Source organism: Barbus barbus (assembly GCF_936440315.1).
Source record: "Barbus barbus genome assembly, chromosome: 12".
In the NCBI taxonomy this organism is placed as follows: Eukaryota; Metazoa; Chordata; class Actinopteri; order Cypriniformes; family Cyprinidae; genus Barbus; species Barbus barbus.
The window spans coordinates 8,444,976-9,021,691 of record NC_136740.1 but is presented as its reverse complement, the minus strand read 5'-3'; the positions used below and the strand labels follow the sequence as shown (position 1 = coordinate 9,021,691).

Below are 576,716 nucleotides of genomic sequence, written 5' to 3'. Positions count from 1 at the left end.
AAAAAAGGATTTGTGAATTTGTTTTTAGTTTTTTTCCATTTCACTCTATATTAGGTGTCTTTAGAATTTAGAGTGTAAAAATGTATGTACACAATAAATTAAACTAAATTAATTAGTTATTATACTTAGAATTAGTTATAGTAGCTGAAGACACTTAACACACACTAACTATATATATATATATATATATATATATTTTTTTTTTTTTATTTTTATTTTTTTTTTTTATTATTATTATTATTTTTTTTCAAATGTGCATAGATTAGATTAAAACCTGTCATACAGATAACTAGGGCTGTGCAATTAATCGAATTATCTAGTCAGCTAAGCCGGGTTTCGTGATTAGTAAATCACCATCACCTGCTTTCAGATGGAGCGGCATTTACTACACAGTTCACTGACAAGCTACGGAATATCGCATTCATAATCACAGATGAATCGCCTTCGATTATGAATGCGATATTGCGTAGATTGTCAGTGAACTACGGCTCTGTGTAGTAAATGCCGCTCCATCTGAAAGCAGGTGATGGCAATTTACTACTAATCACAAAACCAGCTTTACTGACTAAATGGGCATGATAATCAAATTCGATTAATTGCACAGCCCTACCGATAACATTAAATTCTGTGATTCCAGAATGATTATTTTCCATTGGACTGACAGTTTCTTATTATTCTTATGCACTCGGTAGACGGTTTGTCACCAGCAATACATAAAGAATTGGGAAATAAAGTTGGTTCATCTTACTTGACATGTCACCGGTAAGGATGAGTTAGTACTCAGAAGTGACAGCAATAATCAATCATGAAACCACTTTACTGAGAACAAATTTTTATTGGTTGCACTGCAGTGTCATTTTTGATGGTACCTGCTGGTTTTAATCAGGATGCAATGTGTGCCAGCACTTTTAGATCAGTACTCAACAATTTGTTTGGAAACGATGAAGGGTGTTAACTAAGCATGCAGAGCAAATAAACTGTATATGCAATAGAATAGCAAGATGCTTGTGGCACAAGATACTAAAAAAAAGTCTGAAGTGTGTACATCAACAAAATTAAAAATCAGTGCAGAAATTAGCACAAAATGACCCAAGGCCTTGGTCACAAGGTAATTAAAAAATTTAGCAGGAGACGTTATTGAGAAGCAGGCATCAAAGGCGCAGAATTGAAGAGGCATAATGATTGTGTCTCTTTAGCCCGAGAGTTTTCTGTTGTGGGCTGGCAGCTGAGTAGGGAATCTCCTTGGTTATCCTGAAGGGACTCATCGGAGAAGAAAGCCACTGAAAGACTGAGAGCCGTGTCTTTCCAGGAGCCTTATTAAAATGCATTAGAAGCACTAGGCTGCCTTCCCCCATCATTGTGGTGCTTATCATCCACATAGCAAACAGCCCAGCTATACACAAAGGAGCTGGGCAAGCCCTGTCAGCCAGGCCCATATTCCCATTCTCTTATACAGTCGTAAACACATGCACCCGGCTCCTCCAAAAACCCTCTCTTGCATGATGCGACCCCCTGCTCTCTTTCTTCATATGCACATTAAGGACGTGCTTTCAAGGGTATGAGATCTGCTTGCTCTTGCAGAGCAATTTAGATCTGGGCAGACTGAGGCTCCTTAGTACCATGCACTCCCAGAGTCTTTATGCGGTTTAGCATATTACTCGCCTCTATGTCTCTTTAATGCGTTTGCATATCGCTTCACCAAACAAATCAGTTTTAAACCCTTTCCCCCCACATTAAGAGGTCTGAAAAGTTAATATGCATCAATGGTCTGGATTTATCTGGGATTTTTCTGTTGTAGCAGTGAATGAACCTCCCATAATCTGATCCATATCACAGTGCATTACATGCAAGCAGTTTAATATTTTCCACACTCTAGGTTTTACCATCAGTTTCGCTCATAGCATGATAGCAGAGCAGTCAAGCACATGAGTTTACATGTAATCTTAAAATCTGATCCACAACCTTATGCTTAATATCAGATGCTGAGACAAGAATCAACCACTTGCCTCTTTGGGTATGATATTTATTATTGGAAACCAGAATATCCACTAAAGGAGTGTTGATATCAAATTCCCAAATTGCCATAGTATTTATAGTAAGTTTTAATTAGTATGTTTATGGAATGGATATGGAAGTAATATTTTATTTATTGAATACTGCATAGTCCATGCTGTATATTGAATACACTATGAAAAAAAAATCTGTAGAATAACTGAAAAAGTAGTGTCATGCATGTACATTATCCATTAAGTTTATGAACATTTCCTTAAATTATAAAACAACACAAAGCAATGCATAATTAAAAAAAATAACAGAAAATTCCTTCATATTAGCACAGGACACTGGGGTCAATATTTACAGAATTTACTATTTAAAAAAGTGAAACAGTAGGCAACATACTATTATGCATATAATTATTCTGCATTGTTGCCACATGACTTCACGTCTCATCCAGTTACCATTCTAATGATTAAATATGGTTATTTTTATATAAATAAATATTGTGTAAAATGTTTGTCAGTCTGTTAAAATGAGTCAAAAGAGTTATACAAATCACTGCTGATTTTAATTCGAATTCATTAATCTCATTGGAAATTGGAGGCCAAGTGAAGCATATTGCATTACAGTATTTCATGCATTATGTGTTGTATGCTGTACATGTGGTAGGTCACCTGGGTATTCCATACATTCAGAATATGCACATGCTGCACACAGCATACTTCATTACATACTTCATCAACTCTAAGAGTAGCATGCTAGTATGTTAATCTGAAAACAGCCTTTATTATGAGAGCACTGCATTTTCTTGCCTCTGAACATCATTTTGTTGGTTTATGTTTAATAAAGCCTATACTGTCTTTGAGTGATTATTGTGCAGAGTCATTGAGCTGAGTGAAGTTATTTGAAATAATCACTGGCAGAATGGTGTAGGCGAAACCGCTCTGAAGCGATGTGGGTGTTAAGTCCCACGAGAGAGACAGACTGAACATTAAAACAGATGTAAATGATACCTGAAACCAAAATAGGCTCAATTTAGAAATGGACTTGCTTGGAATTCGTGACAGTTCTTTATTAAAAAACTAATCTTTTTTTTACCCCCCTCCTTGCTGATTTAATTTTTTTTTTACAGTTTTTTTTTTCAGATAAATGATGTGTGAGATGGAGTGCAATATTGATTTAATTATCACATACAGTATAAGCCAAATGTTGGCAGGTCTTGGTCTTTTACTGTTTTCTTGATAATATATTATTTAATAATATATAAGGAATAGCTGATTGTTAATAATTAGTATTATGAAAATTATTAATTAGCAGAAGCTGTTTTAGAAGGTCATGTGAAATTTTGCCAACATATGAGGCAATGCACCCAGGGGAGCCCAAGCAATGTGGGGTTTATAACCATTAATTCTTCAATTTATGCCTAATTTCCAAGCAGACATCATAGACATTTCAGTCTTAAACGGTTATGTTAGCTGAGATGGTGCCACTGAGGGTTTGCTCAGTAATTTGCAAATACGTAGCTGACATTTTGCAGGCATTTGTTAGTTGGCAAAGCCTTTTTATGTTTCCCTCTGGGTTGTCTATGCAGTGAAGGGAATTAAATGCACAACTGGCGACACTGCCGTTGCTGCTGTTTGTATCCTTGTGGATTGGACGATAATGCCGCTTAAGTCCCTAAATATGAAATGCTATGGATGAAAACAAACAAGGAAGGTTGTCCTTCACATCTTGAAAATTAGCATTTTTCATCCATGAGATGTGACCGCAAGAAGCTCTGCCAGCCTCATCTTTAATTTTTAGTACTGATTTAGCCTTTAACATAGCTAGAATGTTGTCTCGTTCAATTTGATTCAGTCATTGTGAACAATAGAAAGAGCTATTGCTATTTTAGATTACTGAAGCAGGTTTTTTGTCTTTTTGCAAAAATTATCTTATCTCCTTCTAAAAACAGTCTGTTTGTTGTCCCAAACCAGTAGGCACAGTTAAAGAATTAGCCTATAGGCTGTTGCAAGCGTGCACTGAGAACACACACACAGAATTTTAGTGCTAAATGCTGTGAATGTTTGGATGCAGGTGGGCATCTTTAGCCACGCTCTGGTCTCCATGGCTCTGTTGGCTACTGTAGCATGCCAGCAGCTCAAAGGATGAGATTATTTCAGGGGTTTTACTTTTAAAAAAGCCCAGTACTGAGAGGAAGTACATGCCTGTACTGCAGGGAGGTAATGAATTCAATTTAGCTTTAACTAAAAATTGATGATTAAAGTAATAAAAATTCCTGCAGTTGAAATGTGATTTATTTTTGCCGGTCAGATTTGGAGGTGTGAGATAAATAAACACATTCACAATTCACAATGTAAAACATATAAGGTGGGCTAAGGAAACATAACTAAAACATGTAGAGAGTAATGTATAGTCAGTCATCATCACAAAATAAGTTCTAACAACTTGTATCACCCTAAATGAGTTCACAATATTTGGTACCTTTCTTTCTCTCAATACCCTACTCCAGGGGTGCTCTTGGAAGGCCACTGAGGCAAGTTGGAGCTAAACTCTGCAGGACAGTGGCCCTCCAGGACCGATTTTGGAGACCCCTGCCCTACTCTTTGCCCTCTGTTTTTATTCAACTGTATATTTTATTATTGTATATTTATGATGTATTAAGGGGTTAGCAACTCACGAACCTACTTGTTCATACTGATATTCTGATTCTGATCGTTGCAGGTGGAGCATGACTGTGTGGTCGGAGTCCTGCTGCGATGCGTGCTATTGGCTGTAGGATGAACCTGCCGGCAGTGCTAAATGGCCTGCTGGTGTCAGTGGTGGCAGCCTTGCTTTGGAAATACGTTCGGCTGATTGAACACACATCACAGTTGGAAGAGGAGCTACAGCTTACACGCCAATCACAGGAGTTCTCACAAGTGCGTATCGACTACCACGGTGCCCTGTTAGCACTCCAAGAGCATGGCACTAGAATGGTCTGCACTGGCAAGATGCACACCGATCGCATCTGCCGCTTTGACTACCTCTGCTACTGCACAGAGGCTGAGGAGTTTGTATTCTTCCACAGTAATGCCTCTGTGATGCTGCCCAACCTTGGCCCTCGGCGTTTCCAGCCTGCCCTGCTGGACCTCTCGTCTGTAGAAGACCATAACACTCAATACTTTAACTTTCTCGAGCTCCCGGCAGCGGCTCTGAAGTTCATGCCGAAACCTGTGTTTGTGCCAGATGTCACTCTAATTCTGAACCGTTTTAACCCAGACAACCTCATGCACATTTTCCATGATGATCTTTTGCCCATATACTACACCATGCAGCAGTATTCAGACTTGGATGATGAGGCCAGGCTCGTCTTCATGGAGGGTTGGGGTGAAGGTGCTCACTTCGATCTATACCGCTTGCTCAGCAGTAAGCAACCACTTCTCAAGGAGCAGTTGAAAACCTTTGGAAAACTCATGTGTTTCACCAAATCCTACGTTGGATTGTCAAAGATGACAACATGGTACCAATATGGCTTTGTGCAACCACAAGGACCCAAAGCCAACATTCTGATTTCAGGTAACGAGATCCGCCAGTTTGCATCATTTTTGATGGAGAGGCTTAACATCACACAAGAGGATGGCGATGACTACATTGTAGTTTTTAAGCGTACCACTAACAGGCTCATCCTCAATGAGGCGGAAGTACTTCTGGCTTTAGCCCAGGAGTTTCAGATGAGGACTGTCACTGTGTCTTTGGAGGAGCAGTCGTTTGATAGCATTATCCAAATTATTAGTGGGGCAACTATGTTGGTCAGCATGCACGGAGCCCAGATGATCACCTCCATGTTCTTGCCCCGTGGTGCCGCTGTGGTGGAACTCTTCCCTTATGCTATAAACCCAGAGCAGTACACTCCCTACAAAACCTTGGCCTCCTTACCTGGCATGGACCTTCAGTATGTTGCATGGAGAAATACCATGGAAGAGAACACTGCTACTTTTCCTGATCGCCCCTGGGATCAGGGTGGCATCGTCCACCTTGAGAAGGAGGAACAAGAACGTATCCTTGCCAGCAAGGAGGTGCCAAGGCATCTTTGTTGTCGTAATCCAGAGTGGCTTTTCCGCATTTACCAGGACACTACTGTGGACATTGCCTCTTTTCTGGACGTACTCAGAGAAACTCTAAAAAAGCCTAATCTGAAAAAGGCCAAGGTGGCTAGCTCTGTACATCCTGGTCGAGTCAGAGAGCCCAAGTGCCAGACGTCAGTACAGGCCACCAATGAAGCAAAGCTCTCAGTGTCATGGCAGATCCCTTGGAACCTGAAGTACCTGAAGGTTAAAGAGGTGAAATATGAGGTGTGGATCCAGGAGCAGGGAGAGAACACATATATGCCTTACATTCTGCCCCATCAGAACTACACCTTCTCGGAAAACATCAAACCCTTTACCACATATTTAGTATGGGTACGCTGTATATTCAACAAGAACCTCTTGGGCCCATTTGCAGATGTTCTTATATGTAAAACGTAATTCTTTAATCAGGTTAGAAGCAACACTGTCACTGTCAGCTAGCAAAGAATTAATTTGAAGAGTAATTCTCCGGAGCTATCCTGAAAATTAAAAGGTGTGACATGGCTGAATTGTTTTTGGACTCTGATGTCACTCTTGTGACTTGATTGTTCTTCATGGTCCTTATGGAGTGTCACGAACTGACAGAGAACGAACGGCCTGACTGCAATGAAGGTTAGAAGAGAATGCAGTTTACAGAACTGCCAGTTCTTTTAGTTCCTACCATCATCCAAGCAAAGTTCTCAATAACTTTATATATCAGAAATGTAATGCATAATTTAAATTTATATTTATAAGTCTAAGGCACTGGTTTTGTCTGACACCTGCATTGGTTAACTAAAATAATGCACAAATTTCTGTGGCTTAAGCAGCGTGATATGAATTTTATGTGACTGTGAGTGTGCCCTTATCTTGCACAAGGTTTTGCATTGTGTTTTTCATTTACTTTAGTTATGAAGAAGCATTTGATGTGGGTGTAGAAATTAGTATGAAGTACTCGCAAGAAAATAGAAGAAACATCGAAAGTGAACTTTAAGATGAACATTATACTATTTTAAAAATAGACTGCTTTTTTGTGTATTAACTGTAGTTTTGCTGCTGCAGTGTTGATGTTGTTCTCTTTTAACCAGCCTCAAAACCACTGATTATTATCTACCTGTTCAATGGGAAATGTTTGAATTTGTTTGCCAGTGAGATCTATCAAATCGCATCACAGACAGAAGACTTATATTCAAGTCAGTAGTACTGTTGATGACTAGGGTGAAATAGTTTAAGATAGTGTCCTGAAATTTGAAAGTCTTTTTGGTGGCATGTCAGTAATTATTCCTATGTTAAGTAAGTTGGAACCACTGTGTTAAGCAAGCTAGTGTGTTTGATGATAGCAGCATAGTGGGGTAGTAGCACAAAGAAAATTGGTTCAAACATGGGAAAGGCCAGTTCATGAACTGTAGGGTTTTTGAGTAACTGGCTAAAAAATGTCTAGTAGAGGAGTAACAGTACGAACCTTTTATGACTGCACAAGCCTTACAGAATGCAATATAAAAGATTTGAAGATAACTATGTGTAAAAGCAAAAAACAAAAACAAAAAACACTGTTTAGATGTCCTTCCTATCACGCCATTCAACAAATTAACTTAAAACAGTATATCTGCTTTAGAGAAGGACAGTGCCAGTTTCTTTTTCTTTTTTGCTCATATCTTTTATATGTCTCATCTGCATTTCTGCAAAGACAAGCTGTGTTGTGCTGGCTTATGGTTTATTAAGAAGATGGAAACATTAGCCAATTATTTATTGAAGACGACTCTGGAATGCTATACATACTGTAGCCCAGATTTGTTAAAAGTTGTACTGTGTTTAAATTTTCTTTCACTGCTATGATCAATGAATGGAACATGGGAAATTCAACAACTAACCACAAGCTTTGTTTCTGTTTTGCTCAAGTCAACTGTATTGTTTAGGGGGTTTTTTTTTCCCCTCAATGAGATTTTATTCTGTCCTTCGCTTTGTGGACATGCTGCATCACATGGAAGTGGATTTAAATTATGCTAAAAACAGATTAAACCAAGAACATTTCTAATTGAAATTTGCAAATGGCAAACCTCAGCCATGCAGTTTCATTAGCATAACTCGGTGTTTCAATGGTAATTTTATTCAAGTATGAGGATAATAAATGAATTCTGTTTGTAATACAAAATAGCAGAAATGTCCTCTGCATATAATCAGAGAGAAAACCTTGCATGGAAATCTTTGAGAAGCAAAAGTTCATGGTTGGAAACTTTTCTCATTTCTCATTCTCCCATTTTAATAATTAGATAATAGTTTTCAACATAGAAACAGATGTGTCCTGTAAACCACTCTGCTCCCATGTGCCAGTTCATGAGATTTACCATTATGTGCCACTGGAATGTCATACATCATTTTTGTCACTTTTAATAAATGTACAATTTCTCAGATGTTTTTGTCATGTGTTGTTTTCATCAGTCATCAGTATTATTTATAATGACGAATTAATGTTTTATTGTTGTAGTTTGTCAATATCTTGAGTTTTGTAAATATTTTCTAAACCTTGAAGAAGTAGTATTATTAGACAGAAATCCATAACAGATGGACTGGTAAATAACATCACTCCAGTAGACATCATTTTATTTTTTTTTGACAGAATGTGCAGTCTTGGTGTCTTCAGACTTTAAACTTAAAGATTATATTACTTTAACTGGCCATTTTAGCTCCAAACAACTATATGCCCAATTTACTGCACTCAATTATAGATATGTTTGATAGTAAGCATGCTAGACTGTTCTATTGGAGGACAGCTGAATAATACTCTTCTCTTTGTAATAACCCATTTTCTCTTCTGCTTGCTATTATATTGCCATTTAATTTTTGAGATCAGAATCACTGTGACCCTCCAGAGACAGATTTGTTTATGGATGATGTTTCTGCCTACAGACTGGAACATGAAAGCATAGTGAATCTGATAATATGCTGAGTGTCTCCATGTAGCACAGTGTCAGTTCAAGGTGTTATGTATAGCCGAAGGGGATACTGTTGAACTGCGACGAGCCCATGAAAAGGATGGATAAGCCTAACTGTTGTAGACGCACACAGTCAATGCGCTCAAAGATTTGCAGACCGTTCCAAAAATGGCGGATGGCTTCTGTATCGCGGCCCATAGAAACAGTTGATAATGAGGCATCTAGGTATATATCTCTATCGAGCATACTAAACTACAACAGCGAAACTGGCTAACTAGCACATTAGGAAAGGCAATTTGCAAAGATTCATTAAAAACTCTTATACTCACTTCTTCTGTAGATAAAGTTGGATCACGAATGATTCGCGCTAACACAGACACATTTAGGCAGATCTGGGATCGGCGCATTCCCTTCAAAACAAAAGTAACGTTAATCCTCTGCCTCTTCAGCGGCTCAGATGTCGGGAGTAAAGGACGACTGCTATGTTCATTATTGCATCCAACAACAAAACGCCTCAATCGCTTAATTGGAGACATCTTGTCTTCCCCTGCACCGGAGGTGGACAGCTCTCAGCTCACTCAGGGCGGGTCTATGGTAAGACAGTCTTGTCAATCTTGTCAATATTGTGGGGGTGTGGTACAGTACAGTGGACGTTTTGAACAGTTTTCTTCATCTGGCTGTCCATTTTGCTTCTATTTACATTAAAAATTATTCAAGAGTCAAAGTGCATGTGACTATAGAATTTACGAGAAGGTCTCTTCATGTGAAGTTAATGAGAGACCTTATTTTACTCATAAATCAAAATCCGCCATTCTAAAAACCTGTAGGAGCTCCTCAGGGAACCCATGGCTGAAGATGCTAATTGTTTTTTCAGGTTTTAGGGCTACAAACTGAACTGCTGTATTTGAGAAGGTCAAAATAAATGAGGAGAAGTGTTGTTATAAATAATACAGTACCGCAATAACAGGGATTCCTATTCAGACTGGATTAGAGTTCTCATAGGACCTCTGAGTTACCCAAACAACAGCAGGTAATTTGCTACATCATTTTACATTTTAGGTTATATGAGTCATAACCAGAGACAGCCATTTCATTTTTAGATGGTATTGAAATTGCAAAGTGTGTCTTTGAAGCAAAAAAATTTACTTAAACTCCACAGGGAAAACGAGCCTTGTCCGAATAATGTTCAAGACCAGAAATTGGCATTCATTAGTGAAATTTCTCAGATGTATAATACATTGTGTTCTTCCAAAGGAAGATGATACAAAGTTCATTTGACTTTATTTTCAAAAATTACCCATTTCAGTAAAGATGTGGAGAAGGTGAAGCTAACAGCATTTGAGTTTTCAGTTATTTTCCCTTTAATTTCCTGAGCTTATTTTGTAAAATAATATCACAAACAAGAATGTGATATTAACTTACCTGTTCATGAGAACTTTTTAATTCTGTTCCCCCATTTAGAAAATTCTGTCATCAAAAATGATTTGTTCACAAACTGAAGGCCTATCGCCTGAGTACTTCTGTCTTGAAATTTTTTTTGTAATGTGTGTAAGGGAGTTAGGGCAGATGTAAATATTTTCAGTAAATAATCATTTACATTTCTGCCTGTTCCTCACCAAAAGCCATTACATGACAGACGTGGACTAGAACTACAGTGTTATGAATGATTTTTATGGTAATAGTGATGGTGTTTCCACAGTTATTAACAATGTAAATCTAGTTTTTTATGTCGATAGTTTTTTACTTTTTTTTTTTTTTTTTTATTGATGTACATAATATAACATATATAAATAATATATAATCCATTCAAAAGGAAGTTTACATAACTATGAGGATTTCCACTTCTGAAAACCATGGGAAATGTGGAGAACCCCCCCCACACACACACACAATAATAATCATCATTTTGATTTCCATAAAGAAAGTAATATGGATTTGGAACAGAATTATAAAACTGATAATTGAGTGATAATTATCAGAACTTTACACAGTTACCTTAGGCAAAATAATCAATATAATATAATATACTGCATAATATAATATTTATTTATTTATTGGAAAGAAGAAAAGTGTCAATATCTGCAAATCAATGAAAATATTAAAATGACTTCATAAATGACATCATTATTTAGCATATGTGTGTTTGCGGTATGCTGACTATAACACCTATAGGCTACACCACTACATAACACCACAATATCAGTAACACTAACAATTTCTTAGTTCCATCAATTAGTAACTACAGTTGAATGTAATGAATGTGACAGATTTCCTCTCATATTCTCTACATTATCTCAGTCTGAGGTCCAGGTGTAAAGTGAGCCTTTGCTAGCCAAATAAATTCTCATTAAAGCTGTAGAACGAAAGAGAGAGGGCAGCCAAATGACACTCTCTCCTGTTACCGTCACAGCTTTACACCTGAGACAACAGCCTCGAGAGGGATCTGCCAATCACTTCGTCACAATGAGCCTGAGAGGGTGCCCGGAGCTGACTGCCCATTGTCATGGCAACACTCTAAGGTGAGGACCTTAAGGACTTTTGCGTCAGAGAGACTCAGCAGAGGGCAGAGCTCTTGCACAACACACAATAGTTTCTGAACAGGCAAGTAATAGGAACATCTCTGTAAAGTTAGAATTTAAGAACGCATCCTCTAGTGACATGGATGTACTGTATCATTATGCAAAATTAACTACCTGACTAAGTGACTAAATAAATGAACACATTAATAAATAAATAAAATTGAAGAATGAACAAAAGAAAGGAAGTCATATTTGGGTTTGAAATGGCATTAAGGTGAATAAATTATGAATTTTCATGTTTGGGTGTGCTAATAATGAGCTTTAGATAACTTGACAGTCAGGACACGTTGTGTAGATATCAGTATGTAATTCTGGCAAAAACCAGTCAAAACATGAGCCACATAGACTGTTGATGTTAAAGGTCTCCATAATAAAGCTTGTCAGACAGAGACAGACCATTGAAAAATATATATAGTCACCTCAAACCAATTAAAACCCAATGTTTTTCCAAGGACATGGTTATATCCTGCTATTTTCCTTAAATAAACGTTTCTACGCTGTCTTCTGAAACATTTTGAGGGTAGCATGACCCTGATCATGACAGTCTTTCTGCTGCTGTCTGTGGTAGATGTCTCTCCAGACGAGGGTTAATAGGATAACTGTGTCTTAAATAAATCACCAGCAACAGGGAAAGAAGAGACAGCAGAGATAATGGCCTACTCACTGAACACTCAGGGTTCTGAAACCAACTCTTGATCATATACTGTTAGTCAGTTATATACAATGTGTAAACAGTATATATATATATATTCATAGATTATCAAATCAGACTCATTTACTGTACACTATCGTTCAAAAGTTTGTAGGATTTTTAATGTTTTGAAAGAAATATTTTATGCTCAGTAAAGCTGCATTTATATGATAAAAAAAGTACCAACAGTGACATTGTGAAATATTATTACAATTAAAAATAACCTTTTTATATATATTTTAAAGGGATAGTTCACCCAAAAATGAAAATTCTGTCATTAATTACTCACCCTCATGTTGTTTCAAACCCGTAAGACCTTCGTTCATCTTCAAAACACAAATTAAGATATTTTTGAAATCCGAGAGCTCTCTGACCCTCCCACAGACAGCAAGGATCCTAACACGATCAAGGTCCAGAAACGTAAAATAACGTGAGGAGATCGGTAAAATAATGTGATATCAGTGGTTGAACCGTAATTTTACGAAGCTACGAGAATATTTTTGTGTGTAAAGGAAACAAAAATAATGACTTTGTTCAACAATTCATCTCCTCGACGTCACCCTGGCGCCATTTTGGAGAGTATCACATACGCAAACAAGGTATGCAATGTATGTACGTGGATACGTTGTTTACTGTAAACAACGAATTGTTGAATAAAGTCGTTATTTTTGTTTTCTTTGCGCACAAAAAGTATTCTCGTAGGTTGAACCACTGAAGTCACATGGATATCTGAACGATGTCCTTACTATGTTTCTGGAGCTTGAATGTGTTAGGATCCTTGCTGTCTGTGGGAGGGTCAGAAAGCTCTCGGATTTCATCAAAAATATCTCAATTTGTGTTCTGAAGATGAACGAAGGTCTTACAGGTTTGGAACAACATGAGGGTGAGTAATTAATGACAGAATTTTCATTTTTGTGTGAGCTATCCCTTTGATATATTTTTAAATGTATTTTATTCCTGTGATGGCAAAACTGAATTTTCGGCATCATTACTCCAGTCTTAAGTGTCACACGATCCTTCAGAAATCATTCTAATATGCTGATTGTTGCTCAAGGAACAGTTCTTATTATTGTCAATGCTGAAAATAGTTGTGTTGCTTTATGTTACTGTGAAAACCATGAATTATATTGCGAACTGCATTATTTACAAACATAATAATATGTGGTATCTACGCAAATGCTACACTGTCTTGAATAATAGGAAAATAACTGCTTTGCCAGTGCAGCGGTTGATTTTGAAGTTGGCAAATGAAAGAGAGTTAGTTAATTCTTTCCAGAGAGCAATGAGTCTAAGACTTAATGAGCTGTACTGCTTGTGAAAATAACATTGTGTTCCCCAGTACTTTCCAAAGGAATACACACTCTCAAAGCTGATGTAGTCGAAACCATAGATTATTTATTTGAATTTTTCCAAATGCATGTATTTATCTATGGCAGAAATCCAAGTTCCAATGGCAGGGACAAGAAACAGAAAGGCAAATATTCCACATGCACTGCTGAGAGTCTTTTTACTTTTGTAAGGCTCTGTAGACATTTGCACATTTACAATTAAAACAAAGTAAGTCGTCATTATAGATTTTCAGAGAATTTTCTAGTTTCAACTAACTAGAATTTTACATTCTTTAAAAAAGTGAGACGTGCATTCCCTTGCAAAGCTTGATGGCAACAATGCTAGGGTTGTTGTTGGTGGATATCAGGGCATTGCTATGCAGTTACTAGAGTAGGTGATTAAGCTGAGTCAAAAGGCTGTTTCTGTAATGTTCTGGTAAATATATAGTATGACTTGTGTCCCTCTTCAGTCCGAGTCTCTGAGATTAGTTTGATCTTCCATCAAGCAACAAAAAATAAATAAATAAATTTGAGGTATTATTTATGTCTGTAGCACTTAAAGAATGGCAGTTGTGTGCCAAAATGTAATACTTACAGGGATAGTTCACCCAAAAATGAAAATTCTGTAATCATTTACCCTCCCTCATGTCATTTTCTTTCTTATGTAGGAAAAAAAGGAATCGAAAGAAAAAGGAAAAAGAATGTTGGTAGCCAAACAGTTTCAGTGACTATTGATTTATGAACAAACAGACAAAACAAAATCCACAGACATTTAATTAGTTTTTATGCTCCAGAGAAGAAAGAAAAACAGGTTTGGAATGACATGAGGGTAGTTATGATGTTTTTAGTTTTTAGAGTGAACTATCCCATTAATGGTTCCTTAGTGTCCTCAATATGACTAATAGTAGCTTTAGTAACCACCACAAAAAACAAGTGATGGTTATTGAGGACTGGAGAGTTAATAAACTGTGACAATAAAAGAGTAGAAAGGTACCATGCCCTGGGTAATACTGTCACATGGTTTTTGAGGTAAGTTGACAAAAATTGGTCCAAATAAAATATCACTTTTTTCACTCAGATAAAATATGTCACACAGCTATAGTTTTACTGTCAGGCATGGATGATGCTTTTATCTATGCTCAAGGGGAAGAATGCATTATGTGCTCACTTAACATTTATAAAACAGAGGATAGAAATCATCTGGAGAACTGCATACAGTCTTTCTCTTTTGTGTTTCTGTCCCATTCTCTCTCTTTCGCTTTATTTCTAATTACACTTAGTTTAATCACTCCCATGGTTATGATTAATTAAAATTATGTTTCTATTAAAATGGAATGGATGCAGGCCAGAGGTAACACATGGCAGAGGCTTTTGCTTCTCTCAGTTTTCTGAGAAACCCTTACATGCAGCAATAATGACTCGATCCACTCATCTATTGCCTAATGATGAGAGAGCTTGTAGTTTTATATTTCAGCCTTTTTTATCCTGACCTTGTAAGACAACTGCGATCAAGTTGCACTTATTTATAAATTGCAAAACCATGGACTTGAAAGGAGCTGAAAATGTTTATGGTCTTTGGAAAATCCAGTTGATTAAAAAAAAAAAGGAAAAAAAAAAGAACAGCAATTATTTTATGAAATATTTAACAGACAGGCTTTAATTATTATGGTAGGGATTTATTATTTGAAGTAACACAGCACTGTGCAGTCATTCTGATGAAGCAAATGTTTAAGGAAATTAATTGTTCATTTATTTGTTAATTGCAGATATGAAATGCTATACTTTCATCCTTTGCACAAAAATGTGAATTTATGAGGATTTTAGGGTGATGTTTTGTTAGTACATAGTTAAAAGCTAGTAATGGTCTCCCTTATGAGACTACAAGTATGTTTTACCCATCTTTCCTTACAATGTACTAGTGCTGGGCAACAATTAATTGCGATTAATCACATCCAAAATAAAAGTTTTAATGTACATAATGTATGTGTATATTTATTTTGTATATATAAAGTCACACACATACAGTATATACTTAGAAAATATTTACATGTATATACATGTATATATTTATATTAATATATAAATATAATTTTTTTTTGGATGCGATGAATCATGATTAATCGTTGTCCAGAACAACAACATACTAAAATTTACTGCAGTTTTTAAATATTATACAGTTCATCAAGGATATAAAGTATCTGTGCATTGAGCATTTATGCAAAACAAGTCTTATGTTCAAGGGGGTTACAAATCTGTTTGGTGAACTCTCTTCCTAAGTTTATAAAGAAGCAGTCAAAGTACTTTGAAGTGAAATTGGAAGCAGAACACAGGCAGGAGTCTCTGGCCCACATTAGGGAAATGTAAATGAGACATGTGGGAATTTAAACGGGATGAAAGGGAGATTTAATGTTTCGCTTATATCATTTATTTGTCTCCCTCGGCATGCTCCTAATCTCCAAATGTGTGATCAGTATGAGGCTTATAGGAAGTGACAAGATCAACTCATGAACAGATGGGCTCGATATAGCCACTCTAAACTCTTCTTCTCTTTACTCATTTGATTTCAGGAAACGATATCTGCATTTTGCAGTTTGCAAAATGTGATTTGAGCATTGATTTATGAAAAATAAATAAGCTGTCAGATTCTTGTAATTCTTCATTTGATTGAGGTTTTCAACTGGTCTTGAAATAAATTTCTCATAAATCTTAGATGAGCAGATTTATTGAAGAGAAAATTCCAAATTCAGCAAGTAATAAGTAGAACAATCAAAGTTGCAGTCACACATTTCCAAAAATAATGACTTTTTAATTATGCATAAACTAGTGGGAGTGGGTGATGAAAACTCTGTCAAAACACCAAAATTCAGTTTATTTAATAAAAAGGCCACGTACACACTACAAAGTTTTGGCAGTATAATGACCGCATACAGGCCTAAATATGGTTGAATTATCTAAATCAGCAGTTTGCAACCAGAGGGTATCAGCAAACTTCCAAAGACCTCAAGATTACTTAAATTGCAACTTTTTTCCCCCGTTATTTTAACCCCTTCCATTTAAAAAAAAAAATAATTTTTCATTTATTTAGATTTTTTAAAAAGAAGAAGCAGGGTTCCCACTATCTAGATAAACCTGGATATATAAGGTAGCTTGATATAAGTTGTGTAAATTATTAAAATTAATAATTGCATGCATGGGTTTTTTTATATGAATATATTCTAGGTATGCAGAGCTTTGAGAAAAAAAAATATCAGGTAAAAATTTGATTGTAAATCTGATAGAAGATTTAATAGGAACTGAGTAGAAATCAGGAATCAAAACATATTTAAAAAAAAAAATCTAAAAACTGACAATAGGGCCCTTGGAGCCAAAAAGGTTTAGAACCACAATTCTAAAATATAGCTGCGAGCAGCGATGACGGGCCCAAGCCGTCAGCATACGCCACCCCGGTGGCATCGATAAAACGGTGCCCAGCGAGCACAAGCATCACAGTAACCCTCTGGCAGTTTGGTTTTAAGGGATACGGCAATTAAAGGGTTAATCCAAACCATCAACTCTGTGAAACACACACACACAGAACAACATATAAAACTTTAAATTCTGTGAAAATATATTTTTCATTGGTAGTTGATGTTAGTTAATGCATTTACTAATGCTAACAAATGAGAAATTATTATAGTTACCAAAGGTTTTAATGATTTATTTTTCCATTAACTAACATGAATAATTTTTTCTAACACAAATGAATAAAGTAAAAAATATATTGTTAATATTTAATGTTATTTGTGAATTAACCAATGTTAAAAAACAACATTATTTAACTGTTGTTAGTTAACATCATTAATAAATATATACCATTTAATGTTGATCAAAATCAATTCCAAAATGTGTTAATATATTATTACATTTTAAAGTTTTATCTTTTGAACATGACTATTTTTCTAATATTAAAAATATTTTGTTCATTGTTAGTTCATTGTAAGTTCATACTATCAATGAAGAATTAACATGCTGTAAAAAATATATTTTTCATTGTTAGTTCATGTTAATTAATGCATTCCCTACTGTTAACAAATGAGACTTAATTATAAAGTGTTATCAAAACCTTTAATGCTTTATAAGCATTTTTTAAGGATTTTATTGAGAAGTTTAAACAGACCCTCTCTCTCTCTCTCCCCCTCCACACTCACTGAACTCACACAGTCAGTCACCCACCGCACACATTAGGAGCGCAGTGACAGGAGATCTCTGATAGTTTTAATTTTCTGCTCTCCATAGTGTATTGTAAATTCATGAAATTAATCACATATCCTCAGACGGTCTTGTTCTGTGTATGTAATTTTTTATGAAGTGTTTGGAAGCTGCTCTTTAAAGATAAAAAAAAAAAAAAGTGTTCTTTTTTACTGTAACTTTAATAAATTGCCATTAAATCACCGTTCAAGATATCCTAAATCGGTCCGCAATGAAGCATCTTCAGTATCTTGGAAGCATGTGAAAAAATGTTTGGTGTGAATTTTTGGTTTCTGCTTGAAGGAGTATGAATTTGTTTACAGCCCGTTTTAAAAAAAAAAAAACACATAAAAAAAAAAATAGCCGATTTCCTGTTGGTCGTAGCTAATGACTGTAAATTAGAAAGTTGTCCGGATTAATAAGAACAATTTATGTACCGAGTTTGGTGTCTGTAGCTATCATTATATATATATAATCATTAATAATTATATACCATTTAATGTTGATCAATATTAATCCAAAATGTGTTTATATATTATTAAATTTTAAAGTTTATCTTTTGAACATGACTATTTTTCTAACATTAAAAAGATTAATAAATGCTTTAAAAAAATTGTTCTTTGTTAGTTCATACTATCATGGAAGAATTAACATGCTGTAAAAATATATTTTTCATTGTTAGTTCACGTTAATTAATGCATTTCCTAATGTTAAGAATTGAGACCTTATTATAAAGTGTTATCAAAATCTTTAATGATTTATAAGCATTTTTTAAAGATTTTAAAAAACAGACCCTCTCTCTCTTTCTCTCTCTCACCCACTGCCTCAATCCACACAGTCACTCACACAGTCACTCACACCCCACCCCCACCCCTCACTCAGAGGCAGGCTGGCAGGGAGCTCTAACTCAAAAGCAGCTCTGATAGTTTTTTAATTTTCTCCTCTGCATAGTGTATTGTAAATTCATGAAATTAATCACATATCCTCAGACTGTATTGTTCTGTGTATGTAATTTTTTATGAAGTGTTTGGAAGCTGCTCTTAAAAGATAAAAAAAAAAAAAAATTATCTTTTTTACTGTAACTTTAATAAATTGCCATTAAATCATCGTTCAAGATATCCTAAATCCGTCCGCAATTTAGCATCTTCAGTATTTTGGCATCATGATAAAAAATGTTTGGTGTGATTTCCGTGTTTCTGCTTGGAGGAGTATTAATTTGTTTACAGCCCGTTTTTAAAAAAAACCCACATTAAAATAAATATAGCCGACTTCCTGTTGGTCGTAGCTAATGACTGTAAATTAGAAAGTTGTCCGGATTAATTAGAACAATTTATGTACCGAGTTTGGGGTCTGTAGCTAAAACTAACCCCCTCATTTTTGACAAAAGGTGGCGCTATAGAGTGCCTCTTCCACGCCCGTTTATGAGCTTTTTCCAGTGTCTAACTATCATTAATACTCATATGTGTGTTGAGTTTCATGACATTCTAAACATGTTATCTGCCTCAAAATCACCAGAAACGAATTTTCAACTTTGACACGTTGCCATGGCAACATAATTTTAGATATCAATATTCCCTTCACAGTTTTACATCGGCCGTGTTTTGACATTATTCTGGTGAAGTTTGAAGCAAATCGAGTAAAAATAAGATGCTGAATTCAAAGCATTTTGAAAACGACACACTTCCTGCAGCCAGTTGGTGGCGCTATAACTTTCAGTCATAATAGTCACATCTATCCGATCGGCATCATACAATGTATGTGGACGTTATTAGGCATTTCCTGGGTCTCATTTTTCGCCATAACTTCATCGCCTCGCCACGGGCAAACCGTTCGACATATCAAAAATATCTTCGCAATTTAGCGTCCCCAATGTCTTGAGATCATGTTCACCTAGTTTGGTGGCAATCGTATGGAAATCCTCAGAGGAGTATATCAAATTCCAGAGCATGCGCTTTTTAAACAGCCCTGAATAGCCGACTTCCTGTTGGGCGGAGCCTAAGACATGCAGCGTGAAAGTTGTTCAGCTCAATGAGTTCTATATGTGTACCGAGTTTCATATGAATACGTGCAAGTATGTGTGAGCTATACATCAAGTTTTCTGACAATTTTCCAGGGGGCGCCGTAGAGCCCCTGTGCCACGCCCGGGTCCCAGCCTCAGCGGCGTCCTAATGGCCGCAGGTTCCAATGTGCGTGCCGATTTTCGAGAGTTTTCGGGCACGTTAAGGCCCCCAAAAGTGCCCGGATGATTGAAAAAAAAAAAAATAAAATATAGCTGCGAGCAGCGATGACGGGCCCAAGCCGTCAGCATACGCCACCCCGGTGGCATCGATAAAACGGTGCCCAGCGAGCACAAGCATCACAGTAACCCTCTGGCAGTTTGGTTTTAAGGGATACGGCAATTAAAGGGTTAATCCAAACCATCAACTCTGTGAAACACACACACACAGAACAACATATAAAACTTTAAATTCTATGAAAATATATTTTTCATTGGTAGTTGATGTTAGTTAATGCATTTACTAATGCTAACAAATGAGAAATTATTATAGTTACCAAAGGTTTTAATGATTTATAAGCATTTTTTAATGATTTATTTTTCCATTAACTAAAATGAATAATTTTTTCTAACACAAATGAATAAAGTAAAAAATATATTGTTAATATTTAATGTTATTTGTGAATTAACCAATGTTAAAAAACAACATTATTTAACTGTTGTTAATTTACATCATTAATAAATATATACCATTTAATGTTGAAATCAATGTTTTAATGTTTAAAATCAATTCCAAAATGTGTTAATATATTAAATTTTAAAGTTTTATCTTTTGAACATGACTATTTTTCTAATATTAAAAATATTATGTTCATTGTTAGCTCATTGTAAGTTCATACTATCAATGAAGAATTAACATGCTTTAAAAAATATATTTTTCATTGTTAGTTCATGTTAATTAATGCATTCCCTACTGTTAACAAATGAGACTCAATTATAAAGTGTTATCAAAACCTTTAATGCTTTAAGCATTTTTTAAGGATTTTATTGAGAAGTTTAAACAGACTCTCTCTCTCTCTCTCTCTCTCTCTCTCTCTCTCCCCCTCCACACTCACTGAACTCACACAGTCAGTCACTCACCCAGTCACCTACCGCACACATTAGAAGCACAGTGACAGGATATCTCTGATAAGTTTTAAAATTTTCTTCTCGCCATAGTGTACTGTAAATTCATGGAATTAATCACATATCCTCAGACTGTCTTGTTCTGTGTTTGGTGTGAATTTGTGGTTTCTGCTTGGAGGTGTATGAATTTGTTTACAGCCCGTTTTGAAAAAAAAAAACACATAAAAAAAAAAAAGCCGACTTCCTGTTGGTCGTAGCTAATGTCTGTAAATTAGAAAGTTGTCCGGCTTAATGTGGACAATTTATGTACCAAGTTTGGTGTCTGTAGCTATCATTATATATATATAATCATTAATAATTATATTCCATTTAATGTTGATCAATATTAATTCCAAAATGTGTTAATATATTATTAAATTTTAAAGTTTCTCTTTTGAACATGACTATTTTTCTAACATTAAAAATATTTTGTTCATTGTTAGTTCATTGTAAGTTCATACTATCAATGAAGAATTAACATGCTGTAAAAAATTATATTTTTCATTGTTAGTTCATGTTAATTAATGCATTCCCTACTGTTAACAATTGAGACTTAATTATAAAGTGTTATGAAAACCTTTAATGCTTTATAAGCATTTTTTAAAGATTTAAAAAAAACAGACCCTCTCTCTCTTTCTCTCTCTCACCCAGCTCCTCAATCCACACAGTCACTCACACAGTCACTCACACCCCACCCCCACCCCCTCACTCAGCTGCAGGCTGACAGGGAACTCTCACTCATAGAAGCATTGTAACAACTGTCTGATAGTTTTTAAATTTTCTCCTCTGCATAGTGTATTGTAAATTCATGAAATTAATCACATATCCTCAGACTGTATTGTTCTGTGTATGTAATTTTTTATGAAGTGTTTGGAAGCTGCTCTTAAAAGATAAAAAAAAAAAAAAAATCTCTTTTTTACTGTAACTTTAATAAATTGCCATTAAATCATCGTTCAAGATATCCTAAATCCGTCCGCAATTTAGCATCTTCAGTATTTTGGCATCATGAGAAAAAATGTTTGGTGTGATTTACGTGTTTCTGCTTTGAGGAGTATGAATTTGTTTACAGCCCGTTTTAAAAAAAAACCTACATTAAAATAAATATAGCCGACGTCCTGTTGGTCGTAGCTAATGACTGTAAATTAGAAAGTTGTCCGGATTAATAAGAACAATTTATGTACCGAGTTTGGTGTCTGTAGCTAAAACTAACCCCCCCATTTTTGACAAAAGGTGGCGCTATAGAGTGCCTCTTCCACGCCCGTTTATGAGGTTTTTCCAGTGTCTAACTATCATTAAAATGGATATGTGTGTTGAGTTTCATGACATTCTAAACATGTTATCTGCCTCAAAATCACCAGAAACGAATTTTCAACTTTGACACGTTGCCATGGCAACATAATTTTAGATATCAATATTCCCTTCACAGTTTTACATCGGCCGTGTTTTGACATTATTCTGGTGAAGTTTGAAGCAAATCGAGTAAAAATAAGATGCTGAATTCAAATAATTTTGAAAACGACACACTTCCTGCAGCCAGTTGGTGGCGCTATAACTTTCAGTCATAATAGTCACATCTATCCGATCGGCATCATACAACGAACAAACCACTGGAGTTTGATCAACATCATACAATGTATGTGGACGTTATTAGGCATTTCCTGGGTCTCATTTTTCGCCATAACTTCATCGCCTCGCCACGGGCAAACCGTTCGACATATCAAAAATATCTTCGCAATTTAGCGTCCCCAATGTCTTGAGATCATGTTCACCGAGTTTGGTGGCAATCGTATGGAAATCCTCAGAGGAGTATATCAAATTCCAGAGCATGCGCTTTTTAAACAGCCCTGAATAGCCGACTTCCTGTTGGGCGGAGCCTATGACATGCTGCGCGGAAGTTGTTCGGCTCAATGAGTTCTATATGTGTACCGAGTTTCATATGAATACGTGCAAGTATGTGTGAGCTATACATCAAGCTTTCTGACAATTTTCCAGGGGGCGCCGTAGAGCCCCTGTGCCACGCCCGGGTCCCAGCCTCAGCGGCGTCCTAATGGCCGCAGGTTCCAACGTGCGTGCCAATTTTCGAGAGTTTTCGGGCACGTTAAGGCCCCCAAAAGTGCCCGGATGATTGAAATAAAAAAAAAAAAAAAAAAAAAAAAAAAAAAAAAAAAAAAAAAAAAAAAAATAATAATCCTTAGAAGAACAATAGGGCCCTGCGCCTTACTGGCTTGGGCCCTAATAAAAAAAAAAAAATAAATATAGCTGCGAGCAGCGATGACGGGCCCAAGCCGTCAGCATACGCCACCCCGGTGGCATCGATAAAACGGTGCCCAGCGAGCACAAGCATTACAGTAACCCTCTGGCAGTTTGGTTTTAAGGGATACGGCAATTAAAGGGTTAATCCAAACCATCAACTCTGTGAAACACACACACACACAGAACAACATATAAAACTTTAAATTCTGTGAAAATATATTTTTCATTGGTAGTTGATGTTAGTTAATGCATTTACTAATGCTAACAAATGAGAAATTATTATAGTTACCAAAGGTTTTAATGATTTATTTTTCCATTAACTAACATGAATATTTTTTTCTAACACAAATGAATAAAGTAAAAAATATATTGTTAATATTTAATGTTATTTGTGAATTAACCAATGTTAAAAAACAACATTATTTAACTGTTGTTAATTTACATCATTAATAAATATATACCATTTAATGTTGATCAAAATCAATTCCAAAATGTGTTAATATATTATTACATTTTAAAGTTTTATCTTTTGAACATGACTATTTTTCTAATATTAAAAATATTTTGTTCATTGTTAGTTCGTTGTAAGTTCATACTATCAATGAAGAATTAACATGCTGTAAAATATATATTTTTCATTGTTAGTTCATGTTAATTAATGCATTCCCTACTGTTAACAAATGAGACTTAATTATAAAGTTTATCAAAACCTTTAATGCTTTATAAGCATTTTTTAAGGATTTTATTGAGAAGTTTAAACAGACCCTCTCTCTCTCTCTCTCTCCCCCTCCACACTCACTGAACTCACACAGTCAGTCACTCACCCAGTCACCCACCGCACACATTAGAAGCAGTGACAGGAGAACTCTGATAAGTTTTAAATTTTCTCCTCTCCATAGTGTATTGTAAATTCATGAAATTAATCACATATCCTCAGACTGTATTGTTCTGTGTATGTAATTTTTTATGAAGTGTTTGGAAGCTGCTCTTAAAAGATAAAAAAAAAAAAGTTCTCTTTTTTCTGTAACTTTAATAAATTGCCATTAAATCATCGTTCAAGATATCCTAAATCCGTCCACAATTTAGCATCTTCAGTATTTTGGCATCATGAGAAAAAATGTTTGGTGTGATTTCTGTGTTTCTGCTTGAAGGAGTATGAATTTGTTTACAGCCTGTTTAAAAAAAACCCACATTAAAATAAATATAGCCGACTTCCTGTTGGTCGTAGCTAATGACTGTAAATTAGAAAGTTGTCCGGATTAATAAGAACAATTTATGTACCGAGTTTGGTGTCTGTAGCTATCATTATATATATATATATATAAACATTAATAATTATATACCATTTAATGTTGTTCAATATTAATTCCAAAATGTGTTAATATATTATTAAATTTTAAAGTTTATCTTTTGAACATGACTATTTTTCTAACATTAAAAAGATTAATAAATGCTTTAAAAAAAAATTGTTCTTTGTTAGTTCATACTATCCTGGAAGAATTAACATGCTGTAAAAATATATTTTTCATTGTTAGTTCACGTTAATTAATGCATTTCCTAATGTTAAGAAATGAGACCTTATTATAAAGTGTTATCAAAACCTTTAATGCTTTATAAGCATTTTTTAAGGATTTTATTGAGAAGTTTAAACAGACCCTCTCTCTCTCTCTCTTTCTCTCCCCCTCCCCCTCCACACTCACTAAACTCACACAGTCAGTCACCCACCCAGTCACCCACCGCACACATTAGAAGCACAGAGACAGGAGAACTCTGATAAGTTTGAAAATTTTCTTTTCGCCATAGTGTATTGTAAATTCATGAAATAATCACATATCCTCAGACTGTCTTGTTCTGTGTATGTAATTTTTTATGAAGTGTTTGGAAGCTGCTCTTAAAAGATAAAAAAAAAAAGTGTTCTTTTTTACTGTAACTTTAATAAATTGCCATTAAATCATCGTTCAAGATATCCTAAATCCGTCCGCAATTTAGCATCATCAGTATTTTGGCATCATGACAAAAAATGTTTGGTGTGATTTCCGTGTTTCTGATTGGAGGAGTATGAATTTGTTTACAGCCCGTTTAAAAAAAAAAAACACACATTAAAATAAATATAGCCGACTTCCTGTTGGTCGTAGCTAATGACTGTAAATTAGAAAGTTGTCCGGATTAATAAGAACAATTTATATACCGAGTTTGGTGTCTGTAGCTATCATATATATATATATATATATATACAAATTAATAATTATATACCATTTAATGTTGATCAATATTAATTCCAAAATGTGTTAATATATTATTAAATTTTAAAGTTTATCTTTTGAACATGACTATTTTTCTAACATTAAAAAGATTAATAAATGCTTTAAAAAAAATTGCTCTTTGTTATTTCATACTATCATGGAAGAATTAACATGCTGTAAAAATATATTTTTCATTGTTAGTTCACGTTAATTAATGCATTTCCTAATGTTAAGAAATGAGACCTTATTATAAAGTGTTATCAAAATCTTTAATGATTTATAAGCATTTTTTTAAGATTTTAAAAAACAGACCCTCTCTCTCTTTCTCTCTCTCACCCACTGCCTCAATCCACACTCAATCCACACAGTCACTCACACAGTCACTCACACCCCACCCCCACCCCTCACTCAGCAGCAGTGACAGGGAGCTCTCACTCAGAGGCAGGCTGGCAGGGAGCTCTCACTCAAAAGCAGCTCTGATAGTTTTTAAATTTTCTCCTCCGCATAGTGTATTGTAAATTCATGAAATTAATCCCATAACCTCAGACTGTATTGTTCTGTGTATGTAATTTTTTATGAAGTGTTTGGAAGCTGCTCTTAAAAGATAAAAAAAAAATGTTTTTTCTTGTTTACTGTAACTTTAATAAATTTCCATTAAATCATCGTTCAAGATATCCTAAATCCGTCCGCAATTTAGCATCATCAGTATTTTGGCATCATGAGAAAAAATGTTTGGTGTGATTTCCGTGTTTCTGTTTGGAGGAGTATGAATTTGTTTACAGCCCGTTTAAAAAAAAAACCCACATTAAAATAAATATAGCCGACTTCCTGTTGGTCGTAGCTAATGACTGTAAATTAGAAAGTTGTCCGGATTAATAAGAACAATTTATGTACCGAGTTTGGTGTCTGTAGCTATCATTATATATATATAAACATTAATAATTATATACCATTTAATGTTGATCAATATTAATTCCAAAATGTGTTAATATATTATTACATTTGAAAGTTTATCTTTTGAACATGACTATTTTTCTAACATTAAAAAGATTAATAAATGCTTTAAAAAAATTGTTCTTTGTTAGTTCATACTATCATGGAAGAATTAACATGATGTAAAAATATATTTTTCATTGTTAGTTCACGTTAATTAATGCATTTCCTAATGTTAAGAATTGAGACCTTATTTAATGATTTATAAGCATTTTTTAAAGATTTTAAAAAACAGACCCTCTCTCTCTTTCTCTCTCTCACCCAGCTCCTCAATCCACACAGTCACTCACACAGTCACTCACACCCCACCCCACCCCACCCCTCACTCAGCTGCAGGCTGACAGGGATCTCTCACTCAGAAGCAGTCTAAGAGCTCTCTGATAGTTTTTAAATTTTCTCCTAAGCATAGTGTATTGTAAATTCATGAAATTAATCACATATCCTCAGACTGTATTGTTCTGTGTATGTAATTTTTTATGAAGTGTTTGGAAGCTGCTCTTAAAAGATAAAAAAAAAAAAAAATTATCTTTTTTACTGTAACTTTAATAAATTGCCATTAAATCATCGTTCAAGATATCCTAAATCCGTCCGCAATTTAGCATCTTCAGTATTTTGGCATCATGATAAAAAATGTTTGGTGTGATTTCCGTGTTTCTGCTTGGAGGAGTATTAATTTGTTTACAGCCCGTTTTTAAAAAAAACCCACATTAAAATAAATATAGCCGACTTCCTGTTGGTCGTAGCTAATGACTGTAAATTAGAAAATTGTCCGGATTAATAAGAACAATTTATGTACCGAGTTTGGTGTCTGTAGCTAAAACTAACCCCCTCATTTTTGACAAAAGGTGGCGCTATAGAGTGTCTCTTCCACGCCCGTTTATGAGCTTTTTCCAGTGTCTAACTATCATTAATACTGATATGTGTGTTGAGTTTCATGACATTCTAAACATGTTATCTGCCTCAAAATCACCAGAAACGAATTTTCAACTTTGACACGTTGCCATGGCAACATAATTTTAGATATCAATATTCCCTTCACAGTTTTACATCGGCCGTGTTTTGACATTATTCTGGTGAAGTTTGAAGCAAATCGAGGTAAAAGAAGATGCTGAATTCAAAGCATTTTGAAAACGACACACTTCCTGCAGCCAGTTGGTGGCGCTATAACTTTCAGTCATAATAGTCACATCTATCCGATCGGCATCATACAACGAACAAATCACTGAAGTTTGATATACATCATACAATGTATGTGGACGTTATTAGGCATTTCCTGGGTCTCATTTTTCGCCATAACTTCATCGCCTCGCCACGGGCAAACCGTTCGACATATCAAAAATATCTTCGCAATTTAGCGTCCCCAATGTCTTGAGATCATGTTCACCTAGTTTGGTGGCAATCGTATGGAAATCCTCAGAGGAGTATATCAAATTCCAGAGCATGCGCTTTTTAAACAGCCCTGAATAGCCGACTTCCTGTTGGGCGGAGCCTATGACATGCTGCGCGGAAGTTGTTCGGCTCAATGAGTTCTATATGTGTACCGAGTTTCATATGAATACGTGCAAGTATGTGTGAGCTATACATCAAGCTTTCTGACAATTTTCCAGGGGGCGCCGTAGAGCCCCTGTGCCACGCCCGGGTCCCAGCCTCAGCGGCGTCCTAATGGCCGCAGGTTCCAACGTGCGTGCCAATTTTCGAGAGTTTTCGGGCACGTTAAGGCCCCCAAAAGTGCCCGGATGATTGAAAAAAAAAAAAAAAAAAATAAAAAAAAAAAAAAAAATATAGCTGCGAGCAGCGATGACGGGCCCAAGCCGTCAGCATACGCCACCCCGGTGGCATCGATAAAACGGTGCCCAGCGAGCACAAGCATCACAGTAACCCTCTGGCAGTTTGGTTTTAAGGGATACGGCAATTAAAGGGTTAATCCAAACCATCAACTCTGTGAAACACACACACACAGAACAACATATAAAACTTTAAATTCTATGAAAATATATTTTTCATTGGTAGTTGATGTTAGTTAATGCATTTACTAATGCTAACAAATGAGAAATTATTATAGTTACCAAAGGTTTTAATGATTTATAAGCATTTTTTAATGATTTATTTTTCCATTAACTAACATGAATAATTTTTTCTAACACAAATGAATAAAGTAAAAAATATATTGTTAATATTTAATGTTATTTGTGAATTAACCAATGTTAAAAAACAACATTATTTAACTGTTGTTAATTTACATCATTAATAAATATATACCATTTAATGTTGAAATCAATGTTTTAATGTTTAAAATCAATTCCAAAATGTGTTAATATATTAAATTTTAAAGTTTTATCTTTTGAACATGACTATTTTTCTAATATTAAAAATATTATGTTCATTGTTAGCTCATTGTAAGTTCATACTATCAATGAAGAATTAACATGCTTTAAAAAATATATTTTTCATTGTTAGTTCATGTTAATTAATGCATTCCCTACTGTTAACAAATGAGACTCAATTATAAAGTGTTATCAAAACCTTTAATGCTTTAAGCATTTTTTAAGGATTTTATTGAGAAGTTTAAACAGACTCTCTCTCTCTCTCTCTCTCTCTCTCTCTCTCTCTCTCTCTCTCTCTCCCCCTCCACACTCACTGAACTCACACAGTCAGTCACTCACCCAGTCACCTACCGCACACATTAGAAGCACAGTGACAGGATATCTCTGATAAGTTTTAAAATTTTCTTCTCGCCATAGTGTACTGTAAATTCATGGAATTAATCACATATCCTCAGACTGTCTTGTTCTGTGTTTGGTGTGAATTTGTGGTTTCTGCTTGGAGGTGTATGAATTTGTTTACAGCCCGTTTTGAAAAAAAAAAACACATAAAAAAAAAAAAGCCGACTTCCTGTTGGTCGTAGCTAATGTCTGTAAATTAGAAAGTTGTCCGGCTTAATGTGAACAATTTATGTACCAAGTTTGGTGTCTGTAGCTATCATTATATATATATAATCATTAATAATTATATTCCATTTAATGTTGATCAATATTAATTCCAAAATGTGTTAATATATTATTAAATTTTAAAGTTTCTCTTTTGAACATGACTATTTTTCTAACATTAAAAATATTTTGTTCATTGTTAGTTCATTGTAAGTTCATACTATCAATGAAGAATTAACATGCTGTAAAAAATTATATTTTTCATTGTTAGTTCATGTTAATTAATGCATTCCCTACTGTTAACAATTGAGACTTAATTATAAAGTGTTATGAAAACCTTTAATGCTTTATAAGCATTTTTTAAAGATTTAAAAAAAACAGACCCTCTCTCTCTTTCTCTCTCTCACCCAGCTCCTCAATCCACACAGTCACTCACACCCCACCCCACCCCCACCCCTCACTCAGCTGCAGGCTGACAGGGAACTCTCACTCATAGAAGCATTGTAACAACTGTCTGATAGTTTTTAAATTTTCTCCTCTGCATAGTGTATTGTAAATTCATGAAATTAATCACATATCCTCAGACTGTATTGTTCTGTGTATGTAATTTTTTATGAAGTGTTTGGAAGCTGCTCTTAAAAGATAAAAAAAAAAAAAAAATCTCTTTTTTACTGTAACTTTAATAAATTGCCATTAAATCATCGTTCAAGATATCCTAAATCCGTCCGCAATTTAGCATCTTCAGTATTTTGGCATCATGAGAAAAAATGTTTGGTGTGATTTACGTGTTTCTGCTTTGAGGAGTATGAATTTGTTTACAGCCCGTTTTAAAAAAAAACCCACATTAAAATAAATATAGCCGACGTCCTGTTGGTCGTAGCTAATGACTGTAAATTAGAAAGTTGTCCGGATTAATAAGAACAATTTATGTACCGAGTTTGGTGTCTGTAGCTAAAACTAACCCCCCCATTTTTGACAAAAGGTGGCGCTATAGAGTGCCTCTTCCACGCCCGTTTATGAGGTTTTTCCAGTGTCTAACTATCATTAAAATGAATATGTGTGTTGAGTTTCATGACATTCTAAACATGTTATCTGCCTCAAAATCACCAGAAACGAATTTTCAACTTTGACACGTTGCCATGGCAACATAATTTTAGATATCAATATTCCCTTCACAGTTTTACATCGGCCGTGTTTTGACATTATTCTGGTGAAGTTTGAAGCAAATCGAGTAAAAATAAGATGCTGAATTCAAATAATTTTGAAAACGACACACTTCCTGCAGCCAGTTGGTGGCGCTATAACTTTCAGTCATAATAGTCACATCTATCCGATCGGCATCATACAACGAACAAACCACTGGAGTTTGATCAACATCATACAATGTATGTGGACGTTATTAGGCATTTCCTGGGTCTCATTTTTCGCCATAACTTCATCGCCTCGCCACGGGCAAACCGTTCGACATATCAAAAATATCTTCGCAATTTAGCGTCCCCAATGTCTTGAGATCATGTTCACCGAGTTTGGTGGCAATCGTATGGAAATCCTCAGAGGAGTATATCAAATTCCAGAGCATGCGCTTTTTAAACAGCCCTGAATAGCCGACTTCCTGTTGGGCGGAGCCTATGACATGCTGCGCGGAAGTTGTTCGGCTCAATGAGTTCTATATGTGTACCGAGTTTCATATGAATACGTGCAAGTATGTGTGAGCTATACATCAAGCTTTCTGACAATTTTCCAGGGGGCGCCGTAGAGCCCCTGTGCCACGCCCGGGTCCCAGCCTCAGCGGCGTCCTAATGGCCGCAGGTTCCAACGTGCGTGCCAATTTTCGAGAGTTTTCGGGCACGTTAAGGCCCCCAAAAGTGCCCGGATGATTGAAAAAAAAAAAAAAAAAAAAAAAAAAAAAAAAAAAAAAATAAATAAATAAATATAGCTGCGAGCAGCGATGACGGGCCCAAGCCGTCAGCATACGCCACCCCGGTGGCATCGATAAAACGGTGCCCAGCGAGCACAAGCATTACAGTAACCCTCTGGCAGTTTGGTTTTAAGGGATACGGCAATTAAAGGGTTAATCCAAACCATCAACTCTGTGAAACACACACACACACAGAACAACATATAAAACTTTAAATTCTGTGAAAATATATTTTTCATTGGTAGTTGATGTTAGTTAATGCATTTACTAATGCTAACAAATGAGAAATTATTATAGTTACCAAAGGTTTTAATGATTTATTTTTCCATTAACTAACATGAATATTTTTTTCTAACACAAATGAATAAAGTAAAAAATATATTGTTAATATTTAATGTTATTTGTGAATTAACCAATGTTAAAAAACAACATTATTTAACTGTTGTTAATTTACATCATTAATAAATATATACCATTTAATGTTGATCAAAATCAATTCCAAAATGTGTTAATATATTATTACATTTTAAAGTTTTATCTTTTGAACATGACTATTTTTCTAATATTAAAAATATTTTGTTCATTGTTAGTTCGTTGTAAGTTCATACTATCAATGAAGAATTAACATGCTGTAAAATATATATTTTTCATTGTTAGTTCATGTTAATTAATGCATTCCCTACTGTTAACAAATGAGACTTAATTATAAAGTGTTATCAAAACCTTTAATGCTTTATAAGCATTTTTTAAGGATTTTATTGAGAAGTTTAAACAGACCCTCTCTCTCTCTCTCTCTCCCCCTCCACACTCACTGAACTCACACAGTCAGTCACTCACCCAGTCACCCACCGCACACATTAGAAGCAGTGACAGGAGAACTCTGATAAGTTTTAAATTTTCTCCTCTCCATAGTGTATTGTAAATTCATGAAATTAATCACATATCCTCAGACTGTATTGTTCTGTGTATGTAATTTTTTATGAAGTGTTTGGAAGCTGCTCTTAAAAGATAAAAAAAAAAAAGTTCTCTTTTTTCTGTAACTTTAATAAATTGCCATTAAATCATCGTTCAAGATATCCTAAATCCGTCCACAATTTAGCATCTTCAGTATTTTGGCATCATGAGAAAAAATGTTTGGTGTGATTTCTGTGTTTCTGCTTGAAGGAGTATGAATTTGTTTACAGCCTGTTTAAAAAAAACCCACATTAAAATAAATATAGCCGACTTCCTGTTGGTCGTAGCTAATGACTGTAAATTAGAAAGTTGTCCGGATTAATAAGAACAATTTATGTACCGAGTTTGGTGTCTGTAGCTATCATTATATATATATATATATAAACATTAATAATTATATACCATTTAATGTTGTTCAATATTAATTCCAAAATGTGTTAATATATTATTAAATTTTAAAGTTTATCTTTTGAACATGACTATTTTTCTAACATTAAAAAGATTAATAAATGCTTTAAAAAAAAATTGTTCTTTGTTAGTTCATACTATCCTGGAAGAATTAACATGCTGTAAAAATATATTTTTCATTGTTAGTTCACGTTAATTAATGCATTTCCTAATGTTAAGAAATGAGACCTTATTATAAAGTGTTATCAAAACCTTTAATGCTTTATAAGCATTTTTTAAGGATTTTATTGAGAAGTTTAAACAGACCCTCTCTCTCTCTCTCTTTCTCTCCCCCTCCCCCTCCACACTCACTAAACTCACACAGTCAGTCACCCACCCAGTCACCCACCGCACACATTAGAAGCACAGAGACAGGAGATCTCTGATAAGTTTGAAAATTTTCTTTTCGCCATAGTGTATTGTAAATTCATGAAATAATCACATATCCTCAGACTGTCTTGTTCTGTGTATGTAATTTTTTATGAAGTGTTTGGAAGCTGCTCTTAAAAGATAAAAAAAAAAAGTGTTCTTTTTTACTGTAACTTTAATAAATTGCCATTAAATCATCGTTCAAGATATCCTAAATCCGTCCGCAATTTAGCATCATCAGTATTTTGGCATCATGACAAAAAATGTTTGGTGTGATTTCCGTGTTTCTGATTGGAGGAGTATGAATTTGTTTACAGCCCGTTTAAAAAAAAAAAACACACATTAAAATAAATATAGCCGACTTCCTGTTGGTCGTAGCTAATGACTGTAAATTAGAAAGTTGTCCGGATTAATAAGAACAATTTATATACCGAGTTTGGTGTCTGTAGCTATCATATATATATATATATATATACAAATTAATAATTATATACCATTTAATGTTGATCAATATTAATTCCAAAATGTGTTAATATATTATTAAATTTTAAAGTTTATCTTTTGAACATGACTATTTTTCTAACATTAAAAAGATTAATAAATGCTTTAAAAAAAATTGCTCTGTTATTTCATACTATCATGGAAGAATTAACATGCTGTAAAAATATATTTTTCATTGTTAGTTCACGTTAATTAATGCATTTCCTAATGTTAAGAAATGAGACCTTATTATAAAGTGTTATCAAAATCTTTAATGATTTATAAGCATTTTTTTAAGATTTTAAAAAACAGACCCTCTCTCTCTTTCTCTCTCTCACCCACTGCCTCAATCCACACTCAATCCACACAGTCACTCACACAGTCACTCACAGCCCACCCCCACCCCTCACTCAGCAGCAGTGACAGGGAGCTCTCACTCAGAGGCAGGCTGGCAGGGAGCTCTCACTCAAAAGCAGCTCTGATAGTTTTTAAATTTTCTCCTCCGCATAGTGTATTGTAAATTCATGAAATTAATCCCATAACCTCAGACTGTATTGTTCTGTGTATGTAATTTTTTATGAAGTGTTTGGAAGCTGCTCTTAAAAGATAAAAAAAAAATGTTTTTTCTTGTTTACTGTAACTTTAATAAATTTCCATTAAATCATCGTTCAAGATATCCTAAATCCGTCCGCAATTTAGCATCATCAGTATTTTGGCATCATGAGAAAAAATGTTTGGTGTGATTTCCGTGTTTCTGTTTGGAGGAGTATTAATTTGTTTACAGCCCGTTTAAAAAAAAAACCCACATTAAAATAAATATAGCCGACTTCCTGTTGGTCGTAGCTAATGACTGTAAATTAGAAAGTTGTCCGGATTAATAAGAACAATTTATGTACCGAGTTTGGTGTCTGTAGCTATCATTATATATATATAAACATTAATAATTATATACCATTTAATGTTGATCAATATTAATTCCAAAATGTGTTAATATATTATTACATTTGAAAGTTTATCTTTTGAACATGACTATTTTTCTAACATTAAAAAGATTAATAAATGCTTTAAAAAAATTGTTCTTTGTTAGTTCATACTATCATGGAAGAATTAACATGATGTAAAAATATATTTTTCATTGTTAGTTCACGTTAATTAATGCATTTCCTAATGTTAAGAATTGAGACCTTATTTAATGATTTATAAGCATTTTTTAAAGATTTTAAAAAACAGACCCTCTCTCTCTTTCTCTCTCTCACCCAGCTCCTCAATCCACACAGTCACTCACACAGTCACTCACACCCCACCCCACCCCACCCCTCACTCAGCTGCAGGCTGACAGGGATCTCTCACTCAGAAGCAGTCTAAGAGCTCTCTGATAGTTTTTAAATTTTCTCCTAAGCATAGTGTATTGTAAATTCATGAAATTAATCACATATCCTCAGACTGTATTGTTCTGTGTATGTAATTTTTTATGAAGTGTTTGGAAGCTGCTCTTAAAAGATAAAAAAAAAAAATAATTATCTTTTTTACTGTAACTTTAATAAATTGCCATTAAATCATCGTTCAAGATATCCTAAATCCGTCCGCAATTTAGCATCTTCAGTATTTTGGCATCATGATAAAAAATGTTTGGTGTGATTTCCGTGTTTCTGCTTGGAGGAGTATTAATTTGTTTACAGCCCGTTTTTAAAAAAAACCCACATTAAAATAAATATAGCCGACTTCCTGTTGGTCGTAGCTAATGACTGTAAATTAGAAAATTGTCCGGATTAATAAGAACAATTTATGTACCGAGTTTGGTGTCTGTAGCTAAAACTAACCCCCTCATTTTTGACAAAAGGTGGCGCTATAGAGTGTCTCTTCCACGCCCGTTTATGAGCTTTTTCCAGTGTCTAACTATCATTAATACTGATATGTGTGTTGAGTTTCATGACATTCTAAACATGTTATCTGCCTCAAAATCACCAGAAACGAATTTTCAACTTTGACACGTTGCCATGGCAACATAATTTTAGATATCAATATTCCCTTCACAGTTTTACATCGGCCGTGTTTTGACATTATTCTGGTGAAGTTTGAAGCAAATCGAGGTAAAAGAAGATGCTGAATTCAAAGCATTTTGAAAACGACACACTTCCTGCAGCCAGTTGGTGGCGCTATAACTTTCAGTCATAATAGTCACATCTATCCGATCGGCATCATACAACGAACAAATCACTGAAGTTTGATATACATCATACAATGTATGTGGACGTTATTAGGCATTTCCTGGGTCTCATTTTTCGCCATAACTTCATCGCCTCGCCACGGGCAAACCGTTCGACATATCAAAAATATCTTCGCAATTTAGCGTCCCCAATGTCTTGAGATCATGTTCACCTAGTTTGGTGGCAATCGTATGGAAATCCTCAGAGGAGTATATCAAATTCCAGAGCATGCGCTTTTTAAACAGCCCTGAATAGCCGACTTCCTGTTGGGCGGAGCCTATGACATGCTGCGCGGAAGTTGTTCGGCTCAATGAGTTCTATATGTGTACCGAGTTTCATATGAATACGTGCAAGTATGTGTGAGCTATACATCAAGCTTTCTGACAATTTTCCAGGGGGCGCCGTAGAGCCCCTGTGCCACGCCCGGGTCCCAGCCTCAGCGGCGTCCTAATGGCCGCAGGTTCCAACGTGCGTGCCAATTTTCGAGAGTTTTCGGGCACGTTAAGGCCCCCAAAAGTGCCCGGATGATTGAAATAAAAAAAAAAAAAAAAAAAAAAAAAAAAAAAAAAAAAAAAAAATAATAATCCTTAGAAGAACAATAGGGCCCTGCGCCTTACTGGCTTGGGCCCTAATAATCCTTAGAAGAACAATAGGGCCCTGCGCCTTACTGGCTTGGGCCCTAATAATCCTTAGAAGAACAATAGGGCCCTGCGCCTTACTGGCTTGGGCCCTAATTATTGTTTCTCAGAAGAAGAGAGTGACAACCATATTTAATTGCAGTGTGTGTACAGTATGTGGCCTATAAGAAACAGTCAAATGTCTAGAATCATGTATGACAACTCTACATAAGACACCGCAAATACAGACTCAGCAATTTCATGCATAACTGTGCTTTTGGGCACCGAGTGCCCTGTAGGAGCCTAGGTGTTACATGGAGAGGGCTCAGTTTCACTCCACACCACAGTTTCATAGTCCTCAGCATCTATTCTAGAATAGCAGACTTCATTAAAGATTTAGCTTGTATACCACAATTCTCTTGTCATTTCAAGGACACTGTACAAGAAAAATAGTTTAGAAGCTTTATTAGCTTAGCTTCATATCTAATTCACAGCTGCAGTTACCCTTCCTGAATGCACCACAGAAAGACTTGACATACAAAGCTTAAGTTCTTCCATGTAAATGCTTCTTTTGTACAATGCAGTTGTGACCACAAAACAAATAAGTGACAGATTTTGTTGATTATTTAGTATCTAATTGTGTAACAATTCACCCATATGACATATCATTAGACCAAGATCCCACTCCTGTATATTAAATATCTTCTAATTGACTGTAACTGTGTGCCGTCGGCAGCACTTTAACATTCAGCATAGATAGACAAATTACTTGTTGTTGGAATCTTATTGTATCACGTCTGGTAAGGACATAGAGTAAGTCTCGTCACAGTGATGGGCCTCTGCTTGAGTCCTGCTTTGCAAATGACCATCTGGAATGTCTTCTCTCAGACACTGTGAGCATCACTTAATCACAGTTCAAGGATCGTCAACCCTGATTATGGAAATCGACTCAAAAATCCATGCAAATACGCCTCCTCTCATTTTAGCTGTCTTGTATATTATGCATGACTTTCTAAACAGCACAACAAAACAGACTTTCAGACACCGACATAAATGAGTCTGGACGATTCAAAGCAAAGGATTTCCATAAATCTGTTGTCTTCTGAGAATTTACATACATATATATATATATATATATATATACAGTATATATATATATTTTTTTTTTTTCTTTCAATATAAGGGAATCTCTTCATTGGAGAGTTATAGATCTCTGTTAAGGTGCACTTTCTTTTCTTGTATATGCTTGAGGAGGGCCTTGGCTCTTTGTTGTACATGCCGGATGATAGATTTGAGTTCAGGTGCCTCTCCTCTGCTCACCCAGAATTCCTGATCTACAGACAGGGAGCGAAGGAGCATCTTCTCCAGACATCCTGATTGCAGCACTGAAACGGCCTGCTCTGGAAACCTGCCAATCAACCAATACACTGTTACACTAACTGTTTTGTACATACCAATCAGTCTTCTAATTTAGTTGGCAATTTTACCCAAATGGACTTGGGTCAACAAGTGTTTTATTGCACAAATGCACAGTGTTAATAAGTCACGGTTCAAATTTACAACAGTTGACAGTCCACATTTTTAACCATTAGGCCAGCATAAGATAGTATAGATTGTATAAGTCTAGATACATTTTCACAAATATTAATACTTACTCATTGATACCTTCAACCAGTCTGAAGTTGAGGTTGTCTTGTGGTTGATGAGGTCTTCCTGCATTGTCAATAAAAACCAATCTGGATGGTTCTGTCTTCCGAACCTATAAATAGAAGTTATAATATAAAGCTTATTTTGAGTAGATTCATGCTTATTTATATTATGTACAGTGGTTCTAAAGTATTTGGAAACTTTGGGACATTTAAATGGTTAGTTCACCCAAAAATAAAAAGTAGTAAAAAATATAAAGAATTATATCTGGTGTCTGGTGTGAATAAATTTTGGTTTGACAGTGGATTAATTCTTGTTAAAACTACAAAGTAATTCAGTCAAGAGCTGTAAGTTATTTTCTTTCTTTCATTTTCTTAATTTTTAACATTAACATTAAGGACACCGACAGCAGCTAGTAAATTAAACACGGTCACTTTAAGAGACAATGCATCCATTATAATGATACACAAATCCGATTTCTTTTTCCACTGTTTACTTTCATTTCTCAAGAGAAATCCGACAGTTTTTTTTTGAAGATACTCTCCAAGACGGGTATTTTGACAAAGTTGTATTTGTCGGTACAAGAGCAAGAAGAGGCAAATTCGGTGTTCAAGCGCTTTCAGACGCGTCTTTCTGTGTGCGCCTTGTGCGCACAGAACACCTAAACCTAAACACTTTAAACTCTTTTGAATGTTTCAATTGGCAAGGCTTAAAAACACGTGCAAATGAGAAGTTTTTGTGACGATGCACAGCAGTGGCCCGTCAACTGTCCTGAGCTTCTTTTTAGCCACCCCACTAGCGACGGCCCTGCTTGTGTGACACACGAAAACAAACCTCATTTGGTTCTTTGGGTCAAGCAAACACATTTGAGCTTCTGCTTACCAAATGTCATGAGCATTAATCAATGTTTATGAGATTAAAAGCCTAAATTAAATCTGTCCATCATATAAAGTGTCCGAGTCTCTTTAGACAATTTTTAGACAACATTTACAAAGTCCTTATGAACTTCTTCAATCATCAAAGTTTTGGTTGGATGGATACTCAATACAGGGACAATAATTTCTCATGTTTAAATTTAAAATATATTAATTTGTGTTCTGAAGATGAACAAAAGCCTAATGGATTTGAAACAAAAATGACTGAATATGACTGAATTTTAATTTCTGGGTAAACTAACCCTTTAAGTTACACTTAAAATATTTTGGAATTGCATTTCATTAGATACAAAATGGCACAATGCTAGACCTCTTTTCAGATTTTGTTGAATATATTTCCAATCACATAATTGTGTACAAAAATCAAAAGACATGGCTAGTAAGAAAAAACGGTACTGAATTACCGTATTGAAAAACCGGGCTGGCATATAATAACTTTTGTTTTCCAGTTCACATGCATGTTTAAAGGGGCAATTTCAAGTTTTCCTCTCTCTTTGGAGTGTTACAAGCTGTTTGTGCATAGATAAGATCCCTGAAGTTGCAAAGACTTAAGTCTCAAAACCAAAGAGATATTCTTTATTAAAGTTAAGACTCTGACACGCCCTCCTAAAACGGCTCATTCAAACACGCCCCCACATGTTTACATCACGGTGTGGTAAGATTTTCAAAAAACCGCCCAAACGTATACGGAATGAAAGAAGGCTGAACTATTATTGTTGCAGCCGCTGGCGCCATGTCCTGCAGACACTTTCATTGTGAAAGTGAAAGTACATTGTTTGGGCTTCCAAAAGAGGACACAACTAGAAATAAGTGGTTAAGTTGTATTTACAACACTGTTCCAGAACAGTTTAGAGTGTGTGCAGAACATTTTACAGAGGACTATTTCCTGAACCTGGGAGTAGCTTGCCAGCTATGCTCAAAGGCTGTTTCTAAAGTGGGGCAATTCCAACTTTGCAAGGACAGTTTGGCGCTTCTGATTCACAGAGTGTAAGTACGTTTTCTTATTTAAAAATTTGCCACTGACGATTCAAACGCGAGTTTTGAGCGGTGTAGAGTAGTGCTTGTTGTTTGCCGTTTCCTGTGTTGGGGATAACGTATTACAAGTAACGCGAGTTACATAATAATATTACTTTTTTCTAGTAACTAGTAAAGTAACACATTACTTTTTAATTTACAAGAAAATTTCTGAGTTACTTTTAAAAAAAAGTAATGCCAATTACTTTTTTCCCATTTATTGACTGACAGTACACTGTGTGAGCATGCTGTTACTGTAGTTCTAGACTAAATGTGAATGTGCATTAATTCATCCCACTCGCAAAAATACAGATTTAGTATTCATCAAAATGAATTAAAACAGTGAAATGCAAACTCAGAATATTATGCAAACCTGCAATAATTAAATATGTTAAACAACACAAATTAATCTAATCCCATTTTATTAACCAATGTCTTTGCTGACCTTTGATGATCCAGTTCAACCATACTAATAAGCAAAAATGACTTTAGATAAACTAACAATTATGCTTCATTGTTTTGTATTGCTGAAGAGTGTTGAACCCTCTTTTCCTGCGTTCTACTTTACAGACGTGAATTTACTTTTCCTTCAGCCTGAGGTTTATTCATTACACTTTTTGGTGTGTTAAAAACAATCAAGCCCTACTCATATTTAAAAAGTAACGCAAAAGTAACGTAACGCATTACTTTCCATAAAAAGTAATGTAATTAGTTACTTTTTTAGGGAGTAATGCAAGATTGTAATGCATTACTTTTAAAAGTAACTTTCCCTAACACTGGTCGTTTGTCCGATCACAAATGCAGACATGGTAATTTTTAGACGGCGTGATGCGAAAAAACACAGTATAAGTTATTATAACCAGTAATTATGTCCCCACTGGATGCAACAAATGCCTCGTTTATAATTGATAATTGATTTTATTGTTTTAGTCTCATCGCGCCGGGACACGGCATTCACGTTTCCGTCTCACGCTTGTGGTATTCAGCCAATCACAATGCACTGGATAGCTTGCCAATCAGAGCACGCCTCGCTTCTCAGAACCATGAGCTTTGTAAAAATCGACGCGTTTCAGAAAGGTGGAGCATAGAGGAGCAACAATAATGTACAGTATGTGGAAAATGATGTGTTTTTTTAACCTTAAAACGCATAATCACATTGCATTACACCAAATACACAAAATAATGTTCTTTTTAGCAACGTCATATGACTCCTTTAATATCAGGGTTAGGGTTAAAAGAGAGAGCTACAGTAATATGAATTAAACTGGAAGCAGTGTGCTCTGTAGGTTTTTCTAAGTGACAGGGAGAGATTTCTAAAACTGTGGAACGATTTTGCAAGCGATGTTAAAACAGATGACTTTTGCAGACTGGCTCCAAAAACCTAAACCACAACCATATTGGGGCTCCATTTCTCCAGCTCTCTGAACACTGTCAGATAATGGCAACAGAACCAATCTAAAGGCTCCCATGGAAACCGATTGCCTTGACTCATTTTAGCTGCCTCGCTTAATTAAGTTGGGTTTCTAACTCACAGTTTGAGTGTGAGCTCACTTCAGGTAGATCTTGAGAGCTGTTGGAAAGTTATTACTTTTGATATTGGAAAGCAGAATGAAGGGGAAAAAATGTTCTACACTCTCCTGGTAGAAAACGAATACTTGCCAGCTATGTGTGACTTTGTCATGAGGTCAGTCAATACAACTTGATGAAAAAAGGCAACTGCTTCAAGTTTCACTGAAGCCGTAGTGTCATAATTTATGCATGTTTACTCTCTTCAAAGTCAAATGTAGTACTGATCTTGCTAAAGCTCAAGCACTATATATATATATATATATATATATATATATATATATATATATATATATAGGGGAATATATATATATATTATGGTTCGAGTCTTGGGCCAGCAGGAATTGTAGGTGGAGGGAGTGAATGTACAGCGCTCTCCACACACACTATATATGTGTGTGTGTGTGTGGATAATGTGAGATGGAATCTGAGGGTTGGACTAATTAGAATGTGGATGTTGGATGTATTGATGTTATTATTGGATAATCTGAAAAATCACCAATATTTTCTTTACCAGGATGTGCACCAGATTTAAGTCCTTTGGGTTTCCACATTTGACATGAAGCAAGTTTTCTACACAGAGTTCTGATGGGTCTGGTCTGAAACCACAGCAAGACCGGTCTAGTCTGTCATTCACCTGGAGAAAACAACATATTAATCACATGTTTGAAAAATGAAAACCTGAATTCATTTATGTCAGACATTCACAAATAGGCTTTTAAACCACATCTTTTAAAACCACTTAAATTATAAACCTGTGTAAACAAATGTTTTACATTATTTTGAAAGGGGGTCGGTTTGAACAGCTTCTCTTTTGTATATGTTTCATGATTTCAGTTCTTGTTTTACTTTGTCATGTATTGAAATATATTTAGCTGCTTCACGTCATTGGTAATTATCTAGTCAAGCCCATAGTTCATGCTGTTGTCTAGAATTAATCACCATTGTAAATAAACTGCAATTGGGTTCTCTCTGGCATTGTCCTCATATGTTTCATGCCAGCAATGTTACGTAGTGGTTATATATTTAGATCTCATACTATACTTGTCTAGCATTGTTATTAACCTCACAAATATGCACATAAAAATAAGAATGCAGTGTACAGTGTAAAATTGTGAAACCTGAGTACTCAGGATTATTTACTAACCATACTGTATAAACAGTTTTCAAACTCAATTTTCCTTTATCAAGGCAGGCAACTAAATTGGCAACGCAGAGAATCTTAAGAGATAACAATACTGTGGTTTATCTTTTCTCATAACATTTAACAACATTACTCCTCTTTGGTTCATATTGTATGTGTGCTGGGACCACACTGTGGGTGAGAAGTTAAGGTGAGATGTAACCCTGTGGTGCAGTAAGTATAGGTTAGAACACCATCCCTCCCTCTCAAACCCCATAGGCCATACTGACACACCACTGCTATATTTCACACTGTAAAGTGAACCGGGTCTGATCTCAGAACAACTGAGATCCCCTTAACATGGAGCTGGGTAATAATCTTGGAAAGGCATTTAAATACATTTTGCCCTTGACCTTTAAATGTTTTAAAGAATTTAAAGGTTTAAAGTTCAAACCCCCATGAAATTATGAATATTTTGTCGTCATTTATTTTTTTTTAAAATTTGATGGTGCTTGTCTCATTTTTTGTTGAACCTGACAAGACGCAAGTACAAAAGAGATCTGAGGGTAGAGAGGAAGATTCAAATAAAAAACAGCTTACATTTTGGTCTGTTCATACATTTTTTTTATAAACTACATACTCTACAGTAACACTTTATTTTTAAATACCACATACTTAAATTATTTATTTATTTATTTATGAACTTTAAAGTGTAAATCAGCATTAGTTATTGTATGGAAAAGAGCACATGGAACATTCTGCAAAATATCTGTTGTGTTTCATGGGATATACTGTATATACAATTTTCATTTAAAATAATTAGAAAAAAAAAAATAGTTTTAAACTCTTGCAGCTGTATAAAACTCTTTGTCAATTATGTAAAAAAGCCTTAAAAATAGCTATAAAAGATGTTTATGTCACTTGTCTGCATGCTGATATTATACTACTAATAATAATATTTTTAAAATGAGCTCAGTGTCTGTGACAGCAGATGTCAGTTGGCAGTATCAGAAGCAGACAGTCGTCAACATACATTGTGTTCTTGCCGCACATCATACTCAAATCTGTGCTCTCTTTTCTCATAGAGCCAGCACTGTGATAACCTTAGGGCTCGCTTACGTAAGGCTCTAGCCCAATGCTGCTAGTGAACCATGGTGAATGCCACAGAGCATTTCTGTTGAAGACATTTCCTTGTCACACACCATGAATATTCTGAATCATGTGACCTTTTGTTCAGAAACCAGTGCAATCATCTTTGCCAGTGGTGTATAGTATGTTGGGTGTATATAAGTCTTTATGCATACTGGTATACAAGCATTTTTTTAGCACATTTTAAACAAATACTGTAGTTACAAATTATATTTGCATATTTAGAATAACAATTTGAGTTAAAAAATAAATAAAAAAAAATTGCATGAATTTCAGAATTTGCTTTAATGACAGCAGTGCTTGAGCTACCATTGTAAAACTTGGCAATATAATTACAGTTAAACTCCCTAGAGAGACCAGTATGCTCAGTAAAGCTCAGTGATTCTCAATGCTCAATGAAGACCAGGAGTTAAATTTGAAGTTCAATCAGTTGACAGAGACTTTACTGAAGACAGAGTTCTCCACGCGTCTAGGGCCATAGAAAATGAGTAAGAGTAGCCTCAAACTTAGAATACAGAAACACTATACACTCACAGTATAGAAAGTGTAGATATAGATAGTATAGTATAGATTTTCAGTGTGCGCTCAAGATCATACTGTTTGGTATAATCTTAATGAGTTCGGTTTCAAAAATATATATTTTTTTAAATACATTTTTTTAATTAAGTTACAGTGTTGCAGAATCTCTAAGTTCACATGAAGACAAAAGTACCTCATAATTGTGTAAGGATATAGATAGATAGATAGATAGATAGATAGATAGATAGATAGATAGATAGATAGATAGATATGGAGTGAAATAGTTATCACAGCATATGCGGCAGGAGTGACGGCTGCCTCTTCTTTGCCAACGTACTATACAGGCATCCTGGAGCCCAACCCGGCTACCAATGTGGCCATTGCGCACACCCTCAGTGAGGTTCATAATGGCCTGACGGTAGTGCAAGTTCTGAATACCACAGAAGAAGACATCAAACTCCATGCCATCCAGCATCTGGGTGAGTTCCACTTTCTTCTCTTGACACAACAATTTTGGAGGGAGAATGTTGTAATATTCTGTCGGACCCTTGTGCCACTGCCCCACCTGTATCCACTGATACTTCTAACCTGTCTGCATCTGAAGTTCAATCCCTAACAGAGCTGCTTATTAAGTACTCTGACATTTTTAGTAAGGACTCTCATGACAGAGGTAGAACTGGGATAATTAAGCATAGGATTTGGACACGTGAGGCCATGCCAATCCCAAAAGCCCTATCGTGTGACCCCTGAACAAAAAAAAAGAAACAAAGAAACAGGTGACAAAGCTCTTAAAAGCAGATGTCATTGAAGAGAGCTATAGCCCCTGGGCAGCGCCCGTAGTTTTGGTGCGTAAGCGGGATGGCACATGGCGATTCTGCTTAAATTACAAAAACTAAATTCTGTAACCATAAAAGACTCTCATCCTCTACCTAGAGTTGATGATGCACTGGATGCTTTGTCAGGATCTGCTTGGTTCTCCACAATAGACCTGCAGCATGGTTATTGGCAAGTGGAATTGGCAAAAGATGATCGTGAAAAAAAACGCTTTAACCACAGGTGAACGCTGTACCACTTTAAAGTTATGCTGATGGGTCTGACCAATGCTCCAGCAACTTTTCAAAGGTTGATGGCGATGGGGGTTTGCTTTGTGTATTTAGATGTCCTAATTTTCAGTCAGACATTTAAGGATCACCTTCAGCATTTGGAGGGAATTTTCTCCAGATTCAAGTCCTGCTCAATCCCTCCAAATGCTCGCTTGCCAAGAGTGAGGTTCAGTTTTTGGGTCACATTGCATCTAAAGACAGGGTCCGACCTGATCCAAGGAATGTTCAGAGTGTTCAAGACTGGCCTGTCCCATGCTCACCTACTGAAGTGAGGGCATTTTTTAGGATCGTGCTCCTACTATAGGAAATTAATTACGAACTTTGCTCACCATGCAGTCCCTCTTCATAGATTGACAGAAAAGAATGCTGGATTTAGTTGGACTGCTGAATGTCATGAGGCATTTTCTTATTTAAAGCACACCCTGTCTCATCCACCTATTGTCTCTTTCCCAGATTTTCAGCTGCCTTTCCTTCTATATACAGATACCTCTGCATCAGCTATTGGAGCTGTTCTTGCCCAGGAGAAAGGGACTGAAGAAACGGTGGTAGCCTATGCCAGCCATGTCCTCACAAATGCTGAAAGGAAGTGGTCTAAGTATGATAGGGAACTCTGGGCCATTGTGTGGGCTGTGAGACATTTCCACCACTATTTGTATAAACACCACTTCTTCATCATTACAGACCACAAACCTCTCCTGGGCCTGAGGAGAATACCTATTGACAGTGATTGCACTGGCCGATGAGCTCGCTGGGCCCTTGAATTGGACCCATTTGAATGGACAGTCATACACCGAAAAGGACAAAGTCATGCCAATGCTGACGCCCTGTCACGTCGTCAAGAATCAGAATCAGCATGTGAAACCACAGCCTCTTCATTAGGTCAGTCTAATTTTGGGGCCCCATTGTCAAACACTGGCAGCTGTCAATTATCCACTGTGCAGGGACTGAAAGGCCTGGTTCAGTCAGTCGGCACGACCCATGTTTCACCAACATCATCTGCTTGGAGAGAACACCCTCTCTTACTCTACAGCTGGCTACTTCTGAATTAAGTTTCAAAGAGCAGCAAAGACAGGATCGAGTTTTAAAGGAAGTTATCAGTTGGAAACTAATATCAATTATCAGTTGGAATCTCCCCATTTGTCGACTGGCTTTACTCCCTCTTTCCTTACACATGGCAGAGAAGCCAGATTGCCAACTAACTTGCTGTTGCCAAATTGTGTACCGCATTCTCCATCCAATTCGCCAGCAGATTATGCTGCGGACCTGATTTTTAAACTTCAAGATGTATTCACGACTGCAGCCCAAAACAGGGAACATGCATATCATCAGCAAAAGCGACACTATAATAAGAATTTGAAGTTCACCCCTTAAGGGGAGATTTTCTGTTGCTGCACGACCCAACCACAGTCAGACAGAAACTTCCACCTCACTGGAAAGGGCCATTTGAAATCTGGACTTGAATGTGGACTGTTTGGAGTCAGAGAGTGATGTTGGTGTCTGTTATAGAATACACTGTCTTCTGGACGAATCAGACAAATGTCGAATTGTCCATTACAACTGACTGAGACCATATTGTGCACCAGTACCTCAAAAAGAGAAACAAAATACAGGGGGTATTTTTCTACTTCACACCTTTCCACATGCTTGATGGCTCTGTCTGGTGCCTTACCTTTCAAACCCCCACAAATTACCCTGTATCTAATGGGAAGTCTATAGACCAAATTCTACCACTTTCTCTGTAATCTCGACTGTTACTCCCACACTTAATGAAGAGTTCAAGTTCGGGTCCGGCTGCATGTCTGGGCCGTTATTCAGTTAAACTACCTAGGTATTTAAAAGACTATGTTTTGACATAAAGGACTCTAAACATCTACGGCCTTGGTATGGCTTGCTGTTTTTTTTCTTTCATTCCTTTGGTTCTATATCCTAAACAGATAGTTGCACGTTTTCAAGGCATGTAATTGTAAATGTGATGGGATGGATGTTTTTACTATAACCCCCTCTGCTAGAGAATAGGAAGAGCACACTACAGGTTTAGCTGTGGCCGTTTAATGATTAACTTGATTGCTTCACGTTGAAAATAGAGCATGCAGTGGCGTAGTGAACACTTAGCTAATCTTCCACACTTCCCATTTTCGTTCGTATTGCCCTTGCCTGGTGGAGTCGTGTGGTCCGGGTTTTCTATTCCTTTCTCTGTTTAAACCCAGGTATGTGCATGAATGGAATGCCATATGCGAGAGGTGTAATGTTGCTGTGTAACTTAAGTCTGTATACTGCAGTTCGGGTGCAGCGAGATATGTCATAGCGGGAGCTTTTTCATATCAGTCGGATTGACCCAGTGAGTATGTTCTTGTTAAGGGGGGTTGGTTTTATATTTTAAATGTTTATGTTTCACGGATGCTAGTGTGTCTGTGTGCAGGTTGAGGGGAGTGCCTACCGGCTTATGTCCAGCGTAGAGCTGTGGAGTGGGTCAATATTTGGCAGGATGTACGGACCCAGACTGCTGTTTTGTCTCCACCGTTCCTGCTGTTTCTATTGTCTTTGATTTGTGTTTTTGTTCTGTTTCTCTGTGACAGTTGTTTGCCCGTCGGTTTTGAATATTGAAGGGTTTATTTTTTTTTACGTGTTTGGGTAGTAGTAAACAAAACGGCTGAAGCAAAGGAAGAGATTAAATATCGGTCACGAGAGGAAAGGGAAGACCCTGTAAAGATTCTTGCCATTTTACAAGAACTTTATGGATGTTTTCAGTCCTTTTTCACTTTACAGGAAGCATTCTTTACCCAAAAACAACAGGAAGGTGAGTCCTTGCAGGAGTTCTCACATGCATTATTGTGTTTAATGGAAAGTGTTAAAAAATATGCCCCCCCCCCATGATATGCCTAACGCAGAGATTCTACAGCGTGACCAATTTGTGGAGTACGTTTAGGACTGTGCTCTCCGTAGAGAACTCAAGCGTTTTATTCATGAAAAACCAGACTCTAAGCTGTTGGATGTTCGTAGGAAGGCTATTAGGTGGGAGCGTGAGGGAGCGTCAGTGGGTAATCAGGACCGTAGCCAGTCAGTATCCTTAGCTTCTGGGTTTCAGTGTGGGGTACAGGGGAATGTATCCACTGCTAGTGTTGCGCCTAGCTCAGATCTTGCTGAGTTAAAGGAGCTTTTGAAACAGCAGCAACGAAAATGAGATCAGCTTACCCAGAATTTTGCAATGTTACAGCACCAGCATGGCCAGGGCCCCTCCCACCGTGGGGGTTCAGTTATTTGTAGGCGATGTCAGAAATATGGCCATTATGCCTGAGAGTATGCCTCGGTCCCAGTCATCCTCGGGTGTGCCTCCTAGGGAAGGTGCTCCTAGCCCTTTGGCCTGGCAGTCGGAAAACTAATACCTGCCAAGATGTTGAGCCACAGTTCGGATGGGGGTATGCTGGGCTCAGTGGGTAGTTTAGAGGCAGAATCTATGTCCCAGTTGATGTCATCTTGTCCCCACATTGATGTAATTTTAGGGGGTGTTCGGGTGTCATGCTTGGTGTGGACACCGGATCAATGGTGTCCATCATAACAGAAAGTTTTTTCTCCGAACACTTTGCAGCTTTGGGTCCGACCCGGTTACAGTCCTGCCACTGGTTAAAGCTTCAGGCTGCCGATGGCCTAGCTATACCATATGTGAGGTATACAGAAATGGATGTGGAGCTTTGTGGGAAGGTAATACCTGGATGGGGAGTGTTAGTAGACCCTCCTGGGGGTAGTTCCAGAGTTCCAGGGGTGATAGGAATGAATGTTCTCAAATAATGTTATGCAGAGTTATTTGGGGAGTATGGTTCTGCATTATTTGATGTTCCTTCTATGATACAGGCCCCAAGCCCTGTTCGTCAGGCCATGCAGCAGTGTCATCGGGCCAAGGTAGAGCCTGCAGCAGATTTTCTAGGTCAGGTGAGAGGGCAGGGACGAAGATTTTGCCAAGTTTCGGGTGGCACCATGAAGTTGGTGCCCGCTACTTGTTCCGTCCAGTATGCCGGACGTCCTGTCTTGTTTGAGCCTCCAAGTACTGGGCTACCAGCAGGGTTGTTGGCCTCTCCATCACTGATTGCAGTAACCCACGGTACAGTATACATACCAGTAGTTAATGAAGGATCGGAAGACGTGGTATTATATCCTCGCACTATAATCGGTACCCTTTCCAAGAGAAGTGTGGTTAGTTTACCAGCGGAGGTTAGGACTGCTACTGCAACTGTTTTCTCAGGAAGCCCCTGTAGTCCAGGATAAAATTAGAGCCTTAGATCTGTCTCCCCTTGCCGAACAAGATCAGAGAGATGTGCAATTGCTTTTGAATAAATATAGCTCTGTTTTTTCTTCCAGCGACACAGACTTGGGTTGTACTACATTGATTTCTCACGATATTCCATTAGTAGACGAGGCTCCAGTTAGGCAGAGGTATCGCCATATTCCCCCTTCAGAATATGAGACCGTTAAAGCCCACATTAATCATCTGTTAGAAGCACAAATCATCTCAGAAAGTAGTAGCCCCTATGCCTCTCCCATTGTGTTAGTGAAGAAGAAAGATGGCAGTCTTAGATTGTGCGTGGACTACCGGCAATTGAATGGGAAGACGAGGAAAGATGCTTTCCCCCTACCCAATATTGAAGAGTCTCTTGATGCCCTCTCTGATGCTCAGCAGTTTACAACAATGGACTTGGCTAGTGGGTACAATCAGGTTCCAATCACTGAAAAAGGATAAACCAAAAACTGCATTTTGTACCCCGTTTGGGGCCCAAACCAGAGATACGGTACTTGGGGCATCTGATCAACTGATCGTGAAAAAATCAAGGCTGTGGCAGAATGGAGAAGACCCACAAAGGTCTCGGAGTTAAGGTCTTTCCTTGGCTTCACAAGTTACTATCGATGATTTGTGGAGGGTTTCGTGGCACTGAGATTTTGCTTTAACTTACTTTTTTACTTACTTTTACTTTCTCTTTTTGCACATTCCACGTCGGCACTGATCACCTACAACATAGAAACACTTTTGGACATTGGAAACCGCTACACCAACCTGTTTCAGGACACTTTATCCAGGAATCCACGCGGAGCGCGGAGATGAACAACAACCCCCCAAGGCGAAGGATCAAGAAACACCGCGGGAAACATGCTGGGATTCGAGATAGACTCCGGAAAAGGGCTCACAGTCCTCCTCTTCCGAGCATTCTGCTCGCAAATGTCCAATCCTTGGAGAATAAGATGGACGATCTTAGAGCCAGGATTAGTTTCCAACTGGACATAAGGGACTGCAACTTGCCACCCATTTTATGCCATCTCTCACGTCCTCCACTCTTTCCTCACACACTTGGACAGCAACAATGGGAATTATGTAAGGCTGCTATTCATTGACTATAGCTCAGCTTTCAACACTATAGTCCCCATCAAGCTGGCTTCTAAACTCACAGACCTCGGCCTAAACTCCTCACTCTGTGACTGGATTCAAGACTTCCTCACCGGCAGACCTCAAGTGGTGAAAGTTGGACAGTTCACCTCAAACTCCATCACCCTGAACGTAGGAACCCCACAGGGCTGTGTCCTGAGTCCCCTGCTCTACTCTCTCTACACGCATGACTGCGTGTCCTCTCACAGCTCCACATCTATTATCAAATTCGCTGATGATACTGTGGTTCTGGGCCTCATCTCCAACAACGATGAGGCCGCATACTTGGACGAGGTAGAGAGACTCACATCATGGTGCCAGGACAACTGTCTCTCTCTGAACGTGAGCAAAACTAAAGAGCTGATCATGGACTTTAGGAAGAGACAACAGCAGCCCTACACTCCTCTTATGATCAGTGGGACCCCTGTGGAGAGGGTGAGTAGCTTCAAGTACCTCGGTGTAAACATCTCAGAGAACCTGACTTGGACTACACACATCCAAACACAGGTTAAGAAAGCCAGGCAAAGACTGTACCATCTGCGACAGCTGAGGAAATTCAGGGTCTCACCAGCAATCCTGAAAACTTTCTATTCAGGGACCATAGAAAGTGTATTGACTCAGTGCATCTCAGTGTGGTATGGAAACAGCTCCAATCGGGACTGCAAAGCACTACAGAGGGTTGTGCGCTTAGCTGAGCGCATCTCAGGGTCTGCTCTCCCCTCTATGCAGGACATCTACCTCAAACGCTGCAAAAGTAGAGCTGTTAAAATGATCAAGGACTCAAATCACCCTGGTAACCATCTATTCACTTTGCGTCCATCTGGTAAGCGCTTCCGTAGCCTGATGGCAAAGACTGAGAGACTTAGGGGGAGCTTATTCCCCCAGGCCATCAGGCTCCTCTAACTCTGTGTCATAATATTACATGACTCCATGTAAATATCACCATATCAATAAGCTATTCATACTTTTTTCTACCTCATATTGCTGCTATTTAAATACTCTGTACAACTTTTTGCACATTCCTCTTTATTACTAAGTCAACAACATACTGACCTGCACATTTATATTTATATTTATATTTTTTATCTTTTATTTTATTTTATTATTACATTTTTTCTACTTTTCTTTTTCTTAATATTTGTATATTTTATAATTGCACTGTCCTTGGAGCGGACCTGACCTACATTTCACTGCTGGTTATACTCTGTATAATTGTGTATGTGACAAATAAAAATCTTGAATCTTCAAGAGTTTTATTTGTCACATACACAATTATACAGAGTATAACCAGCAGTGAAATGTAGGTGAATCTTTATGTGTACTGCATCTTTGCAGAACTGAGAAATGACTGCCTAGAGATATAACTAGTCTTGTGTCAGGAAACGAGGAAACTGCTATAGTACTGTATACTGTTATGAAATTTGACCAAATGGATGCTGAATTTACTTTTATTTTATTTAAATTTTTACTGTACAGCAGGGGTGCCCAACCCTGTTCCTGGCGATTGACTGTCCTGCGAAGTTTAGCTCCAACTCTAATCAAACACACCTGCCTTTAGTTTTCACGCAATCCTGAAGACCTTAATTAGTTGCTTCAGGTGTGTTTGATTAAAGTTGGAGCAGGACAGTCGATCGCCAGGAACAGGGTTGGGCACCCCTGCTGTACAGTACTGTGGTGCATACCAAGTTCATATACAATTCTTTGGTATTTGAACTGTTCTAGTGTTTTTCATCTACTGCAAGATTACTTTACAGTAGTACAATGAAAATAATTTGTTCCCAAAAGTTAATTGCTGAAATATTATTATCTGTAATTTAATTTATGTTGTATACTGTAATAGACATTGAGCTGCAAAAATAATTCCTGAATCCTAATAAGAGTTTTTTGTTGTGTTATTGATCTCATGAGTGTTCACTGGGTAGGAAAGTCATCTGTGTATTTTAATTGTGTGTAAGCATTTAAGAATACCTGTAATAACTAGGTTGAAAAGTGTGAAAGACAAATTTATGCTGGCTTGTCTTAAAGTCTTGTTTAAGAAACATAAATAGTTTGGTCAGTTAGATGCTCTAGATGTTTGATAAAGGAATGTTTGGTTGCTAGGATATTCTGGGTGGTTGCTAGGCTCTTGCTATGCAGTTGCTGGGGTGTTTGCTAGACTGTTGAAAGTGTGTTCTGGGTGATATTCAGACATTCCCACCTCTGGTAATAACAGAACATTCAGTTTTAATGCTTTTATATTATTGTATTTCTTTCTAATGTATGGAAATTCTAAAGTGTTACTCTTAAACTTGCACTAAAATGTGATTTATACCATCTAAGTAGCATATGTATTATTAATAGAACCACATGTTTTCTTTAATGACATAAGCTCAGAAACATTTATAACCTGTTGAAGTTTTTTTTATATTGTGTATTGACTTGACGGATGGATATTGAAATATTGAAATGCCATGACGGATATTGAATTTTCATTTTAAACAGTATATATGATTACTTAATGGTAATGCAATATTTGTGAACACAACTGTGCATGTCAGACAATAAATCCCCAAAAACTATGCATGGGGGCTTGCTTTGGTGTTGCCACCCCTCATAGACCCCATGCCACCCTAAAATTTATTTTCTAGATCCGCCCCTGGACATATCCGGACGGGATTAGATTTGTCAGTGGACTTATAATAAACCGAGAAGCAGTATCTGATTCACAAACAAATGTAAAAACAATTTGTTAGTGAATGGGCTGCGCTTTGTGTTTTTGACTCAAAAAGAACCGGTTCAGAAGAATAATTTGTTAATGAAGCCAACTACACTGGGCTCACTGTGTGCACGTTCAACTATTGTGCACAGTTTAGTGAAAGACTTGTTTTTTGCCATTATTTTTTATAATGTTACGTTACGCTGTCATCGCTGCGGCTGAAAAGTAGCTCATGAAACACTGCTTACATTTATAATTTATTCTGTGATAATTCTGAAGTGGCAGATGGGGTGGCACAGCTTTTTCTTAGGGTGGCAGCTGCCACCCCGGTAGATCTGCCCCTGGTCACAGACTACTGAAAAAAATATCTGATATATTTAATAAAAAATGAACTGACTGATCCATAATTAACCTTATTTGTCCACACAAGTATAATCCATTTTATGAGCTCATAAAAAGTGCATAAAATCATGAAGAAGTGCAGAAGTCATGACACATAGTTATCCATATCAGTGCTTAATTTAAATCAAATTATGATTCCTATGCCTGAAAGACTCATGGAAAATTAAGAAGTTCTTAAAAGCTTAAGAGAAAATATTGGAACACTAAACGATTAAAATGAAAGGGAAAATTTTATTGATTTATAAATGTAATTAACAACAGATGAAGGGATTTACCAGTCTAAAAGTGCGGTCATTTGAATATTTTTTGTGGGCAAAATCTAGTCATTTGGTCATGTTAATTAGCCACACTTAAAAACAGAAATCTGAACTATTGCTAAACTTGAAAATGGAAAATTGACTTTTTTGCATATCAAATTTTATTAATATCATGGTACCTTAAAGGCACAGTCACATTAGGGAAACTTCAAAAAGATTTCACTGGCAAAGTAGGTCACATTGCATGAAGGATCACTTACTCAGGTCACTTCCAAACCAAGTGGCTTCATACTGGTAAATGCAAAAGTGAATCCAATATGAAATCGGTTGGTTTGGATATCACAAAACGAAATGTATAAAAAGTGTTGCTGTTCTTCCCCAACACAACAAATGATGATTAGCATATTTAATTTGCTGTCCTATAACTTTGTATGATTATATGGTTAGATGCATTGTAATATATGCATTATTTTACTTCCTGCCATTTGAGATCCTATCAGGCCAGACCTGTGGCCCACCAGTTGAGAACCACTGATTTACATTTCAGAGCGGCACACAGAAGAACTTGTGTTTCCTATGGTGACAGTGAGCATGTCCTTCACACTGTTCTGCACTTAAGGGTGTGAGGTTTCACATCAGTGCCATCAGAGGTGCTAAATGAATAGAGAGGAACAAGTGTTCAAGGGTCCCAGTCAGCAATTTCACCAAATCAATACAAAGCTATTAGCTGTTGGCCATGTTACAGCTATCGATTTTTCTTCTAAAATCTAATGTATTATTCATGGGCCGTCCATACTCCCACTTTTTCACAGTACAGAGTTTTCACACACACATACACACACACACACACACACACACACACACACACACACACACAGATTATTCTAACAAATTCATGAAGCACATTCATAAGCACTTGCAATTACACATTCTTGGGCACGCAACATTAGTCTACAGTATGTCTGCCATCAAGTCATTTTTCCACATATGATTTGGCCTGATTTTTAATCAAGCAGGAAGATAATTTTTACAGTGCTGTGAATTATATGTAAAATGCATAGAATGAAGTGATAATTTGCCAAAGATGTACCAAGGTTATGGTTCCAAGGAGTGAAAGCACATTAAAGAAGTAGATTAAAAATAAAAAATAAAATGTGCTAAAACATGCCATAATGATTTGTTTCTTATAAACATGCAGCTTTTCAATTCACAGGACTTTAAATGATAGGAGTTGTGTTGATTACTTGTGGATCATTGTGATGTTTTTATCAGCTGTTTGAACTCTCATTCTGATGGCACCCATTCACTGCACTGGTGAGAAAGTGATGTATTACAGTGAAAAAAATGAAAAAACTGACTCATCTGCATCTTGGATGGCCTGAAGTTGAGTATGTTTTCATTTTTGATGAACTGTTCTTTTAATGTCTTCAGGCAAGTGTAAAAAGTTTATTATTATTTTTTTTTTTTTGGTTTTACTGCTCTGTATTTTATTGTTTGCATGTTTGAACTCTCATTCACTGCACTAGCGAGAACATGTAATGTACTGTAATGCTACATTTCTCAAATCTGTTCCAATGAAAAATCTAGCTCATCTGCATCTTGGACGGCCTGAAGGTGAGTATGTTTTCATTTTTTGGTGAACTGTTTTTTTAATATCTTCAGACAAGTGTAAAAAGTTTTTTTTTGTTTGTTTGTTTTCTTTTGGTTTTACTGCTCTATATATTATTATTGTGTTATTGGTGTTTTTTGTCATTTAGTTGCAAAGCACATTGGTTAAAACTCTGGTTGTTGTAGATAGTGCTATATAAATAAAATTACCATTGCCATTATAACTACAAATCATGGTACATTTCAAGAGCACCAGCTAATGCAACTGCCAAGATTCAATGTCAGTGTGTTATTTGATTTGTGCATTTGTAAAGATAATCCTAAAATCATAAAATTACAAAGGAAGTTTAACCCTATCAGTTTCAACCTGTTTACTTGAAAGGATGCATGCATTTTCCTCCATTACCTGTTCACAATTTTAATCGTCACCATGACAGCTGTGGTTCTTGAAAAAATAAAAACAGTGCAACTATGGGGAGTAAAAAGTGAAGAAGAGGAAGCAAAGAAGAAAATGTAAAATACATCTTCTAAACCTGCTAATTAGGTGATACTGAATCACAATCCTCATGTGCTCTTCAAAATTAGAGATATAATCATTCACAGTGAATGAAAGTCTCAGTGGGCACTCTTGTTACTGTTCTAACATTGTGACTGCATCATATTTCAACCAAAAGAGTGTTTGTCTAATGAAATATATATATATATACTATAAAATTAAACTATTGAGCTTGACTATGTATGTCTGCACTATCATGTATGTTAGTACTATGTCCATAATTTCCTCTGCACTAGAAGCTCCTGTCATCAAGTCAAATTCCTTGTGTGTGTAAACATACTTAAAGCTCTTTCTGATTCTGATTCTGAAAAAGATGATTATCTTAAAATAGGATTTATTTTAAAAAGTAGGAAAAAAAAACTATTCAGCATATATCATTTAATAATATTTTCAATAAAACCTCAATCTCTGTAAATTGTTATCCTTTTTATACCCTGCCAAATCTGTGATGGATTGATGGCAGCTTACAAAGCCCTAGAATCTGAGGGAGAGGGGGGGAGGGAGGGGGGGGGGGGGGGGAGCTAGATAACATGCTTGCTAATCAAAGGCTGTGAGGAGATAATTAAACTAAGCTAAGTCACAGTTTCATTAATTACATATCAAACCCACACATTCAATTAGATGCAACCCTTCTTTATTTTGAACCTGTCTGTGATTCAGCTGGGTATTAACTGCCTGGTTATCAATTACAATCATTGTTTTAAACAACTAGGTTGACTAGATCATGAACTCACACAGGTGATTGCATTTTTTAATTAAAAGTCATTTGAAGAGCTATCAGGAGAAAGAAGACAAGGAAGAACATAAAAAAAAACGTTTTAAGCAGGAAAAAATGCCAATGCTAAAATGGAAAACATGAATTACTTTAAATACCAGGCTTGGCAGGTAAGCCATTATGTACTTGGCAGCACCCTAAATTTTGTGACTCATAGAAGAGTTTCTAACCACAGTAGTCACATACATTGTTTAAATATATATAAACTAGTGTCATATAGTAACCTTTTAAACTTAAATTAGTAAACATTTTGATGTCACGGTCTACATATCCCAATCTTTTAAGAGATCTAGGACTTCAACCCTGCTTCTGTTCCTGTGATTCTTCGAGTGATCCTGAAAGCCTTGATTAGCTGTTTCAGGGGTGTTTGATTAGGGTTTAGCTAAACTCTGTAGGGCAGTGGCTCCCCAGGAAAAGAGTTAAGCCCGGAACACACCAAGCTGACGGTCGGCCGTTAGACAGTTTTTGTTCGTCGGCCGACAAGGTTTTCTCATTGTGTTCCACACCGTTTGCTGAAGTTGGTCCTCGTCGGCTTTTTTTCAGCCGATTCGACATGTTGAATTGGCATCGGAGCTCGTCGGTCAGTCGGGCCATCTGATCATTCTGATTGACTGTTCAGCTGGGGAACCAGTGCACGAGAAAGGTGCAGAACGGACGTGCTACTTGGCCATCGGGTGGTGAGCATCGTGCTTTTGGCGCCACTAGTTCGTCGACGTTGGTTTGGTGTGTTCCGGGCTTTAGGGTTAGTGTTAGGACCTAAGAACCTAGGTTATAAGGTAATCATATATTTTTGTGTGTTATTTGCAATATAAATATGCAATTTACTCTCAATAAATATATTTACATTATACACATTACAAACAAAATGTATATATTTTAATAGTGCTTCTTACCTGCAGCAGGAAGTCAAACAAGGCAAGCCTCCCCCACTCTGAATGATGAACTCCCACACAGGTTGTAAAGTTCAGTGGCACCCCAGTACCACACCTGCTCTGAAGTAGAGTCTGATATTGTGGCCAAGTGAGTGAGAAAGAGTTTTGGTCATTCTCAGCATCAGACAGATGTTGGATGCTGGGATCCCACCATATCACTGGTCTGGGAGAACCATTGGTGTACTTGTACGGTAGAATCTCACTGTGGAATGTTCTCAACACTGCGGGCAAGCTCCGGTTCAGACCCAGAACTCTGTCCAGGTGAAAGGCGAACACCTCAAACCAGTCATCGGGACGTTTTATGAGAGCACAGCTTCCTGTCTCACAGCGTGTGATATGATTGTCCCCTGCAGGAGCAAAGATGTCTTTTTTCTCACTAAATTCAACCTGAAGCACTTGTCCATGGCCCGGAAGCCTGGCTTTACTCAATACAGTGCCTCTGGAGAGAAGTGCCATCTTTTTTATATCATCCTCACTGAGCCAGGGTAGAGACTGTGCTTTGGTTTGGTTCCAGTTATCACTGAAAGTCTCATCAAAGACCATCATACACCAGTCCTTGGCTGAATCCTTGATGCCAGCCTCTTCTGGAATCCTGTCTTTGGTTTTTGCTCTGAATTTGGGCCTCTTCCTCTCAGAGGGCCCTGCTTGTCTTTCATGTGTTCCTGCCTCTCCAGGGGCCTGTTTCAGTTTTACCACCTGCTGTGAATCAGAGAACTGCCCCACAAGCCTCTTTGCTTTGGCTTCATCTGGAGTGGATTTGTGCCTGCATGTCTTGTTGTTTGGGTGGAGGCTTTGGATGCTGGCAGACTGAGGGTATGCTGGGTCATGTCTGGAGCGAAGAAGATGGATGGTTGGGTTGGTGTTGCTGCTATTTCCTAGTTTAACGGCTCGCCCTCTTTTGGCACCTGCTGCAAAATCTGTGACTGGACGTTTGTTTATGTTCTGCAGATATCGTTCCTTTTTGTTTGCTTTACTTTTTGCAGGCTTTTCAGTTGACGCTGTTTTTCCAGAGTAAAATGATAGTTGGTGATGGTTGACCATCAGGAGATGTTTAGCAGAATCTTTCATTTCAGGATTCTTCCAGGTTTTGCTGTGTTCATGTGAAGACGTTGGAAGATAATGTCTCAGAGACAACTTCTCAACCAGCCTGCTGAGTTTGTTATTGCGGGGGCCCCTTACATTCAGCCTGCTCTGCTCAGATGGGAAGCGAGGAAGGCTGTATATCAGCACCACCAATAGACTGAAGAGAAACAGGAAGACCACCACAAACCGACATTTTAGTCTGAACTTCAACCACACTCTTAAAGCCTGCAAGACACAGCAGAGAAGGCAGTGGTAAAGACAAACGGTACAATAAAGTGAGCAAGCCAATCGTAAAGGTCAAAGAGAAAAGGCTTTGTAAACAAGAAATGCAGTTTGGATTTCGTGGAAGTTAGGGTAATCTAAATGACTGAATATCTGGATTTTGAATACACATGCTTGCGATTCATTTCATCCATTTCCATATGTGGTTAAGATTGACTTTGTGGCTTTAGGCTAGAGATTTTCCATATGTGTCCAATTCCATAATGCACTTCAGGTTCTACAATGCCAGACTGGAATGTAGACTGGATCTTTCACAGCTGTTTGTTTTCTGGAGATATGTTGAAGTAATCAGCCTGAATATGGAAAGTTTGATTCAAGATTATTCTTATATTCTTAACATGATTGTATTTTGGTATTGTCACTGTATTTTGCCTTGTTTTTAGCCGCATTCTCTCATTTTCCTGCCCCAGACTTGACCCATTCTAAATTGGGCGAAGCCTGTCATTTAAGGTTAAGAGAAGGTACCAATCATCCCCAAACTGTACACACAACTGTGAAAAGTAAAATATAACTTGAAAAGGCTGCTGAAAATTAAAACGTTTGTTGACTGTGACAAACAGTGTTAGGTGAACTTAGCTTAAAAAGCTACAATCTGAAGTAGGCAAACAAGAGTGAAGATCTTTTGAAAAAGTACAAGTTACTATTAAAAAATTAGCTACAGTTGAGGAAAAAAGTATTTAGTCAGCCACCAATTGTGCAAGTTCTCCCACTTAAAAAGATGAGAGAGGCCTGTAATTTTCATCATAGGTACACTTCAACTATGAGAGACAGAATGGGGGGAAAGAATCCAGGAAATCACATTGTCTGATTTTTAAAGAATTTATTTGCAAATTATGGTGGAGTATTTGGTCAATAACAAAAGTTCATCTCAATACTTTGTTATATGCCCTTTGTTGGCAATGACAGAGGTCAAACGTTTTCTGTAAGTCTTCACAAGATTTTCACACACTGTTGCTGGTATTTTGGCCCATTCCTCCATGCAGATCTCCTCTAGAGCAGTGATGTTTTGGGGCTGCCGCTGGGCAACACGGCCTTTCAACTCCCTCCAAAGATTTTCTATGGGGTTGAGATCTGGAGAATGAATGAATGAATGATGCATTTATATAGCGCTTTATTGTGTATTGCTGTACACCCAAAGCGCTTTACAATCATGTGGGGGGGTCTCTCCTCAACCACCACCAGTGTGCAGCATCCACTTGGCTAGGCCACTCCAGGACCTTGAAATGCTTCTTACGAAGCCACTCCTTCGTTGCCCGGGTGGTGTGTTTGGGATCATTGTCATGCTGAAAGACCCAGCCACGTTTCATCTTCAATGCCCTTGCTGATGGAAGGAGGTTTTCACTCAAAATCTCATGATACATGGCCCCATTTGTTCTTTCCTTTACACGGATCAGTCGTCCTGGTCCCTTTGCAGAAAAACAACCCCAAAGTAGGTATTCACAGTAGGTATGGTGTTCTTTGGATGCAACTCAGCATTCTTTCTCCTCCAAACACGACGAGTTGAGTTTTTACCAAAAAGTTCTATTTTGGTTTCATTTGACCATATGACATTCTCCCAATCCTCTTCTGGATCATCCAAATGCTCTCTAGCAAACTTCAGACGGGCCCGGACATGTACTGGCTTAAGCAGGGGGACACGTCTGGCACTGCAGGATTTGAGTCCCTGGCGGCGTAGTGTGTTACTGATGGTAGCCTTTGTTTCTTTGGTCCCAGCTCTCTGCAGGTCATTCACTAGGTCCCCCCGTGTGGTTCTGGGATTTTTGCTCACCGTTCTTGTGATCATTTTGACCCCACGGGGTGAGATCTTGCGTGGAGCCCCGGATCGAGGGAGATTATCAGTGGTCTTGTATGTCTTCCATTTTCTAATAATTGCTCCCACAGTTGATTTATTCACACCAAGCTGCTTGCCTATTGCAGATTCAGTCTTCCCAGCCTGGTGCAGGTCTACAATTTTGTTTCTGGTGTCCTTCGACAGCTCTTTGGTCTTGGCCATAGTGGAGTTTGGAGTGTGACTGTTTGAGGTTGTGGACAGGTGTCTTTTATACTGATAATGAGTTCAAACAGGTGCCATTAATACAGGTAACGAGTGGAGGACAGAGGAGCCTCTTAAAGAAGTTGTTACAGGTCTGTGAGAGCCAGAAATCTTGCTTGTTTGTAGGTGACCAAATACTTATTTTACAGAGGAATTGACCAATTAATTAATTAAAAATCCTACAATGTGTTTTCCTGGATCCCCCCCCCCCCCATTCTGTCTCTCATAGTTGAAGTGTACCTATGATGAAAATTACAGGCCTCTCTCATCTTTTTAAGTGGGAGAACTTGCACAATTGGTGGCTGACTAAATACTTTTTTGCCCAACTGTAACTAAAGATATTTAAAGGGACAGTTTCTTTTAAACATAACCATACTTTCATATTATGTATCATTTAATCAGTTTTGTCACGTTAGTCATTAGAAAAATTGTTGCTACTGGAAAAGATACTCACTAGTTTGTAATGCTACTGGCAAATATATAGTTATTCCACAACATTAGAGTGAAAATGCAGTTTTAGAAAAGTGTATATATTTAGGAAGCCTTAGAAAATATGCATACATATAGCCTATAAAATATTACTTAACAATATAACATATGTTTGATATTAATCCTGTTTGCAGACATTAAAATCTCAATATAAAGGCATAAATATGTGCATGTCCGTTAATACTATAAACCATGATACATAAATGCAATGTATTTCCACATATATCTGAATGCTTAACAGAAAAGACATTTCTCAATACTGTGAGATCTCTCCTTCCTGGCTGACATTTTTATGACTTTAGCAGATAGCACCTGTGAAAGACTTCTATTGTGCTTTAGTTTAAAGAATGCCTTGTGTGCAGTTTCACAAGGCTAAGAAGTAGCACACAGCCTGCGACAGGTTAGGACCTGTTTGATCGCTAACTTACACAAAAAAGTAAATATTTCTTTGAAAGCAAGTGGATATCTAGGTCATAATTATGCATGAGGAGATCATGCAGATTTCTAGCTGATACCAGGTTCGGTATATAGGATTTCATCTGCATCTGATAATCATCTGCATCTTGCCTACTGGCTATTTATCATTTAAAAAAAATAAATTATAAAAATATTTTCATTTGGCATTTGTGTTATCTTGCATTGGTAACAAGCGTCATTGAGCTTTAATGGTTTTGTTTGCCAGATGTCAAGAGTTCAAGCCCCTCAATCAGAGCTTAAGAGCTTGAATAAAAAAACTAAATACTAACATAAATTAGTAATTTTGAATGCTACAAGTAAATTTAGTCATCAAAACATTCCAATGTTTAGTAAGACACATGGATATTCATTTTGAGATTTGCAAAAGATTACATTAGATTTAGATGTTAGATTAGATGACAGCAAAGGTAACATAAATTTAATGAACATGCACAATTAAATATCCACTATCATTTTATATATATATATATATATATATATATATATATATATATATATATATATATATATATATATATATATATATATATATATATAACCAATTGTAAATAAATAATACAAGATATGTGTTTTCCCATTGAATTAAGCTTTGCCAGATATTTCGGGTTTTTTTTCTTTCTTTTTTTAACCTTAAAATGTCTTAATTTTTATACATTTTACTGAAAACATTACAAATAATCTAATGGAATTTCTCTTTTCAATATCTTGATATAAAAATGTTTAGATATTGTTTTACTGTAAATCAAAAATACAGCATTAAAAAACTACAACACTTTTTTTCAGCAAATTTGAAGTTTATGCCTTTTTATTTGAGCTTACAGGCTTTAGATTTCTAAAAGAAATTTGTCTCTTTCCCACACATTTACAAAACATATTTACAACAACAACAATTCAGTTCCACAAAGGAAATCTTTAAATCCAGGTCAGCGTATTAACGGTGAGTCAGAGATGAAACCCCTCAGCAATTCACATTATCTAAACAAACCGTTAGGAAAACAACCCACTGAAGCAACAGTCTCTCGCTCATCCAGAGACACAGAACATCTGCCAAAACCAATAAAACAAAATCTTCACAATCATTAACAAATCTTACACCTCCTAAAGTATCAAAGGTGTTCAATTACCCAATGGTGAGTGTATGGAAAGTTGACTAGATGTTCAGATGGTGAAAGTAAAGGGTTGAATTTATAGTATAGAAACTCAAAATAGACTGAACTTCACGCTAAACGTTGTTGTGTCTGTGGTTTAGACGAACCTTGCAAATGAAGTACCTTGCATTAAGCTCTCAGTACTTCTGTTAACACTTAAGCATATTGACTCTATGGTGTGTTAAACTGGAAAACGCCAACAACACAAACAAGTATGGCAAAAACATCACACTGTTCAACAAGGCAGCGATCCAAGCACAACAAACACAGGGAGACGGACTGAGACCATGAAGAGTTACTCAGACAAGTACAATGTTTTGGGGAAAACATGTTCACATCTCAAAGCTATTGTTTTTCAATAGATGTTTTCTTTCTTTCTTTCTTTTCTTTTTTTCTGGGTCTTACTTTCACAGACTACGCCTTCATGACTTAAAGCAAAGTGTGTAAGTCAGTTTCTGGTGAAATAATGGAAATAAAGTAATAAAAGCCAAACAGAATTAAATAAAAAAAAAACACCAAATTAATCCAACAAACATGTTGTCTACAATCTAAAAATATAGCATGTGAAGAGATGATAGTTTATTTTCTCACTGCAAATTTTTAAAAGCAGGGTGTTTGAGGTGTTATTGTAGGTGTTATCTGTCATTGTGTTTGTTCTTTCCACCTCTTTCTCTTATCTGGTCATTTCGTTTAGCAAATCCGGGCCCATTTTACCAACGGTAATGAAGTCCTGCACACAGAATGTTAATGCAAATGCTGCCTTTAGTAAAATATATAGAAGCATATGGGTAAAACAGGGGTAACCTGTTATCATGAGAAATGTAACAATTTTGAGGTGGTGTTCTGTATGAATTTTGACAATATAATTCATACAGAACTTACGATTTTTAGAAAAAAAGTTGCCTATTCATAAAGGTCCACCTCTACCCCAGACCTAAACCAAACTGTTAGTGGCAAATCAAATGAAAATGTACAAATAAGACTGTACAAACTCAGTTAGCCACCAATAGTAACAGTAAACTGAAATGACCCCCAGTTTAATATAAATAGGTCACTAATTGTTCTATATAAAACAAAAACACACACACACACACAATGCTGAAATGGCAGCTATTCTTGGACAGTTGGGCACAGCAAAAGAAAACTGGCTTAACTGTCACACTCTCACTTTTAAGGGCTAATCCAGGAGGAAGAAAATAGAACAAAATGTGTATTCTATGGAAGTTCTCGCTCCAACACTGTCAGAAAAAGTTTTTGCAAAAATTTTACCTTTAGAGCTACAACAGCTTGTCACTGGGGCAGTACCCTCAAAGGGAAACCTTTGTACCTTTTTTAATTTACCACTAAAGGGTGCATATTAGTACCTTAGAGTAGTAATATCAAGGTAGCAATATGTACTCTTGGTTTCACTTTATTTTGATGGTCCCTTTAACACATTCTGTTGACTATAAGTAACATTGCACCTACATTTCTACTAACTCTCATTAATGTGTCAGTATTGTATTAGTAGACTGGTAGGGTTAGGGTTAGAAAAAGTTGATATGTGCTTGCAAAGTTACTTACAGTCAGTAGAAGGTCTGTTGGGAGACCATCACAATAAAGAGTTAGCAGATATGAAGCAGACCGTCTACTAATACTCTAATGAGAGTTAGTTGACATGTAGTTGCAACATTACTTAGTATCAACAGAATGTTCAAAAGGGACCATCAAAATAAAGTGTTACCGTACTCTTATGGTGCTAATATGAACCGTTTGGGGTAAAGAAGGTACAAAGCTGTTCCTTTTGAAGGTACTGCCCCAGTGACAAACACTTTTTTTTGTTTTCGGAGAGTGCACTCTCTCTCACTGGCCCCTCTCGCTGAAAATAAACTGATCCTTGGGGTAACTCCTTCCCAGCAGCTCCCAGCTGTCCTCTCTCACTTCAGCTGCTGCGGATCTACAGTACATCATAGAAATAGGATAAACGGTTTGTCCATGAAAATGTCTTTATGTGCTAGAAGCCAAAAATGTCGATGGATGAGGCAAAAGTACTGTCTGTGAAAATCGACATGTCACAAGTGCTGTCAGTAGAGCTTAAAGGTGAAGTGTGTCCTTTTTTATGTTAAAATCCCTTTTCCTATCCCAGATTAATATGTAGAGACAACTATAAGCCCTTTACTCTGTTTGCAACATTGTCATGTTTGTTCGAACAACACAGGAACATTTTCTAAATCAATGGCGTGACTTTGAAAAAGGTTTAAATCAAGTAAATATTTAGGTAGCTTGGAGGTTTTTTATTTTTTATTTAAGAAACAATGAATCTTAAACATCTTGTTTAGTTTTAAGTTTGAATAACTAAACCTGGCTCTCACCATGAACATAACCCCATAAGCTGACATGGCCGAAAAGAAAAGAAGATTTTGTACATCCATTTGCAATTACTACAGAAATGAAACACTTCAGCTTTAACTTGTATTGACCCAGAACATTCATTTAAATAATACAGTGTGTATATTAAAATGGCCATCAGTCTAGTGCATACACATATGCCCTCGCAGCTAACATGGTCCAAAAGGGAGAAGTTGCAACTTTCTGATTGAATTAAAAGAGTATATAGAATGTCAAACTACTTCACAACATCTTTCTCTGTCATGAACAAGACAAAGGAAACAAACAAACTGCCAGCAGCTGAAAGCTTGTTTATGACAGCTGCATTAGAAATCTGAATGAACACCTTCTCATGACAGCAGAGAACAAAGACTCACTCAATGCTGAGATGTAATTGGGAAAGATGGTGCTTTGAACCCCTTCAGCTGCAGAACATATCGCTCTTCCTCATTCACTCATTTAAGTCCATATTCGTTAATGAGCGGAGATTATTTACTGCTGGTGTATAGCATAAGAAAAACAATATTTTAGAATAGGTCAAAAGAATAATTTCAACACAACTGAAAGCTAGAGTTGTTAACTGATTAAAAATGGTATGGCATTTTACATATGAAAAACTTTTGAAACATACAAATGTTTTTAAGTCCTATATTACGTTCATAGAATATTGACTTCATGGTATTAATTGTTTTTAATTAATGAAAGTAATTAAAATTGTTCAGTGTCATCACATTTAGTTAATGCATTTACATAATTTGCGATCCTGGATCCTTTCTTTTATGCCAAAAATCATTAGGATATTAAGTAAAGATCATGTTCCATGAAGATCTTTTGTAAATTTCCTACCGTAAATACATCAAATTAATTTTTGATAAATAATAATATGCATTACTTAGAACTTCATTTGGACAACTTTAAATCTGTTTTTTTTTGCACCCTCAGATTCCAGATATTCAAATATTTGTATCTCAGCCAAATATTGTCCTATCATAACAAACCAGAATGGAAAGCTTTCTTATTCAGCTTTCAGATGATGTATAAATCTCAATTTAAAATAAAAATAAAGTATTCTTATGGTTTTATGGTCCAGGGTCACATTTTAGGTGAGTTATCTTTCTGTTTAACTGTGGGACCACAATCGGTTAAACAGACGTTTTTTCTTGCTATATATTTATTTATAATATTACATTTTTATATTGTCAATACATTTTAGGGTTAGGTTAAAGACTGAGAGTAGGTTTGGTGTTGGGGCCTTAAAATGCAATATAACAAATTATAAGTAAAATTATTGTAATTATACATATCTATTATATTTATGCTTAACAATATACACATATACATATATTCATAATATATCAATTTAAATATACAAATATATAAACACAGTACACAAATATATTCAGATGGACATCTTACAATATGCCTTAAAGGTTTTATAGTGTCTTATTCAATTATAATATGTTATGTCAATTTTAGGATGCCATTGTCTTCCATTGTATTGCATTTCATCTCATTGTGAATGGTAAAAATATTGTTTTGCATTTATTTTGTATTCCCAGATGAACTGCTCTAATTATAGGAACATTATTTGTGAGAGACAGCAAAACAAAACAATAAACAATATATATATATATATATATATGTATATATCATGCAGCATGCTTGCATTGAAAAAACTCCATAGCCCCCTAAGACTAAACAAAAAGTGTGATATCAGCATAGCAGCATCTTCCATAGCATGACCGGCTGTGGGAAAACTCTGCTTGATGTATGATATTTCATGCATTGTGCAAAGGTCAGCATTACCCCTCTACCCATATAGGAGGATCTGTGATACCATTGCATGCAGAAGCCAAATGGTTTGGGGGAGGAAGGTACGGAGAGGGAAAGATTGAGAGAGGAAGAAAAGAGATCAGCCATCTGCTGCCGTGTCTGTCCTACCTCAGAGTGTTATCAGCAGAGTGTCTTTCTTATTATGGAGCAGATGCTTTTGACACTAGTCTCATCTTGAAATATATAATGTGCAGCTCTGTGTGTAGGATGAAAATGTGTCACTGACAGTCTGCTGGAGTCATTTATATGCAGCAGATGTCACACAAAAAAAGCAACAGAGAAAAACAGCATAAACCAACATAAAAAAAGCAACAGGCTCTTGTGGCCCAAGCTTGGGTGTATGAATAAATACATAAACATACCACAAACTATTAATTGGATAAACAAAATAAAACACTACCAGCAGCGCAAATTGAGAGCAGACCATAATTTGTTAATTAATTGTACTTCACTTGGATGTTTCAAAGTGATTCAAGGACTCCCCAATACATCTACTACATGCTGCCTGTCATATGATTGGTATATATTTTTTTAGCAAGTAAAAGACCTTTTAGTATAATTTTAATTGGATCATAATACATGTTTTATTGCATTGCATTATATATTTTGATTTTTGCATAAGCATTATTTCGTTTTGATCATGAAGGTAAGCATTTAAATACAATATTACCAAGATATATTATTAGGAGACACAGAGAGACAACTAATATTTATATGCATTTTATGTAAGTAGTCTGTTTTTATACTTTTATAGATAGCTTGTAATAGCATCTGTTTGTCAGTAGCTGTACGTATGTCAGTAATGGTGGCAGATTTGGTTGAATTTCAGTGTTTGCAATTTCACTGTTTTTTGGATGAAAAATGAATAAGTGGAGTGTAAATGTGTGTGAGAGAGCTTTGTGCGGGGGTTCTGCTGCCCTATATGTGACCTGTGACTAGAGGGAAGGATAATACTTAATGTAACTTTAACCTTAAGTTTTTGTTGTTGTTGTTGTTGTTTGTTTTGTTTTTTTCGTAATAACTGTGAGGATTTTGATTGAAATAATTGCAAACAGCTGCAGCTGCCTTGAAAGGAGATCTCATAATAACAGTAGGGTGCTGACAATAATCACAGATTTTTAGCAGGGCTTGCTTCATTCACATTATTCTGGTTATATTTGAAAGCAGCGTTTTCTTTTCCAAACATTCCCCTTCTTAGCGTTTTTTTTTTCAAAAGTTCCTCGTCCTCCCTAAAATTTCATAAAATGCCTCAATTACCTTACTGTGCATTCATAAAATGTGATAAAAGCTCAGTAAGATACAGAGAGACTACACATAACAATGTTCTCGTGTCATTTTTTTGGCACAAATATTTAGCAAAATATTTCACCACTCACTGGTGCATCCAGGTCACACTCACAAGCATCATTCCATGTATGGTCTAATAAGCAATTGTCATGTTTTGCCGAAGTAAATATTCTGTCATATTTTTAGGAATGTCATATAAACACAATATAGCAATATGAATGTGAATACCAGGCACAACAATACTGGTACATATCTGTGGGTACAATATGTGTCACATGACTAAATAGTTTTTGAATACCTCCATTTTCACAGTCCACAGTTTCACACGAGAAAATTATGTTTTCAAATGTATCCTCTTGGGAGAACAGAAATGCTGTGTCAGTTTGAATGGAAGGCCAAAATATTGAGAAAAAGATGCACTTTCAAATTTATCCAGAATAATGTTGACTTAGATGAAAGACCGGGAAGCTGAAGCCCCCTTAAATAGGGTCTGCAACAATTGAGTACCACAAAGGAAGTGGGGGGAGTGAATAACCAGCGCTCTCTCCACCCTCAATACTATGACTGAAGTGAGACCCTTGAGCAAGGCACCGAACCTCAACTGCTCCCCGGGCGCCACAGCAATGGCTGCCCACTGTTCCTGGTGTATGTTCACTACTGTGTGTACACTTGGATGGGTTAAATGCAGAGCACAAATTCCGAGTATGGGTCATCATACTTGGCCACACACCACTTCCCTATATTTCTTGATTTTTTACATTTAGTCTCTGTCTGACGGTGACTTGCCTCAGAAACTCAACAAAATTGTGTGCAGGTGCTGTTGCTCCATGGCAATTTGAGAAGCCATTATTACAATGTCACAACTTCTTCAGGTAATCAATTCTAATTCCCTTGGTGGCTATCTCACTCTGCCATGCTCATTCACTGCTCACTGCTCATTGGCTGCCTCTGATTAACAGGCAGACCAATAACATTGCAGAAATTACTTCTAGATAATGTTGTGTGAGTCAGAGTCAAATCTCAATTTATGATGAATTTAACACACACACACACACACACACACACACACACACACACACACACACAAACACACAAATCAATTTTAAAAGAGAAAAATAATCTTAAATAGAAAAAAAAAAATCTTACTAACTTAAAATGTTTGTAGTATTCTGTATCTAGTATATGATGGTAGTTAATGAATACTGAGTAGTACTTAGCATTTTTTTTATTAGTACAGCGTCTTTTCCAGCAGGAAATTTGTACAGCTACTGATTTTATAAAGGAAAGAAATTAAGTCTGATGTTCTTAACTATTGCTTGGGAATCTGGGACAGCAATACTTAAAGTTATCAGTAGGAAATACTGCTCTCTCAGGAGTGACTAAGTCAGCCAGGCAGTAACTGGCAAACTGCTTCTCCATACCAGATGGCACAGATATTTTCAAATATAGTTCCCTTCTTACAGGTGAATTCAAGCTGTTCAGCAATGAGTCACATTTAGCAGATGTTACAGCATAAGTTCTGAATAAAACGCTAAACGTTTCAACCTCACCTGCAAATGCTTCAGCTATGAAAAAGACTTCAGTAAACTGACAGTGATGTATTGGTTGTGTGGTGCATTTTCCTATGTTTTCACGTTAATGTTGAAGCTTTAAGAGACAGCTTTAGGGATGGCAATATTCTATGGGTTTTCAGAATCCGCAATTCTATGGCAAATCTGGTGAAAACAGTTTTGTTTTTGTAATCTTGCAGAAAGCTCTCATAAGCCGACACAAACAAAACAACAACATATAAATACATACAAACAGGACCTTCAGAATTACTGGAACTTTTGATGTGCGTTAAAATATAAAAGCGGCTTTGTCATTGTTCAATGTCCTTTGATCTGAAAACATAAGAGAAATCTGCCCATTCAAAAACTGGCAAGAAATCAGAGATATACACATAGACAAGATTAGAGAACACAAATGAATGAGACAGAAGGTTGTAGGCATTGATAAACCAGACAATGCACTACAAATAGTGTATTGTCCACACAGCAAGGACCACAGTTGGACAATTGCAGGAGCTTTTAGCATCCTGGTGTCAACAATACTGCAACCTGCAATTAAACACTATCTCCATTTGGAAGGTTTGCCAGAATAAAAACCATTTGCTCTTGCCAACTTGTAAGTGCCCAGGGTTTCTTGTTGTTCAAAAAAGGAAATCGGCTAGTACGGTAAAAAAAAACACACAGCTTTCTGGCATAGGTTTAGTGCAAAAGGGTTTGGTGCAAAAAGCGTTGTGTTATGCAGACAATAACCGAATCTCCCTGCAAGGTATGATTATTTGGTTTTACTTTCAAAACACCTGGTAATCTTATTAAAATAGGCCTACCTCCAGATGGACCCCAGATTCAATTGCAGTCTTTACATCAACATCTGGATGATATCTGCTCTCTAAAAAGCTTGATTCTGACTGGTCAGTTGTGACATTCTGAGTTTGTTATACAACAATAATGACCGTTGTCATTAGCAATACTGATAACTCTCTGAATAATAATACCATCAAAAAGACATGTTTGTACTTTTTTTTACCCATAAAGGGTGCATATTAGTACCATAAGAGGATGCATCGCGGTACTAATCTGCGGTACTAATATCCACCCTTTAGGGGTAAAGCAGGTACAAAGGTGTCTCTTGAGGGTATTGCTAGTTATAAGCTGTTGTACCCCTAAAGGTAAAATTTCTGGACATTTCTTTCTGACAGTGTGTATTGAAAATGAAATGGGAGGACTTATTAATAGTATTGTAATATTGTTGTAATGTTCGCCTTGTTGCCAGTCAGGACGACTGGCAACAATTGTAAGTTTTGCATTGGGGTCCTGATCATTGTTTATTCTGCGATAACAACCGGCTGAATTTTTCGCTCTTAAAAATAAAGGTGCTTGAAGGTTCGTCACAGCAATGCCATAGAATAACCATTTTTGGTTCCACAAAAATACATTCAGCCAAAGGTTCTTTAAAGAACTGTCTCTTCCTTACCTTTTTATAATCTGAAGAACCTTCTTTCACCACAAATAACCTTTTGTTAAACAGATGGTTCTAAATGGTTCTTTATGGAACAATTTAGACAAAAATGTTCTTCTATGGCATCGTGAAGCACCTTTATTTTTAAGAGTGTTCCACTATTTAAGAGTGTTCATTAAGTCCTGAATGCATGAGTGCCGTAACATTGATGGCGCAGTGGATAAGACATATGCCTTTGGTGTGAGAGACCCGGGTTCGAATCCACTGTGAGACACCAATGTGTCCCTGAGCAAGACACTTAACCCCCTAGTTGCTCCAGAGGCGTGCGACCTCTGACATATATAGCAATTGTAAGTCGCTTTGGATAAAATTAATAAATGTAAATGCCTAAAGTAGTGACCCATATCAAAGATAACTTTAAATAAATTTACTTCATAAAACATTAGATTTATCTCAGTGCTTCAGTGACCAGTGGATTAAAACCACATGCATTTTTCATTGCCTTCTCTGCAAATAATTGCAATGCAATGCTTGGTATAAACTGCAACCAAACCCTCACAGGCAGAACGCAATGATCTTTGGGTCTGCTGAGTCAGGGAGTTTAACGGGGTCTGCTGGGGAGGGCTGGAGCTGGGATGAATGATTCAAAGAATTCTCAATGCTGAAAAACATTAGGCACTGTGGTTATACAACTCTTGCATTACTGACAAAGACTTTCCTGCTGAGTGTAAATACATACACCAGAAGTCTGATCGTTATACACACAATGTGCTTTAGCACCATGTCCTGCAAAGAGCACTGAAAAAAATTATTTTGATCTATTTGATTTTTTACTGAATTCAGATAAATTTTAATAGCATACTTTTATCCAGCTTTGTGAAGGATTGCATTGTGAGTTAAACAATAAAAGCTCATCTTAAACAATATTCATTCATGCTTTCAGTATTTCAGTGCAATATAAACTCAGACTGAAAGCAGTCAATGTGCAAAAGTAATTACAGATAAATCATTCTGAGCTAGTATAATAATGAAAAGTTCTCACTTACCATTATAAATGGGTTTTGGCTGTTCAATCACAGCATCAGTGCCACATCATCTTCATTCCTGCGCTCCTCATCCATGCAAACACAGTATTATTCCTGCATGTAAACTTTCTTGAAGTTACTCTCATCTTAAGTGGACCGGTGTATACATGAGATGCATCCATAGTCACATTGTTTAGTGACTTTCCCTGGGTTTATTCTTGAGTTTCCATTGCAAAGTTTCCAAAGTCTGAGAACAAAGCTCTGATCTTTAGCAACACGTTGCAGGAGGATCGTGGACTTGAGAAGGTAAGGCAGAGTGGAGGTTTGGAGAGGAATGTGCTGTGTAACATGAGAAGAGACTTAAAAAAAAAGAGAGATTTATTGTCCTGGGCTGGGCGCTTCTAGAGTTTACGGCGTATTTCTGATGCACAAATGCTGTATGTGATCTTCATAAATTTTTTGTGTAAACAAAATCCTCATTCAGAAGACAATTCACTTTAATGTGGTAACTAAATGCAATCAAAGATGTTACAGCTACAGTTAATGTTGTGAAAACATTTTTGTGGGAACTTGGTGTTAACCTCTACTGTCATCGAAAAAAGGAACAAAATGATGAAATAATCTGAAACATTGTTTGAAGAAGATCCCATACAAATAAATAATGATTTCAGAGTACTAACAATAACAGTTACTTTGGTGAATTAGAGGAAGAAATGTAGGGCTTTGTAAAACTTCACTTAAATTTTTACAACGAAAATGATTTATATCAGTTGTATTATTCAGAAAATATTTCACATTTTGTTTCACTATCCATAAAGAGTAGAAATGTCTATGTCTAGAAATGATTTAATGCACCTTGAGAATGTATTTTATGACTATACTGTCCTCTTCTGGTAGAATGGTGAGCTACATTAGTAGGAGATGATTGGAAACCAGGCAAGTTCATTGTTACAAGTGTGCATTATTACTCTCTCTCTCTCTCTATCTCTCTCTCTCACACACACACATGAATCTTGTTTGGAAGAGAAAGAGGAAGAAAACGTAGTGGATCCTCAATGAAAAACAAAGATCAAAGCCAACAATACTTCCATATTGGCAGAGGAGGGTTAGGTTTAGGGGTAGGTTCAGGGTTAGTACCTAGTTATTGTAATTACTATAATAAGTACATAGTATGCACATGAGGAACAGGACTGTAAAATAAAGTGGTACCGAAATTATGATTTTGTTTAAAATGAACAGAATTCAGATATAGAATATAGCCTGGTTTCTCCCAAGGTTTTTTCCTTCTTCGTCATTTCTGTCACCAATGGAGTTTGGGTTCCTTTCCACTGTTGACGTTTTCTCTTTGCACAAACACAGCTGCAAGTGAACTGAACTGAACTGGACAATGGCATCAATGAATCAATGCTGAACTGACTTTAACTGGAAATATTTTTAAATGAAACTCAAATGCAAATATTCTAATATTTTGAGATACTTTGATTTTTGACTTTCATAAGCTGTAAGTGTCAGGATCCTACCCTGACAGTCTTGTCTGTCTTGTCCCTGTTCAATATTTATTTGTTTGTTTTGTGTCTGAGCACATGGCTCTGGCTGTGTTCGAAATGGCATACTTGCTTACTGCATACTGCTTACTGCCCAGTGCACAGTGTATACTGCCTACTGTTTTTTAAAGAATAGTGTGTGAAACAGTATACAGTAAGCAACAAATATTTCAGAGTAGTATGCTTAATTGTCACATGACAAACACAAACATTAATTCAGCACAGCTGTGAAGGTTGTTACCTTACAAACAAATGTGCTAACTATTCCTTTTTTCAAAGGCTTGTTATTAAGGCTTCATACTAGTAAACAATATTGGCCAATTGAACTCATTTCATAATTGAATAACTTTACATAGGCTATAGACTGAACTGAATGAGCTGTCTTTAACTGAACAATATTTTTGGCAGTTACACTAAGTGGAAAAAGTGATATAATCTAATTACACTAAGTGCAAATAATGATAAATTATGTTTACAATAAAATAGCAGCATTTTCTTTAGCAACAGGTGTGTAAATAGTAGTTAGGTGGCAGATATTTATACTGTAGTACATTATAAAACAGGATGCAATAACATATTAGACAACAACATTTTAGTGTAAATTATCATAAATTTTATTTGATGAACGCCACTTTATTGGGACAAAAACCTACTAACAGCTAAGCACACTGTATTATTAATGAGGTGTTTAATCTCCACTTTTCAAATATTTACTTAATTTTTTATTGAAAATAAATGCCTTTCTGATCTGGTATGTGATGGGAAAAGGAGTTGCACGAGTTTGACAAAAGCCGAAATCAAACTCGGATCGCTCGTATCAACAGCAGCTCGTATCTGTTACTCTCTCCGCCACTGATTCTACAGAAATACACGCGTCTTCTGCAGAGCTGTTTATCACAGCCAGGCATTGGTGGGCGGAGTTAATGGAAATAGCCTCTGACAACAAATTGGTCTATTTGTCCTTAGAGTAAATACACTCTTTTTAGAGCTGTTTGCATCGGAATTTAATTCTGTTTGCTTAATTGAAATATTAATTCTAGTTATATATATAATTTATTTATATATTATATTACTGCAATATTAATATTATTATGTAATATCTTTGAAACAATGTATAAAGCGCTATAGAGATAAAGGTGACGTCATTTGACTTGATCGGAAAAGTGCCGTAGAGATTAAAGTACAATTTATGTCCTACCAATGATATTGTTTTTAAATGCACAGCCATAGTTTGTAGATTACATGTATATGTATAAACATGCATATACAAGTGTAACATTTATAATTATTATTCCCCGCCTCCAGTTCACTCACGCGTTTGAAGATGAAAGGTCACATGGAGGGCATTGCATTCTGGGAAACAGTATCCCACGCAGCGTCTTCAGATGCATACATCAAATTTCAGCAAATGTAGCAGGTAATCCCGGCATTCCATGCATACAGAAAATTCACATACTATTCACACAGCATACTGCAGTATAGTAGGAGTTGTATGATAGTATGCCATTCAGAACACAGCTTCTGTACTGATTTCAGTATACTTGAGTTATATTTAGCAGATTCTGGCAAATATAGTAGGTCATCCGGGTATTTCATGCATACAGCAAATGTGCATACTATGAGCAGCATACATACTGGATGCTGCAGAAATAGTAAGAGTAGTATGATAGTATGGCATTTCGAACACAGCCTCTGTCTCTGTTTGTGTTTGCCACGTGCTCCTCTTGTCCAACCTCCCCATTTCCCATGGTCACGCCCCCTTGTTTAGTCCTTGTCTAGTCCTCGTTTGCTTGATTGTGTTCACCTGATCCTTGTGTGCTCTGCTGCTTTATATTGTGTTCCTTTCCCTTGTGTCTTGGCTGGTTCGTTTTGGTGTTTACCTGTTTCTTGGTCCTAAAGATATCCTTTGATCTTGCTCAAGTGATTTTTTTGATCTCTTATCTTGTTATTTTATATCCTCGGTTCCTTTTTGTTTTCTCTAGTTCGGTCTAGTTCTTTTTTTTTTTTTTGATTGTGCATTCTTATCTAGTTTTGTTTTCTCTTTTGATTCAGATTTCTTTTGTCTGTCTTGTGTCGTTGAGTTGTCTTGAGTCTTGTCTTGTTTGTTATCGCGTTTTGCCCTGTCCTGCCCTTTACCCAGATTCCCTGGTCTCTGACCCCTACTACCTGCTAGCAGCTCTCCACTCTCACGAGTCAGGCCTTTGGTTCTGTGAGTCACTACCTGGCGGCTAGACTGGTGTGACTTCTGAGATTCACTTCAAGCTACGGGGTCCCTGTCTTCCTGCCTTCCTCTGGAGCTGCTGCCTCCGTGCTTGAGTCCGCTGCCACCTTGGACGGGCTCAGTGGTCATCCCTCCTGCCTGTATTGTGTTGTCTGCCCTACCCCTCTGTTTGGACTGATTCTCTTCTCACTCTCCCTGCTGTTTCTAGTCAACGTCTTGTCAATAAATTACCATTGTCCGCTCATTTGAATCTGGGTCCCATTTCTTGCAGATCCCTGACAGTACGCTCTAATCATCAGAATTAAAACAAAAAACTTGTGAAATGTTTTACTTTACATGTAATGAATCTAGAAAATATGAAAGTTTCACTTTTTGAAATAAGTTACAAAAAATAATTAACTTTTTCACGATATTCAAATTTTTTTGAGATGCACCTGTATATAAATAAAGATGACTTGTCTATATAAAAAGTGTCCTTAGAATTCATTTTAATTACTTTAATAGCATTAAATGCCAATTGCCTAGATCATCATTTGAAATACATAATCACCAGTCCTCACTGCACTGTCGTTAACAATCATAACATTTATTTAGAGTACTATAACTTATTTCATCTGAAGACAACGTGTGCTGAAGAGCACATGCAGAAATACATGTATGCGATACATAAGGGATGATGCAGTTGAATGAGACAAACATTAGATACAATACACAATCAAAACATTGTCATGACCTAGTAGATACTTTTTACTGTATATATGCTAAAATCTTTTCTTTGTCTTCAGTATTTTCATTCAAATCCACAGTACAAGACTTTGCTACTGCATTCCTTTACTAGAAAGACCGGTACACTGCCTTTTTGCATAGAATGACATTGAATACAGGTTTTAAACACATTTGGTGTTCACATCAGGTGTCTTCTTTTTAACCTTAGCACCTCTGGACCTTCAAGACCTTCAGGATCTAAAATTAAAATCTTTCTTTAGCAGGTACATCTGCAATGACACATCAGCATCTCTCCTGGTTTACAAAACCTCCCTAAGTGGGACACTAGTCCTACAGACGAGAACTCAGTGTAGTACAGACAAGAACTCAGCACAAAAACCTCAATAACAAAAGCGCACCAGCGCAATGACGAGGTATGTGAGGGTGATGATCGTCAGAACAGAGAACAGCAGGAGGAGCCCAGTAAAGAGGACGTTGTTTATGGGTAGCTTGATGATTTTCCCTTCGGCTGGGATCATATTGGAAAGTGTAAGCATGTAGCCCAAGGACCAGGCTATACTGGTCTTATTTACCTGTGAAACACAAAGAGACATATGGAGAGGTCCAGTTCATGCCAGGGTTTTGATAGAAAGAACTGATTTGCTGGAGGGGGAGAGAATATCATTGGCAGATATTTGACATTACAGTCATGCACTGATACAGCACAGGCTACTAGATTTGATGTGTGTTCCTTAAAAATCAGGTGCCAAGAAATGCATTTACTGTGAAAGGGCATTTAAAAGAATACGGTATTTCTGGTTCATTATACACTGTAAAAAATATCATGTTTAATTCATCGTGTTACTTGGCATTTCTTTGTACTTGTTTGTAAAGTTTATTATCCATTTCTGAGTTTTAGCGTTTTATGTGCAATGTTATCAATATATTATGTATACAGTGGTGGCCAAAATTATTGAAACACTTGGAATATTTTTGAATTGGCCATTGCAATACCCATAAAACTAACCATTGCCGGAACTACCTGCGATGGAAGGAATCTGCTGGAACATTGAAAATGATGAAAAAAAAAAAAAAAGTTGTGACGTATTGTCAAGTGTGGTGACCCATACTCGAAATTGGTGCTCTGCGTTTAACCCATCCAAGTGCACACACACAGCAGTGAGTAGTGAACAAATGCACACACACACACACACACACACACACCGTGAACACACACCCGGAGCAGTGGGCAGCCATGCTGCGGCGCCCGGGGAGCAATTGGGGGTTCGGTGCCTTGCTCAAGGGCACCTCAGTCGTGGTATTGAGGATGGAGAGAGCGCTGTACATTCACTCCCCCCACCTACAATTCCTGCCGGCCGGGGACTGGGAACTGCCCCCTTCAAAGTCCAGACCTCAACCCTATCAAGCAAATTTGGGACAAGTTGGAAAATAAACTGGACAGATCCATTGTAAATTCAAATGAAAGTTCTCAGGAAATATATTGACACAATGCCAGAGAGAAATGCTGCTGTACTTGCTGCAAAACCTGGACATACAAAATATTAAAGTTCAAAGTGGATAAAAACAGTATCACTCTCTTCATCTGATATTTGTTGTGCTCAGAGCAACCATCTGCATGTTTCATGAACATGCATGAAATTAAATCATGTTTTGGAAGCAAAAAAAGGTCAGTATTTTCAGATCTGTCAGGTGTTCTAATAATTTTTTGGCCACCACTGTATATGTATATGTAATTTGTAATGTATACATTGCATATTACACAGAAAAGGTTAGTAAGCAGTTATTTCACTTTGTGGCTATAAGAAATTTTAACTGGTCCATGCACTTCCATTGTAAATGCTTTACTGTAAACCAGATTTTTGACATTCATTTTTGTTGTAATCAATGTGAAAATGCTGTTGATAGAGCTTAACTTGTGTTGAACATGGAATATTCATTTAATAGCTTCTATTGCATAATCTGATGGTACAAAAGTTTACTCTTCTCCTTTGTTCACAAAGACATATTAATGTGTCAGAACTAAAAAGAAAGAAAACAACTGGATGTGTGTCGCCATATGAAAAAGCTTTGAATGCAGCTTGATAATATCAATGACATGACATATTTTCCTCTTTTGACATATATCTGGATAAAAGCAGTACTGACTTTCTTTGTAATGAGATTAGTTATTTTGCAAAACAATAAACAGTAAAATACATTTTGCCTCTGGAATTGTGAATGTGTAATCTTTTTAATCTCATGCTAAACATGAAATGTACCTCTTTCTGAAAAATGAGATTTTTCCAGTTGTCTGTGTTGAACTTGTAACCATCTGCAAGAATGCTGTGCACATAATTTACAGAGTAGCAGAAGGACTTCAGATGGATGTCTTTGCTGTCTTTGATGAATGTCTTGAGCTAAAGGGGGTCAGGGGACATTACAAGGTAGGATTATTGATTTTACACATCAATCAAATCTGCACAAAGTATCATTTCTCTCAGTCTATATTTTCATTTTCATGATTATGCCGTTGGTCAAGACTCACAGTTGTCCAGTCCTTTGAGCATAACAGTTGCATGTTTGTGTTGAATGTCTCCATACTTTTGGAGCCCTCCACTTTAAGAGCTCTAGCAGTCCAGTAGAAGCCTGCATAAGCCTAAGCAAAAATGCCATAAGGTTTGGTCACAATAACATGCAATAAATGAATGACATTTGACATGATTGAGGTTTAACTAAAGGCACCCATTTGATTTTCAAAATTGTCATTTGCATTCTACAGGCAAAATCAAAGCATATAAATTTGGAATGACATGAGGTTGAGTAAATAATTACATAATTTTCAATTTTGGGTGAACTATTTCAGTAACACTTTCAATTCTCACTATTGATTAGTTGCTTAGCATGCATATTACTAGTATATTGGCTGTTTATTAGCACATATTAATGCCTTTTTCTGTATGACCATATTTTAGATCCCTTAATCCAACCCCAAACCTAAACCATAACAACTACCTTACTAACTATTAATAAGCAGCTAGGAGTTTATTGAGTGAAAACTTTTGTGTTTAGTTTGTGAATATGTACTCCCTAATCTAAAGCATTACCACTATTTCTGCTACAGTATGTAGCTTAACTATAAGAGATATGCCTACCATGAAGTCTCCACTGAGTGGTGGCTGATAAACTCCATCAAAGGAACAGTTTTCAGTTCCCTGGCAGGATTCTAGGCCAAAGATACTCCTGACCAAGGATTTGCACTGTCCAGGGTTACTCTGTCCAACGAAAGTAATATATCGCTTTGGGCTATACTTTGTTGGAAGATCATTCTTTGTACATTCACTGCCAAAAACGTCCTCCGCAAGCATGGAGATATTGTAGCCAGAAGGATAACAGGGGTGCTTCAGATTAGCCCAGCTGGTGGATTCCTGGGAAAGATTGAAAGAGAGAGACAGAGAGAGAGAGAAATCATGACAATGCATGTTGCAGAGTTTTAGACAACTACTGTTAAGCTTGTTTAACACTTTACTTAAACGTCTTTATGTATAATGCAGTATAAAGGGTTAATAAAGGGAATAATGCATTATAATTATTCATAATGTGCATTGTAATACATTATATCTTGTCGTAAATAATTACAATTTAAAATGCATAGTGTAACAATGAATTGATAAGTGTTATAATGTATAACTGTGGTTACAATGTTTCATGAGATTGTACAATGCATTATAAGGTGCATTACAAGTCTTAAAAATGCATTAAAAAGCTAATTTTATAATGCATCATTCATGAAGGCTTTAAGTAAAGTATTACCTTTTTGTAATGATAAAAGGTAATGATAGTAATAGTATTGAATAATGAATAGTAATGATAATCATTAAAAATATTGGCGTGAAAATTGCCAATCTGGTTGGCAAAGATTATTTACACTAGCTCTGCCCACCATTATTTGGTTGAGCTGGACAAAATTACAAAAGAATCCTGTTAATCGACCATGACACGTAAAGCTCATATTGTGCACAATCAGAACTGTGGCTCATGCTCAAATCCTCTTCCTGGTCCTTTGATGACACCGAACAGCAGGTTCAATATGGTTAGGGAAAGATACGGTACCATTAAGGCAGCATACATTGATGTACGTATCACATACACAGGATATGTTGAACACTATTTAACAATGTACTACAACTACAATAAGGTTCAAATAATATCTGCCGCTATTTGCACTACATATACTGTAAATAGAATTTAACACTATTTAATGAATTGGAAAACATCACAACTTTGATGTGTTTAAAACTAGTCAGCTTTAATGTTAGGGTAGTTTTATGTTAGGAAATACTTAATATAATGCATGTAAAGAAAATATTAATATAAACATTTCTAGTAGAAATCAGGAAAATATAATGAAATTCCTTTCTGTTTTTCAACCCTACATTAAATGGCTAATGGCAGTGCAGTCTGTACAAGTATTGACATGGAATTGTTTGGGGAAATGTTAAGCATAAGCCATGGGCTTATTGCATCTCTCAGCAATAATGGATTTTATGAGAAAGGTTTTAGGCAAATTTAGTGTCTTTGTGTACTGATGGCAGTGAAACAAAAAGAAGCTGTCTAACAGGTACAATTCATATGCAATCTAAAAGAAAAATCCAATGTGGGTCTTAAATATTTTACCTACTGTATCCTAAATAAAACATATTTATAATTTATGGAACTACTAATATAAAGTACAAATTCAACTTAATTCATTTGACAATGACATGTGTGTACTCTACCTTTGCAAGTTTGGCCAAAACTCTCTTCTCAGCTTCATTTTTCCCATAGCAGAGGAAACTGTGAGTATAGATGTTGTATTCATAGCCATAGAGTGAAACCTTAATGATATCTTCACCTTTGGCATCATCAGAAGTGGCAAAGGCTATCTGGGTGGAGGCTCCACCCAAGTCCAATGAGCCAACTGTCTCAGCCCCATGAGGATGTACCCAGGCATTCCAGAGATTTTTCTATAAAACAGACTAAAGTTTAAAAATGTAAAAGTCCAGTAAAGCTCTGTTTTCTATACTTTTTAATTAGATTCAATATTGTGTCATAAAATGACAGTACCTTGAATGTATCTCGTACCTTTAAGATAATAAGATGCTCTTCTAAATGTGAGACTAGAATTGTGTATTATAAGGTTTAAACATATTTAAGATGAAACTGTAACTAAACAAATCTTGAGATTTTGGTTAGATCCAATAAAAAAAATTATCAAAATAATCAAAATATCCCCCCTGCACAGTAAAGCTGCCCATGAACTGACCTCTAGGAAGTTCCCCTTCAAGTAGTTGACGGTGATCCAGCCATAAAGGCCTTCTTCCTGTCCAGAGATAATGGAAGCGTTTTGAAAATTGAAAGGAAGGGAGCTAAGGTAGTTCTTGATGTTTTTCAGAATAGTGTTGGAAGACTCTTCATCCTTCATACTGTGTAAAAAAAGATATTGCAAAGATATGTCACGCATTGTGTCAGTGTCAAATTAACTTTGTGGCAAATATATATTTATACATTTATTTGTTGATTAATTTTAAAATTGCTTGTTATTCGAGAAATAACACCATCATTTTAACACTGGGCATAATTTGAACACTCTCAACAAGTGCATAAGGCCATTTTTCTTTTATCTAATATTATGATATGTATATTCTATTCTATTGTCTACCATTGTAAGATCCCCTGAGCTCTCAGAATCAAAGTAAATAGTTCAAATGATACATAAATATATTGAGATACAGAGGTAGAAACATAAATAGGATATATTACCAAAAATTCTGAATGGAATTTGTTTAAACCATTCTTACTGTAGAAGCCTCATCCCTGCTGTTGCCCCAAGGAAGACTGGGGTCGAGGAATGCCGATGGGAAGGAATGGCCTCGGTTATATTTGCTATGCAATCTTTTAAACTTTTCCATGTCTTTTTGTCCTGATCCTCAATTTTACCAAGATCTGAAATTCCAGGGCCTTGAAAAGACATATTTTATTATTACATTACTTTCTGTAATATATTGTTTAAAGGGATAGTTCACCCAAAAATGAAAACTCTGTCATCATTTATTCACCCTCAAGTAGTTCCAAACCTGTATGAATTTCTTTGTTCTGCCGAACACAAAGGAAGAGTTTTTGAAGAAAGTTTGTAACCAGGCTGTTTTGGGGCACCATTGACTTCCATAGTAGGAAGAAAAAAAAATACTATGGAAGTCAATGGTGCCCCAGAACTGCTCTGTTTCCCACATTCTTCAGAATATCTTCATTTGTGTTCAGCATAACAAAAACATTCATACAGGTTTGGAACTACTTGAGGGTGAGTAAATGATGACAGAATTTGAATTTTTGTCTGAACTATCCCTTTAAAATACTTTATTATTGTATCACTGCCTATGTTAAAAGAGTAGTAAAGAACAATAGTAAAAAGAGTATTAAAGAACTATACTTATTAAAATACCCACAAAAATTGTACGTTTCCTCTTAGAAAAAGTAAAAGAGGTGTTTTTCCTCTAAGAAAGGGGTGCTAAAATGTTGACCATCAACCTGCAATCTGTGAGACCTTTTGTATTATGTTGTATTATTTCTTAAATATTGATGAGAAGGTCAGGATCTCAGCATATACACATCTGATGTATAAAACATGCTTTTAACGATTTGTCCCATTTTTTTTTTCTTTGTACATTACGGGACACACAACTTGTGCAGAATTCATGCAAAATTCCACTATATCTCTGAGCTTTCACTGTAAAAAAAATAAATAAGCCATGTCTTTACATGAACCTTCCAACATTTTAGGTCAGTTGATTTGTACCTTCAACCTGACACTTTGTGGTCTCACTCACAACCCCAGTGTTGTTTTCTTTCTCAGCAGGCCACTCATAGAGATACACAGTGGTCCTGGAGGAGCCTGCATCCAAAACAATACCATACTGGAGAGAGAGAGAGAGAGAGCAACAGAAGTGAAGAAAGACATTGTTACAGTAATCATGTTACCACCAAATTCTCAAGATCTTGCAAAGCCATAAAGAGCTTATTCATTTGCACTCTTTGCAAAATGCATTGGTGAATAGCAATTTGCCATGGTCTAAATCATGATTGAGTGAAGCATTCAAGAACAGACATGTCTAATAACTGCCTGAAGCCCTTTTGGAAGAAACTAACAAAAGCACATTCTTCCGTTGGGAAAATGTTCAAGGATTGACTTTGTGAGTCATCAAAAGGATCATCTTTTTTAAGATTAAGCATGCAGCATTGTATGGAATTAAATAACTCCATCAATCCATTGAAAGTTGTTTTTGTGTGTAGAAAAATAGGTTTCCGGTGAGTGTGGTTAAAAAAAAGTATTTGTTTTCTCTAAAAGTAATAGGAAACTGAAAGAAGTATTATGAAAAAGCAGAATCCGTAAATCATATCTATAATAATCTCTCACCACATTTTATCCACCATTCATCTGTAAATGAATAGTGTTCCATATGTGTGATGTTTGTTTTTCAACACAGAATAGAAATGTTACTTAAGATGAAAATACAAATGTTCTTTTTTCATGTGTCATTAGAAGGAAACCCCATATATTATATATTATTAAGCAAATAACATTATATATTATTAAATAATAATATATGAATGAGTTAAGGAAAAGCAATTCTTGAACATCTGACAAGTAAGCATCAATTATAGTTTTATGCCTCATATACACTCTGAAGGGAACCCAGTTTATTAGTCAGTTTAATAGGTTCCCACTTGTATCATGCATGCTCAAATGATATAATTTTACCTTTAATCCACGGGATATATAAGTCTTCTTATGAGTTTGTACAACTGCTATAGATATGATGACTGCAATGCTGGCCAACATAAAGGCGGCGGTCAAAACTATTGCCACTTTTGCCATCCTCACCTACAGACAAAAAGATGAATATATCAAATTTCCAGCTTGATTTTCATGCAACTAATAGCTGAACACTCTTTATAACAGAAGATCAAGTAGAAATAATAAAAAAAAAAAAATTCTACAGGTAAAAACTTTAACGTTTTATTCTTAATTACTTTAGAAAACCAATTAGTCACGCTTTGAATCTAGAGCAATCATTGAATCAAGCAATCATTTATCCAACATGTGCATAAAAGGTTAAAATGTGCATCTTTGTTAGGTGAGCTTTAAATTTTAAGGTAACTTGATGTAACCTTGTAGCCACGGTGCTTCAGTTTAGATGTTGTGTAATAAAGTGTTTTTTTGAATAATTTTACAGTGAGTGATTGAGGAAGAGGGTTATTTGTTGAGCCCGGGAACTGTTGATAAAAATGTTACTTTCTAAATGAATTCCCCAACTAATGACTTTCAGCATTTGCTTGAAAAAAATAAAAAATTAAATGTGCAAGTACGGACATATCTACTTTTGCCATGTTGTGAGATTTGGGAAACTCTTCCACACACTGTCAAGCCCACAGGCACTCTGTCAATCATCGGTTTGTCATGTTCTGTAAAAATGGTCTGGGGCACGCTAAGTTTTGTACCCTACTCAACCAGATATAAGTACGTACTCATATCATCCTGGAGCCTCTTACCCTAACTCATATTATGGTTTCAGTTTCTAATTTAATCAAAGAAAGTGCTTAGCGTTTTGAACTCAAAGACATGCAGTATTAACATCATTCTAATACTGCTTCTGTGCTGTCATCCAAAACATCTTACCATGCAATTGTTTATTTAAATTATATATTATATGCACATATATTTATTTTGAGATTCAAGCCCACAGATTGCTCTTTTGTAGAGATATAACAAATGATATGGCAGATTTCAGAGCCATCATACCAATCAATATAAGAGTACAACAAAATCAATGAAATTCTTCATTAATCTTAACACACATTTGTTCTATGATCTGATCTTACATGATCTGATAAGAAAATTAATATCAAATGCAAAATACATACATTTCTATAACAGTCATGCCATTATTAATACAGTAATAAAAGGTTTATTTGCTTACCCCTCTGCGTGAGGCTGTTGTAAGGTGGTCTGAAGACTCTTTTTTGATCATTCTGTCCAGATGTGCAATACTGTGAATGTGTAACTGTGTTTGGACGTGTGTGTGAGAGTGTGTGCATATGTTTGTGTGTGAAAAAGTGTGTTGAGAAGACAGAATGGGAGGGGTTTGGCTGTCACTCCCAGTAAGCAGGACCTTGCTATAAATGTTCATTAGAAACTCCCCCATTCAGATCGATGTTAATAAGGAAAAGACCATAAGCCCCTGTTAACGTTTATGAATAATACTTAAATACTTAAATAATATTACTAACTGAAAAAAAATATTTTATATTATGTCTGGGAATGATTTTTTGTAGCATTAATTTTTCATTCATCAATTCATTAAATTACTGTTTTGAAAAATAAAGAAATAATTATTTTATGGAACTATTTAAATTCTTACTATGTGGAGACACAGAACAACATTAGATTCCTTTCTGGATATATACAGCTACATGTATTCTTAGTAATGAATATGGCAGTTACTACTGCAAAGAAAAAGAGACTTCAGTTTATTTTTAAAACATATTTCATTCAATAATGTTAAACTACAAAATAATGACTTTATATTGGTGGGGAATACAACATATAAAGACCGTTTGCAAGAGTATTGACATTTGAGAGGTAAAATCTTTTCATAATTCTCTTTCCGCTGGCTGAGTATAATGGTGTTTTTAAAAGCTAGTAATATTATTTGAAAATGCCCCTTTTAATGGGTCATTTTGTTTGCTTGGTCAGCTAGATATGTTTATGCCTGATCGTAATGGGGCACTTTACAGCAACCTGAGAATGAACGAAAGAGCTGTGTGGTGATCAGAGCTCATAAAAGATCACTTTATTGGAAAGTCACAGACCGCATGAGAGACATACTGACACTGACATTTACATTAACTCTCTGATAGAACAGGGTCGATTTACACAACAGAGCCACACTTTGCAGTGTGGTTTTAGGCGAGGTATTAATCCTTCAGGGAAGATCTTCTCAAAGTGGAATCCTCATTGACTAACAGAATTTGTAATGCAAACTGAAGGAAAAAACATATTGGGAACTGCTGGAGAAAAAAGTTCTGAAAGCAACTCAGTCAACTGACCCTGTTGAATGACTGGTCACCAGTATGCGTTGTGTTTTTCCACATTATGAGATGATGGTGTGCTGGTGCCCAACTAGAGACTCAGAAATATCTTGCTTGGTGAACCGCTGAAGAGGGGTTGTGCAAAACAGGGGCATCTATCTATCTATCAATCTATCAATCTATCATTCTATCTATCTATCTATCTATCTATCTATCTATCTATCTATCTATCTATCTATCTATCTATCTATCTATCTATCTATCTATCTATCTATCTATCTATCTATCATTTCACAAGTTTGCCAGGCCTGATGGTTAATGCTAAACAAACTTGGCTTGCTGTCCTCAATGGAGCCTCGAACCCGAGGCTTGGCTTGAGCTCAGAGTTAAACCTCCCCATTGAGGTACTGCCTAGAGGAAGAATAACAGAAACAAACGAGGAGATGGGGAGGTGCAGGGATGCCGGAAGAATTGACGCAGAAGATGAAGAATTGTTTTTTCATATTACTTTAATTCCAGCTCCTTATATTCAAATTTGGACTTGCAATTCAGCATCCCTTTAGCTCATTTTAAACTTATTTTAAATTCTGAAACTGACCACTACTACTCAAACACTTTATGCAAAATCATAGCAGTTCCAAAATGGTTACGTCTTAATTCACTGTAATGGTTACAGTAATTAATTAATTCTACTTTTTCATTCCATTTGAATATTCCCACTGATAAAGAAATCCATGTGAGAAGTTATATGGCTGACTGTTAAAGCATGAAATATCCTGAATCAGCATGGACATTTGTTCATTCTGGAAACTGGCTGACATTGTTGGCTTGACTTGTTGCCATTGTTAACGTATTTTACTTGAAATAAAATTCCAGTATATGAGCTGGATGATTTCTTTAAACTCATGATAATTGTATTGCACCATTTACACTGTGCTGGATGCTTACTGTAGAGTCTGCTGTAAAATTACCTCTGTAAATCTGTTTTAAGATTACTATTATGACTTGAACAAGCTCAGCAAAAGTAAAATGATCACACCCAGATCATCCTGGATTATTATTATTATTTATTCTAAAGAAAAATTTTTAATTCTTCAGCTGTCCTTTATTCACTCCAGTTCTATACAAAGCGCTGGACATCCTCGCCACCCTGACGCCTCACACATCTAGCCAAAGCTGCTATAGCCTGGGAAGATGAATCATACCTTAACACTGACTGGAGATGAAGACAGCTAAACTGAATTAGATTGTTCTCTTCGTCATAGGGTGTGCTGAATACATGTATTTTTAGCTGTTGGAAGTGTGATTTGACACTCCATTAACCACAAGAAGCCGGAAAGTCAGTTCTTCACAATTGGATTAGGATGGAGAAGGGTGGGAAAACAGGCATATTAAAGCCTTTCTCACTATGCTATAACATAGTTTGCAGTCCTTGGGTTCACTGCCACGCACACAGGCCTTGAGCCTATAAATACTCTTGCTTGTCAATGGTGTTTAATATCAAAAACGTGATCCACTGTGTTGATGACATGGATGACTGCAGTTTATTGTGTTGCTGTTTGTGAACTAATGACAAGAGCCACTTCACACATTTTCCAAATCATATGTGTCATCTGTTTCGTTTCAATAAAAAAGGATAGGCCTATACTTTACAATACAGTTTGTACAATTTGTTAATATTATTTAAAGTGCCCCTATTATGGATTTTTGAAAATTAACTTTCATGCAGTGTGTAACACAGCTCTAAGTAAATGAAAACATCCTGCAAAGTTTTAAATCTGAAAGTGCACCATCTATAAAGTTATTGTCTCTCAAGAAAGAGTCGACTGAATCATTGAAACGAGTCGTTTTTAAAACGAATCCCAAGCCATTTCATGTTGACGTCAACATGAAGCATATTGCCTGCCCACTTGTTGTGCGCAGACCTGGGAAAACTTGATTTTTGCGTTGGTCTGAATGAAAATGCAAATTCATTCTTTGCCACTAGGTGGCACTTTTGGAGTGGAAAAAGCTAACAAACACTGCTTTAAATGAAATCGACCAATCACTGCAGATTAGTGTCACGCTAAGGAGGGGTTTGTAAAAATGAATCGTTGAATGAATCATTTGGGGGTCGTTGGACAAAATAAGGTAAAACTAAATGTATATTATAAGAAAATTAAAGTGTTTTTTGACCTTGCATGCAAGTCAACCTATTATTGGGGACTCCCAAAACCAAAATATGAACTTTCATAACACATAATAGGGTCACTTTAATGCATTATGTCATGAACTAGAAATTAACAACTATATTGTTTTCCAATATATTATGAGAATGAGAATGAGCTTTATTGGCCAAGTATGTTTACACATACAAGGAATTTGTTGTAGTGACAGAAGCTCCACAGTGCAACAGAAAGACAGCAACAGGACAGGACACAACAAATAAGAATAACAACAAATAACCAAATAGTCAATGTACAAAGCAGCAAAAACACAATATATAATATAGTCAACTAGTATGTACAGGTCAAGTATGTGCAAATTAGAAATGAGAAAATAAAAATAAAATAAGTGAGTGTGGTGAATGTATAGTGTATTATAGTTGTGTGTTCCACGTTTATTGTTGAGTGTTCATGAGATTGCCTGAGGGAAGAAACTGTTCCTGTGTCTGGTCTTTCTGATGCACAGAGCTCTGTAGCGTCGACCAGACGGTAACAGTTCAAAGAGGGAGTGTGCTGGGTGTGAGGGGTCCAGAGTGATTTTACCAGCCCTTTTGCTCACTCTGGATAAGTACAGTTCTTGGAGAGTGGGGAGGGTTGTACCAATGATTCGCTCAGCAGTCCAGACTACCCTCCGTAGTCTTCTGAGGTCAGATTTGGTAGCTGAGCTGAACCAGACAGTTATAGAAGTGCAGAGGATGGATTCAATTATGGCGGAGTAGAACTGTTTCAGCAGCTCCTGTGGCAGGTTGAACTTCCTCAGCTGGCGAAGAAAGTACAACCTCTGCTGGGCCTTTCTGACAATGGAGTCTATGTGAGTATCCCACTTCAGGTCCTGGGAGATGGTGGTGCCCAGGAATCTGAATGACTCCACTGCAGTCACCGTGCTGTTCATGATGGTGAGTGGGGGGAGAGCAGGGGGGTTTCTCCTGAAGTCCACTATCATCTCCACTGGCAGATGGAGGTGGGGACGGAGAGCTGGTTTTAGTTTATTTAGAATGATTTCCGTGATGATGGTGTTAAAAGCGTAGCTGAAGTCCACAAACAGGATCCTCACATAAGTCCCTGGTCTGTCCAGATGCTGCAGGATGAAGTGCAGTCTCATGTTGACAGCATCATCCACAGACCTGCTTGCTCTGTAGGCAAACTGCAGGGGGTCCAGTAAGGGTCCAGTGATGTCCTTCAGATAAGCCAAAACCAGTCTTTAAAATGATTTAACGGCTACAGCCTTTAGGGCCACATCTCTGTAGTCATTGAGTCCAGAAACTTTGGGTTTCTTTGGGACGGGGATGATGGTGGAGCTTTTGAAGCATGAGGGGACTTCACACAGCTCCAGTGATCTGTTGAAGATCTGTGTGAAGATGGGGGCCAGCTGGTCAGCACAGATTTTTAGGCAGGCTGGTGAGACACAGTCAGGGCCTGATGCTTTCCTTCTTTTGTTCTTCCTGAAGACCTGGCACACATCTTCTTCGCTGATTTGAATTGTAGGTGTGGGGGAGAGAGGGGTTGCTGGAGGTGTTAATGGTTGTGTGGAGAGGTGTTCAGGGCGGGTGTGGGGTGATCTTTCAAAACAACAATAGAACTCGTTCAAGTCGTCTGCAAGGTGTTGATTCTCCAGAATGCTGGGGGATGGTGTCTTGTAACAGGTGATATCCTTCATTCCTATCCACACTGAAGCAGGATCACTGGAAGATCATTTTTTCCTTAGCTTGTCAGAATAATTCCTCTTTGCCACTCGGATCTCCTTTTCCAGTGTGTATTTGGCCTGTTTGTACAAGACTTTATCTCCCTTTCTGTAAGCATCTTCTTTGGCCTGACGGAGCTGTCTGAGTTTCGCAGTGAACCATGGTTTGTCATTGTTGTAGATTAGATGAGTGCTGTTAGGAATGCACATATCCTCACAGAAACTGATATAAGATATCACAGTCTCTGTGAGCTCGTCCAGATCATTTGCAGCAGCTTCAAAAACAGTCCAATCAGTGAGGTCGAAACAGGCTTGTAGATCCCGCTCTGTTTCGTTAGTCCATCTTTTAACAGATCTTAATACAGGCTTTGCAGATTTAAGTTTCTGCCTGTAGGATGGTATAAGATGAACCAAACAGTGATCAGAGAGTCCTAAAGCTGCTCGTGGAACCGAGTGATATGCGTCCTTTACTGTTGTGTAACAGTGATCCAATATATTACTGTCTCTGGTAAGACATGTGATGTGCTGTCTGTATTTTGGCAGTTCATGGGAGAGATTTGCTTTATTAAAGTCCCCGAGAATGATTGAAACAGAGTCCGGGTGTTGTTGCTCATTCGCTGTGATCATATCAGCGAGTTTCTGTAAAGCTGTGCTCACGTGCGCTTGCGGTGGAATGTAAACACTCATGAGAATGAACGAGCAGAACTCCCGCGGTGAGTAGAACGGCTTGCAGTTAATGAAGAGCGTTTCTAGATCTGAACAGCACATCTTCTTTAACAGTTACATCTGTACACCACCTCTCATTGATGTAAAAGCACGTCCCGCCGCCGCGCGGTTTCCCTGTTGAATCTGCGTCCCGATCTGCTCTGATCAGCTGGTAATTAGGCAGATGTAGCACGCTGTCCGGTATGTCGCCATTCAGCCAGGTTTCCGTGAAACACAGAGCAGCAGAGTTAGAAAAATCCTTGTTTGTCCGGGAGAGCAGAAGGAGTTCATCCGTTTTGTTGGGTAGAGAGCGGAGATTCGCTAGATGGATGCTAGGCAACGCCGTTCGAAATCCACACTGACGAAGCTTCACGAGCGCTCCGGCTCGCTTCCCCCTTCTGCGCCTCCTGTAGCGTTAGACCAGAGCTACGGCTCCGCCAACTACAATGCCCAGCAAAACGTCCGACAAATCAAAATCCGGTAAAAGATTTTGTTGTGTGTTCTGCCTAATGTTCAGCAGGTCATCCCTGGTAAAACTGATCGTATTTGAAAAACAAAAAACAGGAAAAACATAAAAAACAGTACAAACACTGAAGAGCAACGCACAATAGCTGCCATCATCGGCGCCATCTTGGTCAAACACAATTATTAACTATATTTCCAATATATTAACTATATTATTTTTATAGGCTATATTAGTTTATAACTGACCATTGTTATTTCATCATGACCGTTTAGAAAACAATAACCAATATTAATTTATACAATTTTGATGGTTACAAATGTACCATACATGTAGCAAAAACATTAACCAAGAATAATAAATGTGTAAAAGTGTTGTATTTATTTCCTATATGATTGGATTTTATGATGCAGTTTTTCATGCTTTTAATATGTTCACCTTAAAAATGAATGCTCAAGATGCTCAGTGTAAAACAGTCTCATTTACAATATGTATAATAAGCACGATAGTAGACAGAAGAAAGGTGTTCCCCTAACTCTAGTAATATGTCATACAACCACTGAATAATCTAATAGCATGTAATTCAATTCAATTCTCAGTGAAACTTAAAACCATCTTATCACATTTGCGTCCATATTTAGATAGGGAGTTAATGCAAAGTTTAAGTGTGCATTGATATGAACGATTAACTCATTCATCATAACATATCAGACTGTACGTAAACTTTTATTACTTTGGTCATTTGAATCACTTAAGTGGTGAATATCAATAATAATCAGGAATAATTGACCACAACTAGGATCTATACAACGATTATTCTTCTGTTTATTATTATCAAAGGCATTAATGCCAGCTATATCACTCATAAAATGTACTATTTCGTTGATATATCGATATCAGTTATTCTGTTTGTACACCAGATACTTTCAGAATACATTAATGCTTCCATTAGACATCATAAGTGGAGGAGGCTGAGATGTCAAGTCAAGTCAAGTAAAGTCAATATTATTTTTATAGCGCTTTTAACAATGCAAATTGTGTCAAAGCAGCTTTACATCAGCTTGATATAAAGCTGGGTGGCTTTATATCAGCTTTACAGTATTTTGACGGGGAAATAGTTTGTCGAAATAGTGTCATTCTCCTCTGGCCAGAAAAAATCAGCATCTTAAATCTAGGCTAAAGCATAATCAGATTGTGCAAAGGACTCATCTGGTTCCTGTGGTCTTGTCCCGATGGGTCTTTAATCTAGATTTAAACTGACAGAGTGTGTCTGTTTCCTGAACAGTGTTAGGTAGATTGTTCTAGAGTTTGGGTGCTAAATAGGAAAACGATCTCCCACGCGCAGTTGATTTTGATATTCTAGGTATTATCAAATGGCCAGAGTTTTCAGATCGCAGCGGATGTGAAGGACTATAATGCGTTAAGAGCTCACTCAAATACTGAGGTGCCAAACCATTCAGGGTTTTATAGGTAATTAGCAAGATCTTAAAATGTACAGTATACGATGTTTAAGAAGGAGCCAGTGCAGTGTTGACAGAACCGGGCTAATGTGGTCATACTTCCTGGTTCTAGTAAGAACTCTAGCTGCTGCATTTTGAACCAGCTGGAGTTTGTTTATTTAACGTGCAGAGCAACCACCCAATAAAGCATTACAATAATCTAGCCTCGAGGTCATGAATTCATGAATGAATGTTTCTGCATTTGACGTTGAGAGCATAGGTCGTAATTTAGATATATTTTTAAGATGGAAAAATGCAGTTTTACAAATGCTAGAAACATGTTTTTCGAAGAAAAGATTGCTATCAAAAGTACGCCTAGGTTCCTAACTGATGACGAAGAATTTACAGAGCAGCCATCAAGTATTAGACAGTGATCTAGGTTATTACATGCAAAAGTTTTTGGTCCAATAATTAACACCTCTGTTTTTTCAGAATTTAGCAGTAAGAAATTGCTAGTCATCCAGTTTTCGATATCAACTATACATTCCGTTAGTTTTGCAAATTGGTAGTTTCATCAGGTCGCGAAGAAATATAGAGCTGGGTATCATCAGCATAACAGTAAAAGCTAACACCATGTTTCCTAATGATATCTCCCAAGGGTAACATGTAAAGCGTGAAAAGTAAGTGGCCAAGTACTGAGCTTTGAGGTACTCCATACTGCACTTGTGATTGGTATGATTCCTCTTCATTTACTGCCACAAATTGATGGCGGTCAGATAAGTACGATTTGATCCATGCCAGTGCACTTCCTCTAATGCCAACATCATTTTATAGTCTATTTAAAAGAATGTTGTGGTTGATAGTGTCAAACGCGGTGCTAAGATCCAGTAGCACTAATAGAGAGATACAACCACGATCAGATGATAAAAGCAGGTCGTTTGTAACTCTAATGAGAGCAGTCTCAGTACTATGATATGGTCTAAAACCGGAAACTGGAAATCCTCACATATATAATTTTTCTCTAAGAAGGAACATGTGATGATACTACCTTTTCTAATATCTATGACAGAAAAGGGAGATTCGAGATCGGTCTGTAATTAACAAATTCTTTGGGGTCAAGTTGTGTTTTTTTTAATGAGAGGCTTAATAACAGCCAGTTTGAAGGTTTTTGGGACATATCCTAATGACAGTGATGAGTTAATAATATTCAGAAGAGGATCTATTACTTCTGGAAGCACCTCTTTTAGGAGCTTAGATGGAACAGGGTCTAAAATACAGGTTGTTGGTTTAGATGATTTAACAAGTTTATACAATTCTTCATTTCCAATAGACGAGAATGAGTGCAATTGTTCCTCAGGGGATCTGTAGTGCACTATCTGATGCGATACTGTGGCTGACAGCTGCATGGTTACAATTGTATCTCTAATAGTTTCGATCTTGGAAGTAAAGTAGTTCATAAAGTCATTACTACTGTGCTGCTGGGTAATGTCTGCACCTGCTGATGTTATATTTTTTGTTAATTTAGCCACTGTATTAAATAAATACTTGGGGTTGTGTTTGTTTTCTTCTAAAAGAGACTTAAAGTAAGCAGATCTAGGAGTTTTTAATGCTTTTCTGTAGGATAGGGTACTTTCCCGCCAAGCAATAAGAAATACCTCTAATGTAGTTTTTCTCCAGCTGCGCTCCATTTTCCGGGCTGCTCTCTTTAGGGCCCGAGTGTGCTCATTATACCACGGTGTTGGACTCTTTTCCTTAATCTTCCTTAAGCATAAATGAGCAAGCGTATCTAAAGTGCTAGAAAAGTGAGAGTCAATAGTTTCTGTTACATCATACAGTTGTTCTGAGCTATTGGATATGCTGAGGAATTGAGATAAATCAGGAAGATTATTTATAAAGTAGTCTTTTGTGGTAGAAGTGATGGTTCTACCATATTTGTGACAAGGAGTTGGCTTTACAGCTTTAGCTATATGGAATATACACAAAACGCTGACATCAATTCCATATGATAGTATTAAATCTAGAGTATGATTTCGACAATGAGTAGGTCCTGAAAGTGTTGTTTAACACCAATGGAGTTTAGAATGTCTATAAATGCTGATCCCAACGAATCTCTTTCATTATCAACATGGATATTAAAATAACCAGCAATTAGGACTTTATCTGCAGCCAGCACTACCTCAGATAGAAAATCAGCAAATTCTTTAATAAAGTCTGTATGGTGCCCTGGTGGCCTGTATACAGTAGTCAGTACAAACTTTGGATAACGTTATATGAAGAACCATTACTTCGAACTAATTATACTTGAAACCCGACCTCTGAGAAATACTGAAAATATTGCTATAAATTGTGGCAACACCTCCCCCTTTACCTTTTGGACGCGGTTCATGTTTGTAACTGTAATCTTGGGGGGTAGACTCGTTTAAATAATGAAGTCATCTGGTTTTAGCCAGGTTTCTGTCAAACAAAGCACATCTAGTATATGGTCAGTGATCATATCATTTACAAAAAGTGCTTTTGTAGAAAGGGATCTAATATTCAATAAGCCAAGCTTTATCATCTGTTTATCTGTATTATATCTGTTTTTTTTATTTGTTGAACATCAATTAAATTGTTACTCTTACTTTGGTTTGAATGTTTTCTGTATTTTCTAGTTCAGGGAACAGACACAGTCTCTATAGTGTGATATCTAGGTGAAAGAGTCTCTATGTGCTGAGAAATAACTGACTTCTGTGACGTGAAGCGGCTAGCAGACGGTCGGTTTAGCCAGTCTGTCTGCTTCCTGACCTGGGCCCCAGTTAGTCAAGTATGAGGGATGAAGGCCATCTCTTTTCAACCGGTCAGGTCATGCGCACTGCACTCGTTGTTTTAAAAAGCGAACAATCAAATTAGTTTGATAGATAATACCAGAAATATGGTGGGAATTAAGTTATATATTATTACTTTAAACAACAGAGAGTGAAAGTAAGATAGAGATTCAACAGAAAAGCGAAGCTACACGGAGCTACAATCACAAACCTCTCAGCAGCACGACAGACAGGGACAGACAGAAGCAATCCTGTCAAAAAGCAAGATGTGTGATTCCTCTAGAAGCAATTAGACGAGCAAGTGCTCCTTGGGTTTACAGCTGACAGACACTGACCCCAGAGAGAAATAATGTCCTTTTTACAGCAGTTAATCAAATAGTACAAATTCAGGAACGGGGAATAATGTTGACTAAACTGTACACAAATCATTCATCCCTTAGGAATTATTATGTCATATCTGTGGTATGCATCTTTATTACCCAGAATGCATTTCCTCAAACTCTTTTAAGGCCTGAAGGAGTCCAAGTCTGCTGGGACGGTTGTAGATTTGCTTAAGGCATTTAGTTGTGTGCCAAACAATATCCTGTCACATTCAGCAGATATAATGTGAGAGGACCAGACACTTAAACAAACATTCCAATGGAACTTATTAAGACTGTTGTGATTTTACACATTTATGCTAAATTTTCAGACACTATATCTATGAAGGAGTGCTCAAAACAATGAATGTCTGACTTTGGGTACCCTTTAAACAGACATCCCATCTGCTAATGGCGCTTTAGTGTCCTTGCTTCAAATGTGACATCACAATTGGACAATTGTCCTTTTTTGACTGGAATATGAATAGTTTCTTACTTGAGATCCTCAAAGTCATAAAGTAGGTTTTTATATGTCATTTGCACAATTGAACTTTTGTGTGTAATGTGTGTGATTCCCTATAATCATCTGCCAGGCAGTCTGTCTGGCCACCCAGCTTTGGAAAGTGTTGCATGCAACTATCATTATGCTTATTTGGTGTGTTCCATGGAAGATAATAATAATCCTATTCAGTTACCAGTTCATCATATCTGTAACATGTAAATTATATCCTGCATTGTCCTCCAACCCGTTAAAATTGAAGGATAGTTTAATCAAAAATTAGAATTCTGACATCACTTACTCACAATCATGTTGTTCTAAACCTGCAGAACACTGAAATATTTTTAAAATGATATTCATTTGTGCTGCACAGAAGAAAGTCATACAGGTTTAAAAATGAAGACAGAATTTTCATTTTTAGGTGAAATATCATAGTGATGCAGATCATCAGAAATTTTCTCTCATTAAGCACTAAAGAGTTTTAGCGCTTAATGAGAGAAAACCAGCAAATATCAGTATGAATAAATAATTAAATATCATACACAGTATATATAAAGAGATAAGTGTGAATCAATCAAGGCCAGTCTGACATTCAAAGCCACTAGAATAAACTCATTAGTATTGTATCACGTCTATACATCCTCTAATATAACTGTAGCTTGAATTGGCCCATTAATCAAAGTGTAGCAGTTATGTGCGTAATGAGATAGGCTTATGGCAAAGTGCATTAGCACATAATATTACAAGTGTTGTGATCTCTTCCCATCAGAACATTTATCTGTATCCTTACATTGTTAATCAGTTGTTAGACAGCTCAAACTTGAATGAATACAGAAATGTTGATGTATATTACAGCACAATACTTGCACAATATTGTTTTGACTTCAAAACACTTTTACCATATGTCATGATTTGTAACTAAGACATTTTGATGTTTGCATCACATAACTAGCTTCAAATGTATGGCTTTTCTAATGTATTAAACTTTTTTTATAGCTCACCTGGTACAGCATTCCACTTGTGTAGAACACTTAGGGTATGAGTTGTGTAGGGTATGAGTCCTGTAATAAAGACTTGTATATGCAAATTAAATGAGTATGGTTACTTTATGGTTTTTATGTAACAATTGCTTTTGTTAACAGTATTGGTTAGGTTTAAGGTAGGGTTTAGTGTAGGTGATATGCTATTTTAAAACACAACAAAGCATTAACATTTTAGCACCACTCACTAGACATTTCAGTTCTGAACATCCACAATGCATATAACAACCAATGTAATAAACCATTGGCGCATTCATGCTCATCTGTTTTAGGTGAACTCAGTGGACATTTCACTTTAAAAGTATCACAAAACATGCAAGAACCAAAGTAATCATTTTGGAGAAATGTCACTGCAGACCCTTGTAAAAATTAGCTAAATTTGACAGATGCCAACTAAGACAGGTTATTTGACTGATGGTCAAAAATCCACCAAAAAAACACCTGCTGTTGTTCACGCATTTGCAAAATTGCAAATTCCTGTTCAGTAGCATGTAGCCAGTAGCATGATGATAACTGAACATATTGGATATGTTGGGCATACACTATGCAAGGTTTCATTTTAAAAATATGAACATTCCCTTTCATAGGTTCACTCAATGCTGCGTCAGGGCTGATGCTATGTGGAAAATACTCTAGGTGTGTAGATTGACTGAAGCCTGTATTGTCAGGGTTCTGTCACTTCAATGTAGTTTGTTCATGGTTTTGTGACAGAGCCCTGACACTCCCTTCTTGTCTTGTTTTCTGGTGTGCTCGAGCTGCGCGCTCTCTCGTCTGTGTGCTCTGTTTCATGTTGGGGTGTGGTGTTCGGATCCCGGCCCTCCTGTCTTGTTCAGACTCGGTTCTGGTTTCGTGTCGGGGTACGGACACTCACGCTCCAGGTTTGTTCTTGCTGTAGGAGTGTGCGGTCTCAAGTTCGCTTGGGCCATGCGCTCTTCTGTGAGTGTATGTGTTTTGTTCGGCACGCGTTTCAGTTTCGGCTGCGAAACTTGTTCTGTGTTGCACGCAGCTTGTGTTTTTTTTCACTAGCTGCGTGCTTCCATGTTTGTCATGTTTTGTGAATAGTCTCCTCAATAGCTGTGTGTTTGTGTCCTTTTTTGCACATTGCTGGTGATTTTGTTTTGCTGGCCATGTGCTTGTGTTTTTGTTTTGTGTGAGCACATGGCTGGTCTTGTTTAGTTATATGTGCCCTGTGCTCTCATGCCAATTGTCTTGACCCCACCCACCTTATTTCCTGATTAATGGTTAATTTGCCCCACCTGTGTTTTCTCATTACCCTCCTCATTTGCTCCCTTTATAATCTCCTTGTGTTTGCAGTCCTATGCTGGTTCGTTGTCGATATCACCCTGTCAGTCTGTTTTTCCCTACGGGGTAGTTTTTGTTTATTTTTATTTTATTATTAATAAAGCCCTTTTATTTCCTCCAGCAAGTGAGTCATCACTCTTGTCCCTTCACCCACACCTGACATGTATAGAAACAAGTCAGTTTAACTGCATCACCAGCAACTCGTAAGAAAGCACCAATGCCATCACACTTTAGATTTCTTATTTTTCAAGAAGAAATTAATCTAGCCTGTGATATAGAGTTTTTCTTGTGGATTATTATTATGTTCAGCAACCTTAACACAAATTTTCACCTTGTGGTGAACACAATGCCATTTTGGAAGTGTATGCCACCATGTTCTCGTTTTATAACTGAGTGAGGATACACACAGTGTGTTAAGTGTTTGGGCACTGAGCACACTTGAGTTGCACTTGATAGCACTGCCGGTTGCATGCCGTGATGGAATTTAAACTGAAAGTGCATTGTTCTCGACTCGATTTCTTTTTGAGTTATCGAATTCCTGGAAGCAGCCATGACTAACCCAGCTATGTCTTTTTGCAAAACAGTAGTCATCTACTTTTAAGCAGCTTATGCCCTGTTGAGAAAGCCGTCCTTGCTCCAGCTTTTTCCGACATCCTTGAAAGGACCACAGGTGATACAAAAGGTGGGATGGGTCTCAGGAAAGCCATCCCTGACAATGCACTATGTAGTGAACAGCGGTCAAGATGGGAAGACTTCTTTCCACACAACATGTGAAAAGTTATGTTCTGATAAGATTAGGTGTGTTGACAATAAAGGATGCCTTTTGTTTTAACATAACAACACTACCTCTTGTGGAGGGTTAACATTAACATACAGCAACCCCCCAGGCAACTTTTCCACTGCATGGTACGGCACGGTACGGTTCAGTACGGCTCACTTTTGGGGAGTTTTCCACTGGGTACAGTACCTGGTACTTTTTTTAGTACCACCTCGGCCGAGGTTCCAAGCGAACCGTACCATTACCAAAATGTGGTAAATCAACACAGCCAGCTAAGAATCGAACGCAACTGTTTTGAATTAGCGCACAAGTGGTTGTTCTTTTAACAACCAAAAAATGGCTGTTTCGTTGTCTGTTGAGGAAGTACAAACTGTCTTCTCGTTGACGGCTGAGGAGAGGATCCAGCGAGAGCTTGATGGAGCGACGCAGAATTAAAATGTTTTTCAGGAGTCAATGCAGTAGAGGCTGCGCAACTATAACGACACGTTTATAATCCCATCCACTCCAAAGTACTAAAGGTACTAAACTGCAGTGGAAACGCAAACCGAGCCGAACTGAGCAAGTGCTGTGTCGTTCTGAACCCTATCGAGCCGAGTCATACCACGCAGTGGAAAAGTGCCATAAGTGTGAACAATCAATCGCTACCTCAGACTGACCAAAGTGGTTTTACCTTATGTTCAAGTTTCTTTGCACTTTATCTATTCATTATTGTTAGTTACTCTTGTCTATCCCTTTGTTAATAAACCCCCTTTATTACACTTGTGTTTTCCTTGTGTTGATAATACAGTGAAAAGGCTCTACAAGTAAATGATTTCTCACAAATCTTTCAGATTAGTCAGACTACAACTTTCTATAATTTAATTGTAATTCGTATTTATTCAACAATCTTCCATGATTGTTCTTTATTGTCAAGGTGCAATTCCTTGGCTGTTGCTTCATAAAAATAGTATCAAAATAGTATCGCCAAAAGTAAATATTAATATTAATATTTAAGCCCAAAGCCATTACAATGGTGGTGCTACTTAAATCTAAAATTACTGCATTTATTGGTGCCCCGTATTAGGCTATCTAACATCTGATATCACTAAAACTACACCGATGCAACATTGCTGAGACAAAATGCTTGTTCTGTAGTGCAGATTCCCCCTGTTGTTTAGTCACTTCAGCACTCCATCCAGGGCAGTCTGCTTCACACATAGGCACAAAACCTTTTTTTTAATGTCAGGTTGCGGTTAAAGACACAAAAATACTCTCTTCCCACAACACAATCTCCATTGACCAACTCACCTCAGGTGGACCCAAGAGATCATTTGACCAATCAGAGTGTTATGCAGGCTTCAACCACAGAGCATCCCAGAGTGGACCGACAGGGTATCAAAATCTTGAAGACAGGCTATTGAGGAGAAAGTTCATAAAATACTCAAGCTTGTAATCATCAAAGAGTCTGACAGGCCTTGGTTCATCTTGGTTCATTCATAGTTCATCCTAATGGTTCATCCTAATCCTGATGGCCCCTATTGGTTCTATAATGAGGTCTCCACCTTAGATGGGTATCTCATGTTCTGTGTGGATGAGCTTACTGAACGGCCCGGTTCATCTCCACTTTGAATCTTACCAAGGGATACTGGCAGGTCAACCTGACTCTGTCAGCACAAGAGAGTACAGCCTTCAGTACCCATAGTGGGCACCAGCAATACACAGCCATTTCCTTCAGCCTGCATGGGACATCCACCACCTTTCAGCAGATGATGGATATGCACGAATGGGGGCAGAGGAAATGCAAGTGAGGAACCACTTGACCACATTCACAACAGCCTGATAAAAAGGCCACACAATACAAACTCTGGAAGAAGGCCACAAAGAGAATGCAAGACTAATTTTCTCTCTCTCTCCTTTTCAAAGGCATTGACTGAAACCACTATGCTTGCAACCCAAACTCACCGCAGGCGCTGGAAACAATGGGGCTTTCTCACACCACCTATGCACATTGAACATTACACTGTTCAGCCTACAATAAGTGAAGTGACATACTGCCAAGTATGGTGACCCATACTCGGAATTCATGCTCTGCATTTAACCCATCCAACGTGCATACACACAGAAGTGAACACACACACACACACACCATGAACACACACCCGGAGCAGTGGGCAGCCATTTATGCTGCGGCGCCCGGGGAGCAGTTGGGGGTTCGGTGCCTTGCTCAAGGGCACCTCAGTCGTGGTATTGAGGGTGGAGAGAGAGCTGGACATTCACTCCCCCCACCTACAATCCCTGTCGGCCCGAGACTCGAACCCGCAACCTTTGGATTACGAGTCCGACTCTCTAACCATTAGGCCACGACTTCCCCCTGTAATAAAAATAAAAGCCCCTCTAGGGAATTGAAGCTATAGCTGATGTTTATGCCTCATTTTTGATGAGGCACAAACCCCCTCAGCCCCCTCCTCTACCAAACTTTACAGTTGGCACAATGCAGTCAGGTCGGTAAGGTTCTCCTGGCATCTGCCAAACCCAGACTCACCCATCACCAGAGTCCAGTGGCAATGTGCTTCACACCACTCTATCCGCCGCTTGGCATTGTACTTACTATGAAGCTTGCATGCAGCTTGCATGAAGCTCCCGCGGTCTTGAGCTGGTATTAATGTTTGTGTGAGTTTGGAACTTTTCACTTTGTAATCAGAAGAGTGTTGGTCACTTTTATACACCATGCTCCTCAGAATTTGGTGGCTGAGATTCTGCTGTTCCTAAAACCTTCCACTTTACAGTAATACCACTCACATTTGACTGTGAAATATCTCGCAGGGTTGACATTTCACAAATTGACTTATTGCAATGGTAGCATCCTATCACAGTACTTGAATTCACTGAGCTCTTCAGAACTCTTTTTTCACAATTATTTATAAATGCAGACTGCATTGCTAGGTGATTGATTTTATACACCTGTGACAAAGGGTCTGATTGGCACAGTGCCTCAAGGGGTGGCGTCAGTCCCATCAGCAAATAAATAGGCATGTTCATCTACAGAACGCAGTCAATTGACACACCCAGTAGATTGATTGATTGATTTTCATTTAACATTAACACTTTACATCCAGTGATATCTTGTTTTGATCTGTCTGCCTGTATGCTTATTCTTCTATTTTCTTGTTTTTTTTCCTAGTTCCTCCCACTTTCCACCATGTACTTACCCCATTATGCAGTAAGTTTGGAAATGCTAATAGATAATGTATTATCCTCTATGCCTCCTTGTGAAAATTTGATTTGATTGAATTTTCAGAGCAAAAAAATAAAACATAAAAATTTTCTTTCACAAAGCTGTTGAATGGCTTTAAAACATGTCATGCATATATAAAATATGTCATGCATATATGGAGGGGGGGGGGTAATTTTTGAATTTTGGCTATTTTTGGAATGTGCCAACTCTTGTTCATTGTATGCATTGTGAACAATTATTAACATTCTTAATTTTTGGGTAACACTATGACACTTTCTGCACACTATGAATCATTAGTTAAGTATTAGTAAATAGTCAATCCATCCTTTATAAAGCATTGTTCCAGCATTAATAGGCATTAGTAAGCATTTTATAAATACAGCTATACATGTTTTGTTCTTGAGCATATATATAATGTTTAATAATTGTATTTTCATACTTTATTAATGATCAATTTAACATTTCTGAATTATTACGTTATTTACAAACCAGTAATTAAGGAGTTGTTAGTGGTTCATAAGATAATTTAGAAAGTGTAAATAAATGATTAATAAACTATTTAAATGTACATTTATACATCTTATTATTTAGACACTTTATTCAATTAAATGCTTTATTAACACATATTCCTGCTGTAATTCATGATTAAGTCAGGTAGTTATAAAACATTTAGCAGTTGCCAGCCATCTATTTTTGGGAGCTCATCTAAAGTGAGGACTATTTATACCTTATAAAGCATTTACAAAGCAGATTTAAAGGCTCATTTATCTCCCAAACAGAAAAGCTAAACAAACACAACACAGAGGGATACAGAACACAGAAACATTTTTTCAAGATGCAAAAAAAATGAAAATGTACAACTGTACACTTGATAAAAAATGAAAAATAAACCTCTGCAATTACATTGAAAAAAATAAATAAATACAAATTCAAGTGTACAGTTAAATTTTTTGCATCTTGAAAAAATATTTTTGTTTTGTATCCCTGTGTGTTGTGTTTGTTTATTTTTTCTGTTAGGAAGATAACTGAGCCTTTAAATCTTCTTTGTAATAGATATGCCTAATAAATAAAGAACAAGGCATTTATAGCTGTATTTATAAACGGCTTACTAATGACTATTAATGTTGGGTCAATGCTTTATAAAGGATGAACTAACTATTTACTAATGCTTACCTTGCTTAGTTGGGGACACTTCATTTCCAGCGATATCATAGACCTGATTGCACAGATACTATTTAAACTGAGCTGCGCTGGATGGTGCAATCACTGAATTCAATAATGAAATGCCTTTAACTGAAAATTGAGTGTTTAATCTTGTCATTTTACATTATTGACACACTATTTTCCTATTCTGATATTGTGCAGTTGCTTTGATACAATTTGTATTGTTAAAAGAGCTATATAAATAAAGGTGACTTGACTTGACCTAATGATTCATAGTGTGCAGTTATTATGAAGTGTTACCTTTTTTTTATTATGGGGACACTAATACTTGAATGCACAAGATACAATTGTACATCTATTGAGAACATTTCCCAACAAATTTCTCTGTCAAAGGAAAAGTATGCAATCTACAACACCACTGTTTTTCACATTATGTAGCCCCTTTATAAAATGGAATGCATTTAGAGTAAATCAACTGAATGACATCAAATTAAACAAGAATTATGATGATGATGACAGAAGTATTTCATGTGTCAACATGTTTTCACAGCATCCCTGTTTAATAACAAAAGACCAGACACAGCAGTGATCACCAGTACTGTGTGACAGCTCTCCATACAGCCCTTTTACTAGTCAATCAACACTTGAGATAAACACACATGTGCACCTAATAAAACAACTGTATGAGTGGCAGATACGCTAACACACCCAACAGCACGCATACACAGAAACAAAGCAACCGAGCAACCAGTAAATGGATGGATGGATAGTTTTAGTTCTGTTTGTTTTCGTCATGCGTCCTAATTCAGTTTTTCTTATTAGTCATCTGTAATGATCTCCAGAGGATTTCAAGGTTAAAAAATATCAAAATTAACAAGTCGACATCCTAATGTAAGCTGTCTGTCATTGAACTTAATTCCATTCTGTCAGATTTCATTGTGTTACACATCCTTTTACTTCTTAATTTCCTTGCAGTTAGTTTTCATTCTGTTATTTTTTTCCTGTTAATAAGGCCACACAAGTCTCATGAATAATCATGTGACCGAGCTTTTCATTTTAAAACAAACAAACAAACAAAGAAAAGAATAAAGCAAACTATCGGACATTTGATTGTGTATCTGCTAAATAAGAACCACCTCCTATTTCCTTCTCTATCTGAATGCACTAAAATGTCTGTATATAGAGATATTTGTAGAATAGATCATTATAATCCAGATGCAGCAGGGGATATTATTGTAATGCTGTTCTGTGTGCATCTGTTATGTTTCCAACCAAAAGACAAAGTATGTAATCACATTGCATCATTTAAATCCATCTGTCTTGAGCTATGCTCAGGATTCATGTAGATAACATTAACATTTTTTAAATCTTATCTTGCCAAAGCTATATTATTTCATATACATTAAGTATCAACCCTTTGTGCCTCAACAAGATAACATGCAGTAGTCATGTTTAATGCGTGTGTGAGTTTTGGGCTTTTTTTTCAGCACCTTGAGCCTGACAGCTTCCAGTGATGTTGCTCTGTTTTAAAATAGCATACTGTACAAAATTCTAAATGTGCGCTTTGCAATTTCATTGTAGGAAACCCATTAGTAGTTGTTTCCCATGTGTCAGATTGGTGATTTATGACCCCTGTCAGCATTGATTGACAGGTTATCATATGTCAAATGTGTACATGGTTAGATTTATGACCTGATTTATGGCTCTATGACCCCCCTCTGTCACCCTGACTGTCACGTCACTGAGGTCCTGTCACCCCTGACTGACATGACAGTAGGGTGTGTAAATCAAAGATCAAAACAGATGTTAGATTTGACTTTTGATGGATTTATGACTGGATTTATAATGTTTTTACCTGTGCCATGGGGCTTTTATGGAGTTTCTTCCTGACCTGTAGCTAGCTTCCAGTCTGGAGGTGTTGGGTTCTTCCTGATTGTGGAAAAATAGCTGAGCAAAGGGGTGCGTATTGACACCTTAAGAGGATCAATGTTTGTTTGATCTGTATGGTATATGTTAATGCCTAGTCACCAATTTGTCCCTACCGGCCCGTCTACATCCACTTCTGAATAAGGAGGTTGTCTGGACGTCTGGCTTCCATGTTTGTGTTTTAGGTCAACACCTTTGGTGGATTGGTGTCTAGACACCAGAGCCCAAAGCTTCTCCCCAAACTGATTCCTACCGTGATGTAGTCGGTGTCCGATATAATGATTTAATATGTTTGTTAACGGGGATGGTTCTTTGTTTTTGGGGGGGTGAAAGACATCCAGACACGTGTCCATGTCAAACCCCTAAACGATTCAGTTCTGCTTGATCTATAGGTTAAATGTCGATAGCTAAGACGTCGCTGTTTTGATTGTTTGCAACAAAACTGAAATGCTCTGGCAATATGAATGTATATAAAAAATATTCATATTGTGCCAATAAAGTATAAAATATACAAATATTACTTGTGCCAATAAAGCACCTAAAAACTGAAACAAAGAATTAAAGAATTCACCAAGATCATATTTCTATATGCGTCTGAGAAAGGTTCTATGTCCGGGCATGTTTTTCTTTATCATCTCTACGTGTGTATGATAACACCTCTGTAGGTGTTAAAAAAAATGTCCCCACAAGGACAAGGATTTTGGATATTGCCATCTTTGTCCCCATAACGTAGGGTGTACCTGAACCACACACACACAAAATCTGAGTATACAAAATTTTAAGTATGAGCAAAATCGTATATGTTGTGTTCCCTATTGATACTTCACTCGTACTGCGCCGCTAGACGCTATGGGAAAAACTCCTTTTTCTCCGAGGACTGAAGACTTTTTCAATCACGCAGTGTGACTGCACGGCCATTGGTTCGTGCAGTAAATAAAAACGAACCAATGGCTCGAATCAGGAAACACAAGCACAAAGTGCTTCTAGTGGCCCCACTCTGGAAGAACCATCATTGGATCTCAGAGTTATCTCAGCTGCTAATAGCGGCTCCGTGGCCCATTCCCCTGAGACGAGACCTCCTCTCTCAGGTGAACAGAACGATCTGGCACCCCCAGCCCGAGCTGTGGGACCTGCATCTATGGGCACTCGATGGGACTCAATAGATCTCCCCGAGAATGTCCTAAATACCATTGAACAGGCTAGAGCCCCGTCCACGAGACGCCTCTACGCCCCTTAAGTGGTCGGTTTTCTCCGCCTGGTGTCAAGCCCACGGCGAGGACCTGACAACATATGACATATCAGTGATATTGTCCTATTTACAAAAGCTGTTGGATAAGGGCCGTGCCCTTACATGCTCAGAGTCTATGTGGCAGCTATAGTAGCTTCTCACCGGACAGTCGGTGGGCCGGAACAACCTGGTTGTCCATTTCCTGAGGGGTTCTAGGAGGCTCCATCCGCCCTGACCCCTCACAGTCCCTGCACAGGACTTGTCCACGGTCCTGAGAGCCCTTAAAGGCACTCCCTTTGAGCCACTACAATCTGCAAGCTTAAAAACACTGTCGCTCAAGACCGCTCTGCTGCTGGCACTAGTAGCGGTGAAGCGAGTAGGTGACTTGCAGGCTCTCTCTCTGTAAACCCTGCCTGTCTTGAGTTTGGGCCAAACGACTAAAGCCAAGACATGGCTATGTCCCGAAGGCGCTCTACACTCCGTTTAGGGCCCAGGTTATTACACTCTCTGCACTCCCCCTTTCTGAGGAGGACCGAGAGTCCAACCTTCTCTGCCCGGTCAGGGCATTGAGAACTTACATCGAGCGTTCCACGCCCTTTAGGCAATCAGAACAACTCTTTGTCTGCTTTGGCGGCCGCACCAAGGGGTCTCCGGTCACAAAGCACAGGATATCTGATATACCTACATTTCACTGCTGGTTATACCCTGTATAATTGTGTATGTGACAAATAAAAAAAATCTTGAATATCTCGATGGTTAGTTGACGCTATTGCACTAGCATACTCCTCCCTGGGCCTCCAGAGCCCCATTGGAGTGAAAGCCCATTCCACTAGAGGCGTGGCCTCTTCCTGGGCGTGGTCTAGTGGTGTGTCCATGGCTCCTTACAGGCTCGGGTTCTCTCTGCTTAAAGGGCACACACCTTTCTTAAAGCGGTCCCTTCAGCCATTGTCTGATTCTTCAAGAACGCTCTTGGCCCCATTCCTGGTGCTGAGGCTGTACTTATGACCGTTGAAACGATATCTAGGCTGGACTGACCTCTAGGAGCTTGGTCCTCATACCTCCTGCAGGATTCTTCCTGCTCTTAATTGGTCCCTCTGAGCCTTATTGCTCAAGGCCAATTTAGGTTGGTCGTTTCTCTTCATGGCAAGGCGGGATTATTTTTGTTCCTCATAGCATCTAGCGACGCAGTACAAGTGAAGTATCGATAGGGAATGTACTCGGTTACTAACGTAACCTCGGTTCCCTGAGATATGGGAACAAGTACTGTGTACCATGCCATGTCATTCAGCTGCACTACTCATGTCGTCACTTCAGTCGAATTGGCCTGATTTCCTATAGCGAAGCGCCCGCTTATATAGCCAGGTGGCCCCGCCCTTTCTGGCGGGCTTTGCCTTGTGCAGCGCCGCTGACAAGCCATTGGTTCGTTTTTATTTACTGCACGAACCAATGGCCGTGCAGTCACACTGCGTGATCTTCAGACTTCGGGGAAAAAGGAGTTTTACCCATAGCATCTAGTGACGCAGTACTCTTTCCCGTATCTCAAGGAACCGAGGTTACATTAGTAACCGAGTACGTTTACTTTTTTGTTGTTATTTAAGAAATGTTTTAATTTTAATATAGCCTGTAGATAGTATGTGTATGTGTATTATAGTATATGTACAGTTTTAATCATGTTTAAAAAGTTTTAAACACATTGTGTGTCACTAAAGCAAGTCATGCTGTCTATTGTCTTTAAATTAAACTTTAGTTTTATTCTTTAATTTCTTTAAAATCGCCTGATGATAATGCACCCAACTGCTTTTCTCAGATGAGTAGAAAACTCTTTGGATGTGTTTGTGACAAACACATCATTTTTTACTTCATAAAAGTTTTTGAAATATATGACTGAACCTTTCTCATTTGACAGACCTACGTTTTCAAATTATTCATCATTTCAAATTATGTTTAATAGCCACTGGGAATACATGTTGTTTTCTAATGTTCATGAAACCTTTATTGGTGTAAATTTCTCACCTAGAACACAAAATTTGTACATTTTGACTATTTGACTATTTTGTAGGTATCATGTCTTTTGAAATTATTTACTAAAACATTAATGCACCAGCATCTGTGTTGTCAACATGAAAGAGATGTATAACGATGTTTCAACTATTATCGTCATTTCTTTTTGACCCTAATAAACTGGTAATGAATTTTCTATGGCAAGTGATACAATGTACAGTTCTCATACGTGTGTAAATAGCTGTGCTAAAACATTTATGAGTATTTTTCCATGCCAAAAGATTTTGTTAGGGATGTGTCGCATCTAAGAATCACAATCTTTTGTAAATTACATTTTTCTTACACCACTAGTTTTAGTCATATTATCAAGATTTCAGATGGCCGTTCACAATTTATTTGTTGGACTGTGTATGTTTTTAGGTGAAGACACCTGTTTGTGAGCTGTCATCATAATAGGAATAAATGAAAATTAAGAAATAAAGTATTTTCTCTTTGAGATATTTCTTTTAGTGCAAGTTTGTGTATGTCCACGATGTGCGAACACATGAAGCATCAACATGAAAATTAAGTCTTGCTGTTTTACCCTTAAAACTATTACAACTGAAACAAATCAAACTATTGCACTGAAAGCTGCACATTCATTTAAATTTGAGCATGTTAAAATTCACACACTCTTGTAAAAAGTATTGATAAATTTCATCCATAACCTTTCGTACATTCAAGAGACCAAATCACTAAGAAAGAGAGTATAGCAAGACAAGAAATGTTTATAATGCATATAGAATTCAGAAAAACAGTTTCATAAACAATTGTGAAAGTTTATTAAATGCGGCTTTGTAAATTATATTTTTATTACTCCACTGGATTAAGTCAACTTGCTCAGATAGCAGATGACAATTCACATTTCGTTTGTTTGGCTGTATTTGTTTTAAGATGCTAATCCTTGCATGGGAAAGAGAGCGTGACAAGCACATACTTATTCATTTAAGAAAATTAATGAACGTTTGACTGAACTTATTATTTTGACAAACCTCCATTTCAAAGTTTGTCCACAGAATCTTTTTCAACACCGACATTAAACATTAAAGAAAGTTATCAGTCACTATAGCCATCTTCTTTGTCTCAAATAAAGCAACATCTCTGGTGTACGTAAGCATCTACAATGTGTGCATGTGCTAAACATCTTTGTTTCTCCACTTCTGTCATATTTATGTAATGCAAACATATTTGAGAACTATGATGTTCCACGCTTTTGTAAAGGTTACAGAAAGAATTCAAACATAATCTTTACATAGGAATTATCTTTGCGCAAAGCGAATTGACTAAAAATCGTTGAATTACGAAATGCAAAATTGTATACATTTAAGAAAAATTGCTATAATGCATACAGAATACAGAAATCCTCCTCTTGATCTATTGTGACTGACATTTTACTAAGTTAGACGATCAGGATTATGGATGATGCAGCTCACATTTTGTTTGTTGGACTGTATATGTCTTTACTATGACTGTACTGTAGGTGAGGTCTTCTCTCTGAGAGCCATCAGCATTCAGTCTTTAAAATTATTACAACTGAAATACAGAAACTGCATCACAGTGTGGTATGGCAACTGCACTGTTTCGGACCAGAAAGCCCTCCAGCGGGTGGTGAAAACTGCCCAATACACCACTGGTGTCGTGCTGCCCTCCGTCAAAGACATTTAACACAAACGCTGCCTAAGGAGAGTGAGAAGTATCATCAAAGACTCCTCTCACCCCAGTCACAGACTGTTCACTCCTCTCCCATCTGGGAGACGTTATAGGAGTCTTCGGTGTCGCACCAGTAGATTCAGGAACAGTTTCTTTCTCTCAGCTGTCAGCCTAATGAACTGCAATCTCAGGCGCTAAACACTACACCCAAGATGGACCACCTAATGGAAAAAAAAACAAAAAAAAAAAAAACTGCACTGTTCAATAACCTGTCTGCACTCCTCACTCACAACGTTCGTATTGTTTCCTCTGTTATGTTGCACATTCCCTTGCACATTTCTACCTCCGGATGCCGTTAAGGTCATTGGCCATATATAAACATATGCTACTTACATAACTCACTTTATAATGCACCTTCTGTTTATACTTCCTTGCAACCTAAGTTGTATGTACAGTCATTTGCACTGAGCTAGTCTCTCCCCCTCCACCTCATAACTTGCATTCCCTTTCGAGGGAACTTCGAACTGCGTCCTCTAGAGGTCGCTATGGGGAACTCCGTCTAAGTGACCCGTGTCTGAAGCATATATACAAAAACACCATATGTTGGCCGGCGACAGCCTATGACGTCACTCCCGGCGCGACCACAGTATAAAAGGGCGCCGGGAAAAAGCGTCATCCTCTTCTTCGTCTTTATTGACTGGTTTGTTTGAAGCGTGCAATTACGAGGTAAGAACGTTTACTCTTGTCATGGCGAGCACAAGAGATGTGTGCATCCGTGTCCACGTTATTTGACACCTGATGACTCACATGATCTTTGCGTTTTTTGTTTGGGCGAGGAGCACGCACGCGATGTTCTCGAGGGGGCAATCTGCGTGCACTGCGAGCGTTTTTCTATGAAAAAGCTTCGCTCTCGTCTGTCTCTCTTTTCGAGGAAAGAGTGGCAGCTATCTGCTTCCTGGGGTTCAGGACCCTCCGCTGCCGAGGCACGGAGGAAAATTAGCTCATGGGGCTCGCAGGTGAGTCTCGCCAATGAGTTAGAGAAGGGGCTTTCCTTCTCGCGCTCGTCAGTCGCGAGCGAGGGCGAGTGGCTGGATGACGATGACGCGATTTCGCTGACGTCATCTGATCCAGCGGCTAGTACTCTGCTGGGCTCTGCCCAGGAAGAGCAGGAGATGTCTGAGGGTGAAGAAGTTGAGACTGAGCCCTCTCAATCCTCCTGCCCTGCGTATGATGAGCTGTTGGAGGTTATGGAACGCGCCTCGGCAAGGCTTGACTTGCCGTGGAAGCGGGCCACGGTGATGGCGCCGCCGGGTCGTCTCGATGAGCGTTATCTTTCTGGCCATAACCCCCCAGCTCGAGTGAGCCTTCCTTTCCTTCCTGATCTTCATACAGAGGTTGAGAAGGAATGGAAAAAGCCGTTCTCCTCTCGTATTCGTAGATTTCAGCATACTAGAGGATGCGCGAGAGTGGCTACGAGCGGATGCCCCCCGTAGAAGAGACGCTAGCTAGCTATCTCTCTGAGGGCAAGACATCCTCTCTTGAGGCTCCTTCCTTGCCATCTAAGCCCCTTCAGGATACATCTCGCTTGAATGGCAAGTCATACGCAGCAGCAGGTCAGGCTGTCGCCTCGTTGCACACCATGGCAGTGCTTCAGACATACCAGGCTGATCTGCTGAAAGACCTGACGAGGTTGCTGAGCTGCGCCACACCACCGATTTAGCTCTTCGAGCCACTAAGCAGGCCGCCTCTGCGATGGACAGGTCTATGGCGGCCATGGTGGTAACGGAGAGACATATGTGGATGAACCTGGCAGATATTGGGAAGAAAGAGAAGGGCTTTCTTCTCGATGCTCCGGTTTCGCCTTCTGAACTTTTTGGTACCTCCGTCGAGTCGGTGGTTGAAAAGTTTAAGGAGGTGAAGGCACGTTCAGCGGCTTTTAAAACCTTCATTCCGAGAAGGTCCAGGTCTGAGCCCGAACAACACAGGGGTCCTGGCCCATCCCGATCGGGGGATCAGAGATGGGCACAGAAGGCTAGTGTCGCGACTCGTGCCCCTCCCTCGCCTGCAGGTAGGGCTTCAGGGAGGCGCGGGTCAAAGAGAGGTAGGCAAGACCTGAGGGAGGTGGTCCGGATGAGGCATTCGCAACGCTCTTGCCCATCTTGCCCAGAGTTGAACATCTCTCCTTCCCTCAGGGGGCCTTTACATCTGCCCTCATCTTCCCCTCTCTAATTCCCCTGCAACCTCTGTTTACTCCACCTGACCAAGGTTAGGTGAGCACCTCCTGCACTCACATTCAGTCCCTAAAAAGACACCGGATCTATGATGTTTTGGTTAGGTTCTAGGTTAAGTTCTAGGTTTCTTACTGATGGTCCGGACCTGAGGCCACTTTCTTCGCCTCTGGGTCTGTTCTTATGTGCAGGATCCATGGCAATACTGCAATCTGGGATCAGGTGAGGTGCTGAGCGACTTTATTCTCCTTTCTACAATGCTTTGGCTCTGAAGAGCAGCATTTTTATTCCCAGGCCCCTTTGTTTCTACAAGCGAGGCCCTGGTAGGTGCTCTATGTAATCTAGCTATAGAACTGCTCCCCTTCCTAGGGTTTTAAGTAGCAGTCTCCCTGAGGCCTTGATGCCTTCTGTTCAGCTACCGACTACCCTGAGACTAATATCCAGCAGCTTCAGGTTGTTAGGTATCTCTCTGCCTGTAGGTCGAGCTAGCTTTGCTCCCCTCACCTGGAGGGTTATCTATGAGCATGCCGCTCCCTCCTGAGTGTCTGAGCTCTCATGCTGAGAGTGGATTCTCCACTCTCCAGAGCTTTGCCATGGTAAGAGCTAGTGTTTGCTCCCCTCACCGTTGAGGGTCACCTTGAGCATGATGCTCCCTTCTGAGCGTGTGAGTTCCCTCTCTTGCTGAAAGTAGAGTTCCGCTCCCAGACCTTTGTCAATTAACAACCTGCTCCTCTCCCTGTTGGTCGAGCTGGCATTGCTCCCCTCACTGTAGAGGGTCACCTGTGAGCATGCCGCTCCCTGCTGAGCGTCCGAGTTCCTTCTCATGCTGAGAGTTGAATCTCCGCTCTCAGAGCTCCGTTATTCAGAGACCTCAGGATGTCAGGCCTTTTTTGCCTCCCTGTTAGGTTGCTCTCCTCGTTGGTCTAGCTAGCATTGCTCCCCTCACTGTAGAGGGTCACCTGTGAGCATGCTGCTCCCTTCCGAGCTCTCTTTGCTGGTCGAGCTGGCATCGCTCCCCTTAATTTAGAGGGTCACCTATGAGCATGCCGCTCCCTCACGAGCTCTACTGGTTGGTCGAGCTGGCATTGCTCCCCTCACTATAGAGGGTCACCCATGAGCATGCTGCTCCCTCCAGAGCATTTGGAGAGACAGTGTTTACAAATCCATGTTATGGTAAGTGCGCACGCTAGTCTCTGTGCACTTTCTGAAAGCCACCCTGTGGTAAGATCGCACACCAAGTGTTTTGCGGTCTTTCTAAAATCCTGTATGGTATGGGTTACGCGCTGCGGCTCCCTACCCATTCTTTGAGTCGGTTAGGCCCCGGTTTCACCTTGGGCCTCACTCTACTTATGTATGTGCTGAGTGCCCTCTCATGCTGAGAGTTAAGGTCTCCGCTCTCCAGAGCTCTGCCTTGGTAGAGCTAGCCTTGCTCCCCTCACTATTGAGGGTCACCTATGAGCACGCTGCTCCCTCACGAGCTCTCCTTGTTGGTCGAGCTGGCATCGCTCCCCTTTACTTAGAGGGTCACCTATGAGCATGCCGCTCCCTTCTGAGCGTATGAGTTCCCTCTCATGCTGAGAGTTAAGTTCTCTGCTCTCAAGAGCTCCGCCTTGGTAGAGCTAGCATTGCTCCCCTCATTTTAGAGGGTCACCTATGAGCATGCTGCTCCCTCCAGAGCATCTGAACGGTGTTTACAAATCCATGTTATGGTAAGTGCGCACGCTAGTCTCTGTGCACTTTCTGAAAGCCACGTTGTGGTAGGATCGCACACCAAGTGTTTTGCGGTCTTTCTAAAATCCTGTATGGTATGGGTTACGCGCTGCGGTTTCGTACCCATTCTTTGAGTCGGTCAGGCCCCGGTTTCACCTGGACCCCACTCTACCTATGTATCCCAAGTGATACTACTTGAACAGGGTTTGCTACTTTGCTACTTTGGGCCATGCTTCGGATGCAGCTTCAGACGAAGAAGTGGATGACGCTTTTTCCCGGCGCCCTTTTATACTGTGGTCGCGCCGGGAGTGACGTCATAGGCTGTCGCCGGCCAACATATGGTGTTTTTGTATATATGCTTCAGACACGGGTCACGTAGACGGAGTTCCCCATAGCGACCTCTAGAAGACGCAGTGTCTCGTTCCCTACTCAGGGAACCATGGTTACATACGTAACCTGAGACGTTATATGTCATAAAACATTTTTTATATTTATTTATATACTTTGTTATTTGCACTTCTGGTTAGATGCTAACTGCATTTCATTCGCTCTGTACTTGTACTCTGCACAGTGACAATAAAGTTGAATCTAATCTATCTAATCTAATTCAGTGTTTATAGAAATAAATTAAAATTACGAAAAATTTCTTGAGAGTATTTGACTAAGTCGGTATTTCTTTTTAGGACAATTATCCATCTATTTGATGTGAGACCCCATTAAGTATCGACACGAAAATTAAGGTGTGCTGTTTTACACTTACAGTTGAAACATATCTAACCATTGTGCTCAAAGCTACACATTCAGTAAAGTTTGAGGTTGTACACAGTCTTGAAAAGGCTACAGACACAAAATATCAAGGATTTTTTTTTTTGTGCTCCCTATGTAACTCGAGTCCAATTCACTGAGAAAATTATCAAATGAATACAGAAAACCCACTCATGATCATCTGGGTATATTTTTGTAAATATTATATTAAATTAATTTTTCTTACACCACTACATCTAGAGCTCTTGTTCAGATAGCTGATGATGATTTGCACATTTTATTTGTCGTACTCGTTTCTTTCCACATTTCCTCTTGAGATTAAAGTGTAAGTTATGTGACCACAATTAAGAACCATAACATTATACTACATTCCCTTTGAAAAGGTTATAGTCATAGTCGTTTATACAGGAAATATGTTTTCACAACAGAAATGTGTATCAGTATAACAAATGCCTAATACTGAAATCCTCTCTTCTAAATATATTGTTAAAGTTTTAATGCCCCACTAGCTGATACCACTCTATACTTTTTCATTGTTGTTTTAGATAAAGACTATTCTCAGAATCTGGTCAATCATGTCGGGAGTGTTTGCTGGAAAACATGAACAAATACATTATAAGATAATAAAAGAGATTGTTTAAACTGAGATTGTGATGTACTGTAGAGCTTTTTCTGGTCTGTCTATAAAGCGTCCACGAGACACAAGCCCCCCGATCTTACTGTTTCTCTGTTACACGTACATCTATTTCATTTAGAACACAAAGTTGCACATTACAAGTTGAAGATAGTGTGGAAACACTATTTTCTTTGCACGTGTCTCTAAACATGTCTTTAATAAATAAATCACTGATGTCACGTAGTTAATTCATTGAAAGGTGCACGTTTTTGACTGTTTTAGATGGTCTGCTCCAGCACACAGACACATATTTTAGGTATTCATCTGACCAAAAGGTTTGAACCTGGGGAAACACGCACAACAGCAGCTGTATTTTTGTCATGATTGTCTTCAGAATTGATCCACTTTTATTAAAAACAATGCGGCATGAAGTTACTGTATTCAACAGCACAGTCCCTTGAAATATTGTAGTATTTATTTTTCCTTCTAAATAGCTAAACATGTATTTAGCTTAAATATTAGTTGTTACGTGTTTACAAAGTTGTCATGCCTGTTATTGAATTTTATAACATATATTTCACCAAACCTAAAGGATTGAAAAAAAGGTTTAGCATAAGTCCGCATTTCAGCTGTTAGCCTTAAAATGCAAGTGAACTGAGATTTCATTACTGAGATAATCTACAGAATGTGAAACAAGTTCACAGTTACATTAGAGTTTTGGATTCAAGTTTATGTTGAATATTGTTTGTTACTCTTCCACAGGTTTAACACCTCATTACTTGAAGACACGTACTGTATAAATCACAAAGTTTTCCACTGCAGTAGGCCGACTCTGAAACCAGACCAAAAAAATTAGTTCTGAAAACCACGAAACTAAATTGTTCTGAACCACGATTTAATTTTTAACATCACAATTCGGATTGTATTGTCATGTGTGATTTTAAAAAGTTTTGTGTGTGAGTGTCTTGTTTTTTGGGGTTTTTTTTGCAAACAGTACTGCTGTAATGTTAGCGAGCTCTTTGTGTTCTTGGCTTCTCTTTGTTCATATTCGTCAATATTTATGTGAATTATAAACAATGTTTAATAAAATGTTTGGGTAATGTGTGTAAATATAGAATGCAGCACAAGGATCTTTGAAAATATTTTATTCATTTAAGATTGAGAATAATAATACAATTAACACATTAACATTTTACAGGAGATGTGAGTTCTTGGCTGATTTGTACATTATAAAATTAAAATAATTCTATTAGAAATAGTCATGAACTGAAGGTGTAAACAAAAACACTGTGCATTTAAAAAGCAAGATACTTTTAATGCCTTGTTTGCAAGAAAAACAAGATTGTTTAAGAGATAATCTCACTGAATGTATCAAAGCATCCGATGTTTATGACTACTGAAGGCGCTACATCCTTGGTTGTTTCACACCTACAGGCCCTACCTACATTCAGAATTTGGTATTTAAATAAGGTTTAGCGGCCACATAGTTAACCGGAGAAGACATTGCAGTCTTCTGTTAGTAGTTAGTTGCTAGTAGATAACGAGAAGGAGAAAAGATATGGCGGCACGTGATTATGCAGCGGCTTGGGGTTCTCAGTTTGTTGTTCTGTTTTGTGTTTTGTTTGTTAGTTCAGACACTGTACGCTGTTATTCAATTTGGAAGAGCTGAACTCTTAGATATTGGGAGACGTTGCCAACCTTATGCACCCACAAATCTGGACTTTATCCCACTGGAGATTCAGCGGATCTGCGAAGCTACTAGCGTCCCGCATAAGTGGCACCGGAGGCGGAGATGGGAGCAGAGGCAAAAGCGGGGCAGGAGAGGCGGCCTACGTGCTAAGCTACATGCTAACTCACATAGAACAGCCCTTCCGAGTCTCTTTCTCACAAATTCCCGGTCAATCGTCAACAAGATGGATGAGTTACGGCTGAGGATTATGTCACGCGGTATGGATAGCTGCGTAATGATTGTCACAGAGACTTGGCTTAACACTAGAAGTCCCAGAAATTTGCAACCCTCCTTTAGCCAAGTGGATGCTAACTGGCTAGTCTTTTGGCTATCATTAGCATCAATTCATGTGTAAATGTGGTCATTACCTGAGCAATCTGCAGGGGGGTTGGGGGTGTGTGTGTGTGAATGGTTGCTGGTGGCTTGTTTGTATGTGTGGGGGAGGGAGGGCTGCTAAAAGCAGAGAACTTCATTGACCATGTCTCACATTGGCATTGCCAAGTCAGCAGTCTTCTCCATTATTGTTGTTTCAGAGAAGAGATACCCAGAATTTATACTGTAGGGATGGTCATTATTTGAAACTCAAATGTAAATATTCTAATATTTTGAGATACTGATTTTTGACTTTCATCAGCTGTAAGCTATAATCAAACAAAAAACAAAAAAAAAAACTTTTGAAATGTTTTACTTTACATGCAATGAATCTAAAACATATGAAAGTTTAACTTTTTGAAATAACTTACAAGAAAAAATTAACTTTTTCACAACATTCTAATTTATTGAGATGCACCTGTATATTTAACCGTGGTAATATTTTAATCCCGGTTTGTACTAAACTCATCTGGTGGGTTTGCTGCCAAAAAGCTCTTTTTTCAGTTTCTTCTGACCATAGAAGCCAGTGCCATTTGAAGTTCCAATCGTGTCTGACAACTGAATTTGTTGGAGTTTGTTTTTGGATGAGTGAGGAGAATTTTCCTTGAAACCCTCCCGAACATGTAGGTGATGTAGGGGATGTTTAAATGTTGTTTTTAGGTTTCTGACCCAAAGACTCAACTAATCTTTACAATTTTACAGCTGTGTCCTCTTCCAGGCAGATTTTTAACATCTTTAGTTGATTGGAAATAATTTTTCAATGCTTTAACTAATTTCTTATTCTGCACATCAGAATTATATTCTTAGGTTTTACTCCTTGTGATGGATGATTAAGGGAATTTGGCCTTTGTGTTCCTCATATTTATAATCCTGTGGAACAGGAAGTCATGGCTGGACAATATCATACTCTTAGTCACCCTGGTGTGCTAAAAAATATAAATATGAATGGGAATATATGCACATACACGTACATATATAGCTACATATACGCGTGTGTGTGTTATATTACACAATTCAAGATAAGGGGGCAGGGAGGGCTGCTAAAAGCAGAGAACTTGATTGACCATGTCTCACATCGCTGTCACTTGCGCATAAACTCCTTAGCCGGAAAACCACCATCCTCGGCACAGTCAACAAGATTCGCCGGGAAATCCCTCAATCCGCTAGACACACAGATCGCAATGAATTCACCACTCAGGTATGTTGCAGGTCTTTTGTGGTTCTATGTTTATGTGTTTCTAATTTTTAGAATCAACACCGCCAAGTGTGTCATTGTGTGTAAAAGTGCTATGAAAATAACAATTTATCTTATTTATTAGGTGTTTTCAACCACTGCTGCTACGCTGACGGCGTATGCGCCCAAACGGAAGAAGACCGTCTACATTCTTAGCAGCATGCACAGCGTGATTCAGACTGATAATACCACCAAAAGGAAGCCAAACACTGTCACCCTTTACAACACCACAAAGTGCGGCGTGTACTCACTCACTTTTTAATATTATTTGTAAATGTGTACAAATGGTTGGTTTCTTTTTTATTTTATTTTGTACTGTTTTTATCAATAAATCTCAGCAACAAAGGAAAAAAAAAACATGTGTGTTGATTTCTCCCTAAGATGGCAAAGTGAAACACCAGTTTCCTTGAAGTGGCTCAGCATGGCCCCACATTGTTTACATAACAAAAGCAACTGTTCACAGCCAATTAAGGATATTAGCCTAAAGCCTTCCAGCCCATCGGCTGTCCTGCGGGTTTTATAGGTAGAAAAGCCAAATGGCTGCTCTCTGGGACTTAACAACATACCCGACGAGGCTATTGAACTGGAGGGCCGCTCTGTCTATCGAGCTGACAGGACGGCAGCTACTGGTAAGAGTAAAGGTGGTAAAGTGTGCATCTATGTTCATAATAATTGGTGTACTGCAACGAATGTTGTTGGAACGTACTGCTCCCCGGATTTGGAATATCTGGCAGTGAAATGCAGGCCGTTCTACATGCCAAGGGAGTTTTCTGTTTTTCTGATTACAGCTGTTTACATACCACCACTTGCTAATGTCAGGTCAGCACTGGAGAAGTTGCACAGAACTATAAATGGCCAGCTAAATGCACATCCAGAGGGAGTTGTGATTGTAGCGGGAGACTTTAATCATGTAGAACTGAAAGTCATGTTTCCCAAATTTTTTAAGTGCATCAACTTCCCGACTAGGGACAATAATATTCTGGATCAGGTCTATACGAACATCCCAGGGGCATATAAACCTACAGCATCTCCACATCTTGGCATGTCAGAGCACATCTCGCTGGAAATGATACCGGCCTACAGACCTCTTATCTGCCAATCAAGACCAACTGTTAAAACTGTACAAGTCTGGAGTGTGGAGGCCATTTCAGCACTTCAGGACTGCTTTGAATGCACTGACTGGGGAGTGTTTAAAGAGAATGCGGTTGAGGAGATTCCCCCCACATATTTAAAATATCTATATTTTAAAATATAGATTTTCCTCCTCAATGTGGTTGAGGAGATTCCCCCCTTCTATGTAAAGTGCTTTGAGTACCCAGAAAAGTGCTATATAACTGTAACAAATTATTAATGCAGATATAGAGGAGTACACATCGTCTGTTCTGGCCTATTTATATTTCTGCATGCACTCAGTGCTGCCCACTAAATCCATCAGAGTATTTCCTAACCAGAAACCATGGCTGGACAGTTGTGCAGTACGGTGCTGTCTTTGCTTAAAGCCTGAGATGTTGCCTGTATAGGTCAGGTGACCTGCTGGCCTACAGGAGAGCCCGGAGAGATCTGAAGAAAGGCATACGGGAGGCTAAACACAGGTACAAGTTACGTATTGACACTTTGAAAACAACACCCCCGGCACCTGTGGAGAGGTATTAAAGCCATAACAGACTACAGGGGCATCAAGCAGATGATCAGTCAGGATCAGGCACTCCCTGACACCCCGAATCAGTTCTTTGCCTGCTTCGATTCACAAGGGGGTGAAGTGACAGCCCAGCTGTCCCAGTTTGAAGAACAGCGGCAGCAGACCCTTGTACTTCAGTGTCATCAGGTGAAGGCTGCACTGAGGAAAATCAATGTCATCAAGGCTGTGGGGCCAGACCGGGTGTCAGGTCGGGCATTGAAATTATGTGCTGACCAACTTGCAGGAGTGTTTCAGGACATCTTCAACCTTTCACTGCAGCTTAGCGTTGTCCCTGTTTGCCTTAAATCCTCCATTATTGTACCTGTGCCAAAAAAGTCATCTGTTACTGACGAAGAGTTGTATTAATCAAAATATAAATTAATCAAGCGCAATCAATGTGAATATAGCCATTTGTGTATCAAGTTATTCTACTATTATAAAAAGTGTATCTGCCTGCATGTGTATCTGCCTGCAGAAGAATGGAATGTGCTGACGTATGGTTTAAGATAAATCTGGACATCTGGTTTTGACATGATAGGGTCTCCTCCTTTTACGTAACGTAAATTGAGGCCTATAATCTGCTCCAGGAAGCAGATGGAGGCACAGCTAAAAGAAGATAAACAATGACGTAGGAAATGTATGGAACACACCTTAAAGGAAAAAAAATTGGATAAAAAGAGTATGCAGACGCGAACTCGGGAGATTCACTGCAGGGTCTCTCGGTTTTATTGTCTCTGATAATAACATCTAAATTCAGGCATCAAAACCCCAAGACTCTGAGAATGATTCCTCACAGCATCGGTGGAAGCCACCACAAATTGGCGTCACGAACAGGATGGAAAGGAGCAGAGGGTGAAAGACCACGTTGGGGTTACTTGACGAGCAACACAAATTAAGTGGCCACTAAAAAGGTAGGCGGTTTTTGATTATATAAATGATTTGTGTTGTTGGCCATGGTGTGCCCAGGGTGGTAGGAACACTGGAAAATGCTCCTCCAAATTTTAAAGAACTAATATACATATATATATATATATATATATATGTGTGTGTGTATATAATATATATATATATATATATATATATATATACAAAAAGACAAAGGGTTTTGATTCCAGAAGAAATAATTGCATGCACAGATCTGTTTTATTGTTAAGAGGGCCTTTGATGGATAGCAGTAAATGAAGACAGATAGTATATGCAATAGTCTGTGTTTATTGTTAAGTGGACCTGGGAGACAGTGTGAAAGTGAATCCATTACAGAGTTTCAAAGATTTGGGTTTGAGTTAACTAAATGTTGAATGAGAGCAAGATTGGGTGACCAAGTTCATAGAAATTTAGATTCAAAAGCTATAGGACAATTTACAGTAATAATGGAACTTGTTGATTGTCACGGTGCACACAGCAGGGAGGACACAGGAACACGCAGACGAGGACGTAACCTCAAATAATAGTCTTTAATGATATAAATACTTTCAAAATCAATCGCGTTCAGGAGGGGGGGGAGGATGGAAAGTGGGGGGGGGGGGGAGCACAGTAACTCGTTTGGCGCCGGCCCTGGAGGCAGCCAAATGCATATGAAGGAATGAAAACAACTTAATCTTTATATGGAGTGAGTGAGTCTCTTCTCATTAATAGCCTAATGCGAACTGGGCTTCTTAATAGTGAACCATCGCTCTGAGACCCCCGCTGTCTCCTCCTTTTACGTAACGTAAATTGAGGCCTATAACAATGACGTAGGAAATGTATGGAACACACCTTAAAGGAAAAAAATTGATAAAAAGAGTATGCAGACGCGAACTCGGGACATTCTCTGCAGGGTCTCTCGGTTTTATTGTCTCTGATAATAAAATCTAAATCCTGGCATCAAAACCCCAAGACTCTGAGAATGATTCCTCACAGCATCGGTGGAAGCCACCACATTACCTGCCTCAATGACTATCGCTCAGTGGCTTTGACCCCTGTCATTATGAAATGTTTCGAGAGGCTTATTCTGCAGCACATTACGAACATTGTATCTCCAGAATTAGACAGCTACTAGTTTGCTTACAGGGAAAATCGATCTACGGAAGACGCAGTCATCATAGCACTCCAACACAGCCCTTTCCCATCTGGAGATGTCAAATACATATGTCAGGATGCTATTAGTTGATTTTAGCACCACTTTTAATACGATAAACCCCACAAACTGGTACGGAAGCTCTATAAATTGGGCCTGTCCACCTCATTGTGCTTATGGATCAGAGACTTTCTAACCAACAGGCCACAAGTAGTAATAATAGGGGACCACACATCATCTGCCCACGTTCTGAACACAGGAGTTCCACAAGGATGCGTGCTCAGTCCAGCACTCTTTACTCTCTTCACACACAACTGCACCTCTATTCATGCCTCCAACACCATTGTGAAATTCGCAGATGATACCACCGTAGTGGGTCTCATATCGAACAATGATGAGACTTTCTACAGGGAGGAAATTCATCATCTGGACCTGTGGTGTTCAGCAAACAATCTGGTTTTGAACACCAAGAAGACCAAAGAGGTTATTGTGGACTTCAGGAGGTTCGGAAGCACAACACATGCACCTCTGCTCATACAGGGGGTAGAAGTGGAGCGTGTGGAAAACATCAAGTTCCTGGGTATCCACATTTCAGCGCACCTCACTTGGGCCCTGAACACCTCCTACCTCAACAAAGACTTTTCTTCGTCAAGAAGTTGAAGCAGGCTGGACTTTCCTCTCGGTTGCTGATAAATTTCTATAGGAGTGCCATAGAAAGCATTCTATGCTACTGTGTAACTGTGTGGTATGCCAGCTGCACTGCGCAGGACAGGAAGGACTTGGCCCGGGTGGTTAAGACTGCACAGAGGATTGTTCAGGATCCACTTCCAGTTCTGGACTTGGTTTATGCAGAACGCCTCTGGAATAAGGCCAAGAGCATCGCTGCAGATCCCACTCACCCGGGTCATGGACTGTTTGACCCCTTGCACTCAGGGCGGAGGTACAGGACCATAAAAGCACACAAGTAAAAGCACTTTCCAAGAGCTGTGACTTCTATTACACCCTTTGCAAACACACCCTCAAGCTAATGATATAATCTGCACTTTATTTTTGTTGTAATTGTTGTTTGTTATTTAGTTTGTTACTGAGACTCATCAGACAGAATTTCGTTGCAATGACAATAAAGTAAGTAAGTTACAATGACTGCTGCTGTTCCAAACAGTCCTGAAACATCTAGAAGAATGATGTGTGTAACACATCCAAGAAGTTCTGTTGAAATGAGAGAGGCGCTGACTTTAGAACCAAGGAAAAATCAAGGGAAGAATCTAAGAAAGGTTGTCATTGAAGATGAACATATTGTGAAACAAGATTTCACTGTGTCTTATGATCGTGTGGGGAGATTTGTGTTTGACCAAACGTTTTGGAATCTTACGATGAATATACACCCGAATGCTCCTACCTGCTTTTCACCGCCATAGACTCTACAATCAAATTTGGAGAAACTTTATTATGGATGTAAAAATTTGGTACAATTTCCAGTGGGATGGTATGATGCCTGGCATGAGGTATAATACGAGCAAGCCGCCAGACTACATATCCATATCATCCTGTTGGAACAAACCGCTTCATGACCAAAATGATCTCATGCTGGTAAATAAACGTCGGGAGGACTCTGAAACAAACTTATGTTTTTCTTGCGAACAAGGCAATAAAAGTATCTTGCTGGTAAATGCACAGTGTTTTTGTTTACACCTTCAGTTCATGACAATTTCTAATAGAATTATTTTAATTTAATAATGTACAAATCAGCCAAGAACTCACATCTCCTGTAAAATGTTAATGTGTTAATTGTATTATTATTCTCAATCTTAAATGATTCCGAGTGTTACATGGATATTTCAGGATAAAATATTTTCAAAGATCCTTGTGCTGCATTCTATATTTACACACATTACCCAAACATTTTGTTAAATATTTTTTATAATTCACATAAATATTGACGAATATGAACAAAGAGAAGCCAAGAACACAAAGAGCTCGCTAACATTACAGCAGTACTGTAATGACACTCAGACACTCACACACAAAACTTTTTACAATCACACAACAATACAATGCGAATTGTGATGTTAAAAATGAAATCGTGGTTCAGAACAACACAAACAAATTATACAAAGATAAAAACACAATTTTCATACTGCTACAACTAAGTCTCAAGCTAAGTTTTTTGGTCTGGTTTCAGAGTCGGCCTACTGCAGTGGAAAACTTTGTGATATATACAGTACGTGTCTTCAAGTAATGAGGTGTTAAACCTCTGGAACAGTAATAAACAATATTCAATATAAACTAGAATACTCTAATGCTCCAAAACTCTAATGTAACTGTGAGCTTGTTTCACATTCTGTAGATTATCTCAGTAATGAAATCTCAGTTCACTTGCATTTTAAGGCTAACAGCTGAAATGCAGACTTATGCTAAACCTTTTTTTCAGTCCTTTAAGTTTGGTGAAATATATGTTATAAAATTCAACAACAGGTCTGACAACTTTGTAAACACTTAACAACTAATATTTAAGCTAAATACATGTTTAGTTATTTAGAAGGAAAAAAATTATATACTACAATATTTCAAGGGACTGTGCTGTTGAATACAGTAACTTCATGCCGCGTTGTTTTAATAAAAGTGGATCAATTCTGAAGACAATCATGACAAAAATACAGCTTCTGTTGCGTGTTTCCCCAGGTTCAAACCTTTTGGTCAGATGAATACCTAAAATATGTGTCTGTGTGCTGGAGCAGACCATCTAAAACAGTCAAAAACGTGCACCTTTCAATGAATTAACTATACGTGACATCAGTGATTTATTTATTAAAGACATGTTTAGAGACACGTGCAAAGAAAATAGTGTTTCCACACTATCTTCAACTTGTAATGTGCAACTTTGTGTTCTAAATGAAATAGATGTACGTGTAACAGAGAAACAGTAAGATCGGGGGGCTTGTGTCTCGTGGCCTTTATAGACAGACCAGAAAAAGCTCTACAGTACATCACAATCTCAGTTTAAACAATCTCTTGTTGAAGGACTATCCTTTTATTATCTTATAATGTATTTGTTCATGTTTTCCAGCAAACACTCGCGACATAATTGACCAGATTATGAGAATAGTCTTTATCTAAAACAACAATGAAAAAGTATAGAGTGGTATCAGCTAGTGGGGCATTACAACTTTAACAATATATTTAGAACAGAGGATTTCAGTATTAGGCATTTGTTATACTGATACGTATTTCTGTTGTGAAAACATATTTCCTGTATAAACGACTATGACTATAACCTTTTCAAAGGGAATGTAGTATAATGTTATGGTTCTTCATTGTGGTCACATTACCTACACTTTAATCTCAAGTGGAAATGTTGAAAGAAAAGAGTACGACAAATAAAATGTGCACATCGTCATCAGCTATCTGAACAAGAGCTCTAGATGTAGTGGTGTAAGAAAAAAGTCATTTAATATAATATTTACAAAAATATACCCAGATGATCATGAGTTTTCTGTATTCATTTGATAATTTTCTCAGTGAATTGGACTCGAGTTACATAGGGAGCACAAAATATTCCTTGATATTTTGTGTCTGTAGCCTTTTCAAGACTGTGTACAACCTCAAACTTTACTGAATGTGTAGCTTTGCGTCATCCATAATCCTGATCGTCTAACTTAGTAAAATGTCAGTCACAATAGATCAAGAGGAGGTTTTCTGTATTCTGTATGCATTATAGCAATTTTTCTTAAATGTATACAATTTCGTAGTTCAACGATTTTTAGTCAATTCGCTTTGCGCAAAGATAATTCCTATGTAAAGATTATGTTTGAATTCTTTCTATAACCTTTACAAAAGCGTGGAACATCATAGTTCTCAAAATATGTTTGCATTACATAAATATGACAGAAGTGGAGAAACAAAGATGTTTAGCACATGCACACATTGTAGATGCTTACGTACACCAGAGATGTTGCTTTATTTGAGTCAAAGAAGATGGCTATAGTGACTGATAACTTTCTTTAATGTTTAATGTCGTTGTGTTGAAAAAGATTCTGTGGACAAACTTTGAAATGGCGGTTTGTCAAAATAATAAATTCAGTCAAACGTTCATTAATTTTATTAAATGAATAAGTATGTGCTCGTCATGCTCTCTTTCTTGCGGAGTCTTAAAACAAATACAGCCGAACAAACGAAATGTGAATTGTCATCTGCTATCTGAGCAAGTTGACTTAATTCAGTGGAGTAATAAAAATATAATTTACAAAGCCGCGTTTAATAAACTTTCAAAATTGTTTATGAAACTGTTTTTCTGAATTCTAATGATGTTTTATTAACAAAGTTCGGGAGGAGCACGTTCAGATAATTAACACAAGTGGAGAGCACTCAGCAATCAATGGTAAGAGGTATATATACACTCAGCAGTCTCACCTCATTCCATTGACAGTTTGCAGCATCCCTCCACCACCCCTTCTCCACGCTTCTAGTCCTAAGCACTTACATAGGGGGGGAGTACTCTGGGTTCGGGCCGAACTCCGAGCTCGGAGCCCTCCCCCCGGACAGCACGCCAAATACGCATTAAACTTACCCCCTCAAATTATATGTAAGTGTGAACTCGTGAATATGCATTATAAACATTTTCTTGTCTTGCTATACACCCTTTCTTAGTGATTTGGTCTCTTGAATGTACGAAAGGTTATGGATGAAATTTATCAATATTTTTACAAGAGTGTGTGAATTTTAACATGCTCAAACTTAAATGAATGTGCAGCTTTCAGTGCAATAGTTTGATTTGTTTCAGTTGTAATAGTTTTAAGGGTAAAACAGCAAGACTTAATTTTCATGTTGATGCTTCATGTGTTCGCACATCGTGGACATACATAAAGTTGCACTAAAAGAAATATCTCAAAGAGAAAAGACTGTTACTTAATTTCTTAATTTTCATTTATTCCTATTATGATGACAGCTCACAAAGAGGTGTCTTCACCTAAAAACATACACAGTCCAACAAACAAATTGTGAACGGCCATCTGAAATTTTGATAATATGACTAAAACTAGTGGTGTAAGAAAAATGTCATTTACAAAAGATTGTGATTCTTAGATGCGACACATCATCTGTTAGGGTCATTGATCCTAATAAACATTGATCCTCTTAAGGTGTCAATACGCACCCCTTTGCTCAGCTATTTTTCCACAGTCAGGAAGAACCCCTGTCTAGGCATTAACATATACCATATAGATCAAACAAAGATAAGGTGTCAATACGCACCCCTTTGCTCAGCTATTTTTCCACAATCAGGAAGAACCCAACACCTCCAGACTGGAAGCTAGCTTCAGGTCAGGAAGGAACTCCATAAAAACCCCATGTCACAGGTGAGAGGTAAAAACATCATAAATCCATCAAAAGTCAAATCTAACATCTGTTTTGATCTTTGATTTACACACCCTACTGTCACGTCAGTCAGGGTGACAGAGGGGGTCATAGAGCCATAAATCAGCTCATAAATCTAATCATGTACACATTTGACATGTGATAACCTGTAAATCAACGCCGACGGGGTCATAAATCACCAATCTGAAACATGGTATTGGATACAACTACTCCCATTCACCGTGTATTATATTTGGGACAGTCAACTGCAGCAAAAAAGTCACAATGATATTGAAGCCATATTGCCATCTGCTGGGTTTTAAAGCCACTGCAACAAAACAAACTCATCACTTCCACACTACTTTAAGTATTTTACAGTGAAACAGTGCTTTAATAACTGGTTGAACCACCTTTGGCAGTAATAACCTCAAGCAAGCACTTACTGTAGCTGTGTATTAGACCTGCACAACGTCCATGAGTAATTTTGGACCATTCTTCCTTACAGAACTGCTTCGGCTCCCCCATATTCTTAGGACATCTGGTGTGAATGGCTCCCTATTGGGCTGATATCTGGGCCTGACTGGGTCACTCCAAAAGCTGAATTTTATGTCTCCGAAGCCATTCTGTAGTAGATTTACTTCTATGTTTAGGGTTATTATCCTGCTGCATCACCCAGCTTCTTCTGAGCTTCAGTTTGCAGACAGCCACCTTGAAATTATTCTGTAGGATATCCTGATCAACTTGGGAATTAATTTTCCCCACCACAATGGTAAACGGTCCAGGTCCAGTGGCAGCAAAGCAGCCCCAAATCATGATGCTCCCTCCACCATACTTCACTGTTGGGATGATGTTTTCATGGTGGTACGCTGTTTTCTTTTATACACCATAAATAACACTGCATGTTCTTCCCAAACAATTCTATTTGGCCACAAGACATTTTCCCAGTAGTGCTGTGAGTGTCAAGGTGGTCTTTGGCAAACTTTAGGCATGCTGCAGTGTTTTGTTTGGAGAGCAGTGGCTTCCTTTGTGGTGTTCTTCCATGGATACCATGCCTGTTCAATGTTTTATGTATGGTTGACTCATGAACGAAGATATTAACCAGTTTCTCTGAATCCTGAATCAAGTCTTTAGCTGTTACTCTAGGGTTCTTTTTCACTTCATTGAGCATTCTTCATTGTGATTTTGGAGAGATCTTGGCAGAGTATCTACTTCTATGGAAAGTAGCCACAGTGCCATATCGTCTTTATAGTTAGACAATTTGTCTAACTGTGGACTGATGAATATCAAATGTCTTTGAAATTACTCTGTAACCCTTTCCTGCAACATGCATATAACAAACTCTTGATCGTAGGTCTTCTTAGACCTCTTTTTTGCGAGGCATGGCTCACATCAGCTAATGCTGCTTGTGAATAGCACACTGACACTGTTTGGGTGTTTATATTTACATTTACATTTAGTTATTTAGCAGACGCTTTTATCCAAAGCGATTCACAAATGAGGATAATAAGAAGCAATCAAAACCAACAAAAGAGCAACAATATGCAAGTGCTATGACAAGTCTCGGTTAGCCTAACGCAGTACATGTAGCAAGTGTTTTTTTTGTTTTATAAAGAAAACAAGTGGATATAATAATAATAAAAAAAGAAAGCTAGTGTTAAGAGGGTCAGATAGATACAAAGATTACAGTTAAAACAGAATTAGAATAGAGAGTGCTAGAATTAGAGGGTCAAATAAAGATTGAAGAGATGTGTTTTTAGCCAATTCTTGAAGATGGCTAAGGACTCTGTTAAGGATTGGGTTGGGCAGATCATTCCACCAGGAGGGAACAGTTAATGAAAAAGTCTGTGAAAGTGATTTTGTGCCTCTTTGGGATGGTACAATAATGTGTCGTTCACTTGCAGAATGAGTGTGGCACATAAGTCTGAAGTAATGAATTTAGGTAAAGGGGTGCAGAGCCAGTGGTGGTTTGGTATTCAATTATTAATGCCTTGAATTATATGCGAGCAGCTATTGGTAGCCAGTGCAAATTGATGAACAGAGGTATGACGTGTGTTCTTTCCAGCTAATTAAAGATTAAGCTTGCAGCGGCATTTTGGATTAATTGTAAAGGTTTGATAGAACTGGCCTGAAGACCTGCCAAGAGAGCATTGCAATAGTCCAGTCTAGACTGTGTTGCATGTTCTGAAAGAAAGGGCCTGATCTTCCTAATGTTGTATAAAGCAAATCGGCAGGGCCGGGCAGTTTTAGCAATGTGGTCTGAGAAATTCAGCTTATCATCTAGTACAACTCCAAGGTTTCTGGCAATTTTTGAAGGATTTATGGTTGATGAGCCTAACTGGAAGGTGAAATTGAGTAAAAATTACTTAATTTAACTTTAATTATATGTCAATTTAAATCTGTAAACCACACCTTTATTCTTGTTTCATTGATTGGACTCCTGGTTTGCTAACATCTGACTCCAGTTGTCATTTAGTGACACCAGAAATGCTTCCTTTACTTTTTCCACCATCACTTTGTATGTTTAATCATTGTGCTCAATAAAGTTACTTGTATTTTCTGTATAAAGTGAATTGATATACACATAACTTTATACTATTAATTAATCATTGTTAGTGTTTTTAAGAATATAAATATCTTTAACACTAGTTTAAAAAAAGGACTGCTCTCATTATTTATGCATATACTGTATATTCAGACATTACATTAACAGGTACACAAAACTAGAAAAGTAAAATATGGATAAACGTCTCAGGTTACGTATGTAACCATGGTTCCCTGAGAGGGAACGAGACACTGCGTCCTCTAGAGGTCGCTATGGGGAACTCCATCTACGTGACCCGTGTCTGAAGCATATATACAAAAACACCAAATTTTGGCCGGCGACAGCCTATGACGTCACTCCCAGTGCGACCACAGTATAAGAGGGCGCCGGGAGAAAGCATCATCCACTTCTTCGTCTGAAGCGGCATCCGAAGCATGGCCTTAAGTCTAGAGGACGCAGTGTCTCGTTCCCTCTCAGGGAACCATGGTTACATACGTAACCTGAGACGTTCCCTTTCAAGGGAAATTCGAACTGCGTCCTCTAGAGGTCGCTATGGGGAACGATATACCCACGCCGCCATGCTGAGGGGAGTGCATGCCATTCCACAAAGGCGAGCACTAAGCATCAACTCTACCAAAAAGAATAAGGGAGTTGTCCCTGGGATGAATTGACGGCTGTCAGTGACATTACCCCCTTCGGCCAAAGGCCTGAGTTGCATACCCCGGAACTCACATGATAGAGCTCCTGGACCCAGGGTAGAGCTCAAGGCTTGGAATCAGAAAAGGGATTCCTTTAAGGGGATACGACCAAGCGCTTAGGATAGTAACTAAGCCTGGCCTGTCACCCAGGGGCTACTGCTTGCTCCTACAAGAGCTAGCTCAAGGAACTGTATCAACAGATCCTTGGTAGTAGCCCCTGTTCAAGTAGTATCACTGGGGATACATAGGTAGAGTGGGGCCCAAGGTGAAAATGGGCCTAACCGACTCAAAGAATGGGTACGAAGCCGCAGCGCTTAACCCATACCATACAGGATTTTAGAAAAGACCGCAAAACACTCGGTGTGCGATCTTACCACAGCGTGGCTTTCAGAAAGTGCACAAAGACTAGCGTGCACACTTACCATAACATGGATTTGTAAACATCGTTCTTTTCAAATGCTCTGGAGAGAGCAGCATGCTCAAAAGGTGACCCTCTATAGTGAGGGGAGCAAAGCTAGCTCTACCAAGGCAGAGCTCTGGAGAGCGGAGAACTCAACTCTCAGCATGAGAGGAAACTCAGACGCTCAAAAAAGGGAGCGGCATGCTCACAGGTGACCCTCTATAACGAGGGGAGCAATGCTAGCTCTACCAAGACAGAGCTCTGGAGAGCAGAGAACTCAACTCTCAGCATGAGAGGAAACTCAGACACTCAAAAAAGGGAGCGGCATGCTCATAGGTGACCCTCTATAGAGAGGGGAGCAATGCCAGCTCGACCAACAAGGAGAGCTCGTGAGGGAGCAGCATGCTCATAGGTGACCCTCTATAGTGAGGGGAGCAATGCTATCTCTACCAAGGCAGAGCTCTGGAGAGCGGAGCACTCGACTCTCAGCATGAGAGGATACTCAGCACATACATAAGTAGAGTGGGACCCAAGGTGAGAACCGGGGCCTGACCGACTCAAAGAATGGGTACGAAGCCTCAGCGCGTAACCCATACCATACAGGATTTTAGAAAAGACCGCAAAACACTTGGTGTGCGATCTTACCACAGCGTGGCTTTCAGAAAGTGCACAGAGATTAGCGTGCGCACTTACCATAACATGGATTTGCAAATTTTATTCTCCAAATGCTCTGGAGGGAGCAGCATGCTCCTAGGTGACCCTCAATATTGAGGGGAGCGATGCTAGCTCTACCAAGGCAGGGCTCTGAAGAGCGGAGAACTCAACTCTCAGCATGAGAGGAAACTCAGACGCTCAAAAAAGGGAGCGGCATGCTCATAGGTGACCCTCTATAACGAGGGGAGCAATGCTAGTTCTACCAAGACAGAGCTCTGGAGAGCAGAGAACTTAACTCTCAGCATGAGAGGAAACTCAGACGCTCATAAAGGAGCGGCATGCTCATATGTGACCCTCTACAGCGAGGAGAGAAATGCCAGCTCGACCCACAAGGAGAGCAGCATGCTCATAGGTGACCCTCTACAATGAGGGGGAGCAATGCTAGTTCCACCAAGGCAGAGCTCTGGAGAGCGGAGAACTTAACTCTCAGCATGAGAGGGAACTCAGACGCTCATAAGGGAGCGGCATGCTCAAAAGTGACCCTCTAAAAGAGGGGAGCAATGCTATCTCGACCAGCAAAGAGAGCTCCTGAGGGAGCAGCATGCTCACAGGCGACCCTCTAAAATGAGGGGAGCAATGCTAGCTCTACCAAGACAGAGAGGATACTCAGCACATACATATATAAGTAGAGTGGGGCCCAAGGTGAAAACGGGCCTAACCGACTCAAAAAATGGGCACGAAGCCGCAGCGCGTAACCCATACCATACAGGATTTTAGAGAAAGACCGCAAAACACTCGGTGTGCGCTCTTACCACAGCGTGGTTTTTAGAAAAGTGCACAGAGACTAGCGTGAGCACTTATCAAAAATGGATTTTAGAAACCATATTGTCAGATGCTCTCTGGAGGGAGCAGCATGTTCATAGATGACCCTCTAAAATGAGGGGAGCAATGCTAACTCTACCAAGAAAAAGCTCTGGAGAGCGGAGAACTTAACTCTCAACATGAGAGGGAACTCAGACGCTCAGAAGGGAGCGACACGCTCATAAGTGACCCTCTAAATAAGGGGAACGATGCCAGCTCAGCCAACAAAGAGAGCTCAAAAAGGGAGCAACATGCTCATAAATAACCCTCTAAAGTGAGGAGAGCAATGCTAGCTCGACCAACTATGAGAGCAACCTGACAAGGAGGCCTAAAGAAAGGCCTGACGTGCTGAGGTTTCTGAATAACAGAGCTCTGGGAGCGGAGACTCGACTCTCATATGAGAGGAAACTCAGACGCTCAGCAGGGAGCGGCATGCTCATAGGCAACCCTCTATAGCGAGGGGAGCAATGCCAGCTCAACTAACAGGGTAGAGCTCGGAGGGGTACAGCAGCAACGAGGAGCAGGTTGTTAAATAACAAAGCTCTGGGAGCGGAACTCTACTTACAGTAAAAGAGGGAACTCACACGCTCATACGAGAGCAGTATACTCAAGGTGACCCTCAACAGTGAGGGGAGCAAAAACTAGCTCTATCATGATAAAGCTCTAGAGAGCGGAGAATCTACTCTCAGCATGAGAGCTCAGACACTCAGGAGGGAGCGGCATGCTCATAAATAACCCTCCACATTCTAGGCGAGGGGAGCAAAGCCAGCTCGACCTACAAACAGAGGGATACCTAACAACCCGAACAAGCTGCTGGAAAAAGTATCAGGGTAATAGGTAGCTGAACAGAAGGCAACAAGGGCTCAGGGGAACTGCTGCTTAAAACCCTAATAAGGGTGGGCAGTTCTAAGCTAAACCTCATGCACCTATTATGGCCTCGTTTGAAGAACAAAAGGGCCAGACTTAGAAAATGCTGCTCCTCAGAGCCAAAGCATTGTACTCACCCATCCATGGATCCCGCGCAGAAGAACAGTCCAGTGTAGGGGCTGAAATAAGGGCGCAGGAGGTGCTCACCTAACCTCAGTCAGGTGGTAGAAAACTGAGGTTGAAGGTGAATTAGAGAGGGGAAGATGAGGGCTTTAGATGTACAGGCCCCCTGAGGGAAGGAGAGATGTTCAACTCTTACCCTGGCCGAGAGCGTTGCAACGCCCCGTCCGGACCACCTCCCTCAGGTCTTGCTACCTCTCTCTGACCCGCGCCACCCTTGAAACCCTACCCGCAGGCGGGGAAGGGCGCGAGTTGTGATACTAGCCTTCTGTGCCCATCTCTGATCCTCAGATCGGGATGGGCCAGGACCCCTGCGCTGTTTGGGCTCAAACCTGGACCTTCTCATTTAAATGAAGGTTTTAAAAGCCGCTGAACACGCCTTTGCCTCCCTAAACTTTTAAACCACCGACTCGACGGAGGTACTAAAAAGTACAGAAGAAAGCCCTTCTCTCTCTTCCCAATATCTGCCAGGTTCACCCACAGATGTCTCTCCGTTACCACCCTGGCCGCCATAGAACTGCCCATAGCAGAGGCGGCCTGCTTAGTGGCTCAAAGAGCCAAATCGGCGGTGCGGCACAGCTCAGCAACCTCATCAGGTATATATATTATATATATATATATTTTTTTTACAAACCTTTTATCCAGGTCTTTCAACAGATCAGCCTGGTATGCCTGAAACACTGCCATAGTGTGTAATGAGGCGGCAGCCTGACCTGCTGCTGCGTATGCATTGTTCCATTCCAGCGTTTTTTTTTTTTCTCAGATGACGTCAGCGAAATCGCGTCATTGTCATCCAACAGCTCGCCCTCGCTCGCGACTGACGAGCGCGAGAAGGAAAACCCCCTCTATAACTCATTGGCGAGAACCACCTGCAAACCCCATGAGCTCATTTTCCTCCGTGCTTCAGCAGCGGAGGGTCCTGAACCGCGGGAAGCAGACGGCTGCCCCTCTTTCCTCAAAAAGAGAGACAGACGAGAGCAGAGCTTTTAGAAAAACGCTTGCAGTACGCGCAGCGCGCAAACAAAAGACGCAAAGATCATGTGAGTCATCAAGCATCAGATAACGTGGATACGGATGCACACATCTCTTAACGCCTTGCTAGTGCTCGCATTACAAAGTAAACCATACTTATCTTGTAAGGTGCACGCTTCAAACAAACAGTCATTGAAGACGAAGAAGAGGATGATGCTTTCTCCCGGCGCCCTCTTATACTGTGGTCGCACTGGGAGTGACGTCATAGGCTGTCGCCGGCCAAAATTTGGTGTTTTTGTATATATGCTTCAGACACGGGTCACGTAGATGGAGTTCCCCATAGCGACCTCTAGAGGACGCAGTTCGAAGTTCCCTTGAAAGGGAACTAAAATGTACATTATTATACATTTACAGCTATTCTTTGTTGTATAAATATATTAAATATATAATTAGAATGTAGGGACTACAACTATTACTTAACTACTAATTAACTGTTCATTTTTAATTTATTATTTTATTAAGAAGTATTAATTAACAATCCATTTAAACTATAAAATAATATTTTACAAATGAATTATAAGTACTTGTTTACTGTATAAAATATATTTTTAACAATTATAAAGCATAATGCATTTTAGGCTACTGTGGGAGAAATACAGCAGACTGGTAGGTGGCAGTGCTCTCAGCACAGATACTGCAGCAGAAAAATCCTATACCTGGATTGTAGAAGATTATGGATACACATAGTGAATTAACAAACTGTAGTCTTCAACACACTCTAATATCTAATTCACATGCAACAATTTGGGAGAAATGCACTTTATTGTCAATGTTAATACATACACACACTACTGTTTAATCTTTTTAACTACTTGAGCACAACAGCTGAATGCTGGCGAGGTATCTCATCACAGCAGCTGCACTGAGTCAAGAACAAAGCTTTTAGAAAGCTAGAAAGAAAATAGGAATTTGGCTCAATATTTGATTTTCCTTTATGATAATGCAGCACGAGTGAGCAAAGCTACAGTGAAAAAAGTAAGGACAATGCTCCGGTAAAGCATTTTGACTTCCTCTATACACTTACTCAGAGAAAACATTCTCTGAATATCTTACAAAACATATTTCATTTTCAATATAGACACATTTTCAAGTGCACAAGTATACAACAGTACAATTTTTTGTGAAAAAACAAAAAAAAAAACACTGCTCACAGCAGAGGACACGTATGATCAAGCTCACAAAGACTCTTGGTGGACACCTTTGTGACAAACATGCACTCACATACACACATTTTGACAATAAATAGTAGAAAGAATCGCAGCAGTAGCGTGAAAGTAAGACAGTGTGGATAGCAGACGTGGTACAGATCACCCATTTGACTTAACATGTGATGCCCACCACAGTGGTCAGTGGGGCAGTTCCTGAAGCAGCTCTGATGCCAGGTGGCTGATGTGTCTCCAGGCCTCCTGAACATGCTGTGACTCAGTAGTACGGGCGCACACAGCAAACCGCAGAACAAACTTGTCTGCCAGTTGACACGGTACCAGATGGATCTTACGTGCGCTGTTGATCCTCTTCAACAGAGTTTCATTTAATTCATTGGAGCCCTGCAGGATTTAACACACAGCTCAGTAAGGATATTTTGTAACTGCTCACTGATCTAAAGAAATGTGTTAACAAAGACACTTGACTCAAGCAAGTCCAATATATTAAGCACTGCGTTATAATTGACTATGTAACATCTGCTTATGATCCTTGATGGTCGTTGGGACTTTATGTCTTAAGAGACCCCTTTTAGCCTTTTGACATTTGCATATAATTCACAGACCTGTCCCCACATTCTATCTTTATATGGGATGTCAAAATCCCCCCACTGTCAAAAAGATGCTAAACAGATTGACTATCTGTTCTGACACATTCCAAAGAAAACTAAATGACCCTCGGTACCAGGCCTGGCTGACCAGTGGACTACCCCCACGATTACAAGACACATAACACACACACATTGAGACATTTTATTTATTTAGACCATAATTAATCAGTTACAAATGTATCTGGTATATGCATGTGTTGTTTGTATGTTTCCTTATTATATTAGCCTGGTTACCACTCGTTATTCATATTAGTAAGCTCTAAACACTCATATGCAGGTGTATGAATGTATCTCTGGTTTAATATCTTTTAGATGTCTCTTTCTTGATATCAAAATTATTTGCTCTTTATTCCTCAAACAATGATGTACACTATGTGATCGTGAAATGCATCATACTATTTTTACTGTACTGTGGGAAAAATTGCACTGATTCTCCAGACCAGTCACAAAACATGCAAATGAGGTGTCAAGTGGGACAAAGAAACACTTTCCCGCTGAAACCAAAATGGGTGTTACAGGGAAACCAGACAAAACTTCTCCCACACCCAAAAGGCGAGGTCTTCCCTTTACCCTGGAGACACACATATCACCTTGGAAATCTCACGACTTCCCTTCTGGCAGTTTTAAGTCCAGTAACTTTGTCGATTCACTTCTGACCAATCAACCCATGGCTGGAATGACGAAGCTTTCACTCCCAAAGGAATTCATCAAGAATCTACGCATTATACATGCACCAGGACACTTTACTCAGCATCAACAAAACCAATGCATGTAACCGCTTGTTACCTGTTTAGATGCGCTTCTAGGCTTCGACCCCTTTTAATTAAGGTGATGTGAATCTCTGATGGTTCATAACAGGTTGTGGTTAGCTGATGTATAAATCCTGCCATTACACTCTACTCTCTTGCGCACAAGCTATCTCTCTCTCTATCTCTCTCTCTCTCTCTCCATGTCTTCCTTGTGTTGGCATCTATGTTTAATGTGTGTATGTTTGTGTATAGTTCGATGTTGCATGTTCCTCTGTAGTGTAGTTTAATAAACATCCATATGTATTCATGCTTGGTTGTCTGTGTCAGCTGCTCACAGAACGAGGTCACTTTAACGTTCTGGCTTTGTTACATGCTCTATAAGCAATGTATCAGTAAGGAAATTAATTTTCGTGGCCAGAGAAATAATTTTCCTTAGAGTCAATAGACGATTAAAACTGTATTGTTAACTAAAATTAACTAAAAAAAAACATTAATTGAAATAATAAAATACCAAAAAAAAAATTTTCGTTTATTTTCAGTTTCAGTTGAGTTACTGAAATAAATCAAATTGAATATATTTATTTAAATATATTGTTTATACTTAAAAAAAAAATGTATGTTTGCCTAAATGCAATGCAAATAATTGGTAAATTTATTCTCAAAAAAAGAAAAGAAATCAAATGAGTTTTATGAAATGTCTAATTTAAATTATTAATCTAATCTAATCCAAGTTATTTTTTCCTCCATGTTGCTGTTGTAAATACTAACAACATCATTTTGTGTAATTTGTGCTGCTCTCTTCGTATGTCAGTGGAAATGTAAATAAATCATACTGCAATTTAGTCCATAGTTAACCACCTCACAGAGTCAATTATAATCACAGGAAGAGATGTTTTTGTTTCTGTACAGTTTTTTTCTGACCTTGAGTCTAAAGCAGACGAGGCCCAGCAAAACATCAGCTGAGATCTCAAAGCGTTGATCAGCTCTCACCAAAGACTCAAACTCTTTGGCCAGTGTTACGTGCTGAAACAAGATGAACAATACATTTCAGACAGGAAATTAAGCAGATAATTTGTGTGAAACTGTCACAGCAACAATGATTTATGAAAAGAGTAATAAAAAAAAATGTTTCTCGTATGTCTTCATGGAATTCACCCCTATTGTGTTCAACAGAATGCAGACACACAAACGTGAAATTAAATTAAATTAACAGCTTACAGGTTTGGAACAACTTGAGTTGTAAATAATAAATAATAGGTGAGTAAATAATAACTGTTTTCATCTTTGGGTGAAATACTTCTTCAAGTAGACCAGCAGAGGGCATCCTGATCACACAATATCCTCAATCTCAGGCAGTTACTCCTTATGGCTACTGTCTGGTCAGCAATTTAGTCATTCAGAATTACTCAAGTACTGATTGAAGAAAAAAGAAGCAAAAATGGGAGAATTTTTTTTATGGACCTTTATGATCTTTTACTGAGTCTAAAAAGAACATACAAAGACTTTAAAATAGGTTGTGTATGCTCAACATAGAATCTTCACCAGTACATGTCCGGAACATATACTGAAGATGAAGAAAAAAAAAAACACTCATTTGCGTCATTTCAAATAGACTGTGGAGCAAAATAAGATGCGATTGGCAAGGCTAACTTGATTGACAGCATGGATTAAACGCAGTTACCTTGCGGATGTATGCTTGGAGGCCTTTGAGTCCATACATGCGGAACACAAACCACATCTTGAGAGAGCGGAACCTACGACCCAATGGGATCTGCCAGTGCTGAAGTGAGATGGGATGAAATATGACATATGAACTGTGCTCACATAAATACACAACCCAGTGCACATACACTTCTGATTATACATAAGTTTGTATTTCCTGTACCAAAGCTTGCAATCTCCTTTTCTCAACACCTATACAGACTTAAATACACATTAAAATACGTATTTATTCCTATATAACGAACAATTGAGACTAATAACTGTTAACTATGGATGAAGTTATACAGTTCATTGGTAACTAAAGTACAATATTTGTGTTTATCAGACATGCAAATAAACGCCATTAAGATCAAACACAAAATTTATTAATATAATAATTCGCAAAACATTGCAACAATGCTGCATAATGAATAAATAACAACAACAGGAATTAGCAGCCCAACACACTGAACAAACACCGGAATATATATTATAATAATTAGCCAGATTATGTACTGTTTTGATTGCATTTATGAGTTTTCTCCAATAAGTTATCTCTATCAGAGAAGACCTGCAATCTATTGTTGTTGTTTTTTCTTTTTTCCAGTCACTGAAACACTGTACTAGATAATCACCAAGATACCTAGGTAATAATATTATCAGAACTTCTTTACAAGTTATTCATTCTGGATATTAACCTAATATAGGTTAACAAAAGTCATCAGCAGGCTAAACAAATATTATCTTAGACACGCACACCTGCACACACACATATTGCATGCAGTATACTCACTCTATAATCAGTGACAAGTCCTATGAATACAGAAGAAAATGTCAATATTTCACTAAAATCATCATATATCACACTAAAAAGCAAGCTCAGATGTAAATAATACCATGAGACAAATGCACAGCACACAAATGATTCCTTACATAACAAGCAATAAAAAGAACATAGCTCTTTTGATAATTTAATCAGGAAGTTGCTCATGATGGAAATGGCTTTAAGGTGTGTATGCATATATGCACGTGTGTGTGTGTGTGTGTGTTTGTGTGTTGTGTTGTGGGTTTAGAGATGGGGCTGCTCTTTTGTTTTGCTGTCAGCACAATTACAATCGCCTGCACAGCTGCACACTGCCCACAGACACATTACCACAGGAACTGTTTTTGTTTAGCCATGTTTAAATACCCAAAAAGCAACAGGCAGCTCATTGGTGGACATGTTTGAGGAAATAACAGACATGGGAGATCAGATCACTGCTACTGAATTAGATATCAAATAATCAAAAGTGGCATCTGCAAATAAATGATGATAGACTGTTTCTAGACATTTTACAATTACTTGTACCCATAGTGTTTTAGTGAATGTATAAAGCCAGTTTGCATCAGGTTCACATTGGTGTTCTAGCTTAGTAACCACAGGTGTAGTTTATAACATTAACCATTAATTATGGACATGTTTTATTAACATTTGACAACTACAATCCCTGATGCCACTACTTAAAGCTGCAGTCCATAAATTTTGCCTCTTTGTCGCCATCTCCCTTTGAAAACCTGGAATTGCAGCTGCTTGAGGAATTATCTTGCTTGCGTCGGCTGTGCTCTGGCACGGCTTCAGCGCGGATGAATCTAATGTTTTGAGGTGTGGATATTTACTGTACTTCGCAATCACAGATTCTATGTCTTGGAATATATGGCCCAAATAAGAATTTTCACCGTATATTGTCATCTGAACAAGTAACAAGTCTGCCACGTTTGTTCTGACCAACTGAGGAAAAAAGCATTACCATAAATCGCGCTACCAATAGTGATTTAATCAAAAGATCGGTTAGCTCATATCACATCAAACCGTGCAAAACTATTATTATTGTTATACTTTATTCTCAAATTATTAATGTTAACAACATCAGCATTGCATGACTATGAGTATAGTATGTATTAGCATGTAGATTTCAATTTATTTAGTCTAATCTAATTGCCACATTCGAATTTCATATTAAGAAATTCTTTTAACCCAAAAAGCAAACAATGCTGCCTTCGAGCTGTTTTATTTTTTTAAACAAATCTTGTGTAATCCCAGGCTATCTGTAATCAGAAGCACATTTAAAACTGGAATATAATTTAATTTCATTCACATGTGTTTCATAAACACATAATCCTTTCTGGATTACAATCAGCCATCAAAATGATACATTTAATTATTCTATCTGCTGTGAGAAAAGGCTATAAACGATCCGCTACCTGCAGGATCCTCACATGCAATAGCCTACTAGCCGGGACAACTTCTTTATGTTTACAGACGTGACGTAATGATGCAGTGTCATGCTCGAATTTCCCACAAAACCCTACCCGTACCACTCAAATGAGAAAACATTATTATAAGCTAACCGTTGTGAATCGGGCTAAAGTAAAGCAATAGTTTTGAACACTGGCTGGTTATGTTCTTGCTCAAATAATGATTTTGGATAATTTTTAGCCAAAAAAAGTTACGGACTGCAGCTTTAAAGTATACAACTACTAAAAGACAGTTGGTAATCCCTGCTCGAAAAGTCACTATGTGTCACTATAGATAATGAATTAGCTACATAATGTACTAATTAACATATTCATGACATCATTGGTTTTACATTCTGTTTGCTTCTCTACACTTCCTGCTCAAATGCTGTATTTTAATACAGCTGAATTCACAATAAAGCGGCATTCTTTTACATATCTATCTATCTATCTATCTATCTATCTATCTATCTATCTATCTATCTATCTATCTATCTATCTATCTATCTATCTATCTATCTATCTATCTATCTATCTATCTATCTATCTATCCTAAAATAAATGTCACTTGGTTAATAATGGAATCATGCTTATACATTTTTAAGTGTGTCCTTGGTGTCCAAATAATTTTTTAGGGACCGTTTATTTGATATATATAACTTACAGTATGTATGTGAAATACTGTATTGTTGCCAAATAGGCACACAAATGGACAATACATGCAAAAATACTCTTAAATCAACTTGAGGTCATTGTAGCAGGCTAGAAAGCTGTTGCTTACACGCAGAAGCTTACAGAGGACAGCAGAGCACTAAGGTGAATAATCTGATCGAGTCTTCAATGTGACGTAAAGTGGATGTCAGCACAAATCGTCATGTCTCATTAATGAGGATCATGGTCATCCTCTTTATACCTCATGCTAATGCACTTTAGTCTTTTATTAAGTTTATTATTGCTTATTCTTTGCAATAATGACTGACAGTTTCCAGTGCTAAACTAACAGAAATATGTGAGAGCAAAATAAAAATGAAATAAAGTATGCAATGCTAAGTGCTGATTTGTTACCTGACTCTTGGTGATCATGCTTCAGATAAAGCGGCTCCATTTTAAATGCTCCAATGATGTCTGATCTTTTCTTCACCCTGTACAGAGACATTCACCTTCATCACAGTGTAGGAGACAACCATCATATGACATTACTGTGCATACAGCATATATCATTATTATTTGAATGTTCAGTAATAGCTAACTAATATCCTATTGATATTAAACTGTGTATCCTGAGGTGACAAAAAGTAATATATAACTCAAATGTATGCAAATGCTTTATCTGGATTTTTAAACAAAGTAAACAACATACCATTCAATAAGAGACAATGAAAAAAGCTATTATTCACATTCATTATTTTACAGTTTTTGTGTGTCTGTTTTTCTGTTTTGATTGCGATTTATTTATTTATCTATCTATCTTCTAGCATCATTTAAAAGTATCAGTTTGCCTCACAAACCAAATGTAACATTAGACCCACAAAGAGGAAGTGAGGTAATAAAAGAGTTGAATCAAGACTACTGATTTGCAGATTTTGCCGTTTATACAATCACATTTTGCTACACAAATTAACCTTTTTATAAGTGCAGCACATTTATATGAATGTACTTTATGTATTTACAGTACAATACCTAATACACCAATATGGTCATTGGCTAAGTTAGTTCTTAGAAAAGGATTTGCATAATTTGTTTTAAGGTTCAAGGTTTAAGGTTCACTTTAGTGCCATTTAATCAAGGCAGGGTCAAGGTGGGGATTCAAGATTTGCAGACACCACTCAGTTTAATTATTTTATTTCTAATGTGATGAAGTGACATATTCACATCATACAGTATATCTTTAAAATAGGGATTAAGTGTTGAAATAAATATGGGGCCACTGTATAGACTAATGTTGAAAAGTTGGTTTTGTTATATATTATTACAATTCAAATAACTTTTTTCTACTTTCATACATTCAAAAATATAATTAATTCCTTTGATAGCAAAGCTGAATTTTAAGCATTATCACTCCAGTCTTCAGTGTCACATGATCCTTCAGAAATCATTCTAATATGCTGATTTGGTGCTCAAGAAAAAACAGCTGTGCTGAAAACAGATGTGCTGCTTAATATTTTTGGGAACCATTATTCATTCTATGATGAAGGAAAATTTAAAAAGAACAGCATTTATTTAAAATAGAATATTTTTGTAACATTATATATTACCTTTGATTTAGCTAAATGCATCTTTGCTGCATAAAAGTATTAATTTAAAAAAAAGAAAATACAAGACAAGAGCATATCCAAATTTACACTCTTGTCTTGTATTTTCTCTGTATATAACCATGAACATTTTTGTTTGCCTGGTGCTGACATAAAGGGCAGCTGGGGCCGTTTCCTCTGTTGACTGACAAAGCCAACCAATAGCATGTTGAGATACAGTAGATCGGGTCAGAGGATAAATTAAATATGCTTTTTAGAGCCACTAAACACTTACCACATTGCTGAGCAGTCAAAGTTGACCAGGAGCCATTTATGAGGATTGAAATTAAAAGAGTCTGCAAACTAAAAGAAAAGCAAATTTTTATGTGATTTGTTGTGAATTGATGCATCTAACTTACTCTTGAGAAAAGGGACAAAACGTCACAAACTTACCTGCTATTGGATAAATTAGTAACATTTCTATTCCGTTATCATCAGAGAGGCTAGATAGATATTTAGTTTTAGATATTTATCTAAATGCAATTCAAATTGTTTGGGATTTTAAAATAATTTAGATCATTTTAAATAGTACCTAGCAACACCAACAACCTAGAGGTGCCAATGCAGTTGATAAAGCTGTAGTCTCAATTCTATATATATATATATATATATATATATATATATATATATATATATATATATATACAGAATTGAGACTACAGCTTTATATATATATATATATATATATATATATATATATATATATATATATATATATATAGCTTTATATATATATATATATATATATTTATATATATATTTATTTATTTATTAAGTGATTGCTAGATTTGTCAATATTTAATATAACTAGGTTTTACTATGAACTAATTATTAATAATAATTAACTAACTTATTATTAACTAATAATAAACTAGTATTTACATATTCATTCATTCAGTTTTGCAGGCTCTTTATACCAGAAATCGGTGCTAAAATAAAGATTGTGATTTTGGAATATGAAAATAAATTTGGCTTGCTGAAAATAAAGATGAGTCATCTTTCAGCTACCTCTTAGCATAGCCTGATATCAACTACTTTTGACTCTGACGTATGGCATGTTATGCATCAAACTCATAATCAACTGCAGCATCTGTCCAATGACCATTCAAAAAGAGCCTCTATCACAAAGTCTAATCTTTTGCTCACTCTCCTCATTCCAATATCCTTTCCATATGCCGCAATAAAGGCAGACACTGCCATGACGGTTTGATTGTGGCCATGCTGAATCCTGCATGTCTTTCACTTCCTGGCAACCAACACCACACAGGAAACAGCAGCTGGCTGTCATTCCGGTCAATAATAAAAACCATCGTCTGTGCAGGGGAGCACAGTCTTCACTATTGTTTGAACTCGTGCTGCTAATAAACAGTGATATTTCTTTAGCGAGGGAAAAAAGGAACTTATCTAAAGGTCTTCCTATGCCTCAGGAAATTACTTTACCCTTATCATTGTGACACCCAGCTGGGCTCCACGACAACTCAAAGGACGATCAAGGATCTCTAATATCCTGCCCATTCCACAAGACATCGCTCATGCCAGCTTGCATCATTTGTGACATTTAAATATTCTCAATCGCACACACACGACTCCGCTCCTAAAGTAACAGCATCAATAGTTTGAGCCCGGCACAGATTGCTCTTGTGTTATCACTCGAGCCTCTCTGGGCTTTAAGAGCACCCTGTGAAGTGTGCTTAAGAACACACTGTGTGATTTGAATGTTATCTCACCTCTACACCATTCAGCAGGGGTCTGAACTCTGGACAGATAAATGCACTTCCAGCATATGCAGCATCAATGTGCATCCAGATTTTCTCTGCATTACCTGACATAGAAACAATGACAATGTGTCTATTAAAATATTCATCAAAATACTGATTTGCAACACAAGTAAGATACAAAGGAAAATAACAATAAATGGAATTAAGCCTTACATATAGGACCGAGCTCAGTGATGCAGTCGAATGCACAGGATGGAGTTGTTCCCAATGTCGCACAAAACTAAGAGACACATTCAGAATATCAAATAGATGGATTATTATGTGTTCATTTTAATATTTAATGCACTACAAATAAGACATTTCTTTATCCGAATCTAGATTGTTCAATGAAAAATTCATTTGAGCTATATATTTTGGTCACAAAAAAAATTGTTCCTGCTTGGTTTGTCATTACGCTGTGATTCTTCTGACACGGGTTTGCTGGCTGAGCCTGGGGCTAATTTGACTAATGTGATTCAGAAAACAGGCTCTCCAAACAGCATTAACCATCATGCAGACCGCGGGGGGACAGGTTCAGAGAAAGAGCAGAGACAAATGTCCAATTTGTTCTCTCTAACAGTATTTCTACCATGATGTTGTTTTTATATATAGGGTCTGGAAGTTCTAACGGTAAGGGTTAATCAGTAAGATTTGAAAGCAAATTCTGCAGCATTACCTGGCATGATATCAGGGTTAAAAAAATAATGATAATAAATAAAACTACATATTTTCCAGCTGACTAGAGCTTTTTGTGTCAAAAATACTTACAAAATATGAATTACTGTACTTGCATATAAATCCCATGTCTGACCACCAGAAGTCCCCCATATTTTGTGTTACTAATGTAAAAACTTATAAACAAAAAATCAGTAGTTGGCTGGATGAATGTATTGGCTATATTATGCATTTTTATGATGGCCAGAAGAGTTCAACACACTACAAATGAAAAAACAAACAAACAAGTGTAACACATGTAAATAGAAAAAAAAATGCCAGAAAATTGAGAAAACTTCAGTTTGACAACAAAAATTTTGAATAGACAAAGCAAAGAAGTGTTTCTTAGTGCAATTCTTAAGGTGGTCAGACTTTAGTTTGAGGACCAATTCTTGCCATTAACTATGACTTTTGCTTCAATAAACTCCCAATTTGCTGCTTTTTGATAATTAGTAAGGTAGTTGGTAGGTTTAGGTATGGGGTAAGAAAAAAGGATCTAATATATGGTCATGCAGAATATGTGCTATATGTACTAATAAGCAGACAATATGCATGCAGATAATCAACTAGTTAATAGCGAAAATAAAGTGTTACCCTTAAGACAATAGTTGTGCTGTTTAAAAGAAGGTTGTAGTTATTAGAGATAGACATACAAAAAATGGTATGAGTCCCGCGGCTCTGTCCTCCTTTAGAACTTTCTGCAGAGCAGCTCCTCGCACAGAAAACTTATTGTCGGTGGGAATTTGCTTCATCCTTACTCCACCTATCAAACCTGCCCTCTCCACCGATGAGTGTGCCTGAAATATCAACAAAACACTGCCATATTATTTCTCAATTAATGATCTTATTTTAAAAAACATAACCAAATATTCATGTTTTCCAGTTAGACACACATATACTGTAAGCACATTCATAAGCAAGTGGTTCTTCACCATTCTCCTGCTGCATGACCCTTTCACTTTGTTTGACTTTTCCATTCAATAAGAATTATTGCTAATCATCCCCACTAACAGATACTCATCCCTACTTACAGATGGACATGACGCCATTGTACCTCTGCAGCGGTCTTTCATCCAAGCTTGTTGTTTTACCTGATCAGATGAGTAGGCGACTAGTTTGGATATAATGTCTGTCTCAGATCGGTCAGGATGGTTAGCCTGGATCAGTTTGATGATTTTGGAACGAGCAGCAAGAAGAGCTATGAGAGTGGCTTCACTGGCAGTGCCCTGTACAAACAAACAACACATTATATTTATCAATACTTATTGCCGTTTATGGAAATTCAAAAGCAGTCTATATTGAGCAGGTTTCACAATTGGTAGACGTTCAATATTACTTGAGACATAATTTCCCTCATTTCAAATATAGCATTGAGTGAAACAACCTCAATCAATATGCCCTGATGCTGCTCAGACATTGTAAATGCAGTGGTGATGAATTTTCATCAGCTCTCCAGCTCTGTGTTGTATGTCCACAATGAGCGAATGAGAAGACTTCCACTCGAAACCCCTCAATACAGATCACCTTAGCTCGTTGTGAGGCATGAGCTGTCTTTGATTTCCCTTCATAAGCCTGACAGCGCACACCCACGTCCTGATTACTAATGATTCAGCTTACTTTACGGGATAATCTGGAAAACTGTAGCCACACTTGTGTTTTCAATTCCAAAGTCTTTGATTAAATGCCATATTCACCATATTTAACCATATGAATATGAGTGAAATGTAACCTGTATCATATTTGATATGCAAAAAAAAAAATGTAATTCTAAAAATCCTCACTCAGATCACGGTACATGGCTGGGAAATCTTTACAGATATGTATGAAGTAAATATAAGTTTTATATTTATATTGTTTATATCGTTAGTAGTATTTCAAGATGAGTGGACTGAAATTTATAATTTAAGTAGTCTGCTATACTGCTATAAAGATCTCATTGATTTACATTAAAACCTATCAGAATAGTATCTTTTTTTTTTTTTTTTGCCATATAAATATCAGCATCTGCACCAAATTGCATGTTTTTCAGTTTGGTCCTCGGAATAAGATTGAAATATTTTTTCCCTCCTCTTTCCTCCTTGAGCGTGAACTCCACATTTCCCTATATGAGCCATAAAAGCCTGATGTATCAAATATGATTATCAACAAAAACATGAAAACCTCTAGATGCTTAGTTGTATCTTCTGCTTCCACCTGTTCTCCTCCCCTCTCTACTATGCCCACCTTTGCAGACAGGCATTGCTTACAAAACCCACAAACTCCCTCATTAGTGCGAGCTATCAGTGAAAATAATGCCTGTTGCCATAGTGAGATCTCTGAAAAGCCTAGAGACAAAACCATTCAGTAGGAGGACACACACACTCCAAAGCGGTCTTAATGACAGAGCATCAAACTGACTGTCATCAGTGGGCTTTCCATACGCTGTGCTTCCTATTTCTCTCTCTAAATGGTCACAGCTGCTCAACTGCTACATCCATAGTGACGAAATGATCACGGACCGCTCTCAACGCACGCCCGCCTGACTGGCTCCTCTCATGTGTAGTTGATGTCTTAAAAGGCAATTTCTACAGGACATGACAATTTGCAGGGCTTAGAGAAGAAATCAATGACAAACAAAGTGTTGTGTGGGACATGTCTTTGATATTTGTTATTGTTCAAAAGAAATTGCCCGTAAACATGGATTACGGTTGCCTAGGTGGCATTAAAGTGGTTTAAAATGTCCACATTTTGACTCCTGGCACAAGATTCTGATGGGAATACAGATAAGTAATTATTTAAAAAAAAAATTCTAAGTTGTGTGTTCATAATATGAATCAACCTTTGCAGAACAACAGATGCTTTCACATAGTTAGACATGTCTTGAATTTAAAAATATGTATTGTATATATATAATATCTTCTCCAAAGATCCCCTGCAGGACATGGACCCCCTCAGTGGTGGAAAGAGTACTGCAAATGTGTACTTAAGTACTAGTACTGTTACATTGCTGAAATAATACTCAATTACAAGTAAAAGTACTGGTGTCAAAACGGTACTTAAGTAAAAGTACAAATTACTCGTCTCAAAAACTACTCAGAGTACTGGTTACTAGTTACTTTTTAGCAGCAATATTTAATGAATTACCAAAAAATATGAATTCATATCTTCGCTTCTGGGTCCTAACATTCTGCCAGATGCCCCGAGAAAACAACAAACTGTGCTAATATACACCCACGATGTCATGTAATACTGAAAAATTATAACCCTAACCTTTATCTCCATACTGAAAACCCAGAAGGCCTGACAGTGATTCAGCTAAAATATTAGTGTCTGAGACACTCTGAGCAGGGAGATTGTAGTGTGCCCAGCAAATTTTTAAATGCTTAGCTTAAATATGTAATATTAATTAAATAGTGCTCATAAATGGCTGTTGAGATAGTATTCTCAAATGTAATGAGTAGAGACACGGACCTGGAAATAGCAGTCCTTACATCAGACTTAACAAGAGGATTCTCCCCAAGCCTTCAAACTGATGTCATCAGAGCGAGAACGCCATTCCAGAGCAGAAGCAAATTTTCAGTTTTGATTAAATATTGTGAGGGCAGACTATATTTTTCCCAATGTATTGACTTGCACGGTTTAATTATTCACCACAAGACTAATCATGTGCACTAAAAAAGTAAGTAGAGTCATTTTTGATTTCATGACGACTACATAACTTCAATCATTTTCAATACCATTGGCAAAACTACCCCATACTGTATACTGCCATATAGATATTTTAATATTTCAAATTGTCTTGTCCATCCATTTTTTTCAAGGCAAACATTATTTCAAGCTTTGAGTGGTTTAATCCAAGTCTTCTAAAAAAGACACGTTCACTTTATGATGAACAGATTTTAATATAGGCTTTTATTTACATGTAAACAGGCCTACATATAAATATTATCAATTACCATTACAAAAATCTCAATCTTAAACATTTGCTCATTCTGTGTATTTGTGTCTTTAAAATAGAGTAACTTTGTTGCAAAAGCTTACAGCAAAGAAGCTTGATTTCAAACTGAATTTACAAAAAAACAAGTACACAGTCAGTAATAAAATTCTAAAGCAAATGACCTCAATTCAGTTGAGGTATTCGAAATATGACAACACTGAATTTTCATAATCAGTGATTTAAGAGTCATACATGTTTATTTAGATAAATGGAACATCAGATGGCTTTGACCTATAATGTCTGTACAATGTAGTGATGCAGTTAGAGGATATTTATATGTAAAAATCATACAAATATCCCATTCCAAAACATTTCTAGCATAAACTTACATTGTAAAGAAATTAAAGTTATTTCATATTGAAAGACTTTCTGGTGCATTTCACTTAGTCAATCAAATTTCCAGTATGATTTTCATCGGTCAGGCGTGGATCTATTCTGAATGATAACGTTTAACAAAGTTTAATCTAGGAGCAAAGATTAATAATTTCTACTATAAAAGCAAGGAGAGATCGGGATTGCACACAGTCTGAGTGCGCACAAGCAATATCGGAGAGAAAGGACAGGCAGTTCATTTTTATAAAAGTGAGGCCTATTTGTGAGCTCGCATCCAGTTTTCTGCGATTACATGACTGCTCCCTCACTGTCTGATCAGCTCTTCAAAAGCTGCTCCTGCAGCGGCGGCTTTTCCCAGTTCAGATATCAGGGCTTACGAACGGATATCTTTGTTGGCTACTGAAATGCCGTCAAAGGTTTGAATATCAATTCAAATTGGGCATACTCAGTAACTAACTATGATTTAAATGTAACGAAGTAGATTATTGTGCTTAATTTGTACTTAAGTACAAGTAAAAGTACAGCTTTAAAAATATACTCAAAAAAAGTACAAGTACCCAAAAAACTACTTAATTACAGTAACGTGAGTACTTGTAATTCGTTAACTCCACCACTGGACCCCTTTCATAGACCCTTGGTTGTGATACCACGTTAATTTTTAAACTTGCATTACTAGCAAATAAAATATTTTCTTAATTATCTTACCTGAATGACGCCTCCCCCTTTGCCCTCTGTACCAGCCAAGAAATCCTCTGGTAGCTTCAGCATCTTTCCTAGCCAGTCCAGCATCACTGTCTCCAGCTCTGTACAGGCAGGACTCGCTGCCTACAAAAATTAATAAATGAAAAAATTAATTAATTGATAAATAAAATCTTGCATCAGTCTGCAAGATAAGAGCTTCAGATGTCATGGATGAATGTACGGATGGATGGATGGAGGGATGGACAGACAGACTGGCAGGTGGCTGAATAGATGGATAGATGGTTCAATGGAGGGACAGGCAGATGGCTAACTAAAGGGAGAGACAAATATGTACATGGACAGAAAAAAAAACATTAAATGGATGGATGGATTGAAAATCGGAAGGATGCTAGATGGATGGATGGATAGAAAATTGGAAGGATGGTGGATGGATGGATGGATGGAAAAGCAGATGAATGATGGATGGATGGATGGATGGATGGATGGATGAATGAATAGATGGTTCAATGGAGGGACAAACAGATGGCTAAATAGATGGATAGACAGATAGGTGGATGTACAGGGAGATAGAAAAAAAAAACATACCCAAGAGAATCCAATGCAGCCAATGGCCCCACACAGCATATCAGCCAGCATCGCAGGAAAAGAGTGGGCAGTAGGAAAGTATGCATAGAAGTATGGGCTGTGCCAGTGTGTCACCTGAAACAGTGCAGCAAACATGTAGAAACATTCATTTCAAATTTGTCTTCAGTATTCATAAAAAAATAAAAAAAAAGATAATTTTTAAAAACTGTTTGCTACAGTATAATATGACATGTTTTCAAGCTGAAGTGTAGCCTAAGACCAGAGACTATGATCTGTCAGATTTAGCTCGGTTGTTCTATTGTTGTTCACCTTTGCTCTTTTGAACAAGGATTATGACTTCAGTAATAGTGACATCAGGGTTTTTCACTCAGATCTTTAAAGGTTAGATGAAATTATTCCATGTGTGTAGCGAATAAGAAAGCTGTGTGTCTGTCTCTCTTGCAGGATTTTCCATTTGTGACTCATTCATTAGCCCAAGCACACACTTTTAAACGACTATTAAAACAAGATTTCTGAAAGGGAAAATTGTTCTAATTGGACACAGTGGGAAGGTTAACACCTTCAACTGAATTAAAGTGTTTGTTTTTTCCTCTGAGCTATGAAATGAAGGAGTGGGGAGGCTTTTCTCTGACCCCAGGTCAGAGTTTAATGATTCATTTCCTAACTATCAGCATACAGACACACTAAAGGTGGACACTGAATACGTCTAATGAGAGAAAACCTTGAGGGTCTCTTGATGTGGTCACCGGCTAGTAAAACAAAATATCTTTATCTGCACAAGATAAATCACACAGATTTATGAATATTTTCATTGCTGTTACTTCATCCTTGATATAGTGCATAACCACATCATTATATCTGTTAACTGCTTGGTAGAATATTTGTTTAAATTATGGACATAATGCCATAACATAAACTTGTTTAGATTCTTTAAAAAGACAGATTCAACTAGATTTCACAAAAGCTCTACTGTATGTCTATAACCAGAAGGTTTTTAGTTAAAGTCACCAAATACTTGGTCACTCTTTCAAATGTTTGGACCGATTCTCACTATTAACTAAAATTGTTGCCTCAATATACTCTTAATTTGCTATTTATTAATAGTTAGTAAGGTAGTTGTTAAGTTTAGGCATGGCGTAGGGATCTAAAATATAGTCATGCAGAATAAAGCATTAATATGTGCTTTGTAAGTAATAAACAGCCAGTATGCTAAAGTATTATATTCCTGATGAATGTTTTTTTAAATTGTTGAAATACATTTATAATATTTATTATTTTTGTAGGTTATTCATACTTTTTTTTTTACTGTAAAAAATGGTTAAATAGATAAAAACAGATACATTTTAAAAATACAGATACATTTTAAATAGAGACATGTTGAATATTTCATATTATAAAAAATAAATTAAAAAAAAGGTATTCTTCTCTAATCACTGTCAATAAACAGTGGTTGCTATTGGGACACTGTCATCACAAATATTAACATGCATAAATTAGGGCCGGGACTCGATTAAAAAAATTAATCTAATTAATTAGAGGCTTTGTAATTAATTAATCGAAATTAATCGCATTTTAATCGCATATAAATATTTGACCTGAGAACAGTGAGAAGTAAGTTTTTTTATATGGATTTTTAAATTTCCCATCCACAGGGCCAACCAAAGCGGTCTCATCAGCTTCTTTGTCCATGTTCACTGTGGTTTGTTTTTGGCTGTTTCTCAATATGCGTTCTTCAGCGATCTTGCGTCCTTGTGTTCTCGTTCTACGTCATCATTAACCGTCGAAGTTCAGTTCCAATTCTCAAGAACGCAAGTACAGAGGATGCATGAAAGCAGTTTCAAGAATATGTTCTTGAAACTGAGGATGCATCGAGTGCAGACTTGAGAGAATCGAGCCGTTAGAAATCCCAGAAAATGCTGTGGGTTGCCGGTGTATGGAAGCCTGTAAGCTTTAAAGTCGCTCTCACAAATACTTAACGGCTCTTCAAGTTGAAAGTAAATATTTATTGTTTTGTTTTGGTTAATTTTAATAAAGTTATAAGACCCGGAGAAAGTCTGCATTTTTATTGGCATATTAAAATGAATCTTAACAGTAAAACATATAACGCTCTAAAATAAAACAATACAATTATATGAAAGTAATATCTATAATAGTATGAAATGTTTCAATAAGTTATGACATTTTGTAATATTTATTGTTCATTGGTCGCTGCTTATGCTGAGACTATGGATTGGATTGGATTGGATTGGATTCAATTTATTGTCATTGCACATGTAGGTACAAGGCAACGAAATGCAATAGAGAAGAAGAGATACAGCATAACATGAGGAAAGAGAGGAGAAAAAAAGTGTCTTCCCACTACGTCCTTGGAAGAGGGTGCAGTGAGAGAACAGACAAAAAACCTCAGCATAAAGCACAGTCAACACAGAAACATAACTTGCATAGTAATCCTAGTTCAGACGAAACAGCCATCCGGCCAGCAGCCATTGCAGCGCAAACCCACGGACCCGTTAACACCTGACAGGATGAAGCGACGAAGGCGTGGGATGGGGGTAGGGAGGTGTATGAGTGTGTGTATGTGTAAGTTCGTGTGAGTTCGTATGCCTTGAAATATGCGTCAGTTAAGCAAGAACGCAGTACATCTCAGTTCTCATAAGTGTGCGTTCTGTGTTCTCGCGTCCTTCCGAGTTCGTTCTTCCAAGGAAGCTTGGCAAGACCGGTCTCCATGAGAACGCAAGTCCGTTCTTTGCGTTCTTGGAATTCTGAACGCTAGTTGGTGCTCCAGTATAATCGGTCCGCCGAAACTCATCCAGTGAGAAACGTTCCGCGGTGCAAAAATAAGTGCGATTAAAATGCGTTAAAAAAATTTTACGCGTTATTTTTGTGTAATTAATTAATCTAAATTAACGCGTTAAAGTCCCGGCCCTAGCATAAATATAAAAATGTTTCCACTGTAGAAATGGTGGAAATGCTCAGTAACTTATTAGCAATCAATCAACATGTTAAAATATGTACCATACATAAATTGACAAAGAAAATGTCTATTAAAATTTGAAGGGTAAAGAAATATTGCCATAGCTATTGAGTTCATAGCTTAAGTCATTAAAAATCTTTTCACACAAGATATGAGATCTGAGAACCATAGTATGTAATGACTGTAAAGGAACTGTGTCAAAGCTGGTCAGCACTGACTCACCCCTGGCATGATCACTCTCTCTATGTCTTTGACCACATCCTCATAGCTCTCCGCCTCCTCCGGGGCCTCCTCAGGAATCAGTGACCTGAGATATCCAGGTTCCACATCAGGGTAAACCTGCCTCTTCTCAATGTTCTCTAAATAATCGGCCACATAGTCCACCATCTCCTTCCCACGTCTCCGGAACTCTGCTGCATCCATGTTTTTGACTGAAATAGGAGTAGAATCTCTCAGTGTGGAGAATAAAAGACAAACTGATGTGCCTTTTTTCAATAAGGAGAGGTGTAATTATAGGTTATTAGTGTTATTGAGAGTGTTTGCATGGTCAACCTTACTCTCAGATACTTAACAGGAAATAAACAGGCAGAGGCCACATGAACAGGACATGAAATGTAGTTATAGAAAATACTCAACCATATACATTACTTTCAGTGATTATTTCCATTTTTATTGTAAGAATTCTCATAGTATAATAAATAAATAATACTGCAGCATATCATTGTTAATTTGGTACTATATAAATACAGTTACAGTTTACAGTTTTTTTTTTCAGTTTCATTTATAATAATTATTATTTTATTGTATAATTTAGGCTTTTGTCACTTTTATTGTTTTTTAATATTATTTTTCTTTCCAGTTAGAAATTTAATGTTTTCCTTTCCCTTTTCCCTTTAATTCATTTAACAAAAGCATTTTTAATAACCCTGCAGCATATTTTGAAACATGAAATGCACCTAATGCAGAGTGCACAAATTCATTCAATTTGTGTGAATTTGAAAATGAATCAAAGCATAATCAGCCATCGTCCATGTCATCACCTCACCTCAGTAGCAATATTCTGCTGAGAAGAACATCAGAGGTTGCCAAATACAAAAAAAAAAAATTATCAATGATAATTTATCATTGACATGAACTTTGCATTCAATAGGGTTAAAAGTGCAGCTAATTCACACTAATTCTCTAAATTTGACCTTAAATTAGAAACAAATGTAATAGAAAAAGACTATACAATCATTGTTCTAAACCAGCTTTGTCTAAACCTGTTATCTCTTCACACTAATCCACATAATACAAATGGATTGAGATGTGTCAGTGTGTGTAAGAGAGAGAGCGTGTGTGTGTGTGTGTGTGTGTGTATGCATGTGATGACTCATCCAGAAGGTGACTGGTCTTTTTGATCATGTACCAGTAAGTACTATTAAAGTTGTTAATCATTACACATGCACACAAACAAGCAAAAACACATCTGAGGACAAACCATAAACATATCAACAAACCCTATCCCCAAAATAAAAGTCTGTGCAAAAATGTATTTTTGTACTTTGTAAGCACTTTTAATATAGGAATAGGATAGTAATATTAGGTATACTTTTCAATATAAACAAACCAGCAAATGCAAAGAAGCATTTAATGAATCAACTATTGTCCCAATGCGCCTAAAGAGAATTTTCAGAAAAAAAATGCATGAAAAATCCTAAATCAGATCAAATCACTGATCTCTTATCAGTGTGATTTTGATTTGTAAAGCTTCTGAAGACACATGGATTGTCAAGTTAAAATATCTTTATGACATGTCACGCTGTACTGAAGCAGGTGCTGTAAAAATTGACTAAACGCTAAAGTCTGCTGACATTTGACTTGTCACGGTGACTTTTTTAAAAAATTTTATTTGAACTCAATATTTTAGAACACGAAACCAAATGTAGAAAAGAAAGTAAATACAACCCACCTCAGCAGTTTTACATGTCATCAACCTAACAAAATCCCCAGTCCTGTATTTGGACCTTGTACCTGGACTGTGTTCTAAAAGCTCAACAAGTGTTACGCTCATGATATCTCTCTTTCATTGTACTTACAGTGTCAGGCAAACAGAAGAGTCCTCCCTCTCGTTGGTCCTTACACGCTTTCTGTTTGTTTCAAACACACATATAAGAACAAGTATACACACACACAGAGAGAGAGCAAAGCAGAGTGATGTGGAACAGAAGGAAAGCCTGGGGGTTTATCAGCCCTGCCACTGTTCAGACGACCAATCAGAACGAGCCTTTCATTCAGAGCAACGCACACAGGCAGGGCAAGAGGGGATGATTCAGAAAGAGTTAATAAGAACCACAAACATTAATACAACTACAGATCAATACATCCACACACACAAATTCTTTCAACCCGAATACTAATTGTATAACAATAATGACTACGCATGCGCTGATTTGAGTTTGAGCTCCAAGTTGATTCTTTATCGTCTATTTTCTACTATCATTTTTGTTTCTATAACGTGTGAATATATCCCCTATAGCATTCTAAAATAAAACCAATCAGAGCGCCTTGTTATCACTAGTTTTATTTTGATTTCTCCAGTCTGCTATTAGCTTATATCCCGTTAGCATCGGCTGCCGCTAATCTCGCTTAGATTGCTAATAAATTACTCTATTCACACACATTACCATTGTTTCACTGTTACTTGCTTAAATGGCGGATGCATTCGGTGCAGCTGGAGCTGGAGGCCGTGGAGAAGCAGGCCCAGCTGAGAGAGCGGAGAGCCGGGCTGGAAACATCCCGGGCTGACGCTCACAATCCGGGGTAAGTATACAGCAAGCCGCTAAAACTCCCACCACCTCTACTCCGTGTGTTTCTCTGCACAGATCCTGTGCACCCAGGACGCGATCTTCCCAGTAGTCTTTCACTCCGGCGCCGGGACGCAACGGACCCTGGGTGCACCATCAGCGGAAGACGCGAGCCAGGCCCCGGGCGATGACCTCTCCCCCTCCGCTGTCTCCGGTCTTCGAGATCTCCACCCGGAACCGCTTCGCTCCCCTCCGCGAGACGGAACGCGACGCTGTGATCGTCGGAGACTCAATCATCTGGCACGTCCTGATATGTTAGCTGAAGGTAAAGTGCACACTCACTGTTTCCCCGGTGCTCGTGTTCTCGATGTTTCTGCGCAGATACCCGCGATCCTGAAGGGCGATGAGAGCATCGGCACTGTCCTGCTGCACGCGGGGGTTAACGACACCAAGCCGCGGCAGACGGAGACACTGAAGTAACTGCTATGATGACTTTTGTTCTACCCACTTAAATGATAGAAGTACTTGCGTTGTCCAGTCTATACAGACTATGTCTGTTCCCCGAATAGCGAGGTCAAAATATAAATTTAATGCAGGATCTAGAAAAAATCTGATCGTGATTAAACCAGAAAAACGCAAAATAAATGAACAAAAACTATTTTTAAAGCTTGGGCTCCTAAATATTAGATCACTCACACCCAAAGCAGTTATTGTAAATGAAATGATCACAGATAATAATTTTGATGTAAGTTACTCTGCCTGACTGAAACCTGGCTGAAACCAAATGAATATTTTGGTCTAAATGAGTCTACTCCACCAAGCTACTGTTATAAACATGAGCCCCGTCAGACAAGCTATAGTGATATTCTCAATGTTACTCAGAAAACAGGATACAGGAGGTTTAACTCATTCGAAATACTTCTACTTAATGTTACACTGTCAGATATGCAAAAGAAATCTCTCCTATCTCTTGCTCTGGCTACTGTGTATAGACCGCCAGGGCCATATACAGATTTCCTAAAATAATTAGCAGATTTCCTCTCAGATCTATTAGTTAATGTTGATAAAGTGCTAATTGTCGGAGATTTTAACATTCACATTGATAATACAAATGATGCATTAGGACTTGCGTTTACTGACCTAATAAACTCTTTTGGAGTCAAGCAAAATGTCATCGGGCCCACTCATCGTTTTAATCATACGCTAGATTTAATTATATCGCATGGAATTGATCTTACCGATATAGATATCGTACCTCAAAGTGATGATGTTACTAATCATTTCCTTGTATCGTGCATGCTGCGTATTACTGATATTAATTATATGGCTCCGCGTTATCGTCCGGGCAGAACTATTGTTCCAGCCACCAAAGACAAATTCACAAATAACCTGCCTGATTTATCTCAACTGCTCTGTGTACCCATAAATACACATGAACTAGACGAAATGACTAGCAACATGGGCACTATCTTCTCTAATACATTAGAAGCTGTTGCCCCCCTCAAATTGAAAAAGGTTAGAGAAAAACGTACTGCGCCATGGTACAACAGTTATACCCATTCTCTCAAGAAAGAAACTCGTAATCCTGAGCGCAAATGGAGAAAAACTAACTTGGAAGTTTTTAGAATTGCGTGGAAAAACAGTATGTCCAGCTATAGACCGGCTCTAAAAGCTGCCAGGGCAGAGCATATCCACAAACTCATTGATAATAACCAAAACAATCCAAGGTTCTTATTTAGCACAGTGGCTAGATTAACAAATAAACAGACGCCACCTGATCTAAATATTCCCTCAAAGTTTAATAGTAATGACTTTATCAATTTCTTTACTGATAAAATAGATAACATCAGAAATACAATATCAAATGTATATTCTACTGCATCTAGTATTTCGGCTTCATTCATCGCACCCAAAGAAAAACTGCAGTGCTTTACAACTATAGGACAGGAAGAGCTAACTAAACTTATCAGTGCATGAAAAAAAAAAAAGATCTCTGAAGAATTTCAGTCAGGTTTCAGGCATCACCATAGTACAGAAACTGCACTTGTTAAAATTACAAATGACTGGCTTCTTGCTTCAGGCCAAGGCTGCATCTCATTGCTAGTATTACTTGATCTTAGTGCTACGTTCGACACTATAGACCATGACATACTCATAGATCGATTACAAAACTATACTGGTATTCAAGGGCAGGCTTTAAGATGGTTTAGATCCTACCTGTCCGATTGCTACCACTTTGTTCATTTAAATGGGGAGTCATCTCAATTATCACCAGTAAAGTATGGAGTACAACAAGGATCTGTCCTAGGTCCTCTGCTATTTTCAATATATTTGTTGCCTCTTGGTAATATTATTAGAAAATACGGGATTCATTTTCATTGTTATGCTGATGATACTCAACTATATATCTCAACAAGACCAGATGAAACTTCTCAACTATCTAAGCTAATAGATTGTGTAAAAGATTGGATGACCAATAATTTCCTCCTATTAAATTCAGATAAGAGATATTACTTATTGGACCAAAAAACAGTACACAGAATCTCTTGGATTAGAATTTGCAACTAGACGGATGCACTGTCACATCCTCTAAAGTCACAAATCTGGGGGTTATATTAGACAGCAACTTGTCCTTTGAAAATCATATTTCCCATGTTACAAAAACAGCATTCTTCCATCTTAGAAACATTGCCAAGCTTCGAAACATGCTACCTGTTTCTGATGCAGAAAAGCTAGTTCATGCATTCATGACCTCTAGACTGGACTATTGTAATGCACTGCTAGGTGGTTGTCCTGCATCTTCAATAAACAAGATACAGATAGTCCAAAATGCAGCGGCTAGAGTTCTTACCAGGTCAAGAAAATATGATCATATTACCGTATTATTTCAGTCTCTGCACTGGCTACCTATTCAGTTCCGTATCATTTACAAAATATTATTACTTGCCTATAAGGCCCTAAATGGTTTAGCTCCTGCGTACCTAACTCGTCTTCTACCACGCTACAATCCAACCCGCTCCCTAAAGTCGCAAAACTCTGGACTTTTGGTAGTACCTAGGATAGCAAAGTCCACTAAAGGAGGTAGAGCTTTTTCACATTTGGCTCCCAAACTCTGGAATAGCCTTCCTGATAACGTTCGGGGTTCAGACACACTCTATCTGTTTAAATCTAGATTAAAGACACATCTCTTTAGCCAAGCATTCACATAATGCATTTTATAATCTTGTACTGCAGTTATATCTGATCAAGTGTACATTATTATTCTTTAGCTTGCGTTGAACAAATCATTTTAATGGAACAGCACCTACGCTAATTATGTCTCTATTTGTTTCTGTTTCTGCCACAGGATCTAACTAGGAATTACAGAGGCTTCAGTCTGGATCCAACCCTTAAATGATCTGAGATGACCGAACAACTGAGAAAAGATAATGCCAACCCCTCAGAGGACCTCAGAGGATGCCAACGCTCAGACAACATACAGAATTACCAAATTTTGCCATAAGTTAAATATATTAAGGTTCTGCAATATATAAATATATTGTGGAAACTTAATTTCCTGTAGAGCTGTTTGGCAACGATTTATATCGTAAAAAGCGCTATACAAATAAACTTGAATTGAATAATGGCATATAGCACCTGAAAAATAGTTTAAACTTGAAATGTATGAACTCCTTAGTCATCTCCTATGTAATGTCAATATTTTTATTAAACTGTTATTTTTGCAGTTATTAAGAACATCTGAAGTGCCTTTGTACAGTTAACAGCTATTTCACATTTAAATGACTCAACAATATACCAATAATATATTGTATTATGGAATAAATGTGTTTTCTTGTAAACTTAGTCATTAGATCACAGGTTTCCCTCTCACATCTTGAGTGAATTAGCTCTGGAAGTATACAGAACAGAAACGGGCTATTTGGGTGAAAACCTATCCACAAAAGCCATATTCTTAATACATCCAGCCTTGCATTAATCAATGTATGTTGTCAATAAGTCCATTTTATAAAAATAAAACCGTTATTAACGACACATAGATACTGTAATTGTATGCCTGCCAAATTATTTAAAATTTTCAAATCTCAAAATGAGAAATTTACTTCAAATAATAAAAGTAATTCTCAGTAACACTTTATTTTAAGGTGACATAACACAGAGTAATTACCTAATTAAGTACTTAGTAGTAACCTTTTTACTTACATGAAACAAAATGTTTCTATATTACATCTATATAATTACAAACTAAGTACAGGCTGTTCCATAACTTAGTTACATGGTAAGTGCATTTTGTTTCATGCAAGTACAAAGGCTACTACTAAGTACTTAACTAGGTAATTACTCTGTATTATGGACACCTTAAATAGTGAAGCAGAAACAGGCCAATTCATATCAGTCATGAATAAGTTGAAGCCACTTTCTTTAAAAAAAGTGTCTGGTTGTTAGTTACAAAGTGGTAATAAAACTGTAATGTAAATGTAGGCCAAAATCTGTATTCCAGTTCAGAGCAAAACACATTATTCTTAAAATGAGTCTTATGCTTATACTGTATATCGACACAGCTTGCATTTACAACTTAAATTGCTGGGGACTGACTGACTGTAATTACTGTGCATCTGTATAAAACTCAGTATAACACAGTCTAAGTCAATCACAATGGCTATCACTTTGATGAGTAAAATTGTTATTTAAAATGAGCTATCCTTAAATAGCAGAACCAATTTCGATTCACCACTACTTTAAAGCACATTTTTGGTTACCTGACGCAACAGTTTACAGTGCACAGTTGCTCTTGTCACAGTGACAACCTGGTAATTAATATAAAATGCATGAATTCTGCACAGGATGCACAGGACCTAGTCCCTAACAGAGGGAAAATAAACTTTTTACCAACAGGTGGGGATGATTGGATTGATTTAGGCTACTATTTATGAGTTTGTCTGCTCTCTAGTGGACATGAACATGACTCACATCCAAATGTAATGGGCGATTCTTCAAAATAATACAGCATGTAGTTTGATTGTATAATGTTGTGTAATATCTGCTGATCATGACTCAGCAGAACATTTAGAAACTTTATTAGAAGTGATCCTTGTTGTGTATCTGTGTAGCTAGCTGACTGCAGTACACTTTTGAAATGTAGCACAACAGTTTCTAAAGTTACGTTTGCACCAGTTTTAGAAAAAAACGTACAATTCATTTTGTTGTTAAATTCTACATGGCCATATAAATTATTTGTGCTGTTGATGAGAATAAATAGGAATATTTTGAAGAACAAACTTTTTAGTAATGAATAAATGTACCAACATATACTGAGCATTGTTCAGGAGCTTTTTCACATTTTTAATTATCATTTTTTTTTTATTCAAATTAAAATAAATATGTATCTTGAGCTATTTCCAGTTTTGTTAATTATATTAATATTTCTGGCATTCGTTAAAATTATGTAATTTATTTTGAATCAAAAGTTTTTAATTAAAATTAAGAAAACAAATAATATTAATTCTTAATAGTCTTCAATTAGTAAGTTTTATCTATATTATGTAACACTATGAATTATTGTGTATGAAATAAATTATGCAAATAAACCTGCCTTATCTAAAGCAATACATTTTTGAAGGGGGTTGGCAAAAATAATACTAATAATGAGATATTACATCTGAGTCACATGTTCCCTTAACAGTGAGCATCTTAAAGTCCTACAACACAAGTATAAAGTGCTAGTCACTTAATCATATGAACACTGTAAGTGTGTAATGTTTGCTTGTTAGGATCATATCAACACACCTTGAGATATAGCAATCAATTAATGTTTTATTCTAAACAGAATATATCAGTCCCTTATTTGTACAAAAATACCTGAAAAGGTTACAATTAGAATTTGTAAGCCATTCAGCTATTTACAGAACCAAGCAAAACACATCATCAATACAGAATCTGAAAAGAAGAAACCTTTTTTTTTTTCTATCCATGTTTTTGTTTGTTTGTTTGTTTCATTCCCTGAAAGATATAGATTCATATTTACTTCTATATTACTTGCATTTATGGTCATGATATTTTTTTTTTTGCATTGAGAAAACACACAAAGCTCAGGAAATATCACTGACAGTTGGGAGCACATTCTGATTATGGCATGAAAAAAGTCACAGAAGTATTGCTTTACATTACAGCGTTCATGTTACACACGCTAGATGTTGTTATGATTCATGACGATAGCAATAATTAAAAGCAGATCCACAGAATTACACATTAAGTTCATTACAAATTGCTATTTATGTGTAATGCAATTACTCTGTAACATGAACAGTGTAATCAAAAGCATGACCTCCTCTTTCATCAGAACTGATACTAGTGACAAATGGTCACAAATTCGAGATCAGTAACCATAACCTGAGTAGGAACACCCTCTCAGCTCGACATTAGTGAAGAGAGAGGATGGACAGAAGGGTTTCGAGGCACCTGATATACAACATTTTTAAAGGAATAGTAAAAAAAAAAAAAAAGTTTCTATATGGAGTACAAAAGGAGTGATATAGCAGAATGTCCAAGCTGCTCTGTTCCACTATATGGGCTGCTTGAAAAGACTTGAGGATAAATAAATGATGATAATGTTTAATTTTTAGGTGAACTATCCCTTTAAGAAAGAGTGGAAGCTATATGATACAACTCATTCTACAGATGTTGCAGACGAAACTACAATATCTTAAAGGCCAGAGATTCATCAAGAGAAAAAAAGGGATAATAATAGAGGTCTGGTGTGGTCAAAAACTCAATAAAAAGAAGTACACTGTTAGTTTAATAGAAAGAAAAATACAGAGAAGAAGTCTTGCTGGTCCACAGGACCAGTTTTAAACAGCCTCCACTTCAACCCTGAGCAGTTACATTCATTTCTTTTAAATATAAAAATGACATTAATTTCTTTCACCAATAAACTCTCAACAGATCACACATTTCGCAAATGCTGCTACCAGCTTCTTTCAAACAACAATGGGGAAAATGCAAATAGAGAAAGAAAAAAACATCTGTCTTTGATTCGTATTAAAGAAACATTTCTACAATATCTACAAGGCATACATTTGTTAGCGTTTTCATAATAAGTGTATTTGTAAGAATAGGTGAGCTTTTAAAACAGCAATTTAGCTTAATAATGACCTTCAATGACTAAAGGAGTTCAAAGTCCAGTTTTTCGTCAGCTCAATGCAAACAAAACATATTCTTTAAGGTCAATTAGCATGACAAAGCAATAGAATAGATTCAATATTTACACACTAAACCAAATAATAAAAATGCACTAAAATAAGTCAAGTTTCTTCATTTTATATGCCATTGTGGAAAAAAAAAAAAAAAACCTGTATCCAAAAATTCAGTGTGGTATCTACAAACTTGAACAGATGTACATGAATGGAGTGTAACTAGAGTGTACTGTTGAGCTGCATGTTAAATGTAAAAACGAAACAATGTTGCAAATGAAATAAATGCGTAAAGACAAAGTGACTGTAATGTGTTAACTCCCAGAGTGTCTGGATTGTGAACAAACATCCTGCTCACACTCACTTTTAGACTGAACGGCCAACTAGTTAACAAGTAGGTTAAGCGCTAATGGAACTCAGACTATCCTACAGATCAATTTGACTCACACAGGTGATTCACCAGTAACATATAATAAACTAGCCTTTAAGTAACCTACAACTTCCTCACTGGCAAAATCCAAAAATTGTTTTTTTTTTTCTTTTCTGTCTTTTTTTATGGTTAAATGATCTCAGGAAAAAAATCATATAACCTCTAAACTCAATACATCCATATGAACCAGGTGGAGAAATTCCTGAAATACTGTTACACTAGAATTATAGTATATCAAAACTGGTTGCAGACTATCCTAACTAATAGCATCATAACTGAAATGTTGTTAGTGTAGTCCTTGGCTGGCTGATTGTATAGCTTCACTTATCAAACCCTGAAAAATAAAGACAATAATGTCAAGTTCAGAAAGCTTGCGTGTGTATGCTTGTGTCTTTTGGTGAACGTACGACCCACCCAAACTGCAGCTAAATCAACACTGACATACACTCATCCTCAAGGCTTGAATGAACTTAACTGACACTGAGAAAGATATTCAAGTGAATAATTATAGCGCTGACTTAAGCCCTGCAGTCTATTTCTGTGGTTAAATCATCCAATGAGGTCTAAGTACTACCTGACAGACTGAGATCATATGCTTATTACACGGCTCTCTGAAATACTTGATTCCTTGTCACAAAATCAATATTTTGTTTTTTATTTAAGTAAGTAGCCGTGTAATAAGAAACATAATGTAAAAATATAAGGATCGCCCTTTTGAGAATTATTATTATTATTTTTTTTTTGCGAAAACCGGCTAATTGTACATTATCCCTTACTTAACCAAGATGACATGAATTACATGTGTCTTAAAATACATCTATGAATGAACAGCTTAATGTTACTTTGTGACTACAATTTATTTTAGACAACAATATGAAATTTGCAAAATAGGCCTTAATTGTCTAGACACCATAGTTCAGCTAACATGAATGGAAACAAAGCTGTCTGGAATACATGTCTGTTCAATGGGCTGCACCATATCATGCTAACTTGTGTTTTTGTCCACTGGAATATTTTTCCAAAAGATGTGTTTTCAATATAGTGTCAGATTAACAATTGAAAGCAATGTACACAACAGTACAGCCCAGGCTTTACTGACTCTACCATTAATAAAGACCATGAAGATGGTGTTCTACAGTAGGATGTTGATGAAGAATTAGTGTTAAAAAGATTCAAGAAATAACTGCGGTCCAAAAAAAATTCACAAAATTGTGGAAGAATATTACAGAACAGCGCTGAGAAAAAACGAAACGAAATTTTAAGTAATCACATCCAGATAAATAAATAAATTTGTTGAATCAACACTTAAAAATGATTGCGTCATTTGCATTTAGCTATGCACTGATATCTTGGGTGAACTTGTAGACATGGTGGCTATGCCCTCTCTATCTAGTTTAATACAATATAGGTACAAACTAAAAACATGGCTCTTTCTTTACATTGTGTCACAAGTACAAAAAAAAAATCTTTACGAATCCGTTGTACCTACTGCTACTATGGACAAGGCAGATTATAAATCCGAACCCCATCTTTCTGTGGGTGTTCTTAGCCCAAGCTTCACAGTGTGCTGTCCTCGAAACAATCTTTCGAAACATGGAGAGAAAACTAGAAATTCAACGACAAAAATAGACTGCAGCTGGGACTGAAGATGATCCTAAAGATTCCAGTTTGTTGATCTAGCTCCTGATAGACTGCGACCCACAGCGGAGTTCCCAGCAGAGGGTTTAGTGGTTATAACTCAACACACCTCACTTTAAAATCAAGGCACCGTTCCTAAAGTGTTGTCAGGCCATGTTCTTGTATTCATGTTTAAAGGAATAGTTCACTCAAAAATTTAATTTGGCCATCATTTTTCACCTTCATGCCTTTCCAAAATATTTTCTCTTTTATTTTAGCGGATATGAGTTAGACGTAAGCTTGGCTTGACGTCAAAATTTCAGATGGTTCCTCATACAAAGCTATCATATGGCAGTGTTTTAGTACTCAAGACTGGACTCTTGAGAAGTCACGCACACGGGAACATTTCAAATCGGACTCAAGCTTCGGATACAATACTCAATACTAGTCGTATGGCTTGAAATATAGCACATGATACTGTCATGGTGTGTTTTTGTCCTGGAAACTAAAAGCCATGGTTTCTATGAACTATAAAATACAGTTGTATGGCAATTTATCTTTATCTGTTTTCAACAACAACAACAACAAACAAAGAAGTAGAATAAAGTCATATGGTTTTTGGACAACAATAGTGTGAGTAAATAAACCAATTTCATTTTTGAGATCAACTATTCCTTGAAGGAGTGAAGGGACACGTTAATTCTTGGTATGGACAGTAGAGAGTGCTGCAGGTTATGTTTTGTGAAGGGGAAAAAATACACAAGTGTTTAAGACGATAGAAGAGGCCAAATGCACTATGCATGAGAGTTCTTTGCTCAACACCATGAGCACATAAAAAGAAAACAAGTGTCTAAATATTCTAGTGATTACCGGTGAAAACCATAGAAAGCACGAATTTAACGGCAATGTATTTTCACAGTACTGAAAACACCAATCAGGTGTCCGCATCTCACAGGACATTCTAGAATCAAATCTGCTCGATTTATGAAAGCAACAAGTGCCATAGCTTGGTTGTTCCTGGTTCATGAGTGCAAAATGAAATCAAACATGATTTACGAGTGTTCTGCTGGTCTTCCCAAACCATTATCTGCACGATTAAGACCGCGGATCCTGAAGACTCCCTCTGGATGATTGTCCTGAGAACCTGCTCTGGCCACGGTCAAGTGTGCAGGTGGCTGAGAGGTTCGTCAGCAGCTAACACACAAGCTTTATTTCCTTTATTTCTTGCTGGTCCTGTTTGTGTTTGTTCTTTTGATTTCCTCTCTCCTTGATTGAGAGTTGCTCTTGCAGTGTGCTTTTCTCCAGCCCAGCAGCACAACATTACACCACAGCACATGGCGTCAGAGTGTTCGTCTTTAGGCGGAATCAGGCAAATGGAGGTCATAAGGCCACAGTGGTGCAGGGGTGTTTAAGTTTGCAAGGCAGAACTCCTTTGTTCAGCATGTAAAACTCCACCAACTGGATCAGGTCTGTGAATTTGGTGGCGCTGTCGTCGAGGCTCAAGAACATTTGACCGTCTTCTTCACACTGGAAAATGGAAAACATAAAACTTTTATGCATTCTTAAATGTGTCAGGCTGCAATTTAAATTCATTCAATTTAACTTCTACGGTGAGGTTAATTGAAGTCATGCTGACATGTTTATAGCCAGATACCTGATTAATAACACAGTTTAAAGCCTCAACCTTTTGAAGTTTAACTCTATCGCCCTCCTGGAGTATTTTGAGGTTTGTTACAGGCACAGCAGAGCAAGAATGCTTGTTTCTTTTCTTTCACACTCATTCTCAACAAGATAGTATTCAAAAAATCTAATGCATACTGCATTGACTGTTTTAAGGATATTCCTTATGTGCATCAGCACACAAAGTTAATATGCTACATGTTTTGATTGCAGGAAACTATAAAATCTTACCGGTAAAATCTGGAAATGTTTGATTTTCTGGTGGTGACACATTGTAAGTACAAATGCCTTAGGATTGCTCTGGCTGTCCCTCAGGAGAAACATTCTGTTGCACAAAAGACAATTACGTGTAAGTATATCTTGCATAGTTAGCACAGAGAATCATCCAGAATGTAGTTGAGAATAACTAATGTACCCATCCACTCTGCCCTGCTGATGGATCATCTTGTGGGACTCCTCTCGTGAAATACGACCGTGAAACCACAGCTGAGTTCTGTGGATAACTGGATCATAGGAGATACAAAATGCCTTTAAGACAAGGATGATGGTGAGCACATTTCTATGGAGTACTGTGCATATTCAATGGTATCTTTCCTTTAAAGTCATGTATTGGACTTTCTTATACTGCAAGAATTTCATCTACATAACCTGACATTAATGAACTGTTCTTATTAAGACCATGATGTATAGTAATAGTAATTAATTTTAACTTTTTGTTTTATACTTTTTTAATCAAATTTTACTTTTATTTACATTACCAGCCAAAAGTCTGGACTTAAAATTAATTATTTTTATTCAGCAAAAATGCATTACACTAATAATTTAACTTTGTTGCTAAGAATTTACTTTAACTTTCAATTCATTAAAATACAATACTTTCCACAAAAATATTAAACAATTTTTAAAATTTATAATAATGTACAATGTTTCTTAAGCACCAAACCAGCATATTACAATCATTTCTGAAGGATCACATGACATTGACTGGAGTAATGGCTACTGAAAATTTAGCTTTGCCACCCAATCAATAATTTACATTTTAAAATATATTAAAATTGATAACATTAAATTATAATAATTATTCACTACTTTACTGTATCTGTACAATCTAATAATTGTAGCCTTGGTAATAATAGAAGGTTTCTTTTAAATACATGATTAGGCATGATAAAGTAAATACAAATGTAAAAAAGTAAATATATATATACAGGTCCTTTTCAAAAAATTAGCATATTGTGATAAAGTTCATTATTTTCTGTAATGTACTGATAAACATTAGACTTTCATATATTTTAGATTCATTACAACACAACTGAAGTAGTTCAAGCCTTTTATTGTTTTAATATTGATGATTTTGGCATACAGCTCATGAAAACCCAAAATTCCTATCTCAAAAAATTAGCATATCATGAAAAGGTTCTCTAAACGAGCTATTAACCTAATCATCTGAATCAACTAATTAACTCTAAACACCTGCAAAAGATTCCTGAGGCTTTTAAAAACTCCCAGCCTGGTTCATTACTCAAAACCGCAATCATGGGTAAGACTGCCGACCTGACTGCTGTCCAGAAGGCCATCATTGACACCCTCAAGCAAGAGGGTAAGACACAGAAATAAATTTCTGAACGAATAGGCTGTTCCCAGTGCTGTATCAAGGCACCTCAGTGGGAAGTCTGTGGGAAGGAAAAAAGTGTGGCAGAAAACGCAGCACAACGAGAAGAGGTGACCGGACCCTGAGGAAGATTGTGGAGAAGGACCGATTCCAGACCTTGGGGGACCTGCGGAAGCAGTGGACTGAGTCTGGAGTAGAAACATCCAGAGCCACCGTGTACAGGCGTGTGCAGGAAATGGGCTACAGGTGCCGCATTCCCCAGGTCAAGCCACTTTTGAACAGAGAAGCAGCACTGGACTGTTGCTCAGTGGTCCAAAGTACTTTTTTCGGATGAAAGCAAATTTTGCATGTCATTCGGAAATCAAGGTGCCAGAGTCTGGAGGAAGACTGGGGAGAGGAAAATGCCAAAATGCCTGAAGTCCAGTGTCAAGTACCCACAGTCAGTGATGCTGGTGTTGGTCCACTGTGTTTTATCAAGGGTAGGGTCAATGCAGCTAGCTATCAGGAGATTTTGGAGCACTTCATGCTTCCATCTGCTGAAAAGCTTTATGGAGATGAAAATTTCATTTTTCAGCACGACCTGGCACCTGCTCACAGTACCAAAACCACTGGTAAATGGTTTACTGACCATGGTATTACTGTGCTCAATTGGCCTGCCAACTCTCCTGACCTGAACCCCATAGAGAATCTGTGGGATATTGTGAAGAGAAAGTTGAGAGACGCAAGACCCAACACTCTGGATGAGCTTAAGGCCGCTATCGAAGCATCCTGGGCCTCCATAACACCTCAGCAGTGCCACAGGCTGATTGCCTCCATGCCACGCCACATTGAAGCAGTCATTTCTGCAAAAGGATTCCCGACCAAGTATTGAGTGCATAACTGAACATAATTATTTGAAGGTTGACTTTTTTTGTATTAAAAACACTTTTCTTTTATTGGTCGGATGAAATATGCTAATTTTTTGAGATAGGAATTTTGGGTTTTCATGAGCTGTATGCCAAAATCATCAATATTAAAACAATAAAAGGCTTGAACTACTTCAGTTGTGTTGTAATGAATCTAAAATATATGAAAGTCTAATGTTTATCAGTACATTACAGAAAATAATGAACTTTATCACAATATGCTAATTTTTTGAAAAGGACCTGTATTTGTGTGTGTGTGTGTCAAAATACTGATTTAAACACTCTAGAATGTACCTCCGCTTAATGATGAGGGGTGTAATGGGCTGGGGCTTCCTAGTATATTCATACGCAGACTTCTCTTCTGAAAAAAAGATATGGAGACATAAACCACACAGTCAATCAAAAATTTCTACATCATGCTAATTTGATTACAAACCAGTAAATATTAACTCATATATTCTATTGATAAATTTTATGTCTGTATTATCTGTGTTGCACTGGTAAACACTGCTTAGAAACATGATTTATATTATCTGTAAATCTAGATCATCATAGAACGTCTGGTGGATATTTCAAAAAATCGTATAAACAATCAAAACAAAGATTATTTTGAAACTGACTCTCCAGGCATGTCCCTCCTCCATGGCAGCACTCTGAGCCTCCACAGGATTGTCAATCACTCGGCCTATCCTCCCTGAGAAATCCATGGCTACCAGAGAGTTCTCTGAGACACTCCTCTGGAAAAGAAGGTCGTAAGTTACAGCGACTTTGTTTGCCATATTACAGATGTGTCGTCTTTTGATAATTATCTAGTCAATATCTATAGTACATGTTCTAAACCAGTAAGCAGTAGTCAAAACTTTTTAAGCATAACATGAACATGCATGGATTGATCTCTTTTCATTTTCTCTAAAATTTTCAGCATTGCATAATATCCATAGGACAAGCTGTAATAATAACTTCACTGCCAACACTTGAACAATCATTCCATAATGTGACATCATGGCCCACATACTGACACATGTCTGATTAATGCTCCATCTGTGAGGTAGAGAGGAAGAGAGAGAGAATGCAGTGAGTGAGTGTCTTACCACAGGCGCTGAGAAGTGTGAAAGCAATGTTTTTCGCTGCTGTGGGATCTTGTAATTTTGATAGAGTAATATTCCATACTATAAGGAAGAAAAAAATGAAAAAGTGTTAAACAGTTGAAAAAAGAATGATACCCTTTAACAAAATACCACAATAAAACATAACACTGATGTACAGAACTGCTCATTGTATTTTCCTCAAAGTGAAAAGACTCAGAATTCAGAATTCAAAAATGTGAATTTGCTCCTCAAATATACTCTCATGACAGCAGCATTAGCTGCAAGGTGCTCATTGTTATAACAGCATTTTAATAAATTTGACAATTTTTCCCTTTCAGTACACAACATGTCATACATAATTTACATCTGATGCATAAAACATCACTGCATTATGTTTGTCACAGATGCTCTAGATCAGTCAAAGAAACGGGTGTAGGTTCTAGATCAGCCTTAAAAAGTTTGAGGGTTTTAGATCACTCAGGGAAAGAATGCAGGTTCTAGAACAGCTAAGGAAAGAGTGCATGTTGTAGATCAGTCAGGGAAAGGATATTGGTTTTAGATAAACCTTGAAATACATATGGGTTCTAGATCAGTCAGGAAGAAGGCTCGGATTCTGGAAAGGGTGCAGTTTCTAGATGAACATATGAAAGGGTGCAGTTTTTAGAATAGCCATGGAAAGCAATGGGTTCTAGATTAGCCAGGGAAATGAGCCGCTTCTAGATTAGCCACAATTTTGGATCAGGAAAGGAAAGGAGGGGGTTCTAGATCAGCCTGGAGAAGGTGAGCATTCTAGATCAGCCAGGGAAGGTTTACAGGTTTAATTGCAGATCAGTTAAGGAAAGGGTACAAATCCTAGATTGGCCAGGGAAAAAGATGTGGGTTCTAGATTAGCCAGGAAAGGCTGTGGGTTCTAGCTCAATTAGCTAAAGTTTAGGTTCCAGATGAACCACAGAGAGGGTGCAGGGTGCACCCTTTAAAACTGCCAGTAAAAAGCAGAGGTATCAGATCAGTCAGTGAAATTTTTCAGACTCTAGCTCATTCAATGAAAAGTTTAGTTAAGTTTAAATAAACCAGGGAAAGGATGTGGGTTTTAGATCAGCCAGGGGAAGACTGTGGATTCTAGCGCAGTCAGGAAAAAGGCTCAGGTTCCAGATGTAACATGGAAAGGGTACAGTTTCTAAATCAGCCAAGAAAAAGGCACAGGTCCATCAGCCATTGAAATGTGGTTCCACTACCAACCTTGAAGAGTCTGAAGGCCGTCATCCAGCATGTTCTGCTCTGCTCGTCCTCTGCACACAACATCCTCAGTTCTTTCACGTCATTCCTTACTTTGTTAGGCTGCAAATAATCATAATGCACAACATTAGTCACTCTGCTAAACTTTGTGAGATGTTTAACTGTGTTTTTCTGCATAAGGAACTGTAATGCTTAAAGCTTTTCAGACTGAATTTGTGTTGAATGTTTAACATTTAACTTTTCAGAGCTTTTCTATTTTAAGAGTTCTCATAACAGATCACATAAACTTACTTTTATGCAGAATTCAAAGTCAGTCGGTGCATTGTGCAGCTTTCTCCCTGTTATTACTGTAAAGACATTGCTGTCCTCCAGGTCTGCTAGTAGCTGTAAATGCCTGGGCTCCTGTGAAAGATCAGCCAACAGCTCATATCATTTAATGGATAAGGAGGGGAGAGGGCACTAAAAGAGCACTCAGAAATGGGGGAGGGGTCGATTCTAACCAGCACCTGATGATATTAACAAAGGCTTGTACATGATGTAGACTAGTAAAACAGACTAGGTTTTTAGAAATAAAGCAAGCAAAATTTAAGTTTAGGGTTGCCATTTCACCAGTATGAAGCATTACTCACCTTTGACGTTCCTTTTGTTGAGAAGTACAACCCTGACCGTCTTAAAAACACATACAGTTTCTTCCACGATTTCCTGCCCATTTCTTTCACATACAAATATCCTTGGATCTCAGAACAACTGCTGGAGTTTAAGAAGTTCTGTAGGTAAAGGAAGAAAATAATTGAAAGTTTAATAAATCAATCAGTCAGCTAAGATTTGTGGTTTTCTTTTCTGTGTGAACTATTCACAACCAGGTTTTAACAAAGGTCTGAACGTGCTAATAAACCACTGATTAAAAGTAATATTTTTTTTCAAACTGGAGATCCAGGGAGGTTATGGGGGACTCGAGGAGATGAGCTAAATCTGACTAAACGTATATATTTAGAGAAAGGTTCTTTTGTAAAAAATAACTCATACTGTATAAATAAAATAATGTAAATGAAACAAATTGTATGTGGCGTATCTTTGTTCACTAACACAGTTGTCAGCTAGACTATAAGAAAGGGGCTTATCTTGTAAAAAGTCAAAGATGCGTGGGCTGATGTTAGACCAGGGGTTGATGGGAAAGAGAACATGTGTCTGTGTTGTACCTGCAGGAGCTGAGATGGGGGGATGGTCCCGTTGGTCTCCTGACACCAGGCAACCATTTGCTCTGGGAAGAAGTTCTGTCAAAAAAAAACAAAAAAAAAACTTTTCTTAGCTATAGATTCTATTTACACTCTGTTAAAATAGAAGGCTATTTTACTACTTATTGCTAATAGTGGCAATTTTCTGCACCTCAGTATTGTAGTACATTATAAAACAGTATGCAATGATAAAGTATTGAGAGTAAATTATAATTTTAATTCAAATTATTAAATGGATGCCACTTTATTGGGACAATAAAGCCCTCCCTACACCTACCCTAACCCTACCCGATACTTTATTTTCAACTTTTTCATTTTTATTGAAAATAATTGCCTTTCCAATGAGATATGAGATTTGAAAAGGGTCGATCACATCAAAAAGACTACAGCACACGCTTTATCACCTACGCCACTGGAGCTGATGTTTATCAACTGTGTTTTTTTAGTTTTGACTACCCCAATCTCATGATGGTGGGCGGAGTTAGTGTAAATAGCCTCTGCCAACAATGTGGGCCATTTGCACTTAGTGTAAATAGACACTCCATTTAATATAACTGTTTACATTTACATCTCAATGTTGAGTGTGAATGAATTCAGTGTTACAGTATATACATTTTAGTAGCAGTATGATGCTTATTAAATTAAAAAAGTCTACTACATCTACTACTACTACTACTAATAATGCAAAGTAACAAGACATTTTCTATGATTAAAGATATACATCTGCTTGTTTAGCATTTTGCCTCATCACACAGAAAAAAAGTATCTTCAACAAAGATTCCATATTATATAATGAACATATAATAAATATTCTAAATTACTTACGTTTTATGGCATAACCACTGAATACATCTATGATCTGTTATGTATTATATGTAAAGGATAATATAAAGTCAATCATTTGTTATTGCCAAATAATCCTCAAATCCTCAACATGAACCCCTGAAGGGTTTTGTTGTTTTTGTTAAAAATCAGCTGACTTTATCTTTTTACACTGTTACTTATCAAATAAATAATAAATCAACATGAAATTTTGATGAGAGTTGAAACTATTTTATTATGTGAAAAGAAAGAGCCCATGGAGAGACATGAAACTAGCAGAGCTGTGTACGAAATTAGCTACATACGTTTAACTGTAAATTTTCACCAGATCAAAATTGATCAGAATCCAGTATTCCAAAGAGCCACATTCAGGCCACATACTTAAATTCTTCCTAAATGGAAAAACGTCAGCATATAAATGTTTAGCAATCCCACAAGTGACTGAGCAATCATGGATGAGACAAAAAGATGGAGAAATCATCATGAAACTAATTGTCAGTGTCAGATCGGGTGACAATTTTGCTGACTAGCATGAGAATCTTTATGGAAGTCACACTATATCTGACTGTGCATTTAATATAATTAGTTTTTTATTCATTTTATGGAAGCACATACATTTTGCCAAGTGTAAATGGGATGCAATCTCATCAATCAAGGTGCATAAGGTGACTATGTGTAAACAGGCCCAAAGAAAGTGTTACCAAAGATTCTATAGTCAATAGCATACTTGTGTTACAGCAATTTAAAACAGTGTAAAGGGGCAAAAAAGAATCTTACGATTAAAGCACAGATTTCCTTGCCCTCTCTGTCTCCAGCTGAATTTACAAGAGGACTGAATGTTCGTGAAAGTGTTTGATTACCAGCCCAAACAGTAAGAGAGGCATGGGTTTCTTTTGGATTGTGTGAGAGAGAGTGTGAGAGCAGTTCACTGAACTGGAATCATGTCACTTGATATCTGCATCTACCAACTAAGACTGAAAACAGTCCATTAATGTGACGAACTTTCCTTCAGCGATAATCCGTGTCACGTTACTTATGTACCTACTGACACCTACACCTAGACTACGAAACGGAAATAACAATTATGAAATAGTTCAAGTGAGGTCTTGGATTAACTTACCAAAGGATTTTTAAAGAATTCATATTTGGCATAGTTCTTCCTGAAGAGAAATTTACTCTCACTGGTCATTGACGCCTGCACTTGGACAACAAGTTCATGGTCTTCTAAACATCTCTCTGTGGAATGATGGAGAAAAAAAAAAGAATCAGGTTAAAATACACACTTCAAAATCTGTATTGCACTTGTGAAAAGGTCTGTGTGTATAGACATGCGACAAAAAATGCATCTTTGTAACCAAAGACTCAAACGTGGTGTAATATTTGCATCTTGAATGACATCATTGTCTGTTAGCATTCATGCAGGCAGACAAAAAATAAACAGGGTGAGCGATCCCTGCCTGATGAAAAGAGAGTTTGTCTGGAGGAGATAAATCCCCCCACACACCAACTCTCTCCCCACCCCCCGTTCAGCTTAACCAGTAAAGGGACTTACTGACTTAAAAAAAGCCCTCCATTGATCTATGCATAGATCTCTATTTAGTTTCCCTGTCTTTATCACAATCTCTGTCTTATATGGGTCTAAATGTTGGTGTAGTTAATGCTAGTCATGAATGCTAAAAAAATGACCCTGAACCCTTACATGGACATGTTCTTCATCCAGCTTTTGAACTGTTCAGAGGGCTTGTTTGGCAACAGGATGCTACAGGGGGATACATTGCACCAACCCCAAAAACATCCTTAAGGGGCGATCACAGTACACTTTTCATTCCATATGAATATGGAAAACAGGAACCGCAAATTCATGCAAATTTTGCTGCGTTCCAAAGTTCAAGTTTGTTGAGCTCTGCCTTGCAAAATTGTATAACGCAAAGACATGTGACCAGAAGACTGATACATCATGGCGTAACCTCTTAGCACTGCAGAAAAGAAGAGTAGATTCCATTTTTTGGATAGATTATATGTTTTTAGGAAGAATCATGTTTGTTTTTTTTTAAAGATGTTGAAAAGAGTGACATCATATTACAACTCTCGCATTGTCTGAAATTTTGCATGCTCAAAGTCTAGCATGAGCCATGGCTTTACCAAAATACAGTGAGTGAGAAGTGTGAGATAAAATAAAGTTTGGCAAAAATGCAGAGAAAACTATGATGTTCAATACAAGGTTAAAATAAGCCAAATATGCTTCTAAAGTGCAATTTGAAATAAAAACAAACTCATGGTTTCTGATTTGCAAGCAGAATAGTTTTTTTTTTTTTTTTTTGGGGGGGGGGGGGGGGGGGGGGGGTTGTATCAACCAAAGCAAAGCAATTCTAATCAAAATTCATGAGTTCGCCTGCACATCCAGTCCTGATGGTTAATAGTAAACAAACTTGGCTCGAACCCGAGGCTTGGCTTGAGCTCCGAGTTCAAACCCCCATTGTGGTACTACCTAGAGGGAGAATTACGTTTGGAACTTCATATTTTTGGTCAACTTCTCTATTATCGATACAGACACTTTTAAAAATGTACCTAAAATGCCCTTTATGTGGCAATCTCTAAAAACTAAATAATTACCTAAATTTGGTCTAATCATCATGCACAGCATGAATGTGTTAAGAATACAGTGTATGAGCCATGTGAACATTTTTATGATGCATTTATCGTGCTTTTGCGTTCTTTTTGAAGCTTTAAAACTCCAGAAAATTATTAAAAAATCTTTAATGTGCAATGAAAGAATGCATTTTATGATTTAAACTGAAATGAGGGTGAGAAATGACAGAATTAAATTTGAATGAACTATTCTTTTATGGTAAGAACCGCACATCTTCACTTGCTACAGTGCAAAAAAATTAAACTCTTCTTTTTCCACCACATGTGTTCCTTTCTACAATCACTTGTGTCTTAGTGTCTAGAAAGCATATAACAATTATTCACCCTAACAACAATTTTGGATACGTGTATAAATTTATGCGCACTTTAATCCACTTTACGACAAACCCTGTTTATGACTTTTCCCCACAACACATCCAACTTGAAATGACGCTTGGAGATACAGAAGTACTCTGAAGTGACAAGCTTTTCCATCATCCCACCGTTCAATATTTGGCTTAGTAAGGAGAGAGTTGGGATTGCAGAGAGATGATGTCATGCTTTCGTTCAACCGCACTTTGCACTATTCTAGCAGAGTGGATCCATAACAAATGAGGAATGAACCTGCTTTGGCATTTTAAACGCAGCCTGTTTCGCATATAAAATAAAGCATTTGTCCAAACTGTTTGTGTCAGTACTGTTGTGCAATGTAAAAAAAGTGAATCAAGACATGAATCAGAGAAATTAAATTATTATTATTATTATTATTATTATAGGGATACCAAATACCAACACTATGGCTATTTTCAGAGATTGGGCTTACCTTAACAAAGTTTAACAAAACTAACTTCAATTCCAAACATGCCTTTTTCGTATGTGTAGCATTGAGAAGTCTGGTTCATTTTAGTAAATAAGTTAATTTGGTAACACTTTAGTATAGGGACCAATTCTCACTATTAACTAGTTGCACTATTAACTAGCATGCATATTATTAGCATATTGGCTGTTTATTAGTACTTATAAAGCATTTATTCTGCATGACCATATTCTACATCCCTAATTCTACCCAGTACCTAAACGTAACAACTACCTTACTAACAAACCACATTGTTCATGGTTTGTTAATAGCGAGAATTTGAAGTTAAAATAAACTGTGACCGTTCATTTAGATAAATTGTTTCAAAAAGCAATACTAACTTTTTATCTTTTTGTTTAGTTTATGATGCTGTTCACCATGTTTTTATCAGATATAGAAAGTGATGTGATTTTGTATTTTTATTAGTTGCATTTAGTGTTTAGTTTCTCAACTACTTAATAGTGTTATTGAGATTCTCATTGCTTTTGTGTCAGATAAACACGATTACATGATTAATTGTTGATTAAAATAATCTGATTCTTATATATGTAAAACAATATATTTCCATTATAAGATGTAGCTACCTACTTTTGATTTTTTTTTTAACTTGACTGTAGGTTAACCACATTAAATTATGAGTAGACTGTAGCTTTTGGCAGCTACAGTTTCAAAATTCCCCAACATTTCCTCAAATTTCCTAATCATCTGTTGGATCTCAAACAATCACTTGGAAACTGAAAGTAATATAGAACATTGAAAGAACGACGAAAGAATGATGATACAGAGAAGGGAAGCAGGATGTCTGTTGAAAATAAAAAGAAAATGGTTTGTTTGCCAAACAAAGCAAATAGTTGTAATGGAAAACGAAATCCTGTCCAGACCACGTACTCGGGTGGCTGAACTTCCTGTATGACTCGTTGCCCTGGGCTGACTTCAGTTCTATTAGCAAGCCTCACGTTCATGCCACAGGTTATTTGAGGTAACCAATTAACACACAGCATGAGTTAGCCTAGAGATTTGCCCACAACATGTGCACTCTGACAGCAACCGTCAACGTCAAAAAACCCACTGACCATGTTTTAGTTTAAAGCGGTACGAGCTAAAGCACTATAACAATTCTAATTACAAACAATAAAATGCAATTAATTATATAACTCTACATAGTTATGATGGCAAAATCAGGAGGCTTATGAACTTTTAAGGTAAGAAAAACACTTCCCATAGTTGTATGTTCTATCAAAGTATATAGTATTCAGACAAATTCATGTGTCATCTTCTAAAATCTAGCCAAATTAGGCAGATATCAACATACATAGGGTGTCATGCTCTCATCCTAAAAAAAAAAAAACATGAACAGGACTATGCAAGGTAAAATGAAATATCATTTAGAATGAAATCATCTAAGTTGAATCTTGGATCATAAACAGTTTTGGTGCTATATTGGATCACCTTATAAATTGTGTCCTGAAGCACAAAACACATGAATATCCCATGCTCGACTCTAAAATACCAGAACCAGTACCAGTTCAACTCTTGGGGAACCTAACTTCCTGTTGTGTTTCTCCGTAAGATGGGATTTCCCCCGGTGACCGTTAATCAATTACCCTCAGCCCGAGGACATAAAAGGATGAATCAAGGAAGTCTGTCTTCTTCTCTTACATGGTCATCATTGATTTCAACTCTAGCACAAAAGACCCTGTAATTACTGCATCTAAAGTGGTTGACGCACACACAGACACTTTAAAACAGCTCTATAAATTCACTCGCTCCCCTCTAGCCTAGAAAACTAACAAGCCAGTTACCGAGTCCCAGGGCTGGATGATGCTCCACAAGCGCCCAACTGTTATCGTCCACACAATGGCTTTTATAGACGAGAAACTGGCACAGGTCTCGCGCCGTCATGTCGGCTGGGATCTCCACCACCTTTCCCATCCCATCCTCGCTGAAGATTTTTATGATCTGAAATACATGGGGAAAAAATCAGATATCTTAGATATGATGTTGAGATTAAATTAAAACAACAGTAAAAAAAAAAATTCTTGCATGGAAAAACACATTTACATACTGGGAAATTTTACTGCGTCACAAGACAATTTTATTTTCTAGGCCCCCCGCGGAATTAAAATAAACATTAAATAGTGAAACATAACAGCATTTTGTGTGACCTTACGATATCTTTATACAAAAAAAATTAAAAGAATATATGTAACTCTTCAAAGGTTTTGACCCAGAGTGTAAAGCCATTAATGCTTAAATCCAGGTCTTTTCACATCCAAATTCCATGTCTAGACTACATCCTTACTAATATGAGTAAGAGAAGCTAAAAAAAAAAGGTTTAATTCGAAATAGTTTGGTGCTCGACACTAAACGAGTGCCATGCCATTGTGTCCCCTTCATCACACACATACTAGGTTTCTCGAAAAATCTCTATTCCTATTTGCAATATCGCTCTCACTTTCTGAGATCTTTCATACGTTCTCACACCCAGCACACTTCAGCCCACAACATATACATTCAGAAATCCATTCAGCCAACCTTTACAGCTTTTCCACGACATTTACTGAATTCCATCATTCAGTCAAACCGTGGACGTAACCATTCCCGTCACGCTCTATTTGACTTTTTCAGTTTCATTCTACAGGTTTTATTTTTCTCCCCACTACAGACGGTCACCAACTCCCCAGACTCTTCTAGTCGCCTAAGGGTAGAGGGATTCTGAAGTAACCAGGAGGAGCTGTAGATTTGGGGCTGAGGAGAAATCTTACCTCCCCAGGCCTGAGCAGGCAACAGTCAGGAGAACACGATGGCATTTTCCCCAGCAGCCTGTGTCCTCCTCCACACTCTGAGAGACGAACCAGCTCCCCGAATGTCTCCACAACTCCACAAGAGAGAAAAAAAGGACCAAAAAAAGAAAAAAAGCAATTCCGATGCTTTTCAGATGCTTCTTCCTGTCAGTGGCTCAGCGTATCCTACCTGTCACAATCTCCCTCCTTCTCTTTCTCTCTCTGTCTAGCTTTGGCGCAGGACAGAGCATGCAGATGGCACTGTTTCCAGCTTGGCAGACAACTTGCCTCTGTTCCCCTCACAAAGGGTTACAGCCACAGGCTTTTAGGTAGTGAATCAAACCACACTTCCCTAACCAATCATAGGGCTAGCTCAAGCTGATGTAATCATTCCCACACAGACACAGTTGCACACACACACTCACACACCCCTCACACACGCACACACATCGACAGACGCACATACACAGACGCGCAGTCATACGCACGCACAGCCTTAACTTTTCTTTCCCCCTTCTGCATAGCTTCAGTTTCTTTTTGCTCTCGAAAGGAGAACGGCTCGTTTTTAGCAGCTCGTTTGTTTCCTCTGAAGTGGAGATGGCGATAGGACCAGACAGACAAAGCTTCTCGGCTGTCTAAACCTTCATATCCAGAGTCTTGAACAAGTTTCATGTGAGGACTTGTTGAAAGTTTTCTTACTTTCAAAAGCCCAGCTTTGAAGTTGGTAGTTTGAAGCCAGAAATTTCTCTCACGACAGGGCAAGACTCATTACAGCTGAAATGAAAGAAATACCAGCACTTGAGACACCGCTCACTGCCTTCCCCCAGCCAAACTTTATGCCAACATTCCTCCACTAAAGCTGAGAAGAAAAACTAAAAGCAAATCCCAGCGGTTTCATTGGTGACCCCTGAATTCTCACACACACTCACACACAAACCTAAACACACAAGGAAAGATGTCAGTTGCAAACTTTCAGACAGCTAATTCAACAGAAGACGGACACAGTGAGGCTACACCCACCCATTTCTGTGGAATTGAAGTGAGTTTTTTCTCTTTAATGGACCCAGAGTTTCATCTCAAGGCTTCATCTATCTCGGTTTTGACACTTGCATGCATATCTGCTTGGTCGCCCCTGCTAAAATTAACTTTCTGTGACCACAGGAAACCAGACAGAATGGATGACTCAATCCTTTAGGAGACTATTTCAGTTATGGGGGTGGGGAGGAAGGGAGAGAGCGAGAGGAAGTCGGGGATAGAGGGCTGGAGGGAGTACTGGAATCAGTCCAGAAGAAAGAGTCAGTAGGGGTGGTTACATAAAAGGTATGCAAACTCTCCAGTGCTCCAGCTGGCTTGACTGCTCCTCCTCTTCTCCTCCTCCTTCTCCTTTCTTTCACTCATCACTCTACCATTTAGGCAGACAGAGGGGAGGAGACTGGGTCACATATGTGTGCACACACCATCTCATAGCGTCATAAGCTGCAGCCATGTCATGCAATGTACAGCGTGTCCATCATTACCCTACTGACCCATATTGACTCTATGTAGGAGTTTGTCTGTAAATGTTTCCATTGCCATCTTGACCTGTTTATTTTTATAGTATAACCATCATGGATATACCGTTATAACAAAAATATGTATATCTACGTTCACCCTCCACCCCACTTTTTGAGACAAAATCATATTTCAAGAGCTTCATTTTCAATTTTACATATTAGCTTCTGGACCAAGTAGAAACCAGCATGCAAAGAATAACCAGTAAGCTTGTTTACCAATCTCTGTCTTTCAGCACATCCAGTGTGCATATGTCATGTCAAATATTACTATTTATGAGTGAAGCTGATAAGTTCACCCACTTTGATTTTTCCAACACCCCGATCACTAAAATTCAAAGGGCTTGGGACCAAATTTGTATGCCCCTGATAGCAGTAGACTGAGGACAAACATTACTAAAACAACAGATCAAACAACAGTGGTAAGCGAATCATTCTTCAATCACGGTGAGTAATGGCTCCTTTTCCTGCTATTGTTGTTTGCACTGTTTGCCACATGTAAAGTTTATCTCTCTCTGTTGGCGACGAGGGATTCACAACTTTTGTTGAGGACAGTAAGAATATGAGGGCTGTAGATACTGCTTTGGATGCGACTAGCTCAGGGAGTCCTGTACATTGTTCGGTTACTGGTAGAGTCACAGTCTCACAGTCACCAACTGGGTGACTGTGAGTCAGCCTAGTCGCGGGTCAAAACACCACTCTTCCGTTCCGATCAAAACATCAAACGGGTTCTCCCCACCCACTGAGAAATCTGATGAAAGTGCTGTAGTTATTGGTGATTCTATTGTACGAAACATGAAAATAGAGACACCAGCCAACATAGTCCAATGTTTACCGGGAGTCAGAGCGCCTGACATCTTAGCAAATTTAAAAGTGCTGGCTAATGCTAAAAGTGAATTCAGTAAGATTGTTATTCACGTCGGCGCTAATGATGTTTGACTTCGCCAGTCGGAGATCACTAAATATTATGTTAAAGAGGTGTGTGAGCTTGCAAGTACGATGTCAGACACTGTAATATGCTCTGGTCCGCTCCCTGCTTACCGGGGTGATGAGATACATAGCAGACTCCTGTCACTCAATGGCTGGATGTCTAAGTGGTGCCCACAGAATAACATAGGTTTCATAGACAATTGGAAGAATTTTTGGGGCAGACCTGACCTGTTGAAAAGAGATGGTCTTCATCCCTCTTGAGGTGGTGCCGCTCTTCTCTCTAGAAATATGGCACATAGTCTTAGAGTTCATACTTGACTAACTGGGGCCCAGGTCAGGAAGCAGACAGACTGGCTAAACCGACCGTCAGCTAGTCACCTCACGCCACAGAAGTCAGTTAATTCTCAGCACATAGAGACTCTTTCACCTAGATATCACACTATAGAGACTGTGTCTGTTCCCCGAACTAGAAAATACAGAAAACACCCAAACCAAAGTAAGAGTAACAATTTATTTGATGATCAACAAATAAAAAACAGATATAATACAGATAAACAAGTGATAAAGCTTGGCTTATTGAATATTAGATCCCTTTATACAAAATCACTTTTTGTAAATTATATGATCACTGACCATAAACTAGATGTGATTTGTTTGAAAGAAACCTGGATAAAACCAGATGACTGCATTACTTTAAACAAGTCTACCCCCCAAGATTACAGTTACAAACATGAACCACGTCCAAAAGGTAAAGGGGGAGGTGTTGCAAAAAAACGAAAGAGATTCGTTGGGATCAGCATTTATAGACATTCTAAACTTCATTGGTGTTAAACAACACGTTTCAGGACCTACTCATTGTCAAAATCATACTCTAGATTTAAAACTGTCATATGGAATTGATGTCAGTGGCGTTGAAATATTGCAGCAGAGCGATGAGATCTCAGATCATTATCTAGTTTTGTGTATATTCCATATAGCTCAAGCTGTAAAGCCAACTCCTTGCTACAAATATGGTAGAACCATCACTTCTACCACAAAAGACTACTTTATAAATAATCTGCCTGACTTATCTCAATTCCTCAGCATATCCAATAGCTCTGAACAACTTGATGATGTAACAGAAACTATGGACTCTCACTTTTCTAGCACTTTAGATATGGTTGCTCCTTTACGCTTAAGGAAGATTAAGGAAAAGAGTCCAACACCATGGTATAATGAGCACCTTCCGGCCCAAAAGAGAGCAGCCCGGAAAATGGAGTGCAGCTGGAGAAAAACTAAATTAGAGGTATTTTGTATTGCTTGGCGGGAAAGTACCCTATCCTACAGAAAAGCATTAAAAACTGCTAGATCTGCTTACTTTACGTCTCTTTTAGAAGAAAACAAACACAACCCCAAGTATTTATTTAATACAGTGGCTAAATTAACACTTTAACCTTCAACCCCATTTAGGGCCTCGCAGGTGAAAATAACCTACCTGAATTAAAATGGTAACAGTTTGTGACAAAGTGTGCTTACACAAACAAATTAGGTATCTTTGGAAAGAAGAGACTCTGGGCTTTACTATCTATCATCCAGAGTTGATAATGCTCAAAAAGATAAAAAGTTATAGACACTGACGTGCCTTGAAAAATATTTTTCCACACTGAATGTTTTTTTATTTCATATACAAATACATGAAATAAGTCCTGGAGCAATCCAGAAAAGTAATGGATCGAAAGCCATGTGTCTCATCAGTTCATATTTCAAATTTGAAGAAGATACCATGAAAAATGAGATTCCTGCAATATTTTTTCTGAAACTATTTATAGTCCCCCCACCCCCCTGTTTGAGGAAAAATAACCACCAAATGGATTGCAGAATTATACAAGCTATTTTAGTCATTATACATGTTCCTGCATAGTTTTTCAATTATAAAATAATAGACAGATTTATTTGAGCACTAAAAAATACAAAAATAATTATTTGAGTAATAAAAAAGGAAAAAAAATAGAAAAAAATGCTTTGTATATAGTATGTATACTGAAGTATTCTTCGTTATTCGTTATTACAATGATAAATATCACTGCCAGACGTGAAGTGATATTGCCAGACATGGTCATAGAGTCAGTAAACACACGCTGATGTGCTTCCATTCAGATTATAATCAAACAGATGGGCCATATAATCAATAATAGCTGATCAATGAATCACAATGATAGCCGTCATAGAGTCGCTAATAAACACGCTGATGTGCGTCCATACAGATTATAATCATGCAGACACGGCCACATTCCCCACACAATACACACACACACATATAAAAAATGTAGAAGAAAAAAAAAACAGTTTTTTATGGATAAAGCAGATCGCTAAGTTATGCCCCGCTCAGATGACAGCGTGCGTCACAGAAGCGTCACTGCCGGCAGGAGGGAGCGCCAAATTCAAATAATCTATATTCCGCTTTTCTGAGACTTTTTTTTCCGTAGACGGTCTCATTATGTTTGTAAGACCGTATTCTACAAAATCGTTTTGTTTTTTTACCACCAAGACGCTGTTTTTGAGCGTAATTTATTCCATAACGGACGCGAACAATAACTCTCTGAAGAAATGAAACGTAAACAAAGGAATATTCATCCTTATTACAACGTTATTGTTTCGCTGGACTAAAAGTGCTCGCTGGGATGTTTTTCTGTGGACCCTTACCTCTCTAACTAAACTGGGATTTCAGCAGTGGACGCGTTTGTGGCTCGTTATTACAATGATAAAGGTACGTACGGCTTTTTTACTCTGCGTGTTTGGATGTGTACTGCTTACACAAATGTAGCAAATTTGTGCCACTCATTCCTTATAAGCTTTCCATCGAAAAACAGCGATCTGTCGTCGATGCTTGAGGCTTAGACCCTCAGAATGATATAGAGTTTGACAAGATTAACTTTGTCCCGTTTCATTTATTCTATTAGAAAACAATGACACATGCAAACAAAGAGCGTTCAGTGCGAGGTCGCTCTGGTGCAGGCTAACAGGTTAACAAAAAATATAACATCAGCATGTGCAGACATTACCCAGCAGCACAGTAGTAATGACTTTATGAACTACTTTACTTCCAAGATCGAAACTATTAGAGATAAAATTGTAACCATGCAGCTGTCAGCCACAGTATCGCATCATATAGATCCCCTGAGGAACAATTCCACTCATTCTCTTCTATTGGAAATGAAGAATTGTATAAACTTGTTAAATCATCTAAACCAACAACCTGTATTTTAGACCTTGTTCCATCTAAGCTCCTAAAAGAGGTGCTTCCAGAAGTAATAGATGCTCTTCTAAATATTATTAACTCATCACTGTTATTAGGATATGTCCCAAAAACCTTCAAACTGGCTGTTATTAAGCCTCTCATTAAAAAAACCACAACTTGACCCCAAATAATTAATTAATTATAGACCGATCTCGAATCTCCCTTTTCTGTCAAAGATTTAGACCATATAATAGTACTGAGACTGCTCTCATTAGAGTTACAAACGACCTGCTTTTATCATCTGATCGTGGTTGTAGCTCTCTATTAGTGCTACTGGATCTTAGCGCCGCGTTTGACACTATCGATCACAACATTCTTTTAAATAGACTAGAAAATTATGTTGGCTTTAGAGGAAGCGCACTGGCATGGTTCATATCGTACTAATCTGACCGCCATCAATTTGTGGCAGTAAATGAAGAGGTATCATACCAATCACAAGTACAGTATGGAGTACCTCAAGGCTCAGTATTTGGCCCCTTACTTTTCACACTTTATATGTTACCCTTGGGAGATATCATTAGGAAACATGGTGTTAGCTTTCACTGTTATGCTGATGATACCCAGCTCTATATTTCTTCGCGACCTGATGAAATTACCAATTAGCAAAACTAACTGAATGTATAGTTGATATCAAAAACTGGATGACTAGCAATTTCTTACTGCAAAATTCTGAAAAAATAGAGGTGTTAATTATTGGACCAAAAACTTTTGCATGTAATAACCTAGATCACTGTCTAATACTTGATGGCTGCTCTGTAAATTCTTCGTCATCAGTTAGGAACCTAGGCGTACTTTTTGATAGCAATCTTTCCTTCGAAAAACATGTTTCTAGCATTTGTAAAACAGCATTTTTCCATCTTAAAAATATATCTAAATTACAACCTATGCTCTCAATGTCAAATGTAGAAACATTAATTCATGCATTCATGACCTCGAGGCTAGATTATTGTAATGCTTTATTGGGTGGTTGCCCTGCACGTTTAATAAACAAACTCCAGCTGGTTCAAAATGCAGCAGAGTTCTTACTAGAACCAGGAAGTATGACCACATTAGCCCGGTTCTGTCAACACTGTACTGGCTCCCTATTAAACATTGTATACATTTTAAGATCTTGCTAATTACCTATAAAGCCCAGAATGGTTTGGCACCTCAGTATTTGAGTGAGCTCTTATCGCATTAGTCCTTCACGTCTGCTGCGATCTCAAAACTCTGGCCATTTGATAATACCTAGAATATCAAAATCAACTGCGGGTGGGAGATCGTTTTCCTATTTAGCACCCAAACTCTGGAACAATCTACCTAACACTGTTCGGGAAGCAGACACACTCTGTCAGTTTAAATGTAGATTAAAGACCCATCTCTTTAACCTGGCTTACACATAATACACTATCGCATTTCTATAATTCAAATCCGTTAAAGGATTGTTAGGCTGCATTAATTAGGTCAACCGGAACCGGGAACACTTCCCAAAACACCTGATGTACTTGTAACATTGTTAGAAGAATGGCATCTACGCTAATATTAGTCTGTTTCTTTCTTATTCTAAGGTCACCGTAGCCACCCAGATACAGACTGTATCCAGATCAGATGGTGGATCAGCACCTAGAGATAACCTCTACAGCCAGGACATCTAGATGAGCCCCAGAGACTGATCCCTAGTGAAGACCCTGTCTCCAAGACGGCCATCGGGACAAGACCACAGGAACCAGATGAGTCCTTTGTACAATCTGATTCTGCTTTAGCCTAGATTTAAACTGCTAAAACCACCCAGCTTTATATCAAGCCGATGTAAAGCTGCTTTGACACAATTTGCATCGTTAAAAACGCTATACAAATAATATTAGAAATAGTAATTGGTATTAAGAAATAATATTGACTTGACTTGACTAAAAGAAGTAAGGAAATGGAAGTGAAATGAAGTTACAAACTAGTTTCAAATTTGTGTCATCTGTATGCCATTTGAATATGTGAAAACGCAAATAAGATTGCATATCTAAAGCAAAGGGCAATTTTTCTGTAAATAACCAGCGACTTCTGTCTCTGTTCTATCTCTCAAACAAAGTTATTGCATTGCTTTAAAATGCTTGTTGGAATACAGACAAGTCATATGGACTGCTTTCATGATACCTTTGTGAAGCTTGACACAATAGTATGTTTTTGTTATATGGAAAGAACTGCTTGGACATCTTTCAAAACATCTTGATTTGTATAATAAAAATGTAGTATGAGTTTAAAATCACATGAGGGTGAGTAAATGATGACCAAAACTATTTCTTTATGTGTCTGAGCACATATGCTAACTGCTAGGCTACAACTCTGACAGGTGTTTGTTTCCAAAACATAGGAACTTTTTCCATTGCAAATCTGGAAGTCATTGGAATCTTTCAGAGTCCCGAAGAGCCTCCAGAGCATAGCTAAGTCTTATTTACCAAGAAAAACAAAGATTAGTTAGCAATCAGATTGCTATAAGCAAATGAATGCATCAGCCATGAGATGTTCCAGTCTGTCCCAAAATAGATATATTAAGTTACATAACACAATTATATTGTCACGCAGGAGCCTTTTTCCCGACAGCGTCAAAAAAAGAACATATTAAGAGAATGAATGTCTTCAGTTTGTTAATTAATCAGTAGGTCAAGTTACTGATGATACCAGATTGTGACAGAATTGGCATTAATGAAACCAACTAATATTACCACACCTAGTTTTCCAGTCAGTAATTAAAGCTGTTAGAGGTAAGGAATGGTATTAACTTTCAGTTCCAGGCTAAGACCCACACTTCCTGTCTTTCATCGTTCCTGTTTTCCAGTGTGCTCATGTCTCTGAGTCACAAAGACTGAATAGACAAGTGTTTTAGGGAATAAAGTGCCAGTCCTACTGCCCGGTATAGTTTCTTCACATTTTTAAAAGGAATCTACTGGTTTATATACAAGTGTCAGCTTCATTTATGTTCTGAACTGTATGTATAAATAATGTTTTATATATCTGTCCAAGGACGCCCTGCAATACCTTTCCCCAAGGCCCCAAGGGTTGAAAACCTTGTAAACAGATTAATCCCTGAATGCTATTTTACATACTGTAGGTAGATATTGCTGTAGAGAAGGCAATGAATATGTCTATGTGTGCTTTTGGGACTCTTGTTTTTCAAATTGGCAAGGAAACCAAGGAAAAAAAGTAACTGTGATGAAGTGTGAAACATGTGATTTATGAAAAAAAAATGGTAAATAGAATTTGTGATCAGTATATTTTATATTCTCGATATATATATTCTTTTCATTTCTACAGTCATACACTAAAAGCACATTTTCCTTGAGGTGTGCCTTTTAGCCCCGTTGTACCCTGTTATTTACCATGTAATTTACAAGATGCTTGTTGTAAATTATCCGTTGAAGAATGTGTGTAAATGATGCATGGGAAAAAAAATCTGGTTTGACAGGATGACCTCAAAATGCTTTGGAAAATGCCATTGTCATCGGTGGTCCTGCGACCTTATAATCCTCCTCTGGCCCGGAAAAGCATTGACTGTAAGTCATCCATTGATGAGCATGACAGGTTCACCCTCCCTCCTCCCCTCAGGTTTACAAATGCCTTTTTAATGGCCAGACTCCTCCTCCGAGTTGTTGCGTGCTGTAGGCTAAGACCTGACTTCACCTCAAATGAGACAGTGAGACAAAACCAGAGCAGGAACAATCAGAGTACTCTGGAAAAACATTTCTTTTTTTCTATAAGACACTGCCAGGCGACCATGGGATTCTAGCTAACCCCTTTATCTCTCCTGGCTGCCTGCCTGGGTAACTGTGCTGATTCATGAGTCAAGCATCAAACGCTCCTTGTTGTCTAATTATTGTGTCAGATTGGGTTAAACAAATTCAGTGGAAAGTGTGGCTTGACTGATTGAGTGGCTTGATTGGACTGCATTCCACATCTATTAGACTAATATTTCCATTTATCTACAGAAATCTTCAAAAATTATCAAAGATACCAATAATATTATTTTTAGAAACCTCTAACATTTATGGAAGCTTGTTTCCACCTCTGAATAAATATTAGCAAAATTTAACAGCGACTTTTTATCTCACAATTCTGAGAAATTCTGATAAAAAGTAGCAGTTACCTTACATAAAATAAAAACTGTACGAAACCCCATACATGACATGCAGGAAAAAATTTAAATCCCTCGGTTTACTAAATTGTCCCTCATTTTCAGTAAATTGCTTGCTTGATATAATTTGTTCCCATGTTTTATGTAAATCATGCAAAATAATTTGTTCTACTTCCTGTCTGCATTCTCATAAACCTGTTGCTGCTGTTATATTATATTATGGACAAAGACACTTTAATTGGGTTTAATTTGAGTTGCGAATGAGTTATAGAGACATTCTCAAAAGCCTTGCAGCACTGCATTTTAAGTGAGAGGCACCTACATCAGTTTATGAGAATACGGACAGGAAGTAGAACAAATATTTATTTTGTGTGCACAGTTTACTTAAAACGAGAGCACAAATTATAATTTTGTGAGCACAATTTACTTATATAGCACTGTAGCACTCTCTATTCTAATTCTATTCTTTAAAAAAATCTTATGCATATCATGCATATCATTTATCTTTTGTTGATTTTGATTGCTTCCATTGTCCTCATTTGTAAGTCGCTTTGGATAAAAGTGTCTGCTAAATGACTAAATGTAAATGTAAATGTATATCGGGCGCATGATTTACTTAAAATGAGGCAACGAATTAGTAAATTGTGCACGCAATTTACTTCCCTCCCCCCCTGCATGTCATGTCGGGGCTCCATACCCCTGGGAGTTATAAACTAAGAATTGCATGATATAAAGTTGTAATTGCATTTTTTTCCTTCGAATTGGACTTTATATCTCACAATAATGAGTTTATATCTCAAAATCCCAAAACAGAAATCAGAATTTAGAGTTTACAATGTACTTACAACTTTACATCTTGCAATTCTAACTTTATTTCTTGCAACTGCGAGTTTATATCCTGCAGTTCTGAGAATAACGTATGGTGGCCGAGAGAGCTCAACGCTTTGCAAATAGCAATTAAGAAATTAACTTTCGTCAATTTGACAACACACGTGCTGCAAATGCTCACAAAAAAAACAAACAAAGAAACGCACTGCAAATGCTCACAATACAACCAAATTAATTTTATTTGCAGTGCGTTTCTTTGTTTGATTGTGTTGTGAGCATTTGCACCACCTGCTGTCAAACTGATGAAGATGTTTTCTTGATTTGCTGGTGCTTTTTCTATTTGCATGTGTTTTCTGAAGTTGCAGCACGTTGAGCTCTCTCGGCCACTGTAAAAAAGTCAAAATTGTGAGTTTACATTCTGCAAACCAAAAATTGTCAGAATTGTGAGATTTTATTTATTTTTTAATTCAGTGGCAGAAACGTGCTTCCATAAAAATGTCTTAACACATTATATCAACAATTAAACAATTCAAACAATCCTTTGTTTTTTTATTATTTTATTATTATTTTTTTGTTTTGTTTTTCACCATATTTATCAGCCATTACTTTTGGGTAGTACTGACAAGTGTCAAACAGACTATAATAATGTCTTCTATCTATTGTGACAAAGACAGTGTTTTTGACATGGACACTCCTATCAGATGACACAACTCCAAAAATGTAACTGCGACCATATGATTAACCCTGAGCTAAAATAAGCCAGCACTGCCTTTTGGTTACAGTGTCATTTCTGGTGGGCCAAAAAGTGCTGAGCTTGCTTCACAACTCTGACTGTAGTCTTCACCACACTGAGGTTTTAATGAACTACAAAAACAACTGATCATCATCTAAACACCCCCACACAAAGGAGGAGAGGACAGAAAGAAAGAGAAAAAAAACAAGGTCAAATAAGTAAGTAAACTATTAATAATAATATCATTATTAAGTTACATAAAGTGACGACTTATATTAATATAATGGCTTACGGAAATTTTTAAGCTTTAACAAGTTTAAATGCTTTTTAGAAATAGTTAAAAATGCCTTAAAATGCAGTGGGCTCAAAAAGTCTACGACCCTGTCAGAAATGGTGGATTTATACAAATACAAAAGTTATCTGGATTTGGAAAAAAAATGTAAAACAAAGGAACCAATTTAAAAAAAATAAAAAATTTTAATCCTTTGAGTCTCAGTCGGCATATTTCTTTGGCAAAAAGGCTTTCTTTTTCTTCTGGGCCAGCAAGCGGAGGAACAGAGGATCTATATATAGATCACACGGACACTATCAGTGTGGATGAATCCATGCTGTCCAATACTTTGGCCATTCATCTAGCTCTCAGCCACACATGTAGGCACTAACAATTCAGTCCTGAATGGACAGCCTCTTTAGCCTTTGGTATCCAACTGAGATAAAACCAAAGAGCCAAATATTTCCCCAATTGGACCAGGGAGTTTAATTGTGTCCTTGGGCCGCAGGGCCACTCATTCAGCCCAACAGCAGATCATTGTCCATTTGGGGATGAAAACCCAGCACACAAAAAGAATGACATCATTACTTTTGATTTAACAGTCGTTTCAGGGTGAGCAGCACTGTACCAATTCTTCTCATTCATGCCACCCAGACACTAACTCCTCCTCTCCATAACCAGAGGAACTAAAGGCCATTCACTCACATGGCAGAGATCCATTTCACAGTTTAAGGCTTTACACAAAGAGATTCTGATTGATGTGTGATGAAATCTAAATATGTATGATGCAAGCTGGGTCAACTTCCACTAGCTTAACCTTCATCTGTCACATGGCTTGTTACATGTAGGAGCTTAAAGTGGATATCCGTTGCCCTTTGGATGTCTCCAAAAGAAAATGAACTTGACAAAGTCTTATACAAGAGCTTTAGCCAACATAGGCTCATTAGAAATGTGTGCCTCTGCCTACATTTCTGTAAAACTCAAAAAAGTACCTATACACACAAATCACTGCAGTTTCCAGTTGAAATGAACACTAGAGGCATTAAAACTCTGAAAACTTTTATTCCTTTTCACACAAAATATGATTTGCAGGTCCACTGTTTCGATTAATGAAGCCTAATTTTCGCATTATTACTTGAGGAATATTATGTTATGAATTCAAAACAATTTTAACATGCTGCAAGACCGTAGTTCATCAAAACTGCTCAAATCTGCATAAGTTAAAATAGCATGGCTGCATCAACAAATGCATTTTTATATCACTTTTGCATTTGTTAACACTATCGGGTAAGTTTAAGATTGGGTTTGTCGTAGGGAATGTACAACCAGTGCATTAACTTTTAGCGACACTCATCGGATATTTGAATTATGAACTACCGCAATACATCCTTGAAGCAACGTAATACAAACACAGCAATATGTGCCTATATCAACGTAACAAAAACATGCCAGGGTCACATATTGAGCCTGCGTTTTAACGCCACTCACTGGACGTTTCACTTTGAAACTGCAGCGAAACGTGCAGTAAGGTACACAATAACAGTGTTGCAGAAATGTATTTAGAGACATGTATTTCAAATGAGCCTGGGTTGGCTTTAGAGTCATTCTTAAATTTGAACTTGAACATGGTCAGACTTTTGGCTTTGATCCCAGTATAACACATAAACCTTACAATACTTACCCTCGTGTCCTTCCAAACTTATATGACGTTCTTCTTCTGCAGAACTTGATGCACAAGGTTTGACATTATACCATGTTTGAGGTTTGTGTTTGATGTAGTCTGCATGCAGTTTATGTGCACTAATCAATTTATTTGATTTGTACAGATCCTCAAAGGCAGGTTCCTGGTGATCTTTAGTCCTGCAGAGTTTAGCTTCAACCCTAATTAAACGCATCTGATCCAGCTAATCAAGCCCATCAGGATTATTTGAAAACTACAGGTAAGTGGGTTGAAGCATGGTCGGAACTAATCTCTGCGGGACAGAGTTTGACAACCTTGCCCTACAACAAGAGAAATATTGAAAAATGTTTTAGCTGTTGTGGTCCGTATTATGAAATCCAGTTATCACTTTGAATTAACAGTTTGAAATTTAAGTATAAACAGATTGAAAGTTTATCCACTCTCAAATCCGTGGAGCAACCTAAAGGGACACAGTGATGGAAACAAGCATGAGATGGGAGAAAAAAATGGATTTAAACGTTTTTGTGTTCGTAGCCTCACAAAACCAACCTAGTCTCATGGCATTTACATACCTGGGTGCACATATTACTGCAGTTTCAGTTTCCTAAATAAATAAACACTAGAGGCAGTTAAACTCCGACACCTTTTACTCCTTTTCACAGTTTTGATTAATAAAGCGTATTTTTCACACAATTACTTTAAGAATATCATGTTACGACTTCAAAACAATATTAATATGCTGGGAGATTTGAAAACTGATGCTTTTGAATGTTAGCATCGCACATATCCAGCCTCGTATCTATGGGTTTTCATAGACAGAGAGTTTGTTCAGTAGCTCACGGAGTATGGAGCCGTACTTAGAAGGCGAGGAGCTCCGGTTCAAATCCAGTGTAACTATGGTTCAACAAAACAGTTCAAATCTGCATAAAAGGAAGTTGAAATGTCACGGTTGCATCAATAAATAAGTTTTTATATCAGTTTTGCATTTGTTAACACTATCGGGTAGGTTTAGGGTTGGGTTTGGTGTAGGGCATATTTCCAACACGAGCATTAACTTTTAGGGACAGACCCTGGATATTTGAATTCTGAACCGCCGGAGTACGTACCTGTAGCAACGTAATAAAAACGTGCCAGGGTTCACGTATTTAACCTGTGTTTTAGCCCCACAGTGGACATTTCTCTTTGAAACTGCGGCGAAACATGCAGTAAGGTACGTAAAACGGTGTCGCACAGAAAGTGCACAGAGGTACGTATTTTTATGAGAGCAGGTTGCACAAAGCCCTACCTCATTACTTTCATTACTAGTTGTACATTCAAGAATGTAAAGTTTTGTCGTTCTTGTTTGTGGAACACAAAATTTTGCAAGCAAACACAAAATTATTTCAATATAATTTTTCCTTCCATATCATATTTTTTCCATCACTATGTCCCCTTAGGGTGCTCCACAGATTTGAGAGGGCATAAACTTTCAGTCTGTTTAAACTGTTCATTCAGAGTGATCACTGACTTTATACAGTAATATGGACCAAAACAGCTGAAACATTTTTCAAAAATTCTTCCGTTGTATTTCAGAGATGAATGAAAACCATTAAGTTTGGAATGACATAAAAGTGAGTAAATGATGACAGAATTTTCCTTTTTAAATGAACTATTCCTTAAACAAATGTTATGAATTAATAATGAGCAATGGTCAAAGACCCATGGGATTATTTGGTTGTTCTTTCATGAACAGATGGTGATGTGGGACAAAGCTATAAAACATTTCAAATGATTGGCTTGTCTCGCTCAGGCACCACATCAATCACATTGGTTTAAAGGGTCATATATTTCATTTTCCAACTCAAATATCATGTTTGCTGATGAGAAAAAAAATGGCATTGCAACTCAATCATCTTCAGATAAAACAAACTTCTTTGTCCCAACAAGTACTGAAATATCTGTGAGCCACGTACTGGGGGTGTGTATATGATATGTGTTTACTTTTTCCATAAATTATTTCAAATTTCCTCCAAGGATTAAACAGTTAACCTCTGGCCTGTGATACAGCTGAACCTTTTTGAAGGGTCCAGCTCTCAACCATCATTAACCAGAGTACTTGGATTATGAATGGGGTGAGGAACCGACTGGAATGAGGCTCTCAAACAGCCAGCAGAAGAATGAGGCCAAAGGTGAAAGTGCTTTCAAATTTAAAACATGGAATTCTGTACAGTACTGTCCACTCTGCTTCAGTAAGCCACCATCACATATGAAATCAAGGCTGTGAGAGATAGGAGTACAGTGTGTTCGATGGATTGCACTGTTATTTACCAACATGTCAACTGTTCATCTGTTGATAAATCTTTCCAAAAAACTTTTAGTGGACAAAAAAAATTCTGAAAGTTGTGAGCTTTGAAAATTTTATTCGATCAAGATCCTTTACACAGTGCATGACATTTCATAAAAAAGAACCAACAAGAACATAGCACATTTTGGCTTTCCCGCATTCTCTTTTTCTCTGTCCTATTTTTTTCTTTTCTTTTCTTTTCCTCTGAAAGACATGCATTCCTGCACTCCAGATGAGAGCATAAAGGCTGACGGCTACGTGCCGTATGCGTGACCTACATGAATCCAGCTGCTCTGTGATGACAACTCTGAGCTCCTCAGCTATAAGTCTTCAAAATGCTGACAAAGCAGTTCAGGGTAGAATCACTAACCCTGGTGAACAGGAAGGATTTAAACTATAAGGAAAATAGCAATGAACTAAGAATCGTTTGTGGATAATAGTTTGAAAACTGCATGCTGTATCTCTTTCGGTCTAGATTTATTAAATTTGACCCTGTAAATACATATTGAATCATATTTCTCTAGTCCCTTATAATTGAGTGATCTTTAGAGGTTACAATGTGACCGCAGGTCATGTTCAGGAATGTGCTATAGTCCTCGGGTCAGGGAATCAGGTTGGGGTGTTTTTAGGTTCACTGGGGTCAAGATACCTTTAGGACAATGGTTTATGGCAGTGCACCTCAGCAAGACAAAATTAGTATATTGGCAGTGTGTACTCTACTGTATGTCTTGTTTTAATTAGTGTCCTTCTGAAGGAACTGCTTAAATCACTGCTCTTGGTCACAACTGTACTTAGCAGCCAGTAATCCAGGCAGGTTGCGACTTGCTCAGTGGGCTAAAGGATAAAATTGGCTCTTTGACTCTGAAGAAGCCTTAGACTAAACCACAACCTGGCCAGTCTCCAAGCCAGCATCTGTCAACAGCTCTGTTGTGACTGGTATCAGCCCAGCATAGAGAATCAAATCCACTCTGCAGATTTTATGCCCAGGAGCTCATCTGGATGTGTGATGTGGCACGTACACACACACACACACACACACACCACCGGCTTAAACCGGCACATACTGCATCATCACACAGGTGACCGGGAGGGTGAAAAGCTATCTGTAATACACTTACGTGTTACAGTTCTTCCTTGCTATGTAATTTAGGTGCAATATAAAAGGAACACCTGACACACATTTCTCAGAATAACCTTTCATAATCCTACACACAGCTCAGATCTGAGCTCATTTTTCTTGATTGTGTAATTTCTATCTTCTGAATAACATGTCATATAGCAACCCTGCATTTACAAAAGTACCAAATGATGTATAACCATGGTAGTACCATATTATTTCTTGAACTATGTTGGAGCACAAAATGGCATGGTATATGAATATGTATTGTTAGAATATAAATTGGTTCCACTTTATTTTGGTACTCCACTTAAGACATTCTACATTCAACTTTAAGTAACTTTGAAACTACATGTCAACTAACTGTCAGTAGAGTATTAGTAGACAGTTAGGTTTAGGGTAATAGACTAAGTTGACATGTTCATGCAGTTACTTATAGTCGGTAGAATATCTGTAAAATAAAGTTTTAACAGATATTAAGCAGACAGTCTACTAATACTCAAATGACTGGTAGTTGACATGTAGTTACAACATTACTTGCAGTCAGCAGAATGCCTAAAGAGGACTATCAAAATAAAGTGTTACCTATAACTATAATTTACAAACAAGCTTCATTGTACTTTTTTTTTGGTATCACAGTACACAAATTTTAGTATCATGGTCCATATTATATTTCAAAGTACAATAATATTATAGTCTGATAACATCAATGTAACATACTATTGCCACAGTATTATTTTGTAAGAACAAGTATTAACTTGGTTTTATGGAAAGTATGGTAAAACCATGTTATAGACACCACAGTATTCCTCGAAATACATTAAAACACATTGTATAAATACCATGGTATATATACTGTAATCAGTTCCCTGTACCACGGTTTACAGTATATCAATGTACTGTGTTATCACCATAGTAAAACAGTGTTTTTTGCATGTGTACCATATATTACATTCTTTCAGGCACCATGGTACCATGACATATGCACATGTTATCCATAAAGAATCATTGTTAATACCTAAGAATTATGATTTTATGAAGATGGTACTATGGTAATAGACCACAATGAATGTTTAGGTCATGTATCGTGGTAATACCATGGTATTTTTTGGCATAGTTTGTAGTACAACGTAAATATGGTAGTCACAAAGTCACATTTTTTTTTAATGTACTATGGTAATATGTCTTTGAAACAGCGGGCATATTTCTGACACTAGTCCTTTTATCTGTCGCATAATGAAACACACATGGAACTCTTTTCTGAACAAACAGAGGCCTGGGGCTCCTCAGAATACGAGAGTTGTATTTACCCCTCTAAGACCATGAGATGAACCAGTTGTGAGTTCAATGCACAAAGCTGGAGGATCAGAAAATGGATTACAGCACATCCCTTTAATAAAGATCCGAACTGTCTTGGCATCATAGGACCACATGTTTGGGTGAATAGTATCATAACATGCACACGCATAACATGCCATGCATAGTGGTGTAACCACAACCTTATGGCTAAACCTTTGAGGTGGCAAAACTTTAGGTTCAAGCCATGCAAGATTTGAGTTATTACCACTGTGTCCTTGAGCAAGACACGGAACCCCTGGAATAGCTACAATGGTAAAAGGGTCTTTGAATGCAATGCATCTTGGAAAAATTATGATCACAATACTAAAACCACACTTTGTCAGGAACGCAAATGGCTACATTGCATGTGTAGTGTAAATGCTGATGCATGACAGCATCAGAGTATTGCCTACTAATGAAACATGAAATCATTGTACCGAAAAGTATTTTAAACTTTGCCTAAACAATATAAATACAGCAAAATGCAGCATTTCTTATTGGCTATGTGAGGTCCAACACATGAGTTTTAAATTGGTACTGTCCACCATTATTAAAGGGATAGTTAACTCAAAATGAAAATTCTCTCATCTTTTACCTCATTTCATTCCCAACCTGTATGTCTTTCTTTTTCATGTAGAATACAAAAGAAGACATTTTGAAAATTGTCTTTGAAATATCTTCTTTTATGCTCCACAGAAGAAAGACTGACAGGTTTGGAACAATTTATTGAATTATTCACTAAACCAATCTGTTAAAAATGCTGATTTATTCAGGAACAAAACACGTGGCTGTTTTTGTGAGTGAATCATTCGCTGAACTGATTTACTCAAATCACCACTAATGTCTTTCTGGGAGATGTGCAACTGTTTTGTTTTGTTGGTAACTTTGTTCATTGTCAAATCAAAAACAGACAAAGTAACTAGAAATATAGTGTATGTATCTATATGCAGCATTATTTGTAGAAACAAGATTAATATGGACAAATAAATTAATCCAATGGAAATGCATCAGTCCAAAACATATACACACAGGGAATACAACAAACTAAACAAGAAACATAATGACAATCAGAAAGCAGAGAAACAAACAAGAACACACTTAGAAACTGAAGCTGCATTTCAACTGACAGGGTCCCTACACATGGCATAGAACAGTACAGTACAGATAACTGTATGTGACAACATGTTCAATTTTTTATGCAAATATTGTTATTTAAAGACAATTTCTTGGACACACTAACTTCTCATTCATAAGAAACTAATGTAAGGGTCTCACGTGAGTCAACAACCTGATTGCAAGTGTGATAAAATATCAATGCAATGTCGCACTGCCAATCATGATGTTTTATCTGAATATCAGCACAGCTGTACCTGTTTTAATATTTGGAATAACGGCACTCTCTTCTCATGTGATATTGCTTAAATATCAACCCCTGCTGTGACAAAAACAGACATAATGACCTCAGACCAATTGGCAACCTCTGCCCATACCACACCTCAGCGACTACAGCAAACCCAACAAAGTAAGCACTTCTCCTCGTCCTATCTCAAGTTGTGCCGTATTGTGTGGGCTTGATGAGCCAGTGAGCCCTTCCCATTTCTGGGTTATTTCCAGCCGCTTACCTCACCCTAGAGTAAAAATGCATCAACACATTAAAGTGAGGTAAGATACTATTAAGCATATTGCTCATCCCTTTATTTTAGTTCCAGGCTTTCTCGGTGGGTGCCAGAACCTGATGTCAGTGAGTGCTTTAAATGGATTAAAGGCCTACATTTTACTCTCTCTCTCTCTGTCTATTTCTCTCTCTCTCTCTCTCTCTCTCTCTCTCTCTCTCTCTCTCTCTCTCGCTGTGCTGTTGTTGTGTTTCTGATAAGGGTAGAAGATTCTAGAATGGAATAAACCCTGCTACAAATCTGTTACAAATAAACTTTAAAATAAACTTGAGTCAGGTAGGAGACACAAGACATTTCTATGATTTCTGAATTTGCTGTGAAAGGGCCGGCTGGCTTGTGGAAGCGTTCTGGTTCACGTGCCTTCCGCGTGGGATCTGGGAGAGCAATGGGGGCCTGTCAGAAAGCGCCCGCAGCTCGGAAAATTCTGTAAACACAAAACGTCTTGTTTCTTACCGGGTAAGCAGGCCGTCAGACATCTGCACTTCTTTGAGCGTGCATTTGAGAAAAACTATCCAGGAGGTGCAAACCAGAGGCAGCTGTGGGAAGGTAACATGTAAAATAGTCCAGAAACCAGCTTCATAACACATCTGATTTTCAGAGTGCACTATGTTGCCTCTATACAACACTCTGCATACAATTACAGCGGTCCCAAAATGTATATGAAAACACATGCCAAACTTGAGTATGATGGCAGGAATGTAACAGCATTAATAGCAACTAATAGTTTCAATGGGGCATTTATTTTAAAGAAAGAAAGCACAGCTGTGTGAAAAAGAAGTATGCTTAATCGTACTTTTAGTGTACTTCAAATCACTTCAAAAGGTATATTTAAAAAACAAAAATAATGTGCAGATAATTTAATGAAATAAAAGGCTACTCAAGTGTACTTAAAGATAGTACACCTTCATTGACTGTTTCTCAAAACACTTAAGTACACTTTTAATAAGTGCAGTTTGTAATAATGTCAAATGTGAAGTTCTACTTATTAATCATTATGACTTATGACTTAAAGAGGTACACTTTTAAAGCACCTGTTTTCATTTTAAACTCTATTATGTTATTTGATTTTACATTTAAAGGTAATATATGTTAAATGTGCTAAATTTCACATTTATATATTAAAATGTTTACAAATATATTTAAATAAATGGCATGCAAGTTTTAATAGAAACGGCATGTTTTATTTATATTTTTATTCATATTTTATTTTATGTATATTTTAGTTTACCATAAATGCTTCTCAGCATATTCAGCAAGACACTTTAATCATATTTCAGAATCATAATCTTTCAAAGACAAAAGATGTAACTATGAAATGACATAAAAAGATGTAATAATAGGGATAGCTCACCCCAAAAAATGAAAAGTGTCATGCTGTTCCTATTCTATATGAGTTTATTTCTTCTGTTAAACATAAAATTAGATATTTTGAATAGCATGGGTAACCAAGCATTTGATGGATCCCTTTGGCTTCCGCAGTATGGGGGGGGTATGGAACTCAGTGGGGACCATCAATGTTTTTGTGTCCAGCAGAAAAAGATAAAATTCACACTTAAGTTAAATGTGAAATAAAATAACACATTACAGTTCAAATTAAATTTCCATCACAGTTACATACAGTGTTCCACAGGGGTCAGTGTTGGGTCCCCTTTTATTTATTATTTATATCTTATTCTTGGTCATATTTGTTTTGGCACTTATGGCATTAGTTTTAATTTTTTCGCAGATGATACACAATACATATCTACAAAACCCAATACGTAATATTGTTCATTCCTTTGTCAGCATAGCACTGAAGTCATTATTCAAGCTTTGGTAAAATCACACATTGATTTTTGTAACTATTTTATTTGCTGTTCCTAAAACAACAACTTAATTTAGAAGTTGACTGCACTGGCTTCCTGTACAGTATTATATCCATTACAAAATTTTGCTGCTCACCTACAAAACTCTTCATAATTTGACTCTTCTTTATCTATCTGACTTTCCTTCACTTGCTTTAAGATCATCTATAGCAGACTTATTGACTGCTCCAAATTTCAAGTTAATTTCATTTTTCCCTTTACTTGTGCAGTGCTGAAATTATGGAATTCTTTGACATTGCATATTTGCCAGCTGGGTTTTGCTTCCCATTTTAAAACTCAGATTAAAACTTATTTGTTTAGAAAAGCTTTTAGTAACTTGACTGATAAATTTGTATGTTTGTGTTTTTGCTGTAAGGTGTCATTGAGTGCCTTCAAAGGGGCCTATATTAGTATATTAATATAAATGTATATTAAGTATATTATTTTATTATTATGCAACACTGTAAATTTAGACAAAATATATTTGACACTGTCTGATTCTCAAATTTTGTAGAGTATTTCCTTATTTTTGTGAAGAGGTGATTTATTGTGAGTGAATGAATGAAAAAAATACTACACTGGCATAAATAAAACACAAAAAGTCATAAATAGATGTGAATAGTGAAAAAGAAACAAATGTGCCAAATTGCACACATGTGGTGAGACATGACTTTACTGAAAACAAATGCCATTAATTGACTTCTAAATCTGCCACTCTTTCTCAGGCCAGCTCTACTGCCTTACATTATGTCTACACTGAAAGCAACCAATGTTGCATCAAGATGCAATGTCCTTGAGGCTCTCTACAGTGGAAATACCAAGCTGCATATTACCGTGGGAAATTCCCTGATTATACACAATACTACTGACTGTGAGGTGGAGCTATGACAATCCTACTTTTTTCAATTAAATTTTTCATAATATTTTTTAAATGCAATGACAACGCACATACAAATTAGTAGATTGCAAATTGAAGCATAAACATCAGAAGGTGGCTTTGACGCAATAGTCAGAAGCTAATAAATATAATCAAGTCAAATGTACAGCAAAAAATTCAAAGATATTTCTTTTTTTTTATTATTATTATTATTAAGAAACTACCTTCATGGTCTTTTTGTCAAAACACCCGATGCACTATTACATCGTAAGAAGAATGGCATCTACGCTAATATTAGTCTGTTTCATTCTTATTCCGAGGTCACTGTAGCCACCCATAAGTCCTCTGCTCAATCTGACCTGTGTTGCAGCCTGGAATTAAACCACTCCATGCTGGTTTCACCTGGCCAGTGGAGAACTGGCCCCACAAACTGAGCCTGGTTTCTCCCAAGGTTTTTTTTTTCCTCCATTTCTGTCACCGATGGAATTTTGGTTCCTTGCCACTGTCACTTTGGCTTGCTTAGTTGGGGACGCTTGACTGATTGCACAGACACTATTAGAAGAGAGTAAAACTGGATGATGACATTACTGAATCATCAATGAATTGACTTTAACTGGAAAAAATACTCTTTGTTATTGTCCTCTTGCATTATTGACAAACTGTTTTCCTATTTGACACTGTAAAGCTGACACAATCTACTGTATAAAGTGCTATATAAATAAAGGTGACGACCAAAAAATTATTCAGAATTTTCTACTTTTGTTTTCCATGAAAGAGAGAAAAAATGTTGGATTGCACAAAAAATTTAAAAAAAGACAAGTCAAAAATATAAACATGGCATAACAATACACCTCAATCAGTGCTTCTAATAGCATACCCTGGTTAATTAGAATGGAGATGATTTAATTCGTATGTGTTGAGACGTGGTGCTCACATCCTTTGTAAACCCAATGTCAAGTCACAGGCCAAGCAACAAGTATGTACTCATTTCTCATATTCCAAAATAACGTCTGCACATTCACTTCACATACAAACAACATGCAATGTGCTTGATATCTTGATAACATTTATGAACATCATCAGTAACTGATGATTTGTCAGCTGTTTTAAATGACTTCCAGGCATTCTTCCAGGTTGTTTTCTCTTTTGGACAGACCAAAAGACTTCTCTAGCACTTAGACCCCTACTGGGTTCCATCCACAGGACAATAAAAGTAAAGAGAGAGGGATTAGAGTAATTGATTAATGTCTGTAGCGATTTTTACGGTAACATGGGGGCCGTGTTACGGTAACAGACCGTGGCCCCATATGGAGGTGGTTAGTCTGGAGCAATGACAAGGCTTTCCAGGAATATATCAAGGCCTCAGTCAGCTCACACGTGACAGCCAGGGGTCCAGAGATAGCTATATATACAGTACACGCACGCACAAAACAGATGCTCACACACAGAGATCCATACAATGTATACAAATGCATACAGGTGTCAGTACATCATTACAGACACACATGAAGAGTTCAGACGCAAAAGCCTCTAAGTGCTATCTGAAATTTTCATCTAAAATGAGCATTTTTATCTGGCTGCTATGTTTAGGTTCAGTAAATGTATTCTAATGGCAATATGTAGGTCCTTTTCTACGCAATTAAAGTGAAATAATTGAAAATAAATATAGGGACCTGATAAAAATGCTCATTTTAAAAGAAACGGCATTTAGAGGCTTTTGCATCTGAACTCTTCACATGCACACATATAGCATTGTGGTGCATATGGCATTTGCTCAGATAAGTTACATGGTGGTCCTTATATGTAGGTAGTTTGAGTTCATATCTGACTTCCATCATTTTCTGATCACACCTCTTTCTCTTTTTGCAGTATTTTCTTGCCACTTCTCATCTGTCCTATCCCATTAACGGCTATAAGTCCTTTATAAATTCCCCAAAAGATTTTTTTTTTTTTCATTTTGGATGAAGACATGATTATGTCGTAGGGGACATACATGTGGACATAACTTTTTATTACTACTGAAAGTGACTTACTGTAAGAATATATGAGTCACACTGTAGAGGAAGTGACACATTTCTTGGGAAACCAGTGTCTAGACACATGTTAAAGCAATACACCACACTGACCTGCAATTCAGCACGTTCGAAATTACATCAACAACCCTGTTATCCTAACAGTAACATTTACAAATTTAATAAAAAATCTTTGAGAAGCCTTTCAAAGTAACACTAAATAACCATACATAAAGATGGAATAACTCACACAGAAATGGCATCTGTCACTTTTTACCCAACACTAATGTGCTGTTAATTTCTCCACGGAACACAGAAGGAATGACATTTTTTAAGAAACTTCCTGCAACTCTTTTCCATAAATGACAGTCCATACTGACACCAGTTGCCCCCCCCCCCCCCCTCCTCCCCATAAAATAAATCAATTCAAATAAAACACTTTGATGCACCAAACTAAAGCCAATGACACTAAGCCATCATATGCATCAGAAGTTCTTTTGGACTACTATTATGGTTCTTTTTGGACTACTTCTCTGCTGATTCGTGGTTTCTGAAGCATGACTGTAGTCAGTATGAACTAATGCTTTATGAAAATGAGTTCTACAGATATTCTTCAGAATTTATCCTTTTGTGTTCCATGGAAGAAAGAAAATTATGCTGGGTTGGAAAGACATGGGGGCAAGTAAATAATGTCAGAATTTCCATTTTTGAGTAAACTATTCCTTCGAGAGAGAGAGGAATAAGAACAAAGGGTCTCTTACATATTTGCCTGAGGGTTGACACTGAGGTAAGGAGCCAGAGGTGAGCGTAGGGGAACTCGCAGGGCTGCAGAGCTCAGGAAATGGGTTGGGGATGGCAGGTAGAGAGGATGTTCGATACTGTTGCTCCTCTTCCTGAAGTCTTCTGGAGGAATAAAGTAAAGTCTCAGATTTAGGGTTATATTACAGACATGAAATGCGCAAGGGTATTACTGTCAGCCTAGAATGGTTGGTGGCAACATTAGCATTTAGGGCCATTTTTTTTTAAGTCAGTAGTTGGGGAGTCCTTTTGAAGTGGGGACTTCAGAGAAAAACTGAAACACACACAGACATTAATGCCTTAGATTTGAGAGCATGAGGGAGTGTGTGATATGGAATTCAGAGCTGAAGTCTGAACGGTAACCTCTGAATGAACCTTTGCTTGAGTGAACCCTCGTTCACGAGCTCGTTATGCTCAACTTCCTGCTCTGATCCACAGCTGAGAGGGAAAAACATGCTCACCAAATGGAAACCATTTATTCTCAGAGGTTTCAGTACAACAGAGCAATGGAATAACAGGAGCGCAACTCTTGATGGAGACAAAGAAAGCGAAGCTGAAAAAGATTGTAGTGTTGTTCTGGAATTTTCTTTTTTTTTTTTAAGTTGTAATGTAATTTACACTACTTTCGTTATTTCTTTGAGCAAAATGTGCTGTTTATATAAAATGCCTTCCAAAAATATTTGGACATTTACTGCACGCTACAATTAAAAATGTCAGAATTTTGCTGTAAAATAACTCAATGTCAAAGCAAGTATCATCTGCAAACTAACACCTTTACTAACTAACTTCACATTTCTGATCAGTTTTCATAGTGAATTCTGAGCAACTGTTCCCAAGGTGATTTTTAGTTTATGAATTAAGTCACTAGGAACATGCTCTCTTAATGTTTAACTACATTTTGAACTCTATATCGATTATTTTATAATCGCAAACCAATTGACTTCTTAACTATTTCCTTGTCAGTGTTTTTTTTTTTTTTAAGTTAACAGCCAGCCAGCATTTTTTTCAGTCATGAACTGCCTCTGTTTTTTTATTTTGCATTGTTCTCTGAGATCCCCTCATAATGTTATCAAGATTTTTTACATTAAAAAAACATCATAATTTAGAAGTAATAGTCAATTTTCTGTCCTATTTTTTTCCAATTTGGCTCTGCACAGCATCTTGTTGTCTTCGGAGCATCTTTATCATTTGGTTTCTGCGTAGACCTGTGTGTTCGCCTCTCTCATAAACACTACATGCACAAATGGGTGGGCGTGGCTAAAAAGGTAGCGATGTAGAAGCAGGTGTTGATCTTCCTCTGCGGAGGTCCATGCTATTACATCATGGAGTAGAACATTCCACAAGCTGTTGTTTTGGTAGACTGGCTTCAATATTAGCTGTTTTCAGATTAACAAGAAAGTTCGGAGTTCTGAAACTTACAGGATGTTTTTATAGTACATTGACCTCTTTTATTTAAAAAAATTTTGGTTTCTCAGTTCATGACCCCTTTAATAATTTTCACAAAGTTTTTATGGTCCCCAGAATTTTGTTGTATGACTATGAGAACATGCGATATGTTATAAGATATGTTAAAAGAACAGGGCCTCTACTTTATTTTACATATGTATTTGCTTAAATACCCGATTGCCTGTTTCTGCTTCTTCTTTGCCTGCGTTTCATCCAGAGAATTAGTACTCATTCAGAAGATGTGTACTAGAGCCTCCTACCATACAGCAGTGAAAACACAGAAAGTTCTGTCAAATGACGGGGAAGCGTTGTCACATAAATTTTGGAAAATTCGGTCAATGGTGGGGAAAGAGTTAATGTTAAACATCTTGCTTTGAAAGGGTGCTACCTTTCTTTAAAATAAACACCACTTTGATGTTTTGTTGTCTAATATAATGACACTCACGCATGTGGCTTTAGATTCCAAATCCTTTTTGGGTCCACAGTGTGTGTTTGTGTGGGTATATATGTACAGGGTTTTCACCTGACAGCGAGGATGTGCATAGGCTGGGACCGGCGCAGTCTCTGGTGTGGGGAGGTGGGTTGAGCCTCTGTTTGATAGGTGGCAGAGCTGTGCGGCTGGCCGTTGTGCAGCAGTGGAGTGGATTCTGTCTGCACACTGCAAGAAGTGTGCAGACTCTCAAAGGATGAGTTCATGGCATTCACCAGAGCCTCCAGATCCACATCATCTTCTGGCAGGGAGAGAAATAGGAAGAAAAAGCACGTCAATTATACTAAATACTATCAGATATAATATATACTAAATATCAAGTCTGTTAGTTAATTAGTTTCATTTTTTCAGACAAGAAAATGTTCACTAGAAGGATGTTGTATCAAGCAAATTTATAATGTGCCATCTGTGTGATTACAATATTAATTTATTTTTTTATTTTTTTCGCAGGCACTGAGCATTGATATGGACAACAGTTGTTTCAGGTCACAATCATTTTACTATACTTGGTATTTTATCATGTTTGTAAGATAGTATTAAGCAAAAGGCTTCTTTGACTGGCACAATTTATGATGCATTATGTGATTACACCACTAGAGGGCAATTTAATACACTCACATCTTGTAGTGCAGCCTCACACTCTAAGACAACTTTTAAATAGTATCTGAACTAATACATGCACCTATTTTTATTTTATTTTTACTTTTATTCTGTGCTTTACTTGGCACCCTGTGTGTACCTGTGCCCTCTGAAAGACCTTTTTCTGAAAACCCATCAGATAATCAGATGATCAGCTGATGTATTAATAGAGACAGGTAAGCCCCTTCTCTACTTAGAGATCCTGGAGAGCTGAGATACATTCACACACTCAGGCTTTAGCACAGTGGGGAGGTTGAGAGTGAAGCCACGCCATGGGGTAAAAGGGACAAAGGTCTTGGGTGTGAATTATAAATTATATAAAAATAAAATAAAACAAAATAAAATAAAATACACAAATATAACATTAGTATTGATAAAAAAAAATTGCTACAATTTTGTTTTCATACTGCATGTTTGGGATATGCTCACTGTCCCCTGTTTGAACCCAGACTATCTTTTAAAACTCAAACTGGTCTATTGCTCTAGAGAGAGTTGTGATTGACGGGTTATTTTAATTGAACATGGCTTAACAGCATGACAAAATGGCACTCTAAACCAAATTTCTGGCAAAGATCAAACATGATGCAGTTCTGTTTTAGTGCTGAATAAGTCCATTTAAATATGTGCACTGAAGTTAATTCTAACTCTACTTTTATATCTAAACTCATAAACTCAGTCATTTAAAGGGCAAGTTCACATACATTCTTGTCACTTAATTCCATGTGATTACAATGAATGGAGACTGGAGCTTTAAAGCTTGATATCTTAAAAATATCTTGAAATGAATAATTATGTTCGGAATCTCCTGAAGCCGTGAGTGATAAACATTCTGTTTGTTGATTGATAATAATCCACTCTACCTGTTAACAGTTCTGACCACATCATGTCCCAAAATTGATTGATTGATTTATTTTTATTGAATTTTTAGTTTATTTTGTTTAATTTTTGCACCTATTTATTTGCTGTCAAATCAGACATTACTCAAAATTTAGCCTGGTCAGGTTTGGAATTATTTGGGGATCAGTAAAAATGTATTAACACTTTGTGTGTGTGTGTGTGTGTGTGTGTGTGTGTGTGTGTCTGTGTGTGTGTTTTGTGTGTGTGTGTGTGTGTGGGTGTGTGTGTGTGTGTGAGACAAATGAGGACATACATTTGTATAATGACATGGGTATGACAGGTATTAGAAGGAGAAGGTGACTTATGAGGACATTACCCCATGCCCCCATTTTTCAAAACACTTATAAATCATACAGAGTGAGGTTGTTGTATATATATTTTTTTTTTTTTTTGAGATGCACAGTTTCCTGTGAGGGGTAGGTTTAGGTGTAGGGTTGGTGTAGGGCAATAGCACATACAGTTTATACAGTATAAAAATCATTACGCCTATGGTATATAACAGCTCCTCCACTTTTCACAAAAACAAACGTGTGTGTGTGTGTGTGTGTAAATTATTCCTTTAACAGTATAACCTGCTGTAAAGGAAACACTTACATTTAAAGAAACATTTTGTTTGTATATCCAGCAGAGGGTGCTAAAACAATCAAAGCAATTTACACAGAACAAATTCAATCTGTACTTGGCATCTTTTTTTTCTTTTTTTCTTTTTTTGACCAAAAGAGCCAATTTGATCCTTTTTTGGACTTTGCAAATCCACTGTCTATTCTCAAAAATGCCACCAGTATAACTGCAGGAGTATGTTTCAGAAAATAACTGTCCCAGACAGGGTGTTATGCAGGCACTCCGGGAAGAAAAACACCTGATGATTTGTAAAGCACAGACAAGAGACTATTACAGGCATAGATTAACCTGTGTTAGAATATCAAATTCAACACGTTTCACTGACAGTAGTTCCCAATAACAAAGCTTTCACTTTATGTGAATACTTAATTCAAACATTAAAAGTGTGTCATCATTTACTCACATTCTTGTCATTCCAAACCTACAGTATATGGTATCAAGTATCATTAAAAAAGCTGTGCAGCTTTGTTTCGAAGTTTAAGGTTGGTAATAAGCTCAAAAGAATGATTTCTCCTCTACTAGATTACTACTCTCACATACTCCCATGAATGTGCCACGGGTGAGTCAGATTGAACCAGAAGACTTTGAATATAGTGAGTCATATGTACTGACAGCCCCATAAGTTACATTAAATTAAAAAGACCAGAATATTCTTCAAAAAAGTAACTGTTTTGATCTAAGATGAGAGCAATTTGTCTTTTACGGATGAGCCAAAAGCAGACATAAGTAAGTTTAACTGTCAGTTGTCCAGAGAAATCCTGAGAGACAGCACATACATGAACCAATCCTTCAACATTTCCTCAAGGTATAAGGAAAGTAAACAGTTCTAAACAGAAAATAGAGGAAGTGAATTCTAAAAGCATGCTGTTTTTACAGAAAATATGAACATTTAAATCTTGTATATGTCTCAGGTAGGTAGCCATGATGAGGGCCTGGGACTCATCCCAGACATCTCTGAGAAATGAATGATTCAGTAGAACAGCTCCTCCAGCTCCGCCGACTGCACTCGGTGGTCAGCATTCAGCAAGTGCGGAACGCAATGCAAACTGACTCAGCAGCCATAGGAACACTGCATCAAATGTACTGTTTTATTACCGTGTGGGAAATCATCTGAAATAAACTAATGCTAACCGTATTTGTGAAAGTAGAGACTGCGGCGCCAGAATCTGATTATAGTCAAGAGAGCTGTTTAAATTCCAGGCTGAGGTAAATTGAGTTCTGCCAACTTTTTTGCCACTTATTCACTGGAGTGTTTGTAGCGGTGGAGCCGGTGCATGGCTGCTTGGGATCCAACTTATGAACCAGTCAATTCCAATGAAGGACACTGACTGTGTTTCTAGAGCATTTATTTTAATACATATTCCGTAAAAAACAACAAGCAAGATAGTCATAGAATATTTGCTAATTAAATAATTTTGTTTTAAAAGGATCGGGAAAATAAAGTGGTTGGGGTCAGTTGGCTATTTTATAGAACATTTTAAAAAAAGGGAGTAAAAAAAATGGTCATAAGATAGATGAGCATAAACCGACACAATTCGATTTTTACCCAGTAAAGCATGTAAACACCTTAACCTGTGTTCTTTCGGTTTAAATGAGTAGCCCCAGAGTGCACCCTGGACGATGGGGCGGGGCGACACATTAAGGTGGGGCGACACGTGTCACTCCGCCCACCCCCAGTTCCATTGGTTTATAACATGGCAAATCTTATTGGTGTAGACCCGAGCATGAGCATTCCCTTGTGTACGATTTTGTAATTGATTTGGCCATATTACAGAAATATTACGTGCTAACTCTAGAATCATATGTCTATCTTAATTATTATAACCATGGAAATTTTAGTCAGATGAAGGCATTGTTTACAATGACAGCACCTCCTGGTTCTTCAGGCTGAATAACGCTTAATTCTTATTTCCTTGAGGATCGGCAGGCTGCGGATCAGCACTAAACTGGGATTTTATATGCAAATAATGATAATTTACTGTACTTTAGAGATGGACACACACGAACATAAGCGGCAGATTTTACGTTTTAAAGCACAACTGTTTTTGGTTGTTGTTAAAAAGAGACGAGTTATAGCCTGTTGCTCAATGCGTCACAAACTTGTAGGTTATAAAGTGCTAATGTGCAAGCTCAATGTTTCCTTGTTTATATCTTAATAAAATATTTGAGCCTATATTGATTCTCTTACAGTTTTTAAAGGTTCCTATCTTACAGTAATAATGTCCTTGTGTCCTTGACATCAGATATTAAAAATCTAATTATTTCTGTATCCACACCCTCATTGTGTGTGCCTGTTCTAATCTGTGTACGGGATGAATTTAGATTCATTATTAACACTCGATCATTGTAGCCATATAGACCTGCATAACTATCGAATAGTAAATCTATGCAATATGTACATGAGCACTTTAAACGAGAAAAAGAGACATTCTCTGTGATTAATATTTTTTTATGTATTAAAGACTATAATAACCACTAAAAATCGAAAATCAGTAGGCCTAATATAGTACAGTGATTCCTGGTTCTTTTTAAAGGATTGAGCCACAAAACCAGTCATTTAATTTTTGCATATAGCCTATGTATAAAAGTATAAATAAAGATGTTGCAGAGAAAATTAACATTTATTGCATAAATACGCACTAAAGCACATTAATAATAATATTTGCTGTAGGTCAGATTTAATAACAGCTGTTTTAGTAAACTAAACATTTAAAATAGGCCTATATGCAAAATAAATAAATTGTTTCGTCAAGGTTTTTATTCCCATTTTCCACACATAAAACCCCAGTTCACGCTGATGGACTATGGGATTATTGTTTTATTTGTCACCGCAGTTGTTCTTTAAAATAAAACCATTTGCGGGTTTGTCCTATGTCTTACTGAACTACAGTGAATTATCATCATCATTTTTTGCTTATCCACCGATCCTAAAATAAAGAATATAGGCTACATATAAATATACATTATACAAAACAGCTAAATCTCAAACAGTGGATCATTTTTATCAACATCGCCCAGCTAAAACTGCTCAATGTTTAAGTATGTCTGCTTCGTGTACTGTGAAAAGTGCAATAATATCTGACTTCATTTAACGTGCAACCCACCTGTTGAGATTGAGGACCACTATTTACGTTCATCACACAGAAACATAATTAATATTTCTCATAGATGAGGCTATTTATAGCATAGGTAGGACTATATCATGTCCACGAATTAAGAATTTGTTCCTCAGACTTAAATTCGTGAGCCGCTCATATTACACAGCTCTGTTCTGCCCGAAGTACTCGGAGATGTACCAAGCTTTTGATAGGAACTTAATCTAACTAATTCGTCATAAGTAAAAAAAAAAAAAAAAAGAAAAAACACATTTGCTAACTGATTCTAACTAAAATCACTGTTGTTAGCACTTAATATTTCTGTAGTACAGCCAAACAGCGTAGATCATTCATAAAAACGTATATAAAAGAATGCTCATGGGCAGACTTCTACACACCAATAAGCTCTGCTGTATTATAAACCAATGAAATTGGGGGTGGACGGAGCGACACGTGTCGCCACGCCCCAATCGTCCAGATTGCACTCTAGAGTACTTGGAAAAAATCGATCCATCGATGCATCGCGATCCTCTCTCCAACGATTCTGGATCGATTCTGGGCTCAGTTTTTAACCAGATGTGCGATGACGCCGAGTTTGCTTTAGAAACACTCGTATTCTGCTAGCTTCCAATTCCTCACACACATACACCACTCAAACATTCGTAAAATAATCTTTCATAAAGTTCAGAAAAGTTGAAGCGAATTACAACAACATTCACAAGCTTCATTGCACAGGATGCGCTGTGAGAGACGCGCGCTTTGTTTGATGTTACACTTGAAGTGTGCAGTCTCGCCCGTCGGTATTTTCCTTACAAATGCTCTCTACAAAGTCATCATTTATGTGGTTTGGAATGCAGTGGATTTATATATTATAACCTCACTAACAGAAGGCTGCTTTCAATTTCAAATGCTGATGCTTTGTTTGTGTAGATGCTCGCGCATGCGGCTGTGCGAAACTCTGTGTAAGTGGTTTAATGTACTTGCGTCTCAAAATGGTTTTATGATGCAAAATTAAATTGAAACACATCCAGTTATGTCTTAAGGGATTAAACGGACAGGACAAACCACATTACTTCTTATATTTCAAAAGAGATCCGTGCGTGAATGCAGCTTAATAGATCTCCCGCTGTCTATGATGTCATAGTAAAAAACAACAGTAAAGATGAAGAAAAATCACTCACAGTTCTTGAATGGAAAACGTTCAGTATTGTAACAGTAAAGACAAAATTGCTCTGTTGGCTGTGGAGTCAAGACATTTACAAATATGATTAAAAGATGAATATGAGACAAAACTACAGAATGTTACATTTTATTATTGGGTGATTCAACACATAGATGTTTTACCAGCTAAGAAGTTCAGCACTTTTATAGTTTCATCCCTCTATCTGATGTGAGCATAAGTATTGGAACAGTTGCCTCACAGGTCTTTCCAAGTGATCAGCTGTGTCCTGTTGCATTAATTCTTCAGATATTAAAAGCAGGGAATGTGGTGTAGCAGTTATATCTTGCATTCGCACACACAAACCAGGATGAAGACGAGGGAGCTGACTTTGAGAGAAAAGCAAGCAATTTGGATGCTAAAAGAAAAGAGGAAGTCAGTTAGAGCACTAGAAAAAACAAAGGGCATGGAGAAATCAAGAGTTTGGAAACCACCAGCGACACCAGCAACCAACAACGACCTGATCGGCTGAGAAAACAACAGTAGTTGATGACAGACAAATCATAAAAGCTGTGAAAATGAATCCTAAAAGACTTGTCTGTAAAATCACCAACAACTTCCAGAAAGCTGGGGTGATGCTCTGACCTCAGGAGACTTTGACAGAATTACAGATGCTACACAGCAAAATGCAAACCTCTGACCAGCACCAAAAATAGAAAGGCAAGATTAGAGTTTGCAAAAAAGCAGAGTTTTGGAACTGTATTTATGGACTGATGAGACAAAGATGAACCTTTATCTAAGTGACGGGAAAGCAAAAATGTGGAGAAAAAACAGGGAAGGGAACTGCAATGATCCCAAGCATACAGCATCATCTGTAAAGCATGGTGGAGGTCGTGTAGTGGCATGGGCATGCATGGCTGTCTCTGGAACAGGCCCTCTCAACTTTACTGATGACTTAATGTATGATGACAGTAGCAGAATCAATTTGGAAGGGTACAAAACCATCTTACCAACCAATATTCTAGAAAATGCCACCAGATTCATGGGGAAGTGCTTCATATTGCATCAGGACGATGACACAAAACACCCTGCCAGTTCAGTCAAGGAATTTATAAGGGCAAAGAAATGGAAAGTCTTAGATTGCCCAAGTCAATCTCCAGATTTAAATCCGATTGAATATTAATTTCACCAGCTGGAGAGGAGAGGAAAGGCAGAAACTCCCCAAAACAATTGGAATTGGCTGCATTAAAGGCTGGGAAAAGCATTTCAAAGGATGAGACCAAGAGTCTGGTGATGTCTATGGGTCACAGACTCACTGCTGTGATTGTGCGCAAGGGATCTGCAACTAAATAATATGACAAAATTGTCATTGTGGGGTCAACTAACCCCTTTAAACATAGCTGGTTCCCTTTCAAGGGAACTTCGAACTGCGTCCTCTAGAGGTCGCTATGGGGAACTCCATCTACGTGACCCGTGTCTGAAGCATATATACAAAAACACCAAATTTTGGCCGGCGACAGCCTATGACGTCACTCCCGGTGCGACCATAGTATAAGAGGGCGCCATCATCCGAAAGCATCATCCTCTTCTTCGTCTTCAATGACTGGTTTGTTTGAAGCGTGCATTTACGAGGTAAGAACGGTTTTTCCAAACAACGCGGGGGTCCTGGCCCATCTAGATCTAAGGATCAAAGATGGGTGCAGAAGGCTAGTGTCGCGACTCGCGCCCCTCCCCCGCCTCCGGGTAGGGCCTCAGGGAAGCGCAGGTCGAAGAGAGGTAGGCAGAACCTGAGGGACGTGGTCCGGATGAGGCGTTCTCAACGCTCTCAACCGGGCCAGGGTGAGAGTTGAGACATCTCTCTTTCCTTCAGGGGGCCTGTACATCTGCCCTCATTTCCCTCTCTAATTCCCCTGCAACCTCCGTTCAATCCACCTAACTGAGGTTAGGTGAGCACCTCCTGCGCTCACATTTTTTCATAACATCACCGGACCTATGATGTTTTGGTTAGGTTCTATGTTTTTAGAACCTACCTTACTGATGGTCTGGACCTAAGGCTACTTCTTTTTTCGCCTCTGGTCTGTTCTTATGCGCGGGATCTTTGGAGTACGATCCAATTTTATTCAAAAAGTAGTACTGCAGGTGGTATCAGGTGTGGTACTGAGCTACTTTATTACAATGCTTGGCTCTGAGGAGCAGCATTTTCTAGTCTGGCCCTTTTGTTGTTCAAACGAGGCCATGTTAGGTTTAGCTTAGAACTGCCACCCTTATTAGGGTTTTAAGAGCAGTTTCCCTGAGCCCTTGTTGAAGGTCAAGCTAGCGTTGCTCCCCTCGCTTAGAATGTGTAGGGTTATTTTGAGCATGCCGCTCCCTCATGAGTAAGTCTGAGCCTCACCATGGTAGAAAAAAAGTGTGAGTTCCCTCTTTGTTGTAGTAGGTTTTTTGCCCAGAACTTGTTACTTAAACAACCTGCTCCTCATTGCTGCTGTACCCCTCCGAGCTCTACCCTGTTGGTCGAGCTGGCATTGCTCCCCTCACTATAGAAGGTTGCCTATGAGCATGCCGCTCCCTGTTGAGCGTTTGAGTTTCCTCTTATCAGAGTTGAGCCTCCGCTCCCAGAGCTCCGTTATTCAGAAAGCTCAGCACTCAGGCTTTTCTTTAGGCCTCCTTGTCAGGTTGTTCTCATAGTTGGTCGAGCTAGCATTGCTCTCCTTACTTTAGAGGGTTGTTGATGAGCATGTTGCTCCCTTTTTGAGCTCTCTTTGTTGGTTGAGCTGGCATCGCTCCCCTTATTGAGAGGGTCGCTTATGAGCGTGTCGCTCCCTTCTGAGCGTCTGAGTCCCCTCTCATGTTGAGAGTTAAGCTCTCCGCTCTCCAGAGCTCTTTCTTGGTAGAGCTAGCATTGCTCCCCTCTTTTTAGAGGGTCATCTATGAACGTGCTGCTCCCTCCAGAGAGCATCTGACAGTACGGTTTCCAAAATCCATATTTGGTGGTAGAGCTAGCGTTGCTCCCCTCTTTTTAGAGGGTCATCTATGAGCATGCTGCTCCCTCAGGAGCTCTCTCTGCTGGTCGAGATAGCATTGCTCCCCTCTCTTAGAGGGTTACTTTTGAGCATGCCACTCCCTTATGAGCGTCTGAGTTCCCTCTCATGCTGAGAGTTAAGTTCTCCGCTCTCCAGAGCTCTTTCTTGGTAGAGCTAGCACTGTTCCCCTATTTATAGAGGGTCACCTATGAGCATGCCGCTCCCTTCTGAGCGTCTAAGTTCCCTCTCATGCTGAGAGTTAAATTCTCTGCTCTCCAGAGCTCTGTCTTGGTAGAGCTAGCATTGCTCCCCTCAATATTGAGGGTCACCTAGGAGCATGCTGCTCCCTCCAGAGCATTTGGAGAATAAAATTTGCAAATCCATGTTATGGTAAGTGCGCACACTAATCTCTGTGCACTTTCTGAAAGCCACGCTGTGGTAAGATCGCACATCAAGTGTTTTGCGGTCTTTTCTAAAATCCTGTATGGTATGGGTTACGCGCTGAGGCTTCGTACCCATTCTTTGAGTCGGTCAGGCCCCGGTTCTCACCTTGGGTCCCACTCTACTTATGTATGTGCTGAGTATCCTCTCATGCTGAGAGTTGAGTGCTCCGCTCTCCAGAGCTCTGTCTTGGTAGAGCTAGCATTGCTCCCCTCGTTATAGAGGGTCACCAATGAGCATGCCGCTCCCTTTTTGAGCGTCTGAGTTTCCTCTCATGCTGAGAGTTGAGTTCTCCGCTCTCCAGAGCTCTGCCTTGGTAGAGCTAGCTTTGCTCCCCTCACTATAGAGGGTCACCTTTTGAGCATGCTGCTCTCTCCAGAGCATTTGAAAAGAACGATGTTTACAAATCCATGTTATGGTAAGTGTGCACGCTAGTCTTTGTGCACTTTCTGAAAGCCACGCTGTGGTAAGATCGCACACCGAGTGTTTTGCAGTCTTTTCTAAAATCCTGTATGGTATGGGTTACGCGCTGCGGCTTCGTACCCATTCTTTGAGTCGGTTAGGCCCATTTTCACCTTGGGCCCCACTCTACCTATGTATCCCCAGTGATACTACTTGAACAGGGGCTACTACCAAGGATCTGTTGATACAGTTCCTTCAGCTAGCTCTTGTAGGAGCAAGCAGTAGCCCCTGGGTGACAGGCCAGGCTTAGTTACTATTCTAAGCGCTTGGTCGTATCCCCTTAAAGGAATCCCTTTTCTGATTCCAAGCCTTGAGCTCTACCCTGGGTCCAGGCGCTCTATCATGTGAGTTCCGGGGTATGCAACTCAGGCCTTTGGCCGAAGGGGATAATGTCACTGACAGCCGTCAATTCATCCCAGGGACAACTCCCTTATTCTTTTTGGTAGAGTTGATGCTTAGTGCTCGCCTTTGTGGAATGGCATGCACTCCCCTCAGCATGGCGGCGTGGGTATATCGTTCCCCATAGCGACCTCTAGAGGACGCAGTTCGAAGTTCCCTTAAAAGGGAACGTCTCAGGTTACGTATGTAACCATGGTTCCCTGAGAGGGAACGAGACACTGCGTCCTCTAGACTTCAGGCCATGCTTCGGATGCCGCTCCAGACGAAGAAGTGGATGATGCTTTCTCCCGGCGCCCTCTTATACTATGGTCGCACCGGGAGTGACGTCATAGGCTGTCGCCGGCCAAAATTTGGTGTTTTTGTATATATGCTTCAGACACGGGTCACGTAGATGGAGTTCCCCATAGCGACCTCTAGAGGACGCAGTGTCTCGTTCCCTCTCAGGGAACCATGGTTACATACGTAACCTGAGACGTTATGCCTTAATAGCAGTACACGTTAACACATTAATAAGAATATCAATATATCTTGACTGCTCACTTATGATTGGATCATCTGGGACGGGCATTTACAGGAACTTAGATACTTATCTAATTAAATGATTTCGAACAATTATTACAGGGTGATGCTCGAAACATACCCTGATATGGCAGTTATTTCCATATGGACTCACTTTAGCAATGGTGTGCATTAGGGCTCTGAACCGGTTCAAGGAACGAAAACCGGAAACAAACTAAATTTTGACTGGAACAGAACCAGAAACAGAAACAAAATCAAATTTTATAGTTCCGAACAGAATCGAAAATTTTAAATGGCCATTAACCGGTTAATAACGTTATTTTTTCATTCCATTTAATATTTGAAATTTGCTGTCAACCAATCAGGAGTTCAAGTAGTACACTATGCAAATATGACGCTGACGCATCTAACAAGTGAAATGCCTTCCCGCGTTCAGCTGTGAACTCTTCATAGGTAAATCGCAATGGCCTTAGAGTTTATCTGAAGATACTGTACGATGGATTCAACAGATCTTACGCACCTGCGGCACTTCTGTGAATGGAGAAAACGGAATAAAACCATAGGCTTACATAAAAAGGAATATATGACTATACACTAAATATATTTCATGTAAATCATTCACAGATTAACGAAACGAAATGAAAGAATTTTTTTTTTTTTAAATGTGCTGAGTTAGGCCTACGGTTCATTGTGACACATTCCAAAGTTCTTAGAAAGGAAAACGAGATGGCAGAAAGTAGTTTTCTTTATTTTGCAAAAGCTTTACAGTTTTATTGTTTTGCAAAAGCTTGACAGTTTTGAATGATGTCTTGCATCTGTATAACCAACCAGCATTGGTATGGCCATATCGTGCCGGTGCCTCACTCGCACAAAGACACAACATATATTTGCAACATTGCAGCCTGTTCATTATCAAAATAAAATACAGTTAAATTAATGTATAAAAAGTTACAGTGCTCCGTTGTCCAATCTTTTGCATTTAGTGTGACCTCACTGTGCTGATATAGCCGATGTGAAGGATGATGTTTTACATCGATGAAAGTACAAAGCCTATAATAGACTAAATAATATTTTAGCATCCAGATACGATCGTGAATATTGAAACATTTGGATTTGTGCCGAATGAGAGAGGTAGGTATCACCTTAAATGAATTTGTTTTTGGATTGACGTTTTTATAGCTCATAGGCTAAACTTAAGTTTAGAGGATTTGTTGAGGAGAGAAACTAATAACTTTGTTTATAATATTTGTAAACATTTTGATTTACCGGCATTTTAGCCTACATCATTTCTGAATGTACTAGCCTAATAAAATGCGACGCGACTTAGCCTGTTTTTTTTTTTTTTTTTTTTCCTCAAAACGCAATTTTATACAAGTAGCATTTTTTTTTACAATGCAGCAAACATTTTTAAATATCTTTAAAAAATGCTTTAATGTCTTTAGAATTAATAAATATTTTCTTTTGTTTAGTAGCCTACATTTAGGCAAATCTAGAAATGATGATGCTGTATTGGCTGTGACTAAACGCAGCGGGGTAAGATACCATCTCTTCCTGTTTTTTTTTCTTTCTTTTTGTGTAAAGAAAACTCTGTACTTTATTATTATTATTATTATTATAGGCAAAGACAAAAAAAAAAAAAAAAATTTTTATTATTAACCGTTATTTTTTCTACTCTAACAGTGTTTCGGAACAGTAATAATACAGAGGAACGCAGGAACAGAAACGTTAAAATATCGATTCTGCTCAGAGTGAACCGATTTACTTTTTTTGTTGTTTTCAAGCCCTGGTGTGCATGAGCTAATTTACCACAGTGTATCTGGTTCAGTGACACAGTGACAAAATACAAAATACATTAAGCTAATCTACTTTTGAGGCTGCTGATTCTTTGCCAAAAACAAAGTGGACAAATTGGTTCAGTTATGCCAAAGACTGTTAAAGACAAATGCAAAAGTTTTAAAATATGTTTTACAGCACCATATTTATGACCATTAGACCATCCAGCTGGTGACAATTAACATGCAAATTGTGAGTGAACAAAGAGTAATAAAAGGAGAAAGGAGGAGTCGCTTGGGCAGGAGCGTCCCATAGAAGACCCGTGGGGGGAGATATGTGCCTCAAAAAAAACACGGATGTATACATGTGAAAGGAGGCAGTGGAGCTAGTCTTTTCAAAGATATAGTCAGCACTCTAAAGAATTCCCAAGTTGGCCAAACAATACAGTGCCTTCATATAAGCACCATACAGGAGGGGTGGACAGAAGGGAAGGAGGGAGTGGGATTCATATAGAGAAGTTAGGATGGGAGATTCATATAGAGAAGGAGTAGGAGAAGGATCAAAAATATGAACCGGAGTTGTGTTTTTGACAGATAATGGAGATGCAGGGTGATCCTGATCCTCCAACATATACAGTACCATAAAGTAAATGGGGATGGGATCTGTCACATTCCAAAAAAGATAAAAAGAACATCATTAAAAGTGTCAAAAAGTATCAAAATTGTAGTTGATTATGGTTAATTGTAGTTAGTCAATAGTGAGAACTGGTCCTTAAAATAAAGTGTGACCATTAAAGTTAGTCCACGACAAAACTGTTAACAGCTCAACAAACTTGAAGCCGATGTAAAATCCATGAAAGGAAATTTTTCATCTCACATGTCCTTCCTGCAAAATTCCTAATGAGAAGATATGCCATATGAATTGAAAAGTGGCCACAACTTTAGAGTGTGCTTTTGCTCGGGATAGCTAAAGTAACAGAAAGGTACAGAGAAAATGGTTTACTGATGGTATTGCATACACTATATGTGGGTTAAAGGGACAGTTCACCCGAAAACTAAATTCTGTCAACATTTACTCACCCTCATTACAAAACTCTTTGGTTACCAAAATTCTTTAAAATATCCTTTTTGTCATTCCACAGAAGAAAGGAAGCTATAAAGGTTTGAAAGACAGGGTAAGTAAATGACATAAATTTCATTTCTAAATGCCGTGTTCATGTCCTAAACGGCTTTCTTGCAATAAGCAGTTTTTTTGGTGTGCATGTAAAAGTAGTCAAAGAGAGAATGATGGGTAAAAATTCCCCTGGCAGTCCAAGAGCAGAGTGTGAGTAGAGAGAGGGTAAATCTGGAAAAACAATAATGGGGATCAGGGCCTGTTCTTGGGAAACATCAATCTAATCAGAGTTTCATATACCTCACCTTCCATAATCTTATAAGCCCCATCCGCCCACCACACTAAAACCTCTCTTTCTTCTAAAGAATGCAATGCCCTGGATATTGCTGCCCAAGGGTCCATCAGAACCATGCGGTGTAGGAGATGCACTGACCTCAACAAAGAAATACCTTGAAAAACTCTGCAGTGGTCCGATCCAGCCTTTCAGTTTCAAGCCCAGAACTAGTAAATATCTCAATTAAACTGATAGTCCATTTAGTATGAAAGCTCGTACTAAAAACTGCATGACTGCATGCAGAACACAAAATCTTATATACATACAAATCATGCATTTTTAATAAAACCTAAGCTGAATAACACTTATAGTTGATAATGTAACTTCATTGCCATTCAGTTTTGAATGCTCCTTTCATGAGAGAGGATAAATAACCCCAGAAAGCAAAACATTTACTTAGACCCATCAAATATAATCCATTTGAGCTAAAAGCCTACAATGTCACATTTCAACAAAGCACCTCAGTTTCAGTAAACTTCATAAGCCAGTTAACTTCATAACAAATAATAGAGTGTGGGCTTTAACTCGATTAAAAGATTATAAGAATGTGAGAAGTTTTAGCTGTAAAATCATAGCCGTAAACGTTGCATGGGATTTCGACACAGCAATGAATATTTCTGGCCTCAATCTGAGATCAGACGTACAAATGCTTCTCATCTATTCTTAGCTGCATTCCGACATCCCAAAATAAGACCTTTGTTGTCACAGTTTGTTGTTTTCAATGGAGTGTGAAAACTGCAGGGTCAAAGAACAGACATGGGAACAAACTAGTTTGTTTCATTCATTCATTTAGTTGTGATAAGAGTGTTTATATAAAACTCTGAATAAACTTTATTAAACAGTGTTAAAAATCCACAAATCAACAGAATATATATATATGTGTATGTATGTATGTATGTATGTAACTGTGTTCGACAAACACCACTCAGCAAATGAAATACTAAGGGCCTTTAAATGATCAGAGCCAATAGTTTAGTGTAGTCACAGCTGTGAGGATTTTTTTGCCGCACTCTGAGAAGTCCTAAATGAAAAATTTCTGCTCCATTTACCTCAATGACAACATCATATTTTCAGAAGAAAACAAAACTTCAGGCTCTACCTCCCATGCTGAGGCGATATTGTGCTTAAATCTCATGCTCCAAATATTATGCCTCTGTATTTTTGTATGGCACAATTAGGTTGGAGGCTTAATGAGTGGCACCCTGTGTCTTTACAAATCAAGCCTTTGAACTGCTGGAGTGTTTACAGCGGAAGAGCCCTGAATATAGATCTCAGTTTGAACTTAATGAGCAAGTCTCCAACAATAAAAGGCGTCTACGACAGATAGCCTCCACCCAAGTCCAAGTGTGTGAGACAGATAGTCCCCGCCCATAATCAAGTATGCACAAACATACTCACTTATTAATTGTGAGAGTTATTAAACTAGAAACAATTCTGCACAAAACGCTTTACCTCTGTTTTGGATATTAAGACAAAACACCATAACCACAAAAAAAACAAAAAAAACACTGTCATTACAAACATTGGAGCCAGGGTATCTTATTTTAAGAAATTTATGAAGTGTGCATGCAAATTATTAGTTCACGTACCTTGATGGCTGGGTGAATTCCGATTGGTTGACTGCTGAAAACCTGGTCCAATCAAATCTGCCTGTCTGTGATTGGCAGCTCGGTCTACATTATCCTGCTGAGACAGAAGCCAATAAAGTGGTCATGCTAAAAGCATTTTTTGACATTAGTCACACCACTCTCTCTCTTTCTCACACGCACACACACACACACAAAGACACACTTTTTATTTTCCATGAAGGAATATATCAGTTTAAGTCTGACAAGAACAAGCCTGTAAAATAGGCGATCCCTCCAAAATGTTGTCTAGGAATTTCATCATACTGTAAATCAGTATTTTTTCCCAGTGAAAGATCTAAAAGCTACATTTAGCAGTTATATACATATCTTAAATTACATACAATGTTCTTATCTTCTCATCTGAATTTCTTGTTTTAAGCATTTTTATTTATTTATTTACAGAGGTTTATGTTTCAAAAAAGAACAAAAAAATAAATATAGTCACTAAAAACAAGTTTCATTATATAATACAATTGTAAATAAATTAATAACCTTTTTACTAGAAAACAAGACCATGTCTGATGCGTGTTATGGTACAATGCATGTTCACATGCATAAAATTCTCCCATCTGTTTTCAGGAATGAACTTCTATGAAGCAATTGCTCAATCTGTGATGAAAGAGAAGTGAGGAGGCCCTCTCCTTGTCCTCAGAAGCCCCCCTGCCGTATTCGGGGAGGGTCACAGCCGTGTTTACAGGCTATGAGAAAAACAGCACCGTCCAGACGCGGCTCTGCCATGTGATCAGCTGAAACTGTGCCATTGTATTCACGGAACAAGATCTAAAGAGACTGGCAGCTGGGAGCCACGTTCTCTGTGTGTAAACTACAGGTGGCAACTCGATTCAAAAACTCATTCCTTTCCAAAACAGAGCCTCTCTGCTGTCTCACCAGAGGGGAACACTTTGAACTCTTGGATGTCATACAGAAACAAAAAGCTGGGTTTGAGCGCAGTAGGATCAAGGATTGTGGCATATCTCTTTCAGCGCTGATTAGAGCTTTCACAGCACGAGCTGGGAACAGAATGTCCTGCGGCCCTCTTGTATTTGGAGATGATTCTCAGAGTGAGACTGCAAAACCCAGAATCTGGCAGTGATGTGGCTGCAGAGCGTCAGTAGTTTTATGGCTTCTGAATCGTACATACAATGTTCCAGAACCAGAGCAAGATTGTTTTGTTTTCTTATGTAAATGTAAAGATGCCGCACACATGCAGCCGTGCTGCACATCATTTTGTTGAATGATACCAAATGCAAAAGGAACTGGTGTGTTGACATTTTTGGTCAAACACATTTAAATGCTGATGAACATCTAGATATCATTTATTGTCAGCATTTTTCATGATGAAACTACATTCAAAGAATTTGGGACCCTATGTGACTCCTGCCTGAAGGAAATCATCTGCCACATTGTCAGAAATGAACTTTTCCATAAAGGGACAATATTTGCCCATTGTGATTGATACCTTTTTAAAGATCATTGTTATAATTATTAAATGTGTCTGTGTTGCCTTTTATGCCAAATGCTTAGATTTACCAAATACTTCAATCAGAAAACTAGACTGTTACAAATAATATTTCATTAAAAAAAATTGAACAAATAGAACAAAAGCTACATCTGATATGGCATTTATGTAGCATATGTGTATTAACACAGACTGTTTAAAAAGCTGCTCAGTGGTGGCATACATGTATTTACAAGACAGTTGTATAAATGTAATATAAATGTTATGTATGAAAAATAAAAAGTTTGTATTATAACAACAATCAGTATCAATTATTAATTTCCACACCTCTTCTCAACAAACTATACGATTTGAGGCATCCAAAGGGCAATGTAAGATGAGTTTAAAGCTTTTTTTCCCAAAGTGTGAGGAAATAGTGATGCTTGCCAAACACCACTCTTTAGAATAATTTGATTATTTATTTATTTACTTTTTTTTTTTTTTTTTACAGTAATGTGTTATTGGTTTTATTCCCAGAAGACATTTAGTGTGGTTGACTACTTTATGGGTACTGCTGCCAAGTGACATTGTTGGAAATTTGCTGCTAGTTTACGCAATTCTGAATCTGTCTATCATACTAGTTTTTCCTAAAAACTGTGACTTAGGGTTTTTTAATGTTGACAGTGGCATTTTACCAAATGTTGTTGAAAGTGTCATCCACGAGAATAAAAATAATATAAACAAATAAATAATATTTGCAACATGGAATTCAACAGTTTAAAGCAGAATCTCCCGTTTATTTAGCAAAATAATTAATTTATAAATGTTATATTCCCATGTACACCACATCTCAAGTCTTTGTTCTTCAAATTTATTCTCCATAATATTCACGCACTTTTTAATTCCTGATGCTTCAACAGAATGTGTATGAAAATATTTTTTTATTTTTTTATTTTTATTTCTAGTTGGATTCAGCACTGATTTATCAGATCGGCTTGGAGCCAACAGCCTATCTAGTCTGTTCTGTGCGAATTTTGTTTATACATATATTGCTTTGTAGGCCTATCATATGGTCAGTTGAAGTTTTGAACCAGAAAGGACTTCTAGTCTCTTCTTGTGGTCTCCTGCAGTCTTATAATTAATCTAAAAGCAATGCGTCTGGACATTAGCATTAAAAGTCTGAAATTTTCTTAAGGGCAGAAAGACTGTTTATGTGAGCATGTGTGGGGTTTCTAGCTAGCCGAGTGTGACTGATCCGTTCTAAGTTCAAGCCATACTTGTACTGAGGGAAGCCACAGTGGTTCTGTCTGACTGAACTCAGCAGAAGGCCCAGACAGAGCTAAGACTTCTAATATCACGCTTTAAGTTTTTTTCTGGGACCATAATCTATAGGTCCGTGTTGCCTCTTTGCTGACTTTACAGAACTTTTTCAGAGATCTTGGGAAAGTTGATCAGTTTAAACAAGAAATGAAAATCTGAGTAATATTAGATGTTATACAAACCAGTTTATAACAAGGACCATTTTATAAAAGCTAATTCTATGGATAGGGTTTGATTTTTATTTAAACAAACATATGAAGGTCAAATAATGCTTGTAAAAAATCTTTCATAATTTACATTTTACATTTAGCAGACGCTTTTATCCAAAGCGACTTACATTGCATTAATTTTTTCAGCTCTTGCTTTCCCTGGGAATCGAACCCATGACCTTGGCGTTGCTAGTGCCATGCTCTACTATTATTTATATATATATATATATATATATATATATATATATATATATATATATATATAAATATTCTTTCATAATTTAGTTTTGTTACTTTTCAAAATACCATTTATTTATACTACCCGGATTCCGGAAATTTTGGGACTTTTTTTAAACTTGAATAAAATGAAACCTAAAAGACTTTCAAGTCAAATGAGTCAATATTGTATTCACAATAGAACACAGATAACATAACAAATGTTTAAACTGGGACATTTTTTAATTTAATGCACAAAATGAGCTCATTTCAAATTTGATGCCTGCTACAGGTCTCAAAGTGGTTGGGACGGGGGCATGTTTACCATGGCGTAGCATGGTAGACATGGTAGACATGGTAGACATGGGGGAAGTCGTGGCCTAATGGTTAGAGAGTTGGCCTTGTAATCTAAAGGTTGCGGGTTCGAGTCTCCGGCCGGCAGGAATTGTAGGTGGGGGGAGTGAATGTCCAGCGCTCTCTCCACCCTCAATACCACGACTGAGGTGCCCTTGAGCAAGGCACCGAACCCCCAACTGCTCCCCGGGCGCTGCAGCATAAAATGGCTGCCCACTGCTCCGGGTGTGTGTTCACGGTGTGTGTGTGTTCACTGCTGTGAGTGTGCACTTTGGATGGGTTAAATGCAGAGCACGAATTCCGAGTATGGGTCACCATACTTGGCTGAATGTCAGTTCACTTCATCTCCTCTTCTTTTCAAAACAGTTTGAAGATGTCTGGACATTGAGGTTATGAGTTTCTGCAATTTTGGTGTTGGAATTTGGTCCCATTCTTGCCTTATGATTCCAGCTGCTGAAGAGTTTGTGGTCGTCTTTGACGTATTTTTCGTTTAATGATGCGCCAAATGTTCTCTATAGGTGAAAGATCTGGACTGCAGGCAGGCCAATTCAGCACCGGGACTCTTCTGCTACGAAGCCATACTGTTGTAATAGCTGCAGTATGTGGTTTTGCATTGTCCTGCTGAAATACACAAGGCCTTCCCTGAAATACATGTTGTCTGGAGGGGAGCATATGTTGCTCTAAAACCTTTATATATCTTTCAGCATTCATAGTGCCTTCCAAAACATGCAAGCGGCCCATACCGTATGCATTTATGCACCCCCATACCATCAGAGATGCTGGCTTTTGAACTGAATTCTGATGACACACTGGAAGGTCTCCCTCTTCTTTAGCCCAGAGGACACGCCGTCCGTAATTTCCAACAAGAATGTCAAATTTGGACTTGTCTTACCATAGAACACTTTTCCACTTTGACACAGTCCATTTTAAATGAGCCTTGGCCCATAGGACACTACGGCGCTTCTGGACCATGTTCACATATGGCTTCCTTTTTGCATGATAGAGCTTTAGTTGGCATCTGCAGATGGCACGGCGGATTGTGTTTACCGATTGTGGTTTCTGGAAGTATTTCTGGGCCCATTTAGTAATGTCAATGACAGAATCATGGCGATGAGTGATGCAGTGTCGTCTGAGGGCCCGAAGACCACGGGCATCCAATAAAGGTCTTCGGCCTTGTCCCTGACGCAAAGAGATTTCTCCAGTTTCTCTGAAACTTTTGATGATGTTATGCACTGTAGATGATGAGATTTGCAAAGCCTTTGCAATTTGAAGTTGAGGAACGTTGTTTTTAAAGTATTCCACAATCTTTTTATGCACTCTTTCACAGATTGGAGAGCCTCTGCCCATCTTTACTTCTTAGAGACTCTCCAAGACATCCCTTTTATGTTACAGACCTGATGCCAATTAACTTAATTAGTTGTAGATCTTCTCCCAGCTGAATCTTTTCAAAATGTCTTGCTTTTTCAGCCCTTTGTTGCTCCCGTGCCAACTTTTTTGAGATCTGTAGCAGGCATCAAATTTGAAATGAGCTCATTTAGTGGATAATTTTTTTTTTTATTTCTCAGTTTAAACATTTCTTATGTTATCTATGTTCTATTGTGAATAAAATATTGGCTCATGTGATTTGAAAGTCTTTTAGTTTTCATTTTATTCAAATTTAAAAAATGTCAGTAATACAGTATATCAGTTTTTACATTATGACTGTTCACCACAAGCAACAATTTGCTGAAAATAAAGTTTGGGTACTTGGTTATCAAGAAGAATTCTGTTTAAGTGAAGAACATTTTTATTTAAAATATAAGTGATGTGTGTAGAATGAATGAATGAATGAATGAATGAAATACAGTACTAGGTAAATGTCACCTTTTGAGATCAAGGCTATATTAGACAAAAAAAAAAAAGAATAAGAAAAGAAACCTGCAATCACACACATCTCGCAAGGAGTGTTTTAAGGGAACTATTCAAGGGAGCTGTGGTTAATTTATCCCCAAACACGCATGCGATGTAAAGTCATAACCCTCCACGTGCTGTCGTACATAGATCAAGTTTCTGCTAACAGGTGGATGCAATATATATCAATGAGGTGTTTATTAAGGTTCATAAATCTCTTACTATACAAACCAGACTTGATTTAACCTACTTGTGCTATGTGTATACTCTAAACCACAGGGTTCCTAACCAAATTTAAACATGGCTTTGTTAAGCATTTAGAGTGCTGACTTGGTTATCCTTCAGATCAGCTGTACTAATATAATGCTTAAGGTACAAAAGGTGACATTGCAGTCCTGCTTATCCTCAGATGGTCAAGCTACTGTGAATTCCTCTGGCAGGACGGATTACACTGTGAAAACAGAGCCACATTCATAAAGTATTTCCTTTTACTCACAGCAATTGGTCTGTTAGGTGTATAGATTGTGGCATAAATATTGAATAAATATTTAAAAGGAATTTTATTTTATTTTATTTTATTTTAATGTTCGTGAAGCAAATCTCTTATGCCCATTTAGCCTGCATATATTTAATAATAAAAAAAAACATTAATATTGTACAATATTACTTCATTTTCAAAAGTTTTCTATTTTAATATATTTTAAATGTCATTTATGGAATTGCATAGCTTCATTCATGTCACATGATCCTTAAGGAATCTCGCTGATTTAATGCTTAGAAAAGGGTTCCTTATTATCAATGATGAAAAGAGAATTTATTTTGGGTGGAAACTGTGCTATATTGTTTTTTAATGATTCTCTGGTAAATAAAGACCAATTCTCTCTATTAACTAACAATTAACTACAACTTTTGCCTTTGCTGCTTATTAATAGTTAGTAAGGTAGTTGTTAAGTTTATGTATGGGATAGGATTAAGGGATATAAAATGCAGAATAAGGCATTGATATGTGCTTTATAAGTACTAATAAATAACCAAAATGCTAGTAATATGCCTGCTAAGTTAATACTGAGAGTTGGTCCCTTAACTAAAATGTTAACATACAAATTTTACTATGGGGATTTTATATATGTTATAAAATTACATCTTCATCTATTCAGAGAATGTACGTACTGAATGTGAAAATTACATATGGACTTACATGTAACATATATGACAATATCAGTCTTGATATAAGACAATATATTTCATATATTACATTTCTGTATGGGATGAGCCAGACACACTAGATCCTCAAAGTACTTCTACTTCAATTCAGAGAAAGCATCTGGAAGTGTCTGGATGTAAAAAACATAAAAGAACTTGATACAGAATCCTCAAGTTCTTAGAAATACCAAGAAAAGGAAAATTGACTTCCAGGAACAAGGAAACATATGTTGTCTTGATTCACTCTGAAAACAGCTATAAAACTTGAGGCGAATAATTTACAGCTCTGAAAATACCAATACGCTCCAACAACAGGCACTTTAATGGCTAAAGCAATATGAGAAAAAAGCCAATATGGCTGGTAAGCTAATGACAAACCCACATTTCTGGAGCAGTTCATCTTCAACTGGCAAACGTAATGTTCCTCCGACCAAAAACATCATCTTAGACTAAGCTAAGAAAACATGAGCATATGCCAAACATGCATACTTTTACCATTCACAGAAAATGTACGAGTTCTCACTTGAAATTCAAAAGATGTATTGCCTCCCAATTTACAGTTTGCTTGGCATTCTACATATCAATTCAATTTACCAGCCTACGTGATTTATTAGGTTATTATATCAAGGCCTCTTTAATTATGGACGCGCATGAAAAGTGAGTAAATTAGTGTAACGCTCGCTTAGCTACACATTTTTATTCAATTGAAGTTCACGCTTAATGAAGATCTGAAAGTAGGGGCTTACACATTCAGGGCAATTCAAACATTAGCTCATCATCTTAATTGAGAGCACAAAGGCGAGAGGCGCAGCTCAATAAAAGCCAGTTCAGCAGTTCTTTTAAAACAGTAGTTAGGGAGCTCTCCTCGAAGTGCTGTGGCAGGCCTCCAGTCTCCCTTCATTAGCCAAGCCTGGAGCCCGGCCCAGAATCCCACTTACTTACCAGACTCACACAGGCACAGACAGATGCTGCGGGCGGATTCATTTTATTTACCACTATCTAAAAGCCTCTACCATTCCTCCTCCTCCTCCCAAATGCATTGAAAATGCTTAGAGGTGTAGTCTGTCGAATCCTCTTTAGCATATAAGTTTCTTCAGCTATGGGTACTTGAGACCAAATGGGCTTTCCTAAACTCTCTTAAAATACTCTTTTCAAACTCTAGATTATTTAACAATGTCCACTTTTGGACATACATGCATCATAGGCAAATTGTGTCATTTTTGTTTTATTTTCCCTACTGGCCCATCATGAACAAATTTCTCAAAACACTTCAGTTGTGGTAAAATTTATGCAGGTGTGAATTACATTTTAAATATGTTTGCTATATTTCTGTATTCTAAATTTATTAGAATGTATATATAAAAAAAATTAACAAATCACAAATTATAAATTAGTCAAATTAGTGATATTCACATTCATTTTCCTGCTTTCTTCACACATCACGTCTCATATTTCATCACAAGCATGATCTTCACTGACATTGACTGAACAATTACACAAAACAACTTTTTAGAGTCAAAATTGTTGATTGTGGTGGATATTACTTTAAAAATGGGGCAGTCAAACTCATGCCTCTTTTTATATTAAATATTGACTGGTCCATGTCTGAGACAAGGATAAAAAAAAGTCTGCAAATGAAAGGCAAAAAATAGCAAAAATAAATGGAATTCTTTCAGGATCATTATCATCAAAGGCTGTGTGGTTCTGTTTTGGGCAAAAAACTCCCTGCCCAGATCTGTAAAACAGAACAGAACCAACATACTGTAAATGTAGCAGATATCATTAATGTTCTTAATGATAATTTAATGTAGCAACAAAATTCAAGATAAAGGAATCTGATTCAACAAAGAATATCAGAAGGCCATGTCCTGATTGTGGACGAAAGGAGGAGCTGGGGATGGAGAAGGGTAATTTGCTTATGAGCAATGTGATAAGCTGCTGAATAATACTGAATGCACATTATATAGTTTGGTATTCCTGTATTGTAGGAAGACGCAGATTAGCTGATGCAAGCTTGACTGACATGACCTGCTAAAACTAATGCTACACTTGGTTTGTTAAAAAAAAAAGAGGGAAAAAAAAGGAAAAAATATTTTTTAAAGTGATAAAAAACTGCCAATAAATATAAAAGTAGCGAGTTGTACAGTAAAACAATACATTTTTGATATTGTATTTAAAACATGCACATGCATTCTTTGACAAGCATAATGAAATGGACACGCTAATTTCACATCAGAGTGTCTGGGTATTTTGCATTAAGAAGTCCTCTAGGGAAAACAGTGGGTGTCCCAAAGGAAGACATGCCTAATAATCAAGCTGTACCAATACCAGATCTCCACGGGGCGATATACCTGATTGATATTTCCCAGCTGGTGACCCATACTCAGAATTCGTGCTCTGCATTTAACCCATCCAACGTGCACACACACAGCAGTGAACACACACACACCGTGAACACACACCCGGAGCAGTGGGCAGCCATTTATGCTGCGGCGCCCGGGGAGCTGTTGGGGGTTCGATGCCTTGCTCAAGGGCACCTCAGTCGTGGTATTGAGGGTGGAGAGAGCGCTGGACATTCACTCCCCCCACCTACAATCCCTGCCGGCCCGAGACTCGAACCCGCAACCTTTGGATTACAAGTCCGACTCTCTAACCATTAGGCCACGACTTCCTCACATGTGAATCCAATGTGTTCAGCCCAAAGGAATGCACACTGATGCAATGGCCATTCACTGTAACCCCATCTTCATTCAGGCTTACTGTGCATTCACACCGCCGGCGGCGAGAGCGTCAAAATTCGCCCTGGCCGCCCTGACTGAGACGCTGTAGAAAAGATTCGTGGACGCGCTGACGCTCTGACGTAGATCGTATGCTCGTCTTGTATTTAAAGGAGCCGCAAAAGAAACAAGTAGGTTGAGCCAATGAAAAGCCATTTGTGTGGTGTGGATTTGTGTTCATGGTTAAGTGCTAGTCTAATTTCAACATTATAGGAGGCATTTACTAGCCTTGGTCTTTAATTAACATTAATTTGTGTGCAGCCTACATTACAAACTGTCCAGATTGAAGTGTAGCCTTAATGTAATTGGTCAAATCGGTGTTGTTTTGAGCAAATAAATTGCATTCCCGCTGAAAAACAAACGTTGTAGCGGGAAAATGTACCCTATAATTTTTATTTATTTATCTCCCTGTACACAAACAGGGACACGTCAAATATTATCGGGAAACCCGCCACAGCAATAACTAATCTCTCTTCCATTTTGCATGGGAACTAATGTGGTCGGAACCAAAGTTTACAGAACTGCGTTCTCTGGAACCCTCTCAAGCGGAGGACTTCTACATTCCGATTGGTTGCCGCCCAACCGCGTCATAGCTCATTACCATAAAGTTGACCTGATTTCAACTCTCCTCGACGCTCTCACCGTCCAAGACTCGCCGCGCCGCTCTCGCCGGAGCTCGCCGCCGGCTCTCATTGAAAATGAATGACTTCCGGCCGCTTTGACGCTCTCGCCGCCGGCGGTGTGAACGCACAGTTAGACTCTAAATCTACTGCTCAGGTCAGGTACTTTACACTCAAAATACACAGAAGCCCTACCTCTCACATGCTCTCAGAAACCATACAAAAACTTAAACTAAAGTAGGTGAACTATCAGTTTTTACAGTACACAATAAAATAATAAACCATCAGAAAAGAAGATAGAAGGCATTAATGTATATAAATCAATAAATTAATAAATAAACATTAAATTACAATTTGTGCATTAAATATCATGAAGAAATGGATCCATAAAATGTTGTGACAATATTCATAATATAGTACAGCCTCTCATAACTTAAATGCATGGATATATTCCAGATCAAAAAAGGGCAGTTTTAAACAAAATGCCCAAAACTGACTGGTACTGCAAGAAATTTTTTTTTTGTATGGCAAAAAATCTATGTAATCTGGCTGGCTTTTCCAGTTTATGTTTTAAGGCAAGAACATATTGTATAGTGGTTTTGGAACAAAAATATCTTACAAAGACAATAACAATGTAGAGGCTGGGTAAACAGTGTGATAGGAAAAGAACAAAACAAATACCTGGTAATTTGGATGGTGTAGAAAATAATCCGGACATCCGGCCACAGCCATGATACAAGCTTTGTAATGTCTCTCTCGGATATCACATCCACCTCAGATAGATGAGGAAAGAGTCTGAAATTAAACCAAAACAAAAATGTTACATCAAATGTTTCTTCAAGGTAAAAAAAAGGCAATCTCTTTCTTAGTTGAGTCTAAGTGGCTACTACCAATATAGCACAGAGCACTTCTTAACCCAAATAGTTCCACAGGGTCAGTAAACAACATAAGAATAAGAGGAGGTAAATACAGAATCCGAGCTGACCAACAACTACGCAGAGATGGTGTATGAAACACTCTCTAGATTGTCTTCTTACAATTCAAGGCACTTGGAAAGCAGCTTTACTTGCAATGTGAGGAGAGAAGGAAGATGTTAAACAAACAGATCATACGGAGCTCCAAATAGTGAACATTTCCACTGAGACCAAAATGATATATTTTCACTCATATAATGGTACCTTATTTTCAGAGGGTAAGATTATATAGTCTAGAAAACTTAAACATACGCATTTATTTTGCTGCTTCACCATTTTGAAACAGAAAAAAAATAAGGAACAACTAGAGTTCACATTAAAAAATGTGCACTTTTTCAGACCCATTCACATCAAGGATGATAACTATAGCTATAAACTTTAAATAATTGTGCTAGTTCTATGAGAATAGATCTATACAACAGCTTCAATAACAAAGTCATAGAGGAACAATATCAGTGGAATCCCTTTCAGGAGGATTTTTTTTTTTTTCAGTTGATAAAATCATAAAATCATTGAGAACTATCAGAATCCATCTGGATTTAAAGAGCTCAAATATTTCAAGCAGCAGGTGACATAACTCTTTTAATAAACAGAACACCATCGCCCATAGGTGTGGACTCTAATTTATTATTCAGAAAACAAAATTAAAATTAAATTAATCGAGTAATAATTACCAGAGAATCACTATGCAGTTGCTAATGTTCTGGGAGGTTGCTTACAATAAAACAGCAGCACAGTGTTCTCACACAACAAACTAGCAAATGACAACTGTTTACAGTATGAAGCTGAATACAGCAGTTAAATATTATGTGCTTTAACTACCATGTACAAAATAATTGACAAGCTTGACTGTGGTTGTTTTTTTTTTCTAGTTTGACAGCGGTTCCTTCTTTAGTTTCAGAACCCTCATTGATGTTTTATTACCTTTTATAAGCAGTCATTCATTAGTATTTGAAAGCTCAGGAGTAAATCTACACTATTAAACGTTTGGGCCTTTGGTGCAGAGTTCAATTCTGCTCCTGGAGGGCCATTGTACTGCAGATTTTATTTCCAACCAGCTCCTACTCGCCTGACTGGAAGTTTCTAGTGACTTTATTAGCTGGTTAAGGTGTGTTTAATTAGGGTTGCTAAACTCAGTGCACAGTGGCCCTTCAGGAACAAGTTTGGACACCCCTTCTTTAGTGGCTGAAAACTATAACTACAAGTTACTTGCAGCAGAACATTGTTTTAGCAATTATGAGTTCTGCTTTAGCTACTCTGTTCTGCGCGAATGAATCTGTTTGTCATGATACGTGCAGAGAATGAGGCGAGAACTCAAGTGCAGGGGAATGGTGAAGTTTTAATAATAAAAAGAAACAAAACAGAAACATAAATTACCCCGAGGGGAAAAACAGACTGACAGAGCAATGCAAAAACGAGGACTAGAAAACAGACATGACTTACTGCACCAAGAACATATGACAACGTGGCCGAACAGGACTGCAAACACCAGGATCATTTAAAGGAGACAAACGAGGAGGCACCAGGTGTACACGCTGAGACAATTAGGGAATAACAAGGAGGGCGGGGTCAAACAATCAACCGGGGGAACACATGGAACAATCACAACACAAACCCATGTGCTCAGACACGACAGTGACATCTGGTGGCCAACCAGGGCACACCCACAGGATACGTGACACTACCCCCCAACAAAGGAGCAGCTCCCAGATGCTCCACCTGCAACACTAAGAACACACAAAAACATGAAAAATGAAAATACAAAAATGTCAAGAAGGGAGGTGGGCAAGAGACAGATCAGGGGGAGGGATGGTGGGCCAGGCCCGTGCAGAGGCAGGGGGCCCGCAGACCAAGGCCGAGCAGGAGACCAGGACGGATCCGGAGGGACGGACCAGGGGGTTTCCGGCCCAACAGGAACCCCAGCGCACGGCCAGGGTGGGGCCGGAGGGACAAGCCAGGCAGTGAGTCTAAGAACGGCCTCTGTGGCCGTGACAGGACAGACAGTCAGTTCAGAAACGGCCTCTGTGGCCGTGACAGGGCAGACAGTGAGCTCAGGAACGGTCTCTGTGGCCGTGACAGGGCAGACAGTGAGCTCAGGAACGGTCTCTGTGGCCGTGACAGGGCAGACAGTGAGCTCAGGAACGGTCTCTGGCAGGGTAAGGAGCTCGAGTGGAGCCTGCAGGGCGAGAAGTTCGGGTAGAGCCGGCAAGGCGAGGAGCTCGGGTGGCGCCGGCAGGGCAAGGAGTCTGGGTGGCGCCGGCAGGGCAAGGCGCTTGGGTGGCGCCGGCAGGGCAAGGCGCTTGGGTGGCGCCGGCAGGCCAAGAAGTCTGGGTGGCGCCGGCAGGGCGAGGCGCTTGGGTGGCGCCGGCAGGGCGAGGCGCTTGGGTGGCGCCGGCAGGGCGAGGCGCTTGGGTGGCGCCGGCAGGGCGAGGCGCTTGGGTGGCTCTGGCACGACCTCCTGGCCAGCAGTGAGCTCCTGGGTAGCCTCCTGGCCTTGTGGGACGGAGAAGGCCTTCCTCCGCCTCTTCCTCCGTCTCCGGGAGCGGGGCGCCGCTGCGGCATCCTCGGCCGCCGCCTCGGGAGCGCTGTGAGCGGGCACCGCCGCCTCGGGAGCGCTGTGAGCGGGCACCGCCGCCTCGGGAGCGCTGTGAGCGGGCACCGCCGCCTCGGGAGCGCTGTGAGCGGGCACCGCCGCCTCGGGAGCGCTGTGAGCGGGCACCGCCGCCTCGGGAGCGCTGTGAGCGGGCACCGCCGCCTCGGGAGCGCTGTGAGCGGGCACCGCCGCCTCGGGAGCGCTGTGAGCGGGCACCGCCGCCTCGGGAGCGCTGTGAGCGGGCCCCGCCGCCTCGGGAGCGCTGTGAGCGGGCACCGCCGCCTCGGGAGCGCTGTGAGCGGGCACCGCCGCTTGGAGAAGCGTCAAAAACTCCACCAATTCCCCAAAAGTCAAGTGGTCTAGCTCCCTCATCCACTCCTCATCGAGGGGCTCATCAAGGGCAAGGTTAAAGAAGTCCTTGAGAGCCACCTCGTTGTATCCCAAACCCTCTGCTGCCTCACAAAACATCCAGGCAAACATCCTGACGTCAGTGCCCCTCTGACGGAGAGAGTGCAGCGTCCTGACCTGGAGGATCCGTAAAAAAGTGGGGTTCCTCACGTTAGGGGCTGGAGGATGGGAAGAATCCATTCCCCGCTGAGTTCTCTGATGTCGGCCACGTTCTGTCATGATACGTGCAGAGAATGAGGCGAGAACTCAAGTGCAGGGGAATGGTGAAGTTTTAATAATAAAAAGAAACAAAACAGAAACATAAATTACCCCGAGGGGAAAAACAGACTGACAGAGCAATGCAAAAACGAGGACTAGAAAACAGACATGACTTACTGCACCAAGAACATATGACAACGTGGCCGAACAGGACTGCAAACACCAGGATCATTTAAAGGAGACAAACGAGGAGGCACCAGGTGTACACGCTGAGACAATTAGGGAATAACAAGGAGGGCGGGGTCAAACAATCAACCGGGGGAACACATGGAACAATCACAACACAAACCCATGTGCTCAGACACGACAGTGACATCTGGTGGCCAACCAGGGCACACCCACAGGATACGTGACACTGTTAGCCCGAGGCACTCCAAAATTATAACTAAATCAATAAATAAATAATGAAAGAAAGATGGATATCTGAAAATGTGACTTGGTAATTAGGGCTAGTAGGCTATTCATAGGCAAATAGACTAAAATAATAACTAGCTTAAAAATAGGCTTTGTTACCAACATAAACATTGTATTGTAAACCTAGTCAACGCACAGCAAATGTGATGCTATGCAAACTAAACATATTTCTGAAATGCCAAGTGATGGTGTTGATTTGAATTTTTATGGGCACTGTCAATTTTTTGCTTGCAAAGCCATTTTGGTTTAAGGTTCATTTGTAGCTTCAAGCTACTATGACACCATCAACTGCATATGGTAGCCAGACCTTCTTTCCTATATTTACCGATATGACATAAACACGCACAGACAAATTATGGAAATATACAGTTTCCCATGGAATCTATCCAAAACACTCTAAAATGTAGATCATTATTAAAAGGCCTATCATAGTGATTCAAGGCAAGGCAAAAACATGTTTTGAAGGGGTTATCGGATGCCCATTCACCACAAGTTGATATGATTCTTTAGGGTCTTAATGAAAAGTCTATAACATACTTTTGTTAAAATTTCTCAATGGTAGTGTAAAAAAACATCCTTTTTACCCTGTCAAAATCAGCTCTGTTTTCAGGAAGCTGTTTTAGTCTATGTGGCTTTAAATGCTAATGAGCTCTGCTGACCCCGCCCCTCTCTTCCGTGGGGTGACGAGCAGACTGTAAACTACAACTGCGAAACTTGCTAAATAGCACATATTAGGAAAGGCGATTTGCAAAGATTCATAAAAACCCTTATACTCACTTCTTCTGTAGATGAAGCTGGATCACAAATGATTTGCGCGAACAGATGCATTTAGGCAGATCGGGGACCTGCGCATTCCCTTCAAAAACGAAAGTAACATTAATCCTCTGAGTCTTCAGCGGCTCAGATGTCGGGAGTAAATGACGATATTCATTATTACATCCAACAACAGAACACATAAAATCACTTAATCTGAGACATTCTTGTCTTTCTTGTCGACACAATGGTGGATAGCTCTCAGCTCACTCAGGCTGGTCTAATGTAAGACAGCCTTGTCAGTCAACTATCGTGGGAGCGGCCTGCGCAGAACTACGTAATTCTGACAGGAATCTCTGAACAGCCTGATTTGAGAAAGGGGATTTAAAAAAAAACATTGGGTGGATTTTTATCATCATTGGGTGGATGTGTACACACACTTCCAACACACATTTATGTTCAAACAACATGTGAAGTGAATTTTGCATCCAATGACCCCTTTAAAGACAAATGTATGATGTACTCGCTCATTATTTAAAGTTTGCTCATGTTGAGCAAAAAAAAGTTTGATAGTATGGCTTTAAAGGTCCCATTGGCTTGGGCTGATTTTAGAGGCCTTATTCTTGGCCCGTGCGATTACATAATGGAGTCAGGTCTGCGCATTTCACTTTGTCCAATCCTGCAACAAAAGAGTGGGCAGCCCCAGGGGACGATGTCATCACCATTAATCATGTGATTGACCTCCGGACCATGCAGGTCTGAGAGCTCTTCTTTTGGTATCTAATTTCATTCAATGTGCCTGACTCAGAACCAGTATTTAGAAGCCTGCTGAGCACTGAATTGCAATCTCGCAATGCCTGGTTCAGTCAGCCATGGAGCTAAAAAGGAGAACTGGGGGAGGAAGCAACACCTCAGCAGGCATCTGTCTCTAAGGGAAAAGTGAGGGCCGCACTTCTTTTTTAAGGTTCTGAAAAAGAGACAAGAGTTGAGGAACATATGTACAATCTGTCTGCAACTAACTTTTGATTTCCGTACAAAAACAGAAAAAGTCTTTTTTTTAGGTAGAAACTACAAAAAAAAGATAAAAAAAAGGGAAAATTACAAATGAAAGAATATTGAACCTAAGTTTTGGGAATTTGCTTGGTCATTGTTATGATCAAAAGTCATATATTTGGATACCTTAAAGTGTTAGCTAAGTTCAGCCAAAAAGTGAAAAAAAAAAAAAACATTCTCACCCTCAAGTCATTACAAAACAATAAAACTCTCATTCATCTTCTAAACAGAATCATTTTTTTTACTAAGCCTGTTAAAAAACAATGATATTCCACTGAATGTCCACTCAACTAAAACTTTGATGCTTCATAGTGTTCATTAAGACATTGTAAAATATTCCATATGAATCAAGCGATTTAATCCAAGTCTTTAAAGGGACACGACTGATTTATATGATGAATATATGCCAGTTAGGATTTTGTTTGCATAGATATATTCATCAATATCTACAGAACACACTGTTCATGAAATCTGTTCATCATACAGTATAAATCAGTTGTTTCATTCATTGTATCCCCATAAGAACATGATTCCCAACTCAGTTCAGTTAAACTAACCACTGATCAATCATACAGTACATTCCATAAAAAAAAGTTAAACTCAGTCTTGCATGAGTAGGTATTGCACTGAACCATGGAGAGCAGCTGCCACTGAAATCACACAGTAAGATGAGACAAGAAGTTGGTCACAAATTCAGGTGTGACAGGGCAAACACCTTCAACATTCATTCATCATGAAGGATGGAAAACAATTAATACTACTGTTATTTTGTATCTACAGCTCAATCTGACAAAGACGGAGCTTCTTGTCTTCCCTGCCACTCCGACTCTACAGCATGACTTCACGATTCAGTTAGGATCATCAATGATTACTCCATCAACTTCAGTCAGAAATCTTGGTGTGATCTTTGATGACCAGCTGACCTTCAAAGAGCACATTACAAAGACTGCTCAATCCTGCAGGTTTGCACTACACAACATCAGAAAGATCAGGCCCTTTCTGACACAGCATGCTGCACAACTTCTTGTCCAGGCCCTTGTCGTTTCTAGGCTGGACTACTGCAATGCTCTTCTGGCTGGTCTGCCAGCAAACACAATCAAACCTCTTCAAATGATTCAGAATGCAGCGGCACGACTGGTCTTCAACGAGCCCAAAAGAGCGCATGTTACACCCCTCTTCATCTCCTTGCACTGGCTACCAGTGGCAGCTCGCATCAAGTTCAAGACACTGATGCTTGCATACAGAACTACCACAGGCTCTGCACCCTCCTACTTCCACTCACTATTACGAACCTACATCCCCTCCAGAAGTCTGAGATCTGCTAGTGAGCGACGCCTTGTGGTACCATCACAGAGAGGCTCAAAATCACTCTCCAGAACATTCTCGTTCACCATTCCTGGCTGGTGGAATAATCTTCCCACCCCTATCCGGAATGCTGGATCCCTGTCAATCTAAATAAATAAAACTAAATAAACTCAAAAAAAAAAAAAAAATCTTAATCTTTCCCTCTATCCTTCTCTCCCTCCCTTATTAGCTTGTACTTATTTGAACAATGACTGAGACTTGGTGTTACGAGCACTTCCTCTGTCTAATTGCCAAATGACTAAATGTAAATGTAATATTTATACCATGGGGGTTGGTGGAATTAAGCTGCTTTGTTTGTTAGTGTTTTCAAAGAATCCTGTTTAAAATGTCAAAGGTCAAAGCTCTTAAGCTGTGTTAACCTTGTAGACAATTTAACAGCAACCAAATGGAATATGGCACTCAAGTTGTATGGACTACATGAATGCTATTTTTATGGTGCTTCAATGCTTGTGGCAAAAATTCAGCAAAATAGTATTACGTAACTTCTTGAACTTTTTGCAACACCTTTAAAGTGATATGCCCAGTGAGCTTTACTAAAAGCATGTTCAGTTTTATCCAAAAAAAAGATGAATGTGAATCTGGCAGCATTTTATTATCTTGGTTGTTTTACACATTGCATCACTTAATAGTATCAAGATAATATCAAGATAGTAGTGCTAAAATTTATCGCAAGTGAAACACTTTACCAGGTGAGCTATTGAGCATGTTTAGTATGTCTAAAAGGCAATATACATATGGAGCTGGTTATGTGAAGCAAACATCAAAATGTTTTTGTTTACAAATCACACACACTGGCAAAAGTGTTTGGAGGTCATAACACAATATTGTGGAAGAAACTGCGCAAAAAAAAATGAATTTGCTTAATTTGACTACTTGCTAGTGTAATCATAATTTGGAATAAAAGTTATTAAAAGGAATGATTGTAAAGAGGGATATAACCTCTGCCTTGACCCCTATAGCGCTCTGTGCGTGGCTTGTTTGTTTGTTCTCCAGATTGTCCCAGCACAAAAGCTCAATTGTACTGTGAGCTATGACGGCATGAAATGTTTGTTGGACACTGTGGTAAGAAGTTCATGTGTGCTTACACAGTAAAAGGAGAGCTTTAACATCTAGCAGTGATTAGCCCTGAAGCAAAGGCAAAGGCCAAGCCTTTGGGATCTCCACTAGCCACCAGCTATTTAAAGTAAATCCTTATTGAAAAAGTAAGAACAGTTCCCTGAAGAGATCTTTTCTTTACTGCGTGTTGAGGACGGAAGAAAAAATAAATATCTTGTCAGCAGAGCTGGGTAGATTACTTACAAATTTTAGTTTTTTACTGCTGTTCCACAGAATAAAATTCAATAAACAGTTGTTAACAAAAAAAATAAAAATTAAACAATTAAACAAACTCCCTTTCGAGGAAATTCTCTTCACTCGGCGGCCATATTTGCAACGCATCCAGGCAGCTCGTGCAAGACCTATCTTAATGAATGGTGGAATCCTGAAATCTCAAAAACTGCTCGCTGAACTCACAATTAAATTACATATGTTGAATCAGCAACAAAAATCTGAAATTAATTGCCCCATGAATGTTGTTTCTTATGCTCAAATAGCGTTTAAAAATCTTATTTTGTAATTTATTCTAATTACCTGCTTATGACTTCACATGTGCATTGGCTGTTCTAGTCAGGTTTCTATGAGAAATTTGGCTCTTTCATTTAGAAGGTGGAACTATTCCTCCATATTGCACATTGCAGTTTCTCCCATTCATAAGTATAGGAGTGAACTGTCTTTGTATTTCTATAGTCTTTGTTTTAAATAAAAAACTTACTAAAAAAGATATAATATGTTTAGTTTGCATAATATTTTTTATTTACCTGCATGCCATGTGATCATTAATCGACATCAAAAGAAACTGTGAACATGCAAATGTGATACTTAATCATTGAAATATTTATTTTAAAATCTCAGGGGTACATAAAGCAAATATATTTGGTGAATAAGGTTTAGATGACAAAAAGTTTTGGAATGCCTGCATTACATATAACTAAGAAATAACATGAATATGTGCATTTTAATTAGTTATAATTAATAATACATGGTTAAAAAACCTACAGAGTAAAAATTCAAATAAAAATGAAAGTGTTCATCAGTAGTTGATGCAATGCTGAAACCCCTCTTAAACCTGAAATGATTTTTGTAAATCCAGTGGTCAAATGCTGTCGCCACCTGACTAATGTCACGGTGCACACAGCAGGGAGGATCAAGGACACGCAGACGAGGATGCAAACTCAAATAATATGTCTTTAATGAAGACATCACGGCAAGGCAAGGCAGACACAGACATCAAACACCGGGGGTAAAGAGTAGACCAGACGACATTACACTGAACAGACAGCACTATAAATATACAGGTAAATCATAGATAATGAGACGAACACAGCTGGACAAGCCTTAACTAATAATCACATCAGACAAGGACAGGAAACAAACCAAATATGGGCACGGAAACACAGGGAGCACGTGGAAACACAAGACACACACAACAGAGGTCTGACATCTATCTATCTGTCTTAAACTAGTTGTTGATATGTTCTGGGTTTTTTTTTTACACTGCTGACAGTTTGTATTTACTAAAATCATGTTTAGGTTTTTTTTTTTTTTACCAAGATCCAAAACTAAAACAATCTTTCTGCTCTGTGCTTGCTTCATTTGAGAAATATCTATGCATAAACCTGGACTTAAAGAATGACCAGGCTGACAGTTAAATTTGTTTTAATGAATGATTTCTACTATTTGGTGAAATAACATGACAAGTGTTTTTACACTAGCAGCTCTACCTTCAGACTGATGACAGAGTTCCACAAAAGGGCTGTCCTCAGCTCCAGAGAGAATTTCAGCTTCTCTGTGTGGTTGTCAGAGTCCATAAAACCACTGCGTAATGCAAGGCTGTCAGCGGGAAGGGAGGGAGGGAAGCAGCATGCCAAATTACGCAATCTAATGCTACAGAGAGAGTGAGAGAATCTGGCTGCAGCTCAACTCGACTCTTCCCGAACACATCTGTACATTCACATCATGTCTCTCAGTAATACTCAGTTCTCACATTATAAAACAAATCTCACAGCTTATATTCATCCATGACATGGAGTAGGAATGGAACACTAAATCCTTTAATTCAGAAAACATCACAATTATGTCCTAAAATATGCAAAGAGTTTCATGGTGCTAGGGGAAAACACACAGTGAAATGGAATGTGGCACTTGAACGCCACAAACGCAGTTTTTAAACATACACAGCCCCTTAACATGAGATGACCTGTGTAAAAAGAATCTTTTTATACGTTCCAGAAATTAGGCCAAAATGCATGGAATAATTTTTCATATTGGGGAATACTGATAAAGGGAAAGGTAGAAATTCGGCTCACTGCAATAACTCTACTTCCATTGGGATATACTGTATGTTAACTTCCAAACGTATTTGGTGCTTTGGCACCCCTCCTAAATTCCTTGCATTCTACAGGCTAAATATTTTCTTTCTTACTAAATGGGGCACACATGAAACTATTTGGGTTATTTATAGACCTGACCGTCCGTCCAGGATAAAAACAGCTGACCATTGACGTTACCAAGCATAGTGTGGTCTTTACTTAGCTATTCAAATTTAAAAATGATTCCATAGACAACCTTGAAATGACATATCACTTCCTCAAACAGATTATAAGCACAATATACTGTTCAAAAGTTTGGGATCATTAAGACATTTATACCTTTATTCAGCAACGACACATTTAATTGACCAAAAGTAACAGTAAAGACATTAATAATGCTACAAAATATTCAAATCTTCTTTTGAACTTTTTTTATTTATCAAATAATCTTTTAAAAGTATCTCAATTCCCTATGACTAAGTCTATTAAGCAGTAAAGTAATTTTCAAATGTGATAATAATAAGAAATGTTACTTGAGCATTAAATCAGCAAATTAGAATGATTTCTAAAAGATCATGTGACACGTGCTGGTGAAAATTCTGCTTTACCATCACACAAATAAATGTTATATTACATTACATTAAAATAAGGAAACATTTATTTGAATTTCTAATATTTTCCAATATTAGTTTTTTTTTTTTATCAAATAGCATAAGAGCATACAAGACTTATTTCAAAAACATAAAAAATCTTACTTTTAACAGTAGTATAAGATCTACCTTTAAAATTAATTAATTAATCCTTTTTTTTATTATTTTTCATTTTATATATATATATATATATATATATATATATATATATATATATATATATATATATATATATATATATTTGTTATGATAGGACAATATTTGGCTGAGATACAATTATTTGAAAATCTGTAATCTGCGGGTGCAAAAAAGAATCAAAATATTGAGAAAATCGCCTTTAAATATATATATATATATATACAGTATAAATATAAACAGTATAATCAACTCTGCATGCTGTAATCATTTTATATTACTGGGAAAGATTTTCAATTCTAGACCACTCCAACATTACCATGCAACATCCTAGGAATATTCTAGAGACCATTAGCCAAAATGCACCATCTCCTCAGGAATGCTGGGAGCGCATTCTTTCCACATAGGGTACTGGGAGGAGAGTCGCAAAACGGCATGCATTGATTTGTAGGGCAAAGTGCAGTGATGAGAGAGAGACGAGCTGAAAATAGGACAGCAATAAAAAGTGAGAAAGAGTGAGATAGCAAGTGAGAGAGAAGGACAGCGAAAATGCCTGGTTGGGAGGGATGCTGGAATGTGAGCTGCTCTTTCGAGCTGTGTGTCCAGAAGCAAAGGGGCCATCCAAATGCAGCAAGTCATGAATATTTATGAGCTGCTTTCCACACCCCCTTCCTCTCTGACTCCTCCCACTACAGATTAAATGAGCCTTTCTTCTACTGGCAGGGGTCAGGAACAACACTCCCTTTACCGACACTAATCTCAGGTCTTAAATTCAGGTTTAGATTCAGATTGGACAAGGATGAAAATGCTGAATTGTAGTAAAACATAAAATAAAACAGAGGCTGAAAAACATTTCAGCAGTGTAAAAAAAAAAAAAAAAAAAAAAGATCTTTGCTTATCTGAAAAATCATGGATTAATTTAAAAAAATTACCAGCCATAAATATTTCTTATTGACCATGAAACTTGATTCTTAATTTTTATAACAAAATATATATTTGTCCTAATAAAATGTTTAGCTATAGATAAAAAATAATCGAATTTATTTATATATTATATTTTCTAATTGCATGTGTGAACCTTGAACTTGGAAAGTCTAGAATCAAAACATTTATACTTTTTACAAAATAAAAATTATAAAAATAAAAATAAAGAAGACTTTCCCATTTAAGACACCTAAAACTATGGCTGTAATATGACTTCAATAGTCATACAGAAAATTGCATACAGTATTTAGTCTCGAGCCCTAGACTCGAGTCCAAGACTATTTTTTCATGGACTGGGGAGCATTTGGACTTGGGCTCGACTCAGACTCATCCCTTGACTTGACTAGGACTACTCAGGTCTTGAATAGGTTGGTCTCGACAACAACACTACCTAAAACATATTTAAATAAACATGTCTGCTTTCCACATGATTGCATGATTAGCATTCCACCTGTTTGCATCTCAAGGGCTTCATAGTCCACACATCTACCAACAAGAACCAGAAACATTTTCCAAGCAATCCTAAAACTATATACTTCAAGAATACCAGTAAAGTTATATGTGCTTAGCTCTATGTGGAATGACAGTGAATCTACCCAGAACTGGCTATATAGTCCAAAGCTAAGTGTCCAAGAAAGAAAGTCATTGAAATAAAGGCCATCAAGAGGCATCTAGAAGTCTCCACGCACAGGATCATTAATCAAGAACAGTGCATGAAGATGAAAGCTACTAAAAAAGTATTTTGTTGAACCTAGCCAAACCTAAGCCATCAAACGTCCCCGCAGTGAAGCCTGCTGTTTTAGGGATGCTTCCTTAAATCAGGGATTGGAAAACCCATAATAATCGAGGAAAAGTTGGAAAGAGTAGAGAACATTCTTACTGCAGAAAAAAAAAAAAATTATAGTCGACAAGAGCACCAGGACTGGGAAGGTCATTGCACACTGAATGACACTATTTCGACAAACTATTTCCCCGTCTAAATACTGTAAAGCTGATATAAAGCCACCCAGCTTTATATCAAGCCGATGTAAAGCTGCTTTGACACAATTTGCATTGTTAAAAGCGCTATACAAATAATATTGACTTAACTGACTCTGAAATTTTCGTCAGAAATTTTCGCACGTTAAAAAATAAATACGACATCACGTTATGTCACGTTATGTCAACGACATTTACAGACTGCCTCCGAAATTTTTGTCCGTCAAAAAAAAATTTGGATCAGGTTCGATTTTTTCCATTTTTCGCATCCGTAACAAGCATTTTGAGAGGTGTTTTGACAGTTCAGAGCCACTGTACAAGCGAATGCCAAAATCCAGAATGGCGATTGTCAAGTTCATCCACTGTATATGAAGAGTTTGGTTCCAAAACACGATAAACAGCATTTTTTTTTTTAAGAAATGAGTTTCCGCTACAATCAGTATTGTATGTGGTCGGTATTGAAAAGTCCATTTTTAATTTTACGCAAAATGCGATATCTGCCGAGTTATTCTGTCATTCTCTTCTCCCTTTTTTTTCCAAACCGCGACAAACGCCAGTCTCCCTTCTCTCCAGAATGCGATAAATCCGCTCAACCAATCACAGCGCACCATTCCACGCACTGTAAACTGTACCAGTAATGGCGGCGCTTTGAATACACCTGGCATCCTAGTTTTGCTCATCTACTTTGTACTTTGTGATCAACAAAAAAACTGAAATTAGGGCTGCACGATAAATCGCGTGTGATTGTCATGCGCATCTCGTCGGTTCTGTGATCTCCATCATGTGCTTTCAGATGGAGCGGCATTTAGCCTATAGCAGGGGTGTCCAAACTATCACTCGCTATCACTCCTATGGCGGCCCACGAGGGATTTTTAAAAAGTATACAAATCTGCAGAAGTGGGCAAACTACGAGCGTTTCCATCCAGCCTGTGAGGCAGTTGTTCCAAAATATCTAATTTGATGCAATATCAGTAATATCCAATGTAGCCTGTAGTGCAGTATATAACCCCTGATTTACACTGTCCCGCCGCTCCGACGCGGCCACCGGAGCAGATCGCGGCCACTCCAGTCAATCCGCAGCACGTTTCAGAAGCGGCTCTCCACACCGCTTCACTAAAAATAGGTGCCTAGTCTATATTTGACGGACGCCGCGTTCAAGCGGCACAGCGAATACAAAATAAAATGTCAAAATAGCCATATATGCTACAAAACTGGCACAATTGTAAATAAGTTACTTGTTTTAAAAATGTGAAAGTGTTAATTTGTTTTGAAAAATGCTTTGTATTGGAACCGTTTTAAAAATGTTTAAAATGCTCTGTAGACTTTCCAGTATCAAAACAAATGCCAGCGTTATACCATTATCCTCCTGCTCAAGGGTGCTGTAATTTTTTGGGAAATTTTTTGTAATTTTATCTTGCAAAGATATGCTTTCTTCTGTTTTCCACACACATTTTTATGATAATGATATAGTAGCCTACTGTTTTTCTGGATTATAAATTGCCTTTTTTTTATCTGAAACGTGCTGCAATTTCCAAGGTGACTTAAAGCAATCAAGGTCAAGCGCAAAGTGCGCACATTAGGATTGGTGAGCGTCAATCTAGAATAAACAAAAAATAAAAATCATTGCTTCATTTGTCATAAACATTATGCGGCCCCTCACTTAATGTGGAAAACTTGATGTGGCCCTCGAGTCAAAAAGTTTGGCCACCCCTGGCCTATAGCCTTCACAGAGCCATCACTGACAAGCTACGTTCATAATCGCAGATGAATCCATCTGTAGTATCGCGTAGTTTGTCAGTGTAAGTGTTTTTATTAATGCCATTATTGTACAGCGTATAGCACTAGTCAACTAAATTAATATAATATGGCAAAGATCAATGCACATTTGGAAGTTTAACGTAAGAGAAATGTCATTTTTTAATTTCTGTGGTCTAATGTGATATTGTTGTTCAAGTTCATGTTCTTGTTCATGATACAATTTAATTTTATTGTTGTAATTAATTTAAAGAATTAACTAGATAACTTGTTGAATTAATTTTGGGAGTGATGACTGATTGAATGTACGCTATTTTTAGTCCAGTGCCTGTATATAAGACTGTCATATGTGGATCAACTTACTTTCAATATGAAAAATAACATATTGATTCAATGGATTTATTGCATTTTGAAAAAACAAAAACAAAAAAACATGGATTTATTGCATTTTGGTCAAAAACAAAATTGTTTTCATAATAAATCTTTGATTTATCCTTGAATCCTTGAATTTTTTATGTTATTACATCCTAAAGATGCTATGTGAAAGTTTGTAACAGAAAATAGTGGTTTTCATCTTGCCACTTTCTTGGTAAAGAAAACAAATTTTTACTCAAATTAATCAAAATGGATTTATAGGGTTTTGGAACCAAACTCTCCATATAGATCCTTGCACACTGAGTTCACAGAAATTGGTGGTCTTCTTTTTAATATGTGGCTCTAGTATCGCTAGCAAAGCATCACACTGAGCTACTGACATCCTGAAGTAAACTTTGAATTGCCCATGATAATCCCACTGCTCCTTAATAAGGAGGATGATCTCTCTGTCCTCTTTATATTTTAGGATTGGATGGACCCAATATTTCCTTTCTTTTTCTTTCTTTTAAGAAGGGAGAGTACAACAAAATCATCCTCAATGCTTGAAGACTCCATTTAGTAGGCTACTGTTTTGTGATTTTTTTACCAACGAATTAATTAATACGCATAGGACTCATTGCGCAAGGTTTCTGTGCATGACAAATTTTTAGGATTACGAATACGAAAAAACGCATACGAAAATTTCGGACTGACCTTTAGTCTTCAAATAGTAATGGAGATATAGCATGTGGGGCAATAAACGTACTGGTCTAATGGTCTAACAGTGTATCTTAAGCTAGACATCTTCCTTTCCTTTCAAGTTTACTTTCAACCTATTTAAAAAAAACCTGCAAAATGTGTAATTTTCAAGTCAACATTGCATAAAGACTGAAGCTGTGTCTCAAGATTACAAATGCGCATGGTTTTCACCTACGCTCTGTGCAGAATTATTAGGCAAGTGAATATTTTGACCATATCATAATTTGTATGCATATTTTCCAACTTCAAGCTGTATAAACTTGAATGCATATTGGATTTAAGCATATCAGGTGATGTGTATTTGTGTAATGAGGGAGGGTGTGGCCTAAGGATATCAACACCCTATATCAAGGTGTGCATAATTATTAGGTAGCTTCTTTTCCTAAGGCAAAATGGGCCAAAAAAAAGAGATTTAACTGACTCTGAAAAGTCAAAAATGGTAAAAAGTCTTTCAGAGGGATGCAGCACTCTTGAAATTGCTAAGATATTGGGGCGTGTTCAAAGAACCATCAAATGTTTTGTTGCAAATTGTCAACAGGGTTGCAAGAAACGTGTTGAGAAAAAAGCCGCAAAATTAAGGGAGGGAACGGGAACGTCTTCAGTGTGACCACGCTCTGAATCACGTGTGTAATCAGTCCAATGGATGGGCGAGACGTCACGGGCGGGGTGACCTAGAGACCAGGAAACTTAAAAGCATGTGTGGTGGATACAGCGGCAGCTTCTGGGAAAAGAAGCAAACGCTCGCAGGGATGCCAGAATTATGGCAATGAGACGCAGCGTCTCGTTCCCTCGGGGAACCACGGTTAAATGCGTAACCTGGAGACGTTCCCCTTCAGGAGCTCGAGCTGCGTCGAAACGCTATGGGAACAAGTACGCCCACGCCGCCAGACTTAGAGAACATAACATAAAATAAATGTTTACACAGAGAAATTTTACACTTTTATCCACTAAATGATCTCATTTCAAATTTGATGCCTGCTACAAGTCTCAAAAAAGTTGTCACGGGGGCAACAAAGGGCTGAAAAAGCAAGACATTTTGAAAAGATTCAGCTGGTAGAACATCTAGCAACTAATTAAGTTAATTGACATCAGGTCTGTAACATGATTAGCTATAAAAGGGATGTCTTAGAGGGGCGGAGTCTCTCATAAGTAAAGATGGACAGAGGCTCTCCAATCTGTGAAAGAGTGTGTAAAAAGATTGTGGAATACTTTAAAAACAACGTTCCTCAATGTAAAATTGAAAAGGTTTGCAAATTGCATCATCTACAGTGCATAAAATCATCAAAGGATTCAGAGAAACTGGTGAAATCTCTGTGTGTAAGGGACAAGGCCGAAGACCTTTGTTGGATGCCCGTGGTCTTCGGGCCCTCAGACGACACTGAATCACTCATCAGCACAATTATGTCATTGACATTACTAAATGGGCTCAGGAATACTTCCAGAAACCACAGTCGTTAACACAATTCGCTGTGCCATCTGCAGATGCCAACTAAAGCTCTATCATGCAAAAAGGAAGCCATGTGTGAACATGGTCCAGAAGCGCGGTCGTGTCCTATGGGCCAAGGCTTGTTTAAAACGGAATGTTTCAAAGTGGAAAAGTGTTCTATGGTTAGACGAGTCCAAATTTGACATTCTTGTTAGAAATCACGGACGCCATGTCCTCCGGGCTAAAGAGGAGGGAGACCTTCCAGCTTGTTATCAGCATTCAGTTCAAAAGCCAGCATCTCTGATGGTATGGGGGTCCATAAGTGTATACGGCATGGGCAGCTTGCATGTTTTGGAAGGCACTATGAATGCTGAAAGTATAAAGGTTTTAGAGCAACATATGCTCCCCTCCAGATGACGTCTATTTTAGCAGCACAATGCAAAACCACATACTGCAGCTAATACAACAGCATGGCTTCGTAGTAGAAGAGTCCGGGTGCTGAATTAGTCTGCCTGCAGTCCAGATATTTCACCTATAGAAAACATTTGTCGCATCATTAAATGAAAAATATGTCAAAGATGACCACGAACTCTTCAGCAGCTGGAAACCTATATCAGGCAAGAACTCCAGAGACTCATAACCTCGATGCCCAGACATCTTCAAACTGTTTTGAAAAGAAGAGGAGATGCTACACCATGGTAAACATGCCTCCATCCCAACTATTTTGAGACCTGTAGCAGGCATCAAATTTTAAATGAGCTCATTTTGTGCATGAAGTGGTAAAATTTCTCAATTTAAACATTTGTTATGTTATCTATTTTCTATTGTGAATAAAATATTGGCTCATGTGATTTGAAATTCTTTTAGATTTCATTCGGCACCGTGGAGGAAACGTGTAACCAAGGAGTGTCTGGCCACAGACTGATCACCAAGAGGGGCGTGGTTGGCCGTAATGGCTGCCACGTAAAGCTTCAAGGTGGAGTGGTTCAACCCTGCAGAGAATCGGGCCAACTGGGCACCTAACTGGGTCGAGCTGGCGGTCTCCGCACCAAGAAGTGAATTCAAGGCATACAGTTTCCTCATTGAGGGAGCTCTGGATTGGACTATGGTCTCAACAACCTCGGTTGAGAGACCGGAGGCTATGAGTTGTGCCCCCTCAGGGGCCACACCTACAGCTTCCACAACTCTGGGCGGGGGTGGACGATGGTGCTGAGAAAGGAGATCCCTCCTGACGGGAATCTCCCATGGAGAGCCGTCGAGGAGGGAAATCAGGTCCGAGAACCACACTCGGCCCGGCTAGATCGGGGCTACTAATAGCAGGTGGACCCCATCCTAGCACACTCTCTCCAGAACTCCCAGGAGCAGAGCAATCGAGGGAAAGGCGCACAGATGAAGCCTCGGCCACATCTGGACCATAGCGTCCAGTCCGAGAGGAGCAGGATGAGTCAGAGAGAACCACAGGGGACTGTGCGATGTCTCCTGAGTCGCAAAAAAGTCCACCTGAGCCTGGCCAAAATCTCTCCCTATCTGCTTCACCACCTTGGTTGGGGTGAAGCCTCAATTCCCCGGGCCTCGGCCCCTGCCTCAAAAGGATGTCTGCTCCCACATTGAGATGCCCAGGAATGTGGACTGCTCTCAGCGAGAGGAGTTTGCCCTGGGACCGCATAAGAATCTGGTGCGCCAGCCTGTAAAGGGGGCACGAACGCAGAGCTCCCTGGTGGTTGATGTTAGAGACCACCTCTTTGTTGTGGGTGCGCACCAACACATGGTGATCTCTTAGGTCTGGGAGAAAGTGTTTCAATGCTAGAAACATGACCAGCATCTCCGGGCAGTTGATGTGCCACGTGAGATGGCGACCGCTCCACAGACCGTGGGCCGAGCGGACACTCATGACCACATCCATCATTAGCATTACGTGATGTCAAGGGGCTCCCAGCACCGAGCCCCGTGTCAAGAACCAAGGATTCCTCCACATTTCTAAGGCACGTAGGCATCTCCGCCTGATCTTGAGCATGAGAAGCGGATTTACCCTTGGGGAGAACCCTTGGTCTTGAGCCTCCACTGTAGGGGTCTCAGGTACAGCAGGCCAAAAGGTATCACTTTTGAAAAGGTATCACAGTGTGAAAAAAACACACTGCTCAGTTTAAATATGTAGTAAAATCTGTGCCGTTAAGCGTTATCACCGTACCGCGGTGAAGTTATGCAAAAGATTTTGTTTTACGTGGATATTGGAACGTGAGTGAAGTAGAACTACATAAAAGGTAAATAATAGGCTATTTTGGCATTCAAATACATCACAAATACGGAAACATTTGATTTTGTGTCGAACGAGAGATCCAACGTTGGTTTCAGTTTCGTTTTAGCCTAAATTAATTTGTTTTGGTTTGTCGTTTAAATAGCTATAGCATCTTACATTTTTAATTCTTGTTCTTTTCTAAATAGCCTACTGTTAAATTAAAGGATTGGTGTGGAGTGAGGGGAACTAAAATAGCCTAGCTATGTTTACAGTGTTTATTATAATGTTTGCAATTCGCGTCGGCCTATTTCTGAATGAAATAATAAAATGCAACTTATTGATCGTTTTCAATCACATGACCGGCTCGAAGACTTGGAGGGCAAAACATCCATAGAACTGTTGCACACACGTGTCAATTTTTCATCTGTTTCCCAGCAGCAAATATTTAGATCACCTCTCAAAAGAATAAAACAAAGATATTCCTAAACAAAATGCAAGTTTTGGCCATTTGCAATCCATATTAAGCACCCGCGGCAATATTTCAATCATAAACATAAAGTGCGACAAAATGTTGTAAAAACACTTAAAGTGCCTTAATATATTTAAAACAGTAATATTAAAAGATCAAATTCAGTAGTCACCCCATTAATGATGCGTAGTTTACATAGGCAAGCAGATGAGGCCAATCTGCTTGCCTCAATCCACTTAACGGTTCAGTGTTTTTCTTCTAATGGTTTTCTATGGGAAGCCATTTAATGTGAAACTTTGCACATTGTGTTTATATTCTGGCTCCATCCTCTTGCCTGTACAAAATATACATCATCAATAAGGTGTCCACTGAATCTCGCCTTTTAATATCTGTGTTATACTACATTACTACTTGATGCTGAGAGGTTTGCGATTGTAGCTCCGTGTAGCTTTGCTTTTCTGTTGAATCTCTTACTTTCACTCTCTGTTGTTTAAAGTGATAATATATAACTTAATTCCCACCATATTTCTGGCATTATCTATCAAACTAATTTGATCGTTCGCTTTTTAAAACCACGAGTGCAGTGTGCGTGCAGCGCGTTAACATTCGTTAGCCGGTTAGCTTTTCACTCGCTGTTCCATTCGCGTTTCTACTATTGTTTTCTTTTTTCTCGTGTCGTTTTTTAACGAGTTCATCAAATAAAAGTGGTAAGCGAATTATTCTTCAATCACGGTGAGTAATAGCTTCTTCTCCTGCTATTGTTGTTTGCACTGTTTGCCACATGTACAGTTTATCTCTCTCTGTCGGCGACGAGGGATTCACATGTGATAAATGCAGGGAAATAGTTAGGCTGAGAGAGAAGATTTCAGAATTAGAGACACGCATCCAAACTTTAGTTGAGGACAGTAAGAATGTAAGGGCTGTAGATACTGCTTTGTATGCGATTAGCTCAGAGAGTCCTGTACATTGTTCGGTTCCGGTAGAGCCCGTGTAGCAGGGCAACTGGGTGACTGTGAGGCGGCCTAGTCGCAGGTCAAAACACCACTCTTCCGTTCTGATCAAACATCAAACAGGTTAATCAAAGAGGTATTTCGTATTGCTTGGCGGGAAAGTACCCTGTCCTACAGAAAAGCATTAAAAACTGCTAGCTCTGCTTACTTTACGTCTCTTTTAGAAGAGAACAAACACAACCCCAAGTATTTATTTAATACAGTGGCTAAATTATCAAAAAATATAACATCAGCTGGTGCAGACATTACCCAGCAGCACAGTAGTAATGACTTTATGAACTACTTTACTTCCAAGATCGAAACTATTAGAGATACAATTGTAACCATGCAGCTGTCAGGCACAGTATCGCATCAGATGCACTATAGATCCCCTGAGGAACAATTCCACTCATTGGAACTGAAGAAGTGTATAAACTTGTTAAATCATCTAAACCAACAACCTGTATTTTAGACCCTGTTCCATCTAAGCTCCTAAAAGAGGTGCTTCCAGAAGTAATAGATCCTCTTCTGAATATTATTAACTCATCATTGTCATTAGGATATGTCCCAAAAACCTTCAAACTGGCTGTTATTAAGCCTCTCATTAAAAAAAACACAACTTGACCTCAAAGAAATAATTACTTACAGACTGATCTCGAATTTCCCTTTTCTGTCAAAGATATTAGAAAAGGTAGAATCATCACCACTATGTTCCTTCTTAGAGAAAATGTGAGGATTTCCAGTCAGGCTTTAGACCATATCATAGTACTGAGACTGCTCTCATTAGAGTTACAAACAACCTGCTTTTATCATCTGATCGTGGTTGTATCTCTCTATTAGTGCTACTGGATCTTAGCGCCGCGTTTGACAGTATCAACCACAACATTCTTTTAAATAGACTAGAAAATTATGTTGGCATTAGAGGAAGTGTACTGGCATGGTTCAAATTGTACTTATCTGACCGACATCAATTTGTGGCAGTAAATTAAGAGGTATCATGGAGTATCTCAAGGCTCAGTACTTGGCCCATTACCTTTCACGCTTTACATGTTACCCTTGGAATTGATATCAAAAACTGGATGACTAGCAATTTCTTACTGCTTAATTCTGAAAAAACAGAGGTGTTAATTAGTGGACCAAAAACTTTTGCATGTAATAACCTAGATCACTGTCTAATACTTGACGGCTGCTCTGTAAATTCTTCGTCATCAGCTAGGAACCTAGGCGTACTTTTTGATAGATAGATCTTTCTAGCATTTGTAAAACTGCATTTTTCCATCTTAAAAATATATCTAAATTACGACGTATGCTCTCAATGTCAAATGCAGAAACATTAATTCATGCATTCATTATTGTAATGCTTTATTGGGTGGTTGCCCTGCACGTTTAATAAACAAACTCCAGCTGGTTCAAAATGCAGCAGCTAGAGTTCTTACTAGAACCAGGAAGTATGACCACATTAGCCCGGTTCTGTAAACACTGCACTGGCTCATTGTATACATTTTAAGATCTTGCTAATTACCTATAAAGCCCTGAATGGTTTGGCACCTCAGTATTTGAGTGAGCTCTTATCGCATTATAGTCCTTCACGTCCGCTGCAAACTCAAAACTCTGGCCATTTGATAATACCTAGAATATCAAAATCAACAGCGGGCAGGAGATCGTTTTCCTATTTAGCACCCAAACTCTGGAACAATCTACCTAACACTGTTCGGGAAGCAGACACACTCTGTCAATTTAAATCTAGATTAAAGACCCATCTCTTTAACCTGGCTTACACATAATACACTATCGCATTGCTATAATTCAAATCCGTTAAAGGATTGTTAGGCTGCATTAATTAGGTCAGCCAGAACCGGGAACACTTCCCAAAACACCTGGGCCCGTATTCATGAAAAATTTTAATGCAAAAAGTAGCTCCTAGTGACAAAATTCTAAGAAAATTCTTACAAATGTGGGCGTTTACTCTTAAAATTAAAGAAAAAATCCTAGTAAAGAAAAAAGTAATTCAGAAAGCATCTTAACCCTTAAAAGAGGTCTTAAGGTCAAACTTGTTAGGAGTATGGACGAGGACTTTTAAGGGGCTTAAGAGTTTCTTTAGCAGCGGAGAAAATGGACGAAAATGAAGAGGGAGATGAAATGTGTTGCACACAATGCATGACAGTGAGTTAATAAGACGCTACACATTAGTTCGTGCAGGGATCATGTTTGTGACTGATCTTATTAAAGACATGCTAACATCTCAGACACCGCGCAGAATTGCCATAGCGCCAGAAATCACTACATTAAAATATTTGGCAACTGGAAAAATGCAACTATGCAGCAGTGATGATTTGGGTCTGTTACAGCACTTATTAGGCTTATATGTATCTGTTCATTTCCTATAAAACACAGTAAATATGCAGGGCCGGCCCCAAGGCGCCCAAACGAGTTACTGTGCCCCCTCTCCCCTCCTTGCTGAACGCGATCGATTTTGAAAGCGAAAGTACCGATAAAACAGCGCACATAATGCGATTGCACGCTTTAGCGAGTGTCAGCAACTGCACGAGATCACAGACTGCAGCCCCCCCACCCCCCGACACACACACACACACAACGTGATTTGTGCCCCCCCCTAGAAATTTAAATGCCCCCGATGGAGGTGCCCTGGCGCCGGCTCTGTAAGTATGACAGCATGGTAAATAAAAAATAAAGAATATATATACATATATAATGTGTGTGTGTGTGTGTGTGAGAAAGAGCGAGAAGAAAAATTCCGCCTGTAATTTCAAAGTGAAGGCTTATAATATACCGTACTCTTAAAAGCACTCTTTTATTTCCTTCTTGACAACCAACCAATCACAGTCTTCAAAAGATTGTGTCATACATAGCAACTCACTAAGATGAAAGTTTTTGTCTTTTCCTCGCTCAGAGTTGCTCTCAGATCGGTCCCGAATCGCTCTTAAGCTAAGACTCCTACGTAAAAGTTTTTAAGCTAAATTAAGAGTTTTCTGAGAGGATTCTTAGAATCTTTATGAATACGGGCCCATCTGTACCAGATGTGGGGTGTGGTGATGGCACAGTGGATAAGACACATGCCTTTGGTGTGAGAGACCCGGGTTCGAATCCACTGTGAGACACCAATGTGTCCCTGAGCAAGACACTTAACCCCCTAGTTGCTCCAGAGGCGTGCGACCTCTGACATATATAGCAATTGTAAGTCGCTTTGGATAAAAGCGTCAGCTAAATGAATAAATGTAAATAAATGTAAATGTACTTGTTTCATAGTTAGAAGAATGGCATCTACGCTAATATTAGTCTGTTTCTTTCTTATTCCGAGGTCACCGTAGCCACCCAGATCCAGACTGTATCCAGATCAGATGGTGGATCAGCACCTAGAGATAACCTCTACAGCCAGGACAACTAGATGAGCCCCAGAGACTGATCCCCAGTGAAGACCCTGTCTCCAAGACGGCCATCGGGACAAGACCACAGGAACCAGATGAGTCCTTTGCACAATCTGATTCTGCTTTAGTCTAGATTTAAACTGCTGATTTTGTCTGGCCAGAGGAGAATGACGCTATTTCAACACACTATTTCCCTGTCTAAATACTGTAAAGCTGATATAAAGCCACCCATCTTTATATCAAGCCGATTTAAAGCTGCTTTGACACAATTTGCATTGTTAAAAACGCTATACAAATTATATTAACTAAACTTGACTTGACTTGACTAAAAATAGCTAGCGGTCAGTGGAGCAAAGCTTCGTTTTGCCCGCCAGGTGGGCATTCCTATAAGGGTGTGACGTCACGTGAAAACTATCAAGAGGCGACTTATGTTTCTCTCTTGCTCTCTAAAAAAGTAGTTTTTTTATACGCGTAGATTATTTTAATCATGCAGCAAACCTTTTAAAATATTTTGATAAATTACTGAAAAAATAAATAAATAAATAAATAACTTTAAACCGTTTAACTGATTGTATTAATCGGTCAAAAATCTTATCGGTCGGTTAACGGTTAAACGGTTAAAATGAACATCCCTAGTTCCTGTGTCTCCTATGCTCCCTGTTGAATAATTAAAGACTCTCTTTGTGTGAATTCACCACGTCTCCTCGTTCCGTGCTCCTAGTGAACTGTGACAAACTGTAGCTGTATAACTTTACAACAGCAACACTGCTTTAACAAAAAAGCAAAACAGCTAGACTTAACATTAAAACAAAAATGTCAAAAATGCTGTCTAATCGCTCTCGCAGTACTATGATGTCACACACAGAACGGTCTGTGCAGTGCAGCTTCAAGTCCAACACCTATTCTGTTTTATTAGGAGATGCACAACAGTTCTTCTGTGGCTTTATAGGTAATATTTTCGTTTAGCATCTCACAAATTTAGTGTCCTAAATCTCAAAAACGAAAAACTTGCAATAAGTGCCCTTATTCACAAAACAAAATGTATCTTACCACTAAGAGTTCTCCTAAATAGCAGTAAAAGTTTTCTCTCTTAAAACCTATTCATAAAGCTGCTGTGACAAACTTTTACTAAGGAATAGAGAGAAGTCTTAAGCTAAGAGTAAGGGCAGGGTTGACCTCGTTGCTATGGGTGATGTCAGCTTAATTACGAACTATGCACACAGTGATTGGCTGATAGGGGAGGGGTCTTTGTCAGAGATTTATTCATAGAAATATTGTAGAGCATGATATTATGTTCCCATATTCAAATAAAGATTTAAAAATAAAAATGTTAATTGCCACATTCAAATAAATATTTTAAAATGCAGGCTAAGTGTCACTAATTAAGCAAGTATATGTTCAGCTAATTGTCAGCCTCTTACATGTATGCTTCACATGAACAATTAGTGGATATGCATATAAACAGCCTTTTAATTAACAGAGTAGAATAATCATGGCTGATAGTAAGACATGCAAACATAAAAGAAAACCAAATTGGATGCAAGAACAGCTGTTACTTCTTACCCAGCTGGTTAATGATATCAAGGATATAATCAAAGTAATATCTGGAGTTGGGATAACTGTCAAAACCAAAACCAGCAGAGAATGGGCTTTTATTAATAATAAAAATAAACAAAACCAACCAAAACTACTCCGTAGGGGAAAAACAGGACAGCTGGCTGGCTTGGCAATGCAGGACAAGGCAAGGCAGGATCAGCACATGACAGGAGAACATACGACGACGAACTGGCAGAGGACTGCAAACACAAGGAGATTATAAAGGGAGCAAATGAGGAGGGTAACGAGATAAACACAGGTGGGGCAAATTAATCAATAATCAGGTAACAAGATGGGTGGGGTCAAGACAATTGACATGAGAGCACATGGCACACAGAAACCTAAGACAAAAGCCATGTGCTCACACAAAACAAAATCACCAGCCATGTGCTAAATAGGACACGAACACGCAGCTAATGAGAATACTCATAAGCCGCGTGCTCATACAAGACACGACAACATGAAAGCACACTGCCAATGAAATACACAAGCTGCATGCCACACAGCACAAGACATAACATGAATACACGCAACCCATAAAAACACAAACTGCGTGCAACACAAAACACAACACAAGTGAACAAGAGTGCGCGGCCGAGCGAACTCGAGACCGCACGCTCACACAACGAGACCATGGTCCGATCCCCAACACGAAACTGAAACTCAAGACATGAGTGCCGAGATCCGAACACCACGCTCCAACACAAAACAAGGCACGCAGACGAGAGGAAACAGGACATGGAATTTGGAAACAGGACATGACGGGAGTGTCAGGGCTCTGTCACAAAACCATGAATAACACTTGACCGAAATGACAGAACCCTGACACTACCCCCCCTCAACAGGGACGCCAAGTGGAACACCAAAAACAAGACAGGAACACGACAGCACAAGAACATGACAAACATGACTACACAAGACTGACACACAACAGACACCACAAGACAGGGAAATTAAAACACAGAGACAAAGAGGGGAGGGGGAGGGGAGCCAAGCCAATGCCAGCAGAACAGCCCAGAGAGTCAAAAGTGTCCAAGGAGGGGCGGAAGGGTTGAGCCAGGGAGGCTCAGTCAGTCCAGGAGTCCCGGCAGGGGGCCAGGGCAGGTCCGGAGGGACGGACCAGGGAGGCTCCGGCTTAACAAGAACCCCAGCGAACGGCCAGGGCGGGGCCGGAGGGATGGACTAGGGAGGCTCCGGCTTGACAGGAAGCCCGGCAGACCACCAGAGCGGAGTCGGAGGGACAGACCAGGCGGGCTCTAATACGTCTGGTGTCCTGGCAGGGGGCCAGAGAGGAGCGGGGAGCTTGGGCAGAGCCGGCAGTGCAGGGGACTTGGGCAGAGCCAGCAGAGCACTCATCAAGGGCAGAGCCTGCATCAGGGCAAGGAGATTCGCCGGCGGCAGAGCAAGGAGCTTGGGCGGAGCTGGCAGGGCAAGAAGATTGGGTGGAGCTGGCAGGACAAAGAGCTTGGCAGAGCTGGCAGGGCAAGGAGCTTGGAACGGCCTCCTGGCCAGCAGTGAGCTCCTGGATGTCCTCCCGGCCTTGTGGGACGGAGGAAGCCTTCTTCCGCCTCCTCCTCCGTTTCTGAGAGTGAGGTGGTGGCATTACAGCCTATAAAAAAAAATAAAAAAAAAAATCTTACAGCCTCTGGGGGCAGTGCAGTGTCTTTGGCTACCTCTGGGGGAGCTGCGGTGTCTTTGGCCGCCTCTGGGGGAGCTGCGGAGTCTTTGTCTGCCTCTAGGAGAGCTGTGGCATCATTGGCCGCCTCTGGGGGTGCAGTTGCAACTTCATCGGCCGCCTCTGGGAGCGCTGCAGAAAAGAGTGAGGTGGGGCCGTTCTTCCTCCTCCATCTCCGTGAGCGGGTCACCGAAGGACTGGGGTTGTGGTTGTGGTTGGGTTAGTGTACCAGAGGGGGCTCTTCCAGGTCCAGAGAATCAGGCCCGCCAAGATGGTAAATTTGGTACACAGTACGTCAGTGTCCCCAGCCTCCCCATCTCCCAGGGACTGAGAGGCTCGTCGAGGCAGCTGTTGAACACCTCTTTGAGATCAGTGTTGTCTTGATAGATCGTCAATCACCGCAAGGAAATCACAGGTGAAGTCCCTGATGTCAGCCCCCCTCTGACACAGGGATACATGCTGGATGATCTGATCAAACAGTTCATTACACAAGAACAAGCTCTGTGTCAGGATACTTGTACATACACGTTGGCTTTTAAAGTTAGAAATACTAAGAGAACAAAAATTGGCAGCCAACTTTATCTCCTCAAACAAACAGGCTTTGCTATAGCAACAGAGCAGTGATGTCTGGCTTCATTTCACGTTCACACATTCAGTGTTAGGGATTGACAACGGCATTACAACTGATGTGACACTATGAATTAGTGAACACTATGAATTATAGTGCATAGTGACACTATGAATTATACTGTTCATACAACAGCAAGTTAAAAAGTATTATTACAAACATTATAAATTGTTAAATATGTTTTTGCATAACATTTTACTACCTGAAATAATCTTGCCTTGCAGAGAAAAGTTCAAATAATCAGATAAGGCTTTTTCTCTGGTCAGTTTTTAGAAGAGGTGCGTTTAAGTCATAGAATGTATAATTGTTTGGTCATTTTTAATGAATGGACAGATCTGAACAAATATTCATTGTCATTGACCCAGATATCAAAGATATTTAATGCATATTTAACGTAATCTAAGGTACAAATTTGTCAAACCTGTTTTTTTTTTTTTTCATGAACACAGGAATATATTCAGCACTAGTAGACAGAATTGACAGCCATATTCTTCTGTGTTAATAGCACAGGTGTGTGAGAAAAAGAATATTGTATTCTTTTATCCAAATAACAGAAGAAAAGTTGCAGGGTCGAGCCTCTTGGTCCCAGGGCTTAGTGAGCTGATGAAGGTCAAGTGGGAGCGCAGTTACTTTAGAAGAATAGAAGATCCTTTAACAATAAAAACGCAGTTACTTTAACAATAGAAGATCCTTCAACTCCTTGGAAATGAATCCAGACCTTTCCTTATTTAGGGAATGTATTCATTGGCCTCATTCATTTATCTTGACAAACAATAACATTTAATTTAGCAAGGTAGTTTTAAGTATCAGCAGCAGTTATATCAAAAACAAAAGTGAAAAAACAATCAGAACCAGTTCTAAATCATAAAATATTAAGAAAATGGTTAGTATAATTTAGTACGCCCATGAATTTCATGTGCATCTTCTAAACAGTCACACCTCAGTTGCTCATCCTGATTTCTTTATTAATGGGCAACTCCATTATTTTGGAGCCACTGGGCAGAGGACGCATTAAGAAAGCTTCATGTCATCAGGATGGCTGAATGGGCAACCAGGGAGAAAAGCTTTTGGAAACATGGACAATCACTAATTGGATGAGAGCTTCATTGGCAATGTGGAACAGGCTCTTATGCAATCTGAATGATGAATGGGACTGAAGCTCTTATAGTTGTGCACATGTTTGCTGTATGGCTGGGCTAAATTTGTTCGTTCTTTTAATTCCGGCAATGAACACGTCCAAATCATATTTCACACTGAGTTAAGGGTTTTCATTTGAATCTACAGTTTCATTTATGTAATTAAGAAGGGGCCCTATGTTCAATCGTGCACAAGAGGCCGCCATTGTGAACATGGTTTTGACCAATAATTGTATCAGGCTGCGAGAAATCCAAGCCAATATCATCAATGATGACCATATTTTCAATAACATCCAATGAGTCTCTCTGTCAACATTAGGTCGAATCCTCAAGAAAAATCAAATATACATGAAGCAACTGTATCGGGTATGATTTGACAGAAATTCAGAGAGAGTGAAACATCTGCGCAATGAGTATGTTGAGGTATGTATTGTTCATCTTACTATGGTGTGGTATTGTGCACTGCTCATAATGTTCTGGCACAAAAAAAATACTGTGCAATAGATATTGAATAGCATCTTATTGTCTTTTACTGTGTTTCAGAGAGTCTTGCAAATGGATGCTGCAGAAATTCAACATGAATTTATATATGTGGATGAGGCTGGATTTAACCTTGCGAAAACAAGAAGAAGAGGGAGAAATGTAATTGGACACAGGGCAATCACCAATGTGCCAGGGCAGCGAGGGGGTAACATCACCCTTTGCGCTGCTAAATGGGGTCCTCCACCACCATGCAAATCTGGGACCCTATAATGCAAATCTAATACTTGCATTTCTTGACAGACTGCACGAGATCGTCACAGCATTAAACCAAGTGGACCAGATGCAGTACATTGTCGTTTGGTATTCTTGTTGCTTTTACAGTAGTTTTTCTTCAAAGTGTATGTACTTCATGCAGTAATTTTTATTTGTCTACAGATTTTATTTGTTTCATTTATTTCATTGTTGGTTGATTACTGTAACTGAATATGGTAAGAAATACTGTAAGTATTGAAATAAATACTTGAATTATTCAGTCTGCAGCATCAGTGTCGTGCAGTGCTTGGTAAGTTTATAGTAGGCCTATTTGTGTACATTCTCCCCTATATCTCAAACTAATCATGAAGAATGTTGTGGGGTTGTCACTATTTTTTCATCTAAATTATCCCTTACATAACAATGTCTGGCCAAAAATCTAGCACATGCTATTTCCTAAAATTAGTTTTTTTTTACAAATGTGTTTTTTATTTATCACAGCAGTGTGGAACTGGCTGCAATAGTGTCTGATCATTGAGGACTGTGTTGGTTAAATGAAAACTAATAGCATTTTCACAAATGTGTTTGGATAATTTTGATTATATTTAGAAAAAATGAACTCGGTTTTCAAAATTGCGTATAAACAATTGAAAAAAATTGTAATACCAAGTCACACATGAATCCATTTTGGCATTATCATTGCCACAAAAATGAATCTGAGGACATTTCTCGAAGTAGAATCGCTGAGTTTCTCATCCAGAACTAAAGTAAGAAAAACGCAACACAAACAAGGTAGAAAGACGCAATGTTGCGTTGCATAAAACTTTAGTTCATTATGCACCAGGACAACCTGATCCAGTGAAATGTGGGGTCATTAAGCTCTAGGACAGATCACTCTGGCCACAGTACCGATCATCGCTATACGAGTCACTTACTCAATGTACATAAGAGCTGAATGAATGAACAGCAGGGATTTCCACTGGCTGAACTGTGGTGTCCAGGCTCAGGTCTATAGTGTCACGACCCCGCCTCGGTCCAGGGGGTATTAACACTGTATAGGAAACCATGAATGATAGCAAAATGACGCAAGATAGAATGGAATGTGTCCATGGAGTCCGCCGGCCATTGAAAGTTACGGCCATGAGGCTCATGATCAATTCCCTCTGCAGCAAGCATCTTGTGGGTTGGTTTAAGTCAAGACCGTTTTGTCCATATAATGGAATTTGTTAAAGTATTAAAGGAAAACATACATCCTAGAGTGGTAAAATTACTATTCAGAACCAAAGTTTTGAATCCTACCTGTATTTGACCACTCTGACATTTAATATACAGTACAGACCTGGATCAAGAAAACAAGATTCCAAAACATCAGAATGGAATATTTTCCATTATCATAATATGTAGTATCGCTTGCAGGACACTGAAGTATGTGATTTTTCTTTAGGCTGCACTTGAAATTACCTTCATTCATCAAACTAGTGTCTGCAACAGCATGCTAGAACCTCAAAAGTCATACAGAGACCTAACAGATACAAATTTCCATAATACTTTAACTCCTGGGTACCACCCAACAACAAAGGGTAATTCTTAACATGTCTTTTTGGGGCAAATTTTCCCTTTAATATGTAATCATTATTTAGCCTATATAAAGTTATGTTTAAGCAATTAACTAAGCAGGTACAGTATATGTGGTAGCAACAATCAAAATAATATTTAAGACATTCAGCAACAAGAATACAATTTAGGGGTATTTAGGTTTTACATTTAAGGTAGCAGCTCACCCTTTGTTCACAACTTGCCTCATAAAGCTTGCCAGAAATTAAATTCATGTCAGTATCCATGAGGATGGAAATAACTCAGAACATCATGTTTCTACATTACATATGTTTCTACACATCTTTTGTATTAATGAATAAATAATAGGCTGAGAAGTTCAACACAAGCAACACTTTTATCTACACACACTACACCCCCCCCCATCCCCCCTTTCCACCACTCCTTCAGCACAACATGAATCACCACTCAAAGCTTTTTAACTTTGTCATGCTCTTTAAACAGGGGTTTAAATCATTGTGGACCCATTTGCAAACAATAATGAACCAGAACTCACCGGTGTCTGAAGTGTGTGTAGAGCCCTGCGTCTGTCCGGTCACAGAAATCTAAATGCACACAGTATTACAAGACTGCTTCACCATTACTGCTTTGTCTTCAAGATCTCTAATATCCCAATGCAAGCTTCCACAATGTATCTCTCAGCTGACTCTCTCCAATACACACAAAACAACTCCTCCTCTTACAATAGCCCCACCCTTAAAAGCTTCATCATCCTCTGACAAAATCATGCCTTCAGCCTCAGCCTGTCAGTGGAGGAACCTCCCGAGAATGAAATAGGACCTAGAACAGTACCTTGTGGTATTCCTCAGCCGACAAACTACAAAACCTTGTTTTTTAATCCCACTGTTAATATCTGTCATCAAAATTGATGTCAACTATAAATGAAAGTGCAAACTGTCCTGATTTAACAGAACATTTTGACATAGCTGAGGAAAACTGTCACATAATTAGAGCTGTTTAAAAGAATAGTTCACCCAGAAATGAACCGTCTGTCATCATTTACTCACCCTTGTGTTGTACCAAACCTACATGACTTCCTTTCTTCTATGGTACACAAAAGAGGTAAGCTATTTTAAAGATGTGGTAACCAAACCATTTTGGTGTTGATTGATTTGCATTGTATGGACGAAAACAATCAGATCATAGAAAAATCATAGATATTTCTAAAAACATTTTATTTTACATTCTACAGAAGAAAAAGAAAGTCACACAGTTTTGGAATGAAATGAGGGTGAGTAAATGATGGCAGAATTTTTATTTTTGGGTGAACTATCCCTTTATTTCCAGGCTGGCCCTCTGGAAGTTTAATGCCATTATACAGACATTATACAGTATTTTTGTTACATTTATGATAAAAACTGGCAGCTGTGGATTCCAAAGCATTAGAGGATGACATTTTGGTGACTACATATTTTGCACTTTCTAAACGTACTGTATATATGAATAAATGAATTTGGAATTACAATACAATTAAATTTTTATATTAGGATTCCAACTGAGCTGTAAATATCTCTGTCACTGTAAAATGCAATGATAAAAATAAATAAATAAATAAAACCGTGCATATACAGGGGCAAGGAATTTCATACATTTTAAAACATAAGTTTAGTGCAATGTTTTATCACAAAAATACATGCGTCACATGGCCTATATATGCATATAAATATTGTAAATTGTGTTAAAAAATATATAGTTTTACCACATTTACTAAGGTAATAATTACAGTTAACCAATGAACAGCTTTTATTGTAATGTTTACATCACTCCCGTTAAACATTTTCTTCCTAAGAAAACAGGAATTGCATCACTTGCATGTTCACACTGTACATGTCAGACTTATAGTTACTAGGATCTTTTGCTGCTATTTTCTGTTTTCGGTTGTACTGTGATAAAGTGGTAACAGGCAGCTTTACCTTAAAAATATATTTCTACCCGATCGTTTTTTTTTTTTTTGGTTCGTTTTTTTAGTAGTAGTAGTACGATTCAATCATACTGAATCATTCAGTTCAGGTTTTGAATCGAATGAATAAGACCAATAAAACCGTTTATTTTAGATGATACCCACCTGAACAACACATTTTACAGCCTAAATATTAAGCTGTGAATGATTGCTCTACAGTATTTGATTCTAAAGTTGCAACAGTTTCCTTTACTCTCTCTGATTCTAGAACAGAAGCCACACCTCTCAGCCCTCTCTCGCCTCAAGTTCTTCTTTAGGGCACCCTACACCCGTTTTTTCCTCCCAATGCACACTCACAGATTAAACTTTTGGGTGAACGCTCGTTTCGAAAAAAATATAGGAGTGAGAGTTAAAATGAATCGCTTACCTCTCTATAGCGGAGAACAACCGTGTCTTATTCACTGTAAATGTGTGATTGTGTGTGCGCTGCTGCGCGCTGTCAGGATCCCAAAGTCTCCGCCCACTCCAGGGCAACACCACCCAGTCATCAGCCACTAGCGTTCCGCGTTCTGGCCAGACCCCCGCGCGACCCAATGTGTGCGTTGAATAAGCCGAGCGCGTGACACGGCTCAGAGCACACACGGTTAAAGCATTACCAACAACATGGATGTGTGCACGCACACACACACACACACACACACACACACAAGCACGTTTAACACATAATTACTTGCCCTTTACTGGTTAAACCCTGACGTTATATTATGTTCTCAGCAATTAAAATAGTCGATGAGAATTTTCTCATCCTGTCCATCCCTGGAACATCATAGAGGGTATATGTAGTCCAAAAGGTTAATTGTCTAGAGCTTTTTCCAAATGAGTTTAAAGGTGAATAGCCTGCTGACAGTGAGCAGAGGGAGGTCAGTAATGTTGTCACACTGCATGACATGCTATTAAAAACCTCAAAACATTATCTAAAAATTAGTCCTATGTGAACAGTTATATTGACCTATACTGATATTGTGAGTATGATGATTTCACTTTTTAGGCAATCATTACTTGCAGTCTTGTTAAAGGAGCCGCCTCAGGGCTAAGGAGAATTTGTTCACAGGACAATAATTCTTTTCTGTGGAGCTGGAGATGAAGGTGGTCTTGTGGAAAAATGTTCTACAGTATATGGCATCATGGTGTAAGATGCTGTTTGGTTCTAATTAGAAGCTTTATTTTAAAAGACCCCATAAAATGAGTTGACAAGTGCATGTATTTTGTAATGAAATTGGATATTGGGGCATGCTTGTCCCTTTGCTTTACATCACAGTCATGTACTACGATTTGATACTCATACTATGAGGTACAACATGTATATGAGACAAGTTCCTTCAAGAGTAAAATTGGAAAATTTTAATGTATGCTAAGTTTTAAGAGTAGATTACATACAGATGGCCTCAAATGTAACAAAAAGCCACAATTTTAATTTCATAAGGTGTATATTGGCCCTTTGATTTATTCAACCAAAAATATGTCTTCTGTCAGAAATATTCTATAAATGCTTTCAAACATATGTGATGTGTCGAGTCTTTGTATACGAGACTACTGAGTTCTCTATGATTCTAGCATCCACTCTTAAAAATGAAAGCTCTTTGTTGGCATCAAGTGTTCCATGAAGAACCTTTCCATTGCACTGAAGGTGCTTTGTAGAGGAAAAAGGTTCTTCAGATTGTTCTTCACACTAAACAAAAAGGTTCTTTTGGGAAAGTAAGAATGGCATTGCTGTGAAAACCCTTCTTTTGGAAATACACATCTCATCCTTCCACTTTGTTTACTTCTAAGATGTTCTTGAGTTCCCAAACGTTTTTGTCAGCTGAACCCCTTAGATGTAAGTGTTTTACTCAAAGTACCCCCTGAAATTTTAAGTTAGTATTTTAATAAGTGAAGTGACATACTGCCAAGTATGGTGACCCATACTCGGAATTCGTGCTCTGCATTTAACCCATCCAACGTGCACACACACAGCAGTGAACACACACACACCGTGAACACACACCCGGAGCAGTGGGCAGCCATTTATGCTGCAGCGCCCGGGGAGCAGTTGGGGGTTTGGTGCCTTGCTCAAGGGCACCTCAGTCGTGGTATTGAGGGTGGAGAGAGCGCTGGACATTCACTCCCTCCACCTACAATTCCTGCCGGCCCGAGACTCGAACCCGCAACCTTTGGATTACAAGTCCGACTGTCTAACCATTAGGCCATGACTTCCTAATAATTTAAGAACACATTTGTATGTTTACGGTGCTCTGACGTCGATTATAATAGTAGACATAGTAGTATGTCTTAATTGTTTTAACATACAACCCAAATTCCGGAGATGTTGGACGTTTTTTAAATTTGAATAAAATGAAAACTAAAAGACTTTCAAATCACATGAGCCAATATTTTATTCACAATAGAACACAGAGAACATAAATGTTTAAACTGAGAAATTTCACACTTTTATTCACAAAATGAGCTTGGCACGGGGGCAACAGAGGGCTGAAAAAGACATTTTGAAAATGTTCAGCTGGGAGAACATCTAGCTAGTGCTGTCAAACAATTAATCGCGATTAATCAAATCCAAAATAAAAGATTTTGTTTACATAATATATATGTGTGTGCACTGTGTATATTTTTTATGTACAGGTGCTGGTCATAAAATTAGAATATCATGAAAAAGTTGATTTATTTCAGTAATACCATTCAAAAAGTGAAACTATATTAGATTAATTCATTACACACAGACTGATATATTTCAAATGTTTATTTCCTTTCATTTTGACGATTATAACTGACAACTAATGAAAGTCCCAAATTCAGTATCTCAGAAAATTAGAATATTGTGAAAATGGTCAATATTGAAGACCCCTGGTGCCACACTCTAATCAGCTAATGAACTCAAAACACCTGCAAAAGCCTTTAAATGGTCTCTCAGTCTAGTTCTGTAGGCTACACAATCATGGGGAAGACTGCTGACTTGACAGTTGTCCAAAAGACGACCCTGACACCTTGCACAAGGAGGGCAAGGCACAAAAGGTCATTGCTAAAGAGGCTGGCTGTTCACAGAGCTGTGTCCAAGCATATTAATAGAGGGGCGAAGGGAAGGACAAGATGTTGTAGACAAAAAGTGTACAAGCAATAAGGATAACCGCACCCTGGAGAGGATTGTGAAACAAACCCCATTAAAAAATGTGGGGGAGATTCACAAAGAGTGGACTGCAGCTGGAGTCAGTGCTTCAAGAACCACCACGCACAGACGAATGCAAGACATGGGTTTCAGCTGTCGCATTCCTTGTGTCAAGCCACTCTTGAACAAGAGACAGCGTCAGAAGCGTCTTGACTGGACTGCTGCTGAGTGGTCCAAAGTTATGTTCTCTGATGAAAGTAAATTTTGCATTTCCTTTGGAAATCAAGGTCCCAGAGTTTGGAGGAAGAGAGGAGAGGCACATAATCCACGTTGCTTGAGGTCCAGTGTAAAGTTTCCACAGTCATTGATGGTTTGGGGTGCCATGTCATCTGCTGGTGTTGGTCCATTGTGTTTTCTGAGGTCCAAGGTCAACGCAGCCGTCTACCAGGAAGTTTTAGAGCACTTCATGCTTCCTGCTGCTGACCAACTTTATGGAGATGCAGATTTCATTTTCCAACAGGACTTGGCACCTGCACACACTGCCAAAGCTACCAGTACCTGGTTTAAGGACCATGGTATCCCTGTTCTTGATTGGCCAGCAAACTCGCCTGACCTTAACCCCATAGAAAACCTATGGGGTATTGTGAAGAGGAAGATGCAATACGCCAGACCCAACAATTCAGAAGAGCTGAAGGCCACTATCAGAGCAACATGGGCTCTCATAACACCTGAGCAGTGCCACAGACTGATCAACTCGCCGCATTGCTGCAGTAATCCAGGCCAAAGGAGCCCCAACTAAATATTGAGTGCTGTACATGCTCATATTTTTCATGTTCATAATTTTCAGTTGGCCAACATTTCTAAAAATATTTTTTTTTGCATTGGTCTTAATTGATATTCTAATTTTCTGAGATACTGAATTTGGGACTTTCATTAGTTGTCAGTTATAATCATCAAAATTAAAGGAAATAAACATTTGAAATATATCAGTCTGTGTGTAATGAATGAATCTAATATACAAGTTTCACTTTTTGAATGTTATTACTGAAATAAATCAACTTTTTCATGATATTCTAATTTTATGACTAGCACCTGTATATATAAATGACAGGACTACATCTAGCAACTAATTAGTTAATTGACATCACGTCTGTAACATGATTAGCTATAAAAGGGATGTCTTAGAGAGGCAGAGTCTCTCAGAAGTAAAGATGGGAGGAGGCTCCAATCTGTGAAAGAATGCGTAAAAAGATTGTGTACTACTTTAAAAACAACGTTCCTCAAAGTCAAATTGCAAAGGCTTTGCAAATCTCATCATCTACAGAGCGTAACATCATCAAATGATTCAAAGAAACTGGAGAAATCTCTGTGCGTAAGGGACAAGGCCGAATAACTTTGTTGGATGCCCGTGGTCTTCAGGCCCTCAGGCGACACTGCATCACTCATCGACATGATTCTGTCATTGGCAACTAAATGGGCCCAGGAATACTTCCAGAAACCACTGTCGGTAAACACAATCTGCCGTGCCATCTGCAGATACCAACTAAAGCTCTATCATGCAAAACTGAAGCCATATGTGAACATGGTCCAGAAGCGCGGTCGTGTCCTGTGGGCCAAGCCTCATTTAAAATGGACTGTGTCAAAGTGGAAAAGTGTTTTATTGTCAGACGAGTCCAATTTTGACATTCTTATTGGAAATTACGGACGCCATGTCCTCCAGGCTAAAGAGGAGGGAGACCTTCCAGTGTGTTATCAGCGTTCAGTTCAAAAGCCAGCATCTCTGATGGTATGGGGGTGCATAAGTGCATACGGTATAGGCAGCTTGCATGTTTTGGAAGGCACTATGAATGCTGAATGGGATATAAAGGTTTTAGAGCAACATATGCTCCCCTCCAGACGATGTCTATTTCAGCAGGACAATGCAAAACAACATACTGCAGCTATTACAACAGCATGGCTTTGTAGTAGAAGAGTCTGGGTGCTGAATTGGCCTGCCTGCAGTCCAGATCTTTCACCTATAGAGAACATTTGGTGCATCATTAAACGAAAAATATGTCAAAGACGACCACGAGCTCTTCAGCAGCTGGAAACCTATATCAGGCAAGAATGGGACCAAATTCCAACACCAGAACTCCAGAAACTCATAACCTCGATGCCCAGACGTCTTCAAACTGTTTTGAAAAGAAGAGGAGATGCAACACCATGGTAAACATGCCCCCTTCCCAACTATTTTGAGACCTGTAGCAGGCATCAAATTTGAAATGAGCTCATTTTGTGCATAAAATTTTAACATTTCTCAGTTTAAAAAATAATGTTATCTATGTTCTATTGTGAATAAAATATTGTTGGCTCATGTGATTTGAAATTATTTTAGTTTTCATTTTATAAAAAAAAAACCCCCAAAAAACCGTCCCAACATTTCCAGAATTCGGGTTGTATAAAATGAATATTTGATTATAATTATAATTATTAAGCTTTTCATCATCTTACAAACCCCCTGCAGTTCCCTCATAAACCCCCATTTGGGAAACACTGCTAACTGTTTTAACAGATGAAAGCTCATTTTAAAAGAAGATTATATACAAATAACTGCTTTGCCGTATAGCAGGTAGTTAATCTGTGCCCTATTTGACTGTAACTCTAATATGTTGACCTTTTAAGTTTAGTTACTCAACCAAATATACTTTCAAACATTTCAGTGTCTGAAATATCAAATAAACACTGTACACAGTACATGAGAAGGCCAGATTCGAATACCTGCTGATCCACTTCCATAAGTGATTTTATAGTATTGATGCATCTCTCATATATAAAATATATCACTGTGACCTTTGATCTAATTTCTCCAGAGTTTGTTTTCCTATACTAATGGCTTCTCCGGTTTGGAAGCAAAGCCATTTTGCAGTTTCGTAACACATATCAGATTGGCCACAAAAGAGCCGGAATTCTGACCAACAGAGGGATTGTGGGAGGGGAAGAATTTACTGCCATCCGCCATAGAGGGGATTACCCCATCAGGATGAGGAGGAGCCTGCCCAGAGACAGACAGTGCTCTAACCTCCAGCCCGCAACCCTCAGAGCACATGGGCCCTGCCAAAATATGTAATAACACATTAATATAGGAAAGAGAGGATGGTTTATGATGCCGAATGGGGCATGGTAGTGTATATCAACAGGCCTCTCTTGGATACAAGGGTTATTTTTGAAAGGGGACTTTTGCATTCACCCAAAATAAATAGACCATTAAATATGCAGAAACTAACAAATTAGTGGGTCTGAATTGCAGTTTGTCAGGCATACATGTAAAAAAAAAACGCTTGCATAATGGATAACACTTTTTATGATGTGGATTAAGAGAAACTGCAAATGATAACACTGGAGAGTGTCTGTCATGAGTTGACTATAATTAAAGGTCTATATATAGCTTTTAATTAATAGATTTTATAAAACCATAATTAATTCCAGTTACAAGAAACTGACTTACTGGGATGTTTTTGTAAATCATGAGAGAGTTCACTGATGTGGTCATCCATCATTGCCAGTAAATAAGTCTGCACCTTTGGTATACAGTAACCTCATAACTGTTAGCTTATGTATGGCTTTTGATAGAGGTCTGTGTGGGTATTAAGTTGAAGCCCTAACAAGGCCATGACAGACTGATCCAAACCTGACAGTTTTGGGTTCCTTCAGCCTTAAGTCAGGTAGACCTAAGCCTAAGCAGACAAAAGCTAATTATCTACAGCTTTCTGGAAAATATCTGGACTAACTTAATGTTGTTTGATTTTAGACAAAGTGTTCGCCTTTCTAGCAAGAATGCTAGAGAACCAATAACACTGTTACAGGAGGACATACTGTAACTGTAAGTTCCCACATCTTTTGGCTTGTCTGTCGATTGCACTAAAAAACAAACAAAAAAATGTCAATCCTCATCTAACCGTTTTGTGTATCTTATTTCAATCAGGCTCAAGGGAAAATTGCTCACCATTATCGGCTGTATAATCAATCTTATCAGTCAGAAACGGCTGCCCTGGAAAGCCTTTTTGTTCATCATATGGAGAATGCAACGGTTTCATGGCAATTGTCCAAACATATGTCTGAACCGTTGTCAGAGACAGCTGGAGAACAAGACGAACAAGTTGAGCGATAAACGAAGACATGGTGCAAGAGGTATATAATCTTGCATGACAAGCCAGTTTTTCCTGACAGGAGATGGACCTTCAGAATCACGTATTAGTGCTTTATAAATGCTGTCCTGTGTGCAGGCAAGCTGTTTGAAATAAAAACCTAACATAACATACTGTAAAACAAATTGGGATTGGGTACCACACTATTTAAAGCATAAACATGGAAAACAAGATACAAATATACATTTATTTTGGCATTTTTAAGACTTTTTACAATTAATTTTGAATTTGTGTTATTTTGAATCCTCTGCATGTATGTCTGTAGCTTGGTGCTTATGTTTTATTTTACTAAGCTTAACAGTTCAACACTATGACAATCATTGCAAAAATACAAGCAATGCTAATGGCATCCAGACTAAAACAATAACATGAAGCGCAGAGTTTCCAGACGACATTATTAATCTGTTTATAAAATTGTAAAAAGTCCTGCAGCCATTTATTTTAAAGTGTATGCATACAATTTGTCATTTCTCAAAATAACTCTGCTAGCAATGTAAACAGAAAGACTGTAAAATATTTTTTTATTGATTTACAAGTTTGATTCAGTTTGTGCTGCAATCAAAAAAATTACAAAAGCATTATTTAAAAATATTTTCCTTACACTAATGCTTTAGTGTCAGATTTGAAACTTGCTATATTAGTGTCAGGTATATTTTTTACAAAATATCCACCTGTTGACTTATATCCAAGTCATTTATTCAATAAGATTACCACTGTACAGGCATACAGTCATATAGTCTATAATGCTAAATTGCAACAACATAAATACATTTACAACTTGTGTAAATATATTAAACAATTTATTCTAAGTATAGTAGTGTATGATTTTCCCAATGGAATAAATTAAAGCTGAATTACCATGATAGCTCTAGATCACAGTTGTTCAGCAGACTGATAAAAAGGAATTGATTATGTCAAATCATACAGTATCTATAAGGCTTTCAAAATAATCTGTCAAAGTTTTCAAAATAATTAGACTTAGAGAAAGTGCATTAGAATTGGTCAAATATACGGCATTTGTATCTAATGCACAATGCTTCAAAGAGTGTCAAGAAGCAAGAAGGGTTCATTGTCAATATATACTTTTCTAGTCCACATTTCTAATGAAAATAGATTGTGATTTAAATAAAAATCTCTCAGTGTTTTCCATTTTACCACTTAGTGTTCCTTTAAAAAAGAAAATAAAAAAACCACAGACTGCTGTGATTGGCAGGTGGATTCAATAGCAGCCCACCATCTACACTGTAATGCAACAGCAAATACCTGCATAATATATTCAGGTATAATACTGACAGAGATATACAAGTCAGGCAAACATATGAAAAAAACAACCTCAAAGCAGCATTAACAAAGAACTTCAATGTCATTAGAATGTCAGTAGGACATAAACTGCCTGAAACTAGGCAAATTAGTATTGGCACTGATGTGAAGCAGCATATCACTATAAATAAAGAAGGCTGTGAATATTGTGTTAGCATTATCTGCAACAGCATTAGCACAGATGCTTAAACACCAGATTTGGCGATGGGTAAACCCAAACGGTGATCCAGTGAAGGTCTCTAGTGTCCATAAGAAAGCGGTGATGTTGCCTGGATGGTTCCAAGTCTTCCATTCACTTGCCGTCTTGTCTGCGTGACAGGGACCTGTGTAATTGAAAGTCTTAAGTTGCAATGTTTTTGTCTTTTATTCAAGAAATACATCTTTTAAATGCAATTTAATCTGTATGATGGTCTTTGGTATTATCAACTATCACAGAAACACCACAGACATGACTATAAAAAAATCCTTAAGCTGCAAATTTTTTTTAAAGATTAATGGTAAATTGCCAAAAGTAGTACATTTATCTAAAATCTGATTTTTGTTAGACATTTTCCTTATAAGGTTTCTTTGACACAAGCTAGAACTCTAATGAGCTTCTTACCTTCCTCAGTCGTTGAGCCCCAGAGCCTGAGCGAATGGCCTCCAGAAGAGCCTCTCGGGCTGCCTCTGGGTTTCCTCCAGCAGGCAGCACTAGAGGGGGCTTGACTGGAGCTGAAGGTGGAGGTGGGGGAGGACCAAAGGCTGGAGGTGAGGGTGGCACAAAATCAGGAGAAGAAGTGGGAGGAGGTGAGATATCATCTCTCTGGACATTTCTGTCTTCCTCAAGATTCCTGAGCTGCTCCAACTCCTTAGCTGTTCCTGATTTGGTCTAGAAGTACAATGATGTGCCATTTATAGTTAACTTAATCACAACCAGGCTGCATGTGAATGAATTTTCTTTTTGAAAAACGAGCAAACATTCTTTTTAAACAGTTTTCTCAAACAATGGGTTAAAGTTTGATGTACTGTGACACGTGAATTTGCAGCACTGACCAATAGAAATACCAATAGTTGGCTCATTTGCCAGTGACATTCAAGCAGTGACTATTACTACTCAGCCTCTTCTTTATAATGACACTGTTCAAGAATATAGAGTGCTACATAAAAAAGCATCCTTTTTTGCCTGCAGAATCTCACAGTACAAAGGTAACTGTAAATCTTAGTGTAAAAGTAAGTGTCACATTGTTAGAATCTCACACTTACAGTTGCTGTGCAAAAAAAAAACAACTGAAAACTCAATTTCAATAAGAATCATTCAAATTCCCTGCATTGACTATTGACAAAGGACCTTTTTTGCCCACAAAATTTCACTAATGTGACCACACCTTAGGGATGAAAAGGGGCAGAAAATATCTGGTAAATTTCTGTAAACTTTCCAGAATTTTAGGAAACTTTCCAGGATTTTTTGAAAACTTTTGGCAATTTTCTGAAAGTATTGGAAAGCTTCCGGAAATTTTCTGCCCTTTTTCAACCCTACCACAACTTGAGTATCACTAATATTTAGCTTACCTTCTTCAGTCTCGCAGAGTTGCTTGGAGCTCTTAATGCTGAAAGAAGCGCTGAACGCTCATTGTCTGCATCACTGTAAGATGGCTTCCTAACTGTGCTCTTCGTAGACGAGTCAGACACCTGAACAATGTGAAAAGCAAGACATTAGACAGATATAATACATTCAGGCCCGGTTTCACAGACGGGGCTTAACTTAAGCCAGGACTAGGCCTTAGTTAAATTAAGATATTTAAGCAGCTTTTATAAAAATGCCTTAGAAGAAAACATTACATGTGTGCATCTTGAGACAGAACAATGGAACTGACATATTTACATTTATGCTTTTAGCAGACGCTTTTATCCAAAGCGACTTACATTGCATTCAAGTTACAGTTTTTACATTTTATCAGCTCTTGCTGATAACTTGCATTTTAGTCTGAGACTAACTATAAGCCATGTCTGTGAAACCGAGGGTTAGATGTTCCAAAAAGCTGATACATTTACTTCCATGCTGTAATTCACCGTTTACCTTTCTGAGCCGTTCAATGCCCTCTCCAGAATGTATGGCCTCCATTAGTGAGTTATGGATAGACGTTTCCTTCTGTACAGGCTTAAAAATAACAGGCTTGAACTTCTTAACCTGCCCAAACAAGTTGCCCTGGTTTGGTTCAGATGGAATCTCAGATTTGTGTAACTCTGGCTTCTTTGTAAGTGGTGGACGTGTGGTGTCTGTTGGCGTCTGTCTGGCAGAGGTGTCTGGGAACTTATTGATTGATGTGGCTTCTTCAGAGGAAGATTCCATGGGTTTAATGTGAGCAGACATATGTGTAGAGGGCTGGAGTTTGTTATTTAAGGGATGTGAGTCCAGAGATTTGGTTCTGTCTTCCCCATGCAGAGTGCCTTTTTCAACACTGCTTATTCTCTCAGAACTTGCTGGCTTTTCTGCAACATGACTGAGGTAACTTTGCAGGTGTTTAGGGTGTCCAAAAGAAGGCACTGTATTTCCGGGGGGTTTATAAGCAGTAGCAGGTTTGTGTATGTTTGTAAGTCTAACCACACTATTAAACTGTTGATTTACAGGTTTTTGAACACCAACAATGGACTCTGATGGCGCCTGCTTGATGTTTGTTTTAGTGTTGGGAATGCTATTGTTTTTAGCAATGGCAGAAGCTACGTATTGGCTGGAGGTTCTTCTGGAGGGTATAAGAAAAGATAAATCTCGCCTTTCAGCTGTTAAAGAGGGATTTTCTGCAGGCTCTGGGAACGAAGGCTTACTTGCCACTACAGATATGGGCTTCCTCTCCAATATAATGACCTCTTTGTGTGTTTCTTCAGGAGGTGTTTCCACTGAAAGTTTAGAGACTCCAGACACAATCGAGGGTTTGAACACATCAGTATCTCTATTGTTTACTATGGGTCCCTGGTTGATTGTAGTTGATTGGTCTTGCTTCTCTGCAGTGCTCCAGAATGCTTTGGATTTGTCCAATGGGGATGTTTCTGTACTAGCTTCAACACTGGGATTGCCATTTTTCTTTGGGCCAGTGGAAATGTGTTTCTGAGCAACCATGTTGCCCTGTTCATCAATCTTAATGGCACCTATGACTAGAGAGCCTGTAGGCTTGGTCTGAGACACAGTCGGTTTGGGAGGGATGACTGTGAAGGTTTTCATTCCAAAGCGAGAGAAGGAACTCTGGGTGATCTTACCCTGAGTTGTCGGGACTCTGGTAATAGGTGTCCTTTCCTCATAAGCAGTCTCTGTACTGAACCTCTGAACCATAGGTGCCACCGTCAGTCTCTCGTCAGGAACCTTTTGAATGCTTTGAACAGCAGGACGTACATAACTTTGGGACTTCTGTGATACTTTGTCTTTCTGACTCTTCAACTCTTCAGTTACAGCTTTACTCTTAGACTCAGAGTTGAACATAGCCTTCTGTTCCATATTGTCCTGCTTCTGTTCCACGAGCTTAGTATCTTGTGATGGCTTCTCATTGGTTGGAGATGGATTCATGGTTCTCTCAATAACTGTGAGTGTAGTCTCTTGTGACTGTTTCTTTATGTCTGGGGATGGACATCTTTCGGGGACAGACTGTTTCTCCTCCGTCCTGCAGGCATTGTTGTTTTTGTTTTCGATAGCTTCACTTGGTGCACACAATTGGCTGGTGATGTTTTGAGAGCTGCATAACAATGCTGCCTCGCACGGACTCGAGCTGCATCGGTCATCATCAAGAACTTCATCAATGGTTGTCACTGGAATGTCTATGTCAACAATGGACACAGGTATTTCATCATCCACAAACACAGATGTTCCTTCTGAGTGATTAATGTCTAATATGCAGAAAAAACACAATTATGGAGTAAATTAGTCATAGGGCTTCAAACGTTGTTCATGGTATGATAGCTAAGCTGCCAGGAAACATGTTTACTTAAATTACGTCCTGGAAATTTACAAGTTGAATAACAGGCAGAAAAAAATCAAAACATTTTAAAGGGTAATGAAACACTAAAATTCATTTGAACAGAGGTGTGTGTGTTGATAATAGAACACAATGGTAGCACCCGTTCATCTGAATTGTTCACAGGATGTGACGTTTTCTTACACCTATAGTACACTGATGACTCATCTGTGTCATAATTATTCCTTATTCCTGATTAGGGCTGCACGATTCTTGCTAAAATGTGAATCACGATTTTTCTCCATGGGAATTGAGATCACGATTCTCTTACACGATTCTCATTTTTTCAACCAAAATGTATTGCACTCAAGTACAAAAAACAAAAAAAAAACACAGGACATTCAGTATAATAAAGTGCTGGAGTAACAAAAAAATTGTCTCTTTTCTTTATTTTAGACCCCTTAAAGTGAATAATTGTTGTTGAACATAAGAGAACATTAACAATAAATAAAAATATTCACATTCACACGGGGCGTCGGCGTCAACGCCTCTCGTTTACTTTGAATGGAGTGACATCAAGCGTTGCCTCACTGGCATTGCACGCGGCAGAAGTTGAAAACTTTTCAACTTTTCAAGCGCCAACGCAGGCGTCAGCCAATCAGATCGCCTTATGCAAATACCCTAGCGCAGATGCTAGCCAATCCCGTTCATGCAGCACCAGAAAAGTATGTGATTGGCTGTTATCACTATGACGGCGCGTCAACACCATGGTCAGCACCAGAGCCGTTGAGAAACAGAGCTGCGACACTCCCATAGGCTTCCATAGGAACTTAGGAATGCGGAAGTAAAGCGTGTCATGGAGCAGCCAATAGTTCCAAACAACCGATAGTTTCAGCATTGAAGCCCATTAATTTCAGTGCTTCTCAAGCACAGTCGCCAGAAAGTTGAGGAAATTACAGCATTTTTTGCCATTATAACGCATTAGTTTACCTCTCGGAAATCTGACCAGTAGTTGTATTTTATGAAACGCGTTATCGTTAATGTTTATTTTTAGATAATAGGCAGTATATGCTATATTTGCAGTTAGATAACGTGGATATATTATATAATAAAATATTTTGATGAATACAGTTGGTTGCCTTTTTTATTTTTAAGTATTTGCAAAACTTAAATTAAATTTTTTTTAATTTACATTGTCATTTAGCAGACGCTTTTACCCAAAGCGACTTACAATGTAGAAGCAAACAGACCAACGAAAGAGCAACAAAATACAAGTGCTGTGACAAGTCTCAGTTAGTCTAGCACAGTTCACATAGCAATGATTTAAAAAAATATATATATAAATAAATTAATAGAATAGGTAAGTGCTAGTATTAATTGGTCAGATGGTGGCGAAAAAGATGTCTTTTAGATTTTTTTTTTTTAAATGGCTAAAACCATTTCTAGCATTTTTCTAGCATTCATTGATATTCACTTGTGTATGCATATTGTATCTTATATTTTAACATAATATTGTATTAAAATGTGAATAATAGATGACCATAGATGAAGAAATATATATTAATACAATAACACATTTTACATACTAATTAGATTTCTTACTCTTTAAATATGCTTAATTTATTTAATCATTGGTCTGCACATCCACAGGAATAAGTGTAACACAAAAACACACAAAGTCATGCCTCAAGTCTCCAATCTTTATTAAGCAGTTTACACTATTTATGCTTTGCATACAAAGAAATGTAACCGCCTTATCCTGTGTTGCATTGTACTATGTTTTTACTCCATAGTTAAACAAGAAAACCCCATTAATATTATTTCCATTAAACGCCACAGACAAAATGCTACTATCAGTGTATTAAACTAATTAATCAATGGACGTTTGTGTTAATATTTGCCGGAAAGTGCTGCAAGTATACCCACTGTTGTTGTCTGACCCGATGGACAGCGCAGAGCTGTTTGGAACTATTGAGAGCTCCATGAACCACGTGACCGCGCGGCGGCGAGATCAAAGCGTGTCGCAACTGTTTCTCAGCGGCTCTGGTCAGCACCAAGCTTCAGACATGCCCTCCGTCAAGCGTTGATGCTGACGCCCCGTTAAAGCAGCGCAGAATGATCACCGTATGACATCAAAGTACCGCAAGAGCGATTTGAATGCATAGGATCCGACTGCTTTCTTATCGCTCTCGTGGTACTTTGATGTCATACGGTGATCATTTTTGTGGGAAGTTGTGGCGTAATGGTTAGAGAGTCGGACTTGTAATCCTAAGGTTGCGGGTTCGAGTCTCGGGCCAGCAGGGATTGTAGGTGGGGGGAGTGAATGTCCAACGCTCTCTCCACCCTCAATACCACGACTGAGGTGCCCTTGAGCAAGGCACCGAACCCCCAACTCCTCCCCGGGCGCCGCAGCATAAATGGCTGCCCACTGCTCCGGGTGTGTGTTCACGGTGTGTGTGTGTTCACTGCTGTGTGTGTGTGTGTGTGTGTGTGTGCACGTTGGATGGGTTAAATGCAGAGCACGAATTCCGAGTATGGGTCACCATACTTGGCAGTATGTCGCTTCACTTCACTTCACTTCACTTCACTTCACTTCATTCTGCGAATGCGCCGTTTAGGTCTGCCGCCTTGTTACACGTCACGTGAGTGACAGCGGAACGTGGCCAATGAGGGAGAGGAGAAACGTGATCGAGATTTATGATTGATTGGTGAATTAATAGTGTTTTGTTATTGTGTGTGTGACCAATAACGCGTGAATGCAGCATGATCTGAATACAGGGAAATACACGGAAGTGAATCGCTTATGTATGAATCGAGATCGTGATTTTTTTTTCGATTAATCGTGCAGCCCTAATGTTGATTTCCTGTAACAGACACTTTAAACTGTACAATCACATAGTAATTGAGAGATGTGTTCTTGGATTGTTTTCGATTTGTACGTTTCTGCATTTCATAAATTATCTTTCATATACAGAGTCTCTGACACAACTGGAATTCATCCACACTGTAAGCGTAACTGGTCTTTAGACTTGATCAAACCCATCAAACTGCTTATATAAATGTGTCACAGGATATGTGATTTATACATCACAGGACGTGTGTGATAGTTTAATGTACTGTGACCTAACAAAACCATGTAAAAAAAAAATATATATTTTGTTGCATGTAATGCTGAATTGCAACATGCATTTATAGGAACCTTTTATGCAATGAGAGTGAAATAGAACTGTCTTAATCAGAAGATGCTTCTTGTTGACAGTTTCCACTCGTCTATCTCTGCATTTTTCAACTGTGGTGAGACCTAAAGTATCATGACCCTTTAAAGTATTCATGAGAAGTGGTTAAAAGAGGTAATTTACCTGCCAGATTTGCATCTAGATCGGCCAGGGTAAGCTGAATCTGAGCAGCAATCTCTGGGTCTTCTTCATATCCATTTTGTCTCTTGATTGACGGAAGTCCTCGCTGAATATTTCCGCTACTGAGAAATCAATAAATCATCTCAGTTGGTTGTGTATTTGTAACAAGCAAGTAAAAGAAAGTGACCAACTTTAGTAAGGCTGTCCCTAGTATATAATTACTCTCACTGTAATACAACCCGAATTCTGGAAATGTTGGGACGTTTTTTAAATTTGAATAAAATGAAAACTAAAAGACTTTCAAATCACATGAGACAATATTTTATTCACAATAGAACATAGATAACATAACAAATGTTTAAACTGAGAAATGTTTAAATTGTATGCACAAAATGAGCTCATTTCAAATTTGATGCCTGCTACAGGTCTCAAAATAGTTGGAACGGGGGCATGTTTACCATGGTGAACTCTTATTTTCAAAACAGTTTGAAGACGTCTGGGCATCGAGGTTATGAGTTTCTGGAGTTTTGGTGTTGGAATTTGGTCCCATTCTTGCCTGATATAGGTTTCTAGCTGCTGAAGAGTTGGTGTGTTTTTTTTGACGTATTTTTCGTTTAATGATGCGCCAAATGTTCTCTATAGGTGAAAAATCTGGACTGCAGAGAGGGCAATTCAGCACCCGGACTCTTCTACTACGAAGCCATGCTGTTGTAATAGCTGCAGTATGTGGTTTTGCATTGTCCTGCTGAAATACACAAGGCCTTCCCTGAAATAGACGTCGTCTGGAGGGGTGCATATGTTGCTCTAAAACCTTTATATCCCTTTCAGCATTCATAGTGCCTTCCAAAACATGTAAGCTGCCCATACCGTATGCACTTATGCACCCCCATACCATCAGAGATGCTGGCTTTTGAACTGAATGCTGATAACAAGCTGGAAGGTCTCCCGCCTCCTTTAGCCCAGAGGACACAGTGTCCGTGACTTCCAACAAGAATGTCAAATTTGGATTCGTCTGACCATAGAACACTTTGAAACAGTCCTTTTAAATGAGCCTTGGCCCACAGGACATGATGGCGCTTCTCACATATGGCTTCCTTTTTGCATGATAGAGCTTTAGTTGGCATCTGCAGATGGCACGGCGGATTGTGTTTACCGACAGTGGTTTCTGGAAGTATTCTTGGGCCTATTTAGTAATGTCAATGACAGAATCATGACGATGAGTGATGCAGTGTCGCCTGAGGGCCCGAAGACCACGGGCATCAAACAAAGGTCTTTGGCCTTGTCCCTTATGCCAGGGTTCTACAGTGCGACCATTTCAGTCACATTTGCAACTGAAAACTACTGCATGCAACTATGAAAAAATATTTAGGAGCACCTGTGCGACTGAACCGATCAGCATATTTGTGTTTGCGCTGAGGGAGCTTTAAACGTTTCTAACGTACTTATGTGTTTTTGCATCGTTGAGTAATGTATCAGACGTATTCTCTCATTATAACAAAAAAAAGTGTAGACAGTGCAAATAAGAGATTAACTGTGCAGTGTAAGGAGCTTTGTTGATTATAATGGAGTTTTTGTGAGATTGACAGTGAGTGAAAATCTGAGTGACAGATTTTAATGATTATTAAGGGAGTTTGCAAATGTGATATTGATTTAATACAACCATTCATTAAACAAGAAGTTAATATTAAGTTACTTCTATTGTCTGACTACAACACTATTGCCTTATTTTGCTCTATTTCATTAACAAAAATAGTTTCAAACAAAGTCCCAGCCAAGACGCTGCGCATCTCCATTCAAACACAGCGGCGTTTCGTTTATGAATGAACTGCGTTTTTAAACGAATCTAGTGAGTCAACGATTCAATTAACCATTCATAAAGACAGTCACGTACTTCATTCCTGTGCCACCTCTGTAGTACAAATTTATTTCTTAAATACGGATTTCATTTGATTGGTATCTTATTCTACTTGTTTTTAATCTATTGTTTTAATTAGAAATGATAAAAAGCTTATAAATATATATTTTTTGAATTTGACAAGAAAGATAACATACTTTTAATAAAGTTAAAATCACTTTAAATCACCTGTAAATCACTTTACACTTAAAGGACACTTAAAGGAATCAAATATCACCTCGTAATGGGAAGGTTAATTTTTTATCAGAATTTTTGATTATTGATTTGAAGGTGCTCCTAAATTTTTGACCGTGCTCCTAAATATTTTAAATTAGGAGCACAAGCGTTCCTAAAAAGAAAAGTAAGCGTAGAGCCCTGCCTTACGCACAGAGATTTCTCCAGTTTCTTTGAATCTTTTGATGACGTTATGCACTGTAGATGATGAAATTTGCAAAGCCTTTGCAATTTGAGGTTGAGGAACGTTGAATCTGAATCTAATAGCTTTTTCAGCCCTTTGTTGCCCCCATGCCAACTTTTTTGAGACCTGTAGCAGGCATCAAATTTGAAATGAGCTCATTTAGTGGATAAAAGTGTAAAATTTCTAACATTTGTTTTAAACATTTGTTATGTTCTCGATGTTCTATTGTGAATAAAATATTGGCTCATGTGATTTGAAAGTCTCTTAGTTTTCATTTTATTCAAATTTTAAAAACGTCCCAACATTTCCAGAATTCGGGTTGTAGCAGGGTTGGACCTTTACTTCAATATTGTATGTGAGACTGTGTTGCTACACTGATGGCATAAACACAGTCTCACATACAAGATTGAAGTAAGGGTCCAATATCAAATGGAGAAAAATAACAACTAAAAATGTCATGTTCATATGACATTACAGTACAGGATCTACAGTGTTAGATCAGGGGAGGAACTCCTGTGTGCTCTTTGTCCCGTACTCTTTGAGGTTTAAAGTTGTATTTATCAACAATAAGGATCCAACCTGTCATTTCTTAACTTTTTTCCTGGACTTGCCCTCTAAACTCTCTTTGCATATGGCAAAAAACACTCCCATTAATTAAATACATTAAACATGCACCAGACACTGCAAAATGATTGGCTGAGTTGATGTTATGAGAACACAAGCCTAGAAATTTTTTTTATTTTAACACCTTTGGAAAATAGCTGCTTTTAAAGATGACTGAGTGGAAAAAACTAATAGCCCTTTCCTTGAAAAAGGAAAAAGCATGAAAAGACAGTATAGAGCCCTATAGTGGAGCCAGAGCCAGAGCTGGAGGTAAGGCTTCAGGATTTGGTGGAGACTCCGCACACATGCATCTGGATAGCAGTCAGCACTTTCAGCTCCATAAAGCAAAGGCTTAAAAAGCCAGACTCCTCAGTCAGCCCTGGAGGTACACCGGCAGGCTGGAAATGGATGAACGTGAGACTGGCTGAACTGTGGGAATGAATTGATGCTGGTAAACAGAGAATGAGAGAGATAAATCCTCAGCTCTGTCTCCACTCTGCCTGGAAGAGTTTTTGATTCCGGTCCAACGGAGAAATAGTCTAATAAACGGATTGATCTAATGGAGTTCAAACAATGTGGGGTAGATCAGAGTAGTATTTACTCAGTGTTGTAAATATTAAACGACTGATGTTTTTTAAATGTAAAATATCCAAAATTGTAACAACAAACAATTGGTAGGGACAACAACAAGTTTCTTTCTGGATTTGTGACACAACAAACCCTAAAATTTACTTAAACCCTGCCCCCGGGAACATGCAGCAAATGGGGTGAGGCCATGTTGCACATGCAACTACTCGTAATGGTAAGTGGCGTGACGTATCCAGACAACATGCACTAGGTGGTTAGCGAATCACAACACACTGGGCCAGCTAACCAATCTGAGCCCATAGCAAATGTCTGAGGGTGGGGCTTCAAAGAACCAGGAAGTCAACAGAACTTTTTAGGAGAACAGAAAATTTTTGTAGGGTAAAGGTAAAATATATGAAAAAATATATTTTTTTTTTTTTTTTTTTTTTTAAATGAAGCATGAACGCATGTTACAGTGCACCCCATAAACACAATCAAGCCTTCGAAAATAGCTGATTGATCACCCCTTTAATACACATTTTTGGTCTTACTGCACAAGAACACTTTAAAATGCTTTGCATCAGCGAGACAATAAAAGGACACCTGTCACGGAATCCCCATAATCTATACGTGACCTGAGACATTTCCTTTCTAATGGAACTCAACGCTGTGTCATGCCATTGATGCTATGGTAACATAATTCATAATTCAGCAGTGGACGTAGATCCTAAGGGCATGGACTGGGCATAAAAGGTGGAGCATTTCTTGCTTTTCTTGAGATTCATGAGGCGGGGGAAAGAATGGTTGCAGGATGACCGGCTAGTTGGTCTCAAAAGACAACTAAGGAATGTAGTCCAGTCTGGGGTGCAAAATAGCTTTGACCATTCCAGGAGCAAATTCTAAGCAGGAGAAGGCTACTGACAAGGCCTGCAGATCTCCTACTCTTTTAAGAAAATTCAAATCTATTAGAAGAGCCACTTCAGTAGTCAGTAACTTCTGCTGACTCTAATGGCTCAAGTGGAGCCTCTGATAAACCTTCCAGGACCACAGAAAGGTCCCAAGAAGATAGGCCTCAGCCATTTGGCATCTTGCAAGGAGAGCCTCCCCACAGTAGCTCCATCAATAGGTACGTGGTTAGCAGAAATAGCGGCCACATATACAGTACCTTAAGCATAGCAGGGACTTTTTGAGGAATTGTACTGTACTGTACTGTTCACACCATGACTAAGTGTAAGATGGGCCTCAGCCATTTGGCATCTTGCAAGGAGTGCCTCCCCACAGTAGCCCCCCAGTCCTTGGGGACAGAGCGCTGGAACTCAGAATTCTCTCAATAACCTAAGTTAAGAGACCGGAATCTATAAGCTGGTTCCCCTCAGGGACCAGATTCAATCCTTCCAGATCTCCGGCATGTTTCCAGATTGACCCTAGCACTTTTGACAGAAAAGTCTCTCTGGACAGCAATCTCCCAAAGAGTGCTGTCCAGGAGAGACACTAGATCTGAAAAGCAGACTCAGCCTAGCCAGAAAGTAGACACAGAGCTCTGTATACTTGAGCGGCCAAAGTGCAACCTATTGAGTGAAAATTCAAAATCAGACCAAATTTTTGTGTTAAACATTCATGTTAGTGTGACCAGGCTTTTGTTTGTTGTGGTGCTTTAAAGCTAGAGGAAAGTGTGTACATGCGCATACCTTTGTCTGGAGCCCCAGGTCGCACAACCCTCATCGCTGTCACTGGAAGAGTCTTTGGACTGGTTACAAGGCAGAGCTGAGCAACTGTTTAAAGACATTGGCGACACAGATTGCATCCTTTCAGATGGAGAGATTGGTACGGACTCCTCAGCCATGCCCTCTGATGCTGCGTAGCCCTGGTCTGCAAAACTCTCACTGCTGGCGACAGATGCTGTTTCCACTTCCTGCTCTGCCGTCTTCTCTGACACAGACTGATGTGCTGAATGCAGCCAGGCTGAGAATAGAGATAAAAAGTCAATGTTATTTATGCCACAAAATGCAGAATAACTAAAAATGCAGTCCTCGAGGGGCTCTGCGCTGCAGATTTAAGATACCTGAGCAAGCTAATCAATTCAGAGATACTAGAAATTTACAGGCAGGTGAGTTTGATCATGGTTTGAGGTAAACTCTGCAGGGCAGTGGCCCTTCATGGCCAGATTTGAGGAACCCTGCTATAATGGGTCGGCATTTTAGACTGGGTCAATTACATAACATGCTTCATCAATTCAACAGAACCAAAATAACAGAATTAGTGCAATACGTGCCGGTATGCACACTCTGTTAAAGCAAGCATGTGGAAAGAAAAGGATAAAAGGAAAAAGATGATAAATCTACAGACACACACAAAAGATTCCAGACAGTCAATCACTATTTATTATTAAAAGTATTGCAATCATGCTGCAGTCCAGTGTTTGATTTGTTACTTCTAAAAAAAACAACCTACGATTATGGTCTCATTATACAATTTTGGACCCCTGAAATAGATTTTAAGGATTGTGAAAGATTTCTCTTGTTATAAGACAAACTCTCTGATCTCTAGGAGTGTTACCATCAGCCAATTAAATGCTCCTACAAGCTGTCAATGGGACAACTGGGACCCAGGTAATGGCTACAATTTGTTTCGTACAGCCTGAGAAAAAACACAGCTGATGTTGCACAGTATGCCATGGCCTTGAGCAATGATTCCAAAGGACTCTTAAAAACCTCACTTGTGAGCCCAGGGAGAGAGAAAAAATGTCCTTGAAGGATCTCAAACTATATCTAGGGGGAAAACCGTTTAGAACCACTTAGCACCTAAACGTTTTGGAAAGACAAACACAAAGCCAAAATGTATCTGTTCTTTTTAGGCCTAAACAAATCTGATCTGCATTTTGTTTCTTGTATATGAAAATATGAGATGGTGAATAAAATCAGATGGAATGTGGGTCATGAATTAAAGCCAAACATAACTGACTTTGTTCTTGAAACTGCTTGTGCCTATTCTTCAAACTGCTCTTTTTCTGCTGTTCCATCATGACTTTCTCTCTCATTCTCTAAACCCTAAAATCTCTCACATAATCATCTGTTATTACAATAAATGCAACTGCCTTTTTCAGGTTATTCAAATCAGACAGAAGCGATGAAGGAGGATTTACTGGAGGAACCTCGGGATGAACTCTGGGTGTGTTGTGAGTGAATCAGGTTTGGTAGTTAAGTTGACAAGAGGCCTGTTCCTGGAGTCTTTGTGACTCACAAGCTGTTTCCCAACCTTTTCCCAGCAGAGCTCATATATATGCCAGCTACAACCACAGAGAGAGTTTATGTGCATGCACGCACACACTCACTATCGATTAGTGGCACATGACATTTTGTGTCGTGAGTAAACAAACAATGTCATATCCAAAAATTAGACATTTTCCTGAAATCAGAGCCACACTACTAAGTCTGATATTGTTGACATCTTGATTACATACACACCCATGCAAAGATCTCATCAACAGGCCAACATGCAAAATGAAACAAACCACCTTACTTTGTGGCAAACCACACAATCTTCCCTGGTGACAAATCATTGCACAATAGTGGTGTTCCTCTGAACTCAATCTTTGGTTTATTCCCAGCACAATCTGACATTGGATGCATTCTTGCAACAGGAGGCATAAGTAGCACTTTATTAAAAATTCCTAAGAAATTAATAGCATATAGTGGTAAGTTGTGGCTTATTATAAACTGTAGTTATGTAATGTCAAGCCGTGAGGACTCGCACTGACCACACTGTTTAAAAAAATTCTTAAAAACTACAAAATTCAGAATGAGCATTAAGTTCATACGACATTTTTTTTGATCAGCTAATAAGCAGTGATTCATTAATACCTATAATACCTATAAACCAACTTGGTTGAAGAACTTTGATTTGTGAGCCAAAGGTTTTCAGTATTCAATATTTTAACAAAACCTCTTTACTGTTTTTTTCTCCTAAGTAATAATAATAAAATAGTATGTCAAACAATAGAATATTTATATTCTTTTAAAGGGGATTCTTCATTATGAAGGACAGTTGTATTAGCCTGACATTTTAAGCTTGCCCACAAAATATCAAAATTCATTTTAACTCCTTCTCCAGCACCCCACTATTTTAGCATGGAGACATAAATGACATACCCAAATTCAGTATTTTGAATAAATAATAGATTTGGACAAAAAAGTGCAATGTCATTAACCAGTATGTCATTTATCTTACCCCCTGGAGATGTATCTATCCATAGTTTCTTTACTGTATATGGAAATTACTTCACTAATCGTTGAGTTAAAGCACCTCCCTATAAATCTTCACAAATGATGCACAGCATACAGCATATTATAAACCTCCTAAATAATCCTGTATGAAACCTCTACTGTAAGTGTAATCACCTCACAGCTGAAATCACAAGAAATGCTAATTGTAATCTGAATTAAAAATAAATAAATAATAATAATTAGAAGGGCAGACATATCTCCTCAAATCATTTAATAATATTAAGTCACGCACAGACCTTTAAAGCCAAAATCTGAAAAAGTTTTAGCTTGCTCTTGGAGGGGAAATACATTAATTAAAACAGCATTTAGCACTTCATTCATGCTAATTAAATTAAAGCTGAGTGTAAACAAAGACATTCTTTCTTGATTGTGTTCTTGTTTCCCTTCATAAATCTGTGGTTTTCCTACCTATAAATACAATTATAAACATGGTGGTATATGTAATGTTGTTTTAAACAAAACAGCACATACTTTTCCCTTCTAGAGAAACCAGCATGCAACAGTCTAAAACAAAACCTGTGCGCATGAGGTTTGGAAACTGTCATTGATTGTGAACATTACATCACATGCTTTACTATCCCTCAAACCATTTCCGAACATCAGTTTAAGCTCCTTAAATATATGTAAATAAAGAGCAGAGCTCAAGGGACTGATGCCTACGTAACTCTGACCATGCTGTACGGTTCCATTCCTTCATCTGACTTCTCAAGCTAATCAAATGCAATAGAAAACGGCATATATTTACATAGAAATAAAAAAGTTCTTGGCTTGCTTTAAGCTTTAGGAAACTAAGCTTAGAGGGAGCAACGAGAACAGTATGGAAGACAGAAGCAGAAACCCATCAGGCAGAGGAAGGTGAATAAAAGGAGGAAAAGGTGGAGAAAGGATGGACGTCAGTTCACCGGCGTCCAGAGCGCAGGGAGACAGGTGCACAGCAATAGACTGCAGAGGAAATAGAGAGAGGGAAAAGCAAATATTGCTTGATTATAAATGCAATATTTAGTGTGTAACTGTTTTAAAATCACTGTAACATTAAGCCATGAGAGGTGTATTACTTTTATAAAATGATAATAGTCAAACCTCAAATGTGTGCACAATCCACTCCCATACATAAACACAGATACATACACAAGAAAAAAAAGACCATACACACGTAGAACACGTACAAGGTTTAGGAGTGACAACCACATTTATATATAGGAGTGAATCAGCTAAATTATCGTTACTCCAAAAACTGCAATGACTGGCAAAGTAGTAACCACAACATTTTGAACTTGCTATAAAACAGAAGCATGGATGCCAACATTAACCTATTTATTGAGACATATTATTGTCTGGCAATTACTACTAAACCACGTCAACAGATCCAGCATTTTTAAAAAGCGTGCTTTGTTATAATGCCAATTTACTTTAATGTACATTTAACCCATGTTTTATAATCTTGTGTTGTGTTCTAAAGAAAGACACTTTAATGTGCTGACTAACATACTAAAGCACATGTAAAGTATTTGATGTTAATTTTAACTAGTGTGTTAATTCAATATTAGATTAAAAGTGAATGTATTTAATATCTACTGAATTACAACTTTTACAACACAATGCATACAAATTTACAAGTTTCAATAGAAAACTTATAGAAATGCAGTAGTGTCTAAAAACATTATACTGAGTTTGTACTTTTTTGAGGTTTATTACTCTATTCAACAGTGTGCTAATGTGTGAGATGTCACTAAGATTAACTAAAAGCCAGCAATTCAGGTCAATTCTGTGCTCATTATGCAGATTTTATATGAATGTGGCTGTCACTCCTGAAAATGACATGTTGTCAGTCCTCTGTCGTGTGTGCACCGTGACACATGTCACAGGATCAAGTAGGAGTGACAATTATTTATAGCTGGAGTTTGTTCTTGGCTAAAGGAATCCTGCACATACACAACAGGTGTCAGTAGAACTCAGCAGAAAAGAATGCCAAATGATTTAGCTATGCCAAATATTTGTAAAAACATGGCAAACCTATCCAGTGAATGACTAATTTGTATCCAAACAGAAGTCCAATCTTTTTTAATATGACTTCTTACAACACAAGCTGGATGAAGTGGTTTGCCATCACATCAGTCTCTCATCAGGCAGAGAAAACGGGAAATGATATATGTTGGAATAAATCTTTTCTTCTGAACCTGTCATAGTGAGGACAGTATGAACCATGAACATATGGGAAATGAGTCACAGATCAGTCTTTGCAGAATTACTATGTGCAAACACACACATAGTTGAGAACTTCTGAGGACAGGGATATCTTTAATCATATACACAGATTGAGAAGCTTAAAAATCAAAAGGAGGAACCAAGCTAAAAGAAAAAAAAAGTATGGGACTACATTCAGGCAGCAGATCTAGAGGAGAAGAACTTAAAGGGATAGTTCACCCAAAAATGGACTATCCTGACGATGCTTTGCATACTTTTATGTGCCTTGACAGTGGTAATTACTTGGCAGGCAATGGGACAGTCACAAGCCTCCCAGTTTTCATCTAAAATATCTTAATTTGTGTTCCGAAGACAAACAAAGCTTTTACGGGTTTGGAACAACATGGGGATGAACATTATCATAATATCAATGCTATAGACATCAATGCTATAGACAAAGCACAACTGCAGAGACAGAGGTAGTCATCTTATGAATCATCTGGATGTACTGGAATAAATTGAGGAGTAGACACAACATGAGTGGTGTTACATCAGTACTGGTGTGGCATCTAAATGTTTACTCATTATCAGCCTCATTAATGGCAGTTCAGCAGCTAACAGAAGAAAATCTCCATTCAGTTACTGCAGGATATGTGTCCACTCACACTGCCATGATGCACAATGAGTCTACGATAAAGCCAAAGCAGGATAAATACCATGAACACCATGTGTCACCATTTATATATATATATATATATATATATATATATTGTTTGTCAAGTATGAGAGCATAGCTTGAACTTTTAACATCTGCAGGCTTTCTATAATTTAAATAAAAATCACTAAATCATCTAAATTTTGGTCATTTATGAGCTCAGCCATGAAGCTGTGTTGCTTGTATAGAATTGCTTGTACCAAGGCTGCAGTTTGGAGGTTTTCATCTTTAGATAAGAGGGTCATTTTTTCAACAGTAAATTCATATAGATTATAATCTATGTGCAGGAAAGATTTAAAACAAGTATACATTTACTACTCCCCTCCTGTTATCTAAATCAAAGCTATAATAAAGATTTTTTACCAAAGATAAAGAATAAAAACCAAAACTCCTGCTATGAGTGAAAGGGAAATGAAAGTGGACATGAATTACATGAATCTACTTTGTTAAACGTTTTTTTTTTTTGTGCTGACTCCTTAATTCTGTCCTAAATCATTTAAGTAGTATGTATATCTTTTATGTATAGATTATGTATATTCTTTGCTATTTATTTACGTTTTGCAATATCTGCAGTACTGGAAAAAGGTGAAATACCTACAGTATATGGAGGAATGAGAAAAGTTCATGTTGATTTTCCCAGACAGAAAAGTCATCATTAAAATGGTTGATGCATGCTGTTATTGTCCAATCGATGTTATTAACCTCATGAATATGCAAATTTATGACCGTATAAATGTCAAAAAATAAAAAATTGGAATCCTGACCAGCCAAGATTTTATACTAACCGTGGGTAAAGTATGAACAGTATAAAACATGCAACAAGATAACTTAGGACTGTGAAAAGCTGAGACCTCAGCTAACAGATACAGTGTGTATTACATATAGATCCATCATAGAGTTTGACCTGTATCATCTTCTGGACTTAGAAAAGTTCTATATTTATACTAGCTTTCTCATCACCAGGTCTCTATCACAGGTGCAGATAAATCTTATTCCCATAACCAGCTTCTGAGGAGACAGTGAGCACAGAGAAATCAATAAATGGTGTCTCACACCCTCTATTCTCCTTTTAGCTTTTACACTGAAATTTTGTAGATTTTATATATTTAGAGTTTTATAAGAGTTTTCCAAAAGCACAGTTCTTTAATGTTAAAAGTGTTTCTCTTGTTCTGTTTTATTTTTCCCAGCATGCAGAGACAGAGCCATCTATTTACTGTTCTACACTGAAATGCTCTGCTCACTGTAATTCAAACCCCTATCCAAAGAAACAGCAGTGTAGATCAAGGCTTTGGGTTTCATCTCTTATTAATTGAAACGTCCAGAAGAGTTGACAGAGTATTGAAATGGTGCCCTTTCTGCAGACACGTTTCTCCTGGCACATGAAAAACAGGTGTGTCCTCACCTGTTGACATCTTTGATTAAACCTCTTCCTAATTAAGGGTGGATTAAGAGCAGATAACAGGTGAAAACAGTGTGAGTGATCCAAGATCCAATCTAGATCCAAGATGGCGGCGCGATCAGACGCAGCGGCTACTCCGGGTCCCAAAGACGGTGCTTTTATGTCTTTTAATGTCGTCTGTTCGTCTCCAAATAGTGTCAGTTTACCACTAACTCATAAGGAAATCACCCCAAAACTCATCTATGATCGCCAAAGTCTTTTGGATATCGGCAACGCATACAAACAACAACTCTCGCCGGTGGCTACTGAGAAGCTACGAGGCCTTTGTTTACTGCTGGAGCCGGACCTCGAGACCGCAGCCTCGCCTACTGATGCTACCCCCACAAGGCAGCGTCGCAAGCGATGTGAGAGAGGACGGAAACGCGGTAAGCGCGGAGGTATACGAGCTAGGCTAAGAGCTAACCCCACAAGACCGGCTCTTCCAACACTCATGCTCTCAAATGTTCGCTCTCTGGAAAACAAACTGGACTTAATTCAACTCACTCGGCCTACACAGCATGAGGCAAGGGATTGTTGTGTGTTTATTTTCACCGAAACATGGCTAAACGACAACATCCTGGACTCCGCCATTCAGCAGCACGGGCTAACCACCTTCCGAGCAGATAGAGATTCATCACTGTCTGGTAAGACCCGCGGAGGTGGCTTGTGTGTGTATATCAACAAAGACTGGTGTAACAATGCTGCGGTAATATCAAAACACTGTTCATCGCTGGTGGAGTTTATGTTTGTGAAGTGTCGACCGTTCTATCTGCCGCGGGAGTTCGCGGTCATTGTTATTGTTGCAGTTTACATCCCCCCGTGTGCAAACGCTAAGGATGCGCTTCGTGAACTGTACAGCGCCATCAGCGAACAACAAACAAATAACCCTGACGGTTTTTTCATCATAGCCGGTGACTTCAACCACACAAACTTAAAGACAGTTTTGCCAAAGTTCTACCAACATGTGAACTTTGCAACAAGGGGAAACAACACACTGGACTTTGTTTACACAACAGTAAAGAACTCTTACAAGGCTGTACCCCGCCACCACCTTGGGTACTCAGACCACATCACTGTTATGCTAATCCCAGCATATAGACCACTTCTCAAACTCGCAAAACCGGTTCAAAAGCAGATAACAGTATGGCCAGACAATGCCACCTCAGGACTGCAGGACTGCTTCCAGGACACAGACTGGAACATGTTTAAAGAGGCAGCCACCTACAACAACCACACAGACCTGCATGAGTACACTGAAACTGTGACTGCTTACATCAAAAAGCGCACTGATGATGTGACAGTCACCAAGACCATCACCACACGTGCAAACCAGAAGCCATGGATGACAGCAGAGGTTCGTGGGCTGCTAAAGACCAGAGATTAAGCATTCAGATCAGGAGATAAAGCAGCCCTCATAACAGCAAGAGCCAGTCTGTCCTGTGGCATCAAAAATGCAAAACGGTCATACGCTCAAAAAATCAACAATCACTTCACAGACAGCAAAGACACACGGAGCCTGTGGCAAGCCATTCAGACCATCACTGACTACAAGCCCCCGCCACAGGCCTGTGATGAGGACACATCCCTCCCCGAAGCACTCAACCACATTTATTCACGGTTTGAAATGCAGAATGACACACCTGCACAAAAACTGCCCACACCTCCCAACGACCGGGCGCTCTGTCTGTCTCCAGCTGACGTAAGGAAGACCCTATCTAGGACTAACCCATGAAAGGCTGCGGGACCTGACAACATACCTGGCCGTGTTCTGAGAGACGGTGCTGCACAGCTGACAGATGTCCTAACAGATATCTTCAACACCTCGCTGAGCCAGGCAGTCGTCCCCACGTGTTTCAAATCCACAACAATCATACCAAAGAAATCACCTGTGTCCTGTCTAAATGACTACCGTCCCATAGCACTGACTCCAATCATGATGAAGTGCTTTGAGAGGTTAGTCATGCACAACATCAAAACCAGCCTCCCCAACACACTCGACCCGCTCTAGTTTGCATACCGTCCAAACCGCTCTACGGACGATGCAATTTCCTCCACCCTCCACCTGGCTCTTACCCACCTAGAAAATAAAGACTCCTATGTTAGAATGCTGTTCATTGACTTCTGCTCGGCATTCAACACAATAATCAACAGCTCATAAATAAACTAAACCTGCTGGGCCTTAACAATTCCCTGTGTAATTGGATCCTGGACTTTCTAACCGGAAGACCTGAGTCAGTCTGTGTCGGCCACAACACCTCGAGCTCTACCACACTGAGCACAGGGGCCCCACAAGGCTGTGTGCTCAGCCCGCTGCTCTTCACACTGCTGACCCACGACCGCACTGCCAAGTTCAGCTCCAACCACATCATCAAGTTTGCTGATGACACAACAGTGGTAGGTCTCATCAGCAACAACGATGAAACGCACTACAGAGAGGAAGTGGCACAGCTGGCTGAATGGTGTGGCACTAACAATCTGTCCCTCAATGTGGAGAAGACAAAGGAGGTTGTGATGGACTTCAGAAGAAACTCCGTTGACCACCCCCCACTGACCATCGACAGCTCGACTCACTCTCCAAAAAGGCACAACAGTGCCTACACTTTCTCCACCAGCTGAAAAGAGCAAGTCTCCCTCCACCCATCCACATTCTACAGAGGCACCATTGAGAGTGTGCTGACCAGCTGCATCACTGTCTGGTACGGGAACTGCAGTGCTGCTGACCGCAAGACCCTCCAGCAGACAGTGAACACAGCTGCAAAGATCATCGGTGCCCCTCTCCCCTCCATCCTGGACATTTTCCTTACACGATGCTCCAGCAAAACCAACAGCATCGCGAAGGACTCCACTCATCCCTCCCACAGTCTCTTCCAGCTCCTACCATCAGGAAGACGGTACCGGAGCATCAGAGCCCACTCCGCCAGACTGCTCAACAGCTTTTTCCCCCAGGCTGTGAGAGCCCTGAACTCAAACCACCCCGCGCAAACCCCTACCTGCTGAAACATGGACCACGCCCCACCCCAAACACCCCCCCCCGCCCAACCTTTACCACACCAAAGAAAATGGAATGACAATAAATTCCACATGTAGCGGAATGACAATAAAGCTCAACTTGAACTTGATAAACTGTAGAACATGGGTTATTCGTGTCAGTGCCTGTTCAAAACAGAGTTATTTTAGTATCACTGAGAGACACTATCGTAGTTTTTCATTAGTATTTTGGGAATTTTGAAATGTATTATTATTATTATATTCCCTGTTTTATGTTTTCATTTTAAAACAAAACTTTTTGTATTATTTTGTTTTTGCATTTTTTTTTTTCATTTTTGCAAGTGTCATCTTGGATGAATAAAATAAGTTTAAGGTTTTTAATATTTATTTTAACTAATTGTTTAATTTATTTTGAAGCTGCAGTCCGCAAGTTTTGCCTCTTTGTCGCCATCTCTGTTTGAAAACCTGCAATTGCAGCTGTTTGCGGAATTATCTTCCTTGCATGGGTTGTGCGCCGGCACGGCTCCAGCACGGATGAATCTAATGTTTTGAGGAGTATGTGTGGCAGTCAGTCACCGCACCGGTGTAGATAGTTACTGTACTTCGCACTCACAGATTCTAGCCTATGTCTTGGAATATATGACCCAAATAAGAATTTTCACCGTATATTGTCATCTGAACAAGTAACAAGTCTGCCACGTTTGTTCTGACCAACTGAGGAAAAAAGCATTACCATAAATCGTGCTACCAATAGTGATTTAATCTAAAGATCGGTTAGCTCATATCACATCAAACCGTGCAAATTATTATTATTGTTATACTTTATTCTCAAATTATTAATGTTAACAACATCAGCATTGCGTGCCTATGAGTATAGTATTAACATGTAGATTTCAATTTCTGTACAGTCTAATCTCTAATTGCCATACCATGCGAATTTCATATTAAGAAATTCTTTTAACCCAAAAAGCAAACTATGCTCCCTTTGAACTGGTTGTCTTTAAAATACAAATCTTGTGTAATACCAGGCTATCTGTAATCAGAAGCACATTTAAAACTGGAATATAATTTCATTTCATTCGCATGTGTTTCATAAAGACATAATCCTTTCTGGATTACAATCAGCCATCAAAATGATACATTTAATTATTCTGTCTGCTGTGAGAAAAGGCTATAAACGATCCGCCACCTGCAGGATCCTCACATGCAATAGCCTACTAGCCGGGACAACTTCTTTATGTTTACAGACGTAATGATGCAGTGTCATGCTCGAATTTCCCACAAAACCCTACCCGTACCACTCAAATGAGAAAACATTATTATAAGCTAACCGTTGTGAATCGGGCTAAAGTAAGGCAATAGTTTTGAACACTGGCTGGTTATGTTCTTCCTCAAATAATGATTTTGGATCATTTTTACCCCAAAAAAGTTATGGACTGCAGCTTTAAAGTAAAAAGTTTACATGTGTACATTTAGTGCATGTGTACAGACTAAATGCGCTATTCAGAAGTTATGATGATAAAATAGGTTGCGAGTATTTCTTAACCCCCTCACACACATGGTTGTCAGCGCGGGCGTCTATTGTTGTTATGGTCTCAATTGGATTGTTTTTGTTGTTCCATCTCATCCATTTCTTTTTCAACAGTGAAAAAACAGCCTGGGCCAGTCTTGCCAACTTGTGGTACACATTATTAGTACAAAAAAATAAATAAAATAAATACTGTAAAGCTGCTTTGAAACAATCTCTATAAAGCACTATAAAAGCATTATGTATGAAGGTGGCCTGACTTGATACGAATGCACATGTGTGACCTGAGTGTGCAGAGTACACAAGGTTAGAAAAATCTGGGCTGCCATAAACAGTATGTGCGCAATATGCTGATGCCAACATGTACAGCACACACACTGTTCTCTCACCCTAGTGTATGCATAAAAAAAACAATGTATACTTAGAGCTTTATTTGTACATTGGAAAATAAATTTAGCCAAGGGGTGGTATTTTATGCTTTTTGAAATCAGTGATGCGTTATAAAGTTGGCTTGGAACTGAAAATGAAAACTTGATATACTGGTCTTGTTTACCTGTTGTCTCCCCTCTCTCACTCCAGATTCAATATTAAACTGATTTAGTGCGGGAGAGTGAGTGAAAGAGATGGTGGGTTGATGTAAAACTCAGCTTTTAGACATACAGCTCCTGGCGCCATTTTAACATTATTTTTCCTTTGCAGGTCATGTGTTGAACAGGAACTCACTGTCAAATTGCCAGTAAATCAGTACAGCACAGCAAATGTGCCAGTATAAAGAGCTGTAACAATGTTGTAAAAGTTAAGGCTAATACTGTGGCTAGTTTATGTTTAATGTGCTGCATTTTATAACAAAAAATGTTATTGTTATTTCATGGATTTCGCTACAAAAAGTTATAGTTACATTACCTATTCCACTATTACGGTTATTCTCCATCTCTTCCATTTTTAGCTCCATCTCTAGCTCTGGGTCTTCTGCCATTTGATCCTCTGAACTTGGACCTGGTTCTTGAGGAGGTTCTTTTGGAGTCTGAGGAGCTGCTTCGTCCTTGTGTTCAGGTTTAGATTCAGGTTTAAGTTCAGGTTCAGGTTCTGGTTCTGGTGTATATGTGGTGTATGCAGCTATCACATGAACCTGATGTGTTACAGATTCTTCAGCTAGACTACTGCTGCTGGATCCCGCAGCTACATCACTGCTGGAGCTACTACAGATGGACCTGGCCGGCTCTGAATCCTCAATACTATGGCTCAGATCAGAATCATCGGCTGGAGTTGAGGCTCCGGGAGCTGGTAGCAGGGTCCTTTCAACTGGCACTGGGACACAGGGGGCCCGCACAGATGCAGTAGGCACAGAAGTGGAAATAACTGGTTCGGGTGACGGTGTGGGTGGAGGTGCTGGAGCCTTCCGCTTCTTAAGATGGTTGTGTGAAGATGGAGAGCTGAGGTTTATCTATAGAAGAAGACAGAGGACAAATGTACATGTTTGAATATTCAGGACTTCTGGGTGGTTCAGGGGTGCTGCTATGCAGTTACTAAGTACTGAGTGTTTTTTACTGGTATGTGGTTACTAGAATGTGCATGATTGCAAGGGCATTGCTTACTTGAGTAAAAGCACTCTATGGGCCAGATTTGGCATTAAAATAGTACTGTCAGGATTTACTAAATACGTGTAGTGGAGAAGTAGAGCTGAAAAGGTGTTGACAGTTATTTTTGCACCAGACCTTATTTACTTACGTTTGCGCTCTTCAAATTACTGGTATTTGCACCATTATTTAACGCTCCCCAAAAAAGCACGTCTTAATCTATTTTGCACTTTAAATAGCTGCATTTGTTGTTGCTAGGAGGAGGCACCGTAGAGAGCACGTGGTAGAAGGGAGAGCATTTTTTCCACATGTATTAATTTATGCGGAATGCCAGAAGAACACATTATACGAATCTTGAAAATATCCTTATGTTAATTTGCGCTGTGCTTGGTATTGCATTGGTCATTATAGAAATGAGATGTTGCGTCTGTGTTCTTTAATTTGCGCATTGTCAGTAAATCACCCACAGAAATTTCCACGCCCATCTGCACTGTTTTGTAATTGCGCACTCGCACTAATTTGCCCTGTTTAGTAAATCTGCCCATGTGTGTCTAAGTTTACTCCTGGCATTAACATGTATTTAATGTAAGCATGTCACACTTGGCCATATTACAAGCCAGGTGTAGAAACAAACCAGGGCACACTGTGATCAGATCACTTAAAAATATATTTTTGGTGGTCTGGGAATGGACTATACATTCAAAAATTTGTGGTCACTAAGTTATTGTATTATTTTACTGGGTTATACTTGGCAGCTGGTTTCTCCCCAAGGAGAGCACTTTAAAACATATCTCCCTTTTCTTCACAACTATTTCCCATTAGGTGTAAGGTGTAAATGAGAAAAGTATTAACACACCACTTCTTAACCAAATCTCAAACCATAAGTATAGACAATAGCAACAGTGATGCTTCCATGAACAAGCATCACTTTCCACTTCCATTAACAAGCAATACTATACAACAATGTAAGATTAAGTTCCTTTGGATGCAATATTAGATCAGAGAACTACATATAGTAGAATAAAAGTTGAACAGTGATAACTCCCCAGTGTGATAACAGCACAAGGGCCTCTCAGCTTACTGGTTTACTGTAAATTTGCATTATTAAGGGTGAATCACTGCCCTGCAGCACACGGATGTAATCAAATTTCTGTGAAATTCAGAAAAATGTCAGAGGGGACAAACTAATGTAATAAAATCTTGTAGTATGTAAGTTTTCAAAGACAAAGAAGTACAGATCAAAGTAAAAAGGAGCCACTGTCCTTTAAAATGGGTAATTTTCTGTCTTTTCTGTATCAGCTTGCATTGTATTTATTGGTTAAAACAGCTTTGTCCAGTGCTAAAGGTTGGTTAGGATATACAAAAGCAAATTCAGATAAGTATTTAAGAATCAAATAGCTGCAAACAGTACAGTTTATATTTAAAAAAAGAAAAACATGCTGTACATGAATCAGCTTGCTTTGGCGTGTTGAGATACCAGCAGCCAGTCTGACAGACTCAATTCCATGTATGAACCATGATATCAAAAACAAGCTATGCTGTAAATAAACAAGCCTAGGAGGAATGTTCCTGGGTACATGCATGCCTAAATGTGGGTCAGAGGTGAGAAAAACATTGAACAAAATGACATATTCCCACTCTATATGTTGAGGACAAAGGAAATAGGTCAACATCGACTGTTATAGCATTTGTTTAACATGTGCCTCCCTTTTGTAATTATTCATGTACCGCTACTTGAAATCAGTTGTTGGAGTTTAATTGATGCTGCTTCTGTGAACACAACAATGGTGACCATGAGCTTCTGAATCAACTGATGGGTTGATGCCACCTGCATAGAGTCCTGTGTTGAGTTAAGCTAAATTTAATATTAAATATATTACACATTTGACTTTTGATAATACTATCCATAATAATAATACTTAATATTTTAGTAAATCTTACACATTATTTGTTAATATTTGTAAATGTATTTGAAAGATGTTTTGAAGAATTTTGATAACCAAACAGTTGGTGTTCCCTGCTGACTTCTATAGTATGGAAAAAAAATATTGTATGATTTCTGATTAGCGATTATATTTACAAGCTCAACAGAAACGTGTGCGATTGGTTATAATACTCAATGTTGCAAAATTCACGTATAAAGTAATCTAATGGAACTTATCTAAATGTATTGCTGCAGTTACACGAATATCAAACTTATTTCAAGTCCCCGTGAAATCAAAATTAAAGTTTTTTTTGGTGTTAGTATCTATATTTTAGTCTTAAGGTTATCTATACATCAATGTGCTCCAAAACAGTGACAAAATTCGCATTTAGAAGATATAAGCATTCAAAGCTTGCAGGTTTGACGTCAACTTTTAATTCAGGTTCTCATCAAATCTTCTGACCAATCAAATGGTCTCTAGAATCTGCGGAGTCCCACCCCCAACACTATAAATAAGACGCTGAAGCTGCGGCTGAGATTGGTCACTTGTTCACAGTGTTAGTATTTCCTGTACGGTAAATGGCACATAGTGCACAATGTAGGCGACAGGGAATGATTCAGTGTAAATGCTTTCGATTGGGGCAAATGAGGTCCGGTTTCGCGTTGTGTCATGCGGTGCAGTGCACACAGTCTGATCCGGACTTTGGCTCCGGTCCAAGGACGCGATCGCACTGAGTGAATCATATGCGCGAGTCAGCATATATTAAACACTTTTAAAACTACACAGCCTCAGCATGATTATGATCACTATTTTGTTTTTAGTAAGAGTTTCATATTGAATCTAGGGGGTAATCTATTAGACTGTGGCTGTCAAATGCGGCTTAACGGAGCTCAGCGGCTCTGACCAGAGCAGATATTTAAAAAAAAACACTATTGGATTTAAAAAAAGGTGGTGGGGCTGCTAGATATGTCCCGCACTGTCTTCCTGTTTCAGTTGAAATTACGTCACCACACAGAATAACCCAGACCTGCAAACTCATCAGAGAAAAAAAGGTGACAGTGTTGTTGGGGGTGCCGACACTGTGAACGCATTAGCCTTGCACGTTCGCCAGATTCTAAATAGACATTGTTTACAAGTAATGTGGCGCATCCAATGCAACAAGACATCAAATTGCTTTGTTACACTGTATTACTCTCGCATCAGCTGTTGTCTAAACAGTCACATCTACCCACATCAACACATCAAAAACGCTTTAAAAGTAGGGCTACATCCAGCTGACTTGAATGACTGCTGCGCACACGACAACCTCCATAACGTGTCGTTAATCAGGGTAGCTCAGAATTGGAGTAGTAGCCAGAACTCAGGGCAGAGCACCTGGCTTAAGTTAGGGGCTAATGATAAGGTTGCAACCTAAGTTGGCTATCTGAAATACTATATACTTACGTAGCAAGCTAAATGGTTAACTTTAGTTAGCAAGACGGTCAGACAATGCAGGAATTAACATTACAACTAGCTAACAATGTTAGATGGCTAGAAAATTTGCTAACGGAAATTCCAGCATTGGATCCGCTTGTATTGCTTGCTATTAAGCATTTTGCTCGAAGCATAGGCTAACTGTATGAAAAAAAAACGCTAACTTAGCTGACGTTATTTGACTTAAGCAAACAAATATCTGTTGTTTAGCTCCAAAAAGACTGATTTACCTTGAATTCAATTTCCATCAGAGTTTCCACATTAGGTCAGGTGTCTCTTGACAGGCGCGAACACAGATGGCAGTGTGTTTCAAGATCCTGAACCAAGCGCTGAGATTCCGATTGGTCCAGAAAAAATGTCATTTATAAGAATTGTCCAATAATGGCCTACATGGCACGCAAGCCCACCCCCACCTCCCTCTCTTGACAGGCACGAGCTCAGTAGAGATTCCGATCGGCCCAGATGTCAATTAACGCAAGACCCCCCCCCCCCCTCTAAAAAAAAAACTCCCCGGTTCTACACGATTCACGCGAATGACCCAATTGACAATAAAAGCGGCGATTGTCGCCGAAAAGCGACAAGTTTGCAGGTATGATAACCACATAGAATAACCACATAGAATAACGCTGTGTGTTTCAAGGCACTTCAGTGGACCTTTAAGTACTGTCAAATCAAATCACTTTTATTGTCACATCACCACAGCACATGTGCCTTCGTGAGTGAAATTCTTGAGAGCGTGCTCCAGACAGTGCAGAAACAATTTACATATAGACATTACCATACATACGTACAGACTTATACAGATGACAATGTGTAATATACACATACATATACTCGGTACACACAGTGTACTATTAGACATACTTACAGTTATCGATACACATTATACACAGTATGTAGTACACATTCTACGTTATATACACACAGTAATATACGAAGATGCAGCAGATTATATATAAACCGGATGTGCAAATGTCATGGATGTGCATTGGATGGTATCCAGTGCTGGCAAAAAGATTGTTGTATTTGTGCAGTAGTGTACTGGTAGTCCAGTTTGAACTGTATTGGAATTAAAGTGCAGTGCGTGGTATACTGTAAGATGGGAGTATGCTGCAGGGTGTATTAGTTCTGACTGTTCATTAGCCTGATAGCCTGAGGAAAAAAGCTATCCCTCAGTCGGCTAGTGCGGGATCGGATGCTGCGGAGACGTCTTCTTGAGGGCAGCAGAGAGAGCAGTCTGTGGGACGGGTGGCTGGAGTCACTGATGATCCTCCGGGCTTTCTTTATACACCGCCTGGTGTAGATGTCCTGGAGGGAGGGAAGCTCACCTCCAACAATGTGACGGGCAGTTCGCACGACCCTTTGCAGAGCTTTGCGGTTGCCAGCAGTGCTGTTTCCAAACCAGGCGGTGATGCAGCCTGTCAGGATGCTCTCCACAGTGCAGGTGTAGAATGTTCTGAGGATGCTGGGGCTCATTCCAAACTTCTTCAGCCGTCTCAGGAAGAAGAGGCGTTGGTGTGTCTTCTTCAGCACTGCATCTGTGTGAGCGGACCATGCGAGATCCTCAGTGATGTGAACACCGAGGAATTTGAAACTGTTTACTCGCTCCACAGGTGTCATGTCGATGGTGATGGGTGTGTATTCTCTGCTCTGTCTCCTGAAATCCACCACCAGCTCCTTGGTCTTATCGATGTTGAGTGAGAGGTGGTTCTCTTGACACCATTTAGTCAGGGTTCTCACCTCCTCTCTGTAGGCCGTCTCATCGTTGTCAGTGATCAGGCCTATGACCGTTGTGTCGTCAGCAAATTTGACGATGACGTTGGAGCTGTGTGTTGCTGTACAGTCATGTGTGTACAGGGAGTAGAGGAGTGGGCTGAGGACGCATCCCTGAGGAGCACCAGTGTTGAGGGTCAGCGGGGATGAAGTGTTGTTGCCCATTCTGACCACCTGACATCTGCCCGTCAGGAAGTCCAGGATCCAGCTGCACAGAGATCAGTTTAGTCCCAGAGTCTGGAGCTTCTCAGCCAGTGTGGCAGGCACTATGGTATTAAATGCTGAGCTGTAGTCCACAAACAGCATTCTCACATAGGTGTTCTTATTTTCCAGGTGGGAGAGAGCAGTGTGCAGGGTGAAGGCAATAGCATCGTCTGTGGAACGGTTTCTGCGATATGCAAATTGTAGGGGATCCAGTGAGTCAGGCAGCACAGAGCAGATGTAGTCTCTGATGAGTTTCTCAAAGCACTTGCTGAAGATGGGTGTCAGAGCAATGGGCCTCCAGTCATTCAAGCATGTGATTTTATTTTTCTTTGGTATGGGCACAATGGTGGATTTTTTGAAGCATGAGGGAACCACAGACAGAGAGAGGGAAAGGTTAAAAATGTCTGTGAAAACCCCGGCTAGTTGGAATGCGCATGCTCGGAGCATACGGCCTGGGATGCCATCGGGACCCACAGCCTTGCGGATGTTCACCCGTCGAAGGATCGGGTTACATCTGTGACAGAAAAGGAAAGTGAGCTCGCCTCTTCTGCTACAGCCGCGGGAGCGCGCTCTGTGTGGGCGGTGTTGTGAGCCTCGAAACGAGCATAAAAGTGATTAAGTTCGTCCGGTACAGAGGCGGCAATGTTCACAGTAGCTGGTTTATTCCCGCTGAAATCTGTGATGTTATTGATACCCTGCCACATGCTTCTTGCGTTGTTGGTTTTGAATCAACTTCAACTTTGTTTTTATATTGTCGTTTGGCAGCTTTGATTGATTTGATTTGATTTTCCTGAGATCGTAACTGGCTTGTTTGTGATCGTCAAGAGTTTCCGGATTTAAAGGCAGATGTCCGCGCTGACAAGGCTGCTCGAACATCGCTGTTAATCGACGGTTTTTGGTTGGGGTAGATGCGGATTGTTTTTGTCGGTACTACATCCTCTACACACTTCCTGATGAAACACGTTACAGTATCTGAGTACGCCTCTATGTCGTCATCAGACGCTGCCCGGAACATGTCCCAGTCCACGTGATCAAAACAGTCCTGTAGTATAGCGTCTGATTGGTCCAACCAGCATTGAATTGTCCTGAGGGCGGGTGCTTCTCGTTTCAGTTTCTGCCTATAAGCAGGCAGGAGCAGAACGGAAGAGTGATCCGATTTGCCGTAAGGTGGGCGGGGGAGCAATTTGTAGGCGTCCCGGAAAGGAGTGTAGCAGTGGTCAAGTACACGATCACCACGCGTGTTGATGGTGATGTGTTGAAAGTATTTTGGAGCTATTGTTCTGAAGTTGGCTTTGTTAAAGTCCCCCGTAACAATAAACGCTGCGTCTGGGTACGCGGTTTCCTGCTCGCTTATATTCCCATGCAGTTCCTTGAGTGCCTGGTCTGTGTTGGCTTGAGGGGGAATGTAAACAGCTGTGATTATGATCGCTGTAAATTCCCTCGGTAGCCAGAATGGTCGACACAGAAGCATATGAAATTCCAGATCAGGGGAGCAGGAGGATTTAATAGAGTGTAGGTTCCTTTCATCACACCACGAGTTGTTGATAAAGAAACAGACGCCCCCACCTTTGCTTTTCCCTGTGAGCTCTTTCGTTCTGTCCGAGCGGTGCACGGAGAACCCCATAAGCTCGATGGCTGAGTCTGGAACCACTGCAGACATCCAGGTTTCTGTGAGGCAAATAATGCAGCAGTCCCTTGTTTCCCGTTGGTATGAGATGCGTGCCCGCAGTTCACAGAGTTTGTTGTCCAGTGACTGAACGTTAGCCAGCAAAATAGTTGGGAGAGGAGGTCGGAGGGGACAGCGTCTGAGTCTGACAAGGACGCCGGCTCTCTTCCCCCTTTTCCGGCGGCGTTTCCTCGGTCGCGATCGTGCAGCCCAGACAAAGGGCTCTGATGCGGTGTCTGTAAACAAGGCGCCGGCGTTCAGGAACTCAAAGTCCGGTTTGCGTTGCGCGACGAAGGAACCAATGTTTAAAAGCGTGTGTCTATCGTAGACAGTTATACTGACAACATCCAACACGTGAAACAACAAAATAACAAATAAAACATAAGAAACATAAGAAAAACTGCAGAGTTTTCTTGAAGCTCGCAACACGGCTGCCATGCTCGGCGCCATCTTGACCTCAGAAGTAACCTTGTTCCCAGAGAGGGGAAAGAGTAATTTGTTTAACCAATATTATCAATTAAAAATATACCGATATTTTTTAAATACATTTCCATGACTTTTCCAAAACTTTTCCAGGCCTGGAAATTGCTATTTTAAAATGACTCCTGATGACGTCTTCAGGTTTTTCAAAACCGTACGAACCCTGATATGAACACTGACCCATCGCACTGTGTCTATGACAACACATTGGGGAATGCCTTCAGTGCAACAGTTTTTGAAGCACATATTGAACTAGTCCAATCTCGATTGTTGTTGTGTTGCGTGATGGTGTACACAGAAGTTACAAAGGTAAACTGCCACAAAACATGGTTAGCTTCCTTCTGCCCTTCAGCAAGCATTCTGTGTTATGTGTGAAGTTGTCCGCCTCTAAAGTTTTGTATGTGTGAAAGTGAAATGGCGAGCAATAAAGATTGACAGTTTAAGAAGTGCATGCCTCCTTCTCTAGTGCCCTTACATCTGGAGTCTCCCTTCAGGAAGTTTGCAATGCTGCAGTCCCACCTGCACCCCACACACATTTTTTCACTTTTATAACCTGGACTTTCGTCCTGAGGTGTGCCTGGACAAGCTTCACACCAGGACAAGCACTAGTAAGCGTGGCTTACCTTTGTAGCTTCCATGTACACCATTACATGTTAGGTCACAACGCAACACCAATCAAGATTGGACTAGTTTCACACATGCTTCAGATTATGTCATGCTGAAGGCATTCCACGAAGTGTCTTCAACAACGTAGCATCTCTTTCCCCTCTCTGGGAACAAGGTTACTTACGTAACCAGATATGTTATTTAATTTATGTCCACTGTAATTGTTTCCTTCGATTTATACTACCTCAAATTCTACCCCAGAAAATGTTTCAAAAAGTGCACAAATTGCCTGGGCTTGGTCTTGTATGTTGCATGATGTATGCACATGATTCATGGAGCCTCATTTTATAGTGCCATGGAATGCATTGTGCCCAGTTACATGATGATTTACTTTCACTGGGTTAAAGTTCAAAGTCATTATGTGATTTCTTTCTTGAAGTATTTAAATGTATTTAATGTACACTTAAAAGGGGTTCTTAATCTGTGTGTGTACCACACACTTAACCTTTGACCTTTAATCCACAATGGAGCAGCACAATGTATGATTTTACTCCTCTGGCATGTTAAAGATTTAATGTAGAGCAGGAGAGAAGGGACAGAAGGAGTGCTTAATAATTACAGGCTATGAAGGCCAGGGTCTTGCCACACTCACACTGGGCTGCTGGGTTATGTTTCACAGCCGGCTGGTTGGTCATTCATCTTTCAGCTCCCTCCCTAACACTGAGTGCTGCTTCAACTTTCCCCTACATTTTGCTCAGAGCAGCAAATACAATGTGCTCCAGGTTGTTCTGATGCACATATGCACATGCAATCACATGTTCAGGAAAAAAAGGCTTTGACATGTGTCATAATGGAATGTAGGTAAATGATGACAGAATATAAATTTTGGAGAAACTCATGCCTTTAACAAGCTTAACCAGTGTCGGTGCCAATAGCCTAGTGGTTAGTGTACCAACATATAGCACAACTGTGCTCACGGCGACCCGAGTTCGATTCTCATCTCGATGCCCTTGCTGATCCCGCCCCCCTCTCTCCACCCAATACTTTCCTGTCAGCTCTCCACTGTCCTATCAAAAAAAAAAAAAAAAAAAAAAAATCCTTAACCAGTAAAAATTCCCTACTTAACTGCAGCAGAAAGACTATTCCTGGTTGACCAGCTTCACGATTGTCAAGTCTTTATGGAGTGCATCATCCTGATTCCTATAGTTCACTAGCTAGAACAGTGGTTCTTAATCCTGGTCCTGGGGCCCCCCGCTCTGCACCTTTTGCATGTCTCCCTTATTTAACACACCTAATTCACATCATCAGGTTGTTAGGAGCGAGCTTCATGAACTGAATTGAATGTGTCAGATAAGGGAGACATACAAAGTGTGCAGAGCAGGGGGCCCCCAGGATGAGGAACCACTAAGCTAGAACAACACTCTCATTGAAATTCAATTATTGTCGTGCTAGATCCTGTATTCCACTTCGTCAATGCCTGATCAAAAACATAGCAGCAATGTGGTAAGATATCAGACTAACCTGTTAGCTTGCTAAGCAAAGGCTACGCAAAGAAACGTTTTTGTTTAATTTGACTATTTAAAACCTCTGCGTTACAATGTGATATTTATACAACCATTCAAATACCACTAGGGTCAGTGAGATCTTTAATGCATTCAAAAGAAATCTCTTAGGCTGCATTTATTTGATTGAAAACAGTAAAATAGTAATATTGTTTGTTATGGCAAATCTAAATTTTCAGCAGCAAGTCACACGATCTATTTGAAATTGTTCTGATATGCTGCTCAAGTAACAATTTCTTATTATCACAGTTGAAAACAATTGTGCAGCTTAATATTTTTTTGTGTGTGTGAATATATATATATATATATATATATATATATATATATATATATATGAATGAATAGGATGAATAGGAACTTTAAAAGAACAGCATTTATTTGGTTTTAGATTAAATAATTCCTGAATTTAAGCAGTGATGTAATTTAAAAGACAACAACAAATGTATTTCTAAGACCTAAATATCATTTAGATCATTATTGAATGAAGCACTGAATAGAATAGCCAAAAAAGTGACCTTAACCAATGGATTTGCTTTTTAAGTGCACCATGATAACCCATGGAAAATTTACTTTCATTTGGCTTGATTCTAATTTTACTGCAAATATTCCTGAGGCGATTTTCCAGACAGTTTCCAGGGTCAAAGTGTGGCACCTCACACTGTTTATCTTCTGTAATCTTAGTTTTCATCTTTTCACAGCCACTTTAATGCAGATGTTAATTATTAAGATATATAAGGATATATATCAAACCTCGGGTCCCTCCCCTCTTAATCCTGAGGAATGCTGGGCCTGTGATGAATTTTGAGAGGTCACCCACTAAACCCTGCTCATGAACTGGAACATTTGATTTAACCCGTCTTTATAGTGGGACCACACACAGTTTTGCTCGTTATATATATAACACATATATATATACACACATATGGGATGTGCGGGTCTAGTCGACTAAGCGGTACAGCTCCTGCTAGTCGACACTGAAAACAATAGTCGATTACACGTAAAATTACCGTAATTTTAACGTTACATTTAAAACATTTTGAATAACAAGTTAAAACTAGATAAAAAAGTTTGTCAAGACAAACTTTAGGTTGGCTTGAGAAAGCCTAGCCTTAAAGTTTAAAAGCAGTTGTAAAAGCTTGAAGTTTGAAAATGTAGATGGATGCATTACATAGATATTGTTGCTAGCATGTTTTTAACATGATTAGCAAGTCACTAGCAAGATACTAGCATGATTAGCATGTTGCTAGCATGATAAACAAGTGACTAACATGTTGTTAGCATGACTAGCAAGTGACTAGCATGTGGCTAGCATGTTTCTAGCATGATTAGCAAGTGACTAGCAGGTTGCTAGCATGATTAGCATGTCGCTAGGATAGATAGATTAATTACAAATATTAGATAGATGAGTCTGAATGAGTTTGAATGGATTAGAAATAGTACATAGAAGGGAAGTCTGATTGAGTCTAATGGGCTTCAGTTTGTTTACGTTTGAATTTTGACAGTTGGAGTTTGAATATGAATGAGTTTGAATGGATTAGAAATAGTACATAGAAGGGAAGTCTGATTGAGTCTAATGGGCTTCAGTTTGAATTTTGACAGTTGGAGTTTGAATAGTCTTGGCTCATCTGAACATTCCATGAATGTAAGTCTATGGGATTTTTATGATTTTTAATATTCATTTTTATGAAAACTATAAGTCGGATCAGTTAGAAAAGATATAGCACACTAAGTGAGACCAGTCTGAAGAGCTGGGCTGAGTTTGGTGGTTCTAGCTTGAAAGCTCTAGGAGGAGATGCGTTCAGAAATTTGGCTAAGAAGAATAATAATAATCTTAAGTAGAAGATCAGTAGGTTGGCTTTCTCAAGCCAACCTAATAAAACTTTTGAAAAAAGAATACATAAGTTATAAAAATATTTGAATATATACATATTTTTAAAAGCGTATCTGGACGGAAACTAAATTTTTACCTCAGACCTCGCATGCGTTTTCTTCATGTCAGTTGCGGCAAGCTCAAAAATGACCACGCAAAAGACCAGCAAGGTGTGAGATTCTTTTGAATTAACGCTAGAAGGAAACGGAAAAGTTGTGTGTAAACTGTGTAATGTCAGATTGTCTTACAATAACTTTACTGGAGCGATGCGTAATCATATTCAATACAGGCACTTATGGGTTATCTTGGAGGCTAGCCAAAGCCAGCAAATGTCAATCGTCATACATTACAACCCACCGCTGCGGTCCGCAATCCCATCCATTCTAAACGAAGACCCACTTCGGTGGTGGTGCGGGATTTCCAGGCTCTTTTAGAAACTGTGTGCTTGCTTGTAGACTACAAGTTGTAGTTATCTCTCTGCGTGCCTATGACTTCAGTTCCTGCCGAGCGCTTTTATTTTCAAGTGCAGAATCGCCTCTAGTCCCGTCTTTCACCAGACCACGTTAACATGTTAAAATTCACTGAACAAATGCGCATGGTCTGAGTAAGTAAAACGAGGATTGTTTTGTTTTTAGACAAAACAAGTTTCTGGGTTTTAGACTAGTCGACTAGTCGGATACAAAACTTGTGTTTAAACGACAGTCAAATTAGTCGTAGCGCACATCCCTAATATATATATTAGGGGTGTAACGTATACGCATATTCGTATTGAACCGTTCGGTACGAGGCTTTCGGTTCGGTACGCATTACAAACCGAACGATTCGTTGGACTAATCTTATTACATTTAGGAAAAAAAAGAGCTTAAAGTGTGTGAAATAGCAGTGCCACTGCGCTCAACAACGCAACCCAAACGACGTAACAGGCAACGTGCTGTCTGCCCCGCAATAACCTCCCCTTGCTGGGGTGCATCGAAAGATGATGATATTAAGACGATTTGGCATTTCTAATTAATGTAGGCCTGTTACATTCTTATTTTTATTAGGCCTATTATTATTATTATGAAGTTACTTTTATTATTAAATTAAAAGTACAACAAATTTGCAAGGATAATAATGCAATTTTTTTTTTTATAAAATAAATGAAAACAGCTATAGGCTATACCATTATCAGCATGTTGAAGTAGATTCGTCTCTCGTCTTCTCAGAAATGCCGAAAGCTCCGTCATTCTGTTTTTACTTTCACTTTCTGCTTATATTGAATTGACTGAGATTAAGACGCTCACCGGCATAAATCTTGTGCAAAGTTTGTGCTTGTGTGTTATCCATTGGCTCGCATTCATGGTTTAAAACAGAAATATTTCCAACATTGTGACGTAACCAATTGCCCCGCCCCCCGTATCGAAAACATACCGAACTGTGACACCACTGTGTCGTATCGAACTGAACCATGAATTTTGTGAACCTTTACACCCCTAATATATATATATATATATATATATTTATTTATTTATTTTATTTATTTAAATTTTTATAAAAAAAAATATAAAATTATTGTCCCTGGACCAGAATACTCTTGTAATAAATTATCTTCTTAAAAAGATGCAACCTAATCTTGTTTACATTAAATAACCCTGCTCCCGAGCAGGTTTAAGCTTACGGACCTGTTACTATGACAGCAAGTCCAGAATGAGTTTGCAGGAACCAAACAATCCAAGATCATGCTATCGAGTTAGCAACGTACGAAGATTGGACCCCATGTGTACACACAAGATACCTTCTGTTGTTCATTTATGTTTGTTTCATGCTATAACTAGTAAAGAGGAAGAAATGATCAGTTTACGTGCTTAAGAGCCACAAAACAGTATTTATTGTTGTAATTTCTAAAAAATAATTGACAAAAATTAAAAAATTAGAGTTTGTTTCATGCTAAAGTAACCTGCTCTGTCTTGTCTGTCAGCACGTTGACAGTTTTCTCATTGCTCTGCAACATATTTTTCACTTGATTTGACATGATTTGTGGTGTGAGAGCGGCAGCAGGGTCTTTGCGAAGGGTCGATTATAGCTTTATGCACGTTACCTTGCAGTGATTATAATTCATAATGCATTTAGTCACCTACAGTCGTAAGTATATATATATTATATATATATATATATATATATTTTATTTTTTTTTTTTCTCTAGAAAGACACCTTATAAGTGGATAAATGTATATTGTTATCAAAACGATGTGGACCAGGAGGCACTGGACTATAAGGAGTGGATTAAGAGATTTTATCAAATGAAAAATAAAAGGCTGAAATGTTCTTTCTCTGCTTGTGAACTGTGTAGATGAAAACACTGACTTTAACGCAATGTTTAACAACCTTATGTTTATGTTCAACTACACTGCAAAAATGCCAATCATCTAATTATTACAACACCTAAAACACATTGCTTGTAAGAAATTGCTTGCTTCAACCTGTTGAAGGCACGGTTCAAGTGCATGTGTGCACATGATCAGAACGGTACCACCTCCACCTAATTTTTGGCACTTTTCCACTGCATGGTACGGCATGGTACGGTTCAGTACGGCTCACTTTTGGGGAGTTTTCCACTGGGTACAGTACCTGGTACCTGGTACTTTATTTAGTACCACCTTGGCCGAGGTTCCAAGCGAACCATACCGTTACCAAAATGTGACGTGTAAACTCTGCTGATCACTGATTGGCAGTGGAAACGCAAACCGAGCTGAACTGAGCCGTGCCATTCTGAACCATGTTGTACCACACAGTGGAAAAGCGCCATTTGAGCCATGAAATACTCTGGATATTAAAGGTGCAGTAGGACATCTTGGAAAATGCTAACTTTATCCTGATAGCACTGAAAGCGAATGTCCCACCCTCCCTGCAAATCGTCGTCCAAAGCCACACCCCCTGTAGGTATATACGCACAAAGACCAGATGACCAGAAACAACATTACTACAATAAATCATATGTCATTAACCGGTGAGAAAACTTTATAGTATAGTTAGTAAAAGTACTACAGTACCAGGAAGGAAGATCAGGTTGTTGAAGTTTGCTTGCCATTCTCGCCCTGTCTGCATAGCATACGTGAACGCGCTAATGACGTATTCTGTTTGCACGAAACGGGTGAGCATATGCAAATACATATGTTGGCAGGCAGGTAGGAAAGTCAATCAAAATACTCGGAACTGATTGCTATCGGGATGTGAAGACACTTTCAACCAGCATAACAAAAGATGTTTCTGAAGACAATCACCTATTGCAAATTATCAGCATTTGTTTAAATCAAGGTCTTCATATTATTTTTACAATACTTAACTTTTCATAATTTTCTCTCATCTCTTTCATGAAAAGCAACAGAAATTTTGTAATTATTTTAAATAGAAAAAACTATAAGCAAATAAGAAAGGACAAGAGAAGTATTCTTACACTAAACACACACTCAATCCTCAAAATAAACCTAAGAAAACATCCATTAAGAGATTTGCTTTGGCAAAGGAGGTAATTTACATGAAACATAATGTCTCCCTCCTTACAAACATGGGGCAAGAGTTGTGCTGTAAACAGTGTGGTCTTGCGTCAGTACCACGCTTCTTTGTTGTGACCGTTTTATTTTTATCGTCCCATTCCAGGTCACATTTAGAACTTCACAGTGTTGCCTAATCCGTCATAAATCCAACCACCGCTGAGAAAAGCCCAGAAAACACATCTAAGAGGCCAGCATGTCACTCAACATTACAGGGGCACAGAGCCAGATCTGTTTGGGAAGGAGGAGGGATGTGGGAGAAAGAAACCACTTTGTGGCCTTTCTAGTTTTTTCCAGTCTGTAACTGTTACATACAGTAGTATTTGCAAAAGAGGCCAAAGGTTGTGAAAATAGCCAGAAGGTATCGATGAGCAATGACTGCCATTAGGCTTGCCCCGATAGACGGTGTTGACGGGGATACCGTTGTTAAGCCGCAACACCAGTTACGTCACTTGCCCACTGCGGCACTGCTCCCCACTGTCGTCTTGATTTTTCATAGTAATAAAAATCCTTTTGTTCAGTTAGAGAACAGACACTACAATTAAAAACTGAACGCGGCTGCTCAATGCAGCGTGCCGAACGACAGTCGCATCACAGATCAGATTTAATTTATCAAGTGAGGAGAGTGAGTCGAGCTGACTGACATGAAGAGTGAGACAAGACAATGGCGGAAGATTTAGTTTCTAAACGAAATGCAAAAGCACCTGTTCGGCAATATTTTGGATTTTGAAAAGCCTGATGAAAGGCTTCTAATAGTCTTTCTGTGTGGAAAACTTTGATCATGTGAAACGCTTCAAACAAAGCAGCACAAAGCTCTTATACACATGCAAGGTGCAGAATGATGTGCTTGAAGCAACAAGGAGTCACAGTGCTTATGCACATCTAGGGTGCAGAATGATGTGCTTGAAGCAACAAGGAGTCACAGTGCTTATGCACATCTAGGGTGCATAATGATGTGCTTGAAGCAACATAAGTCACAGGGCGCTGCACTCTACACGGTACAAACACAGAGAAGAGAAATGAGAGAGCAATGAACTCCAGCAAGATATAGTAATTTTATGCGAATCCCCAGACCTTTATCTACACATCAAGTATTATAATGGGAATATATCATCTTGGAGAGAGTTTTGCCGTTCTGACTATCATAACTGAATGTGACGTGCTGTTTGAATGCTGAGCGGAGAATGACTCACAGCTGCAGCAGAAGGAAAATGAGTTTCTGTAGACTTAAATTTAACAATGTAAATATAATTCACATGAAAACCAAACTGGTGCTCTTCTGTTTCTTTTGGTGTATGACTCCCCCTTGGGCCGTATAAAAAGCACAGTAATCGTGTTTGTCTGAAACAACCATGGTTAGATCAAATAATCACGATTAGACGGTTATTTAATTATCGCGACAGGCCTAAATGTGGCATGAAAATTCCAACGGAGCATCAGAACGCGACATTAACTTACATCGTGTCTACACCGGACAAAATACAATAGAACTTATTATTAGTGATGCTGTCTACACTGGATGCAGCACGGCATGACAAATCCCGACAGTAAACTGCTGCCGCTTTCTATTTATGACGTGCTGACACAAAGTTCAAATGATTTGCAATGCTTTTTCCCATCCAGTGTAGATACTATGTGACAGCAAAAACAAGTGTGAAGTAAAGAAGAGTGGACACGGAAAATAGATGATTCAAATGTGAATGGACTGAATAGTTTTGAGTGAGTGAGTGATACCATCTTTGTTATGGATGTTGGTTCGCAGTGAGTTCACAGTTTTAACGTAAGTTTGCTTTAACACTTTAACCTTCAACCCCATTTAGGGCCTCGCAGGTGAAAATAACCTACCTGAATTAAAATGGTAACAGTTTGTGACAAAGTGTGCTTACACAAACAAATTAGGTATCTTTGGAAAGAAGAGACTCTGGGCTTTACTATCTATCATCCAGAGTTGATAATGCTCAAAAAGATAAAAAGTTATAGACACTGACGTGCCTTGAAAAATATTTTTCCACACTGAATGTTTTTTTATTTCATATACAAATACATGAAATAAGTCCTGGAGCAATCCAGAAAAGTAATGGATCGAAAGCCATGTGTCTCATCAGTTCATATTTCAAATTTGAAGAAGATACCATGAAAAATGAGATTCCTGCAATATTTTTTCTGAAACTATTTATAGTCCCCCCACCCCCCTGTTTGAGGAAAAATAACCACCAAATGGATTGCAGAATTATACAAGCTATTTTAGTCATTATACATGTTCCTGCATAGTTTTTCAATTATAAAATAATAGACAGATTTATTTGAGCACTAAAAAATACAAAAATAATTATTTGAGTAATAAAAAAGGAAAAAAAATAGAAAAAAATGCTTTGTATATAGTATGTATACTGAAGTATTCTTCGTTATTCGTTATTACAATGATAAATATCACTGCCAGACGTGAAGTGATATTGCCAGACATGGTCATAGAGTCAGTAAACACACGCTGATGTGCTTCCATTCAGATTATAATCAAACAGATGGGCCATATAATCAATAATAGCTGATCAATGAATCACAATGATAGCCGTCATAGAGTCGCTAATAAACACGCTGATGTGCGTCCATACAGATTATAATCATGCAGACACGGCCACATTCCCCACACAATACACACACACACATATAAAAAATGTAGAAGAAAAAAAAAACAGTTTTTTATGGATAAAGCAGATCGCTAAGTTATGCCCCGCTCAGATGACAGCGTGCGTCACAGAAGCGTCACTGCCGGCAGGAGGGAGCGCCAAATTCAAATAATCTATATTCCGCTTTTCTGAGACTTTTTTTTCCGTAGACGGTCTCATTATGTTTGTAAGACCGTATTCTACAAAATCGTTTTGTTTTTTTACCACCAAGACGCTGTTTTTGAGCGTAATTTATTCCATAACGGACGCGAACAATAACTCTCTGAAGAAATGAAACGTAAACAAAGGAATATTCATCCTTATTACAACGTTATTGTTTCGCTGGACTAAAAGTGCTCGCTGGGATGTTTTTCTGTGGACCCTTACCTCTCTAACTAAACTGGGATTTCAGCAGTGGACGCGTTTGTGGCTCGTTATTACAATGATAAAGGTACGTACTGCTTTTTTACTCTGCGTGTTTGGATGTGTACTGCTTACACAAATGTAGCAAATTTGTGCCACTCATTCCTTATAAGCTTTCCATCGAAAAACAGCGATCTGTCGTCGATGCTTGAGGCTTAGACCCTCAGAATGATATAGAGTTTGACAAGATTAACTTTGTCCCGTTTCATTTATTCTATTAGAAAACAATGACACATGCAAACAAAGAGCGTTCAGTGCGAGGTCGCTCTGGTGCAGGCTAACAGGTTAATTTATTTTCAAGACCTGAGGTAAAATATCTATTGTTCTTTCACTATGCCTATAAATATCACGCAAAATAATATTCAAACTCACATTAGACACTTTTAACATTGAATAAAGCACATAATCATTACCTGAGATTATCCCTGTCATGTTGTTCCTGCCGCAACGTTGGAGAAAATTAAAAAAAAAAATTCTAGCATATCCGGCAAAGTGCATATTAGCTTCTGATGAAGTGAGTGCCTGCAGGGATGCATGGAGTATGGTAAGGATACACAGCGTCTCGTTTCCTCGGGAAACCATGGTTACATACGTAACCTAGGGACGTTCCCCTTCAGGAATTTGAGTGTTGAAACACTCTGGGAACGAGAATACCCACTGTGCCATACTACCAAGTCCCTGTCTGGTTTGTGTATCTCATGAGAACATTACGACGAGAGGACTTGGGACCCTGGGGTAGATGCAAGGTCCAGGTTATCAACAAATCCAGAATCAAACAATCGTCAATGCAGTTGAGTATGTGGATGCCTTGGAGTTGCAGCAAAGCCAGAGCAACTTCCAAAGGGAAGAATCCAATACTGGTATGCTTCGCCCCCGAAAGCAAACCTCAGGAACTTCCTGTGTTGAGGAAGGATGGATACGTGGAACTATGTGTCCTTAAGATTTATCGCGACAAACCAGTCCTCGGACCTGATGTGAGACACAATCTGTTTGATAGTGAGCATCTTGAACCATAGGCGTTCGAAAGCGTGGTTCAGCAGACACAGATCTTTGATCAACCCCCCAACATTATTCAGAACGGTGAAGTAACGGCTGTAGAACCCGGACTCTCTCTCTCTGAGAGAGAGGAGGAACACTTTCTATGGCCTCCTTTCTCAAGAGAGTGTCTACTTCTTGTTCCATTACCAGAGCCTACTCGGAGCTCACACTCGTGGGAATGACCCCGCTGAACTGAATTCTGTTGCCTCTTTTTACAGTCTGCAGGACCCATTGTGAGACATTTGGAAGAAGTTTCCACGCTGCCAGAAAATCTACTAAGGGAACCAGCCTCTCGAGACTGGCTCCTGGTGTGGCTAGAGGAGTCACTTCTGTGCCCTGATGTGGATGACCGGCAGGGAACGACCGACCTGACAGCTCTAGCACCCTCACTTGAGGGGATGAGCATTCCCGTGTCGTACCGTTGCAGAGCGGCAGCTGGGAAGTTCGCTCATTGGAGCCCACTGAGCCCTGAAACACCGGCAGGGTTGACAGAGTGGCTCCCCGAGGGCACTGAGGAGGATTGGGAACCATGTACTGAGGTGTAGTCCTTTCCTCCCCATGGGGAGGTTGCCCTCAGGGCCCTGACACTGGTGGCATCAGGACCGCTTGGTTGAGGTCTTCTTCGACAGAATAACAGTCCGCAGATCTGCTTTCGGTCTAGATGACCCCGACCGAGAGCGTCGCCCTGACCCCTGCTCTTTCCACGGGGGTACGGGCTGCAACACTGTTTCTGGGTCTTGCGGTATGAGGAGCTAGATGGCTGGGGCTGCTCCTGCTCAGCACCCCCGTGAACCTGGGAACGGCGAGGGAGGAAACGCTGAAATTAGGCCAGAGGGCGAGAGTGAGGCATGCAGCAGGAAGAATCAATCCGTGTCTTGCATTTCGGACAGATTCAACAACAGATCCCTGGCCAGGCTCTGGCTGTTTCCTCGGTTCCATGGTGTGATTTACACTTTGAATATTTCATTAACCATATTTACATTTACATTTATTCATTTAGCTGACGCTTTTTTTATCCAAAGCGACTTACAACTGCTATATATGTCAGAGGTCGCACGCCTCTGGAGCAACTAGAGGTTGAGTGTCTTGCTCAGGGACACATTGGTGTCTCACAGTGGATTCGAACCTGGGTCTCTCACACCAAAGGCATGTGTCTTATCCACTGCGCCATCACCACCCCCATATACAACACTTTGGCATATCGATAACTTTCTAACAGAGTAATGCCGCCTTTGCAAACACACACACACCAAACGCATTCGCTGAAGAGCAGAAGCTAACATGCGCTTTTCCCGGGTTGTGCTTTTATGCTTCTTGGTTGCTTATGTCACCCTGCTTGTGACGTCTCGTTGCTCCATTGGACTGATTTCACACGTGCTTCAGAACACGGTCACGCATACCCCTTTTCCACCAAGGCAGTTCCAGTGCTGGTTCGGAGCCAGAGCCTAGTTTCAAACCGGTTCTTTGTCTTTCCACACCCAAAGCATGCCAATGTAGGTTCCCACAGCCATAAACATCAATAGCAACGCAACGTCTGCCTTTGTTGATAGTTTGTTTAGGCTTGTTCGGGATGGATCGGCACTGCGCGGACTGCTCGGTGCAAGGCATCGGGGTGCTGCAGGAGCGACTGGAAAGCAGATGGCTCTTTATGCTTTGGATCGCTCTCGCGGTGCTTTAGTGTGTTGTGTGCCGATCGATCTATCGGTCTGCGTGGCGCCGATGCACCTTGAAAAATGGGCTCCGGAGCAGGACAACAAAACAAAGAAAGAAGACACTGAAATTGAAATTACAGCTCTGAAAAGTTTGTTTACAAAAAAGTGCAATGTTTCAACCAGTCATGACTTCATCAGTCAGATTGTGCCTGATAAAGACCTGTCTGGTTGAAATGTTGCACTGTTTTGTAAACTTTTGGGAGCTGTAATTTCAGCATGTTTATGTCTTAGAAAGTTGCCTAGGTATGAAAACCGACCAGGTTTTAGAAAATAACACAACATCCCATTGATTTTTTTACATCTAATTTTTTAGTGAATGTGAAGTGAGCTCTTCTACAGAGTTGGTCTCCCTACACTCTCAAACTACTTATTTATACACATCTGAATATTTTGCTTACTTGTACTTAATAACTACAGGTCAGAAGTTTAACATTGTACTGTAATTTTTTAATTTGATTATGTCATGGATTCACCAAAAATTCACGTTGCACCTCTTCCAGATCTACTCACCGTTGTTTTACTCATTGTTGATGTGATTCATTTAATTAAAATTACATTAAGTACACATTTTTTCCAGTTTTTTCATTTTAATTTTTTTCCTTCAAATCAAAGTTTGTAATGTTGTGATCTTGGTGCTGGTTAGCTTGGTTAATGGGGTTCAAATTCAATGTGGCCTTGCATTCATAGCAATAAATTAAAGTGTGTATTTTTTTCTAAGTTCTACTTCCCTGTAAGCTACAACAGAGCAAATAATACATTCATAGGTTTGGTCAATGCACAAGAGCTTTTATGCAATCAGTTGCTTAAAATGAGTTATTCCAATGAAATATTAGTCAGAGTGTGACTAAGTATTTCTCTGTGTGAATATTAGCCAATGATCATAATGGCATGTGTGTGTGATTGCTCAAACCTGTGATGTCAGTGGTAAAGTCTGTGTGGGAGCTGCTGGGGGTGCTGGAGCTCTGCGTTTCTTTAATTCCACTTTTGGGGACATCTTGGAGATGTTCATCACAGACTGAGACTGACCCAGAGTGCTGGGACGGGTCTCCACACATGGACCGCTTGCCACCACTGACATACCCTGAGCAAAAAAAGCAAAGAGAGACACTTTAGTAGATATACAAAAACACATTTAAGAACAAGCTCAAAAGGCATATGTGAACAAGTGTGTTTACACACACATTTATTAACCAGAAGTGCAAATAGCAATATCTATAAGTACAGAAAGTAGACACCAGCTCAACGCAAAAGTCAAGGTTTACAAATATAGAAGGTAAATTTTGAATTGTACAGAGAATTAAGTCATTGTTGTAAAAACATTGAATTTTAGACAGCTTACAACTGTTAAATAGAATAGAACATAACAGAATATAACGTAATTGAAACTATTACTTTTCATTTCAAAAGAATATGTTTATGAGCCTTTCTTTAGTTTTTGCTATTCTCCATTCATACTGTATAGCAAAATAACTTTATAAATATCTTTAGAAATGTATATACAGTATATATATATATATATATATATATATATATATATATATATATATATATATATATATATATATATATCAGTAATGCCGGTGCTGGTACTTAAGGCATGAGTTCAATTACAATATAATTTATACTGTAAATAAACCTGTTGTATATATATTTTTTATTTTATTTTGTAGTATATCATAAAAATCTAAAATACTAAAATCCTATATGTGTGTGTAACATTAATCCTACAGTGTAAGAAGCAGCAGATCCTGAATACAGCTTCTTAGGGGAAGAAGGTAAGGCAGAAAGTGACTGTTAGTTCAGAGCTCCAAGACAATGCCATTTAAAGGGCAGCAGGTTTAACAGAGGACAGCAAATCAATAACATTTGGGCTGGAAATGTCACAACCTGCTCCTGGAGAGTGGCTGAGTTCTGAGGGCTTTACCCCGGCCATGACCCCACATTTACACACCATAAAACAGCTGCCTTGAGCAGACGGTTAACAGGGAGGGACTTAAGACAAAAACTAAACCACAACAATTGTGAAGCCAATATCTTCTTATTCTCCTGCTATGCAAATCTAAGAGCTTAGGGATGTCTTAAAGAAATTATTCTCTTTTGGAAAAATGTTAAATGTCTACAAGAGTTAGCACAATGTGTAGTTAGACTTTGTGCAATTATTTAGAAGTAGAACTGAGTGAGGGAAGGTGAAGAGAAAGAAAATTAAAGAATAGAGACATTAGAACAAGATGCATTTATACAAATAATCCAGTAACTCTCCATGTTCCCTGTGTTTTATACAACTTTCATTAGCAAGATTCAGAGGCGCTAATACTGTATTGATTTTGTCACGGGATGGTAAGTGAAAACACTGTGTAGCCAGACAGAGTAGCGGGAGTGGGGTGTATAAATAGTCCATGACAATGGGGAACAGCTGAGGGTGTAATAAGTGACAGGTGTATGGAGTTTGGGGAATGGAGTCCGGGAGGACGGGAGATGGCAACCTCTGGTGGTGAGAGGGAGAGCCGCAGGCCCCGGACTCATGACAGGATCCCCCCTTTAAAGAACGGATTCCAGACGTTCCCAAGCACCCGACCACGGGGATGGCAGAGCAGGGGCGGAGCAGGGGGAGGGATGGAGACCAGGTCCACGCTGCTGGAGGGGGACCTGGGGACTGAGGCAGAGCCGGCAGAATAGGGACTCAGGGCAGAACCAGCAGCCACCACAGCGTTGCGAGTGGAGCTGCAATTGTATCGGGCTCTCCCACAAGCAATGGCGGACTCCGCCGCTTCGGGAAGGCCTGAAACGAGCCCTGCCCCCTTGCGCTAAACCTCAGCGGGGTCCATCAGTGGCCTCCGTCGCTTCGGGAAGGCCAGAGTCAAGCTCCGCCTCCTCGGAGGGAGTGCTAGCAAGCTCCGTCGCTTCGGGAAGGGCTGAAGCGAGCCCTGCATCCTCGGAGGGAACATCAGCGGCCTCCACCACTTCCGAAGATTTGTGAGCGGACACTGGCGCCTTGGGGGAACTGCGAGTGGATACCACCGCTTCGGGAGATTTGTGAGCGGACAACGCCACATTGGGGGAGCTGTGAGTGGACACCGCTGCCTTGTGAGGATCGTGAATGGGCACCGCCACCTCGGGTGGATCGTGAGCGGGAACCACTGCCTCCGGAGCCTGTGAGCGGGCACCGCTACCTCGGGGAACTGTGAGCAGACACTGTCTCTTTGGGAGATTTGTGAGCGGACACCGCCATCTTGGGAGCTTTGTGAGTGGACACTGCCGCCTCGGGGAAACTGCGAGCGGATACCGCCGCCTCGGGAGCTTTGTGAGCGGACACCACCGCTTCGGGAGATTTGTGAGCGGACACCACCGCTTCGGGAGATTTGTGAGCGGACACCACCGCTTCGGGAGATTTGTGAGCGGACACCACTGCTTCGGGAGATTTGTGAGCGGACACCGCCACCTTGGGGGAACTGTGAGCAGGCACCACCACCTCGGGAGAACCATGAGCAGTCACCGCCGCCTCGAAAACACAGTGTAAACAGGAGTCTGGGTCCAAACGCAAGTTTATTTTAACAAAAAGCAGACACAGTCCAAGCAAAACAGAAAAAGAAACAGATCAAATAGTATCTGAAAAACAACTCAAACCAGAACAGGAACAGGATACAAATAGCGCAACAGAAGGTGCTTGCATCCATAACCTACAAACAAATAATTAATTAGCCAGACAGAGAAGCGGGAGTGGGTTGTATAAATAGTCCATGGCAATGTGGAACAGCTGAGGGTGTAATAAGTGACAGGTCACATATAAATAAAGGTCACTTGACTTGACGTACTGAACTCAGAATCAATTTAATTTCCAGATTAATTGAATAGTTAACAGAATGTAGAACTATAATTAATTAATATAGTAATATAGTTAATACAGTAATTTGAATTTCCATCTATTAAAGTATTAAGTAAAATGGATTGAATTTCAAAGAAAGTCATGGATTGAATTTCAAAGAAAGGCATAACCCTGTTGCAAACAGTTTTTAATGCACTATGAAATTTTCAGATTTTCAGATTGAGAGCAGAGAGATCTGGAAAACACTGACAGGAACGACACCGGATCTTCCACAACCTTGCATGAGTGTTTGAGTCAGAGCTCAGCTGTCGGTTGGAACGAGAGAGAGAAAGTATGCAGTCTTACAGCTTGACTTGAGAAGAAAGCAGAGTAACGAACAGACATATGATCCAATCTAGACATAAAAAAACTTAGAGACACAAACATGCACACCTACACAAACAAACACATTGACACCTGGAAGATGACTAAGACAAAATAATCACAGCTCTCCTATCATAGCCACTGTTATGATCGCTTTTATTAGCCTACACAACCTCGCTGCAAAAGTTCAGCTTTTTTTTCTCACCCCTCACTGCCCTTAGAACGGAATGTTCAAAGTGGGAATGGCTATTAGCGGGTTACATAATCGGAAATCAGTTACTGAGACGTGTTGAAAATGGCTCTTGGCTCTGTTTGTGATGATATTGTAAATAGCGTGCACCTGAACTTGTGTAATTACAGGCAGGGAGCACATAGAGCAGGGCAGAGCCCTTCATAAAAAGGCTGTTTGGCAGGCCGATCGGAGACAGGAAGAAAATAACTATAATAAATCAAATAAAATAATGTCCATAATAAATTATATACATCCGAACTGTTCAGCGCATGTGTCTGAGTGTCTTCAAGTACATGGCAGTGTTAGCTTCTCTGAAAGAAGGTAGAAGATGGACAGAGCAATGTGGGTGTAGAAATAAATTTCTCTGAAGGATCAAGTGTGTGTGAGTGCAGCTCACATAATGGAGCCAAATTTGTACCCAGAAGTAAGCAAAATTTGATATGACATTTATCAAATATTATTAAACAGATCTGTGGAATACTTGAGTCTGATTGGTCAGTCGCGACATTCCGAGGTGTTATTTCTCGATAACAGCCGGTAAAAGCTGATAGCAGAGACTCATTGGGGTAACCAAAGTCAGCACTATACATTTACTAGGAACGGATTTTCTTTTTGCAAATCGATATTTTATGAACAGTTATTTAATTATGCCATCCAGGTATTGCAGACTCGCTCGTTTCATACAAATGCAGCTGCTGCCATTTTATGACAATTGTTTTGTACACTGTAATGGATAACAAACATACGTACATAACAAACAGGTATGATTTTAAAACGGTTTAATCAATATCTCTTATGCTAATAATTATTTATGTGGTGAAATGCAGTGTAATAAGTACTATGACGCTATCGTATCCGTTAAATGTCTGTCTAGTTTGAACTTGCCACTTGTTAGCAACTGCTTTCTTCATGGAGGCTTTGCGTTCAAATATTACAACTCAGATTAATATTTTGTTTCTAATTATTTACTTGTGTGGCAAGTAGCCATGTAGGATAATGTACATCCAGTCAGATGTTATCACAAAATAAACACCACATCAGGGTCCTGATCACTCTGTCCGGGGGTTAACGGCTGGATGTACATTATCCCTTATTTATTATATACAATAAATGCAGAAAGTGTGAGGATTTGTATCTCTCTTACTTAGATACAAATGATCCATGGCAAACGGATCCATCTGAATATAGTTTGAACGGTGATAGTGACTTAAGGAAAACTGAAGTTAGTCTTATTGTATGTTGATAAAAAGTCAAACTGTATCATCTAGGTAAATAAATGTGTTTGAGCAATCCTGAAGATACAGTTTTGCCTAAGTAATTACTGACACCTAGAGGTGAAACCTGGAAACAAATACATTTAATGGAGTGTGGAATTTCTGTAAAACTTTCATTAGTAGTTTTAAGTAGTTAATTTGTATATAAACATTTAAAAAACAATTCCATTAATGAAAAAAACGTTTAATATTATAATAATTTACATTTATTATTTTACTATATTATTTATAGATTTTTTATCACTGAACAATCTGCATTCAGGACCAGAAGTTCTGGTGCAGAACTATTCTTTTTACATAATTAAAAGAAGAGATTGACACAATAAATAACAATGAATCACAAAAGAGTGTGGTGCTCTTGGCACAGACATTTAGAAAAGAACAAAAAGTAGAAGAATCAACCTGCAGGCAGCATAATTGTGCTAAAGATGGAAAGATGAGAGTGTATTAGTAAGAGACGGTTACACAGGTTAGTACTTACATTAATGTTAGTGTCTGCATTGTCAACAACACTATCATCATCAAGACTGTCCATGTCCTCAGAGGACTGATCTTCAGTCTGAAATGGGAATGTAACACTAGCATGGCAGGCAGATTCATAATATCAATGAAAACCATGCAATGAAGGGTTTAAGCACTACAATATCAACCAAACGTCTCAATTTCATTATACTTTGCAAAATGCATTAGTTTCCCCATCATATGCATGAGTTTAGGTGTTTGTTGCTCTGCGTCTAAATATTTTTGAACATGCAGCATTCTAATATAGAGCACTGTTAAGGTTTAAACAGACAAAAAATATGAATGAACACTTGTGTGTGTTCTTTCATGCACACATGAGCCTGTGTTCTACCTTTGATTTCCTGCGATTAAACTTGAGGAAGCCCAGCAGACCCTTTTTCTCTGATCCACTGGAGTGAAGAGATTCAGCTGTAAGAGAAACACGCATTTGTTCAGCATCTTACACAAACACACAGGAGCAACTATTATTATGTAGAATTGAATCAAGCAATGTTACTTTAGTTAGAGTGGTTAATTTTGAGCTGGCTAATGAGAACAATGGATTATAGAAGACATAAGATCAGCATATGCAGAATAAATTCTAGTGCTTGCACGTCAGCAAACCAGTAGTGTTAAAGTTTTTTGTGAGTTTAGGATTTAGGCTTAGTCTCTGAAAATGAAATGCCACATCAAAGCCAATGTCACAACAACAAGATCAATCTTTAATTTTGCATACGCTACCATTCAAAACTTTGTGGTGTAACAAAAGCTGAAGCTGATTTCTATGTAAAATAAATTATGTTCTTTTGAATTATCTATTAATCAAAACGCATCATGGGTTTCTCAAATATTAAAAAGCAAAAATAAATTACATTCAAATATATTCAAATAAAAAGTTATTTTAAATTGTAATAATATTTCACAGCATTACTGTTTAGCTGTTATTTTGATTAATAAATGCAGCCTTGTTGAGCATAAGACACTTGAACATTAAAAAAACAAAAGTTACAATGTTTTTGAATATTAGTATAAGCCAAAAATAAATAGCACACAAAAAAAAACAGTACAAAATTTTGACAATAGATGGCGCTACACTCCTGCAAAGCTCCAAACTTCTAAGTCAACAAAAACAGATGAAAAAACACTAAAGCCTCTACAAAACCTAAAGAAGAATTACCAGGACAAGTAACAGGTTTCTCTGAACACAAATGCATTGAGAATGAAAGCATCACAGAAACAATAAGCATGAACGATTAATACATAAATATAGGCACTGCACGTCTTGTTTAATTTCAATTGACCAGGCCATCTCAATTCAAAAAAGCTCCAGCATGTTCTATGACAGGAAGCAGACTCTCAACACATTCAAGACAGTTTAACTACACATACAGTAAAGCCACTGCGACAACTATTCAGCCAAAGTCATGCACATGGCATCAGTACCTGAGTAGTTCAGGGCAGGTGTCGAAGCCATTTTAGGCTGGAGAACTGGAAACAATCAAACCAGCATAACATTTGAAGGCATATAAAAGTGAATAGAAATCTTATTACATTTGGCTAGACTGTGAAGGACAGTGAAATGTCACAGGCTTAGTGCATGCTGTGTTTGAGTATGTTAAGTAATAATAGCACTGGCTAAACAAAGATACTATAAGTGGATACATTTAAGAGTGTGTCTGAACAGGAAGTGTTGGACCTGCCAATGAAATATCTAAAATCAAACTTAATCTAAACTTGTGGTTTCTCAGCTGTTCTTTAGATCAAAGGTTTTCCATTGGACATAAAATTGCTACCCAACACGCCACCAAAACTGTTTATTGTGGCAAATCTCCCCCTATTTTGAACGTTCTATACATCAAAGATTCCTGGGGAAAGAACAACTGTATCAGTTTCCCCAACGTTACTAAGCAGCACAATCATTTTCAACTGTGGTGTCCTGATATTTTTTATCCCATACCTAGTGTTTGATCCAGGACATAGAGTTCCTTGATACCCAGCTCACTCAGGCTCTTGTCCAAGTCCAGCTGTTGGTGGCTGATATTGTCTTTGAACAGCAGGACATGGGCCGGGTCAAACTCGCACTTCTGACAGATCGCGGGCACCAGGGTATGCAGGGGGACCAGTGGATTTACTCGAACCACGGCCTTCTGACTGCGGTGATAGTTCACCACCAAACGCACTGTTTTCTATGTGATGAAAGAAAGAGAAACAGATGTGAAGAACCAGAGGTTCATTTATACATTTAAGGCATATATATAAGCTCACCAAAAAATGTAAAACTGTCTTTTTGGTGAAATATCCTTTTCAAAATAGCTTATATTATAAAATAACAATAAAATGATTTGCTTTGAATAGTTAAATACAATTAGAGGAGTTACAACATTAGCTTTATGCTGTCACTTACCCTAGTAATTAAACTGAATTGTCTTTTATCTCTATTTTTTTTTTTTTAAGGAAATGTTGACAGCAGCTATGTTGCATTTAATCTAGATTTTTATTTTATTTTTTTAAATGGAGGAAAAAATTTAAATCAAGAGTAAACCGACCGGATGGTACCCAACATTCAAATGCTCTCTTCCTGTACGTGACAGCAGTGCGGCAAACTCACTACTTTGTGGCTATTATCATATGCATGATCGAGATAAGATGCAACACAGATCTCTGAAGTTTCACATGAGAAGTGGGCTAAATTAGACTTCATATGCATGTTTGCAGTGTCTTGTAGAGGAAGTATAACACCGACCACAATACACTGCTTAGAAAAAAGCTTCTTCAGAAAATAAACTTAAGGTTCCCATTGAACACCAATAAACCACATTATCTAATTCAGTTACTCGTATGCAAATACTAATATTGCTTGTGGGACATTCAAATAACTCTTTATTTAGGCAGCTAAATATCATTTTAGCTACATAACAGTAAATAACCTACTGTCAAAGTAGGCACAGAAGATATTTAATTTGTGCTATTTCCTGTATATTACTGAGCAGACAAACAAGAGCACACCAGAGAAGAAAATGTCACAAAATGTGTTACTTCACTGTCACACGTTCTCAGACTTACAGGGATATGAAACAACAGACACTGCACACTCAGAGGACACCAAAAACAAAACAAAGTACTAAATCAAACCCTTTACTATCTTCGTGTTCGTATGAGTTTAGTAGGCGGAAAGATAGATTAGACAGGTAATGCAGGTTTTATCATTAGCTAATATGTATATGAATTTAGAGATAAAATTTCTCAGAAAGAGGTTTAGGATGCTGAGCAAGTATAACAGTTATAACGGCCTGCTCACTTTGTCAGCTAACCAAAGGGTTGATCATCCTGACCTCTACTCTAGTCAAACATTTCTGAGCTCTCATGTGGTCTATGTCTGATATCCTCACGAACATTGAAAAGAAATTGTGTTACTCCATTTCTTTACGTATCTATACTTATGTACTGTGTGCTTTCAACCGCCCAGTGACAGATTGTACAGTTGTTCTAGTAGAATCAGAGGTCAGAGCCTCTAACTCTGCTCAGAGGTCAGACATGTGGGAGAGGAGCAAGAGAGGGCCCAGCCAGCCAGGCTGCAGAAGAAATAATGCATGGTAACTAAAGGTAAGACTCTCATCAAATATTCACACATGAGGGGGAGGAGAAAAGCACACTCGAGAAAGAAAGAACACACACCTGTGAAAGACTCACTGTACCTTTGCTCGAACCCTTTTTATGATCATTCGACTCTCCTGATGCATTTAGTCAGAACAAGATGTCATTATTTAAGAACATTATTACATAAGCGTAAGATCAATATTACACTTTTGTACAGTAATAAGCTATTTTAAAAACACAAACAATACATGAATACAAGTATCTGATAAATGGCATGGACACAATTTATACTAAGTCATTTGTATTTAAATGTTCCACTATTATGAAAAGTCTTGCCACTAGTAGTGTAACCAGTTTTATCACAGTTGCTGCCTAGAATTTAAAGATCTTCAAAAAGTCAATGATACCACCATGAGACATGAGGTCAAAACCTTCTTAACACTGTGTTTCGGAAACTTACCTCTGGCACTTTGGGTGGCGGTTTCCGGATCACTTTGTCCTCCAGCACTCGTTCTTTGATCAGGGCGCAGGAGACGTCCAGGTTGCCCAGCAGGGCGTTGGGCTTAAAGACGACAGGCTGAGCATCGGGTGACAGCAGCTCCAGAGTATGATATGCTGGATTCAGGTGGTACTGACTGCACAGATCCACTAACAAATCCATCAGAGCTTTTCTGAAGAGACATAAGGACAGAGAAAGATAGATTTACTTGACGATTTAGACTTGTAATTACATCATGTGATGCAGACAGGACTGTGATAGGGCGATAGAGAGAGAGAGAGTCAAATTGCTACATGAATGCTGGTCTTAAATGCTTGGCTTCACTGACCAATTGTCGGTAATTCAACCTGCATCTACCAAAAATGATGTAGACACTCTTAAAGAGTTTTAAAACACTGCTGATAGACATTTGAATAAAACTGTTTAAATTCCACGTCTATCTAGTCTCAGAAAAAAATAGGCCTAAATAAATCAAGAGTAAAATTTGATACTTAATTTTCAGGTCAAATGTCATTCACTGATGAAACCAATGTTATTTCAGTCTTTCTCTGTTCGAGCTGTACCTGCATGGCTCCAAAGAAAATAATAGAGCTTTAGTCTTATAGTTTCATATAAAAGGTTTATGATGTGCTAAACTCTTATAAATGTGTATATATGTGTATATCCTTTTAAATGTTTGACCAAAATTCAGTAGCAACTGAATAAATAAACTTGTCATAAGGAGCCCACTTCCAAGTTTCTATGATACTGTGGTCCTTTCATATACAATAACAAATATATATATATATATATATATATATATATATATATATACACACACACATATATATATATACACACACACACACACATATATACATATATATATATATATATATATATACACTGTATATGTATATTAGAATTGAAAAAAGCCAGGAAAAAACCCAGCAGAACGTGTTATTTTACGTGGTTTGGAAACCGCTGTCTTTTGCGAACACACCCTGAAAAAAAGTCTCACTTTTTAACTAGCTTCTTGTTAATGTAAATGCAAGCCATCCTCTCAGTATATTTAACTAAAACAAGTCAAGGGTTAAACATCCACTCAAAGCCGTAAATAAAGTATAAGTAAATAAAAACCCTTACAGAAATAGCACATGAACTTCACATGTGCAATCACGTGAACTTTTTCATGATCTGAACACATTTAGACCATGAAAATATTCCCAAACTACGTTTTTGTCACGGGTTGGTGAGGCACAATAGCATGAAGACGACAGAGATAAACAAAAAGGTATTTTAATAGCAAATCCAGGAGACAGGCAAGTAAACCAACATAACATAGACGAGAACAGACCAATAGAGAACTGAGGACTTATAAAGCATGAACCAAACAAAGGGAACTAATGAGATAATTAAGACAACAGGTGTACTGAATGACTAATTAAACAGAATGGTGAAAACTAGGTCACACAGAAAACCACAGACATATAACAGTTTCATGTGTGCTTCACATGAATTTCACATGTGATATAAACATATGATTGCACATGTAAAGTTCATGTGCTTTTTCTGTAAGGGAACATAAGCAGTCACTTCACAGTAACTGTATCATAAAAATACACTTACTTGTAGATTTAAAAATATACATGTCACATTTATTGTCCAACTACAAATATTTTAGCAAAATGTATATTTTAGTCAGAATTGTTGCTCTCCTACTCTATTGCGTCTTTTTGGCAGCACTCATTCAGAGAAGTTTGTGAAGTTTACCGGAGACTCACATGCAGAAGGCTCATCAACTCCAAACAGCTAAATGGAAACATTTCCATGAAATTCCTAAATTTACAGATGGAGAATACACCTGTGAAATGTAATTTATGCACTAAGGAAAACACCACATCTCAAATGCATTAAACAGCGCACACAGAAAATTTCTCAGCAGCACATGTATCTATCAGAACGAAAATATGTTGATATATCGTACAAATTCAATATACCTCCCAGCCCTAATAAAAACCCACCTGAAGACCCGTGTTATATTGAATTCCATCAGCTGCACTCTGTTTAGGTCACTGTGTACAATTTCAGTGAACATTTCCTGTCCCAGCTCTATTTAGTCAAAGTTAAGCCATTAAGCCACTAACCAATATTAATGTAGCAAATTAGCTCAAAGTGAGATGAACATAATAAATCATAACGGGTTGTTATCAATTATATTCATCCTCGGGAATTAACCGTAGCATTAATAGTACAATAAAATGATTTGTTCGTCCGCAGTACGGACAGTTTTAATCGTCTATTGACTAAGGAAAATTATTTCTCTGGCCACAAAAATTAATTTCCTTATTGATACATTGCTTATAGAGCATGTAACAAAACCAGAACGTTAAAGTGACCTCGTTCTGTGAGCAGAAGACACAGACAACCAAGCATGAATACATATGGATGTTTATTAAACTACACTACAGAGGAACATGCAACAACGAACTATACACAAACATACATACATTAAACATAGATGCCAACACAAGGAAGGCATGGAGAGAGAGAGAGATAGAGAGAGAGATAGCTTGTGCGCAAGAGAGTAGAGTGTAATGGCAGGATTTATACATCAGCTAACCACAACCTGTTATGAACCATCAGAGATTCACATCACCTTAATTAAAAGGGGTCGAAGCCTAGAAGCGCATCTAAACAGGTAACACGCGGTTACATGCATTGGTTTTGTTGATGCTGAGTAAAGTGTCCTGGTGCATGTATAATGCGTAGATTCTTGATGAATTCCTTTGGGAGTGAAAGCTTCGTCATTCCAGCCATGGGTTGATTGGTCAGAAGTGAATCGACAAAGTTACTGGACTTAAAACTGCCAGAAGGGAAGTCGTGAGATTTCCAAGGTGATGTGTGTGTCTCCAGGGTAAAGAGAAGACCTCGTCTATTGGGTGTGGGAGAAGTTTTATCTGGTTTCCCTGTAACACCCATTTTGGTTTCAGCGGGAAAGTGTTTCTTTGTCCCACTTGACACCTCATTTGCATGTTTTGTGACTGGTCTGGAGAATCAGTGCAATTTTTCCCACAGTACAGTAAAAATAGTATGATGCATTTCACGATCACATAGTGTACATCATTGTTTGAGGAATAAAGAGCAGATAATTTTGATATCAAGAAAGAGACATCTAAAAGATATTAAACCAGAGATACATTCATACACCTGAATATGAGTGTTTAGAGCTTACTAATATGAATAACGAGTGGTAACCAGGCTAATATAATAAGGAAACATACAAACAACACATGCATATACCAGATACATGTGTAACTGATTAATTATTATTTAGACTCTAAATAAAGAAAATGTCTCTATGTGTGTGTTATGTGTCTTGTAATCGTGGGGGTAGTCCACTGGTCAGCCAGGCCTGGTACCGAGGGTCATTTAGTTCTCTTTGGAATGTGTCAGAACAGATAGTCAATCTGTTTAGCATCCTTTTGACAGTGGGGGGGGGCAACCATTGGCAATTTAGCACCCATATAAAGATAGAATGTGGGGACAGGTCTGTGAATTATATGCAAATGTCAAAAGGCTAAAAGGGGTCTCTTAAGACATAAAGTCCCAACGACCATCAAGGATAATAAGCAGATGTTACATTAAAAATAAAATGTTTTGATGAAATGTTTAAGATAATGTCAGTGCAATGAGCATATTCACCTGCCATCCACATTGACGGTGGTCTGGTACCCTGAAGGCAGACTGATATGGAGATCCACAGAGGGTCGAAGCATGTTTTCCTTGCTGTCTCCCCCTGAAGATCCCCCTCCATCAGGAACAGCATTACGGAAGATCCTGCGGGGGGCAGGCTGAGGGGGTTGAGGTGGAGGGGGAGCCTTGGCCTTCATTCTCCTCCTGCCGTATAAAATCAGAGGAGCAATAAATAAGGATTAGGTTCAATGTTTATGTGGTGCTTAAAGTATGGCAATGAAGTTACACAGAAAAGGGTCATCTCCGCCAATGACTACAAAGTATGCATGTATGAGAAAGTCCATACTTAGCCTGTGGGCATGCTGTTGGAGGCTGATACTAGGCTGATCATAACTGAAAGACTGATTGCTTATAAATTCAAGGTCACCCTTCAGGCACTATCATACATTCTGCTCATCAGGTACTATAATAATATATCTAATGGGATAGTGGAAGCCTATCATGCCCTGAAATTCCACCAATGATATAATACTCGATTGTTTAATGATCATAAACACATTTATGCATATCAAAGAGTATTTTCTCATTCTTAAAGTTTCAAGTGCTGGTGTATGTCATGCAAAGGTGCCATTATGTTGTCTCATCTTAAAACCCACTGAGAAAACTCTATTATGTGATTCCTTTGCCTCAACCTAATGCCAAAATGAACTGAAAAGAGATGAAGCCATCACAAGACAGTTGTCTATATGATACAATTAGACTTAAATCAAATTTGAGTATTGTATTTCTGTATTTTGTAATTCGTAGTGCTTGGTGAAAAACCTAATCTGCAACCTAACAAATTAACCCCACCCAAAAGAAAATAATGGCAACGGAAACTGTGTATGTAGCTTTATGACAAATACATATGAAAACACCGAAGCAGGAGAATGTTTTGCTATGTAATTATATAAAATTCAATATTAGCAAGTAGCATAGTGTTGGAACAAGCCCTGCTGTGTATCAGTTATAGCAACACCAGTGGGTTGCTTTGGCACAGTGTTACTCATTGCGCGGCTCACCAAGCTTTACTTTGTGACTCGCATGGCAGTAAATAATACGATGATATGATCATGCAGTCAATACAGATATTTCATAAAAACATTAAAAACAAGAAGGGCTATAACATAACCCATTAAAAAACTCACACCATGTCTAAACCGGACGTGAGTTGCGCGATACGACAAAAGACAATAGAACCCATCAGAGTATGTGAGCGGAGCGGTGTAATTTTGAATGGAGGGAGGAGCGGATTTTTTAAAAGTCGGAGCGTTGTGGTTTTCACTCGCTCCAAGTGCGCTCCACCACCACTCCATCACGAGTACAATTCATGCCAACGGCCTGTAATATAACTGCATTATTAGCAAGAATTTACGTTAAACATATTTAGCTAGCTTGATAGAGAAGTATCACTCAAATAAAAATAATGTGAAGGCTATGATGACGTGAGCTGATGTTGTAGTTCTCAAGGAATTTGTAACTTTGTTCCTTCTGATAGGCTACTGAATATTTCCAGGTGAAAGCATGATTTAAACAGTGATACTTCATCTGTATCTGATTTCGAATGAGCAGAAATCTGTAAGAAATGAAGCGATAATGGTAAAATAACTGACGAAAAAATATATTTTCATCAGAAACAAAATTGGCACTGCAAAAAGCAGCAATTATACCTTTTAATGGTGATTTTTGCTTGTCATGTGGTAGGAAAAAAGTTTGCACACTTCCAATTGTCACGGTGCACACAGCAGCGGGGAACAAGGAACACGCATACGAGGACGTAACTCAAATAATAACCTTCTTTAATGAAGACAGAGCAGGACAAGGCAAGGCAGACATCAAACACCAGAGAGTAACGAGTCGACCAGACGACATACCACAACACAGACAGGACTTAAATACCAGGGATAATCAGACAAACACAGCTAGACTTGAATTAACTAATGATCACATAGGATGAGGACAGGAAACAAGCCAAATATGGGCATGGAAACACAGGGAGCACGTGGAAACACAAGACACACACAACAGAGGTCTGACACCAATAAGCCACCTTGAAACTCTCCTATTATTTTATTATCCTCTCTTCTTTTAATATATGTTATGAACAGAACTGTGATATTTCAAACATACTGAAATACTTTAGACGCGGAGCGGTGTTTCTGATATCAGTGAGTGAGGAAATGGTGAACCCAGAGCGGAGCTGGAGCAGAGTGATTATTAAATGCTCGGAGCGCGGAGAGGAAATTGTTGGCGCTCCACTCTGCTCACATACTCTGGAACCCATGTTGTCTACACTGGATGCGACACGATCCCCATCAGTAAACTGATGCCTTGTTCCATTTATGAAGAACTGTACTGGCACTAAGTTCAAATGATTTGCAACTGTCGCTTTTTCGCGTCAAGTGTAGACAGACATTTAGTGCAGCGGGGCGCGGCATGACAACTGTCGCGTCTGGTGTAGACACGGTCAGATAGTGTCTGCTCTGTTACAAATAATTAATATTTTTAAAAATACCTAAAACAGCGGCATTACAAGATGGAAATCTAGACTACAGATATTTACACTTGCTCTGTCCAACGTCCATGACACTGACTCACTGCGGAGTTCCCAGTTTTAATCTTAACAGCTCTTAACGCCGTATGTATGCAGGATGGTTAGATAGTAGATACATGATGGCTTGTATAGGAAAAAATAAAATAACTTGAGGTCTTCTCAGCATTAAGGTAATCCTGCTGTTTTTTTTTTTAATCATCTTGTCCTAGTTACAAATTTGACTGGTAAATGATAATGAATGATAGCCCCTTTTGTATTGCATTGCATTGCATATCAGACATGACAGATTGATAAAAAGGCATGCTATTTATGACTGGATGTAACTTTTGATACTTTGCGGTAGGGTTGTCACAATACCCTACCGCAAAGATGTACAATAAAAATGTATTGCGATACTATACTAGCTGAAGTATCATGATACCATGCAGTATTGCGTTAATTTAAAATTCAATTCTACAAAATGAATCAAAATTTCGTTAATAAATAGATGTAAACGAAAACAGACAATATTTTTCTCTGAATACTTAATGTGAATGAATGACTGGCTATTGTTATCCATGAAATGATCTAAACAAAACTCATCTTAGCACTGCACAGAAGCTGCATGAATTGACATTTAGATGTGGCATTTATACATTTAGACTGTATTTATAATTGCATAAATAATGTTATGAGATTAATGTTTTAAATACAAAATTCTGAACATAGAAATATGTTGGAAAAGAATGAAATATGCCCAGTATTGGGCAGTAACTAATTACTAGTAATTTAGTTACTGTAATAATATTACTTTTTGCAGTAACTAGTAGTGTAACTAATTACTAATAAGATTTCAGTAATGATATTACAGTTACTATCCATAAAACAGCTTAGTTACTTAGTTACTTCTGATGCCTCAACCCTGCTGATTTAAAATCCAACAATCAATAATTCCTAGATTTATTTTCATAATTTCCACGACTCGCACATGCATGTGATGTCCCCAGTGCAGCAGGCAAGCTTGGAATATAGAAAAGCTTACATTCAGCAGATAGAAATATTGCATTACCGTATTTTCCGCACTATTAGGCGCACTTAAAAGCCTTTAATTTTCTCAAAAAACGACAGTGCGCCTTATAATCCGGAGCGCCTTATATGTCCTTTTCACACGTGAGTTTAAAATATTCTAGCTGAGCCCCCAGCATGAGTTTTTTTCAGGCGACCGTTATTTTTGAATGTATAGCCTTATTGTTTCCATGGCGACGCGTCGTGCTTGTCATGTGACACACCGCAGCAACAATAGCGCTGTCTGACACATGGATCGCTTTTACTTAGTTTTTTCCTTTTTTTTATTATTAATATTCACAAACATACTCACAATATTATGAAATATCTGATATTCCGATTCTCAAATATGTGCAAGTAAATTTATTTGGTAGTTTAAATACTTTTATAATCACCGTGTTAGTTGATCTATACCGGGTGATGGGCGCCGTCATGTTTGTTCGCGCTGAATCCGAGCTGTGGGAATAAGACCATGTAAATTCAACCTCTCTTCCCGAAAAACCTTAAAGTAAGTCTCCGGTTAAACTGGGAGAAGAGCAGAGTAAACTTTAAAGTTATCTACACAATCTGTATATGATATCAATAAAACATGTTGTAAGATTATATTTGTAACGAACATTATTGCTGCTTCCATAGACATCAGCGTGTATTTTACAAACTATAAATGTATGGTTTTGCTAGTACTTATGTGTTTTTAAATGTCTGAAACCTAAAATTAGCATTATATGGTTGAAAACACTGAATATTTGTGATAATATGACAAGCGCTCGGCAGCCAACGCGCGAAAGCAGATTTGAATTCAGCAGTTGATGACATGACTCACTGAAGGTTCTAATCACACCGGTGTGATCGTTAATCGTTATTGTTAATATGCACATCAATGTTTGAACAACGTTACCATGGGAGTGAACGGAGTTGTCAGAACGCTTAATAAAGTTTTACTTTATCTGACTGTTTTGTTGACATTCCCTTTAGCACAGCTCCATCTAGTGGATGCATAACGCAAACCCAGTCAAACGTTTGATTGCAGTATCTTCTATTCTATGCGCCTTATAATCCGGTGCGCCCTATATATGAAAACAGTTCTAAAATAGGCCATTCATTGAAGGTGCGCCTTATAATCCGGTGCGCGTTATAGTGCGGAAAATACGGTATATTTATTTTGTCAGGAAAAAAAGATGATCTGAACACTGTTGTTTAAGTTGTGGCTTTACTTTACTCTGGTATTACATCCCACCCACATCCCTCTGATCAGCATGTGGTACATTATAATACTATAATTAAACATCTTTTATTAAAATTAAACAGTTTCTTACAAGCTACACATGATAGTTAGTGAGATTAATACAACACTTCTGTTTGAATGTCACTATCAATCACTATTGAGTGTTTGTAATAACTTTTGACTGCGATCCAATGTGGATTTTGATCAAATAATGAGGAAGAATTATGTTATTAGTAACATTGTAGAAGAATTTTATGTGGAAGATACACAGTTACAACTTCTGTGGGGCGTGAAGAAAAAGTAATGTAACTAGTAATGTAACTAATTACTGTTGCCAGAAAGTGATAAGTAAAGTAACAATATTACTTTTGAAAGGAGTAACTAGTAATGAGTAATGTATTACATTATTTGAGTAACTAGCCCAACACTGAATATGCCTACTTTTAGATGGGAAACTTAAAACGGCCAGCAGAGTCATTCAAACAATTCTTTCAAAACGGCTGAATCCTTCAGGAGCAAATCAAATGACTGTTCCCTTTCGTGCACTGTGAGCTTTTTTGTATGAGAAAGCTCCGCTCTCGTTTGTCTCTCTTTTCGAGGAATGAGGGACAGCCAGATGATGATGTCAGCGAGATTGCGTCATTATCATCCCGCGGCTCGCCCTCGCTCGTGGCCGACGAGCACGAGACGGAAAGCCCCCTCTCTAACTCATCAGCCAGATCCGCCTGCGAACACCGCGAGTTAATTCTCCTCCATGCCTCGCATCAGTGGGTCTCGATCTCAGCGGCCTTCAAAACCTTTATTCCAAGAAGGTCCAGGTCTAAGCCCGAACAACGCAGGGGTCCTGGCCCATCTCCATCTGGGGATCAGAGATGGGCACAGAAGGCTAGTGTCGCGACTCGTGCCCCTCCCCCGCCTGTGGGTAGGGCTAGAGGGAGGCGCGGGTCAAAGAGAGGTAGGCAAGACCTGAGGGAGGTGATCCAGACGAGGCATTCTCAATGCTCTCGTCCGGACCAGAGTAACACTATGAACATCTACTCCCTTCCTTCAGGGGGCCTGTCATCTGCCCTCATCTTCTCCTCTCTAATTCCCCTGCAACCACCGTTAATTTCACCTGACCGAGGTTAGGTGGGAACCTAGGAACCTGCGTTTAAAGACATTGCAGTCTCTGTGCTGGACTTATGATGTTTTGGTTGAGTTCTATGTTTCATAGAAACTACCTTACTGATGGTACGGACCCGACTCTTCGGACTTCGCCTTCGGGACTGATCTCATGCGCAGGAACCATGGATGGGTGAGTACGATCCAGTTTTACAGTTCACTGGTATTGTTAGCCATTCTTTGCAGTTTCTGGGACCTGTCGTTTTGTGTGTTTTCACCTCTTTCCTTCGACGCAGTGCAGTGATAACCTCACTCGTCGATACTAGATCCAGGCTAGGATCAGAGCCCTGTTTTCGGCCTCATACCCCTGGATCGTGTGGCCCAGTCGTAGGTTTCTGTGGGAGCCTCCTTGGTCATCAGGTCTCCAGCACTACAATGCCTGGACCTGCGGGTCTTTTAACATCAGTTCTTGGCATAGGGACGGCTCCTTTGAGAAAGGTGCATGGCTATCTGAGGATATCTATGTGCTAGCTCAGGGACTGCTCCCCTTCCGGGGGTTTTTAAGTAGCAATCTCCCTGAGCCCCTGTGCTAGGGTGTAAGTAGAGTCAAAGTTCCCTTTCACGCTGAGAGTTAAGTTCTCCGCTCTCCAGAGTCTGTCATGGTAGAGCTAGCATTGCTCCCCTCACTATCGAGGGGGACCTATGAGCATGCCGCTCCCTTCTGAGCTTCTGAGTTCCCTCTCATGCTGAGAGTTAAGTTCTCCGCTCTCCAGAGCTCTGCCTTGGTAGAGCTAGCATTGCTCCCCTCATTATAGAGGGTCACCTATGAGCATGTAGGGCTGGGTATCGTTCAAAAATTTTCGATACCGATACCTTGAGTTCGATACCGGATCCTGAACGATACTTTTTTCGATACCAGTTTTATGATATCAGTTTTAATAAGATTACATTACCTCAAAAACTATTTTTTTTTAGCTTGTTGATATTTATACAGACTCAAAGCCTCATCTCCTGAGCCACTGCACAAAGGAACAAAATATATCCAACACAATAAATAAATAATTTTAATAAAGTTCAAATTGTTTTCAGTTTACACATCTGTTAGGCTACGTTTACATTAGTGCGTGTTCATTTTAAAACACATAGCTCAGACAGAATCATCATTTCTAGGTTGTTAAAGAAATTTAAAATCTTCATCCACTTTCATAAGTGGGTGTTTTATTTTCTTTCACCATATGTTTTATTGTTATTAAATTCTGGTGTAGTATGTCTAATTATTTGAATGCATAAAAACAACTTAGTTTATTTAAATTTATTCTTAAAATAGCCTTATGAAATTTTTTATTTTTCCTCAGAAATTCTGTGTTCTGTATCTGGTTTTCAAATGAAGACATAAAACATTAATTTAATTTATCTTTAAATTACTGAAAATCAAAGTTTATTTATTTTGGCAAACAAAGGGGGTTACTATTAAAATTAAAACATGGAATAACTGTTGTGTGATCATTACAAAAAAAAATAAATAAAGTTTTAATAATTTTAATAGTAGCCTAGTAGTAGCAGTATGTACTGTCTGATGAACAATATTAATATATTTCTGCCGCAGTGTCTTCCGAGTTAAACCGAACTTTTATTTTGACGGGTTGCCTGGAATACCTTTACAGTTCTGTGTGTATATGATATGAGTTAGTTTTCCTCGAATCAAACGGTAAAATGCTCATGAAGTGAGTCTCAGAGCAGGTCTGGAGATGTTGCTCATGTGTTTATGTCCTCATTTAGAGAGGCGGCAGACGCTGAAATGACCGCGAGCGTCACGCGAGCTTCAGTCTGTGTTTATTAAACAAACTGCACAATATAGAGAGCAGACTGCTCCGTACGCTTTCGAATCGCTCTCGCGGAGGTCAAACACTGATCTATCGGTGCCGCGCCGCTTCTAGTCAAACACACCTAGTGCTGCAGGATTATTGGCTCACTGACGGTGATGAGATTAACCCCTTAGGTATCGAAATTTGGTACCGAACGACAAGACGTTTTTCGATACTCGGTGGTATCGAGGCAATTCGGTCGGTGCCTAAAAAGTATCGAACTCGATACCCAGCCCTATGAGCATGCCTCTCTCTTCTGAGCGGCTGAGTTCCCTCTCATGCTGAGAGTTAAGTTCTCTGCTCTCCAGAGCTCTGCCATGGTAGAGCTAGCTTTGCTCCCCTCAGCATACAGGGTCACCTATGAGCATGCTGCTTCCTCCCAAGCATCTGAAAAGACGGTGTTTACAAATCCATGTAATGGTAAGTGCGCACGCTAGTGTCTGTGCACTTTCTGAAAGCCACGTTGTGGTAAGATCGCACACCAAGTGTTTCGCGGTCTTTCTAAAATCCTGTACGGTATGGATTATGCGCTGCGGCTTCGTGCTCATTCTTTGAGTCGGTCAGGCCCCGGTTTCACCTTGGGCCCCACTCTACCTATGTGTGTGCTGAGTTCCCTCTCATGCTGAGAGTTTAGTTCTCCGCTCTCCAGAGCTCTGCCATGGTAGAGCCTAGTGTTGCTCCCCTCACTATAGAGGGTCACCTATGAGCATGCTGCTCCCTCCTGAGCATCTGGAAAGAATTCAGCTCTATGAGTCAGCAACTTCAGGTTGTTAGGCCTCTCTCTGCCTCCCTGTTAAGTCGCTCTCCTTGTTGGTAGAGCTAGCTTTGCTCCTCTAAGCATAGAGGGTCACCTATGAGCATGCTGCTCCCTCCCGAGCTCTCCTTGTTGGTCGAGCTGGCATTGCTCCCCTCAACTTAGAGGGTCACCTATGAGCATGCCGCTCCCTTCTGAGCATCTGAGTTCCCTCTCATGCTGAGAGTTAAGTTCTCCGCTCTCCAGAGCTCTGCCATGGTAGAGCTAGCTTTGCTCCCCTCAGCATAGAGGATCACCTATGAGCATGCTGCTCCCTCCCGAGCATCTGAAAAGACACAAATGTTTCAAATCCATGTTATGGTAAGTGCGCACGCTAGTCTATGTGCACTTTCTGAAAGCCACGTTGTGGTAAGATCGCACACCAAGTGTTTTGTGGTCTTTCTAAAATCCTGTACGGTATGGGTTACGCGCTGCGGCTTCGTGCCCATTCTTTGAGTCGGTCAGGCCCCGGTTTCACCTTGGGCCCCACTCTACCTATGCATCCCCAGTGATACTAATTGAACAGGGTGTTGCTACCAAGGATCTGTTGAGACAGTTCCTTCAGCGAGCTCTTGCAGAGCAAGCAGCAGCCCCTGGGTGACAGGCCAAGACTTAGTTACTATCCTAGGCGCTTGGTCGTATCCCCTTAAAGGAATCTCTTCTTCTGATTCCAAGCCATTGAGCTCTACCCTGGGTCTAGGAGGCCCGGCCCCTAACAGGTAAGTTCTGGGGTATGCAGCTCAGGCCTTTGGCCGAAGGGGATAATGTCACTGACAGCAGTCGTACTGTCCCAGGGGCAACTCCCTTAGCCGGGTAGAGTTGGTACTTAGTGCTCGCCTTTTGTGCTTGGCTTGCACTCCCCTCAGCATGGTGGCGTGGGTATTCCGTTCCCCATAGCGACCCCTAGAGGACGCTGTTCAAACACAGAAAATGTTGATGAATGGAATTGCATTCATGATTGCAAAGATGCTTCCAGAAACAAACTATTACACCTGTTCTAGTAGTGGTCAAATGAGTACAACTGCGAGAATACTTTCTTGTAAGATATTATGATTAGAGATCGACCGATATATCGATTTACTGATATTTTCCCGATATTTAAGCATTTTTCCATAATCGGATATCGGTTTTGTAATATCGGATTCACACATCTTGTGGACGTTTTGAGAATTGCGCACAGGATCGCAATTGCAGCGCATCTGAGGGGAGACGAGACAACAACAACGGCGTGCAGGTACTTGATTTGCTGTAGTTAGTAAACTATTTAATATTACAGTCATTAATGCACACATTAGATGTATTACATAAAGACCTGATATATAGTTTATGCAACTTGGCTCTAAGAAATATGATAAATAAGATACTCTGTCAAGCCCTGTCCCTATAAAGATATAAATTTGCCTGAAATAGCACAGCCATGAATTAGCGCATGTTGGAAATAAAAGCGCTGAATTGAATTCTCACGTAGATAATCCGTCAAGTCCTCTCCCAATAAAGAAGTAACTTTGCCTGAATTAAACAATACAGCCATGAATGATTGTGTGTTGGAAATAAAAGCATTGAATTTAATTCTCTCTCTGTTGTCTATACGCTTATCATTAGTCTCGTGAAGCCGCTTTCATATTGTAGTTCACTCAGCGGGTTGATGCTCAAGAAATGCTCAGCACGGCCACTGCATGTAACTTTTAAACAAGATTCACTTTTTTGAAGCACCCTAAATTGTATTAACATTTACTATATAACCATTATTTTGTTTATAAACATCTAAATTAATACAACTCTATGGAAATTCTCTGCAATCGATCGCAGTTTGAGTAGCCTATAGTTCTGTGTAAATGCATAGATAAACCGCGCTGTCAGCAGCATAATTTAGAGCATGCCAGTTGAGAAATGCAATAAAATACAATGTTTGTTATATTCCAATATTCCAGAGAATATTATTCCGTGAATTAACATTATCCAGTGAATTATTCTTCACTCTTTATCCTATTAAACAGCTTATAAACCTACTAAAACTGTAGTTAAAAATTAAGCTGATATGACTCCTGTCCTTTATTTATTTTCTCCATTTGAAAACATTAGACATTCCACGTTTATTTTGCTTACTGCTAATATTAGTGTTGCTGCTAAAGCTTTTTATAAATAAAATGTTTTTTATTGTTGTAATACGAAGATTAAATTTAACATGACAGGGCTCTAGACTGCGACCAAAATGGTAATTTTTTGCGAGTTAAAATTTGACGTGGTCGCATTTGTACGAGTGCCTGGTCTGCGCTGCTCCAAAGCGTCTGCTTCATACAGCGCGCGCTGCAGAGCCAAGGCACATTATAGCAAGAGTCAGATTTCACTGATGCGCGTCGCGGACGGAGCGCAACGGAGGATTTTGTTTTCAAACTAAAGTAAAAGACCACTTCTTAAACCAGAGAAGGTGAACATGCTGGTGTTCTTGTAGAAAAAACATGCAAGTCCTGTCAGCGACAGCCAGTTTAGTTTTACTTTTCTTTTTAGGGCCCAAGCCAGTAAGGCGCAGGGCCCTATTGTTTTTCTGAGGTACACATATAGAACTCATTGAGCCGAACAACTTCCGCGCAGCATGTCATAGGCTCCGCCCAACAGGAAGTCGGCTATTCAGGGCTGTTTAAAAAGCGCATGCTCTGGAATTTGATATACTCCTCTGAGGATTTCCATACGATTGCCACCAAACTCGGTGAACATGATCTCAAGACATTGGGGACGCTAAATTGCGAAGATATTTTTGATATGTCGAACGGTTTGCCCGTGGCGAGGCGATGAAGTTATGGCGAAAAATGAGACCCAGGAAATGCCTAATAACGTCCACATACATTGTATGATGTAGATCAAACTTCAGTGGTTTGTTCGTTGTATGATGCCGATCGGATAGATGTGACTATTATGACTGAAAGTTATAGCGCCACCAACTGGCTGCAGGAAGTGTGTCGTTTTCAAAATGCTTTGAATTCAGCATCTTATTTTTACTCGATTTGCTTCAAACTTCACCAGAATAATGTCAAAACACGGCTGATGTAAAACTGTGGAGGGAATATTGATATCTAAAAGTATGTTGCCATGGCAACGTGTCAAAGTTGAAAATTCGTTTCTGGTGATTTTGAGGCAGATAACATGTTTAGAATGTCATGAAACTCAACACATATCCATTTTAATGATAGACACTGGAAAAAGATCATAAACGGGCGTGGAAGAGGCACTCTATAGCGCCACCTTTTGTCAAAAATGGGGGGGTTAGTTTTAGCTACAGACACCAAACTCGGTACATAAATTGTTCTTATTAATCCGGACAACTTTCTAATTTACAGTCATTAGCTACGACCAACAGGACGTCGGCTATATTTATTTTAATGTGGGTTTTTTTTTAAAACGGGCTATAAACAAATTCATACTCCTCCAAACAGAAACACGTAAATCAAACCAAACATTTTTTCTCATGATGCCAAAATACTGAAGATGCTAAATTGCGGACGGATTTAGGATATCTTGAACGATGATTTAATGGCAATTTATTAAAGTTACAGTAAAAAAGAGAATTTTATTTTTTTAAATCTTTTAAGAGCAGCTTCCAAACACTTCATAAAAAATTACATACACAGAGCAGTACAGTCTGAGGATATGTGATTAATTTCATGAATTTACAATACACTATGCAGAGGAGAAAATTAAAAAACTATCAGAGAGTTGTTAAACTGCTGAGTGAGAGGTCCTGTCAGCCTGCAGCTGAGTGAGGGGTGGGGGTGGGCTGTGAGTGACTGTGTGAGTGACTGTGTGGATTGAGGAGCTGGGTGAGAGAGAGAAAGAGAGAGAGGGTCTGTTTTTTAAAATCTTTAAAAAATGCTTATAAATCATTAAAGATTTTGATAACACTTTATAATAAGGTCTCATTTCTTAACATTAGGAAATGCATTAATTAACGAGAACTAACAATGATATATATATATATATTTTTACAGCATGTTAATTCTTCCATGATAGTATGAACTTACAATGAACATTTATTTTTAAAGCATTTATTAATCTTTTTAATGTTAGAAAAATAGTCATGTTCAAAAGATGAACTTTAAAATTTAATAATATATTAACACATTTTGGAATTAATATTGATCAACATTAAATGGTATATAATTATTAATGATTATATATATATAATGATAGCTACAGACACCAAACTCGATACATAAATTGTTCACATTAAGCTGGACAACGTTCTAATTTACAGTCATTAGCTACAACCAACAGGAAGTCGGCTATATTTATTTGAATGTGTTTTGTTTTTTTTAAACGGGCTGTAAACAAATTCATACTCCTCCAAGAAGAAACACGGAAATCACACCAAACATTTGTTATCATGATGCCAAAATACTGAAGATGCTAAATTGCGGACGGATTTAGGATATCTTGAACGATGATTTAATGGCAATTTATTAAAGTTACAGTAAAAAATATATATTTTTTTTTTATCTTTTAAGAGCAGCTTCCAAACACTTCATAAAAAATTACATCACAACAAGACAGTCTGAGGATATGTGATTAATTTCATGAATTTACAATACAATATGGCGAGAAGAAAATTTTAAAACTTAGAGTTCTCCTGTCACTGTGCTTCTAATGTATGCGGTGGGTGACTGGGTGGGTGACTGACTTTGTGAGTTCAGTGAGTGTGGAGGGGGTGGGGGAGGGGGAGAGAGAGAAAGAGAGAGAGAGATAGAGTCTGTTTAAACTTCTCAATAAAATCCTTAAAAAAATGCTTATAAAGCATTAAAGGTTTTCATAACACTTTATAATTAAGTCTCATTTGTTAACAGTAGGGAATGCATTAATTAACATTAACAAAAATATATTTTTTACAGCATGTTAATTCTTCATTGATAGTATGAACTTACAATGAACTAACAATGAACAAAATATTTTTAATATTAGAAAAATAGTCATGTTCAAAAGAGAAACTTTAAAATTTAATAATATATTAACTCATTTTGGAATTGATTTTGATCACCATTAAATGGAATATAATTATTAATGATTATATATATAATGATAGCTACAGACACCAAACTTGGTACATAAATTGTTCACATTAAGCCGGACAACTTTCTAATTTACAGACATTAGCTACGACCAACAGGAAGTCGGCTATGTTTTTTTTATGTGTTTTTTTTTTTTTCAAAACGGCTGTAAACAAATTCATACACCTCCAAGCAGAAACCACAAATTCACACCAAACACAGAACAAGACAGGCTGAGGATATGTGATTAATTCCATGAATTTACAGTACACTATGCGGAGGAGAAAAATTTAAAACTTAGAGATCTCCTGTCACTGTGCTTCTAATGTGTGCGGTAGGTGACTGGGTGGGTGACTGACTGTGTGAGTTCAGTGAGTGTGGAGGGGGAGGGGGAGGGGGAGAGAAAGAGAGAGAGAGAGAGGGTCTGTTTAAACTTCTCAATAAAATCCTTAAAAAATGCTTATAAAGCATTAAAGGTTTTGATAACACTTTATAATTAAGTCTCGTTTGTTAACAGTAGGGAATGCATTAATTAACATGAACTAACAATGAAAAATATATTTTTTACAGCATGTTAATTCTTCATTGATAGTATGAACTTACAATGAACTAACAATGAACAAAATATTTTTAATATTAGAAAAATAGTCATGTTCAAAAGATAAAACTTTAAAATTTAATATATTAACACATTTTGGAATTGATTTTGATCAACATTAAATGGTATATATTTATTAATGATGTAAATTAACAACAGTTAAATAATGTTGTTTTTTAACATTGGTTAATTCACAAATAACATTAAATATTAACAATATATTTTTTACTTTATTCATTTGTGTTAGAAAAAATTATTCATGTTAGTTAATGGAAAAATAAATCATTAAAAAAATGCTTATAAATCATTAAAACCTTTGGTAACTATAATAATTTCTCATTTGTTAGCATTAGTAAATGCATTAACTAACATCAACTACCAATGAAAAATATATTTTCACAGAATTTAAAGTTTTATATGTTGTTCTGTATGTGTGTGTTTCACAGAGTTGATGGTTTGGATTAACCCTTTAATTGCCGTATCCCTTAAAACCAAACTGCCAGAGGGTTACTGTGATGTGTGTGCTCGCTGGGCACCGTTTTATCGATGCCATGGGGTGGCGTATGCTGACGGCTTGGGCCCGTCATCGCTGCTTGCAGCTATATTTGTTTTCGTTTTGAGAAGCTTGTTATCTTTGCGGTTTACCTCACGTTATGCTATGGAGGCTTTCCTTAATTAAAAAAAAATATATTAATATTTAATTGCTTCCTCAGAGTTTGCTAAACATTCTGTAATATACTCGGTATATAGTACAGCGCCTCGTCTTATTCGTTTTTGTTAATAAATGCTATGTAAGCTAGTTTGTCATTGTCAACGTACTGTTTTATTGTTGTGCTTTTTAATTAAGAATAACAATGAATCCATCTTTTGTTTTAGTCTTAAAAAATGAAAGGTGTATAGATATAAGCAAAACAGACAATTACCTTTTCTTGTAAAATGTGACACCAAGATCGCAAATTTGAAAGTGAAAACGCACGAAAAAAGGAATTCCTGTTCACAAAATTTAAATCACAAATAATACCGATGAAAAAGAACGAGTTGAATGTTGAACACTTTCGTTACCATATAACTATAAACTATGATAAAAGTTCATCAGCATGCATTGATTAATCAAATGTTCAAACGTGCAAAAACAAAAAACAAATTGCAACCAAATTATGTGCTCGTGCGACCAACTGAGAAAGTTAGTCGCAAAAGTGAGTTTAGTGGGAAGAATGAGTCTAGAGCCCTGTATGAAAGACTGCTAATTCTCAAAAAAAATTTTGTTAAGATGACTGAAAGGAGGAAAAACCAAAGTGAAGTATGGACTTGCTTCACGCAGTCATTTATTTACTTTATAACAGTAAATAAATATCGGTTCTGCATATCGGTTACCGGGCACATAAACATGCAAATAATTGGTATCGGTTATAAAAAATCAATATCGGTCGATCACTAATTATGATGTTGAATAAGACATCAGATGGTCTGAATCAGACCCTTTCTTCTGATAAATTGCAGCATGAACAACGATGTGCAAGTGCAACTTCTCATTGCAAACTCAACTGAAGCGTAGGGAAACACTCACTCAATACCATATAAAGCTTATACACAGACTATACTACACAGAGCATAGCAGAAAGACATTTGGCAATCAACTTGTAATGTTTCTGCTGGCATGCATGTTCAAATGAACGTTTTAAACAGTGTTCCTACTGTGCATACAACATATCTTACGGTACTACCGTATGGACGATACTACCGTTTAAAAAATGCAATAGCACCGCGGGTATTTTTAAGCTTTAGTATCGCGATACTACTGTAGTACCGGTGTATCGTGTAACCCTACTTCGCGGTAAAAGTGGCTCTCCGATTGACTTTGCCCTATCAGTGCGGCTCCCATGAAAAAAATTGTGAGGACCACTGCTTTGGCATAAACAGGGTGATGTGCAGGGCTACTGCCAAGCCGCAATATTTGACGCCTTAGTGAGAATGTGTTGTATCACAACACTAGTTCTGGCATTAATATGTTTACACGTTTGGTTAAGCAGGATATCAATTACCCAAACATGAAAGAATCACTTAATAGCTAAAGCACAGCTATCGCAGACAGAATAAGTAGTAAATACACTGAAAAAAATGGTGTAGAATGTATTGAAAAAGCTAAGAAACAATATTAACTCAGAAATTGAGTTTGCATTGTTGAGTTAATATAACCATATGAACGGTTGACAACTATAAGCACTGGATCAATGTTTAAAATGGTTGGGCCATAAAAAAAACTCCTCCAGAAAACTTTACTCCTCCAGAACCTTTAGTTTAAGATCACAATGTACTGTAGGCTCATCATGATGTCATAAACAAGCAAATGTACATTTAAGGAAATATAATCAGTGTTTTCATTAAACTTGCAATGCTTAAAACGTCAATGTGATAATATATTATGTCACACTGCAGTACTAAAACATAGGCCTATCTTTTTCCAGCCTGAGTCAAGATCACTCTGGTTGATTAGACTGTACTCCTCCTTTCTGACCATAAAAACACAACATTAAAAACTCTTATCAGATGACATTACATAATAAAGTAGAAGAGGGGACATGCAATCTAAAAAACAATAATAGAATACCTTCAGATAATCAACAACCACGTACACAGAAATCTACACACATGATGTTTTATACACATTCCATAGCCAGTCAAAAAAGAATCAATGGTAATTCCTTAATCAAAACATTTGGAGAGAAAAAGAAATTTAGCAAGTTTTTTCTTCAAATTAGCACACTCTTAGACTAACTAAAAGCTTTTAAGAATTTTTGGGTGGCGGGTGAGGTGAAGCAACGGTTACAGTTTTTTAATTAGTATTATTATTATTTACTTACTGTATAAACAGGTCAATAGCATATTCAGTACCGTAAAAACCTGTTGAAATATGAGAAATGTAATGTATTGAAGCAAAATAACCAACAATTATTTGCTCTATGACATTGCTAAGCAACTAAGTTATTTTCTCCAAGTTGTTATGAACCATAATGTAAGCACAGACAGTAACATATAACTATAGATCTTGTTTCAAAACAATCTCTGTCATGACCTTGAAGGGGAAAAATGGTAAACCATTAACCTCCTTTGAAGTCAAAAGAATTCATATTTCAGCCATATTTCATAAACATCATACCACAAAACCTCTTTTACACCAACACCCAAATATACTGAGAACTGATAAGCGCTCTTTTCGTTTCAACTGATAAGTCAAGCAAATTCCCTTTTCGCAGTGCAAATATTAGCAGTAGAAAAAAACCATCCTACTACTGTCAAAGCAGACGTGAGAGTCGGTCTGTAGTCCGTGCCCAGGAACCACACAGAAGGCGAACTACTGGAACATGGAGCGTCTATGATCCTGCAAGACTGAGAGCACGTGAGACGTAGCATGTGAGAATGCCAAAATGCTGGGACCTAGAGCATGCCCAGTTAATAATTTATAAAGACTCGTGCCAAAATGCCTGCTATCAACACACTGTTGTGTCATTTTACTGATTACGCAACCAAGACTGCCCTCTGCCCCGGGACTGTCAATGGAATGACCAGCTACTCCAAAACAGAACGAATGAATGCTAAAACACAATGATTTCAATGAGACAGAATACAGGAAGAGGCTGAAATGTCTAGAGATTTGATGTCTTTGCTTCAAGGATGAATAAACAAGTTAAAAAAGTTAATTCACAAAAGTTAATTCACAAATTTTATTTTTTTTTTTTAAATCCTATCATCATTTACTCACCCTCTTGTAAATCCATGTCAAACCATTAGATTACTTTTACAATGTCTTTATGAATTTTTTGCCACTTGAAATTTCGGGTTGAGTTTCAATGTATGGACAAGAATTGTGAAGAATATTTGCCATTTGTTATGAAGATGAACAAATTAAAGTCTTGTTGTTTTAACAACATGAGGGTGAGTAAATGATTACAGCATTTTTATATTTGGGTGAACTGTACCTTTAAGGCATTATAATACTTGATATTGTCTTATACCATAAAAATGCATGTTCTTTTAAATATATTCCATTATTTATTAAATATCTATGAAACATCATAGGATTAATGAATTCATAATATGAATAGAGTTGGGTATCATTTGAATTTTGGATTCCGATTCTGCCTATCGATTCTGATTCTTATCGATTCCTAGTTTCGATTCCTATAAGATAAAAAATCCAATATAAAAAATTCAGTCAAACATTTAGATGTCAAACATTTATTCTGTGTCTTTTTACAAAGCATTCTGTTGCAGCTGAATAACATGAGCAGAAATCAACAGCCTACAGAACGCAAAAACAGCTAGATTCATATAAATTTCAAATATTAAAGTATTAAAGACAAGTAAACAGTCAGTAATAAAATAGGAACAAACAAATCAATTAGCAATAGCATAAATAAATACAACTGAACCGAATTTCAGGTACAGAAACTGTAATTAAAAGTTTAAAAAACACTGCATAGTTTTTCATAAATTAAATATAGATTAATTAAAGTTACTAAATATATTCAGTCAAGATCAGTGAATGATTTTCTTTTGTTCTTTGATTAAAATGAATGACAGGCAGCGTATTTATTAGGTTGCTGTCTCTTTAACACTGAATGCACGCAGATCTAAAAACACTGTACACGTGTGTTTTCTCATCCGTTTACGTTCACTTAAGACAAAAACGGCTGTGTTTATGATGATATAATGACGTAGTTTTCTGCATACTAGATAAATATGAAAGAATTAATTTCCGGCTCCACCTTTTCTACAGTGAAATGCATGGAATGGTTCGAGAACAGACACAAACCGGGAACCCGCACCGCTGTTCTCTGTGCCCTCGCTTGCGCTTCATGTGCACTGCACGCAAACAGGGCACAAGTTCCTGCAATTAAATCATTTTAAATCACATTAAAATGCGAATGCAGGAATCATTAAGCAGAATCTAAATGCACGCGTCTTATCAAAAACTTGGAAATTCTTGGAATTCTTGGAAATTTGGAACCGGTTCTAAAATTGAACTGGTTTTTGATACCCAACCCTAAATATGAATTACTAATATTTAGGAATATTTAATTATTTATAAAGATGCAATATTCAGGATTAAGATTTGCCAAGATTTATCAACAGTTCTTCAAATTATAAGTAATTTTTGGTAGTTATACCCAAGAAAGGCACGTTTGTGGAAGAACTTTGGCATCTACTGGGATAGTGCTCTTTTGTGCGTATGTGTTGCACTACCAAGTGTGGAGGAACACACCTCCGGTGCTGACAGGAACAGGACATTTTGAAAGTGTGGTTTTGCACCGAGCTCAGTGGCTGCTCAGATCACACACCTTGTCCAACAAAGAGCCCTTTAGGCATGAGCCAGCTTCCCTGGGAGAGCAGGAAACTCTCAGCTTCTCAGCTGGCATCTCCAAACACACAGCCTTCACTGCGACTGGGTTACTAATGGATCGACTTTGTCCTTTTGAAATGACTTAGCTTTCACTGCATTGATACATTTTCACTCTGTAATTTGCTCCTCTAACTATTTCTGCAGTATACATTTTTCACACCACTGTATGTCATTAATATTTATGGCAGATTTGTGCTATATTTTCATCTACATTATCAAGTGATTCCTAAAACTGCCTGCATGTTTTCGAAGCCATACGAAGTAAAAACATCACTGTTGCATTATTATAGGATCTGTGTTTTTTAAAAAGAAACATCTAAAAGCAATATGACCATCTAAAATAACTCAGTCAATATCGGGCATTGCATTTGAACATGAAACTAAATACTGGTAATATACTGTGCATTCAGCTGCATGTAAATAACATCCCAACGCAATCCTATTAGATTAATCAGATGTGTATGTAGCTAACCCAGATATCACTACTTGACTTCGAAGCCAAGCTTCTCTCTCTTCTCACGTCTATACTTTGAACCCCATGCAAGCTAAACAATCAGAGCTCAGGGTGCCGCCCAAAGTGCTGCTATAACCAATAATTTTTTTTTCCCACGATCATCGTTTTCATGACCGATCATCGCTGTCACAGCCGAGTAATCGAGCACTCGATCGCTGATGCACATCCCTAACAGAAACCAGGCAAAGAGCACTCCCCTTATAGCACAACTGACCGAGCTTACTCATGCGAAAACTCCTGATATAATAAATGAGTAACTACACAATGAATCTCTTATTTACATCATTTTTCCCCCTTGTTATAAAGAGAAAATCTGTGAGCTTGTAGAACTCTGACCAATTTTTTGTTTTCGCAAGATTACAGAGTGGATTCTGACTAACCTACAGTAAACACCTACCCCCTAGTATTGAACCTATGTATTGCACGACTTTCATTGTGCATCATTTTTTTCCCACTGTGGTTCATTCTGCAACTTCTCTTTTTTTTCCAAATGTGTTTTTATCTTCCCCAAAGATTTCATTGTTTAGTTATTCCAGCCCTAACCAAAACATAATAGTGCTTTCAGTGATGTCAAACAATATGGTTGGCTAAATAAATCATTCAACATATCAACTGTTACACAAGAAAAAAGGAAGTGTTCTGATGCTGTTTCTGTCCACTCAGAGCTGCCAGTCTATGGAAACAGGAAAACCTCACAATATTATTTATATACTTCTAAATATCTCTAGAAGCCTCTTAGAAAAAGTGAAATGGGTAAAACACAGGCTGCTCTTGTCTACAGTAGGGGCCGTTATTTTGTGTAGACTGTAGGCTGCTGAAGGTCACTGCATTTGGATCCATTCCACAAAGGACACACTCAACAGCTAAATGACATGGCATTCTTTTATTCAACTGTTGGCACTGTTTCTTTTTAAACCTTTCATGAAACATCCAATTTAATTAGTGATATTATCCCCAAAAAGTATTTGGACAATCTTTTTTAATATAAAAACATACCTGCAAACAAATGATAAACTATAGTAGTAAACCATGAGCTTTTTTCAAATATTTTCAGTGAAGTTTGAGCGTTTTAAATTGTTTTCACCTATGTATAAAAAAAATAATAGGATGTCTTAATTCTTAACAGATGTTTTGACTATTTTAACACATTTGGTTTGGTGTAATTTTGTGTTAAATGTGAGTTAAAAACAAAAAGGAAAAAATGCAACAATATATCCAACGCAATATATGTTAATTATCATCTAGAAACTTTGACTCAGGCAACATTGTTAATGTTTAAATTACAATATTTTCATTATATACTTTTCGGAATTTTGACTTTTTATGTAAATGTAGCAGGTTTAATAAATTCAGTATGAACTGCATGTGAGTTTGTTGTGATTTTATTGCTTACAAGTTTTGCTCAAATAGATCAAAAATAACATACTTGACACAAATTGTGTAAGTATAACACATCAATAACACATTGGTTGAGTTAAAAGTAACAAAAAAGATTTGCTGTCCTTATCTAGACACAAAGGGGTGTTAAGAAATAACACAAGTTGTGTTGTTCTCATTGCATCCTTGGTGTTAAAATTCATAGAAAACATTTATGAAAATGTTTTGGAGAAGTATATAAAAGTTCAATACAATTTCGAAACAATTTAAGGAAAGATTTTCCTGATAAGCAAGCTAAAAGTTTTTTCCAACATCAGCGTTTCTCATAATTGTCATGACAACACTATCCTAAACAAGACCACAGTCAAACTTTAAAGTGAGTAAATTAAGAAAACCATGTTCCTGAAAAAAAAGGAAATGTGATTCAACCATCACACAAATAAAACTGCCCTTCTGCTTCAAATGAGAGTTCACAGAACTGAGTTCCCTTATGTGTTAATCTTGATATTTCACACTTAAAGAAACCACAAAGCCATATTATTCTGGTTTAAAAATATATATATAAATAAATAAAGTGTTTAACTAAAAAAATTAATCAGAAGAAAAAGAAGTCAGAGTACAAGGAAGTACTGTGAATTCGATTACTTAGCAAAAGATATCTGACAAACATTCTATGGATGAATGAGTGTTAAATAAATGGATGTATGTGTAAGTGGGGCATGAGATCTGACCTGAGCTCATGCTCTAGTGAACTGAACAGTACAGCAAACAATAGCACCTTTATTAGCCCACATTAATCCTTCTGTTGTTTGGGCTTTTCTGTTTTAGCCCAAAGCAAACAGTGGGATTCAACCTGAAGGATCCAGAGAGTTTCCTGTTCTCTTTTACAATAAGCCTATTTAAGTCATTATTTCCAGAGATCAGTGACTAAAGAGGTTGACTACTGGCTTTCAAAAGAAAAGGAAAGCAAAAGCAATGGCAGTCATGATGCTTAATACATAACACAAATGGCTGCTTACGAGAAAAGTTTCTTAAATGTATCCACTGACAATGAATCCCGTGAAATACATTTCAAGTCATGTCTGTCAGTATGACAGCTTTACAAATGACTGAAAAGTGTCAGATTTAAATCTCTCAGTGATGGTCTATATCTTTAAATCTCACCACCTGCCCCTGGAGTTTTGGTGTGCATTGCTCCATTGAGGAAACGAGTTCCCTCACCCTCAGCAGATTAGCAGGGCGTAACAACAGGCACATGCCTCTGGGGAGTCATGGTGTTCACATAGCAACCTATTTTTATACCCAAAAAGAGAGAGCGAGAGCCCATACCCAAGCAGCTGTAAATTTATGATTGAAGCTTCACGCAAAAAGTGAATGACCCAGACGATTGGTGAATCTGGAGGGACATTCAACTCCTTATCAGCGTTTGTTTGCCGTTGCTAAGCATGAAGCCTGCTGGCACTGCATCTGCCCTTGATCTCTGGTTACAGGGACATTTCACTGGCAGAAAGCCCCACCCTTTTACTGCTGAGGGTGAAGCTTCCCTGTCTTTTGAGGAGCTATAAACAGCTCACAGAAATGCTACCGTACTGACGACACCAAGGCTTGTAAAAGCTGCTCTGTTTTGAGTGTAGGTGCCACCACAGAAACATTTAAGTTGACATGAAATGGAAATTCACGCTATTTTCTAAATGAATGTTCATTCATGCATGTAAAAAATGTAAAAATTTGTACTTTTTAAAACCAAAATGTCCAAAAAAACTTGATCTTCTGATGAAATGACAGACTTTTCTCTGGTGAAGAATGCTGAACTTATCAAATAATTTAGTCCACATAACTCTGCCCCTTTCTTATAATCGACTGCAAGCTCGCATTCAGATCTGCCTCCATCCAATCAACAACCAATGGATAGGTCCCTGCCCTACGTTTTTTGTTGTTGTTGTTGTTGTTTTGTTTTGTTTTTCCTGAGAATCCTTTTCAATCAATAGGGATTGGATAACAATACTGAATTACCCTTTTTTTAATTAATCTATTCTTAAATAAAATAAAAAAAATAAAAACTTAATGGAATAATTTTTAAGACAATTCTTAGATTAAATAAAAAAAACTTTTAGACAGTGCTGTTGTTGTTCTGGTTAACGTGTAGTTAGCAACAGCTCAATACACATCTAACGTATGTAGCCCTGGACCACAAAACCAATCTTAAGTGTCAATTTTTCAAAATTGAGATTTATACAACCTGAGGGTGCAAACAAATCTAAATATTGAGAAAATCGCCTTTAAAGTTGTCCAAATGAAGTTCTTAGCAATGAATATTACTTATCAAAAATTACGTTTTGATATATTTATGGTAAGAAATTTCCTAAATATCTTCATGGAACATGATCTTTACTTAATGTCCTAATGATTTTTGGCATAAAAGAAAAATTGATCATTTTGACCCATGCAGTGTATTTTTGGCTATTGCTAAAACAGTGACTTAAGACTGGTTTTGTGGTCCAGGGTGACATATGTTCAATGGCAAACACGGAACTGAGTAAACTGAGGGTTTAAATTCACAAGGATGGTAATCAACAGAACAGGGGACAAGTGTGAAACTAATTAGAAACTATTGCAACAAAAACTACAAACTCATTGAAAAAAACTTCATTAAAGGCTAGCCAACCTCCTATCCAATAATCGTAATAAGCTTTATTCTTTGTTAATTTTGATATAAAACCAAGTCTCAACTTTCAATGTCAAATTTATCACAAAATTCAAACAATAAAGGTAGCCCCCTCAGTTAAAGCAGCAATGCAGATTGTAGGTGAATCATCTCTTCATCTTTACTACTAGTTATAGTACAAAATAAACATGAATGAATATCAGAAGGTATGTTGAAAGAAACAGTACAACTTACTGAAATGTATCAAGTCTCATGTAATCACCCAATTACTGTTTCAACCACAGAAAAATGTCAGTACAATAGCTTGTAAACAATGACACGTAAAGCCATTCATTTCAATTAATTCAACTCAATAATTCTAGAGTGGAATATTTTGCTAAATATATGTAATATTACATATGCATTATATTTTTACTCAACCTGTTAGTGATGTCTTATTTATTGTATGTTTGAATGCATCTGTTTATATTTTAAATGTTTACATTTCAACAACAAATACAATTAAATCAAAATCAAAATATAATTAAAAAGTTCATTAAAAAAATGGATTTGGACTATGTTACTAATTTTAACATTTAATATAGTAATGACAAGGGTTCCTTGTATAGTTTACAGTAATTTTTCCCTTAAGAAAATAGCTTTTGTTCATTGTCATTTTGCTTTGTTTGATGTTCAAGTTTGACTCATAGCGGGTTCCCTCTTATGTCATACTCTGGAGTAACCTTAAGCATTTACGTACGTGCACATTGTGCCCAAGAGTATGATCTATTTAAGTCCACGTCATACTAACAAGGAACTATGCTTTTACCCACAGGACAAGAGCTCCAGTCCGAGAGTTTCAACCACATACGCTTGCAAAAAGTGAAAGGCCACAACTACCCCCAGAAAGGGAAGTGATGTGTGGCCAAGTATGGTGACCCATACTCAGAATTTGTGCTCTGCATTTAACCCATCCAAGTGTACACACAGTAGTGAACATACACCCGGAGCAGTGGGCAGCCAATGCTGCGGCGACCGGGGAGCAATTGGGCGTTCGGTGCCTTGCTCAAGACTCGAACCCACGACCTTCGGGTTACAATACCGACTCTCTATCCATTAGGCCACGACTGCCCTCGTGAACATATTTGTGAATGTTCAATTGAATGTGGTATGGGGAACACTGAACTATGACAGAACTTGCGCCATAGCTGGCAAACAATGCTTTTAGAAAAAGCAAACCAACATAATTTTTGAATTCACTACCCCTTTAACCACTACCCCTTAGCCAGTTAGCACAGCACCGCCACGCTGCTTATTCAGGCAACATGAGTTTGAAATTGATCCTCCCTTTTCTTCTTGCATATCTCTCACAATCTCTGAAATAACAGTAGCATTTAAAGTTATTTCTTGAAAATATCAGGCTATTCGACTTAAAAAAAAAAAAAAAACACGCTGAGGTATAAGGTATTCCACAACATAACAAAACACTCCTCACTTCCTTAGTCTACTCCACAATGCCATTCTTTCTCGATCCAAACACCCACAGACGGAAAGAGAGAGCAGGCAGTCTTTAAGTTCCATGGCTGCTGGAACAAACACAGTCCATTCTCCAGGGCGACAGAAAACTCAGGTCCTCTGGTACAAACACACTGGGATTCTGGGGCCAATTACTCACTTTCTCCAGAGAGAAGAAAAAGGTGATGGAAATAAAAAGGGTGAGAGAAAAGATGGTGCTAATCTGTCTCCAAAATGGCAACATTTCTATAACATGATTAAACTAGCATCTCAAGACCACCTGACTCTGTTAAACAGTCAATGGTGAAGTTTAATATAATGGAAGAAGTCACATCTTCCAGCCTGTGATGACTCAAAAGTCAACTGCATCTGTATACACCAGATTTAAGGAAGCAGCTTGAAATTGCATTTAGCCAGGGTAACTCAGTAGTTGTGCTACAATTATACTACTTTTTTGATTAAGTAATAAGCTATACTATAGTTTACAAGCTAATAGTACACTACACTGAAGACACTAGGGATGCATCGATCCGATACTCAGTATCGGTATCGGCTCTGATACGGTCATTTTCTGCGGCTCATGTATCGGTCAGACGAGACCGATCCAAATCCGATATGTGCGTATACTATTCTGTGTTATTGTTGAGCCCCACGAAAGGCACAAAAACATTATAAAGCACACTATATTTCAAGTGTTCTGAAGCTGTTCCATAGTTTAATCTGAGATACAGATGAATATTTAAGTAGTTAAATTCAAATTCAGGTAAACTCTTCTCTTCGCTGCGGCTGTCTGTCATCCTCCATTCAGCAATCAAACTGCGTGTCTCGTTCGGTTACTACAGTCAAACCCTCTTCAAGAGCGCACAGTAATTGAGGTTTAAAACTGTTAAAAGAAAAGGCTTAATAAACTAATGCAGATTTAATACACTACGCATCAATATCTTTTCCCTTTGTACTTTGAACTTTTCTGTACGGACTTGGAGGGCTGTGTAGCCTGCGTGCTGAGACTCCGTGTCGCTTCAAGCGCATCATTCTGTGCACGGGATGCGCATAAGCGCTTTGTGCTGCTCTGTATTGGAGCCTTTTTATAATTTTTTGAGCAATGAAAGGTTATTAATAGTCTTTCTTGTTCTGTCCTATCTGTCATATGTTGCTGCCTTCATTACTGTGCTAAAGATTTAAAAGAAATGTCTTTTATTTTTAGAGTATATTTATATATAAATGCATTTGCTTGTTTTTTCTTGAATATATTTTACAACAATACAACGAGCAATGTGTACCATTTTACCTGATTTAGTCCTACACTTACTCAATTTAATTTGTAAATAAAAAATATTTCACTAGGTTTTATAAAATTATTGTGCAACCATGATTTTTCTACCTTTCTGCCATTATATGACGTGACGATACACTGAGGTCTAAAGACTCGAAATGATCGATCTGTCCAAGAAACTGAACAGTATTTATATATTTTTTTACCTCTGATCCGCCACACGGATATCGTCAGGAGCCACAGGGTTTAATTTGGTTTTGTCTGTGTATGTTTTTTTTTCTCTCAAAGCCGTGAGTCCCATTTACTGCCATTATATGACTGACAGACTGCAATGGTTTGAGTTAAAAATCTTTGTTTGTGTTCTACTGAAGAAGCAAAGTCACCTACATCTTGGATGCCCTTGTGGTAAGCAGATAAACATCAAATTTTAATTTTTGGGTGAACTATCCTTTTAAGAAAAATGGTAATGAGCTGCTCAATTTATTTAGCTGATTCAGTTATTTTAGTGTTTTATATTTTCTGCTGCTCATTTCAAAGCATATTTTAACAAATCTACGTGTACGTTTAACATGTTGACCTCCAGTGTGAGGTAGTTATTTATTTTTATTTAAAAAAAAAAAGAAAAATAAATTTCTGGTTAAACCATATACCTGAAAAGTTAGAATTTTGATATGTTACAAAAGAGTTGTTGTAAAACTTAATGGTCACAGTTATGTGGTTTTGAAATATGTTGTGGCAAAGCAAATAAAATACAAAAACTGTATTACTTCTGAAAAAGGTTTTTGTTTTATCTTCCCAGAAAATGAAACATTTTAATATATGTTGTGGAAAAGCAAATAAACAGAAAAAAAACATTGTTTCAATTGAGAAATAAACGCCCAATGTAACATATATGTAACATTACAGATCTTTCACAAGGAGGGTTTGTATTTCAAAAACAACTGCAGAAACATGTTATAAGTGGTCCATTTGGTTTGTTTTATATGCCCCATAATTTTCCTATAAGGAGAAATTGGTCCGGGTTCTTATGGGTTAAGAACAAGGACACTCTTGGAGATTGTGCTTGTTGAGTGTACCACAAAAAAGTACAGCAGCTTGTTTGTGGGACTGAAATGCTACCCTATAATGTGACAAAAAGTGATGCAATATTTTGTCACACGACTACTTCCTGGAAAAAGCTTGTTACTGGAAAGCTAAACCATTCCTGAAATCATTTTCACACTACTGAAAATGTTGTTATAGTACTTTGCTGTTGAAAGACATGTTAATTCCCTATCAGTCTCAACGTCATCTTCGCTCCTCTCAGAACATGCTCCTAACTGTCCCACGGTCTCGTTTGAGGCGTAGTGGAGATCACGCTTTTTCTGTTGCGGCTCCTTCACTCTGGAATGTGTTGCCACTATCCTTAAAAACCTCATCAGGTATGGATATTTTTAAAAAGGAATTGAAGACTTATTTATTTAATCAAGCCTTTGGCATTTGATTAGGTCTGAGAACTGTGAGTGATTTGTTGTTTGATTCCTTTGTGTCTTGTTTTAATGTAACTTAATGTCTGTATGTATTTTAGAGTTATTGATTAGCCTACTTATGGACAGCACTTTGGTCCATTCTAAGGGCTTTGAAAGTGCTTTATAAATAAAAGTTGAGTTGAGTTGAGTTGAGTTGCTATGTAGTGGGTCGGTGACAAATAATAATGTCAAGAATAAAGAAAAGGAAACATCTTTTAAATATCCAGTTTTTAGTTTCTAGAAGTATACTACATTTATATTTGCATTACATTTAGTCATTTAGCAGATGCTTATATCCAAAGAGACTTACAAATGAGGACAATGGAAGCAATCAAAATCAACAAAAGAGCAATATATGTAAGTGCTATAACAAGTCTCAGTTAGCTTAACACAGTACACGTAGCAAGGTTTGCTTGTTTTTTAAATTATATAATAAATAAAAAGAAAACAGATAGAATAGAAAAATAATAGAGCAAGATAGAGGCATTTTGTGCTTTTGTTAATTGTATAATAAATAAAAAAGAAAACAAATAGATAGAATACAAAAAGATTAGAAAAGCTAGAGTTAGTTTTTGGTATGTTTAGTTTTTTTAAGAATAGAATTAGAATAGAGAGAGCTAGAGTTAGAGGGTCAAATAATGATGGAAGAGATGTGTTTTTAGCTGATTCTTGAAGATGGCTAAAGACTCAGCTGCTCGGATTGAGTTGGGCAGGTCATTCCACCAGGAGGGAACATTTAATTTAAAAGTATGTGAAAGTAATTTTGTGCCTGTTTGGGATGGCACAATAAAGGGACGTTCACTTGCAGAACGTAAGCTTCTAGAGGGCACATAAGTCTGAAGTAATGAATTTAGGTAAAGGGGTGCAGAGCTAGTGGTGGTTTTGTAGGCAAATATTATATTGCATTAATGTTATTAATAAACAAGTATATTAATGTTATTGTTGATGTTGATTTTATAAATTAATGTTTTTTTTCTTACAAATATTATAAATTATTAAATTAAGTTATGAGAATACTTTTAGTGTGCAAAGAAAACAAAAATATCGAAAGAATAAAACACACTGCATGCGCATGGCGCTGCTACTTCCGTTAACACAAACACATGCGTCAGCACATGCATGCGTCGTTTACATGAAGCGTAAGCAAGCACATGCATCGTGATACTCTCCACAATGGCGGTGCACTGCTGCAGATGAGATGAGGAGAAGAATTGTTGAAAAAAGTTGTTATTTTTGTTTTCTTTACATACATAAAGTATTCTCATAGCTTTGTAAAATTATGGTTTAACCCCTGATGTCACATGGACTAATTTACCGACGACTTTACTAAGTTTCTGGACATGGGAACATTTCAGTTGCTGTCTATGCAGTCTGAGAGCTCTCGGATTTCATCAAAAATATCTTAATTTGTTTTCCGAAGATGAATGAAATTTAAATTTTTTTGATGAACTATCCCTTTAATATACTTACATATATTTTACTATCTTAAGGATAATAATGTATTATTATTATTATTATTTATTAATTATTGAGTTGAAGTCCAAGTCAAAGCAAAGACTTTTTACTCTGTTCAGTCAAAAATGGGTTGGAACTAATAACTTTAAACTCTCAAAAAACACAAGATTAAAGCATTTAACTTCAAAATGTACTAAAGTTTCTTTCATAAGGCATGCAACCAGACCCCTTAGAGGGACCGAGATCCACACCACATAATCTCACAAAATTATGTGAGAAAAAAAAAAAAAAAAAACTTTTGATTTGAGTAGGGTCTTGCGGGCAGATGGTCTTGTTCAAAATGAATGGGTCAGTTCCCGGGCTGTCTTTTCTGGCTTTGTCTTAAACCATCTCCTAATCCAATGCCTGCATGGATTTAGCCAGAGCTTTATTCACTCGCTCACTGTCTGCTGTGCGTCACGGAATGATCCCTGCACCTATGCTCTAATTAGGGTCTGAGAATTAGAGGAGTATGTAGTTGGCACACAATGTCTTCAGCATCACTAAGAATAATATACAGTGGTGTGAAAAAAAATGTTGATGTTGGCCCCCTTCCTGATTTTTTATTTTTTTGCATGTTTGTTACACTTTAATGTTTCAGATCATCAAACAAATTTAAATATTAATCAAAGATAACACAAGTAAACACAACATGCACTTTTTAAATGAAGGGTTTTTTTTATGAAGGGAAAACAAAATCCAAACCCACATGGCCCTGTGTGAAAAAGTGGTTATAAAGCCATTTCTAAAGCTTTGGAACTCCAGCGAACCACAGTGAGAGCCATTATCCACAAATGGCAAAAACATGGAACAGTGGTGAACCTTCCCAGGAGTGGCCGGCCGACCAAAATTACCCCAAGAGCGCAGCGATGACTCATCCAAGAGGTCACAAAAGACCCCACAACAACACCTAAAGAACTGCAGGCCTCACTTGCCTCAGTTAAGGTCAGTGTTCATGACTCCACCATAAGAAAGAGACTGGGCAAAAATGGCCTAAATGACAGAGTTCCAAGACGAAAACCGCTGCTGAGCAAAAATAACATAAAGGCTCGTCTCAGTTTTGCCAGAAAACATCTTAATGATCCCCAAGACTTTTGGGAAAATACTGACCAGACAAAAGTTAAACTTTTTGGAAGGTGTGTGTCCCATTACATCTGGCGTAAAAGTAACACAGCATTTCAGAAAAAGAACATTATACCAACAGTAAAATATGGTGGTGGTAGTGTGATGGTCTGGGGCTGTTTTGCTGCTTCAGGACCTGGAAGACTTGCTGTGATAAATGGAACCATGAATTCAGCTGTCTACCAAACAATACTGAAGGACAATGTCCAGCCATCTTTTCGTGACCTCAAGCTGAAGCGAACTTGGGTTCTGCAGCAGGACAATTTTGTTTTCCCTTCATAATAAAAAAAAAATCATTCAAAAACTGCATGTTGTGTTTACTTGTGTTATCTTTGATTAATATTTAAATTTGTTTGATGATCTGAAACATTAAAGTGTGACAAACATACAAAAAAATACAAAATCAGGAAGGGAAAGCCAACACTTTTTCACACCACTGTACTCTGTCTATCAAAAGCATAGTGTGAGTAACACTCCGACACATCACGTAACAGCACCTCAGGCAAGTTGAGTTTTAGCTTCTGACTTGAGATGCTTCCCGATCCTATTCTCCTTTCTCCTTTCGCTTCCTGCCCTCCTTACACTGTCCTGTCTAATAAAGGCAAAATGCCTGAAAACATAACATCAGAAAATAAATATTGCACTCTGTCAACAGTATGAGGTTTAACAGCCATTTCACTATCAATGGCTATTTAAATGTTGATGTGATCTGCTTTGCTTGCCTTTATGACTTTCATCTTTACAATGATTATTTACACATCGATTAGGAATAATGACCATAGAGCCATGTGGTCCCTTTGCATGCTGTTTGGCATCCTGTTCAGAGCACAATAGCATTGTTTATTTGCCCACTGGTTTTAACACTCACTGTGTTCAGCTAACTGACTTCTCTGTGAGTTCAGGTTCAGAGTCTGTGAAATGTATTTAAACTATGTGTACTTTTAAAAATGGTAAAAAGAGCTGTACTCTCATTGATAAATTACCAGAATGTTTGAAGGTGCATTCACTGGTTAATGTCTGCATCGCGGTGCTTCATGTAACTGGTGGAATAATCTTCCCACCCCTATCCGGAACGCCGGATCCCTGGCAACCTTCAAGCAACAACTGAAAACTCATCTCTTTCGGCAGTACTTGACTTCATCCTAAACTCAAAAAAAAAAAAAAACTTTCCCTCTATCTTTCTCTCCACCTACTAGCTTGCACTTATTTGAACAATGACTGAGACTTGGTGTTACGAGCACTTCCTCTGTCTGACTGCCTCTTCAAGATGAATCGCTTTTTGTATTCCCCAATTGTAAGTCGCTTTGGATAAAAGCGTCTGCCAAATGACTAAATGTAAATGTAAATGTACTTTAAGTTCCGATGCCAGTGCCACAATGCTGTTAGATCTTGCACTACAATTTATCAAATATGAAGGTCTCTGAGTTTAATGTAATTTACACTAATACTAGTAGGTTTTAAGGAGTGGGCTACACAATAATTAATTCCCTTTCCTGTCCAAAAAAAAGCAACTGTGTATTATCAATTATGACCCAATTATCTGACCCAATTATCAATGTTCATTCTATTTTTTGTTTTTGTCTTCTGTTTCATCTGCCATACAGGTAATGATTATCCTGTTGTCTCTGCTGGTAAAGTACATTAATAAATGTGTTCCACTGTCTAATTTCTTCTTCTTCATCCCATGTAAGTGTACAGTATTAAGATTCAAATTTAATAAAGAAATACAAAACGGGAAGTGGAAATTCAGAAATTTGTGGCCACCAAAATGTGGTCTGCTCATGCTTTTTCTTTTTTTGTGGATTTGTGAAAATGATTGGAATGCATTTAAATATGGTCAAATGTGTTCAGCAGAGCTTTATTTAGACATGTTTATTATTAGTTGAAAATCAATCAAACTAGACTAAATATGTAATGAATATTTTTTTTTACAACAAGCAGGAGATGTGTAGACCTTTGTGAATGAAACATGTTCCAGTTCTGCAGAAATCGGCATTGTTTCAAGCCTAGATCTACTGTACATGTGCAAGTTTCATGTGGGCCTGTTCATGAGTTACACAAGAGTAGATGTTTGACACCTTTGGTCTCTGGTGTCTTCTTCAACCTCCAAGAGAGTACAATTGGCTAATTACTTTATAACTGGATATTCCTCTCTTTGGCACCAATTACATAATACAACCATGCTTTGAGCGGGACGAATCTGTAAAGAGAGCTGCATTATCCAGAAGCAGGTCTGAAAATTAATTTTAAATGTAATTCTTTTAAACAGCAGTCTTCAAGCCTCACCACATTCTCAGCCGATATTACTCATCCTGCCCAATACAAACAGGATCACTCCTGCACCTGAAGCAGAGGAGAGGTGCAGGTGTTAGAGAAAACAGGTGTCTGGGAAAACTGCAGAAAAACAGCATTTGCTCAGGCCGAGTCTGGGAGAGAAATAGCTCCAATGGGATTAGAGGATGGGAGGAGAGCCGGAATAATTAGTTTGTTCCAAACACCCTGAGCCACTGACTGATTTAGGAACATGCCTCAGATATTTAGCAAATCTTTAATTGCTGCTCTTTAACTTGTGAATCCACACCTTCTAATATACAACACAATTAGCACCTTTTGCACTACTAAATCTTCTTCATTTGTTATACTGTATATGAACCACGTGGAATAAGTTTATCTGTAGCAGTTTATACTGTTACAGCGGATCGCTAACAGTAAAGTTCAACACTGATATTTAAAGGCCGAATTCCACTCGAAAAGCAAACATCACTATGCTCTGCTCACTCTGGAGGGTGGAACACTTGAGGGAGTACACTGAAAGAAGCAGTGCATTACACTGTGTCTACACCAGATGGGAGTCACTTGATGCGACGCAGCAATAGATAGTAGAACCCATTTTAATCAGGGATTCTGTCTACACTGGATCCGACGCAAATCCCCACTAGTAAACCGATGCTTTGCTCTATTTTGAGTCCAGTGTAGACTAGGGGTCGACCGATTATCGACCTGGCCGATTATTGGCACCGCTATTAAGCATTTTTATGATAATCGGCATCGGTCATTTTCAAAACCGATGTGCCGATAAAATTATTTAATTTTGAAACGCGCTATTTGGCTCTGATGCAGCCTGTCGGAACTCACCACTCTGTGGCCTAGAGCAGTCTCCGCCCACCGCGCATCTGATTTGTTGAGAGTCAGGAGTCCGACCAATCAACGTGGAAGACTAAAGGCACTCTCACACCGAAAGCGCTTGCTAACTGGTGCTGCTTCATCACGCATCAGTTCTCTCTCAAAGGCAGCAGCAGACCTTGCACAAGTTGCAATAAATTACAATCCACTACACTGAAGTTGTAAAAACCTCAATTTTATCTATTTATGGTTTCCGAGATGGGGGAAATGCAGGGGGAAATCGCGGAATCCAGTCATATGGAATTTACTGTATAACGCGGAGTCACGGAATTAGTCAAAGTTTGGATGAATTAATCAAAAGTAGGTCAGTACACTTAAATCGACTCATGATATGGACTATCTGTAAACATTAAGCTGCTAAAAGACTATTTAAATATGAATTCTGCATGTTCGGCGTGTCTCTGTATATGTGAAAGGCACAGACGCGCGGTTTTGACACACACACACACACACACACACACACACACACACACACACACTGAAGTGCGCGACGCTCGCGGTGTTTTCCGCATCTGCCATGTCACTAAATGAGGACATAAATACATGCACATCATCCCCAGAACTGCTCTGAGAGTTACTTCATGAGCATTTGACTGTTTCGTTTGAGTAAAACGATCGTCATATCATAAATAGGCTACAGAAACTTAAGAGGTCCTCATGGCAACCCGTCAAAATAAAAGTTTGGTTTATTTACTAATGCTACTACAATTATTACAACGTTTGTTTAAAAGAACAATCACACAATATGCTATTTCTTACATGTTTTAATTTATAGTAAACACATTTGTTTGCCAAAAAATAGAGTTCAACTCTCATTTGATTAAAAGATAAATTAAATTAATGTTGTATGCCTTCATTTGCACTGCTCTGTAAATGAAAACTAATGGAAATTACTGTCACATAGGCCAAGACTAAGATACTGTCACATAGGCCAAGATTAAGTTACTGTCACATAGGCCAAGATTATGACGACGGAAATTGGGACATTTCAATAGGCTATTGAACCAAGTGAGCCTATAACAGGCTATTAGTGTTATAGTTTCATTAAAATAGTTGCGGTCTTCTTCGCAACTTCTACAATGGAGCTATGAAGACAATTAAATTATTTACACGTATTATATACATTGCGCTTTTTAAATTAATCAATTGATGTGCATTAGATGATGAATTGAATAGTCACCTCTTGTAGGTTATGATTTAGTCAACCGAAAATAATTAATGAAGAATTATGAGAGGTTAGGCTATTACACATACATTTCTAACATGTAAATTATTGAAGCCAAATACTTACATTTCCCCAAGCTGTTTAGATTTAGTATTTAGTATTCATAGGCTTAATCATGAAGCATGCAGTGGCCCCACTTTTAACTCTCTCTTTATATATTACCCTTATTGTAGATGGATGCATGGGGGAAGACAAGAGTAAGAAGTGCAACCAACACTAGGGAAGGCCGTTTTTGTCAGAGCCCTTGTTATTCTTAATTTTGACATTCATTTTAATTTTTACACCAGACATATATATCGGTTCAATATATCGGTTATCGGTCTACTTGGTCTGTAATAATCGGTATCGGCATCGGCCCTGAAAAACACATATCGGTCGACCCCTAGTGTAGACAGTTTTAAGCTTGTGTGGCACGATTTGACACCACAACTGTCGCATCTGGTATAGACACAGTGTTGCTATCAGAATGTTACCGTAATAGCACAGAAATGTGTGTGTGTGTGTGTGCATGTTTATGTGGTTTATGAGGACACAAATTTGTATAATGACATGGGTATGACAGAGGTATTACCATATGAAGGTGGTTTATGAGGACACTGCCTATGTCCCCGTAATTCAAAAGGCTTAAAAAACATACTAAATGGTGTTTTTTTTGAAAATCTAAAAATGCACAAAGTCTCCTGTGAGGGCTAAGTTTAGGTGTAGGGTTGGTGTAGGGCAATAGCACACACAGTTTGATTCAGTATAAAAACCATTACGCCTATGGAGAGTCCCCAAAAACCAACATGTGTGTGTGTGTGTGGAAAAACTGTACAACTAGCGTCCCATTTAAGTCCATCTGAAATTAGCCCAAAGTTACATTGATTCTACACGGCTCTACAGTGCGACCATTTCAGTCGCAGAAATGCTTATTCCAAGAATAACATAGGTTTCATAAACAATTGGAAGAATTTTTGGGGACGACCTGACCTGTTGAAAAGAGATGGTCTACATCCCTCTTGGGGTGGTGCCGCTCTTCTCTCTAGAAATATGGCTTAGAGTTCGTACTTGACTAACTGGGGCCCAGGTCAAGAAGCAGACAGACTGGCTAAACCGTCCTACTCATTGTCAAAATCATACTCTAGATTTAATACTGTCATATGGAATTGATGTCAGTGGCGTTGAAATATTGCAGCAGAGCGATGATATCTCAGATCATTATCTAGTTTTGTGTATATTCCATATAGCTAAAGCTGTAAAGCCAACTCCTTGCTACAAATATGGTAGAACCATCACTTCTACCACAAAAGACTACTTTATAAATAATCTTCCTGATTTATCTCAATTCCTCAGCATATCCAATAGCGCAGAACTATTGGATAAACTCAAACTATTGACTCTCACTTTTCTAGCACTTTAGATACGGTTGCTCCTTTATGCTTAATGGCCCTTTCACACAGGACGCGGCATGCGCTGCGCCTGCCGCTGGGTTCAGCGCAGCCCTTCAGATACAAGGCGATTTGCGCTATGCTCGCCAGAGCGTAGTAGGCGGAGTTTTCAAAATTTTTAGGGGGAGTACTATACGTCTAGTCATTGGATTGTTGTTCCACCTTTCGGTCAGCAGCAAAACATGTATCTGTCCCGTGCTAAGAAGCGAGCGATAGCAGTAGCCCTGCTAGTAATAAGAAGAAAGAGAGCAGCAAGAAAGAAGAGGCTGTGGGTGCATGAAACCCTGAGGTCCCTATACGACCGCAAACTTGTATGGTATAGCTCTGGAAATTCAGACACACAGAGAATCAGCTGTTCATCCATTTTGAGTTCGGCACTTGTTTGGATGCCCCGTTTCTATTGGCCGCGCGGGGAAACGTCACAGAGCGCAGCGGCAAAAGTTTAACTATTTTGAACTTTGACCGCGGCGCGCGCGCAAGCTCGCCGCTGGTGCGCTCCGCTGCGTGTGAGCTTTGGTCGGCGCAGCAACTAACCGCCCTCGCGCAGCGCAAGCCATTGAAATGAATGGGTTTCATAGCGCAGCGCATGCCGCGTCCTGTGTGAAAGGGCCTTAAGGAAGATTAAGGAAAAGAGTCCAACACCGTGGTATAATGAGCACACTCGGGCCCTAAAGAGAGCAGCCCGGAAAATGGAGCGCAGCTGGAGAAAAACTACATTAGAGGTATTTCGTATTGCTTGGCGGGAAAGTACCCTATCCTACAGAAAAGCCTTAAAAACTGCTAGATCTGCGGGAAAGTACCCTATCCTACAGAAAAGCCTTAAAAACTGCTAGATCTGCTTACTTTACGTCTCTTTTAGAAGAAAACAAACACAACCCCAAGTATTTATTTAATACAGTGGCTAAATTAACAAAAAATATAACATCAGCAGGTTCAGACATTACCCAGCAGCACAGTAGTAATGACTTTATGAACTACTTTACTTTCAAGATTGAAACTATTAGAGATAAAATTGTAACCGTGCAGCTGTCAGGCACGGTATCGCATCAGATAGTGCACTATAGATCCCCTGAGGAACAATTCCACTCATTCTCTTCTATTGAAAATGAAGAATTGTATAAACTTGTTAAATCATCTAAACCAACAACCTGTATTTTAGACCCCAGGGCTCGCAAAATCGCTAGCCCGACGTCCCGGGGCTATTGTGTTTTCCAGTTGGGCTACAAAATGTATCACTGCCCTGCCCGACGGGGTACCTTAAATACAGGGCAGGGAGTTTTTAAGGCCTTAAAAAGCTTTAAATACGTTAAATGGTATAAGAAAAGTCTTAATTGTAATTTCAAGAGGTTTTACAGTTGGGGGTGGAAAGGCAAAAATCGCGATATGGCTGGATAAAAAACTTCAAACGGCAATTATATCATTGAATAAATATGAGCGCTGCACGTTTTAAAGTCAAAACAAGGCACGGATGTCTTTATGTGAATGTATCTCTGAAGGGAACCGACTGTCCTCAGAAACGTATCATTGACATTTTAATTTAATCTTGCCTATAAAATGCCTGATGAAGCAGCGTTTATGAGCCCGGAGCTGCTCTTAAAGCGCCACCTCATGGCAGAGGATGAATTTGCATTTCGTATCTTAATACGAAATTAAAAAGTGTATCTTATGTTTAGATCGACCCATGTTTTTACGCAGCAAACACATAGAGTTGTAAATGTGAAAGAAGTTAATGTCCCACATGAAAAAATACTATAGTAATTTATAGTAAATAAATGCTATAGTGGTTTTAAATTATACTATAGTAAAGTACTTGAATTAATTTGTTATGGTAATTCTATAGATGCTGTGGTAATATAACAACTATAGTAATATAAACAAATTTAAAAATAAACAAACTTTACCCAATACTGTACTAAGTTTTCTACAACTATAGGGTATACTAAAATACACTACAGTTTACTGTAGTAAAAACTAAAGTATACTACAATATACAGTTTATATGTTCACTATAGTTAATGCTACAGTATGCTGTAGCATTCATTAAAGTGTTGTAAATACTATAATATATACAGTATAATACACTTTACTATAGCATGGTTCAAAAACACTATAGTATTTACTATAGTATTTTTTCATGTGTGGTGCCTTCTAAAAATCTAAACAATTTAGACAGTGATATTTATGTTTTAAATTAATATAATAATTAATATGACTTATTCCTTTTCATAAAAATGATTTAAAGGCTGAAATACCTTTTTATAAGATTTTTATTTTTGTGAAAACCTGTATCTGAATTGTAAATCATGTCATTTTATGGCTTAATGTTAGCACAGATATTGTCCAACCCCACTCATACTGTGTTCATTTTACTTGTGCAGCTCAGTCATAAATTGCCTTAAATTGATTTTTTTTTTTATTCTGCAGATACCCTGTACATAGTAAAATAAAACACTTTCCTTGATATTCGTTGATATTTGTGTATTGAAAATGTTTTTGATTGACATTTATGGTCTTTTTTTTATTTGGGCTAGTTAAATAAATTTTCGGGTTACCAAAATCTGAAGAGTACCTGCCCGAAGGGCAACCAGGGATTTTGAAATGTTGTGAGCCCTGGACCCTGTTCCATCTAAGCTCCTAAAAGAGGTGCTTCCAGAAGTAATAGATCCTCTTCTGAATATTATTAACTCATCATTGTCATTAGGATATGTCCCAAAAACCTTCAAACTGGCTGTTATTAAGCCTCTCATTAAAAAAACACAACTTGAACCCAACCCCAAAGAATTAATTAATTACAGACCGATCTTGAATCTCCCTTTTCTGTCAAAGATATTAGAAAGGGGGGAAGGGAAGGGGTGTGTGGCCAAGTATGGTGATCCATACTCAGAATTTGTGCTCTGCATTTAACCCATCCAAGTGTACACACAGTAGTGAACATACACCCGGAGCAGTGGGCAGCCAATGCTGCAGCGCCCGGGGAGCAGTTGGGGGTTCGGAGCCTTGCTCAAGGGTCTCACCTCATTCGTGGTATTGAGGGTGGAGAGAGTGTTGGTTATTCACTCCCCCACCTACAATCCCTGCCGGACCTGAGACTCGAACCCACGACCTTTGGGTTCCAAGTCCAACTCTCTATCCATTAAGCCCGGTTCATACACCAAGCCGACGGTTGGCCGTCGGGCAGTTTTTGTTCGTCGGCCGACTAAGTTTTCTCAGTGTGTTCCGCGCTGTCGGCTGAAGTTGGTCCTAGTCACTTTTTTTTCGGCCGATTCGACATCTGATCATTTTGATTGGCTGTTCAGCTGGTGAACCAGTGCGTGAGAAAGGCGCAGAACGGACGTTCTACTTGACTGTCGGGTGTCGAGCGTCGGCTTGGTGTGTCAGGACAACTTTGGATCCAGACGCTGCCGACGTGAGCTGACCCCGCAGTCTGCTTTCATCGACACTAGTTCGTCGGCGTCGGCTTGGTGTGTACCGGGCTTTAGGCCACGACTGCCCTGAAAAGGAAGTATCATCACAACTATGTTCTTTCTTAGAGAAAAATTATATATGTGAGGATTTCCAGTCAGGCTTTAGACCATATCATAGTACTGAGACTGCTCTCATTAGAGTTACAAACGACCTGCTTTTATCATCTGATCGTGGTTGTATCTCTCTATTAGTGCTACTGGATCGTAGTGCCGCGTTTGACACTATCGACCACAACATTCATTTAAACAGACTAGAAAGTTATGTGTGCATTAGAGGAAGTGCACTGGCATGGTTCAAATCGTACTTATCTGACCGCCATCAATTTGTGGCAGTAAATGAAGAGGTATCATACCAATCGCAAGTGCAGTATGGAGTACCTCAAGGCTCAGTACTTGGCCCCTTACTTTTCACGCTTTACATGTTACCCTTGGGGGATATCATTAGGAAACATGGTGTTAGTTTTCACTGTTATGCTGATGATACCCAGCTCTATATTTCTTTGCTACCTGATGAAACTTACCAATTTGCAAAACTAACGGAATGTATAGTTGATATCAAAAACTGGATGACTAGCAATTTCTTACTGCTAAATTCTGAAAAAACAGAGGTGTTAATTATTGGACCAAAAACTTTTGCATGTAATAACCTAGATCACTGTCTAATACTTGATGGCTACTCTGTAAATTCTTCGTCATCAGTTAGGAACCTAGGCGTACTTTTTGACAGCAATCTTTCCTTCGACAAACATGTTTCTAGCATTTGTAAAACTGCATTTTTCCATCTTAAAAATATATCTAAATTACGACCTATGCTCTCAATGTCAAATGCAGAAACATTAATTCATGCATTCATGACCTCGAGGCTAGATTATTGTAATGCTTTATTGGGTGGTTGCTCTGCACGTTTAATAAACAAACTCCAGCTGGTTCAAAATGCAGCAGCTAGAGTTCTTACTAGAACCAGGAAGTATGACATTAGCCCGGTTCTGTCAACACTGCACTGGCTCCCTATTAAACATCGTATACATTTTAAGATCTTGCTAATTACCAGTAAAGCCCTGAATGGTTTGGCACCTCAGTATTTGAGTGAGCTCTTATCGCATTATAGTCCTTTATGTCTGCTGCGATCTCAAAACTCTGACCATTTGATAATACCTAGAATATCAAAATCAATCGTTTTCCTATTTAGCACCCAAATTCTGGAACAATCTACCTAACACTGTTCGGGAAGCAGACACACTCTGTCAGTTTAAATATAGATTAAAGACACATCTCTTTAACCTGGCTTACACATAATACACTATCGCATTTCTATAATTCAAATCCATTAAAGGATTGTTAGGCTGCATTAATTAGGTCAACCAGAACCGGGAACACTTCCCAAAACACCTGATGTACTTGTTACATTGTTAGAAGAATGGCATCTATGCTAATATTAGTCTGTTTCTTTCTTATTCCGAGGTCACCGTAGCCACCCAGATCTAGACTGTATCCAGATCAGATGGTGGATCAGCACCTAGAGATGACCTCTACAGCCAGGACACCTAGATGAGCCCCAGAGACTGATCCCTAGTGAAGACCCTGTCTCCAAGACGGCCATCGGGACAAGACCACAGGAACCAGATGAGTCCTTTGTACAATCTGATTCTGCTTTAGCCTAGATTTAAACTGCTGATTTTGTCTGGCCAGAGGAGAATGACACTATTTCGACAAACTATTTCTCCGTCCAAATACTGTAAAGCTGATATAATGCCACCCAGCTTTATATCAAGCCAATGTAAAGCTGATTTGACACAATTTGCATTGTTAAAAGCGTTATACAAATAATATTGACTTGACTATTGATTTGACAAGAAATGTTATATTTGAGCTGATATTAAGAGAGACCATGTGCTGCTACCAGATATACAAAGATTGTCTCTCATTTTTCAACCTGAGACATGCTCATTTGTGAGTTTTGTGAAGCATTTTTACCCAGTATATTCAAAAGAATAAGTGTAAGTGTTGAACAGAGTCTTAAAAGCAATATATTTTTAAACAAAAACTGAAACTTGGTCACTTTTCAGAAAATTAGACACTGGAGTTATAGTTCACACACAGGGTGTGTCTACGAGCTCCAGTAAGGATTGTGGTGGGTGTGAACAGGAAGAAGGGTGTATGCAGTGGTTAGTACAGCTGATGGACAGGATTATCTGTTGTGGGCTCTATTTTAAGCACCAGTGACAGGGAGGTTGACATGCGAAAGCAGAAATATGAGCCGCTGTGCACTGAAGTGAACAAATGAGGTTTATGCGCGTGATGTCAATGGAAGTACACTGGACTATGGGTTCAACAATGAGTGTTCAGATCTCATGAAATTTAATCTTACATAGCCAGACTTTTCACTACTGGCATAAGGTTGTTGGCACGCAGTTTATTATTCTGGTCAAGAACCGCCTACTTAAGACAGAAAGAGACTGCCTTACCAACATGCAAAATGACCAACCACAATTTGTTTTACATTTACATCATTTAGGGTGGAGCTAATCTGGAATTGATGACACATAAATCACAGTCTCCGAATGGTTGTACACTGACTTCAAAATAGTTTAGGAGCACTTGTACTATATATGCTCTGAGTGTGTGTGTGTGTGTGTGTATGGAGAGAAAGAGAGAGAGTGAAAGAAAGAAAGCCACAATACATATATTACATAGCCACAAGCCTCATCAGTGTCCAAACACAAACGTCTTGTGTAGACATATATATTTCCTTCAGATGGACAGAAATACATTCAGTCTTGTCTGGCAACTTGAGAAATATATATATTTTTAATTTATGATTAGGATATATAAAAATGAAAATGAAAATAAAAATTAATGATCTACATGTATTTTGGAGAACACAGTTGTTGTTTTTTGGCAACAGATTTGGGCTTTATTAAACCTTATGAATCTATAATGAATTTATGTGCATTTCCAATCTGTTAGTCAATGAACAGTAGTACAACATGTTGTAGTCCATCGGCCATTTTGAACTGCCAAAAGCTTCTTTTCAATCTCCTCCTAAACCACTTGACTGACTCACACAAAATTTTGCATGTGTTATCTATAGACACTATGGACAAAAGGTTATCAAATAATTTTAAAGGTGGGGTATGTATTTTAGTCGGGCCGAGTACCAAAACAAACTTGTAGCGAATCAGCAGTAAGGGGCGTGTCTACTCATGATGTGGAGGAGAGAGCACTCAGTGCACATGTCAGACATTAGCCGAGCCGAGCAACGACAGAAAGATGGAGATGGCGGATAAAAAAAAACAGAGGACAACATCTGCGGAACAAAAGAAGGCTTACACCGTGTCTACACCGGACAGTTGTCATGTCACCCTTGCGCCACAACAGCTAAAGTCTGTCTACACTGGATGCGACAATGTGACCGTTGAAAATCATTTGAAATTTGTGTCAATACCTCATAAATACAATGCAGCAGCAGTTTACTGTCAGGGATTTTTCGTGTTGAGCCGTGCCGCATCCAGTGTAGACAGCATCACTGATTATAATGAGTTCTCTAAATCTACTTTGTCACGCCACGCCACTCGCATCCGGTGTAGACACGGTGTTATGATAAGGCAAGGATCAGGATCAGATTTCCAGCGCTGGAGAGAACTCAAGGAGCGGGAAGGCCTGCGATCGGGCACCGAGGTTGCTTTGTTTCTTCTCGATAGGTGAGTAACATTGGTTTTGCTTTGTTTCACAAAACTAATCGTTGCCTGGTTTGCGTACGTATGTGTGAGGCGGAGCTATCAAAATAGGGGCGAGACCCTTTGGGGGTAGGGGCGTTTGTTTTGGTGATTTTAAATATCAACATTGGCTACCAGAAATCACTTACCGCACCTTTAATTAGTCAAAATTAGTTTAGAAGATATAAGCCAATTAATACACTACTATATATTCAATACAAACTATATCTTCTATAAACCATTTGATGAATCCACATTCTTTTGATACATTTCTGTCTTTAGGGTATCTAGATGATAAAAATGTACAAGAACGAATGTAAGAGCATTCTTTCTACCCTCATTAAATCTATGCATCATCATTAAATTTAAAAAATAGTTTAAAATGTTTTATTTTAACAATGAATTCAATGAGAATAATAATTTGTTTGTTACCAATCACATGACATCAACACAGTATCAACACAAGTCATTATTGCACTGCAGATGTGTCACTGTATTTGTCACCGAATCATTCATTCAATTGATTCATTCAAAATGGTTCATTCATTCAGGAAAACTGCTGCGTTCTGCTCTGTGAGGCACAACGGTTCTGCTTTGGTTTTGTATAATAAACCATTTTTGTTGGAGAAATAGAACAAAAACAGACATTTTGTCTAAAATGTAAGCCACCGAAAATTAACCTCTTGTTTATTGAACCATTGTATAAAATCTGAAGCAAAGAAACAACAGTAATTCAATGTATGACTCCCACTAGATTGCAGGACAAATAACTTCTAACACAATACCATCATTGGTAAAAATCTCCTAATGACATCCATTTCAACATTTCAAGACTTCATCAGAACCATGCTCAACTCCACACTACTCAGAAAACAACTGTACTCTTCACAGATTCTTCGACTAGTCTTTCTTTATCTGAATGTCAATAGAGAAATCTGTTTAGCCTTAACCTTTAACTCAACAAATTTCTCTTATTTGATAACGTTTTTGTCCTTTGATTTGTTTCAAAACTGTTTGACCTTCAAGGCTGAATATACGAAGCCCCAAACAGAGATAAGTGCAAGGACTGCCTGAATGGAATTTAACAGTACCTAACTAAATGTGCCTTGACTTCAAATTGTGTGTTTTGTTGTACTGTGTTCACACTGTATTCTGATGTGTTGTGTATATTAGTGGAAAACAATTAATTGTAGTGTGAGATCCAGCAGGAGTAAGAATTCCTAATAGAGCAAGAAAACAATTAGCGGCTAATTAAGAGTGAGACACCCACATGCAGAAGGAAAATGTATGCATGGGGGAAATCCTAAGACCTGTTTAAAGCTTCACACATAAATTAAACTATTTGGGGTTAGTTCACCCAAAAATCCAAATTCTGTCATTAATTACCCATGAGATCTTCTTTCATCTTTGGAACACAAATTCAGATATTTTTGATAAACTCTGAGAGCTTTCTGACCCATAGACAGCAACACAACTACCATGTTCAAGTCCCAGAAAGGTAGTAAGGACATCGTTAAAATAGCCATGGGTGTCGGTGCCAATAGCCTTGTGGACAGCACGCCGACATTGAGTTTGAATCCCGGCTTGTGGACCTTTCCCGATCCCTCTCACTGCTACTTAGTTTTCTGCCACTACACTGTCCTATCTAAATAAAGGCAAAAACACCACAAAAAAAAAATAGTCCATGCGAAATCAGTGGTTCAACCTTAATTTTATGAAGCTACAAGAATACATTTGTGTGCATTCTGCACAAAGAAAACAAAAGTCATTATTTTTGTTTTCTTTGCACACAAAAAGTATTCTCGTAGCTCCATAAAATTAAAGGGGTTATGAACTGCCTCAGATTTTCTTTTTTTTATCCTGTTCTCTGAGGTCCACTTATAATGTTATCAAGATTTTTACAAGTAATAGGTTATTTTCTGTCCTGTTTTTGAGCCCTCTCATCTGAACACTCTGTTTGAATAGGTGTAGCAGGTTGTAAACTCGGAAGTAAACGGCCACTGCTATGATTGGCTAACACTTGTGTATGTTTGACAGCCTATGTCCTTCACAGATGAGCGCTGCTGTGCTTTAAGGCTGGGACACACCAAGCCGACTTCAAAAAACTAGCGGCGACGAAAGCCGACAGTGTTGTCACCTCGCGTCGGCAGCGTCGGACCAAAAAGAGAAATCAACTGTCTATTTCAGCAGCTATCAATAGTATATATACATCATTCAAAAGGAGGAACCGAAACAAAGATATACAAGATAAGCGCTTGCTTACCATTTTGAATATCAGTAATGTTGATAACTAATCATTTTAAACAGCTCATGTTATGAAAACATTCACGTATTAGAATGATTGGGAAAGATCACTTTAAAGGTGCACTAACAATTTTTTAAAAACACTTTTGACCACAGCGTCGGACTGTGTCCCAAAACATACTTGTAGCCAATTGGCAGTAAGGGGGCATGTCTTGTAATGACAGGGAGAAGAGAGCGCTCAGTTTGAGTGCACAGGATGGATATTAGCAGATCGACTATAGACAGAGAGAGATGGAGGATAAAAAGGAGGATTATATCAAAGAAACAAAACATTAAAAAGAAGGATTATGATCAGGCGAGAGGTAGAACCCGCGTAAATATCAGAGCAGCTTTCCAGCGGTGGAGAGAAGTCAAGGAGCTTGAATCGTACGCCGAGGTTGCGTTGTTTCTTTTTGATAGGTGAGTAACGTTGATTTTGCTTCGTTTGACACAACTTATCCGTGTTGGCTTTTGTTTGAATATGCTTGTGTGTCATCTTCACTTGTTTTCTGCGATCTTAGTTGCCATGGTTGTGTACGTACGTGTGGGTGGAGATTTCAAAATAGGGGCAAGGTCCTGTTGGGGTATGAGAGTGTTTGTATTGGTGCTTTTCAAATATCAAATATAATCTGTACCGGAGCAGACAGTGCGCGGTGATTCGCATGACACAGTGCAAAACCAGACTTCTTTCGCCCCAATGGAAAGCATATTTACAATGAATCGTTCACTATCCCCTATATAGTGCAAAACGTGGCATTCACCATGCAGAAAGTACTAATTCTGTGAACAAGTGACTGATTACAGCAGCAGCAGCAGCTTCAGAGTCTATTTATGGTGTACGGGGTGGGACGCTTTGGATTCTAGAGAGCATTTGATTGGACAAAAAGTTTGATGAGAAGCTGAAGTGCAGGGTGATGTCATCAAAACCGTTGATCCATTATGGCGTAAGTGAGAGACCATAAGTTTTGAAGGCTTATATCTTATAAACATGAATTATGTTATTGTTTTGGAGCACACTATCTTATAGATAACCTTACATCTAACATATTCATACTAAAAGCCAAAAAAAATCTATTTTGATTTCATGGGGACTTTAATTTAACTGCTTTACAGTTCAAATATCACAAGATTTGACAAAAACAACAAGTGTTGTAAAAATTATAAACATCACATTTCTGCCTATATGATTATGTATGTTATATATAATTGTTTTTTTTCTTCAAATTCATTGCATAACATCAAAACTGAGACCAAGAATGTAACAAATGTTACTTCATTCTGAATCTCATTGGATACTCATATACATTCTGAGAAGATAGCAGTGGGAATGCTCAACAACTGTTCAAGCTTTAAATAACCACAATCGTCCACTGCTTTAGCTATGTAATGGGGTCTGATTACATAAAAGTAAAGGGGGGCTGTGGGTAAGATCCACAAAGCAGACTGTTGTGTTGTCAGAGAGGGGACACTGGATAACATTTAAATGGCTTGCTGAGATACGTTACCATCACCAGAAGTTTCTGTGAGAATGCAATTCCAGTGGAGAGGAATTTATCACACCTGTGTTTATTTCTCATGAGGACTGACTTGAATACCAAATACACAGTCAATTTAAGGTACTTAATTTGGAAGTAAAAAAGCTCAGCAAACATTCCATTCAATAAAATGGAATAATAAGCTATTGAGTCAAGAGCGGAGGTGACAAAAGCCGTGAGAGGTGGAATACAAAAGCATCACTGGCAGAAGAACAGACTGTTATTTGTTTTCATTTCCTAGTGACTCTTCTCTCATGTAACTGCTAGAACAGAGCTTTTATCCCAACAAGTCAAATACCATGTCAACTTCCTATGTTACTGACTATTAGATCTGTTATTGCAAATAAAAGCAAATTTCTGAATTTTCCAAAGCAGAATTTGGAATGTTAATATATGCAAGTCATCTAATTGTGTGTTATTCAGAATGTCTTGATGTTCCAGTTACCTTCACATTAACTTAAAAGAGTTCAACAAATGACTGGTGTGTAGCTTAATCACAAACGGTGATCAAGATAGCTTGAAAAACTTATGTTATAATGTTATGAAATATGCACACTAGAATGCACCATGTCTATAGATAGATAGATAGAGTTATACGCAGTTATAACACTCAAATCCATAAAACATGGACATTTAGTAAGGTCTCTATAACAAGTTACACTCACCCTACAGGAGGTCTGCTCGTAGCTTCTCCCAAATTCATCTGTCATAAACTAAATCCGCTTTGTACTCGTACGTCCAGGCGGGGACATTGGAATTCAAATTCCCCCTTATTCATATAAATGTCACCTTTAAAGAAAGAACATGAAAATATAGTTCAGCAGAACTCGTCTAAGTTACAGAAAACACAGCTGACCAGCACCAAGGTGTCACACGGTCATGTATTCAGTACGGCGCTCCAAACAAATAAAAGCATTCAAACGTTTCACTTGTCACAAAAGAGAACATATACAGTACAGGTTTAACCCAACTATTACCATAAAGTCAAAGTCAAACTAATATATTCACCGAAATACCACTAAAATATAAAGCGCTGAAATACTTACGTGGATTCAGCTTCATAGACAGACAACAGCGCGCCTCTCCCGCAGCTTCTCGAGCGCGCGCTTAACGGCAGGAATTCCGTGCGCGAGAACGCGCCCGCTGGAAGTAAACACCACTGATATACAGCGATGACTCTCACCACCTAAATGCGTTTAGCTAAAGACCAGACCAGTTAACATTAACGTAACTGTCAATACCTAGTTTTACATAATTATCAGGAGAATTCTTGTAATTACCATGGTAACCGTGAAGCTGCAACAAAAAAGCCGTCCCTTAACATTCAAATAGTGTTTACTCCCAGCGTCCCTAGCGTTTATTATTCTTTTGCGGTCGCCGTCAATATGTCCCACCCCTGTCCAATAAAGCGGATCCTCGGATACGTTGCGTTGTTGGCTCAAGAATAAAATACGGTTACACCAGGGCAGTAGAATTAGGAGGGACGCAAGGGACGTGTCCCTACCAATATCCAGCGACTACCAAACTGTCCCTAGCAATAATTTTGATCAAACAATTAAATATAACCTATGTGTATGTTTTTGTAATTTCAGACGCATCTGGAAGGTCATGCCATTAATATTATACCTAAGAAGTTAAAGTAAATACGTTAGAAAACTGACGCACGTTTAATCCATGGGAGTAGTTACACACCAGAAGAGAAGCACAGCACATTTAAAACACTGCACCCAATTCAAGACAGCAGTCTAAAACTGGAAATATGAAAGTTCACTTCACTAATTAACAAAGGTGCATCGATGAGTTTGAAGTACGGTGTTTGACTAAACAGAGCAAATTGAAAGAGAAAGAGAAATCTTCCAGCCTAGGATAAAGTCATTATGAACATTAACAATAATTTGGGACAAATATAATGTGGATTTTATGGTAAACTATGTAAGTGGTGCAGCAGGATTTGGAACAGCGTCCTGAGTCACTGCGGACAGTCTTTAACTTTAAATTAGGGTCGTTTGGGGTGTTGGGTTTATGTCCCCACCAATGTCAAAAGCAAACCTACGCCCTTGGGTTACACTACAGAAGGACAGGACCTTCCTTGTCTGCTGAATATGAACAATCAAATCCCCAACCACTTTACAACTGTCTTCCCAGAATTACAGAGGGGTCAATTCTGCTGCACCGTGACCCTAAGAGAAGGCATTGTAACACTTTTAGCAGGAGAATATTTGTAAAAGCTAAAAAGACATTTGAAGTACTGGGAATGTGTATTTTAGATTGAAAATAAAGCTGCATAAAAACTTATTCAAGCTAAAGTTTACATATACAAATTGTTCTGTGTTAATGCTTATTTTAATCAAATGAAATGTAAATGTGAGTAAGTGTGTGTGTGTGTGTGTGCATTTTCATGTAGGCCTATGCCCCTTTTTCTTAATTGAAATGCCTCTACTAATTTCTCAGTCCAAATGAATTGATTTAATGATACAGACAGCAGTTTGAACTTTTTAATGGCATTAAAGGGAGTTTAGGGCCCGCCTCTGGGAGGTTCAGGAAATAGCACCTCCTGTGTTTGTAAAGCTTTTTGAGTGACAGGATCACAAAACATTTGACAGATTCAGCTGTCATAACCAAGAGCCATGACAGAGGACCCAGGAACTGTGGCTGGTAGGTTACTATGCAATTATGCTACATTTAAAAGTTGTTCCTACTTAATAATATGCTTATATTATAGGACAATAGAATTTGTTTTAATTGTGTTTTTGTCACAACAATTATTACAATTTTAAATCATAATTTGTTAAAAAGTATATTTTTTATATATATAAATAAATGGAAAACCAGCATTATTATGATTTGATTTTATTATGAAAGCTCACCTTAAAGTGAAAATTCTGTCATCTTCAGTCAATTCTGTCATTTACGTACCCTCAAATTGTTTCAAACCTGTTTTAGTTTCTTTCTTCTGTTGAACACAAAAGAAGATATTTTGTAGAAGGTTCAACCGTGTACTGTTTGATTTCCAAAATTCTTCAAAATATCTTCTTTTGTGTTCAACAGAAGAAAAAAACTCAGACAAGTTTGGAACAATTTGGGGGTGAGTAAATGATGACTGAATATTCTTTGTTGTGCGAACTATCTTTTTAAACATGAAAGAAACATCTCAAAGTCGTCAGTTCACAACATGTGCAGAAAATCATGCCTAGTCTGACCAGTAGATGCCAGCAGAGCACAAACTAAAATTCAACTTCCTACTTGTGTCATTTTATTTTGTCAAACCTAAAGAAACCAATGTTGTTAAGACTTCATAATACAATATAAACAAAAAGGCCTATTATATATTATATAACCTAACAGTGTTCTTTGTCTGCCCTCCAAGCTATAACAACGGACTACAGTGATTACTATAACCTAAATGAAACTGAAGATGCGTCACCATGCAAAAATGGTAACACCAAGGCCTTCAGCAAGGTTTTCCTTCCCACCCTGTACAGCATCGTTTTCATTCTTGGCATCATCGGAAATGGCCTGGTAGTGTGGGTCCTGATCAGATACCGTCAAAAATCCAACATGACAGATGTGTGCCTCTTCAACCTAGCCCTGTCTGACCTACTCTTTCTTGTGTCACTCCCTTTTTGGGCTCACAGTGCCATGAACGAGTGGATTTTTGGCAAATTCATGTGTCATACCATAACAGGTCTCTTCATGTTGGGCCTGTACGGTAGCATCTTCTTCATGGTCCTTATGACACTGGATCGCTACGTTGTCATCGTCCATGCCCAAAGCATCTTTTCCAGAAATCGGTCTGCAAAAATGGGTTTGGTTCTGGCCTCATTTGTATGGATTCTCAGTCTATTTGCATCCCTCCCTAATATTATTTTTGCCAAAGAGAAAATGGAGAGCAACAAAACATCATGCGCATCTCATTTTCCTGAAGATACAGCCTGGATGTCATTTACTTACCTTAAGATGAACTTCCTGAGCTTGATTTTTCCTCTGATTATTATGGGCTTTTGCTATTCCCGGATCATCCCTATTCTTCTCAGTATAAAATCACAAAAAAGACACAAAGTCATTAGACTCATCCTGGCTGTGGTGGCAGTTTATTTCCTCTTCTGGACTCCATACAACTTTGTCATGTTTCTTATGTTCCTGCAGAGGCAAGGCTACATGCATTCTTGTGAGTTGCATACTAGTTTAAGCCTTGCCGTGCAATGGGTGGAAACAATCGCCTTAAGCCACTGTTGCCTCAACCCTATCATCTATGCCTTTGCTGGACAGAAGTTCAGAAGAGCAGTTCTTAAAGTCCTAAAAGAGCAGTTTCCATTGTGCTTCAGCCAGTGCACCACTTTGTCTCAACAGTTATCTGAACGCAGAAGTTCAGTATTCAGCAAATCTACTGAATATTCCTCCACGCAGATGGCATAGAGAAAAGTAGTTTTTTTTTTTTTTTACTATCCCTAAGTTCCTCTTTTTAATGAATGTATATTGCGGTCTTGAAAGCTGTCTTTGTTCTGTGTTGTTTTTTTTTTTACAATTTTCATAAGAATAATGATGTTATGTTAAGTAGCAGAATGCAGAAGTTGATGTTGTTGCAAATGTGCTCCTCTATGTGCATGTATATTGCTCATATTTTAGATATGCAAATGAGACAGATCATTTAGAAAATCATTTCATCAAGAATTTAAACACACTTTTAGTTTTGCATCACTCCGTAATTTTGCATCAGGGTTAAAAAATGTTTTCAACTGTGCCTTTTTGACATCTTTCTTAAAGAAATGCATTTAGCCTATATTTTGAATATTGCTTTTAAGATTTTTAACTGTCATTTAATAAAATATTTGATGGATTAAAATTTAATGACGTTGTGCATTTAAACTAATATACAGGAAACACGTTCATGACCTCAAAACTACTCTTATAAAAAATAAAAAAATGCTTGAGGTAAAATTCCTCGAAGTGCTAGGGAATTATGACGTGTTATAGCAGGTGGGTTTATGTGAAGCGGTGGTGGGAGGGACTCGGGAGGTAGGCTAACTGTCTAACTGGTAGGCTATGTCACAAAGAGGAAGAAGTCTGACGCAGCTATAAACCACATCTGCGTAACACGTGGAGCCACAGTCTCAAGCAAGTTCGAGGTCATTTCTTTAATAATGCTCCCATATTCTGAGAGACTTTGCTTTATAAAGTCACTTTTTGTGTTTTTGTTTCATCAAAAGAAAGGGTTTGAGCTTAATCGTTCATTTTAGATCATGGAAATTGGGTTGCACTGTCATTCTTTGTCATGTGACAAGAGAAAAATATTGTGGGCAACCACTTTGGGGGGAATCGATTATTGTGGTAAGGTGCATTACAGGCTTTGTTTTCAATCCTGAGAGTTGCTGCTTGATGGAACCGAATCAGATGCGAGGTTTCTTCTGCTGCCGTATGAATGCAGATCAGTTTGTAAGATGAACAGATGATGTTCCTGTATCTATCACAACATGTGCTTTACCTCCAAGAAAATGGCAGTGAAGTACAATAAGACTACTCAAAATGTAATAAAAAAAAAGAGACTTAATATGCTACTCAAATGACAACATCACATGCACATGTACACATACTGTAAAGAATAGTACTTCTGCACTTTTAAGTCTTGCCTTATTTTAACTCATTTGCAGATGTAGCCATTTTTAATTTGACTGTGCTAGGCCTCCGGCGTCAGTCGCTTTCTGTTATTTTAGCTGTACAATAGCAATATGTTATGCTGCTTGATAATAATTGGTATATATTGATATACATTTTTTTGTAATCGTGAGGAGGTAAATATTTGCATAAATAGTTTTATTGTTACTGTGTTTTGTGTTTTGATAGTTGATATTTTTGAAAGTACTGAAAGGTTTGTATATATAAGAAGTCAAGTAGCCTATAAATACCATGACAAGCCGGAAAAAGGGACAACATCTTGAAACCTAATACATTTTCCAAGAATCGGCATTAGTTTCACTTGTTCTTTATATTTTCAATTCCTGAAAACTGACACACACTTAAAGGAGAAAACACACATATTGTTTTTTTCAGCCAGACAGGCTTATCATTCATTGGTGTGGGATGACATTTGTTTTGAACATTTGGCTATCTATAAAAAATGTCCTTTTCAAGACATTCCTTGTGGGTGGGGGGACTTATTAGAGTTCATTCAGTAGCTGTCACAGCCTCAAATGACTCAGATTTATTGTTTTATCTCGTCCACGGAAATTTCTATTGTGCATCCATACTTGCTAACCTCAGTGCGGTGACAGGAAACGTGTTAACATTTCACCTTGCGTCGCAAAATCAATTTTGCAAAAAAGCACACACACATGCACATGCCTCATTTTACAGGAAATTTGCTGAAGGCAAATGTACAGAAAGAGAGTGAAATGTACTAGACTCGCTTCCATGAACACATGAACCACATCTTAACATCATCTCAGCAACAACAGTAACAATTATTTTTCATCATGACTGAACCATATACAAAAAGGTAAACATAATTTTTATTTATTGGATTTTCATCGTCTTGTTTTGTTCCATCATTAATACGTTTTGATAAATAATGAAGACTGGCTAAAGAACGTAACCTTGTTCCTTAAGAACAGCCCAATATATTACATTCATGTTTGTACATGAATATACATATACATATACACATATAATATACATATACATATACATTCATATTACATGTTTTTTGATTGAATGTCTGATCTGCTCAGCATTAGGAGTATTGTAAGACATCTTGATTGTTCTGTGCAAGCACTGTAATTCACAAAATAGTACATGAGATCACAGACATTGATGTATGGTAGTGGGATTGCGGTGGGATGCTTCAGAAACCTGTGGTTAATCAGCTTGCTGCGACCTTATTTTTGTACGTAATGATATTTGAAAACAGTGTGGTCTGCATGTGGTAGCTTTGAGGTTTGACTTTAAATTGTTTAAAAACTTTATTAAATGCTTATCTTTTTAATATGTATTAAAAGACACACTTGTAACACCCTTGAACAGGTTTAAGTGCTACCGTACTATCAGTGTATCGCTGCCTGCCATATATAACACAATTATACCATAATGAAACTTTGTCTTCTGTACAGCCACTAACCATTAAGCAATGAAATATAGTTACTCTCTACAAATTATTAAGGTTAATTTATGTAAGTAAATTGGCATGTGCCTTCTGACTCACAATTTCCCGAATTATAGAAGTCCCCCATTGTTTAATAATGAACAGTGCAATTTACTGACATCATCTTTCACACCGATGATGACATTGTTGCACATCAGTGTGGCTTGAAAAGAAAGTTTGAAGAATCATTATATGATGAGTCAAACACGTATAGTTACTGTCCATATAAGTGGCATGCTAGTTGTTTTTCAGCAAATATTGACATAAGCAATCAGTTAATCAGCCTGTCACTAAATAACATTTACTGTTTGTTGCAGCATGAATACAGAAGCATACGATCTCTACGAAATAGGAACAATGTGCGAGATTCAAGCTTCACACCTGAATCCACATCTCAAGGCTGCCATTTTCTACATGGTTTTTGCATTTGGCCTCATTGGCAACATCACCGTCTTATGGGTCCTCTTGAAAATCATGCACGTGAAAAATATGACAAATCTCTGCCTGCTGAATCTGGCTCTGTCAGACCTACTGATGGTCCTCTCACTGCCCTCCTGGGCTCTCTATGCTCAGGGCCATTACTTAAAAGGAAATGAAATGTGTAAGGCAATGGCGGGTACATACCAAGTGGGATTTTACAGTGGGATCTTATTCGTGACTCTGCTGAGCGTGGATCGCTATTTGGTCATCGTACATGCCGTTGCGGTGCTGGGAGCGAAGATGCTGCGATACGGAATTGTGGTGAGTCTCATTATATGGATGGTTTCGATCTGTGCAGCCCTTCCAGAGGCCATTTTTGCAGCAATGGTCACAGAGGACAACATCACCAGCTGTCAGAGAATTTATCCTGTTGGGTCAGCCCAGAAGTGGAAGCTTTTCCGTAACTTTGGTGAAAACGCAGTAGGATTATTCATCTCTTTGCCCATTTTAGCCTACTGCTACACCAGGGTCCTGATGGTTGTGAAGAAGACAAAAAACTCAAAAAAGGAACGCGCCATAAAGCTCATCTTAGGCATTGTCATCGTGTTTGTGGTCTTCTGGGTGCCCTACAATGTGGTGGTGTTTCTGAAAACCTTGGAGGAGTTTGGCATTCTAAGTAGCTGCGAGGATTATAGTCGTATCAACAGGGCCATGGATTTGACAGAGACAATCGCACTCACTCACTGCTGTGTAAATCCGCTCATTTATGCTTTTGTTGGAGAAAAGTTTAGGAAATGCCTTGTAAGTATGTTTTCAAAATATCTTGGATGTGTGAAGATTTACAAGTCGACATCTACGCAATCCAAAGTTTCAGAGAATGAAACTTCCAATACGGCTATTTTTTTTACATCTCCCATCAAAAGTACACAAGTTTAGGATGGATGATTTTTTGTTCCTTTGTAAATATTGTGCTTATCATTTAAGATGTCTTTATTCATGCGTTGCAAAATATATATCATTAGTTTATTTCATGATGGTAATATCATATCAAATATACTACCTCAATTAGTAAAACCAAATGTCAATGATAAAAATGAACCATCAAACAAACATGTGAAATCATACAAGAATATGAAAATGCCTGCATCAGGTTGGTGGGGCAAGAGATGCTTTCTGTCTTCTAGTGTTTATGAATAAATTAGTGTTTTACACACTGGCTTAAAAAATGAACTGATGCATTAAATTTAATGAATTTACAAATGAATTAATGTTACTAATATATCTGTTCCTCAATATCTCTAAGGTCTCATTACACGATCTGCTAAACAGTTAATTACTTTTTCCATATAATAGTTATTAACCACAGGAATAGAAAAAAAACATCCTTAACCACACACTTCGAAGGCAAAACCAAACACAAAAAAATGTTTCCCCTCACTTGGGCTGAAAGAGGATGTGTGAGTGCAGTACTGATATAGAGGAACTGTACTTTGAATGTATTCTTTACTGGATCTATGTCTGTGAATATTGTGTATTCCCAATGTCTGTTACATTTTATGCTTAAACTACTTATTTCAAATGCACTGATACATATATAAAGATATCAATATGTAAATAAACAATTAAATAAAATGATCAAAATCTGTTTCAAAAGTATTTTGTAATGCTACCGCTTACCACAAGAGCCCTCCCTAACACATACGGCACTGCAGTCACATACGTACATGCATACTCCTACTTTAGTTTTAAAACATTGACAAACAGTGTCTCTGTAGCCTCACGGTATATTGAATTATGCTATTTTAACTGTGTGCATGCAGAAATTAAGCATTTACTAAAGTGACATATTATTGTATATTAATGTAACATGCAATGATATGGCAAATATGGCACATATGGAATTTTAGATTTTAGATTTGATTTTTAGAGACATTTTATTACATTCATGGGGGTGTGTTTATACAATATTTTTAATCTGCACTATCAGCAAAAATTGTACCTTTAGGTAGTGCCCTCAAAGGGACACCTTTGTAACTTCTATACCCCTAAAAGGTGCATATTAGCACCTTAGAGTACATCCCGAATTCCGGAAATGTTGGGACGTTTTTTAAATTTGAATAAAATTAAAACAAAAAAACTTTCGAATCACATGAGCCAATATTTTATTCACAATAGAACATAGAGAACATAACAAATGTTTAAACAGAGAAATTTTACACTTGTATCCACTAAATGAGCTCATTTCAAATTTGATGCCTGCTACAGGTCTCAAAAAATTTGGCACGGGGCCAACAAAGGGCTGAAAAAGCAAGACATTTTTAAAAGATTCAGCTGGGAGAGCATCTAGCAACTAATTAAGTTAACTGACATCAGGTCTATAACATGATGTCTTAGAGAGGCAGAGTCTCTGAGAAGTAAAGATGGGTGGAGTCTCTCCAATCTGTGAAAGAGTGTGCAAAAAGATTGTGGAATACTTTAAAAACAATGTTCCTCATAGTCAAATTGCAAAGGATTTGCAAATCTCATCATCTACAGTGCATTACATCATCAAAAGTTTCAGAGAAACTGGAGAAATCTCTGTGCATATGGGACAAGGTCGAAGACCTTTGCTGGATGTCCGTGGTCTTCAGGCCCTCAGACGACACTGCATCACTCATCGGCATTGTAAAGCTCGTCTATTGTTCCAATGGGGGTTCCCAATAATACGAGGAAGGTTTCTCTGCGTATTGCTTGTCTTTCCTTTTCGCAACACAACAAGATTAAATGCAATATATTTTCTCACATATAATAACTCGTTGTTACATCTGACTCCATTAATGAAAAAGATTTTAATGATATCTGTGCATCATTAAAGTGAACGAATATTTGATTATTCTGTTAAGCTCTGATTATATTTTACCCGCTTAGATCAGGAAACTATATCGCTTCGAGTTCCTCACCAGGTCTCCGGTACAATTTCGTCAGTTCCGATGACCCAAAACAGAGGTATTTGGCTAAATATCTGAGATTTGCCGTATACCCACGTGCCCAATCAAAGATATGTAATACATAGCCTCCTTGGATGCCCTTCAGGAACATAATTCAATCGTTTACTTCAGTAGAGTCTTCTTTTTGACCACCATTTAAAGACGTTAGTCGATCAACTTTACCTTTCTTCAAAATGGCTTTGTTTTGGCCAAGCTCGTGGCTTGTTCCACGTAAACTTATCTAAAGTAACATTAAATTAGAACAGAGGTCATCGACGCATTCAGATCTAGGCTGATCAAACAGCATCTGCTGATTCTAGACAGAAACTTACTCGTCTCCTCATCCAAGCACACTTGAATTTAGATATCGGGTATTAGTCGTCACTAATCTCTGACGCAAATTTGTGGAAATATACGAATCCGATAATCTACTTGGGAAAAACAAATCTCAGAGTCGGTCAGAATACAATCAAACGTTTACAATTTATTGACCAGGTAATGAAGCAATTATTCAAAATCCAATTCATAAGAATAAAATCATCAGTTGAACATGTCATAACAACAATTCAGAAATAGAGGAATTTGTAGAAATTATTACCTGTCAACAAAACTACACACAGCGTTTGTGTGGGAAGTCAACCTACAGACTCCCCGAACTTTTCTGCACCTTTCCCTTATATACTGTACCCAGATAACTCAATATTCTTACCAAATGGTGGCGTCTGTCATTATAATTACATTTTGGTTCCCTGTTGAGGGATTCACACTGTGAGATCAGAATTTGTACTTGAGTGGGTTCTTGTTTTACATACAGGAGGTATAGTCTGAATGGAGGATCTGGGGGAGGGAAACACCTTTTAAGAGACCCATCACTTTTCTCATATTTTATAACTTCTTTTAGCTTTTCATTATGGTTGGGAGAATGAGACCATTTTACCAGGCGCACGGAGACACTTTAAATGATATCAAATATGCATAGTTACTTCTTGTACATACATAACATTGCATAGGTTTTCAGTGTATTTTAGGTGAGGAGGAGGAGGGGGTGAAGGGGAGATAGTGTGTGTGAAGTGTGAGCTGCACTGTGTGCTGCGTCTCTGAAGTTCCTTTTACATATGTAGGAGATAGTTCAAGTGTTCATTTTCAGGAGGGCCTTTTGTTTCATCGAGGGGTCGATCAGACATACTGGCACCAGCCTTACAGCATGATTCTGTCATTGACATTACTAAATGGGCCCAGGAATATTTCCAGAAACCACTGTTGGTAAACACAATCTGCCGTGCCATCTGCAGATGCCAACTAAAGCTCTGTCATGCAAAAAGGAAGCCATATATGAACACGGTCTAGAAGTGCCATCGTGTTCTGTGGGCCAAGGCTCATTTAAAATTGATTGTTTCAAAGTGAAAAAGTGTTCTATGGTCAGACGAGTCCAAATTTGACATTTTTGTTGGAAATCATGGATGTCGTGTCCTCTGGGCTAAAGGAGGAGGGAGACCTTCCAGCTTGTTATCAGCATTCAGTTCAAAAGCCAGCATCTCTGATGGTATGGGGGTGCATAAGTGCATACGGTATTGGCAGCTTGCATGTTTTGGAAGGCACTATGAATGTTGAAAGGTATATAAAGGTTTTTGAGCAACATATGCTCCCCTCCAGATGACGTGTATTTCAGCAGGACAATGCAATCCACATACTGCAGCTATTACAACAGCATGGCTTCGTAGTAGAAGAGTCCCGGTGCTGAATTGGCCTGCCTGCAGTCCAGATCTTTCACCTATAGAGAACATTTGGCGCATTATTAAACGAAAAATACGTCAAAGACGACCACAAACTCTTCAGCAGCTGTAAACCTATATCAGGCAAGAATGGGACCAAATTTCAACACCAAAACTCCAGAAACTCATAACCTCGATGCCCAGACGTCTTCAAACTGTTTTGAAAAGAAGAGGAGATGCAACACCATGGTAGACATGCCCCCTTCCCAACTATTGTGAGACCTGTAGCAGGCATCAAATTTGAAATGAGCTCATTTTGTGCATAAAATTTTAAAATTTCTCATTATGTTACATATGTTTTATTGTGAATAAAATATTGGCTCATGTGATTTGAAAGTCTTTTAGTTTCCATTTTATTCAAATTTAAAAAAACGTCCCAACATTTCCAGAATTCAGCTTGGAGTAATTTGTATCCTTAAGTTAGCAATATGTATACTCTTGTGGTACTATTATAAACACTAGGGGAAAAATAAGGTACAAAGTTGTTCCTTTGAGGAAACTGCCCAGTGACAGGCAGTTATACCCCTAAAGGTACATTTTTGTGAGAGTGTCCTGTATATACACAGTCTATTGTTTATGTTTGTCAAATACTTGAATGATAAATTAACTAAAAATAAAAAATAATGGCTGTTACCAATACAATCAATACAAAATGCAAGGTCAACTCAATAATACATTTATTTGACCATATTGGTTGTCATTCCAATGCGTAGAGCATCAGGAAGGTTCGGAAAATAGCTTCTTGTAAAAGTGAGAATGTAACTACGTATGTGAAGCTTCAGGGAAGTAACTTCACCCTAACCTTTGTCTTTACCTCTAAAGCTAGAGCAGAAAGCCACAGGTTTCTGAAGAGATATGCTCTGCAAAGTGAGGCGGATTTCCTGTGTGCTTTGGCTCTGATGCAAACAGAGTACATTAAGACTGCTGACATGACTATTATTTCAAGTAGCACAAACAGACTCAGAAAAGAAATCCAGAAAGTATTTTTTTTATATATAAAAACTGCCCCCAAACTGTTGTAACATGCAGTAATGGGATATTAATAAAAGCATGTTAATAATTCTCTAATCAAAATGATAATCTAAAACAATGTGTCAAAAACCTGGCAAAAATAGTCTAAAAGAACATGAAAAAGCTTACATTTTCTGTCTATAACAACATTCAGTTTTTATCCAAATCTATCAACAGGATATTTTTGATTGAATATCTGATGCAAGGCATGATGCAAGTTCATTCATTGATGTTCTTGATTGGACTATGTGATCACACACAACCACTTCCTCATTGTGATTTTTTTCTGCATGCAAGTGTAAGTCCACATTCTGGGACGATCAACACACACACACACACACAATATAAAAATAAAAAAACACTGTTTAACCAAAGATATATGCAGCATCCTGAGCAGTCAAAAAGAAATGAAATATGCAAAAGCTTGACAAAAATGCATCATAAACCAATTCACCTCCTCTACAGTAATACAGTAGATTTCACCAATCTGCATCATACTTTTGTTCTGGTCCTCTAATATAATTGGCACCCCAATTAAGTGCAGATATTTTCACTGTTTGTATCATTGTGCTTGTGTTCACAGTCCTCCAGACCAATGTCAGTGGTGCAAAGTGAAAACAAAATGTTTGTGTTATGGCATTCTGGCAAACTGGCAACTTACAAGCAGCATTGTTAAAAGCTATATGTGCAAGAATATACAGTACACCGATTGATGTGATTCCAGATTTGAAAACTAAGATAGAGTTGAATAAATTAACTGTGGAATGCCACCAACTGTGTCATGGTTGCTTGACTTCAACGTCACATAATTAAGCTTCCAACAACTTTTGTAGCCTTTATTTAAAAACATACGTTTACCTATTTGATGTTAAACCTGTTTGATCTGATTATGTTTAAAGTCCCTGATAAGCTTTGTAGTCTTGTTAGCCATCAAGTTATTGATTATAATTATTTATATACAGTTGGGCAAAAAAGTATTTAGTCAGCCACCAATTGTGCAAGTTCTCCCACTTAAAAAGATGAGAGAGGCCTGTAATTTTCATCATAGGTACACTTCAACTATGAGAGACAGAATGGGGGGAAAGAATCCAGGAAATCACATTGTCTGATTTTTAAAGAATTTATTTGCAAATTATGGTGGAAAATAAGTATTTGGTCAATAACAAAAGTTCATCAATACTTTGTTATATGCCCTTTGTTGGCAATGACAGAGGTCAAACGTTTTCTGTAAGTCTTCACAAGGTTTTCACACACTGTTGCTGGTATTTTGGCCCATTCCTCCATGCAGATCTCCTCTAGAGCAGTGATGTTTTGGGGCTGCCGCTGGGCAACACGGACTTTCAACTCCCTCCAAAGATTTTCTATGGGGTTGAGATCTGGAGATTGGCTAGGCCACTCCAGGACCTTGAAATGCTTCTTACGAAGCCACTCCTTCGTTGCCGGGGCGGTGTGTTTGGGATCATTGTCATGCTGAAAGACCCAGCCACGTTTCATCTTCAATGCCCTTGCTGATGGAAGGAGGTTTTCACTCAAAATCTCACGATACATGGCCCCATTCATTCTTTCCTTTACACGGATCAGTCGTCCTGGTCCCTTTGCAGAAAAACAGCCCCAAAGCATGATGTTTCCACCCCCATGCTTCACAGTAGGTATGGTGTTCTTTGGATGCAACTCAGCATTCTTTCTCCTCCAAACACGACGAGTTGAGTTTTTACCAAAAAGTTATATTTTGGTTTCATCTAACCATATGACATTCTCCCAATCCTCTTCTGGATCAACCAAATGCTCTCTAGCAAACTTCAGACGGGCCCGGACATGTACTGGCTTAAGCAGGGGGACACGTCTGGCACTGCAGGATTTGAGTCCCTGGGGGCGTAGTGTGTTACTGATGGTAGCCTTTGTTACTTTGGTCCCAGCTCTCTGCAGGTCATTCACTAGGTCCCCCCGTGTGGTTCTGGGATTTTTGCTCACCGTTCTTGTGATTATTTTGACCCCACGGGGTGAGATCTTGCGTAGAGCCCCAGATCGAGGGAGATTATCAGTGGTCTTGTATGTCTTCCATTTTCTAATAATTGCTCCCACAGTTGATTTCTTCACACCAAGCTGCTTGCCTATTGCAGATTCAGTCTTCCCAGCCTGGTGCAGGTCTACAATTTAGTTTCTGGTGTCCTTCGACAGCTCTTTGGTCTTGGCCATAGTGGAGTTTGGAGTGTGACTGTTTGAGGTTGTGGATGTCACGTTCCCTCTCGGGATACAAGGGGCGCGGAGACAAGGAGATTCAATAAAGCCTTTTATTGAAGACACACAGGACGAGGAGCTTGGGGAGAGACGAACACATCTGACGTTCAATCAGGGGCAGGGAAACACAGGGCTTATAAACACAAGGAAATCAACGGAAACAGGTGTGGACTAATTAAACAGGGCTAGGGACTAATCAACTCATAATGACAGGAACAGGAAGGAAACATAGGCTGTGTCCAAATTCAGGGTCTGCATCCTCCTTAGGATCCTTCCTACCCGGTTGAAGGAGGAGGGATCCTCCGACGTCCGCAAAACCCGGAAGTCGGTGTTTGTGAATTTGGACAGCCTACCCTTCTTTCAGTTCCCTCCCTTACCCGTTGCTCATATCCTGTCGCCTAGCAACCGTGACAGCGCCAAGCAAGAAGCGGGAAAATCGACAAACAAAGAGTTATTCTCCTCATTTTAATTCTTTTGGAAGAAATAAAGCAATTAAATAAATTAAATACTTTCTTTGCTCGTTGTCGGAGAGTTTTTTATATCAGACTACAAGACAGTCACATCCAGGTAAGCCATTATAGCCTATTTTTATTTGTTTTTAAGTATTCTACTAATTTCTCCTACAAATTCATTGAGCCGAAGCATAAACTTTAGCTTGTTTTGTCAGAGAAACTCCTCTCCCACTCCGCTACCGCTCGCTTCGTCCGCCATTACGCTCTGCCGAAAAGAATTATGGGATAGGTAGGACGGGAAAGGATCCACCACACCCATCCTTCCAATTCGGGGAAAAGGAGGACGTATTTGTGGGCCGCATTTGAAGGATCCTACGAATTTGGACAGCCTTCGTCGTGGCGCTGTGACGTAACATCCTTCAAATGAGTACTCCGAAGGATGCAGACCCTGAATTTGGACACAGCCATAGAGACACGGGAGGAGGGGGAAACAAGACACAGGACTGACAGTGGACAGGTGTCTTTTATACTGATAACGAGTTCAAACAGGTGCCATTAATACAGGTAACGAGTGGAGGACAGAGGAGCCTCTTAAAGAAGTTACAGGTCTGTGAGAGCCAGAAATCTTGCTTGTTTGTAGGTGACCAAATACTTATTTTACCGAGGAATTTACCAATTAATTCATTAAAAATCCTACAATGTGTTTTCCTGGATTCTCCCCCCCACATTCTGTCTCTCATAGTTGAAGTGTAACTATGATGAAAATTACAGGCCTCTCTCATCTTTTTAAGTGGGAGAACTTGCACAATTACTGACTAAATACTTTTTTGCCCAACTGTACTTATTAAAACGGGTTAATGTTTTTTTTTTTCTTTCTTTTTTTCGAGCATTACAAAGCAAGCTAACATAAAGTGAGATCAAGTGATATTGGTTACTTTTCAATGGTGCAACAATTGTCATGCAGCAATCAGAAATTCTGAAGGATTTTAAAAACACTGGCATGAAAAAATTCTGACACACTAACATTTTAGATTAGGGGACACAGTCACTATCAATTCCCTCAATAAACTCTAAATTTTCTGTTTATTGATAGCAAGTAAGGTAGTTGTTTGTAGTACTTCTGTTTAGGTATTTGGTAGGGTTAAGGGATCTAGAATGTGATCATGCAGAATAAGGCATTAATATGTGCTTTATAAGTTCTAATAAAAAGGCCAATATGCTAGTAATATGCATGCTAATAGGCAGCTGGCCCATGGTGAGAATTGGTCCCTAAACTGTTACAAAAAATTGATATGTGGGAAGTTCTTGAGACCAATAAAACATATTCTTTAATATTACTATTACTGCAGTATTGCTTACACTTGGGGTTAGTGATTTAAACAAACCCTAATCATAATGGTGCGTTCTATTTGTATTCAGAAGTTGGAGTTCCCAGGAACCTATAACTGAAACACCCCCTCAAGTTGGAATTCTGGCTTGGAAACGTAGAAACCGCAACAACAACCCAGACTTCAGGATGCAATATGGCTGCTCAGAACATCAACAGAAGTGAAACACTAGTAATACTGTATATTGTTGATTAGCATTTCAGTTTGTCTGTGTCTACACAGTACACTGTACTATCCAACTTCTGTGGACATGATACTTTGACCAGAAAATCTTAGCAACGTGGCAAGTTTTCTATATGAGCAAGCACCATTTTACATTTTAAAGTTTCTACAGAAAATGTAAAAAATCCAGTTTTAACTGGCTACCAGCACTTTTAAGTGTTTTGGGTGTGTGCAGAGTGTGTAAAACCATGTTAACACATTGCTCAGCTGTTCTGAGTACACAAGCAATGCTGAGCATGTTTTTTTTTTTTCTTTTTACTGGCTAATTATTGGCATAGGTGTTTTTGTTTGTTTTTTGCACCATTAAAGCACTATTAAGGTTCATATTGCAGTGCTGCAACACTGTTTTTTCTTTCACGTATAAAAACCAAAACATGTAGAGGCATGTAATTTCCTCTAAACTGTAGTCGAAACATGGTGGGAGCCAATAGAGTCATTGCTATTGCAACCGATATGAAACTTCTTCTGCAATCTGCAAAGCCCCTACCCCAATTTATCTATACAGAGGAAGTGCCACAAACCAATAGCCTGAGAAAAAAAAAAAAAAACTATAACAGATCATGCTTTTTTGACCGATCTCACAAGATACGATCTTATCTCATCTCATCTCAACTTCCCATCATTGCTTGGAAGGTCAGGGGGCAACATCAATTTATTCCACTTGTGAGTATTCCTGGCAAGCACATTATTGATTTAACATCTTTTTAAAATAGTGTTCATTTATATGCCTTTAATATGCCTGGAGCGCACTTTAAATATGAGCCCTAACCCCCACTTTTACAACACACACCGTTTGTATCAATTTGAAATGGTTATGGTTTCACACTTTTTTATGATTGGTAAACCAGCTGTTGAAAACATTCAAAGGCACAGAATAAGTCTGAATGTCACAGGTGGTTTCCATCACAGATGGAAGCTCATAGTGCTCATATATGTGAAATTTTCTGTTAATCATTCATAAGACCTTATTTATTCAATTAAAAAGTATTAAGGTGACTTTGGTATAATATATATATATATATATATATATATATATATATATATATATATATATATATATATATATATATATATATTATTTATTATTATTAATACTATGTGGCTCAAATCACAAATAATGCACTATTTTGTGCTTTTGTGTGTGTGTGTGTGTGTGTATATATATATATATATATATATATATATTTAGTTATTTCTGAGGAGGCATATTTAAGGCGTATTGTTTGTAAAGCTGCTTTGGAACAATATATATTTTGTGTATATAAGTGCAATATATATTTAAGTGCTGTACAAATAAACTGAATTTAATGAAGTGTGCCCACTTTTACATTTATTAAAAAACAATGCCAAAATGTTACTGATTCATGTTCTTCGTTTGATAATTAATAGTAATTTATCGAACTAGATTAATGTTAATTTATATACTATTGTTCATAGTTAATTTGTATTTCTTTATAGTACATATATTTTAATCCATACAGATTTTGATGATAAAACGATATTAACATACATAGAAATTAATTCAGTAAAGTTCTTTAGTAATTATTTATATTTAAATCTGCTTTGACATCAGGCGTCATATCATTATCCAAATGATATAATGCCACAATGTAGTTGTTCATTCAAATAATTGCATTTTGTTGGCAATTTAAACATGTTCATTTATATGTTTATGAATATGTATATTAGTATGTGTTTATATTAATATGTTTATTTGTCTACTAATGCAAAAACAGTCACATACTGTAATACTTTTTTATGAATGCCTTAAATATGTAGCATTATGCTAACAATCTCTGTTTCCCTGTTTGTCTAACCCAGTTAGAACACACCTGGTGTTCTGATTATGAATTCTACAGATCCGTTTCTGATTATGAATTCTACAGATCCGTTTCTGATTATGAATTCTACAGATCCGTTTCTGATTATGAATTCTACAGCTGCGTTGTTGAGGTAAGTAAGACCAAACATTTTTACATTTATGCATTTAGCAGATGCTTTTATCCAAAGCGACTTACAATGCATTCAAGTTACAGTTTTTTACATTTGATCAGCTCTTGCTTTCCCTGTTTTGTTTTTCCATTGCTAGCGCCATGCTCTACTATTTGAGCTACAGGAAAGCCTCCAAATGTAGTTCAAACAGCGGAAAAAGAACACTGAGAAAATGGGACATTAGAGAAAATAAAATTAACATACAATAGTCTCTATGAACAAGTTATTTTGTTTTATTTTTTAATTACAGATTTCTTAATGAAAGGCTGGTAACATTATCCAGTCAAAATAGACGGACCTTTAATTTCATTTTAGTTTGGGAAAGCACAGGACGGAAGCCATGATTGATGGCAATTACTGACAATTATTGTTCTGAGAGCATGTTGACTGAGAATTGTCTCTTTGTCATGAACAGGACCACTGCACAGCATCCATGGAATGAGATAGTAACCAGCAGTATCCCTTATCTAAATGATAATGCATCGTCCAGGTGAGGTCATATCACATATGTTAGTCACATGTAAAAGAGGAGCTCTGCGTTTCTTATAGTATATTTTTTCTTTTCCTTTTCAAGTGTGGATGGACAAGATCCAGGTGTGACACATAATGATGCACCATATGACTATTCTGGGTACTACGAGGGTTTGGATTCACCTGCATCGCCCTGTGTTTATGGAACTCATGGAGCTATCATCCTCCCTGTGTTATATTCCCTGTTTTTCATTGTGGGCTTTCTGGGTAACACATTGGTGATCTGGGTGGTCTTGATGGGTGTGAAGCTGAGAAGCATGACTGACATCTGTCTTCTGAACCTGGCTATTGCTGACCTGCTCTTGATCTCCTCACTCCCCTTCCTGGCACACTATGCCAGAGACCAGTGGATCTTTGGAGATGTTATGTGCACTATGGTCCGTAGTGTCTACTACATTGGATTCTATAGTGGGATATTCTTTATTGTACTGATGAGTGTTGATCGGTACTTAGCTGTAGTTCATGCTGTGTTTGCCCTGAGAGTCAGAACAAGGACATATAGGATCTTAGCCAGTATGGTCATATGGGTTATTGCAGTTTTTGCATGCTTTCCTGAGTTGATACATCTCAAAACCACAAAGATGGGTGATTTAACTTATTGTGTAAATTATCCGACAAATGATCCAGGTTCTAGTCATTACTCAATTGTTTTTGGCATCTTTAAAATGAATGTCATGGGTTTAATTCTCCCTCTTTTTGTGATTGGATTTTGTTACTCAATGATTTTGATGAGACTCCTGACAGTTCGCTCTTCTAGGAGGAAGGCTATGCGTCTTGTCATTGCAGTGATGGTGGTCTTTTTCTGCTGTTGGGCTCCGTACAATATTGCAGCTTTTGTGAAAGCCTTAGAGCTGTTTAAACATATACCTCTATCTTGTACGAGCAGTAAGGCAATCGTTCTAAGTCTGCAGATCACAGAGGCTTTGGCTTATTCACATAGCAGTGTAAATCCCTTTCTTTATGTGTTTGTGGGAGAGAAATTTAGGAAGCAACTTTACAGGCTCCTTTACAGAACACCCTTCAGTAGACCGCAGTTCATGAAGAGTTACATTATACAGGCCACAGGATCTGTTTACTCACAGACCACTGTAGATGAGAGATCAGCTACAGCTGTTTGAGCAGAAGATTCATTGGAACAGGGCAGGGGTTCCCAAACACGTTCCTGGAGCCTCCCCAACACTGCACATTGAACACTGAACACACCCATTTCAGGTCTTGAAGTTGCTACTAATGAGCTGATGAGTTGAATCAGGTGTGATTGATAAAGGAGACATGCAAAATGTGCAGTGATGGGGAGATCTATCTATCTATCTATCTATCTATCTATCTATCTATCTATCTATCTATCTATCTATCTATCTATCTATCTATCTATCTATCTATCTATCTATCTATCTATCTATCTATCTATCTATCTATCTATCCAACCCAAATATGTATATAAATGAAGGTAGTTTATAAATGAGCAATTTGAGTGGAAGATTAGTCAGAAAGTAGTAAATAGAAAAGGGCAAGTTTTGAACATTTCACTGCTCACGTTGAAAACAAGGATAATACAATATCATTTACAAGCCTCATAGTATTATTTGTGCATATATCTGTAAATATTTATATTCGATTTGATTCATTGTATGGGTCAAAATTATAGATTTTCCTTTTATGCCCAAAATCGTTAGGACATTAAGTAAAGATCATGTTCCATGAAGACATTTTGTAAATTTCCTACTGTAAATATATAAAAACCTCATTTTTGATTAGTAATATACATTGCTAAAACATAATTTGGACAACTTTAAAGGTGATTTTCTCAATATTTTGCACCCTCAGATTTCAGATATTTAAAAAGTTGTATCTTGGCCCAATATTGTCCTATCCTAACAAATACATACATCAATGGAAAGCTTATTTATTCAGCTTTCAGATGATGTATAAATCTCAATTTCGAAAAATGTACTGGTTTTGTGGTCCAGGGTCACATATGTACTTTGTATTTTACATATATATACATACACGTATACATGTATTTTACTGTTACTGACTTTTTTGTTTACTAAAATTATAACTATATGAATTGTCTTATGTAAGAAAACATAGCTTCAATAAAAATGTATATAAGTGTGGCTCACATTGCAGAGTGATAATTTACACCAGTGATAACAGCAACAAGGTAAGATGGGAATATTTATGGACCCTTTAGTTAACGTTAGTACATGCATTAACTAATATTAAATAACAATGAGCAGTATATTTGTTAATTTTGGTTAACTGATATTGATATTAATATTGATATTGATTCATTTATTTGGGGCCAGTTGCATAAACATAGCTATAATGTTAAGACCTATGCGTCTTAAGAACAATTAGCCTACTTTTCAGTATCAAATTAGATCAATCATGTAAATGGCTTAAAACTAAGTATTATTAGACTAATCTTAGCAATTAATGCAGCCATTCTCTGTTCATTGCTATTTCATGTTAGCTCAGGTCTATTAAATCAATAATTAATATTAACAGATAACATTTTTAACAATATATTAGTAAATGTTGCAACCCATGTTAGCTAATATAATTTAAAGATCTTTTATTTTCTGAACAAATGTTGTTTAAAGAAGATTCAAACGTATTCACCCCAGAGTGTATCATAGTCAATTTAACACATTTTACCATTTTTATATTCTTTTATATTTATATTTTATATTCACACACACACACTATAGCTTTTCATTCTGTATGATGCATAGCTATTCATTTTGTATGATTTATAAGCTGTTTTCCTCATCGGGACAAAAAAAAAAAGACCATACAAGGTAAAAAAATTACTAGTATTACTATTCTTGTGAGGACATTTGGTCTTCTTAATGTAGGGAGTACCAGGACCACACACACGACAACTCTGTGAAGCAAAATAACATGTACTGCACTCTTCACAAAACAGGTAAGTTATGTAATCTATATTAAACTCATGTAGAGCTGAAGCGATAGAAACTGGGTCACAGGCGTAACCACAGACCCCAGCCACAATACTCCTCTACAGAAGCATGATTCAAATTGTGCTCAACTATGTTTCTCCCATGATGAGCAGATTTTACACAGACTCTAACAGAGATTGCCATCATAGCAGACATTATGATTCAGTCTAATATCCCCACTTCAGCCCTTCTGATGAAATTATGTGTAGTGTTCTCATATCTGACCAGTCATCGTGATTAAGCATTCACTAGCCAGTCAAAACCTTATGTGATAGACATCACGCACAGGACAGGATGCACTGACACCTCCTGAAGGGACTATCCCCATTACCATAATGAAACTGGGGCTTGCTGTTTTTGGCAATTTTTTCACAAGAGTCACAGACACTGCAGGTAAAACTAAACACACGTGTTGTACTCAAACACAATGGCTATGGCATTTTCATTGAAAACTACAAGGAATATCATGCAAAAAATTATAATGTATGCACACACCTCTATTGTTTGGTTGAGGTTCATCCAATCCGTCCTAAATTTGTAATCTCAACCGACTGGGTAAATGTAATGAACTGTCAAACTCAACAAATGTCTATATTCTAAACATTATTAAATCAAGATTCTAATCCTTATTCAGGGATAATTGGTATATTTAAAATGAATGTCACAAGTTTAATTCTTCCTCTTTTCATGATTTTGTTACTCAGCCTGAAATGATTTCTGACAAAGAATGTAGAAGTCAGACTACGATTTCACGCTGAGTTGTCATTTTACTTTGATTTTTGAACATTAAATGACAAAACTCACACCAGAAATGGGGTAGGATTACAGTTTAGTACGTTGTACATTACAAAGCAAATTTTAACGTGCTCTTATTATGCTCCTTTTCAAGTTTGGGGTGGGTCTGCTAGAATACATTAACATGATATAAAGTTCAAAATCACATTATTTTTCTCACACATTGCAGAAGTAACTCTTTTCACCCTCTGCCTGAAAAAAACTATTTTAGATCCTGTCTCTTTAAAACCCTGCCTTTCGAAAAAGCCTAGTCTGCAGTGTGTTGGAAATGTAACACCTCTTACCATAACCAGGTTTCAGCTCCAGAGGCCTTTATGAGTAATTGTAAACAGCATTATCTACGCATATGGTAATTATGGCATCAGTATTGGACGTCTGGAGGAAGGACCGAGAGAAAAAAAAGTTTGCAGAAGTGAATGAAAATTCTAAAAACAAACATACAAATAAACATGTATTCTTTTCCCTGATTACCTTTTTCTCCTTGATTCACACTAGCAACCACTAAAATAGAATTCTTTGAAAATCCATAGTGCTTCTGCAGAGTTGAATCAAGATATAGAATGTAGTATATAGATACACATACTGTAGATATATTTTGCACTTAATCTCAAACTCGAGGGTTGCCATGTCCCAGAAATATTAAAAACAAAGAAAACTAGCTTTTGGATCATTTTAGTTGAAGGCTTGCTTATTTGTACTCGACTTGTGCACATTTTATTATTATTATTATTATTATTTTAATTCTTCATTGTTACATTGAAGTACTAACACAACTAAAAATTTAATGATATAGATATACACAAATATACACATACACACAAATATAGAATATATATATATATATAGACAAAATCACTGTAACTTTAAGATGAAAACAGAAAATATAATTCAGAATATTAACAAAAACATTAATAGTACATTAATGACACTATAATAACACTAATTCCAGGTATTCTTTCCCAGGATCTATATACATTTAGGAAAAGGATCCATTTGAACTTAGTCTACTAAAAATCTTTTAGTGGCTGTGGTAGAGTTTAGGGGTATAGGGAAAATCACAGACAGAGGAAGCCTATAATGAAGATGCATGAGCAGGAAACGTATAGAAGCATCCTATGCAATTGAGTGAACACTGTCATGGTCTAGTGCAGCAAGAAGACTACACTGTAAAAAATAAGTGTAATTTTAACTGTACAATTTTGTAAAAACGCTACTGATAAAAACTGTTAATAGGTTAACAGTAAGTTCCCGTACTATATACATGGAACAACTGTAAAAGATCTAAGCAGACATTTAATGTAATTTTACAGTAAAATGCTGTTAATTGTACAGTTTTTAGAAGTAAAAAATAACAAATCAATGTATAATTTACAGTCAAAAACTGTAAACTGATATTCCCAGAATACCATGCGTGACACTTAGTTTTTGAAAAATCACTAGTTTTTGTTATCAGTTATGTGCATTTGGGTTTTATGTTACATCTTCTGTTGTTTAATGAAAGTTTATTGAATTATTTAAGTATGTGTGTTACCATGATGGTGTTTTGTGTTTCCATGACTCTGTGCACCTTCTATATATTAGTATATACCTCTGCTTGTGGATAAGCTACTTGTGATGAGCTTTGATTCTTCATGTGGCTTTCTCTTTTACCACCTGCATTATTATGGTGGTTTTCAGCATGTTAAAGGTACAAAACAGATTTTAATAGCAGTGTGTGTTGTTGAATTTAGTGGTTTACAATCAATTTCCTTGTTTGTAAATTACGGTTTTATACTGTACATTTTACAGTTTTGCTGTAAAATGCTGCCAAAATTATTTTGTAAAAAGGACAGAATTTTTTTTACAGTGTAGATGAGGACATTTGCGAAATGTTTTATTAAATTAAAAAAAAAAAAAAACTCTGGAACACGGACACATAAAGAAAACAGGAATACATAAAACCAAACCTTACATCAATCCAAAAACCAAGAACTGAACCAAGCACTGAACTAAACATACAGAGAAACCGAGGAAGAAAACAAGGAACAGGTGGGAATGAATATAATCTATAAACCAGGGGTTAACTAAGGAAACCAGGACTAAACACAGGTCAAGAACTAAAAAAAAAGAAAGAAAAGAAAAAGGAAAAAATAAATACACACGCTATGTTAAGTCAAGTCACCTTTATTTATATAGTGCTTTTTACAATGTAAATTGTGTCAAAGCAACTGCACAATATCAAAAAAAGGAAAATAGTGTGTCAATAATGTAAAATGAAAAGATAAAAAAAAAAAGATTTTCAGTTAAAGGCATTTGATTATTGAATTCAGTGATGTCATCATCCAGCTCAGTTCAGTTTAAATAGTGTCTTTGCCATCAGGTCGACGATATCGCTGGAACTAAGCAAGCTAGAGGCGACAGCAGCAAATGCAATCTTCTGTGCAATTGCAGATTGGAAACAGATGAAACCAGAACTAAAGTCAGAAGAAAGTCTTCCTTTTTTGGCAATTTCTATACATATACTGTATGTGAGCAAATTTACACAGCACATCGAATCCATCCATATTAAGTAAATCACAGTCTTTTCAGTGTTCCTCAAAAGGATGCATTTTTATTCTCAATCTACTGGATGCTAGTCAGTAGACAGTATTGTCAGACTGTATTTTTACATACAGATTTAATTACAAGCAGACTGCATAATAATACTCATATCACAGTATTTGTTTGCTATATAATTTAACTGAGGATGATTGAGGGACTCAAACACAACTATTAAAAAAGGTTCAAACATTCACTGATGCTCCTGAAGGAAACACGATGCATTAAGAGCCGGGGGGGGTGAAAACTTTTGAACAGGATGAAGATGTCCAAATTTTTCTTATTTTGTTGAAATATCATATTTTTCCATTTAGTACTGCCCTTCTGACGCGACAGAAGATACTTGCATGTTTCCTGGAAGACAAATGAAGTACAATTTACCTTGATCTTCAAATTCAAAAAGTTTTCACCCCCGGCTCTTAATGCATCGTGTTTCCTTCAGGAACATCAGTGAATGTTTGAACCTTTTTTAATAGTTGTGTTTGAGTCCCTCAATCATCCTCAGAGTGAAAAGGTGGATCTCAAGATCATACAGTTACTGCTGGAAAGGGTTAAAATATGCAAAAGATGCTGGAAAACTGGAGATTCTGCAGGACCTGGAGGATTTTTCTGAAGAACAGTGCTCAGTTGAACTGTTCAGAACAAACAAGGGACTCATGAACAACCATCACAAAACAAAAAAACAGTCGTAGATCATCCAGGTAACCACCCACAGTATTAAGAACCAAGGGTTCCCAAACTTTTGAATGTGGTTATTTTAATAATTTCAGCTATTTTTTTGTCTTGTGGACTATATGTAAACATCTTTTATGGAAAATATCTTACTCAGGACAGTACTAAATAAAAAATAACATGCATTTTGTATGATCTCTCTTATTTTGGTAAAATTATCCACATTTTCACAGATTCTGCAAGGGGTTCCCAAACTTTCGATCCCCACTGTATATAAAATATGACATGAGTACGCCAGATATTTTAAGTGTTTTAACAACTGGTAAGAATTTTATGTAAGTAATTATTATGCAATTATTTTCTGTGCACACTTTTGCAAATCCTGTCTCTTGAGGAATGATCATTTTGATTATTTCTATACAAGACAAATAAGGATGTTTGCTTGAGCGATTTGACATATTTAAATAACTCCATCCAGCCTGAAATATTTTCACTCATTAATATGTCGGTTTAAAACTTCACAAAGTTCAAATATTGAGAAAACATTTAATTTGCATGCTGCGACTATGTAATAACAAGGCTTAAAAGATTCATTTTTGTTCAACAAAAAGTTGAAAAAGTTGTTTTATAACTATATTATTATTGTTCCAATATTTTGCACAGGAATAGAATTCATTAAGACTACAAGAAGCACTCTTACCTTTTAAACACTGATGCATTTGAAGTATTCAATGTGTCAAGATAAACTAACCCTAGGACCGTTTTGCTTCCATGCCGCATCAAAGACCACAGTAACAGAGAAGAACTGAGTACTTTTATATTATCTTCGGTAATATAACCTATCAGTGTTCCAGGAAGATATCTGATCAAATCATGACCACAGTTACAAAACCACAAATATAGCATTCTGATTAGTTTCATGCACTGGCACCATATTGCAGAATTATCAGACCACTTGAATGATTATAGACTTCTTGATCTAATTAAAGTGTGCCTCCTGGTGGTATAGCTACAAGCTTTACGAAGCAGTTTTTAATAACTGCACAAAGTCACAGATGTCTCAATACTCCATCATTACGATCGTGCCAACAGATAACTTATTTAAAACCTAAATTAGCAAAATACAAAAATGAGTCATGGAAACTGTTTTCACGATTTCTTAGAAAGCAACTTGAGAGGGGGAATTTTGATTAATACTTATGGAAGTTTGAATTTGAAGTTTTATTTTCAGTATGAAAGGTTCATAGAGATCATTTCATTTTGTTCAGTTGCTTATCTCACACCTCAAAGTTTGGGCTGGGTGGAATTATTTTAATGCCATGAAGTCTTTTTGAGAGTTTGAAACAGACTGAGGCACACTGTGTTTCTTAAGAGGCGTGGGTGACTGCAGATCACATTAGCCACAGTTTAAACTCGACACCAAAACCAAACTCACTCCTCATACAGAACAAAGCAGTTATATTCACACAATCAGACAAACAACCACAGACGATGTACGTGTCAAAAACAGAGTCACGAACTTTTCTGTAAAGGCATCTTTTTTAAATACAGGTATGCCTACATGCTCACAAGAATTAACTGCAATTTCTTAATTAACAGGAAACCTGCATGCATAATAATTGCAATAAAAATGTGACCGTGCAAATTCATAAGGCTACATTGGCTAAATGTGCACATATGAATTCTTAGTATTCTTTTTGTTCTGCAAAACAATTCACTGTAAAGCACTTACAGTTGCACATGCCGACACCACTGCGATAAGATCAGGGTGAGCTTAATTAGTCATTTATCTGATTTGGAATCTTAAGATCACAGCACCTGCAGATGCCGTTTTCATAAGGTCTGGGTGAGGCCTCAAGAGACACAGACAGGAAATATGTAAAAATGCTAATCCTCAAATCAGATAAACCTACTGTAAGAACATTCTTCCAATCCCGTACACACTTTATAGACAAGGACACTGGAGACTAGTTATAAAATTCAGATGTTTAATCTCAAAAATAACCGAGGGTGAAGTAACTTATGTACAGCACAGAATGTGCAAACATGTATGGTTTTTGTACAAAGAAATATACATGCAAAATTAATATAGAGTCAAAAACATTCAAAATGACATTGTTATGTAGAAAACAGGGTGTCGCTACGTCCAGGTATTTTTTATGGTGTCTGTACATCTATACATTATGAGTAACTAACTTAAATAAAACATGAAAAATCATACTAACATGTTATTTACCTCCTTTATATTCAGCAATAATTGCAACTAGGTTTTAGTGATAAGGGTTGATTATTTTGGATTATTTGAGCACTGCAACTTGCCTCTTAAACTTCAACCCACAATTTGGAGGAAATTCACTTTATACTTTCTCCCTGTACAGCGGAAACAGTACATGGGGAACGATTCATCTCATTGTATTTAAAACAACGTGAACTGAAAACAAAGAATAATTCTTGTCATTTAGTCATGCAAACTTACATTAACAGACTACTGCTACAATGAGCAGATATGGAAATTAAAATTCCTAATAATCTGACAATATGACGCACTACTTCAATTCAATTCGATTAACAAAAACCGAACAAGACTCAATAAATACAAGTAAACTCCTGCTCCAGGAGTCAGAACTGCATTCATAACTTATTGTTACAACTTAGAACCACCAAACTGGGAGAAGAAGAAGCATTTAGGTACATGAGGAGTAACTTTGGTATAACGATCAAAATAACGACAGTTGTATCAAAAGTGAGACAAAGACACAAATGATTTTTCACCAATGAGGCTTAAGCTTACAAAATAATACTGAACACAGAAAACTCAGCAAAAGAGCCACGGACACATCATATCTCAACTCGCGGATACTCGATTTAACACGAATCATTATAAATAGCTGCAAAATGTTAAAGCCCCAACATTGCACATTTCAACAAGTTACAAAGAGTGCACATTTGCTGTGGTTACCGACACTTCCTGCCTTCGGCGGCTTTCCAGCTTGTATTCTAACTGGTCAGTTGAGCAGCCAATGAGAAACATTGCAAATGATCATGAATGAAGGCAGGTCCGGTTAATTTACAACATAAGGCTGATAGACAGATGCGAGTTGAAATCAAAAGCTTATCTCTTACTCCTTGTCCGAAAGAGTTGCAGCTGTTAAAAGTCGTTTCATTTGTTACGATCGATCTCCAATATGAATGTATGTTTACCAAACATGGAACTTGAGATGAATGCCACGGTGTAACCGATTTTACTTCCCTCTAAATAAGCTTTTTTATTTCTCCAAAACGTTCAGGATAAAGATATCATCTTTACTGTGCTTCCTCTATACATGGTTTGTACAAAATGTAATCTTTCCTGAATGTAGCTATTCAAATGACAGTACTCCACTGAAACAACCTGATTGAAATACTGTCCGAACATGATGCTAAACCTTTCTGGCTCAGGGAAAAAACCTTCAAAAGAACCCTTCTTAGTTCACATTTTTTTAGTCCATACAAAGAGAGAACATGTACATGTAGCAGATATGATTTTTGAAGGGTTGGAAAAGGGGACTTCAGAGTTTTGTCAGCAGCAGTTACAGTAAAAGAGACCCAGAACTGTTTCAGAATGACTCTAAAATGAGGATGAGATTTCAGCATATATCAGCAACCTATACTTTCCTTAATATCCTTCTCAGAACTGCAGGACTACACTTTCTCTCAGCTCTGGCTAAGTAGGCGACTACGCAGGAATGCTCGGAAACTGGCCACGGGTCGCAGGTCGTTCTGATGTTTCCTCCGCTCTATAAAAGAGATGAGTCTGGAAGTGTCGAGGCGAGCTGCTCCAGAGGCTGCGTTGGGCTGTAGCCATTGCTGTTCGCGCAGGCAAACCTGCGCAGAGGGACGTCTGCATGGCTCGCCTTGGAGTAGGACGCATACCAAGTCCCGTGCCGCCGGACTCACGCCGCGGAAGTAGTCCTCCGGGAAGCTGAAGTCGAGGCGGCAGATGTTGAGGCAGGTCTCCTCGACACTCTCGTCCAGGAAAGGGGACGCTCCGCTAAGCATCACGTACGCCAGCACGCCTAGACTCCAGAGGTCAGACGCCAGAGCCGCGGGCTCACCCAGCACCAGCTCTGGGGCGGAGAACTCTGGGCTGCCCAGCAGAGGGTGGATGTACAGGGTGTTGGAAAGATGTGCAGCATCACCGAAATCCGTCAGTTTGACTAGAGGCTGGGTTGACGTTTGTTCTATTAATACATTCTCGGGCTGAAAGACACATAAGTATGGGATAGCAAACATATTTTTTTACCACAGACGTCACAACATCTCTAGGAGTGGCAAAGTATAAAAATAAAAGCAATTAGTCAGTGTTTGCTTATAGGGTGTAAATTGGATGATTCATCACTTATGAATATTTACATATGTTCATAAAAATGATATAAACAGTAATTTATACAACTAAATGAGCAAATGTTTCTATTTATTTCCCTGAACACATTGGCTGATGCATCATGCATCTATTTTAATGTCTGATAAATGTTAAAATATATTTCAATATATGTGACCCTGGACCACAAAACCAGTATTAAGTAGCACGAGTATATTTGTAGCAATAGCCAAAAATACACTGTATGGGTCAAAATGATCCATTTGACTTTTATGCCCAAAACCTTTAGGATATTAAGGAAAGATCGTGTTCCATGAAGATATTTAGTGAATTTCCTACCGTAAATATATCAAAACTTAATTTTTGATAAGTAATATGCATTGCTAAGGACTTCATTTGGACAACTTTAAAGGAGATTTTCTCAATATGTAGATTTTTTTGCACCCTCAGATTCCAGATTTTCAAATAGTTGTATCTCAGCCAAATATTGTCTGATCCTAACAAACCTTTTTTTTAATCGACTCTTATGACTGGTTTTGTGGTTCAGGATCACATCATATTCTAAGTATTATACATTGTAAACACATTTACAGAATGCTGTTCTAACATCCCATAGAGACATCTCAGCATACTACATTCTAAATATGACTAAATCTACATCAGTGGATCTCAACCTTTTTGACTCCAAAGCCCATTAATACACAACAAAATGAGGTACTTCATATATTAGATAACAACACCAACAACAATAATAATATAGAAAAATATATATATTATAGAAAAAATCTATCCTGTTTTTATGTCAAGCTAGTATTCTAGTAAATCCTATTGATATATTTAGATTTTTTTATGTGTTGTATTGATACATCATATTGTTTGTCATTTGATCTATGCATTGATTCATATTAAATCGTTACAACCCTATTTGCATAATACCCTGTTTCTATTGTTTAGATTAATAATTTCTACTAGGAAGGATTTATTTGCGTTACTGTTTATATTTAAAATGATAACTCTCACCAGGAACAATTATTTCTTGATATATATATATATATTTGCACTTAAGAGCTGAGCTGTCCTGCAGCAGTTTCAATCTGAGCAATCAGCATTTCTCTTTTGTTTTGAGTTATATACGTACTTTACTTCATCCTGCTTACTCTTAAAAAACAACTCTTAAATCCCTCCTCTATACTATTCTAGACAATGTATGAAACTTCGTACTGTTAGCACGTCTCATCTCAATAATGCTCAACTGTATGTCTCAAGTGTCTGCTATATGAATACATATAAAATAATTACAAGACAGTAAAATGTAAATAACTAAATACAAAATCTGACCAGACATTTCAGGAAAGTAATGTTCTTTAGGGTTTACACTTGTTATGACTAATGAATTTACACTTCGTTACAGGGTACGGTTTTTAATTCACAAATAGCAATTTCTCAGAAATTTCTGCCTAATGCAATATCATAGAGCAACATAACTAAAAAATATATTTGTTATCATTTCCAAGACTAAAAATTACACTAATATGACATTCAGGATCCCCTGATTCTTAAATAAATTTGACAGTTGTTGAGTAAGAAATACAGTATGCCTTGGTTTTTAGGTGTGTTAGTTTACACTGTTTCAAATTTTTGAAGTTGTAAATAAAACACAGGTTATTGGAATACGCTTTTGTTTAATTCAATGTGTTATTTCTGAGTGTAAAGTAGAGAGACAAACAACTTCTTGTTTTCCAGTGTATTTATAGTTCATTTTGTCTGAATTCATGTAAAGCCATCTTGTGCCTCTTTTGGAAATGTGCTGAGGCCCCCTATAGGTCCCAGTCCACTAGTTGAAAACCACCAGTCAAGACATATAATTACATATGTGTGCTACTTTTCCACAAATGATCGATTGTGGGAAAACCCACCTTCAAGTCAAGATGAGCAATCCTGCATGTGTGAAGGTAGTGTAAAGCTTCTAGAATATCCCGTAGATAAAGAGACACCTTCTCTTCTGTTAGGTTCCCCCAGCTAACAATATAGTCCAATAGACGACCTTGATCAGCGCTGATGTTCAAAAAAGAGAAAACACACTTTCCATCAGTCTTAAATGAACTGATGGTATTATCAATTGTATTGCCATTATGTGTGAGACTATATTGTAACAGATAAAGTAGAGAAGTCCACGTACATCTCCAGGATGAGAACGTAACTGGCTGGGGTCTCGTAGGTGTCCAGCAGACCCACCAGGTGAGGATGCTGAAGACACTGTAGGACACCCAGCTCTTGAACCACCTGCTCTCGATGCATTAGCTTCTTATTTACTAGCTTAGCGGCCACTGATCGCCTGCTTCCTCTTTGCTCATACCACTTAGTGACAGCAAACCTGCCTCTACAGACAGACAGAAAACTGTCTGTTAGCTGTGTGTATAGAGATAGATGAGTATGTTTCAGTATGTCAGAACATTTCATTCGTATAATACCTCCCCAGTTCCATGACTTCAGTGTAGAGGGACTCAAAGTTATCCTTCCAGAGGATCCCGTCACAAGACGTGCCTACGAAAAACAACAACGTCAGTAAATGAACTACTATTAAAACGTTTTGTTTTGAGCAGTGTTAACCGAAAATCGACTGACCAAGCACCCTGAGGTAGGCTGACGATGTCACTGAGCCCACGTCATTAGAAGCGATGCAGGTGTAGGTGCCGCTGTCGTCCAGAGAGGCAGGTGAGATACGGAGGGTCACTTCCCCTGTCTCACTGAACAAAGCATTAAACAATTAGGTGGCAAAATGTATGAACTGTAACATACAAAAACAAAATGTACAGCAGTCTATTAAAAATGTGTTCTCTAGTCTAGAATATATTGGAATGGTCAACTGCTCTATTCAGAGGTCAAACATTGTTGTATAATGACAGATAAACTATATATTGACTGTTGTACCAAGCCAATTTGATCTCAGAAGCAAATTAATTAGTTTTCATAGAATCAAATCATTTAATTAAAATGACATATTTCAACTTCAATCAATATTTCATGTATATTTATTAATTTATTTGATAACCATGTAATAAGCAACAAGAAAATAAACCCCTTATGTGTTTCACATCGGCGTCCTGATCACCCTGTCAGGGTTTATTTGTGAAAATAACTAGCTAACATCAATGTATCCTGTAAATGTATGTTTTGCTATATTTTTTTATCATATATTTTTAGATTCTTACTTCAAGTATTTTTTACATTTGTACAACTTTTGTTTACACTAAGCTATATCTATTTTTAACCAATAAGTCTTAAAGAATTTAGATTCTTTTTTTTACTTAAATTGTTACAGCATTTGAATTTTCAGCAAAAATGTAACAAAGCATGCACATCCAGCAGATGAAAAAAAACGACGAGGGTGCTCAACCACAAAACATAACAAACAAGGAAGAAAAAGTTGTCACCATAAGCAGAAAAATATTCATACAGTAAATCAAACATGGTTACACTTTATTTTAAGGTGTCCTTGTTACAGTGTAATTATACATCTAAGTACTGTATAATATTAATTAACTACATGTACTTACTATATGTGACCCTGGACCACAAAACCAGTCATAAGGGTCAATTTTTCTAAATTGAGATTTACACATCATCTGAAAGCTGAATAAATAATATTTCCATTGATGTATGGTTTGTGAGTATAGGACAATATTTGGCCGAGATGCAACTATTTGAAAATCTATAATCTGAGGGTGCAAAAAAAAAAAATCGAAATATTTAGAAAATGTCCTTTAAAGTTGTCCAAATGAAGTTCTTAGCAATGCATATTACAAATCAAAAATTAAGTTTTGATATATTTACAGTAGGAAATTTACAAAATATCTTCATGGAACATGATTTTTATTTAATGTCCTAATGATTTTTGGCATGAGAGAAAAATCTATAATTTTGACCCATACAATGTATTTTTGGCTATTACTACAAATATACCCCAGCGACTTGAGACTTTGTGGTCCAGGGTCACATATGGTTAAGTTTAGGATTAGGGTTTGGTTTAATGTTCCTTGCATGTAATTATGCATAATTTATTGTTATTATAATAGTAAGTACATGTAACATGTAACAAGGACACAAAAATAAAGTGTTACCTAAAAAATGTATACCTTCTCTCTAAAAGGAACGTTTTGAGCCATGTGGATCTTCATCAATAGCCGCAGGGTTCAAAACAGTACTTTTGGTGAGAAAATAGCATAAATATTTTTCTCCTTTTGGCGCTATGGTGTGCCATTATTTTCTTTCTAGTTTAGCAATTTTAATTTTACCATTCAAAAATGTAATTAGGAATTTTGCTCACAAAGGAAATCAGATATAAGTTCGTCAAACCAATAGCAATGACAAATAGTCAAACAAAATTAATTTGTTTGTTTCTATAGCCAAATTTGATCAAATGCAGTCAATGAAGACAATTTCACAGAAATATTTAGCATGGGAAATGTTTCTTTCAGTAAACAGTTATGAAACTAGCAAAATGACTGTACATCCTTCGCAATAATCGCAGGATCGGAAACCATAAAGCAATAGCGCTCCCTGCAGTCTGTATAAGTACATGGCATATAAAAGCGATGGCTATGTACTGGTTTTACCTGTGTGTGAGTGTGTATTTTCCCCCATTGCTGAGAGTGCTCTGGTCAGGCCCTCTCCAACAGACCGAGGCTTTGGGCTGCCCACAGATCTTACAGCGGAGAGTTACACTCTCGCCCCTGTCGCACACCACCTCACTCAAGGGGACCACGAACTCCGGGGGAACTGCTGCCGGCAAATCAGAAACTTACAGTAATTTGGCTGTTTCATTATGACACAACAACAATTTAATATATGCAGAGAGATTTCCAAGAACGAAAGAACAACATTCTAACTTACCATCATAAATGTAGTTGGGATTCAAAAGCTGCAAAAATTAAATAAGCAATAATGTAATGTTGAATGTTCATATGTAAACATTGTCATAACTATGAAATTGCATAATGAGTAATGATTACACAATTAATAATTAGACTGTTAAGGCAGTACCTTTACAGAAACCTTATTGGCTGATCCATCTCTAGACTTGCGATAGCCATTCTCTGCTTTGCTCTCTTTCCTGCCGTCTTTGTCTCTCTTTTCGGACTTTCGTCTGATGCGTAGAGCTGTGTGCCACGATGAGGACTTCCTGAATGACAAATATAGCACTATTCACAGCTGGACTATAAATATTAGACAACAAATAAAAAGTCAATACCATTTTAAGAACGGTGGCGTCTTCTAAGTAAGTCATAATAAGTGGATGCTTTCACACTTACAGCTTAAATTTAAGGTCAACGTTAACTCTAAATGAACTTGCAAACTTAAAACACATTCTTAATACAAATCTCATTTTGACAAATCGTCAATTCCCATATGGCCAAAAAATATTAAGTTTAAACCCTCATATACCAAAATATACTTTAAAAGGCATTTTAGGGACTAAATACATTTCCAATCTTACAGTAGCCTGTGTTACTGTAAGATTGGAAATGTGCTATATATTCATATGTGTTATAGACAAAAACAAAATGTTTTCCTTCAACTGTGACATACATGACTGTATTTTCTTGGATGGAACTATATAATGCAAAATGTACTTTTTATGTTTGTTTTTTTTCTCTAAAATATATTTATATTTGTAAAATATATTTTCAAAAATACACAAAAATATATTGGTAGAACATATATTCATGCAAATATATTTTAGCAAATATACTTAAAGATATATATTTTTGCCATATAAGTTATTGCAAAGAAAGCTTCAGAATTTTAATCTTGTTTTCAATGTTTTCAAAACTCAATCAATTCCTTAATGAATAAAATCAAGTCCCATTTGACATTTATGTTTAGTATCCTGTTTAAACCACCCATTTTCAATATAATATAATATAATAATACATTTTTCCAACTAATAATTTTATTTAATTCTGATGCAGCTAGTATATTTCGGCACGTTAACATGCAAAAGACAGCAACATGGATAAAATATGGAAATCTGTTGCTTGTATGAATAACAAAAATTGCAACCCGTGTGGTGCTTCTTCACTCTAGAAGTGACTAATCAGTCAGTCTATAATCACTAACAATTAATAATCAATCCTCACTTGAGGGTTCCATCAGGGTAGTCGGAAATGATGGTGGAGGTGTGACCCAAAACATAGCCGGGGATCCAGCCCTCGGCTGCTGGGCCTTGTTCTGTGGCGGCACGGAAAACTAGAAACATGTTTTGCTGGTTAGAGGCCAATATCTGCACAACCTCTCCTTGATACACGCTGATCTCATCTTCTTTTAGAGCCACGTAGTCCTGGGTCACCAACATGGTTGACACACTGCTGCTGCTGCTGCTTTCACTCTAGAAGCAGAAACACAACAAAACATCAGAGTAGCAACTTTTATATTATTTATATATAATTTTTTTTGATTAAGAATGTTTGCATATGAAGAATGTTGAAGATATTTAGTGAGCAAGAATAAAGCAAGCGAGAGCAGTTCTAGGAAAAGATTTACAATAGAAAGTTGTTTTAGTTTTAGTAACATCCTCTTCCGAGTTACACTAAAGAGTCATTCACACTGACAGTTCACAGTTAAATTGCTGATGCTTGTCCAGAGACACTGTACTGTTGGTTAAGTACATCATGAGGTGGATGAGCTCAAATGTCTATGTTCCCACTGACAGTCACCACAACATGTTTGCCGCATCATCAACAGTCTCTATCGCTCATGTTGCTTCTAATCGCTTACTCTCATTAAAAATAAATGACTTCTGGCCTCTTTGTTGCTGCAAATGGCTTTCAGTGTGATTACCCCTTAAGACTGTTGGTTAAAAGAGGAAATCTAACACCCTTAAAGATCCCATGAAATCAACATTGGAGTTATGTGGTCTTTTAACTTCAAAACCATCTATATGCAAGTGGACTGCTGAAAGTTGACAATGTACAATTTTTCTCTTCCGGGAAACAGACGAAATATACTGAGGCACTCATGTGTGTATACCCAATAAAATGCTCTCTAGGATGAGAGCATAGGGGTATTCCCCTAACACCCCTATGCTTCATAGTTGCTTCTAATGCAAATAAAACCTATTTGCTATTTTAAAAGAAAAGGAAAAGTCCCTTGATATGTCTCACTCCAAATTCATTTGTCAGTAGTAAACAAATCAGCACAGGGTTTTATGCGGCCTTTGACACCAATATATTTTTAAATGTATTATCTCAAAAATTATTTTTGAAATCTGTTAAAAAAGCTGTAAGCAGGTTAAAAAGATAAAGTTAGTAATTGTTAGTTGGCTGTGGTTTACGTGCTCCCAATGCTTGCATATTAGGTCTTCTCAGGCAGTTAGGCAAAGAACATCCTGCTAGTTCAGAGCAATAGAATCAGCAGAAACAGTCAACGGATGTACAGAGTTTCTGAGAAACTCTCAAAGAGTTATCCTGGTTAACAGTGTACGTTGTTAGTTGCTCAGCAAATTCAAACCAGGTCAGTTAATTTCCACAAAAGCCTGTGAGAATCCTCTTTTAGTTCCAGGTCAACGCACATATACCCCAGCGGCCCGGGTTAGTATGAAGCCGGAGGTGGAGGTGAAGCAGGACTAGGCCTCACTGAAGCCAGGAGCTAGAGTTTGGCTCTTACCCCATTGCTGTGAGTGGAATGCAGGGACTGCTCACTGGTGGAGGAGCAAGTACTGATGCGGTCCAACTCCTTACTGTGGGTGGAGTGCCTGCGAGTCTGACACTGGTTGCGACTCAACGTGTCACTCTGCTCTGTGTAAGAGCCAGGCCTGCCAGTAGGCGAGACTGGCATTGAGGCCCAAAACGGGGAGCCCTTCTGGACTGTAAAGTTCTGAGGGTTCAAAGGGGAGAGATTGGGCGAGGGGACTCTGAGACGGGGCTTTGTTAGGGTGAGAGAAAGGGGTGCAACTGTGGCTCTTGGAATGGGTGTCCCTGATTGGGCTTCCTCGCGTAGCTCCTTCAAAGGGCTCTCCAGGACCCGCATCCTAGGGACCCCACCGTTTAGGTCCTGGTCAGGAAGAGGACACGTACCTGAAGTGCGGTCATCTGGGGCGGGGGTGTGGTGGTGCTGCACGGGCTGTGGGAGACGAGAAGAAGGTTGAGGGATTCGGGAAGCTCGGGACCGAGAGCCACAGCTGGGACCCATGACAGAGCTGCTGCTACCCCCCGGAAGTCCACTGCTGCTGGGTCCACCCAGACCGCTTGCCCCAACATGATTCCGTTGGTATTCAATGGGTGAAGTCAGTGCTGAGAAGACAACAATAGGCAAGTGATGTTACTGTTTATAATATAACCCAGTCATAAAAGACATTTTCTTAGGTGGATGCATTATCATCAAGTGAAAGAGTAAAGCTATGAACAACATATTTTGAAAAGAGTATGTTAAAAAAAATTGTAACGCAGTTCTATGTTGTCTTACTGTTTAATCTAGCTGGCAGCACTAATCACGCTATCAGTTGTTGAAAAACTAGTTGACCTTAGCTGCCCTATTCCTGCAGTATTTTCTTCAAATCCCAATCCATAACTATTATCTTAGAATTAATTAATCATTTAGCATTTTATTTAAATCAGGGGTGTCCTATCCTCCTCCAGGGGGGGCCACTATTCTGCTATTTATCTCTAATCTTTATTAAACATATTTAAACCAGCTAATCAATGTCTTCAGTATTACAAGAAACTTGTGTTGGCGCAGGTTGGAGCTAAACCTTTGGCCCTTCAAGAGCAGGATTGGACACTCCTTATGTAATGCAACATATATTATGTGGGGAATCCCACTGGAGAAGCATGAGGTCTAGCCAATTACTTGGTGGTTGTTCATAGATTGTGGGGCTTTAAACCTATTACGTTTTGGGCAACAGATACATATATTTTTTTTTTTATTTTTTTTTTTTTAATTTAGAAATTTAAATTAAAAAAATTACCATTGAGGAAGTTTCTCTGGTTCTCCAGGATGCTGCTGATCTGCTGGATCCAAGCCAGGGAAACCGCCCGGTTGGAGGAATGGAGGACATAGTGCTCTGTACTGCCAGTGGATGACCTTGAGGTCAAAATAAACTTACAAGGGTCATTGTCAGGACTCTCTTCCAGACCCAACCAACTGACCTGCAGAACAGAGAGAGAGACAAGAGATAAATGTTTTTACTTGCTATACTGAGCACAGTGTTTTCTACAGAAGTCATTCTGTCTACATACCTTTATGCTGTTCTTAAACAGATATCCCGGCATAGAGAAGCCTTTCTTTTTATCCAGAGGTTCACTGAATATAACTATCTGTTCGAAGAGAAAGACACGCCTCTCTTTCATGCGGGAAAGGAGACCACCATCCTGGTCGGAGACCATGAAGGTGTCCTGGAGAAGCAGTCTTCCTTGGGCTACAATTTTACCCTAAAAGCAGAAATAACAAAATAAACAATGCTTAGTCCTCTGTTTTATTTGCTCGGAGTGTGAATAATTATCTAAACTCTTTCCATAAAATGACAAAAATTCACTGTCATATTTGGTTTGATTAGTTTTGATGTGGAAAAAAAGAAAGATTTTAGCTTTCCACCTACACACTCACAAACTTTTGCAAATAAAGTAAGAGAAATGCATCTTACATCAAATCCTTGGAGGCGTCCAACATTCATCATGTCATTGCAGCGTTTTGGAACAACACACATCACCTCTACTGCTTTCTGTGAGAGAGCATATGTAGTTTAGAACTAGATTTTTACATGTGACTGGTGTTTGCCTGTGTAAAATTTGCCACCGTAACACAAAGGTGTTGTGGGTGGTTACTACGGTGTTGCTACTGTGTGTGGTTTACTATAGCCCAAGTCAAAGATTCCCACCTTCATTTCTCTGATATTCTGGGGTGTAGATATGGTTACAGTTGTAATATTATTTATGTTTTATCATCTCCTAGTCATAAATTGATTTAAAATCAGACCGATTACTGATTGTTTAGAAATGTCAGATAGCAAAATTTTTCCTTAACAGGCTGCATGATTTGAGGTACAGTATCATTTATATTTGTAGCATAAATGGTGCTGGATGAGTTGTGTGTCAAAGTTAAGTACTAGCCCATTAACAAATACCCTTACCTCTAATTCTACAGTGTCCAAACCAGCCTTTTTGGAGAATTTGAGAAAATCCTAAAATAAAGCAACCAGAACAACGATGAGAAACATGCATTTATGTTGAAAGATAATGATCTTTTCTCTACATCTATTCTTTACATAAAGATGGGTCAGTAGTCCTGGAAGGAATGACTACATTGCTACAGCAATTTCACTGCCTGACCTTCAGCAGAAGCTGGTATTTCATGATCCGCTGCACTGGTTTAATCAGTAGATCTGTGATCTGTAGCCTGTGGCCCAACCTTTGTTTTAAATCCTGATGAAGATATAAAGAAAAGATGAGAGAATGCAGTTATGAGTCTGTCTTACTTTTTATGACTCATGTTTAAATGTCAGGGAGGATGTAGGCAGTGACTTGAGTCTTACCTCAAAATACGTGTCGATGTACTCTGAAACAATGTGCTCTGATTTGGGCTTATTTTGGCAGTACACAATGTACATGTGCAGTCTTCGTTCCTGTAGCCAAAACAGAATTTCATACAAAGAAGGCCAAAATTACTCATCAAGTAAGAAAAAAAAAAGATAGATAGCTTTCCAGTTATGCTAAAATATATAATGTACTAACAGCTATGATTCAGTTATTGCATATTCAACACGTATTGACCACTTACTTTTACTACACGTATGGCATGGCAGGAAAAGTTCACGCAAAAATTAAAATTCTGTCATCATTTAAAATTCTGTCATTATTTTTTTACCCTCATGACAATCTAAACATGCATGCCTGTTTTTATTCTGTTGAAACCAAAAGAGGGTATTTTGAAAAAAATTACGCATTACACAATGTTGCAAAGAGGCTTTACAGAAAAATCCTGATGTTAATGTTTATAATATTTTAATATCTTTATTATCAGATTAGAGCTGGTTGATAATATAGTTATCGTATATGCAGTATGAGGATAAAATAAACATACTTATATATCCAACTTTACTGTATGTAAAAAGCTGTCAGATAATATAGTTAATTTTGCAACCAAATTTTGCTATATAGTATATATTGCTTCAAGTGAGTATATGTAGCAAATTAATGCTGGGTCGTAACTGATTACATGTAATTGGATTCCAAAAATGAATTACTTGTAATTAGATTATATTATGTTTAAAATAGTGCTGTCAAACGATTAGTTTTTGTTTACATAAAATACAGTATATGTCTGTGCACTTGTATATTTATTATGTATAGACAAATACACACACATGCATGTATATATTTAAGAAAATTATGTTTTTATAATATATTTATATATAATATAAATTGTATGAATATAAATATATACATGTAAATATATACTGCATGTGTGTGTCTATATATATACATAATAAATATACAAGTGCACAAATATATAATGTAAATAAAAACTTTTATTTTGGATGCGATTAATCGCGATTAATCGTTTGACAGCGTTAGTTTAAATATGTTCATAATCAGATTACAGATGAGTTATTTTTATGGATTACATTATTAAACATTATTCACACAATAGCAGTAAATTATTCAGAATTTATTTATTTACCCCAATTTCATTTTATTTCCTTTCTACCTACCACTTACAGCTTGGAAAACCCCACTGTAATGTAATGTTTAATGCATTTCATGATGAACAAAGAATGAAATTGATTATCCAAGTACAATTTTAATAATATAATTTGTAATCAGTAATGGACTACAAATCCTAAGCAATCTACCCAGCACTTGTAAGGTAGGATGTACCATATATCCAACTCTAAATATATTGTTGGGTTATATATAATATAGTTCACATAAAATCAAAACAAAATAAAACAACAAAAACAATGACACATTTTTCAAAACATTGTCATTGTTTCAAAACACGGAGACTGAGATTGTTCAAAATTTTTATTTTGTCCCTCACAGCTTTTTTTCTTTTAGCTGTGACTGCATTCACTGCTTTTATGGCTTAAAGGTGAAGTGTGCCATTTTTTGGGAGTAAAATATTCTCATCTCAGATAAATATAAAGAAAAACAACTGTATGTAATTCATAAGTTGATTCATCCTAAAAGTGTAGACACTGTAACACCCCAACCAGACTGACACAGCAACATGATATAAGTTTGAGGCGAGAATATCCATTTAATTTAATGGTATTTGTTGAAACCCCACAATGAATCATGTCATACCTGTCTTATAAACAGGTGTGCCAGCCTATCTGGGTCTTCCAAGCACTTCTCTAGTTCACCAAGAAAGAAGCTGCAAAGATGAGAGATGCAACATTAATGACAGGAAATGAAAGTAGGGGGTCTTGGTGGTTTTTACGAGAATGAGAATCTTAAGTGTGTCATTTTCACATACTCTTTATGCCAGTCATAAATCTGGTGAATGTTTCCAAAGACGATCTTATCTTTGCCCTTCATGTCGTCGGGTACACCCTCCTCCTTCATCCTGCTCATGTAGCCCTGCAGGTGCCAGAACACATCAGTACGGTTACCATATGGAGACAGCAACACATAAAACGTGATCTTACTCGTCGACCATTCAACAGTTGTGTAACTCCTCAATAAATGGATAGACTACTGTTCAAACAAAACTAAACCCTGACAGCAGCAGCCAATTATGATTACTTGAATGAATGTGTTCAGTTACATGCGGTCACCATAGTGATCTCACTGCGGTTTTTGTTAAAAGAACTGAATATAAGCCCACCTCCACGACTGCACCAAGGTCTCTCACATAGTCTCTCTCTGTCTCTGCCAGTTCCAGCAGTACATAGCTGAAAATGAAAGAGAAAAACACATTCACATACAACTCAAAGAACAATTCAAGATGGCAGGCAGAGTCAAAAGAAACATATTTTGTTTAGTATAAAAATCTATCTGTAAAAATATTAAAAAGTACCCGATATTTGAGTGTGCTTCACATTTTTTATGCTTATTATAGTACTAGGAACAAGTGCTGTCTGCGTGCCTTTTCACGTCAGTGTTCCTCAATGCATTGATCTCTATATAATGAACCTTGAAGCTAACGGAACTGAATGTAAAGCTTTATAAATGAGAAGCTCAACGTCCAAACTATTTCAGCTTTGACCCAGTTTGCTTCTGACCTTTTAAAGCAAACAATAATTATGAGACAATTCGGGTGTCATATCGTAATGTATAAACAATATGCTACACGATCCTGTACCTGTTTTGAATCAGTTAAATTAACCAAGAGAATTCCAAGACAGTAAGGTGTCATGAAAAGAGTCACATATGAAGAGTTATTTTTACAATCTACAATGTATCAAATAGTCAGTATGACTCTTTTCTGTTCTAAACTTCCCTCTTTTGTCTTCTTTTGCTATTTGGCCATTTAAGTATCATTCCAGCTACCTAAAAACCTTTGTGATACCTCTCTGAACCTCTGCGACCTGCAACACTTTTTGTGTAGAGATAAAAACACTGACACTTGTGTTGACAGATGCTTGGAAGCTCTGACATAATTTATGTTTGTCAAGTCAGTCACTAAAACATTCCACACAAGAGATTTAATTTTGGTGTGGCCTTATAACTACTAGATTTTTAGAGAGCTAATATACAAATACTTATAAATAAGAGAGAAACACACTGTCTTCTCTTGAGGATGCCAGTCTTGCGTTCGTCCATCTCGTCGATGGGAGAGGAGGAAGACAGGAAGGAGTTATCCGATGGGATGAAGGAAGGACTACTGCTATCTCCTCGTTCAACAGGGAGAGAACTAGGCCTGTCCTCCAGACTCTGAGAAATAAAAAGTGGACAATACAAAAACATTCAATGTGAAATAATGGACTCATGCAGCGATTTCCTACACATCTGTGATCTCTTACCATTTTGCTCTTGACGAGTTCCTCAATGGCACTGACCAGTTCAGCTGCACTCGGTGTCTCTGTGCTGCTGGGACGTCCAGACAGACGGGAGGTAGCCTACAAAAAAAAAGAAAGAAAAACAAGTATGAATGTTTAGAATCTAAATAAAATAGGACTCTCAAATTAAATAAAAAACAAGACAAAACAGAACAAAAACCCTAAAACATGAATAATAAAACAAAACAACCCCCCCCCCAAAACCCAAACAAAACAACAAAACCAAACCAAACAAAATCCAAACCCCCAAAACCCAAACAAAACAACAAAACCAAACCAAACAAAATCCAAACCCCCAAAAACCAAACAAAACAACAAAACCAAACACAACAAAATCCAAACCCCCAAAAACCAAACAAAACAACAAAACCAAACAAAACAAAATCCAAACCCCCAAAAACCAAACAAAACAACAAAACCAAACAAAACAAAATCCAAACCCCCAAAAACCAAACAAAACAACAAAACCAAACAAAACAAAATCCAAACCCCCAAAAACCAAACAAAACAACAAAACCAAACAAAACAAAATCCAAACCCCAAAAAACCAAACAAAACAAAAACCCCAAAAACAAAACAACCAAACAAAACAAAAAAACAAACATAAAACAAACAAAACCAAACAAAACTCTTTTTAGGTTTACACCATTTTTTTGTTTAGTGTTAAATTCAGTGATATAATTTGTATGTTAAATGCCCAGTATGTCTTTTTTTCATGAGGCCTAGTCCATTAAGAAGTGTGACACCTTTTTCCGGTTATGGCTACATAGTTGAATGACTAATCAGTAATTAGCACTTGGATCCAGTGTTGAAAAATGAACCACAAAGTCTAAAGACTTCCATATTTTTATTTATTATGTGAATCTGCAATGATGCTCACCATAGTAGTGTTCTTACAATGAAGGCTGAAACATTCCAGTCCAAATATGGCAATGGGTTTCTGTATTCACCAGCCAATCAGGGGCTGATTTCAGAGTGGTAGGGGCATATATAGGGGGAATGGAAGTAGGAACTTTGGTTTGGAAGATTTAGGTTGTTTTGGGTGAAGAGTAAGTGCACACATGGCCCACTGCATGTGATTGTACGTACTCCTGAATACTCAATTAAGGGACACATTAAAGGTCACGGACAAGGTCAAGGGCTTTGTCGGTCTATACAGTCAGAAGTTCAAAAATCTGCCTCAATAAGTTCTGGTAAAGCAAAACTGAGGACATGTGGAGTATTCAAATAAATCAATGGACAAGAAGGACAATATACAGCGAGGATGAGGTATAAAAGTAGAAAAAAATACTGCAAAAAAGGAAAGAGGAGGAGAAAGCTGGAGGAGAGAAGACTACATAGAGAGATAAGGAAACTGAGACAAAACAGAGGCAGAACAGAAATCAACATAATGCTGGAGAACATTAAGAAACAAAGAGAAAACAGACAGCAGTTAGAAAGGCCTATCAGAGGACCTTCTAAACGATCATCATGGGGTCAACATGAAGTCAGCATGAAACAATATTTACAACAGATTTTACGTCCACAATGTAATTTTTTTCTTCGTAACACAGTTCCTAAGGAAATGTAAGGTAATGATTACATCACTAAAAGTGGGCATTCCATACTAGAAATCGTTGATAGACTTGAATACAAATTTGGAGTTGATTGTGGAAGACTGTGTTCTCCCTATAATAGTGCTTGCATGTGCCTTTGTGGGTCTTTTTGACCAGGACATGGACACTGAAGGTCAAGTTCACCCTCAAGAGAATATGTGCACGATAAGAGCAGGAATATGTTATAACAACATACAGGGTCTGATTTCATGTTGACTTTAAGAAAATCTGTTTATTATTCGGTCTATATCAGCATTTTTAAAGCAGTAATAAAATCTCAAAACAAATCAATAATGATTTTAAAAAATGCTTCCACAAAGTTATATTCTGGTGACTGGTATTTACCTTGTCCTCCTGGGAGTCCTGATGCAGAAGGCTGTGCTGTTGGATGGCCATAGGGGGAGGCAGGGGAACCGAGTCAGGCCCTTCCTCCCCTTCCTCCTCACCACAGCTCTGCATCCCCGAAGAGGAAGACTTAGACAGAGTGCCACTGCTCAGTCCCTCATTTCTCATCCTCTGTGAGAAACAGAGAGGAATAAATAAAGAGAGATAAACATTGTTAAGCTATGAAACAGATCAGCAGCTGTAGAACATAGCTCCAGTGGAAGAGTTGCACTGTATTTATAACAGCTCTACACTGGAAAGCACAAGACATGAATAACACTTACAAATCATACACATAAAAAACAGACAGAACTCTACATTTACCAGGAAATGAATGGCAACTAACTACCATATCTATTTACTCGTCTGGGAGCTGTTTTAACCATTTTCACTGTTGCAATAGGGCTCTTTTAGGCACTTTTAATTAATACTGTAAACTTAAGTCCCATTACTTTTTTATGCCAAAAATCCAGTGTTTTTTTTATTATTTATTTATTAGATGTGTTAGATAATTGTCTAACATAAAATTCATTCATTAAAAAGTAGTTTTAAAGTTTATTTTTTGTTTTCCGTGTCATTTTTTCATAATTATCTTTTTTTTTTTTACAAAAATACAAAAAAAGTGAAATATCATTACAATTAAAAATAACTGTTTTCTATTTTATTGTACTCCGCTTCGCGTTGTGGCCGCATCACCACCTCAGGTGTGCATTATTTTTCTAATAATTCAACGGCCCGTCGTCTATTATTCCTTATTTATTATGACTCCAAACTATAAATAGTTGCACATATACAGTACATGCTCAAATACAATTTCAGAATCCATTAATTTATATACAATTCACTGCAGATATTTTTAACTGACTGCATTAATCAAGCTAATAAACCTGAACAAAATCTGTGTGTTAAACCAAAAAGGATGTTACTTTATTGTTTTCTGTCACCAACCTCCTCTATGGTCTCATCTTGTGGTGTGGCGGCACTGTCATCTGAGTCTTTCTGTGAGCCGGCGTCTGCGTTCTTGCGGACATCTCGACTCTTCTTGTGCTTGTGTGAAAGTTTCTTCACATGGCCGTCTGCTTTACCACTGCTGAGCCGTCTGACAGGGCTGGTCAGCCACTTGCGCAGAGTATTTCCGGGCCGTTTGGGTCCAGGAGAGCTCTGCAAATGACTCGGTTGCAGAGTGGCACTGCCCAAAAGTCCTCCTTCATTACTGGAGACTGAGAGCGTGTCTTAAAAGAAAGAGGGAGAGAGAGAGAGAGAAAGAAGTGGTGTTTACATGTCTTGCTGGGCCTGAGTTCATAGCTGCACAGTCATACAAATCATTAATCAACAACCAATCAATAATCTGCCAATCAAACATAAACAATTAATCAACAACATGGTATCATACATTATAAAGTGTAATTAATAACATAATATAAAAATAATATTCTGTTTGTAAATAAACAACTATAGAACTTTATAAAAACTTTATTTTTGTAAAAGATTTTGCTTGAAAAAGTGTCCTTGCATTATTATTATTATTATTATTACAACGGTCATTGTTAAAATGATGATTTATTATTATTATTATTTAAATAAATGCCATTTGTTTCAATATTTTTTATTAGTGCTGTCAAATGATTAATCACGATTAATCGCACCCAAAATAAAACTTTGTTTACATAGTATATGTGTGTGTACTGTGTACATTTATTATGTATATATAAATACACATCCATGCCATGCATATATATTTAAGAAAAATATGTTACATGTAAATATTTTCAAAATATACACAGTACACACAGATATATTATGCAAATAAAAACTTTTATATTACACTTAACTAAAATGATATCAAGCATATCTGAAAAATCAAATCTGACAGATGCTATCTTATGCTAATTATTCTGGGGTTTGTGGAGAAGTGTATGAGCGTGCTTTTCTCACCACGAGGTGACTCTATAGTGATGCAAATTGCAGCTCTGCTTTTCACTTCAGAGAGGTTTCTGTTTTCAGCCCTCTTCAAATCTGAAACTGCAAAAGCCTCTTAAAAGACCTTGCTCTGCTCCTTAGAGAATATGTCCTTACATAAAGCTTGCATAAGATATTCTCGTCAGTCTACTGATGTGCAGAAGAAATGCTTCTGATGAACGGTCTTCACGGGAGGAGTGGAAAAATCAAGAGCTAATAAATAGATCTTTATTCACTGTCACTATATAAACACAGTATATAAACCTTTCTTATGTTGTATATATGAATTCACAGCTGTCTTGCTCTCAGTAGTTTGTCCCCTCACTCTGGACAGTATATTGAAGTAGCTGACCCTAGTGTGACCCATCTGTCCACACTCGGTGTATTTGCCAAAAATACACACACACATAGCTACACCTGGTAAACAAACAAACATCAACTCCAGTGATGAAATCATATTAATATTGATGTCTGCAAATGAGTCAGGGTAAACTGATTGATTCATTTTAACTGATTCACAAAGCAGTTGAATAAATTCTTACCGTGGCTCATTCTGCCCAAGAACTACCCAATTTGACAAGACTGACATGGAAAGTGACCAATCATACGTTTTTGTTTTTTATGCACTGTTTTTTTGGGCAGGTTGATCTAAAACAAGCAATATCTGAACTGTTTAACAGTAGAATTCAGTGTTTAGGCACACTGACACAAGGCACACAATTTAACAAGTGTGTGTGTGTTTTTGTTACAACCTTCATAGTAGGATAGAAACCGTAAATTAGCCAGTTTAACACAGGCATGTTGGTTTTTGCAATGTCCACAACAGAATATTTCTGACTGGACAACTTTATGATAACTGAATATGATTTTTGGGTGTCGTTACTAGATATATCAGTGATGAATGTGGTGTGTGTTTGCAGTTGTGTTACAAATTCAGTCGTTAAATTCACACCCGAACAAACCGAGCCTTCAGCGCCACAGAAATGAGCCCTGTGTTGGACACTGTGTATTTGCCTGACTGTCCCCTCATATGAACCTTACAGTAATTTGTACATTCATTAATAATTAACGTTTATTAATTAGGAAGGGGTGTCATATCACATGCTTGAGGTGTGACAAAATGATGCTTTCTCATACTTTGAATCTGTCAAGGACTGAGGGGTAATATTTAGAAAGAGTTTCATTTGTTAGAAACTCTAATTTATAATGCTTTTGAATAAGCGTAATCATCTATTCTGTTTCACTGAGAGCCTCTTATGTCTGAATTAATAATGAAGACTCGCTCACAAACACATGCACAGGTTTCACAATGTTTTGTTGCATGTGCATAGCAACCATTATTACAGAGACTACCCAGACTGTATACAAGCACAGCCCTGATCCAGAACACGTGATCACCAACATAACATCTAAATCAATCAGTCTGTGAACAAAAGTTAAATATAAACACTGTCATAAATTCCTATTCATATGCTATTTGTGTCAATGACGAAACAAATATGTTAACAATACAAACGGAAAAATTATGTACTTGTTGTTTTCATGTTGATTTCATAGGATTTTGAAAAAAAAGTAATATTTTCAAGAAAAGTTAAAATGAAAAAACGTAAAAAAAAAAAAAAAAAAACGTGATGTAATTATGTAAAAATAATAACCAATTTAAAAGATCTGTGCATTGTACATTTTAAAAATTACTTTCAAAAACAATTTACATATAATTTTTTTTTTCAAGGAAAAGGATAGTTTTATTAGATTTTTTTATTTTATTAATTTCATGAACTATTCAGTCATATTCAGTCAGTTTTCAGAGGAAAATGTCACAGCACATGACAAACTTAACTAATTTTGTCTTATCATAAAAAGGTCAAACAAGTTTTAAGAAACCTGTCATTGACACAGGTATATTCATGCATTTTTTTTATATGTATTTTTATTATTATTTTATTTAATTTATTTAATTATAAAATATCATGATAAACTACTTAATAATGTGTTTAAAAATAATAATTGAATTATATAAAAATATAAAAAAAAGAAAAGAAAAATAAGGAAAAAACTTTATGCCTCCCAAAATATTACAATTTATTTAAATGCAAAAGTAGATACCATAAAGAACATAGTATTTGTTTTCCAATTTGTGTATGAATTGCATTTTTAATGTATATTTATATAAATTAATAAATCAAAGTAATGTCATGTTATTAATCTATTCATTTTGGCTCTGCAAACTTAAACTTTTTACTAAAATGAAAGTACAGTAACTAAATTAATATGAAGCACATTCTATAGACACCCGGACATCAATAAAATGTCAATAAACACAGGAACAAAAGAAAAAGTTCAGATAATTCTAACAAAGCTTTTTCATTTTTAGAAGCCATGAGTAATGAAAATTATTAATCAACAAATAGAAAAAAAAAAAGATTTTTAATAAAATCGGACAATCATTAAAAATAACTACTTCTTCATGTTGTCTCTGTAGAGGTGCCTTAATGAAATATACATCATATATAAACATAATCCACACTATATTAAGCTGAGTTACGACTACTGTATTCAGTCCTGACAGTGTTGTTGTCCTGTGAGGCACGTACCCAAATCCAGCAGCCAATACTTGCAGTTCTCTGAGCGTCCTGAAGCTGAACCCATGTGAAAAAGTGGCCTGACTGATAAAAATGAGTGTATTCCATGTGCCATACCAAGAAGTGATCCGGACAGAGGAGGCAAACTACACCAACTCCTCTAAACTGAAAGGATTTCACCACATAATGCTGAGAGGAGAGTGATGGACTATGAGAGGGAGAGAGAGAGAGAGGAAGGGGGATGGAGAAAGAGGGAGGTTTGGTGTTTCATGCACAGCTGTGACTAAGTTATGCTCAGAATGAGAGAGAGGGAGGAAGGGAAAACCGGATGAGAAGACTCAAAGAGAGGAAAGAGGTGTAACCTACAATTCTTTAATATGAAAGATGTGATTCTGAAAGAGTCAACGTCTTCTCAAAATTAGGCACTTTCAGCTTTTCTAGTAGTTTTCTAAATTGGCGGAAGCTCACAAAGAATATAAGCGGGTCATATATAATATATTTTGCTTTTTTTTTGCACTTTGTATTTTATCTTGCCCCCAAATTTGAGTCTAGATTCTCATTACATTTACCTTTTACAGTATATAAATTTACACACTTTTTATTTTATAGGTGGCACTGTCACTTTCGCATTCATGCATTCATTTCAATGACTTTCCCAGGAAATCACTTTTTTTGTTTTATTCCCTCTGAGATCTCTGATTACGGTTTTACTTGATCTCAGGGAGAAATATGGTATGATTCTTGACAGGTTGGCTTTCTGGGATTCACACAGTTAAGATGATTAAAATCTCAAAAAACAAAAAAACCTTTTGAAAAATAATGGCGATACAGATATTTTAGATTATTTTGTGTGAAGATTGCTGAAAATGCCATGTAGATGATGGCATTCAGCAAAACAATATCAGTCAAGCTTTGACCTGTTCGAACATTTTCAGCATTTTTCATTGGGAACACAGTAATAATACATCTCAGTCGTAACTTGACAGTTGACAGTTTTAAAGTGTACAGTACGACTGGCAGGCTTGGCCAATATCAGGTCACAGCATGAAAATCAAGTAAACTATACAAACAATTGCCTCTATATCACATACACAAATGGCTGCCTCTCTTACAGGCTGCACCGGGGCGGATGGCTACAAAGATCTCCCTGTTTAAGTGTCTTTGGCTGCTTAACAGTAGCTGGTCTGTGGCCAGTCGAACTGCTTCCTTTGCTATACATACACACACACACACACATACGCAAATCCGTAACTGCTTATGCCAGAACTAATCAACATTCTACTGAAGATTCTGCTCTGGTCTCATGGTAGCCTAAAAGTTTGATTTCTTTCAACCCCTCTGGACACGTTGCAACACAACAGCTGCCTTAAATATACCTTGAACATTTCAGCGAACAAAATAGTCTGGGCAGCAATTTGAAGAGGTTGAATACACTGGCCATCGTGAGTTATGACAGTTCCCATTTCATATTCTATAAATACAGATTGTCCTTGCTGTAAGAGAACCGGCTGTTTGGCATTTCCCATGACCTCTGCCAAAGGAAAGGTGCTTGTCTACTTGCACATTATGACAGGTATGTGTCCTTTTAACTTAGTAGCTACAAAAATATCAACATCATTAGTTTCAATATGACTGTTATATTACTTTACAAGCTTCTCATTGATTATCTCTTTAATAGACAGACAGACAGACAGACAGACAGACAGACAGACAGATAGATAGATAGATAGATAGATAGATAGATAGATAGATAGATAGATAGATAGATAGATAGATAGATAGATAGATAGATAGATAGATAGATAGATAGATAGATATGCAGAAAGACAGACAGATAGGCAGACAGAAAGACAGACCGACAGACAGACAGACAGACAGACAGACAGACAGACAGACAGACAGATAGATAGATAGATAGATAGATAGATAGATAGATAGATAGATAGATAGATAGATAGATAGATAGATAGATAGATAGATATGCAGACAGACAGACAGACAGATAGATAGATAGATAGATAGATAGATAGATAGATAGATAGATAGATAGATAGATAGATAGATAGATAGATAGATAGATAGATAGATAGATAGATAGATAGATAGATAGATAGACAGACAGACAGACAGACATACAGATAGATATGTTTTGGGTTTCGTCAGTTTCAGTAACTTCCCAGAATTCCCCAAACTGAACACCACACCCTGCACACACTAATGATCTTCTCTCAGATGCTGCCCAGTCATCCTTGTGTGGGTGACCTCAAAAATCTTTGCCTGGAGACCTTCTTAGTTTTACCACATGCTCTTCCTTTGTAATCAAGTCTTTGTCACTAATCATGGTCCATTCAGAGTTTTCAAAAGCAGTGACTAACCACCATGAATTCCATGTTAAACATCTTTGATCATGAGGAACTGACCAACAAATGTAGTTCTAGATGTACTACAGCCGAATGAAATTCCTTACATACATGTTAACAATGAGAAAGCTCCAAAATGAATTTTACTGACTCATCCTACATGTCTTATGCAAAACTTTATTTCACCACAAAGAGTCCTAGAATATCATTAAAACCTTAAATATGGCATGAAATTATAAATGGACCAAATGCATTATTTAATAGAATATTGTAATAGAAAAACAACCTTTCCACTGTTTCTACTGTTCCAATATAACAAAAGCTACTTGGTTGACCAAACCAAACAATATTTAACAGCCAACCATCCACAATTTAGTAAAATCCCAGCAGATAAAATCAAATCTCATCTAAATATTTTCTTGCAAATATTCATCTTCTCTTTGAAATAGGTCACATTACAAATGTTACCCATGTTTTAAATATTTTATTGTTAAACATAATATGATATAGGGGTGTAACGATACATGTATTCGTATTGAACGAACATAACATAATGAACCGTGAAACCACTGTGTCGTATCGAACCAAACCATGAATTTTGTGAACTGTTACACCCCTAATATGATAATAAATTACATAAAATATACTATTTATACTACAATAAATGTATTAAATTTTTTTTTATTTATTACATATTTTTGATTTATAACTTTTTACAGCAGAGCCTGAGATCTGCCCATATACAAAAAATAAATAAATAAATAAAAACTGGTGTGGGGGGACTTACGATACAATATTACAAAACAATATTAGTGGGATAACAAGTACATCTCAGGATTTCAAGAGGTCTGATAAAGTGTCAATAAGGTCCAACCTGTATTTAATTTTTTATTAAAATTATTTGAAAATGAATACAGTAAAAACGGCAATATTGTGAAATAATATTACAATCTAAAATAACTTTTTTCTATTTTAATAAAATAATGATTCTGATGAATATGAAGTTTATAAGAACAGCATTTACTTTAAATAGATTTTATTTTTTTCTTTTAAATACATTTAAATGTCTTTACTGTCACTTTTGATCACATTCATGCGTCCTTTCTGAATAAAAGTACTAATTTCTTTGAAAAAACTATACTGACCCCAAACTTATGTATTATTGTTTACAAAATGGTTGGTTTTAAATGCATGACCGAAATCACAAGATCACATTAACTGTCCTGTGTACATGGATACGGTCCTAGCAGGGAAATCCCCAGCAGCCTGGCAACTCTGTTCATCACCTGACACAGCCCATCACCATGATTATTACATGCTCAACACACTTCAACCCTAACAAGAAAGAGCAAAGCTGGACTGCAATTAAAATTTTATTTGGGTTCAGGGAGAGTCAAGAGCAGACACACACCTGTACACAGCTTTGAACCATTCCTCCTGAGGGAAAACACACAATCTGGCACCCATATTGGGTTAATCCGATTTAATTTTGGTTTGTATATTTCATGTTTAAGCTTGCACACAGCTAGAAATCTGTATCCAACAAATCAATCCTCTAAGTATTTAATAAAAATCAAATGATTTTTAAAATGCTACCAAAACAGATTCATTAAAAAGTTGAGCTTCATATCGAGTCAAATGTGGTTACTTAACAACTCTTACAGAAAGGACCAGCTGGAAACCCCAGACGCGTGTGTTGACGTGTCTTTGAGTAATCCGTCAAGCATTTACACAGAAGCTCTTCCCATGACTGGAGAGGAACATCAAACACTGTTCCAGATTCTCAGGACCTCACAAACTCAAAACACCGACAAATACAAGTAGTGCAGCCTCTGTGAAGTGTAAACCTAAATAAACGCCATTCTAAATCCTGAACCCATCTTGATCTGACCTCATATCTTGGAAGGACCAGGATGAACATCTAAAAAAAACCCCAGAACTTTTAAGTAAATTCAGTCCAATCGAATCTAACCCAGGAAAGCTGTCCATCTTACCTTTATGGTTGAAAATGCCCTCCATCTCCATGCTACTTCGGGAATGGGCGATGCAAAGCATAGAGCTGGGAACCAGGCCCTCCTGGGCAGGTGAACGGTCAGTGGTGCGAACCAGACACCAGTCAGGCTTGTCCTGGGGCCTTTCTACCAGCTCCACCGTCTGACCTCTGCGTACAGTCAACTCTGATCCGTTACTGGCCATGAAGTCGTGGATGACCACCGTCAACTCTGAACCACCGGACAACTGTGGAGGAAGGCATAAAATCACATTACAAATTCAAATACATGTGATAAAGACAACAAACGTGACAAAAAACGAGGCATAACGAACGTACCCACTGGTAATGTGGCATTGCCAATGAGCTCAAAAGGTGAGCCACTGACCCCGAACCTTTACACGCCATGTTTCTACCAAAACAACACCCCCTGGTACGTCCTTATGCAGGAAACATCACACAGAAGAATGGTCTAGGTCAAAAAAAAACATTTCCGACAATGCCATATCCTTCAATCTGGAAGACAGAGCGCTTAATAACCGTGTCTTATCAAAATGAATCTCATCTACAGTTCAGAACTCCAGTGAGGTAAAGTGGGCGGTTGAAGGCTGCTGACACATCCTCGCATTACCACGGAGATGGAATCAGTCTGAAGGAGTGACGCCTGGCAGGAGGAAGGAGGGAGAGGAGGCAGAGACGGACACAATGTGCCAAGATTTAAACTAGCAGGAGGCAAATTAATACTCATTAGAAGTGACGTGCAGGAACTCGTCCGCTTCTGAGAGCTTCACCTTTTCACCTCACCGTGAACTGAGAGGGCTCTGTGTGCGTTAAGATGTCTAAAACAGTGAGCCTCTGTGTGGGGTCGTCAGGGTACATGAGTGAATTTAGTGACTCTTGACATGTGCATGTGACAAAGAGACGGGGAAGGGACCAACATGGAAGATAAGACAGAGAAGGACTAAGATGTCCAAGTGTGTTTAGATCGGAGAGTATCAGCAAGTAACGTGTGTTACTGTAGGAGGCTTGCAATACATATCGGTGACAAAAACACGCACATGTGTGAAGGCGTGTGAGAGGAGAGCACTGACTGTGAGTGGGAAGACAAGCGTCTGTGCTGCTAAATCCAAAGCAACCCAAGCAACAAACGTTCCCCAATGAGGAGCCTTCGTTACGTCTGTTAGTAATCAGGCTAATTGAATGCTGGAACCAGTGGACGCCACTGTGTCCAAACTTCTTGTATGGCTGATTTCATATTCAATTAGGAGAAATTTTCTGTTACCTAAAATATTTGTATATATAAAAACTTCTCATAAAAATCCTAAAACATTCTAAATGAGAGACTATAAAGAATTGTACTGCTTTATTTGCTCATTTTTAACATTCATCCATATGTGACCCTGGACCATAAAACCAAGGGTCAATTTTCTGAAATTGAGATTTATACATCATCTGAATAAATAAGCTTTTCATTGATGTATGGTTTGTTAGGATAGGACAATATTTGGTCGAGATACAACTATTTGAATATCTGGAATCTGAGGGTGCAAAAAAATCGAAATATTGAGAATATCCCCTTTAAAGTTGTCCAAATAAAGTTCTTAGCAATGCATATTACTTATGCATATGTTTTGACATATTTATGGTAGGAAATTCACAAAATATCTTCATGGAACATGATATTTACTTAATATTCTAATGATTTTTGGCATAAAAGAAAAATCGATAATTTTGACCCATACAATGTATTGTTGCTATTGCTACAAATATACTCGTGCTACTTAAGACTGGTTTTGTGGTCCAGGGACAATGTTTGCTTTGCACTTAAGAAACTATTTTTTTTTTTAAATGTTGAATTAATTAAGTATTATAGCTTAATAGCTGAACTTAATAATTGATGAACAACACTGACACTGTTGAACTAAATAACATTGAGCTAACTAGATTGAGCTGAATAATGGCACTATTGTTTTCTGTAGAGCTGCTTTACAGCTGAAATTAAAGTTGTTTCATAATTTATTCATTTTAAAACATTACCACTGATACCACTGTCTGTATTGTGTGAAGCGCTATATGAATAAATGTCACTTGACAAACAACTTGAAAACAAAATGTCCCCAATAATGCTGTGATTACCACCTCGCCACTGATGAGTCATATTTTCCACAACTGCATAGTGACAGAATTGTAATTCATTTTAAGATAATGATAATGAGTAGCTTTATTAATGTTAAAGTGTTATGACACAGGTTCTATTTTGAGATTTTTTTATTTTATTTTGAAACAATCCAACATTCATTCATTCATTCATTCATCCAAATAAAAAATCCCCATTATCAAACATTATACCAAAATCATTTTTCAAGAAGTAGTGAAAGTGGCCCTATTTGAAGATCCACCCATTGTCTCTAAAAACTAATGCCTGGAATCAACTGTTCTTTAAGATTTTATTCATAATTAAAATCAGTTCAATTGTAGGTGTAGCCTGTTTCTTGAACACAAGCCAGTGTGCCACAGCCTTTTGTCTGAGATAGCCTTGACAGAGATGAATGAAGCAAATGTTTTTTTTTTGTTATTTCCAGCAGCTCAGTATTATCTCTAAAGAACAGGGTAAATTTAGGGGCGGAACAAGATTTTCTTCTTTAAATCTTTGGATCAGAACAAGATGTAACCATGAAGTACTTCAAATTAATGCTCATCCATCTGATATGGAATGCCTATTATGGAATATAGCTTCAAGAAGCAATAATGGGGCCAACCACACAGATGGCACAAGCATGGCATGTAAACTTGTTTAGTCATAGAATCCTCACCAGTGATTGTACGATGTGCAGTTTAAAGCCTACAAGTATTTCTAGAAGTACTTGTAACTTTTCACCAGAAGGTGATGCTGTCATAAAATTGGTAAGATTTTGCCAGGATTTTATGGCAAATATAACTGCAAAATTTTGTGCCAGCATGACAAACGTTTGCAGGTATATAGCACTTCTAATTAGTCACCGGCACATTCATAGTTTTGAACATCAGAAATCCATTTACTGGATTGAAGATTGAATTTGAAGATTAAATAAACTTTATAGGCATTGCAAATGTTCCATGAGCACTAAGAAAGATAGATTACCACCCCAAAATTAATGGGAATTCTGTCATTTACTCACCCTGATATGGTTATAGATGCAATATTTCCTTTCATCTTCAGAGCATTCAAATTAACACAACTTTTAATATTCTCTCATGATTTTTGTCCATCCATTGGAAGTCCACACAAACAAAATGTTAATGCTTCAAAAGACATTGTAAAAGTAATCCATGTGAATCAAACAGTTTAAACCAAGTCTTCCTTGCACATACATAGAGCTCATCAAATATGGTAAACACATATATTACTTGACATGTGAGAATGGATGGACAAAAATGATGAAAGAGTATTAAAAATATCTTCATTTGTGTTACGAAGATGAATGGGAAGTCTTATGGGTTTAGAATGACATTGTGGCAGAATTTTCATTTTTGGGTGAACTATCCCTTCAAGAACTTGATTTCAGTTGATTTCGGTATTTCAAGTTTCATTACAGTGGTCTTTGAATGAGATGGCACCACAACAGCATATTAAATCTTAAAAATCAATAATAATAAATATAGCTGCGAGCAGCGATGACGGGCCCAAGCCGTCAGCATATGCCACCCCGGTGGCATCGATAAAACGGTGCCCAGCGAGCACAAGCATCACAGTAACCCTCTGGCAGTTTGGTTTTAAGGGATACGGCAATTAAAGGGTTAATCCAAACCATCAACTCTGTGAAACACACACACACAGAACATATAAAACTTTAAGTTCTGTGAAAATATATTTTTCATTGGTAGTTGATGTTAGTTAATGCATTTACTAATGCTAACAAATGAGAAATTATTATAGTTACCAAAGCTTTTAATGATTTATAAGCATTTTTTAATGATTTATTTTTCCATTAACTAACATGAATAATTTTTTCTAACACAAATTAATAAAGTAAAAAATATATTGTTAATATTTAATGTTATTTGTGAATTAACCAATGTTAAAAAACAACATTATTTAACTGTTGTTAATTTACATCATTAATAAATATATACCATTTAATGTTGATCAAAATCAATTCCAAAATGTGTTAATATATTATTAAATTTTAAAGTTTTATCTTTTGAACATGACTATTTTTCTAATATAAAAAATATTTTGTTCATTGTTAGTTCATTGTAAGTTCATACTATCAATGAAGAATTAACATGCTGTAAAAAATATATTTCATTGTTAGTTCATGTTAATTAATGCATTCCCTACTGTTAACAAATGAGACTTAATTATAAAGTGTTATCAAAACCTTTAATGCTTTATAAGCATTTTTTAAGGATTTTATTGAGATGTTTAAACAGACCCTCTCTCTCTCTCCCTCTCTCTCTCCCCCTCCACACTCACTGAACTCACACAGTCAGTCACCCACCCAGTCACCTACCGCAAACATTAGAAGCACAGAGACAGGAGAACTCTGATAGTTTTTAAATTTTCTCCTCCGCATAGTGTATTGTAAATTCATGAAATTAATCACATATCCTCAGACTGTATTGTTCTGTGTATGTAATTTTTTATGAAGTGTTTGGAAGCTGCTCTTAAAAGAAAAAAAGAAAAGAAAAGTTTTCTCTTTTTTACTGTAACTTTAATAAATTGCCATTAAATCATCGTTCAAGATATCCTAAATCCGTCCGCAATTTAGCATCTTCAGTATTTTGGCATCATAAGAAAAAATGTTTGGTGTGATTTCCGTGTTTCTGTTTGGAGGAGCATGAATTTGTTTACAGCCTGTTTAAAAACAAAACCCACATTAAAATAAATATAGCCGACTTCCTGTTGGTCGTAGCTAATGACTGTAAATTAGAAAGTTGTCCGGATTAATAAGAACAATTTATGTACCGAGTTTGGTGTCTGTAGCTATCATTATATATATATAAACATTAATAATTATATACCATTTAATGTTGATCAATATTAATTCCAAAATGTGTTAATATATTATTACATTTGAAAGTTTATCTTTTGAACATGACTATTTTTCTAACATTAAAAAGATTAATAAATGCTTTAAAAAAATTGTTCTTTGTTAGTTCATACTATCATGGAAGAATTAACATGATGTAAAAATATATTTTTCATTGTTAGTTCACGTTAATTAATGCATTTCCTAATGTTAAGAATTGAGACCTTATTTAATGATTTATAAGCATTTTTTAAAGATTTTAAAAAACAGACCCTCTCTCTCTTTCTCTCTCTCACCCAGCTCCTCAATCCACACAGTCACTCACACAGTCACTCACACCCCACCCCACCCCACCCCTCACTCAGCTGCAGGCTGACAGGGATCTCTCACTCAGAAGCAGTCTAAGAGCTCTCTGATAGTTTTTAAATTTTCTCCTAAGCATAGTGTATTGTAAATTCATGAAATTAATCACATATCCTCAGACTGTATTGTTCTGTGTATGTAATTTTTTATGAAGTGTTTGGAAGCTGCTCTTAAAAGATAAAAAAAAAAAAAAATTATCTTTTTTACTGTAACTTTAATAAATTGCCATTAAATCATCGTTCAAGATATCCTAAATCCGTCCGCAATTTAGCATCTTCAGTATTTTGGCATCATGATAAAAAATGTTTGGTGTGATTTCCGTGTTTCTGCTTGGAGGAGTATTAATTTGTTTACAGCCCGTTTTTAAAAAAAACCCACATTAAAATAAATATAGCCGACTTCCTGTTGGTCGTAGCTAATGACTGTAAATTAGAAAATTGTCCGGATTAATAAGAACAATTTATGTACCGAGTTTGGTGTCTGTAGCTAAAACTAACCCCCTCATTTTTGACAAAAGGTGGCGCTATAGAGTGTCTCTTCCACGCCCGTTTATGAGCTTTTTCCAGTGTCTAACTATCATTAATACTGATATGTGTGTTGAGTTTCATGACATTCTAAACATGTTATCTGCCTCAAAATCACCAGAAACGAATTTTCAACTTTGACACGTTGCCATGGCAACATAATTTTAGATATCAATATTCCCTTCACAGTTTTACATCGGCCGTGTTTTGACATTATTCTGGTGAAGTTTGAAGCAAATCGAGGTAAAAGAAGATGCTGAATTCAAAGCATTTTGAAAACGACACACTTCCTGCAGCCAGTTGGTGGCGCTATAACTTTCAGTCATAATAGTCACATCTATCCGATCGGCATCATACAACGAACAAATCACTGAAGTTTGATATACATCATACAATGTATGTGGACGTTATTAGGCATTTCCTGGGTCTCATTTTTCGCCATAACTTCATCGCCTCGCCACGGGCAAACCGTTCGACATATCAAAAATATCTTCGCAATTTAGCGTCCCCAATGTCTTGAGATCATGTTCACCTAGTTTGGTGGCAATCGTATGGAAATCCTCAGAGGAGTATATCAAATTCCAGAGCATGCGCTTTTTAAACAGCCCTGAATAGCCGACTTCCTGTTGGGCGGAGCCTATGACATGCTGCGCGGAAGTTGTTCGGCTCAATGAGTTCTATATGTGTACCGAGTTTCATATGAATACGTGCAAGTATGTGTGAGCTATACATCAAGCTTTCTGACAATTTTCCAGGGGGCGCCGTAGAGCCCCTGTGCCACGCCCGGGTCCCAGCCTCAGCGGCGTCCTAATGGCCGCAGGTTCCAACGTGCGTGCCAATTTTCGAGAGTTTTCGGGCACGTTAAGGCCCCCAAAAGTGCCCGGATGATTGAAATAAAAAAAAAAAAAAAAAAAAAAAAAAAAAAAAAAAAAAAAAAATAATAATCCTTAGAAGAACAATAGGGCCCTGCGCCTTACTGGCTTGGGCCCTAATAATAATAAAATCTTGCTTTTAGGGTGAGGCTAAAACATTCAATACAGACATTAAACAATTGTCCTTGTTCTTAAAATGCTGCAGGTTTAAACATGTCAACAAAACACCAGAACTGAACACAGGGTGCAGCATGGCACTTTTAGACTTAGGTCGACAGATTTTCACACTCACCTTGTCGCTATCCAGTGTGTTCTGGGAGGTGCGGGAGGCGATGGAGATGGTGTCTGGCTGACTGCTTGCATCACCCTGACTGTCTAGGTCCTCTCTGTCCCTGTTATTCAACATAATATATATCATTCAAAAGTGCAAACTGACCAAGGAAAAGCCACCCTGGTTAGACAGTCAATGTCAGAGACAAGATACTGATATACATAAAACTTGTTTCTTCTGTGTTAACATATTCTGAGATCCAGAGGTTCATACATGCTTATTGATTTGGATAGATGCGAGCTGTTAATGTACCGTTTGCCCTTGTGTTTGGTTGCAGTGGCTTTGGGAATGTGGATTGGCTCTTTGAGTGCCCCCCGTAAATGGATGGTACGCTCCTGGATAACTTCACGTACATGTTTAATCCAATCCTGCTTGTTTTCAATGCATGAAGCCTGGGGATGCATTGAATACAACAAAATATTAATGAACCTCAATTTACACAACATAATAAATAGCATAAATAGCAATTGGAGTTGTCAAAGCCTACAGATCTGTGGCAAAAATAATGACAACATGCAATCAGAGTTCAAATGAAGTCAAACACTGTTTACCTACTTAATGTGTTACTGGTCTTACTATGCACATAAAAAAAGTTTTTCTAATCTTTTATCAAAATATAAGAAATTGCTCTGCTTCATAATGTACTTTCCTTTAAGGCCCCTAGAAACATGTCAAAGAATGTCAATCAATGATTCAGTCAATTCCCAAAGGATAAAATCAATTCCCATCCTACTATTCACTTGGGAATACTGCAGATTACAGAAGTAAAATAAGTGAAAACTATGTTTAATAACTGTAAGCCAGGCCACAATTGTGAACACGAGAGCATCCATGTGTCTGTCTATTTACATGCGAGAACATATAGAATGGCATATGAGTCATTACATGATTCAATTACGTCTTCAGAGATGAAGGGCAACCATTCAGAGACACAAGTTACATAAGTAAATATGAATGATACTTTTGATTTTATAACGAAGACTAATAGAAAAATCCATTTGATTTAAAATCAGGGGTAACTTTTCAGTGATGAAACATGCTTGTATGCTGTGCCAGTTAGCAATGTTTAGATAAAAATAAACTTGAAAGCAAAGAAAACATTTATTAGAAGCCAAAAATAAGTGACAGCTGTATTGAAGAAAAAAAAAAACACTGAATGAAGTATCAATTTGGAATGTGAATCATACCTTTAGGACTATTTTGTTGTCTGAGGTAGGTGACCGTCCAACCCAGAGTGCAAATTTACATGGATCTCCTTCCACATGTTCAGTAACTCCTAGTTCTAAGGTCTAGGTAGAGTAAAAAAGCATGGATCAAACATGAAATAATTCAGTCTATTATAAAGTATGACCATCTTTAACCCGATAAGCAAGCATTTCTTTATATTAACAACTAAACAAAATTAAAGTAAAACCCGTACCATGAGCTTGCTCTTGTAGAGGTACTTGCTCCTTCCGTTGGAGTCTTTGACGTCCTTGCTGAAGATGAGAGACATCTCAAAAAGGAAGAGGTGCCGCTCTCTGCCTTTACGAATCAGAGTCTTTGGATCCCAAACCTGGAATGACTCCTGCAGAATCAACTCACCCTGAGACTCAATGTTCTCATCAAAACCTGAGAGTGAGAGAGAGCAAAAAGTAAATAGAGGTTGAACAACGATAAAAGATTAAAGAAGGATTGGGATTGGTTTAGCATGCTGTGTCTGTGTGTGTATGTTTGTTACTCACCATCCAGCATGCTGAGATGCATAGCATCATTAGCTTTTTTGGGCACACTAAGCATAACCTCCAGGCCATCTTTAATTTCTCCTTTACCCTCCTCACAACACGTCGATAGTTCCTATAAACAAACATAACAATTGCACTTTTACATTGAAGATAGATATACATAGATAGATATACATATAGATATACATTGAAGATTTTGTGCTTTAATTTGGATTTTGTAATACCATATTAAACCTTAATTTACCTTTTGGACCCGCATTTTGGTTTGGGTAAGGTGTGTTTAGTCTACTTTGGATTTTTTTGGGGTCTGTGGTGAATTTGTGCCCGGCCATTGTTGTTCTGTGATTGGTTCATGTTGGGTCTTTGCTGGGTCTGTGATGGTTCTGTGTTTAGTCTTTGTTAGGTTTGTGACAGTTCAATGTTTGGTCTGTTCTGGGTTTGTGATGTTTTTATGTTTAGTCTGTGATGGGTTGTGATGGTTTTATGTTAGCTGGGTTTGTTATGGTTCAGTGATTAGACTGTGCTGGGTCTGTGTTAGTCTATGCTGTGTTTGTGATGGTTCTATGTTTGTTTCATGCTGGATTTGTGATATTTCTAGGTTTAGTCTGTGCGGGGTCTGTGATAGTTCTTGGTTTAGTCTGTGTTTAGTCTCTGTTGGATTTGTGATAGTTCTTGGTTTAGTCTGTGCTGGGTCTATGTTTAGTCTGTGTTGGGTTTGTGATAGTTCTATGTTTAGTCTGTGCTGGGTCTATGTTTAGTCTGTGTTGGGTTTGTGATAGTTCTATGTTTAGTCTGTGCTGGGTCTATGTTTAGTCTGTGTTGGGTTTGTGATAGTTCTATGTTTAGTCTGTGCTGGGTCTATGCTTACTCTGTGTTGGGTTTGTGATAGTTCTAGGTATAGTCTGTACAAGGTTATTTTCGTAAACGAAAACTAAAACTAAGACGAAAACGATTGATTTCGTAAACTGAAATAAAATAAAAATCTCGAAATGCTTAAAAAACTAAAATGAAATGACACTAACAACAGTTATGGAAAAAACTAACTGAAATAAAATATTAATATACAAAAATAAATAATTGTTTTCGTAATCATTACATTCTCACCCCTTGGCAGAAAAATATATGAGCTGTGTAACAGTTTAGGGAAATACCTTTAAATGGTGCATCACGCAAATGGGGTTATCTGACAGAGAGATGCAAAGCAGTTTAAAGCAGAGTCCTGCACAGGTTCTGTTTGGTAAACATGCACCAGCAGTACTTAACAGAACACCAGACCCGTTATCTGACAGCAGCACTTGTAGCAGACCAGAACTGTTTGACAAAGACGTGACCCAAACCGAACCCGCATTAATCTACAACATCAGGTAGGCAAAATTATTTGTTTTCTCATGTAACACAAGCAATCAAACCAAAATTATGCAAGTTGGTGCTTTGAAGAAAAACGGGCACGCAGAGCAACACGATAATTAACAGAAAAAAGGATGAGAACGCGCCTCTCTGTAAACAATACAAAACATGGCCTACCATCTTGTGATCACTCTGCCAAACTTTCGAACAAATATTCATAGGCTAAATCGCATCATATACACGCATATAATTCTTCATAAATAAAGAAAAGAACATATTAAAATATGAGCCTTTATTGTTAAATATGATTGCTGTTATTATTGAATTTCATTAGTCCCAGTTATGATTTATGCGCGGCTGTTCACGGAAAAGTGAGCAAGACACAACAGTTACGATATCATGATTATGGTTAAATAAGAAAAAAGACATAACCAAATTAGGTTACATTTGTTCATATTAAATATCTCAACACACCATTAGATATGAGCGCAACGTGTGTGTCAGTCCTCTGTTGTGTGTGTCTTGTGTTTCCACGTGCTCCCTGTGTTTCTATGCCCATATTTGGTTTGTTTCCTGTCCTCGTTATGTCATTAGTAGTTTATTCGTGTCCAGCCGTGTTCGTTAATTTACCTGTGTATTTATAGTCCTGTCTGTGCAATGTTATTTCGTCTGGTCTACTCGTTACTCCCCGGTGTTTGATGTCTGTGTTTGCCTTGCCTTGTCCTGTCCTGTCCTGATATCTTTAGTAAAGTATGATTTGAGTTACGACGTGTTCCTTGTTCCTCCCTGCTGTGTGCACCGTGACAGAAGACCAGCCCTAACAGTAAGCGTCGTCCCTTCACTTTGTTTTGTTTTGTCCAAGTTTTTCTAGTGTTTTTTTTTTGTTCCTGTTGTTTGTGTTTTGCCCGCCGTTCGCAGGACTCACGCCGCGGTCTGTGGGGAAAGCCCACCCACCGTCCGCGGCTCCCCCCAGTCATGCCGGCCGCTCACTCCAGCCTGCCGTTCGCGGGAGGTGAGGCCGCCGTCCGCGGATCACCGAGCCCGCCGTTCGCGGGAGGTGAGGCCGCTGTCCGCGGATCATCGAGCCCGCCATTCGCGGGAGATGAGGCCGCCGTTCGCGGATCACCGAGCCCGCCGTACGCGGGAGGTGAGGCTGCTGTCCGCGGATCATCGAGCCCGCCGTTTGTGGGAGATGAGGCCGCCGTTCGCGGATCACAGAGCCCGCCGGTTGCTGGAGAGGAGGCTGCCGTTCGCGGGAGATGAGGCCGCCGTTCGCGGATCACCGAGCCCGCCGGTCGCTGGAGAGGAGGCTGCCGTTCGCGGCGGATCTACGCCGCGGTCGGTGGGGAAAGCCCACCCACCGTCCGCGGCTCCCTGAGTCAAGCCCGCCGGATCGCCGCTGACTCAATGCCCGCCGGACCGCCGCTGAGTCAAGCCCGCCGGACCGCCGCTGAGTCAAGCCCTCCAGATTGCCGCTGACTCATCCCCGCCGCTCGCGGGGTATCACGCCGCCGTTCGCGGGAGATCACGCCGTGGTTGTCGTGGCAGCCGGCTGCCGCCGTATTGACCTGTGACCATGGTCTTTTTAATTAAATTCCATTTTGTTTGGTCCCGGGACCCTGATACCCCCGAGCTGCCTCATGGAAATTTAGGGGGGGGGTAGAAGGGTTCCGGTGGGAGTGGCCGGGCCGAGGAACGAGGCCATGAGGACCACCTGCCATGGCCTCCTGAGCTACACCTCGGCCTGCGGCCTTCTGGTCCGCGCTGGAGGCCCCGTTCGGTGTATGTTTCTGTGTCTGTTCTGAGGGGCCTCCAGAGCGCCCACCCCCCATCCCTGATGGAACTGATTAGGCTCGGGACGAGCCTTTCGGGAGGGGGGAGTTATGTCAGTCCTCTGTTGTGTGTGTCTTGTGTTTCCACGTGCTCCCTGTGTTTCTATGCCCATATTTGGTTTGTTTCCTGTCCTCGTTATGTCATTAGTAGTTTATTCGTGTCCAGCCGTGTTCGTTAATTTACCTGTGTATTTATAGTCCTGTCTGTGCAATGTTATTTCGTCTGGTCTACTCGTTACTACTACTCGTATATTTGCATACTTTTACCATCTAATCAATCTCAGCATGCATTAATTTTGTGTCGCTTAACATTTGCCTCACTAAAGTTAAATTATGCCTACGTCTTGCTTTGGCCTTCGCTCTGGAAGTGATCTGTTGATTCTGCTAAACTTTAATTAAAACTGAAACAAAACTATATAAAAACGAAATAAAAATGTGTTCACAAAATAAACTAAAACTAACAAAAATATTAATGAAAATAATAAAAACTGAATTTTATAGCAAAATTGAAAACGATATTAAAATAAAACTATAATAACCTTGAGTCTGTGTTGGATTTGTGCTATTTCTAGGTTTAGTCTGTGCGAGGTCTGTGATAGTTCTTGGTTTAGTCTCTGTTGGATTTGTGATAGTTCTAGGTTTAGTCTGCTGGGTCTATGTTTAGGCTGTGTTGAGTTTGTGATAGTTCTAGGTTTAGTCTGTGTGGGGTCTGTGATAGTTCTAGGATTAGTCTGTTCGGGGTCTGTGATAGTTCTAGGTTTAGTCTGTGCGGGGTCTGTGATAGTTCTAGGTTTAGTCTGTTCGGGGTCTGTGATAGTTCTAGGTTTAGTCTGTGCTGGGTGTGTGATAGTTCTGGGTTTAGTCTGTGTTTAGTCTCTGTTGGATTTGTGCTATTTCTAGGTTTAGTCTGTGCTGGGTCTGTGATAGTTCTAGGTTTAGTCTGCTGGATCTATGTTTAGTCTGTGTTGGGTTTGTGATAGTTCTAGGTTTAGTCTGTGCGGGGTCTGTGATAGTTCTAGGTTTAGTCTGCTGGGTCTGTTTAGTCTGTGTTGGGTTTGTGATAGTTCTAGGTTTAGTCTGTGCTGGGTCTGTGATAGTTCTTGGTTTAGTCTGTGTTTAGTCTCTGTTGGATTTGTGATAGCTCTAGGTTTAGTCTGTGCTGGGTCTGTGATAGTTCTAGGTTTAGTCTGCTAGATCTATGTTTAGTCTGTGTTGGGTTTGTGATAGTTCTAGGTTTAGTCTGTGCGGGGTCTGTGATAGTTCTAGGTTTAGTCTGCTGGATCTATGTTTAGTCTGTGTTGGGTTTGTGATAGTTCTTGGTTTAGTCTGTGTTTAGTCTCTGTTGGGTTTGTGATAGCTCTAGGTTTAGTCTGCGCGGGGTCTGTGTTTAGTCTGTGTTGGATTTGTGATAGTTCTAGGTTTAGTCTGCTGGGTCTATGTTTAGTCTGTGTTGGGTTTGTGATAGTTCTAGGTTTAGTCTGTGCTGGGTCTATGTTTAGTCTGTTGGGTTTGTGATTAGCTCTAGGTTTAGTCTGCGCGGGGTCTGTGTTTAGTCTGTGTTGGGTTTGTGATAGTTCTAGATTTAGTCTGTGCTGGGTCTATGTTTAGTCTGTGTTGGGTTTGTGATAGACTAACCACAGACCTCACACAGACTAAACCTAGAACTATCACAGATCCCGCACAGACTAAACCTAGAACTATCACAAACCCAACACCGACTAAACACAGACCCCACACAGACTAAACCTAGAACTGTTGACAAAAAGGGCATATTCTGGTTAGGTATGTTTTGAAGCATGGCAGCTGGTTTGAGCTGGTTTAAGATGGTCCTTAGTTGATCATGAGCTGGCTATAAGCTGGTTCCGACCTGAGCAGGAGCTAGTTCACGTTGATTTTTTTTTTTTGCAGGTTTTGTAGTAGGTCTGTGCATAATTTGTGCTTGTATTGTGAAGGATCTGTATTTAGTCTGTGCTGGCTTTGGGTAAGGTCTGTACTGTAGTTACTGTGCTGGGTTTGTGTTATGTATGTTTAGTTTGTATCTGGTCTTTATAAATCTGTACTAAAATCGGATTATTGATTTTTTTTTTTTTTTTTGTATAATGAAGAACCTGAACTGCGCTGAGTTTATTTAATGCATTGTAGTACACATACCTTCAGGAGAAGCTGATACTTGGTGATCCTCTGAACTGGTTTAATAAGGTATGATGAGATGGAATTAGCCAGCCTGTGTCTCTGTTGGATTTCCTGTACACATACAGTAAAGCACACTTAAGTCTCTTACTCAAAACAAAAAAATATCTTTCACACAAACACCTTAAACACATGCTGTAAAACAACCAGTAACAATTATCCTATTTATCTTTTTAATTCTTAATAGCTTCTTGATAGCAATTTTGCAAAAGCGGATCTCAAGGCTACAGTCATTCATCAATGCTCAGCCCTGAAAGAAGAGTCCGTCTTTTCTGATCGCCTGGCAACAGTTTAATCGTGAGGCATCACTGGTCTCCCACCCACCCCCAGACACACAGGAAGTGCCCTCCAAAACCTCCACCTACCAGCTCAAAAACAGAGCTGATTAACAGACCACAGGAGCCATACACACACACACTCTCACACACACACACACACACACACACACACACGCACATGCATTCCAATACATATATACACACACACACACACACAGACACACACACTAATACTACCACAAATACACAACATCACATACATATTCATATAAACACCCACATTCTCTGTCAAATAGACACAAAAAAGTGTTACATAATCTGAATAAATAAATGGAACTTCCTTGATTAAAATGTGTAGAAGGAATACTTTTGCAGAATTGTATGTCCTTACACACAATCAAATTAATTGTATGATTAGTTTGCTTAATACTCACATCAAAATAGGTCCCTGCGTGGTCTAGAATCAGCTGAGTGGAGTCAGGTTTGTTCTTACAGTAATTCACATACATCTGAAACTTATCTGCCTAAAAATAAAACACACATACAAAACATTTTGAACACGAAGATGCTCTGTTTTCAACTCTAATAACTGGTGTCTCTTTTAGAATGATAAGCTGTTAGTAAGTAAAGTATTAAATAAACACTGAGATGCTTCATAAATATTGCAATATAGCTGTAATTCTTTTAAATATGAGCTCAATCACTGCTTTCTATTAACAGCAAACTTATTTGATCAAAAATACAGTAAAAACATTAAAATCGAAAAACATTATAATTAAAACAATACATTTTTTTTTATATATAAAATGTGTTTTATTCATTTGATGGCAGAGCTGAATTTTCAGCCTTCAGTGTAACATGATCCTTCAAAAAAAAATCATTCAAGTATGCTGCTCAAGTAATGTCTAGCTTTATCATCACAGTTGAAAAACATTACGCTATTTAATATTTTTGTGGAAACTGATCATTTTTTTAGGATTCTTTGATTAAATAGTACAAAGAATAACATTTCATTTCCAAACATTTCACTAAAACAACAGTAACTATAGCTGCAAGCAGCGATGGCGGGCCCAAGCCATCAGTGCAAGTGCCATCCCGGTGGCATCAGGAAAACTGTGCCCAGCGGAAACATGCATTTACAGTAACCCTCTGTCAGTTTGGTTTTAAGGTATACAGCAATTAAAGGGTTAATCCCAACCATCAAGACTATGAAAGACTGTTAATTTAATAAATCGCCACGGTAACACCGTTCAAGCTATCCAAAATCAGTCCGCAATTTAAGTTTCTCAGTGTTTTGGCATCATGTTGATAAAGTTTGGTGTGAATAGTATAATTATCCTCTGAGGAATATGCACAGCCTGATTTTTCCAGCATTTACGTTCCTCAACAGTTTTACATCTGCTGTGTTTTGACATTATTCTAATGAAGTTTAAAGCAAATCGATTAAAAACAAAATGCTGAATTCAAAGCATTTTGAAAATGACACACTTCCTGTTGCCAGTTGGTGTCAATATAATGTTCCATGAGTCTGGTGCACTTCTTGATAAGATTAGCCTATCTCTAGCACACTGACACTCACCCATGTGACGAAACAGTGGCCCAAATCCTCTGGAAGCTGCTCATATTTTTCCAGTTCTTTAAGGAAAATACTGAGAAAAGGACAGAGAAGGGCATAGGGAAATAGTAAGTAAAGGAAGTTAGAAATACATAATTATAAGAATTGAAGTTTATAAGGTTCACTGACTTGTGATGGAACTCGTATAGGTCTTGCATGTTGCCAAATATGATGTGCTCTTTGTTGACAATCCCTGGGGGAATCTCCTCCATGCCACTGCTCATCTCCCACAGATATGTCTGAAACACAAACACTCACACTTAGAATTTTTTCCAACAATGTGATAACAGACTAATACTATTACACTTTCAAAGACAAATTCCGAGTGTTTTCATTGTTAGACTTGATCTATCTGGATGTGTTCAGATTGTGGATAGTTGACTCTTCTATGAGATCTGTATGATCTCAAAATCATAGTTACTGCTGGAAAGGGTTAAAATATGCAAAAGATGCTGGAAAATTGGAGATTCTGCAGGACCTGGAGGATTTTTCTGAAGAACAGTGCTCAGTTGAACTGTTCAGAACAAACAAGGGACTCATGAACAACCATCACAAAACAAAAAAACAGTCGTAGATCATCCAGGTAACCACACACAGTATTAAGAACCAAGGGTTCCCACACTTTTGAATGTGGTAATTTTAATAATTTCAGCTATTTTTTTGTCTTGTGGACTATATATAAACATCTTTTATGTCAAATATCTTACTCAGGACAGTACTAAATAAAAAATAGCATGCATTTTGTATGATCTCTCTTATTTTGGTAAAATTATCCACATTTTCACAGATTCTGCAAGGGGTTCCCAAACTTTCGATCCCCACTGTATTAATGACTACTGATTTCTTAACTGAAATAAACATAAATCAATATACAGTTGGGTTAAAACACCCTTTGAGATGACCTACAGTTTGCCTATGCTATTGTCCAGGATGTGAATGAAAATAAATGAGCTGATTAAATTACTGGGCAAAATTACGAAAATGCATCATAATAAATTATTCACAGACAGCTTCTTTGTTTTCCCAGAAGAGAATGAAAGAAAACGAATGCACATGTATTATTTTCAGAATACGGTTACATGTGTATTCCAAAGTGCATGAATATTCCAATAGGCGTGGAGCTATTTATGGATTCAAAAATGGTGCATGTACTGTAAACATGGTCAGTGTTTTAATGACCCTCAATCTTTTCATGAGCTCAAACAGTAGCTATTCCTGGATAAACTGGATTGTTCTTAGGCTGTACTGCAGTGAATACATTTATAGCACAGGGCTTTTGTGATCTGTCCAAAGTGGACATTGGTGTACCACACCTTCTAAATGTTGGTCCGTACGGAGCAAACCGTGACAACAGCACTTACATCCAAACACTCCCGCAGGTCTCTCACATATGCCTTCTCGGTCTGAATGAGCTCCGCCATTATAAACCTGAAAAGAGAGAGCCAACAGGGCAATGCACCAGAGACCTATTGTCAACATTTGTTTGAAAGCACAATACCTCTGGGAGGGGTTTCAATCTAGTATAAAACCTAAAAAATGAAAACATGTTTACTTTAGTATGCATATTTATGGGTGTTTCCTCAAAACACAAAGAAACTAAAGCTGGACTTTCTTCAGATGAAGTATTAACTCCGCCCTTTCAGCACTTCCTGCCGTTGGCTTGATATCATATAATCAGGTTTAAAAGACATACTCTTTTCTGCGGGCCGATTTGCGTTTCTCCTCATTGAGTTCATGGTTGACATCTCTGAGCTTGACCTCTGCACCAGGAGCACTGGCTGGAATGATGTCTAACTGCAGATCTTTACTCTGAAACCCCAAAAGAAATGTTTCAGTGGTCAGAAATCACCTTTCTTTCATACATTAACATGGTTAATGACTCTTTGAGCAAAAATACAGTTCATCCACACTCCAGCCATGCAGGCCACATCAACACACCCACTCTCCCAGCCCTCTCACCGCTTTGTTGGAGTCAGTGGACAGGCCGAGCGCTTTCTCCAGGCAGGTACGGTACTTGTCCATGCGGAGGGAAAAGTCACGGTAGCGTTTGTCCACTGAGGCGACCCATTTCTGAATCTCGCTCGCATGGGCGTGGCCCTTCTCACAAAAACCATCAGCCAGCTGGATCAACAACTTTACCCGCTCTTTGGTTTGCTAGGGAGAAAGAGAGAGAGAGAGAGAGAGCTGCACTGATTCCACAGAGGCACAGATCAGAGTGTAAACATAATCTGAGCGGTGTATTGTGATTTGCTGGCAAGATGATAAACCTGCAACATGCAGACAATCACAGTCAAACAATAACTTTGGACAAACTAAGTTCTAAAATTAAAGGGATGGTTTACCCAAAATAAAAATTAATTATTTTTCTACATTAATATATAATATAATATAATCTTAATGCCTTTGTCAATACGAAATGCTAATTTTTTTTATTTTTTTTTATTTAATATCACAAAATTTCTGATGATTATAGGTTTCTATGGTTACATGTAGTTTCTCTTATGATTTTTTTCAGTTACTTTCATTATTTTAGTACATTAAGTTAAACTAAATGAAAATAAGAAATATTGCCTCAGCTACTAGTTGACATAAAATATGTATTTTTATTATTATTTTAATTTAAAGTTTGTTATATTAACTTTTTTTATTGTTTTAGCATATTACAATAAAATTTGTAAAGTATGTAAAATCTGTTCACAAGACTCGGAAGAAAGCTGGGTTTGGAATAGAGCTGCCACTTACGACTATTTTTATTTTGATTAATCTATAGACTAATTTATAGATTAATCGATTAATCTAAACGATTAATTTCCCACAAAAAATGCATAAATTTATTTCCCACAAAAAATGCATAAATTTTTCTTACGAATATTTTTTTAAACCAAATGAAATTTTTTAAAGCAAAAGTAAAGTGCAATATAGAGTACAAGAAGCAAGTGTCTATCTCATAGTCCAAATCACTGAAATCAAAGTTCAGTATTATAGTGTGAGAGTGACAACATTTCCACGTGTTCTAGTCTACTAATAAAATTATAAATCAGAAAACACTTTTTAAAGGAGTATTTACCAGAATTTATTTAGGTGAAAAATGTAAATGTGCAGTATTTCTGAAAAAAAAAAATTATATATATATACCAAAAAAATATAAAATCAATTAATTGGAGATGCTTTTGATTATTAAAATTTAATGGAACCATTAAAATGGAATCCAGAAAATAATGTAAAACAGAATTTGGAAAAGATAAAACTGTAAAACTCGATTAATTAGACAGGCTTTTTGATTAATAAAATGTTATTTAACCATTAAAACAGAGTATAGAAAAATGAAAATGGAAAAAACTGAATTTGGAAATAAAGCGGATTTCATAGGGCCCTATAATTATAATACATCTATGTTTATTACCACAAAATGATTTAAGTGAACAATAGCTTTTAAAATGACTTAAAATACATGTATAATAGCAATGATGCAATAATAATTAGTTCAAATAAAAAGCAAGAAATCATATGGTTTTATTGAACAAAAACAATGTATTATAAACAATAGAGCTAACGTACATTACGCTACTTTCTGTTGTTGTAAATGATCGTGCTGCTGAGAGGTTTGTGATTGTAGCTCCGTGTAGCTTCGCTTTTCTATTGAATCTCTATCTTACTTTCACTCTCTGTTGTTTAAAGTAATAATATATAACTTAATTCCCACCATATTTCTGGTATTATCTATCAAACTAATTTGATTGTTCGCTTTTTAAAACCGCGCTTTAGCATTAGTTAGCCGGTTAGCTTGTCACTCGCAGTTCCATTTGCGTTTCTATTCGTGCCTATTATTGTTTTCTTTTTTCTCGCTACGTTTTTCACGAGTTCATCAAATAAAAGTGGTAAGCGAATCATTCTTCAATCACGATGAGCAATGGCTTCTTCACCTGCTATTGTTGTTTGCACTGTTTGCTACATGTACAGTTTATCTCTCTCTGTTGGCGACGAGGGATTCACGTGTGATAAATGCAGGGAAATAGTTAGGCTGACAGAGAAGATTTCAGAATTAGAGAAACGCATCCAAACTTTAGTTGAGGACAGTAAGAATGTGAGGGCTGTAGATACTGCTTTGGATGCGACTAGCTCAGGGAGTCCTGTACATTGTTCGGTTCCGGTAGAGCCCGTGCAGCAGGGCAACTGGGTGACTGTGATGCGGCCTAGTCGCGGGTCAAAACACCACTCTTCCGTTCCGATCAAAACATCAAACAGGTTCTCCCCACTCAGTGAGGCACCCGCTGAGAAACCTGATGAAAGTGCTCTAGTTATTGGCGATTCTATTGTATGGAACGTGAAAATAGAGACACCAGCCACCATTAGGGGTGTGCTCAAAATATCGATTCTTAGATACATACCGATATAATAAAAAAAGATACAGTATCGACATTCTAGCCCTTAGTATCGATACTCCGCCCAGCCATTAGGGGGCGCAGCGGCGCCCGCGAGTTTCAAAACACTCATGGAAAATGTTAAAGCAAGATGTAGCATTTAAGTGATTTCATAGTGAAATATGTTATGGCAGTACATGGTGTCACAAAAAAGAATTATAAGAAGATTTAATTATAAGAAGATTTAAGAATAATAAGAAGAAGATTTTGTGCTTGTGTGAGCTCAGACTGTACCCTTGGAAAGTTAAATGTTGACTTGTGGTAATTTCCAGATTAATACAATTTGTGTACAATTAATCAGAGCACTTAAAGTTGCAAATATTTAAGCAAAATGCACTTTGTTATAATGCACTTTTGTCTTCAATAAATTGAAGAAAAATGCAGAGTTCTGTTTGTTGAGTAAATGTGTTCAGCATTAACTAATTGGCTCTGGCCCATGTATTTTTATTGAATCGTATCGAATCGAGTCACATTTATCAAATCGTAACGAGACAGGTCTGTATCGAGGTACGTATCGAATCGTGACCTGTGTATCGAGGTATGTATCGTATCGCCAGGTTCTCCAAGGTATACAGCCCTAGTAACCATAGTCCAATGTTTGGACTATGCTAATATTAGTCTGTTTCTTTCTTATTCTGAGGTCACCGTAGCCACCCAGATCCAGACTGTATCCAGATCAGATGGTGGATCAGCACCTAGAGATGACCTCTACAGCCAGGACACCTAGATGAGCCCCAGAGACTGATCCCTAGTGAAAACCCTGTCTCCAAGACGGCCATCAGGACAAGACCACAGGAACCAGATGAGTCCTTTGCACAATCTGATTCTGCTTTAGTCTAGATTTAAACTGCTGATTTTGTCTGATTGAGAATGACACTATTTCGACAAACTATTTCCCCGTCTAAATACCGTAAAGCTGATATAAAGCCACCCAGCTTTATATCAAGCCGATGTAAAGCTGCTTTGACACAATTTGCATTGTTAAAAGCGCTATACAGATAATATTGACTTGAATTGATGACAATAAACGGACAATAGAATATGTTCATATTCACGTACACGCGTTCTGATTCAGTTTACAGGCATCTAGGAAAATAGGAAAGCAAAATGTCCCTATATTGAGACATACCTTAGCTGTAATCTGGAATTCCTCATGTTCTTTCAGCAGTTCCTGTGTGTGGTGTATAGTGGAGCCTGTGGAGGTGTGTGTGGATAGGTAAAACTCTCCTGTATCATGGATCCACTCCAAAGCCTGCAGAAAAAAAGTCAAAATGACAAGTAATATAAAATGGTTAGAGGATAAAACTTGAATATGTGCATTCTTTGTTGTTGCTTTTTCTAATCTTGTGGGAGCAAAGCTTTTGAAAACTGCCTAGAAAAAACCCCAGCAGTAAAGAGACAAAATAACGTCTTCAAGGTTAGGTTTAGTTTATAGAAATTATAATTAGCTTTTATTAACAATAGATGTAAATGGGAAATTCAGGATAGACAAAAAGCCAGCGTGTGGGAACGCATGTGTTTATGTTATACTCTCATGCATCCACAAGAGGGAGTGAGATCTCTAAAAGTGCTCAAACTCATTTTGAAATCCATCAACATTTTCATATGTTTCAAAGTAACTGATTTCAGAATAGGCTGCATTGTATGCAGGTTTGCCTCTGATTTTTACTGACAAAATGTTTCTGTGTCAAAGAGGAACTTTGCGGGCCACCCTCATTACAAGGCCTGCGGAACGTCAGGACAAGACTGTGAGTACTGCAGCAGAGCACTGTGTGGTCAAACTCGAGTTCTTCCTCTCAATTACCAAGCATCCAGTACCACAGACTTCCTGAAACCCTACACTGTAATTATGCAACAGACACAATTTACAAAACTTCAGAAAATGTGCATTAGGAGAACATTTTCAGTTATTTTTTTAGGCAGATGCTTTTTCACCATAATAGGGCAAAATATAAATGAAGTGGTAGTAAGCTACAAATACATTTTTTTTAAGTATGTGATACATGACAGTTAAACCTCTTTCGGGTTATACAGCAGTCACACAAACCACTGAATGCTTGACCTGACATGGTTCTGTTATTTGAGACTCTAGAAATACTTGTTGTGGTCTGTGGCGGCTTCCAGTCAATTGTGTATAACATAAAATAATTTGATCTCAATTAGACGGTAGGGTCTGAATAATAAAATCCTGTCTGCGAAACTGACGTTTGATGAAAGTGAGGAGATGATATATTCTTAATTGAAATTTTGAGAAACTTTTGAGATGGCACTCCTATGGACTGTATGATACACATTGCACACAAATATGGCACTGCACTGCAATAAAAATAGACATTTATCACCATTTGAGTTTTCTGGGCATTGCAGTGTGGCTGAATTACATCTGTTAAAATTAGCTCTCAATTTATACATGTATGTACAATATGTAAGATGTTTGCTTTTACTCTAATGTGTACCTTACTATTAATAAATCTTATTTTTGATGAGTTGCCCAAATTAATAAGCCATTGGTTTTGCAACAGCTGTAAGGAAATCTTTCTCTTCTTTTTAATTTGTTCATCTTCTGTAAAGCAGTTCATACACAGAAATTCAGAAATCACATTTTAAGCTATATTTTGGTTTTGTCTGTAAAAGGAAGAGAGTGCAATGTCATTTTAATCATCATGTCAAGTTACCAATTTGGTTCAATCTCAGCTTCAATCTCTGGCTAATTTTACTAGACCAAAACAAGACGCAATTAGTACCAGACTATACACTGACTCACAAAACAGGCTCCTCTAGACTGTCTGTACACTACTCTGTCTTTTTTCTGGTTCAGACTGGGATTGAACCAGCACTGACCTGTTTGGCACTGCGTTCAAACACCACATACTGCTGACACTGGTCAAGTCTTCTCTTCCTCATGGTCCAGAAGTGCAGAACCCGGTTCTCCCGCTGCAGCAACTCATTCAGGATGTCTGCAGGAAACACAGAACATATGTGAACTCTGGAGTCATAACAATATGTGACCCTGGACCACAAAACCAGTCATAAGTAGCTTGGGTATATTTGTAGCAAATGCCAAAAATACATTGCATGGGTCAAAATAATCAATTTTTCTCGTATGCCAAAAAGCATTAGGGTATTAAGTAAAGATCATGTTCCATGAAGATATTTTGTGAATTTCCTACCATAAATATATAAAAAACTGCATTGCTAAGGACTTCATTTGGACTGCTTTAAAAGCGATTTTCTCAATATTTTGATTTCTTTGCACCCTCAGATTCCAGATTTTCAAAAATGTTTATCTCGACAAAATATTGTCCTATCATAACAAACCATACATCAATGGAAAGCTTATTTATTCAGTTTTCAGATGATGTATAAATCTCAATTTCGAAAAATCGACCCTTATGACTGGTTTTGTGGTCCAGTGTCACATATAATAATGGTGATCAAATTGCAAATAATGGTTAAATTTGCTCCTTTAAATAAGTCATAAAACTGCTTTTTAAAATGAGGATGTAGTCTCACTCTTGACTTGTTGTTCAGGGGCTTTGACATGTGCGAGCATTCCTGGCATATTCACGCTGTTTCTGTGCAAGTACTTGAGGAAGACATCAGCGTTGCGCCTTGCTAATGTGCATGCCTTCAAACAGAGAGAAAAAAAGAGTCAGTTCTGAGTAAATGTGCACTAAACTTTTAATGTCATAATCGGAATGATACTTAACCTGAGTACATGAGTGTATGTGCTCGGTACCTTGAGGAAGGCCTCTTTCTGCTCCAGGTGTTTACTGATCATGGGCGTCACATGCTCAGACTCTGAGTTTGGTCCCAGTTTATCAGTCCCTCCACACCAGTCTTCCTCTCGTTTGTATTCCTGCTCTAAACTTTCCAGCACACTACACACCTGCAGAACAATCACATGTAGTTATACATAATAAATATGAGCAAAAATATCTAAATGCTCTTTGGAAGCCTATTTCCACCACATAAGAAAAAAAAGCCAAAATTATGAGATACTATAATTATGAGATAATTATAGTATCTCATCAAAAGTATGAGATAAAAAAGTTACTAGAGCATACTTATTAAATAAAAAAATTACAATTATGAGACACTGAGTCATAATTATGAGGCGAGTCAAAACTGACAAAAAGTAGAAATTATGACAAAAAGTCATTATTGAAAAATAAAAAAATAGAAATTATGACACCACATCAGTTAATGCAATTGTCATAATTATGACTTTTTTCATAACTTCAACTGCTCATAAGTACTTATGTCATGATTTAAATTTTTTATGCATAAATAAAATAAAATAAATAATAATAATAGTAATGACTTTGTATTTTATAAATGTAATCTTTTATGTGTTAATAATTACTCTTTATCCCAAAATTATTACAAAGAATGTCATGATTGACTAATTTGTTTACAAAAAACTGTCCACAAAATACAGAGAATTAGGGAAAAAAGTAAAAATAAACAATGTTTTAGCTTCCTCCGTACATGCAAATCATCAGAAAGGATAGAAAAAACTGTTTATCACATTCAGAAAACACCAAGTTGCTGAGGCAAAATAAATATGATTTAAGACCTCAACATTTGTAGCCAATTGTTGCTAAACGAACAAGAGGTCAGAAATGACAGAATCACTATCAAGACAAGCTCACTGACCTGCTCTGATGTCTTGTAGAAAGCCACTGAGGCATTGACCAGTTTGAGGCGGTCTTCCATCTTCAGCATGAGCTGCTGCCAGTGAGACGCCACCTTCTCTGCGCAGTCACGGATCATGTCCATGTCGTAGTGATTGGCCTGTAGCAGAGCCTCTGCCTTCTGCTGCACCTGCAGTGCACTCTGATGGGTTTTCTGCATGGGATGAAATAAGGAAAATGAAAGAGAAAGTGAAAAACAAGAAGAGAAAGCGAAAATGAAAATGACCAGAAATTAGGAGGACGTATCAAAAAATGGTTCATGCCATGGAAAACCATTTTCCTTGCTTTTTTGGCCCAAACCCTCAGTGGGGTTATTCATTTGACAAGAAAAACTGTGGCTATCATGAGGACATTTATTTATTTTATGATTTACATATAAATTTTCTAAAAGAGACAACAGCAAAAAGAAAGAAAAAGCAACTAATATTGAATGAGTGACAGTTAAAGTATTTTTGGAGCAAAAAAAAATAAAAAATAAAACAAAACAGGAATGGCATGTCTATGGACCATTCACATTTAAACACAAATACATGTGTGTTGTTTGGTACCTCAATAGCATGCTGAAATTGCTCATGTTCCCGCTGCAGTTGTTCTGCCTCCTGTAGAGAGCTGGCTGTGATGAGACCTGCATTGAGCATTGACTCCCCGTTACGGATCCAACCCAGCACCTGAAACACATACACAAAGCATAAAAAAAAAAACAGAATTTTCTATCCTCTATGTAAACATATTCTAATTTTTAGAAAAAAAAGAAAGTTGCTGTATACTGGTACCGTTATCGTTATTGTGTTAATTAGAGGTGTTGCAATATACAGGCAAAGTGAATAACTACCACTAACTATGTGGTTGGCATCCCAATGTAATTGGCAGTATTGCACCTTAACGCTGTTTGACACCGGTCATAAAACAGAAAAAGACACAAAGTGCAGCTATACTGTCTCGCAAAAGCATGTAGTTGGATATGACAGACGAGACACTCTACCTACACTTCAAAAAATGTAGCTTGCCAGTGTGGGAGTTATTTGGATTCTGTGAAAATGACTTATTAACCACCCTAGTCCGCAGGACTTGCCAATCATCAGTGGGAGCATAAGGGTGCAATACCACCAACCTGTTTACCCACCTCCACCACTGTTACTTTGAAGATTCTACCATTGTACAGAAAGTGAGTTGCAAATATTTTGCTGAAATGGGAAAATATATATATAAATAAATAAATAAAATTAATTAATTAAATAAATAAATACATATATAAAGATGAATTTGACTAATAGCATTATTGATGTAATATTTTCAAGATTTCTATAAATCTTGAAAAGACCCCCACTGCTCCGGGTGTGTGTTCACGGTGTGTGTGTGTTCACTGCTGTGTGTGTGCACGTTGGATGGGTTAAATGCAGAGCACGAATTCCGAGTATGGGTCACCGTACTTGGCCGTATGGCACTTCACTTCACTTCAAATCTCAATTCTCAAGTCAATTATTTTGGCCATTAAAATTGTGTAGTGAAATTCTGCTATCGTGATGGACCTACTCCACTGTCCAACTTGTCTAATTTAAAACGTCAAAACCATTAACACTTGATATTGACTATTGAATGTATTTAAAACATAGTAAAGTTTGTTAAACGGAGCTGACTGAAAGAAACCTTTACATTTACACATCAACAATGCCTATTCAGTATGCAGTGGCTTGGTTTAGCTCATTGATCCTCATTTCACTTGGTCATAATAAATAGCCAATTACATCTTAAAGGTACATAATAACAAGAACAGCTTGTTAATTTTAAAGGTCAGTAAAGGTTCATTTTAAAACAAAATTTTTGGTTTTGTACAAGAAACAGTGAATAACATTATAAATTGACTGAAAAAGAAAAACTGGTGTAAAGCATACAATGCTGCCCTTTACACTAAATTGAAAAACACGGTTTCATGAAAGTTGAGACATGTAAACTTGTAGTGTGCTGTTAACTGTTGGGTTGCATCAGTGGGGAAAGTGAGCATATTTGATACTGACAGATGTGTTCTTTGACTCCACATTTAGGTCTAAATTCCACGCCGTCTCCTGACACACTGACTCACACTTTACACACTTGCTTTAGTGCTGATACACTGCCAGTGACAGATAACACAACTATGCTCCTTGCATAAACATAAACACACACACACACACACACACACACACACTTTCACTGTAAAGTCAAATAGATGATTACATGTCTACTAACCACCACACACCCACTCAAATACTCTGTGGCCGTGTCAGGCCGTAAACCACACAGGCGTCCCAGCTCCTCGACATCTCTAATCACTCTTTTCCTCTAGAGCAGTCCAGACAAAAATAAATATATAAATAATAAAATAAATAAATGAGAGGGTAAAATGAGATTACCAGCTGCTCCTCCTGGCCTAGTTTTTCCTACTCATTTTAAGCGTGCCCAGTGCTATAAAACTGCTCTGTATTCCTGTATTCAAAACTATTAAAACTGCACTTCACTCGATATTAAAATGGCTACATTAACAAATTGTTAACAAACATTATATAATGCTTAACAGATCAGTAGTTAATAGTAATTTAGTATTTCAAATGCATATAAAACTATAAAAATCAAGCTTCTAGCTATCTGAATATTAACAAATTATATTTTTGGCCATAATGTAATGTAATAATGACTGTTAATGTGATTAATAAAGTTGTAATTAAATTAAATAAAAAATTAAATTAAAGTACCAGTGTAAATATATTTAAATTTCATAAATGTCATACATTTAAATATGATGATTTTATAATTAACATGGTGATTATCTCTAAGACAATTAAATTAATCACCATGTTAATAAAAAAATCATTATATTTAAATTTATGACATTTATGAAATTTCTATTTATTTACCCTGGTTGTGGGGTACAAGGACCTTGTTACCATCTCAAACATTTATAATACAATCTATACACATTTTTAAACAAAACAAACTACTTTATGATTCCTTTCCCCACAAAATGTATTGTTCCATCAATTTTCAATAATATATATATATATATATATATATATATATTTTTTTTTTTTATTTTTTTTTTTTATTTTTTTTTTAAGTACACATTTTCTTTAAGGTGTGCCTTTAGCCCTATTGAAACCTACATGTATCATTTTTGTGAAAGAATGGCACTGCCTAAAATATTATGAGATTAATTATTGATTAGTGGAAGAAGACAACCTTTCATAGTTACATCATAAAATGCTACATTGTGTGACAATGTAATACACCCAAGATATGTAGCAAGGCGTCAGAGGTATTAAGGTAATGTCTGATTTTCAACTTTAGTTTAGCCTACATTCACTACGCATGAGTCACTGCTCAGGTACAGACAGAGGAAACTCCCACCTCTAAAATAAAATCTCTATTGCATAATTAATCATGACATTTATTAAATATGGAGGTGCGTTAGAAATAACCCATAACACACTGGTTGTTTTGTTCTTTGCAGACAAAGCTGTATCATGATCTGAAATTTATTGAATGAGTTTCTGCATGGGCAGACAGAGAGACAGGCAGTCAGTCGCGTTACCTGTTTGACCTCGGCCTGTAAGTGACGGAGCTGCACACACTGCTCCAGGTGTCTCCTGTGCTGCTCTGCGGCTGTGTCCAGCTCCTGCTGTTTCTCATGCAGGAAATCCAACAGGTCCTGCACCCGCGTCGCCATGTCAACATCACGGTCACACAACAACTCCACACCTTGACAGAGAAAGAGAGACACAGACAAATGTAAAGGTGTAACGCAAGGGCGTAAATAATCTCCCCGACACAAACAAACCCAGCTTTTGTCATAATAGACTTAGTCCTTGTCCTTTACTGACAATTTCAAAAAGCCTGGCATAAACATAGATAATATTTTATAAAGCAAAAATACATTAAATATATTATATTGATGACAAAAGATTTGGAAAATTTATGTTTATATTATATTAAATATTTACCTTTTTTGCACTGTGACTTTATTTTCATGGCAATTAAGCATAAGTTCTTATTCAATTCTAATTACCATAATGCAAAAAACAAACCAACAAACAAAACTGGATAAATAAGAAATAGCATCACATGCAAAGGCAGGATATGTTGGTAATCCGTAAGAAGACTTTAGTAAAAAGACTTTATTCAACCTGTGATTTTTTCCAAGACAGCAATTGGACAAGACAAAGAGCTGATTACAGAACACAGGCATTAGAGAGGCCACAGTAAACATTAAAGGAGAAAGGTGGAGGATCACACATATTTGATTTATTTAAACTGATCTCTATTTAAATTATGGGAATTTCACAAATAATCAGGTCAATTATTATCCTAATTGCTTTAGTTTTTTCTCCAATCCCAGCTTGAAGAGATTTAGTTTAGATTTAGTTTGATTGTCATTCTTCAGCGAAAAACAAAAGAATAATTTTTCCATCGACTGTATGGACAAAAAACACTGATAAACGGTCACACTTTAGTTTGGGGACCAATTCTCACTATTAACAATAAATTCCTAATTTGCTGCTTATTAATAGTTAGTAAGGTCGTTTTTAAAGGAATGGTAGGTGATTTGGTTCCAAAATATTTTTTGTTATGCTGGTTGAAAGTCTCTTCAAATCCCAATAGCAATCACAAAGTGAAGTGGTCTAAATGTATTTACATGTATATCACCTACCATTAGGTTTAGGTATGGGTTAGGGTTAAGGGTTAAAATGTGATATGCAGAATGAGGCATTAATGTGTGCTTTATAAGTACTAATAAACAGTCAATATCCTAGTACTTTGCATGCTAACAAGCACCTAGTTAATAGTGAGAATTGGTCCCTAAAATAAAGTGTATTCTAATTTCTGATAAATATCATTTCTCAAAATATCTTTTGTCATGTTTCATAGATGAAAGTAAGTCATATAAGTTTGGAGGTACAGTATGTTGCACAATAGCTCTTTGGCAGCATCAACACATTGCTCAGTTCGTTTTAGCATCCAGACTATTCAGATACAGCGACATTAATTCGAGCAATAGTGTAAGTTTAGGACCGGAGGAGGCGGAGGGCTTGTGGGGGGTGAAGAAACAACACACTTCAACTTTAAAGGCATTGAAATGAAATTTGCAATGCATTTAACCTCTCTAATGTGACCTTTTTGTCAATATTCAGATGGAATGTTTTATTTTACACATAGGGATTTGAATCATAGAAAGTCAGCTATGATAGTATTAGTTCAAATTCACAAAATCACAAAGTTATTATAACATTCTGATAAATTCTAAAACATTCTACATCTACAAAAGAAAAAACATTCTTTTTTCTTTAGAATAATGTGCACTGATGAATCATGCACAACACAACCTGCAATACGCATGATTTCAAACTGTCTTCATAGTAAATATTGCCAGAAGTAGCATGACTTTAGTTTAAACTAAACCAACCAACCAACTAAATCAACAAAAAAAGATAACTGACCTATGACTCAATAGCATGTACAGAAGAGCAGATACCTGGGTTTTAGCATTGTTAGCACACACGTTATCACACACAAACATACTCACATTTTATACCCGTAGCCCAGAGCTGCATTGGGCTAAAGCTCTGAGAGTCATCCAGTTTTGTGTTTGTAAATGTGCCTCCACAAAAGGATGCTGGTAAAATGAGGATTCGTTTTGCTCTCTGCTATCTGTGCGTGCTGTCAGATGTCAAATCTTGAGTGTGTGTGTGTGTGACCAGTGATTTTGCTAGGCAGTGTGAGTCTATAGGATTACAGGGTCGGGTGAGAGGAAGGGAGTGCTGCTGGGTGCCTGGATGGACCTGATGTGTTTGGCTTTAGCATTTAGCTGCATCCACTCCTCCCCCCTTAAGCCTGCTCTGGACTGACACACTAACACACACACATGCACACACTCACACACACATCCCTGATGCCTCATGACAGTGATCCCGTGACCACAAAGGTTAGCTTACAAAAATATCATATAAAGTCATGCACACTGTTTCTCTGCAACTTGTGCACATGTCTCAAATACATTATTAGCTCACAAAAAACGTTTACACGTGTTGTGGATCAGATATCTTGATTTAGTGCCATACTGCTTGTGTGTGCATGTCGTATAGAATACACAGTCACCTGACCACCTGTAATGTACTGCAAGTGGACTTTTGTGTGTGCACCCTTGCAAAAAATGTACTGTGGTGGCTACCAAACAATGACACTATCAAAGTGCAGTTGCACAAGTGCTCTGTGAATTTTAAGCAGCAAAATCCAGTTATTTTAATAGGAATCCAAGCACTGGACATTTTACAACGGGTACAGTTGGTCACGCAAATTTGCTGTATTGACCAATAGAAACCTGCTTGTTCTGAAAATTTTGAATCAGAATTCATTAATGTGACCTCACCTTTTTATTTAACATTTTATTTTAGTATTATTTAGATACTAAAACAGTTTTAATATTTTTTATTTAGATTTTATTTTTATATTTAATTTTATGTGCTTTTTAAAATGTTATTATAATTTTTTTTAAATTATTACTATTTAGCTTAAATTTGTTTTAATTTCGGTTTTAATTTTAGTTTTGTACATCATCCAGAAATGCGTTTTTGCAGTGATGTCTGTACACGGCTTGATATACCACTGATTATCCTGTTCATATAGCACGGAATTTATGGTAGCACAAGGTATGCATGCCCAAATAACTAAAAATATATGTTTCTTTATCTAAATAATTAAATACCATGGTATTCCAAAAATCATAGTATTTCCAGTGAACTCTGTCCCAAAACAACATTAAATTATATTAGTGCATTCTGGTACTTTTTTGTTAGTGCATGTGTAGCTTTACATTTAAATGCAGTGACAGAATCTCTAAACCTAGTATAGAAATGTTTGAATGTGTGCTCACCTGAGGCCTGAACTTCTGTGACGTACTGCAGGAGTTCCTGTCCCTGGTGTATGACGTGGAAGGTGAGGTTGTTCATGGTGAGAGCTTTATCTGCGTGATGCTGCAGTCTCTGCTCAGCTAGTGTCAGATCCTCAGTGTCAAACTCATTCATCTGCTGAGACAGCTCCTCATTCCATGACTCCAGGTCTGAGATGACCTACACAACACATCCACACAAACAAACCATAATAAGGCATGTATCAGTGACCATATCTACAGTAAATGAGTGAACAGGTTTTTAAATTAATTGTACTATTCTGAAAATGCAAATATTGGATACAGTAGTTAATTTTATACTTAAAAAACATAACATTTAGTATTCAAAATAAAGAATATTCTATTATAGCTGTATGGAGATAGACCTTAGTCAAGGCAGATCCCATATTATAATTTGAATTAGGTACACTTTGTTTAATGCCACTGATTTTACATAATTTGCCCAACAGTTTTTCATTCCATTGGGAAAAAAATAATAATAGATAGAAGTATGGGAATAAAAACGTATAAAATATCCTTATTTCGTTCAAAAATGTAGCCTACTCTGACTGAGGAGAAATATTTTACAAATTAGATTTTTTTTTACGCTTTGTTAGTGCAAATTAGACATTCTACTAAATACAAGTAACAACAAGTCATATGAGTATTAGTACACTGTCTGCTTAATATCTTTATTTTGATAATTTTGCTGACTGTAGGTAACTTTGCAAGAACATTGTCAACTTATTCTACTAACCTGAACACTAAAAGTCTACTAATACTCTAATGAGAGTTAGCTGACATGTAGTTGTAAAGTTACTTATAGTTAGTAGAATGTTAAAATATTAAAATTAAAATAAAGTTTATTAAAATAAAGTGTAACAGATTTTTTCTGTGCATACATTGCCTTCAAAAGGTGACTAATGCATATGTGACCCTGGACCACAAAACCAGTCATAAGCAGTGTTGGGGGTAACGCATTACAAGTAACGCGAGTTACGTAATCAGATTACTTTTTTTCAAGTAACTAGTATTGCATTACTTTTTAATTTACAAGAAAATATGAGAGTTACTTTTTCAAAAAAGTAACGCCAGTTACTTTGTTTTCCCATTTATTGACTAACAAGTCTCCTGTCCCCATATTGGGAGAAATCAGAAGTACAGAGGCGTTGTGTGCGCTGTGTGAACATGATGTTACTGTAGTTCTAGACTAAATGTGAATGTGCCTTAATTCATCTCACTCGCAAAAAACAGATTTAGTATTCATCAAAATGAATTAAAACAGTGAAATGCAAACTCACGAGTATGACGCAAACCTGCAATAATTAAATATGTTAAATAACACAAATGTATCTAATCTCATTTTATTAACCGATGTCTTTGCTGCTGACCTTTGATGATCCAGTTCAACCATACTAATAAGCAAAAATGACTTTAGATAAACTAACAATTGTGCTTCTTCAATATCCTATTGATTTTTGGCATAAAATAAAAATCGATAATTCTGACCCATACAATGTATTTTTGGCTATTTCTTCAAATATAGCCTTGCAACTTAAGACTGGTTTTGTGGTCCAGGGTCACATATATAAAAGCACTTTCATGTGAAACATGTTAAAATTTTAACCAACATTACTTGTATTATTTAATATCTCCTTTTTTTCATTCATTCCAAATGCGAATACTAAACATCTTCTAGTTTCAATGTTTGTTCAGTTTTGTTTAAAAAAGTGAGTGTTTGAGTCCAGTAATATTTGTATGTCTTATTTGTCATCCTTGACTTGTAGTATTATATATCTTATCAGCCATTGGCCAGTCTGCTCTCTAGCTATCAGCATTGGCCATTAAACAGACATATTAGTTGACTATTAAAAATGAATATTCACAGAATTTATGTTGAACATGCAAGAAAGTACACAACTTAATAGGCTGTAAAAAATTGCCCTGACAACAGGTGGGTAAAAATAGGAGAAACATGAATCATAGAACAAGCATTTGGCAAGCAGTTCACTTCAGCCACGTTTAACATCACACAACATAGAGCATCTAATCAAAACTCACTAAATTATTCTTCAATATCACTACAGAAGACATTTGTCATTGATACAGCAATTGGTTTAAAGTTTAAAGTCATGATTTGAACAAATACTCCTCCTGTCAAATGTCTAAAGCACTCACTCTGCACTGCTGTGTGGTTGAGAATTCCTCCTCTAATGAACATGAGCATTTTTCCCAGCTTTTCTGAATGAAGCACTGATAAGGACAGCTGATGATGACTAGAACGGGAACACAACCGTTTTCTGTAAGAAGTAAATATGTTCTTCAATGTGTGGGAGCAGCGTTTGGGAAATCACACACCCACTGCTGTACCTTCTGGCACCCTGCCGCCTTGACTGACAGTGCCGACCCGCCCTGCGCTGACTAACTCCCTCGCATCCGATGTAGGAGTTCACCTACAATCGTCACCCATATTGTAAGTTATACACATGTACGGTTTTCAGGTTTGCTGTTTGTATAAACAAGGTCTTCTCGGTTTTACCTTATCTATCAGCAAAGTATCAGTGGAACGTGAGCGCCTTCAAAACTCCCTATGGAATGTGATACTCCTGGATCTGTATTGGATTATGTTACAGAGAGCGATATCACTTTTACTACAAAAGCCAGCTCGTTTTGTGGACTCTGATTACTTCATATAGAGTTTCCTACATACAAAACATTTAAAACAGCCACCAAAGGTCAATCGCACAGCATGATGGGGATTATACAGGTTTATGCAAATGAGCAAAAGAATGGCATCTCATTTAACGTCAACACAAAACTGTCCATATTTATTGTATTATGTTTCTGAACTTCTTGTGCATGACTTATCAGTGCATGTTATTCAACAGAAGAACATTTTTTATCTTCTGTAACTTTGCTCCACCTCTTAAACAACTTCTATTTTGGGTGACATCATCTAGGCCGTTAGGGAAAACATACACTATATGGACAAAATTATTGGGACACCTGACCATCACAACAAAAGGGACTTTATTCATAGACAATAAGATGGAGTTGGTGACTCCATTGCAGTAATAACAGCTTCCACTCTTCTGGGAGGGCTTTCCACAAGATTCTGGGGTGTCTTTGTTGGAATTTTTGCCCATTTAGCCAGTAGAGTATTTGCGATGTCAAGCACAGATGCTGAATGAGAAAGCCTTGCTCACAATCTCCATTCCAGTTTATCTCAAAGGTGTTGAATGGGCTTGAGGTCAGGGCTCTGTGTGGGCCAGTCAGGTTCTTCCACACCAAACTCATACAACCATGTCCTTATGGACCTTGATTTGTGCACTGGGACATAGTCTTCCTGGAATAGAAAAGAGCCCTCCTCAAAGTGTTGCCACAATCTTACAAGTATAGCATTGTCCAAAATGTTTTCGTATTCTGAAACATGAAGATTTCCCTTCACTGGAAGCAAGAGGCCTAGTCCAACCCCTGAAAAACAGCCCCATACCATTATCCCTCATGCATTATTCAGTCAGGCAGGTAATGTTCTCGCCCATCAGAAGCATGATTGTCACTCCACAGAACATGTTTCCATTGCTCCAGAGTCCAGTGACAGTGTGCTTTACATCACTTCATCCGACGCTTGGCATTGTACTTGGTGATGTGAAGCTTGCATGTAGCTGCTCAGCCATGGAAATCAATTTCATGAAGGTCTTTCACGCCAGTGGATGTGTGGAACTCAGCTATGGACCCAGTAGAGAGTTGGTGACTTGGTGACCCCACTCTGTGACTTTACATGGTCTTCATCTTCGTGCAAGAGTTGATCCTAAACACTTCTACAGTCCTTTCCAATAATACCACTTACAGTTGAACCATATCGAGCAGGGATAAAATTTCACAAACTGACTTAATGCAAAGGTGGCATCCTATCCAACACTTGAATTTACTGAGCTCTTCAAAACAATTTTTTTTTCATAAATGTTTGCAATTGCAGACTACATAGCTAGGTGGTTGATTTTATATACTTGTGGCAATGGGTCTGACCGAAACACCTGAATTGAGTAATTAAGAGATGTGTCCCAATACTTTTGTCCAAGGAACTATGACCCTTCACTAATTCCACAGCTGTGCTTAATGCTATAAATTCAAGGATCAGTGACATATTCCACTCTCTCTCTCTTTTTTTTTTTACATTACACATAACATACAATAATATACTTTTTATTTGTGTTTGTAGTTATATTGTGCACATCTATCAATCTATCTATCATCATCATGTATTGCAAGTTCCTTCACAAAAATCTGTAAAACATCTATTAAAATATAAAGAAACACTGACTTGAGAATAGCGGTCAATGGGGAAACAGTATCAAATCCTCCCACAATGCACGCAAGAGATCCACACTCGCGCACACAATCCACAAATGCACGCGAAGGATCCACAGGGCAATCCACAAATGCACGCGAGAGATCCACACTCGCGCACACAATCCACAAATACACGTGAGAGATCCACACTTGCAGACACAATCCACAAATGCACATGAGAGATCCACACTTGCAGACACAATCCACAAATGCATGTGAGAGATCCACACTCGCGGACACAATCCACAAATGCATGTGAGAGATCCACACTCGCGGACACAATCCACAAATGCATGTGAGAGATCCACACTCGGCCACATAATCCACAAATGCATGTGAGAGATCCACACTTGGCCACATAATCCACAAATGCATGTGAGAGATCCACACTCGCGCACACAATCCACAAATGCACATGAGAGATCCACACTTGCAGACACAATCCACAAATGCACGTGAGAGATCCACACTTGCAGACACAATCCACAAATGCATGTGAGAGATCCACACTCGCGGACACAATCCACAAATGCATGTGAGAGATCCACACTCGGCCACATAATCCACAAATGCATGTGAGAGATCCACACTTGGCCACATAATCCACAAATGCATGTGAGAGATCCACACGCGTGCACACAATCCAGAAATGTACACTTTACCTATGGAATGAATGAAGTAGGCGGTCAGACATGTGTAGTGGAATGTCGATCTGAATGGCGATCCACTTTAAGGACCCTGATTTTTTTTCCCAACATTATTGCGACCAATATTGGGAATGTCATCATGTGATATTTTGTTATTATTTTCATTGGTTGCACGTGTATCTTCGTCTTCTTTGTCTTATGTGCACATATTGAACAATTTTATTATCCTTTGTGTTTGTGAAATGCCCTGAGCTGTATGCTGTTGGGGGAAAAAAATCAGGGTCCTTAAAGTGGATCGCCATTCAGATCGACATTCTACTACACATTCTACCTACTAGTGTACAGATAGGCTTGTGCGCATTTGTGAGTTAAGGCCACAGAATGACAGTCTCAAAAGAATCCGCAAGTACAAAAGCATGTATTTATAGGCATTCTTAAGGCAGAACACTAATTCAAAGGGCTCGCGATTTATATCTTTAAATTAAATTACTATATTTTTCCTATTTAAAACTTGACTCTTCTGTAGTTACTAGATTTTCTAGGCCGATATGGCTAGGAACGATACTCTCATTCCGGCAAAATAATCAAGGAACTTTGCTGTCGAACCATGGGTGCAGCAGGCACAATGATATTATGCAGTGCCTGAAAGTAGTCCCCAGCTAGGTAACTAGTTATGATAAAGCTTGGGACTCAAAACTCTTGGGGAGTTGGAAAATGAGCCTATTTTCAAAAAAAAGTGGAGTGTTCCTTTAAACCATTGGTGACATTACAAAATTGAAATAGGCTGTTTCATGTTGACTTTAAGAGCTTTGATTCAGAGCAACCATGAACCGTGATACTTATTCGATAAAGCTGTTAGTTTCTCAAACACCCTTTTGAAAAAAGTGTGACTCACTTTCACATGTTCAGAGACACAATTCTCCATGACTCATAGTGCCGGCTGTGAAAAGAGCATCCATGATGGCTTTGTCTTTGCTCAAGGCTTCCGCTCAGAATCTCTGAGATCAGTGGATTTTGTCTTTGTTCCTTTGATCAGATCAAAACTGACAAGAAATATAGAAGCAACAACACGTGGTATAGCCTTCTACCTCATAAATGACGCAGAACTTAAACTTTAAATTCATGTAATCAAGGGGTGCCTAAAAAAATAAAAAAAATAATATATATATATATATATATATATATATACAGCAAGATTATAATTTAAAAACAAATAGGTTTCTAAACCCAAATATTGAAATTTGATAATATAATCATGAACTGTACTGGCTGAGCAACATGCAAAATGATTAAACACAAGTTAATTAGAAAAATTTACTGTTTTGGTTTGTAAATATCACTTCTACGAACTGCACAAAACTAGAAAGCTGTATGAGTTGCGTACACAAGTGCATTGCAAAATGTTAGATTTCATGAATGCAGCCAGAATACTGTACATGCAGTCGGAAGACATTTCTACCTGTGTGTGTCCTTATAGCAACAGTCTCGTTACAATTTAGTCTATTTAGTAACTTTAATTCGACTATTTTGAAATCCTCTGCTCATATTTATTTATTTATTTTTGACATTTCAGCTAGCTAAGTAGTACATCCATGTTTATGTTCATCTAAATGTATACCATATTTTTTCCCTATTAATATAATTCAGTGTTTGAACTCCATTTGGAAAATTGATCAGCTAATGTTGACATGAGCTTCAGATATTTATACTCAAGTCATTTGAAAGGGCCCAAGAATGATGATTACAAAGATGCCCCCTGACTTTCCAACACAACCGAGAACCACTTGTCTTGAGTGTTATGATGCAATGTTTACAACAAAACCAGTGCGTTATCATTTGAGAAGAAACTGTCAGATATATCATAAATTGTGGACTCACATCAATGGCATCTCGTTCAAAGATCCTCAGTTGGAGAAAGAGCTCTAGTTTGATCTTCCGTTCCTGAAACAGTTCCTCCATCTGAGCCTGGGCCTCATCCAGCTGCTGCAGGACGCTCTCTATGTGCGCCATAGAGCTGTTATGAGGAGTCTTATTGCTGGAGATTGCAGAGTCTCTGCAGTCAGAAAAAAAAGAGCATGCACGAGTATGAGAGACAACATCTGCTACAGAATATATACCATACAACTTCAATAAAGTATCTTCTTACTACAGTTCACTTAGTCTATGCAGATTAGGACATGGGTCATAGATAAACTCCACATGAAATAACATGTTTCACTTCTGTTTCAGTTTTTATAACCATTTCTTACTGTGTAAGTTGTTGTTTTTTTAGCATGTGTGTTTGGCTCAGTGTTATTTTTCAGGATTACTGTTTAACTAATGTAGTTTGATTTTTATTTGTTATCTATTTTAATTTTAGTTAAAGTTGGTTAATTTTAGTTTTTTATTATGTCCGTATTGGTTTTTTATAAAATTTTAGTTTTTATTTAATTTGAATTATTTTAGTACTTCAACAAACTACATGAAAATGAAAGAATATTGAATTTATAAATGTGTATATACACTCACTGGCCACTTTATTAGGTACACCTTGCTAGTACCGGGTTGGACCCCCTTTTGCCTTCAGAACTGCCTTAATTATTCATGGCATAGATTCAACAAGGTGTTGGAAACATTTTGGTCCATATTGACATGATAGCATCACACAGTTGCTGCAGATCTGTCGGCTGCACATCCATGATGCGAATCTCCTATTCTACCACATCCCAAAGTGAAGTGAAGTGACATACTGCCAAGTATGGTGACCCATACTCGGAATTCGTGCTCTGCATTTAACCCATCAAACGTGCACACACACAGCAGTGAACACACACACACACCGTGAACACACACCCGGAGCAGTGGGCAGCCATTTATGCTGTGGCGCCCGGGGAGCAGTTGGGGGTTCGGTGCCTTGCTCAAGGGCACCTTAGTCACCCTCAGTATTGAGGGTGGAGAGAGCGTTGGACATTTACCCCAACCTACAATCCCTGCCGGCCCGAGACTCGAACCCTCAACCTTTGGATTACGAGTCCGACTCTCTAACATTAGGCCACGACGGTTCCCCAAAGGTGAGATCTGGTGACTGTGGAGGCCATTTGAGCAAAGTGAACTCATTTTCATGTTCAAGAAACCAGTCTGAGATGATTTTGAGTGACATGGTGCATTATCCTGCTGGAAGTAGCCATCAGAAGATGGGTACACTGTAGTCATAAAGGGATGGACATGGTCAGCAACAATACTCAGGTAGGCTGTGGCATTTAAACGATGCTCAATTGGTACTAAGGAGCCCAAAGTGTGCCAAGAAAAGAGATGGTATTCTGCATACCTTGGTTTTAACGAGTGGTTATTTGAGTTATTGTTGCCTTTCTATCATCTCTAACCAGTCTGCCCATTCTCCTTTGACCTCTGACATCAACAAGGCATTTTTGTCCACACAACTGCCGCTCACTGGATATTTTCTCTTTTTTGGACCATTCTCCGTAAACCCTAGAGATGGCTGTGCGTGAAAATCCCATTACATCAGCAGTTTTTGATTACCTATAAAGCCCTGAATGGTTTGGCACCTCAGTATTTGAGTGAGCTCTTATCGCATTATAGTCCTTCACGTCCGCTGCGATCTCAAAACTCTGGCCATTTGGTAATACCTAGAATATCAAAATCAACAGCGGGTGGGAGATCGTTTTCCAAACTCTGGAACAATCTACCTAACACTGTTCGGGAAGCAGACACACTGAACTGTAGACATATAACTGAACAGTGAATGTGTTATTGAGAGTAACACACTTACTGATGTTTCATGATGGATTTTCCAAAACATTTGTAATTACACATCTGTAAGGTGTTTGTGGTGTGCATGGTTTTGTAGCCAGCTAAATTTGCTCTATTAATAAAACCTGAAAAACTTGCATTGGATTTCTGTCCCAATAAGGTCACTAGTTTCATAAAATGACTAAATAATTTAGCAAAAATGCAAGAACTGTCTGCAGGGTTAGGGTTTAGTAATTGTAATTAATGCAAGGCCATTCATTACATGACGTGCATATGTGTTTGTGTCAGAATTCTCATGACAAAAAGTCAGCGTCATCATTTTCCACTAAACCGATGCTTTCTCATTGGGCAGTACCTGAGCTGCTGGATAAGATCCTCCCCTTCTTTAATGACGTTGACGGTGACCTGCAGTGTGGTTTGCTGCTGCTGACCGAAACGTTTGATCAGCTCCTGCACCGTCTCTACTGACTCAGCATAAACATCATCCAGCAACTCCTTCTGAAGCTCCTCCAACCATGTCCACAGCTGTAGAGAAATAACATCATTACCAACCAATCAGAAACCTCACAATATTATGAACCAGTCAGTGACCTATGTAGATCCTCGGGTCTTCAAACAAATAACATTTGTTCTATAATACATACAATCTAAAATATCCAAATGCACAAATATGACAAGACAAACAGCCAGACGGACTTTGGCTGCCACTGAACGGCTGGTGTTGTTATTTCCTGTGAAATGGCTTCGTCTTATGTGAGCTCAGGATTAGCCATCTGCCTGTGTTGGCATGTCAAAGAGTGTATCTCCTGCCACAGCAGGCCATGCCTGTCCTTCCACACCTCCCCATTGTCTTTTTCCACCTCCACCTTTCTCTACCTTTCTCTTTTCCCGAAACTCCAGCCTTTAACCCTTTATCATTACTTATGCCATTATAAAACACACTCTCAGAAACTAAGATGTCTATATATGCCCGCCCGCTACAGATAGCAGATGGCTAATATTATGCCACATATGGAGACATTAAAGAGAGCATTGTTTGCTTGTATTAAGTATATCATGAATCATGTACACAATACTACTCATTATCATTCACTGTTTGTCGAATATAGATGGGCCATAAGGCAACAGTTATGAATTTATAAGCAGACAAACTGTAAAAATTTGAGGTCCACAAAAAGCTAACCACTAGTTTGACTTTAAAGGTGCCATAGAATGCACTGATACAATATTTTAAATTGTTCTCTGATATCTACATAGAAGGTATGTGGCTTAGGTAAGGGCAAAATTTATCCAGAAACGGTTTTGCATGTCCATTTAAAACACTAGGATTTGTCCCTAGAAGGAAATGGTCTGTTATTACCTTATTTGGAAGGGTCATGAATAATAATGTTGAGCTCTGCTCTGATTGGCTGTTTCACAGTGCGGTTCAATGTTGAGGTCTGCTCTGATTGGCTGTTTCACAGCGCAGCTCATTTCAGTAGCTCACACAGCAGGAAGGAAACACAGGGAAAATATTTATTTCAATACTTTCTTGCGCAGTTATATCATTGGGTAATTATACTGTAAATAAAATGCGGACATCAGGGAGCCGCTATTAATATGCTGGGCATTGAAACTGCTTTGGAATGCACAATCGATTTTGAAAGTTTGAAAGTTTCACTTTCACTTTCCAGATTCGCGATTGCACGTATTCTGTTTATACTATGGAGCGGCAGTACTTACCAAACATTTTACAAGATCAGATGCTTGTCAGGTTCTGTAAATCCCTCGCCATCATCCTCAGTCATCTCACCTTACTCTGTTTATGTGGTAAGTGAAATCCTATGTACTGTAATGTAACAGGCTACCGCTAACACGAAGTAGTGGCTCGCGTTATTTTATTAGAACATTTTATTTGCTTTCCGTGCCTTTCTGAATACAGACACCAACCCATCCCTGCACTTCCCTGCACATCACGTCCCCTGCCCAGCCTGGAATATAACATTTATTTCCATGATCTGCCATTTTCGCTGTTTTCCTCGCTTGTTTCTTCACAATACCTGCAGAACTTCTGATGATTCGGCTGGTGGCTGGCCTAGAACATGAGCGGGTATATGCAAATGTTGGGGGACGTACATATTAATGATCATGACTGTAACTTCACAGTCTGTGTTATGATCTGATTCGCCTATTTTTCAGCGGTCTTTTGCATTCACAAGATTTACATAAGGAGGAGGAAACAATGGTGTTTGAGGCTCACAGTATGTCCTTTACATGTACAGAACTGTTATTATTCAACTATGCCAAGGTAAATACAGTTTTCCATTCTATGGCACCTTTAAAGCAAATAATGTTTAATTTCCGAAAGTGAGAGGCTGCATGGGATTCTTTTAGCATGTAGGACACAGTTCACACTGACTAGTCAATTAGTTCTGCCACTAGTGAATGTGTGGGGTCTGTCAACTAGTCGTGAAACACTGTTTCAGTTGTGCTCGTTCAATGTAGCGACAGCAGGAGGAAAATTCCTCAGTCCACAAACTGTATAACATTAACTTTGTATTATAATAACCTAATTGGAAATATGTGAAAGTGAAAATTACTAGAACTGGAGTGGTTTTGTGTTAACAGAATACATCCATGCATCAAAAAGTGCAGAAGCTGCTAAACTTATAGGAATGTAATTTCCGTAATATAAACAGTGACCTGTTGTCTAGTTGACTAGTAAAAATATGTTGTGCAAGACCTACAGAGAAATGTTACCACACACTTAGCAATATGGTGCAGAATCAATGGAACACTGGTAACAAGATATTGCTATATTGTAAATATATAAACAAATTATTTAATAAAGAAATGAATAATAGTAATAACAACAACAATAAATTCATAATTATGTCATAATTTTACTTTCATCTCTGAAAGTATAGACCAAAAAAAAAAGTACTTGTTACATCATATTCAGGAACACATTCATGTCAAGTAGAACACATGTAAACACATATCCACACCCACCAACACCCATTCCTACTTTCTCATAACTTACCTCTTTGCTGTGAGTGTGGAATGCCACAGACATGTCGAGCAGTACTTTGCGTTGTTCAACTCGTCTTACGAAGTCCTGGATACGATCTTCCAGCTGGTGTGCAGCCTGGTAGATCTCCTCAGGGTCACACTCGCCCGTCTGAGCCAGCTGCTCTGCCGCCTCCAGGAGTTTGTCAGCATTCGTGTAGGTGTTCTGAAAAACATGTTAATAAGTTAATATGCATGTGACTAATTTCTGAGATGGCCTAGTTTTGATTATGGGAGGAGAACGGTAGATATCCAGGTGAACAATAGCCAAAGCGATGATCTTACATCCGTTTCTCCTTACCTGAGCCACTTCTTCAAAGTCCTCATGACGTTTCTGTAATGCTCGAGCCCTGTGCAGAGACTTCCCCACACCTGTGTGTTTACTCAGGAACGCCTCACCATGGTTTTCAATCCAATCTAGAACCTGTGAGAGAAGTTATTCACAAAGAAGAACATAAACAAAGGTTCAGAAGGTCAAAAGAACCACCAAATCACTATAAAAGAACCAAAAAAGTAGTCCATATAAAGATATTGATTTTTTAGAAGTAAAAATGTACAAAATAAAACATTTGTTAACATTAATGTATTAACTAACGTGACCATACGATGAACAATATTTTTATTACTCTATTTATTAATCTTTGTTAATGTTAGTTAATAAAAAAATACAGTTGTTCATTGTTTATTCATGTTAGCATATTAGCTAATATTCACAAACACAACTTGTGATTGTAATAATGCATTAGTAAATGCTGAAATTAATATGAACTAAGATTAATAAATGCTGTAGAAGTATTTTTCATGTTTACTAATGTAGTTCGATTTTTTCCGCGTTTTCCATTGAAAGTGGGAACCTTGTAAATGTTCAGTCAATTTCTAGCATAGATAGATAGATAGATTTTAAATGCATCGTATGATATTTTGGATAAACGCATCTATTTGATTCAAAAATGTAAAAGAGCATTTCCTATGTAAAACCAGCAGGGGTCACCTCAAAGCAGCAGGATTCACTGCGACAGCTCGAGACCACTATAAACATCAGCACCAAACACGCAGTGAGGTCATCCTGCAGATTAAGCAAGCAAGATTCTGGTGTCTGCTCTGATGGTGTTGTCGGAGAGTACAATAACTGTGTTTATTATGGATATTTGATTAATGGGGTAGTATCTATTGTTTCTCACAGGTTTGCATGAGCATCTGAACCCATATGCAATATTTTACTAATAAAAATGTATTAGAAAAGGTTTAAGTGAGTATTAAATATTTTCTTAACCATTTGTAATCTACAAGGTGGAGCTGCTAAGACAGACATCTCGTATCCGAGTTTGAAAGCTTTCTACCTGCCTCAAAAGACGCCAGACTACGAGTCCTCTACTCATGCATATTTCATTATGCCACCTTTGATCTGGCTGAATGTGCCACACACAGAAACATTCAGAGCTGTTTGTGTGATGGCATCTGTCAGTGCATGTGTGTGTGTGATTAGAAGCAATCATTTGTCGTGCAGTTGTTGAGTCTCCTGATCATATGGCTGCTTTCTAATGTCTCGAAGGTTTAGAGGTCCCCTATGCCTGCATCATTTTATGGGGCAAACCTTCAACATAATGAGGCTGCTGAACACAGTTACCATGACAACTGATTCTGAATGCATCTGAGAGGAAAAAGACTAAGGCTATATCCGAAATCGCCCCATATACCCTCAAATAGTGCACTATTTGAGGGGACGGCCATTTTAAGTGGTGTTCGAAAACATAGTGGATGTTCTCGAGTGCACTCATTCAATCCCACAATGCACCGCAAAAACGAGTGTACAACCGATGTACACTCAACGGCTAGAGAATCCCCAGAATGCACTGTGAGAGTCGCGCGCCGAATGAATTCCCGCGTCTCACCAGAAGATGGCGCCCGCAGCTGAATCATCGGATACAGCCTAAGCAAAAAAAAAAAAAAGTGGGAACATAGTGTGGGACAGACCATGTGAGAGAGAGAGCGAAAGAGACAGAGCATTTGGATGTTGTTTTGAAAAAGATGACAATTTTTATCTTTTGGGGTAACTACTCCTTTAGAATTTCTTAACTGAAAAATAAAAATGCTAATATTTCATCCAAAAACAAATAAAATAATTAATAAATGATGCAGTGGTGCCTAAAATCTCACTTTTAAATTTATATTCTGTTCTTAAGTGAGCAGAGAAATCCTATTTTAAACAGACTAGAACTCACTTTATATTCAACATAACAATGCCTCACAGGCTTAGATGCTGCCATTTTATTCAGACAAACAGAGGAAGAGATTAGACCAGATTCACCTCATTTATTTGAGCAGGACTCATTTTAGTGTCACACTGTCATATTTATATTCATATATCAAACTCATTAATCATTTTGTGTTTTGTCACATCAATTTATATTCAGAATGTTATTTGTGGAAAATGCAGCATTGCTATCACAAGGAATAAATTACACTTTAAAATGTAACTTGATATATATACATATATACTGTATATGAAAAAAACAACTTCTGACTCCACTGTATTTGTTTAAATAAACGATTATTTATTTATTTTAGCTCGATGGAAGAAAATATGTCCTAAATCAACCCAAAATTGAGCGAAAGCAGGCAGATCAAAATCACTGCGAGCAGGAAGTGAAATTCTGTGAAAACAGGCATGTGCAAGAAGAAACTTGTGGGAAGTGGGCGAGAATGAAATGAAAAAATCTGTCCCGCACAGATGTCTCCTGCAACGTTCTGACACCTCTTCCAACCTGCGCATCTCTCACTTCACAAATAACAGCGATTACATCAAATAAATTGAATCCACATCCGCATGGAATGTAAAAAACAGTGTTTACAATAATTTGAGTGTAAAATATTGCTAGTTAAGAATAAGCGTCTGACCTGCTGGACATCCTGCTGGAAGACGCAGAGCTGTAGCCGTTGGTGAAGACGAAGTTTGCGCTGCTGCCAGATATTCTCCAACTGCCTCTGGTGATGCAGAACCTCATGAATGATATCCAGAACATGGTGCACCGCCTTGGAGTAGTTAGCCGAGGCTGTCAGCGAATCTGCACTTCCTGGGGTCAAAGGCCGCTGTAGCTTATCTAGTAGGGCTTTGCCATCCTGACTTACCTGGGGATGTACAGATAATAGCCTACACATCAACAACCAGAAATGTTACTTACAGAAAAAAATACCACCTTTATTTGAAAATCTAGTCATGAAACTACACATTCCTGCAATTACAGTATCTCACAAAAGTGAGTACACCCCTCACATTTCAGCAACCATTTTAGTATATCTTCTCAAGGGACAATACTATAGAAATGAAACTTGGATATATTTTAGAGTAGTCAATGTGCAGCTCGCATAGCAGTACAAATTTACTGTCCTCTAAAAATAACTCAACATATAGCCATTATTGTCTAAATAACATGTGATACTAAAACGGTTGCTGAAATGTGAGGGGTGTACTCACTTTTGTGAGATACTGTACATCATTTACTAGTCTACACAGCACAAGGTGGCCACTGATTTGCAGCCAATGAGCTTGCTTGCTCACAATTGAAATAATCTGGTTCAGTGTTTGCTGTAAGTAGGTCCTTTACATGACTGAAATACCTTTTTTTTTAGTTCTTGCTCAGCTTGGAGGTATCCTGAATTTAGTCTTTAAAGTGAAAATATTCACAAACACAAGCAACATTTTTACTTTAATGGAGATTTGTACCTCAGAATAGGCAGCGGTTATGTGTTCATAAAGACCCTGGTGGTGGTGGATGGTGTCTTCCAGGTCTTGTAGCTCAGAAGGAAGTTCTCCCTCTCCACAGGCTTTACACCAAGCGTCCATGTTGCTCATATACTAGAAAAAGGCAATAATATTCAGATATTGGTTGTCAAACCAGCCACATACACATCTGTGATCTGTTACCACATACAGGAATGATTATAAAAAAGTCTCAATATAGTTGTTAGGAGGCTAACTTTGGGCCATCCACCGCTGGGTGATTTACAACAGTGTCTTATTTAGGAAAAGATTAAATACATTGCAATTTGTCTGTACAAATAAAGACTATTTTGCCCTGTCTCATTGGGAGCAAAATAAACATGAACAGCGTGTCAGTCTAATATCGATGCTGACAACAGGTATTAAATGCTCAAAGAGAAAGATAAAGGACAGAAAGATGAAAGGAATGGATTTCATTCATTTATTCCTTTTTTCCAGCACAGTCCTATCTACATGAAGTATTCAACTAAAGAGTCTCTGAGCAATCATTGATTATTCACTTACAAACCAAGAGATAAAAATCCAAGATTTTACACTGGAAAAAAAAAAGGCACACAAACATAGTTTAGTCTGCCTTTGTATACAGGCAGACTGCCTGATAAGTGCCATAAGCATGGCTTGAGGTGCTTTTAAAACATTTATGAGTGGTCAAAAATGTCAACAAATGGATCCTAAACCTAACCTTAGCCAGTGATGTGAGTTTGAGACAACTTGACCACTTGTTTTTCTGAAAAACAGTAAAGGGATGAAAAAGTGGGTATGAGTTTGTGAACAACAAATCATTCTCTAAAATCTGAAAGCCCTTCTAGCATACAGTACATACTCGGCAACTCGATTTGGGTGAATATATCAGCATCTGAATGATATGTTGCTTACAATTTTGTTTGTAATTAGTTGTTTGTAATTAACACACACACACACTGCATCATCATCAATCCATCAGTTTGTTTGGCAACTCAATGCATCTGTAGGTATGCGTCTGCACATTTAGACCTCACCTGGTCGGTTTTCTGGTGGAAGTTTGCCGACATCTCCAGCAGCGTGCTCCTCTCATCCAGTGCAGCGGCAAACGCTTTCCACTCCTGTTCCAGCTGACCTGAGATCTGCTGAATCTGCTGGGTTGCATAGTGACCCGACTCCAGCAGCCTGTTCCCCACGGACATGATCCGACTGATGTTCACATACACATTCTGCAAGAGACCACAAAAACACTGAGTGCTATATATACGATGCATCACTTCCTGAATGAGTTTTTTTTTTGGGTTATGATAACACATTTATACACTGTAAAAAAATGACCCTGATTTTAATGGTAAAAAACAGGGAAAATGCTACAGTAAAAACCTGTTAAATGGTTAACGGTAAGTTCCTGTTAAATTTACAAGGAAAAAACGTAAACTGAAATTCCCAGTATTCCCTGCGTTGCATTTAAAATTTCGTTTGAATTTGATGTTTTTTCTTTGAAACAACTGTTTCTTAGTTTTTTCTTATCAGTTATGTTTATTAGGGTTGTATGCTACATCTAATGTTGTTAAATTAATGTTTATTGCATATATCAGTTTAATGAGTCTCACCATGATGGTGTTTAGTGCTTGTGTGAATGACACTGTGCATTTATATATCATTATTTAAAAGCTGCTTGTGATGGGCTTTGGTTCATCATGTGACTTTCTCATCACCACCTGCATTTGGTGGTTATCAGTGTATTTCAAAGGTACAAAACAGATTTCAGTACTTCAATAGGTTGGTATATTAACATTATATCAGTTAATGAAATTACGGTATTTAACTAAAATGTTACTGTATTATTTACGGTAGCATTCCGGCAACCACAGCTGCCGTTTTTTTACCATACATTTTACAGAATATTTTTTTACAGTGTACTGTACAAGGGGAATATGGTAGTGGCACAGCTAAATCAAATCAAAACATAATGATTCTTTGATTTGAGGGCTGAATTGAAAAAAAAAGAAGTTGCTTCAAACACAAAATGTTCTTTTTTTGCTTTTAATATTATTAATTAAAATAGAAATGATGAGGGGATGTGATAGATCTTCTCGGTAACTTGTAGCTGCTCCTGTAGGGAGGAGTAGCTCTTGTCTGACCACAGACACACATACACAGCTCTGGAACGTGTGAGAGTGAGTGTGTGCGTGTGAATAAAAACGGAAAAGCATCTTAAGCCAAGAGGAAGAATTATGGATAGAGTTCAGGTCTTCCCATTTCAGACACTTTAACAACTGAAACTACAACATATGAAAATGCACTGTAAACAAACATTTAGTATGCTAGACTGCTAATAGCTCTGACACAAAATATCTTAACAGATATAAAACAATGACCCAGTCACAGTAAACCAAATTATGAAATGTAATGTTACCATAATAGTCCATGTGAATTGTTCAATAAAGCCATTATTTTTGTTTTCTTTGCACACAAAAAGTATTCTTGTAGCTTCGTAAAATTACGGTTGAACCCCTGATGTCACATGGACTATTTTACCGATGTCCTTGCTACGTTTCTGGACATGGGAACATTGCAGTTGTGTTGCGGTCTGTGGAGGGTCTGAGATCACTTGGATCTAATCAAAAATATCTTAATTTGTGTTCCGGAGATGAACGAAGGTCTTACAGGTTTGCAACGACATGAGGGTGAGCAATTAATGACAGAATTTTCTTTAAATTTTCAGTGGCTGGGGAAAAACCGTATTAACCAGCAACACCACAGCATAACTTTTCACTATCCAATCAAATGTCTTTGGATAGAATCAAGCTCCACCCTACATTATTTCCACCTAAATGTTTCCGTTTCACCTGGAAACACGTCACATAATCAGAGAAAGCAAGAGTGTGCTCTCTGACGTAATGGGAACATTTGTATGCGTGTTCTTTAGGGAGAACTAAAGTCTAGTGCATGAGAGCGCTGGTAGAACGTCGAGCTCTGGTTACCATGCAGTTTCCTCACATGGGGCTAATTACACAGCCCAGAGGCATTCAAAAGGGAATAGGATCAATACACAGACAGCTGTCAGATGAAAACCTGATGGGGGTTTGGTATCGGCCTGCGTGCAACAATAAACTGCAGCAGTCGTGTCCATGCACGTGAAAACCTGGAGCAATATCATAGTCACATGCATATACGAAAACACACTCAAACTTTTGACCCCTTAGCTTTAAACCACATCCCAGTATAATGCAATGGATGCACAATACTAAGGTGACTATGTCAGTAATTTTATAATTTTTTTTATTTTTATTTTTGGTATTGATGTGAATCTGTGCACCCATCTGTTATACATCAACATACGACGACACACAAACACACACTCACCCGTGGATAGTTCTATAAACTCTGGAAGATGTGCACATCCACTAAATCTGTTGTCAATTTGACCAAAAAATTACATTTAAAGATGACCATTTCTAAATAATCCAGCCTGCATATGTAGATAAGACAAGCCACTGGTGCCCACATGTGCAAATGTATTTCCGCCAGATGAAGTCAGGATGGAAAATAGGGTTACTAACTCTCTATATCACTCACCCTGAGCTTGGTTTCAGAGCTGCTCTGAGAAGATAGACATGCATCAGTAAACACAAATTCATCAAATCCTTCTGTTATGTATCACAGGCCTCGTGGATCACATCATGGGAACAATTAAGAGCTTCTGGTATCTCATTTTCATGTAAATCTGAAGCAGCTTAAAGAAACCTCTTGCTAAACATATGCTAAATCTAATATGTGCTATTTTCATGTTAATGACCAGCATGTGGTTCATTAGCAAAACTGACTTTCACATGGAGGGCGCATAAAATAGATCAGATTGTATGATTTACATAAATGTACACAACTCAAGAATCATGTTTGTTGCAGAAATAAGACTGGACAAAGTGTACATTTCTAAGTATATATACATGTTATGTTTTTGAAAGATGTCTTATATGCGCAAAAATATGCATTTATTATCAAAATCACATTAACATAGTAGTATTGTAAGATAATATTACAAATTAAAATGACTTTTTTCATTCTTATATAAGAAATCATGGTACCACTTTACAACAAGGTTCAATTTGTTAACATTAGTTAACATAAACAGTAACATGTATTAATCTGATTCCAACATTTACTAATACATTACTAAAATCAAAGGTTGTCTATATTAATGTTATTTAATTGACCTGAGCTAACATGTACTAACAATGAACAGTTGTATTTTTATTAACTAATGTTAACAAAGATTAATAAATACTAGAGTTAATGTTAGTTAATGCATTAAATATAGTTAACAAATGGAACCTTTTTGTAAAGGTGGCAACACTTTAGGATAGGGGACATATATTCACTATTAACTATGACTTTTCCATCCATAAACTCCTAATTAGCTGCTTATTAATAGTTAGTAAGCTAGTTGTTAAGTTTAATTATGGGGTAGAATTAAGGGAACTAAAATATGGTTAAGCAGAATAAGGCATTAGTCATTAAAGGCCACCTATTATGCAAAATCCACTTTTATATGGTGTTTGGACATAAATGTGTGTTGGCAGTGTGTGAACACAACCATGATACAATGATAAAAATCCACCCACTCCTCATTTTTTAATCCCCTTTAAACCAAGTCAGTCTCACTAGGTCTGCCGTTTTGATTCTCATGCAGTGGGACGTCACATTGTATAGGGCTGGGCCACGGGGGTTGATTGACAACCCTGCATTGCTATAGTTTCCAACCTCAGCGATTGTACGCTGTCCTCCATTTTCTCCGCGATCGAGCAGCTGTAATGTCTCGTAAGCAATCCCGGTGCTCTGTGTTTGGATGTAAGACTGAACATAAGAGTCTTCATTTTCTCCCAACATCTGCACTGCTGAAGACGCTGTGGATTACTTTCATTTTTCAAGGTAATGTGCCTCAAAATCTACCTAAATATGTGTGTCACTCCAGACTCCTTTGTGAATGTCATGTCGTTATAGTCGTTAACCGTATTTGTGTGCGTACATGAAGTATTTTTTAACTGATCAGCTTGAGATTAGTTTGCGCCTTTCGTAGGGTGAGATTCAATTGATCCGCGCCGATGACACGTCTGTGCAGCGCAAGCTCACATCGCACTCTTTCGTCCCACTTTCAGTACATTTGGCTTCCCATATGTACGGCTAAACACTGGTTCTCTTGCTCTCAGTTATGTTGCTTCTACCGGCTGTTTATTGCTGTAGATATGCAATGCAGAGAGACGTATACGCGACGCTCTCTTCTGGAGATGGGGCGGGAATATGCAGCTCATTTGCATTTAAAGCGATACACTTCAAAACAGCTCTTTTTTACGTGTGAACAGTAGTGTCTGTGTGCATACCTAAAAATAATCAGTTAAAAAACACATCTCTTCCATCTTTATTTGACCCCCTAACTCTAGCACTCTCTATTCTAATTCTATTCTTTAAAAAAATGCCCCTTTTAGACTTTCACTCTATTCATTTACTTACTGCTTGTTTTCTTAAATGTGGGGTTGGGCCCAGTATCAAAACAAACTTGTAGCCAATCATCAGTAAGAGGCATGTCTACTCATGATGCAAGGAGAGCGCGCTCATCAGTGCACATGACGGACATTAGCCGAGCCGTGCGACGACAGAAAGATAGAGATAGCGGATAAAAAACAAAAGAGGAAAACATCTGCGGAACAAAAGAAGGCTTACACCGTGTCTACACCGGACACGACAGTTGTCATGAATTATGAAAATCATTTGAAATTTGTGTCAATATGTCATAAATAGAACGCGGCAACAGTTTACTGTCAGGGATTTGTCGTGTCGCGTCCAGTGACGGTGTAGGCACGGTGTTACGATAAAGCAAGAAGTAGGACCTGTGTAAATATTGGATCAGCTTTCCAGCGCTGGAGAGAAATCAAAGAGTGGGAAGGCCTGCGATCGGATGCAGAGGTTGCTTTGTTTCTTCTCGATAGGTGAGTAACATTGGTTTTGCTTTGTATCACAGAACTAATCGTTATATGGGATGTGTACGTATGTGTGGGGCGGAGCTATCAAAATAGGGGCAAGACCCTTTTGGGGTAGGGGCGTGTTTGTTTTGGTGATTTCAAATGTCAAAATTGGCTACCAGAAATCCCTTACCCCACCTTTAAAAAACAAACAAAGAAACAATTCTCTATTCTTTTTGTTTTCTTTTTATTTATTATACAATTAACAAAAAGCAAATATTTTTTGCTCTTTTGTTGATTTTGATTGCTTCCATTGTCCTCATTTGTAAGTCGCTTTGGATAAAAGCATCCACTAAATGACTAAATGTAAATGCACTGTATATACCTACGTTTCTGTTTATTTAATTTTACACGTTAGATTTTTAAATTTACAGTTCATTTTCGATTTTCTTTTTCTGTTACAAACACGCACGTACACTGCTCCAATGAGGAGAATTCAGCTTAAAAACTAACTTTTTTCCATTTTTTTTCCCTATTAGTATTCTGGTCAAGCACCTGTAATAACTACATTTTGGACAGAAATAACTTTTGCAATACCATAAGCCATTATCTCACCCCAAAACAGAAAACAAAAAAAAAAGGCAGAATTGTCAAGTCAAGCAAAAGGAGAGCACAGACGAAGGAAGTACTTTACAGTACCTACATTTACACAGATCACATTACAGAACCTGAACACAGCCAAGACACACATTCCGCAGAACAAAAGCCTTCCTCACATGAGAAAATCACTTGACAATACTGGACCTTGCAGTCTACTTAAACAGAGAGAGTCATGCAAGGACAGTCTACCCTTCACTCTCAAACGCCCAGGTTTTTATATTATTACAGTAAACCTCTTTTCTCTTACAAATACAGGATGATTAGAAGAGGAGTGCCTGGAACATTAAATCTCCCTCTAGATATCTCTGGGACTAATCAATACACCAGCATGATGAGAGATTACCCAGCCATGTGTAAAATGCCTTTAGCCAGAGGAGTGTTTTCTACATGTTGTCCTCCAGATTGTCTTTCATAAGAGAGTGGGAGCTGAGTTAATTTACAACTTGACAAGCGTAACGTTCCACTCAGGTGACATTACCCCTGGAACTCAATGACATAGCTGCTTAAGCATGTCTATTACCAAAGGTTACAACCAGGCCCCCAGTGTGCCATGTGATGAACATTGACGTCTCCATAAATCAAATATTCCAGTATATTTTTGAATTACTGTCAATACATACGGCAAATGCCACAGAACCTGCAGGCTATTAACCCCAAGCCTGCTGTATCATATTTGATATGCAAAATTCTCTAAATACTGCTAATTATTAACATGATCAAAACACGCATTGTTTGTTTTTAGGTCTTTTTGGTTGTGGTTCTGTGAAATCTTTACTGATTTTTAGTAGGTAATATAAAATAATAAACTTTTATATTGTTAGCAGTATTTCAAGATGAACACTTAATGAAATTAAGCAACTTAGGTTTACAGTACATGGTTATCCATATTTTTCAACTTTTTTGTTTTTGTGAAAAATCATGTTAAAATGCAAATATCAAATATGATACATCAGGCTTTTTTATTTGTACATCTCCCAATCATCACTGCATTGCATTATACTGAATGTTCTGCCCTACCACAATTAAAACAACAGTTTTGATCATATAACTATTTAAATATCATCTTACTGAGACTTAATAATTATTATCATATTATTGAAATAATATTATTATTGATCTAATGTTCCTGTGCATTTTATGTAAGCAGTCCGCTACACTGTTATAAAGATCTTATTGAATTACATTACAATTACATGCCATCTGAATTTTTTTTATCTTACTTTTTGGCCATTGCTACTGCACCAAATTAAATATTTATTGCTCAATTTGGGTCTCTGAATAAACTTTTTTCTCTCTCTTTGAGTATGAGTTCCATATACTCCTACAGTATATCATCTATATGAGCCAAAAAAAAATATATATGATTATTATCATTACATACACATATGTAAGGTTTTACAGGGTTAAACTATAGAAACCCTGGTGTAGATCATTTTTGCTTATTACAAAACTAAAATGTTTTTAAAAGTCTGTTTCCATTAACCATAACATCAGAGAAGAGTCACCCCGGACAAAGTATTTTAGTTGTGTTACCTAACACAGTGTTAGGTAAGAAAGGTGCATTATCACCTTATCAATCAATACACACTGAATAACCACCTAACACTATAACCAAGTTAACACAAAGAGTGTTTACATCCATTCATGCCTCATATCAGACGGGAAGTAAGGCTCCTAGGACTTCCTGAGGAGGTGGCTGTAGTGCCGCCGGCTGCCCGACAGTCAGGCTAACCCAAAGCAAACAGTTGACAAAGCATTTCATCCGTTAAGTTGTGCACAGTTATAGCAACGTGAGAGGGGGGTGGATTGTTCTCACAGCTGAGGCAGGACATGTGATTTTAGCACACTCAACCAAACCTAACACATTAACAAAAGAGCAACAAAGAGCCTGATGAAAACCTTTAAAAACATCCTAGCAATTGGTAAGGCTGTAACCTTAAAATCTCTGAAAATTCATGAGGGTGGAGAACATGAATGCATGAAAATAGTAAAAATAATAATTAGCTGCAGTAACTACATTCTACGATCTACATTTATTTTGCTTCTACTATATCTATATTTTTTGTTTTCTTACATGTTTATGAACATCTGCTTTGTCGCCATACTTATGCTTCTTTATTGTTTATTCAAATCGGTTTTATTTCCATATCTACAGTATATTGTTTATCTAGAACTTTATCTAGTTTCATTTCAGTTTTTTTTATGTAACTGTTTTCATACAAACTAAACTTAATTGAATAAAAATAATCAAATAAATAGTACATATAAATTTAACTGCTTCATTCATTATGTAAGTTTATGCCTAAATTCAGAGTAATTTGGTGCTAAATTGAACCCAAAAACTCTCCTCTGGATTTGCGAATACTTCATAAACCAATAAAGCTAAAGTGATTTGTGAAGTGAAAGTAATTTCATTGTTGTTTATCAATTAAATTTATTTTCACTTCTAACTCAATGGTTAACCAATTAATTTGATTATATATTATCATGGTAAATAAATGTTATCAAAATACAATTCCATCAGTTTGCCTAAAAGAAAACAACACATTTGGAAGTTGTATGCACAGTTGGGAGCAAATAACACTTTCATAAATACGAAAATTTATATTGAAAATTTATGTTTGCAAACAATTTATACAAAAATGTATTCTGCTCGTGTTTCATGAATGATACCCAATGTGTGCTTTAAGTGTTGCAAGGGTAAGCGCCACTTATTCCTCAAAAAATGCAAAAATCTAATTTGCAGTCATTAAACTTAATGACTTAGAAGATTAAAGATGTTTTTATATACATTCAAACATAAAAGTACATCAACTACTGGTCTATTTCATCATTATTACGATTTAATGATGTGTTAATGAAAGATAAACGTGTTACCAGATTTATATATTTGAGAAAGAACATGCTCTGTGAATTCCCAAAATATGAAAGCATTTAAAACTACATGGGTCAACACTGCAAGAAGATACATGCTGTAGACTCTTCCTATTGGCTGAACAGCAGTTACATTATATGGATGGGCAGATGGCAGACGAGAGCATAGAGATGGAAAATCAGTGATTGATGCCATGCCGTTTTCTTGTGAAACTCTCTGCCTTTGAAACCTACTGGGGGTGATTAACATGTCTGCCAGGGTCACGCACACACACACACATAGGGATGATGTATCTGCGTGTGACTGTTCTCCCGTGGCATTACATACCCTTTGAGCATATATTGACATGACTATTATATGACAACAGAAAGTTCATTCTTGCATGACTAAGTGAGTCAGGGCATGTGTACAAACGCACATCGTTTAAATGATGTAACACACATTATAACGCCTCAGGTGGTGACATGCATTACTGCTGGACCACTAGACGCAGCCTTACCATGCAGTTCATTGCAAAGTGGTTGTGCTGGGTCTGCAGCTCGAGCACATGCTGATGGTTGGCTCCTATCTCTGTGTAGGTTGTCAGGAACAGGCCTTTATTATGGACGATCCAATCGAACATCTGTTGAGAGGAGAAATAGAAGGCATAAACTGTGAAATATACTGGAATATTGTTTTTATGTTATACTTCAATATACTTTCATAAAGAAACAGCATTGTACCAACGTAAGCGAAGTTTTAAAGTATTTGCTAATTTTCTGTTTCAAAGGATTCTACTAAACCATGCTTATCTTTGATATTATTTGTTGGCTTGTATATAAAATAAGTTTGTTGATTGTAATCGCTATAAATGTTTTTGCCCATAACGCTTTCATCTCACTATATATACAGAATGGTACAACATATTTAACTGTGCTTATTTTTCATGCATCAATGTTCAAAAGTTTGGGGTCGATATGTTTGAAAGTAAAATAAATGAATACTTTTATTCAGCAAGGGCACATTAAATTGATCAAAAGACTGTAAAGACATTTATAATGTTACAAAGATTTCTATTTCTAATAAAAGCTGCTTGTTTGAACATTCTATTCATCAGAGAATTCTTTAAAAAATTATATTGGAATGATTTCTGAAAGATATGAAAGACACTGAAAACTTCAGTGAAAAATTCTGCTTTTCCATGACATGAATAAATTACACTCGGAAATATATTAAAATAGACCAATTTTAATAACATTCCATAGCATAACTTTTTTTTTACTGTATTTTTGATCAAATAAATGCAGCCTGAGCATACGAAACCACAAACTTCTGAATGGAAATGTATGCATGTTGCATTATGTGTGTTAGGGTTTTATATTCTATTGCACAAATCCATCAGAATATTAAGCTCTTCCTACAGCATTGTGTTCTTGTAATAAAAATCCTCTTTGTCATTCTAACGATATTTAGTATAACATCCAAAGATTGTAAAACAGTTTGTTTGTGCATAGAAAAACACTGCAGAAATGTTTCCCTTATGAAAATATTCTGATATAAAATGCAACCACCAACAAAAAAGTACCAGTGTGTTCCATCATTGCAACTTGGTAGCATGCAATAAACATAGTAATAATTTTTTGCCTCAATAAGCTCTTTGCTGCTTTCTTTTTTTTCTGCTTACTAATAGTTAGTAAGGCAGTTGTTAAGGTTAGGTATTGGGTAGGATTAGGGATGTAGAATATGGTCATGCAGAATATGAGCTTCAAAGGGATTAATAAACAGCCATTATGTTAATAATAGGCATGCTAATATGCAACTAGTTAATAGTGAGAATTGTTCCCTATACTGAAGTGTTATCTATTATGTTATGGTCCCAACCCTATATTATATGTAAAACTATTGAGTTTTCTCCCCGTTAAACTTCACATATAATTAATGTTCACACCTTCTCTGCATCCTGCTGAAAGAGTCTCAGCTGGAAGCACTGGTCCAGTTTAACTTTGCGCATGTGCCAGGATTGGTGCAGATGTTGGCGTGTGCTGTGAAGTTTATCCAGAAGCGCCTGGACTTTTGGAGCTAATCCTTGGATATCACCTCTGCCTTTTTCCCCACACTGGATTCGCTGAAGCAGACGTTGGCCCTCAGCATCTAACTCCTCCACAGGAGCTTTAGTAACCTTTTTCTTCAGGGAGGCGTGTTCCTCCATAGCACGCCGAGACCCGTCCAGATCTGACGGCAGCTCCCGCTGGGACACCAAGTCCTGGAGTTCTTCCAAACGGGAAAGGATGCGAGCTGCATTGCTTGTGAAGTCTTCAAAGGCCACTCGAACTTCGATCCACTCCTCGTGGTCATAATCCAGACTGCCCTCGAAGTCTGGAGTCAGCTGGGAAGGATCAACCACTTTGGTTAAACCCTCCAGGGACACCATGATGGTCTGAAAGGATGAAAGTGGGACACTTAGGTTCATTTTCTGAATGTAGCAGATTTTTAGATCTCATCTATTGAACATTTCTCATTTTAATTTAGTTTAACTGCATCCTAACTGAAATGGAACTCCATGGAACACTTTACATATCTACATATGCATTTACACTGTATGTCACAGAACTAGGACTCCACATTAAAAGACTTAACTTGCAATTGACTTTTTATATTTATTTTGAGATTTTGAGTTTTTATGTCTGGAGTGCCTCTATAATGCCCTGATTAAATTATGATAATTATAATTACTAGGGGTGTAATGTCAGTACGGGTCTTTCAGTTCAGTACGCATGTGTTGCGAACAAATACCGCATTGTTTTAACCACTGCGTGAGTAAAACTTCATTGGAAACTTACAGATTTATACTTTTGATAAGAATACAGTTTGTCCATTTTTTCCAGGAAATTAAAACAATAAATGCCGTTCTGGTGCTCTTTGATGTGGCGAGACAGATCAAGTCATCATGTAGTCAGTGTGATCATCCCTTCCTCCTTACAACTAGTTTTAACATGAAATAAACATGAATGAACATCTCATGCCTCATGTAATCACTCAGTCAGTGTTTCAACTGTGGGAAGACATCAGTAAATCAGCTTGTAAACAAAATGTCTCGTAGTAGCATTTCATTTACCTCAGGCAAGTCAACAGTGTCCAGCTCATTAGTTCGCTAGAGAATTGAAGCCTAGAGAAGAGCGTTTTGTGAAATATTAGACTATATGCACATTATATTTTACTTTACCTGTTAGTAATGTCTTATTTAATGTATGTTTAAATAAATCTGTTATGAAACAAGTTATGACAGCCACTGTGTAAATGACTATATTTAAACCACAACAACATATCAATTTTATAATTTATAATTTAATTTAAAAATGGCATTATGTGCAATTCACATGTTTCCATAAAAAAACAAGGTACGTACCAAACCGTCATGTTTGTGAAAAGTAACACCCCTTATATTTACTAATACTTTGAATTAGCATTTTATTAGAATTTTAGTTTAGAAATATACATATTAGACATATCAGTATGTTCAACTTTATCCATACTCACATAGGGCATATATATTATATAGAAAACGCTCGACTGCTTGTACTGACGTAAGATTTAAACTATATCACTGCATGGCTCTAATATGTTGAATGTGACTATAAGGCATGGAAATATTAAGATATTAACATCGTGATTTTTTAAAGCTGCTTTGAAACAGTGAAAAACACTAGATACATCTAATTTGACTTGAAATTTGACAATAACAACAACAAATTACTGCCTCGGTAAGCATTACACTAGTTTTTAAAATACTATTTGATATCTGTTGAATTTTGTTTTGATATCTGCTTGACTATTAATAGTTTGTTATCTCGAAATTGTTTCCACATTTTGGCCACTTGTCTTCATTTTTGCAATTTAATATTAAAATGTAATGTTTTAGATGTGGGTGAGGCATCTTTGTGACATCTTCACAACAACCAAAACAGATTACTTGCAAAGTATGAAAATATTTAGGCAATTCTGGGTTCTGAATGGAACGGTTTTGTCTGTGACTCCGTGGGAGGTTTCCAAGTTGTTATTTCAAACAACAAAGCAGTTAAACACTGATTTGATGATGAATATAAACTCTACTGGATCAGTTACATTGAACACTTTACTTTAAGGAGCCAGAAAAACATTCCAGAGATTGCAGCTCAGGTCATGTTATTAGAGACAACAGTAGACACATGAGGGGACAGTGGACACTTGAGACTTGGTGGTGGACAGAGACCAGATCTTCAAGACAGCCTGGTCTGCATTACATCAGTACAATTAGAAGTATTTTCCAGTTTTTTGGTGTAAACAACTTCAAATAATATTTGTGATGCAGGTATAAACACTTAGTATTTGTCAATTACACATTTATTACAATGTAATAATACTTCTGAATGTTGTGCCACACTAGATGTGTTAATTTAAGAAACCTCCTTTGGGAGATTAAGCCTTCAAGATTAAATATAACACTACTGCATGCATCTTCCTCTCAGATCTAATGAACTAGGTCAGAAGTAATTTTGACAGCTCTACTTTCGCACCACCAGTGTGGAATGTTCTAGTAAAATATAGACTGTGTTTTCTCTTTAATTTATTTCCCTGAAATATTCTGTAATCTCACACAACAGATTTTAGAAAAAAAATATTGTATCTACCAGAAACAGAACTTCTTATTCACTGTCACATTATTAAATGTAAATTTACAACGCACAAAGTCCTTACCTCAAATTCAAACTTGGAACTGCCGAAATTCGTCCTCTGTTTCTGCCAGAAGTTGTCAGGCTTGATGATGAGAGCGACGTGGATGCAGGAAGGAAACGATTCCTGTAGGATCTTCAGCAGAGGTTTGATAGAGTCCCATTTGGATCCTCGCATATCCACAATGACCGTGAAGCCATGTCTGCTCACCTCCTCACTACACAAACAAATAAAAACACAGCATCAGCTCTTCTGCACCGCTGACACTCACATCATTAGGGAGATGCAAATGTGAGCCGCTGCTTTCAGACATCTCTACAAATTGAAATACATTTTTGTGCATCATATATAATGCGAAGGGACCATGCATGGAAAATAACACTTACCCAAATCTACCATATAAAAGATAAAGAAACCCTTCTTGCTAAATTTAGAGAAAACTGCCATAGAACAAACAAAAATAAATGGATAAATTTAAAATAAAATAAAAATGCTATCTAAAGAGCTCTCTAGCTCGAAAAACAGCCTGTTAACTCAAGAATGTTTTCATATCCACATCTGCACTCCTCTAGTCTGACTCTTAAGCAGGAATGAGCACTGAACAACTCTAAATCATTCTGACCTCCCTCTCTGAGAGAGAGAGAGAGAGAGAGAGAGAGAGAGAGAGAGAGAGAAAGAGAGACACAGAACACAGAATGAAGGATGAGATGAGTGAGACAGGGAGAAAACAAGAGGAGGGATAACAATGTGAGGCTATTTATACGTACACTAATGTTCAAAAGTTTGGGGTTAATAGGCCTACTTTTTTTAAGACATTAATACTTACATTGTGTGATACTAAAAATATTGACAAGGTTACAGGACATTTCTATTTCAAATAAATGCTGTTGTTCAAACTCAAAGAACATCAAAGAAACAGTTTCCACAGAAATATTAAGCAGCTACTGTTTTCAGCATTATGTGAGAAAATATGTGTGCCTGTGAGTTTATTTGCTTCAAAAACAGTGGCCTTACCACCTCATTGCTGCAAATTAATTAATAAACGTCATGGGGTAGCATTGATAACAAGGTGCTTCTATGTTTCTGTGTGTTCAGCACGATCTCCAGTCTTTGTGTGCTTGTATCAGCTTTAAATGAAGGCTGCGTATTGGAACTACATGTGCATTACACAGTTTAAACGCACAAGTTCCAGCCATTCAGAATCAAGTATTTAGATGGTAAAATGGTAATATTAGGAGTTAAAAACTGAATAGAAGGGATTTTATCATATTAGTCAATATTAACAAACTCAAAGTATTGTGGGTATACATCCAAAACAGTGTGTGTTTAAACACTTATCCTTGCACAATGCCTTGCCTCATAGACTTGCATTCTGAGTGTATATACATGTTGGGTTTGATTTCAGGAATTGATTATTATAATTATTTTATGTGGTTCTTAACAACATGTGGGTTGGAATGAGTCAGGAAGATTTCTTTAAAGTGTATAAAAATGAGAAATTTTCTTAGGAGTGAAGAAAAAGAAGAGAGAAAGACATGAAATAGTGATGGAGGACAACCAGTGTGGCCTAAAATCTGCAGTTTTAGGCCAAACAACATATCTAGACAGCTAGCTATCTGATACACACCAGAAACCAAAACCAACAGCCATAAGCGCCAATACAGTTCCTCACTAAACCACTTGTTTTCCTAACCAGGGGCCACATCTGCGTCTCCAACATACTGTAATACTGAATATCTGCATTTCCGAGCAAAAGGGTCAGGAGTGCATTATTTATTTTCAAACCGCCATATTATTCTGTGCAAAGTGGATAATGTGTTTACAGCTGTCGAGAAGATGAAGTTTAATTTCTGTATTATTCAGTTTGGCTCAAACAGAGTGATTACGGACAACAGAACAGAAGTAAAGTTTGGGAGAACCCTGCGGCAGATGATAACCTACATAAAGTTTTGAACTGTGCAGGCATGGAACCCTCTGGCTGAAAGCAGAGATTCACGTGGAGCTGGTTGAGTTTCACCGAGTCAAATCAATGCTAACTACAGAAGGACAAATTGGCCATGTGATGTCTAAACAAACCAGAAACCTGGGAGCTTAAAAACAAAACCAGGACTTGACAATAATACATAAACAAGACTTGAAAGTTTTCTGAAGAAAATGAAAATTATGCTCACTGCAGTGCTTAAGTGTAATGCTAAGGTGTATGCAGTTGTTAAGGTATTCTGTGTGTTAAAGTGTGTTTAAGATAGGGAAAAGCTTAGCCACAGGCATTACTTGTATATGAATATAGATATGAAAAGAAACTGTAAATTAAACAAAATGAAAACTTGCTTGTGAAAATGCTTTCTTGAGCAGCAGTTTTCATTTCATTAGAAACATGCTAGTAACCCACCAGAACACCCAAGCAACTGTCTCAATGCCACAACAACCACCAAGAACACCCTATAGCAGCCAAACCATAATACTTTTTTCACGAGTCTTTGATGAACATAATATTCAAAACAACAATCTATTGTAAACAAATGTTTTGTAACAACCCTAGTGAAAAATAAATATACTAAAATGTATTTAGAATACATTTATAGACACTTTTACGGCCGACATCCCAATTACGTCACAGCGCTAGCTGGAGGCAAAACAAAGCGAAAACTGGAGGTGGCCGATTCAAACCAGCGCAGACTCGGCTACACAAGGAGCTTAAAATATCATGTTGTGATGTTGGGTGCCCGAATCGATGTAGTAGAGGCTCTAATTTTAAATTTGATCACATACCTGCTGCCAGTGCCAGAAAAAAAAAAAACGACGACAGTTCAGGTGAAACGAGATTAAATGAGCGGACTGGACAGAAACGGTCGTCAAAAATGCTCGCCTTTGAAGTGCACATTTCTTATCAGAAAAGGTTCAATAAAGTATTGTCTTTTGTTGTTATGGGTGCGAATAAAGATTTCTTATGCATCTCACTACATTAGCAAAATCACATCAATTAAAAAAAAACGTCCATAGCCACAACCAGGGGTCAGAGTGAAATTGTGATGGTCTTTAATGACTCTTGCTTACACAAGGGAAAAGGTGACTTCAGACATCTTTTCGATGACAAAAAATATGGTGAAAATCAAATGATCAGCAAAATACCATCCCTTTCACATGGATACAGTTGGAGTAGAAAGAGTCACCTTACATTGCTCTAGACTCTCAAACTCACAGAGGACTAACTACAGCACAACTTTCCCAGAATAAGAATTATCACCCACCTCCCCAAGACAAGACATACACTGAATTTAAATAAGGTGACCAGCACCATTTAAGAAGAAAAAGGGGAGTAACAAAAATTACAAATACACACAGACATGAACCACAAATATCCAGGAATTAACATAATACATTCGACTAAAGTTAGAGCCATGGATAACTTTAGTTAATGTAAATAGCATTGTGCAAGACAAAAAAAATCACCTTAATCAAGACATCACATTTTCCAATGTTCCTTCCAACTAAGCATAGTTGGTACATTCCAACTTCCTTCAGAATCCAATAAAACAGTTCAACTTCCTGTTTGAACCCCTTTGTTAGGAGTCTGGCTTGGGTACACATGACACAGCAGGTACATTTTATTATCGAAATCCTATTGCTACTCTGTAACTTAATCGGAAGTTATTTGTTCAATTTTAGTCACCTTTCAAACCGCCATATTATTCTGTGCAAAGTGGATAATGTGTTTACAGCTGTCGAGAAGATGAAGTTTAATTTCTGTATTATTCAGTTTGGCTCAAACAGAGTGATTACGGACAACAGAACAGAAGTAAAGTTTGGGAGAACCCTGCGGCAGATGATAACCTACATAAAGTTTTGAACTGTGCAGGCATGGAACCCTCTGGCTGAAAGCAGAGATTCACGTGGAGCTGGTTGAGTTTCACCGAGTCAAATCAATGCTAACTACAGAAGGACAAATTGGCCATGTGATGTCTAAACAAACCAGAAACCTGGGAGCTTAAAAACAAAACCAGGACTTGACAATAATACATAAACAAGACTTGAAAGTTTTCTGAAGAAAATGAAAATTATGCTCACTGCAGTGCTTAAGTGTAATGCTAAGGTGTATGCAGTTGTTAAGGTATTCTGTGTGTTAAAGTGTGTTTAAGATAGGGAAAAGCTTAGCCACAGGCATTACTTGTATATGAATATAGATATGAAAAGAAACTGTAAATTAAACAAAATGAAAACTTGCTTGTGAAAATGCTTTCTTGAGCAGCAGTTTTCATTTCATTAGAAACATGCTAGTAACCCACCAGAACACCCAAGCAACTGTCTCAATGCCACAACAACCACCAAGAACACCCTATAGCAGCCAAACCATAATACTTTTTTCACGAGTCTTTGATGAACATAATATTCAAAACAACAATCTATTGTAAACAAATGTTTTGTAACAACCCTAGTGAAAAATAAATATACTAAAATGTATTTAGAATACATTTATAGACACTTTTACGGCCGACATCCCAATTACGTCACAGCGCTAGCTGGAGGCAAAACAAAGCGAAAACTGGAGGTGGCCGATTCAAACCAGCGCAGACTCGGCTACACAAGGAGCTTAAAATATCATGTTGTGATGTTGGGTGCCCGAATCGATGTAGTAGAGGCTCTAATTTTAAATTTGATCACATACCTGCTGCCAGTGCCAGAAAAAAAAAAAACGACGACAGTTCAGGTGAAACGAGATTAAATGAGCGGACTGGACAGAAACGGTCGTCAAAAATGCTCGCCTTTGAAGTGCACATTTCTTATCAGAAAAGGTTCAATAAAGTATTGTCTTTTGTTGTTATGGGTGCGAATAAAGATTTCTTATGCATCTCACTACATTAGCAAAATCACATCAATTAAAAAAAAACGTCCATAGCCACAACCAGGGGTCAGAGTGAAATTGTGATGGTCTTTAATGACTCTTGCTTACACAAGGGAAAAGGTGACTTCAGACATCTTTTCGATGACAAAAAATATGGTGAAAATCAAATGATCAGCAAAATACCATCCCTTTCACATGGATACAGTTGGAGTAGAAAGAGTCACCTTACATTGCTCTAGACTCTCAAACTCACAGAGGACTAACTACAGCACAACTTTCCCAGAATAAGAATTATCACCCACCTCCCCAAGACAAGACATACACTGAATTTAAATAAGGTGACCAGCACCATTTAAGAAGAAAAAGGGGAGTAACAAAAATTACAAATACACACAGACATGAACCACAAATATCCAGGAATTAACATAATACATTCGACTAAAGTTAGAGCCATGGATAACTTTAGTTAATGTAAATAGCATTGTGCAAGACAAAAAAAATCACCTTAATCAAGACATCACATTTTCCAATGTTCCTTCCAACTAAGCATAGTTGGTACATTCCAACTTCCTTCAGAATCCAATAAAACAGTTCAACTTCCTGTTTGAACCCCTTTGTTAGGAGTCTGGCTTGGGTACACATGACACAGCAGGTACATTTTATTATCGAAATCCTATTGCTACTCTGTAACTTAATCGGAAGTTATTTGTTCAATTTTAGTCACCTTTCAAGTCAAAAGAATTTTAACTGGTTTTAACATTTTAGCTTTAAGCCAAATAACCAAGCCCGTGCAAAATGACAAATAAAGATAACATGCTAAACCAATGTAACAATGTGCTTGTTTTTATTAATCAGTGCAAAGATAGTCTATAGAAGTTATGTGTGGCCCAATACATGGCCATCACAATGCTGAAATTGAAATATTTATACATCTTCATGACTAGATAGACACAGTAAGTTTGTCTTAACTATACAGGTTAGATGTGTAGCACTCAACCGAAGGGAATCCCGTCAGATCGTCCATCCTTTGAGTAAAAGCGTGTGGGGGTCGGTCAGTCTGGTTTCGTCCGTTGAAGTTAACCTTTTCAAATAACAATCGTGGTCCCAGACAGTGAGTGACCTTACATATGCAGGTTAAATCGGAATTTCTCCAGTTATTATTAAAAAAACAAGCTAACAGACTTCATAGCTAGCGTTAGTGAATCGGTCAGTGGAATCTTTCTGCCTCCAGCTAAGCTTCGCCAACAGAAAAACGTCACAATGTTTACTAACAGAAAAAGGGTATATTTCATGGTAAGTATACTACAAATGCATATACATATTACGTACTTAATAAAAAATACCCTGCAGTTATTCTTTTTTTTTCTCCGGTGTACTGCTATACTTCTGCTATACTAATATCATTTTTTCTTGTAACTTATTTCAAAAAGTGAAACTTTTATATATTTTAGATTCATTACATGTAAAGTAAAACATTTCAACAGTTTTTTGTTTTAATTTTGATGATTAGAGCTAACAGCTCATGAAAGTCAAAAATCAGCATCTCAAAATATTAGAATATTTACATTTATATTTCAATTAATGACCATCCTTACGTATACGTAAATTCCGGGTATCTCTTGTTCTTTGAAACCACAATAATGGGGAAGACTACTGACTTGGCAATGATCCAGAAGACGAACACTGACGCCCTCCACAAAGAGGGTAAGTCACAGAGGGTCATTACTAAAAGGTGTGGCTGTTCACAGAGTGCTGTATCAAAGCATATTAAATGCAAAGTTGACTGGAAGGAAGAATTTGGGTAGGAAAAGGTGCACAAGCAACAGGGATGACCGCAAGCTTGAGAATACTGTCAAGCAAAGCTGATTCAAACACTTGGGAGAGCTTCACAAGGAGTGGACTGAAGCTGGACTCAAGTGCATCAAGAGTCTCCACGCTCAGACGTCTTCAGGTAAAGGGCTACCAAGCCACTTCTGAACCAGAGACAACGTCAGAAGCGTCTTACCTGGGCTGTGGAGAAAAAGAACTGGACTGTTGCTCAATGGTCCAAAGTCCTCTTTTCAGATGCAAATTTTTCATAAGATTTATCATATCAGTATATTTTGTGAGGAACTGCTGTGGGGCATGGACTCTTTTTGGTTTCTTTTTAGGTCTGCTGCTCTTTTTTTAGCTGCAAGGCATGAACACTCACACACTTTTCTGTCACCGACCACATAACTTTACACTACTTTGCCAACTTAAATGCCTGGTGAATAGGCAAAATAGCTTGAAATCTATGTAGTGTTAGGATAACGTTATTCGTGTTAGATATTTACCAAAGGTCTGCATTCAGTCACATACTACATATTCTGGATAAATTGAGAATCACGATTTTTTTCGTCTCAAACGGAGCTCACGATTCTCCCACGAAACAAAATAATGTGTGACAAAATACCATTGCTGCAGTCTATTTAAAAGTGTTTACTTTGAATTTTTAAACATTTAAATTAATATGTATTTATAATATATTTAGTTCATATTAAAATGATGAAAAAGTGGTTTGAATGATTTAATGTCTCACTCATAAATACTTCACTTGTTTCTTTACTGGATGAATCAGTGTTTTTAAACGAATCTCTTGATTCAATCACGAATACATTTTTAAGTCACTTTTCTGCACCTAGTGGCGAAACAATGCAATCGACACAAACGTTATTTGTAGCGCCAGTTAACTTTCAAATGGTCTATTTTGATCGCTACCATAAACATCAGTGTTTATATCTGAACTATTAACTTATGAATGACTGTAATACAGAAATAATACTGTGTAGTTGAAAAGACTGTTTGTGAAGCTGTTACTCAAACATGGTAACTGTCTGCTCTGTCAGCAGCTGAACACAGATTTGAATGTTCAGGTAAGACTTTTTTAAAGGTTTATAAGACACGGGCGAAGCTCTAGTGCAAATATATCAGTATTTATCCAAGTACGTGCACTTTTTTTGGACTAAAAGCCCTAATATTAGGACACTGTTCAGTGAGTGCGTGCAGCTATATGAACACAAACCGCAGCAGATCTGACTGAATATGAATGTGCTTTTATTCTGTTCACAGCTCATCTAGAATATCAATGTCGACTCCAGAGGATTAAGTTAACTCAACTCAATATTTTAACTTTCCACATCCACCCCAACCCGTTTACCTTAGTTGTAAGTACCGTGTGTACTGTCCTCTTTTCAGAAATCAGACGACGGGAGTAAAAAAGGTACGAGACCAAGAGGGATTTTGTTTTGCTGTCTATTTGCAGTCTCTTTTTAATGATAGGTCTACGCATTTGTCAATCATCGCACTTGCTAGATGGGGAATGAACCCAGCGCTCTGATTGCGTGCCCGCTACGCAAAATGCGTACAGGTTGGCAGGTCTGCCAGTGTAAAGTTTTCAGTGAGTGATGATTTGGGCTGCCATGTCATCTGCTGGTGTTGGTCCACTCTTTTCTGAAGTCCACAGTCAACGCAGCCATCTACCAGGAAATTTTAGAGCACCTCATGCTTCCTTCTGCTGACAAGCTTTATGGAGATGCTGATTTCATTTTCCAGCAGGACTTAGCACCTGCCCACACTGCCAAAAGTACCAAAAGCTGGATCAGTGACCATGGTGTTACTGTGCTTGATTGGCCAGCAAACTCGCCTGACCTGAACCCATAGAGAATTGTCAAGAAGAAGATGAGAGACACCAGACCCAACAATGCAGATGACCTGAAGGCTGCTATAAAAGCAACCTGGGCTTCCATTACACCTGAGCAGTGCCACAAACTGATTGTCTCCATGCCACGCCGCATTGATGCAGTAATTCATGCAAAAGGAGGCCCAACCAAGTATTGAGTGCATAGAAATGAACATACTTTTCAGAAGCCTGACATTTCTGTTTAAAATATCCTTTTTTATTGATCTTATGGAATATTCTAATTTTCTGAGACACTGAATTTTGAGTTTTCATTATCTTTAAGCCATAATCATCAAAATTTCAAGAAATAAAGGCTTGAAATATTTCACTCCACGTGTAATGAATCTATATAATATATGGGTTTCACTTTCTGAAATGAGTGACAAAAAATATTGACCTTTTTCATGATATTCAAATTTTTTGATATTCAAATTGATGTACCTGTACTGAAGTATATTTGATTGTGCTAAAGTGGAACTATTGCAAGTGTACTTGAGGTATTCTTTAAAAATCTTGCATTTAAAGACAATATTATTCAAGGATCACAAAATCATCTTCAATAGTTGCAGTTTAGGTTTAATATTAAGAAATGGGCATTGTGCACTAGTAGTATTCCAAATAAAGTTTAACTATCATTTCTATATCCGTAAGTCTCGAGTGATATGTCAGTAAATATGACTATTGATGAGGATTGTGTGATCTTTGAATAATATTGTCTTTAAATGCAAGATATTTAAAAAAATGCCTAAAGTACACTTGCAATAGTTCTACTTTAGCACAATCAAATATACTTCTAATAAAATCATAATTCATAATTCTAATGAAATGACTGGTTTCGCCGATTTTGTCAGTGAAAATTTGACAAGCAAAGTCATGACTGCACCTTTGGCTAATTTTGGCTAATTTTAACTGAAATGGACAAAAATAGATCAACCGCTGGTCTATATTTCCTTGAGCAGCTAGGATGAACACAATGTTGAGTGAACTGTAACTTTACAATTCAAGCAGCTGGCTGACTTTCACACCTGTGCTGCCATGGGATCAATCAATGATCTGCCTGAACCTGATCTATTATGACTACGAATGTAGTTGCATAATAATGTTCACACTGACACACGGACAAAGAGACGCGCACACACACACACACACACACACACACCTGGGAATGCCTGCAAGGTACGCAATAAGTCGTCTGAGGTCCTCCTGTCGTATTCTGTCATGGTTACTCCTGGCTGGAAATGTAAGGACTGGCCCTCCACGACGATCTCTTCCACCTGCAGGCCAAAGCAACACACTATATATTTGGCTGGAACAACAACATCTGTGTCACTCAAGCATTAGTAAAATAGGGCAATGGCTAAGAAACTCCAACTAGCCTACCTACTGTATATAGTGATGCTTTAGAACACCATGGCCTAATTATCATAGCCACCCATGCCAAGTTGTGTTTAACTAGCTTCAGTTTTTGTCTAATACAGAATATGATGTCTCATATCATTGCTAGGGTAATATGATTCATATCGTTATTTGCAAACCAACTTCCATTACACTTTCTTTGAAGTGCAGAGGTGGAAGAAAGACAAAATTGGAAATGAGTTATATCTCTGCTTAGACAAGCTGAGCTGATGATAAGCAAGTTGGCCTGCCAAAGATTAAGATGTTCGTTAGCTATCTGGGTCAGCAGCCAGCTAAACACTCACTGCATTTCCCTAGCGATGCTGCTCTGCCTTTGAGCTCACATATCCGAGAGTGTCACTGCAAATAAGTTTCCTCTTGTTAATATTCATAGAAATCCGGGCCTTTAGATAAGGAGCGAACACTTCTAAATAAATGGCTTAGAATGGAGCGGGAAGCAACGGTTTCTTTTTCACTCCTTTCTTAACTGTGATGGGTTTTTATGGACATAGGACCATGGTTTATGAATTTTGGGGTCGGCAAGAGATTGAAATATTTTTAAACAAGCCTCTTAGGCTCACCTGGGCTGCATTAATTTGATCTAAAATCCAAAACTATGAACTATTTTTACAATTGATTTATTATTATTATTTTAATTGATTTTAAAATGTAATTTATTTATGAGATAGCGACTAGAACTATTACTCCAGTCTTCAGTGTCACATACATAATTCCAATATTCTGATTGTGTGCTGAATTAACACTGATTAATACTGAAAACAGATGTGCACCTGTATATTTTTGATGAAACCATGATACATTTTTGTTTCTGGATTCTTTAATGAATATAGTTCAGAACAAATACATCTATTTGAAATAGAATTGTTGTAACATTACAGTATGTTTTACTGTTAGGTTTGATTAATATTCAGCTTCTTCTGTTCTTAATAAATGCATCAATTTCCTAAAAAAACATACTTTTGTAATATTTACATGTATGCATTAAGCAGACACTTGTATCCAAAGCAACTTACAAAAGAGGAACACAGCAATTCATCAAAAAGCCAACAATCCTTGCCAGACAGACAACTCAATTAGGAAGCCCAATACATAGAATAATATATAGGCTCACCTGATAAGAATGCCACCTTTTCTTTAAGGATGGGAAGAACTTCAACAGCCTTCATGTCTTCATTTCTGTGGAACCCTAGAAGGATTCAAAAACTGGTCAGTCTCCAAAGCACATGATGACAAACACATTCACACAACTTGTAAACAGGAAAAGCAACAGATGATATCATTTATTCATAGGTTGATTAGCCTACATTTATGAAACAGCACACTAGAATTGTGGCAGGATAATAGCCAAAACATGCAGAGATTTATCCTATTCATATTTTTATTAATTTACTTCAATGTGTTTAAAATGTGTTTGATTATATGGTTTGCAGTTAATAACATATTTAGTTCTGTATGTCAAGGCCTCCCGAGACAGAGATACATCCCCACTCCACCCTCTCCTCCCCTCCCCAACCCTGATCCTCATTCTCTCTCTCCCCCGCTTACTCAACAGATGGCAAGATCTTAATTCATCAACAGCTTCGCCAATGCATATAACATGCTAATGTGCACTCATTGACACCAATCTCCCTCAATACAAATAGTGTCAAAATCGTGCCAATTCGCCAACACATTACCCGTCTTAAGAATAACTGGGTTATTCAAAAGATCAAAATGTCAGTACCCAGTGAGCACATAAAGGTCAATCAGAATTCTGTGCTCAGGAAAAGTATTGTGTTCTGCTTTAAACATCTTTTTGAACATCCGATTAATATACTCTATACAGACACTTTTAATGTTTTTAAAAGAAGCCTTTTATGCTCACCAGACTGCATTTATTTGATGAAAATGCCATTTATTTCTGTGATGACAAAGCTGAATTTTCATTTCTCCAGTCGTCAGTGCCACATGATCTTTCATAAATAATTATAATATGCTGATTTGGTGCTTAAGAAACATTTCTTCTTATTATCAACGCAGAATATTTGAAACTGTGATATATATTTTTCCAGATTCAAAAGAACAGCATTTACTTAAATTACAAATATTTTGTAACTGTCACTGTATTTCTAATAAATAAATATATCAACTGTTTACTGTACTTTTGATCAATTGAATGCATCCTTTCTGAATAAAAGTAATATTATTATTATTATTATTATTTATTTATTTATATATATATATATATATATATATATATATATATATATATATATGAAGAGTTCATTTGCAAAAACAGATAACTCTGTTTTTATCAATTTTCAGAAATCATATTTTTTTCATTGTGCATTCCAGTTAATCAAACTGCAGTTGGCTTATTTTGACTAGGTTAAAACATAGCAAAAAAATAAATAAATAGGCTATACGTCAACCTAAGTAGGTGTTATTCACTGTAAAATAGCTATTTCTTTTTTGTTATTGAGAGTGAAGGTTGGGTTTCACAAAGGCAGGGCGATAGGTGAATAATAATGTGAATGTTAATAGGTTAATCTCCACAGGAAGCAGCAACTGCGTTTTGTTTTCACTCATTTGTGCTTTAAACCCACGGGGAAACACCATTATCATATCAAACTAGGCACAGTCCGACTCCACACTCAAACGATGGTACAGTCCATAATAGGGTATAACTATAAACCACACCATGACATCTTATCAGAGAATTTACCAAAAAAAACAAAGAAAAAATAAATCACGATAGAGTGATTAAGATCACTATGCTGCAGATTAGTTTATATTAAATTATAAAAAAAAAAAAAAAAGTGTAGACAATTTTCACTCAGAAATTGTTGGAAATTTCACAATTAATTATAAAGAAACAGTTAGTAAAACAAGTAGTAAAAAAAATTTAAAAACTGAAATATATTTTCTTGTATGCATACTCCAAATATTTTTTGTTTTATTTACAACTTAAAAAATGTTTTAATATTTTGTTACCTTGTATGCTGTATATAGAATGCTAACAATACTATTATAATGATTATGCTCTTCTTGAAGCAAAAAAGAAATAAACAAGACTAAAGCCTGGTAAATGTAAGCACAGTATCTGGGTCAACATATTGCTATGCAGCTTTAAAGGCCAAGCATATGCAGTGTTTGTCTGAATTTATTTATTTATTTTTTATGAAGCTGACTGCCATATCCCAATATGGAAAGTCATCATGACAAAACCTGTTCCTAGTTCCTAGTCTTACTTACAGTGTGCACGTTTCCACACTGCTTTTGATTTCATTAGCTTTATGAGGGAGTCAGCAGAAGTCAGGCTTGATTGCCCATCATAACACATTATGTCACTAGGCTAAATTGGCCACCACTTCCTGGCGTAAGGTTATGGCTGTCTGCAGGGAGATATAATGACTGGGGCATGTGCAATAGTAGTATCCAGGGACTTCACGGGGCGTGTTGTATGTGTGTGTGTGTGTGTTATATTCCCCCCACGTCAATGACCTCATCACAATCCAATATTCGCATAACATTTACACTGTTTGTACGTGTGTAAGCTTGTGCGTCACTCCTTCTTCTTATATCTTTACTTTTACTTCTTTAGTGACTGCATCTTAAGCCACTACCCACATAAAACGGTTACAAACATATGTGTATGTGTGTGTGTGCGTGCGTGTATTGTGGTTATGCATTCTATGCAACTCATTTACATTTACAGCGTCTCACAGGAGTGAGTACACCCCTCACATTTTTGTAAATATTTTATATAGACATTTTCACTTAGGTGCTATGTGAAAATGTCCAAATTGGACCCAATTAGCCATTTTCTCTCCCCGTGTCATGTGACTCGTTAGTGTTACAAGGTCTCAGGTGTGAATGGGGAGCAGGTGTGTTAAATTAGGTGTAATCGCTCTCACTCTCTCATACTGGTCACTGGAAGTTCAACATGGCACCTCATGGCAAAGAACTCTCTGAGGATCTGAAAAAAGAATTGTTGCTCTACATAAAGATGGCGTAAGCCATAAGAAGATTGCCAAGACCCTGAAACTGAGCTGCAGCATGGTGGCCAAGACCATACAGCGATTTAACAGGACAGGTTCCACTCAGAACAGACCTCGGCATGATCGACCAAAGAAGTTGAGTGCACGTGCTCAGCGTCATATCCAGAGGTTGCGTTTGGGAAATAGACGTATGAGTGCTGCCAGCATTGCTGCAGAGGTTGAAGGGGTGGGGGGTCAGCCTGTCAGTGCTCAGACCATACGCCGCACACTGCATTAAATTGGTCTGCATGGCTGTCGTCCCAGAAGGAAGCCTCTTCTAAAGATGATGCACAAGAAAGCCCTCAAACAGTTTGCTGAAGACAAGCAGACTAAGGACATGGATTACTGGAACCATGTCCTGTGGTCTGATGAAACCAAGATAAACTTATTTGGTTCAGATGGTGTAAAGCGTGTGTGGCGGCAACCAGGTGAGGAGCACTAAGACAAGTGTGTCTTGCCTACAGTCAAGCATGGTGGTGGGAGTGTCATGGTCTGGGGCTGCATGAGTGCTGCCGGCACTGGGGAGCTACAGTTCATTGGGGGAACCATGAATGCCAACATGTACTGTGACATACTGAAGCAGAGACTGGGCCGCAGGGCAGTATTCCAACATGATAACGACCCCAAACACACCTCCAAGATGACCACTGCCTTGCTAAAGAAGCTGAGGGTAAAGGTAATGGACTGGCCAAGCATGTCACCAGACCTACTGAGCATCTGTGGGGCATCCTCAAACGGAAGGTGGAGGAGCGCAAGGTCTCTAACATCCACCAGCTCCGTGAGGTCATCATGGAGGAGTGGAAGAGGACTCCAGTGGCAACCTGTGAAGCTCTGGTGAACTCCATGCCCAAGAGGGTTAAGGCAGTGCTGGAAAATAATGGTGGCCACACAAAATATTGATACTTTGGGCCCAATTTGGACATTTTCACTTAGGGGTGTACTCACTTTTGTGGCCAGCGGTTTAGACATTAATGGCTGTGTGTTGAGTTATTTTTAGGGGACAGCAAATGTACACTGTTATACAAGCTGTACACTCAATACTTTACATTGTAGCAAAGTGTCATTTCTTCAGTGTTGTCGCATGAAAAGATATAATAAAATATTTACAAAAATGTGAGGGGTGTACTCACTGTGAGATACTGTAGCTTACACATGTCTGCTGACACTCTGGCGTTTTCAGTGCCTCTTATACAACATGAACCATATATACCTTTGCACGTACTGTTCAAAAATGTTTTGAACTTTTATCCATCAGCAACATGAATTTCTATGATGATGAGCCATCAGCAGCGGATCAGTCCTTAGACACATTTTACATACATATAACATATAGTAAAAAATGTGCTTTTTGAAAATGCTGTTATTTGCGTAAAGTGTACCGGTATCAGGGTGTTCAAAAATGTTTAGTCATGCGACACAATTTCTAAACATTATATCGCAACCAAATTTCATTGTGTTCAGTCCACCTATGTAAAACTAAAATTTGCTAAATTTGTGTTGGGCCTACATTAACCATTTCTGTAGCATTAACTGAAAAAATGCATGTCTTCAAAACCTGCTCCACATACTGTAACAGTATAAAATGCCACATTATTCTTGCTTCCAAAATGATAGAGAAATGATTTTGACTTGGAATTTCAAATGGTAGTGCACTAAAAACCTCCACTGCTCAGACATTGCTATAAAAAGTCAGAAATTACCCTCTCAAAAAAATGAATGCTGATGCTCTTACAGAATCCGCATTCAATATTTACAGTATTCGCAGGAATGTTACAGAAAGTGCTGATCAGTAATAGTAGACAACACCAGCTGAGCACAATCATAATATTTAGTTGCCGCCAGTGTTCACAGCTTAAAAAACACATGATCTGAACAAAATATTTATCTAATTCTGCAGAAAAGCTTGTGTGGCTAAAGGAAACTTAAGCCTTTCCTGCTGTCCAAATATCCTCCAACAATAGAACCAAGGGATTACCATCATATCACTCAGCAGGCAAGCTGATTTAATGACACAGTGTCTGATGTGTCCAAAAACACCTGACTAAAAGTCTGGGGCGGTGTTTGTTTCATACTTAACAGAGTAAAAATAAAAATGAGCTTTGCCAGTGCCTAAATTAACTGGTCTGCCAAGCGTGAAATACAAGTTGTCAATCAACCCTGGGGTCCAGTCATGCATTATTAATGACACAACTGAATTTAAACACCATTACTGCACAGCTCAACAAAGGAAGTAATACTGGAGCTACACACAGGGAAGTGTCACACCACTCTTCTAAGTAGAGCAAAAGTTGTTTTATGATGCTAAGAAGTCAGCTTTTCTACCCATTAGCCATACATTTTGACCAGGTCAATTACTCAGACAGACATGCTAAAAGTAAAAGACGCTGTTAATATTCAGTTCACAGGTGGAATTCCCAATTGTGGACAGATGATATCCTGGTGCTGGACAAGTGTGTGAACTTGACAAGCATTCAATGACACGGATACAAGCAGTGCATGCAATGAATAAATGGTGTGGTGCAGCCCAGCAGTTAATTATTTCAACTGGTAAAAAGGTTGGTTGCAGTTTTGAATCCAACAATAGGTTTAAATAGTTCAAACTTAAATAGTTCAAAATTTAAATGTTGACCCTGTTTGACAAGTCATGCAAAAAAAACAAAAGCAATTATTGTAATATCTGTGTATCTGTAAGAATGCAGTTAGTTGCAGGAACAAATTATACTAGCTGGAATTTACGTGGCAATAAATAAACATTCTAACTGATTAGTTCATTGCATTTTTTTTATTATATTGGTGGTAACTAATTTTGGCAGTAAGACTGACCCAAGCATAGTCATTCTGTCTAGTGTAGGCAACCCACACAATCCACTGTAAACTAATTTAATGTAGCAAAATAAACTTGTTAAACACACCAACCATTGTCTGTTTCCCTGATTCAGATACAGCAGCTCAATTTACAAAACTGTGGGACTGATGATTAAAATGATTCGGCCAATTTAAGCCACAATGAAAACAAAATGATTGAGCAGTGTGTATTGACTGAAACTGACCAGCACGGTCGGAGGGCTTCTATATGAGAGACTTCTCATGCTCTGTGAGGTTTTGGCAATGTGTGTATGTCTGTGTGTATGTTGGCTGGTGCTAGGCTACAGTTCCTTTTTTTGGCTCCTATCTAAATATAGGCCAGCCTCAGAGGTAAGGATGTGCCACTTTCTCAGCTTTGGGGATTGTGATTAAGCAGGCCAGTCCACGGCCATGCCTCTGCGCACCAGGCCCAGTTCACATCTCATTCTGTCAGTCCACATCAATCATGTCAAGCCAGAGACATAGGCCTACCTGATGGAATAAGGTGAGACTGCTTCAGTTTCTAGATCAGTAGACTACTTGTATACTCCAATGTATCTCAGTTGATGCAGTCTGTTTAAAGTATCGGCCGATATATCAGTCATTCATTTATGTTTATTTATCAGCCAAATTATAAGCCTTGGCATTATAACTGTTAACCACTATGTTAAAACTAGTTTCTGCTTCCACACATATGTAGCCCTATAACCCTGTAGCAATATTTATCTCTATGGAACTGTTTACCAGTCAAGTTCACCCATTGTTTACTTGAGCAAACCAGACAGCTGCGTTCCAAACCATTTGTGTTGTGGCTAGTGTCACATTTGAATGATCTTCCTGATGACAAGGCCATCATCTGTTGATCCTGCATATGTTGGATTTTGGTCTAGTGAAGCACTTCCTCAATTATAACATTAGCTTCCCAAATGTGACATAGTTGTCATATTAGATGTAAATGTAGTTGTGAATCTTCTCATCAGTCTACTGTTAAGAATTTGCATGCAGGTATACTATCAAGTATACTATTTTAACCATATTTTCCAATTCTAGTTATTGGTATCAACAAAATCCAATATCCCCTAGGAGTATTTTTTCAGTTCGCTTAAATCTTGATTGACTGGTATTAACATTTGTAGTGGTCTAACCACACCTTCAAAAATACTGTATTTACCGACATCCAACGAAAGAGAACCCAAGTCATTTTTCATTCTAGATGTGACCACAATGTTCTAGTCACACACTATAAAGACTACCCAATCTACATCAGCAATTCAGTGTAGATTTCAAGCTGCCATAATGTGAGCCAAATGAGTTGTCTGCCAACAATTAATTATACTGCACATTTATATTTTGGATTTTCATTATTTTGGTGTTTGAGCTAACGCCAGCTCATTTTTCTCACACATCAGCGCCTCCCAATACAGACCCCACCTTACATGAGTTATGGATCCCTCGGCCCGTTCTCTCCCGTTTACAGGCTGCATTTCTCCCCCTCTCCTCTGCCTCTCCATTGGCAACCTTTACCGACCCATTCCCATCCTCGCTTTTATGGACCTTGTTCACAAGTCTTGATTGCTTGTTTTACAACCAGTGAGAGTCTACAATGGCTCATACAGTCTCAACAGGGGAGCACCAGGCATGTTGAGACAGGGTTGCACAATCACATATCCCTTAGATATGACTCTGAACATTGAGGAACAATTCCCTAGACATGAATTCATTTCATACTGCCATCCTTATGACGAATGGTCTTCATTTCTCAAAGCTGGACAGCCACTACGAGGCTAGAAATAAATTGATATCTGATCAGCATGGAAAGCCAGACTTGCAGCACAAGCAAGTCACACAGGCCGTAAAGTATTTTGATTCACATTTCTTGACTGAAAGAAAATCAATTGGAGCGGTGTGAAGTAATGTTAATGTGTCCAAGTTAGTCTGAGTCAAACCCAAAGTATTGGAGAAACTACAAGAGAGCTCCACATGGGTTTGCAAATAAATCAAAGTAATCTTTTACTTCTGTAACAAAACAGTTCTACCTCATTAATCCAGAGCTGCACTTCTAGAATAATGTCCTCTTATGCCTCCATGATTTTACAATAAACAATTGCCATATTTCAGTCTCTATGACTGGCTAATGATATAATTTCAAGTTTTTATTTATTTCTTTAGTTATTTATTGAACATTTATTAATAGGGTTGGTCCCATTAAGAGAGACCTGGCCAATAAAGGCAGCTACCAAATTCCGACAGTATAAACATACTACTTAAAAGCATAAAACAATAATGTAAATAGGTAAAGAAAAACCTTTTACATTAATTTGAATGAAAAGACTCACATTCTTTAGAATTAACAAGGAAAGAAACTGTTCCAACACAACACATTGGCTTTTTACACATACACAATTTCAGGAATAGTCACACAAGAGACCATAGAATATACACACCACATCTATACATGATAAAAAACAGAAATAGCCTTATACAAATGTCTAAGTTGTATACATATATAAAGGAAGGACCAACCAAATTTGCAAAACTATATGATAAATCTAGTAATAAACTTTAATGGCCCATAGACAATATCTATATGAAAATGGTGAAATTATGCATTCTCATACAACAGATAACTAAAGTCAACATAAAAGTGCAAGGAATAAAAAAAAAAAAAACAAGTGTGTTGACGTCCCTCATCAGTCATTAAAGGAAAAAGAAAAGTTTGAAGTGCTACTCTACAATAACAACGGTCTCGTTGGATGATTTTAGGGAATAGGCAACTCTCATACTTCAGTCTTTAGGCTACTTCAACAAATCACATTTATCAAATTTTAAACAGAAGAATACCTGAGAGTGGCAAGAGTCTCAATCCCGCTCGAGCATATTGCCAAGAGTGGCTATTCACAATGGTTCCCATTTTACAGGCATAGCCATCAAACTACAGATATTGCATCTGATCCCTGAGTTTCTGGGAAAGAAGAGTCAGTCGACTTTGGCAAAGTAAGCGTGTAAACAGCACAAGGCTGAATTAGCCTAGCGTTGCCAGGCTAATTCACTGCGCTCCACTGCAGCTTTTCACTTTGTGTTCCCTAGAAGGCAAGATTTACTGGTGTTCTTGTGTGTGTTCTAAAGCTCTGGGGCTCTGAAGCTTGGCGAGTGTGCACATTTATGATGGAATACATTTTGTTGATGGCTTCTAATCCACCTGTTAACTCCTAAACCCCCTGTGCACACGCTTGCCAAACATCTTGCAGCAGTGCTGCTTATGAACAAGATTTATGTACAAATTTGCTCCTTCATATTGGAGCATTTGCTTTGATTACAACTAACTTTAATTAGCTACATAACAACTTAACTCACTTAAACTCCTTAAAATGACAGTTAATTTTATCACCCAAAAGGACTAGAACAAGGGTTTACACATCATGAAGATTTTAGGTTACAAGGTTTTAAGCTTTGTGAAAGGCATGATGAGGAATTCCAGCAATATTTTCCATAATTATTGGAGGAAGAGTATAATGTTTTTTGTTTTAGTTTTTTTGGGGGTTTTTTGTGATCGATTGTAAATAAATATAACGACAGACAAATGGCTAAGATGGCATGCACTTACAATCTTGATGTTGTATCTGAACAGTAATTCATTTGTAACTTTACAAAACAATGTTGCTTTTGTTTTGAAGTTAATAGTATAAACTATATGAGCAGAATTATTCAACAGCTACAGTATGCACCCAATTCAAGTCATCACACTTTTTTATAGTACTTCATACAATAGAGATTTCAAAGCAGTTTCCCAATATTAAACTGCAAAGCAACAGAATCACTGATCCAAACTTCAAAAATGAGGCCAATACAAAATTCTGCTATAAAGCAGCTGTAGCAAGACAATAGTGTAATTATTCAGTTCCACTCAGGTGGATGTTGGTTCAGTTCAGTAACTGTGTAAAATTAATTCATTACGAAACAAGTTCAATTCAGCAATAAGCAGCTTTAAGACAGTAGTGTCATTCTTCAGATCAATTCAGTTCAAGTTTTGTTCTCATCTGATAGTGTCAGTGTCATCAAATCTATGACATTACTGAATATTAATTATCTTTTAATTTAGACCCTAACTAAGCAAGCCAAAAGGCGACAGTGGGAAGAAAACCAAACTCCGTCAGGTGACAGAAACGGGGGGGGGGGACTTTGGAAAAAACAGTCCGGTTCTCATCTGGCCTAATTGAACTAGCATGGTGTGATATTGCTCAGAATACATCACACAGGCATTATGTGGGAAGGAGAAATTGTAGTCCATTTATATTGGATTGATGGCTTAATCAAACTAAAAAGCCTTCATGTAAACACCTCAATCATTTGAGCTTGATCCGAATGAAATTCTGATCAGATTGAAAGGGTGATGTAGACCTGAAATTATCCAATCAACAGGAAAAAATTAAGCATGTAGATGCTTGACTTAGTTCCAAATCGGATTCAAAAACAGCTTGCACATATGCACTGTGCTATGATGCACATTTACACACAGTAAGTTTTACTTCATACAAACGTGTGTATGTTTTAAATCTTATGTCTTACATACTGGTCAGTTTTAAAGCTGACATTTACTCTTCAGACAGAAATGTCAGCTTTATTTTTAAACGGAATATAAGTAATGCACATGTAAACAAATACAGTTTACACTTTTGTATAGGGACTAGGGATGTGCATCTCCATAGCTGAGGCCAATGCGATACGCATCTCAATGCATAGCCAACGACACGATACATTGAAGATACATATGAAGCAGCTAGCGATGCAATACAACCCACCCCCATTACGATGCAGTGCGATTCGATTTCGATTTGATTCAACACAATGTGATTCGATGCAATACGATGCAATGGAAAAAATATGATCGCTTTTATTTCTTTGGTTCAGGCAGACAACAAATCATAAATTAACTTATGTGTCTTCTGAATTCTAACGCCTCGAGGCCTGTTTCATAAAACAAGTTTACCAAATAGGCCAGGCTTATTTCAGTTATTCTGACTCACTGTCAAATGATTTAGTTCCATAAAGCTAATTTAACAAAGATCAACCGGTCACTGTGGCTACTTATGCTGGAAAGCTAACCTGGTTCAGGGCAGGCTAACTGTAAGGCTAAGCTGAGCTCCTCTTACACTGACCAATAGGAATGCAATGATATTACCACTGACTCTCTCACGTACTATCATAGCCATGCAGCCTCTCTCTGATTTTATAACAGCTGTACCTTTTATAGTTAGAACAGATAGCATTAGAACATCTATCTAACATTGCTTTTTAAAGCATTAACAATCACTAAACTAAAAGTTAAAATCACTAAAATAAAACTACATTTTAACTGCTATAAGAAACACACATTAACTCATCTGAGCTTAGTAATTAGGGCTGTATTAGCTTTAGAGATCGACCGATATATCGATTTACCGATATTTTTCCCGATATTTAAGCATTTTTCCATAATCGAATATCGGTTTTGTAATATCGGATCTTGTGGACGTTTTCAGAATTGCGCGCAGGATCGCAATTGCAGCGCATCTGAGGGGAGACGAGACAGCAACGGCGTGCAGGTACTTGATTTGCTGTAGTTAGTAAACTATTTAATATTACAGTCATTAATGCACAAATTAGATGTATTACATAAATGCCTGATATATAGTTTAAATGCAACTTGGCTCTAAGAAATATGATAAATAAGATACTCTGTCAAGCCCTGTCCCTATAAAGATAGGCTATAACTTTGCCTGAAATAACACAGCCATGAATTAGAGCATGTTGGAAATAAAAGCGCTGAATTTAATTCTCTCTGTGGTCTATTAGTCTCGTGAAGTCGGGAGTCACATAGATAATCCGTCGAGTCCTCTCCCAATAAAGACGTAACTTTGCATGAATTAAATAATACAGCCATGAATGATTGCATGTTGGAAATAAAAGCATTGAATGTAATTCTCTCTCTGTTGTCTATATGCTCATCATTAGTCTCGTGAAGCCGCTTTCATATTGCAGTTCACTCAGCGGTTGATGCTCAAGAAATGCTCCAGCTCGGACACCGCATGTAACTTTTAACAAGATTCACTTTTTTGAAGCACCCTAAATTGTATTAACACTTACTATATAACCATTATTTCGTTTATAAACATCTAAATTAATACAACTCTATGGAAATTAATTATTTATTATCTCCGCGATCGATCGCAGTTTGAGTAGCCTATAGTTCTGTGTAAAGGCATATTAAACCGCGCTGTCAGCAGCATAATTTAGAGCATGCCAGTTGAGAAATGCAATAAAATACAATGCTTGTTATATTCCAATATTCCAGAGAATATTATTCCGTGAATTAACATTATCCAGTGAATTATTCTTCACTCTTTATCCTATTAAACAGCTTATAAACCTACTAAAACTGTAGTTAAAAATGAAGTTGATATGACTCCTTTCCTTTATTTTCTCCATTTGAAAACATTAGACTTTCTATGTTAATTTTGCTTACTGCTAATATTAGTGTTGCTGCTAAAGCTTTTTATAAATAAAATGTTTTTTTATTGTTGTAATACGAAGATTAAATTGAACATGACAGGGCTCTAGACTGCGACCAAAATGGTAATTGTTTGCGAGTTAAAATTTGACGTGGTCGCATTTGTACGAGTGCCAGGTCTGCGCTGCTCCAAAGCGTCTGCTTCATACAGCGCGCGCTGCCAGCCGCAGCACATTATAGCAGGAGTCAGATTTCACTGATCACGTGAAGAGAGGTGCTTTCAGCGCGAGCGCGTCGTGGGTAGAGCCTGGTTTATACTCGCCGCGTCAGCACGAGCGTGAAGGTGCGCGTCGCGGATGGAGCGCAACGGATGGATTTGTTTTCAAACTAAAGTAAAAGACCGCTTCTTAAACCAGAGAAGGTGAACATGGTGGTGTTCTTGTAGGAAAAACATGCAAGTCCTGTCAGCTACAGCCAGTTTAGTTTTACTTTTCTTTTTGTTTTCGTTTTGAGAAGCTTGTTATCTTTGCTGTTTACCTCAGGTTATGCTATGGAGGCTTTCCTTAATTAAAAAAATATATATATTAATATTTATTTGCTTCCTCAGAGTTTGCTAAACATTCTGTAATATACTCGGTATATAGTACAGCATGTGGTGTGTCCTATGCCATGTCTCGTCTTATTCGTTTTTGTTGATAAATGTTATGTAAGAGTTTGTCATTGTCAACGTACTGTTTTATTGTTGTTGCGCTTTTTAATTAAGAATAACAATGAATCCATCTTTTGTTTTAGTCTTAAAAAGTTAAAGGTGTATAGATATAAGCAAAACAGACAATGATCTTTTCTTGTAAAATGTGACACCAAGATCGCAAATTTGAAAGTAAAAAGCGCAGGAAAAAAGGAATTCCTGTTCACAAAATTTAAATCACAAATAATACAGATGAAAAAGAACGAGTTGAATGTTGAAAACTTTCGTTACCATATAACTATAAACTATGATAAAAGTTCATCAGCATGCATTGATTAATCAAACGTTGTAGCAAAAACAAAAAACAAATTGCAACCAAATTATGTGCTCGTGCGCAAAAGTGAGATCAGTGGGAAGAATGAGTCTAGAGCCCTGCGTGAAAGACTGCTAATTCTCAAAACATTTTTTGTTAAGATGACTGAAAGGAGGAAAAACCAAAGTGAAGTATGGACTTACTTCACGCAGTCATTTATTTACTTTATAACAGTAAATAAATATCGGTTCTGCATATCGGTTATCGGGCACATAGACATGCAAATAATTGGTATCGGTATCGGGTATAAAAAAATCAATATCGGTCGATCACTAATTAGCTTACATTTTATTTACCCATTACAATAGTCCCTTTCAGTGCTGCCAATTAATTTTCAGGTAAAGTTGCTAAAGGCAGGTCGATTTGTTGCTAAAAGTTGCTAAATGACGTTGTGACGTCATCGGATGATGGTTTTATTATGTAACCATGACGTAAAACTGCTTCATTGCGTAGAATACACACTGAAATTACTCAAATCTCAGCAAAGAATATAATTTGAAATATGTTCATTTTGATTTGCTTGTAAACATAATATAAACATTTAATATGCAAAATCCAGTACGAAGAACGCAGGACAGAAAAAACAGGAACTGATCCAAACCTCAATCCAACAGTCATTTTCAAAAGGTACTCCTTATATTAGGAAGAGCCCGCGATGGATTGAAATTACCAGGGCCATAACTGTTTACTTGTGTAAGGACATGGTCCCTTTTCAAACGGTAGACAGACGCGGCTTTAAAGCCATGATCAGAGCTATTGATCCACGATATGAGGTGCCAAGCCGCAAATACTTCACAGAAACAGAGATGCCAAAATTGTATGCCGAGAAAAAGAAAAAGAGCTGTGTGACTTGAAATACTTTGCTACTACAACGGACCTGTGGTCGAGCCGTACCATGGAGCCTTTCCTCAGTCTGACCATTCACTATATAACGGATGATTGGAATCTTGGCAGCCGGTGTTTGCAGACGTCGTACTTCCCCGCTGAACATACGGCCGAGGAGATCGCACAAGGACTCAAGGAAGCGCTTGAGTCATGGGGGTTTAAAGAAGAAAGCCAAGTTTGCATTACTACTGATAACAGAACGAACGTGGTCAAGGCAGCGTCTCTGAATGATTGGACCAGGCTGCAATGTTTTGGACACAGGCTGCACCTCGCCATCGGTAGGTTAAAACATTTTGTGCATATGCATAATATTAATATTTTAATAAATATTTATATATATAAACCCACTTGGTATTTTATATATATATATATATATATATATATATATATATATATATATATATATATATATATATATATATATATATATATATATATATATATATATATAAAATACCAAGTGGGTTTATATATATCATATTTATTAAAATATTAATATTATGCATATGCACAAAATGAATATATATATATATATATATATATATATATATATATATATATTCATATAATGGTGCATAATTATAATATTTTAACATTATACTGTAATATTTGCATATATTACTGTACAGTAATGTTGCATTTGCGTTTAGAGATGTAGAATTTGCCTCTGTTCAGTTGTATACCCAATGCTATTTTAATGTTGCATTTGTGTTAAGTGATGTTCGTTCAATCTTAATCAAGCATTTCAATAGTTGTAATGATAGTTGTTCAGTGTGTGTGGGGAGAGAGAGAGATTATAGATTAAATTAATAATATCTTACAAATTTGTCAACAGAAAAAAGTGTGAAAGACCCCCGAATTGACCGTGCTGTTGGCGTGTGCAAGAAGATTGTGAGTGCCTTTTCATACTCTTGGAAAAGAAGAAAAGAGTTGAAGAAAGCCCAGGCAGAGCACCATCTTCCCTTTCATCGGCTCATCACAGAAACACCAACAAGGTGGGGGTCACGCTAGATGATGATCCGGAGGGTGCTTGAACAAGAGAAGGCCCTATCACAGGTACTGAAAGCAGACAGGAAAACCAAACACCTGGTACCCACTTGGCAAGATACAGATGTCTTGGAATCTATAAGCCGGACCCTTGCCCCACTGCTGGAATTCACAGACGCGCTGTCTGGAGAAGATTATGTCAGTGTGTCGTACATCAAACCTGTTCTCCATGTTTTCAACAACACTGTTCTTGCTGCAGCTGATGACGACACAGAGCTTACCAAGGACATGAAAAGAGTCATCCTAGAGTACTTAAACGAGAAGTACTCAGACCCAAAAACGGTTGACCTGCTGAATATGGCCTCCTTGGTCGACCCACGGTTTAAAGATGCATATAGCTGATGACCGCCAGGAGTTCATCAAGACCAGAGCAGTAGCAGAAATTCTGTCACTGTTGGAGGTGCAAGCTGCAACAGTCAGAGAGCCACTGCCACACACAAGCACAGAAGCTGCAGCTGATGGTGCTGAAGTAGCTGTTGAGAGGCAATCAAAGAAGGTAAAACGGAGCCTGGGAAGCTTTTTCAAAAAGGCCTCCGATGGCACAGCTGCTCTCGCTGACAGAGAGGCCATCGAAGTGGAGCTAAAAAGTTACCTGCAGACAATGCAGGTTGATGGAGAGACTGACCCACTGGACTGGTGGCGGCTGCACCAAGCTAATTTTCCAAGGGTGGCAAGACTGGCCCAGAAATATCTCTGTATCCCAGCCACAAGTGCTCCTTCGGAAAGGGCATTTAGCTTTGGTGGCAACATTGTTACATGCCACCGGTCTCTGTTGAAGCCAGAGACTGTGGACAAGCTTGTGTTCCTGGCTAATAATCTGTAGGGCAACAAATGACAAATGGTGTGTATTAAACAAAATCTCAGTGAGTGCCTGATTTTAGGATTCGTTGTGTTGCTTTTTAACTGAGAAGACACCAGACAGTTTTTCTGTTCTTTGCATATGTTGTGTCCTTCAAGAAAATAAGTAAAACTACATTTGCACTTTTTACTGTATATATGGCATGGCACTACTGTAAAGAAACTTTTATACTTTAAAATTTTTCTTTAGTTGACTTATATGTCCCTTATACTGGAAGTTATTTATTTATTTTGTGCTTTCATTTAGCACTTTATAATGTTTTCATTTGAAGCATCTCTGCACTACACTTAGCCATGCCTAATACTGGAAGTATATCCCTAATTCACAGTGCCCGTTCCTTTATTAAAAAGACACCAGTTTTAATTTCATTAGGAGAACACAATGTTTAAAACCAAATGCGTTACCTTAGGCTGCAGGTTTGAAATATGTTTTTATTTAAAGTATCTGTGCATTACACAAAATAATGTTCTTTGCCTAATTAATACTGGAAGTATTTTCAGTACAGTGTATGTTCCTTAACTAAAAAGACACCAGTTTTTTTGTTCCCTGCAACTTGGGTGGCATTTAAGAACCAAGGACTTAAACTAAGTGTAGTGCCTTTTAGAAGGAAAGATTTTTTCTTTTATTAATCTGCAACATTGTGTTGTATAATTACAGTTTTGCTTTTGCACAATAAATGTTCTCAAAACGACATACAACGTTTCTTTATTTCTTAAAAAAAAAAAAAATACATTTAGCAGTTTGGTTTTCCTAAGGGTCTATGTAACCTGTTCTGAAATGGTTATACTGTAATTTATATATCGCAATATATATCGTTATCGCAAGAGGCTGCAATGTATATCGCAATATGAATTTTAGGCCATATCGCCCATCCCTAGACTCCACCATAAGACAGAGACTGGGCAAAAATGGCCTGCATGGCAGAGTTCCAAGACGAAAACCGCTGCTGAGCAAAAAGAACATAAAGGCTCGTCTCAGATTTGCCAGAAAACATCTTAATGTTCCCTAAGACTTTTGGGAAAATACTCTTTGGACTGACGAGACAAAAGTTGAACTTTTTGGAAGGTGTGTGTCCCATTACATCTGGCGTAAAAGTAACACAGCATTTCAGAAAAAGAACATCATACCAACAGTAAAATATGGTGGTGGTAGTGTGATGGTCTGGCGTGTTTTGCTGCTTCAGGACCTGGAAGACTTGCTGTGATAAATGGAACCATGAATTCAGCTGTCTACCAAAAAATCCTGAAGGACAATGTCTGGCCATCTGTTCGTGACCTCAAGCTGAAGCGAACTTGGGTTCTGCAGCAGGACAATGATCCAAAACACACCAGTAAATCAACCTCTGAATGGCTGAAGAAAAACAAAATGAAGACTTTGGAGTGGCCTAGTCAAAGTCCTGACCTGAATCCTATTGAGATGCTGTGGCATGACCTTAAAAAGGCGGTTCATGCTCGAAAACCCTCCAATGTGGCTGAATTACAACAATTCTGCCAAGATGAGTGGGCCAAAATTCCTCCACAGCGCTGTAACAGACTCATTGCATGTTATCGCAAACGCTTGATTGCAGTTGTTGCTGCTAAGGGTGGCCCAACCATTTATTAGGTTTAGGGGGCAAACACTTTTTCACACAGGGCCATGTGGGTTTGGATTTTGTTTTTTGTTTTGTTTTGGATTTTGTTTCCCTTCATAATAAAAAACTTCATTCAAAAACTGCATGTTGTGTTTACTTGAGTTATCTTTGATTAATATTTAAATTTGTTTGATGATGAATAAATCTGAAACATTAAAGTGTGACAAACATGCAAAAAAATAAAAAATCAGGAAGGGGGGCAATACTTTTTCACACTACTGAATAAAGCACATATTCTGCATGACCATATTCTACATCCCTTATCCTACCCAATACCAAAAGTTAACAAATACTTTACTAAATATTAATAAGCAGTAGTTTATTGAGGTAAAAGTCATGATTAATGGTTTGTTAATGGTGAGAATTGGACCTTAAAATAAAGTGGGACCACACATATGTGAATTATATTGCAACATTAGACTGGATTAATTCTGACTGAGGTAAATTACTGCATGTAAACACACCTAATGTGAATTAAAGACATCTCTTTCCATTAAACATCCTGGACTTTCCATGAAAAATATATGACTATAGTCATAGAATTGTAGTGTAATTCCGATTTATCTTTTGACAAGGATTTCATTATGCAATTTGCCCGTTATTGTTCAGCCATAAAGTACATAAAATAACTGATTTAGTATTTACATTAATAACATCAGCAATTCTTGCTATGTTCTGTAAAAATCAAATGATAGCTGGTGCAAATACACTTTGGTTAAATGAGCAAATCATGTTTTGCCCTTAATTTTATATTGGATGATGCATCATCATTTGCTACTCATCTCTAAATATGTCATAAAAAATACATACTGTTCTTAAATGAGCATATTTTCCCATAATGCTCTATTTGTTATATAGATATCTATCATAGAAATATACTGCTTAATTCTAGTGGTTAACCGATCTTGCTTTCTTAGTGGCTGATGCCAAAATGTAGAGAGCAGTGTGGTCGATGGCCAATATACTGTATACACATACACACACATTTACTGTATATAGACTATACAATGAATTCTGCATATTGTTAATCAACCAAGTTGGAATAGCCGATACAGTAATTTCAAAATGCTAATGCTTGGATTAAATACACACTTTTTCTAGCTAGGCAAATCTATTGATCTTCCACTACTGAAATCATTACATTTCAGAGTACATAAACACTTCACTCTTAACTTATACAAGTTTCCATGTTCAAAACCAGTTGCACTAGCATGTTCAAAACTCACATGTACAAAAGCTTGTTGTAACAAAGCTCTGACCTACCTTTATCAAATGCTGGACACCACTCAGTGAGGCGTCCTTGCCTGTTTACAAAGCCCACATAGAGAAAGCGAAAGAGAACTGTGAGGTTTGCCATGACTCAAATCACCTCATAAATCATCCAATTTCTATAACATGAGTGTATCGTTGTTTTAAGGTATGAGAAGTGAAGTTTGTCACACGGACATGTGAGTGTGAAGTCTGAGGTCGCAAGTCCTGTGTTTAAAATAACCAGAGAATGCTGACAGTCACAGGCTGATTTAGCCGCCCATCAAAAAGCAAGGGCGGGCGAATGACTGTTGGGCTGAGAAGGGTTACAATGTGGTTAAAGCAAAATGGGCACATGAATTCCATACCGGGAGGTGCTAGTCATCTGGCCTTTAGTTCTAATCCCCAAAATGCCCCCTAGTCCACTTTAGTATCACTTTAAACATAGCACTCCTGCCCCACGTTGAGCAGGTGACCAAGTGTAAAACCCACTATTGTTTAATTATAACCACTACGATGACACAATGGAATTAGTTCATTCTTTTGCATCCAAATACCCCATCACATGATGATACAGTTACCGACTTTCTCAGAAAGAGCTCAATGAGTTGCCAGTGACAAAAGGGCTCACTGTCAGAAAACACTGAGCCAAGTCTTCCTGCAAAGACATCTGTGTATATCAGTAGACTTTTCAGCCAAGGGTAAAACCTTAATATTGCCTTTCTTATAAGGGGGGAGGTCCCACAAGGCTCTGTGTTAGGAACCTATATAAAATCTCCAATTGTCAAACAACTGAGAGAAAAAAAGCTAATTCTGAGAGGAAGAACATCAGCACAGCATAAATTTTGCAGCAGAATACCAGGCCGCTGACACTACAGAATGACTTTTATTTTTACAAACTGCCAGCTGCGCGTAAAGCAATACATTTAAACAACAAGCCCTTGTGGCTTTTGCTTCTACTTCACAGTTCTTCTCACAGATGGGCAAAGTAAACAAATGAAAAGTAATGTATTTCCCTGCTTTGGCTACTGCATTTGTAGTTGTTTCTGTTTGTTTGTGTTATTTATGTGGTGTGGACTGCCCTCATTTGCTACTTAGACAACAAAATGTATTGTCTGAAACAAATTTGTTTAAACAAGCACATGCATAAATACTGAGACAGGAGCCTGAACAATATAATGCATCTTAAGATATAGGCCATCTTGCTCACTTTAATGTCAGCTTCTCTGTAAAACTCATCCTGTGATATCCATTCAGCTCAAATTTATTGGAATACATGACATCACCCTGCATCCTATCTCTGCATTCCAGTATGACAGGAGCTGCTAATATTCCTTCAGCACATATAAAACAGTACCACAATGCGGAACTCCATTACATCATATAGCGACACATTTCAGTTTCAATCTCTCACTTGACAGACATGTATATAACATTACCCTGGGGTCATGTCAGGCGGTAAGAGCAGTGAGGGTGTTGAGTGTGCTGCTGCCCTGGGAGAAGGAACACATTACGCTGGCCTGACTGAGTTGCATGTCATTTGTTGAGCTGTCCTGTCATTGCAGTCCAGCCAGGGAGGGTAGAGCATATATTGCCTTACAGTCAATGGAGAAGCACAGGACAACAGGGGTGGCCATTGTGACGTCAAAAGAACAAAAAGAAAAGAATGAAATTGTACCAGAAAGACAAGAGACAAAGATGATGGAAGGACAAAAACACAGATTATTATTTCTACTATGCTGTCTTAATATTTGCTTTCAGGAAGTCATGGCCTAATGGTTAGAGAGTCGGACTTGTAATCCAAAGGTTGCGGGTTCGAGTCTCCGGCCGGCAGGGATTGTAGGTGGGGGGAGTGAATGTCCAGCGCTCCCTCCACCCTCAATACCACGACTGAGGTGCCCTTGAGCAAGGCACCGAACCCCCAACTGCTCCCCAGGCGCCGCAGCATAAATGGCTGCCCACTGCTCCGGGTGTATGTTCACGGTGTGTGTGTGTGTCCACTTCTGTGTGTGTGCACGTTGGATGGGTTAAATGCAGAGCACGAATTCCGAGTATGGGTCACCGTACTTGGCAGTATGTCACTTCACTTCAAACGTTTAAACATTTTGGCAGAAAACCATAGGGGACCTTCAAGCTTTTTATTTGTTAAAAACAAATTTATCCACAATTCGCATTACCATTTTTTGGTGCCGAATTTTCACGGATTATGCATATTATAAGGAATTTGTAAAATGTTTGTGTGGAGCAGTATTTACTGCAAACTTTATTGCAAATTTAAATGATCATGAGTTGTATATATTTTGCTTTCATTTAACTTTTTTTTTGTTTATTTTCAACATACTCTGATTTGAAATGTACTAACCCTTTTTTTTTTTTACACAGAACAGAGTATGTGTAGTATGGGAACTGAACTTGAGCCAGCAGTAATAGAAAATGTATCAGGATGAGCAAAAGTTGCTGAGGGTACAAATATTTTATCAATCCCTACTGTAAATGAATGTGGAATAGTGTTCCTTACATGCAATCTTAATGCAAACTATGTCAGACGATGATTCATATCTAGCAATTACATGGATAAAAAAGATTTTCTTCTGCAAGGGTGTCTCTTGATTACAGGATTCCATCGGAAATGTCAATCTTTGCACATCATTTCCACATCTCAGTCTACATGTGGGAGCAAACGGAGCACAAGTGTCATTCCCGATACAATGCTCTCCATCTCAGCACATACACCTCATAAATAAAGAGGAGGCTTCTGTAGCCCTGAAGGAGCCTTGAAGCTCAATTTCAGTTAAAACCACTGACAATCTCATTAAAGTAAGGGTTGACCAAAGGGGGCTCTGTCAACTCAAAACCACAAAGATCAGATGTTCCAAATAGGTTTTAATATGTTTGTGTAGTTGTTAACATTTTCTGGGCGGTTGCTAGGAGAGTCCAAATGAAGGGCCCACCGCCATGTCTTATGATATTCTAGCCTCTAGTTATGGCTCAGGTCCCTCCTTCAGTGTTCACAAATGTTTGGGCTCAGAAAGTTTTTGGAAGGAATTAATTATTTTATTTAGCAAGGATGCATTGAATTGATCAAAAGTAAAGGTCCTTGCACACTGAATTCAAAATTTTTGTATGCTTTTTTTCGTTGTTGTTTTTTTTTCATATTCATCATCCTTTCCTATCAAAATGCTTTCTATCTATAGATGCGAAAATGCAGAAAATCAAACTTGATATGAATTTTTTTTATGATGGACGAAAGTTTCGGAGGCAGTGAGTAAACGTGATTGACACAACATGAGGTCGTATTTATTTTTTAACGTACGAAAATTTCGGACTCAGTGTGCAATGACCTTCCGAGATTAATATTAATAAAAAATATTACTAATTTAAATAAATGTTGTTCTTATGAACTTGCTTTTCATCAAAGAATAAAATGTATCAAGGTTTCCACATACATATTAAGACTGTTTTTAACTTTGCTAAATAGTAAGAAATGTTTCATATGCACGAATCAGCTTAGTCTGTGAATCACGACGAGAGAATAGGTAGCAGTAATTGTGTTCATAAATCCAGTCCTTAGGCTGTGTATGGAATGTCCTCTCAAGTGACACTGGGAATAGACTGTCACTCAAACGTGTGTCTCCCGCACACACACACCATCAAGTAGGGATGTGCATCTCCATAACTGAGGCCGATGCGATACACATGTCGATGCATAGCCAACGATACGATACATTGAAGATACATATGAAGCATCTAGCGATGCGATGAGATGCGATACGATCCACCCCCATTACGATGCAGTGCAATTCCATTTTCGATTCGATTCAACACAATGTGATTCGATGCAATAATGGAAAAAATATGATCGCTTTTATTTCTTTGGTTCAGACAGACAGCAAATCATAAATTAACTTATGTGTCTTCTGAATTCTAACGACTCGAGGCCTGTTTCATAAAACAAGTTTACCAAATAGGCCAGGCTTATTTCAGTTAGTCTGACTCACTGTCAAATGATTTAGTTCCATAAAGCTAATTTAACAAAGATCAACCGGTCACTGTGGTTACTTATGCTGGAAAGCTAACCTGGTTCAGGGCAGGCTAACTGTAAGGCTAAGCTGAGCTCCTCTAACACTGACCAATAGGAATGCAATGATATTACCACTGACTCTCTCACGTACTATCATAGCCATGCAGCCTTTCTCTCTGATTTCATAACAGCTGTACCTTTTATAGTTAGAACAGATAGCATTACAACATCTATCTAACATTGCTTTTTAAAGCATTAACAATCACTAAACTAAAAGTTAAAATCACTAAAATAAAACTACATTTTAACTACTATAAGAAACACACATTAACTCATCTAAGCATCAAATGCATTAAACAGCACAAATATATTCGCTGTTTGCCATGGTGGATCGATTTGATCCATGATCGACATTAAGGACTGCTTAAGAATAAGCGAGCACAAATTAGTTAGATTGTGTGAATTTACATTGTCGTTTATAACCGCTTTAGCCCCGATTGATTTGTTAGGTTATTTCAAGTCAGGTTTTGGACTTTAATCCCCGCTTTTCCTCAGGTCTCTGTAGTGTTGTTGTGATTCGTCATATTCACGTGCAGCGGTGATGAGAGTTTCGAGTTTCTCAGCATCCACCAGTAATTATATATAAATAAATAGTTCCCTTCCAGGAACTCGAGCTGCGTCGAACGCTACGGGGAACGCCCTCAGCGTGACCGCGCTCTGAACCAGAGTGTAAAATGTCCAATGAAAGGGCGAGACGTCATAGGCGGTGACGTCACTGACCGGAAAGCATATAAGCACGTGCGGTGGAGCCGGCGTTTGCTTTTTGTCATTCAGCAACCGCTTCTCTGTCTGTGTGTATTGTCTTTGCATGTTGTGAGTCTTATTTAGTGTTGTTTGTCCTGCACAATCACTTAAGTAGGCTCCAGCAATATGTGCAAGCACTGGGGCGATAGCAGATCGCATTCTGGGCTGTGTGTTCCTCCCTACACAACATTATATCACTGCTTGGGATGCACGCAGTCTGTGTGTGGTCTGCTTCAGAGCAGAGCGCGCAGATTCAGCTCTCGAGGGAGCTGACTGCCCGTTTGTGAGCTTTTTCATTTCTTACGCCTGCTCTCTGAAGGCTCTCTTTGAAAAAGAAAAAGAGAGGAGTGAGTTTCACTAGCCTTGAATGAAGACGGGCGAGCCCGTGTCTTCTTCCTTTCCTAGACCTATCTTCCTCCGAGGAGGTGGACGCGTCAATGAAACAGTTTATGAAAAGCATATTATGAATGAGAACGGCGCGCAGTCAGCTCTAAAAAAAAAAAAAAAAAAAAAAGGGGGCTGGTTGTGTTTCTCTCCGCTGTACATCTCACATTCCCGCCGCTGCTGAGGCACGGCGGCGAGTGTGAGTGCGGGGATCGCAGCGCGCGTTGCCGAGGCGACGCGTGCGTTATTCTCATTCATATCAGAGCGATGCCCCGGGTGGAACAGACGCTCGCGAGCTATCTGTCCCCTTGCGTGGCGTTGTCTCTGAAGGCTCGCGGCTGCAGGTCAGGCTGGTGCGTGTCTGCACACCGAAAAAAAAAAAAAAAAGAGAGAGTGTTGCAGGCGCACCAAGCTGACGTACCTGCTTAGAGAGCTGGATGAGGGATTGGGCTCAACTTGATTGAATTATAAGTTGGTCTCTGAGCTCCCTAGAAACGCTGTCTGTGGTCGACCCTATCTGACATGAAGGAGAAGATAGGGTTTTCCTCATGGACGCCCCGCTTGCGCCTTCTGGCCTGTTCGGCGACTACGTCAATTACGTCGTCGACAGGTACCAGGAGGCTCGTAGACAAGCGGCGGCGTTTCAGCGGTTTCTCCCTCGCCTTTCTCCAGCTCAGGGGGCTGCTAGGCGGGAGCAGCCCTCGCCGCGTGCCAGCCCCTCTTTAGAGAGGCGCAAAACAGAGCGTGGCTACTCACACCCCACCGAGGTGGGGCCGTGGCAGCTAACGCTCTGGGTTGGGGACCTCTAAGGCTAAGCCGGATCTGCGGACCGTTCTTAAGTCTAAGGGGGTTCTCGGCCAAGAAGCCTACGGGCGTGGGAGATCAGTCTGCCAACCCTGCCAGAGTTCCAGGGCGCAGCTGGCTCCAGCGAGCAATGTTCTCAGTTCTTCCGCCCCGAAGTGTAGCGGAGCTGGGAAGCTCGCCACCCCTGCGGGGGTCCCTAGAGCTCCTGGTTCGGCCGTCTCCTGCCGGTCCTCCGCTTCAGGGCACCGAGCCAGCAGCTCTAGGCACGCCAGAGGCCAGTCTCGAGAGACTGGTTCCCTTAGGAGACCATCAGGCAGCGTGGGAACTACTGCCGATGTGTCTCTTTGGGTCCTGCCTTGCAGGGTCTGGTTCTTCAGCTTGGTCTTCCTAGGAATGACGCGGGTCTGAGGACCGTCATTCATTAGGGGGCTGAGGCTGAGGCAGTCCTGGTGCTGTGCCTAGGACTTACGAGGGCAGACCCCTCTGGGGCAGATCGGGTGTCCGTCTCCCCCAGTGCCCTCGGGAGAGCAGTCTGCCAACCCTGCCAGAGTTCCAGGGCGCAGCTGGCTCCAGCGAGCGGTGTTCTCAGTTTCTTCCGCCCCGAAGTGTAGCGGAGCTGAGAAGCTCGCCACCCCTGCGGGGGTCCCTAGAGCTCCTGGTTCGGCCGTCCCCTGCCGGTCCTCCGCTTCAGGGCACCGTGCCAGCAGCTCTGGGTACATCAGAGGCCAGTCTCGAGAGACTGGTTCCCTTAGTAGACCATTTAGGCAGCGTGGAAACTACTGCCAATTGGATCTCATTGGGTCCTGCGTACTGTAGAGAAAGGCCTTTTGTATTCAGTTCGGCGCTCCGCCACCGCCTTTCAATGGGGTGATTCCCACGTGCGTGGTCCCCCAGCAGGCTCTGATCATGGAACAGGAAGTAGACACTCTCTTGGGGAAGGAGGCCATCGAGGTGGTCCCTCCTCACGGAAGAGAGTCCGGGTTCTACAGCCGGTACTTCATTGTTCCAAGGAAGGATGGTAGATCTGCGTCAGTTGAACCGCTCAGTCATGTCACTGAAGTTCAGGGTGCTTACACTCATCAGTCGTGTCTCAGACCAAGTCCGAGGACTGGTTTGTCACGATGGATCTAAGGACGCATATTTCACGTCTCCATCCTTCCCTCTCACGGGAAGTCCCTCAGGTTTGCTTTTAGGGGCAAAGCTTACCGATATTGGGTTCTTCTCGTTGGCCCTGCACTCGTACCCCGCATTTTACATCAACGATTGGTTGATTCTGGCTCGATCAGAGCAGGTGGCGACTCGGCATCGAGATGTCGATCTCGCGCACATGAAGGGGTTGAGACTGAACGTCAAGAAAGTGTGATTTTCTCCAGTAACGAGAACCACTTATCTAGGCGTGGTGTGGGATTCGACCACGATGCAGGCACGTATGTCTCCTGCTCGGAGCGAGTCGATCCTCACCTCAGTCAAGAGAGTGAAAGAGGGCCAGTCACTCCTGTCAGGCAGTTTCAGAAACTGCTGGGGCTCATGGCAGCTGCGTCCAACGTGATTACTTTTGGCCTGCTGTACATGAGACCCCTACAGGGGTGGCTCAAGACCAAGGGGTTCTCCCCGAGGGGAAACCCGCTTCGCATGATCAAGGTCACGCGGCGATGCCTACGTGCCTTAGACATGTGGAGCCAAGCTTGGTTCTTGTCTCAGGGCCCGGTGCTGGGAGCCTCTTGTCGCCGCGTAATGCTAGTGACGGACGCATCCCTCACCGGTTGGGGAGCGGTCATGAGTGGCCACCCTGCCCGCGGTCTGTGGAGCGGTCGCCATCTAACGTGGCATATCAATTGTTTGGAAATGTTGGCCGTGTTTCGTGCACTCAAGCACTTTCTCCCGGACCTAAGAGATCACCATGTGTTGGTGCGCACCGACAGCACAGCGGTGGTCTCTTACATCAACCACCAGGGAGGTCTGCGTTCGCGCCCCTTGTACAAGCTGGCGCACCAGATCCTTGTGTGGTCCCAGGGCAAACTTCGCTCGCTCAGAGCCATCGATATCCCTGGGTATCTCAATGTGGGAGCAGACATCCTGTCGAGGCAGGGGCTGAGGCCCGGGGAATGGATGCTTCACCCCGAGGTGGTGAAGCAGATATGGAGGTTTTTGGCTGTGCGACTCGAGAGTCAGCGCTATGCCCCTCTAGTTCCTCCAGCTCCTTTGGACTGGACGCTTGGTACAGACCTGGCCGAGGCTTCGTCTGTACGGTTTTTCCCCGATCGCTCTGCTCCCGGGAGTTCTGGATGGCAACAGGGATCTGGTGAACAGGTTGGAGACGGGTTCGCCCTATCTCCTCCTGCATTCCCCAGATCTAGCGCTCTCGTTCGTGGAAGCCCGCGTGTGCGGTTCTTCCCCCTCTGAGTGAGTGCTCGCTGTTGCAGCGCACGTTGCCGAGGCGACGCGCGCATTACGTGTGGAAGTTCTGGCCTCTGAGGGGGCGCAGCTCATAGCTTCCGGTCTCTCAACCGAGGTTGCTGAGACCATCTTCCAATCCAGAGCTCCCTCTACGAGGAAACTATGCCCTGAAGTGAAAATATTTCACTTCTTGGTGCGGAGACCGCCACCTTGACCCAGTTAACTGCCCGTTTGGTACAGTGCTGCAGGTCCCGCAGGCCTGTTTCTCCGCAGGGGTAACTCACTCCACCCTGAAGGTTACGTGGCGGCTTTATCGGCCTACCATGCCCTTCTCGGTGGCCTTACAGTGGGTCGACACCCCCTGGTTACATGTTTCCTCCACGGTGCGCTGAGGCTGAGGCCTCCTGTACGACGTGTCCCTACGGGGACCTGGCTGTGGTCTCTTAAGAGAGTGGGAATTTGTAGGCCCTTCATGGCCCCTTCTTATCTCGTCTTTGCCCCTGGTCTGGCCAAAGCGTTTTTCTACCCTCGAGCGGGTTATTTCCTAGATCCCCTCTTCTATACCACGGCCTGTCGTGCTGCAGGCCCTCAGTCCTCCTCCCTTTCGGGAGCCTGACCAGCGAAAGCATAACTGTGTGTGTCCAGTGTGAGCACTGGACGCATACGTCCACAGAGCTGCCCTGTGGAGAAGGATGGACCAATTGCTAGTTTGCTTCGGTCCTCCTAAGCGGGGTCGGCCTGCTTCTAGGCAGACCCTTAGCAGGTGGATTGTGGATACTATTTCCTTGGCCTATGAATCTTCAGGCATCCCTTCGCCTCTGGGGCTTAAGGCCCATTCAACTAGGAGTATGGCGGCCTCCAAGGCCTTTCTGGCAGGGGTTTCTATGCAGGATATCTGCAAAGCTGCGGGTTCGTCCACGCCCCTCACCTTTGTTCGGTTCTATCACCTTGATCTTACGGCCACTCCCGGCTCTTCTTTCTCGCCCTCGCTGTGCTCCCAGTGATACACACAGGGCAGGTATTTGGAAGTCTGGTGGCGTTGGCATCTCGTTCCCCGTAGCGTTCGACGCAGCTCGAGTTCCTGGAAGGGAACGTCTCGGGTTACGTATGTAACCCTGGTTCCCTGAAGGGAACGAGACGCTGCGTCTCTAGGCCATACTTCCTGTATCCCTGCGAGCGGTTGCTTCATTCCTGGAAGCAAACGCCGGCTCCACCGCACGTGCTTATATGCTTTCCGGTCAGTGACGTCACCGCCTATGACGTCTCGCCCTTTCATTGGACATTTTACACTCTGGTTCAGAGCGCGGTCACGCTGAGGGCGTTCCCCGTAGCGTTCGACGCAGCGTCTCGTTCCCTTCAGGGAACCAGGGTTACATACGTAACCCGAGACGTTTTTTACCGATGCAAATATGTTAGAAACGATGTATTGCGATACAAATGCCAACTTGTAGCCGATGCACACTTTTTAAACCGATGCATCGCATCGTTAACCTTTTTTGCCGATGCACCGATCGAATCGGGGAATCTTCCCATCCCTACTATCAAGGTGGTCTTTATTCCCAATATACACATAATTAATTCCGTCTGATCCATGCTATTTTTTCACAACTATATATTGGCAGAAACGGTAAAACCACTACTTTTCTGGAAATAGAAAAATGCCCTGTATTTTTTTTTTTTTTTTACATTATTAAACACTGTGTTGTCAGAGTTGGTATTGTAGCTTTTATATGATCAGACACTTGCATATAATCAACATTTTATCAAAATCAAGCTTAAATAGAGATAAAAAAATATATATATATATTAAACAGTGTTTGCCTTCATTAAACTATATTAAACTTATAGATTACAAAATTTATAGTATCTATGTGGGAGCTCAGTTTTTCCTCTAGCTGAATGCATTTAGCCAAAATTTCATGTTATATAATATAAAGTTATTATACTGCTAAGACACGGCAAATACTAGACTAAGACACTCTCCTCCACTCATCAAGATACAGAGACTGTGGCTGCGTCCAAAATCGCATGCTTTCTTGAGTAGGTACTTATTTTAATAAATAATTACTTAGTGGCCACTAAAAAGTATGTTATATATTTGAATAGAATCGCCATTATGTCATTATCACGTGCTCTGTCAGTGTCAGTTGCGTCATTTCATTGCCGTTCACAAATTCTCTCCCGTGGCCTCTTAAGATAGTGCCCATTGTATGCACACTTCAGAATCTCACCAGAAATACAAGAAAATAGTAGTTTTGCCTAATATATAGTAATAGTTCCCTTCCAGGAACTTCGAGCTGCGTCGAAACGCATATGGGAACGCCTTCAGCGTGACCAGGCTCTGAATATGATGTGTAATCAGTCAAACAAGGGCGAGGCGTCACGGGCGGGGTGACGTCACGACCAGGAAGCATATAAGCACGTGCGGCGGAGCCGGCTTCAGCTTTTTGTCATTCAGCGAAGCGCTCTGTGTGTGTCAGTCTTATTTACTGTTGTTTGTCCTAGTTTTAAGTGGAAAGCATTCAGTATCATGCCAAAGCCAAGGGCAAGCTCAGGGGTGAAGCTTTCAGACCATGTTTTGAGTCGTGTGTGCATCCTTGCCCTCGCTATATGACGAGCAAGGACACACACGATTTGTGCGTGGTCTGCCTGGGTGCGGAGCACGCAAAATCGGTCTCCGCACCCGAAGGGCTCTCTTCGAGAAGGGAGCCTTCGCGAGCTCCCCACGCGGTGCCGGTCCCGCTGCTGCCGAGGCAGAGCGGCGGCTGCACTCGTGGGGCTCGCAGGCTGATCTGGCTGGCGAGTGTGAGACGGGCATGTCCTTATCTCCTCCCGTATCCGCCAGATCTGGCGCCCCGTCTCTCGGTGTGGAAGCTGTCTCTTCCCCTGAGACGAGGGCTCAATGCTTCGTCTCTCTTCCTCTGAGGAGGTTGATGTGACGAGCGTTCACGAGGTTTCACCGCCTCTGTCACCCCAATATGATATAACTATGAGCTTTGTAAGCTGCAGTGTTTGCACAAGCACAAAATGAATAAAATCAGAGAGAAAAAAAGGCAGAGCGGCGGCTGCGCTCGCGGGTTGCAGAGAGAAAAAAAAAAGAGAAAAAGGCTGATCTGGCTGGCGAGAGTCAGACGGGCATGTCCCTATCTCCTCCTGCGCCTCCGAGGAGGTTGATGTGACGAGCGTTGACGAGGTTTCGCCGCCTCTCTCGCCCCAGAGAGCTACTTCTACACAGGAGCCTTCCGTTTTCCCCGATCTCCTCACCGAGGTGTCGAGATCGCGGGTGAAATCTTTTCGTCACGGCCATTCGTTCCCGCGGGAACTGAATGAGCGCGGGTATGCAGCGATGCCGCGGGTTGAACAGACGCTTGCGAGCTATCTGTCTCCCTCTACGGCATTGCCTTTGAAGGCTCCTGCTCTGCTTACAACATCTTTGGTGGGCAGAGGGTATGCGCGCTCTCTAAACTCAGGTGGCTGCTGGGCGGGCGCAGCCTCCTCCGCATACCAACTCCTCGCGCAAAAGGTCCTGACGGTCGAGCCCCAGGACCGCGGAGGGCGACCCCTACTGGGGTGGAGTGGCTTGCACCGCGGCACTCGGTGACCACTTCACCTCGGTGCCCTCCAGGGACTTGTCTGCTGACCCTGCCGCTGTTCCAGGGCACAGCCGGTCCCAGCGAGTATATTTCTCAGGTTTGTCCGCCCGGCAGCGCGGAGCCGAGAAACTCGCCTCAGCCGCCAGATTACGCGTCTCATTCCGGTGCGCCGCATCGAGACAGCGGTCTGGCCGCTTCTCTGAACCCAGAGGTCAGTCTCGAGAGACTGATTCCCTTAGAAAATCATTGGGCAGCGAGCTGCCGAATGTGTCTCTTTGGGTCCTGCCTTGCAGGGTCTGGTTCGTTCAGAGGTCCTGACGGGTGAGCCCCAGGACTACGGAGGACGACCCCTACTGGGGTGGAGCGGCTTACACCGCGGCACACGGTGACCGTCTCCCCTCGGTGCCCTCCAGGGACTTGTCTGCTGACCCTGCCGCTGTTCCAGGGCACAGCCGGTCCCAGCGAGTATATTTCTCAGGTTTGTCCGCCCGGCAGTGATGGAAGCTGTTGGTGTGACCCCTGAGGGGGCACAGCTCATAGCTTCCGGTCTGTCAACCGAGGTTGTCGAGACCATCCTCCAATCCAGAGCTCCCTCTACGAGGAAACTGTACGCCTTGAAGTGGAGGCTCTTCACTTCTTGGTGCGGGGACCGCCAGCTCGACCCAGTCAACTGCCCCGTTGGTGCAGTACTGGAGTTCCTGCAGGCCCGTTTCTCCGCAGGGGTAACCCATTACACTGTTAAGGTCTACGTGGCAGCTATTTCGTCATACCACGCCCTTACCGGTGGCCAGTCAGTGGGTAGACACCCCCTGGTTACACGTTTCCTCCGCGGTGCGCTGAGGCTGAGGCCTCCGGTACGATCTCGTCCCTACGTGGGATCTGGCTGTGGTTCTGGAGGCTCTGTGCAATGCACCTTTCGAGCCCATTCAGGAGATAACTGAGAGACTCCTCACTATCAAGACCGTTTTCTTATTGGCTATCACCTCTCTGAGGAGGGTGAGTGACCTTCAGGCCCTGACTACGGCCTCTATTCACTTTGCGCCCGGTTCGGCGAAAGTATTCCTCTACCCCCGCGTGGGGTATGTTCCGAAGGTCCCATCGGTCATTCCACAGCCGGTCGTACTGCAGGCCTTCTGTCCTCCTCCCTTCGGGGAGCCAGACCAGGAGAAGCACAACCGTATGTGTCCAGTGCGAGCACTAGACGCATACATCCACAGGTCCTCCCTGTGGAGAAAGTCGGACCAGCTGCCCGTGTGCTATGGTCCGCCTAAGAGGGGTCTTCCTGCTACGAAGCCCTCCTCTTAGTAGGTGGATTGTGGGTGCCATGGCTTTGGCATACGAGGCCTCTGAGCTCCCCCCGCCGGTGGGAGTCAGAGCGCACTCAACCCGAGGTGTGGCGGCCTCCAAGGCCGTCTGGGCATGTGTTCCATGCAGGACATCTGCAACGCAGCTGGGTGGTCCACGCCCCTGACTTTCGTTAGGTTCTATGACCTCGACATCCGAGCCACTCCCGGCTCCTCTGTCCTTTCGTCCTGACACCAGGCAGGGACTTGTCAGTCTGGCGGCATTGGTATCTCGTTCCCATATGCGTTTCGACGCAACTCGAAGTTCCTGGAAGGGAACGTCTCAGGTTACGTATGTAACCATGGTTCCCTGAAGGGAACGAGATGCTGCGTCGCGTTGCCACACTTCCGGCATCCCTGCCAGCGCTTGCTTCATGACTTGAAGCTGAAGCACGTGCTTATATGCTTCCTGGTCGTGACGTCACCCCGCCCGTGACGCCTCGCCCTTGTTTGACTGATTACACATCATATTCAGAGCCTGGTCACGCTGAAGGCGTTCCCATATGCGTTTCGACGCAGCGTCTCGTTCCCTTCAGGGAACCATGGTTACATACGTAACCTGAGACGTTTTCGCCTACACTGTAAAAAAATAAAAAGTTGGTTGCCTTAAACTTTTATGTTTCCTTTGATTTTTTACAGTGTACCATATAGTAGAGAAGTATGCGATTTCAGATGTAGCTGAAGTGTGGTACTTAATTAACAGTTTGATGATCCAAATTATATATATATATAGTTGTCTGTATATAGTATATCCTAGTTGTCTATTAAACTTGCCATTGTACATTAAAAATGACAAAACATATACAAGGTTTCCATCAGACAACTGCTATATAGTTGTCTGTATATAGTATCCTAGTTGTCGATTAAACTTGCCAATGTGCATTACAAATATTATTTGCTCTTTAACAAACTGCTTTTGTCACTTTGCATAAAAGCATATTTTAGATGCATAAATATTAATGAAAATATTTAGTAGAAAACAACTGACAACAAAAACTGCATTGTCTACGTCTATATGAAATCTCAGTAAGGCCTCTTCATAATGGCCATCCATATTTGATATTGATATCATTATTATCTTGCTACATTTAACCAAAGCGTAGGCTGAATAAGTGTTTTCCTCTAAAGCGGAGTGTACACACTACATTAAAATGTTCTGTTGTTTTCAAAAGCATGCAGTGCAATCATAATGAGACCTGCAGACAAGGTACGAATCCCACATAATATTCAATTTCCAGGATTCTCCAAGCGCTAAGTTATTAATGAGCTCAGCAATCCTATAAATCTCAACCCGCATCATCAAAGAGCAAAACTTCCCTTATAGATTTCTTGAAAGACTCTGAAAAATAGGACAAGAGAGAGAGGAGTGTGGCTTCTGCTCCAAATTTTGGACGCACTGCTCTTATTTTGCTAATTGCAGGTCCTCTAAACTGGGTTTCCATGCAGGCATGCAGTGCACAACCACAACTGCTCAAACTCCACCCCAAAATCCCTCCAAAATATAGACTTCAGGCAGAAGACACTCCTTTAAAAACTTCTGTAATGCAGACATATGTTTGACCATTGCTTATAGTCTAGATTTATTTTTAAATACCCTCTTGTTATATTTATTATTATGCCAACTATAATATCATAAAGAAATTGCAGACATGCACGCATACATTATGTGACAGTTGCCACATGTTATAAAGTCAGCATCTAGTTTTAAACAAGGTCCCCCCAGCAGGTGTCAGCATGTACTGTATTATTGCTCCATATTTTAAACTACACTACCCACAAGCCTCTTCTGTTGCCTAGATGATAAAAACATAGTCTTATTAAGCAAAGTCTCTGGGGTGATGAGTTGCTAAGCACACTATATTCCAAAAGTGAAAAATCTAAAAACATAGCTGTAATTGAAGTGATAACTCACAGGGAAGGTTGTATGGAGACTTGCATGATGTTTCACGGACAGCTCATGAATAATGAAAACATGTTGTTGGATTTTATTTTTAACAGTCCTTTGCTTCCTCACTGACACTGAAGTCTCTATGATACTCGGGTCCCTTAATATAACTTGGGTCTCATTATTGTCTAGCTGACGGAAATCATAAGACCGATCACTTAGAAATGTGATAGCACACTTTTTTTATGTCTGTAGCACAAACAGACCTAGACGAGTTATGTGCTGAAGGGGTAGTGGTTTCTTCAAGTCATCAAACTGAGGGTTAGGAAACTGCTTGCCTTGGAGGATAAGGAGGATATATTACCATATAACAGTCTGAGCTGTGTTCAGGAGTTGTTGTCAGATACTGGCTGAAAGCTAATCTCTGCTGCGACCAAAAGCTGTACAGGTTCATTTATTTTAAACCCCAAAATACATATTTTTTCCCCCTATTCTCTGCTTTGTAGTCTACTTTAAAATGTTAATACAATCATTCAAGTGTATTTTTTTTTCTCAAAGGTTATTCTAAAGTTTGCAAATGGTGTTTGCTGAATCTAAATTCAGCAATACGACTGATCAATAGCACTCTCTGCCTTTCACTCCAGCATGATAGAACACACATGAAAATTGATTCATCATATGGAAGAGTTCTCTTTTAGGTTACTTCATAGCTCTAATGCAGGAGTAAAATGATGATGTAGTGAATATTTTACAGCATTAACTATAGGGCTGGGCGACAATGCGATAACGATAATTATCGCGATATAATTTTACTCAATAAAACGATATGAAGAGTTCGATATACTGTTTATGCGCCAAAAGCGGAACGAAACAGCGACTCATTTGAATCGCGCCACACGAATCGTTTATCTGTTCGGATCAAAGTTCAAATTGCCGCACAGCGCGAGCTCACTCGAGCAGATGCGATTGTGAGATTCAGTACTTGAATTCAGCGATGAACACAAATGACTCTGATTCAAACTAGTTTAAAGCCAAACAGGAGAAACACTGTGCAACGATACAGTCAGAAGACTCTTCAATCTACACATCGCCATCATTTACCATGGATTTACTGTAGTAACACTCACTACAACATGGTATTGTGGCAGAAATTTGGGATATTCACACTGAATTGTATTACAGGAGTAATGGAATATAATTATAGTACGTATTTGTGATTAAGCTATAGCATGTGGGCATTTATACTGAATCTTTTTAGACTACGGTTATTCATACAAATAGGCTACCGTTATATTTTTACCATGGTATCGAGGTGTTATATGCGTGGTTTTAACTGTGTTTATCATGATTTAAATGTATTCTACTATGGGAGACCAATGCTTAATAAAAAACAAATTTGGTCAGGATAAATTTAACCATATAAAACTGAGGTTGCTACAATTTGAAAAAAGGTTTACCTCTGCATCCTAACTCAAGCTACTACCAAATGTGCATTTCTAAGAGACAAAAAAGTGACATTATTATTATTAATATTATCAGGCAATCCAAACCTGTTTCTAGATTTGAAACAATATCACTCATTAGAACATGCAGAAAATAAGAATATTTAGATATTTATTTTGTTAAGGAAAATGAATGGTCTGGCTTTAATGAGATGCAAGCATCTTCGCACAATATGTGCAGATGGATGCACTTTGCTCTCTAGGGTATCTCAAGATTTGCCAAGACATCGGCGCTGTCGACAGGGAGTTGGAGTGTCTACAAAGAACCACCTTGAAGAACAGGTGCCAAGATAAGGTCTTATTTATAAAAATAAAAATAAAATTCAAAATGTCTTAACATCGAGAAAAAAAAAAAAAAAAAAAGATTTGTGGATTTGTTACTATATCCCTCATTTTTATTATTGGAAAGAGTTGTACAGTTTACAGCAGGTATATTCATATTTAATAAATACAATTAATAAAATAATTTATATTTAAATAAAATAAACATCAAGTTACTTCATGTTTATTAGCTTTGAGGTCCTCAATATGCTAGTATTCTCTACAAAGTTGATACAATGACTTTCAGCATGTATAACATTTAAAATGTACAATCGTTACAAAACATTCCACAAAAATTAAGTCATTTTCTATGCATGGGCACACACAAATTTTTGTTCAATAAAATGTACAATGAGAACATCCCCTGAGTCTTATGAACATAAATATTACTGGTCTTGTTTGCAACTGGTCTCTTTGGTTGCACTAACGCTCATATTTTATTTGATTTTTTCTCAATTATTAATTCGTTTTGAAGGAGGTGGCTTGAATTTATTAATTATAAAACACAGCTTTTCAAATCATAGTCCAGTTCCTATGGGGTTTTAGAATAGCATTTTATTAGATTTTTTTGTATCAGTAAAATGTGTAGGTCTGTAGTTAATAAATTACTCACATATTTAAATATGTCTTTGTATAATTTTTGCAGACCAATATTTGAAAGATTCTTAAACAAATAACAAGAATAGCAGCTATTCTAAAAAAACTAACAAACAAAAAAAAACATTGACTTCCAGAGGGAACCCGAAGTGAAATAGCCTTTCAGGTTGGCCTACAATTTGATGTCAAAATTTAAAGATTGAACACCAATAGCATAGGCTACTAAACTTGATTAGCCCCACCCTAACTTCCTGTTTCAATAAGAAGAACCTCAACACAGCAGAGAAAACTGTACTTGTCAAGCATTTTCAGTGTTTAGGAAACCTGTTTCATTGTGTATAGAATCAATGGCTTGAAATTTCATTGCTTGACCGAAAACACATGGCACTGAGAAGAGGAAATCATATAAGCAAATTACTCTAACTGTCGGCCTCCAACCACACCGCAGCAAACCGTAGAGGCCTGAGCCTATGAAAACACAGAACCCAGCAAGGACACTTATAGCTCAGGGAACCAAAGACCAATCCATGCTCACTAGTTACTCACAGCAGACTGAGCATATAGAATAATCTGGCAGATGTAAGAACTGCTACATCACTGTGAGATGAAGTATACTTAGGCTATAAAGGTGATTATATATAGGCTTCTTACACAGCATGAACACAACAAAGCACAACAAAACCAGCATTTTACACAAGAGAAATTCCAAATCCTATCCCATCGGAACACACCAAAAATACTGTAAACATGCATTCTATTTTGAAATACAAGATCATCATGTGAAATGAACAGTGTTCTTTATTTAAAATGTTAATCAAAAGCTCATATGAGTGGCACAAATCCAAATGCAATCCCTAGGTATGACGCTATACTATGCAGTGAAACACAACAAACTGCACAGTCACAGCAGGTATCACAGAAACATCACTTACAAATCCCTGCAGAGAGGATCTGCAAGGCCATTATTCCTTATCCAAAGCATCCAGCAAAAATCTTCAACCATAAACACACTCAGCAGCTGTAGTAAGGCAAGGCTTGATGAAACCAGGGCTATAATTTCTCTCCTCCCTTCCCTTTCACTGCCATCTTCCCTTCTCATCTCCTACAGTCAATACAAGGGCCCCTGCACGCAGCTCCGTGACAGAACCCATTATGATCTCATGGTTTGCTATTGGGTGAGAGCTATTCTCAGTGGGATGTGATTGGTTAGTTAGGTGGTCGGGGGCAGGGCTGATCAGATGGTGGTGATCTGAGACATGGACCCAGCTGACATGCATGGATGCTTTCGAGGAAGAGGAAGCAGTGTCATGTGCTTTTAGGTCTTGATATATAGGAATTAAATGGGATATATAAATATATATATATATATATATGCATACACACACACACACACACATCATACATACATGCATATTTACACATACATGCATATATATATATATATATATATATATATATATATATATATATATATATATATATATATATCAGTGGTGGGCCAGCAAAGCCTTCTCTGCTGGCCTAAACACTATCAGAATCACTGACTTAGTTTTAATATATTTTTTCCATTAATGTGTATTCAATTATTTCCAATAGTCTATTCTCTTCATTTCATAGCTTATCTCTTGGTTGCACTGGTTCCAGTAGTGTATGTTATTAGAGCTTTTATCTAATCATATTTCAGCAATCGTGTTGCCAGGGTCAAAGAAATCTGCCTAAGGCCTTCAGAATCAATAGTGCAGGCGTCTGTAGCTTAAAATCAATGGCAATGAAACCGTTGCTTTAACCAATCAGATTTCGAGTTGGCAGCACCAGGGCCATCTAGCAGGCTTACGATAACGTCAGCAATTTCTCGTCCTTTGATTGGATGCTCAGAGAGCATACTAGTCAAAGCTAGCAATATAAAAGTATATAAAATATATATATTCAATTTAATCTGGAAACATTAAAGAAAAAATATTTAAAGGAATCACAAATATTATGACTGTATATTAGTGAAATAGTTAATAATTTATGATTAAGTAATATATCATGATTCCAGATGCTGGACAAATTAAGCTGAGATGTCCTGTAATTACATTACATTTAACCGAATCATTTAAAGTTAGTGTAATTGTACTGCTAAACAGAGAATAAATCACATTATGATACAAACATAATGCAATTACCCACTGGCAGGAATATGTTTATAACACAATCAAATTTGGCCCCAATACTTTAAGACATACTCTGCCACCCTTTTGCATCAAACAACTGGAAATCACATTAGCAATGTCACACAAAAGGAAATCATCACCACAAAACTGGAATACACTTCCAAAATGCAAATAAAACAGCTACACACCCTGAACATATTCAGGGAATGATATGCTGACTTGATCTAAGCACAATTTTTATGTGAAATGCCTTTGACACTTGTGTATTTTTGCAATAAATTATAAAAACTGTACTTTTATCTGCCAGTTAAGTGTGTGTAGATACATTTTAGCCAGACAAATTATAAAGATATTTTAATGAACCTGCTTTATGATCATAAAAAAATACAGATGTCCTTCACATATATTATACAAAGCTCATTTCATTTCTTTATGATTTCTTTAAAATTCTTTATGCATTCCATTTGGCAACAATAGCGGTGAAGAACTTTAAGAAAAGGAAGAGAAAAATCTTTCACAATATAAACCCTATTTTGTATCAGCTGCACAAAATTACCAGAATTTTACCATTTATGGATCATGTGTGAAATACCAGTAAGCCAGTTCTGACAACTTGATAGGATGAAATGTTGTAACATCATCTGTAAATGACCATTTAGATGCTATGTGTGAACTGACAACCGAGCCATAAGATTACTGATATATGTGCATTTACAAGATTAGGACAGACTGACGTAACAATCTTTTGGCCAATCATAAAGCTCTGTTGAATATGGTGAAATTACATGAAATGGTGCTATTTACAGTAACACCACCAGTGACTTGGAAGCAACCTGTTTAGTGATTGTTTGGTTTAATTTGACTTGTTATGGTGAGGCTCAACTGATGCTCAATTGGATTATATAATTTGGTCTGTCTTAAACGTTGTTCAACAATTATATCACTGCTTATTTGTATAAAGCTGAGACTACTCACTGCCATAGTCAAAGGAAATCACCAGTTCTTATAAAAATGAATGATGTGCCGTATTGTCACTGCCCATGTGAACACCCGTTCAGAGGTATACTATATCCCAACTCCTCCCAGGAAGCCACAAACTTTGACTTTGAATTCTACTACTGTAAACAGTGTGAAAATCAGGCATATTTTTTCCACTTGGCATCCTTAAACATAGTAAAATCAATTACACATAAACGTGAAATTTAATGCATATGTTGCCCAAGTGAAAGCTTCTCATTCTGACTAGAAAATAAAAACTAGACAAGACAATATAGATAAAATGTAACATCACTTGTAACGATATTATCAATATTGTGATATCGCAATAGCAAAACTGTCTTGATATTGTTGTGGTCACATGATTATATGAAACGATAGGTCTTCAGGTCTCCTGACATTTTATCCTGTCAGATTTTCCTACCATGGTTTACTGCACATGCGCACATCAATATAGCGTCTTTTTTCTCACACTTAGCAACCATAATTACTGGATTTGCATCACTGTAAAGGGTAGATTTAGGGTTGGGGTAGACGTTATTAAAACACAATCTAATAGGTAGAAAAATGTATTTATTGTAGGTTTCCAGCCATAGCTGTATACTTTCTAGCCACAACCCTGAACAACACATACTTACTGGATTTGCATTACTGTAAGGGTGGGTTTAGGTTTGAGGTAGGCGTAGACATTAGTAACCATATTTTGGCAGGAAGCATTTTTCGTTGTTGAACTGTACTACCTACTTTCTTAAAGGGAGGTAGCAAAATCTGATGGTAGCACAAATCGACACAACACTGGGCAAAAAGTGTAGTTTTTTAAAAATATATTTAAAGTTCTTATTCTAACATAAAAGGTATTTAAAGTTGTGTTTTGGATCATTATGCTTTGGCACAGTATCGGTCAAACGAACTAAAACCTAAAGCACAATATGGCTTAATCCCTTCATCAAGTCTGTTACCGCTGTGCGATTCAAAGCGAAGCGAGCACATTGTTCAGGTGATACGCTCGTGAAGCTGTGTTTTCAGCACCTCAGAGCAGCTCTGTTCAGAGTGAATGCAGTGAACTTGTTTATTGCATGTGCTGTGAGTTTAGGGCAGGTTTGGGAACGCAACGGCCACCAGTTATGCTTTATTTTTCACGCCAGATGATTAAAATATTTCACTAGATTTGTAGTGAGACACGTTTTTGTAAGCCTGTTTTCACTGAAGCTGGACTTTTCATTTTTCATTTCATTTTTTTCTAAAAAAAATAACTGGGTTAAAAGTGCTGACAGCTAGTGGTTTAAATGTAGTCCAAATTCAAAATATCTCTTTCAAGTGTAGAAATTAAGAAAGAAGTATTGTAATTTCTGTCTTCATAGTTAAGAACATGGGTTGGAGCTCTTAATTTTGAACTCTCAAAGTGCATTAGATAGAATAATTTTTCAAATGTAAAATTATAATTTTTTTCTTCAATTCTTCATTTGCCTTTTTTTATATATTGCAATAAATATTGTATCATGGACTTCATATTGCAATATTATCATATAGTGAGATTTTGATATTGTTAAACACAATATATTATCCTTTCTCTAAATACTCTACTCTAGGAACCTCAGAACTGTGTACTGATTAAACTTTTAAGTACCATGGACTAGGGGTCGAACCGATTATCGGCCTGGACGACTATCGGCACCGTTATTAAGCATTTTTATGGTTATCGGTATCGGTCCTTTTCATTTTACTGTATAACGCGGAGTCACGGAATTTGTCAAAGTTTGGATGAATTAATCAAAAGTAGGTCAGTACACTTAGATCAACTCACGATATCGACTATCTGTAAACATTAAGCCGCAAAAAGCCTATTTAAATATGAATTCTGCATGTTCTGCGTGTCTCTGTATATGTGAATGGCACAGACGCGCGGTTTTGACACACACACACACACACTGAAGTGTGCGATGCTCGCGGTGTTTTCCGCATCTGCCGTCTCACTAAATGAGGACATAAATACATGAACAACATCCCCAGAACTGCTCTGAGAGTTACTTCATGAGCATTTGATCGTAAAACGATCGTCATATCATAAATAGGCTACAGAAACTTAAGAAGTCCTCATGGCAACCCGTCAAAATAAAGTTTGGTTTATCTACTAATACTACTACAATTATTAGAACTTTTGTTTAAAAAATTATCACACAATATGCTATTTCTTCCATGTTTTAATTTTAATAGTAAACCCATTTGTTTGCCAAAAAATAGAGTTTAACTCTCATTTGATTAAAAGGTAAATGAAATTAATGTTTTATGCCTTCATTTGCACTGTACTGTAAATTAAAACTAATGGAAATTACTGTCACATAAGCCAAGATTAAGATACTGTCACATAAACCAAGATTAGGATGACAGAAACTGTGACATTTCAATAGGCTATTGAACCAAGTGAGCCTATAACAGTCTATTAGTGTTATAGTTTCATTTAAATAGTTGCGGTCTTCTTCGCAACTTCTACAATGAAGACAATTAAATTATTTACACTTATTATATACATTGCACTTTTTAAGTTAATCGGTTGATGTGCATTAGATGATGAATTGAATAGTCACCTCTTGTAGGTTATGATTTAGTCAACAGAAAATAATTAATGAAGAATTATGAGAGGTTATGCTATTACACATACATTTCTAACATGTAAATTATTGAAGCCAAATACTTACATTTCCCCAAGCTGTTTAGCTTTATTATTTAGTATTCACAGGCTTAATCATGAAGCATACAGTGGCCCCACTTTTAACTCTCACTTTATATTACCCTTATTGTAGAAGGATGCATGGAGGAAGACAAGAGTAAGAAGTGCAACCAAGTCAGAGCCCTTGTTATTCTTAATTTTGACATTAATTTAAATTTTTACACCAGACATACAGTATATATCGGTTAAAAATATTGGTTATTGGTCTACTTGGTCTGTAATAATCGGTATCGGCATCAGCCCTGAAAAACACATATCGGTCGACCCCCTACCATGGACTCTCCTCTTCTCACCAAAACCTTCCATGGAGGAAGCACGAACTGAAGACCCCAGTGTTTTTTATCTTATTTAGACTCTAGTAATTCCCATGATCTTATCTGTTTCATAACCTGTTAATGCATTCCCTTCTGTTCCTTTCCAAATGTGACAGCTCTTTCAATTCTGTCATGTTTGGACACCACTTAAAGAGTTTGGTTTTAAAAGAAAAAAAGAAAAAAGAACTAAAAACTGTGTGGTGCAATAAATCCTTATTTTGCTAGCCATTGGTTATATGCAAGCCCTATTTCACAGGAAACCTGGAAAATAGTCCACTTGGACTAGGTCAGCTATTTATAAATGCTGTTGAGAAGATGATGTCCGTAGCCGGTGTGACCAAGTGTGCTGGTCAGTTCTAGTTCTTTATACTTCCAGCCCTTTAATGCACATCTTGCGATCAGATTAACACAGAAACCTGCACATTTTAGCCTTAATTGACAATTGCCCTTGTACAAATGGCAAGCACCTTGCTTTCTGTGCATTTGGCCATTCAGAAAAGGTCAAACCTCAGATAACTGCAAAAGTATTTTGTGTTAACCACCCTTTATACTATATTGCTTTATATGTTAAACTAAGTGAACTACAAAGTTATTTTAAAACATCAACACCTCATTGTATAGGACCTAACCCTGCTTGAAAGCAAGGTTGGACAGAAGCCCACCAAAGTGTTTGGATGCGTATTTGTGTGTCCATCTGTCTGAAAGAGGTGCTTTAAGGTGTTGGGTACTAAAGAATCTTTGGAGCCTTCATGTTTACTCTACTGGCCAGTAGCTATGGTGGGACTGATTGGGGGTGATGAGCATGTCGAGGACTTTGGAAGACAGCATAAAGACCTCCTCTGGAGATGTCCATTGTGCGAGTGACTCCCTCCGGACCTGAGAACGTACTAGATTCCGGCACATCTCGGCATGGGTCTAATACATTTCAGTCTCCAATTAGAGAAAGAGTAAACCACTGCTGGGAACAGGGCAGAGCTCACTTGCCTAAAACTTTATTTGCTAGAATTTGGGTTAAAAAATGTTTTCTCATTTGTCATTATGAGTTTATGTTATTGCGATGTAATTAGAAACAAAATTCTTGAAGGCTTGGCCATATTTAATTTGTTCTTATTTCTGTCATGTTATTACTGTAGTTTTGAGGTTCAGTAGTCATTAGGGAGCTGATTATGAAAGACACAGCTTGAAATAAATAACAAGCAAGGTGTCATATGAAAGGTGCCGTAGGGGACGAACGTGAGAAACAAACAAATGTCGTGCACCCCATTTATTTTTAGACATGCTTATTGAACTGATTTAGATCATTGCCACTCACAGAAATGTTCTGTGCACCTTGGGCAACAATGAGATAAACAGCATTGCTCAAGAAAGCTCAGCAATTTATTCTTAAATATTATAATTTTTCTATTTAGTTTTTTTACTACATACACTGGATTTGATTAAACTAGCCAAAAGTAGTTTTTTTCAGGGTGCAGGCTAAATAAAACAAATACTGTAACAAATCTAAGCAAATCTAAAGAACCAGATATTAACTGTGTCGGTTGACTGCGGAAGATATTATCTTGGGACAAGCAAATGTTCAACTAATATTAGACATAACTGGGTCAAGTATAGTTACTTTCAAAATACGCACTAGAACCTCCCAACTGTCTGATTAAAAAAAAAAAAAAAAAACTATTTCCCATATACTGTATAAAGGTCTGATTTCCTGGAAAGTGATTAACCTTTTTCAGACTTGACAAATAAACGCAATCATCAGTATATAGCGTAATAACCCATCATCATCATGATATCATCAACAAATCAGACTCAGTTCAGTTGCATTTATACTAAATCTAAAATGCAAGAGTAAAAACTAGTGTCACCCTGCAGGAATCCAATAAAGCATGACCTAATGAAACTAAATAAAAGCATTTAGATGAATCAATGGATTAAACCAGCCAAAAGCCAAATGGGCAATCAGCTCAGTAGAAATGCTAACCGAAACAACCTCACAGATGGTATTCCATATTCTTGAACCTGGATTTCAAGACATTAAAACTAATTAAACCAAAACTGAAACCAAACAATTATGTGCAGCAGCCTAATATAAATGCCACATGAATTACATTAAACACCTAAAAAAAAAAAAAACTGAACCAATGCTAATAGCTAAAAGGAGACTAATTTGCGCACTGTGCAAAAATATTAACGTAGCTCAACCAAATAAACGTCAGCAATAACAGTGTCTTACCTGGGTGACTGGGTAACTCAAGCTTGGGTTCACATTTTGGAAGAGAACATTCTGAAAATACAGAGAATGCCAGAGAGAGATAGGGGTTAGATAAAGTACTGTACACCCTTAATCAATTCTTAGAGATGAAGGGGTTTCCTGACACTTTGAAGTGAAGTTTGAGCATTTTACATCATGAAACATACAGTATGGCCTAACTCAGAACTAAAGAACGATTCACATCACATAAATAAGTAAGGAAGAGTAAGGATCAGAAGTTAGAAAACCATAAAGCATAGCTAAATTTAACACTCAAAGTTTGCGTTAAATCTATTTTGATTTGAATAATCTGACTGAAACTATCTGAAATATAAATTCATGTACAGTACAAGTATCTGCATCCACATCACAGTGGGTGCTTTCAAGATAGCAAGGATCACCAAGATATTTTTGTTATGCAGTATATTGTCATTTCCTCATCATGACTAAAACATTAAACAATCTATAAACATAAGATTATCAGATTCAATTTAAAATAAGGGTAGATTTGAAATAATTAATTAGATTTTTTTTTTTTTAAAGATAAAACTTTTGCCAGGTCCTAAAGAAATAACTTCTAAACTTCAAAAAACTACCAGTTCATTAAGAAATACAGCATATTCCAATTAAAATGTTCCAAACAAACATGTTTTGTTATTATTTACTGGAATTTTATTTTAATTGGTAATCATTTATAGATTTCCTGTGTCCCCATCGCATTCCACCATATTGCTCTTTGTTACATCACTTTACCAAACAATGACATCGTTTTTCAAGAAGTTACAATTTTTGGTGGAGGAAAAACAGTGTAAGCATGAAAAAGTAGCAATTTGACAAATTGTATATGTAGTTCTTGTATTATTTTGTCTGCATTGAAAACACTCCATCCTGTCTGACAAATTTACAGAGATCCGTATGATAACACCAGATTTTCAAAAGACACCTTGACACATCAAGCGTAGCGTTAGTTCTGGCAGGTCACGTTAGTCAAGCTCGCATCAGCTGACTCTCAGCTGATCCCCATCTACCTATAGGAATACGACACCTATCTAAGCATCCATATATAAGGTCGTCAGTATTATCAGCAGTTTTCACATTGCTCAATAGCTAATTACCCTCCTCCATCCCCAACTCCTCCTCTGTCAGTCAGGATCCAGCCTTCTGATTCTCTTTTGAATCAGACAAATTCAAAAACGTGTACATAAAATTACTGAACTTTAACAAATCTGCAATACTTTGTTGGTTCTGTTCTGTTTACCCTGGGGGGTAATCGCTGCTCTCCCTGCTCTCATCCATGCTAGGCTGCATGGATGAGCAGGGAGTTCTTGCCCAGAACAGAACCATACCGCCAATCCAAACTTTTGACGATAGTGGTCTTGGCAGAACTTCAGGCTAACTTAAACTCTGCATTTCAATCCTGTTATCATCCTATCAATCTCTAACCTGTTGGTTTTATTGGCATTTTGTAAATAAGCTGATAATTAGTTTTGCTTGAACACTTGAAGTGAAGTTAAGCATTCACCAATAAATGGGGTTTAACCATTGCAAGTGTTTTCCAGATAAAACACTCCAGCATCTGTGTGCTTCAGCCTGTGGCTTGCTTTTAGAATGCTCTCTGGCCTATTGAGCATCCCGCTGAGATTGTGTGATACGATCTGATTTTAAAGAGTCGACCCCCAATACAGCTAAGCCAAAATCCTCCCTTATTACACACTGAGGACTGACGCTCACTGATAAGACCTCAGTCACTCGACGCCCTTCCTCACTGACACTGGATCAGAACTCTTGGCCTTTACCCTAACCTCAATATTACATGGCAAGTGTCAGTGCTGATCTGGGAGCATCTGCTGGAAAATGTACAAGCACTTGATCAGATAAGGGTTATATGGCAGTGGCAAGGCCCAGTGGTCTCTTATCAAGAGGAAAGACCCCAAGGCAGGAATGAATGATTTACCTCAACAGGTTTTTAGGTGAATGCACCTGCAGCAGTAGCTTTTCCAAACACACACACAATGTTACACAGCACATTTTTAAGGCATCAATTAATTTGATATAAAATGAACAGTGAACTCAAAAATGAGAATTTTTTCATTTAATTGGCTAATTTACCCTGTGGTCTGTGGGACACAAATCTTTGCATCTTCGTGTGACACGTTCGCATGTGCAAGCGTTACAAGTCTATAAGAATTGTATAGAATATTTTTATGGTAGTTTTGTTCAGCTCCTTTTATGTTCTATGGATGAAAGAATATCAGATTTGAAATGACATGAGTGACGTGAGTTCTCACAATAGAAAATCAAAATTGATGATACAAATTATAAACATGTGTAAACACGGAGGGAAATATTTACTTTTCCTGTTAATTCATTGTAACGCCAGGCCAGCAGAGGGAGCCCTCTCCCGAATACTGACTGCCTCCCTCCCTCTGCTGCTTCTTCACCCACTTCCTGTTTGGCTGTATTTAAGCTCAGACCATGTGCTCACTCACCGCGAAGTATTGCCAGTTTATCCTGCCTTACTGAGCGTTCTCTAATTATTCTGTTGGATTTCCTGTTGCCATTTTGCCTGTTTCTAGATTTACGAGTATACGGATTGCCCTTCTGATTTGGTTGCCTGCTGGACTGTTCTCTTGATTGGATCTATTGCTGCTTCTCGACTTCGACTCTGGTTTGCCCTTCTTGTTAGTTTGCCTCTCTGGACTGATTACCTGGTTTTGACCCCTTTGCTATTGTGTTTCTGTTTGCTCTAAAGCCTCTATTAAACGTCCGCATATGGATTCAAACTCTGCCTCTGCGTCTGCATCACAGAATACTTCGCCTCCCATGAATCCAGCGGAAGTTGCCAATCTGCAAGCTGCCTTCTGCAAGCTCTATTCAAAGCGAGATGTTAAAGAGCTACCAAGAGCAACTTACTAAACTTCAATCAGTCAACGAACATCTACCCAATATATACGAGCACTCCCTTCTCCTACTCCGTCTACGGTAAGCTTCGCTCTTCCAGAGAAGTTTGATGGTTCTGCTGATGCTTGCAAAGGGTTCGTGAGACAAGTTAAATTATATTTTGATCATCAAAAAGATAAATTCAACACAGAGGAGAAGAAGTGTGCTTTCCTTATGACGCTATTAACTGGCAAAGCTCTTGATTGGGCCTCAGCGGTGTGGGATTCTGATCTACGTATTCGACATTCTATTGATTGTTTTGTTGAAATGATTCGTGAAGTATTCGAATATCCCGCAGGAGGCAGGGATATTTCGACACAAATTATTAACCTTCGACAAGGCCACCGCACCGCTGCCGAATTCGCCGCCGAATTCAGAACGCTTGCCGCTCAGAGTGGGTGGAATGACGTTTCACTCAAGGCCATGTTTTACAACAGTCTGCATCCCGAACTCCAGACCGAACTAACCTGCCGCAGAGAGGATTCTTCATTTTCTGAGTTTGTGTCTCTCGCCATTAAAATTGATAACCTAATGCGACAAGCACCCAAGCGCAAGGTTGACAAGAACGCTGCACGTCATTCATCCACCACTACAGCTATGCTCACAACACCACAGGAAGAACCCATGCAGTTAAGCCGATCACGATTGTCAGTGGAAGAACGTGAACGACGTCGTAATCAACATCTGTGCTTTTACTGCGGGGAACCAGGGCATCGCAGTACCGGATGCCCACAAAAGACTCAACCCCAGCCACGGGTAAATATCAATCATTTCTTCAAACTCAATAACCGCATTCTCACCCTTCCTGTCACTTTGAAGAATGATACTCTGTCTCTTGCATTGACAGCGATGGTTGACTCCGGAGCGTCATTGAATGTCATACACCAGGACATTGTAAAGAAGTTCGACATTCCTATTCAACCATGCATTCCTCCAATAAAAATCAAAGCCATCGACAACGCTCTCATCGGTGAAGGAATCACCCATTGCACCCAAACTCTCACTCTCCAAGTCGGACTAATGCATCAAGAATCCATCACCTTCTACGTTGTTCACTCACCACATCACGAGATCATCCTGGGATTCCCATGGCTATCGACTCATGACCCCAACATCTCTTGGAAAACGGGTGAGCTAACACGCTGGTCTGAATTCTGCCTCCATACCTGCTTCCCCAATCAACCCAAACTATGCTTCACTACCAGTATCGAGAGTCCAGAGAGCACTAAAACTGTAAACATTCCCCCTTGTTACCACGACCTCTCAGAAGTCTTTAGTAAGACTAAGGCAACACAACTACCCCCTCATCGCCCCTGGGACTGCGTCATTGATCTTTTACCAAATGCAATGCCCCCTAAGAGTAATGTTTATCCTCTTTCCCAGAACGAAGATCAGGCTATGGACGAGTATATCAAGGAAGCACTTGACTCCGGGTTCATCCGCCCTTCCACATCCCCAGCTGCAGCAGGTTTCTTCTTCGTCCAAAAGAAAGATGGAGGGTTACGTCCTTGTATTGATTACCGGGGCCTTAACAATGTAACTGTGAAATTCCGTTACCCACTCCCTCTGGTGCCATCCGCCCTTGAACAACTACGAGAAGCAAAAATCTACACCAAGCTGGATTTGAGAAGTGCTTATAACCTCATCAGAATAAAGGAGGGCGATGAGTGGAAGACAGCTTTCATCACCACCAGGGGGCACTATGAATACCAGGTAATGCCCTATGGGTTAGCTAATGCCCCAGCGGTGTTCCAATCTTTTATCAACGAGATTTTCAAGGACCTCCTCAACCAGTATGTCATTGCCTACATTGATGATATCCTCATATACTCCAAGAATGAAACAGACCATGTTCACCATGTCAGAACTGTCCTCTCCCGATTGTTGAAACATCAACTGTACGTGAAAGCAGAGAAATGTGAGTTTCACGTAAACCAGACTTCCTTCCTCGGTTACCAAGTAAGTCATCAGGGGGTGAAAATGGATACCACCAAGGTTCAAGCAGTGACAGAATGGCCCCAGCCCACTACCATAAAAGAGTTACAAAGATTCCTGGGATTCGCCAACTTTTACAGAAGGTTACAGTGGTTACAGTACCGTCGCAGCTCCTTTAACTGCCATCCTGAAAGGTAAACCCAAGAAGCTAACATGGACCGTTGAGGCTAACCAAGCATTCACGTCATTAAAGGAAAGGTTTACTACAGCCCCTATCTTAAAGCATCCCGATCCCAGTCTACCGTTCATTCTTGAAGTAGATGCTTCCGACTGCGGCATAGGAGCTGTACTCTCTCAGCGACACGGCCAACCCAGCAAACTTTACCCATGTGCTTTCTTCTCTCGCAAACTCACCAGTGCAGAACGCAATTATGATGTGGGTAACAAGGAATTACTCTCCATGAAGGCCGCCATAGAGGAGTGGCGACACTGGCTGGAGGGTGCCTACCATCCGTTCCAAGTAATCACAGACCATAAAAATTTGGAATACATCAAGGGTGCCAAACGATTGAATCCACGGCAGGCCCGTTGGGCCCTCTTCTTTACCCGGTTCCAGTTCACAGTAACATACCGACCTGGCAGCAAGAACAGCAAGGCTGATGCTCTTTCCAGATGACATGATCCTACAAAAAATTCAGAAACCACAGAACCTATTCTCCCTCCTACTGCCATATTAGCACCAATTTCGTGGGATCTTATGGAAGAGATCCAACAAGAACAGCAAAATGAACCATCACCTCCCAACTGTCCTCCTGGAAAGCATTATGTACCTCAAGCACTACGACAACGCGTCTTGCAATGGGCCCATGCCTCACTGAGCTCTGGACACCCCGGTATATCAAGAACCCTCAAACTCATCCAAAATTCATTCTGGTGGCCAACAATGGGTCAAGAAGTAACCAGGTACGTCAAATCCTGTCATGCTTGTGCGCAATCTAAGACTCCCAAGGAATTACCCTCTGGCTTACTCCAGCCATTACCCATTCCTCAGCGTCCTTGGTCCCACCTATCCATTGATTTCATAACAGATTTGCCTCCCTCCAATGATTTTACCACAATCCTCACCATCATTGATCGATTCTCCAAATCCTGCCGCTTAATTCCCCTGAAAGGATTACCTACCGCAATGGAGACCGCCCTTACTCTGTTTAATCACGTTTTCCGGGTATACGGCCTCCCAGAAGACATTGTGAGTGATCGAGGCACCCAATTCACGTCTCAGGTATGGAGAGCATTCTGTAAACATCTTGATATAAATGTTAGTCTCACCTCAGGATACCATCCCCAAGCCAACGGACAGGTGGAACGATTAAACCAAGAAATAGGTCGCTACCTGCGGACATACTGTAGTCGGGAGCAACACAGGTGGTCCGAGTTCCTTCCTTGGGCCGAATATGCCCAGAATTCCCTTACTCACTCCTCTACGGGTCTCACCCCCTTTCAGTGCGTCCTGGGGTTTCAGCCTCCTCTGTTCCCGTGGTCTGGTGAGCCGTCAGCGGTTCCTGCAGTGGATGATTGGATCCAACGTAGTGAGAGGGTGTGGGACAGCGCTCATGTGCGACTCCAACGGGCTGTAAGACATCAAGAGCTTCAAGCCAACCGACGACGCCGTCCGCACCCTCACTACCAACCTGGACAACGGGTCTGGCTCTCCACGAGGGACATCAAGATGCGGCTGCCCAGCAGGAAGCTCTCGCCAAGGTATGTAGGCCCTTTTAAAATTCTGAAACAGATTAATGAGGTGACCTATCGGTTGGAGCTTCCTGCTAATTATCGTATATCTCCTTCCTTTCATGTGTCCCTCCTGAAACCGGTCCACCCGGAGGCTGACCCCGGCCAGGAGGCCCCAGAACCGCCACCACCACTAGATATTAACGGGAACCCCGCTTATCTGGTGAATGAGTTGCTGGACTCGCGACGTCGAGGGGGTCAGCTCCAGTACCTGGTGGACTGGGAGGGGTATGGCCCTGAGGAGAGATCATGGGTAGCCGCCCGTGACATCCTGGACCCATCCCTCGTAGAGGAGTTCCATCGAGCCAGACCCGACCGACCTGCACCCAGGCCGCGGGGAAGACCACGTCGAGCTCCGGGAGTCGCTCCTAGGGGGAGGGATTCTGTAACGCCAAGCCAGCAGAGGGAGCCCTCTCCCGAATACTGACTGCCTCCCTCCCTCTGCTGCTTCTTCACCCACTTCCTGTTTGGCTGTATTTAAGCTCAGACCATGTGCTCACTCACCGCGAAGTATTGCCAGTTTATCCTGCCTTACTGAGCGTTCTCTAATTATTCTGTTGGATTTCCTGTTGCCATTTTGCCTGTTTCTAGATTTACGAGTATACGGATTGCCCTTCTGATTTGGTTGCCTGCTGGACTGTTCTCTTGATTGGATCTATTGCTGCTTCTCGACTTCGACTCTGGTTTGCCCTTCTTGTTAGTTTGCCTCTCTGGACTGATTACCTGGTTTTGACCCCTTTGCTATTGTGTTTCTGTTTGCTCTAAAGCCTCTATTAAACGTCCGCATATGGATTCAAACTCTGCCTCTGCGTCTGCGTCACATTCATATAGTTACAATAACATAATAATATAGTTATATCTGGCAATTATATCTACTTTTTTTTTTGCTCTGTTAGATGACAACTCAATTTTTTCAAACAACATACAGTCTTTATCTAATCTTCATTACAGGTTAACTGAATATTTTCACTGGCCCACACAGCACAAGTGTTTGATTGACTTTTGAAAGAAATCAGGAAACTGTTTAGCATCTGTGTGCATCACTTCCTCTCCTGGGCAGCCCATTGGCTTCATCTGCCTTCATTCAAAATCCAACATTGAGATAAACACATCCATAACATCCTCCCCTCAAACATCTGTTCTTCATTGTAAAAACAATGTACTCTAAACCTCTTCAAGAGATGGAGAGAGAGATGTAAACTGAAATAATCTTCTTCCAATTATAGAAGATGACATATCAGCATTGTCTATTCTGCATTTACATTCTATCGCAGCTGACTGAAACACTGACACGAAGAGCAAATGAAAAGGATTTTAACCCTTCGTTTACAACTTTGGACAATAACATGATTGTATTCTTTGAAGTACCAAGTAAATACCATAATATGAGAATGATAACCATTCAGTACTATGGTTTTACCCTCTGATACCATGGTATTGTAACAGTGCATTTTTGCAAAGGATGATTACATGAATGGTACCCAATAGCTAAGCTTACTGCTATTTGATGCCTTGCTTCTCTTTATCTTAAAAGTTATTGTCCTATAGTCGAATCAGTTCTACATCTACAGCGACCACATTACAGCTCTAGCGTTGAGTAGGGTCAGATAATGTTTGCTCATTCAGGGCATCATTATATTACACAATGCCATACTTCACAAGCCATAATGGCTATGCTCAACCTCACGGGCTACCGTAAACAAGCTTGCAATTCAGTTTAAATAAATTGGACTCTGGGCTCTGGTTCAAGATACTTGGGTATTCATCATTTTCGTGTGATGCCACACTCTTATAGGAATGCACACCTGGAGTGCAATACAAGGCTTTCCTTTGCTTCCCACCAACTATTTCTACCAGGTATGTACTAGGTAGGCCACTAATATATTACCACAGTGATTTTAAAAGACCAAATTAGGTATACACATTACTGATAATGCAGTCTGACAAGCAAATGTGCCCAGAATATGAACACAATGCGTTAAATTGCACGACAAGTGTTCTCCATAGAAAACTATTATAAAATGTAGCTTAATGCTTTAAGACAATGACAATGTGCTACCTTTCCATTGTTTTTCTATGTAAACATGCTAGATGTATGTGTATGACCGCTGTCTTTTGCAGTGTCTCACACGAGCGTTTTTAAGATGCCATGGCAAGTAAAAAAAAATTCAACTTTTAAATGCAGTGCCGCTGATCAATGTCAAAACAGTGGACCAATCAGAAGACCCCGGAGGTGGGGCACACATTGCAAGCTTTTGTTTACAGTAGCAAGTTGGCATGGCATGGTATTTGATGGCAACACGGCGTCTCGTGTTTTAGATGCAAAAACGTTTTTCTGTGTGAACAGGCCCTAAGGATGTTTTTCCCTTCAAGTCTCCCTGCCAATCACGTGACTGAAAAGTATGAAATTTTGACATGGGAAAGCATTCTGTTAATCCGCTATTGACTGAGCCAGTAGTGTGCCTTTGGGGCAGAAGTGAACTATCTGTTTTTCCAACCACTGGTAGATGAGGGAAGTTCTCTGGAAACTTACTTGAAAACAATAATTTTTACAATTTTGCCTGGTGACACAAGTGGCACAGAAATCACACACTTTGGCTTTAAATGATCTTATACCTTTTGAGTAAATTTATAGGGGAGTGATTACTTTAGACAAGCAGCTACAATCCATAGCATTAGCACTACCCACAATCCAACATAAAGTGACTATACAAGAGGAAGATTTGATCTCATTTCTCATTTCATGTGATAGTCAGATGTGTAATTGTCTCAAATAGCATGTTTCTTTACAATGTAATTATGTTTTATAGTTGATCAAAGTGAGGCAATGTTAGGAAATATCCCAAGCCACAATCCTCCCTTTACTTTTAGCTAACCTCTAATTACACATAAAAAAACGTAAGTTGAGAATGATTTTAGCAATGACAGATCTCTTCAAGTCAAACACTGCCAGTACAGGAAATGAGCAATTTCATTAGGCTGCATTTGGTAAATGGCACAATTATTGAGAAAACTATAGCTTTCATTTGGCAATCATTTCATCAAATCAAAAAGTCACTTCAGTATCAGAGGAAGTGAAACAATATCTTAAGGTTTGGCATCCATTAACTTAACAACGTCCTTCGCTTTCCAAAATGAGGCCACAATGGCTCTTCACACCTCATTTGAATCCTTCATTTTAAAAACAGACAGTTACATGATTACAAATTTGGAAAGTTGGTGCAACAACCCCTTGAGACGTTTTGCATAAAAAGGCACAGAGCCACCACAACAGAGAATCGAGGATTTAGAAGTTGCAATTTCTCGCTCTATATCGCAACAGACTTCAAAGGAGGTTTGGCCGCACCAATTACAAGCAAAGGGTTGAAAAGAGTAACTCAGCTCAGACGGGAACATTTTCTGTGGAAGTGGTTTACTGCTGATAGACTCAGGTTTTGTGTGATCCAGCCTTCAGCTGTTCCGCCACATTGTGAAGTGGGCTGAATATGTCATGACAACCTCAATCATCCCACAAGTGTGTGAATAAGTGGTGTTGTCATGTATAAAGAGCTGTCTTCAAGACAGATGATGGTTCACAATCTAACGCAATACTTGCTATTTATGTACCCTCTCAAGTTGCATGGTATACACACTGATGGAAATAGATACAATTGCCATGAGAATGTGTACATCTGTAGCAGATCTTAATTTATAAATGTATTTCCAATCAAAATATTTCTAGTTTTCCAGAGTATTATGAAATGCAGCCTGACATATTTCAGAATGCATAAGTTTGTTGAGTTACGCATACTTGCGTATATTTCTAAATTCACATTAGATAAGTCTTGAGTATGTCAATATCAACAAACTGATAAGAAACATGATAAAGAACATGAATAATGGGAACATGAATTATTTAGTAACAATACGGCTGTTACTGATTTATTACTGATAATATAATAATACAGAGAGAAATCATCTGGATCGGGGTCTTCAAAGGTTGTCAAGCCTTTTAGACCTTGGTGGACAGATATGATGGAACAGATTACATAATGCATAAAGTTTAATGTTCCAATTTAGTGTATAGTACTATTTTAATGTGTTAGCATTTATTGTTACGGCAAAGCCATTAAATTAATAGTTTTTTGATGCAAAGAGTCATATACTTACATATTATTTCTTACTTTTACTGGATTGCACTCATTCAGTTTGTCTTGTTTTTCCATAAAAAGCAAGATAAACCAGTGCCACAAATATTCTAAAAATATTCTGTGCACACACTCCACTTAAGGATGCCTCTAGCTGCCTGAACAGACCACCATCACTATTCCGTGCTGGTTCTAGCAAACACTGAGCCATTTTCTCATCATCAAAAGGTAGTTCAGAATGCAGGCCAAGGTTGGTGTGCAAGATCTGCTACAGTCCTCAAAACCGAACAAAAGCTCTTTAGGTGGGCGTCTTGCCCCAGAGAGACTGCACTCAATGCTCAGTTACTGAGTAGGGCACTGATGAGACATCCAATGTTCTGGAAACACAAAATGTGTTTAACGCAAAGACAGCCAGAGTGAAAGCTTGCCGGTGCCAAAACTTGAGTGTTGAGCAGGCGGGGGGCAATTAACAGACCGACCGGAGGAGTCAGAGAGAGAACCCTTCGTTCTGAAACACTGCCCTAGGATGCTGCAGTGCTTTAAAATAGACCTGTAAGATTTCGCTCTAACGGGAAGTGTGAATATTACACTTATGACACCTTGTTTCTTGACATTCAGATCATAACATAACACGAGCAAACCAGCAACTTGCATGCTGTTTAAGTTAACAAACATCAGATTTGCTTTAATTACATGAATAATTTCACCAAACACTGCACTGCAAGCATGTTAATCAACTTATTAGGAGCCAATGCTGTGTTCATTTCAACAAACTGACACAAAAAGGGGCAACCACCTACACCAAATTTGTTATACAGTATATTGGTTTGGACCTCATCCAAGACTATAACTGTTTTATTATTGTTTTTGGCTATTAATTGGCAATGGCATATATATAACAACATTTGGAAGTATTCTATACTGGTAAAAAAAATGACCATACAGCCTCTGGAGGTGAAATAAAAACAATCATTGACTCCTCATGTATGTTGAAACGTGACTTAAGCTTAGGACAGTAACTGCTACTTGAAATTCATCTTTACATAGTTAATTAAATCTGAATTTTATATGTATTATTATTTGAAGTCAACTGTTTTTAACCTAATATATATATATATATATAATTGCATAAATTACCCATATTTTTGCCCATACCATCCATCACTAATTCACTATGAATATTTTGAAAACTGTCAGACATTTTAGATTATATCAGTTACTCTTATCGAGCAATTATCAAAAAAGCTGTTTTCAGTCAACCTCTACTTAAAACAAACAAGAGTGACACAAGAATATTCAGTAGAAATTATTTATACTATTTTAAAATCATTTTTCGCTTTAGTCTAATCTGACCAAATTTCAAATGAGGCCCAAATAAGTATTATTCAAACTTGTAACCTGATTTCATGTAACTTTAAACTAACCTTTCCCCTCACAAATGATCTTCCAAAGGCTAGCTGCTGAGTTCAGATTACTGAATATATCCTGAATTAGTCAAATTTTAACGCTCTTTTTTTCTAGCAATATTTTCATATATGAGGTAATTAATTTCCTCTACCTTCTTCCCCACGCATGCTTCATTACTGCTCACAATAAACTTGAATGAACAACATGCAACGTTACTCAAAGCATATGCATCAGCACTGGCTGAAGCAGAAAGAAAACAGAAATGGTGATATTGTGACACTCCTGCTGTCACTCAGGGCGTCCGTGGCCCATTACAGAGTGCCTTCTTGGATGCACCTGGTACTGCAGAGACAGCTGAAACAAATCACAGCAACAGCTGACTGCAACAACCCAACCAGTAGATTGCCAAAGTGGTGCATTAATGTGTATTGATGTGAATGAACGCAGTGGGCTGGTGATGCATGACACCACTGACATGGCAGCACTGTTAAAAAATCCAGAGCTGCCTAGCTTTATGACGTCACCTCACTGTGAACTCAAACATCACGCTTATAAACAATGACGTATGACATCAGGTTTTCAGAAAAAGCTGCTGGTCTGGGTTCTGACCTGTTTCATGACTATGCTTGCGCACATTCAAATGCAACGTCATATTCCAAATAAATTATGTCATGCAAAAGCATTCAAAGTCATTGGCCTATATATCTTAACCTGCCATAAAATCACGTCTGCAGATTCACAGTAACCATCATCAACATCTCAGAGGGGAAAAAAGAAAACATGTTCGGATCTATGGTCCTATCAGTTCGATCACGCATCATTGACGTGAACCAGGATCAGGATCAGCGGGTTCATCATCACAATAAACACCGAACCGCGCGCCCCTCTCTTCTTCTCCACTTACCGGATTTAAAAAACGCCGCTATGTCGGCCGCCTCCTTAGATGTGTCCTCTCCCTCCCCTGAACTCATCCTCGGATCAGTGATTCTCCCTCAACAAAACTCCCCAAACAAACTGATCAGTGTCGATTTTCCGAGATCAAGTGACTGATCGGGAATAAATCCTCTTCATTGGAAAGCAAAGCTGGGATTGGTTTCTGTGCGCGCTGAGCGCGGACCCTCCATCTTGGCTGTAGCTCGCTGGAGGTGTCGGTACCGATCGGCGGCGCTCCTGAGTTTCAGCTGGTATAGAGGAGGAGAAGGATGAAGGGAGGGAGAGGGGAGGTCTTCTTCAA

General features: G+C 38.2%; 9 protein-coding genes across 13 annotated transcripts in view; 4 read left to right on the top strand and 5 right to left on the bottom strand.

The window, feature by feature from the left end:
• The window catches only part of LOC306877596 (protein O-linked-mannose beta-1,4-N-acetylglucosaminyltransferase 2), a 16,680-nt gene extending 8,184 nt beyond the window's left edge, over positions 1 to 8,496 (top strand). The window contains exon 2 of the mRNA XM_079429450.1: positions 4,723 to 8,496. Coding sequence (XP_079285576.1) covers positions 4,758 to 6,506 — 1,749 coding nt within the window. The 5' untranslated portion in view covers positions 4,723 to 4,757 and the 3' untranslated portion in view covers positions 6,507 to 8,496. The remainder of the gene's footprint in view (positions 1 to 4,722) is intronic.
• A 68,967-nt stretch (positions 8,497 to 77,463) lies between these two features.
• LOC306877811 (ectonucleoside triphosphate diphosphohydrolase 3-like) lies at positions 77,464 to 86,726 on the bottom strand. The gene is made up of 10 exons (XM_079429788.1): positions 86,617 to 86,726; positions 85,398 to 85,520; positions 84,435 to 84,552; positions 83,440 to 83,599; positions 82,905 to 83,064; positions 82,378 to 82,605; positions 80,755 to 81,027; positions 80,148 to 80,258; positions 79,882 to 80,019; positions 77,464 to 78,195 (listed from the first exon to the last, which is right to left on the bottom strand). Exons 1-10 carry the CDS (start codon positions 86,665 to 86,667, stop codon positions 78,004 to 78,006), a joined length of 1,554 nt encoding a protein of 517 aa, XP_079285914.1. The 5' UTR covers positions 86,668 to 86,726; the 3' UTR covers positions 77,464 to 78,003.
• Positions 86,727 to 137,942: 51,216 nt separating this feature from the next.
• On the bottom strand, positions 137,943 to 159,280 carry LOC306878028 (aromatic-L-amino-acid decarboxylase-like). 2 transcript variants are annotated; one of them, XM_079430111.1, is made up of 14 exons: positions 159,145 to 159,280; positions 157,289 to 157,497; positions 154,093 to 154,206; positions 153,511 to 153,630; positions 149,588 to 149,722; positions 149,150 to 149,293; positions 147,957 to 148,023; positions 147,753 to 147,847; positions 146,261 to 146,328; positions 144,800 to 144,876; positions 142,254 to 142,273; positions 141,441 to 141,539; positions 140,681 to 140,782; positions 137,943 to 138,744 (listed from the first exon to the last, which is right to left on the bottom strand). In XM_079430111.1, the coding sequence occupies exons 2-14, from the start codon at positions 157,487 to 157,489 to the stop codon at positions 138,544 to 138,546; spliced, it is 1,443 nt and encodes a 480-aa protein (XP_079286237.1). In that variant the 5' UTR covers positions 157,490 to 157,497; positions 159,145 to 159,280; the 3' UTR covers positions 137,943 to 138,543. The 2 variants fall into 2 exon arrangements, with proteins under 2 accessions (XP_079286237.1, XP_079286238.1); XM_079430112.1 differs by lacking the exon at positions 159,145 to 159,280 and adding an exon at positions 159,018 to 159,057 and having other exon boundaries at positions 138,415 to 138,744.
• An 8,314-nt stretch (positions 159,281 to 167,594) lies between these two features.
• On the bottom strand, positions 167,595 to 272,496 carry LOC306878374 (growth factor receptor-bound protein 10-like). 4 transcript variants are annotated; one of them, XM_079430691.1, is made up of 17 exons: positions 272,406 to 272,496; positions 238,030 to 238,143; positions 227,283 to 227,376; positions 211,255 to 211,462; positions 209,249 to 209,390; positions 182,951 to 183,107; positions 178,785 to 178,900; positions 176,807 to 176,881; positions 176,237 to 176,374; positions 175,899 to 176,009; positions 175,611 to 175,709; positions 174,375 to 174,452; positions 173,904 to 174,020; positions 173,578 to 173,644; positions 171,182 to 171,269; positions 170,998 to 171,091; positions 167,595 to 170,613 (listed from the first exon to the last, which is right to left on the bottom strand). In XM_079430691.1, exons 2-17 carry the CDS (start codon positions 238,078 to 238,080, stop codon positions 170,467 to 170,469), a joined length of 1,782 nt encoding a protein of 593 aa, XP_079286817.1. In that variant the 5' UTR covers positions 238,081 to 238,143; positions 272,406 to 272,496; the 3' UTR covers positions 167,595 to 170,466. The 4 variants fall into 4 exon arrangements, with proteins under 4 accessions (XP_079286817.1, XP_079286815.1, XP_079286816.1 ...); XM_079430689.1 differs by having other exon boundaries at positions 227,283 to 227,379; positions 272,406 to 272,479; XM_079430690.1 differs by lacking the exon at positions 272,406 to 272,496 and adding an exon at positions 270,575 to 270,709 and having other exon boundaries at positions 227,283 to 227,379.
• Positions 272,497 to 279,818: 7,322 nt separating this feature from the next.
• Positions 279,819 to 390,278, bottom strand: LOC306877650 (protein cordon-bleu-like). The gene is made up of 17 exons (XM_079429539.1): positions 390,216 to 390,278; positions 389,982 to 390,135; positions 389,601 to 389,724; positions 341,009 to 341,203; positions 337,286 to 337,496; positions 335,186 to 335,414; positions 334,672 to 334,716; positions 333,581 to 333,657; positions 333,209 to 333,286; positions 327,946 to 328,116; positions 305,434 to 305,974; positions 293,083 to 293,356; positions 287,916 to 288,034; positions 282,693 to 284,488; positions 282,185 to 282,304; positions 281,238 to 281,504; positions 279,819 to 280,959 (listed from the first exon to the last, which is right to left on the bottom strand). The coding sequence occupies exons 3-17, from the start codon at positions 389,636 to 389,638 to the stop codon at positions 280,876 to 280,878; spliced, it is 4,245 nt and encodes a 1,414-aa protein (XP_079285665.1). The 5' UTR covers positions 389,639 to 389,724; positions 389,982 to 390,135; positions 390,216 to 390,278; the 3' UTR covers positions 279,819 to 280,875.
• Positions 390,279 to 391,527: 1,249 nt separating this feature from the next.
• Positions 391,528 to 393,781, top strand: LOC306877742 (C-C chemokine receptor type 2-like). Its single transcript, XM_079429683.1, has 2 exons — positions 391,528 to 391,590; positions 392,303 to 393,781. Exons 1-2 carry the CDS (start codon positions 391,563 to 391,565, stop codon positions 393,349 to 393,351), a joined length of 1,077 nt encoding a protein of 358 aa, XP_079285809.1. The 5' UTR covers positions 391,528 to 391,562; the 3' UTR covers positions 393,352 to 393,781.
• A 1,496-nt stretch (positions 393,782 to 395,277) lies between these two features.
• LOC306877741 (C-C chemokine receptor type 5-like) lies at positions 395,278 to 398,127 on the top strand. The gene is made up of 2 exons (XM_079429682.1): positions 395,278 to 395,428; positions 396,388 to 398,127. The coding sequence occupies exons 1-2, from the start codon at positions 395,406 to 395,408 to the stop codon at positions 397,424 to 397,426; spliced, it is 1,062 nt and encodes a 353-aa protein (XP_079285808.1). The 5' UTR covers positions 395,278 to 395,405; the 3' UTR covers positions 397,427 to 398,127.
• An 8,911-nt stretch (positions 398,128 to 407,038) lies between these two features.
• LOC306878292 (C-C chemokine receptor type 5-like) lies at positions 407,039 to 411,182 on the top strand. The gene is made up of 4 exons (XM_079430547.1): positions 407,039 to 407,202; positions 408,361 to 408,492; positions 408,947 to 409,021; positions 409,106 to 411,182. Exons 2-4 carry the CDS (start codon positions 408,386 to 408,388, stop codon positions 410,178 to 410,180), a joined length of 1,257 nt encoding a protein of 418 aa, XP_079286673.1. The 5' UTR covers positions 407,039 to 407,202; positions 408,361 to 408,385; the 3' UTR covers positions 410,181 to 411,182.
• A 6,866-nt stretch (positions 411,183 to 418,048) lies between these two features.
• On the bottom strand, positions 418,049 to 576,453 carry LOC306877488 (triple functional domain protein-like; the record flags this gene model as incomplete). The annotated part of the gene is made up of 58 exons (XM_079429257.1): positions 418,049 to 420,314; positions 422,352 to 422,490; positions 422,615 to 422,815; positions 422,907 to 422,979; positions 423,061 to 423,182; positions 425,052 to 425,217; positions 425,329 to 425,356; positions 425,479 to 425,617; positions 426,576 to 426,823; positions 428,101 to 428,726; positions 429,401 to 429,581; positions 429,672 to 429,863; positions 430,076 to 430,153; positions 430,562 to 430,612; positions 430,761 to 430,853; positions 430,964 to 431,053; positions 432,738 to 432,807; positions 432,910 to 433,013; positions 433,261 to 433,327; positions 434,161 to 434,309; positions 434,399 to 434,494; positions 436,375 to 436,545; positions 437,362 to 437,645; positions 445,309 to 445,552; positions 452,368 to 452,467; positions 452,659 to 452,798; positions 453,594 to 453,695; positions 453,827 to 454,017; positions 454,131 to 454,242; positions 459,461 to 459,553; positions 460,212 to 460,301; positions 461,357 to 461,426; positions 461,522 to 461,631; positions 462,754 to 462,820; positions 463,086 to 463,201; positions 463,352 to 463,546; positions 466,943 to 467,065; positions 468,655 to 468,770; positions 469,327 to 469,441; positions 469,553 to 469,702; positions 470,473 to 470,664; positions 471,059 to 471,178; positions 474,076 to 474,242; positions 477,412 to 477,607; positions 484,305 to 484,479; positions 486,532 to 486,701; positions 489,199 to 489,390; positions 489,526 to 489,648; positions 492,123 to 492,353; positions 492,949 to 493,080; positions 494,004 to 494,195; positions 502,964 to 503,086; positions 504,392 to 504,880; positions 507,178 to 507,370; positions 516,853 to 516,967; positions 518,221 to 518,295; positions 563,265 to 563,315; positions 576,387 to 576,453. 58 exons carry the CDS (start codon positions 576,451 to 576,453, stop codon positions 419,769 to 419,771), a joined length of 9,051 nt encoding a protein of 3,016 aa, XP_079285383.1. The 3' UTR covers positions 418,049 to 419,768.
• Positions 576,454 to 576,716: the final 263 nt, after the last annotated feature.

Excerpts from the sequence above, each read along its gene's own strand:
- LOC306878028 (XM_079430111.1), bottom strand. The coding sequence starts at position 157,489 with ATGGATGCAGCAGAGTTCCGGAGACGTGGGAAGGAGATGGTGGACTAT. Across the intron at positions 149,294-149,587 it reads TCGCCTACTCATCTGATCAG|GCACACTCATCGGTGGAGAG; the intron begins GTAAAACAACAA and ends TTGATATTTCAG. Across the intron at positions 141,540-142,253 it reads GACTTGTCACTGATTATAGA|CACTGGCAGATCCCATTGGG; the intron begins GTGAGTATACTG and ends ATCTCACTTCAG.
- LOC306877741 (XM_079429682.1), top strand. The coding sequence starts at position 395,406 with ATGACTGAACCATATACAAAAAG. Across the intron at positions 395,429-396,387 it reads ACTGAACCATATACAAAAAG|CATGAATACAGAAGCATACG; the intron begins GTAAACATAATT and ends TGTTTGTTGCAG.
- LOC306877650 (XM_079429539.1), bottom strand. The coding sequence starts at position 389,638 with ATGAATTTGGGAGAAGCTACGAGCAGACCTCCTGTAGG. Across the intron at positions 293,357-305,433 it reads TAACCGTAATAGTGGAATAG|CCTGGCTGCATTCAGCACAT; the intron begins GTAATGTAACTA and ends CTCTATTCTCAG. Across the intron at positions 282,305-282,692 it reads GCATTGAACGGCTCAGAAAG|GTGTCTGACTCGTCTACGAA; the intron begins GTAAACGGTGAA and ends CACATTGTTCAG.
- LOC306877742 (XM_079429683.1), top strand. The coding sequence starts at position 391,563 with ATGACAGAGGACCCAGGAACTGTGGCTG. Across the intron at positions 391,591-392,302 it reads GGACCCAGGAACTGTGGCTG|CTATAACAACGGACTACAGT; the intron begins GTAGGTTACTAT and ends CTGCCCTCCAAG.
- LOC306878292 (XM_079430547.1), top strand. The coding sequence starts at position 408,386 with ATGAATTCTACAGATCCGTTTCTGATTATGAATTCTACAGATCCGTTT. Across the intron at positions 408,493-408,946 it reads TCTACAGCTGCGTTGTTGAG|GACCACTGCACAGCATCCAT; the intron begins GTAAGTAAGACC and ends TGTCATGAACAG. Across the intron at positions 409,022-409,105 it reads AATGATAATGCATCGTCCAG|TGTGGATGGACAAGATCCAG; the intron begins GTGAGGTCATAT and ends TTCCTTTTCAAG.
- LOC306878374 (XM_079430689.1), bottom strand. The coding sequence starts at position 238,080 with ATGGCTGTGGCCGGATGTCCGGATTATTTTCTACACCATCCAAATTAC. Across the intron at positions 209,391-211,254 it reads ATGCACATCCTCGCTGTCAG|AAGACTTCAGGAAGAGGAGC; the intron begins GTGAAAACCCTG and ends TTATTCCTCCAG. Across the intron at positions 170,614-170,997 it reads AACATTTCCAGATTTTACCG|TGTGAAGAAGACGGTCAAAT; the intron begins GTAAGATTTTAT and ends TCCATTTTCCAG.
- LOC306877811 (XM_079429788.1), bottom strand. The coding sequence starts at position 86,667 with ATGATCAAAAAAGAGTCTTCAGACCACCTTACAACAGCCTCACGCAGA. Across the intron at positions 80,259-80,754 it reads CACTCAGTGGAGACTTCATG|GCTTATGCAGGCTTCTACTG; the intron begins GTAGGCATATCT and ends ATTTTTGCTTAG. Across the intron at positions 78,196-79,881 it reads ATCTCATTTTTCAGAAAGAG|GTAAATAAGACCAGTATAGC; the intron begins GTACATTTCATG and ends TGTGTTTCACAG.